At 38.5% G+C, this 576,716-nt stretch overlaps 3 protein-coding genes and 3 pseudogenes across 3 annotated transcripts; 3 read left to right on the top strand and 3 right to left on the bottom strand.

The window, feature by feature from the left end:
* Positions 1–23,256: 23,256 nt before the first annotated feature.
* On the top strand, positions 23,257–57,433 carry ANKS4B (ankyrin repeat and sterile alpha motif domain containing 4B). Its single transcript, XM_054580915.1, has 2 exons — positions 23,257–23,439; positions 55,453–57,433. The coding sequence occupies exons 1-2, from the start codon at positions 23,276–23,278 to the stop codon at positions 56,531–56,533; spliced, it is 1,245 nt and encodes a 414-aa protein (XP_054436890.1). The 5' UTR covers positions 23,257–23,275; the 3' UTR covers positions 56,534–57,433.
* Positions 57,434–60,077: 2,644 nt separating this feature from the next.
* On the bottom strand, positions 60,078–76,253 carry CRYM (crystallin mu). The gene is made up of 8 exons (XM_054580916.1): positions 76,037–76,253; positions 75,403–75,556; positions 73,544–73,606; positions 68,475–68,576; positions 66,460–66,643; positions 63,064–63,185; positions 62,279–62,363; positions 60,078–60,411 (listed from the first exon to the last, which is right to left on the bottom strand). Exons 1-8 carry the CDS (start codon positions 76,204–76,206, stop codon positions 60,347–60,349), a joined length of 945 nt encoding a protein of 314 aa, XP_054436891.1. The 5' UTR covers positions 76,207–76,253; the 3' UTR covers positions 60,078–60,346.
* Positions 76,254–113,036: 36,783 nt separating this feature from the next.
* Positions 113,037–355,175, top strand: LOC129076783 (phospholipid-transporting ATPase ABCA3-like). Its single transcript, XM_054580937.1, has 30 exons — positions 113,037–113,096; positions 113,442–113,703; positions 127,831–127,958; positions 129,615–129,762; positions 148,806–149,065; positions 152,597–152,713; positions 153,012–153,129; positions 178,846–179,019; positions 179,718–179,896; positions 180,686–180,820; positions 200,325–200,454; positions 220,006–220,160; positions 220,395–220,550; positions 220,890–221,100; positions 241,890–242,040; positions 260,934–261,032; positions 261,526–261,694; positions 263,476–263,779; positions 268,159–268,408; positions 268,577–268,785; positions 276,034–276,246; positions 283,356–283,526; positions 290,967–291,145; positions 302,803–302,928; positions 303,137–303,331; positions 338,384–338,571; positions 339,206–339,376; positions 339,756–339,946; positions 354,361–354,434; positions 355,053–355,175. The coding sequence occupies exons 1-30, from the start codon at positions 113,037–113,039 to the stop codon at positions 355,173–355,175; spliced, it is 5,046 nt and encodes a 1,681-aa protein (XP_054436912.1).
* A 63,680-nt stretch (positions 355,176–418,855) lies between these two features.
* LOC129076807 (zinc finger C4H2 domain-containing protein-like) lies at positions 418,856–420,481 on the top strand (annotated as a pseudogene).
* A 23,083-nt stretch (positions 420,482–443,564) lies between these two features.
* Positions 443,565–445,111, bottom strand: LOC129076782 (microtubule-associated protein RP/EB family member 1-like; annotated as a pseudogene).
* A 34,118-nt stretch (positions 445,112–479,229) lies between these two features.
* On the bottom strand, positions 479,230–483,846 carry LOC129076781 (tectonic-like complex member MKS1; annotated as a pseudogene).
* Between the last annotated feature and the right edge of the window lie 92,870 nt (positions 483,847–576,716).

The raw sequence follows: 576,716 nt of genomic DNA, 5'->3' as shown, positions 1-576,716 counted from the left end.
CCTAAATCAAAGTGACTCATGCAAAAATAGATTGAGGAACATTACCTTGTTCTCAAAGTACCCACATATCTGGATATTTCACTCTCTCTGAGCTAAAACAAAAATTTCTTTTGCAGCTAAATAATGTTGCCCTCTAGGCTACTTCTACAGCTTCTCTGGGTAGTCCCATAGAAATCAGAAAAAGGAACGAACATTGACCTATGGGGCTAATTACTATTGTGAGGAAACTGGATGAAAGCTTTGTACTTTCCCAGAGGAGGCAAATAATTTATTTTGGAATAAAGACTTAGACAAAGAGAAATGAGGACTAAACAATTACAGATTTCAAAAATAGAACTTCACCTCAATTCAGTGTACCAGTATCTAAGCATAAAGATTTTTTAACAATATAGCAATAATGTATGGTGGATTAAAAAGAAAAAACTCAATGCAAAATGGTATATATTTGATAATGAAAACTAGGTAAAGCTATACCACAAGAGAATGAACATATATATGAGGTTTGTCCAGAAAAAGTCCAGCCATTGTTAACATAATGAGAACGGTTTGTGTAACATGGATATAACCTGGCAGCCAAGGAGAGCAGGCTGGAATGCTGCATGTGTGAACAATGACAGCTTCACTGTACTAGTCAGTGGGGGCAGTAGACGCTGTTGAATGAGCATGTGTGGCCATCACATTCAAAATGACTGAGCAAGTGGATCAATGAATCTGCATCTAATTTTGCATTAAGCTTGAACATTCCTCCACGGAAAATATTCAGATGATTCAGAAGGATACAGGTATGGGCAATGAGTGATTGGCAGCTTCATCATGACAACATGCCTCCTCATATATCACATCTTGTACAGAGGTTTCTGGTGAAACATCAAATCACTCAGGTAACTCAGCCCTTCTACAGCCCAGATTTGGCACCCTGCAACTTCTGACTTTTCCCAAAACTAAAATCACCTTTGAAAGTGAAGAGATTTCAGGCCATTGAGGAGATTCAGGAGAATAAGATGGGGCAGCTGATGGTGAGTGGGAGAACTGTGAAGCTCCAAGGTGCCTACTTTGAAGGGGACTGAGGCATCCTTGTCCTATGTACGATGTTTCTTGTATCTTGTATCTTCAATAAATGTCTCTTTTTCATATTACATGGCTGGATGCCTTCTGGACAGACATATATATTTATATATATATTTAGTTGATGGCTTCTAATTTTATTGTAGTATCTGTAGAAAACATGGTTTGCATGAAACTTATTAGTTAGTATTTGTTGAGATCTTCACTGGTTTTATTAAGTGGGCAATTTTTTAAGTATTCTGTGAGTGCTTGAAAAGAACATGCATTTTCTACTGAGTGCAGAGTTTTATATTTCACTGTTTGATCAAGCTTATTAATTGTGTTCAAATCTTTTATATATTTTAAATTCTCCCTGAGGATATAGTTATTGATTTTAGAGAGAGAGGAAGGGGGAGAGAGAAAGAGAGAAACATAGATGTGAGAGAAAAATATTGACGAGTTTCCTCCTGTAGTGCCATGACCCGCAACCTAAGTATGTGTCCTGACTGGGGATTGAACCTACAACTTTTTGGTATATGAGATGATGTTCCAACCAGCTGAGCAACCCAGCCAGTGACAAATTTTATATATCTTTACTAATCTTTGGTGTGATTAGCATTTAACATTGATGGGTGTATTAAAATCTCTCACTGTGATTGTGGATTTGTTCTGACTCTTTAAGTTCATTTATTTTATTTTATTTTATTATTTTTATTGTTCAGTTACAGTTGTCCCCATTTCCCCCCATTACTCTCCCCCTCCCTACCCAACACTTGCCTTTACCTTCACTCCTCACCCCCACCCCACTGTCTTTGTCCATGGGTCCTTTTTACATGTTCCTTGACCCTTCCCTCCTTTCTCCCTTTCTCCCCCTTCCCCCTCACCTCTGGTCAAATCAGTTTGTTCTTTATTTCCATGTCTCTGGTCCTATTTTGCTTCCCTGTTTGTTTTGTTGATTATATGTATTTGTCTTTCACCACTTAGCTTATTTCACTTAGCATAATGCTCTACAATTCCATTCATGCTATCAAAGAGTACGAGTTCCTTCTTCCTTTCTGCTTCAGAGTATTCCATTCTATAAATGTACCACAATTTATTGATCCACTCACTTAGTGATGGGTACTTAGATTACTTCCAGGGCTTGGCTATTGTAAATTGTGCTGCTATGAACAGTGGGGTGCATAGGTTCTTTTGAACTGATGTTTCAGGATTCTTAGGGTATGATCCCAGAAGCAGAATTACTGGGTCAATGGGAAGCTCCAATTTTAGTTTTCTGAGGAAATACCATATTGTTTTCCACAGTGGCTGCACCAGTCTGCATTCCCACAAACAGTGTACTAGGGTCTTTTCTACACAGACTCCTGAGCACTTGTTTTTTTGTTGATTTGGTTATTATGGCCATTCTGACTGGTGTGAAGTGGCATCTTATTGTGGATTTAATTTGCATCTCTCTGATGGCTAGTGATACTGAGCGTCCTTTCATATGTCTGTGGACCCTCTATATGTCCTCCTTGAAGAAGTGTCTGTTCAGGTCCCTTGCTCAATTTTTAATTGGATTGTCTTCCTGGTGTGGAGTCTTGTGAGGTCTTTATATATTTCAGAGATCAAACCCTTGTCTGAGGTATCATTGGTAAATATATTTTCCCATATGGTTGGTTCCCTTTTCAGTTTGCTGATGTTTTCTTCAGATGTGCAGAAACTTTTTATTTTGATGTGGTCCCATTTGTTTATTCTTTCCTTTATGTCCCTTGCTCTAGGGGACATATTGGTGAAAATGTTGCTGCATGGGGTATCTGAGAATTTCCTGCCTATGTTCTCCTCTAGGACTTTAATGGTGTCACGACTTATATTTAAATCTTTTATCCATCTAGAGTTTATTTTTGTGTATGGGGTAAGTTGGTGGTCAAGTTTCATTTTTTTCATGTAGCTCTCCAGATCGCCAACACTATTTGTTGAAGAGGATATTTTTACTCCAATTTATACTCCTACCCCTTTGCCGAATATTAATTGACCATAGAGAGACAGGTTTATTTCTGAGCTTTCTATTCTGTTCCGTTGATCTACATGTCTGTTCTCATGCCAGTACCAGACCGTTTTGATTACAGTGGCCTTGTAATATAATTTGATATCAGTATTGTGATCCCTCCTACTTTGTTCTTCTTTCTTAAAATTGCTGAGGTTACTTGGGGTCATTTATGGTTCCATATAAGTTTTTGAAATGTTTGTTCTATATCTATGCAATATGTCTTTGGTATTTTAATAGGGGTTGAGCTGAATCTATAAATTGCCTTGGTTATTATGGATATTTTGATGATGTTAATTCTTCCAATCCATGAACATGGTATATACTTCCATTTTTTTATATCTTCCTTAATTTCTTTCTTCAGTGTTGTGTACTAGTTTTCTGAGTACAGGTCTGTTACCTTCTTGATTAGGTTTATTCCTAGGTACTTTATTTTTCTTGTTGCCATAACAAATGTGATTTTTTTTCTAATTTCTGTTTCTGATATATTGTTGTTGGTTTACAAAAGTGCCTTCAATTTTTGAATATTGACTTTGTATCCCATTGTTTTACCAAATTAACTTATTAGGTGAAGTAGGTTTTTTGGAGGGTTTTCTACGTACACTGTTATGCCATCTACAAAAAATGACAGTTTTACCTCCTTCTTTCCAATTTGGATGCCTTTTATTTCTTTTTCTTGTCTAAGCACTGTGATTAGCACTTCCAGTACTATATTGAATAGAAGTGGTGAAAGAAGACACCCTGTCTTGTTCCTCATCTCAATGGGAAGGCTTTTAGTTTTTGACTGCCGAGTATGATTTTGACTGTAGGTTTCTCATATATGGCCTTTATTATGTTGAGGTATGCTCCTTCTACTCCCACTTTGCTGAGTGTTTTTAATCATAAGTGCATGCTGTACCTCATCCAGTGCTTTTTCCGCATCTATTGATATGATCATGTGTTTTTTGTCTTTCCTTTTGTTTATGTGATGTATTACATTTATTGATTTGTGCACATTGTACCATCCTTGCCTCCCTGGAATGAATCCCTCTTGATCATGGTGGATGATCTTTTTAATGTATTGCTGGATGCTGTTTGCCAGTATTTTGTTGAGAATTTTAGCGTCTATGTTCATCAACCATACTGTCTTGTAGTTTTCTTTGTAGTGTCTTTATCTGGTGTTGTGATTAGGATGATGCTGACCTCATAAAAAGAGTTTGGCAGTCTTCCCTCTTCTTGAACTTTTTGGAATAGTCTGAGAAGGACAGGGGTTAGCTCTTCCTTAAATGTTTTGTAAAATTCTCCTGTGAAACTGTTTGATCAAGGGCTTTTGTGTGCTGGGAGTTTTCTGATTACCGCTTCAATTTCACCAGCTGGTCTGTTCAGGCTTTCTGCTTCTTCTTGATTCAGTTTTGGAAGATTTTATGTTTCTAGAAGTTGGTCCATTTCACCCAGGTTTTCTAATTTCTTGGAATATAATTGTAGTAATTTCTTATAATCTTTTGTATTTCTGTGGTATCAGTTGTAATGTCACCTCTTTCACTTCTGATTTTATTTGCCTCCTCTCTCTTCTTTTCTTGATAAGCCTGGTTAAATACATGTCAATTTTGTTTATCTTTTCAAAGAACCAACCCTGGATTTATTGACCCTTTGAAATGTTCTTTTAGTCTCTGTGCCATTTAATTCTGCTCTGATCTTGGTTATTCCTTCCTTCTGCTCACTCTGGGCTTTGTTTGTTTTTGTTCCTCCCATTCTTGTAGATGTAGGATTAGGTTGTTTATTTGAAATGTTTCTATCATCTTTAGGTAGGCGTGTATTGCTATGAATTTCCCTCTCTGTGGGAACGGTCTTTGCTGTATCCAATATGTTTTGGACTATTGTGTGTTCATTTTCATTTGTGTGTTCATTTTTATTTGTTTTTTATTTCTTCCTTGAGTTCATTATTAACCCATTAATTGTTTAATAGCATGCTATTCAATATCCATGAATCTGAATGTTTTTGAGTTTTTTTCCTTAAGGTTGGTTTCTAGTCCTTGTGGTCCAAGGAAATGCTTGTTATGATTTCAATTTTATTGAATTTGTTCATGCTCATTTGTGTCCTATTATGTGGTCTATCTTTGAAAATGTTCCAAGTGCATTTGACAAGAATGTGTATATTGCTTCTTTGGGATGAAAGGTTCTATATATATGTGTTAAGTCCATTTGATCTAAGGCATTGTTCAATGCCACAATATCATTGCTTATATTTTGTTTGGAAGATCTATACATTATTGACAATAGGGTGTTAAAATCTCCTACTATCAGTGTGTTACTGTCTGTATCTTTCTTGAAGTCCTCCAAGATTTTCCTTATATATTTGGGTGTTCCTATGTTGAGTGCATATAGGTTTATAATGTTGATGTCTTCTTGATGGATTCTTCCTTTGAGTATTAAGAAGTGTCATTCAATTTCTCTTTTCATGGCTTTTGAAGTCTAAATTTGACACAAGTATTGCTACCCTGGCTTTTTTCTTTCTGTCCATTTGCTTGGAATATTTTTTCCAACCCATCACTTTTAGTCTGTGTACATCTTTTGTTCTGAGGTGGGTCTCTTTTAGGTTGGATATGTGTGGGTCATGTTTTCTCATCCATTTAGCTACCCTGTCTTTTGATTGAAGTATTTAATCCATTTACATTTAAGGTTATTATTGATAGGTACTTATTCATTACCATTTTTTCCCCTTTGTATCTGTATTCTCCTCTCCCTTCATTTTCTTTTTCTTTTTTTTTGGTCTTTCTTTCTTTCTTTCTTTCTTTCTTTCTTTCTTTCTTTCTTTCTTTCTTTCTCTCTCTTTCTTTCTTTCTTTCTTTCTTTCTTTCTTTCTTTCTTTCTTTCTTTCTTTCTTTCTTTCTTTCTTTCTTTCTTTTTAAATACATTTGTCTCTGCCTCCCCCCCACCACTTTCCCTTGCCCCCTCTCTCCTTCCCTCCCTCAGCTCTTCCCCTTTGGTTTTGTCCATGAGTCCTTGCTATATGTTCCTTGACTTTCCCCTTCCCTTCCCTTTCCCTGCCCGCCCCTCCCTCCTTCCCTCTTGTCTCTGTTGATTTCTTTTCCTTTCAGTGTTGCTTAAAGCAGTCCCTTCAGCATGTGTTGCAATGCTGGTTTGGTGGAAGTATGTTCTTTTAGATTTTTTTTCACTCAGCTTTTATTTAAAGCAAGTTCATTTAAAGTAGAACATCAACATACATTAATATCTTCTCACATTCTAACAATCTAAGGGAAATATAATACACACACACAGCATTCAATGGGGGATAGCGAACCCAAGTCCCAGAGTCTCAGTCTACAGGTCCAGGAGACAGCATGGCAGGCAAGGGAGTTACCAGCATCTTGCAAGGAAGGATCTCTGGAACCAGGTGGGCAGCAGGGAAGGTAAAGTCCTTAGTCTAGCAGGGCAGAGCCTCCAGCAGCCAATGCCAAGGGAGATCATCATGGCATGGAGCAAGCTCTGGTGTGTGGTGCTCAACTGTCTCAGCAGTGGCCAAGAGCCTGACTCTGTTATACCTTGAGAGTGGTGTACTCCACCATCCTGGGTCTATTTGATAAATGTCTTGACACTCCTGAAGTCAAGTGTAGAATTTTCCCAGGAGCCTATCTATGGTTGGTCCCATTCTGCAGACCTGCACACATGGCTACTCTGACCATGTGTGCAGATATCTTAAGTGTGTCTCCTTGCCAGACATGTCTTCTCTGATCATGTAGGCAGATATGTCTCCTTGCCATATGTGTTTACTCTGACTTACGTAATTTTCCTCATACACACAAAGACACACTTTTACATATATCAGTTATATATAATTGATTATTCTATTGCAGTTTTCCCATTTTTTCCCTCCCCCTTATTCCCTTCCACCCTGCACTGCCCCTACCCCCAGCATTCCCCTCCTTTAGTTCATGTCCAAGTGTCATACATATAAGTTCTTTGGATTCTCTATTTCCAACGCTATTCTTAACCTCCCCCTGCCTATTTTGTACCTACTATTTCTTCTGCTTATTCCCTGTACTTTTCCCCCCATTCTCCCCCTCCCTCTCCCCTCTTATCTCCATTTCTATAATTCTGTTCTTGTTCTAGTTGTTTGCATAGTTTGTTCTCATTTTGTTTTGTTTTGTTTTTTTTTAGGTTCAGTTGTTGATAATTATGAGTTTGTTGTCATTTTACTGTTCATAGTTCTTGTTTTTCTTCCTTTTCTTAGATAAGTCCCTTTAACATTTCACATAATAAGGGCTTGGTGATGATGAACTCCTTTAAATTCACCTTCCATGGGAAGCACTTTATCTGCTTTTCCATTCTAAATGATAGCTTTGCTGGATAGAGTAATCTTGGATGTAGGTCCTTGTCTTTCATGACTTTGAATACTTCTTGCTAATCCCTTCTTGCCTGCAAGGTTTCTTTTGAGAAACAAGCTGATAGTCTTATGGGAATTCCTTTGTAGGTAACTGTCTTCTTTTCTCTTGCTGCTTTGAAGATTCTCTCCTTATCTTTAATCTTTGGTAACTTAATTATGATGTGCCTTGGTGTGTGCTTCCTTACGTCCAACTTCTTTGGGACTCTCTGAGCTTCCTGAATCTCCTGGAAGTCTATTTCCTTGGCCAGATTGGGGAATTTCTCCTTTGTTATTTTTTTCAAATAAGTTTTCAATTTCTTGTTCTTCCTCTTCTCCTTCTGGCACCCATATGATTTGGATGTTGGAACATTTAAAGCTATCACAGAGGTTCCTAATTCTTGTATCTTCATTCTTTTCTGGTTGAATGTTTACCTCTTCCTTCTGCTCCCAATCATTAATTTGAGTTCCAGTTTCCTTCCCTTCACTTTTGAATCCCTGCATATTTTTCTTTATTTCACTTTGCATAGCCTTCACTTTTTCCTCCATTTTGCAACCATACTCAATCAATGCAGTGAGCATCTAGATTACCAGTGTTTTGAACTGTGCATCTGATATGTTGGCTATCTGTTCATGGCTGAGTTCTATTTTTGGAGTTTTGATCTGTTCATTTATTTGGGCCATATGCCTTTGTCTCAGCATACCTGTTACACTAGGAGGGGCAGAGCCTTAAGTATTCACCAGGAAAGGGCAACCCAGGTCACTGTGTCATGACACTGTGTGTGGGGGAAGGGTCTGAGAGGGAACAATGCTGCTTGCTCGGCTCTCTGCCAGCTTTCAGTCACTTCCCCCATTACCAACAAGCCAATTGGGCCCTTCTAGTGCTGATTCCCGGGTGGGTGGATTTGTGTACATTATAGGACCCTGTGGATCTCTCCAATGGACTGTCCTGTGAGGCTGGGAGTTTCTCCTGCCACCACAACCCCCACAGGTTTTTACCTCCAGAGGGTTTGAGGCTTTCTTTTTCTGCACTGGAGCTCTGGATTGCACAATGTCTCTTGCTCCCCAGCTGTTCCTCACAGTTTATCTGCATGCCAATGTGGGACCACCCAGCTTGCCAGCTGCTGCCTCACCCACTTTGTCCTCTAGCTGCCACCTTGTGATGCATACTTTCCACCCTTGCTGCCCATCTCCACCCCTCCTGTTTCTTCTTGACTCCTTGTTGACAGTTGATGACTGTTTCTTCTTTAGCTCCTTGGTTGCCAGAATTCCATACAGTTCAATTTTCTGGAAGTTCTGGTTATTTTTTGTTTTTAAATTGGTTGTTGTCCTGTTTTTGGTTGTGCAAGGAGGCAAAGTGTATCTACCTATGCCTCCGTATTGCCTGGAAGTCCCCTCTTTTAGCTTTCTTTTGTCTGGGAAACTTTTTATTTTACCTTCCATTTTAATTGAGAGCCTTGCTGGGTAGAGTATTCTTGGTGGCAGGCCTTTGTTTATCATTACATGAAATATTTCTTGCCAGTCCCTTTTGGCTTGTAGTGTTTTTGTTGAGAAATCAACTGCTAGCCTTATCAGAACTTCATTGTATTTTACTTCCTGTTTCTCCCTTGTTGAGTTTAAGAATCTCTATTCACTGCTGGGATTATACCCTAAGAGTGCTAAAACACCAGTTCAGAAAACCTATGCACCCAATGTTCATAGCAGCACAATTTACAATAGCCAAGTCCTGGAAGCAAGCTAACGGCCCATCAATAAATGAGTGGTTCAAAAAACTATGATTTATTTACACAATGGAATACTACACAGCAGAAAGGAAGAGACTACCCTTTGTGACAGGATGGGTGGAACTGGAGAACATTATGAGAAGTGAAATAAACCAGGGGGTGAAAAACAAATACCATATGATCCTACCTATAAGTGGAATCTAATCAACAAAACAAACAAGAAAAATATAACCAGCATCATTGAAAGAAAAAATCAAATTGACAGTAATAAGAGGTAAATAGGGAGAGGGGTAATGGGGAAAAGAAAGGGAAAGATCAAAGGACATGTATAAAGGACCCCTGGACAAAGCCAAAGTGGGAAGGATTGAGAGTGGGAGGTGGGGGTGTGTGGGGCAGGGGAATGTGGTGGTGGGAAAATGGAGACGAATGTATTTGAACAATAAAAAAAATTTTTTTAAAGAAAAAAGAGGAATCTCTCTTTGTCTTTAAAATTTGGCATTTTAATTATGATGTGTCTTGGCAGTCCCTTTGTGTTCATCTTGATTGGAACTCTCTGTGCTTCCTGAACTTGCATGACTTTTCCCCTATGAAGGTTAGGGAAGTTTTCAGCTATTATTTTTGCAAACAGGTTTTCTATCCTTTGCTCCTCTTCTCCTTTTGGTATTCCTATGATGTGAATGTTGCATTTCATGTTTTCCTGCAGTACTTTTAAGCTCTTTTTCATATTTTTAAGTCCTTTTTTTGGTGCTGCTCCTGTGCCTGTGTATGCCTTTCTACCTTGTCTTCCAGCTCACTGATTTGGTCCTCTGCTTCAGTCAGCCTGCTGGTAATTCCTTCTAGTGTATTTTTTTTCATACACTGTATTCTTCATTTCTTCCTGGTTCTTGTTTATAGTTTCTATTTCCTTTTTCATGCTGTTGTAGTTCCCACTCAGTTCCTTGTTGTTGTCACCGAGTTCTTTGAGCATCCTTATAACCATTCCTTTGAATTCTATGTCTGATAGTTTGCTTGACTCCATTTTATTTAGCTCTTTCACTGGTAGTTCTTCCATTCCTTTCTATTTCAAATTCTTTCTTTGTATCCCATTTAGATGACTCTTTTTTTGGTTTGTTTCTGTGATTCCGTATTCTCTGTTTTGCCAGCTGTCTTCATAGGATCAACTTCTGTGATAGGGGTTCTGTGGCTCTCAGTGGTGTCATCTCTTTGATTTCCTTTTTTGGATGCTCTAGGGTTGGCCTTTCTTCCATTTGTGTGGGCTCTCTTGTTGTACTTGGTCTTTATCTGTTGGTGGCTCCTTCACTGGTGGGTTCTCCCCTCTAGTGGGTTTACTGGTAGCCACAACTCCCAGCTTGTCTTGTATGCTGTTGTACAGATGTTGGTTAACAAGCAGTATTACCAGACAACCAAACCTACGCCAGCAAAAAGAACCCCCCTAACACATCAGCAATTTCAACTGTAATTGGACTAAGATTAACAAAGATAAAGAGAGATTGTGGGTACTTAAGCTTTGTCAAAGGGAATATGAGAGACTAAAAGAAGGAAAAATATTATTGTGTCATTTGAGGAAGGAGAATTAGTAAGAGTTGGGATAGAATTGAGGCAAAGAAAGGGAAATAACAAAATTTAAAATGTAAGTAAAACATGAAAGGGTGATGGGAACATTGGGATAAGAAGAAGGAAGACTATAGTATGAGGTTTGAAGTAAAATTGAAAAGATACTATACCAACAGGAGCAAAATTGCAGAAAAACACAGTAGGTTAGATAGCAATTATAGTTGAATGAAGTTTAATAAAGGTGGAATGGGAATAAGAATAATGTAGAAAAGTGAAAAGTGAGTATGAGATGTCTACAGTAAAGAAAAATGATTTTGAGAGGATGGGGGAAACAACCTAATAAGAGTAAGGAGTAAAGTCCAGGTTGAGACAGGGGGAAAAAGGAGAGAAAAAATGAGATAAAATCCCTCACTCTATTGATCAGGGGCAGTGTGAAGGCAAAATGAAGGAAGACAGCAGGAGAATATTCTATGGGATTTGAAGCACAACCAAGTAGTGAGCAAATAGGAGTTCTTTTGGGGAAGTACAGCAATAACTATGATATTTTCCCTAACTATCCACTATTTATAAAAGGTGGAAAAGAACTATGACTCTTATTATTGGGGGAAAAGAACGTGAGCTGACTTAAGAAAGAAGAGCACTTATTCAAGGTTAGATGGAGGAGAAATAGTGAGAGTAAGGGATAGAAACTTGGCATCATGTGAGAGAAAATCAAGTTTACAACAACAGTAATAAATTTCTGGAAGGTAGAAAAATGAATTAAGACCAGAGAAGGGTGCTCTGTCAGATTTGGAACAACAATAGTATGATAATAAAGATATAACTTGAATAAAAAGAATAAAAAGTAAAAGACCAGGAGTAGTGAGTTATTTGGAATATGAGTGAAGTGAAAGAACAAAATTAAAACAACATGAAAGGGAGAATTAAAAAAACAAAATGAACAATAAAAACAAGAAAACTAAATAAACAGAAAGAAGACAGAGAAATAAAAAAGAAATTCAAGTTCTGCTGGAGAGCCAAGAGAAATTTGTCTCAGCTGTTGGAGTTTGTCTTCTGACTTCTTTCTGGATTTGTCTCTGGTTTTCTCTCAGCTCTAGGTGTTGCTGTCTTATTCTTGAGGAAAAAGGAGGAAAAGAAAAAGCCTGCCCAGTCAGTTTTGCAGATCTTCCTGGTTCCTGGAGGCAGAAGGGGGCTGGGCTCCATTTTTTCCTTTCCTGTTGTTCCGCAAGGATAGGAACTCAGTCTGGGCTATAATAATCACAGATTCCCAATTTCCAGCCCATGCCCCCAGAGCACTGTGTGGCTGGAACTCTCCGTTCTGTGCATTTGCGCCTGGCCAGAGCCAATAAACCACCTCGTTTAGCACCTATTTGATGAGTCTGTAAGGTGCAGTGAGTGGGAGCAAATTGCACCCCACTGCTCCCTCTTTGTTGGCTGGGCTACTGTGTCCTTGTGAGATCCCTGCACTGAACACCTCAGTTCCCCTTTTGAAAATAATCTCTTTGTGCACTGCTGCTTCTCTGAACCACCACCTAGCTTTCCACACAGTCCAACTTTATGGTAAGTCCAGAGTCTGTCTGGGTCATGGTCAGTTGTGGCCTGCCTCCTCTCCTACCTCCAGGTGTCATCTGAATCCCTCAAATTCTCTGACAATGTCCTGCTGTGTGACTGCTACCCCAGCCTGGGTACTCTGCCAGCTGTGTCACTTGAAACCTTTATTTTTATTTTTTCACCCCAGTGACTTTATGCATCCAGGTCTCTCCTGGAGTGGGTCTGGGACTTTCCTGCCCTTGGAGGAAGGAGGCAGCTAGGATGCTATTACTGATCTGACTCTCCTCCAATGTACCCATGGCAGCTGCAGTCTCTGGCAGCAGGCCTGGGGACCTTCCCATCGACCAATAAAACCTCCTTACCTCCTGTTCTGAAGCGTCCTCTGCACACTTTGGCTTCCAAACTTCATATCAGGTGAGATTCTGTTGGCTATTCACTTTGTTTTTAAAAAGTTCAGCTAAGTGTCACAGTTGGGTACATGAGAAAGTGGGCTCAGCTCCCACCTACATAGCCACCATCTCTACTTAGTCAAATATTAATTGACCATAGAGAGATGGGTTTATTTCTGGGCTCTCTATTCTGTTCCATTGATCTATGTGTCTGTTCTTATGCTAGTACCAGACTGTTTTGATTATAGTAGCCTTGTAATACAGTTTTATATCTGGTATTCTGATCCTTCCTATTTTGTTCTTTTTGAAAATTGCTGAGGCTATTTGGGGTCATTTTTGGTTTCATATAAATTTTTGGAGTATTTGTTCTAGATCAGTGAAACATGCCATTGGTATTTTAATAAAGATTGCATTGAATCTATAGACTGCTTTGGGTGGTATGTACATTTTAGTGATATCAATTCCATGAGCAGTCTGTATTCTTCCATTTATTTATATCTTTCTTAGTTTCTTTCTTTAGTGTTCTGTAGTTTTCCAAGTACAGGTTTTTCACCTCCTTGGTCAAGTTTATTTTTAGATACTTTATTTTTCTTGTTGCTATAGTAAATGGGATTTTTTTTTTGCTAGTTTCTTTCTGATATTTCATTGTTGGTATAAAACTGCCATTATTTTCAGATATTATGATGCTATGTAGAGAGCCTTAAAGACTCCACCAAAAAACTACTATAACAAATAAATGAATTCAATAGAGTAGCAGGATACAAAATTAATATTAAAAAATTGGTTGAATTTTTATATACCAATAATGAACTATCAGAAAGGAAAATTTAGAACACAATCTCATTTTCCATTCCATTAAAAAATACCTAGGAATAAATTTAATAAGGATGTAAAAAACCTGTGCTTGGAAAATTATATATCACTGAAAAACAAAAGCAAAGAAGATACAAATAAGCAGAAGCATATAACATGTTCATAGGTAGGAAGAATTAACATCATTAAAATGTCCATACTATCTGAAGAAATCTATAGAGTCAACACAATTCTTGTCAAAATACTAAGGGTGTATTTTGCAGAACTAGAACAAATAATCCCAAAATTTATATGGAACCCTCCCCCAACAAAACCCTAAATAGCCTCAACAATATTGAGAAAGAAGAACAAAGTTAGAGGTATCATGCTACCTGATATCAATCTATTCTAAAAGGACATAATAATCAAAACAGCATGACATTGGCTTAAAAGACATATAGATCAATGGAACATCACATAGAGCTCAGAAATAAATCCATGCTTATATGGTCAATTAATGTCTGATAAAGGAGGCAAGAACATAGAAAGGGGTAAATGATCTATCCAATAAACCGTGTTGGGGAACTGGACAGATACATGCAAAAAGAAATAAAACTAGATCACCTTTTTACAACATATTCAAGAATAAACTAAAGATTAGACAATACGGTGGAGGAGTGAGTGGAAATCACACTAACCTCCTCCCAGGAACAACCTGGAATTACAACTAAATTGTGGAGAAATCACCTGGAAAACAACAGAATGGTAGTGAGAGAGGAGCCTTGGAGCCTTGAACGGACAGTGGAATTGGCTTTCACACAGCCTAACTGGTGAGAAATGCGGTGAAGGCTCGAGAGGGTAGGCTGGGTGCCCATGGGCACCAGCACCACAGGGATACTGAAACAGCCAGTTGGATCCCCCTAAGAAGAACAGGGTCTGAATCATAAGCAGGGGGTCTAGCCTACAGCACTAGAACCCAGAAAAGCACACAGACAAGCTGCGAAAAGTGTAGTGGTGCTCTCTGCCAGAGACAGGTGGCTAGAGACGCAAAGAGGTGTTTAAAGGGAAAATGCAAAAATGTGCAGTGGCAGCCACCTAACTTGGTCTCTGGGCAGAGGCAAGGGCAGAGTGAGCTGGAGCCTGAGGAGAGATTGGTGAGGAAAGCTTTGGGGAGAGAATAGAGACAGTGGCCAGCGGGGCCCCAGTGATGACTCACCTCCCACTCCGCAGCTTCCATCTTGCTCAGGCATAAAGGACACAATAGCCTCGCCCTCAGGAGGCTATGCCCTGACCAGGAGTTGCACACAGGCCTGGGAGCTGAGTGCAGAGCGGCTGGCACAGAAAGTGGATCCCTGGCTAAAGGGGACACAGGGCTGTCTAGAGATGCTTGAGGAAAGACTGGAGATGGAAGTGCTGGGGAGAGAACTGAGGGAGCAGCCACGGGGATCCTGGTGCTGACTCCTCCCCCATTCTGCAGTCTCCATCTTGCTCAGAGAGGCCACGCCCCAGAGTGGCAACAGCGGGAAAGGAAACAATAGCCCTGCCCTGAGGACTCAGCCCAAGCCAGGAATTGCACGCAGGCCAGGGTGCTGAGTGCAGAGGGGCTGGCACAGAACCTAGATCCCTGGCTAAAGGGGACACAGAACTGTCTAGAGACACTTGAGGAGACACTGGAGACAGAAGTGTTGGGGAGAGAACTGAGGGAGTAGCTGTGGGGATATTGGTACTGACTCATCCCCCACTCCTCAGCTTCAATCTTGCTCGGGCAGACCACTCCCCTGAGTGGCAACAGCCTGTAAGGACATAATAGCTCTGCCCTGAGGAGACACTGCCCTGCCCTGTGGTGCCTAAGCCTGATGGCTGAGGGCAGAGTGACTAGATTAACAATTACAAGAGACAGACAGAGACAGTAGATTCCTGGAAGTCTCAAGCAGACTGCCTAAGGTCAGACAAGGTCAACATCTGGCATCATCAGAGGCAGACCCGAAAGAAGAGAGAAAGAAAAAGACCCTTATACTACCGTAGATGTTCACACCACAAAGTGGGAAAATCAAGACAGATCAATTTAAGAAACAGAAGCAAAAAAGAAGAGTTCAAAGAGAATTATGAAAAGCTACAAGGAAACTATGAGGAACTTACTGCAAACTATATCAACATGAAGAAAGACATAGAAACTATCAATAAGAGACAAGAGGAAATGAAGAATACAATTTCTGAATTGAAGAACACAATAGAAGGAATCAAAATCAGGCTAGATGAAGCAGAAGATTGAATTGGCGAGCTGGAGAACAAGGTAGAAAAAAGCTCCCAGAAAGAACAAGAAATGGAAAAAAGACTCAGAAAGAATGAAGAGGCATTTAGGGAAATGCAGGACAACATGAAACATTATACTATCTGTAAAATAGGGATACCAGAAGGAGAAGAAGAGGAGCAAGGGATAGATAGAGAACCTGTTTCAAAAGATAATGGAAAACTTCCCTAATTGGAGGAGAGAAAAGGTCATAGAAGTCCAGGAGGCACAGATGACCCCATTCAAGAGGAACCTAATGAGACCCATTCCAAGACACATCATCATTAAATTGGAAAATATCAAAGACAAAGACAGAATCCTAAAGGCAGTAAGAGAGAAACGTAGTAAAATACAAAGGAGCCCCAATATGGCTAGCACCTACTTCTCAACGGAAACACTACAAGCCAGAATGGAATGGCAAGAAATATTCCAAGTAATGAAAAGCAAAAGCCTACAACAAAGACTGCTCTACCAAGTAAGGCTCTCAATTTAAATGGAAGGTTTAATAAGGAGTTTCCCAGACAAAAGACGGCTAAAAGAATATACCTCCACCAAACCAGCTCTACAAGGTATGCTAAAGTGAATGCTTTAAAAAGATGAAGTAAAAGAGTGAGAAAGAGAAGAACACATTTACAAAGGGAAAAAAAATCAATAAGTACCTATCAATAATAACTTTAAATGTAAATGGTCTAAATGTTCCAATCAAAAGACATAGGGTAGCTGAATGGAAAAGAAAACATGAACCACACACATGCTGCCTACAAGAGATTCCCCTCAGAACAAAAGACCTACACGGACTGAAAGTATAGGGATAGAAAAAAATATTCCCAGCAAATGGACAGAAAAAAAACCAGGGGTAGCAATACTTATATCAGGCAAAATAGATTCAAAACAAAGGCATAAAAAGAGATACTTTATAATAATCAAAAGAAGAATCCATCAAGAAGACATAAACATTGTAAACCTATATGCACCCAACACAGGAGCACCCAAATATATAAGGGAAATCTTGGAGGACTTCAAGAAAGACATAGACAGCAACACAGTGATAGTAGGGGATTTTAATTTTAACATCCCACTGTCTTACATGGATAGATCTTCTAAAGAAAACATCTACAAAAATATTGTGGGAGTGAATGAAGTATTTGATGAAATGCACTTTACTGACATATACAGTACCTTTCGTCCCAAAGAAGTAAAATACACATTCTTTTCAAATGCATACGGAATATTTTCAAAGATAGAGCACATGATAAAACACAAAACAAGCCTCAACAAATTCAAGAAAATTGAAATCATAACAAGCATTTTCTAGGACCACAAGGGTTTTAAACTGGAAACCAACCTCAAGGAGAAACCTCAATAACTGTCAAACTCATGGAGACTGAGTCACATACTATTAAACAATGAACAGGTCAATAATGAGATAAAAGAAGAAATCAAAACGTTTCTGGAAGCAAATGAAAATGAACACAGAACAGTATAAAACCTATGGGACACAGCAAAGGCAGTCCTGAGAGGGAAGTTCATAGTAACACAGGCCTATCTAAAAAAGATAGAAACATTTCAAATAAATAACCTAATCCTACCACTCAAGAAATGGAGAAAAAACAACAACAAATCCCAGAGCAAGTAGAAGGAAGGACTTAATCGAGATCAAGCAGAATTGAATGACCTGGAGACTAAAAGAACAATTCATAGGATCAACCAATCCAGTACCTGGTTCTTTGAAAAGATAAAACAGATTGACAAGCCTTTAAGCAGATTCATCAAGAACAAAAAGGAGAGGTCCCAAATAAATAATATCAGAAATGAAATAAGAAAAATAACAACTGATACCACAGAAATACAAAAGACTGTAAGAAATTAGTATGAGCAATTACATGCCAATAAATTTGAAAACCTCAATGAAATGGACAAATTTCTAGAAAAGTATGACTTCCCAATACTGAATGAAGAAGAGGCAGAAAGCCTGAGCAGACCAATAATACCTGGTGAACTGGAAGCAGTAATTAAAAATCTCCCAGCACACAAAAGCCCTGGACTGGACAGTTAACACAGGAGATTTTTATAAAATATTTAATGAAGAGCTAACCCCTGTCTTCCTCAGACTATTTCAAATTCCAAGATGAGGGAAGACTCCCAAACTCATTTTATGAGGCCAGCATCATCCTAATCTCAAAACCAGATAAAGACACAGCAAAGAAAGAAAACTACAGGCCAGTATGGTTGATGAACATAGATGCTAAAATCCTCAATAAAATATTGGCAAACCACATCCAGCAGTACAGTCAAAAGATTATCCACCACGATCAAGTGGGATTCATCTCAGGCATGCAGGGATGGTTCAATATACGCAACTCAGTAAACGTGATATATCACATAAATAAAAGACAAAAACCACATGATCATCTCGATAGATGCAGTAAAAGCATTCAATAAAGTACAGCACCCATTTATGATCAAAACGCTCAGCAAAATGGGAATAAATGGGGCATTCCTCAATGTAATAAAGGCCATATATGACAAACCTACAGCCAACATCATACTCAACGGGCAAAAACTGAAAGCTTTCCCACTAAGATCGGGAACACGATGAGGATGTCCGCTTTCACCACTTCTATTCAACATTGTATTTGAAGTCCTAGCCACAGCGGTCAGACAAGAAAAAGAAATAGAAGGCATGCAAATAGGAAAGGAGGAAGTGAAGCTATCATTGTTTGCAGATGACATGATAGTGTACATAGAAAACCCGGTAGACTCCACCAAAAAACTACTCAACCTAATAAGTGAATTTGGCAAAGCAGCAGGATACAAAGTCAATATTCAGAAATCAAAGGCAGTTTTGTACACCAGCAATGCATTAGAAGAAGAAGAAATAAGAAAAAAAATACCATTCGCTATAGCAAGAAGAAAATTAAAGTACCTAGAAATAAATTTAACCAAGGAGGTAAAAGACCTGTATGCAGAAAACTATACAACACTGAAGAAAGAAATTAAGGAAGACACAAATAAATGGAAGCATACACAGTGCTCATGGATTGGAAGAATTAATATCCTCAAAATGTCCATACTACCCAAAGCAATTTATAGATTCAACGCAATCCCTATTAAGATACCAATGATGTATTTCAAAGAAATAGATCAGACATTTCAAAAATTTATATGGAACATAAATGACCCCGAATAGCCACAGCAATACTGAGAAAGAAAAACAAAGTAGGAGGGATCACAATACCGGACATCAAACTATACTACCAAGCCACTATACTCAAAACAATCTGGTACTGGCACAAGAACAGACCCATAGACCAGTGGAACAGAATAGAAAGCCCAGGAATAAGTGCAGGTCTATATGGGCGACTAATATTTGACAAAGGGGACAGAAGCATAAAATGGAGCAATAATAGCCTCTTCAACAAATAGTGTTGGGAGAGCTGGACGGCTACATGCAAAAAATTGAAATTGGATCATCAGCTGACACCATACACAAAAATAAACTCAAGATGGATAAAAGACTTAAATGTAAGTTGCAACACCATAGAAGTCCTAGAGGAGAACATTGGCAGGGAACTCTCAGATATCCCACGCAGCAATTTTTTCACTGATATGTCTCCTAAAGCAAGGGACATAAAGGAAAGAATAAACAAGTGGGAACTTATCAAAATAAGAAGCTTCTGCACGGCTAAATAAAACAACAGCAAAATGAAAAGGGAGCCAACCCTATGGGAAAATATATTCGCTAATGATACATCAGATAGAGGTTTGAGCTCCAAAATATATAAAAAAGTCTCATGACTCCACTCCAAGAAGACAAACGATCCAATCAAAAAATGGGCAAAGGACCTGGGCAGACACTTTTCCAAGGAAGAGATACATAAAGCACAGAGACATTTGAAAGGATGCTCGGCATCACTAGCCATCAGAGAAATGCAGACCACAATATGGTACCGGCTCACACGAGTCAGAATGGTCATCATAAAAAAATCAAGAAACAACAGGGGCTGGTGAGGCTGTGGAGAAAAGGGAACCCTAGTACACTGTTGGTGGGAATGCAGACTGGTGCAGCCATTGTGGAAAGTAGTGTGGAATTTCCTCAAAAAGCTGAAAATGGAACTGCCTTTTGATCCAGTGATTCCTCTGCTGGGATTATACCCTAAGAATTCCAGAACACCAATGCAAAAGGACCTGTGCACCCCAATGTTCATAGCAGCACAATTGACAATAGCTAAGTGTGGGAAGCAACCTAAACGCCCATCAGTTGATGATTGGATCAGAAAACTATGGTACATTTACACAATGGAATACTACGCAGTAGAAAGAGAAAAAGAACTACTAAACTTCGCGACAGCGTGGATAGAACTGGAGAGCATTTTGCTAAGCGAAATAAGCCAGGGGGAAAAAGACAAATACCAAATGATCTCACCTATAAGTGGAACCTAACCAACAATACAAGATGCAAGGAAAATAAGACCAGCAACACTGAAAGGAAAAGAAACCAACAGAGACAAGAGGGAAGGAGGGAGGGGGGGACGGGGGAAAAGGAAGGGAATGGGAGGGTCGGGGAATGTGTGGCAAGGTCTCATGGACAAAACCAAAGAGGAAGGATTGAGGGATGGATGGGGGAGGAGGCAGGGGAAGATGGTGGGGGGAAGGCAGAGACAAATGTATTTGAAAAAATAAAGAAAATAAATTAAATAAAAAAATAAATAAAAAATAAAATAATTTTAAAAAAGATTGAAAAACTAAGTATTTTATTTTTCATCATAGTAATTACCATTGACCCAGCCCTTGAGTGAAAATCCACTTTAATTATTAGCTGGGAGGAATTTGTTACTAAAATAAGCTCTCAGTGTAGGCTCTAATAGCTTTTTTCAGTAGTACTGTATTTGTGAGTGTTGTTCTCTAATTACCTAATGTAATAGCTGTAAATTATCTGGGAAAGGAGTCCAAATGGTTTACATTTTGTGCTTGTTTTTATCCTTCACTGAAATCTGAGAGTACATTATTGGTTGTTGGTACAGTACATGTGTTCGCCATGTATTTGGAAAAAATATATGGATGACTGGAAAAAAATATATGGTTCAAGTTCAGTGCCACAATACTGAAATAAGAATAATTTGGAAAGACAATTTTGTAAAAATCCTCTGAACATATAAAAATTTTTGCCTATGAGAGTAAAAAAGAAAAAAAGAAAAAAAGATAGTAAACTAAAAATGGATTACAGGCTTAAATGTAATACTCAAACCATAAAATTCCTACAAGAATACACAAGCAGTAAAATCTTGAACATTTCCCATAGCAAGTTTTTTTTCTGATATATTTCATTGGGCAAGGGAAACAAATGATAAAAGAAACAAACTAAAAAGTTTTTGCACAACAAAGGAAGCCATCAACAAAACTTACATATAACCTAATAAATAGGAGAGCGTATTCTCCAATAATACATCTGATAAATAGTTAATATCCAAAATTTACAGAGAACTCTTACAACTCAACACCAAAGAACTGCAAATAATACAATTAAAAAATAAGCAAAGGACCTGAACTGACACTTCTCCAAAGAGTATATACAGATGGTCGACAGACACATGAAAAGATGCTCAATGTCACTAATTATCAGAGAAATGCAAATTAAAATTACAGTGAGATTAAAACCAAAAGGCAAATTAAAATCACCTTACACCTGTCAGAATGGCTGTCATTAATAAAACTACAAATGATTAGTGTTGGCAAAGATGTAGAGAAAAGGGAAGTGTTGTGTATTGTTGGTGATACAGACTGGTGGAGCCACTATGCAAAACAGTATGGTGTTTTCTCAAAAATTGAAAATAGATCTGCTATATGCCCTGACCAGTGTGGCTCACTTGGTTGGGCATTGTCCTGCAAACTGAAAGGTTGCTGGTTCAATTCCTGGTCAGGGCACATGTCTGGGTTATGGTTTTGGCCCCTGGTCAGGGTGCATATGATAGGTAATCAATTGATGTTTCTCTCTTACATCGATGTACCTCTCCTTCTCTTTCTCTCTCCTTTCCCCTTTTTCTAAAAATAAATAAATAAATACAATATTTTAAAAAACAGATCTGCTGTATGACACTTCAATTCCACTTCTGGGGGATTTAGCCAAAGAAACCAAAATCACTAATTGGAAAGAATATACATATATTGTCCCTGTGTACCCTATGTTCATTTCAGTGTTTTTCCAATAGCCCAGATATGGAAGCAAACTAAATGACCATCAATAAACAAGTAAATAAATAAGTGTTGATACACACACACACACACACACAACTAGAATATTAACCCAGCCATAAAAACAACAATGAAATCTTACTATTTGTGATAGGATGGATTGACATAGAGGGTATTATGCTCAGTGAAAATAAGTCAGTCAGAGAAAGACAAATGCCATATGATTTCACTTACATGTGGAATCTAAAGAACAAAATAAGTTAAAATTCCAACAGACTCATGGACACAGGATAAACTGCTTGTTGCCAGAAGGGAGGGGTTTTGGGGACTGGGTGAAAAAGTGAAGTGATTAATAAATTTAAATTGGTAGTTATAAAATAGTCATGGAGATGTAAGTAAATCATAGGGAATATAGTCAATAATATGGCAATAACTATATATAGTACTAGTTGGGGTACAGGAAATATTGAGAACACTATATAAAATATATGATTTTTCTAACCATTAAGCTATATACATGAAACCAATACAAAATAAAATTGAAAGAAACAAAGAATGAATGTATTTTAAAAATCTAAAAATATAGTTCAATCCATGTTTTTAAAAAGACTATATATTGTATGATTCCATTTATAGGAAATACCCATGAAAGGCAAGCCTGTAAAGATGAAAAGCAGATTAGTGGTTTCCTGATTTGAGAGTAGGAATATATGGATTAATTACAATGAGCATGAGGTATATTTTGGGGGTGATAGGTGTGTTCTAAAATTGGATTATGGTGATGATCACACAACTCTGTATATTTACTAATAATTGAAATGTGTCCTTAAAATGGGTGAATTTCATAATATGTAAATTGTGCCTCAATAAAAGTTTTTTAAAAAGATTGAGGGAGGGAGAGGTGGGGGACAGGGGAAAGTAGTGGTGGGAAGGCAGAGACAAATGTATTTGAAAAAATAAATTAATAAAAAAAAAAAGAAAAAGGACAGAGAGAAAAAAGAAAAAAAAAGACCTCTCCAGGGAACTAGACTAGTGCTGGATTTTTTTGGAAATTATTTCCAACATTTTGAGCCTAGATAACCAATATTATATTCAAGACTTGTTAATGAAAATAAAAAATTAAATGTGCCCCCAAAATACTCAAGATGAGCATAGCAGTCCTCAATATTCAAAGTAATGGCCATTGTGGAAAGAAAAGGTCCAAGTTCAGTGCCATAAACTTTTCTGGCTGCCTTCCAAGGTGGGAGGCTGAAATGAACTTTGCCCTGGGTGACACTCTTCCTTGTCACTGATTAACCAGCTTTGTAGGAAGGCTGCTCCACAGACATCCTCTGCCTGGAGAGTGATATCTGGCCAAGTATTGGTGAGTAGAAAAAAATGTCCACTCGCTACCACCAAGCTGCTAGTGATAGCTACCTGGAACTTCTGAAAGAGGCTACCAGGAGAGATCTGAACCTTTCTGATGAAGATGGCATGACTCCTACACTCCTGGCAGCCTACCATGGGAACTTGGAAGCCCTAGAAATAATCTGCAGCAGAGGGTAAGTTCAACCTGAGGGTTCTTTTAAATCCTCACCCAAGGAAATGTTTATTGATTTTAGAGAAAGAGGAAGGCAGGGGGAGGGAGGGAGAAATAAACATCGATGTGACAGAAAAACATTAATTGGTTGCCTCTTATACATGCCCTGACTGGGGATTGAACCTTCAACCTAGCTTGTGCCCTGACCAGGGGATCATATCAGCAACCTTTTAGTGTATGGGATGTTGTTCCAGCCAACTCAGACCCCTGGCCAGGGCCAACCTGAAGATTTTGATGGGAAACTGTTTACAGTAGGATTTGGCAGACCAGTGGCAAGAGAAAGAGAATTCAGTGAAAATATGGTACTTTGCCCTTTTTCTAGACTAACTAATTGTATTTTTAGAGAAAGGGAGAAACCGCCTAGAGATACTGTCTTTGCTCACTGAGAACTGGCTCCACTGGGATGGCTCATCCTTGCTGAGCCACATATAGGGGGAAAAGCCCTGAACTCTTAAGGTATGTTAGCTGCCTCATGGAGGAGATATTTTAATTCTGTGCCTTAAAAAATATTATCCATAAATTTAAATGATTGTCCCTTTAAAAGCAGATCACTGTTCTACTTGGTTTTAAGATGTCAACCTTGATTGGAACACATGATGTTATTTTAGTTTTCTATCTATTCTATTAAAATCCCACAACCTTTATTAATACTCAATCCTAGTGCAAGTCCATGAATCTTAGATGAAGTTGCTTACTTTACAAGCTGTATAAGTGTCCTTCAGCCTGTCTTACCTTTGTTACCTTTCTGGCAGTCATATACACATAGGCACACACTCCCCTCACAGCCCCCACCCACAAATTCTAACTCAGGAGTTAGCTAACTCTTTTCTTCTGCTTGTTACCAGAGGGGTTAGGCAGTATTAGCAACTATACCCTAAGAAGGGTAAAGAAAAAAAAGAAAATGTAAACAAAGGGGCCCAGTGAATTTATTTCAATTTAATACATATTTATTTATAGATATTTGCTATGTGTCAGCCATTTGCTAGCTGCCAGGATGCTGCAATCAACAACAGAGGTACAATGACTGTCCTCATAGTAATCAGATTAAGAGAAGAAGACAGAAATTAAGCAAGTTCTGTATGACATGTGTTACAAAAGGGATAATAGAGGGCACTAAACAGATGATGCAGGCATCTCTCCTAATCTAGGGGGTGAGGGAAGGCTTTCTGGAGCATTTACGCTGGGATTTGAAGGATGAGAAAGAGCTGATTAGATGAAGATGATAGGAAGATTGTTTCCAAATGAAAGCACTGTGCATTATTGAAACTGAAGAAGTTGAGTATGACTGAACATGGCTTGAGTGGAAGAGACCAAGTTGTAAGAGACAAGAACAGATCACAGAGCCTTGTAAACTCTGTTAAGGGGCATAGGAAGCCATTGCTATGGGTTTAGGCAAGGCAGCCACCTGGTCAATTTGTGTTTACAAGATTTGCTCAGGCAGCAGTACAGCCATGAGAGAGAGACAGTTTGGGGCCGTTTTAATGGTCAAGATGAGAGATGAACAAGGGTAGAGCAGTGGTAATGGAAAGATGTGGATGGACTCAAATGGTAGTTTGAATGTAAAATTAATTATGATTAACTGGATGTTGGGGTGGGTAAATAAAAGAACAGGAGGATTAAGGCCCCAGGCTCTGGTTTCAACATCTTGTGGATGTTGGCACCATTTATTAAAGTGGGGAGGCACTTTAGGAAAAGTTGGAAAAAACAAAGGTGTTGGACAGAGCTTCTGAGTTGAGAACTGAATGAGGAAGTCAGTGGGGGTGTTTTTCTACTCCTTTTGCCTGATGACTTCCATTTCCCAGACTGCACCCTGTCCCTCACCACCATCAATCAACCTTCTCCAGATTATAACACCATGCCATCTTTCCTTTTTTTTTTTCAAACTTTCTCCAACTATTTAGTGTTCCGCCTGTGCTCCAAATGCAAGATGCCAGTTACTTCACAACCAGTGAAAGCCTTTGCTCTTCTTGAGGTACAATTTAAATGGCAATGCCTAGATGTTCTCTTTCAGTCTCTCTCTTCTCCCCCTCCTTTGCTCCCTCTCTCTCTTCTGTATGCCTAAAACATTACTTTACTCTTATTGTTCTTATATCTATCTCACTATACCTTTCCCAAGTGGTTTATCATTTACTCCAAAAGAATTTGCTACATAGTTCAGCCTATTCCCATTTATTTGACATGGTGGTTTCTCTCAATATAATTTCAAAATCCAGTCCATTAAGTTATATTTATTAAACACTGACTATAGGCACACAAATTCTTCTAACCCTGCTTTTTTTAGGCCTTCCTTCTCAAGTCTTGCCTTCTGATCAATTCTAGTACATCTCAGATTTTGTTTACTTCTCTCCAGAATAATTTAAGACCAATTGTTTTGAGTTGGCTTGGCATAGGCTGAAAAAAAAGATGTTTTCTGGAGGTTTTCACAAGTCATCTCCCATTTTGACCATTGCCAGTCTTCAGGAAACTGTATGGGATAAAATTGTCAGTTAGAGATACAAAGATGGCGGAGGAGTGAAAGGGAGTCACGCTGACCTCCTCCGAAAACCAAACTGGAATTGCAACTAAATAATGGAGTAATCACCTGGAAAGCAGTGGAGCGATAGTGGGAGAGGAGCCTTGGTGCCGCGGACAGTGGATTCTACTCTCACACATCCCAACGGGTGAGAATTGCGGTGGAGGCTCCAGAGGGTGGGCTGGGTGCACACGGGCACTGGCACCAGAGGGACATTGAAACGGCCAGTTAGCTTCCCCCGAGAAGAACGGGGTCTGAATCATAAACAGGAACCCCTAAACTACAGCAGCTAAAGCCAAGAAATGACAGGCAAAACGCAACCCCAAAAAGCTTAGGGGTGCTCTCTGCCAGAGACAGGTGGCTGGGGATGCAAAAAGACATTTAAAGGGCAAACGCAAAAGTTGCAGCGGCAGCCACCCTCCTTGATCGCTGGGTAGAGGTAGCAGCAGGGTGGGCTGGTGCCTGGGAAAAGACTGGTGAGGAAAACTTTGTGAAGAGAACTGACACAGCGGCCAGTGGAGCCCGGGTGATAACACACTTCCCACTCTGCAGCTACCATCTCGCTCAGGCATAAGGGAATCGATTAACCTGCCTTTTGTGCACTCCGCACACAGCTTGTACACGTGTGAGCTGCGGGGCTGAGTGCAGACTGGCTGGGAGAGCCCTGAGGAGAGACTGGAGACAGAGGCGTTGGGGAAAGAACGGGAGGAGGAACCGGGGAGTCCCGACTCCCTCCCCGTTCAGTAGTCTCCATTGTGGGCTGGAAAGGCGTGACCCCAAAGAGGCAGAAGCGGGGCGCGCATGAACCAGACTGCCTGCGATTGAAATGCAGTCCGCACAGGGGTTGGATCCTTGGCCGAAGGGGTCACAGAACTGCCCAGAGGCCCCTGAGGGGAGACTAAAAACGCAGGCATTGGGGAAAGAACGGGAGGAGGAACCGGGGAGTCCCGACTCCTTCTCCTTGCCGAAGTCTCCATTGTGCGGGAAGAGGCCACACCCCCAAGGAGCCAAAAGCCGAAAAGCAAACATAGACACCCCCAAAACACCCAGAGCAGGCGCGCACACTTGCGCCGAGTGACCTGCGTGGGTTGGCGAGCGTGTGTGTGACCTACGCGGGCCGGCGAACGCTTGCACCTGCCGGCAAGGCCTCACACAGACTGGCACCCATACGGCCTGCGAGGGAATGCACAGAGGGGCAAGGGCAGGCGTAAATTGACCTACCTGCCGCGATTGCGGAGTGGCCCACAAAATAAGTAGAGCTGCCCAGAGTCCCTGGAGCAGAGACCAGAAACAGGATTAACCGGAGAGTCCTAGAGCTGATTTCCTCCCATTTCCGTAGTCCCCATTTGGCGAGGGCAAGCAATGCACCCAAAGAGCCAAAAGCGGGGAAAACACACAATAGAAGACCCTAAACTGACCAGTGCCGCGAAGCTCGCGTGCCAGGGAGGCCAGATGAGTACGGGAGGTCGCGAATAAGCCCCCTGGTCTGGGGCAAGCACATGCGAGCCCAGGCAGGAGGGGGACCCTGCCGCGCTGGGAACGCGCTCAAGGAGCCCGCGTGAGAGCGCAGAGAGATCCCAAAAAATAGCCCAGCCCTGACCGAAGGGGTCACAGAGCTGCTCCAAGCAGGCGTCAGACACAGGTATTAGACTCCTGAAAGACTCAAACAAACAACCCAAGGCTGTATAGGGTCAACAACTGACATCATCAGAGGCAGGCCCAGAAAGAAAAGTAAAGGACAAAAATACTTAACAGACTCTCACAAAAATGGGAAGAAAAAGAAGTTCCCCTCAAATGAGTGGAAAAGGGGACTCCCCACAGAGAGAGCTAAATGAAATAGAGGCAAGGGAATTATCAGATATGGAATTCAAAACAATGGTTCTAAGGAAGCTCAATGAGCTCAGCCAGCTCAAAGAGAACTATGAGAAACTGCAGAGAAACTATCAGGATCTCACAGCAAACTATATCAGCCTGGAAAAGGACATAGAAACTATCAAGAAGACACAAGAGGATATGAAGAATACCATTTCTGAATTGAAGAACACAGTAGAAGGAATCCAAAGCAGGCCGGATGAAGCTGAGGATCGAATCAGTGAGATGGAGGACAAAGTAGAAAAAAGCTCCCAGAAAGAGCAAGAAATGGAAAAACAACTCAAAAAGAATGAAGAAGCATTTAGGGAAATGCAGGACAACCTGAAACGCAATAATATCCATATAATAGGGATATCAGAAGGAGAAGAAGAGAAGCAAGGAATAGAGAACCTCCTCGAAAAAGTAATGATGGAAAATTTGCCCAATTTGAGGAGAGTAAAGGTCTCATGAATCCAGGAGGCACAGAGGACCGCACTCAAGAGGGACCTAAGGAGGTCCACTCCAAGACACATCATCATTAAAATGGCAACTATCAAAGACAAAGAAAGAATCCTCAAGACAGCAAGGGAGGAGAAAGTAACATACAAGGGGGCCCCGATATGCCTAGGAGCTGACTTCTCAACAGAAACACTACAAGCCAGAAGGGAATGGCAACAAATATTCCAAGCCATGAAAAGCAAGGGCCACAGCCAAGGCTGCTCTACCCAGCTAGGCTCTCCATTAAAATAGAAGGAGAAATACGGAGTTTCCCAGACAAAAGAAAGCTAAAAGAATACATCTCTACCAAACCAGCACTCCAAGATATGCTAAGGGGACTGGTTTAGGCAGATGAAGGAAAAGAATGAGACAGAGAGGAACACAAGTACAAAGAGAAAAGATGAGTAAGTTTCTATCAGTAATATCTCTCAATGTGAATGGACTAAATGCCCCAATCAAAAGACACAGGGTAGCTGAATGGATAAGAAAACATGACCCACATATATGCTACCTACAAGAGACCCACCTCAGAGCAAAAGACCTACACAGATTGAAAGTAAAGGGATGGAAAATAATATTCCAAGCAAATGGACATGACAAAAAGGCTGGCGTGGCCATACTTGTATCAGACAAAGTAGATTTCAAAGCAAAGGCCATAAAGAGAGACCCAGAGGGGCACTTTATGATACTTAAAGGAAGAATCTATCCAGAAGTCATCAACATTGTAAACTTACATGCTCCCAATAGAGGAGCCCCCAAGTTTATAAGGAAATTGTTGGATGACTTCAAAAAAGATATAGACAGCAACACACTGATAGTAGGGGATTTCAACACCCCACTGTCAAAAATGGACAGACCTTCCAAACAAAACATTAATAAACATATTGCGGCACTGAATGACACACTGAATCAAAGAGATTTAACTGACATATATAGAACCTTACATCCCAAAGAAGAAAAATACACATTCTTTTCAAATGCTCATGGCAGTTTTTCAAAGATAGACCACATGATAGGACACAAAGCAAGCCTCAGCAAATTCAGGAAAATTGAAATAATACCAAACTTTTTCTCAGACCACAAGGGATTGAAACTGGAAATCAACCTCAAAGAGAAACTTCAAAAACTTGCAAACTCATGGAGACTGAACAGTAGACAATTGAACAATGAATGGGTCAATAACGAGATAAGAGAAGAAATCAAAAAATTTCTGGAAAGAAGTGAAAATGAACAGACAACTGTCCAAAACCTATGGGACAGAGCAAAGGCGGTCCTGAGAGGGAAGTTCATAGCAATACAGGCTTACCTTAAAAAGATAGAAACATTTCAAATAAAAGACCTAACACTACAACTTCAAGAACTGGAGAAACAACAACAAATAAATCCCAGAGCAAGTAGAAGGAAGGAAATAGTCAAGATTAGAGCAGAACTGAATGACATAGAGACAAAAAGAACAATTCAGAGGATCAACCAATCCAGAAGCTGATTCTTTGAAAAGATTAATAAAATTGACAAGCCATTAAGCAGACCCATCAAGACAAAAGGGAGAGGACCCAAATTAATAATATCAGAAACGAAAGTGGAGAAATAACAACTGATACCACAGAAATACAAAGGATCATCAGAAACTATTATGAACAATTATATGCCAAGAAATTTGAAAATCTTGATGAAATGGACAAATTTTTAGAAAAGTATAATCTTCCAACACTGAAGGAGGAAGAAACCCAAAGCTTGAACAGACCGATAACAGCTGGGGAAATTGAAGCAGTCATCAAGAAACTCACAGCACACAAAACCCCAGGGCCAGACGGTTTCCCAGGAGAATTTTACAAAATATTTAAGGAAGAGCTAACCCCTGTCCTTCTCAGACTATTCCAAAAAATCCAAGAGGAGGGAAGACTCCCAGACTCCTTCTCTGAGGCCAGCATCACCCTGATCCCAAAACCAGATAAAGACCCTACAAAGAAAGAAAACTACAGGCCAATTTCGCCGATGAACATAGATGCTAAAATCCTGAACAAAATATTGGCAAACTGCATCCAGCAATACATTAAAAAGATTATCCACCACGATCAAGTGGGATTCATCCCAGGGATGCAGGGATGGTTCAACCTAAGCAAATCAGTAAACGTGATACAACACATCAATAAAAGCCAAGACAAAAACCACATGATCATCTCGATAGATGCAGAAAAAGCATTTGACAAGGTACAGCACCCATTTATGATCAAAACACTCAGCAAAATGGGAATAAATGGGGCATTCCTCATCGTCATAAAGGCCATATATGAAAAACCTACAGCCAATATCATACTCAACGGGCAAAAACTGAAAACTTTCCCACTAAGATCGGGAACACGACAAGGATGTCCGCTCTCACCGCTTCTTTTCAACATCGTATTGGAAGTCCTAGCCACAGGGGTCAGGCAAGAGAAAGAGATAAAAGGCATCCAAATAGAAAAGGAGGAAGTAAAACTATCATTGTTTGCAGATGACATGATAGTGTACATAGAGAACCCTGTAGACTCTACCAAAAAACTCCTCAACCTAATAAGTGAATTTGGCAAAACAGCAGGATACAAAGTCAACATTCAAAAATCAAAGGCGTTTTTGTACACCAGGCATGCAATAGAAGAAGAAGAAATCAGAAAAAATATACCATTCGATATAGCACGAAAAAAGATAAAGTACCTAGGGATAAATTTAACCAAAGACACAAAAGACCTGTATGCAGAAAACTATACAACATTGAAAAAAGAAATTAAGCAAGACACAAATAAATGGAAGCATATACCGTGCTCATGGATTGGAAGAATTAATATCCTCAAAATGTCCATACTACCCAAAGCAATTTATAGATTCCACGCAATCCCTATTAAGATACCGATGACGTATTTCACAGAAATAGAACAGACATTTCAAAAATTTATATGGAACCATAAACGACCCCGAATAGCCGCAGCAATTTTGAGAAAGAAACACAAAGTAGGAGGGATCACAATACCGGACATCAAACTCTACTACAAAGCCACCATACTGAAAACAATCTGGTACTGGCACAAGAATGGACCCATAGACCAGTGGAACAGAATAGAAAGCCCAGAAATAAGCCCAGGTGTCTATGGACATCTAATATTCGACAAAGGGGGCAGAAGCATAAAATGGAGCAATAACAGCCTCTTCAACAAATGGTGTTGGGAGAGCTGGATGGATACATGCAAAAAATTGAAATTGGATCATCAGCTGACACCATACACAAAAATAAACTCAAGATGGATAAAAGACTTAAATAGAAGTCGCAACACCATCAAAGTCCTAGAGGAGAACATTGGCAGGAAACTCTCAGATATCCCACGCAGCAATTTTTTCACTGATATGTCTCCTAAAGCAAGGGACATAAAGGAAAGAATAAACAAGTGGGACCTCATCAAAATAAGAAGCTTCTGCACAGCTAAAGAAAACATCAGCAAAATGAAAAGGGAGCCAACCCTATGGGAAAATATATTTGCTAATGATACATCAGATAGAGGTTTGATCTCCAAGATATATAAAGAACTCACTCGACTCTACTCCAAGAAGACGAACGATCCAATCAAAAAATGGGCAAAGGACCTGGGCAGACGCTTTTCTAAGGAGGAGATACAGAGGGCCCAGAGGCATTTGAAAGGATGCTCAGCATCACTAGCCATCAGAGAAATGCAGATCAAAACCACCATGAGGTACCACCTCACACCGGTCAGAATGGCCATCATAAACAGATCCACAAGCAACAGGTGCTGGCGAGGCTGTGGAGAAAAGGGAACCCTAGTACACTGTTGGTGGGAATGCAGACTGGTGCAGCCACCATGGAAAGCAGTGTGGAATTTCCTCAGAAAGCTGAAAATGGAACTGCCTTTTGATCCAGCGATTCCCCTGCTAGGACTATACCCTGGGAACACCAAAACGCCGATACAAAAGAACCTATGCACCCCAATGTTCATAGCAGCACAATTTACAATAGCCAAGTCTTAGAAGCAACATAAATGCCCATTAGTAGATGATTGGATCAAAAAATTATGGTACATATACACAATGGAGTACTACGCAGCAGAAAGAAAAAAAGAAGTACTAAACTTTGCAACAGCATGGATGGAACTGGAGAGCATCATGCTAAGCGAAATAAGCCAGGGGGCGAAAGACAAATACCATATGATCTCACCTATAAGCGGAACCTAACCAACAATGCAAAGATGCAAGGAAAATATGACCAGCAACATTGAAAGGAAAAGAAATCAACAGAGACAAGAGAGAAGGGGGGGGGGGGGCAGGGAAGGGGAAGGGAAGGGGAAAGTCAAGGAACATAAAGAACTCATGGACAAAACCAAAGGGGAATAGCGGAGGGAGGGAAGGTGGGAGGGGGCAAGGTAAAGAGGTCAGGGGGAGGCAGAGACAAATGTATTTAAAAAGTAAATAAAAAAAATTTAAAAAAAATTGTCAGTTAGATTTAAGGGGGCTAAAAAGGGGAAATAATTAAAAATTGCATTTACATGTTAATCAGTCATTAAAATCTATTTCAGTCTGATGATTTCAGTGATTATCTGTCACTGCCTGTTTCAAACCTTGGATCATGTGGTAACCATTAAGATCCAAACTCTGGCTTTGTTAAAGTGTTTTTCTTTCTTTTTTAAATTTAATGATGGAAAGCAATAATCACATGTGTTATCCTACACTGGAAAGATGGCCCCAATTTATACAAAATTTCATTTTCCCTTTAAAATGTTCATGAATTTCTTAGTTTTGTTTCATTTTCTAAAATGAAAATTTTTTTCCTCTCTGATTTTTAGAGGAATATTACTTATTAACATTTCACATCATATTGGAAAGATACATTATTAATATAAAAATTGCATCAATTCTCACAGTCATCAGTATTTGGATGTATATCCTTCCACACTTTTCTCTTTGAGAACATGCACATACATGTATATTTACCCTATTAAAAGGAGAATCATATTATACAAACTCTTCTAAAACTTGCTTCTAATTATTTGGCAATGTATCATTGACCATTTGAACTTAAAAAATAGATATCTGGTCTGTTTTTAATGGCTACATGATATTCTGTTTTATGGTTTCATCATAATTTATTTAATCAGTTGCTTGTTCATGATGTTTAATTAAATCCAGGCTTTGTTATAAATAAGTTGAGACAAACATCCTTGGTTGTTCACCTTTACACAGGGTCTGATATTTCCTTAGTATAAATTCCCAAAGGCAGAATTGTTGATTCAAGAGGATGCCATGTTTGAAAGGCTATTGACACATATTGTGCCAGGAAATTTGAATCCCTTTATGCTTCCTCCAGCATTGTTCATTTCCCTATACTCCTGCCAAAACCTGGTATTACTATTCTTTTTAATCATTGCCTATTTGATAGGCAAATGAATGGTAGGGTATTATTCATTTGCATTTTTTGGTTATTAGTGAGTCTAAATATTCCTTCTTGTATAAAAAACATTTTGAAACAATGATTTTATTTCTGATAAATAAATTCACAAAAATCAAATCAACTTCAAAGGGGGAAACTGAAATGGAACAGATGCTCATAGTAATTTAATACTATGACAATAACAGCAATCCAGCTTTTAAGAAGTACTGCCCCAATATACTGATCTACCAAAAAGCAGAGTCAAAATATTGTTATTTAAAAATCTTTTTGGTGAATTTGTCTTTTGTAAAAGGAGAGGTGATAGAAAAAAATCAACACTAGGCAGAATTTGGCCCCAGGAAACCATGTAACACCAATATTGGACTCAGATCAATGAATTGGCACCAGTTTGTGAATACCTGAACAAGTATATGTAATGGTTCTATCAAGAAATGGAAAAGCCAGCCAGGATTGAAAGAAAAAGATTGAGTTTAGAAAGACCCCATGAAACCTTTCAGTAGAAAATATTTTGATTTAAGTTGTACATCAGTTTGGGAAGTTGTTCATAAATAGAGTTTTTGCAAGTACACATTATATGCACTAGGGACCATGAATCATTTTACTTACAGTAGCATCTATCAATTTGGAATTTCGTATTCAGAATTTTCTTGACAGGAGATCCATCTTTGGGTTTACCTCAAGTTTTCTTCATGTTAATCCTCTTATCTTGAAAGGAGCATTTAAGATCTCTGGAGATGAAAAATTCCACTACTCTATGGTTTGAAGTGTGTAGACAACTTAATATTCTGTAGCGTCCCCACCACAGTTCACTCCTCTCAATAATTTCTTTTTTAACTTACCCAATTCAAAAATAATGTCAGGCAAATTTAATCAGTATGGTTTTGGTTATGTTTGTAGTAATGCTTTGGATGTTTTACAGTCCCTCTTTGTTGTCTTTTGAATACGGTATTTGGTTAGAATAAATGACTCTGTTAAGGTTGAAAGGTTTCCTTTGATCCAAGGCAATTAAATCAGGCTAACTGACCAGAGCTCTCTTAAAAGTTGCTGCTCAACGGAACTGTGTTATTTAATATTTGCTTTCCTTAGATTCCATTTCATTTCCCTTCCTTCCTCTTTATACAACTCCATGCACCCAGTCACACCGAAGTGAAGCCTTGGTTCTCCAATATGCCATGTAGTGTCACCCACACATGCATCTGTTTGTGCTGTTTTCTGCTCTGTAGGAAGCTGCCAACTGCCAGCTTATAGACTGGATCTAGAATGCAAATATATTTTATTTGGACTTTACTGTATTGTCCTTTTAAATTTGAGCCAACTTTTAAAAATCAAAAAGTTTCACATAAAATCCTGACTTTCTCACTTAGTTTGAGAAATGGAAATTCTGGCAATACTGTGTCTGCTGTATTCAAAGTAGCAACCAGCCATAGCTGAGTGATGGCCATTCTTTCTAGAGGGAGATTGCACTAAACTATGACTTTGTTGAAAGAACAAACCTGGTCCTGTTCAGTTTCTTACATTACTTGCTCTGCTTCTGTAGGCTGAGTTTGAGAATTCTGCCAGGAGACAGAGATGATACAAAGGACAAAAAGACAGAGACATATTATTGAATTAAGTAGAGGGGGCATACATATTTGACAAATTAAGTAAGACTACATGTGTTAGAAAGCCACAAGTGCTTCAGGAATTTACTGATGGTATGAGGAAAAACTAAATTTGATATATTAAGGATTATGAGTTTTGAGAGAAAGGAAATGATAATAGGTAATGTTTATTGAATATTTACTATGTACCAAGCACGTTTATAATGATTTATGTATACTAACTTATTCACATTAACAATCCTGTGAACAGATGATAATGTTATCCTCAATTTACACTTGAAGATATTGAGTCCTAGAAAAACTAATCTTGAGACTTCATAACTGGCATCATAAAAAAGTTGAGGTGTGCATTTTGCTGGAGACCATTAGACTTGGAGACAGATCCAGTCCAAAGTGTGCTGTCTGTGTACCAATGAGCAGATCAATTAACCACTCTTAGTCTTATTTTACTCTGATGATTATTCTCGCCTTCCTTCTCTAGGAAGATTGGGTTGGCTGTTGAAGGAGGGCAGTGAATGTGTAAATGCTTTGAAACTGAAAGGGATGAGGAAGCAAGGGGTTCCCATGGGGGAGCTATGAATCTAATTCATCAAATTGTTGGGCACTGGTTAGGCCATATTAACTAGGACAGCTCTTCTCTACCTGCAGCAAGCCTGCAAACTGCTGGAGATCTTGTTAAACTTCAGATTCTCATTCAGGAAGTCTGAGCTGGGGTCCTTTATTACATGTATTATCAGAATTCTCAGGAGTGGCTTGGAGTCAGAGCCATGGTTAATAATAAATTATCTCTTTACTTTTTTGTTTGTCCCTGTTTGTAACTCAAGCCATGTAGGTGCTGGGTTCTGGTGTAGCCTGGGGCAGGATTTCAGTAGGCATTCATTCATTTCACAGATATTTATTGAGCACCTACCATGCTCCTGTTTATGTGCCAAGATTGGGTCTCTGGCCTGAATACCTCCTATTAGTGCTCCCAATTCCACCTTAAACCATTGTAGAACTATTCATATATATGCTGTTATAATTACATGGAAGGAAGCTGAGGAATCAGTGGAGATGTTCTCTGCTTCTAGGAATAATGGTTGCAGCAGACACTGTTTGCTACCTACCCAACATCCACTCATCTCTTCCCCTTGTTGATTGGGACCCAGTTCTGTTCAGGTGTTTACTTTTCTATATGTGACTCTGGGGAATTGAGCCAAATAAGAGCTGGAAGCAGCTTTTAACGGCTCAGGAAAGATGATTACTATATTTTCAGGAAATGTAAGAGCCTTTAATAAATTATATTTTAAAATACTCAAAACTCATCATTTCCTAATTATTTTACTATTATCTGTGCTCTTAAGATTATGCATGTCTATTCTATCTATATGGTGGGAATAATATATAACTGTGTGCTACTGAACATCACTCCAAATTCCAGGTCCAGTAATGTCCCATCAGTAGTTTGAAATTTGCCGTGGTGAGTGTATTTATACCACATAAATCAGCACACATTAAAAATCAGGGCTTTGACTTGTTTTCCTAGGTGAGCCAGCTGTGAAACATTTACTAGCACACCACTGGGTAATCCTATCCCTACCTTCAATGGGATATTCTTTTCTTTTTTTCTGAATGATTAATTTTTTACAAATTTTTAAAAATTATATTTTATTGATTATGCTATTACAGTTGTCCTGATTTTCCACCCTTTGCTTCCCTCCACCCAGCACCCCACACTCCTTCAGGCAATTGCCCCACCATGTTCATGTCCATGGATCATGTGTATAAATTCTTTCCCTACTCCATTTTCTATATAGTATTTTACATCCTCATGGCTATTATGTAACTACCTATTTGTACTTCTTAATCCCCTCACCTTTTACCCATTCCTCATCACCCCCCTCCCATCTGGCAACTATTAAAGTGCTCTTTGTATCCATGGTTCTGTCTCTGTTCTTCTTGTTTGCTTAGTTTGATTTTTAGTTTGTTGATAGATATGTATTTGTTCCCATTTTATTGTTCATATTTTTTTATCTTCTTTTTCTTAAATAAGTCCTTTTAACATTTCATATAATAATAGTTTGGTGATGATGAATTACTTTAGTTTTTCCTTGCCTGGGAAGCTCTTTATCTGCCCTTTGATTCTAAATGATAAGCTTTGTCGGGTAGAGCAATCTTGGATGTAGGTCCCTTTTTCTCATGACTTTGAATATTTCTTGCCAACCCATTCTAGCCTGCAGTTTCTTAGGAGAAACCAACTGACAGTCTTATGGGAATTCTCCTAGTAGGTAACTAACATCTTTTGTCTTGCTGCTTTTAAGATTCTCTAATTTTAACTTTTGGTATTTTAATTATACTGTGTCTTGAGGTGGGCCTCTTTGCATCCATCTTGTTTGAGACTCTGTGCTTCCTGGACTTGCATGTCTATTTCTTTTACCAAATTAGGGAAATTTTCTTTCATTATTTTTTCAGATAGATTTCCAATTTGTTTTTTAAGTATTTTCTATTTTACTTTATTTATTTTTTAAAAGCAATTTCATTTTTTTAAATTTATAAATTATGTTTATTCTATTACAGTTGTTTCAATTTCCCCCTTTACCCACCTCCACCCATCCCACCCCACCCCCCACTTCCACAGTCTATTACCACTCTGTTGTCCATGATCATGGATCATTCATATATGTTCTTTGTCTAGTCCCTTCCCCTTCTTTCCACCATTGTCCTCTTTCCCCATCCCCTCTGGTCACTTTCAGTCTGCTCCATGTTTCCATGACTGTGGTTTATTTTGTTTTTTAGTTTATTTTGTTGAATAGAGTCCACTTATAGGTGAAATCATATGGTATTTGTCTTTCATCAACTGGCTTATTTCACTTAGCTTAATATTCTCCTCTTCCATCCATGTTGTTACAAAAGGTAGGTGTTCCATGTCTCTTTCTTTCTTAAATGCAGATTGATTTTATTTATTTTTTAAATGTCAAAGTTAATTATAAAATACTAAAAAATAAAACTATTATAAAGTCTCAACAATTAAACGAACATGACACCAGCACAGAAATAATCAAGTAAATCAATGAAATATAATGAACATTCTAGAAACAAACATATATATCTGATTAATATATGTATGATTAAGTTGATATTTCAAATCAATGGGTAAAATAAGGCTTATTCAACAGATAAGGTGTATGGACCACTATTACTTGAAATAAAACAAATATAGAACCCTATTTCATACATTATACAAGAAATATTCAGGTGAGTTAAAAATCAATATGTAGAATATAAGGAGTTTTAGAAGAAAATAGAATATTTTTCATGATGCGAAGTAAAACATTCAACACCAGAAGCCATAAAGTAAATATTGACAATATAACTATATTAAACATTTAACTGTATAATAATATACATATTAAAAAAGTTAAAAGACAAGGAATAGAATAGAAAAGTATTTGCAACACATCTAAAACATGGTGAATAGGTTTTTTTCTTTTTTTGTCTTTTAGGGAAAAATGTTCTACAAACCTTTAATCAGCATATGGATAAAGAATACCAAAAAGACACTTAAAGCTTTTTTAAAAAAAAATCATAGAAAGAGGCAAGAAATATACTAAAACAGGTTTAGTTTCAACAAATAGTAAAGGAACAATTAAAATAACATCATTGTCACATCAGAATAATGAGCATTTAAATATTGGTAATATCAAGTATTGGGAACTCTGAAAGGAACTGGGTATTGATAGAAACTTTTTCTTCATCTTAAAGCAGTCCCTTTAGCATATCTTGCAGTGCTTGTTTGGTGGAGGTATATTCTTTTAGCCTTCTTTTGTCTCGGAAACTCCTTATTTCACCTTCTATTTTAATTAAGAGCCTTGCTGGGTAGAGCAGTCTTGGTTGCAGGCCTTTGCTTTTCATGACATGGAATATTTCTTGCCATTCCCTTCTGGCTTGCAGTGTTTCTGTTGAGAAGTCAGCTGCTAGCCATATTGGGGATCCCTTATATGTTATTACCTCTTTCTCCCTTGCTTGCTTTAGGGTTCTCTGTTTGTCTTTGATATTTTCCATTTTAATGATGATGTGTCTTGGAGTGGGCCTCATTGGGTTCCTCTTGAATGGGACCCTCTGTGCTTCCTGGACTTGTGTGACTTTCTTTCTCCTCCAATTAGGGAAGTTTTCCATCATGACTTTTTCAAACAGGTTCTCTATCCCTTGCTGCTTTTCTTCTCCTTCTGGTATGCCTATTTTACAGATAGTAAAACATTTCAGGTTGTCCTGCATTTCCCTCAATGCCTCTTCATTCTTTTTGAGTCTTTTTTCATTTTCTTGCTCTTTCTGGGAGCTTTTTTCCACCTTGTTCTCCAGCTCGCTGACTCGGTCCTCAGCTTCATCTAGCCTGCTTTTGATTCCTTCTACTGTGTTCTTCAATTCAGAAGTATTCTTCATTTCCTCTTGTCTCTTATTGATAGTTTCTATGTCCTTTTTCATGCTGATATAGTGTGCACTAAGTTCCTCATAGTTTCCCTGTAGTTTTTGGTAATTCTCTCTGAGCTCACTGAGCTCATTGAGCTTTTTTAGAACTGTTGTTTGGAACTCAATATCTGATAGTTGACTTGCCTCTATTTCATTTCGTTGTCTTTCTGGGGATTCCTCCTTTCCCTTTAAGTGGGAGGTAGTTCTATGTCTTCCCATTATTTGTGAGACTTCTCTTTTGCTTTTCCCTCTTAAGTTGATCTGTCTTGATTTCCTGACTTTGTGGTGTAGACTTCTATGATAGGAGACCGCTGTTTTTTCTTTCTGGATCTGCCTCTGATGATGTCAGACGTTGACCCTGTCTGACCTTAGGCAGTCTGTTCGAGACTTCCAGTAATCTACTGTTTGTGGTTGTCTCCTTCAGCTGTTAATCTATTCACTCTGCACTCAGCAGGGCACCTTAGACAAGTTAGGGTGGGGAAGAGTCCCTCCTGGGGGTGGGGTTATTAGGTCCTTTCACGCTGCTGCTGTATGGTGGATGAGTCCACACTGGGATCCTGCCAGCTACTGTCTCCATTTTCTCCCCAAAGCCTCCGTCCTCAGTCTCTCCTCAAGTATCGCCAGAGGTCTCTGCACCCCCTTGAGTCAGGGATCTACTGTCTGTGGCCACCACTCTGCAGGCACCTTAGACAGGAGAGGGCAGGGTGGAACCCCACCTGGGGAGTGGGGCTCTTGGGTCCTTTGATGCTGGTGCTGCTCATGGGGAGCGGTCTCTTCCTGAGCAAGATGGCTGCTGCTGCATGGGGGATGGGACAGCACTGAGATCCTGCCAGCTACTCTCTCAGTTCTCTCCCCAAAGCCTTTCTTCCAGTCTCTCTTCAGGCGTCTCTAGCCCACTCTGCCCCCGCCTTTGACGGAGACGAGGGTAAGTGGCTGTAAATAAAAATTTTGCATTGGCCCTTTAGAAGGCTCTCTGTGTCCCCTGCCACCTGTCTCTGGCAGAGAGCACCCATGCCGCTTTTCACAGCTGGCTGTTTTCTATGTACATTTTGGGCTCTGGTGCTGTGGGCTAGAGATCGCCGCTTTTGGTTTCGAACCCGCTCTTCTCAAGGGGATCCAACTGGCCATTTCAATATCCTTCTGGTGATGCTGCCCATGGCACCCTGCATGCCTTCTCAGGTTTGTACTGCACTCCCTACCAGTTAGATTGCACTAAAGTTGATTCTTCTGTCTCCAAGGTTACAAGGCTTCTCTCTCACTATCACTCAGTCGTTTTTCCAGGTGATTTCTCCCCAATTTAGTTGTAATTCGAGGTTGGTCCTGAGAAGAGGTCAGTATGACTTCCACTCACTCGTTCACCACCTTGATTCTCTCAATATTTCCAATTTCTTGCTCTTTCTCTTCTTCTTCTGGCACCCTATGATGCAAATATTGGATTCCTTGATGTTTTCCCAGAGTCTGCTTATACTACTTTCATTGTTTTTTTTTTGTATTCTTTTTTCTTCTTGTTCTGATTGCTTGTTTTGTGCTTCCTTATGTTCCAAATCATTGATCTGATTCTTGGTTTCATCCACTATACTGTTGTTTCCATGTAAATTTGTCTTTATTTCAATTAGTGTATCCTTCATTTATTTTTCTTAACTTTAATTTAATTTACTTTTTCAAATACATTTGTCTCTGCCTACCTCCCACCACTTTCCCTTGCCCCATCCCTCCTTCCCACCCTCAACTCTTACACTTTGGTTTTGTCCAGGAGTCCTTGCTATATGTTCCTTCACTTTCCCCTTCTCTTCCTCTTCCCCGCCCCCCTCCCTCCTTCCCTCTTGTCTCTGTCGATTTCTTTTCCTTTCAGTGTTGTTCGTCTTATTTTCCTTGCATCTTTGTATTGTTGGTTAGGTTCCACTTATAGGTGAGATCATATGGTATTTGTCTTTCACCCCCTGGCTTATTTTGCTTAGCATAACACTCTCCAGTCCTATCCATGCTGTCACGAAGTTTAGTAGTTCTTTTTCTCTTTCTGCTGCATAGTATTCCATTGTGTATATGTACCATCACTTTTTGATCCAATCATCTACTGATGGGCATTTAGGTTGCTTCCAACACTTGGCTATTGTCAATTGTGCTGCTATGAACATTGGGGTGCAAACGTTCTTTTGTACTGGCGTTTTGGTGTTCTTAGGGTATAGTCCCAGCAGGGGAGTCACTGGATCAAAAGGCAGTTCCATTTTCAGCTTTTTGAGGAAATTCCACACTGCTTCCCACAGTGGCTGCACCAGTCTGCATTCCCACCAACAGTGTACTAGGGTTCCCTTTTCTCCACAGCCTCGCCAGCACCTGTTGTGTGTTGATCTGTTCATGATGGCCACTCTGACTGGTGTGAGGTGGTACTTCATGGTGGTTTTGATATGTATTTCTCTGATGGCTAGTGATGCTGAGCATCCTTTCAAATGCCTCTGGGCCCTTTGTATCTCCTCTTTGGAAAAGCGTCTGCCCAGGTCCTTAGCCCATTTATTGATTGGATAATTAGTCTTCTTGGAGTGGAGTTGAGTGAGTTCTTTATATATCTTGGAGATCAAACCTCTATCTGATGTATCATTAGCGAATATATTTTCCCATAGGGTTGGCTCCCTTTTCATTTTGCTGATGTTTTCTTTTGCTGTGCAGAAGCTTCTTATTTTGATGAGGTCCCACTTGTTTATTCTTTCCTTTATGTCCCTTGCTTTAGGAGACATATCAGTGAAAAAATTGCTGCGTGGGATATCTGAGAGTTTCCTGCCAATGTTCTCCTCTAGGACTTTGATGGTGTTGCGACTTCTATTTAAGTCTTTTATCCATCTTGAGTTTATTTTTGTGTATGGTGTCAGCTGATGATCCAATTTCAATTTTTTGCATGTATCCATCCAGCTCTCCCAACACCATTTGTTGAAGAGGCTGTTATTGCTCCATTTTATGCTTCTGCCCCCTTTGTCGAATATTAGATGTCCATAGACACCTGGGCTTATTTCTGGGCTTTCTATTCTGTTCCACTGGTCTATGGGTCCGTTCTTGTGCCAGTGCCAGATTGTTTTGAGTATAGTGACTTTGTAGTAGAGTTTGATGTCCAGGATTGTGATCCTTCCTACTTTGTGTTTCTTTCTCAATATTGCTGAGGCTATTCGGGATCGTTTATGGTTCCATATAAATTTTTGAAATGTCTGTTCTATTTCTGTGAAATACATCATTGGTATCTTATAGGGATTGCGTTGAATCTATAAATTGCTTTGGGTAGTATGGACATTTTGATGATATTAATTCTTCCAATCCATGAGCACGGCATATGCTTTCATTTATTTGTGTCTTCCTTAATTTCTTTTTTCAATTTGTATAGTGTTCTGCATACAGGTCTTTTACGTCTTTGGTTAAATTTATGCCTATGTACTTTATTTTTCTTCTTGCTATATCGAATGGTTTTTTTTTTCTGATTTATATTTCTTCTATTGCATTGCTGGTGTACAAATACGCCTTTGATTTCTGAATGTGGACTTTGTATCCTGCTGTTTTGCCAAATTCACTTATTAGGTTGAGGAGTTTTTTGGTAGAGTCTACAGGGTTCTCTATGTACACTATCATGTCATCTGCAAACAATGATACCTTTACTTCCTCCTTTCCTATTTGGATGCCTTTTATCTCTTTCTCTTGTCTGACCACTGTGGCAAGGACTTCCAGTACGATGTTGAAAAGAAGCGGTGAGAGCGGACATCCTTGTCGTGTTCCCGATCTTAGTGGGAAAGATTTCAGTTTTTGCCCATTGAGTATGACTCTGGCTGTAGGTTTTTCATATATGGCCTTTTTTACATTGAGGAATGCCCCATTTACTCCCATTTTGCTGAGTGTTTTGATCATAAATGGGTGCTGTACCTTATTGAATGCTTTTTCTGCATCTATTTAGATGATCATGTGGTTTTTGTCTTTTATTTATGTGATGTATCACGTTTATTAATTTCCATATATTAAACCATTACTGCATGCCTGGGATGAATCCTGCTTGATTGTGGTGGATGATCTTTTGAATGTATTGCTGGATGCGGTTGGCCAACATTTTGTTGAGGATTTTAGCATCTATGTTCATCAGCAAAATTGGCCTGTAGTTTTCTTTCTTTGTAGGGTCTTTATCTGGTTTTGGGATCAGGGTGATGCTGGCCTCAGAGAAGGAGTCTGGGAGTCTTCCCTCCTCTTGGATTTTTTGGAATAGTCTGAGAAGGACAGGGGTTAGCTCTTCCTGAAACATTTTGTAAAATTCTCCTGTGAAACCTTCCGGCCCTGGGCTTTTGTGTGCCGTGAGTTTCTTGATTACTGCTTCAATTTCCCTAGCTGTTATTGGTTTGTTCAAGCTTTCTGTTTCTTCCTCCTTCAGTGTTGGAAGATTATACTTTTCTAGAAATTTGTCCATTTCATCGAGGTTTTCAAATTTCTTGGCATATAATTGTTCATACTAGTTTCTGATGATCCTTTGTATTTCTGTGGTGTCAGTTGTTATTTTTCCTCTTTCACTTCTGATATTATTACTTTGGGTCCTCTCCCTTTTTTTCTTGATGAGTCTGCATAAAGGCTTGTCAATTTTATTTCTCTTTTCAAAGAACCAGCTTCTGGATTGGTTGATCCTCTGAATTGTTCTTTTTGTCTCTATGTCATTCAGTTATGCTCTACTCTTGACTATTTCCTTCCTTCTACTTTCTCCGGGATTTATTTGTTGTTGTTTCTCCAGTTCTTGAAGTTGTAGTGTTCGGTCTTTTATTTGAAATATTTCTGCCTCTTTTAGGTAAGCCTATATTGCTATGAACTTCCTTCTCAGGACCACCTTTGCTGTGTCCCATAGGTTTTGGACTGTTTTCTGTTCATTTTCATGTGTTTCCAGAAATTTTTTGATTTCTTCTCTTATCTCATTATTGACCCATTCATTGTTTAATAGTCTACTGTTCAGTCTCCATGAGTTTGCAAGTTTTTGAAGTTTCTCTTTGAGGTTGATATCCAGTTTCAATCCCTTGTGGTCCGAGAAAAAGTTTGGTATTATTTCAATTTTCCTGAATTTGCTGAGTTTTGCTTTGTGTCCTATCATGCGGTCTATCTTTGAAAAACTGCCATGAGCATTTGAAAAGAATGTATTTTGCTTCTTTGGGATGTAAGGTTCTATATATGTCAGTTATATCTCTTTGATTCAGTGTGCCATTCAGTGCCGCAATATGTTTATTAATGTTTTGTTTGGAAGATCTGTCCATTTTTGACAGTGGGGTGTTGAAATCCTCTACTATCAGTGTGTTGCTGTCTATATCTTTTTTGAAGTCATCCAACAATTTCCTTATAAACTTGGGGGCTCCTCTATTGGGAGCATGTAAGTTTACAATGTTGATGTCTTCTGGATAGATTCTTCCTTTAAGTATCATAAAGTGCCCCTCTGGGTCTCTCTTTATGGCCTTTGCTTTGAAATCTACTTTGTCTGATACAAGTATGGCCACGCCAGCCTTTTTGTCATGTCCATTTGCTTGGAATATTATTTTCCATCCCTTTACTTTCAATCTGTGTAGGTCTTTTGCTCTGAGGTGGGTCTCTTGTAGGTAGCATATATGTGGGTCATGTTTTCTTATCCATTCAGCTACCCTGTGTCTTTTGATTGGGGCATTTAGTCCATTCACATTGAGAGATATTACTGATAGAAACTTACTCATCTTTTCTCTTTGTACTTGTGTTCCTCTCTGTCTCATTCTTTTCCTTCATCTGCTTAAACCAGTCCCCTTAGCATATCTTGGAGTGCTGGTTTGGTAGAGATGTATTCTTTTAGCTTTCTTTTGTCTGGGAAACTCCGTATTTCTCCTTCTATTTTAATGGAGAGCCTAGCTGGGTAGAGCAGCCTTGGCTGTGGCCCTTGCTTTTCATGGCTTGGAATATTTGTTGCCATTCCCTTCTGGCTTGTAGTGTTTCTGTTGAGAAGTCAGCTCCTAGGCATATCGGGGCCCCCTTGTATGTTACTTTCTCCTCCCTTGCTGTCTTGAGGATTCTTTCTTTGTCTTTGATAGTTGCCATTTTAATGATGATGTGTCTTGGAGTGGACCTCCTTAGGTCCCTCTTGAGTGCGGTCCTCTGTGCCTCCTGGATTCATGAGACCTTTACTCTCCTCAAATTGGGCAAATTTTCCATCATTACTTTTTCGAGGAGGTTCTCTATCCATTGCTTCTCTTCTTCTCCTTCTGATATCCCTGTTATATGGATATTATTGCGTTTCAGGTTGTCCTGCATTTCCCTAAATGCTTCTTCATTCTTTTTGAGTTGTTTTTCCATTTCTTGCTCTTTCTGGGAGCTTTTTTCTACTTTGTCCTCCATCTCACTGATTCGATCCTCAGCTTCATCCGGCCTGCTTTGGATTCCTTCTACTGTGTTCTTCAATTCAGAAATGGTATTCTTCATATCCTCTTGTGTCTTCTTGATAGTTTCTATGTCCTTTTCCAGGCTGATATAGTTTGCTGTGAGATCCTGATAGTTTCTCTGCAGTTTCTCATAGTTCTCTTTGAGCTGGCTGAGCTCATTGAGCTTCTTTAGAACCATTGTTTTGAATTCAATATCTGATAGTTCCCTTGCCTCTATTTCATTGAGCTCTCTCTGTGGGGAGTCCCATTTTCCACTCCTTTGGGGGGAACTTTTTCTTCCCATTTTTGTGAGAGTCTGTTAAGTATTTTTGTCCTTTACTTTTCTTTCTGGGCCTGCCTCTGATGATGTCAGTTGTTGACCCTATAGGACCTTGGGTTGTTTGTTTCAGCCTCCAGGAGTCTACTCTCTGTGTCTGACTCCTGCTTGTGGCAGCTCTGTGACCCCTTCGGTCAGGGCTGGGCTATTTTTTGGGATCGCTCTGCACTCTCACACCGGCTCCTTGAGCGGGCTCCCTGTACAGCAGGATCCCTCGCCTGCCTGGGCTCGCATGTGTTTGCCCTAGACCAGTGGGCTTATTCGCGACCTCGTGTACTCATCTGGCCCCCCTGGCCAGCGAGCTCCCCGGCACTGGTCAGTTTTGGGTCTTCTCTTGTGTGTTTTCCCCTCTTTTGGCTCTTTGGGTGCATTGGTTGCCCTCACCAAATGGGGACTACGGAAATGGGAAGAAGTCAACTCCAAGTCTCTCTGGTCTCTCCTCCAGGGACTCTGGGCATCTCTGTGACCCCTTTGGCCGGGGATCTACTAATTCTGTGGGTCGCTCTGCAATCGCAGGCAGGTTGGTCAATTTACGCCTGCCCTTGCCTCTCTGTGCACTCCCTCGCAGTCCAGATCGGTGCCAATCTGTTGGAGGCCTTGCTGTCCAGTGCAAGCATTTGCCAGCCCACCTGGGTCACACACAGGCTCACCAACCCTTGCCAGTCACTCAGCGCAAGTGTGCGTGCCTGCACTGGGTGTTTTTGGGGTGTCTATGTGTGCTTTTCGGCTTTTGGCTCTTTGGGAGTATGGCCTCTTCTCGCCCAATGGAGACTATGGCAAGGAAAAGGAGTCAGGACTCTCTGGTTTCTCCTCCTGTTCTTTCCCCAACGCCTCCATTTCTAGTCTCTCCTCAGGGGTCTCTGGGCAGTTCTGTGAACCCTTCGGCCAAAGGTCCACCACCTGTGCAGCCTACGTTTCAATCGCAGGCAGTCTGGTTCCTGCGCGCCCCTCTTCTGCCTCTTTGGGGGTGCGCCTTTCCAGCCCACAATGGAGACTACAGAACGTGGAGGGAGTTGGGGCTCCCTGGTTCTTCTTCCCGTTCTTTCCCCAACGCCTCCATCTCCAGTCTCTCCTCAAGGCTCTCCCAGCCAGTCTGCACTCAGTCCCCCAGGTCACATGCACAAGCTGTGTGCGGAGCGCACAAAAGGCAGGTTAATTGATTCCCTTATGCCTGAGCAAGATAGTAGCTGCAGAGTGGGAGGTGCGTTATCACCGGGGCTCCACTGGCCGCGGTGTCAGTTCTCTTCACAAAGTTTTCCTCACCAGTCTTTTCCCAGGCACCAGCCCACCCTGCTGCCGCCTCTACCCAGCGATCAAGGAGGGTGGCTGCCAGTGCAACTTTTGCGTTGGCCCTTTAAATGTCTCTTTGCATCCCCAGCCACCTGTCTGTGGCAGAGAGTGCCCCTAAGCTTTTCGGGGTTGCATTTTGTCTGTATTTTCTTGGTTTTAGCTGCTGTAGTTTAGGGGTCCCTGTTTATGATTCAGACCCCGTTCTTCTTGGGGGAAGCTAACTGGCCGTTTCAATGTCCCTCTGGTGCTAGTGTCCGTGGGCACCCAGTCTACCCTCACTAGCCTCCACCACAGTTCTTACCTGTTGGGATATGTGAGAGTTGAATCCACTGTCCGAGGCTCCAGGGCTCCTCTCCCACTATTGTTCCATTGTTTTCCAGGTGATTACTATTTAGTCGCAATTCCAGTTTGGTCTTGAGAGGTCAGCCTGACTCCTATTCACTCCTCCACCATCTTCTCTCAATCCTGTATCCTTCATTTCTGACTGGATCTCTTTTATGCTGTTAAGGTCCTCACTAATTTCCTTGAGCATCCTTATAACCAGTGTTCTGAACTCCCCATCTAATATATTGCTTATCTCCATTTTGTTTAGCTCTTTCTCTGGATTTTTTTTTTGTTGTTGTTGTTAAATTTATTGAGGTGATATTGGCTAATAAGATCATACAGGTTTCAAGCATGCATTTCTATGATACATGACCTGTATATTGTAAATGTGTCCACCACCCAAAGTCAGATCATCTTCCATTACTATATATTTGGCCCTCTTTATCCTCTACTACTCCCCCATACCCCTTCTCTCTGGTAACCACCATACTGGTGTCTGTGTCTATGAGTTAGGAAAAAAATAAACTCACTTTCCTTCCTTCCATTTATTTCCCACCTGCCATTAAGGAGGCATAAGGAAAGGCATTCCTGTGTTGGGACAAAAATACCCGTTCCCTCCAGCTTTTCTGCTCTCCTAGTTTTGGGTTTGCAGGTGCCCAGTAAGTGTTGGTGCCTGCAAGTGGGTCACATATGTTCAGGCATCTTGAGTGGTCCAAAATAGTGCATAGCTCCATATGTCTATAATAGCAACCTGCTGACATTAGAATACAGTGCTGATATTTTCCATACATGTCCACACTTCCAGAGCACACACACTTTTCTTTAAAATTTACTCTCTTAGGTATCCTTATTGGTCTATCTTTGGAAGACTGGATCATCATGCAAGCTACATGATATTTATAGGAAGTGAATTTCTATTGGTGTTTCTGGATTCTTCTGGGTTCTAGATCAATCTTAATTAAGCAGACACTTTGCGTGTATGGCAGTCAGGAGGGCTTTACTCACTTCCCAGACTGCCATACACACAAAGTTCTTCTTGTCTCATTACTGTTACTTCAGTCACTACCCTGCAAGTGATCCATTATTACCTAATCCCCCATCCATATATTGTCCTACACATAACAAAATTAGACCCAACTCTCCCCATCTTCATAAGCCCTTCTTTTCTGCCCTCTGTATCTCATGGTATATCATTCACAACATTTCAAGTAGCTTCAAATTCTTCTCTCAATATTTTTTAATTTTTGTTTTACAAATGAATACGTCTATGCCTTGAGGAAATCACTTCTCCTCCAGTTATCTTAAGGAAACAATAGTTTTCCTCACATACCCCTGGGAACAGAGGAAGAGGAGGTGGCTAGTTTGCTCCTCATTGTTGCTTCCAAACCTTTACAGCCCCTTTCTCCTTCAGAATCCAGATGTCATTTGCAGTTCATGCTATTACACAGTATCATGTGCTAACCCTCCTTATGTCTTCCTCTTCATTCATTAGACACTTTAACTTCTCAGTTGCTTTCTGCCACCAATTTGGCAACTTCCATATCTATCATCTATGTAGATATTAATCCAATATTTTTGGCTTTTCAAATCTTTCATGCTCTCATCTCCAGTGATATTTTTCTCCCATCACACTTAAGCCATCTTAAACATTCATGCTCTAGACTTTTGACATTCCTCAAATTGAACCAGCTCTTAAATCTTGATCTTAAGACATACATCTTGAGCTACAACTGATTATTCTTCATGCTAAAGTGCTTACATCACATGCACATGCACACACACAAATGCACACACACCTCCAATAGTTCTTCAACTTTGAACTCCAAATTCTTGAACTCCACTACATCTCACAATTAACTACCCTTCTTATTTCTCACCTCCTCATTCCTAACCAATTTATAGTTCATGGTCCATCATTATTGCTCACTTTCATAAACTTTCATTTCCCTGCCTACTTTCCACTATGGCAATTTCTTGGCAGAACTACCACCTTTCTTAAATCTAGCTATCTACCTACTTTGTTCCTGCATGCAAATGATGAATGCTGCTATATAAATTTACAAGACTGAACCCTGGCTGATGTGCATCAGTGGATTGAGTGATGGTCTGGGAATTAAAGAGTCTCTGGTTCCATTCCCAGTCTAGGGCACATGCCTGGGTTGCAGGCCAGGTCCTCAGCAGGGGGCACACAAGAGGCAAGCAACCACACACTGATGTTTCTCTCACTCTCCTTCTCCCTCCCAGCCCCTCTAAAAATAAATAAATAAAACCTTAAAAAAAAAGAAATTTACAAGACTGAGATGCCTGATCTGACATTAAATTTTTTTTGAATCATGTTTATTCTATTACAGTTGTCTCAATTTTCCCCCTTTGCCTTCCTCCACCAATCCCATCCTGACCCCCGCATCCACAGTCAATTCTCACACTGTTGTCCATGTCCACAGGTCATTCATACATGTTCTTTGTCTAGTCCCTTCTCCTTCTTTCCACCATTGTTCTCTTTGCCCACCCCCTCTGGTCAGTTTCAGTCTGCTCCATGTTTCCGTGCCTGTCGTTTATTTTGTTCATTAGCTTATTTTGTTGAATAGATTCCACTTACAGCTGAGATCATATGGTATTTGCCTTTCACCAACTGGCTTATTTCACTTAGCATAATATTCCCCAGTTCCATCCATGCTGTCACAAAAGGTTCCATCTTTCTTTTTTTTTTTTTTAAATACAGACTGATTTTATTTATTTTTTAAATGTCAAAATCCATTATAAAATATTAAAAAATTAAATCCATTATAAAGTCTTAGCAATTAAATCAACATGACACCAGCACAGAAATAATCAAGTAGATCAATGAAATAAAATGAGCATTCTAGAAACAAAATCTGTCTAACAATGTAATATATGATTAAATGGATATTTCACATCAATGGGGAAAATGAGGCTTATTCAACACATTATTCAACACATAAGGTGCATGGACCACTATTACTTGAAATAAAAAAACATAGAGCCCTATTTTACATGTTATACACTAAATATTCAGGTGAGTTAAAAATAAATCTGTAAAACCTAAGGAGTTTTAGGAGAGAATAAAATATAATATTTTTCTTACCCTGAAATAAAGTATTCAAACCCAGAAACTATAAAGTAAAATATTGACAATATGACTACATTAAACATTTAAGACTATATAGTAATATACATATAAAAAAAGTTAAAGGACAGTAATAGAATAGGGTAGTATCTGCAACACATGTAAAAAAGGGTTGATAGTTTTTTTGGGTTTTTTTAGGGAAAAAATTCTACAAACCTTTAATCAAAAAATGGATAAAGAATTCCAAAAAGTCATTTAAAGCTTTTTTTTAAAAAAAATAGAAATAGGCAAGAAATATACAAACACAGGTTTAGTTTCAACAAATAATAAAGGAACAGTTAAAATAACACATCATTGTCACAATCAGATTAATAAGTATTAAATATTGGTTATATCAAGTATTAGTAACTCTGAAAGGAGCTGGCTATTCATAGACTCTTTTTCTTCATCTTCTTAAAGCAGTCCTTTTAGCATATCTTGCAATGCTGTTTGGTAGAGGTGTACACTTTTAGCCTTCTTTTGTCTGGGAAACTCCTTATTTTGCCTTCCATTTTAATTGAGAGCCTTGGTGGGTAGAGCAGTCTTGGTTGCAGGCCTTTGCTTTTCATGACTTCTGGCTAGTAGTGTTTCTGCTGAGGAGTCAGCTGCTAGCCGTACTGGGGCTCCCTTATGTGTTATTATCTGTTTCTCCTTTGCTGCCTTTAGGATTCTCTGTTTGTCTTTGATATTTGCCATTTTAGTAATGGTGTATCTTGGAGTAAGCCTCATTGGGTCCCTCTTGAATGGGACCCTCTTTGCTTCCTGGACTTTTGTGACTTTTTCTTTCCTCAAATTAAGGATGTTTTCCATCATTACTTTTTCAAACAGGTTCTCTATCCCTTGTTCCTCTTCTTCTCCTTCTGGTATCCCTAGAATCCCTTAACGCCTCTTCATTCTTTCCCTCACCACCTCTTCATTCTTTTTGAGTCTTTTTCTTTTTCTTGCTCTTTCTGGGAGCCTTTTTTTCTACCTTATCCTCCAGCTCACTGATTTGTTCCTCTGCTTCATCTAGCCTGCTTTTGATTCCTTCTACTGTGTTCTTCAATTCAGAAATTGTATTCTTCATTTCCTCTTGTCTCTTGATAGTTTCTATGTCCTTTTTCATGCTGATATAGTTTGCACTAAGTTCCTCATAGTTTCCCTGTAGTTTTTGGTAATTCTCTCTGAGTTCACTGAGCTCATTGAGCTTCCTTAGAACCATTGTTTTGAACTCAGTATCTGATAGTTGACTTGCCTCTATTTCATTTTGTTTTCTTTGTGGGGATTCCTCCTTTCCCTTTGACTGGGGTGTGTTTCTTTGTCTTCCTATTATATATGATGCTCTTCTTTTTTGCTTCTGCTTCTTAAGTTGATCTGTCTAGATTTCCTGACTTTGTGGTGTGAACTTCTATGGCAGGAGTCTGCTGGGTTTTTTTTTTCTTTTTGGGTCTGCCTCTGATGATGTCATATGTCATCCCTGTCTGAATTTAGGGAGTCTGTTGGAGACTTCCATGAATGTACTGTCTGTGGCTGTCTCCTTCAGTTGTTAATTTAGTCACTGTGCACTCAGCAGTCAGGCTTAGACACCACAGGGCAGGGCAGAGTCCCTCCTGGGGGTGGGGTTATTGGGTCCTCACGTGTTGCTGCCATTCAAGGGAGTGGTCTGCCTGAACCAGATGGCTGCTGCTGTATGAGGAGGAGTCAGCACCAGGCTCTCGCTGGCCACTCTCTCTGTTTTCTCTTCTAAGCCTTGATCTCCAGTCTCTCCTCAAGTATCTCTAGACCACTCTGTGTCCCCTTTAGCTGGGGATCTACTATCTGTTGCTGCTACTTTGTAGTCAGCAGTCAGGCTTTAGCACTATTGGGCTAGGGCTGAGTCCCTACTGGTGGTGGGGCTACTGTGTCCTCTCAGACTGTTGCCGCTCAGGGGAGTGGTCTGCCTGAGCAGGATGGCTGCAGCCATATGAGGGATTAGTCACCACTGGAATCCCACCAGCTACTCTCTAGGTCCTCTCCCCAAAGCCTCCTTCCCCAGTCTCTCCTCAGGTGTCTGTAGCCCACTCTGCCCCCAATCTTGCCAGTGACCAGGGTAAGTGGCTGCAAATAAAAATTTATGTCTTGGCCCTTTAAACAGCTCTTTGCCTCTCCAGCCGCTTGTCTCTGTCAGAGAGCAACCCTGCCGCTTTTCATAGCTGGCTCTTATATATGTACTTTTTAGGCTCTGGTGCTGTAGGCTGGAGATCTCTGCTTATGGTGTAGACCCCGCTCTTCTCAGGGTGTCCAACTGGCCATTTCAATATCCTTCTGGTGCTGCCATCCATGGGCGCCCTGCCTGCCTTCTCAAATCTCTACTGCACTCCTTACCCGTTAGGTTGTGCTGAAGTTGATTCTTCTGTCTGTCCAAGGTTGTAAGTCTTCTGTCTCACTGTTGTTCAGTTGTTTGTTCCAGGTTGTTTCTCCACAATTTAGTTGTAATTCCAGATTGGTCCTGGGAAGAGGTCCTTGTGACCCACTCCTCCACCATCTTGATTCTCCGTTTTCTGGAATTTTGTTCCATTCTTTCATTTGTGCTGTTTCTTTGTCTCCTCATTTTAGTAGCCTCCCTGTGTTTGTTTCTATGTATTAGGTTGAGCTGTTTTGACTCTGTGTCTTGGTAGCATGGCCTAATGTAATAGGTATCCTATAGGGTCAAGTAGCACAGCTTCCTCTATCAAGGTGCACCCTTTATGTGGGTTGAATATACCCTCCTCTTGATGTTGAGTCATGGTTGCTGTTGGCAGATAAATGGGAGGGATTTACCCAGGGCAGTCAGCTGCAAGGACCAGCTGTGACTAGTAACCACCAACCTCGACCCTTTTTGGAGGATGAGCTGTGCAGGGGAAGAGTGGTAGTGCTCCAATGTGGTCTGTAGCTGTCCACTGTGTGTGCTGGCCATGGGGTTTCCCAGATGGTGCAGGCCAAAGTCAGTACCCCCCACCTGTGTTTTGCCCAGGGCCACCCTGCTTAAGCTATAAAGCAATCTGAGGTGGCTACTAATTGTGCTGGGCTTGGAGATTCCCAGGTGAAACAGCTGTGAATCTAAGCTGGGTGCTGTTAGTGTCATGCCTGGGGCTCATTGAGGCTACATATTGCTTGTTTTTTAGGACTTAGGAAGGTGTAAAATATGAGCCAAGACCAGCTATTCATATGGGAAAGCAGCCTGGGTGGGCCCATAAATTGGGTGGGGCAGAGTCTCTGGGGATCTCAAAGGCAGGTCAAATAGTGTTAGCCAGGCTGATGGAGTCTCATATACAGCACCAGCTTGCCAACTCTGTGGGGGGAGGATTTTAGAAAAGGGATAATGGCTTCTGCTTGACTTGATGCTAGATATTTTAGCTCCTCCCTGTATGCCACTGATGCATTCTAGTTGCTACTTTGGTGCTGGAGCTGAGAGGGAGTGAGTCTGAGAAGGTGAGTTTTGTCCTGTGTGCGGGCCCTTTAAGATGAACTGCTTGGGGTTCCAGAAGTTTCTTTCACTGGCTCAATACCCACTGATGTTTGCATCCATAAGTTATGCAGACTTATCTTCCTGGCACTGGAACCCTGGGTTGGCGGGACCGCTGGTGTGGGGCTGGTACTCCTTGCTCCTGAGATATCCCTCCCAAATTTTTATCCACCACACATGGGTGAGAGATCAGCTTGTTCTGTGTCTGCACCCCTCCTACCGTTTTTGATGAATGTGGTTTCTTTAATTCCATGGTTGTCAAACTTCCATTCAACTTGATTTCTGATGGTTCTGAGTGATGGTTGTTCTATATTTTGGTTGTAATTTTGATGTGGTTGTACAAAGAGGCAAGCCATGTCTTCCTATGCCACCATCTTGACCAGAAGTCCAGAAATTTTAATTAATCTGAGTTAAACATGGTAGCTCTGTTCCCTTCTCATTAGGCATGTGACCCAATTCTGGCCAATGAGACATGAAGTTGTCTTTTGAGGGACTGTTTTAGAAACCTTTTCCTGCTTTAAAAAATAACACCCAGAGTGGAGATGGGCTCTTTCTGCTTTTGATCATGTGATGTTTGGATATGACATATCTGGACTTTCAGAAGTTCTCTTCTAACAACGCAAAGGCAGGATTAATATGCATTTTGTTATTTTTAATTTTGGGGGCCTTCTGTTCAGAAAAAAAAATTGGCATGTATTTTTGATATTTTCTCTTCTAGAGGGGACCCTGACAGATGTGACATCTGGGGAAATACTCCTCTACATTATGCAGCCTCTAATGGTCATGCCCACTGCGTCTCATTCCTAATCAACTTTGGTGCCAACATCTTTGCCTTGGACAATGACTTACAGTCACCACTGGATGCTGCTGCCAGCAGAGAGCAGAATGAATGTGTTTCTCTCTTGGATAATGCAGCTACTGCACAGAACATCATGAACCCCAAGAAGGTCACTAGGCTGAAGGAGCAGGCTCAGAAGAATGCAAGGAGGCAGATCAAAGAGTGTGAAAGGCTTCAGGAGAAGCATGAAAATAAGATGTCCCGCACCTTCAGAAAGGAAGAATCTGGTAATTTTTCTTCTAAGAGCACTTTTTCCAGATCATCCCTTTCAAATGCTTCTGCTTCTAGCACATTTGGGTCACTGTCTAAGGGCATTAAAGGCACCTTCAAAATAAAGTTCAAGAAGAATAAAGATACAGCAGAGCAGGTAGAGGAGTGCAGGAATGAGCAGAGGAATGTGATGGAAGTGTTCAGAGAGGAAGAAGAAGACACATTCTCAGGGGACTTCAGAGAGAAGCTCCAGGTTTCAGCAGAGGGTAGCTATGTGCAGCACGAATCCATTCTCAGCCGTCCAGGTCTAGGAAATATTGTTTTTAGAAGGAACGAAATATCAAGCCCTGAAGACATCTCAGATACCAAGAAGGAGTTAGGGTTTAAAATGTCCAGTGAATTGCTTCAGAGTCGAGGAGAAGCACAGGCTAATGAAGCAGCGGCTGATGAGGAGGGAGAAGAAAACAGCTTGGAAGATGATCTCCCTTGGGATGAGGATGCAATGGAGTGGGAGGAAGATGTGGCTGATGCTACACCCCTGGAAGTATTCTTACAGTCCCACCACCTGGAAAAGTTTCTTTCCTTTTTCATGAGAGAGCAGATTGATCTAGAAGCTCTGTTGCTTTGCTCTGATGAGGACCTTCAGAGCATTCAAATGCAGCTGGGTCCCAGGAAGAAAGTTCTTAATGCCATAAACAGAAGGAAGCAAGTGCTCCAGCAGCCTGGGAAAATGGGTGACACCAGCTTGTGATGGAGTGTTGGCTCAACGGGGTGTGCCTACAGCATGGGGTGATGCTGTGGTCCACTGAAGCACTCCAGGCAATATCTGCTCTCTACTGAATGCCCAACCACTGGGTATGATGTCTGAGGTTTTGGAATTGCCCACCTGAAAAATAGGCCCAAGCTCTACTCTGTGAAATTCTCTATACCTTTACAAATAAACCACCAGTGAGAAACTCAAGGAGACCTGGGAACAAAAATTGGTATTTCTCTTCAATTATATTTTTAATATTTTTAAATATGGAAAGACTTAAATGGGTGAGAAAGAAGAAGAAAAACTCTCTTTACTTTTCCAACTCTGGATGTAAGATTATAATCTCTCATCACACTGCTTTTCATTTACTGATTCTCATGGCCGGGGGATTCCAACTCCAATTCTGTCCTTAGCTCTAGACTTTGTTGGTGAAGATTAAAGTTCCTCCATTGGCCTAAGATGTGATACCCAACCTAACTGTGTCTGAACCTTTAACATATGTCTACAGGTTTACAAGTAATGAAAATGGGCCTACAATACTCCTACCTGAGAACAGACAGAGTATCAGGTAGGGAGACTGAAGAGAGAAATAGAATATAGGGTACCTGCTATGGACTGAATTGTTTCCCCCAAATTCATATACCAAAGCCCTATCCCCAATATGACTGGAATTTGGAGATAAGACCTTTATTAATGAGGTGACTGAAGTTAGATGGGGTCATATGGGTGGGGCCCTAATCCCATATAACTCTTGTCCTTGAAGAGGAAGAGACACCAGGGATGCACATGCACAGAGAAAAGGCCATGTGAGGACACAGCAAGGGGATGGCCACCTTCATGCCCAGGTGAGAGACCTCAGGAGAAACCAGACCTGTCAACACCTTCATCTTGAACTTCCAGCCTTCAGAATTGTAACAAAATAAACATCTATTGTTCAATTCACAGAGTCTGTGGTAGTTTGTTATGGCAGCATGAGCAGACTAATATAGTGTCTAAGCAAGAGGGTAGAGGAGAAGAAAAATACATGGGAAAAAAAAGTCTGGCATATTTGATGATTTTTCTAAGGGTAAGTAACTCCTCAAACTTTAAAAAAAGAAAAAAAAATCTAGATTCTTTGTAGGAAAAATGTGATTATAAAAGTAAATTTTACATTTTCATGCTCATTATGTGCTTATCTTTTATTTATTGTTGTCTATCACCATTGCTATGTCTAAATTCATGTAGATCCTATAATATAAATTTGCAACATTGCTGCTCACATTTTTTGAGTGGCAATGTCAAATTCAAATTGAAACCATACTGAATAGTTAAGTTTCATTGGATTATTACAGCCAGACTTACATCAAGTGAAATATACACAATTTTGTGTATAAAATAGAAACAGTTGTTTCTTCAGGATGCTTCCTAACTCACATCTGCTTGTGTTATTTCAGGAAGCACCACAGAGGACATAAGCCTAGGGAGGATACAAGTGCTGATATCTGATGAGCAATTGGCTCATTCTCCCACAATGCATGGATTCAGAGAGGTTGTCAGTCTTCAAATAAATACGTTGCACTAAGGTTGGTCTGGGATAAACCAAAGTTGTATTTTCTTTGCATAAAGTGCACAAAAGCAGCGGTCACATAGAAGCCCTCAAAAAATTTGTAGCATCTGAGCCTGCCTCTATTAGGACTTTATTACTGTAGGTGCCAGGATCCTCTCTCCAGGTATTCCTCAGGATCTGCCTGATGAGACACTTGTTGCCAAGATATAGGGGAAGCAGAAGCCGCTAGGGAAGTACTCGTGTTAACAAAAAGGGTGCTTTCCAATAGTTTTGTATCACTGTCAGAAGTAAAAGGAATATAGAAAGTCTGGTGATGTATTCTAGCAAACAAGAGACAGTGTGAGGTGGTACAAAGAATTTTGAGATGGAAACCCACATTGCTACTTGAAGGATAAAATATAGTGTAATACAAATGCAGAGGTGCGCTTTGAGAGAACAAAAAAAGGCAGGCCAGTAGAAATGTTACTGGAAGTCAGTCTTGGTAGGATTTAGTTCTAATTGCTTTACGGAGTTGATCATTTCTAGAGGTAATTTTCCATGCTGCTCTACTGGAGGGAGAGGGGTAGCAATTGGCTCAGAAAATATGGGAAGGGGAAGGTATGTTTGCCAGCAGAACTGAAAGTTCTCACCACAACCATCCCCTTTGCCTTTGTGTCCATTCTGTGATGAAATAAAGCGGTATAAATTTGAAGGACATGTAGATTTAAAAACCTCACACAAAAACTCCATCAAATTGCTGGGTTAAAAAGAAGGGAGCAAATACAACCCCTTTATCACAGTGAATAACATAAACCTCTATGAGGCCAGGACAGGTTATAGTAAGGTTAAGTTGTATGTTTTTGAATAGTTGCATTTTATTTTAATTAAGATATTTCAGCTTGTAGACTACATAGGCTTATCTACCATTCCCTCAACAACTCCTTTTGTCCCAATTAACGGGTAGATACTATATCTGTGATTATCACAAAGATTGGTTCAAAATGTATTAACAAAACAGTCAGAATTAGCTTGGGTCTTAGATGTCAGGGAGCAAATGAGGCCAAGTAAAGGGTTCCCGCTCTTGGGAATTCTCTGGTTTCCACTTCACTATCAGAGAAGCAAGTCCTGCCTTATATAAGGTAAGCCACAGTATTCCATCTCTTATCACCACCATGTTAGGCACAGGGTTGGGCATGTGATCCAGGTGGTCCAGTGAGTTTCAGTTCTGGGACTTTTAACTGATAAGGAGAAGAATCCCTATTTCTGCTGGGGTTGCTGGGGATGATAGACTATGATTCAGGAGCTGCTGGCAGCCATCCTGCCCCTACCAGGGGAAAACTTGCTTGATCAGGAAGCCAAAACTGACAAGAATTGAGCTGAGAGTGGAGACAGCAAGACTGAGTCCTGATAACACTTGGAGCCCTTGGATGCTGCTGAAGCTGAAACCATTTGGTGCTTCTTACAGACAAGAATCAATCGTTCTACTCCTCACTCACTGACTCACTCAGCTAAAGATAGGTTGAGCTGTGGTCTCTACCACTTGTGACCAAATGAGCCCTGACCAATATGGAAGCCCAATTATTCCCTGAAACTTTAATTCTAAAGACTGAAAAACAAAAGCCTACATAATGTATACTTGCACTTATATGAGATATCCAGCAGAGGCAAATACATAAAGATAGAAAGTACACTAATAGTTGCCAGGGGCTGAGAAGAAGGAGGAATGAGGGGTGGCCGATAATGGGTATGGAGCTTCTTTTGGGGGTGATGAAAATGTTCTGGAACTAAACAGTGGTGATGGTTGCACAACTCTGTGAATATACTAAAATCCATTGAACCATACACTTTAAACTGGTGTATTTTATGATATATAAATTGTACCTCAATTTAAAAAATAGAAAAAAATTAATTATAGTCATTGGAGCTCCCTCAAGGAGTGAATGGGAACACATGATCCCCTTGCTTTCCTTACTATGAGGGATAGAAGTAATCAAAGCAAGAACTTCAGAAGTGGAAAATTGCTTTATTTCCAGGAATTACAAAAGCTAGTGAAATACCTGGAAAAGGGAGTACTGCTGTAATGTGGCATAGCAGGAGGGATGGCCACCTAATTTCGCTAACTATAAACACAAATGGAGATCTCATTATTTAAGATAAGACATCATGAGCACAAAACTATAGCTCACTGGGCACTGGGTTCCATCATTTGATCTAGAAATTATGAGACAATTGGAGGCAACACCTCTTGAGCTGCAGCATCCACCTCAACAAAACATTGCTTCATTTTATTTACCAGATGACCAGGAATCATACACTAATTTGGCTGCAACCGTGTCTTCCACCGCCATTCCTGGAATGGACAGAAATTTGGTTCACTTTTTGTCAGAACAACTTTTCCTGAAACAGCCCTGGGACTGGGAGTCTAGATGCACTAACCATGGTGCTAACGCCCATCAGGGTAACAAAGACTGATACCTAGGTAAATTAGGGCTTAGAACATCTGCGAAGGGCAGGGCAGGGAATACGATATGAAGCCAGAAATGCTCACCAAACAAATTGTGAGCATCACTGAAAGTTTAGTTTAGGGGTCAGAAAACTTTCAGTGAAGGGCCAGATGGTAAATATTTTAGGTTTTGGGGGCCATATGGTATGTGTTGCAATTACTCAACTCAGCCATTGTAGTTAGTGCAGAAGCAGCATGAACAATACACAAACAAATGAACTGTGTTCCAATCAGACTTCTTTACAGACACCAAAGTTTGAATTTCATATAATGCTCATGTGTCACAAAATCCTGTTCTTCTCCCCACTGCCCCCACCATTTGAAAATGTAAAAACTATTACTAGTTTGCAGGTTGTACAAAAGTAAGTGGTGGGCCAGGTTTGGTCCACAGGCTGTAGCTTGCTGACTCCTGTTCCAGTCCAAATCCTGAACCCTTCAGCAACCCCACTTTGTCTTGTTTTTTTGGGTACATAACCTTAACCTCGAATGGGTATAGGTCCTTCAAGGGCAAGGACTGGTTTTTACTAATTTTTGTAGCCACCACTGCACCCAGTATGGAGCTTGACACATAATATGTGTTAAATATGCATCTGCTAGATGAAAGGATGTACCAATAAATCAATCCCAAAAGTGAGAAAACAAAAATTGCACAAGAGTTTAGAGCAGATTTCTGTAGTATTCTGTTTACTGAATGGGTTTGCTGACCTCTGATCTGCTATGAACTCAAAGACTTTCAGACACAACTGGATCAGTGTGATGTCTTTGAACCAGGATCTGGGTAAAGCTTATACTGCCTTCGCCTGTCTTCCTGTGCATGAGAGGTTTTAAAAATATTTGCCATCTAGCAAGGCACCAGTAATGACCCATTGGCATGAGTGCACATGGCAAGAGCATTCTTCATGTTCCGCTGAGCATTGAGGCTTTGGGGCTTGATCACATGAAATATGGAAGATCTATAGAGAGGGATAGAGGGCATTCTTGAGGGGCAGCCACTTGTTTACAACCAGTTTGGGAATATTTCAATATTTTAGGTATATCTGCTAAATACCATCTCTGTTTCCATGTATGTCCATTTCCTTAAATCTGGTGCAGTGAGAGGCTGGGCTGATGGGAAAACTGGGCCCATCCTCTGTTGGACTTCTGCCTGTACCAGCTTGGGTGGTACTGGGGCTCCCTGGGGAAGCTCTGCTCATACCAGCAAGTGGGAGGATGGTGAAGAAGGGCAAAAAGCAGTCATAGGCTGTACTTCTTATCTCTCTCACGTTAGGTCTCCCTGACAGTTCCCTTAAGCTCTCCATATTTTAACATTTTTGTGCTTCATCACCCACATTTGGAGGGTAGCTTCATTTAGATCTATGTCTAAATGACAGACTGCTGATGCTTGCTGGGTGCAAATCATTTTACACACACATGTCACTTAATAGTCACAAAAATTCAACAGATGGTAAAGAAACAGTGGCTTAGAGATGTTAGGTCACTTGCCCAAGGATGTATGTCCAAGGACTGGCAGAGAAGAGAATCCAGCCCAGGACTACCTGAATCCAGAGTTCATGGGCCTAACCACTACATTAACACATGTAAATAGCTGGCCCAAATTATAGATTTCACATTGAGTCAGCCATGGAAACTGGTGACTCATCCCTCCTCCCACCAATTGACAAAAACCTGCCTTGTGCCCTAGTTAGATTTGTGCCCCAGGACAAATGGCCCTTACCCAAAGACTTGAACACTGTGGTCTTCTCACAGTGGGCTGGCTTCGTTGCCTTTACCACTTCTCCCAGCTCAGCGAAGATCGTGGCCTGTTAAATGAACACATGTGGGCGCAGGACATGGAGCTCATGTCTGCTCCAGCTTATATAGCCAGGACAGGAGGGCATCCTTGAACTGGGTAAGAGATAAATTTGATAAACAGACCATTTGTAAACTGGATGACGTCATGAGGATGCTTCCTCCTAGAATTCATTTTGGGTACCATCTGCCTTTGTGATGCTGTGAATGCAAAGATACAAGTCTGTGGCCAGGGAATGTCCTGCCAGGACTCTGTGTAAGTAGGAAATAGGCATGTTCTTATCTTATCACTCATTGTGGCAGTCCTCTTCTGGCTTACATGCTCTGATTACAAAACAGAAAAAAAGATCAAAAGGTGCCCAACTATAGTGCTATTTTGTTGGCCATGTTGGGAAGGTTTCCTGGCTGCAACAGGCCCCCATCTCCTAATCCTACTGCTTTATAGGATGGCCCAGTCCAATGGGAAAGTCCAGCAAGCCTTTCTCTACAAGAAAAGGGGATTAAAAAAACAAACAAACACACATGTCACCAGCAAAATGGCTACATTATTCTGAAAGGGGATTAGAAATGATTGAGATATTTACACTCTCTCACCCCACAAAGAGTTGGGGGTGACTGAGGTGTGGAGCAGGCCAAGAGAAGGGGAAGTTAATGTAAGCCTGGGACCCCTGCAAGGCCACTTGAGAAGCAGCCATGGTAGAGGAGGCTCACCCCAGACAGGAGGATGTCTCCAGATTCTCTGAGGGCCGCCTCCCGGGAATCCACATACAGCATGGCCTGTTTCATCAGTTGATCATCCAACTCCCTCCAGTCAGGCCTGCTAGCTCCGATGGCTAAGAAAGAGCAAACAGACCCTGAGCCCAGAAACAGTCACAAGGGATATTAAACACACCCAAGAATGGAAGACAGGTGGGGAAATGTGGCGGCAGAGGATGTGTGGGCACCCTCAGATTCAGAATGCCTCATGTCTCCAGGTCAACCCCTCCCAATTAGCAACACTGGATACTCATTAACAAGAATAATACCTGCTACCTTGCCTTTCCATTTCATACCCCATTTTATTCCTAAGAGATTGTGAAGCAACTTAGCTTTCACTTATTGGGTACCTACTCTCTGTGAGATGTGTCACACATTTTACTTATAGTCCCTACAAGTTCACTTGATGTCTGATTCACATTTAACAGATGCACTAACTGGGGCTCAAAGAAATTAAGGTCCTTGTCAAGGTTATGTATTTAATGCATGTATACCTGTGGCACTGAAACAGTGCCATTCCTTTCACGCCACTTCCATTTATGGGGTCAATGACTTCCTTACCCAAGTCCTGAAACAAACATCATGTGCAGCACCTTCTTACCCCACACTCCTCAATCTGTTTGCTTATCTTTCATCATTCCTGTTCTTCACCCCCAACTACTTATCTCTTAAGTGTCACGAGAGAGCCTCGTGTCAGAGCTGTGAGGAAAGTCCAATAAAAAGCAAATTGGCTCTACCTGGGCGCCAATTGTTCATGTCCTCTGCAGAGCCTGAACCATAATGATGAATCCTGGCACCAGTACATGGGATAATGCACAGGCTGCAAACAGATGCCTGCAGGCCCAGGCAGGTAACGACTATGAGCAGATGGGATGCGATTGGAAATGGTGGAGACCCAACTATACAGAAGAAAGAAGACCCTTCTAAAGGGGACAGGCATTGTTCAGCTCCAGCTGCCTGCAGGCATGTGAGAATGCAGGTCCACTGCTAGAGCCTCCAATTTCTTTTAAACAAAAGCAGGAAATCTATTTGCATGTGTTATTTCTTGATTTTTAGAACATTCTATGGTCAAAAAAAAAAAAAAAAAAGAAAATACATCTGCTGGCTAATCCAGCCCAGGACCAGCCATCCTTGGGAAAGTGCTATAAAGCCTTACTCCAATGTAAGGCAGCATTACATGCCGTCCAGTATTCTCTGCTTGTTCTCTCCCCCATTGTTCTCCCTTACTCTAATTTTCTAAGAGAGTGATAGAGAAATGTCTGTCTTGAAGGTTGTTTGTGTGAGGAGTTCTACAGAATAAAAGCACTAATGAAGCTTATAAATAAATCATCACATCATGGGAAAAACCCCAGCCTCTCAGGCCACCTCTTCTCATTGCTCTGTTCCCCAACCCCCTACCCCCATTCTTCTGAGCAGGGGAGTTCTCAGAGGGCTGTGTGAGGCCACTCAGGCAGATGGAGGGGGGCCAGGCAGCAAAGGGGGTCCTGGTTCAGGTTGGGCTCTGGCCTTGCCTCAGGAAGGTAGAATAGGTAAGGGTCACACAATAGCTGGTGGGGCATGAGGAGGATGAGGAAGAAGCAGGGGAGGGCTGGAACTGAGCCTTCCTCTCAGCCAGGCTATAAAATAAGTCATATCTGTTGTGTTGGTATTTCCCTGTCAGCTGCACTTATAATGCACTTTTCTTAAATATATTGGACACCTCTGTGAACACATAAACGAATTTTGTCCTTAAGGCCAGGAAAATATAAGAGACTTCTTGACTCAAAATCAAGTTGGCTTTTCATGGGGGGAGATTCAAAATGTGAGAGGGATATGATGTGAGTGAGGTTCTACCACTATCTGGCTTTGAAGATGGAGTATCTACATGGTATGGAATTTGGAGCTTGCTTCTAGGAGCATAGAGGTGCCCAAGGAAATGGGTACCTTAATCCTACAGCATAAGGAACCTGCCACAACCATGTGAGCCTGGAAGAGGGCTCCACACTCCATAAGAGACTGTAACTTGGACAACACCTTGGTTTCATCCTTGGTGAGCAGAGGACCCAGCTAAGCCATACTCAGACTCCTGAGTCAGAATTATGAGATAATAAACGTGCTGTTTTTAGCTGAAAAAAAAAATCAAGTCAGTCTTGCTGAAGATTCAGCTCTTACCAAGAACTGGGTTTTTTTAATTTCCCAAATCCCTTCAGAAATGATCTTAGTGTCCCTAAAGCCCAACTTGATCCATCTCTTACCTATCAGCTAAGCCACTTCCTCCTTGCCCCTGAACCCCACCATAACTCCAGTCCTGCAGGCTCAGACCTTCAATTTGCTTTGGCCAGTTCCTCAACATGCCATGCTTCGTTTCTCTTCATAGAACTTACATTTAGATGGAACTCTCCATTTCACCTATTTGTTTACTTCTTTGTTGTCTATCTCCCCTCAAGAGGATATAAGCACCAGGAAAGCAGTGACCTTGAGTGCTGGTTTACTGTAATAGCCCCAGTATCTACAGCAGTGCCTGGCACACAGTTGGAATTCAATAAACATTTGTAAATGAATGTATAATCATGACACTGGGGTCTTGCGAGCTCATCTGCCAATGTGTACAGAGATCTTAGGTTTTGAGTTCACACCATGTGCTTGTCATTAAAACATGGGGCCCAGATAGCACACTTAAATCCTCTAGTGTTTGCCTGCTCACTTACCAGAATCCAGTCTTCTCAATGAAAGATAATACAGAATAGTATTTAAGAGCTTGGGATCTGAGGGTAGAGTATCTCTGTTCAAATCCCAGTCTGCCACTAAGGACCACTGGCACTGGGCCAACTGGCAAGTGGCTTAATCTTTTTGTGCCTTAGCTTATCCATCTGTAAAATGAGGGTCATGAAAATAATCTTGAAAGGATTAAATTATATATAATGCACATAAAGAATTTAGAACAGCACCTGCAATAGCTCTTTCTATTACCCAATGGCCACTTGAGGATCTTCAGAGGCCCTAGGAACACTTAGGTTTAGAGTTCTACCTACCCAATCACTTATTTAAAAGCAATCACATTGCACATTAAATGTCTTTTGTGTTGTAATCATTTTTTTTTGCCATGTAAACTTCATTACATTCAAAAACTGAGCTGTGGCTGACCATTTGCCATGATGTTACATTATATAGAAATTGACAGTTTCAGGTTTGCGATTTTTGTTTCCTGTTTTGCAGTGACTATTGTTTTTCAGGGCTCACATATTTCCCAAGCATTTAAGAAGCTCAGGCATTTTGCAGGAGTAACACAGCCCTGCAGATGCAGCTTACTGGTCCAGCCTAGGGACGAATTGGCCACCAACTTCCCATGATTCATGAAGCCACTCTGCTTACCATTGATGTGAGCCCCTGCCTTCACCCATTCACCAAACAAAATGGGCTCTGTTGCCATGGTGGCTGTGATGATCACATCTGCACCTGTCACAGCCTCCTGGACTGATGAATAGACCTGTACCTCTCCTTGCACTGCGTCCGCAAACTTCTCGGCATTTTCTTTGGTGCGGTTCCATATCCTCACCTTCATTGGGGTAACAAGAGGGACATTAGGGCCATGATTGTTTGGCTATTTATGTTTCATCAAGCCTAAGGGTACCAAAGAAAGTTGAGTCACTCTGGGGTCAGGGCCGTGCTTATTTAAATCATCCCCTAGGAAGAACATACATTTCATCAAGGACACACCATGAATCTGAGCAGACACCTGGCCTTATGTTTGAAAATGACCTTTCTCTAGCCCTTCCTTCTTAAAGAAGGGGAGAATTTTCTTAGTTCTAGAGCAGGACATATAGCACATGAATTTAATAGCTACTACATAGCCCAATAATTAGCAAAGCAAGTTCTGGATCCAGATAGGGTTAGAATCAATCCTTGCTCTCTCACTTACTGACCCTGGAGTTACTTAACCTTATCCAGCCTAAGTTTTCATGTCTGTAAAATGTGAATGATAATTGGGCAAAGTCAACACGAAACTCACACTTTAAGTTTTGGACCCTGTGAAGGAGTCATAGCAGGTATGGGCTTATCTATGGTAGTGTTTTGCATGGAATAACTTGATCCCTGAAGGGTATATAGGAAATTAAAGATTAGAAGGGTTTGAGAAGTAAGTGGTGTTGCACATGACAAGGCCAAGAGTAGTAACTACAATTAAAATTCTGGAGGTGGGGACTTGATCGCTAGCTTAGCAGATATCCATGTTTGGGGAGGGGGTTGTCAGCCTTCAACTGAAAATAAGACATAAACAATCTCTCCTAAGGAAACATAATAAATATAAAAATAAACAGTATGTCTAAATAAGTTCACCAACCAAGGTGAAAAACAGTACAATGTGCCCAGTCATAAGAGAATGGTTAACCATACCACCCTTCTTGATTGAAAGTTATGTAAATATTATATAAAAATTAAGGAATCTGTAAAAGTAATGATGTTAGAACATTCAACAAAAAGAGAGGATACATAACTCTGTATATCTAACATGATTAAAACTATGTTATAAAAAGTTGGCAAGAAAACATTGAAAATGTGAACTTGTTATTTTTGAAAATAGATAAAAGGACATTTTTCTTTTGTTTTCTTCCATATAGTCCCCATTTCCCAGAGCAGAAGTACAATTTTTATCCTAAAAAAAAAAATCATAGTTCAATTCTGCTCCAGCCCTCTCACATATATACAAAAAATAAAATAAAAGCAGAATCAAATGTTTCCAGTAGGAAGTGTGAGCCACAACTAGGGAAAGGGGGGCGCATATCTGGGCTGGAAAAGGGGAATGCCATAGCCTCCTGCTCTCTAGGCCTCATTCCCAGTTCCCGGATCCATAACTCTGAATACTTACAGACTCCCAGATTCTCCTAAGAGAAGCAGAGAGAGGGGCCAAAAGGACAAGTGAGTGTACTATATAATAGATATAATAGGATCCTTTAATTGAGTAGGCTGGCTGTATCATCAGGTAAACCCTGTAACTGAGAAACTGAAAAGAGGTGATTCAGGCCTTCCCCCAACTCTTTATCTAGATTGGGACTTCTGGGCAAGTCATTAAAAGAATGGTCTTGCTTCAGCCAGGTGGCTCAGTTGTTGGGAGCGTTGTCCCATAGACCAAAAGATTGCAGGTTCAATCCCTGGTCAGGGAGAGTACAAGAGGCAACTGATCAATGTATGTCTCTCACATCGATGCCTCCCTCTCCCTTCTTCTTTCTCTAAATCAATAAACATATCCTCAGGTGAGGATTTAAATAAAAAGAATGGTCTAGATGGGACTCTCCACCTATTTCAGCATAATCCATGTTGTAGGGACAGAACAGAGAAACAGGTCATGGTGGCTCCCCTGCCTCCTGCTTCCCAGCCCCCACTAAACTTACCTCCTTGAAGGAGAACTGCTCTGTGAAGACCTCATAATGGCTGTAGGCCTGGACCCCAGCCCCAAGGATACACAGCACTTCACAGTTGGGCGGTTTCAAAAACTATTTGAAAGAAATGAGATGGAAAAGATCAAGGGAGACACTAGCAGTCCAGTAAGAACAAATATAGTTTGTGTATTAGGTGACTCCTGCCCTATCTTCAGCTCCCTCAAGAACTCTGGGGCAACATCTGTTCTATCTCCCCACCCCTATCCCTTGGTAACCATCATTTAACTCTGTTTTCATGAGTTAGGCTTTTTTTAGATTAAGCCCTAGAGATTTAATGTACAGTATAGTGAAGATAGACAACATTATATTATAATAAGCAAACTTGCTAAGAAATTAGAACTTAATTATTCTAACCACTAAAAAGAAAGGATAATTATATAAATGATAGAGGTGCTAATAATCATTATAATGGCAACCATGTTACAATCTATAAATATATTAAATTAACATGTATCCCTTAAATTTACAGTTAGATGACAAATATATTTTTAACAATCTCTTGGGAAATCAGGGAGATGTCATTTTGCATTTCCATTCCTCTTGGGAGAGTAGGGAGGGAAGGAAGATGCTTTCATTGAGCACCAAATATATGCCAATGCTTTATGTGCATAATCTCTATTGGACACTCATATGTCTATCTTCCTCTTACCGATGAAGGAACTGAGATCCAAAGAGGTTAAGTAACTTGCTCAGGGCCCTACAACTACCCCACGATGCAGCAGGGCTATAAAACCACAACTTTCATTCTCCAAAGCCCACATTCTTCCTCCTGTCCTGCCCCATGGTAGGGACATGCTAAGACACACACACTTCTCAAAGCCCTGGAATCCAGGTGCCCTTGAGACCCAGGGTTCTCAGCTGTATTTGTGAGACCCTCCTTGTTTATCCTTTATCAGCCTCTATCTTCCTTTAAAGAGGAATGTAGAGCTGGCATTTATGGCACCAACTGAGAGTTTATGTGTGTCTGCATTAGGGAGTGGGGTTCTATCATCAACACATATTGTGCCATATCAGGGAAGTCCTGACCTCCTTAACAGGATTCACCACTTCACAGCACTTATTTGTTTACAGTTTTATTCTCCTATACTGATCTATAGGCCCCATGAGGACAGGAACTGTCTTATTTGCATACATTTGGCACATATATACTATTACCTATGAGAAACAGAGCAGGGTTTCTTGACCTCAGGATTACTGGGCTTGATAACTCTTTGTTGGCAGGAGGTGAGTGGTGGGCTGTCCTGTGCATTACAAGATATTTAGCAGTGTCCCTGGCCTCTCTATCCATTAGATGCTGGTAGCACCTCCTATCCATTCTTCCTCAGTTGTGACAACCAAAAATGTCTCCAGATTGCTAAATGTCCCTGGGACAGGTGCAAACTTGTCCTCAATTGAGAACTACTGGCATAGAGGAAGGACATCAATCGCACTTTTAATCATTGTTTTTAAGTTGCCTGCCTCATTTACTCAGAAATGACAATTGTAATATTCTTTTTTTTATTGTTGTTCAATTACAGTTGCCCCCATTTTTCCCCTAATCTCTCCCCCGGACCATTTTTTAAAGTTAGACCTTGTTCTGCCTTTTCTCTGTTTTATTTAGCAAAATTACAGCTCCTTGGGTCTGCTCTTTCCTACAATGCTAATTATTGAAATTCTGAAGTGTAGTCTTAAAAGTAGAAGTCTTCTTAATCATTAATTATTGGCAAAAAAGAGTCTCAGAAGTATTACCAGGTGTTCATCTCTCTGATAGCTTCAGGAGAAATATCATCCTGTGACATAAACTATAATTCACAGAATCTGCTTTGAAGAGGTTTCAAAATGACAATATCCATAAGACTAGCACTCTCTTATACATCTGTTCAATAAGGAAAACTAGGAGATTTTTCCTTAAACTAATTGTTTCCTGTTCTCAGTTAATATCAGTCTATTCTTGGAAGTATGCACCCCGGCTTTAAAAATTGTTACAGTGTTCTGTAAAAACAACCTTCAACCTCTTAAATGTCTAATTTTTTTTTATTCCTAAAACTTCTTTTTATTTATTTATTTATTTATTTTTATTTTTTATTTTTATTTTTTTAATTAATTTATTTACTTTTTAAATACATTTGTCTCTAATTCTTTTTAATTTTTCAGAGAAACACTTTATTTTATTCCTTAAACTCTATTTTGATTGTAATTAATATAGTTATACCAGCTTTCTTTTGACTGATATTTTCTTGGTGTTTTTTTATTTATTTTTTTTGTTCAAATACAATTTTGATGGGTTGCCTTACTTGATAATTTGGTGCCTTAGTAGTGATATAATATTTGATATCTTTTTTTGTAAACAGTATAATGTTTATAAGATTTATTAAATCATAACAGGATTAGAGGCACTTCATTCTTTTTCTGTAAGCATGCAGAGAGTTAAAAAAAAATATGAATTTGTTAGGTTTCTCACTTAAACAAAGAGTTGGAAAGTCTGTGTTTCATTTGCATTCGCAGTCTGGCCCTCCTATCTCTCCGGCCCCCTCTCATGCCTTGCGCTCCTGTTCTCCAGCCAAAATAGACTCCTTGCAGTTTCCCAAGCACATGTACCTCTGTCAAACACAGGACCTTTGCAGAGACTGTTTCGTCTGCCTGATATACTTTCCCCTCTGCCCCTGAATGACTAATTCCTACTTCTTCCAAATACCAGCTCAGGTATCCCTTACACAGGAAAAGCCTTCTCTAGACCTCTGTTTTACACTCTCATGGCACTTCATTCCTTTTATTCAATGTGTTTGGCAGGGTTGTAGTTTCACAATTGGTGTGATCTTTGGATTAATATTTGTCTCTCTAAATGGACTTGGTGCTCTCTACTGGCAGGCACTGTATCTGGTTTTACTCACCATTCTGTTACCATTCTGTGTCTGAGCACAGAGCCTGGCACCTGGCGGGCACTCAAATATTTGTTGAATAAATGCATGCCAAGGATAAACCCTGATATGTAGTGTCACCTTGAGGAAGCATGTCAGAGTCTCCCACTCAGGTTCTATTTAACCCAAATGCAGAGGAAGTACAGTGTCTGTCAGACCTGAGAACTTCCTTTACTTCTCCCAAAAACCCTAAATAAAAGAGAAGAGGTGAAAAAAGAAAACATTCTAGTCTTACAGAGCAAAAAGTAAAACAGACCCTTTGCTCCTTATAGAATAACCTACCTGAGCCCCTGGAAACAGAGCTGTGGAGTGTCAGCCTACACTCTGAACCATCAATCCAGTGATTCTCAGCTCTTCTAGGAGTGCAGGTTTTTGTCGATTGAACAAAGCACAGTGGAACCAATGGGTGGGTCTAGACTATTTTGGTGCCCATACCTGGTTGATCATTAGAATAGACCAGAGACTATTTTAAAAAAACTAGGGTCTTGGGCTCTACCTCCAGTGACTCTGATTCAGGGTTTTGGGAACCTGAATTTTTCTTTTCTTTTAAACTTCCCAGCTGACACCGCTGTTTACTTGGGTTGGAAGTTACTGACCTGGGACAGAGCTACCTGGCATGTGACTTTAGGAAACCCTAGTCTCCATTTCCTTGTGCATTAAATGAGGTCAATAATACTTGCTCTGCCTTCCTCACTGAAATTCAAAGATAAGTTGAGACAACAGGTTGGACATTATTTTGAAATGGACCAGAGCCATTTACCAGTGTAAGGCAGTGTTGTTAGATTCACTCTGTTTCTAAGTTACCAACGAACATTTCTAAAGGAGCCCATTAATCATTTTAATTTGATTTGTGTCTGGATATAATTTTTAAAAACCAGTTCCTCAAGGTGCATACCTAGTCTACTCCTTCTTATCCAATTACCAGATTAATCCTCACCTTTCCTCCCTATTAACGCACTCACAATCTGAACACCTGGTCTTTGCTGGTCTCACCCTCTGTTAGACTGTATTTCCTTCATATTTACATCTCATAAATCAGTGTTCCCAGAGCTTGTCCTTCTCCATTTAATGCAAAAGATTCCAGATTCCAATATTTCCCACACTCAGTTTTCTAGGTGTCCTCTTCTTAGCTCTAAAACTCTTCTAACCTCTAAAAATACTGTTGTAGGGTGCCCTGATGCTGCTTAGGAGCAGCAGCATCCCATCATTTCCTTCTGCCTGGGGAGCGCCTCCTTTCCTCCCCATTCTACTCACTCACTTCCTTCAGTCTTTACTTAAATGTTACCTTCTCAGGGAAGTTTTTTTTCGGGGGGGGTAATTTAAAATGTCACCTCTTCCCAGTACTCTTGATTTTGCTTTATTTTCATCCTTCTAAAATACTATTTATTTTTGTTGCTGGTGGCAGTGTTTTTTTAATTTTTAAATCAAATCCTGACATATTGTTAAGCTCAAAAGAGGTTCCTTGTTTGTTAATTATCTTTTTAGCAAATTATACTATGTGTTTTATTTTTTGTTTATGGTTTAACCTCCCTGTATGTGCCACTCTCTGTTTTTTTTCACTGTCACATCCCCAGCAGGGCCCGCCACGTGGCAGGGTCTCAGTGAATACCAGCTGAATGACCATAGGAGTCTAGCTTGGATCTGTTTGGCTCTCTATCTGTTCATTGTTCCATACTGGCTCTAGGCTATAGGGCAACCATAGATTTACCACAAACTGTGTGGTACAGGGGCAAATAGCAGTCTTGGGAGTCAAAGGGGCCAACTTTTAAATTCTCGCTCTGCCACTTAGTAGCTGTGTGATGCTAAGCAACTCACATACCCTCTCTGAACCACATTCCCTATTCCTGGCAACTATAGATAATGACGTCTACTTTGCAAGATTAAGGTGAAGATCAGGGATAATGCATGTAAGGTACCTGGAATCTGGCCATGCTCAATAAATGGTAGCTAATAAATTCATGAAATACTGTGTTCACCTGACATCCTACATTTGGCATATGGAGTTCCAGCTCTCCAAAGGAAGGCCAAAATAAGTTTCCTACCTCTCCCTTAGACATTCAAGCTTCAGACACCCAAGCCAACCCACCAGCTCACCTCAACAACACAGCCAAGCATTAATCTTACCTTGGTGGCAATGGCAGATACTGCAGCTGTTCTCTTTGCAGTTATAACATTTCCATCCATGACCTTGGAAAAAAAGACAGTGAGCAAGGAGCACCCTTATCAACTACTTGAGTGAAGAAAAGGTGCTCTAAAAGAGTAGTCCTCGGAAGTATTGTTGTATCTTACAAAGAGCACCAGCTTGGTGTCAGACTTGGATCCAATTTCTCCACTTACAAGAAATGCAACTTTGAACCAATATCTTAATATCTAAGCACTATTTTCCTCATTTGTAAAAACAAAGAAAATGCCAACCATTCAGAGGCTTTTGTAAGGATTAAATGCATTTGCATACATAAAAATACCTAGCCCATGGTGAGCCCTCAAGAATCACCCATTTTCTTTTCTTGCCCTGGGATTCTCAAAACACCAAATTCAGGAGGAACCTGAGGAATAAATCATTTGACATCTGTGCAAGGACCATGAAATTCTACCTCATGGCTCTCAACTCTTCCTGCTGCACATGCTGGGAAATTTATGAAGATACAGATACTTAGATACGACCCTTTGATGAACTGAATCTTACTCTCTGGGAAGGTAGGCAGACATCCTTTTTTTGAGAAGCTCCTCAGGTGATTCTGAATTATGCTTGGCTATTCTCCTCTGTTTATAAGTTATTCATCTTGATCCTCACTGGGTGATAATAGTATTCTTGTTTGGAAGACAGGAAAATGAGTCCCTTACTACTGGGCAGACTCAGGAAAGCTCTAAGGCCTTGTCATTTACCTGGAAAGTCTGAGCTGGTCCCACTTTCCTGGGAAACCACTGATGGATGTCATCTCTATGTGGTGAATATAGGTGGGAAGAGCCAGATACTCTTCCCAGAGGAGTAAGGCACAGTTAGGTTCCTTAGGGAGCAGGAAGAGCTAAGCACCCAGGGGTGGTTCAGGTGAAATTGTGATTGTCCTTGTCACTGATGAATTCTCAGCTGCCTGGTATCAGTCAGCCTGGAGAGCACAGAGCATAGACATTCCTGTGTCTTTCACTAACCAGCTGTGTGACGTCAAACAAAGTAACTGTGGGACTGCAACAGAAATTGGGTAGGGATGGAATAAGAAACTTCCAGGGAGGGATGGTGTCAGAATTTAATGAGATGGATTTCTTCTGCTTGGCACACAGTAAGTACTCTCAGCAGGTGGCAGTTAGAAAGGCAATAAAGCATAGTGTTAAGAGAGTACAAGCTCTGGACTTACACTGAGTTAGGTCTGAAGGCCAGCCAGCCTCTTATTAACTGCCTAAGCTTGGGTAAGTAAATTGGGCATACTGGTTTTATGACTCAGTTTCATGATCTGAAAAATGGGGGCAATAATATTACTTACCTCAGAATGGTTGTAAGTATTAAAGAGTTAATACATGTGAAGTGTTTAGAATGCCTGACACACTCAAAGTGCTCAATAAAAGTGAACTATCACTATTTTCTTATACTTTCAAATGTTAAAACAGGTCACTGCGGCCCCTCAGAAAAGACTCCCAGGGTTACAGATACCACTTTTCCTCCATGTTACGAAGATTCACTAAATATTTCCTTGGCTACTGGCTTTGTTCAAGTTGTATATTTGCAGTAACTGGTATAGGACCAGAGAGAACCAAGATTACCTCTACAATGTCACACACTTGAAGCAGCAGTGGGCTCTGGGTCTGGGTTATGGATCTCCTAACAGATTTCATGGTTACAGGTAACCTTCACTGCCATTGCTACCCAGTCACTTAGAGGGGGGCATGTGTGGTCATAATCAAAACTCCCCTGGGCTCATGGAGAACTAATTCCCAGCCTTGCTCTAGACCAGGGGCCCCACTCCACCCCAGGTCAGGGAATTGCTCACCGCCAGAAGGGAGCCATTGCTTGGCTCAAAGAGTAGCACGGTGGCTTGGTGGGAGGGGATAGTGGAGGTGGTGCTGTGGCCCTCATAGAAGGTGACCAACTTGGTGGTCAAAGCGTCCTCTGCAGCACTGTAGGCAGGCATGACCCCCAGGAAACTACAAGGAATGAGAAAACAGCTTCAACCTCTCCCACCAATGCTGGCCCCACGTACCTTCCCTTCTCTTTCCTTATCACTGCTGTACTAGTCCTCTCCCTCCCCCTTTCCTCTGCCCTTCCCTTTGGCAGTATGCACAGCAAGTTCAAGAGTCCAGATCTGGATGAGAAAAACCATCCCAGTTCTGCCACTTATTAGCTGGACAACCTTGGGTACTTCACTTAACCTCTCTGAGTCTCGGTTTTCCCCCCAGTAAAATGACTGCAATGAATACCTACCTGTAAGGAGAGGGTGTTAAATTAAAACACGGTAACTCCTGTAAAGCGCGCACTTGGCACTTTGGGGAGCACACGTGTTAGGTGGCTGCTGTCATTAGCAGAGATTAGGCAACCCCTCCTTTTCTCCCTCTGCTTCGATTTGTACCTGTACTCTTCCTCCTTACCAGGGTCTGCAGCCCCCAGCCCTGGCCTTCCCTACTCACCCTCTGTGCTTTACCACCGGTACCACGGTGCGCACGGGTTGCATGACCCCTCCTTCCGGTCCGCTGGAGAAGTTGGCCAGAGCGGCCTCCAGAGGCGGGATGAGGAGGCTGGAGCTGCGGAGGTGGCCCTGAACTTCCTCTGCGCTCAAAAACACTGGCGCGGAGCTCATCTTGCAGTCAGCCTTCTAACAAGAGGTGAACCTCTATCCCTGCTCTTCAGGCTGCGCCCAGTAAGAGCTCTCGCGGCCCTGCGGTGCCGCCTAGTGGTCACCGCCCAGTTTCTGGGGCGGAGCTAGGCGAGTTTCACACTCCCCTCCCCGACCAGTAGTGGGCGAGCTGAGTCCCCTCCAGCCACCGGTTCCCCGGCATTGGAATTGAGGTGGTGGACTGGAAGTTAGTATTCTTGGTTCCACTTTCTCAGTTCCTGTAATTAGCTGTAGTTACTGTCCTTGCAAGGAGTTTTGGCATCCCATCTGCTCTCCTCCCCACCAGCTCCGCTATGTGCTGTTTCTGTCGTTCTGCCTGGGAAAGAAGGGGCAGGGAGAATGGAGACAAACGATGGCAGGACTCCCTTCCCCCCCCCCCCCCGCTTAAATTATTGCAATCTGCTGGAAGGCCAAAGATGAAAGAAGATAGTTATTATTTAAAAAACAAAAACAAAAACATTTTTCCTTTAATTCTATACCTGGAATCTTCTCTCCCAACCTGCCTTCTACTTTCTTTCCCACCCCCAGTATACCAGGCTATCCATTGCTTTAAGTGGACAATTTTCTCTTAGGTTAACGAACTCAGCTAACCTTCACCTTTAAATGAAGGGGGTGAGGGTGGTGTTCCAAGGACAAGATGTAAAGGTCTCAGTCATATAAAAAGCCAAAATACATAATACAACTTAAACTTAGGTCTTTTCTTTAAAAATCTTATACTTGAGGGGAGGAAATGAAACAATATATACACAGAAAGGTAACCCAGGATACAGGTCAGTAAATATTAGCTGCCAAATCAATGATAGGAAAAGTAAATTCTTTTGACAATTCAAGGAAAAGAGAGAAATTATTTTGACCAGGAGTGGTTATATAAGATTTTATGAAGGAGGGGGAATAAACCAAAGCTAAAAATGAAATTAATAATGATAACCACCACAATAGCCAGCAAGGACAGGTTATTGATTCTACTACACCAGGTACTGCACCGAGCATTTGCCATTCATCATCTTAGTGGATTATAACCCCATGTGGTAGATAGGTGCTTTTATGAGCGTACTGTCCATTTGAGGCTCCAACGGATGGAGGAGGGCTTTGTCCAAAGTCACTCAGCAAGTGAACAGAGGAGTTAGGATCTGCCCTTGAAACCAGACTTCAGAACTCTACTCCAAACCATTAAGCTATATTTGCAGATAGGGAAGAAGAAAGGCATTTCAGGCCAGGTGGAGCCTAGGAATGGAAGTCATAGTGTCTAGTATTTGGCAACTGTTATCTTGCCAGACAGAGTTGGGCTGGAATTACAAGAGGGTTAGCATACTCCGGTGCCTGCACCCCTGGAAGCTCCCTCCTAACCCTGGACAGACCCTGAGGAGAAGGTAGATACTTGCACTTCTCTAGAATACATTTCCACCAGCCATGAATGAGAGTTCCTTTAGCTCTACATCTCAACACCATTTGGTTTTGTCAGTTTTCTAGATTTTGGCTTTCTAATAGGAAATTTGCCTTTCCTTGATGATATCTGTAGATCACCTTTTCATGTGTTTATTTGCCCCCTTTCTTTGGTGAGATCTATTAAAGTCTTTTCCCAGTTTTTCATTGGGTTGTTTTTTCTTATTGTTAAGTTTTAAGAGTTATTTGTATATTTGGTATAATAGTCCTTTATCAGATGTGTCTTTTACAGTTATTTTCTCCTGGTCTGTGGCTTGTACTTTCAGTCTCTTAACATTGTCTTTGCAGAGCATAAGTTGTTTGGGTTTTTGTTTTGTTTTTCTTTTTTAGATTTTATTTATTTTTAGAGAGAGAGGAAGGGAAGGAGAGAGAAGAGAAACATCAATGTGTGGTTGCCTCTCATGCACCCCCACCAGGTGTACTGGCCCACAACCCAGGCATGTTGCCTGGACTGGGAATCAAACTGGGGACCCTTTGGTTCACAGGCTGGCACTCAGTCCACTGAGTCACACCATCCAGGGCAATAAGTTTTAATTTTAATAAAGTCTAGCTTATTGGTGTTGTATCTAAAAGGTGATTGTCTACAAGTATATCTACATTTTCTATTATGATATCTTCTACGAGTTTTAGGGTTTTACATTCTACATTTAGGTCTGTGATCCACTTTGAGTTAATTTTTGCAAAGGATGTAAGCTTTATGTCTAGGTTCATTTTTTTTGTATGTGGGTGTCCAGTTGTTACAGCACTATTTGTTGAAAAGGCTATCTTTGCTCCATTGTATTGTCTCTGCTTCTTTGTCAAAGATTATATTTATGTGGGTTTATTTCTGGGCTCTCTATTCTGATCCATTTATCTATTTGTCTAATTTTTGCTAATACCATACTGTCTTGATTTACTGTTGCTTTACTTTAAGTCATGAAGTAGGGTACTGATAGTCCAACTTTGTTATTCTCCTTCAACATTGTTTTGACTATTATGGACATTTTGCCTCTCCATATAAACTTTAGAATCAGTTTGATTGAGTTTGCATCGAATCCAAAGATCAAATTAGGAAGAATTGACATATTGACAATATTGAGCCCACATATTCATACCCATGAACATGGGATATTTCTCTTTTTTAATTTATAAATCATGTTTATTCTATTACAGTTGTCTCAATTTTCCCCCCTTTACCCACCTCCACCCATCCCACCTCCACCCCCCATTCCCACAGTCAATTCCCACTCTGTTGTCCATGTCCATGGGTCATTCATACATGTTCTTTGTCTAGTCCCTTTCCCTTCTTTACACCATTGTCCTCTTTCCTCATCCCCTCTGGTCACTTTCAGTGTGCTCCATGTTTCCTTGCCTGTATTGTTTGTTTGTTTTTTTAATTTGGAAAATTCTGTCTGATTGTTTTACATGGTTCTTCTGTTCCTTTCTCTCTTTCTTCTCCTTTTTGTATTCCCATTCCACATGTTATACTTTTTGTTGTTTTGCCATAGTAGTTGGATATTCTGTTTGTTTGTTTTTTCAACCTTTGCTATCTTTGCTTTTCAGTTTTTGAGGATTCTGTTGATATATCCTCAAGCTCAGAGATTCTTTCCTCAGCTGTGTCCAGTCTACCAATAAGCCCATCAAAGACATTCATCATTTCTGTTATAGATTTTTTATTATTTCTAATGTTTTTTAATTTTTTTCATAGGATTTCTATCTCAGTTTACATTGCTCATCTGTTTTTACATGTTGTCTACTTTTCCCATTAGGGCCCTTATTAGTCATATTGTTTTAAATTCCCAGTCTGGCAATTCCAGTATCCCTTCCATGTCTGATATTGATGCTTCCTCTGTCTCTTAAAATTGTGTTTTTCCACTTTGTAATTTTTTTGAGAGCCAGGCATAATGTACCTAGCACTGGTTCACAGCACTTTTTCATTTCTCAAATTTACTGCCATGAGGGAGTTTCCTTCGAAAGTTTGTTTTTAACCATTCATTCACATTGCTGCAACTCCTTAAGGAAGGAATTGATGGCATGCCTTGAAGTAAAACTAGTGCATTAAAACATGCATGTGTTCAACATTAGTAAATAATACCAGCTCTCAAAAGAGGTGATATTAATTTATATCCTCTTTAGGAGATGATGAGAGTGTCAGTTGTTCCACATCTATGGCAATTGTTGATAGTGTCAGTCTTTTAAATTTCAGCAATTTTACTCAATAAGCTAGGAATATAAGGGGACATCCTTACCCTGAGAAAGGTCATCTATGCAGAAACCACAGCTAACATTATTCTTAATGGTGAAAAATTGGATAGATTTCCCCTAAGATCAGGTACAAGACCAGAATGTTTGCTCCCACCTCTGTTAATATTGTACTGGAGTCTCTAGCCAGGGCAATTAGACAAGAAAAAGAAATAAATAGCATACAAATCAGAAAAGAAGAAGTAAAATTATCTCTATTTGCAGATGACATGACATTACATATAGAAACTCCTAAGCAATTCACTAGAGAACTATTAAAACTAATAAACAAGTTCATCAAGGATGGAGGAGGATACAAGAGCAATATACAACAACTAAGTTTATTTTTATACATTTGCTATAAACTATTCAAAAATGAAATTAAGAAGAGCAATTCCATTTACCATAACATCAAAAAATACTTAGGAGTAGAAGACTTCAAGATGGTGGAGTAAGTGGAAGTCACACTGACGTCCTCCCAGGACCGATCTGGAATTACAACTAAATTGTGGAGAAATCACCTGGGACAAACAACTGAACAATAGTGAGAGAGGAGCCTTAAAACCTCAGACAGAGGAATCGACTTTAGCATAACCTAACTGGTTAGGGGGGTGGTAGAGGCTCAAGAAGGTGGACTGGGCACCCACAGGTGGCAGCGCCAGAGGGATATTGAAATGGCCACTTGGATCCCGCTAAGAAGAGTGGGGTATAAACCATAAGCTGGGATCTCTAGCCTACAGCACCAGAGGCCAAAAAGCACACAGACAACAGCCAGCTGTGAGAAGTGGTAGGGTGCTCTCTGCCAAAGGCAGGTAGCTGGATACACAAAGAGCCGTTTAAAGGGCCAACGCAAACATTCCTAGTGCGTAGTGCCCAGGGCAGCCACTTCCCCTGGGCTCCGGCCAGGGTAGGGGCAGAGTGGGCTGGAGCTGCCTGAGGAGAGATTCGGGAGGGAGGCTTTAGGGAGAGAATTAAGAATGTGGACAGTGGGGTCCCAGTGATGACTCACCCCCATTCCACAGCTGCCAGCTTGCCCAGGAAGACCACTCCCCTATCAGTAGCAGTGTGAGGAGATCCCAGTGCAGACTCCTCTCCCATAGGACAGCAGCCATCTGGTGCAGGCAGACCATTCCTCCAAGTGGCAGCAGCATGAAAGACACAATAGCCATGTCACCAGGAGGCTTGTTCCCAGCCAGGTGTTGTGCAGGCCCAGGTGCTGAGTACAGAGCAGCAGTCACAGAGAGTAGGTCCCTGGCTAAAGGGGATGCAGAGTGGTCTAGAGACACCTGAGGAAAGCCTGGCAACAGAGGTGTTGGGGAGAGAACTGAGGGAGTAGCTGGCAGGATCTCGGTGCTGAATCCTCCCCCATACGGCAGCAGCCATCTTGCTCAGGCAGACTATTCCCCTGAGTGAGAGCATCCTGAAAGGTCACAATAGCCCTGCTCACAGGAGGGACTCTGCCTGGCCCTGACTGCTTCAGGTAGAGTGACTAGTTTAACAACTGGAGCAGACAGACACACACAGAAGATTTCTGGAGGTCTCTTAAACACTGCCCAAGGTAAGATGGGGTCAACAGATGATATCATCAGAGGCAGATCCAGAAAGAAAGAAGAAAAAAAAAGATGGTCTCCTAACATAGAAGTAAACACCACAAAGTCAGGAAGTCAAGACAGATCAATTTAAGAAGCAGAAGCAAAAAAAAAAAAAAAAAAAAGAAAGAAAGAAAGAAAGAAAGAAAGAAAGAAAGAAAGAAAGAAAAAAAGCCTCACAAATAATGGGAGGCAAAAACACACCTGCCAATCAAAAGGAAAGGAGGAATCCCCACAAAGAGAATGAAATGAAACAGAAGCAAGTCAACTATCAGATATTGAGTTCAAAACAATTGTTCTAAGGAACCTCATTGAGCTCAGTAAGCTCAAAGAGAATTACAAAAAACTACAGGGAACTACAATAAACTTATTGCAAATTATATCAGCATAAAAAAAGACATAGAAACTATCAATAAGAGGCAGGAGGAAATGAAGAATATAATTTCTGAATTGAAGAACACAGTAGAAGGAATCAAAAGCAAGCTAAGTAAAGCAGAGGATTGAATCAGTGCGTTGGAGGACAAGGTATAAAAACACTTACAGGAAGAGCAATAAAATGAAAAAAAAAGACTCAAAAAGAATGAAGAGGCTTTGAAGGAAACTCAGAACAACCTGAAACATAATAATATCCATATAATAGGGGTACCAGAAGGAGAAGAGGAACAAGAGATGGAGAACCTGTTTGAAAAAGTAATGATGGACAACTTCCCAAATTGGAGGAGAGAAAAAGTCATGCAAGTACAGGAAGCACAGAGGGTTCCATTCAAGAGTAAACCAATGAGGCCCACTCCAAGACACATCATCATCAAAATGACAAGTATCAAAGAGAGAATCCTAAAGGCAGTAAAGGAGAAACAGGTAATTACATACAAGGGAGCCCAGATACAGCCAGCAGCTGTCTTCTCAACAGAATCACTACAGACCAGAAGGGAATGGCAAGATATATTGCAAGTAATGAAAAGCAAGGGCTTGCAGCCAAGAATACTCTAGCCAGCAAGGCTCTAAACTAAAATGGAGGGTGAAATAAGGAGTTTCCCAGACAAAAGAAGGTAAAAAAAATACACCTCCACCAAACCAGCATTACAAGATATGCTAAAGAGACTGCTTTAAGAAGATGAAGAAGAGTGAGAAAGAGAGGATCGCAGGTATAAAGAGAAAAAAAAATCAATAAGTACCTATGAATAATAAGTTTAAATGTAAATGGTCTAAATACCACAATCAAAAGACATAGGAGAGCTGAATGGATAAGAACACATGAGCCATACCTACAGTGCCTACAAGAGACCCACCTCAGAACAAAGGGCCTACACAAACTAAAATAAAGAGATGGGAAAAAAAATATTCCAACCAAATGGACAGGGGTAAAAAGCAGGGGTAGTATTACTTATATCAGACAAAATAGATTTCAAAACAAAGGTCAAAAAAAAGGACTCAATAGGACACTTCATAATATTCAAAAAAGAATCCATAAGTAGACACAAACATTGTAAACATATATGCACCCAACATAGGAGCACCCAAATATATAAGGAAAATCTTGGAGGAATCAAGAAAGACATAGACAGCAACACAATGATAGTAGGGGATTTTAATACCCCACTGTCTAAAATGGATAGATCTTCCAAACAAAACATCAACAAGGATATCATGGAGCTGAATGATGCATTAGTTCAAATGGACTTCACTGACATATATAAAACCTTTCATCCCAAAGAAAGAACACATGATAGGATACAAAACAAGCCTCAACAAATTCAAGAAAACTGAAATCATAAGAAGCATTTTCTTGGGCCACAAGGGCTTGAAACTAGAAACCAACCTCAAGGAAAAATCTCAAAAACATTCAAACTCATTGAGACTGAACAGCATGCTTTTAAACAATGAATGGGTCAATAATGAGATCAAAGAGAAAATAAAAAATTTTCTGGAAACAAGTGAAAATGAACAGAAAACAGTCCAAAACCTATAGGACACAGCAAAGGCAGTCCTGAGAGGGAAGCAACACAGACCTACCTCAAAAAGATAGAAACATTTCAAATAAATGACTTAACCCTCCAGCTTCAAGAACTGGAGAAAGAACAACAAACAAAGCCCAGAGCGAGTAGAAGAAAGGAAATAATCAAGATCAGAGCAGAATTGAGTGACATAGAGACAAAAAGAAGAATTCAAAGGATCAACCAATCCAGGAGCTGGTTCTTTGAAAAGATAATTAAAATTGACAAGCCTTTAAGGAGACTCATCAAGAAAAAAAGAGGACCCAAATAAATAATATCAGAAATGAAAGAGGAGAAATAACAACTGATAACACAGATATACAAAGGATGTAAGAAATTACTATGAACAATTATATGACAAGATTTGAGAACCTCGATAAAATAGACAAATTTCTAGAAAAACATAACCTTCCAACAATGAATAAAGAAGCAGAAAGTCTGAACGGACTAATAACAGCTGTTGAAATTGAAGCAGTAATCTAAAAACTCCCAGCACAGTAGAAGCCCTGGACCAGATGGTTTCACAGGAGAATTACACAAAATATTTAAGGAATAGCTAACCCCTGTCCTTCTCAGACTATTCCAAAAAATTCAAAAGGAGAGATGACTCCCAAACTCTTTTTTATGAGGCTGGTATCATCCTAATCCCAACACCAGATAAAGACATAACCAAGAAAGAAAACCACCAGCCAGTATCACTGATGAACATAGATGCTAAAATCCTCAACAAAATATTGGCCATCTGCATCCAGCAGTACATTAAAAGGATCATCCATCATGATTAAGTGGGATTCATCCCAAGGATGCAAGGATGGTTAAATTATTTGCAAATCAATAAACATAATACATCACATAAAAAAAAGGAAAGACAAAAACCACATGATCATCTCAATAGATGCCGAGAAAGCATTGGATAATGTACAGCACCAATTTATGATAAACACACTCAGCAAAATGGCAAAAAAGGGGCATACCTCAATATAATAAAAGCCATATATGAAAAACCTACAGCCAACATCATACCCAACAGGGAAAAACTAAAAACTTTCCCACTAAGATCGAGAACAAGACAAGGATGTCTGCTTTCACCACTGCTATTCAACATAGTATTGGAAGTCCTAGCCACGGCAGTCAGACAAGAAAGAGAAATAAAAGGCATCCAGATTGGAAAGGAGGAGGTAAAACTATCATTGTTTGCAGATGACATGATAGTGTACATAGAAAACCCTATAGACTCCACCAAAAAACTACTTAACCTACTAAGTGAATTTGGCAAAACAGCCAGATACAAAGTCAATATCCAGAAGTCAAAGGCATTTTTGTACACCAACAATGAAATATCAGAAGCAGAAATTAGGAATGATTCCCATTTGCTATAGCAACAAGAAAAATAAAGTACCTAGGAATAAACTTAATCAAGGGGGTAAAAGACCTGTACGCAGAAAACTATACAACACTGAAGAAAAAAATTAATGAAGACACAAATAAATGGAAGCATATACCATGTTCATGGATTGGAAGAATTAGCATCATCAAATTGTCCATACTACCCAAACAATTTATATAGTCAAGGCAATCCTTATTAAAATACCAATGATGTATTTTACAGATATAGAACAGACATTTCAAAAATTTATATGGAACCATAAATGACCCAGAATAGCTGCAGCAATTTTGAGAAAGAAAAAGAAAGCAGGAGGGATCACAATACCAGACATACAACTATATTTCAAGGCCACTGTAATCAAAACAGACTGGTGCTGGGACAAGAACAGACACATTGATCCGTGGAACAGGATAGAAAGTCCAGATATCAACCCATGTCTCTATGGTCAATTAATATTTGACAAAAGGGTCAGAAGTATAATCTGGAGTAAAAATAGCCTCTTCAGCAAATGGTGTTGGGAGACCTGGACAGCTACATGCAAAAAATTGATATTTGTTCACCAACTGACACCACCCACAAAAACAAACTCAAGATGGATAAAAGACTTAAATCTAAGTTCAGACACCATAAAAGTCCTAGAGAACAACATAGGCGGGAAACTTTCAGATAGCCCATGCAGCAAATTTTCACTGATATGTCCCCCTTACAAGGGACATAAAAGAAAGAATAAACAAGTGAGACCTCATCAAAATAAGAAGCTTCTTCATGGCAAAAGAAAACATCAGTAAAATGAAAAGTGAACCAACCATGTTGGAAAATATATTTGCCAATGATACATCAGGTAGGGGTCTGATGTCCAAAATATATAAAGAACTCACATGTCTCCACTCCAAGAAGACAAAGAATCCAATTAAAAAAAATGAGCGAAGGACTCAGACAGACACTTCTCCAAGGAGGACATATACAGAGTCCAGAGACATATGAAAGGGTGCTCAGCATCACTAGCCATCAGAGATGCAAATTAAAACCACAATGTGATACCACTTCACACTGGTCAAAATGGCAGTCATAAACAGATCAACAAACAATGGGTGCTGGTGAAGCTGTGGAGAAAAGGGAATGCTAGTACACTGTTGGTGGGAATGCAGACTGGTGCAGCCACTATGGAAAACAGTTTTGAATTTCTTCAAAAAGCTAAAAATGGAACTGCTTTTTGACCCAGTGATTCCACTGCTGGGATTATACCCTAAGAATCCCAAAACACCTACTCAAAGGAACCTATGCAACCCCAATATTCATAGCAGCACAATTTACAATAGCCAAGTCCTGGAAGAAAGCTAAGGGCCCATCATTAAATGAGTGGATCAGAAAACCGAGGTACATGTACACAATGGAATACTACACAGCAGAAAGAAAGAAAGAGCTACTATCCTTAGCAACAGCATGGATGGAACTGGAGTGCATTATGCTAAGTGAAATAAGCCAGGGACTGAAAGACAAATACCATGTGATCTCACCTTTAAGTGGAATCTAACCAACAAAACAAACAAGGAAGGAAAATATAACCAGCAACATTGAAAGAAAAAAGAAACCAACAGAATCAAGAGGGAAGGAGTTGGGTAGGTGGGGAAAGGGAAGGGAAGGGTCAAGTCAAAGAACACGTATAAAGGACCCATGGGCAAAGCCAAAGTGGGAAAGGATTGAGGGAGGGAATTATGGGAGGGGGGCACGGGAAAGTGGTGACAGGAATGTAGAGACAAATGTATTTGAACAATTAAAAAAAAAGAAAAAATTCATTATTTTAATCTTTTAATTTTTTTTCATTACTATTTAGCCCCCTTATACCCTCCTTCATCCAGCAATCACCACACTGTTGTCCACATGAGTCCTTTTTTCTTTTTGTTCAATCCCTTCACCCTCTAACCTTGCCCCACCCACTAGCTGTCATTTGTTCTCCATCTATGAGTCACTTGTCTCTGTTTTGCTTGTTAGTTGAATTTGCTGATTAGATTCCACATATGAGTGAAATCATATGGTATTTGTCTTTTTATGACTAGCTTATTTCACTTAGCATAATGTTCTCCAGGTCCATCTATACTGTTTCAAAGGGTAAAAATTTCTTCTCTTTTATGGCCACGTAAAATGTCCCATAGTTGATTTATCCACTCATCAACTGATGGACTCTTGGATGGCTTCCCTACCTTGGTGATTGTAAATAATGCTGCAATGAACATAAGGGAGCTTATGTTCTTTTGAATTAGTGATTTCCTTCTGATATATTCCAAGAAATGTGATTACTGAGTCAAAAGGCAGATCCATTTTTAATTTTTTGAGGTATCTCCATACTGCTTTTCACAGTGGCTGCACCAGTCCGTATTCCACCAACAGTGCAAAAGTTTTCCCCTTTCTTCACATCCTTGCCAGCACTTGTTGTTTGTTGATTTATTGATGTTATCCATTCTGACAGAAGTGAGATGGCATCTCATTGTGGTTTTTATTTGCTTTTCTCTGATGATTGGGGACATTGAGCATCTTTTCATATGTCTATTGGCCATCTGTATGTCCTCTTTGGAGAAGTGTCTATTCAGGTCCTTTGCCCATTTTTTAATTAGGTTGTTTGTTTTTTTGTTGTTGAGTTTTCTAAGTTCTTTATAAATTTTGGACATTAACCCCTTATCTGATGTATCAGTGAATATGTTCTCCCATTCTCTGGGTTGTCTTTTTATTTTGTTGACAATTTCCTTTACTGTGCAAAAACACATGAATTTGATGTAGTCCCATTTATTTTTTTCTTTCATTTCCATTGCCTATGGAGATATATCCAATAAAAAATTTCTACAAGCAATGTCCAAGATTTTGCTGCTATGTTTTCTTCTAGGATGTTTATGATTTTGAGTCTAACATTTAAGTCTTTGATCCATTTTGAATTTTTTCTTGTGTGTGGTGTAAGATGGTGGTCTAATTTCATGTTTCTGCATATATCTGGCCAATATTCCCAACACTATTTATTGAAAAATCTACATTTAGTCCATTGTATGTGCTTGCTTCCTCTGTCTAATATTAATTGATTAAAAAGGTATGGACTTATTTCTGGGCTTTCTATTCTCTTCCATTGATCTATGTGTCTGTTTAGGCCAGTACCATATGCTATTTTAACTACTATGGCCTTAAAGTATAGCTTTATATTAGGTAGCATGATTCCTCCAACTTTGTTCTTCTCAGGATTGTTGTTGCTATGCAGGGCCTTTTGTGGTTCCATTTAAGTTTTTGAAATATATGTTCTACTTCTGTGAAATACATCATTGGAATATTGATAGGAATTGTGTTGAATCTATAAGTTGCTTTGGGAGTATGGGCTTTTTAATGATACTAATTCTTCCTATCTTGGAACATAGTATGTGCTTCCACTTATTTGTATCTTCTTCAATTTTTTTCTTCAGTGTCTTATAATTTTTTGAGTACAGGTCTTCTACATCCTTGGTTAGGTTTATTCCTAGGTATTTTATTCTTTTTGTAGCAATTGTGAATGGGATTGTTTCTTAATTTCCCTTTCTCTTAGTTTGTTATTGGCATATAAAAATGCAACTGATTTCTGAATATTAATTTGGTATCTTGCTACTTTGCTGAATTCATTGATCAGTTCTAGTAGTTTCCTGGTGGAATCTCTAGGGTTCCTTATGTATAATATCATGTCATATGCAAAAACAGACAGTTTTACTTCTTCCTTTCCAATTTAGATGTCTTTTATTTCTTATTCTTCTCAGACTGCTGTGGCTAGGACTTCTTCTACTATGTTGAAAAAGAGAGTTGAAAGCAGACAACGCTTTCTGGTTCCCAATGTTAAGGGGAATGTTCGTAGTTTTTGTCTGTTGACTATGATGCTGGCAGTGAGTTTGTCATATATGGCTTTTATTTTGTTTAGGTATGTTCCTGCTATTCCTACTCTGTTGAGAATTTTTATCATAAATAGGTGCTGGATTTTATCAAAAACTTTTTCTGCATCTGTCAATATAATCATGTGGTTTTTATCCTTCATTTTGTTTATGTGGTAAATCACATTTATTGATTTGTGAATGTTGTACCAACCTTGCATTACCAGAATAAATCTCACTTGATCATGGTTATGATTTTGATGCATTGCTGTATTTGGTTTGCTAATATTTGCTTGAGGATTTTAGCATCTATGTTCATCAGGGATAGTGGCCTATAATTTTCTTTCTTTGTAGTGTCTTTAACTGATTTTGGGATTAGGATGATGCTGGTCTTGTAAAATGAGTTTGGGAGACTTCTTCCTCTTGAATTTTATGAAATAGTTTGAGAAGGGCAGGTGTTAGTTCCTCTTGGAATGTTTGGTAAAATTCATCCATGAAACCATCTGGTCCAGGGCTTTTGTTTGTTGGGAGTTTTTTGATTACTGCTTCAATTTCATTAGGAGACATTCTCTGATTCTTCCAGATTTATTTTTGGAAGACTGTATGTTTCTAGGAATATCCATTTCATATAGGTTGTCCAGTTTGTGGCATATGATTCTCATAATATTTTCTTACGATCCTTTATAGTTCTTTGGTGTCAGTTACTATTTCTCCTCCTTCATTTCTGATTTTATTTATTTGGGTCTTTTCTCTTTTTTTCTTGATGAGTCCAGTTAAAGGTTTGTCAATCTTGTTTATCTTTTCAAAGAACCAATTTTTGTATTCATTGATCTCTTGTGTTGTTTTTTCAGACTCTTTCATTTATTTCTGTTCTGATCTTAATTATTTCCTTCCTTCTACCATCTTGGGCTTGTTAGTTATTCCTTTCCAAGTTTCTATGAGTATGAAGTTAGATTGTTTATTAGCTGTTTCTTGTTGTTGTTGTTTTTCATGTCTGTAATGGTATAAATTTCCCTCTCAGGCTTGCTTTCCCAGTGTCCCACAGACTTTTGGATTGTTTTGTCCTCATTTCCATTTGTTTCAAGGTATCTTTTGGTTTCTTCTTTGATCTCGTTGTTGACCCATTCATTGTTTAGTAACATGGTATTTAGCTTCCATGTCTTTGCGTATTTTTCAGTGTTCTTCTTGTGATTGATTTCTAGTTTTATAGTGTTGTGGTGAGAGAATATGCTTGATATGATTTCAATCTTCTAAATTTATTGAGACTTGTTTTGTGTCCTAGCATGTGGTCTATCCTAGAAAATGTTCCATGCACACTTGAAAAGTATGTATATTCTGTTGATTTGGGGTTGAATGCTCTGAAGATATCAATTAAATACATTTAATCTAGTATGTCATTTAAGGTCACTGTCTTCTTGTTGATATTCTGTCTGGAAGATCTATCCATTGAAGTCAATGGGGTATTAAAATCTCCAACTATGACTTTATTTCTGTTGTTGTCTCCTTTTACGTCCATCAAGATTTGCTTTACATATAAGGTTGTCCTTCCTATTTTGGGTGCATAAATGTTTACTAGGGTTATATCCTCTTGTTCCCTTTATCATTATTTAGTGTCCTTCTTTGTCTCACTATAGGCTTGTTTTTAAAGTCTATTTTGTCAGATATAAGTACTGCTACACCAGCTCTTTTTCTTTTCTATTTGCATGAGATATCTTTTTCCATCCCTTTACTCTTAGTCTGTGTGTATCTTTCAATCTGAGAGGAGTCTCTTGGGGTCAGAATATGTATGGTCTTGTTTTCTTATTCATTCACCTGCCCTCCTTCTTATGGCAGGAGCATTTAAGTCATTTATGTTTAAGGTGATTATTGATAGGTATATATGTAGTGACATTTTATTGTTAGACTATTTTCTCTAATAACTATTTATTAGAGAAAATAAGATCGAAAATTTCAAAAATGTCCATAAAATTATTAACACTGGATTTCACACTATTGATTTAGCTCTATTTTACTTTTGGGGTTATCAAGAGCTTTCTTTGTGCTTATAAAGAATAAAGGTTGAGCCAATGGTAGACTAACCTCTATCTCATTCCACTTCTTCAGGGGAAAATACTCTTGTAAATAGCTGCAGTGCTTTTATTTTTAAATTATTTTCCACTTATTTCCTAGACTGATTATGACCTTATGTAGGGAGAATACTTCATGTTATAAAAATCTATCTTGGGTATATATCTTTAACCACTTATAGTTTTAATACACAATAATAGCCTCCAACCATATGACTCTCTAATCACTGGAGAAGAAATTGTTTGCAAAAACTCTATGGGTTCTAACCTTCCTAGAGCTGTTGGATGGAGAACTTCACATCTTATATCAATATTCACTGCATGCTCACTGAGATAGTTGACTGTATCCATTGTTATTCTCTTATTTTAGGTAAGATAAAAAATTAGCTATTGTCCATTTTGATGTCTTGCTGGATTATGTGACTGCTTGGAAAGTAATGATCATGTATGTTAGGTTGTGGGGGATTCCTGAGACCCAGATTAACTATTATGTGACTAATTCATTGCAATCACTAAATATAGAACCACATACTGACAGTCTTACCCACACTTACAGGTGATATTATACTGGTGCTCTCATTCTAGGTAATGCTGAGGAAGCTACCTGTGTTCCTGCTTTTTGAATGGGTATCCACAGTTTCATCAGATGTCCACTGACAAATGTAGACAATGACTATGAAATAATGATGCACTGTCAATATTTTGATGTCAGCAATAAAGCAGACCTACTCTTTGGAATTTACTTTTTTTTTTTTTTTTTTTTTTTTTTTTTCTTTTTTTTTTTTTTTTTTGTGTTGGTGCTGTTTTCACATGTAAAAGCATTTTTATATTCTTCTGTTTCCCATTGTAACAACAACAACAACAACAACAACAACAAAGCACCTGCAGATTCAGCTGTCTGCTGCAACAAAAGCCAAACTCATGAAGAAAGTGCTGGTGCAAAAGGAAAGAGGCTTTAATCGGGTTCCACATGGCCTGGGAAAATGGTGGACTCCTGTCTCAAACCATCTCTCCTTCCTGTTCAAGACCACAGTTCTTACAGAAATAGAGATGATAGGGCTTTTTCCTATACAATTATCTTGCTAGCTTTTGGCACACTTGGGCCTATCCATTCATCTTTCTCGCTCTTCGTGCACTCAGTGAAAGAACCTCTTCTGGCACCATCTTGGCCAAGACTCCCCAGTGCTGTGTCTACAGTAACAGTTTCCCCCTCACAACTCTGGACCCTTGTAGTCTTACAAGGGTAAATGGATAAAGCCTCATTTTCTGTAGTTTCTTCCTGCTGTTAAAGAGCATAGTCTTACTGATTCCCAGGTCCAGAGGTTCTTATTATCTACTAAAGGAAGAAGGGAGTCAAAAATGGAGGAAAGCTTTTACATGAGGGAGAAGGACTTCCATCTTTGGAAGGTGGCATATGTGCTGTCTGGAGGATAACACCGATGAATAAGTGAAGCTGGTAGACTGCTTCACATTTTAAGAGACAGTGTTGCAGATAGGCTTCCAAAATGAGACATATTGTGCAGACAAACAATCAAGTGTTTAGTGAGGGATATGTCTAGTAATCCATGGGAAATCATAGTGAAATAAGAAACTGGAGAGACTAAAGGATCCCCATGATTTAACCCTGAGTGGGGGTTTGGCTGGCACACTCAACAGCAGGATAAATTTGCCAAGGAAGCCACTGCCTGGCAAATGCAGAATAAAATTAAAGTAACATTGTCATTTAGTTTTGGGAGCCACTATGCATTTCCAAAAGAGAAATTTTAAATTTCCTTCAAGAGAGCAAGTCCAGCTTTCCCTTGCAGCACCAACAGCAGCAGCAAGATTCGAGTTCTCCTCAGGCAGCACCTGTTTTATCTGTGTGTGGTGAATCCAAGGCTTGATTTCCATGAGCTTTAGGGAAGAGTATGTTGTCAGCAGGACATCATAGGGACTGGTCTATTGCTTGGATAACTGTTGTTCAGGACCTTGAGTCTTTCCTGTCTTCACGAAGAATGAGTCTTCTGGCTGGAAATGATGTAAGGGCTTGTCAGATGGGTAGATAGACCTGTAATGAACAAGTTTCTGCAAAGTTGTTAGTGTTTGATTTTTTATTCATGTTCTAAATTTAAAGAGGATCTTCCTAGAACAGAAACTTGGAAGGGTCTCCCATAAACTATTTCAAAAGGATTTGATTTAAGCCCACTTTAGAGGGCTGCCCTAATCCAGGGCAAGGCAATAGGGAATACCTGTTTTAATTTCAAATGTGTTTCCTGGCATATTTTTGTTGTTTCTTTGTTGTGTTTCTTTGTTTCACAACAAAGTGTGAAACACTTTGTTGTTTCACACTTTGAAACAGGGGTTTCAAAGACCCCTGTTTTCTTTGTGTTTCTTTGTTGTGTGGTCGATTTTCTCAGTCTTCCACATAGGCTGTGGTCTCCAAGATGCATGTAGTTTTTATGCAATTCGTAATGCCTGTCATATCTTCTGGGTGATTTCTGAGTGAACAGTGGCTCATTGTTGCTTTGAAGGCTGGGGTTCTGTGAACCCAAACAGCTTGAATGACCTACTTGTAGGTCTCAGGTGGGAAGAATTCACCTCTAGGTCTTTCCTGGCAAGTCAGGGGGAGCTGGAGCTGGAGAACATGTTCCAGCAGGACTTCTAAATGTAATTGCTGCTTCTTGGGAGAAAAAGTTACTTGTACATGCAATTTACAAAGTAATTCTCTGTCCAATAATGGAATCAGGTGGTCTGGTAGGTAGAGAAAACTATGTATAAATTTTTGATTCCCAAGCTGGCATTCTAAAGGTTGGAGGAACACCTATTTTTGTAATTGTCTGGTCACTCCAGTAATTGACACCACAGCAAATTCTTCTTGGTTAGCTTTTATTTAGCACTGAATATGTAGCTCTGTATCTATGAGGAAGTGAACTAGCTTGTTTTCCACTGTCAATTGTACAAGAGACTCCTATGGGAAAATAATAATAAGTTGGGAGGTGTCTAGGGGGCCCCTGGGCCACCATATTTGTCATTATTTTATAACATTTCTCAGCACAGTTTTCTTTCCTTTTTATTTTTCTTCTTGAGTCTGAGCAGTCCTTTCACCAGTGGCATTCCTATTTGCAATAGGTGTATTTTTTTTAAATTTATTTTTTCAAATACATTTGTCTCTGCCTCCCCTCCACCGCTTTCCCTTGCCCTCTCCCTCCTTCCCTCCCTCAGCTCTTCCCCTTTGGTTTTGTCCATGAGTCCTTGCGATATGATCCTTGACTTTCCCCTTCCCTTCCTTTTCTGGTTTTGGGATCAGGGTGATGCTGGCCTCATTAAAAGAGTCTGGGAGTCTTCCCTGCTCTTGGATTTTTTGGAATAGTCTGAGAAGGACAGGGGTTAGCTCTTCCTTAAATGTTTTGTAAAATTCTCCTGTGAAACCGTCCGACCCTGGGCTTTTGTGTGCCAGGAGTTTCTTGATTATTGCTTCAATTGCAATAGGTGTATTAATTGGAACATTTATTGGCACTTGGTGGACGTTTCCCTTTTTCTTTTAGGTTCCTCCTATACTTCAGGTTTCCTCACACTGTTTCTAAAAAATCAAACAAAAACCTGGTGGCTTGCTTTAATTTTCTTGTTTCCCAGGCATGGTGAACTTTAAAGGTTATATCCACGAGCTGGAAGGGATTCATTCCCAGTGCTCCATCTAAACACTGGAGCTTGCTTCACATATCTGAGGCACTTCATTCAATAAAAGTCGTGTTTACCCCTCAGACATTTCCTGGTGCCTGTGGGTAAATGTCAGTGTGCTTTCAATAGGCCTAATAAGTCCTGTCTAGAAATTCAGAGGTGTCTGTGTTTGGTTTCTGTTGAATGGCCTGTATCATATTCAAGATCTTTTATTTAGGCACTCCTTTCATAAACCCTTCCAATATGCAGCTTTTGCAATTTCATAGGAAGGCTAGGTCCCTGCTACCAGGTCCCAGCTGGGCTCTCTCAAGGGAATTGCCCTGGCTAGGTTGGGTGCCCTGTTGAGATTCTCTTAGTGGAGGCAATGAGCTTTTTCATTAGCATTTTTTACAACTAGCCTCCTTTCATCTACCCTTAGCAGGATGTTAAGGAGAGCCTGTACATCTGCCCAGTTTGAATGGTGAGTGGCAGAAATGGAGGTGATAAGATCTGCCATTTCCTGAGGATCCTCCCTCTATAAGGGGCTGGAATTCTTTAGATTTAGAAAATCTGAAATGAAAAATGGATAGGGACCCAGTAGCAGCCAGAAGACTGGCCTTCCTGGTTTATTCCACCTATAGGGTATTGCCTCAAAGGGAATTGTCCTGCTCTGGATAGGGATGCTCCCTGGCCAAACTGAGTGCCGTGCTGCGTTTTCAAGGGGGAGACCATTCCTTCATCATACAGGGATGGGGCTGTTGCCCCTCTGGATCCTATTTCAGGAGTATCTAGCAGTAGAGGTGGTGGTGGGCAAAATCTTCCTGTGCTAATCCTGTGTTCCCTGGGTTCAGGGCATTAAAGAGACTTGTTTCCTCATTTTCCTTTTCTTCCTGTGTCTTACTATAAGAGAGGGGGTTTGAAGCCAATTCTCTTCTCTGCATTATTATGTTATTCTCTTTCTTTGCCAAATTGTCAAATCCTTACTGTGGAAGGACATAAATGCCTAGCTATAAGGAATTTCATCACATTTCCCTGATAATTGGCAAAACAATTCCAAATGTAGGATGCTGTATACTTTAGGGAACCATTTAAAAGCCATTTCCCCATAGTCTAAAGTATACATATGCTCAGCTCTGTTACAATAGAAAACCAATTCCTTCCTAGTCATTGAATCATAACTGTAATGGACTAATCTGCTAAAATTTGGCACAGAAGCTCCCTTCCAGAGTCAAAACAGAACAACCCCTGAGGGTGCACAAGTACAAACCCAAAACCATAACCATAGAAAGACCCCAGACAAAGTGGGAACATATAAACAAAACTTGGATTCCCAATTTCATTAGTCCAGACAAGTGCTCCCAAGCAAATTTTAGCATCTTATGTTCTGCCAACCCATACAGCAAGTGACCCTAACTGGACTCAAATGGCACAAAACCCAAGTGGCACAAAGCCCAAGTGGCAAAGATAGCCTGCCAACCCATACCACAAATGGACCTAACTGCACCCAAGTGACACAAAGCTGAAGTGGTTATCCAGGCAGCATGGATAGAGGACCTGCAATGCGCATACCAATTTGGCTCACCCAGTCTTGGAGTTTGTCTGCTCCCCAGAAACCCATTTTCTTTCATTAGCTAAGCATTTCAGGCAATTGATGCCTTGAGAAAGAGTGCAGGGAAATTCCTTAAGAAAAGTCATTACAGTCCAGCTTCAGGGTTGACCTGTCATAGACAGCTCTGACCTGAACCAGGACGCTCTGGAACTTACCAAGGTCCATGCTGTCCTGGCTGAGTTACTAAAAACTGGCTCCCCATCTCAGTGAAAGTCAAACTCATAAGGCAGGTGCTGGTGAAAAAGGAGAGAGGCTAAATTCAGGTGCTGTGTGACCTGGGAGAATGGTGGACTCCCATCTCAAAGACCACCCCCCCTTTCCTGCTCAAGCTCATAGTTCTTACAGGGGTAGGGAGAGGGAGGCTTTTTTCCTATTCAATTATCATTCTAGCTTAACATGCTCAGGCTCCATCCATTCACCTTTCTAGCTTTTGGTGCCCTCAGGCCCTATTCATTCATCTTAAGAGCTTTTGCCAAGCTCAATGTAACAACCTTTCCCAGGGCCATTTTGACCAATAGGGGAGACTCCCTGCACTCCAGAGCTCTGACTGTTTATGGCAACACTATGACTCAGCATTTTGGAAACAGTCAACTTGTTTCTTATAAATATTGGATATGTATTAAATATGTCATGTATTAAATTACTATGACGTATAGCCATCTCTGCTTCTGCTGTTTCTTTTCTTCCTTGAACATAAGTGGAGGAAAAAAAATGTATACTGAGTACTGCTCTTGACCTAATGTGAAAACTTTGTCATCTTCCTGAATGAGACATCTACTGGCATGCACCCAATAGCTTGTTGCCTACAGTGACACAGACATGTGAAAGTGGCAAAATTATCATCATAACCTCTCACAGATATGGCTCATTAGGAGGCTTGATTATGGTTTGAAAAGAGTTGCAGTGGCTATGAGAGAGTATTATTTGGGCTGGCAATATTGAACAGTAAATTTGCCTGAATATGTGAGTTCCTCCTTAATACTAATAAATGGAGTGGTCAAGAATTCTCATTGAGAGCAAAGGGCAGGAGATTCAGGACCTGCTCCATTTGAGAATTTGGTCTTTGATTCCTTTGCATATCTCCATTTCCCATGATGCTGATGATAGGCAAATGCAACTTCCCATTTCAGAGACTCACAAAATACTGGATATTTGAACTATGGAAAGTTTTCCAATGAAGACCCTTTCAGATTATTATCTTTCTGGCACCTCAATTTTCTAGAATGGACAAATGTGACACCCTCTGTACCATGCTAGCCCTAATGGTAAAGGGAAAGTTCACATGCCCGGGCAGCCTTCAGCTCCTCATAAACAAGTTTGGAAATATTTATATCCTTAAAGCCAAGATTGAAATTGATACTGATAAGAATAAATTACAATATTAAAAAAATTTTTTTAAATTAATTTATTTACTTTTTAAATACATTTGTCTCTGCCTCCCCCCCCCCTCTTTCCCTTGCCCCCTCCCACCTTCCCTCCCTCAGCTCTTCCCCTTTGGTTTTGTCCATGAGTCCTTGCTATATGTTCCTTGACTTTCCCCTTCCCTTCCCTTTCCCTGCCCCCCCCTTCCCTCTTGTCTCTGTTGATTTCTTTTCCTTTCAGTGTTGCTGGTCATATTTTCCTTGCTTCTTTGCATTGTTGGTTAGGTTCCGCTTATAGGTGAGATCATATGGTATTTGTCTTTCGCCCCCTGGCTTATTTCGCTTAGCATGATGCTCTCCAGTTCCATCCATGCTGTTGCGAAGTTTAGTACTTCTTTTTTTCTTTCTGCTGCGTAGTATTCCATTGTGTATAGGGCCCAGAGGCATTTGAAAGGATGCTCTGCATCACTAGCCATCAGAGAAATGCAGATCAAAACCACCATGAGGTACCACCTCACACCGGTCAGAATGGCCATCATAAACAGATCCACAAACAACAGGTGCTGGCGAGGCTGTGGAGAAAAGGGAACTCTAGTCCACTGTTGGTGGGAATGCAGACTGGTGCAGCCACTATGGAAAGCAGTGTGGAATTTCCTCAGAAAGCTGAAAATGGAACTGCCTTTTGATCCAGCGATTCCCCTGCTGGGACTATACCCTGAGAACACCAAAACGCCAATACAAAAGAACCTATGCACCCCAATGTTCATAGCAGCACAATTTACAATAGCCAAGTGTTGGAAGCAACCTAAATGCCCATCAGTAGATGATTGGATCAAAAAATTATGGTACAATATTAAAAAATTTTATTTCAAGTTTTCTCAGGTAAGTTAGGTTGGCTGCGCTAACTTTGTTAGAGAAGTGTTATATCATATTTGATGTATTTACCATCCAATACAGTGTGTCCCCAATAACTATTTCATGTGAGTTATTGATATTTATTGAACTTGCATATTGAGTTCCCTGGAATGATAGTTCTTATAAATTTCTTGTGCCAGTTGTGCTCAAGAAGTACTCACAAATCTCTCATATATTGACTAGTAAGGCAGTTGTAGATGAGGGCTTTTTACATGATATCTCTATAGTTATATGTTTGAGCATAATTCTCAGTTATTTGCACATATCATCTGTATTAGTTTGCTAGGTCTGCTATAATAAAATAACACAGACTGGGCGGCTTAAAAAAACAGAAGTTTATTTTCTCACAGTTCTGAGCCTAGATATCCAAGGTCGAGATCCAGCAGGCTAGGTTCCAAAGCTGTTCAAGATCATTCTTCATGCTCCATGGTTATGTGGGGCCAGAGGTTATACCTACAGTTGGGCAGGACTGTTGGTGTGGCTCTTTGCACAAGGACAACTGCAGGGTAGGCTCCCAGTTGTCCAGATTCACTGTCAGGCTTACTGGTCAGTCAGGTTAGAGGCTATACTAAGCAGTTGGTTGGGGCTTTGAATTTGTTGTGGGGTTTTGTTTGTTTGTTTGTTTTTTAGCTAGCAGGGCTGTAGAATGGTTTACACATGGGGTATGGCTTGTTGGCAGAAGACCTAAAATCAGACAGAAGTGCTCCCTGAGCTCCCAGGTCAGATGTGGCCACCACTTCTGCTCTGCAAATGGGCAGAACCACTGGATAGATCTCTGCTCCAAGGCCAATGCAAGGAAGAATGTAGTCTTTCTGGATCTGGGTGCCAATTGCTTCTCCATCTCTAGATGATCCCCAGTGGTGAAGCCCCACAAATTCCCCAAGTGAATCCTGTGAGGCAACACTGACATGTTAGATGGCTTCAGATTTCATCCATTGGGCAAGTGAGCTGACAATTTTGTGCGTGTGTGCCTGAAAACTTATCTGGTGTTATAATTGCTACAAACACCAGAAAACCAAGCCACTTTGGCAGGAGCAAAGCTGCAGAAAGAATTAACCATGTCGGAGGTAGATGGCGGAGGAGTGAGTGGCAGTCACGCTGACCTCCTCCCAAGACCAAACTGGAATTGCGACTAAATAGTGGAGAAATCGCCTGGAAAACAATGGAACGATAGAGGGAGAGGTGCCTTGGAGCCACGGACAGACAGTGGATTCCACTCTCACACATCCCAACCGGTGAGAAGTGCGGTGAAGGCTCAAGAGGGTGGGCTGGGCGCCCTCAGTCACCAGCACCAGAGGAACATTGAAATGGCCAGTTGGATCCCTCTGAGAAGAACAGGGTCTGAACCATAAACAGGGACCCCGAGACTACAGCAGCTAAAACCAGGAAAACACACAGACAAAATGCAACCCTGAAAAGCTATGGGGCACTCTCTGCCAGAGACAGGTGGCTGGGGATGCAAAGAGACATTTAAGGGGCTAACGCAAAAATTTGCAGTGGCAGCCGCCTTCCTTGATCTCAGGGTAGGGGTGGCAGCAGAGTGGGCAGGTGGCTGGGAAAAAATTGGTGAGGAAAACTTTGTGAAGAGAACTGACACGGCAGCCAGTGGAGCCCTGGTGATAACTCACCTCCCACTCTGCAGATACCACTTCGCCCAGGCATAAGGGAATCAATTAACCTGCCTTTTGTGCGCTGCGCACACAGCTTGTTGCGTGTGTGAGCCGGGGGGCTAAGTGCAGACCAGCTGGAAGAAATAGAGGATCCCTGGCTGAAGGGGTCACACAGCTGCATAAAGAGCCTTGAGGAGAGACTAGAGACGGAGGCTCTGGGGAAAGAACGGGAGGAGGAACCAAGGAGTCCTGACTCCCTCCCCATTTGGTAGTCTCCATTTTGAGCTGGGAGGAAACGCTCCAAAGAGGCAGAAGCAGGGTGCAGACGAGGCAGGTGGCCCGCAATTACACCACGGTGTGCAGAAATAGTGGATCCCTGGCCAAAGGGGTCACAGAACTGCCCAGAGACCCCTGAGGAGAGACTGGAGACAGAGGTGTCAGGGAAAGAATGGGAAGAGGAACTGGGGAGTCCTGACTCCTTTTCCTTTCCGTAGTCTCCATTGTGCAGGAACAGGCCATACCCTCAAAGAGCCAAAAGCTGAAAAGCACACAATAGACAACCCAAAACCACCCAGTGCAGGCACACACATTCACGCCGAGTGGCCGGTGAGGGTTGGCGAGTGTGTGTGTGGAACTGCATGGGCTGGCGAGGGCTCCCACAGGTTGGCGCCCACGGGGCCTGTGAGGGAGTGCACAGATTGGCGAGGACAGGCGTAAACCGCCCCCGTGCAGGTCCCTGAGTGCAAAGCGGTCGCCAGAAATAGTGGAACCCCGGGCGAAGGGGTCACAGAGCTGCTCACAGTCCCTGGAGGAGAGACTGGAGACAGGATAAACTGGAGAGTCCTGAAGCTGACTTCCTTCCATTTCTGTAGTCTCCATTTGGGGAGGGCAGGCGAGGCCACCAAAGAGCCAAAAGCAGGGAAAGAACACAATAGAAGACCCTAAACTGACCAGTCCCGGGGCACCCACCGGGTGTGGATGCCAGATGAGTGCCCAAGGTTGGGCAAATAAGCGCCCAGATGGGCTGGAGATCCTGTCGAGCTGCATAGCCTGTCGGGCCAGGGAGTGCGCTTAAGGAGCCTGCGTGAGAATGTAAAGCGATCCACAGAAATAGTGGATCCCTGACTGAAGGGGTCACAGAGCTGTCCAAAGCAGGAGTTAGACGCAGACAATAGACTCCTGGAAAGCTCAAACAAACGACCCAAGGTCATATAGGGTCAACAACTGACATCATCAGAGGCAGGCCCAGAGAGAAAGAATAAATAAATAAATAAATTAATTAATTAATAAATAGACCTCCCTACTACCATAGAAGTTTAATTCACAAAGTTAGGAAATCTAGACAGCCCTTTGAAGCAGAAGCAAAAATAAATAAATAAATAAATAAATTACTAAATAGACTCTCACAAAAATGGGAAAAAGAAGTTACCCCCAAATGAGTGGAGAAGGGGACTCCCCACAGAGAGAGCTAAATGAAATAGAGGCAAGGGAACTATCAGATATTGAATTCAAAACAATGGTTCTAAGGAAGATCAATGAGCTTAGCCAGCTCAAAGATAACTATGAGAAACTGCAGAGAAACTCAGGATCTTACAGCAAACTATATCAACCTGGAAAAGGACATAGCAAATATCAAGAAGACACAAGAGGATATGAATAATACCATTTCTGAACTGAAGAACACACTAGAAGGAATCAAAAGGAGACTGGATGAAGCCAAGGATCAAATCAGAGAGATGGAGGATAAGGTAGAAAAAAGCTCCCAGAAAGAACAAGAAATGGAAAAAAGACTCAAAAAGAATGAAGGGGCATTTCGGGAAATGCAGGACAACCTGAAACACAATAATATCCATATAATAGGGATACCAGAAGGAGAAGAAGAGAAGCAAGGGATAGAGAACCTCCTCGAAAAAGTAATGATGGAAAATTTGCCCAATTTGAGGAGAGTAAAGGTCTCATGAATCCAGGAGGCACAGAGGACCCCACTCAAGAGGGACTCAAAGAGGTCCACTCCAAGACACATCATCATTAAAATGGCAACTATCAAAGACAAAGAGAGAATCCTCAAGGCAGCAAGGGAGGAGAAAGTAACATACAAGGGGACCCAACATGGCTAGGAGCTGACTTCTCAACAGAAACACTACAAGCCAGAAGGGAATGGCAACAAATATTCCAAGTAATGAAAAGAAAGGGCCTACAACCAAGGCTACTCTACCCAGCAAGGCTCTCAATTAAAATAGAAGGGGAAATAAGAAGTTTCCTAGACAAAATAAGGCTAAAAGAATAGATCTCTACCAAATCAGCACTCCAAGATATGCTAAGGGGACTGCTTGAAGAAGATGAAGGAAAAGATGAGAAAGAGAAAAACATAGGTACAAAGAGAAAAAATGAATACCTTTCTATCAGTAATAACTCTTAATGTAAATAGACTAAATGCCCGAATCAAACGACACAGGATAGCTGAATGGGTAAGAAAACATGACGCACATATATGCTGCCTCCAAGAGACCCACCTCAGAGCAAGAGACCTACACAGATTGAAAGTAAAGGGATGGAAACAAATATTCCAAGCAAATGGGCAAGAAAAAAAGGCTGGGGTTGCCATACTTGTATCAGACAAAGTAGATTTCAAAACAAAGGCCATAAAAAGAGACCCAGAGGGACCCTTTATAATACTTAAAGGAAGTATCTATCATGAAAACAAAACATTGTAAATTTATATGCCCCCAATATTCGAGCACCCAAGCATATAAGGAAAATCTTGGACGACTTTAAAAAAGATATAGACAGCAACACACTGATAGTAGGGGATTTCAACACCCCACTGTCAAAAATGGACAGATCTTCCAAACAAAACATAAATAAGGATATTGTGGAGCTGAATGATGCACTGAATCAAATAGACTTAACTGACACATATAGAACCTTACATCCCTAAAAAGAAAAATACACATTGTTCTCAAAAGCTCATGGAAGTTTTTCAAAGATAGACCACATTATAGGACACAAAGCAAGCCTCAGAAAATTCAGGAAAATTGAAATAATACCAAACATTTTCTTGGACCACAAGGGCTTGAAACTGGAAATCAACCTCAAAGAGAAACTTGAAAAACGTGCAAACTCATCGAGACTGAACAGCAGACTATTAAACAATAAATGGGTCAATAATGAGATAAGAAAAGAAATCAAAAAGTTTCTGGAAACAAATGAAAATGAATATACAACAGTGCAAAAGCTATAGGACACAGCAAAGGCAGTCCTGAGAGGGAAGTTCATAGCAATACAGGCCTACCTCAAAAAGATAGAAACATTTCAAATAAACGACCTAACCCTCCAGCTTCAAGAACTGGAGAAAGAACAACAAACAAAGCCCAGAGTGAGTAGAAGAAAGGAAATAATCAAGATCAGAGCAGAATTGAATGACATAGAGACAAAAAGAACAATTCAAAGGATCAACAAAGCCAGAAGCTGGTTCTTTGAAAATATAAATAAAATTGAGAAGCCTTTAAGCAGACTAATAGCGAGAAAAAGGGAGAAACCAAATAAATAATATCAGAAATGAAAGAAGAGAAATAACAACTGATACCACAGAAATACAAAGGATTGTCAGAAATTACTATGAACAATTGTATGGCAAGAAATATGAAAACCTTGATGAAATGGACAAATTTCTAGAAAAGTATAATCTTCCAACACTGAAGGAGGAAGAAACAGAAAGTTTGAACAGACCGATAACAGCTGGGGAAATTGAAGCAGTCATCAAGAAACTCCTGGCACACAGAAGCACAGGGCTGGAGGGTTTCACAGGATAATTTTACAAAACATTTAAGGAAGAGCTAACCCCTGTCCTTCTCAGACTATTCCAAAAAATCAAAGAGGAGGGAAGACTCCCAGACTCTTTTTTATGAGGCCAGCATCATCCTAATCCCAAAACCAGATAAAGACCCTACAAAGAAAGAAAATGACAGGCCAATTTTGCTGATGAACATAGATGCTAAAATCCTCAACAAAATATTGGCAAACCGCATCCAGCAATACATTCAAAAGATTATCCACCACGATCAAGTGGGATTCATCCCAGGGATGCAGGGATGGTTCAATATACGCAAGTCAATAAACGTGATACATCACATAAATAAAAGAAAAGACAAAGACCACACGATCGTCTCAATAGACGCAGAAAAAGCATTCGGTAAGGTACAGCACCCATTTATGATCAAAACACTCAGCAAAATGGGAATAAATGGGGCACTTCTCAACATAAAAAAGGCCACATATGAAAAACCTACAGCCAATATCATACTCAACGGGCAAAAACTGAAAGCTTTCCCACTAAGATCGGGAACAGGACAAGGGTGTCCCCTTTCACCACTTCTTTTCAGCATTGTACTGGAAGTCCTAGCCATAGTGGTCAGACAAGAAAAAGAAATAAAAGGCATCCAAATAGGAAAGGAGGAAGTAAAGCTATCATTGTTTGCAGATGACAGGATAGTGTACATAGAAAGCCCTGTAGACTCCACCAAAAAACTACTCAACCTAATAAGTGAATTTGGCAACACAGAAGGATACAAAGTCAATATTCAGAAATCAAAGGCATTTTTGTACACCAGCAATGAAAGAGAAGAAGAAGAAATCAGAAACACATACCATTCAATATAGCAACAAGAAAAATAATGTACCTAGGAATAAATTTAACCAAGGAGGTAAAAAACCTGTATGCAGAAAATTACACAACATTGAAGAAAGAAATTAAGGAAGACACAAATAAATGGAAGCATATACCATACTCATGGATTGGAAGAATGAATGTCATCAAAATGTCCATACTACCCAAAGCAATTTATAGATTCAACACAATCCGTATTAAAATACCAATGACGTATTTCAAAGAAATAGATCAGACATTTCAAAAATTTATATGGAACCGTAAATGACCCCCAATAGCCGCAGCAATTTTGAGAAAGAAAAACAAAGGAGGAGGGATCACAATACCAGACATCAAACTATCCTACAAAGCCACTATACTCAAAACAATCTCGTACTGGCACAAGAACAGAACCATAGACCAGGGGAACAGAATAGAAAGCCCAGAAATAAGCCCAGGTCTATATGGGCAACTAATATTTGACAAAGGGGGCAGAAGCATAAAATGGAGCAATAACAGCCTTTTCAACAAATGGTGCTGGGAGAGCTGGACGGCTACATGCAAAAAATTGAAATTGGATCATCATCTCACACCATACACAAAAATAAACTCTAGATGGATAAAAGACTTAAATGTAAGTCGCAACACCATAAAAGTCCTAGAGGAGAACATTGGCAGGAAACTCTCAGATATCCCACGCAGCAATTTTTTCACTGATATGTCTCCTAAAGCAAGGGACATAAAGGAAAGAATAAACAAGTGGGACCTCATCAAAATAAGAAGCTTCTGCATGGCAAAAGAAAACATCAGCAAAATGAAAAGGGAGCCAACCCTATGGGAAAATATATTCGCTAATGATACATCAGATAGAGGTTTGATCTCCAAGATATATCAAGAACTCACTCAACTCCACTCCAAGAAGACAAACGATCCAATCAAAAAATGGGCTAAGGACCTGGGCATATGCTTTTCCAAAGAGGAGATACAAAGGGCCCAGAGGCATTTGAAAGGATGCTCAGCATCACTAGCCATTAGAGAAATACATATCAAAACCACCAGAAGGTACCACCTCACACCGGTCAGAATGGCCATCATAAACAGATCAACACACAACAGGTGCTGGCGAGGCTGTGGAGAAAAGGGAACCCTAGTCCACTGTTGGTGGGAATGCAGACTGGTGCAGCCATTGTGGAAAGCAGTGTGGGATTTCCTCAAAAAAGCTGAAAATGGAACTGCCTTTTGATCCAGGTATTCCCCTGCTGGGACTATACCCTAAGAATACCAAAACGCCAATACAAAAGAACGCATGCACCCCAATGTTCATAGGAGCACAATTTACAATAGCCAAGTGTTGGAAGCAACCTAAATGCCCATCAGTAGACGAGTGGATCAAAAAATAATGGTACATTTACACAATGGAATACTACGCAGCAGAAAGAAAAAAGAGAACTACTTAACTTCGCGACTGCATCGATGGATCTAGAGAGCATTATGCTAAGTGAAATAAGCCAGGCGGTGAAAGACAAATACGAAATGATCTCACCTATAAGCAGAACCTAACCAACAATACAAAGATGCAAGGAAAATAAGACCAGCAACACTGAAGGAAAAAGAAACCAACAGAGACAAGAGGGAAGGAGGGATGGGGTGACGGGGGAAAAGGAAGGGAATGGGAGGGTCAGGGAACGTGTAACAAGGTCCCATGGACAAAACCAAAAGGGAAGGGTTGTTTAGGTGGGGGCAAGGGAAAGTGGGGGGGGGATGCAGAGACAAATGTATTTGAAAAAATTAGTTAAATTATTAAAAAATAAATAGAAACCTTTAATGAGAAAATAGAAAGAAAGAAAGAAAGAAAGAGAAAGAAAGAAAGAAAGAAAGAAAGAAAGAAAGAAAGAAAGAAAGAAAGAAAGAAAGAAAAGAAAAGAAAAAGAATTAAACATGTCATTTATACTAAAGAGCTGGAGTTTCGTGTTCTGTCCCTTATTAATAGCCACATCTGCTTACCTCTCTGATGTATGTAATTAGATTGATGTCATAGTATTTGGCAACTTAATATCTGTGAGATTATTATCCTATTTTTCCTTTCTTAGCTAATGAACTGAAACTTGAGAACCAAGGGATCCTTAGCTACTATATTCTCAGCACAGAAAATAGCTGGGCAAATGTGACTGTGTAAACCTTGCCCTCCTAACATCACGTCTTAGGAAAGCACTACTGATGGGGAGAAATTTTGAGATTTAATTATATGGAATGGGAACCTGGTGTTATGGGAGAAGCATAGATGTGTAGATTACTTTTAATAGTCCCTAGAGTTTAATTGCTTCAAATTTCTACCCCTAAATCCCATTTTTCTTGCATGCTCATCAACAGAATGGGGACAGAGTACTCCCTCTGTCAGTTTCTTGATTATCTATTTTGCCTATTTACTCATCTTCACTTATGGGCCTTTTCCCCTTCAACATTAACTTGGCAGCAATGGAAAGAAGTAGAGGAGAGGCTGGCTTATCTGGGTTAGAGCTGGAGGGAGGACTGCAATGGTGACTGCACTTCTCTTTTGTTGAAAGTGTTTGGTATTTTGGAGAAAACTAAAGAGGAATTCAACTTAGAATATTATTCTGTCAGTCAGATAAATGCTGGAACAAGTCTTCCTGACCTTTGCTAACCCAGAGTAGAAAGGACTTGACAACTACAAAAAGATACCATAAGATTCAGTAACAATCTGTGACCTATGTATTCTTAGGCTACTATCTACTACACCTTTATACATTGAGGGGCATGCCTGTGTGTGTGTTGTGTGTGTGTGTGTGGTGTGTGTGTGTGTGTGTGTGTGTGTGTATCTTGGTGTAAATATATTTATGTAATAAAGAGTCCCCCAAAGGAGACCATATGCCCCTTCTTTGTAGATTTACATGGGTGGCCTGTGTATCCAGCACGTACAAATTTAAAGACATTTGGTAAAATTCGTTTTCTCTCCTAGAAATATAAAAGTATAATGTTTATCAGAGAGGGGAACAAGAAACTTTTCCTGAGAATTCTGAATGTTTGGACAGAAACATCCAGAAATGATGGAGCTGTTAGATGGGACAACTTGAAAAGTATGAGATTTATTTTTAAGTTGAGTTATAGATAATAGGAGCATTAAGCCTGAAACAAATCTCCTTTCTCATAGATACATACACACACACACACACACACCCCAAATTTATACGAAAAATAATCTAATTAAGGTCAATATCAAAGTTCAAGGGGTAATTTGGGTTGCTTCCAAAACTCAAACCAATATTTTACATTTGTAAGACAATCTTTGTACCAAGAACATTGAGAGTCCAAGAATATAAAGTAAAAACGTTCTTTGAATATAAAATGTTATCTTTCCTATTCTTGCTCAGCTCTACTAAGAAAGCAAGGGAAATGAACCCTGGCTGGTGTGGCTCAGTTGGTTAGAGTGTCGTCCCATAGACCAAGGAGACAGCTCTGCTGATTCTTGCTTGGGCAGCTGGTGTCCTCCATGAACAACATAAGTTTAATCACTTCTGCCAATTGCGGGCAGGTGAGCAGACCAGTGGTATGAGCCTTGTTGAATTACAAGGTGAAAGAGTCCATGTAGCTGTTTTGTTTTGGGATGGTTTGCTCAAGGTTTTCATAGTCCTGTTGGGTATTGTGAGCAATAAGATGATGTCCTGAGGCTGTTCTCTGTTTTGTTGTTTTTAGTTGTAATATAACTTCCCATGGTTACACTCTCATACCTGCCATAGATCTTCAACAAGTGATTTCAGTAATTGGAAAATTTGTTGCCAAGGCTGGCCATCTTTCAAAAGGGAGAGGTAAGTTATCTTACTAACCTCTTGCATCTAGTCTCCCAGTTGGCTTCATTTCCTGGATCTGGAAAAACAATCCGTAAAAACTTGATAACCTGGACAGCAGAGTCAGAATTCAGAACTTCTGATTCCAAAGCTTAAGCTGCACCGGAGGTGGCATTAGGGTGGGGCCAGCCCAAACGAGCTTCATCCGATTTGGGGGACTGTTTGCACTTCAGCCAATTGTGTGGCTGGCGGATCCGGGCAGCGCGTGAAATGAGGCAGATGGGGGATTCCATAAGCAAGCGGAGCTGTTACCAGCAGAAGCCGCTGAGGGTGTAGGTGATGGGGAGCATCACACCCAGAAAGACGGGTTGTGTGAGCAGTGCGCGTTTTGACGAATTGACCCCAGGATGGGTTTTACGGGGGCCAGCGAGAGGGGGTTGGTTAGACTCCGCGCCTGCACCCCTGGAAACTGCTAACTCCACAGACCCTAGAGGGAGGCCACCGAATCTCCTTAAACTTCCTGCTCCCTGCGAATGGGCCAGGGATGGGACTGAATGCGCTGCGTGAGGAAGAGGGCAGCCTGAAGAGGTGGGGATGAAGCAGGAGAGAGCCTATGCTCCCTGGGAGTCCAGGCAGCCGACGAACAAAGCGAAAGCAGCGGATGGGGCGGGCGCTGGGTCCTGACTCAGCGAGGGAGCGTTGACTGGAGGGGACGGAGTGGAGGCGGGGCAAGCTGGGAAGGGTGGAGTTAAGGAGCGCGCGTTGGGTGCTGGGGTGGGCGCCTCTCGGCTGTTCTGTTGAGACTGAAGTGGCTTTGCGCTCGGTTCGGTTTGAGAGAGCGTTGGGAAGAGGCCCGCGCCCCTCAACGGTGGAGGCAGTTGTGAGGCCTGAGGGGTGAGTGAGTGTCGGAACCTTTTGCCCTTGGTTCCCATACCCCTAAAACCTCCCTCTCTACCCCCAGTCTCCTCTTTGGGCCACTGTTCTCAACTTCCCGGAGGAGAGAGTGAGCCCCACACAGAAAGCTCGCGCACCACTCTCAAGAGTTGAGAGCTTTCTCTCCATTCTCAGGCACTGGCAGATGTTCGCCAGACACATCGCACAGAAAGATGCTCCTAGGCATCTTACCTTACCTGTGCAAAGTCTTTGAAAGCGGGGACCCTGGTGGCTATAGTTTTGGTTCTAGTGCTGTGTGACTGTCCTAATCTTCTGGGGTTACCAAGCAGAATGTCACAGACTGATTGACTTAGAAACACAAGAAATTTCTTTCTCATAGATCTGGAGGCTGAAAGTTCAGGATAAGGGCTCCATGCAGTTTCCAAGTCTGCTGAGGGCTCACTTCCTGGTTCACAGAGAACTGCTGACTGTACTCACAGGGTAGAAAGGCTGAGGGAGCTCTCTGGGTCTGTTTGAGCAGATCACTAATCCCATTCATGGGAGCTCCCCCCTCATGACTCCCCAAAGACCCCAACCTTCTGATACCATTACATTGTTGTTCAGGATTTTGCATATAAATTTTGGGAGACACAACCATTCCATTCGTATCAATGGCCTAAGACAAATCTCTTGATTTTCAATGAGCCTAAGTGCCCTCATCCTTAAGAAAAAGGATACTACTTGTACCTGTCTCAGAGGGTGACAACAATATTTAAATTTCCAGAACATAGCAAAAATGCTTAAGGGATGTGGGAGTTAAGTAGCTTAAGCTGTCTTAGTTCTCTATCAGAGCAAAAACTGCGCCAAAGTTAACCATGCAAGGGAGACCTCAAGCAAGGCTGTTGGAATAGGGGAGGAAAGCCAGAGCTCAGTCTGAACTCCACTGGGCTGAACAGAGGCTGGGAAGATTTGTCAGGTTTGGATTGAGACTGTGGAAAAGTGCTGGAGGCCCTTGGAAGGAAGTTTTCAATAGAACACATTGAGTTATTCCCTGAGTTTGCAAATGTTTTCTCTGCATTAGGCCATCTGCGCTTGCTGATTGGTGCTAACTGAAGCTGGCTTCTACCCTTTCGCAGAACTGGAAATGGGGGATCTGTTTTCCTTGATGATTCCATTTCAAAGGATGACTCCCAGGTCTTTGTGAAAGACATTTTTGGGTCATAAAGTAGGAAAGAGGGCTTTTTATTTTTAATTTTTAATTTTTTTTATTGTTGTTCAAGTATAGTTGTCTCCATTTCCTTCCCTCCCCACCCACCCCACTTCCCACTCTCAATCCTACCCCCCTTTGGCTTTGTCCTTGGGCCCTTTATACATGTTCCTTGACCATCCTAACCCTTCTCTCCCCATTATCTCCCTCCACCTGCCCCTCTGGTGACTGTCGGTTTGTTTTTTCTTTCAATGTCACTGGTTATATTTTTCATGCCTGCTTGTTTTGTTGATTAGGTTGCACTTACAGGTGAGATCCTATGGTACTTGTCTTATACCCCCTGGCTTATTTCACTTAGCGTAATGCTTTCCAGATCCATGTATGCTGTGGCAAAGAGTAGGAGCTCCTTATTTCTTTCTGCTGTGTAGTATTCCATTGTGTAAATGCAACATAGTTTTTTGATCCACTCATTTACTGATGGCCATTTAGATTGCTTCCAACACTTGGCTATTGTTAATTGTGCTGCTATGAACATTGGGGTGCATAGGTTCTTTTGAATTGGTGTTTTGGGATTCTTAGAGTACAATCCCAGCAGTGGAATTGCTGGGTCAAAAAGCAGCTCCATTTTTAGTTTTCTAAAACTAAACAGTGGCTGCACCAGTCTGAATTCCCACTAATGGTGTACTAGGGTTCCCTCTTCTCCACAACCTCCCCAGCACTTGTTGTTTGTTAATTTGTTTATGATGGTCATTCTGACCAATGTGGTGTCTCATTATGGATTTAATTTGCATTTCTCTGATGGCTAATGATTCTGAGCTTCCTTTTATATGTCTCTGGGCCCTCCATATGTCCTCCTTGGAGAAGTGCCTGTTCAGGTCCTTTGCCCATTTTTTAATTGGGTTGTTTGTCTTCCTGGAGTAAAGTCATGTGGGTTTTTAATATATTTTGGAGATCAAACCCCTGTCTGAGGTATCATTGGCAAATATATTTTCCAATACACTTGATTTCCTTTTCATTTTGCTGATGTTTTCTTTAGCCATGCAGAAGCTTTTTATTTTCATGAAGTCCCATTTGTTTATTCTTCCCTTTATGTCCCTAGTTCTAGGGGACATATTGGTGAAAATATTTGTGTATGGGATATCTGAGATTTTCCTGCCTATGTTCTTCTCTAGGACTTTTATGGTGTCACGACCTATATTTAGTCTTTTACCCATCTTGAGTTTATTTTTGTGTATGGTATATGTTGGTAGTCAAGTTTCATTTTTTTGCATGTAGCTTTCCAGGTCTCCCAACACCATTTGTTGAAGAGGCTATTTTTACTCCATTTCATGCTTCTTCCCCCTTTGTTGAATATTAACTGACCATAGAGACTTGGGTTTATTTCTAGGCTCTCTATTCTCTTCCATATTTCTTGTTTTTAAAGTTTGGGTTGTTATCTTTTTATTATTGGTTTGTAAAAATAGTTTATATATTCTAGATACAAGTCTTTTGTTAGATATATATGTTGGAAATGTTTTCTACCCTTCCATGGCTTTTCTTCTTATTTTTGCAATGGTAGTATTGATGAACAGAAGTTTAGATTCTGATGAAGTCCTTTTTCATGGTTTGTGCTTTTTCTCTCTACTTTAAGAAACCCCTGCCTAGGCCATAAGGATACTCTATCTTTTTCTTAGTAGTTTAGCTTCTTAGTTTAGGTCTAGGAGCACCTCTTCCTCCATCCTTTGAAATCCTAATCTAAAAGATATACCTCCCTTTTTTGCCATGAATTTCAACTCTTCCTGGCAGCCCCAAGAATTTAAGTCAAATATTTATGGTTAGAAAGTTAGTGGTAGAGCTGGAAAGTCAACTTAGATAGTCTATCCTGTGATCCCAGGTTATTAATAATCTACCATGCCATCCGCATACACATACCATGAGGGAATATTTTATTTGTTTTGTTTCCCATTGTGTACCCATACTTAACATGGCACATAACAGATATTCAGAAAATACATTCATTAAACATAAGGATGAATCTGCTCCCACAAGCAATGTTGTTAAGGTAGGTATTTCCAATCTCGCACTTACTGAGTGGCATGTTGGGTTTAGGTGTGATGGGATTTTATTTTTGATTTTGCTTTTTTTGCTGATGGTTATGATTTATATTTTGTATTGTTTCTGAATTAGTATTTTTTAATTAATTAATTATTTTTTTCAAATACATTTGTCTCTGCCTACCCCGCACCACTTTCCCTTGCCCCCTCCCTCCTGAATTAGTATTTTAATAAAAATTGGGAAAGTTACAGGCCAAATTTACCTGGAAACTTAGATTAATAATTCATAAGTCAATGTGCTTGAAGTTTTTTGTACATAGTTGAAGCTTAATAGATGCTGAATAAATTAAAAATACGGGGGTAAACACCTTCCCAAATACTTTAAATGTTTTTTCTTGTCATCCTTTAAGATTGATGAGAAAATTAAGCATTTCAAATGTAAATATTTGTCTAAAATTTACATGTTGTTAGATAATATTAATTTAAAACAAAAAAAAAAAAACAACTTTACTTCTTCCATAGAGTTGAAGAATGGATTTGTTGTGGCCAAACAAATTTATGGTTCTTCTCTGGAAGAATTTTATTTTAAAGGTAAGTTGAGCTATTTATAGGACTTTTGCAGCATATAAGAGATCATAATGGGAAAATTCTGATAGCCCCATCACTGCATTTCAATTCATACTGTTGTATTTTTCTCAGCTCTAGAGCTGGAGTTATCTCCTCCATGTATATGAGTCCTCATAGAGTGAAATGATAGCAGAATGACACAGAAAGGAGGTAAAAGTCCAGGAAACTGCTGCTAGTATATATTGAACTTTTTTTTTTTTTGCCAATTATGTCTTCTTTTATGAAGTGCCTGTTAACATAAAATAATTAGCCATTTGCAAAGTTAATATACTCTTAGGATAATTAACAATCTTTTTTTTCATCTCTTAGAGAAGGCAGTTCATTGCTCTAGTTGTGGAAATCATCCTGATATTACTGTTTGCTGGAGTCCTTTTGTTAACACGCAAGTTTATGGTTGTAAAGAAGACTGGGCCTTTCAACTACTCTGTGCAGCCTGTTGATGAGTTGCCTTCATTCCTCGGAAGGATCTCTTCTTCTGGACAATGGGAATTTGCTTTTGTGCCTTCCAAAAGTGTTGTGGTGAAGGATATCATTGAAACTGTGAAAAGGGATTTACACTACAATTTTAAAGGTTAGAAATTAAGGTTTTCTGGAAAAATTACATTATTAAACTGTTTTAGTGAAGACACACCTACAACTTTCTAATGGCATATTATCTTTCAAGTAAAACATTATAGGATAGTCTCCTTATAACCAGGTAATAATCTTCTAAGTATAATATTATGGACTTTGTTAAATTTGAGAGTTAAATTCACAGAAAAATATTTTCTCCTACATCCCAAAGCAAGTAGCAATATTTTAAAATTAGAAGATCAGTTTATATTATTATAGTCTATTATCCAATTCCGTGATGATAAGTCTTCCTTGTTTTTAGTTTTGTTGTTTAAACCTGGGTAAGTAGAACTGCAGGGGTTCCTGATGGTGTGCCAGAGGTACTCAAAGGCGCCACCTAAGTGTGAGTCTCATTCTGGTTGCACACTCAGTGGTCAGGTATTTCAAATATTATTTATATGAAAATGTTGCTTGAGTCCTATAGGAATGCTGTATAAAATTATTATAAAAGTTCTCCATTCTTCACTTACCCTCACATTCTCAACTCAATTTCTCTCCTCTTCCTCCCAGAGATAAAAATTATCAGAAGTATTTTGGGCATCTCTCCAGTGCTTCTTCTTTACATACATATATTTATTCAGTAGTGTATTTTTTCTTTTACATTTTTTATTACATCTGAAGTCAACTTTATTAATTATTTATTTATTTTTATTGTTGTCCAGTTACAGTTGTCCCCATTTACCCCCTATTATTTTTTCAATAGTTTTTTGTTTCTCAGGGGATTTGAGTCCTTGAGAGAAATGACATCTCAAAACATGTTTTATTAAAAAAAAAAAAAAAAAAAAACACTGAAGCAGAAGAATAAAAAAAATCCCAAGAATTTTTAAAGTATACAGCACAAAAATATTCTAATAAATTTAGTCTCTTACAGGCTACTTTGAGTTACTCAAGATAATTTCTAAATGTCACTCTGATTTCTTCTTTGATGCATGAGAGTTTTAGAAGTATATATTACTTCTAAATATCTAGTAATTTGTTATCTTTCTCTTGTTAATTTCTATTTTAATTCCCTTGAATTAGAGCATATACTCCATAATTTCAGTTGTTTAAAATTTTGAGAATTGTTTATGGCTAGTTTACAGTGTATTTTGATAAATGTTCCCTGTGCATATGTAAAGACTGTATTCTGCGTCATTTGCATGTAATGTTCTATAAGTGTCGCCTAGATCAAGCTGTCAAGTTGGTTAATCATCATGCTTTCTAAATATTCTCTGTTCTTACTACTTTTTATCTGCTTATTCTGTTAGTTGTTAAGGAGGGTATTATATTTCCAACTAAGTGTCATTAATATTAAAAAGTTATACATATTACAACAATATGAAAATTTCCTTTTTGCTTTTATGTTTTGAAATTATTAGTAATATGATCTTTCTGTTCAGTTGTTTTAAAAAATATTTCTCAGTTTTTGGATTTCCCATTTCTGTGTTTCTAAGAGATCCCAGGTCTCTAAAGAAATTTCAGTTTTAAATTTATTAATTATATTAACCATAGTTACTTTAGAGTCCTTATCAAAAAGTTCTGATATTTAGATTACTTGTATATATTTTTTATCTTAAGTTACTGAGTTCTGTTTTATAACATATCATATATTTTAATGACAGGTATTGTGGACGAAAAGTATTAGAGGTTCTTGAGGGTACCTTATCCAGAAAAGATTTTCTTATGGATGGTTGTTAACTCTAAGTAATGGTCAGTTTGATTCCAGTAAAGGTTCATTTTAGGAATCAGTAAGGACTGCTCTATTCAGTTTTCTCTTTGCTCTTGAGGGATACCTCTTGTCCTATGGTGTGGTCATTATTCCTAGGGCACAGCTCTTCTAGGGTGTCAGCTGGAAATCTGGAGTATATTTTAAGGCCCCCAACCTTCATGGGGCTTACACTCCTTTCTCTGTCTTCCAGCATTGCCTAACTGCTGAAAACACTGCTGTGCATTTTATCCTACCCCTTTCTGGTGTCTGGGAGTCTTATCCTAGGTGTTCCCAGTTTAGGAGTTGGTCAGTGACTTTAGGGGAATGTACATGCTGATTTTTCACCTCACTTCTCTGCTGTTCTCTTCTCTTTGGAATTTTGCCTTCTAAGTCCCAGCCATTTGGCAGCCTGAACTCTCAGCTCCTTCTCTTCAACTCAGTAAGTCAACTTTGCAACTTTTTGCAAATGCTTTCAGAAACAGTACAAGGGTAAATATGGCATTCATTTACCTTGCATTTCAAACAGTTTTATAGGTTTTGTCCAACTTTTATGCAGTGGGAGTTTAGTTTTATATACGCTACCCTATCATAGGTAGAACTGGAAGTCCTTACATAAGAATTTTAAAATTTCCTCGTGGTTATTTCCAAGTTTTTTAGACTATAGTTAGACAATAAACTCTTTAAGGTGTTGCTCCTCAGAATTTAGTGATGCTCTTTTGTGTGTCTTAATACATGATTAACTTTTATAAAAATTCCTTATGTACTACACAATGATAGATATTCTGTATGGTAATTGGACTAGACTCCATGCAGATATTTATCAGATTTTCTTGGCCTCACCAGCTCACTGGGCCTTAGCTCATATCCCCTGGAGAGTCTTGCTATCACTGCCTTCACCTGATCCTTTAACAGCTCCAGCTCTCTGAGACCCCTTCATACCAAAGGATTACACCCTTTTTGGTACAAGAGCCATAGCACCTCCACTGGCCAAGTCTGACCTATTGTGACATATTGAGATTTTGATTTCCCCAGTGGTTCCTGGGAGGGGCCAGGGAACAAAATCCAGAATTCAGAGAGTTAATACTTTATTGGGCAAAATTTTCTGTGAAGGAGAGATGAGAAATAGATAGCAGACATATCTCCTGCTCTTCTTCCCCAAAACAGACTGTTATAAGATATGGTAATTCCAAAAAACAGTCTCCGGGAGACTTCATGTTACATTTCTTGTTATGTCAGTCCGAGCTTCATAATGTATTACCTTGTTTTACTTTCCCTTCTTTCATGCCTCACCTTCCCAGTACCAGGATTAGGACTAGGCAACTGGGGTACCTAGGGTCCAAGTTTTACCTTTGCACAACCGTAAGAGTACCTTCTTAAAATTTATGCCTTAGGTGCCTCATTTGCCTCATCCTAATTCTGGCATTACACTGTCCTTTCCCCTCACTCTTGATGCCCTGGGATTCCTTACTACTTAGTAGGGCATCAACATGTAAATTTCCCTCTAGGACAAGTGACATCAGAAGACAGTAGAGTAGGCATTTCCTTGCTTAGCAATAATAATTTGGTGGCTATCCATGGAAAAAAGTACTTTTCTGGGAACTTTGGATCCATACAGGAGCTTGCAAAACCCTAGTGGAGCTCAAGACTGAGAGGACAGGCCCATATGTTGGCAGGCAGCCATACATCAGGAAAGGGTTGCATCCCCATGTAGATTCAGTTATAGCCGTATTTGGCCTTGGCCCTACCATCAGCACCATCAGCCAAGTACCCAGGAGGTGTCACACACATCTGAGCCTTAGGTAATAGGTCACTGACCTTGGTTCTGGCTATGGACTCTAGTACCTGTTTATCTGGCTCTGGCCCCTCTCAGCTGTGGAAGGGCAGTAATCCTGTTTACCCAGGGACCCACTGGGGGACATGTCTGCCTATGCACCTGGACATAGGCTTGCTGACTTTAGTCTGACTTCAGGCCTTAACGTGGCCCTGAAACCTGGCTCTAGCCAACCTCAGCAAGGGATCAAGAGCCTAAGGGACCTATCCAGTGACCCAGTGGGAGCTTTCCCAGGGACTCAGCAGGAGGCACACCTGTCCAGACTTCTGATAGGAAGCACACCATTTAGCATTATGGTGGTTAAGATATCCCTACTTTTTGTCCTCCCTTTCAAACAACTAATTAGGTACCATACCTCAACAAAGTGCCCCTGTGGGAGTTTTGGGATCCAGTAATGTATGCTGAGGGACTTGGTAGGGGTATCTCCCACATGTACATCCAGTAATAGGCCAACAGACCTCATTATGGCTATGGAACCAGCAGAAACAGCAAATCTGCTCCAAATCCTTCTGGCTGTGGCTCGGGAGAAAGTCAGAGTAATGACTTTGGTAAATACCCACAGACAAGAGAAAATATGTAAAAGGAGAAATTCCAACATGTCATTGGAGAAACAAGCAAACTTATAAAAACGACTTTGGGAACAACAGAAAGGGTAAAAGAAACTGTGCCAGTGCTGCCTGTCCCCCAAGGTGACACAGCTTAACTTTAACATAGGAGAAAAGGACAGCAATGAGTGCCTGGCTCCCTCATTGTATGGGATGCTGCTGGAGAAATCAGTTTCTCTCGAGCTTCACCCTGGGTATTGATGTGGGACTGCTAGGACTGGGGAAAGAGAGATCAGGAAGGAGGTAGGTAAAATCAAAGGGCATAAAAAGACGTGGTGCCTGCTGACTACACTCATGAGTTCAGCAGGAATTCTGCCCGTTAGCCTCTGAAAGAACTTTGGCCAAGGATCTCCCCACTCTCTCCAGCAGCGCCTCAACAGTGCCGGTGCTAAATCCACGCCGCATCCCACTTTCTGGTACTCTCAAGTGTGGCAGTGAGAATGAGCCCGGTAAATGGAGTGCTGTTAGAAAAACAAAACTGGAGCTGTTGGCAAGCGAGAAATCACAAACTTGAACTGCTATGTTATTTTCTGGAAAACAAAAAAGAGGTTTCAAGCAGCCATACAATGAGTTGTAAGAACCAGAAAAAACATAAAAGCTGAAGAAGTCTGCCACAGGCAGGAGCAAGAAGTACTGAGCAGGTACATACATACCAAGTCAGACAGAACCCCAGTTATAACAGTATACCTCATCTGAAAGCAATTAGTAAAGATCTGAGGTGTCTGCTACTTCAAATGAGAAAGCAATGCAAAACTATAAGTACAATGAAGAATATAAAAAACATGTCAGCACAATAAGATAACAGTCTTTTAATAACTGAGCACAAAGGCATGGTATCTTATGATAAATAATTCAAAATAGCCGTTTTAAGGAACTAAATGTGCTACAAGAAAACAGACAATTCAACAAAATCAGGAAAAGTATAATACATGAACAATATGAGAAATTTAGCAAACATGTAGAAATCATATAAAAGAACCAAACAAATTCTGGAGCTGAAGAACCCAATTAATGAAATATAAAAATGCCATAGAGAGCATCTGCATTGGGATAGATCAAATGAAAGAACAAACAAGCTGGAGGACAGGAATTTTGAAATAACCCAGTCAGAGATTAGCAGAGGAAAAAATGAAAAAGAATGAAGATATAAGTATTAGAATAATCAGCATTCCAGATGGAGAAAAAAAGGAGTAGGGAGCAGAAGGTTGTTTAAAAGAATGATAGCTAGTGGGGACAGGGAGTATTGAGGGTGGGGAGAAGTGGATAAATGGGGTCAAAAGTACAAACTTGCAGTTTAAAATTAATAAGTCACGGGCATACCATGGTTCTATTGTTAATAATACTATACTGTGTATTTGAAAGTTGCTAAGAGTAGGTCATAAAATTCTCATCACAAGAAAAAGTTTTTTTGTAACTATGTAAGATGACAGGTGTTAACTAGACTTACTGTGGTGTATACAAATATTGAATCATGCACACCTGAAACTAATATCATGTTATATCAATTACATCTCAATTTTAAAAAAGAAATAATAGCTTAGAATTTCTTAACTTGGGGAGCGACTTGGACATCCAAGTTCATGAATCTACTAGATTACCGTATTATCTCAATGCAAAAAGACCTTCTTTACTATACTTTATAATGGAACTAATAATTTAAAAATGTCCAAACTACCTAACATGACCTACATGTTCAGTGCAATCCCTCTCAAAATTCCAATGACATTCTTCTTCTTTTTAGATATTTCCTTTATTTTTTTTTACATTTAATATTTTTGTATTAGTTTCAGGTATACAGCATAGTGGTTAGATAATTATATATTTTCCCCCTGATATTTCCAGTACTGAACTGGCATCACACATAGTTATTACAATATAATTGACTACATTTCCTATGCTGTACTTTATATCCCATGATTATTTTATAACTATCAATTTGTGCTTCTCAGTCCCAATGACATTCTTTATTAAAGCCAAAACACAATTCTAAAATTTTCTCAGAAGCATGAAGACCTTTAATAACCAAACCAATCCAGAGCAAGAAAAACAAAGCTGGAGACATTGTACTTACTTCCTCACTTCAAACTATACTACAAAACTCCAGTGTTGAGAGCAGCATGGTACTGGCATAAAAACAGACACATATATCAATGGAGGAGAAAATAGAGACCAGGGATGAATCTATTTACAATACACACAGTCAACTAATCTTTGACAAGGGTGCAAAGAATATACAATGGGGCAAGGATAGTATATTCAGTAAATGTTTTTGGGAAAAATGGACATCTATATACAAAATAATGAAATTGGACCCTTATATCACAAACAAAAATCAATTTGAAATCAATTAGAGACTTAAGTGTGAAACCATAAAATGTATAGAATAAAGCATAGAAAAAAGCTCCATGGCAATAACTTTTGGATATAGCACCAGAAGTGTCTGGATATGTGATATGGGCAACAAAAGCAAAAATCAGCACATTGGGCTACATTAAACTAAAAGGCCTCTGCACAACAAAGGAAACAATCAACAAAATTAAAGGGCAAACTATGAAATCGTAGAACATAGTATTTACAACCTTATACTTGATAAGTGGTCAGTGTTTAGCATATATAAGGAACTCATACAACTAAATAGCAAAATATAACTAACCTGATTAAAATGGGCAAATAAAGGTGCTCAACATCAAAATTATCAAGGAAATTAAAATCAAAACCATAAAGGGATAATCATCTAATACCTCTAAGAATGTCTATGATCAAACAAATCAAAAAGTAAGAAGTGTTGGCAAGAGTGTGGAGAAAAAAGGACTCTTTTTTTTAAAATTCTTTTTTTAACATTGATTTTTTTATTATAATTTTTTAAATTTATTTTTTCAAATACATTTGTCTCTGCCTACCCCCCACCACTTTCCCTTGCCCCCTCCCTCCTTCCCTCCCTCAGCTCTTCCCCTTCGGTTTTGTCCATGAGTCCTTGCTATATGTTCCTTGACTTTCCCCTTCCCTTCCTTTTCCCCGCCCCCCTCCCTCCTTCCCTCTTGTCTCTGTTGATTTCATTTCAGTGTTGTGGGTCTTATTTTCCTTGCATCTTTGTATTGTTAGTTAGGTTCCACTTATAGAAATCCACTTATGGTATTTGCCTTTTGCCCTATGGCTTATTTTGCTTAGCATAATGCTCTCCAGCTCCATCCATGCTGTTGCGAAGTTTAGTAGTTCTTTTTTTCTTTCTGCTGAGTAGTATTCCATTGTGTATATGTACCATAATGTTTTGATCCAATCATCTACTGATGGGCATTTAGGTTGCTTCAACACTTGGCTATTGTAAATTGTGCTCCTATGAACATTGGGGTGCATAGGTTCTTTTGAGTTGGCGTTTTGGGATTCTTAGGGTATAGACCCAGCAGGGGAATCCCTGGATCAAAAGGCAGTTCCATTTTCAGCTTTTTTGAGGAAATTCCACACTGCTTTCCACAGAGGCTGCACCAGTCTGCATTCCCACCAACAGTGGACTAGGGTTCCCTTTTCTCCACAGCTTCACCAACACCTATTGTTTGTCGATCTGTTTATGATGGCCATTCTGACCGGATGAGGTGGTACCTCATGGTGGTTTTGATCTGCATATCTCTGATGGCTAGTAATGCTGAGCATCCTTTCAAATGCCTCTGGGCCCTCTGTATCTCCTCCTTGGAAAACTGTCTGCCCAGGTCCTTTGCCCATTTTTTGATTGGATCGTTGGTCTTCTTGGAGTGGAGTCGAGTGAGTTCTTGATATATCTTGGAGATCAAACCTCTATCTGATGTATCATTAGCGAATATATTTTCCCATAGGGTTGGCTCCCTTTTCATTTTGCTGATGTTTTCTTTTGCCATGCAGAAGCTTCTTATTTTGATGAGGTCCCACTTGTTTATTCTTTCCTTTATGTCCCTTGCTTTAGGAGACATATCAGTGAAAAAATTGCTGCGTGGGATATCTGAGAGTTTCCTGCCAATGTTCTCCTCTAGGACTTTTATGGTGTTGCGACTTACATTTAAGTCTTTTATCCATCTAGAGTTTATTTTTGTGTATGGTGTGAGATGATGATCCAATTTCAATTTTTTGCATGTAGCCGTCCAGCTCTCCCAGCACCATTTGTTGAAGAGGCTGTTATTGCTCCATTTTATGCTTCTGCCCCCTTTGTCAAATATTAGTTGCCCATATAGACCTGGGCTTATTTCTGGGCTTTCTATTCTGTTCCCCTGGTCTATGGTTCTGTTCTTGTGCCAGTACGAGATTGTTTTGAGTATAGTGGCTTTGTAGGATAGTTTGATGTCTGGTATTGTGATCCCTCCTCCTTTGTTTTTCTTTCTCAAAATTGCTGCAGCTATTCGGGGTCGTTTATGGTTCCATATAAATTTTTGAAATGTCTGTTCTCTTTCTGTGAAATATGTCATCGGTATGTTAATAGGGATTGCATTGAATCTATAAATTGCTTTGGGTAGTATGGACATTTTGATGACATTAATTCTTCCAATCCATGAGCATGGTATATGCTTCCATTTATTTGTGTCTTCCTTAATTTCTTTTTTCAATGTTGTATAGTTTTCTGTATACAGGTCTTTTTCCTCTCTGGTTAAATTTATTCCTAGGTACTTTATTTTTCTTGTTGCTGTATTGAATGGTATGTTTTTCTGACTTCTTCTTCTATTTCATTGCTGGTGTACAAAAATGCCATTGATTTCTGAATATTGACTTTGTATCCTGCTGTTTTGAAATTCACTTATTAGGTTGAGGAGTTTTTTGGTAGAGTCTACAGTGTTCTCTATGTACACTATCCTGTCATCTGCAAACAATGATAGCTTTACTTCTTCCTTTCCTATTTGGATGCCTTTTATCTCTTTCTTTTGTCTGACCACTGTGGCTAGGACTTCCAATACGACGTTGAAAAGAAGCGGTGAGAGCGGTCATCCTTGTTGTGTTCCCGATCCTAGTGGGAAAGCTTTCAGTTATTGCCCGTTGAGTATTATGTTGGCTGTAGGTTTTTCATATGTGGCCTTTTTTTACGTTGAGAAATGCCCCATTTATTCCCATTTTGCTGAGTGTTTTGATCATAAATGGGTGCTGTACCATATCGAATGCTTTTTCTGCATCTATCAAGAGGATCATGTGGTTTTTGTCTTTTCTTTTATTTATGTGATGTATCACGTTTATTGACTTACGTATATTGAACCAACCCTGCATCCCTGGGATGAATCCCACTTGATCGTGGTGGATAATCTTTTGAATGTATTGCTGGATGCGGTTTGCCAATATTTTGTTGAGGATTTTAGCGTCTATGTTCATCAGCAAAATTGGCCTGTAGTTTTCTTTCTTTGTAGGGTCTTTATCTGGTTTTGGGATTAGGGTGATGCTGGCCTCATAGAAAGAGTCTGGGAGTCTTCTCTCCTTTTGGATTTTTTGGAATAGTCTGAGAAGGACAGGGGTTAGCTCTTCCTTAAATGTTTTGTAATATTCACCTGTGAAGCTGTCCGACTCTGGGCTTTTGTGTGCCAGGGGTTTCTTGATGACTGCTTCAGTTTCCCCAGCTGTTATCGGTCTGTTCAAGCTTTCTGTTTCTTCCTCCTTCAGTGTTGGAAGATTATACTTTTCTAAAAATTTGTCCATTTCATCAAGATTTTCAAATTTCTTGGCATATAATTGTTCAAAGTAGTTTCTGAGAATCCTTTTTATTTCTTTGGTATCAGTTGTTATTTCTCCTCTTTCATTTCTGATATTATTAATTTGGATCTTCTCCCTTTTTTTCTTGATGAGTCTGCTTAAAGGCTTGTCAGTTTTATTTGTCTTTTCAAAGAACCAGTTTCTGGATTGGTTGATCCTTTGAATTGTTCTTTTCATCTCTTATGTTATTCAGTTCTGCTCTAATCTTGACTAGTTCCTTCCTTCTACTTGCTCTTGGATTTATTTGTTGTTGTTTCTCCAATTCTTGAAGTTGTAGTGTTAGGTCTTTTATTTGAAATGTTTCTATCTTTTTTAGGTAAGCCTTATTGCGATGAACTTCCCTCTCAGGACTGCCTTTGCTGTGTCCCATAGGTTTTGGACAGTTGTCTGTTCAATTTCATGTGTTTCCAGAAATGTTTTGATTTCTTCTCTTATCTCATTATTGACCCATTCATTGTTTAATTGTCTACTGTTCAGTCTCCATGAGTTTGCAAACTTTTGAGGTTTCTCTTTGAGGTTTATTTCCAGTTTCAAGCCCTTGTGGTCCGAGAAAAAGTTTGGCATTATTTCAATTTACTGAATTTTCTGAGTTTTGCTTTGTGTCCTATAATATGTTCTATCTTTGGAAAACTGCCATGAGCATTTGAAAGGACGTGTATTTTTCTTCTTTGGGATGTAAGGTTCTATATATGCCAGTTAAGTCTCTTTGATTCAGTGTGTCATTCAGCACCACAATATGTTTATTAATGTTTTGTTTGGAAGATCTGTCCATTTTTGACAGTGGGGTGTTGAAATCCCCTACTATCAGTGTGTTGCTGTCTATATATTTTTTGAACTCATCCAACAATTTCCTTATAAACTTGGGGGCTCCTGTATTGGGAGCATATAAGTTTACAATGTTGATGTCTTCTTGATAGATTCTTCCTTTAAGTATTATAAAGTGTCCCCCTGGATCTCTTTTTATGGCCTTTGTTTATTAAATCTACTTTGTCTGATACAAGTATGGCAACCCCGACCTTTTTCTCATGCCCATTTGCTTGGAATATTTTTTTCCATCCCTTTACTTTCAATCTGTGTAGGTCTCTTCCTCTGAGGTGGGTCTCTTGTAGGCAGCATATGTGTGTATCATGTTTTCTTATCCATTCAGCTACCCTGTGTCTTTTGATTGGCGCATTTAGACCATTCATATTGAGAGAGATTACAGATAGAAATTTACTCATCTTTTCTCTTTGTACCTGTGTTCCTCTCTCTGTCATTCTTTTCCGTCATCTTCTTAAACCAGTTCCTTTAGCATATCTTGGAGTGCTGGTTTGGTAGAAATGTCTTCTTTTAGCCATCTCTTGTCTGGGAAACTCCGTATTTCCCCTTCTATTTTAATTGAGAGCTTTGCTGGGTAGAGCAGCCTTGGCTGTAGGCCCTTGCTTTTCATGACTTGGAATATTTGTTGCCATTCTCTTCTGGCTTGTAGTGTTTCTGTTGAGAAGTCAGCTTCTAGGCATATTGGGACCCCCTTGTACGTTACTTTCTCCTTCTTCCTTGCTGCCTTGAGGATTCTCTCTTTGTCTTTGATAGTTGCCATTTTAATGATGATGTGTCTTGGAGTGGACCTCTTTGAGTCCCTCTTGAGTGGGGTCCTCTGTGCCTCCTGGATCCATGAGAGCCTTTCTCTCCTCAAATTAGGGAAATTTTCCATCATTACTTTTTCAAAGAGGTTCTCTATCCCTTGCTCCTCTTCTTCTCCTTCTGGGATCCCTATTATACGGATATTATTGCGTTTCAGGTTGTCCTGCATTTCCCTATATGCCTCTTCATTCTGATAAAGGGACTCTTGTACGCTGTTGATGGAAGTGTAAATTGGTACAGCCATTATAGAATACAGTATCGAAGTTCCTCAGAAAAATTCACAGTACAACTCCCATATGATCAAGCAATCTCACTCTAGGTATGTATTCGAAAAATAAGAAATCAGTACCTTGAAGACATGTTTGCACTCCCATATTCATTGCAGCATTATTCACAATTGGCCTAGATAGGGAAACAATCAAAATATCTTATAAACAGATGAATGCATAATGAAAATGATAATATTTAGCGATAAAAAGAAAATTTTGCTATTTATAACCATATGTCTATGGCTGGAGGACATTATGCTAATTGAAATAAGCCAAACATGGAAAGACTAATACGATCTCATTTGCAGGTGAATCTTAAAATGTTGAAGTCACATAAGCATTGAATAGAATTATAGTTGCTAGGGTCTGGGGAAAATAGGGAGATGTTGGTCAAAGTGTACAAACTTTCAGTTATAAGATGAATAGGTTCTCAGGATTTGATATACAACATAGTGACCATAGTTAATAATACAACATAGTATATGTGAAATTAGGTAAGAGTAAATCTCAGTGTTCTTCACCACAAAAAAGACAATTGTGAGGTGGCAGATATGTTAATTAACTTGATTTTAGATATCACTTTATATTGCATACATATTGAACATCACATTATTTACTTTAAAAATCATGTCATGCCAAATAAAGATACACAGTTTTTGTCAAAACTCATTGGGTTATCCTTGACACCAACCCTAGACCCAGTTGTAGATGCATTAAGATTCTCAGGTTTGTGCTTAAATCTTAAGGACACAATGTGAGTTGTCAATATTAGCAGCAAGCCAGAGAAATCCCTGTCCTAGCTTGCCCTGGGGTTCCTTGAAGCTTATGAGTGACTTATAAGGGAAGAACATTGGCAGCTGAGTATAAGCAGGTCATGTGGAGTCATATTTGAAGCAGGGAGATGTCTGATTCTTGTAATGATGAAAGTTATTCTTGTCAGTGTTGCTTGCATTGACCTTGGGGGATGATTATATTGCTGACTAGAGGTCAGCTTGAGATTTAGGCATAGAAAGCAGTTTGAAATGCTTTATTCTTTCTTCTAGTAGCTATTTCAAGAACACGTCTTGGAGACATTCTTGTAAGGCAAAACATTGACCCAGGAACATGGAAATCAAGAGTCAGTTCTGGAGTCTATGACCTCATTCTTTTCTTCCTGTTCCTTTGTTTATGACAACTATATTTTTATGCAAATAGAAAGCAAGTGTCCAACCACCACATTAACATAAATGCAGATATTTTAGATGATTAAAATCCAGTTATTTTCCCCAAGTTTCCATAACTACAGAAAGGATATGACTAGAATGCAGCTAATTCTTTGGAATTGAGAGTTCGGGGTTTTTTTAAATAGATTTGTTTGCAGAAAATGAATGGGAGGAAGTAGCTGAGGGGACTGACTTTATGATAGTTTTTGTGAGCTTCAGAAACAGTGATACCTGGAACACACATGAAAAATGTGCAAAGAATTGAAGAAGGTATCACTCATGAATGGGAACTTTGGAAGCATGAGATAGTGCCTTTGGTAAAGACAATGATGTTCTCACAAGCTATATCATCAACACTGACAATAATGGGCTCCTCATTGAAGCTTTGAGAACCAGATCTTGGGGATTTGCTAGAAGGAGAATTGTGCAATCAAGCCATTGAAATTAGTAATAAGAATGCATGGAACTTCACATGCGCCTATGGGCTGTTGAAGCCTTTGTTATTCTATTTACATCAAAAACATGTTATAGGCTCCTGTTGACCATATCTGAAACAATTTAAGAAAAAAACATGTTTACCCCTAAGAAAATGTTTAGTGTATACAAACTCACATGTAGATATTTAATGATTAAATATTAATATTTTATCTTAGAACTACAAATGATGCCACATTAAAAATTCTGTTAGGTTAAATTCATTGATGGATCACCTCAAATATTGAAACTTAATTTCCTCAAATATTAAAACTATAAAATGGTTTTATTTCTCAACTTCTGAGTATTTTTAATTTAGATATTAGTTATTCCCATGGTATGTGACTTTGAACAGACTGCATAGATCAATTTTGTTCTTATTTCCCTTCAAGGTGGAAATTTCAAAACACAATGTGAAGCATCTCCATTCCTTAGCCTTTCTCCAATGTACAATTATTATAATGAGTAATTATATTCTAAGCTTGTTGTAAAATTTTTAAAACTCCTAAATATTTTTATGCACTCCAAATATCCATTAGTTTGTAAAGCCAATGTTTCAGCAACAGTGCTTTGAAATGCATAACATTTTGATAGCCTTTCATCCATGTAGAGTGTTATTCTATTTTAAACATAGGAAGTGCTGTCAGACATTTTCCCTTTATGTGGTAAACTCACACATTAGATTTTTCTCTCTCTACAAGTACAAGGCTTTTCTTCAGAAAAAGATTTTGAAGATTACATTAAGCAAGAGAATAACTCTGAAAGAGTGATGGTTGCTTTTGTTTTTGACCATGAATTCAAAAATAGTGATGATCCCCTGCCACTTAAGGTAAGTTTTATGTAGAATCTCTTAGTTGTACTTCTAGTTTCCAGAAACTTAATAAAGTGGAGGTATCGTTATTGTATTTTATAAGTGGGGAGACTGTAACTTACCCAAGATCACACTTCTTATACATAGCAGAGCAAATCTAAATCATTTCAGTGTCTGTTTGCGTATTTACCAGTGCTTTATGCTGATGTGGAAAAAATTGAATTCATACCTATCAGGCCTTCTACTTATACGTGAGAATCATGGGAAACATTTGCTGCTGTATCTGATATGGTTGCCCTCTTCAACTCTGCACATGATGGTGAAATAATGCACATTTCCTAGGTAAAGAGACCTGATGTGATAAAGCAGATGTAGCTTCACTAGCATAGAACACAACCAGAAAACTTTCTTCTCTCTTTTGAATGAATTTTATCATTTCTAAAGATAACTCTAGAAAATAGTGCTATGGCGTAACCAGACTGAATTAGAATTAGGATGCATGTAGACACTAAAGAGAACGCTGAAAACAGCCCCCAAGAAGGAGAGACAAGGATAATGCTTTGAATTTAGCGTTTCTGGTGTTGAGGAAATAACTGAAGTGTGCATAAAACCAAAATCCCACATTTAAGATACAGATGGTTGTCTGTGGAATGAAAAAGTAAAGAAAATCACTGGGTTGTAAGAAGAGTTGTGGGAATCTTTTCATTCTGTCCCATTGCTCCCTCAACTCCTTTCATAGATATCAACTCTTTTCAAGTGACTGAAATGTAGACTGATACTGATGTGGGCTTAACAGGTTACACATAAGAGCCTGGTCAAAATGTTTTGGTGTAGATTCAAACTTTACGTCTTCTACCTATAATCTCCCTTACTCTGCTCTTCTCATTTGGCTTATTACTCTTACTTACCCTTAGGATTGCTGCTGTGACTAACTGTACAGTGCCTCTTCTAACCACACCTACTCTTTTCTAACCACACCCACTCCCCGTCAGTTAGAATTTCTGCTCCTTGTTTATAGTGGTTCTGTCTTAATCTTTCAACATGTAATAAGTGCTTAAAACCTTTGTCTTGGTCATTGAACATATGAATATTTACCTTGACTTATGACATCTGCTTGTTCCTCTTGATTTTACTGACTCCTCTGGCATGGCCCTTCTGACTTTCAGCAACTGCTGGACTATTGTCATTTAGTTATTTAGGGCCATAATGATCTACATTGAAGTCTATGCAGTTCTCTGGAATTACTATTATCTTTTATTTAATAATTAAGTTATCTAACATGCCACATTTACATTTTAATAACATTCCTCTTTGATTCTCAGTTAGGATTCTTATGTTAACAGTTGCTTTTAGGAGAGGAGGATTTTTGTCACAGAACACTTGTCAGACACCATAGGAAGAAAAACTAATAACACTGTTTGGTATTACTTCATTTTAGTGTGCATATCAGCTATCTAGGGAAAAAGATATCCACAAACCATATCCAAAGCCCATAGTAGCTTTATGGCCAGTATGCTTTTACTTCCTGATGTTCAGGATCCACTTTGGTCCTGCTTAACAGACTGCTTTACAATCACATATTTACAAGTGTACATTAACTTTATTTTTGTTTCTCATTCTGATTAATGATCTTTTTGTTTATATATAATGTTTGTTTCTAATTTCTACTTGTAGGTAAAGTATTCTCTGCGTTTTAGTAGTTATCAGAGGAACAAGTATGTGGGGTTTTTCCGACTCAGAAACTGGGAAACAGATTCTCTCTTTCCAACATCTCCTTTGATGGGACCCAGAAATAAATATGACTCAAATGGGGGGAGTCCTGGTAAGCATATCTTTCAGTACACTTACTTTAATAATCTTTGTTTTACAGTAAGAACCATCACATATTTAGATGTGTATTTCTGAAAATATTTTATTTTTAACTTACTATGCTGGTGATTTCTTTTTCATTTAAAATGTCCAAAAGCTCATACGAAAAATCCTATACATTGGAACAACATATTGCATCCTATTCTAATCATTATCATTGTATATCCTTATATTCATATGTAGATTTGTGAAATTTTTACTTTAATGACTTACTATATACATTTCTTTTTTTTTTTTAGTGAGATGCTTATTTTTATTTTTTCTCGTATTTATTTTTATTTTTAAATCATGTTCTATTACAGTTGTCTCAATTTTTCTCCCTTTGCCCTCCTCCACCCATCCCACTCTGCCCCCCTATCCCACAGTCAATTCCCACTCTGCTGTCCATGTTATGTTCTTTGTCTAGTACCTTCTCCTTTTCACCATTGTCCTCCTTGCCCGTCACTTTCAGTCTGCTCCATGTTTCCATGCCTGTGGTTTATTTTGTTAGCTTATTTTGTTGAATAGATTCCGCTTATAGGTGAGATCGTAAGTTATTTATCTTACACCAACTGGTTTATTTCACTTAGCATGATATTCTCCAGTTCCATCCATGTTGTCACAAAGGAAAGGAGTTCCTTCTTTCTTTCTTTCTTTCTTTCTTTCTTTCTTTCTTTCTTTCTTTCTTTCTTTCTTTTTTTTAATGCAGATTTATTTGATTTATTTTTTTAAATGTCAAAATCCATTATAAAATATTAAAAAATTTAAATCCATTATAAAGTCTCAGTGATTAAAACAACATGACCCCAGCACAGAAATAATCAAGTAGATCAATGAAATAAAATGAGCATTCTAGAAACAAATGTATATATCTGTCTAACAATGAAATATATGATTAAATGGATATTTCAAATCAATGGGGAAAATAAGGCTTATTCAACAAATAAGGTGCATGGACCACTATTACTTGAAATAAAACAAATAGCCCTATTTCACACATTATACAAAAAATATTCAGATGAATTAAAAATCAATATGTAAAATCTAAGGAGTATTAGAAGAAAATAAAAAATAATATTTTTCTTACCCTGAAGTAAAATATTCAAACCCAGAAACTATAAAGTAAAATATTGACAATATGACTATATTAAACATTTAAGACTAAACAGTAATATACATATAAAAAAGTTAAAGGACAAGTAATAGAATGGGAAAGCATTTGCAACACATCTAAAAAAGGGTTAATAGTTTTTGGGGTTTTTTAGAGCAAAAATTCTACAAACCCTTAGTCAAAAAATGGACAAAGAATACCAAAAAGTCATTTAAAACTTTTTAAAAATAACAGAAATAGGCAAGAAATCTACAAAAACAGGTTTAGTTTCAACAAATAATAAATTAACAATTAAAATAACATCATTGACACAATCAGACACAATACTTATTAAAATATTAAAAATATTAGTAATATCAAGTATTGGTAACTGTGGAAGGAACTGGGTATTCATAGGCTCTTTTTCTTCATCATCTTGAAACGGTCCCTTTAGCATATCTTGCAATGCTGGTTTGGTGGAAGTGTATTCTTTTAGCCTTCTTTTGTCTGGGAAACTCCTTATTTTGCCTTCCATTTTAATTAAGAGCCTGCTGGGTAGGGCAGTCTTGGTTGCAGGCCTTTGCTTTTCATGACTTGGAATATTTCTTGCCATTCCTTTCAGGCTTATAGCGTTTCTGTTGAGAAGTCAGCTGCTAGCTGTACCAGGGCTCCCTTATGTGTTACTACCTCTTTCTCCCTTGTTGCTTTCAGGATTCCTTGTTTGTCTTTGATATTTGCTATTTTAATTATGATGTGTCTTGGAGAAGGCCTCATTGGGTTCCTCTTGAGTGGGGCCGTCTGTGCTTCCTGGACTTGGAAGACTTTTTCTCTCCTCCAATAAAGGACATTTTTCATCATTACTTTTTCAAACAGGTTCTATATCCCTTCCTCCTCTTCTCCTTCTGGTATCCCTATTGTAGGGATAATATTAAGTTTCAGGTTGTCCAGCATTTCCTGAATGCCTTTTCATTATTTTTGAGCCTTTTTTCATTTTCTTGCTCTTTCTGGGAACTTTTTTCTACCTTATTCTCCAGCTCACCAATTCAATCCTCAGCTTTATCTAGCCTGCTTCTGATTCCTTCTACTGTGTTCTTCAATTCAGAAATTGTATTCTTCATTTCCTCTTGTCTCTTATTGATAGTTTCTATGTCCTTTTTCATGCTGATAGAGTTTGTAGTAAGTTCCTTGTAGTTTACCTGTAGTTTTCCATAATTCTCTTTGAGCTCATTGAGCTTCCTTAGAACTGTTGTTTAGCACTCAATATCTGATAGTTTTCTTGCCTCTATTTCATTTAGTTACCTTTCTGGGGATTCCTCCATTCCCTTTGATTGGGGGCTGTTTCTTTGTCCTCCCATTACTTGTGAGACTCTTCTCTTTTGCTTCTTAAATTGATCTGTCTTGACTTCCTGTCTTTGTGATGTGAATTTCATGGTAGGAGACTGCTGTTTTTTCTTTCTGGATGTGCCTCTGATGATATAAGATGTTAACCCTGTCTGATCTTAAGCAGTGTGTTCGAGACTTCCAGGAATCTACTGTCTGTGGCTGTTTCCTTCAGCTGTTAATCTAGTAACTCTGCACTCAACAGTCAGGCTTAGACACCAGAGGGCGGGGCAGAGTCCCTCCTGTATGCAGGGTTATTGGGTCCTCTGTTGCTGCTGCTCAGGGGCATGGTCTACCTGAGCCAGATGGTTGCTGCCTGTTGGATGAAGAGTCAGCACCAGGCTCTCACTGGCTACTCTCTCAGTTCTCTCCTCAAAGCCTCCATCTCCAGTCTTTCCTGAAATGTCACTAAACCACTCTGCAACCTCTTTAACCAGGGATCTACAATCTGTGGCTGCCACTCTGTACTCAGCTGTCAGGCTTTAACATCACCAGGTCAGGGCAGAGTCCTTCCTGGAGGAGGGTTATTGTATCCTCTCATATGTTGCCACTCAGGGGAGTGGTCTGCCTGAGCAAGATGGCTCTGCCATATAGGGGATGAGTTAACACTGAGATCCCGCTGGCCTGTCTCCCAGCACTCTCCCCAAAGCCTCCTTCCCTAGTCTCTCTCCAGGCATTTCTAGCCCACCGTGCCCCTGCCGGAGACCAGGGTAAATGGCTACAAATAAAAAATTATGTAAATAAAAATTGAAATAACCTGCATCTTAAGTATGTTAAGTGAGTAATAAAAGTTTAAAATATAATTTAACAGATAATTATGCAATCTTTAAAAAACAAACTGTACTTTGTTTTTTTATATTTTGAGATTATAGTCATGTAAACTGCATAGTCATCAGCACAAAACTAGGATAGATATCTAAATAGGAAAAGACTTGGTGTGTTAGGGTGGCAGGATCATGTTGCAGATTATTATTATTTTGTTTAAAAATATTTTGAATATTTTTTCAGTCATAAAATTTAGAGAATAATTTCTTTTGCAGCTTATGTTCTTTTATAATGAGTTTAGCATAAAGTATTACTTTATAAAGGTTAGTTTGGTGAAAAACTTAGAAAGCTTGATAATGATAAAAGTTTCCAGGGATGTGATATGTGGAAACCCAGATGCCCTGACAGAAAGAGGTCAGTTCTCGGGATAAGTCTGGTGGTTGTGGCGGTCTTAGTCTATTTGACTGCTATAACAAAATACAACATCTGGGAAGTTTGTAAATAACAGGAATTTATTCCTCATAGCTCTGGAGGCTATGAAGTCCATGATCAGTCCATGAGCATGGTCATATTGTAGTGAGGCTCCCTTCCTGATTTATAGCCTATGCCTTTTTATTGTGCCTCTGTTGTAAGAGCACTAATTCCATTCATGAGGGCTCCAGTATTATCACTTAAGCATCTCCCAAATGCCCCACCTACTAAAACCATTACCTTTGGGGTTAAGATTTCAACATAAGAATTTTGGATGGATACAAACATTCAGACTAAAGCAATAGCCAAATTAAAAAATATGTTCCTAAGTCTAAACACTAAAAAATTCTTTTAGGCATTCATAAGAATTTTTCTGACAGTGTTGTTTGTGATAGCAAGGAGTATGAGGCAATCACAGCAACTGATTAGAAAGATTGGACTAGATGTATGCATAGCAGCATCTTAAAAACATAGAACTGTAGTCTTGACTGGCTGAATCAGTGATTTGGGCATTGTACCACAAACATAAAGGTCACTGGTTCAATCTCCAGTCAGGGCACATGCCTGGATATGTGGGCAAGGTCCCTTGTAGTGGCCATGCGAGAGGCAACCAATTGATGTTTTTTCTCTCACACATTCATGTTTCTCTCCCTCTCTTGCTCCCTTCCTTCCCCCTCTCTAAAAATAAATAAATAAAATCTTTATAAAAAGATAGAAGTGATGAAATTTATAACTCAATTTCACTTACAGAAGTTAAAATATATTCAAACATAATGCTTATATAAATTTTTTAAGAACACATACAAACAGAAAGATACTCATCAAACACATTAGGAATGTTGCCAATGGAAAGAAGATGGAGGCAAGGGAAAAAAGAATATAAAAGAGTAAGTAAATGAGAGGGTTAAGGGTCATGAACAAATCATTGGGGGATGAACTGAGGAGTATGATTAATTCTACCTTCTGCACTTGAAGCTAAAAATTCTTGTATGTATGCAAACATAAGTAAATATGTGTATGACATAAAATTAGAGCATGTTAATAGAATGATTTTTTAAAACACCTAAGCCCTGTTTCTATTGTTTAGTTATCTACTTGTTTCCATAAAGTCTTATCCTTAATATAACCTTAATTCACACAGCAATACCAAAAAGACAGTTATTATTTACTTTACCAGGTTAGGGAAGTTTTCTGTCATTATTTCTTCAAAGATATTTTTCATCACTTGCTCCCTTTCTTCTCTTTCTGGTATCCCTATGATACAAATACTGTTACATTTCATGTTGCCCCAAAGCCTCCTTAAACTGTCCTCATTCTTTTTAAGTCTTTCTTCATTTTGTTGCTCTGTTTTTTTCCTACCTTATCTTCCAACTCACTGATTCAACCCTCTGCTTTTTCTAGCCTGATTTTCATTCCTTCTAATGTATTCTTCATTTCAGATATTGCATTCTTCATTTCCATCTGATTATTATTCATAGTTTCTATGTCCTTTTGCAAGCTTACATACTTCTCATTAAGTTCATTGAGCAGCTTTATACTTGAAATCTGTGTGTGATAATTTGCTCTCCTCAATTTCATTTAGCTCTTTTTGGGGGGAAATTCCTCTTTTGCTTTCATTTGGAGGTTGTTTCTTTGTCTTTCCATTTTAGCTGTCTCTTTTTGTTTCTATGTTACAAATAGATCTGCTTTGACTCCCTGTCTTCGTGGGGTGAACTTATATGTTAGGAGCCCTGTGGGACCCAGTGGGGCATCCTCCTTGATCTCCTGAACTGGATGCTCTAGGAATGACCTTTGTATGGGTTATGAGGAATCTTCTGTTGTATTTGGATCATGATTGTTGTTGGCCTGTTTGTTGGTGGGATCTCCTCTCTGACTGGCTGTCTGAGAGTCTCAACCCCCACCACGTTTTGTATGCTGTTGTATAGGTGATGACAGAATGAAGCAAAACAACATAAAAAACAAAACAAAAAAAAAAAACCTCCAAAAACAACAGCAAAATCCATTACTAAAGAGCAAAGTAAAATAAAACTGGAAAGAGAAATGAAATAGTAGAGAAAGGAAAAAAGAATAAGACCAAAGGAAAGAAAAGTGATTATGAGAGGAGAAAAGGAAGAGAACTAATATGGATAATGACTAGAAAGAGGAAAACAGGAAAAAGGGACAAAGAAAGAGAAAGAATATCAATAGTAAAACACAGAGGAAGCAAACAATGGCGTAATCAAAGGTAAGTAAAATAAAAGATGTGAAAGAAAAGAGGAACAAACTAAAAGAAAAAAAGCTATGAAAAAGAAAAAGTAATAAAAGAAATAAAAAAGAGCAAAGTGGAATTCATCTCAGCACAGTTTATTGCTTGTCTGCTGGGCTATCCCTTTGGATATGGCTCTGATGTTATCTGAGGCTATTGTAAACTAATGGCGGGTATTGTCCACGTCTAGCCCTTGGCAGCCTGTTTGAAGCTACAAGCAATCCACAGTTTGTAGCTGATTCCTCCAGGCATGGCTGCATTCAGGATGGGCCAAGCTGCTCTGAAAATATGGCTTTTATTAGCACTGGGTCCAGGGGTGCATCAGCAAATGTCCTGAGGTATTACAAGATTCACCTTTGCCTGCTGTTCTGCTTTCAGCCTTAAACTAGTTGCAGGCCAAACTGTTTCTTAGAGTGCTTCTGGCATAATCAGGGGATGGGACTCCTGGATTCTCCATTGGAGATGTCTTTTAGACACCAGGGAAGACAGTGAGTGTGTTCCCCCACCACCAAGAATCTAGTCTTGGTCTATCCAGGATAATTTCCCTGAACTTGGCAAGATGGGACCCCTAGTAGGCTAGTGGTGGGGCCTCCAGAGCCCAAGTTTTGGGTCAGCCAAAAATCCAGAGGGTGTTTCTATAGTTCTCCAAGAGGGGGAAACACCAGTCTGTTTCCCAGGAAAATGTATGCAATGTCTGCACCTTAAAGTCAGTTTCTGGCACCCACCCAGCATCTGCATATGTTGCCTTCTCCTCAGCAGGAGATAACATGTAGGATGGGAGAAAAGAAAAATAGAAGCAAAAAACCTCCAAAACAAAACAAAAAGAAAAAGAGATGCAGGGTGGGGCAAGCAGGATTATAGAGGATGGGGTAAGTAAGATGGCTGCTGTGGTATGAGGGCATATCCCAGCAGGTCCAGGTTTGTTTTTGTTTTTAATAGTCAACACTTCATAGGCCAACACTTCTGTAAACTATACTGAAAATGAATTACTAAAATTTTTTTTGTTTTCTTTTTTTCTAAATTAAATGTATTGGGGTGACATTGTTTAATAAGATTATATAGGTTTCAAGTGTACATTTCTATGATACATGATCTGTATATTGGATTGTATGCCCACCACCCAAAGTCAAATCCTTTTCCATCATCATATATTTGATCCCCTTTACTACCTCCACCCACCTTCCTTGTGGTAACCGCCATACTGTTGTCTGTGTCTATGAGTTTTTGTTTGTTTTTCTTGTTTGTTCATTTGTTGCTTTCAGTTGTATAGCCCACATATAAATGAAATCCTACGGTTCTTAACTTTTTCTGACTTATTTCACTTAACACATTCTAAAGGTCCATCCATGCTGTCACAAATAGCTGAGTAGTAGTCAATTATATACATGTACCACATCTTCTTTATCCAGTTCTCTATTGAAGGACAACTAGGTTGTCTCCATATCTTTGGCAACATGGATAATACTGCAATACTGAGGGATCTAACATTCATGTCACCAGAGTTCAGAAACAAGTTGGATGATCCTTGAGGGAATTATAATAGGTAAACTAAGTCAGACAGAAATATAAGTATTGCACAATATCACTTATATGTAGAATCTATAAAAGCCAAACTCAGAAACAGAATAAAGTGGTGGTTACCAAGGACTGGGTTAAAGGGGAAATGGGGAGATATAGGTCAAACAGTACAAGTTTCCAATATAAGATTAACAAATCCTGGGGATATAATATACAGCATGGTAATTAACACCTAATAATACTGTACTTGAAAGATCATAAGAGAGTAAATCTTCAATGTTCTCACCAGATAAAAAGAATGTCAGTTATGTGACAGATGTAGGTGTTAACTAATGCTATGGAGGTAATCATTTTGCATTACGTGTATCAAACCAATACATGAACCCCTTAAATTTACTTAGTGTATATTATATCTCAGTAAAACTGAAAGACAACTAATAATTATGACCCAAAGAGTAAAATAAATATCAATGATTCCATATTGATTTAATAAAATGACTGAATAAATAAATGAATAAGAATGGACAAATATTTCTTACAGAAGAATTTCAAATAACATGTTTAGATACTCTTTTCAGTAAAAGGTGAAAGATTTATACGATCTGAAGAGAAACCAGAGTATGGATATGTACTTTATTTATTCTCTTCTTGAGTGTAGGAATGGGAAAAGCATAATTAATGATAGAGAAAATGCAAACACCACTTTAACCAAGTGATGAAGTTTAACATCACCAGTGATATCATGTTGATATCAAATATTCCCAGATATAATATGATGAATGTGTGTGGTATGCTTCCTTAAAGCTTATAACTCTAGTCCATTAATGAAAAAACATCAGACAAACCCAAATTGTGGAACATTATCCAAAATATCTGCCAAGTATTCTTCAAAACTCTTAAGATCATGAAAATCACAGAAAGAGTGATAAACTTTTTCAGCTCAGAGAACTATATGGAATTATGAAAACTAAAATCCATATGGTATCCTGGATTGCAAGTAGAAGAGAAAAAAAATTACATTGGGGAAAAACTGATGAAATCTAAATAAGTTTATATAAATTGAAAATTGTACTGTGTCGATATAATTTTCTTAGTTTTGACAATGTACTATGGTAATGTCAGATGTAATGTTAGGGAATCTGGATGCACAGTGTACAGCAGTATTTCTCCCATCCAAGTACTAACCAGGCCTGACCCTGCTTAGCTTCCAAGATCAGATGAGTTCGGGTACATTCCAGGTGGTATGGCAGACTACAGCAGTATTTCTCAATCTTTTTTTTTTCCTTGTCACCCTTCTATATAAACTTTTTAGACATATTCCCTCTAACTGTTCTTCTTATGAAATTTTAATACCCCTGATATACTGTAGCCTACTTGAGGTGATATAACCCCCTATAAAGAATGCATGGTATATACAACTTTCCCTACTACCTTTGCAACTTTGTTATAAGACTATTTTTCACTCCAAGTAAAAAGTATATCTAAAAAACCCTGCAAACCAAAGTAACAATAGAAGTGAATTTTCTCAATCTGATAAAGTACATGTGAGACATTTGTAGCTATTTGGTAAAATACTCTACATCCTCCCCCACCCCCATTAACGGTATAAAGCCAAGGTGTTTGCTCTCATCAATTCTATTCAGCATATTACAAAAAAAATCCTAGCCTGTACCAGGAAAATAAAATTAAAATGTGTATTTTGGAAAAGAAAAGAATGAAACATTTTTCTTTGTACTTTATAGAATCACATTTGCAGATAATTCTAGAGAAATCCACAAAATGTACTACAAATAATGGACTAATTTAATAAGATCCCAAGGTACAAAGGCTGTATATAAAAATAAATTTAAAATCTACACCAAAAGCAACAAAACATTTCTGAAAGAAAATTTAAGACATCTAAACAAGATGAGAGGACTGGAAGATGGCAGAGGAGTGAGTGGAAGTTACACTGACCTCTTCCCAAGACCAAACTGGAATTATGAATAAAATGTGGAGAAATCACCTGGAAAACAATGTAACGATAGAGTGAGAGGAGCCTTGGAGCCTCAGACAGACAGTGGAATTGACTTTCCCACATTCTAACGGGTGAGAAGTACAGTGGAGGCTCAAGAGGGTGGGCTGGGTGCCCACGGGCACCAGCACCAGAGGGACATTGAAAAGGCCAGTTGAATCCCCTTGAGAAGAACAGGGTCTGAATCATAAGCAGGGACCCTTAGACTACAGCATCTGAAACCAGAAAAGCACACAGGCAAAATGCAACCACGAAAAGCTTAGCGGCGCTCTCTTGCCAGAGACAGGTGGCTGGAAACACAGAGATGTTTAAAGGGCCAAAGCAAAAATTTGCAGTGGCAGCTGCCTTCCTTGATCATTGGGTAGAGAGGGGGGCAGAGTGGACTGATCCCAGAGAAAAGATTGGTGAAGAAAGCTTTGTGAAGAAAACAGATGGTGACCAGTGGAGCCCCGGTGATAACTCACCTACCACTTTGCAGCTACCATCTTGCTCAGGCATAAGGGAATCAATAATCCTGCCTCTGTGCACTCCGCCCAGAGCTTACATGCACGTGGTGTGTGCTGGGGTGTTGAGTGCAACATGGTCAGCAGAAATAGAGGATCACTGGCCAAAGTGGACACACAGCTGCCTAGAGACCCTGGAGGAGAGACTGGAGACGGAGGCGTTGGGGAAAGAACTGGAGGAGTATCCAAGGTTGCCCAGAGCCGACTCCTTCCCTATTCCATAGTCTCCATTTTGTGCAGGCAAGCCTCACTCCAGAGAGACAGCAGTGGAAAGGAAATAATAACCCTGCCCTCAGGGCAGTCCAGCCAGGACAGGAGTTGCCTTCTGGCCTTGATGCTGAGTGCAGAGCTGCCTGCAGAGATGGTAGACCCTGGGCTAAGGGGACACAGAGCTGCCTAGAGACTCTTGAGGAGAGACTGGGGGCAGAGGTGCTGGGGAGAGAACTAAGAGAGTAGCTGGTGGGAGGCGGGGGGCGGATCCTGGTGATGACTCCTTCCCCATTCCACAGTCTCCATCCTGCTCATGCAGACCACTCCACTCAGTGACAGCAGACTGTAAGGACATGATAGTCCCGCCCTCAGGAGGCACTGGCCTGCCCAGTGGTGCCTAAGCCTGAGAGCTGAGGGCAGAGTGACTAGATTAACAATTGCTGGAGACAGACGCAGAGAGTAGATCCCTGGAAGGCTCAAACGAACACCCATGATCAGACAGCATCAACAACTGACATCATCAGAGGCAGACACAGAAAGAAAAGAAGAGAAAAAAATGAATGAATGAATGAATAAAAAGACTGGCTTACTACCATAGAAGTGTAATTCACGAAATCAGGAAATCAAGTCTGATCAGTTGAAGGAGAAGCAACAAAAAAAAAAAAAAAAAAAAAAAAGGAGAAGAAGAAGAAGAAAAGAAAAACAAAAAGAAAAAAACTCTCACAAATAATGGGAAAGAAAAGAAATACCCCCAAAATGAGGGGAAAGAAGGAAGCCACAAAAAGAGAGCTAAATAAAATAGAAGCAAGTGAACTATCATATATTGAATTCAAAACAGTGGCTTTAAGGAAGCTCTATGAGCTCAGAGAGCTCAAAGAGAATTATAAGAAACTACAGGGAAACTATCAGGAACTTACTGCAAACTATATCAACCTGGAAAAGGAAATAGAAACTATCAAGAAGACACAAGGAGAAATGAAGAATACCATTTCTGAATTGAAGAACACAGTAGAAAAAATCAGAAGGCTAGATGAAGCCAAGGATCGAATCAGTGAGATGGAGGATAAGGTAGAAAAAAGCTCCCAGAAAGAATAGAAATGGGAAAAAGACTCAAAAAGAATGAACAGGCATTTAGAGAAATGCAGGACAACATGAAACGCAATAATATCCCATAATAGGGATACCAGAAGGAGAAGAGGAGAAAGGGATAGAGAACCTCTTTGAAAAAGTAATGATGGAAGATTTCCCCAATTTGAGGAGAGAAAAGGTCTCATGAATCCAGGAGGCACAGAGGGACCCAAGGAGGTCCACTTCAAGACACATCATCATTAAAATGTCAACTATCAAAGACAAAGAGAGAATCCTCAAGGCAGCAAGGGAGAAGGAGAAAGTAACATACAAGGGGGCCCCAATACGCCTAGGAGCTGACTTCTCAACACAAATACTACAAGCCAGAAGGGAATGGCAACAAATATTCCAAGCAATGAAAAGCAAAGGCCTATAACCAAGACTGCCGTACCCAGCAAGGCTCTGAATTAAAATAGAAGGTGAAATAAGGAGTTTCCCAGACAAAAGAAGTCTAAAAGAATACATCTCCACTAAACCAGCACTACAAGATACACTAAAGGGACTGATTTAAGAGATTGAAGAAAAAGAGTGAGAAAGAGAGGATCACGGTTACAAAGAGAAAAAAATGAATGTTTCTATCAGTAATAACTCTTAATGTAAATGGACTAAATGCCCCAATCAAATGATACAGGATAGCTAAATGGATAAGCAAACAAAACCCACACATATGCTGCCCACAAGAGACCCACATCAAAACAAAGGACTTACACAGATTGAAAGTAAAGGGATATAAACAAATATTCTAAGCAAATGGTGTAAGATAATACACCATTTGTAAGATACACCATTGTAAGATAATAATACTTACATCAGACAAAAATAAATTTCAAAACAAAGGCCATAAAAAGAGACCCGGAGGAACACTTTATAATATGTAAAGGAAGAATCCATCAAGAAGGCAAACATTGTAAACTTATATGCACCCAACATAGCAGCACCCAAATATACAAGGAAAATCTTGGATGACTTAAAAAAAGGAATAGACAGCAAAACATTGATAGTAGGGGATTTTAACACCTCACTGTCTAATGGACAGATCTACCAACAAAACAACAACAAGGATATGTGGAGCTGAATGACGCATTAAATCAAATGAACTTAACTGACATATATAGAACCTTACATTCCAAAGAAGCAAAATACACATTCTTTTCAAATGCACATGGAGCTTTTTCAAAGATAGACCACATGACAGGACACAAAGCAAGACTCAGCAAATTCAGGAAAATTGAAATTATACCAAGCATTTTCTTGGACCACAAGGGCTTGAAACTGGAAATCAACCTCAAGGGGAAACCTCAAAAACTTTCAAACCATGGATACTTAACAGCACACTATTAAACAATGAATGGGTCAATAATGAGATAAAAGAAGAAATCAAAAAATTACTGGAAACAAATGAAAATGAATATACTACAGTCCAAAACCTATTAGACACAGCAAAGGCAGTCCTGAGAGGGAAGTTCATAGCAATACAGGCCTACCTAAAAAAGATGAAACATTTCAAATAAGTGACCTAACACTACAACTTTAAGAACTGGAGAAACAACAACAAATCAATCCCAGAGCAAGTAGAAGGAAGGAAATAATCAAGATCAGAGCAAAATTTAATGACATAGAAACTAAAAGAACAATTCAAAGGATCAACCAATCCAGGACTGCTTCTTTGAAAAGATACATAAAATTGACAGGCCTTTAAGCAGACTCTTTAAGAAAAAAAGGGAAAGGACTCAAGTTAATAATATTAAAAATGAAAGAGGAGAAATAACAACTGATACCACAGAAATACAAAGGATTGTAAGAAACTACTATGAACAATGATATGTCAAGAAATTTGAAAACCTCAATGATATGAATAAATTTCTAGAAAAGTATAATCTACCAACACTGAATGAATAATAAGCAGAAAGTCTGAACAGACCGATAACAGCCTGGGTAATTGAAGCAGTAACGAAGAAACTCCTGGACCAGACAGTTTCACAGGAGAATTTTACAAATCACTTAAGGAAGAGCTAACCCCTGTCCTTCTCAGACTCTTCCAAAAAATCTAAGGTGAGAGAGACTCCCAGACTTTCTTTTATGAGGCCAGTATCATCCAAATCCCAAAACCAGATAAAGACCCTACAAAGAAAGAAAACTACAGGCCAATTTTGCTGATGAACATAGATGCTAAAATCCTCAACAAAATATTGGCAAACTGCATCCAGCAATACATTAAAAAGATCATTTATCATGTTCAAATGCAATCCATCCAAAGGATGCAAGGATGGTTCAATATATGTAAATCAATATATGTAATACATGACATAAACAAAAGGAAAGACAAAAACCACATGATCATCTCAATAGGTGTGGAAAAAGCACTTGATAAGGTACAGTACCCATTTATGATAAACACACTCAGCAAAATGGGAATAAATGGGACATACCTCAATGTAATAATGGCTATATATGAAAAACCTACAGCCAACATCATACTCAACAGGCAAAAACTAAAAGTTTTCCCATTAAGATCGGGAACAAGACAAGGATGTCCGCTTTCACCACTTCTTTTCAACATAGTATTGGAAGTCCTAGCCACAGCGGTCAGACAAGAAAAAGAAATAAAAGGCATCCAAATTGGAAAAGAGGAAGTAAAACGATCATTGTTTGCAGATGACAGGATAGTGTACATAGAAAACCCTGTAGACTCTACCAAAAAAACTATTCAACCTAATAAGTGAATTTGGCAAAACAGCAGGATACAAAGTCAATATTCAGAAATCAAAGGGATTTTTGTACACCAGCAATGAAATAGAAGAAGAAGAAATCAGAAAAAAATACCATTTGGTATAGCAACCAGAAAAATAAAGTACCTAGGATAAATTTAACCAAGGAGGTAAAAGACCTCTATGTAGAAAACTATACAACACTGAAGAAAGAAATTAAGGAAGCCACAAATAAATGGAAGTATATACCGTGTCCATGGACTGGAAGAATTAATATCATCAAAATGTCTATACTACCCAAAGTAATTTATAAATTCAATGCAATACCTATTAAAATACCAATGATGTATTTCAGAGAAATATATCAGATATTTCAAAAATTTATATGGAACCATAAACGACCCCGAATAGCTGCAGCAATTTTGGGAATGAAAAAGTAGGAGGGATCACAATACCGGACATCAAACTATATTACAAAGCCATTATAATCAAAACAATCTGGTATTGACACAAGAACAGACCCATAGGCCAGTGGAACAGAATAGAAAGCCCAGAAATAAGCACATGTCTATATGGTCAATGAATATTTGACAAACGGGGCAGAAGTATAAAGTGGTGTAAAAATAGCCTCTTCAACAAATGGCTTTGGGAGAGCTGGACAGCTACATGCAAAAAATTGAAATTGGATCATCAGCTGACACCATACACAAAAATAAACTCTAGAGGGATAAAAGACTTAAATGTAAGTCGCAACACCATAAAAGTCCTAGAGGAAAACATTGGCAGGAAACTTTCAGATATCCCACACAGCAATATTTTCACCGATTTGTCTCCTAAAGCAAGGGACATAAAGGAAAGAATAAACAAGGTGGACCTCACCAAAATAAGAACCTTTTGCATGGCTAAAGAAAACATCTGCCAAGTGAAAAGGGAGCCAACCGTATGGGAAAATATATTTGCTAATGATATATCAGATAGAGGTTTGATCTCCAAAATGTATAGAGAATTCACGCAACTCCATTCCAAGAAGACAAATGATCCAATTAAAAAATGGGCAAAGGATCTGGGCAGACGCTTTTCCAAGAAAAAGATACAGATGGCCCAGAGACATTTGAAAGGATTCTCATCATGCAAATGCAAATTAAAACCACAATGAGATACCACCTCACAGTGGTCAGATTGGCCATCATAAACAGATCAACAAACAACAGGTGCTGGCGAGACTGTGGAGAAAAGGGAACCCTAGTAGGTGTTGGGAGGAATGCAGACTGGTGTAGCCATTGTGGAAAATAGTGTGGAATTTGCTCAAAAAGCTAAAAATGGAAATGCCTTTTGATCCAGTGATTCCCCTGCTGGGACTATACCCTAAGAACCCCAAAATGCCAATTCAAAAAAACCTGTGCACCCCAATGTTCATAGCAGCACAATTTACAATAGCCAAGTGCTGGAAGCAACTTAAATGCCCATCAGTAGATGATTGGATCAAAACATTATGGTACATATACACAATGGAATACTACACAGCAGAAAGAAAAAAAGAATTACCTCACTTCACGACAGCATGGATGGAACTAGAGAGCATTATGCTAAGCAAAATAAGCCAGGGGTGAAAGAAAAATACCATAGGATCTCACCTATAAGTGGAAATTAAACAACAAAACAAAGATGCAAGGAACATATGACCAGCAACACTGAAAGAAAAAAGAAACCAACAGGGTCAAGAAGGAAGGTGCGAGAGGACAGGGAAAGGGAAGGCAAGGGTCAAGTCAAGGAGCTTATATCAGGGACTGATGGACAAATCCAAAGTGGAGAAGGACTGAGGGAGGGTGTTGGGGTAGGGGGGCAGTGGAAAGTTGTGGTGGGAAGGCGGAGACAAATGTATTTGAACAAAAAATAATAAATAAATTTAAAAAATAAAATAAAATAAATTTTATAATGAAAAAAATAAAAAAAATAGTTTAGAACCATTAAAAAGTAAAAGAAAATAAACAAGATGGGATATTTTAACCTCATTGATTCAGAGTCTCAATAATGTTAGGATGAAAAAATTCTTCCTAAATTAATCTTAGAGTGAGTACACCCAAATTAAAAGTCCCAGCAGTATTTTTTGAAGAAATTGACAAGCTTATTCCATCATTTGTAAGGAAATGCAAAGGATCTGGATGAATTATATCATCTTGAAAAGGAATAACAATGTTAGAGAACATTCAAGACTTACTATAACAACAAAAGAGGAAATAAAAAAAATAAGAAATTGCCATGTAGGTATAAGGGTGACACACAAAGAGACCAATACCAGGAACGAGGAATTTGGAAATAGATTAATACACACAATAACTTGATTTTTTGTGAAGGTGCCAATGTAATTCATTGGGGAAAGAAAATCTTATGAACACCCTGTAATGGAATACCTTGATATCCCTCTGGAAAGAATGAATCTTGATCACTAGCTCATATCTACACAAAGTTAGTTAATTAACTCAAGGTGATTATAAACCTAAATGTAAATATCACAAAATTTATGAGAGTATCTTCGTGACTTTGGTGGTAGGCAGTGGTTTAGAAGGACACAAAAAGTATTTACTATAAAAGAAAAAAATGACAAATTGAGCTTTATTAAAATTAAATACTTACGTTAATATGAAATAAGCTTAAAAATTAAAAGGCAAGATTCAGAGGGGAGAAAATATGACACATGATTCCCTTTCAAAACCTATAAAGGACTTATATAGATTAATGGGAAAACCAATAGTCACCCAAATCTATAGGCATTGGAGGCAAAGTCTGATGACAACTGTGTAGCTTGGCTTCTTTGCTCTGATGGGTAAGTTAAAGTTCAGTCTGAAGATTCCTTGTGAAATTCTAGCAAAGAAAATCTTTTCTATGTAATCAATTACTCTTCTTGTGTTTATGCAAATAATCAGACCAAATTAGATTTAATGCAGTCTCTTTAATAAAAAATAAGGATAATTTGGGGGGATTGTATTCAATAAAATCTGTAACACACAATTATAAATACTAGATTCTAGTTAAAGTTTTGTTTTTCACCTACAAACTGAATTGAATCCTGAATTTTTCTAGTTTTCTTTTAAACTAATGTTTCATTCTTCTTTCATCCTTTGATGTGGAATTATTGAGAACTACTGATGCAGTGTCAACCATACAGAATTTACCTGAGCACCTGATTATATCACCAGAGATATTTAAAGTATGAATAAAAAGGGTCTATCAGATTGTCATTGCTTAATTTCATGCCAGCAAAAGCCTTGGATTTGGAAGTCTTCTCATCTGGCACTCTTGCATTCTCAGAAATTCGTTTCTGATTTGCTGTGTTTATTAACCTTTGTATTCTTTCTGTTTTCATAGAGTGTATACTTTGACCTTATTTAGATGGTTGCTTGTTAACACAATATAGGCCTCACTTTAGAAGCCCATCTACATTGCCACCTCCTAAAATGAGACCTAATGGTTTGGCTGAATGAACTTGTAAGGACTGGGTGGTTGAGTCAGATACAACAATTCCATATCAAGATGATGATGCTTCAGGGATTCTAGCCTGTCCCACTTTGGAAGAATCAGCTAACAGCCTCTCTGTTGCAGTTTCAAATCTCATTCCCATATTTCCCTTAGATCAGGCAGGGAGAGACTTCCAGACTCCTCATAGGCAGGGACTACAGCAATTATCAGCAGGAAACAGTTATTGAAAATTGACCATCCTCCCTCAACAACCCTAAAAGATTTTAGGGATGGAAGTCTCTGAAGGGGAAATGAGACAGGATAGTGAGAAGCTAGGAAAATTTCCAGGCAAGTGGAATGGGGAAACTGAGAGAAGAAAATTAAACAAGACCAAACAGTTTGAGCAATTTACAGCCAACTTCTGAATCACAAGACTTTATCTCCTCTAACAAAGGATGCTTGAGAGTAAATGGTTTATACCCTTCCTCCCTAACCAGAGAACACATAATGTCCATGGCCATAAACCACAGATGTCCAGGGCAGAGAGGAATTCTAATGCAAAAGGAGAGATAACACCAGAACAAAGGGAACCAGCTTGGGATGAAGCTTCAAGACTCCCTTTTCAGCCCCCCTTCCCTTTATTCCCAAGAGAAATAGCATGTCTGCACTCCCAGTAGGAATTCCACCCCCCACCAAGTTCCCACACTTCCCCTATATAACTTGAAAGCTTAAGATCAGGTGGATGTTAGGGTTTTTACCCTCCACCTTCTCAGACTGATGGCCTCTGATACTAATAAAAGCACAATTATAATCCAAAATAAACCAATACCTCATATTTATATATCATGGTAATGCCAAATTCCTATAAAAGTTTTTAAGTGTTTGTTCTTAATTTCTATAGTAAACTCATCTACCAGTAGGAATATTTGTGTATTGTCACAGATCCAAGGCTTGCTGAGCAGCCCTACATTGTTAACATCAGTTCATATAACTCACTAAACCTCAGATTCATTTACTTTTTCAAATGTCAGGGGCTCAGAATAAAAGTTTTTACCTATGGAATAGTTAATTTAGTTCTCATTCAGTTGATTGAAATTGCAGAAAGCAGCTCTATAATTACTTGCAATATTTTACTTCTGGGAAGCTGGGAATTAGGATTTAAAAAAATATTTATTATACATTTGGGAAAACCATGATAGCTACTCTGAAATTGTTTTAAAATTTTTTTATTGTGGTAAAGTATACCTAATAAAATTTACCATTTTAACTATCTTTAAGTATACATATCTGTGGTATCAAGTACATTCATTTTTTTGTTGCAACCATCACCTTCATACATCTCCAAAACTTATTTCATCTTTCCAAACTAAAACTTTCTACCTACTATATAGGGCTCTGTGAAATTTAGACTTGCAAAGGCCTCATTGCAGCATTAACCCTTTTTAACTTTAACACTTTTTGCCTTTTTCTTTGTTCAACACAGCTATTTATGTTTTGTTGTACTTAGCAACCTTTGTTTTCTTATTTAGGGTATATCACGGAAGGGTTCCTGGTTATGCAACATGCCTTGGATAAAGCCATCATGAAATATCACAACCACAGTGCTGCAAAAATGCTCTTCAGAGATGTCCACGTTCTTGTTCAGAGATTTCCATACCCAATATATAATCATGATTACTTCTTTACCTTTTTTGGTATTTTCATCCCTTTAGTAATCTTATTTATCTTTGCTATGAATCATCTTACCCTCATTCAATCTATTGTGTGGGAAAAGGAAAATCGATTGAAGGTAACTCCACTTTTCTTGTGGTACATAAAGCTCTGTGGAAAATGTTGGGTCTTTTGGGCAAAACTTTTTTAAATCTTTATTGAATTTATTGGGGGTAACATTGGTTAATAAAATTATTTCAGTTTCAGGTATACAATTCTATAATACATCATCTGTATAATGTATTGCATATTCAACACCCCAAGACAATTCTCCTTCCAGCACTGTTTATTTACCCTTCACCCTTTTCTACTTGAACCCACCCTCTTCCCCTCAGTAATATCGATGCAGTTGTCTGTGTCTATGAGTTTTTCATGTTTTGCTTAATCCCTTCACTTTTTTCACTCAGCCCTGCAACACCCACCCCTCTGACAATTGTCAGTTCTCTCTATGAGTCTGTTGCTATTTTGTTTATTTTGTTCATTAAATTCCACATATGAGTGAAAATCATATGGTATTTGTCTTGCTCTGACTGGATTATTTCACTTAGCATAATGCTCTCCAAGTCAATCTCTGCTGTCACAAAGGTTAAGATTTCCTCTCTTTTTACAGCTGAGTCGTACTCCAGTGTGTAAATGTAACACAGCTTTTTTTATCCACTCATCTGCTGATGGACACTTAGGCTGCTTCCAAATCTTGACTATTTTAAATAATGCTGCACTGAACATAGCAGTGCTTATTTTTTCAGTTTTCCTTTTGTTACTAGTATCTAGTTTCATTACATTGTCATTAGAAAATATGCTCTTTATAATTACAGTCTTTTTAAATGCAGTAAAACTTGTTTTATGATCTTACACATTGTCTCTCCTGGAGATATTCCATACATACTTGAGAAAAATGTGTATTCTCAGGTTATTGGACAGTGTTTTCTGCATATGTCAGCAGGTTCAATTGATTTATAGTGTTGTTCAGGTCCTCTCTTTTTAATTGATCTTCTGTCTGGGTGTTATTGAAAATGGTGATTTGAAGTTTCCAGCTATTACTGTAGAACTATTTCTCCCTTTAATTCTGTAATATGTTATTCCTGTATTTTGGAGCTGTGATGTTGATACATATATGTTGTAACTTGTATTTTGGAAGCTGTGATGTTGATACATATATGTTGTAACTGTTATACCTCCATGGTAAATTGAATTTCTTTTCAATATACAATGTCTTTGTCTCCTGTAACAGTTTCTTTTTTAAAATCCTCACCTGAGGATATTTTTTATCAATTTTATAGAGAGAGGAAGGGAAAGAGAGAGACACCAATGTAAAAAAGAAACATTGATTGGTTGCCTTCCATATGTGCCCCAACTGGTGAATCAAATTGGCAACTTCGGTACATGCCCTGACCAAGGATCGAACCTGGAACTTTTTGGTGTACAGGACTATGCTCCAACCAACTGAGCCACCTGGTCAGGGCTTCTATAACAGTTTTGATTTAAGTCTGTCTACTAGCATAGCTACCCAAGCTCTCTTTTGGTTACCACTTGAATGGGATATCTCTTTCAAAATTTTCACTTCAACCTATTTGTGTCTTTGAACCTAAAGTGAGTCTCAATAACAGTCTCAACTACCTTAAGTAATATTTGTAAAATACAATACTTGATAATGGCACAATACACATTGTTTGCTAGTACACTGGATAGACTAGATACTTGAAGTAATAGAGTAATGTCCTACCGAAATGGAATTAAGTTATAGATTCAATGTAGTACATCTAGGAAAAAGCAAATATTTGGAGGTAGACCATATATTAAGTCATAAAACAAGTCTCAATAAACTTAAAAGCATTGAAATAATACAGAGTGCATTTTTATAATAGCAGATAGAAAATTAAGATTCAATAATGGTATGATATCTAGGAAAACTGGAGTACTTTTGTAATTAAACAAATTTATAAACAATAGATCAAATAATAAGTTACAAACAAATTAAAAATATTTCAACCTGAATAAGAGTGAAAATACAACTTCTCAAAATTGCTGATATACAACTAAATCTGAGATTTAAGGTAAATTGATAACTTTTAATGACTATTATTAAACATAAAGAAAGGTGATCAATATTCTAAGCATCTTAAGGAGCTATAGAAAGAGCAATTCAAACAAAAAGGAAAAGAAACAAAAGAGGAAAGAGAGAAAAAAGAAATTCAAAATTTATTTTTTTTTACTGAGGCATAACTCACATGCTAGTTTTAGGAGTAGAAAAATGATTCACTATTTGTATACCTTATGAAATGATAACAACCACAAGTCTAGTTAACATTCATCACCATACAAAGTTACAAATGTTTGTTCATGAGATGAGGACTGTTAGGATCCACTGTGTAGCAACTTTCAAGCATCCAATACAGTATTTTTACCTGTAGTCATTTTGCTGTACATTACATTCCCATGACTTAATTTATTTCATAACTGGAAGTTTGTATCTTTTGACCCTCTTCACTTATTTTGCCCACCCTCCTTTCCCTGCTTCTGACAACCACCAAAATGTTCTCTATCTGTGAGCTTGTTTTTATTATTTGGTTAATTTTTTTAGATTCCTTATATACATGAGATAATATGGTATTTATCTTTCTATGTCTGACTTATTTCACTTAGTATAATGTCCTCAAGGTCCATCAAAATCAAAGGATGTTTTGATTTTGATGGACCTTGATGTTTTTGATGGGCCTTTGATGTTTTTGATTTTGATGGACCTTTGATGTTTTTGATGGACCTTGATGTTTTTGATGGACCTTGATGTTTTGATGGACCTTGATGTTTTTGATGGACCTCTTGACATGCTAGGAGATGCGTGGTCCATCAAAATCAAAGGATGTTTTGATTTTGAAGGTCCATCAAAATCAAAGGATGTTTTGATTTTGATGGACCGCACATCTCCTGCCCCCACACATGTGTAGACTCCTGTATTACCAACGTCCCCCATCAGAGTGGTATATATGTTATAACTGATGAACCTACATTGATACATCAAAATGAAGAGACAAGAGGGATGGAGGGAGGGGGGACGGGGGAAAAGGAAGGGAATGGGAGGGATGGGGAATGTGTAGCAAGGTCTCATGGACAAAACCAAAGGGGAAGGATTGAGGGAAGGAGGGGTGAGGGGGCAGGGGAAGGTGGTGGAGGGAAGGCAGAGACAAATGTATTTGAAAAAATAAAGAAAATAAATTAAATGAAAAAAATCATTTCTAGTCTGAAATTTAAATTAGGTTTCACTCTTGGTGTTGTATATTCTTTAATACCTCCTGGAAGGGAAGTAATATATAGGAGATATTAATCTAAGTGGTTTATGGTTTTATTGCAGAATTTTTATGTCTGAACAAAATCTGATTCTGGGGAAATCATGTCAGAGCTTCTAAGCATCACAGCACTGTCACCCATTAGCTGAATAATTATAATCAAGTCACTTGATATTCCAAGCTTTGATTTTCTCCTCCATAAACTGGTCATGAAAATATTGCATAACCCATTTCAGTTGTAGTAGATATTGAATTAGATAATATTGTAAGTGAATTTTGTATAATTACAAGTTTTATGCATTTGGTTTGTGTTAACTCTTCCACAGGAGTACCAGCTAATGATAGGACTCAGTAATTGGATGCTCTGGGCTGCCTATTTCTTCACATTCCTCACTTTGTATTCAGTTGTCATCTTCTTGATGTGCTTAATTTTCTTTGCCAAGGTAAGTGTCTATTTGCTGCAGCTAAACTTCAAGAGGGAAAACAAGAAGTGTGGACCTCTTGTATTCAGGTTGTCAGGGAATGAGTATGTGCCTGCTTAGTACTCTGCAAAGTAACCTTTAAACCTAGATGTGTGGACCTTCTGTAGTTAGGGAATTGTTTACTCTCCATGACCCTGAGCACTGTTACCAGTTTCACTAGGACCATTGAAATGTTTAAAGATGTATCATTTCTCTGCTTTGGTTTTACTGTGATACCACTGAGGTTATGACTAAACTGGCTTCCTGATTGTTTTGCTAGGTGGAACCTGTGCCAATCATCCAGTACAGTGACCCATCCCTTGTTTTTGTCTTTTTGCTGTGTTTTGCCATCTCCACGATATTCTTCAGCTTTATGGTTAGCACATTTTTCAACAAAGGTGAGTCTGAAACTACTCCTGGGAGAGATTCTTAGTGAAGAAATGAGGATCATACTTGGAAACTCCTTCTGAACTTCAGATGCAACCTCATCTGTAGCCTCTGTTTACTGAAAAGACAAATATATGCACTTGAAATAATTTGAAGGGGAATGAAGAGAGCATAGTATCCATGTGAATAAAGGGTAAATACCAAAAGTAAGGTTATATTTGCATGTTCTTTCTAACCGTTAGCTGCTAACTCATTCATGGTATCTGTTCAACCATCTTCCAGGAAAGGTTGAAATTGATAAGACTTCTGTACATACTGTCAGAAGGACTAAACTCTGCCAGTATCTGGTGATAATATTGCAGTATATAAAGAGGAAGAAAACAACAGAATTGCTTCATTGAAAAGAAGGGTCTTTGCACTTAATAGATTCTTATTGTATGCCTGCTGTGTATTTGAAACACAATATCTGTCCCCATGGATCTTATGTTGACCTTGGGGATGTGAATATCAATCACATGCCCAAAAAATGATTTGACAGCTATACAGAAAGCAATGAAAATTAAAGGAGCATACTGTACACATGAAAAAAAGATTAAAATACTCCAACTTCAGATTGAAGTTGAGATAAACCTAAGAACACTTGCTGCAGAAGTTGTTTTTAAACATTATTGAAGAATTGGAAGACTGGAATGGAAATCAAGTCAAATTAGTAAGTATCAATTAATTCCTTCATTCAGATTTTTGTGTCAGCACAGTATCTAATATAAAACAACAAATAAAAATTATTTCCTTGCCTTTTTAAAGACTTAAATGCCAATAGCAGACTTGACCAAATAGCTCTATTTCATTTTCATTTTTCTCAGTACTTTATCATGAGTATTATTGATTGATTGGTTCCCATAAGGTACAGAATTATACATACAACCTACAAGAAGCCAAAACAAAACAAAACAAAACAAAAAAACTCTGCAAGTGGTGTTTTGCATTCAGTCCCACTGAAAGAAAATGAACATTCCTATTGTTCCTTATAGTTGACAACATTCAGTGTTGTTAAACTTTCATTTGTGGTGCACTGGAGAGATTTAAAATTTAAAAACTATTAAAAATTTTTATTTTATTTAAAAAAGCCATTTTATTGGTAGTTTTTAAAATAAACATTTTATTTTTAAGCATATTTTACTGATTATGTTATAATAGTTGTCCCAATTTTTCCTTCTTTGCCTTCCTCTGCCCAGTACCCACCATCCCTCCAGCAATCCCTCCTCAGTTCATGTCCATGAGTCATTCACATAAGTTCTTTGGCTTCTCCATTTCCTATACTATTCTCACATCCCCCTGTCTATTTTGTACCTACCAATTATGCTTTTCAATCCCTGCACCTTTTCTCTGCCTTCCCTCTCCCAGCTGATGACCTTCCAAATGATCTCCAAATCTGATTCTGTTCCCGTTCTGGTTGTTTGCTTAGTTTGTTTCTGTTTTTATTTTTTAGATTCAGTTGTTGATAGTTGTGAATTTGTTGGTTGGCTTTTTAATGTTCATAGTTTTGATTTACATTTTCTTAAGTAAGTCCCTTTAATATTTCATGTAAAAATGGCTTGGTGATGATGAACTCCTTTAGCTTTACCTTGTCTGGTAAACACTTCACCTGCCCTTCCATTCTAAATAATAGCTTTTCTGGATAAAGTAATCTTGGTTGTAGGTCCTTGCTTTTCATGACTTTGAATACTTCTTGCCAGTTCCTTCTAGCCTGCAAAGTTCCTTTTGAGAAATCTGCTGATAGTCTTAGGGGAACTCCCTTGTAGGTAACTCTCTTCTTTTCTCATGCTGCTTTTAAGATTCTCTCTATCTTTAACACTTGGTATTTTAGTTACGATGTGTATTCATGTGTTCCTCTTTGGGTTCATCTTGTTTAGGACTTTCTGTGCTTCCTGGACTTGTATGTCTATTTCCTTCTCCCAATTAGAGAACTTTTTTTTCATTGTTATTTCAAATAAGTTTTCAATTTCTTGCTCTTCCTCTTCTCCTGAAATCCCTATTATTCAGATGTTGGTACATTTGGAGATATTCCAGAATCTTCTTTTACTCTCCTAACTTTTTTGAATTCTTGTTTCTTCTTTCTGTTCTGGTTCAATGTTTATTTCTTCCTTATGTTCCAAATCAGCTTCTGTCCCTTCACTGTTGGTTTCCTATAGATTTTTCTTTATTTCACTTAGTGTAGCCTTCATTTCTTCCTTTATGTTATTGCCATACTCAACGAGTTTTTTGAGCATCCTGATCACCAGTGTTTTGAAGTATGCATCTGATAAGTTGGCTCTCTCTGTTTCATTTAGTACTTTTTTCTGGGGTTTTGTTCTGTTCATTCTCTTGGGCCATATTTCCTTTTCTCCTCAAGTTGGCTACCTCGCTGTGTGTGTTTCTGTGTACCAGGTAGAGCTGCTTTGACTCTCTGTAAAAGGAACCTGTAAATTGTGTGGGGTGGCGCCTTAGGTAATAGCCAGGATGAGGCAATGCACTTCACTCCCTTATGGCTTTGTGTGGGAGGAGTGCTCAGAGTAGGCACTGTGCCACTGACTGGCTTCTAGTGGTTTGCCTGGCAGGCACGCGCCACATTTCCAGTCACTTCACCCACACCCCATATGTGACTGGTGCCCTTCCAGCTGTTGTCCTGGTGTTGAATTCCAGAGTGGGTGGGTTGTGTATGTTTTAGGACCACACAGATTCTTTAAGAAGAGTTTCCTGAAAATCCAGCAGTTTTATTTGCTGCCCTAACCCTTGACTTGTTTTTACAGCAAGAGGATATGGGGACTTATCTTCCCAGCACTGGGACCCTGGCCTTTGCAGTCTGACCTGACGCTGGGAAGCTCACTCCCAAGGTATCCCTCCCAATTGTTATCCACTACACATGAATGTGGGACCACCTGTGTCTGTTCCACCACCACCACTGCCTCTCTGTATCACATTGTGTCTCCTCACCTCTCTGCCCTGTTTCTGCATCTACACCACTCCTAGCCATCTGGGTGAATGTGGCTTCTTTAAATCCTTGGTTGCCTTGCTTCTATACAGTTTGAATTTCTGTCAGTTCTGTGTGCTTTTTGTTTTGAGATTTAGTTGTAATTCTTTTTGTGGTTGTGCATGGAGGCAGAGCATGTCTACCTACACCTCCATCTTGACTGGAAATTGTTGGTAGTTTTTATATTACTGCTTTGATTTTATTGGCTGTTATTGGTAGGTTTAAATTATGTTTCTTCTTGATTTAGTTTTGGAAGCTTGTATGTTCCTAGAAATTTATCCTTTTCATCCAGATTCTCCAATTAGTTGGCATAAAATTTTTTGTAGTATTTTCTCATAGCTCTTTGTATTTCTTGGTGCTAGTTATCACTTCTCTTTTTCATTTCTGATTTTATTTATTTCGGCTCTCTTTTTTTTTCCTTGATGACTCTGGTTAAAAGTTTATCCATCTTAATTTTTTTTTAATAAACCAACTCCTAGTTTTGTCCATCTTTTGTATTTTTTTAGACCCTATTTTATTTATTTCTGCTCTGGTCTTTATATTTCCTTTTTTCTACTGACTCTGGGCTTTGTTCATTACTTTTTACTCGTTCTTTTAGATGTATATCTAATATTTTTTGTTTATTGATGTAGGCCTGTATTGCTATGAATTTCCTTCTGGGGAGTACTTTCATTCTGTTCCATAGATTTTAATTTGTTGTGTTTCATTATCATTTGTGTCAAGGTATCTTTTGATTTCCTTAATACCATTGTTAAGCTATTTATTATTTTGTAGCATGTTATTTATTCTCCATGTGTTTGTGTATATAAAATTTTTGTTCTGGTAGTTTATTTTTGGATGTATCATTGCCATGTGTCTTCTCCCATTTAATAGTGGCTTATCTTTTAATTTTGTTGATGGTTTCCTTTTCTGTGCAAAAATGTTATAATTTGATGCAGTTTCATTTGTTTATTTCTTTTTTTTCCCTTGCCTGAGGAGATATACCAGAGAAAAGTATTACTGCAAGAAATGTCTGAGATATTACTGCCTATTATTAAGACTTTTTGTGTCCTGACATGTGGTCTATCTATGAGAATATTCCATTTGCACTTGAGAAGAATGTATATTTTTTTGCTATAGGATGAAATGTTCTGTAAATATCAATTAAATCCATATGATTCAGTTTGCCATCTAAGGTTGCTGTTCCCTTGTTGACTTTTTGTCTGAAAGATTTATCCACTGATGACAGTAGGGTGCTGAAATTTTCTACTATGACTGTATTTCTCCCTTAATATCCACCACGATTTTATTTATGTATTTAGATGCTCCATGTAGTTAACATATATATTTACAAGGGTTATATCCTCTTGCTGAACTAATCTCTTTAGTATTATATAGCGTTCCTTTTTATGGCCTTTGTTTCAAAGACTATTTTGACGGATATGTGTTGATATACAAGATTTTTTGTTTGTTTGTTTTTTGTTTCCATTTACATGGATTATTTTTTCCATCTCTACTTTCAATCTCTGTGTATCTTCTGTTATGAGGTATGTCTCTCTTCTTTCTTTCTTTCTTTCTTTTTTGTCTTTCTTTTTCCTGTTGATACTATTGCAGATGTTTCCATTTTCCTCCACTTTGCCTTTCTTCTTCCAGCCTCTGCTACCCATCCTCTGACCATCACCACACTGTTCTTTTTCCATGGGTCATACATATATGGGTATTTTTTTTCTCTTCCCTTCACCGTCTTTCATTCTGTTCACTCCTTTCAACTCCCCTCTGACAGCTGTGTGTTCTACATTTTCACATCTCTTTTATTTTATTCAGTTTTTATTTTAATCATTAGATTCCACATATAAGTGAGACAATGTATTATTTGTTTTTCTCTGATTGACTTATTTTACCTAGCATAATTATGTCCAGGTCCATTCATGATGTTGCAAAAGATAATATTTCCTTATTTTTTATGGCTGTGTAGAATTCCATTGTGTAAATGTACCATAGCTTTGTAGATAGCATATATAGGGTCATGGCTTCCTTTTTATTTTTTATTCATTTGTAATTTTTGTTCTGAAATGTAAAGCTCTTCTGAATTAAAGTATAGTTGACATACAATAATATATTAGTTTCAGCATAGTGAGATTTCACATTTATATACCTTACAAAGTGACCACCAAAAAAAGCCTGCTATCCATCTGTCACTGTACAAAATTATGTGATATTAATATTCCCTATGTTTACTTTACATCCCCATGACTTATTTGTAAGTTTGTACCTCTTAATCCCTTTAACATTTTTGCGTATACCCCACCACCCAACCCTCTGGCAATTTTCAGTTTTTATATATCTATGTGTTTGTTTGTTTGTTCACTTCTTTAGTTTTTTAGATTCCTCGCCTAAGTGAAAAGACACAGTATATGTCATTATCCAAATTAATTTCATTTAACATAATACCCTCCAGCTCTACTCATCTTCCTGCAAACAGCAAGATCTCTTTTTTTCGTGGCTGTGTAATATTCCAGTGTGTATGTGCATGTTCACACACACATCCACTTCTTCTTTATCCATTCATCTAGTGATGAACACCTAGGTTGTTTCAATAACTTGGCTATTGTAAATAATGCTGCAGTAAACATAGAAGTACATGTATTTTTTGATTTGTTTCATTTTCTTCAGATAAGTCCCAGGAAGTGGAATTGTTGGGCCCTCCTTTGTCTCCTGTTATACAGCTTTTGTTTTAAGTCATTTTGTCTGAAAAAAGTATTGCTATCCCAGCTTCTCTCTCTTTTATTCATTTCATTTTAGATGAAATATATTTTCTATCCCTTTATTTTCAGTCTCCGTGTGTCTTCTAATCAGGAGTCTCATGTAGGCAGTATATGTAGGGGTCCTGATTTTTTTTTAAAATTCATTGATAATATAGCTGAATGGATAAGAAAACATGAGCCATATATATACTGCCTATAAGGGACGTACCTCAGAACAAAAAACCTACACAGACTGAAAGCAGAGGGATGGAAAAATATATTCCAAGCAAATAGACAGGGAAAGAAAGCAGGGATAGTGATACTTATATCAGAAAAAAAATCAATTTCAAAACGAAGGCCATAAAAAGAGACCCAGAATGACACTTTATAATACTCTAAGGAAGAATCCATCAAGAAGACATGAACATGGTAAACCTGTATGCACCCAACACAGGAGCACCCAAATATATAAGGAAAATCTTGGAGGACTTCAAGAAAGACATATACAGCAACACACTGATAGTAGGGGATTTTAACACCCCACTGTCTAAAATGGATAGATCGTCCAAACAAAACATCATCAAGGATATTGTGGAACTGAACGATGCATTACATCAAATGGACTTAACTGACAGATATAGAACATTTCACCCCAAAGAAGTAAAATACACATTCCTTTTCAAATGCACATGGAACATTTTCAAAGATAGACCGCATGATAAGACACAAAACAAGCCTCAAGAAATTCAGGAAAACAAATATTAAAAAGCATTTTCTTGGACCACAAGGGCTTGAAACTAGAAACCAACCTCAAGGAAAAAACTCAAAAACATTCAAACTCATGGAGACTGAACAGTACACTATTAAACAATGAATGGATCAATAATGAGATCAAAGAAGAAATCGAAAAGTTTCTAGAAACAAAAGAAAATGAACACACAGCAGTCCAAAACCGATGGGACACAGTGAAGGCAGTCCTGAGAGGGAAGTTCATAGCAACACAGACCTACCTCAAAAAGATAGAAACATTTCAATAAATGACCTAACCCTCCAGCTTCAATACTGGAGAAAAAACAAACAAGCAAAGCCCAGAGCGAGTAGAAGAAAGGAAACAATCAAGGTCAGAGCAGAACTGAATGACATAGAGACTAAAAGAACAATTCAAAGGATCAATAAATCCAGGAGCTTGTTCTTTGAAAAGATAAACAAGATCGACAAACCTTTAAGCAGACTCACCAAGAAAAACAGGGAGAGGACCCAAATAAATAATATCAGAAATGGAAGAGGCAAAACAGCAACTGATACCACAGTAATACAAAGGATTGTAAGAAATTACTATGAACAATTATATGCCAAGAAATTTAAAAACCTCGATGAAATGGGCAAATTTCTAGAAAAATTAACCTTCCAACACTGAATGAAGAAGAAGCACAAAGCCTGGACAGACTGATAACAACTGGTGAAACTGAAGCAGCAATGAAAAGACTCCCAGAACACAAAAACCCTGGACCCGATGGTTACACAAGAGAATTTTACAAAACATTTAAGGAAGAGCTAACCACTCTCAGACTATGTCCTTCTCCGACTATTCCAAAAAAGTCCAAGACAAGAGAAGACTTCCAAACTCTTTTTATGAGGCCAGCATCATCCTAATTGCAAAACCAGAAAATGACACCACCAAGAAAGAAAACTACAGGCCAATATCGCTGATGAACGTAGATGCTAAAATCCTCAACAAAATATCGGCAAACTGCAACCAGCAATACATTAAAAAGATTATCCACCATGATCAAGTGGGATTCATCCCAGGGATGCAAGGGTGGTCCAATATTTGCAAATCAATAAACGTAATACATCACATAAACAAGAGGAAAGACAAAAACCTCATGATCCTGTCAATAGATGCAGAAAAAGCATCTATTTATGATCAAAAACACTCAGCAAAGTGGGAATAAAGGGGGCATACCTCAATATAATAAAGGCCACATATGACAAACCTACAGTCAACCTCATACTCAATGGGCAAAAACTAAAAGCTTTCCCACTAAGATGAGGAACCAGACAAGGATGTCTGCTTTCACCACTGCTTTTCAACATAGCATTGGATGTCCTCGCCACAGCGATCAGACAAGAAAGAGAAATAAAAGGCACCCAAATTGGAAAGGGGGAAGTAAAATTATCATTGTTTGCAGATGACATGATAGTGTACATAGAAAACCCCATACTCCACCAAAAAACTACTTGTCAATCTAATGTGTATTTGGCGAAACAGCAGGATACAGAGTCAGTATTAAGAAATCGAAGGCATTTTTGCACACCAAAAATGAAATATTGGAAGCAGATATCAAGAAAAAAATCCCCTTGCTATAGCAATAAAAAGAAAAGTACCTAGCAATAAACTTAACAAAGGAGGTAAAAGACCTGTACACTGAAACTATACAACACTGAAGAAAGAAATTAAGGAAGACACAAATAAATGGAAGTAAATACCGTGTTCAGGGATTCGAAGAATTAACGTAATCAAAATAGCCATACCACTGAAAGCAATTTATAGATTCAATGCAATCCCTGTTAAAATACCAATGACATATTTCAGAGATATAGAAAAAACATTTCAAAAATTTATATGGAATCATAAATGACCCAGAATTGCTGCAGCAATTTTGAGAAAGGAAGACAAAGGAGGAGGGATCACAGTACCTGACATCAAACTATATTACAGGACCACTGTACTCAAAACAGTCTGGTACTGACATAAGAACAGACACATAGATCAATGGAACAGAATGGAGAGCCCAAAAAATAAACCCATGTCCCTATGGTCAATTAATATTTGACAAAGGGTGCAGAAGCATAAATTGGAGTAAAAATAGCCTCTTCAGCAAATGGTGTTGGGAGACCTGGATAGCTACATGCAAAAAAAATTAAATTTGACCACTAACTTACACCATACACCAAAATAAACTCAAGATGGATAAAAGACAACTGTAAGTTATGACACCATAAGAGTCCTAGAGGAGAACATAAGCAGGAAACTCTCAGGTATCCCACACAGGAATATTTTCACCGATATGTCCCCTAGAACAAGGGACATAGAGGAAAGAGTGAGCAAATGAAACTTCATCAAAATAAGAAGCTTCTGCATGACTAAGCAAAATGAAAAGGGAGCCAACCATCTGGGAAAATATATTTGCCAATGATACCTCAGACAGGGGTTTGACCTCAAAATATATAAGGAACTCACACATCTCTATTCCAGGAGGACAAACAATCCAATTAAAAAATGGGCAAAGGACCTGAACTGACACTTCTCCAAGGAGGCCACACACAGGGCCCACAGACATATGAAAGGTTGCTCATCATCACTAGCCATCAGAGAAATGCAAATTAAAATCACGAGGAGATACCACTTCACACTGGTCAGAATGGTCATCATAAAACGGATACTCATCATAAATTAACAAACGACGGGTGCTGGTGAGGTTGTGGAGAAAAGGGATCTCTAGTTCCCTGTTGGTGGGAATGCAGACTGGTGCAGCCACTGTGGAAAACATTTTGGAATTTCCTCAAAAAGCTAAAAATGGAACTGTCTTTTGACTCAGCGATTCCACTGCTGGGATTATACTCTCACGATCCCAAAACAGCAATTCAAAAGAACCAATGCATCCCAATGTTCATAGCAGCACAATTTACAATAGCCAAGTGCCGGAAACAACCTAAGTGCCCATCAGAAAATTAGTGGACCAAAAAACTATGGTACATTTACATAATGGAATGCTATGCAGCAGAAAGAAAGAGCTACTACCCTTCATGACAACATGGATGGAACTGGAGAGCATTATGCTAAGTGAAATAAGCCAGGCGGTGAAAGACAAGTACCATATGATCTCATCCATAAGTGGAATCTAATCAGCAAAGTAAGCAGGCAAGGAAAATATAACCAGCAACATTGAAAGAAAGAAGAAACCAACAGGGTCAGTAGGGAGGGAAAGAGGAGGGTTCAGGGAGGGGAAAGGGAAGCGTCAGATCAAGGAAAAGGTATGAAAAACACATGGATGAAGCCAAGGTGGGGAAGGATTGAAGAGGGGAGGTGGGGGTGGGTCGAGCAGATAATGTTGTGGTGGATTAGTGGAGACAAATGTATTTGAAAATTTTTTAAAAAAGAAATATATTAAAAAGAAACTCTCTTATCTCTTTCATGCTCTGATTGGGTGCTTACTGTTATTTTGTCCTTTTAGTTGCTGATTTGATTCTCTGTCTCATCTAATCTGCTTTGATTCTTTCTAGCATACTCTTTATTTCAAATATTGTATTCTGCATTTCTGACTGTTATTTTTAATGGTTTCTATGGGTTTTTTTTTTTGAGGTTCACTATTTCTTTGTTTAAGAGTTCACTAGGGTCATCCATTCTTTCCTTGAGATCATTGAACATCCTTATAACCATTGTTTTAAACTATGCATCTGGTATTTTGTTTGCTTCTATTTAATTTAATTCTTTTTTTCCTGGGGTTTCTCTTGTTCCATCATTTGGCTCCCCATTTTGTCTACCTTTTTATATTTTTCTCTGTATATTAGGTTGATATGTCATGATTCCCAAGCTTGTTAGGATGGTTTTCTGATGGTTTGTGGGTCTCAGTGGTGCAGTCTTCTAGATCCCCTGAGCGAGGTGCTCCAGAAACGATACCTGTGTGGGTTGTTTCCTTTCCTGTTGTAGTTGAATCTTAAGTGTTGTTGGCTAATTTGTGGGTAGAGGTAACCTTCTGACTGGCTGACTATCCAAATGGACCCCATTCCCCATGTATGAGTTGCTGTTCAGAGCCAGTCCTCCATGGCGGAATTGTTCCTAGCAGGGTCTGGTGTCTTCCCAAGATCCCTCTTCACCTGTGCTGTTTGTGAGTCTAGTTGTGTCAAGCTCTTTCATGGTTTGAAGCCCATGATTTTTTGTGTTGCATTTTTGGCCCCCTTGGCCAGGTTTCTGGTGCTGGTTGATATTAGACTTTCTGTGTATCTGGCCTTGGACCACCCATCTGAAGCTACCATGATATTCACTGCTTGTGGCTGCATATACTGGGCCTCAGTGTATATGGGAGAGGCAGGCTGTGTACCAGGATCAGCTTCCTGGAGCTCTGAGCTGGTGGCAGATCAGTAGAAGACTAAGGCTCCCTGAGGTTGGTGTCTACCAGTTTCTACTCAATCCCATCCCCTGAGGTTGCTCAGTCTTACTCCAGAGTCATACAAAGAAAGGCTTTATCATGGGCCCAAGATGGCCACAGCCCACTGAACCTTCCACAGGACTTAATCACAGTAGGTTGCAATGGCCAGGTCAGGATGATGGGGTTAATAGGTCCCCTACTTGGGGCCAGTGTGGTCAGACACCAGATGGGGAAGATGTGGTCCCTTCTCCAGAGCCATACCATTCAGTCTGTGCTATAGTCTCCAACTCTAGCTTCCCTAGGAGGAGCACACCACAGTTTCAGGCTGGGTACAGCCAGCTGTTCACACTTCAGGAGAAAGCTCAGTAGGAGGAGGGACCACCAAGACATGAACAAACAGATCAAGAAGGTCTTGTATTGTGGCACCAGCTTGGCCATGAGAGGGTGGGAAGCTGCACTTTTCCTCATTGCTCTATAGCCTTGCTTGCTCAAGCTTTGGACTGGAACCTCTGAGGTAGATGTATCCCAAATGTCCTATCTCTAAGTGAGGCTGCCTTTTTCCTGTGGAACGGAGCCTAGCAGGTTGAGGCCAGTGGGACTTACATAAACAGATCAAGGCAGTCTTTTTGGGGGCATGGCATTGGCCCATGTGAGGGAAACAAGCTGCATGCCTACCCCTAGTTCTGCAGCCATGCAGTTAGACCCCTATGCAGTCGCATTCCTAATGTTGTGACTCCAAGCTGTGTTCCCTACTCCCTTCCCTCTCCCATGGAACTGAGCCCAGCAGGATGGGCTTGTGGGATTTAGAAATGCAAGTCAAGGCAGCCCTCCATTGGGGGTGATGCAGGCTACACGTGAGGGGAGCAAGTTATACTGTTCACTTAACTCTGCAGCACTTTACTCAAAGATCCTGATGTAGCCACATTTTGAAGTTCCCAGCCCTGATCTATGTCACCTTCCCTTGGGGAACTGAGCATAGTAGAACAAGGCCAGAAAGATTTAGGAATGGAAATCAGGGCAGACCTCCATTGGGGGTGGTGCAGGTGTGCAGGAAGGGAGCAAGCTATATGTCTTCCCCTAGCTCTGCTACTAGCTACACTATCAGAGACCCTAAGTGAGCCATATTCTAAAGGTTCCAGCTTTGAACTGCTCTTCCTGCTCCCTTCCCTTTGCAGTACTGAGTCCAACAGGATGGTACCAGCAGGACTTGGAGGAGCAGATCAAGGCAGCTATTTGCTAGTGTGGAACCAACTCCCAGGGGAGAGCAAGCTGCTCACCTACCTCTAAGCAACACACTGGGACTCCAGACTCCCTGAAAGGTGACTCCAAGGGAATCAACCTGAAGGTCTCAGCTCTGAGTTGCATCCCCTTCCTTCCACAGAACTGAACTTAGCATGACAGGGCCAGTGGGATTTGGGAATACAAATCAAGTCAGCCTTTCACTGGGGGTGGTACAGCCTGCTGGAGGGGAGCAAGCTACATGTATCCCCTTAGTTCTGCACCTGCAAGCCACCAGAGACCCTGAGAATGTAATCTTCTATTGGGGTGACGCCTGCTAACCTGTGGGAGGGGGGAAAGATTGGCACTGATTCTGAAGCCACCCAGTTCAATGACTGTTTCTCCAGTATTTATAGTTTCTCCAGTAAAAGAGTTCACCCTTGGTCCCTGTTGGGTGCAGCCAACAATCCTTTCTATTGACCTTAGCAGGGTGGTATTGCCTGTATTTGGAGGACAAGGTTAGTGCATTTTCCTTAGCTGGTGCTATTAGAATAGGAGTGCCTGACCTTGGAAAATGGCACCTGAGGGTGGTGTGGGATGTTCCTTCAGGACCAGGACCTCAATAGCTGACCCTCCAGATCTCTCTCCATACCTACTCCACCCAGATCTTCTCTTTATTGTTTCCATGTGCCCTGAGTCACCTTCCCTCTACCAGCGCTGGGGTTAGTACCTAAGAGCGAGCTCCTGTGTTTTGGTCCTTTAATAGAGCAGTTGGGATTCTAGCAGACTCCATCCTCTTCCCAGTGGACAGAGTCCCCACTGACTTTTGCTACCAGATGCTATGCAGGTTTCTCTTCCTGGCCCTGGTGTTCTTATTTGTGGGTCTTTGCATGGGGTTGAGACTTCACATTCCTCATAGAGGTCTTTTTCTGCTGAGATATTCCTCAGACTTTTCAGTCGCCACACCTGGGTGCAGGGAATAGTCCTCTCCATGTCTCTGCCCTTCTTACCAATCTCTGTGTAGCTTCTTCTATAAATCCTTGGATATAATACTTTTATTCAGCTGTCCTTCAGTTGGTATTTAATGTTGATTGCTCTGTAATTTAGCTATAAATCTGGTTTAGTGTCAGGACGAGGTATGTGTATCTTCCACCTTCTCCACAGCCATCTTGGATCTCTCCATGTCCTTCCTTTTAATTTGCGTGTAGCTTTAAGTCTGAATGGGTCTCTTGTTGACTGCCTAAAAATTAGTCTTGTTTTCTTATCCATTCAGCTACCCTATTTTTTTTTATTGGAACATTTAAAACATTTACATTTAAGGTGATTATTGATAGGTATATATTTATTGCTATTTTGTCCTTATAACTATGTTACCCTGTTTTCTTTCTTTTTCTTCTTAAAGAAGACCCTAGTATTTCTTGTAATATTGGTTTGATGGTAATGAATGCCTTTAGCTTTTGCTTTTCTGATATGCTCTTCATATCTACTTCAATTTTTAAGTGATAGCTGTGCTGGGTAAAGTAGTATTGGAAGTAGACCTTCACTTTTCATCACTTTGAATATTTCATACCAATTTCTCTGGCCTGAAATATTTCTGTTGTGAAATTAGCTGCAGGTCTAAAGGGAGCTCCATTGTAGTTAACTAATTGTCTTTTTATTGCAGCTGTTAAGATTCTCTCCTTGTCTTTAACCTTTGACATTTTTATTATGATGTCTTGAAGTGGGCCTGTTTAGGTTCATCTAGTTTGGGACTCCCTGTGCATCCTGGACTTATGCATCTTTTCAATCATTTTTCAATCATTATTTCTTCAACAAATTCTCGATGTCTTGCTTTCTCTCTTCTTCTGGTACCCCTATGGTGTCTATGTTGTTATGCTTCATGTTATTTCTTTCTTTCTTTCTTTTTTTTTTTTTTTTTGCTTCATGTTATTTCAAAAGTTCCTTAGACTATCCTCGTTTTCTTCATTTCTTTTTTCTTTTGTTATTCTCACTGGGTGTTTTCTGTTATCTGGTCATTCAAATCACTGATGCAATTTTCTGCTTCATCCAACTAATTGTTGATTCCTTCCAGTGTACTCTTCATTTCAGATATCCTGTTGTTCATTTCTGACTGGTTATTTCTTATGGTTTAGATCTTTATTCATGCTCTTGAAAATCTCAAGTTCCTTGATGTTCTAAATTCCTTGAGCATCCTTATAACCACTTTTTTGAACTCTATATCTAGTAAAATGCATGTCTCCATTTCATTTCAATTTTTTCTGAATATTTCTCCTATTCTTTTATTTGGGGCATATTTTCTTGTCTCCCAATTTTTTTCTGCCTCTTATGTTTGTTTCTATGTATTAGGTAGAAATGTTATGATCCCCAGTCTTCATGGGGGAGATGTTTTGTGGGACCCAGTAGAACAGTTTCCTTGAACACCTGAGCAGGATACTCAAGGAATGTCTATTGGTTGGGTTATGTGAGCCATCCTCATGTAATTGAGTCTTCAACGCTATTGGCCCATCCATGCATGGGATCAACCTTCAGGCTGGTGACTATTAGGAGCGTATGGGCTGCTGTGCAGGTGCCAATGATGCAAAGTGTAATGTGCCTCAATGGAGTTTGGTGCCTGCTGAGATCTTTTTTGGGATATGCTTCTTGTGAAGCTAATTGGATCCTGTGCTGATGCTGTCTGAAGCAAGCTACTTGGTGTTTCTGCACTGGGGCTTCTTGGTAGGGCTCTGGTGAAGGTCAATGTGGAACCCTCCTGGGAAGCCTGTTTGGAGCTACAAAGTGATCCAGTTTTGCACCTGTCTTTGCTGGGTGTACATGGAGGAACCAAGCTGGACACCAAGGCTTGCTTCCCTCAGCACTGAGTTTGGGAACAGTCATAAAAGGCCCAGTGCCTCCTGAGATCCACCTCTGCCTGTCTTCTCCTGCTGGCTGCCTACTAATCTCAGTCACTGACTGAGCCTCTGGAAGTACTCAAGTTGCATGAGATAGGTTCTCAATTAGTCACCAGGTAAGCAGCGAGTAGTGTTCACTATAGTGATACAGGGTCAAACTTGGTGCCAGTGCTGGGTCTGAGGCTGTTCAGCAAAAGTCCTAGGGTATACCAACTTTAGCTGCCACCCCCTGCATGCCACAGACCTTTGCTGTGGGTCAGGGTCTCAGGAAGTTATCAGGGTGAAACCAACAGAGTTCATCAGACCCAAATAGACCAAGATTTGGCCGTGTGAAGAGAAGGCTCCACTGGTTATGCATGTGAGGGAAAAATAGCTCCTGTGTTAGAACCACACAACTCTATCTGTCCTAGATTCTATAGGAGCTTGAGTTCAGTAGGGCAGGGCTTCTAGGAGGTATTAGGGGGGGATAGTTGACCTCCCATTAGGAGGAGGGACTGGTCAGGCTTCTTAGGGGAAGGCATGGGGAGTGGCCCCTGTCTCAGAGCCACACCAGCTGTCTTGGATTCTTCCCAGACCTACTGGGCAGGCAACACTCAGCAAGGTGAGGCCACCAGAAGTCAGGAACTGGGAGACCCGAGGGTGGGGCTAGCAGATCTCTTGGGAGGAAAAGGCACTGTCCAGGTTCACAGAAAAGTGGGGGGAATGGCCCCCACCTTACAGCCACACAACTTAGCCACTGAGTCTGCCTGGACCTCTGCACTCTGGCTCAGTCAGCTGTCTCCTCAGAAGGATGCAGCTCCACAGTGTGGGTGACAGGGAGTTCAGAGGAGGGTCTATTGCATTTATCCAGGCTAGTCCCACAGGAAAGGAATACTTCACCTAAGGAAGATGGCATCTGCAGTGTGAGAGAGGGTCTTAGCACAGGGATCCTGGTGCCTGTCCCTTCAATCCTCTCCCCAGAGCCACAAAACTTGGTCTCTCCTCACATAACTCTAGTCTGCTTCATTCTCTCTCTTCCAGAGCCCAGGATGAAAGGCTGTGAATGAGATTTTGTGTTTTGACACAATAAGAGGCCACCTGTGTCTCTCCAGTTGTTATGTGAACACTTCTTCCTGGCTCTGGTGCTTTGGGATGGGGAGCCTGGTGTGGAGGAAACCTTTGCAGCTGAGATATTTCTCAGGAACATCAGCCACAACGTGTGGGAGTGGGGCCAACTCTTTTCTTGTCTCTGCCCTTTCTAACAGTCTTGATGTGGCTTTTTCTGTAAATCTTTGGTTATAAGACCTCTTCAGTTAGTCTTTGGTTGGTTATTCAGGCTGGTTGTTTCATCTTTTAGTTTTAATTTCAGTTTGGTCCTGAGAGGAGGTGAGAGTAGCTTCCAGGTACTCCACCACCATTTTGGATTGCTGGGAATCATTTTTTTTTAAAGTGCCTTCTTTTCTTCTCTTCCTCCTCCTCCCCTCTCCTCCGTCTTCTTCTTCTTTTACTTAAGGAAGACTCCTTAGCACATCATGTAATACAGGTTTGGTGGTGATAATCTCCTTTAGCTGTTTCTTGTCTGTAAAGGTGTTTATCTGAACTTTGATTCTAAAGGATAAATTTGCTGGGTAAAATAGTTGAGGGTCCTTGATTTTCATCACTTTGAATATTTTTTTGTCAGTCCCCTCCAGCCTGCAAAGCTTCTGTTGAGAAATTAGCTGACAGTCTTATGAGAGTTCCCTTGTACGTAACTAACTACTTTTCTCTTGCTGCTTTTAAGATTCTCCCTTGTCTTTAACCTTTAAGCAGTAAAAATTGGAGGTTACAAGAATAGTCATGGGGATGTAAAGTATAGCATAGGGAATATAATCAATAATGTTCTAATAACAATGTATGGTGTCAGATGGGTATAAGACTTATCAGGATGATCCCTTAGTAAATTATATAATGTCTAATCATTGGAGTGTACAGCTGAAACTAATATAATAGCATATGTCAACTGTAATTGAAAAATAAAAATAATTTAAAAATTAAAATTAAAATAATTTAATGAACTTTAAAAAAAGAAAAAATGATGTCTTTACTGACACCTTTACTTTTTAACTGGAAAGTTTAATCCACTACATTGAAAGGAATTGGTGATAATGAACAACTTACAAATGTTATTTTGGTATTTGTCTTCTGTATTTTATTCCTTTTATCTTTCATTTTTATTTCCTTCTCATTTCCTTTTCTGTATATTTTCTGGTTTATTCTTAGGAGATAATTTAGACATTACAATTAACATTTTAAAGTTTTTTATTTTACTTAATACCAATTTAGCTTGAATAGTATACAAAACTCTGTTTCTGTCCATAGTCCCTTTTATACTGATATTTTCAAAAATCACATCTTTATATTTGTATAACTATTAACATATATTTATAATCATTTTCATGTGTTTTAAATGAAACACATGAGAATGATTATATTTTAAATCATATAAAGAAAGTAAGGGGTTAAAAACCAATAAATACCATGATACTGGCTTTTATACTTACCTATGCAGTTACCTTCATTGGAGTTCTTTTTTTCTTCATATGACTGAGTTACTATCTAATGTCGTTTAATTCAGTTGGAAGAACTGCTTTGTATGGTACATCTGCTCAACACAGATGAGGGAGCAACAAACTCCCTCAGTTGTTCTGGCACATCTGGTACATCTGACAGCAACAAAGGTATTATTTGTTACATTTTGTCTCATGGTCTGAAAAGCCAAAGTATGGGAGTGCTGGCTAACAGAGGAGCCAACCATATGATTAGAGGGTTGAACTTTCAGTCTCAGTTTCCTGAACTCTAGGGAGACAAGTGGGCTGGATGTTCATTTGTCACCAATGGTTTAATCAATCTTACCTATTTAATGAAGCCTCTATAAAATGTCATAAGGACTGGTTTGGGAAGTTTCTGGGTTGGTGAACATGTGGAGATTTGGGGAGAGTAGTACACTCAGCGAAGGTGTGGAAGCTCCATACCCTTTCCTTGTGTCCCACCGTATGTATCTTTTCTATATGGCTGTGTCTGACTTATATCCTTTTATAATAGACTGGTGATGTAATAAGCAAAATGTTTCTCTGAGTTCTGTAAGCTGCTCTAGCAAATAAATTGGACCTGAGGAGGAGGTCCTTGGAATCTCTAATCTAAAGCCATTCAGCAGAAGCAAAGGAGATAACCTAAGCTTGTGACTGACATCAGAAGTTGGTGATGGAGGGGGCAATCTTTTATGACTGAATCCTTAAACTGTGGAAGCTGATACTATCTTGTGGTAAATCGTGTTAGATCTAGTTGCATAGCAGGACACCCAGCTTGTGTCTCAGAGATTTGCTTCGTGGTGTGGGTAAATACCCCAAACACACCCACTTTGAAGCTGAGGTCCAGAACAACTTTTTAGAGTATGATGTTAGCTAGAAACATTTAAACTAGCTAATTATACCTTTTGTCGGGTGAAAGAGATTCTCTTCATTTTCTGTTTAATAATTTTGTCTTAGATAAAGATGTTGAATTTTATTTAGCAATCTTATTTGCCTTTATTGTGATGGTAAAATCATATTTCTTCTTTAATCAATTAATAAAATGAATTATAAATGCTGATTTTTAATATACCAATCTTGTATTTTTGGAATGAATTTAAATTATCAGAATGTTTTCCTTTATACATATGCCAGATTAAGTTTGATAATATATAAGATTTACTTATATGTTCAAGAGTGAAATTTTCCAATAATTTCATTTTTGTATTGTCATTGATTTTGAGATTAAGTTGTGATAGTTTTATAACATTACCTGGGAAGTATATTCTCTTTTCCTCTGTCACTATCTCTGGAGAATTTGGTGCAGAATTCTAATTATTTCTTCTTTAAATATCTGCTAGAACTTGCTGAAAAAACTGTTGGGAAGGGTTTTAATTACTGTTTCAATTTCTTTGATAGCTATAGGGCAATCAGGTTTTCTAGTTCTTTTAATTTGGTAAGCTGTCTTTCTTTAAATTCATATTTCTTGTTTTCCAATGTAGGTACGACATCATTAATTTAATTCAGTTCTCTTATGTTTTTGTTTGTGATATCTGCATTAATAATGGTTATTTGTGCCTTCTTTCCTTTCTTTGATCATATCTATATTAAACTTATTAGCATTATTAGTCTTTTTGAAGAATCAACCTAGTCTGTGTTGATCCTCATAACTATATGTATGTTTTATACTTCATTGATATCTGCTTTTATATTTATTATACATTTCATAAACTTTGAGTTTATTGCCATTTTTTCTAACTTCTGGAAATGAATGTTGGGCTAATTAATTTTTTTTATTATTCCAATACATTTTTCTCCATTTACCCGCCACCACTCTCCTCTGCCACACCCACTCGCATCTCCCCACCCCTCAATCCTACCCCACCTTGGCTTCGTCCATGTGTCCTTCACACCTATTCCTTGATCTCACCCTTCCCGTTCTCTTCCCCATGAGCCCCCTCCCTCCCTTCTTCTCGACAGTGTCAGTTTCTTCTTTCTTTCAATGTTGCTGGTCATGTTTTCCTTGTCTGCTTGCTTTGCTGATTAGATTCCACTTATAGGTGAGATCATATAGTATTTGTCTTTCACCACCTGGCTTATTTCACTTAGCATAATGCTTTCCAGTTCCATCCATGCTTTCACAAAGGGTAGTAGCTCTTTCTTTCTTTCTGCTGTAGTTTCCATTGGGTAAATGTACCATAATTTTTTGTTCACTCATTTACTGACTCTGTATTCTGCTGTTTCGCCAAATACACTTATTAGATTGACAAGTAGTTTTTTGGTGGAGTATGGGGTTTTCTATGTACACTATCATGTCATCTGCAAACAATGATAATTTTACTTCCCCCTTTCCAATTTGGGTGCCTTTTATTTCTCTTTCTTGTCTGATCGCTGTGGCGAGGACATCCAATGCTATGTTGAAAAGCAGTGGTGAAAGCAGACATCCTTGTCTGGTTCCTCATCTTAGTGGGAAAGCTTTTAGTTTTTGCCCATTGAGTATGAGGTTGACTGTAGGTTTGTCATATGTGGCCTTTATTATATTGAGGTATGCCCCCTTTATTCCCACTTTGCTGAGTGTTTTTGATCATAAATAGATGCTTTTTCTGCATCTATTGACAGGATCATGAGGTTTTTGTCTTTCCTCTTGTTTATGTGATGTATTACGTTTATTGATTTGCAAATATTGGACCACCCTTGCATCCCTGGGATGAATCCCACTTGATCATGGTGGATAATCTTTTTAATGTATTGCTGGTTGCAGTTTGCCGATATTTTGTTGAGGATTTTAGCATCTACGTTCATCAGCGATATTGGCCTGTAGTTTTCTTTCTTGGTGGTGTCATTTTCTGGTTTTGCAATTAGGATGATGCTGGCCTCATAAAAAGAGTTTGGAAGTCTTCTCTTGTCTTGGACTTTTTTGGAATAGTCGGAGAAGGACATAGTCTGAGAGTGGTTAGCTCTTCCTTAAATGTTTTGTAAAATTCTCTTGTGTAACCATCGGGTCCAGGGTTTTTGTGGTCTGGGAGTCTTTTCATTGCTGCTTCAGTTTCACCAGTTGTTATCAGTCTGTCCAGGCTTTGTGCTTCTTCTTCATTCAGTGTTGGAAGGTTAATTTTTCTAGAAATTTGCCCATTTCATCGAGGTTTTTAAATTTCTTGGCATATAATTGTTCATAGTAATTTCTTACAATCCTTTGTATTACTGTGGTATCAGTTGCTGTTTTGCCTCTTCCATTTCTGATATTATTTATTTGGGTCCTCTCCCTGTTTTTCTTGGTGAGTCTGCTTAAAGGTTTGTCGATCTTGTTTATCTTTTCAAAGAACAAGCTCCTGGATTTATTGATCCTTTGAATTGTTCTTTTAGTCTCTATGTCATTCAGTTCTGCTCTGACCTTGATTGTTTCCTTTCTTCTACTCGCTCTGGGCTTTGCTTGTTTGTTTTTTCTCCAGTATTGAAGCTGGAGGGTTAGGTCATTTATTGAAATGTTTCTATCTTTTTGAGGTAGGTCTGTGTTGCTATGAACTTCCCTCTCAGGACTGCCTTCACTGTGTCCCATCGGTTTTGGACTGCTGTGTGTTCATTTTCTTTTGTTTCTAGAAACTTTTCGATTTCTTCTTTGATCTCATTATTGATCCATTCATTGTTTAATAGTGTACTGTTCAGTCTCCATGAGTTTGAATGTTTTTGAGTTTTTTCCTTGAGGTTGGTTTCTAGTTTCAAGCCCTTGTGGTCCAAGAAAATGCTTTTTAATATTTGTTTTCCTGAATTTCTTGAGGCTTGTTTTGTGTCTTATCATGCGGTCTATCTTTGAAAATGTTCCATGTGCATTTGAAAAGGAATGTGTATTTTACTTCTTTGGGGTGAAATGTTCTATATCTGTCAGTTAAGTCCATTTGATGTAATGCATCGTTCAGTTCCACAATATCCTTGATGATGTTTTGTTTGGACGATCTATCCATTTTAGACAGTGGGGTGTTAAAATCCCCTACTATCAGTGTGTTGCTGTATATGTCTTTCTTGAAGTCCTCCAAGATTTTCCTTATATATTTGGGTGCTCCTGTGTTGGGTGCATACAGGTTTACCATGTTCATGTCTTCTTGATGGATTCTTCCTTAGAGTATTATAAAGTGTCATTCTGGGTCTCTTTTTATGGCCTTCGTTTTGAAATTGATTTTTTTCTGATATAAGTATCACTATCCCTGCTTTCTTTCCCTGTCTATTTGCTTGGAATATATTTTTCCATCCCTCTGCTTTCAGTCTGTGTAGGTTTTTTGTTCTGAGGTACGTCCCTTATAGGCAGTATATATATGGCTCATGTTTTCTTATCCATTCAGTTCTCCTATGTCTTTTGATTGTGGCATTTAATCATTTACATTTAAAGTTATTATTGATAAGTACTTATTAATTTTCCCCCCTTGTACTTGCCATCCTCTTTCTCACTCTTTTTCTTCATCTTCTTAAAGCAGTCCCTTTAGCATACCTTGTAGTGCTGGTTTCCTGGCGGTGTATTCCTTTAGCCTTTTGTCTGGGAAACTCTTTACTTCACCTTTCATTTTAATCGAGAGCATTGCTGGGTAGAGTAGTCTTGGCTGCAGGCCCTTCCTTTTCATTACTTGGAATATTTCTTGCCATTCCCTCCTGGCTGCAGTGTTTCTGTTGAGAAGTCAGCTGCTGGTCGTATCGGGGCTCCCTTGTATGTTACTACCTGATTTTGCCTTGCTGCCTTTAGGATTTTCTCTTTGTCTCTGATTATTGACATTTTAATTATGATGTGTCGTAGAGTGGGCCTCATGGGGTTCCTCTTAAATTGGGCCCTCTGTGCTTCCTGGAATTGTGTGACTTTTTCTCTCCTCCAATTCGGGAAGTTTCCATCATTACTTTTTCAAACGGGTTCTCATTCTCTTCCTTGTCTCCCTCTCTTTCTGGTATCCCTGTTATATGGATATTATTATGTTTCAGATCGTCCTGCATTTCCCTGACTACCTCTTCATTCTTTTTAGTCTTTTTTCATTTTCTTGCTCTTTCTGGGAGCTTTTTATATCTTTCCTCCAGCTCACTAATTTGATCCTCTATTTTATTGAGCCTGCTTTTGATTCCTTCTCCTGTGTTCTTCAATTCAGAAATTGTATACTTCATTTTGTCCTGCCTCTTATTGATAGTTTCTTTTTTTTATGCTGATTAGTTTGCAATAATTTCCTCAGTTTCCCTGTAGTTTTTTATAATTCTCTTCAAGCTCACTGAGTTCACTGAACTTCTTTAGAATCATTGTTTTGAACTCAATATCTGATAGTTGACTTACCTCTATTTCATTTAGCTCTCATGTGGGGATTCCTCCTTTCCCTTAATTGGGGGAAGTTTCTTTTTCTTCCCATTATTTATGAGATTCTTCTTTTTCGCTTCTGTTTCTTATATTGATCTGTCTTGACTTCCTGACTTTGTGGTGTGAACTGCTATGTTAGGAGATTGCTTTCTTTTTTCCTTTCTTTCTGGATCTGCCTTTGTTGATGGCAGCTGTTGACCCTGTTTGACCTTAAGCAGTCTTTCAGTGACTTCGAGGAATCTACTCTGTGTGTCTGTCTCCTCCAGTTGTTAATGTAGTCACTCTGCCCTCAGCCATCTGGGTAGTGTATAGACCCTCTTGTGAGCAGAGTTACTGCGTCCTTTCACGGTGCTGCCACTCAGGGGCATAGGCTTCCTGAGCAAGATGTCTGCTATCATATGGGGGAGGAGTCAGCCCCAGGATCCTGGCAGCTACTACCTCAGTTCTCTCCCCAACGCCTCCATCGCCAGACATTCCTCAAGAGTCTCTAGACCACTATGCATCTCCTTTAGCCATGGATATACTATCTGTGGCTGCCACTCTGCACTCAGTACCTGGGTCTGTGCAACACAGGTCCAGGGCAGAGCCTCCTGGGGGCGTGGCCACTGTGTCCTTTCACACTGGTGCTTCTCAGGGGAGTGGTCCACGTAAGAAAGACGGCTGCTGCATTATGGGAACTGTCAGCACCAGGACTTCCCCTGCTACTGCCTCAGTCTCTCCCTAATGCCTCTGTATCCAGACTCTTCAAGTGACTCTAGACCACTCTGCGTCCCCTTTATCCAGGGATCTACTATCTGTGACTTCTGCTCTGTACTCAGAACCCAGGCCTGTGCAACACCGGGCCAGGCCGAGCCTAGGAGGAGCTTGGCTTTCTGTCCTTTCATGCTGCTGCCACTTGGGGGAGTGGTCTCTGCCTGAGCAAGATGGCAGCTGTGGAATGGGGGGTGAGTCAGCACCAGGACCCCGCAGTCTGCTTTCTCTGTTCTTTCCCCAAAGCCTCCTTCCCCAGTCTCTCCTCCAGCGATTCCAGCCCACTCTGTCCCCCAACTTCCGCTGGAGCCTAGGGTAAGTGTTTCCCACTACAAATTTTTGTGTTGGCCCTTTTAATGGCTCTTTGTGTCTTCAGCCGCCTGTCTCCAGCAGAGAACACCCTGCCACTTTTCACATCTGGCTGTTTTCTATGTTCTTTTTGGACTCTCGTGCTGTAGTCTGGAGATCTTCGCTTATGGTTTAGACCCTGCTCTTCTCAGGGGGATCCAATGGGCCCTTTCAATATTCCTCTGGTGCTGACACCCATGAGTGCCTAGCCTGCCTTCTTGAGCGTCTACCACACTCCTTACCAGTTAGGTTGTGCTAAATCTGATTCCTCTGTCTGTCCAAGGTTTTAAGGCTCCTCTCTTGTTTTGTTCAGTTGTTAATTCCAGGTGATTTCTCCACAATTTATTTGTAATTCCAGATTGGTCCTTGGAGGATGTCAGTGTGACTTCTACTCCTTCACCTCCTTGAAGTCTCACATGCACACTTTTTTTATTCCACTAAAACATTTAAGAATTATTTTTATGATTTATTATTTAAGTTCAGAATTGTTCAAAATTGTGTGCCTAAATTTCCCAGAGTACTGGGTTCTTATAGCTATCTTTTGGCTGTTGATTGTCAGCTTATTTAATTTCATTAAAATTTTTTTTTGGAATTCATTTTATAGCCTAGTTAAACTCCAGTTTTTTTAAATGAATAATCCACATCTGTCTGGAAAATGTATGTTATGAGCTTGTTTGGGTAGTTGAGAATGTATTTACATTAGGCTAATTTGTTAATCATATTGTTCACTTCTCCACATCTTTATATTTTATACTTGTTCCACCTTTCCCACTATTATTGTAGATTTCTATATTTATCTTAGAAGTCCTGGTATTTTTTTGCTCTATATATTTTGTTGTTATGTTCTCAGATGCATCTGATATATTGCCCCTGTAATCTTCAATTTGACTCTTCTCATTATCTTTAAAATTCTATTTGTAAAAAATAAGACATTGTTTAGTACATAAAACATCTTGACATTTGTATTAATAGTTAAGTTCTCTTCCAAATAAAACTCCCATAATGCTAGATTGATGTGTGCCCAATTTGAACAAGGGTTGATTGACACCAGTAAAATTTGTTAAAGTGTTCCTCTTGTAAAGAAATACAGTAATCTTAAATTATAAAAAAAACCATAAATTTTCTAATTGGTGAATGAAGTATGTGGAGTGAGGTGTGTGGTAAAGAGGAGAAGCAAGAATCATTCCTAATAGTGGGATAATATGTTTTATTCATAATACCTGATTTTTATTTGAATGTTGCATTTTAACTCTAGATGAGGTTACTTGATTTCTTAACAAGAATTTTGTCTGTAATTTTTTATGAGTCACACTTTTGGAGCACTTCATTCTCTAAAACACATCTGGCTGTTTGACACCAACTTTGTAACTCTCTATGTTCTTTTCCTCCAATATAATGACATAGACTATATATCAGTGTCTGCAAACACAATCTAGGTATTTTTGGTTATGTCAATAATAGTACTTACAATATTTTAAGTAATAACAACTATGTAAATTTCCATTAAAAGATGTAATAGTCATAGTTAGTGCCTATAGAATGATACATTTAAGAGAAAGTAGTTATTTAAATGTTTTTATTTTTACCTTTATTTCATTCAAAAATATTGTTAAGCACTTATAAGTGCCAAGCATTTTGTAATGTACTGAGGAAGCAGTGGTGAACAAAACAGACAAATGTCTATTCTCAGTGTGCTTACCATAGTGCTCTCTTATAATAACACAAAGATATTTGTATTTCAGATTTCTTCTGCTTGCTTAAATTTACCCTATTATTTCCTTCTTATCGGCAGTACATTTTGCTGTATCTGTTGGAGGTTTTATTTATTTCGCCACCTACTTCCCAGCTACCAGAATCTCTTCAAATTACACACAGATGACACTCACCCAGAAGCTGGCTTCCTGTCTTAGCTCAAATATTGTAATGGCACTGGGAACTAAATTCCTAGTCAAGGCAGAAATGGACAGTGAGTATTAACCTTGTGAATTTTGCCATGTCCTCATAGGATATTCACAGTTTTAATGTTACTGATATTGCTAAATTGTCCTTCAAAAAAATCACAGTACTTTATATCATTACCTATAGTACATGAGCTTCCACATTCCCTCTGTAAATTTACTCTATGCTGTTAGGGCCTCCCCCTGCTCCTTTTGGAGTTGTCACCTGATGTTTAGGGGTAGGGGATGAAGTGACATGGGTCTGCTTTTAATAATTTTCTTCTTCCTTTTTCCATCAGTACAGTACCTATGCAAACATTCCCCTAGTCTGTTCTGTAGTAACCATCCATATCTACTTTTCAGTGATTACATTATTCCAAAATTATATATGCCATTGAACATATAGCATGAAGAAGGGGGTAGGGAGAAGAGCTACTGTCTTAACCCATAGGTCTGCTTATTTTTCTTAAAGCTTATTTTCCTGACTTGTTAGTACATTTTATTTTTGTTTCAATTATTACCAATTATTTATTTATCTTTGGCATAGTAAGAGGCATATTACATGATTACTTGCTCAGATCTCCTAAATTCTAATAGTACAAGAAAGGAGCTAAATATAATGGGCATCTCTAGAGAATATTAACACTTTTCACTCTTTAATTATGATCCAAATGAATAACTTTGTCTCAGTGGACACCTGAATTAAATGTCTCCTGTTATCTCTTAGAAATTGGAATTAAATGGAGTAACATCTTCTCACCAATCACAGCAGAGAATTTTGTCTTTGTCTATATACTGGGAATGTTTTTATTTGATGCTGTCTTGTATGGTCTTGTGGCCTGGTATATAGAAGCAGTCTTTCCGGGAGAGTATGGTGTGCCCAAGCCATGGAACTTTTTCTTGCTGGTGAGTTGTGCTGCTTCTGTTAGCAAGAGAGGCCATGGTCCTTATGGATGTTTTGTAACTTATATAAAAGCCATCATTAGTTAGTTGTGCACTGTCTGTAGTTGAAATAATAGGTCATAATAGGTGAAAGAATCATTCTAATTACATTAGGCATATGAATTGAATAACCCTTTTCTAATACACAATAAAGATTCCACTGTATATAAATATAAATAACCCATATATCATGGCCTGGAACCCCAAACTTTACAAATTATGAGTAATCCATCACTTTTGCAGGCAAGTGTTTTATAAGGGATTGAACTCTCCAGCATAAAAAATTTAACATGAGATAGGGTCTTTAGATGCTAACAAGAAGAGGTTTACTTATGTTCCATATTTAGGCACTCGCCGCCTGGTATATTATTTTGGTTAGTCCACATTTCTTAGAGTCAGAACCATAGCACAATGGCCAGCATTTACTTCTCGCCCTCCAATTCTCATTCTTTCCCCTTATTATCATTGGCTTATATATTGCTAGGAAAAGATATGACAGAAAGTAATATAATATACATTCTACTATGACCTTGATTTGGAAAGATTTTCTTTTATTCCTCTTGGACAGTTATGATTTAAATAGAGCAATCTGCATATATGACTTGGTGATTTAAATTATAGCCAATTAGTTGTAAAATTTAATCCCAAGAAATTCTCTGTCTATCTCAGTACAAAGAGTAAGAGGGTAAACTATTTTCTATTGCTTCATTTTTCTGTGTTTTTGCAGTGATTACATTTTTATTACCTTCTTAGCATTCTCATTGGTTTGGGGAAAAACCCAAGAAAAAAAATGAAGCAAGGCAATTTTATGAGAAAATTGAAAGCAAATATTTTGAAGCTGAACCTGATGATTTGGTGGCAGGTATACAGGTCCAACATTTGTGCAAGGTATTGTTTCACACATATCTTTTTCTTGATAAAAGTGATTTAGTTTACAGTTTATTGTATGTCTGTTACTAGAAATATCAAGAAAATGATCATATGCTAGTAAAAGGTTATGGCCATTTTGTTTACTTCTTTTGAGAAAGATATAAATGGAATTTATACAGTATATAATAAATCTTTCTCCTTCCTCTAGAATAGCATCAGGTTTTCTATAAACTATAATCGTGGTCTTCTATGAATACTCTCATTTAAAAAAAGTAGAGTCTAGAACAGCAATTTTCAATTGTTGTGCTGCACAAATTTTTAAAACATGCAATACCTGACTATTTAGTCAGGGGCAATGACCTCTTTTCCTGTAGATTGTCAAATTTAAGAATGACAACAGTTTACACAACAATAGCCACCCACTGTGAATCAAAATTATACCTAATTTTTGCCAGATTCTCAAAAAAATATATTTTTTGGTGTGCTGCAGAAATTTAGTAATTAGTTTTTGTGTGTCATGAGATTAAAAAGGTTGAAAATGACTGGTCCAGAACATTAATTTCTGTTCACAAGTGTTTTTTGCACTTGTCTATTTCTAATCTTCTCTGCCAGGTTGTTCATTAATGGGGACTCTTGAATCTTACAGTCTGTCTAGATCAGTTGCAGGCGTGTAGTATTCAGGAATCTTGTATATTTACTGGCATTACATTGCCTCTCCAAGGTCTATCTAACATTGATTTGGCCTCCTAACCCCACAGCTTCAGGAATCCCAGATCCCTCCATGCAAGTTCATATAGTTTTGAAGGTATTTATACTCCCATATGTGATACATGTAGGTCTCTATTTTGGTATGTCGACCCAAGTAAAAAACTCTTTTTCTTTCCTCTCAGGATTGCTTTGGTTTTGGGGGGTTTTGTATGGTTCCATACAAATCTACTAATTTTTCTATTTCTTTTAAAAATTCCATTGAGATTTTGGTGGAATGCATTAAATCTCTCTATTGTTCTGGGTAATATGGACATTTTAATTGTGTTGATTCTTATAACCATTAACATAGAATCAATCTATTTTTAATAATGTCTTGTAGTTTTCAGTGTATAGATCCTTTACATCCTACATTAAGTTTATTCCTAGGTATTTTATTCTTTTTCCTGCAATTGCAAAAGGAATTATTTTTTTTTCTGAAATTTTATTGTTAATATATAGGAATGCAATGGGTTTTTGCATGTTGATTTTGTATCCTGCAACTTTACTGTATTTGTTTATAGTTACTAATACTCTTTTTTGGTGGATTCTTTAGGGTTTTCTGTGTGAAGAATCATATCATCTGCAAAAAGTGACACTTTCACTTCTTCATTCCAATTTGGATGCCTTTTATTTTTTTTATGTATTCTGATTGCTCTGGCTAGGACTTCCAGAACTATGTTTAAAGGATAGATACCCTTGTCTTGTTCTTGATCTTAGAGGAAAAGCTTTCAGTTTTTCAACATTGAGTTTATTAGCTGAGGGTTTATCATATGTGGCCTTTATTATGTTAAGGTACTGTTCCTCTATACCTATTTTATTGAGTGTTTTATTTTATTATTATTTTTTATAATATTTTATTGTTTATTCTATTATAGTTGTCCCAATTCTTCCCCTTTTGCTTTCCTTCCCCCAACACCATTTCCCACAATCAACCCCTCATCATCATTCATGTCCATGGGTGATGTATATATGTTCTTTTTCTAATACCTTCTTTTCAAAACAGTCACAGTACCCCTACCCCTCTTATGACCATCACTATGTTCCTTGATTCTGTGCCTCTAATTCTATTTCGCTCTTTAATTCATTTTGTTCCTTAGATTCCAGTAATAAGTGAGATCATATGGTATTTGTCTTTCATTGTGTGGCTTATTTCACTTAGCATAATAGTCTCCAATTCCATCCACATTGTCACAATGGTAAGAGTTCCTTCCTTTTGACTGCTGCATAGTATTTCATTGTTTAAGTGTAACACAGCTATTTTATCCACCTATCTACTGATGGGCACATAGGCTATTTCCAAATGTTAGCTATTGTAAATAGCACTGCTTTGAACATAGTGGTCCATAGATTCTTTTGAATTTGTGTTCCAGGATTCTTTGTATATATTCCCAGAAGTAGAATCTCCAAGGCAGAAGGCAGTTCCATTTTTAATTTCTGAGAAAATGCCATACTATTTTCCACAGTAGCTGCACCACTCTATATTCCCAAAAACAGTGCACTAGGGTTTCTTTTCTCCACATCCTCACCACCATTCTTGTTTGTCGATTTATTAATGATAGCCATTTTGGTAGGTGTGAAGTAGTATCTCATTGTAGTTTTAATTTGCATCTCTCTGTTGGCTAGTGATGTCAAACATTTTTTCATATATCTATGGGCCATCTCTATGTCCTCCTTGGAAAAGTGTCTATTGAGGTGCTTTGTACAATTTTTAATAGGATTGTTTTTCTTCCTGGTTGAGACATATCACTTCTCTATGTATTTTGAAGATTAAACCCTTGCCTGATGTATCATTGGCAAATATGTTCTCCCATACAGTGGGTTCTCTTTTTCATTTTGCTGAATGGTGTCTTTAGCTGTACAGAAGCTTTTTAATTTGAGGTATTAGTTTATTTTTCCTTTGTTTCCATTGTTCTAGGAGATATTTAGACAAAAATATTGCTATGGAAAATATGTAAAATTTTACTGCCTATGTTTTCCTTTAGAATTCATATGGTATCGCTACTTATATTTAAGTATTTATCCATTTTGAGTTTATTCTAGTGTATGGTGTAAGTTGGTGGTCTAGATTCATTTTTTTTTGCAAGTACTAGTCCAGTTCTCCCAACACCATTTATTGAAGAGACTGTCTTTACTCCATTGTATTCTCTTACCTCTTTGTCAAATATTAGTTGACCATGAAGTAGTGGGTTTATTTCTGGGCTTCCCATTTTTTTCCATTGATTTATTTGCCTATTCTTATGCCTGTACAAGACAATTTTGATTACAGTGGCCTTACAGTATAGTTGGATATCAGATATTCTGATCATTTCAACTTTATTCTTCTTCCTCAAGATTGCTGAGGTTATTTAGGGTCAGTTTGGACTCCATATAAATGTTTGGAATACTTGTTCTAGAATTGTGAAATATGTCATTGGAATTGTAATAGGAATTGCATTGGATCTGTAGATTGTTTTGGGTAGTATGGACATTTTAATAATGAAATGTTCTGGAAATAGAAATTAAATCCGTTCGATCTAGTGTGTTATTTAAGGCTGCTGTTTCCTTGTTGACTTCTTGTGTGGAAAATTTATCCAATGATGACAGTGGAGTGTTAAAATCCTCTACAATGACTATATCACTATTAATCTCTTCCTTAAAGTACACCAAGATATTCTTTATATATTTAGATGCTCCAATATTGGTCATGTATATGCTTATAAGGATTATTCCTCTTGGATTCACCCCTTAAGTATTATGTAGTGACCTTGTTTGTCTTTTTCATGGACTTTGTCTCGATGTCTATTTTGTCTGATATAAGTATCGCTACTCCTTTTTTGTTGTTGTTGTTTCCATTTGCATGGTATATATTTTTCCATCCCTTTATTTTTAGCCTGTGTAAATCTTTTTTTCTGATGTGGGTTTCTTGTAGGCAGCATTTATATTGATAATGTTTTTGTATCCATTCAGCTACCCTATGTCTTTTGATTTGAACATTTAATCCATTTACATGTAAAGTTATTATTGTAGGTACTTGTTCATTGCTGTTTTATTCCTTATACCTATGTTCTCCCCTCTCTATATTACTTCTTCTAAAAGCAATATTTTAGAAATTATTGCAGTGCTGATTTGGTGTTAATGAACTCCTTTATTTTTAAATTTATTTATTTATTTTTCTTTTAATTTCTCACATACATCTGTCTCCATTTGCCTGCTAAAATTTTCCCCTGCCTCACCCACCACCAACTTCCCCTGTCAATTCTTCCCCAGTTTGTCTTGGTCCCTGTATCCTTCACACCTGTTCCTTGATCTGACCCTTCCCCATCCTATTCGCACTACTTCCTACCTTCCCTCTCTCCATTTCCTGTAGGTATCTTCTTTCTTTCAATGTTGCTGTTCATATTTTCCTTGCCTGCTTGCTTTGATGATTAAGTTCCACTTATAGGTGAGATCATATGGCATTCGTCTTTCACTGCCTGGCTTATTTCACTTAGCATAATGCTCTGCAGTTCCATTCATGCTATAGCGAAGAATAGTAGCTCTTTCTTTCTTTCTGCTGCATAGTATTCCATTGTGTAAATGTACCATAGTTTTTTGACCCTCTCATCTACTGATGGGCACTTAGGTTGCTTCCAACACTTGGCTATTATAAATTGTGCTGCTATGAACATTGAGGTACATAGGTTCTTCTGAATTGGTGTTTTGGAATACTAAGGGTATAATCCCAGCAGTGCAGTGGAATCACTGGGTAAAAGGCCATTTTTAGTTTTTTGAGGAAATTCCAAAATGTTTTCCACAGTGGCTGCATCAGTTTGCATTCCCACCAATAGTGTACTAGGGTTCCCTTTTCTCCAGAACCTCACCGGCACCCATTGTTTGTTGATTTATTTATGATGGCCATTCTGACAGGTGTGAAGTGGTATTTCATTGTGGTTTTAATTTGCATCTCTCTGATGGCTATTGATGATGAGCATCCTTTCATATGTCTCTAGGCCTTGTGAATGTCCTCCTCAGAGAAGTGTCTGTTCAGGTCCTTTGTCAATTTTTTAATTGGATTGTTTATCTTCCTGGAATGGAGTCATGTGAGTTCTTTATTTATTTTGGAGATCAATCCCCTGTCTGAAGTATCATTGGCAACTGTATTTTCCCATTCAGTTGGGTCACTTTTCATTTTGCAGACATTTTCTTTAGCTGTGCAGAAGCTTCTTATTTTGATGAAGTTCCATTTGTTTAACTTTTTTTCTTTATGTCCTTTGCTTTAGGGGACATATTGATGAAAATATTCCTGTGTGGTATACCTGAGAGTTTCCTGCCTATGTTCTCCTCTAGAACTCTTATGGTGTCATAACTTATAGTTAAGTCTTTTAACAATCTTCAATTTATTTTGTGTATGGAGTGAGTTAGCGGTCAAATTTTAATTTTTTGCATGTAGCTGTCCAGCTCTCCCAGCATCATATGTTGAAGAGGCTATTTTTACTTCATTTTATGCTTCTGCACTCTTTGTTGACTATTAATTGACCATAGGGACATGGGTTTATTTCTGGGCTCTCTACTCTGTTCCAATGATCTATGTGTCTTCTTATGCCAGTACCAGACTGTCTTGATTGCAGTGGCCTTGTAATATAGTTTGATGTCAGGTATTGTGATCTCTCCTAGTTTGTTTTTCTTTCTCAAAATTGGTGTTGCTATTCAGAGTAATTTATGGTTCCATATGAATTTTTGAAATGTTTTTTCTGTCTGTGGAATATATCAGTGGTATTTTAATAGAGATTGCATTGAATCTATAAATTGCTTTCGGTGGTATGGATATTTTGATGATGTTAATTCTTCAAATCCCTGAACACGGTATGTACTTCCATTTATTTGTGTCTTCCTTAATTTCTTTCTTCAGTGTTATATAGTTTCAGTGTACATGTATTTTACCTCCTTTGTTAAGTTTATTGCTGGGTACTTTATTTTTCTTGTTGCTATAGCAAAAGGGACTTTTCTTCCTGATTTCTGATTCTGAGATTTCATTGTTGGTATACAAAAACGCCTTTGATTTCCAAATACTGACTCTATATCCTGTTGTTTTGCCAAATACACTTATTAGGTCAAGTCGTTTTTTGGAGGAGTCTTTGGGATTTCCATGTACACTATCATGTCATCAGCAAACATTTATAGTTTTACTTTCTCCTTTCCATTTTGGGTGCCTTTTCTTTCTCTTTCTTGTCTGATCACTGTGTCTCGGAATTCCAATACTATTTTGAATAGCAGTGATGAAAGAGGACATCCTTGTCTTGTTCCTCATCTTAGTGGGAAAGATTTTAGTTTTTGCCTCATTGAATATGAGGTTGCCTGCAGGTTTTTCATATATGGCCTTTATTATGTTGAGGTATGCCTTCTTTATTCCCACTCTGCTGAGTGTTTTGTTTTTTTTTTTCATAAACAGATGTGGTACCTTATCAAATGCTTTTTCTGCATCTATTGATAGGATCATGAGGTTTTTGTCTTTCCTTTTGTTTGTGTGATGTATCACATTTATTGATTTGCAAATATCGAACCATCCTTGCATCCCTTGGATGAATCCCACCCGATCATGGTGGATAATCTTTTTAATGTATTGCTGGATGTGATTTGCTAATATTTTGTTGAGGATTTTAGCATCTATGTTCACCAAACATTTTGGCCTGTAGTATTCTTTCTTTTTTTTTTTTTGGTTTTTTTTTTTTGTTTTCTTTTTGTTTTTCAAATTGCTATTTATTGTACATACATTTTATATCCTCACTTTCCCACTTAATGCTATATTGGGAGCATTTTCTCATTTATCTATTCTTTTTCCCTATGCTTTTATTTATTTTTTCCTCTTTTATTTTTTTTAAATACATTTGTCTCTGCCTATGCCCCACCACTTTCCCTTGCCTCCTTCCTCCTTCCCTCCCTCAGCTCTTCCCCTTTGGTTTTGTCCATGAGTCCTTGCTATATGTTCCTTGACTTTCCTCTTCCCTTCCCTGTCCCTGCCCCCCCTCCCTCCTTCCCTCTTGTGTCTATTGATTTCTTTTCCTTTCAGCGTTGCTGGTCATATTTTCCTTGCATCTTTGTATTGTTGGTTAGGTTCTGCTTATAGGTGAGATCATATGGTATTTGTCTTTTGCCCCCTGGCTTATTTCGCTTAGCATAATGCTCTCCAATTCCATCCATGCTGTCGCGAAGTTTAGTAGTTCTTTTTTTCTTTCTGCTGCATAGTATTCCATTGTGTATATGTACCATAATTTTTTGATCCAATCATCTCAGTTGTGTCTTTACCTGGTTTTGGGATTAGAATGATGATGTCCTCATAAAAATATTGGGAATCTTCGCTTTTCTTCGTTGTTTTGGAATAGTTTGAGAAAGACAGGAGTTAGCTCTTCCTTAAATGTGTTGTAAAATTATCCTGTGTAACTGTCAGTTCCAGGGAGTTTGTGTTCTGGGAGTTTTTTCATTACTGCTTCAATTTCTCTAGCTATTATCAGTCTGTTCAGGCTTTCTGCTTCTTCTTCATTCAATGTTGGAAGGTTAATTTTTCTAGAAATTTGTCCAATTTATTGAGGTTTTTAAATTTCTTCACATGTAATTATTCATAGTTATTTCTTACAGTCCTTTGTATTTGTTGTTATTTCTCCTCTTTCATTTTTTTTTTATGATGAGTTTGCTTAAAGGCTTATTGATTTTGTTTCTTTTTTCAAAGAACCAACTCATGGAATGACCTTTTGAATTATTCTTTTAGTCTCTATGTCATTCAGTTCTGCTCTGATCTTGATAATTTCCTTCCTTCTACTTGCTCTGGGCTTTGTTCCCCACCCCCTCACCCAGTTCCTGAAGCTAGAGGTTTACGTTGCTTATTTGAAATGTTTCTATCTTTTAAGGTAGGCCTGTATTGCTATGAATGTCCCTCTCAGGACTGCCTTCCCTGTTTCCCATTGGTTTTTGACTCCTGCGTGTTCTTTTTCATTTGTTCCTAGAAACTTTTTTATTTCTTTTTTAATTTCATTATTGATTCATTCATTGTTTAATAGTGTACTACTCAGTCTTCATGAGGTGACTGTTTCTGAGTTTTTTTCCTTGAGGTTGGTTTCTAGATTCAAGCCCTTGTGGTCTGAGAAAATGATTGTTATGATTTCAGTTTTCCTGAATTTGTTGAGGCTTGTTTTGTGTCCTATCATGTGGTCTATCTTTGACAATGTTCCACATGCATTTGAGAATATGTATTTTGCTTCTTTGGGATGAAAGGTTCTATAAATGTGAGTTAAGTTCTTTTGATCTAATGTGTCATCAGTTTCACAGTATCCTTGTTGATGTTTGTTTGGAAGATCTATCCATATTAGAGAGTGGAGTGTTAAAATTCCCTACTATTAGTATGTTGCTGTTCATATCTTTCTTGAAGTCCTCCAAGATTTTCCTTTTATATAGGGTGTTCCTATGTTGGGTGCATATATGTTTACAATGTTTATGTCTTCTTGGTGGATTCTTCCTTTGAGTATTATAAAGTGTCATTCTGGGTCTCTTTTTATGACCTTTGTTTTGAAATCTATTTTGTCTCATATAATTATTACTATCCCTTCCTTATATCCTTGTCCATTTGCTTGGAATATTTGTTTTCCATCCCTTTAGTTTCACTGTGTAGGTCCTTTGTTTTGTGGTAGGTCTCTTGTGGTAGCATATATGTGGGTCATGTTTTCTTATCCATTTAGCACTCCTATGTCTTTTGATTGGGGCATTTATTCCATTTACATTTAAAGTTATTATTGATAGGTAACCTATTCATTTTTTCCCCCTGTACCTGTGATCCTCTCTTTCTCACTCTTTTTCTTCATATTCTTAAAGCAGTCCCTTTAGCATACCTTGTAGTGCTGGTTTGGTGGAGGTGTATTCTTTTAGTCTTCTTTTGCCTGAGAAATTCCTTACTTCACCTTCCATTTTAATTGAGAGCCTTGCTGGGAAGAGTAGTCTTGGCTGCAGACCCTTGCTCTTTCATGACTTGGAATATTTCTTGCCATTCCCTTCTGGCTTGCAATATTTCTGTTGAGAAGTTAGCTGTGAGCCATATCAGGGTTCCCTGGTATGTTACTACCTGTTTCTCCCTTGCTGCCTTTAGGATTCTCTGTCTTTTGATTATTGTCATTTCAATTATTATGTGTCTTGGAGTGGGCCTCATTGGGTTCCTGTTGAATGGGGCCCTCTGTACTTCCTGGACTTGTGTGTTGTTTTCTCTCCTCCAAGTAGGGAAGTTTTCCATCATTACCTTTTCAAACAGGTTCTCTGTCTCTTGTTTCTCTTCTCCTTCTGATAGTGCTATTATACAGATATTATTACATTTCAGGTTGTCCTGCATTTCCCTAAATGCCTCTTCCTTTTTTTTTAAAGTCTTTTTTCATTTTCTTGCTCTTTCTTGGAGCTTTTTTCTACATTCTCCTTTTGCTCACTGATTCAATCGTCTGCTTCATCAACCATGCTTTTGATCCCTCTACTGTGTTCTCAATTCAGAAATTGTATTCTTCATTTTGTCTTGCCTCTTATTGATAGTTTGTCTTCCTTTTTTTTTTTTTTGTGCTGATATAGTTTGCAATAAGTTCCTCATAGTTTCCTTGTAGTTTTTGGTCATTCACTTTGAGCTTACTGAGGTCACTGAGCTTCCTTAGAACCATTGTTTTGAACTCAATATCTGATAGTTGACTTGCCTCTATTTCATTTAGTACTCTTTGTGGGGATTCCTCCTTTCCTTTCAATTAGGTGATGTTTATTTTCCTTCCCATTATTTGTGAGACCCTTCTTCTTTGCTTTTGCTTCTTAAATTGATCTGTCTTGACTCCCTGACTTTGTTGTGTGAACTTCTCTTGTAGGAAACAACTTTTTTTTCTTTCTTTCTGTATCTACCTCTGGTGATATCAGCTGTTGACCCCATCTGACCTTAGGCAGTGTTTAACAGATTACCAGGAAATGCTATCTGTGTCTGTCTTCTCCAGTTGTTAATCTAGTCACTCTGCCCTCAGCAGTTAGGGTAGGGCAGAATCCCTCCTTGGGGCATGACTACTGTGTCATTCCTGCTGCTGCAGCTCAGTGGAGTGGTGTGTCTGCGCAAGATGACTACTGCCACGTGCGGGGGTAGTCAGCACCAGGATTCCCCTGGCTATCTATCTGTTCTCTCACCAATGCCTCCGTTGCCACATTCTCCTAAAGTGTCTACTGACCACTCTGTGTCCCTTTTAGCCAGGGATCTACTATCTGTGACTGCTGCTCTGTACTGAGCCATTGGACTTGCCCAACAGCAGGCCGGGCCGAGCCTACTGGGAGCATGGCTTTGTGCCCTTTTGTGTTGCTGCCACTCGGGGGAGTGATCTGCCTGAGCAAGATGGCAGCTGTAGAATGGGGTATGTGTCAGCATCCAGAGCTTGCAGTCCACTTGGGAGTTTTTTCTCCCAAACCTCCTTTTCCAGTCTCTCCTCAGGCAGCTCCAGCTCACTCTGCCCCTGCCTCCATTGGAGACCAAGGAAAGTGGCTTCCACTACAAATTTTTGCATTGACCCTTTAAATGGCTCTTTTTGTCTCCAGCTGCCTGTCTTAGGCAGAGAGCTCGCTGTCGCTTTTCACAGCTGGCTGCTCTCTGTGTGCTTCCTGTGCTTCAGCATCATAGGCCATCCCTGCTTATGGTTTAGACACTGCTCTTCTCAGGGGGATTCAACTGGCCATTCAATGTCCCTCTGGCGCTGCCGCCCATGGATGCCTAGCCTACCTTCTCAAGCTTCTACTGCACTCCTTACCAGTTAGGTTGTTCTGAAGCCAATTTGTCTGTCTGAGAGTTTAAGGCTCCCCTCTCTCTGTTCTTCAGTTGTTTTCCAGGTGATTTCTCCACAATTTAGTTGTAAGTCCAGATTGGTCTTGGAGGAGGTCATGTGACTTCCACTTAGTCCTCCCCCATTTTGAGGTCCTGTTAATGAACTCTTTTAGTGGGTGTTTTTTTTTTCTGGGAAGTTTATTTCACTTTGCAATCTTTTTTTGGGGTTTTTTTTTGTTTGTTTGTTTGTTTTAGTTTTTAGAAAAGGAATGGAGAGAGAAAGAGAGGGAAACATCAATGTGTGGTTGCATCTTGCTTGCTCCCTACTGGGGACCTCATCTGGAACCCAGGCATGTGACTTACACTGGGAATTGAACTGGCTATTCTGTGGTTCACAGGCTGGCACTCAATCCACTGAGCCACACCAGCTAGGGCTCACCTTCATTTTTAAATGATAGCCTTGCTGGATATAGTCTTGGTTGCAGATCTTTGCTTTACATTACTTTAAATACTTCATGCAATCCCTTCTGGGCTGAAGTGTTTCTGTTTGAGAAACCAGCTGGCAGCCTTATTGGAGCTCCCTTGTAGTTATCTGTCTGTTTCTCCCTTGCTTCCTTTAAGGATCTCTCTTTGTCTTTACGTTGTTATTTTAATTTTAATGTGTCTTAGTGTGGGTCTCTTTGGCTTCCTCCTCTTTGGATTCTCTGTGCTTCCTGAGCTTGTGTAAATTTTTACTTCACCAGGCTAAGGAAGTTTTCTGTCATTATTTCTTCAAAAAGTTTTTCTAACCTTTGCTCACTTTCTTCTTCTTCTGGTATCCTTATGATGCATATATTGTTGTTTCATATTGTTCCACAATTCCCTTAAACCATCCACATTCTTTTTTTCTTTTGTAGCTCTGTTTGGATATTTTTTCTACCTTGTCTTCCAAATCACTGGTTCAATCATCTGCTTCATCTAACCTACTGTTTGTTTGTTTGTTTTGTTTTGTTTTTTATTTATTTATTTATTTATTTTTAAAATTTTATTTTAATTTATTTTTTCAAATACATTTGTCTCTGCCTCCCCCGCACCACTTTCCCTTGCCCCCTCCCTCCTGCCCTCCCTCAGCTCTTCCCCTTTGGTTTTGTCCATGAGTCCTTGCTATATGTTCCTTGACTTTCCCCTTCCCTTCCTTTTCCCCGGCCCCCCTCCCTCCTTCCCTCTTGTCTCTGTTGATTTCTTTTCCTTTCAGTGTTGCTGGTCTTATTTTCCTTGCATCTTTGTATTGTTGGTTAGGTTCCGCTTATAGGATCAAAAAATTATGGTACCTTTACACAATGGAATACTACGCAGCAGAAAGAAGAAAAGAACTACTAAACTTCGCGACAGCATGATGGAACTGGAGAGCATTATGCTAAGTGAAATAAGCCAAGGGGCAAAAGACAAATACCATATGGTCTCACCTATAAGCGGAACCTAACCTACTTTTTAATTACTTCTAGTGTATTCTTCATTTCAGATATTTTATTCTTCAGTTCCAACTGGTTCTTTTTTTTAAATTTTATTTTAATTTATTTTTTCAAATACATTTGTCTCTGCCTCCCCCCCACCACTTTCCCTTGCCCCCTCCCTCCTTCCCTCCCTCAGCTCTTCCCCTTTGGTTTTGTCCATGAGTCCTTGCTATATGTTCCTTGACTTTTCAACTGGTTCTTCTTCAAGGTATTTATGTCCTTTTTTTATGTGATATAATTCCCACCAAGTTCCTTATAGCTCCCAAAAACTTCCTTGTAGTTTTCACTAAGTTCCTTGATCATTCTATAACCATTACTTTGAATTCTATGTCTAATAAACTGCTTGCCTCAATTTCAACTAGCTCTTCTTCTGTGGATTCCTCCTTTTTTGTTAAGGGGGGCATTGTTTCTTTGTTTCCCCAGTTTAGCTGACTCTTTTTGTTTCTTTCCACATATAGATAAATCTGGTTTGACTCCCTGTCTTTGTGGGGTAGCCTTCTGTGGTAGGTGTCCCGTGGGACTTAGAGGTGTAGTTGTCTTGATCTCCTGAGCTGGATGCCGTAGAAATGCCCCTTGTGCAATTGATGTGGGCCCTGTTGTGTATTTGGGTCTTGAGTTTGTTGGCCCTTTCATTGGTGTGTTATCCTCTCTGGCTGGCTGACTGAGAGGCTCAACCCCCAACACATCTTGTATGCTGTTGTACTGGTGCTGATAGAACAAAGCAAAATAACACAGAAAACAAAACCCATAGAAGCAAAAAAAAAAAAAAAAAAAAAAAAAAAAAAAGGAAAATCAACAACAACAGAAAAATCAGTGATGAAAGAGCAATTATAAAAGTGAAAAGAGAAATAGAATATGATAAGAAAAACAAGAATAAGTTAAAACCAAAGTAAAGAAAAATAATTATGAGAAGAGGTAGGCAAGGAAAACAGTAAGAGTAAGGGATAGCAACAGGGAATTGCCACAAGACAACAAATAAAGGGAAAAAATAAAATTAAAAAAATAAGAAAAGGAAGAAGGCAAAATGGAGTAAAAAATGGAAGAGTAAAATATGAGATTTGAAAGAAAAAATAGAGAAAAATAAGAAAAAATCAAAGAAAAAGTGATATAAAGCCATGCTTTATAAAAACCAAAGGAGAAAGATTGAGGGAGGGAGAGGGGAGAGGGGGCAAGGGAAAGTGGTGGTGGGGGAGGCAGAAAAAAATGTATTTCAAAAAATAAATTAATTAAAAAATAAAAAATAAATTAAGAAAAAGAAAAAAATAATGAAAAAATATGAAGTGGCATTTGTCTCTGCATAGTTTAGTGCTTACATGCTGGGTTCTCCCTCTGGATACAACTCTGATGTCTGGCGTTAGTGTAAGCCAACATCAGAGGCTGTGCAGTCTAGCTCTAGGCAGCCTGTTCAAAGCTACAAGAGATCCACAGTCTGTGGCTATCTCCTTCCAGCTTGGCAGTATCTGGAATGGGCCTCACTGTCCCGAAAGTCTTGTTTTTTTATCAGCACAGGGCCCAGCACAGGGTGGGCCAACTAATGACCAAAGGAACTGCTAGAACTTGCTTCTCCCTGCTTCTGCCTATGGTCCTGGAATTAATTTTAGTCTAGCCACTGACACATCTTTTTCTGAGAGGGCTTCTGGTGGAATTGGGAGGATGGGGTCCCTGCATCCTCTGTGGGAGCTGCCATTCAGGCTTAAGGGAAAATGGTGTGTGTGTTCCCACATGTCTGCTCCACATGTCAAAGTCTGTCACAGATCATTTCCCTCAACTTGGCAGGGTGAATGCTCTAGTAGGATAGTGGGTAGGGCCTCTAAAGTCCAGAGTCGGGGCCTGCCAAACCAGGGTGGTGTTCCTAGGCTCTCCCTTGAGGTGGATGTGCCAGTCTGGTTTCTGGAAAAATGTAGGGAATAGCCATGTCCTAAAGCCAGTCTGCCTATCTTGCTGTCCCCTCAGCAGAGGATTAGATGTCAGTTGGGGGAAAGTAAGAAAGAAAGAAAAATATTTTTTAATTAAAAATAAAAATATTTTTTATTATTGTTCAGTTACAGTTGTCACCATTTTCCCTGCCTTGCTCTCCCCTGCCCCGCCAAACATAGTCACAAAGACAATCCCCACCCCATGTCCTTGTCCCCTTTTTTATGGATATGTTCCCCTTCTATACCCTGTTATCCCTCCCCCCATCCCTGTCAGTTTGTTATTTGTCTCTGGTTATTTTTTTTTTTTTGCTTATTTGTTTGTTTTGTTTATTAGGTTCCACTTGGTGAGATGATATGGTATTTATCTTTCACTGCCTGACTTATTTCACTTAGCTTAATGTTCTTCAGTTCCATCTATGCTGTTGTGATGGGGAGGAGCTTCTTTCTTTCTGCTGCATACTATTCCATGTGTAAATGTACTAGTTTTTTAAATTAATTTATTTTTCCAAATACATTTGTCTTCACCTTCCCCCTACCACTTTCCTCTCCCCAGCCCTCTCCTTCCCTCAATCCTTCCCCACTTTGGCTTTGTGCATGAGTCTTTGCTGTATGTTTCTTGACTTTCCCCTTCCTTTCCTTTTCCCCTGCCCACCCCTCCCTCCTTCCCTCTTGTCTCTGTTGGTTTCTTTCCCTTTCAGTGTTGCTGGTCTTCTTTTCCTTGCATCTTTGTTTTGTTGGTTAGGTTCTGCTTATAGGTGAGATCATATAGTATTTGTCTTTTGCCCCCTGGCTTATTTCACTTGGCATAATGCTCTCTAGTTCCATCCATGCTGTCACAAAGTGTAGTAGTTCTTTTTTTCTTTCTGCTGAGTAGTATTCCATTGTGTAAATATACCATAATTTTTTGACACCATCATCTACTGATGGGCATTTAGGCTGCTTCCAACACTTGGTTATTGTAAATTGTGCTGCTATGAACATTGGGGTGCGTAAGTTCTTTTGAATTGGCATTTTGGGATTCTTATAGTCCCAGCAGGGGAATCACTGGATTAAAAGGCAGTTCCATAGTTTTTTGATCTGCTCATTTATTGATGGGCATTTAGACTTTTTCCAGCATTTGGCTATTGTAAATAAGGCTGTTATGAACTTAAGGGTTCATAGGTTCTTTTAAATTGGTGATTCAGAATTCTTAGGGTATAATCCCAGTAGTGGAATTGCTGGATCAAAAGGCAGTTCCATTTTTAGTTTCTTCAGGAAATTCCATACTGTTTTCCATAGTGGTTACACCAATCTGCATTCCCACCAAGAGTGTACTAGGGTTCCCTTTTCTCCACAGACTCGCCAGCACTTAATGTTTTTTGATTTGTTTTTGATGGTCATTCTGACTGGTGTAAAGTGGAACCTAACTGTGGTTTTAATTTGCATCTCTCTGATGGCTAGTGTTGTTAGGCATCCTTATATATATCTCAGGGCGCTCTGTATGTCCTTCTTGGAGAAGTGTCTGTTCAGATCCTTTGCCCATTTTTTATTTGGATTGTTTGTTTTCCTAGCATGGAATTTTGTGAGTTCTTTATATATTTTGGAAATCAAAACCTTGTCTGAAGTGTCATTGGCAAATATGCTTTCCCTTATGATCATTTCACTTTTTATTTTGCTGATGAATTCTTTAGCCATGCAGAAGTTTTTTAATTTGATGTAGCCACATTTGTCTATTCTTTCCTTGATATCCCATGCCCTAGTGGAAATATCAGTGAAAGTATTGATATATCAGATATATGAAATTTTCCTGCCTATGTTCTTCTTTAGCAATTTTATGGTGTTACAACTTACATTATATTTTTTATCCCTCTTCAGTTTATTTTAGTACATGATGTAAATTGGTGGTCTAGTTTCATATTTTTTCATGTAGCTGTCCATATCTGCCAAAACCATTTATTGAAGATACTATTTTTACTCCATTTTTTGCTCCTGCCCCCTTTGTCAAATATTAACTGACCATTGAGATTTGGATTTATTTCTGGGCTCTCTATTCTGTGCTATTGATTTATATATCTGTTCTTATGCCAGTACCAGACTGTTTTCATTACCATGGCCTTGTAGTATGATTTGATATCAGATATTGTGATCTCTCCTACTTTGTTCTTCTCTCTCAAAATTGCTGTGGCTATTCAGGGTCATTTATGGTTCTGAATAAATTTTTGAAATATTTTTTCTATATCTGTGAAATATGTCACATATTGGAAATATTACTTCCAATATTATGTTGAATAGAAGTGGTGAAAGCAGACACCCTTATCTTGTGCATGTTCTTAGGGGGCAAACTTTTAGTTTTTCCTGTAGAGTAGTATGTTGGCTGTAAGTTTCTCATATATGGCCTTTATTTTGTTGAGGTATGCCCCTTTTATTCCTATTTTGCTAAGTATTATCATAAATGGGTGCTGCTCTTTTTCAAAGGATTTTTCAACATCTATTGATATGATCATGTGATTTCTGTTTTTCTTTTTGTTTATGTGATATATTACATGTATTGATTTGCAAATTTTGTACCATCCTTATGTCTCTAGAATGAATCCCATGTGATCATGGTGTGTGGTCTTTTTAATGCATTGCTGGATGTGGTTGGCCAAGATTTTGTTAAGGATTTTGGGCTCAATGTTCATCAGTGATATCGGTCTATAGTTTTCTTTCTTTGTTGTGTCTTTATCTGGTTTTGGAACTAGGATGATGTTGTCCTCATAAAGAGAATTTGGGAATCTTTCCTCTTCTTGGATTTTTTGAAATAGTTTGAAATAGATTGGGGTTAGCTCATGCTAAGTGTTTTGTAAAAATATCCTTTGAAACTGTCCAGTCCAGAGCTTTTGTGGGCAAGGAAAGTTTTAATTGCTACTTCAATTTCACCAGCAGTTATGGGTATGTTCAGGCTTTCTGCTTCTTCTTGATTCAGTTTTGGAAGATTAGTAGTTTCTAAAAATTTGTCCATATCACCTACGTTTTCAAATTTCTTGGCATATACTTGTTTGTAGTAATTTCTTATGATGTTTTATTTCTGCAGTATTGGTGTAATAGCTCTTCTTTCTTTCCTGGTTTTATTAATTTGGGTCCTCTCCTTTTTTTCTTCATGAGTATGTTTAAAGGTTTGTCAATTTTCTTTACCTTTTCAAAGAACAAGCTCCTGGATTTATTGATCATTTGAATTCTTCTAGTCTCTATGTCATTTAATTATGCTTTGATCTTGATTATTTCATTCATCTACTCACTCTGGGCTTTGTTTATTGTTGTTTCTCCATTTCCTGTAGATGTAAGGTTATATTGTTTATTTGAAATGTTTCTATCTTTTTGGTAAGCTTGTTTTGCTAAGAACTTCCCTCTCACGACTGTCTTCACTGTGTCCCATAGGTTTGGCACTGTTGTGTGTTCCTTTTCATTAGTTTCCAGAAACTCTTTACTTCTTCCTTGATCTTATTATTAACCCATTCATTGATTAATAGCATGCTATTCAATATCTACAAATTTGAGTGTGTTTGTGTTTTTTCCTTGAGGTTGGTTTCTAGTTTCAAGCCCTTATTGTCTGAGAAAAATTCTTGGTATTATTTCAATTGTCTTGAATTTGTTGAGGCTCATTTTATGTCCCCTCATGTGGTCTATCTTTGAAAATGTTCCATGTGCATTTGGAAAGAATGTATATTTTGCTTCATGGGAAGAAATGTTTATATATATATATATATATTTATTTATTTATTTATTTATTTATTTATTTATTTATATTCAGTTAAGTCCATATAATTTAATGCATCATTCAGTTCTACAATATCCTTATTGATATTTTGTTTGGAAAATCTATCCATTGTTGACAGTGGGGTGTTAAAATCCCCTACTATAATTGTATTGCTCTCTGTATCTTTCTTGAAGTGTTCCAAGATGTTTCTTATATATTAGGGTACTCCTATATTGGGTGCTAATATTTTTACAATGTTTATCTTTTGATGGATTCTTCCTTTGAGTATTATGAAGTATCTTTCTGTGGCCTTTCTTTTTATGGCCTTGTTTTGAAATCTATTTTGTCTGATATAGTATAGCTATCACAGATTTTTTTTTCCTGTCAATTTTCTTGGAATATTTTTTTCCAACCCTTCATTTTCCATCTGTGCAGGTCCTCTGTTCTGAGGTAGGTCTCTTGTAGGCTGCATATGTGTGTGTCATGTTTTTTTATCCATTCAGCTACCGTATGTCTTTTGATGGAGCACTTACTCCATTAACATTTAAGTTTATTATTGATAGGTACTTGTCATTGCCTTTTACTCCCTTTGTATCTGTGTTCATCACTCTCTCACTCTTTTTCTTCATCTTCTTAAAGCAGTCCTTTTAGCCTTTCAGTGCTGTTTTGGTGGAGGTATATTCTCTTTTTGTTGTTGTTCAATTACAGTTGTCCCCATTTTTCCTACATCACTCTCCCCTGCCTTATCCACCCCAACCTCCCACCTTGAATCCCTGCCCCATTGTCTTTGTCTGTGTGCATTATACATGTTCCTTGATGACCCTTCTTCTTTCCCCCATTTTCCTCCTCCCTTCTCCCCTCTCATTATTGTCAATTTGTTCTTTATTTCCACATCACTGGTTCTATTTTGCTTGCTTGGGTTTTTTTGTTGATTAGATTCCCAGCTTCAGGGAATTAAGTGCTGCATTTTAGACACAGGCACTTAAACATTCATCTAAATAGAGATTTTAAATAAGCAGTTTCCCGAGCCTGGTGCTGAGGTCTAGGGAGAAGATAGAATGAGGACACCTAGGAAGGAAAAAACCACTGCCATTTGGGGTAAAAAAGAAAGGGCGTTTTCTTTTTGTTACACAAGATATTTTGTCTTTATGCACCATCAATGGCATATATTGGAAGGAACATACACTTTAACTCTGAATGAGTTGAATGGGGTTGAATACCAACTTTCCCATTTAAATACTGTTTCTTAATATGTTTTTGCTTCATTTTCATTAAAAACTTAACCAAAATTTTCTCAATAGTTTTTATAGTGCCTGTTGCTGCTTCAGCTAAACAAATATTTATATACCACCTCTACTTGAAGGCATCTATGTTTTCTTAAAATTAAACCTAGTTATTTGCCTGGAAAACTTACCACTCTGATGGGTTCAAGAAAAATTATGATTTTGTAGATTACTAGGTACTTGTTTGCGAAAGTGCTAATGATGTGCTTTCCATATTTTTGCATCTCAGCAGAAGCATTGATAGTCTACACATAAGAAATTTGACATGCCTAGGTATGTAGTTTTCAATAGGCAGTTCTTCAAATGAGGGCAAAGGCATTAACTGAAAAAGATTGTGGCATTGTCAACCTCAAGATGGTAATAGAAACAAAACAAGAATGGATGATATTGCTCAGGGGATATTTATAGATTTACTGTGAAATTCTAAAACTTTCTTTATGCCCTCAAATATCTTTTCCTTTCATAGTTTTGTCTTTCTTGCATTTTTTTCCCTCATCAGATTATATGGGATTGTTTCTTCTACAGATAGTTCATATGAATGCTTGTTTTCCTAAGTGATAGGTATAAATAAAATTAGTATCTTGGGTTTTTTTTTCTCACAGGAATTCCAAGTGCAGAATACTACCAAGGTGGCTGTAAAAGACTTGTCCTTGAATTTATATGAGGGTCAGATAACTGTTCTTCTAGGACATAATGGGGCAGGAAAATCCACTATTCTATCTATTCTCTCAGGTATGTATTAAGTTCTGTTCAGAGGGTGTCCTCACATAGGCATTGTAGATTAAGTTTACAAGACTTTTGTGAACCCTCTTGACATTAACAGTTCAGTTATTTCAGTGATATGTAAAGTTATTTAGTAATACTCTATCTTTTAAAGTTGTAAATAATTTCATATGAGAGATACCAAGTGTCAGATTTTGCAAAGACATCAAAGTGGCCATTGTAAACATGTTCAAAGAACTAATGGAAACAATGTTTAAAGAAATAATGAAAAGTATGAAAAAAATCTCATTAAGTATGAAATATTAATAGAAAAATAAAAATGTTTAAAAATCAAGTGGGAATTTTGTAGTTCAGAAGTACAATAAGTACATGGTGAAAAATTGATTAAAGAATCTCAGCAGTAGATTAGGCTTGTCAGAAGGGAGAATTAGTAAAATTTAAGCTAGGTTGACAGAGATTATACAGTCTGAATAGCAGGGAAAAAAGAATTAAGAAAAATTAACAAGATGGCAGTGGAGTAGGTAGAAGTTATACTCACTTCCTCCCTGGACCAAAATGGAATTCCAACTAAATTATAGAACAATCAACTTGAACAACTAGCTGAATATTAGCTGAACAGAAGTCTTACAACCAAGGATTTAGGGAAGAAACCACTTTAAGAATGGGAGGAAGGGCAGAGAGGCAAAGAGGGCTAGCCCCGAACCCATGTGTGGCCATTGGGAATCAGGAGGAATACCTCAGTGGCAAAGGTCCCCCATGAGGAGTATAACTTTGCATTGGGCTTTTCAGAATAGAGAACCAGCGGTGGCAGGAGGATCCCACATAAAACCTGGCTGGGAAAACCAGCAATAATTTTGTCTTTCATGGAGAGAGAGGAGTCTGTTCAAAACACAAGCACCCTCTAAAAGGTCCAATGCACAAAATCTTATTTGCAGCCACTCATCCCAGGCTCTACTGGAGAGAGCACGGTTCAGAGCAGACTAGAGTGATGCAAGGAGAGGCTGTGTTGTGAGGCTTCAGGGAGAGAGCTGGAGGGACAGCCATCAGGGTCCCTGTTCTGAGTCCCTCTCCTACACTGCCCACAGATGCCATCTTTCCTGGGTCAAACATCTCCCTCCATACAGCATCAGCCTGGAGGAATGCAATAGTCTGTCTGCTCCCTGCTGCCCCATTCTGTATATCTGAGGTCCTGTAGTGTAGACTTTTTTTGTAGGGCTTTTGAGGAGATCTGGACATACTCGGGGGGCGGTGTCGGAGACTGCATTGTGTGGCTCTGGGGCAAGGGCCATTCACCCTCCCCCATGTACACATGACCAGCACTGCCCACACACACAAAATCTACTAGCCTTATCCTCCTGATTCCCAGTGGCCCTGCCCTGCTGAGCTTATGCCCTGCAGAGAAGTCAGCTGGCTATCTCCAGCCTTGCCACTGCCAGCATGTCCCCATGATGCAGACTTTCATGGAAGGCTCTCGAGGATATCTGAGCAGAATTGTGGGAGACTCAGTTGTGTGGCTCTAGAACAGAAGCCATTTGTCTGTTGCATGCCCTACCAGCACCACAATTCCTGTTCAGAGCCCTCCCTTTACATGGGCAAATCTTGGTCTGTTTGATCCTGATGAACTCTGCTAGCCTCACCTTGATGACTCCCTGAGACCCTACCTCATGACAAAGGTCCATATGCATTCAGCAGGTAGTGGGTGGCTTCAGTATATCTGGGGCTTTTGCTGAGTGACCTCAGACCTAGTAGTGACTTCAAGTTTAAATATGTATCAGTCTAGTGACCACAACTCACCCCTACCTGGTGACTCACTGAAAATGTGCCTCATGCAACTAATATACTACCAGAAGCCATTTCAGTAACTGATCATAACAGGCAATCAGCAGGCAGAAGTAGATGTTAGGCTGCCTTGGGTCTTTTGCTGACATGCCCCTGGGATTGGTGCTGCTGGACGCCAGTCTTGGTACACAGCTTGGCCTCTCACTTGCACACCCACACACTGCAGAGGCAGCCAAAAACTGTGGGTCACTATAATAGTACCCAAATGATAGCTGTGGGCCAATTACAGGCAGCACCTGACATTGAACTATGTCAGAGTCATAGCCAAGAAGTCCCAGAACCAATACACCTGGTGGCAAGCTTCAGACCACATAGAGCATGACCCAAGTATCTCCACAACAGCACACCCAAAAGATCTCAGCAGGCACCATCCCTGCTATGGCAAATTCTGCTTTGTGCAGTCATTCCTGGTATGGCAGTTCATGCACTATGGTCAGAGATAATCCTCACAGTCTAAACCCAAGGGTCATCCCCACTCTTCAGAAGGACCAAAACAATCAAAACTCAAATACAACAAGGAGGCCTCACAAAACCCACACAAGGGACCATTCCTGGAGCACCTAGCTCAGTTGATCAGTGAGACTGCACCACTGAGCCTCACAAGACACTTGCTACGTAAGGCCACCATACCAAGACTGGAAAACATAGAAGATCTACGTAATATATAGAAACAAATAGAGACAGACAGCCAAAGTAGGAAGGCAAAAAAAAAAAAAAGCTCCAAATGAAAGAGAATAAAAAGTCCCCAGAAAAGAAAGAAAGAAAATAGAGGCAAGAAATCAACCAGATACAAATTTCAAAATAATGAAGGAACATGGTGGAGGAGTGAGTGGAAGTCATACTGACCTCCTCCCAGAATCATACTGGAATTGCAACTAAATTGTTGGGAAATCACCTGGAAAACAGTGGAATGATAGCAAAAGAGGAGGCTTGGAGCCTTGGACAGACAGTGGAATTGGCTTTCATACCACCTAAATGGTGAGAAATGCGGTGGAGGCTCGAGAGGGTGGGCTGGGCACCCACAGGCACCAGCAACAGAGGGATATTAAAATAGCCAGTTGGACCCCCCCTAAGAAGAACAAGGTCTGAATCATAAGTGGGGATCTCTAGCCTACAACATCAGAACCCAAAAAAGCACACAGACAAAAGACAGCTGCAAAAAGCGTAGTGGTGCTCTCTGCCAGAAATAGGCAGCTGGAGATGCAAAGAGACATTTAGGGCCAATGCAAACATTTGTAGTGGCAGCCACTTTCCTTGGTCTCTGGGCAAATGCAAGAGCAGAGTGGGCTGGAGCCTGAGGAAAGATTGATGAGGAAAACTTTGGGGAGAGAACTGAGACAGTGGCCAGTGGGGCCCCAGTGAAGACTCGCCTTCCACTCTGCAGCTTCTATCTTGCTCAGGCATAAAGGAAACAATAGCTCTCCCCTCAGGACACTCTGCTCCATCCAGGAGTTGCACAGAGGCCTGGGTGCTGAGTGCAGAGCTGCTGACAGAGATAGTAGATCCTTGGCTATACAGGACACAGAACTGCCTAGAGACCCATGAGGAGAGACTGGAGATGAAGGCGTTGGGGAGAGAACCAAAGGAGTAGCCGGGGGGTTCCCAGTGTTGACTCCTTCCCCATTCTGCAGTCTCCATCTTGCTCAGGAAGGCCATGCCCCAGAGAGGCAACAGTGGGAAGGAAACAATAACTCTGCTCTCAGGATGCTCCACCCCAGCCAGGAGTTGCACGCAAGCCTGGGTCCTGAGTGCAGAATGGCAGGCAGAGATATTAGATCCCTGGCTAAAGGGGACACAGAGCTGCCTAGAGATGCTTGAGGAGAGACTGGAGTCAGAGGCACTGGGGAGAGAACTGAGGGTGTAGCCGGGGGATTCCTGGTGTTGTCTTCTTCCGCATTCCACAGTCTCCATCTTGCTTAGGCAGACCACTCCCCTGAATGGCAGCAGCCTGTAAGGACACAATAACCCCACAATCAGGGGGTACTGCCCCACCCTGTGGTGCCTAAGCCTGACAGCTGAGGGCAGAGTGACTAGATTCACAATCGCAGGAGACAGACAGAGACAGTATATTCCTGGAAGTCTCAGACAGACTGCCTAAGGTCAGACAGGGTCAACAACTGACATCATCATAAGCAGATCCAGAAATAAAAGAAAAAAAAAGACCCTCCTACTACTGTAGAAGTTCACACCACAAGGTCAGGAAATCGAGACAGATCAATTTAAGAAGCAGAAGCAGAAAAGAAGAGTCTCACAAATAATGGGAAGGAAAAGAAATACCTCCCAAAAGACGGGAAAGGAGGAATAGTGCCGCAATTTTGAGAAAGAAGAATAAAGTAGGATGGATCACAATACCAGACATCAAACTATATTACCAGGCCACTGTAATCAAAACAATCTGGTACTGGCACAAAAACAGACACATAGATGAGTGGAACAGAATAGAAATCCCAGAAATAAACCCATGTCTCTCTGGTCAATTAATATTTGACAAATGGGGCAGAAATCTCAGTAAAAATAGCCTCTTCAACAAGTGCTGTTGGGAGAGCTGGACAGCCACATGCAAAAAATTGAAATTTGATAACCAACTGACACCATACACAAAAATAAACTCAAGATGGATAAAAGACTTAAATATAAGTTGCAACACCATAAAAGTCCTGGAGGAGAACATAGGCAGGAAGCTCTCAGATATCCCATGCAGCAACATTTTCACCGATATGTCCCCTAAAGCAAGGGACATAAAAGAAAGAATAAACAAGCGGGACCTCATCAAAATAAGGAGCTTATGCATGGCTAAAGAAAACATCAGCAAAATGAAAACAGAGCCAACCGTATGGGGAAATATATTTCCCATACATCAGATAGGGGTTTGATCTCCAAAATATATAAAGACTCACAGACCTCCACTCCAAGAAGACAAACAATCCTATTAAAAAATGGGCAAAGGACCTGAACAGACACTTCTCCAAGGAGGATATACACAGGGCCCAGAGACATATGAAAGGATGCTCAGCATCAGTAGCCATTAGAGAAATGCAAATTAAAACCACAATGAGATACCACTTCACATAGGTGAGAATGGCCATCATAAACAGATCAGCAAAACAGAGGTGCTGGCGAAGCTGTGGAGAAAAGGGAACCCTAGCACATTGTTGGTGGGAATGTAGACTAGTGTAGCCACTGTGGAAAGAGTTTGGAATTTCCTCAAAAAGCTAAAAATGGAATTGCCTTTTGGCTTAGTGATTTCACTTCTGGGATTATGCCCTAAGAATATCAAAACACCAATTCAAAAGAACCTAGGCACCCCAATGTGCATAACAGCACAATTTACAATAGCCAAGTGTTGGAAGCAAACTAAGTGCCCATCAGTAAATGAGTGGATCAAAAAACTATGGTACATTTACACAATGGAATACCATGCAGCAGAAAAAAAAAGAGCTACTACCCTTCATGACAACATGGATGGAACTGGAGAGCATTATGCTAAGTGAAATAAGCCAGGGGGCAAAAGACAAAAACCATATAATCTCACCTATAAGTGGAACCTAACCAACAAAACAAACAAGCAATGAAAATATAACCAGCAACACTGAAATAAAAAAGAAACCAACAGAATCATGTGGGAAGGAGGGGTGGTGAAAGAGATGGGAAGGGGAAAGTCAAGGAACATGTATGAAGGACCTATGGACAAAGCCCAAGTGGGAAAGGATTGAGGGTGGGATAGGGGGGCAGGGGAAAGTGGTGACAGAAAGGTAGAGACAAATGTATTTGAACCATAAAAAAATTAAATTAAATTAAATTTTTTTAGAAAAGAATCCTTAAAGAAATCAACAGAGACAAGAGGGAAGGAGGGAGGGGCTGGCAGGGAGAGGGAAGGGAAGGGGAAAGTCAAGGAACATATAGCAAGAACTCAAGGACAAAACCAAAGGGGAAGAGCTGAGGGAGAGAAGGAAGGAGGGGGCAAGGGAAAGTGGTGGGGGGGGAGGCAGAGACAAATGTATTTAAAAATAAAGAAAGAAAGAAAGAAAAAATAAATAAAAAATAAATAAATAAAATAGCCAGGGAAAGGTTAAGAATAGTATAGGAAATGGAGAAGCCAAAGAACTTATTTGCATGATCCATGGACATGAACTAAGTGCGGGAATTCAGGGGGAAGGGGCGGTGCAGGGTGGTGGGGAATAAGGGGGAGGAAAAAAATGGGACAACTGTAATAGTATAATCAATAAAATATATATTCAAAGAAAGAATTAAATTTTGATAAGAAAAAAAATAAAAAACAAAAAAATAAATAAAAAAAAGAATCCTTGAGGAACTTAGTGAGAACTTCACCAAAAACAAAGCAAGCATAAAAAGGACATAGAAGCCATAAAAAAAGTACCAGACATAAAGAATGCAATATCTGAAGTAAAGAATACCCAAGAGGGAATCAACAATCGATTAGATGAAGCAGAGAATAAATTAGTGATTTAGAAAGAAAGGTAGCAGGAAACTCCCAATCAGAGCACCATAAAAGAAAGGAATTTTTGAAAAGGGGGATAGTTTAAGGGACTCTGGTATAACATGAAGCATAACAATATGCACATAATAGGGGCACCAGAAGGAGGAGAAAGCAAGAAATTGAGAACTTCTTTGAAGAAAGTATGACTGAAAGCTTTCCTAACCTGGTAAAGGAAAAAACACATAAGTCAAGGAATCACAGAGTTCCAAATAAGATGAATCCAAAGAGGCCCACACCAAGGTACACTATAATAAAAATGGCAGCAGTTAAAGACAAAGAGAGAGTCTTAAAAGCAGCAAAAGAAAGAGAGTTACCTACACGGGAGCTCACATATAACCATCAGCTGATTTCAAGGCTACGGCTGGTGTGGAGTAATGGCCATATAGGGCTGTTGTCCAGACCCTAGCGGCCTCTCTTGTAATCTTATCCAGAACTGTAGAGCTAGCACCATTTTTCTACTTACCTCCCTTCGGGCTAAGCATACACAGGAGAACTGCCATACCTGGGGTATAAATGGTGAGATAGGTACTTTGGTGGATGTGAAAGAGCTGGGCATCTGGGAGCCATTGGCTGTGAAACTGCAAACACACAAGACAGCAGTGGAGACAGCAGTTCTGTTATTGCAGATTGATGGTATCATCTCAGGCCACAAAAAGAAGGTGATGACCAGGGCTGGCAAGGTGGGGCTCCTGATGCTGGCCAGGAGTAAGTGGTGGGCAATGTGACCTCAACACACAGAGCCACCAGTCTTCCCCTTTGATGAGCCAGACTGCCAGGGACACTGTGAATGTCTTTGTTTGGAAAGGATCAAATTGAGGGGCAGCTCCAGTCCCTTTCTGTCCCAACTCAGTTTGCAAAAGGCACTGGCTGACATGTAACTCTTCTCTATTGTAAGCTTTCCATTTATTTTGCTTCTGATGATTAAATCTAAGTCACTTAAAAAATAAGACCATCAGCTGGTTTCAGAAACATTTCAGTCCAGAAGGGATTAGCATGACATATTCAAAGTGAAGGAAAGCAAGGACTTCAAACCAAGACTAATCTAGAATGCAAAGCTATCATTTGAAATTGACGGAGAACATGCAAAGCTCAGTAAACCAGGTGGTGAAAGACAATTGTTATATGATCTCACCTATAAGTGGAACCTAATCAATAAAACAAATAAGCAAGCAAAATATAACCAAAGACATTGAAATAAAGAACAAACTGACAGTAACCAGAGGGGAGCGGGGAGAAGGATAATGGAGGAAAATAGGGGAAGGGTCATCAAAGAACATGTATAAAGAACATGTGGACAAAGCCAAAGCAGGTAGGATCAAGGGTGGGAGGTCAGGAGGGGCAGAGTGGGTGGGAGTGGTGGGGAGAAATTGGAGACAACTATACTTGAATGACAATTAAAAAAATGTTTCAACAGAAACATAAAATAAAATTGGTGGAGAAATAAAAAACCTCTCAGACAAAATAAAAAACAAAAACAGAAAACTAAAGGAGTTCATTACTACCAAATCATATTGAAAAATCAGTATTGAAAATAAGTATTGAAAAATAGTGTTAAAGAGACTTCTTTAAGAAGAAAAAAGAAAAAAAGGAACATAGTTATAAAGAAAAATATAGCAATAAATATGTTTCTACCAATAATTATTTTAAATGGAACTGGGTTAAATATTCTAATCAATGCATCCAGAAGCTAAATGGATGAGAAAACAAGAACTGAATATACTGAATATACACTATCTACAAGAGACTCACCTCAGAATGAAAGACTCATACTGAAAGTAAATGTATGGAAAAACATTTCATGTAAATGGAAATTTTTAAAAAGCTGGGGTAGCAATACCTATATCAGGCAAAATAGGCTTTAAAACAAAGGATCAACCCCACAAGAGAATATAACATCTTTGTACACATTTGTGCACCCAAAACAGGAGCACTTAAACATTTAAAGCAAATCTTGATGGACATAAGGAAGAGAAAAACAATAATACAGTTGGGGATTTTAACACCCCATTGACATCAGTGGATAGATACTGCAGACAGAAAACCAACAAGGAAACAGTAATCTTAAATGACACGCTAGATAAGATGGATTTAATTGATATCTTCAGAGCATTTCACCCCAAAGCAGGAGAATATACATTCTTTTCAAGTGCACGTGGAAATATCTTCAGGACAGACTACATGTTAGGACAAAAAACAAGTCTCAATAAATTTAAGGATGAAATCATTTTAAGCATTTTTCTCTGACCCAATGATATGAAACCATAAATCAATTAAAAGAAAAAAACTGAAAAACAAACAAACACATGGAGGTTAAATAACATGATACTAAACAATGAATAGGTTAACAGTGAGGTCAAAGGAAAAAAAATGAAGCGATACCTTGAGACAAATGAAAATGAAAACTAAACAAGCCCAAATCTAAGAAAGCAATTTTAAGAAGGCAATTCATAGTATTACAGGCCTACTTTAAGAAACAAGGATAAACAACCTTACCTAACACCTAAAGAAACTAGAGAAAAACAACAAAGCCCAAAGTGAATATAATAAAATAAATAATAAAGATCAGAGTTGAAATAAATGAAATAAAGTCTAAAAATAATAGAAAACATCAGTGAAACCAAGAGATGATTCTTGAACAGATCAATGAGGTTGAAAATCTTTAACCAGACTCACCAAGAAAAAAAAGAGACAACCCCCAAAAAAATAAAATCAGAAATGAAGGAGGAGAAGTAACAACTGACACCACAAAAATACAAAATACTATAAGAAAATAGTAAAAACAGCTATATGCCAACAAATCCAATAATCTGGAAGAAATAGATAAATTCCTGGAAACATATAATCTCCCAAAACTGAATCAAGAAGGAACAGTCTGAATTAAAAAATCTTAACAACCTGATTACAACAAATGAAAATGAAGTGCTAATTTAAAAAAAAAAAACACTTGCAACAAACAAAAGTCCTAAACCAGATGGCCTCACAGGCAAATTTTACCAAACATTTAAAGAACTAACACCTATCCTTCTCCAACTATTTCAAAAAATTCAAGAAAAGGGATGACTCCGAGGCTCATTTTATGAGGCCAGTATTATCCTAATTCCAAAGCCAGATAAATAAGAAAGAAAGGATATTATACATTGTAGAATATTATACTACAAAGAAAGACTATTATAGGCCAATATCCATGATGAACATAGATGCAGAAACTATCAAAATGTTAGCAAACCAAATTCAGCAATACATTGAAAAAAACCATACACCATAATCAAGTGGCATTTATTTATAGGATATGATATTAGGACAACATAAACTTTTAATTAATGTATTATACTATAGAAACAAAATGAAAGATAAAAATCACAGTATCATATCAGCAAATGCAGAAAATGCTGACAAAATTCTGCAACCATTTATGCTATAAACTATGAGCAAAGTGGAACTAGGTGGAATATATCTCAACATAATAAAGCCCAAGTATGAATACCTACAGCTAACATTATACTCAGTGAGGAAAAACAAAAAGTATTTACCTTAAAAAACAGGAACAAGACAAGGATATTTGATTTTGCCACTTTTATTCAACATAGCACTGGATGTTTTAATCACAGTAATCAGATGAGAAGAATAAAAGTCATCTAAGTTGGAAAGGAAGAAATAAACATTATTTGATGACTAGATACTGTATATAGAGAACCCTAAATATTTCACAAGAAAACTATTATAACTGATAAATGAATTCAGTAAAATAGCAGGATACAAAATAAATATTCAGAAATTGTATTTTATACATCAGTAATGAACTATCAAACAGGAAAACAATTGTATCAAAAAATAAAATACCTAAAAAAAATAAATTTAAGTAAGGATGAAAAAGACCTGTACCTGGAATATAATGATGCTGAATAAAGAAATGGAAGAAAATACAAATAACTGAGAGCTTATACAGTGCTTATGGATAGGAAGAAGTAACATCATAATACCCAAATTTGTATATAGATTCAACTCAATGTCTATCAAAATACCAACAGCATATCTCACAGAACTAGTACTAATATTTAAAAAATTTATATGGAACCACAAAAGATCCTGAACAGCCATGGAAATCTTAAGAAAGAAGAACAAAGTTGGAGGAATCATGCTATCTCATATCAAGCTATACTACAAAGATATAGTAATCAAAACAGCATGGTACTGGCATAAAAGCAGACATGTAGCTCAATGGAACAGACTAGAGAGTAAAGAAAATGAACCCATGTCTATATTGCCAATTAATATTTGACAAAGGAGGCAAGAACATACCATGGGGTAAAGACAATCTATTCAATAAATAGTGTTGAGAAAATTGGACAGATACTTGTCAAAAAGTGAAACTAGACCACCAGCTTATACCATATATAAGAAAAAAATCAAAATAGATTAAGGACTTTAATGTAAGACTCATGCCCATAAAATTTCTAGAAGAAAACATTAGTTGTAAAATCTCAGACATTTTTCTTAGTAATTTTTTTTTCTAATGTGTCTCACCAGGCAAGGGAAACAAAAGGAAAAATAAACAAATGGGACTACATGAAAGTAAAAAGTATTTGCACAACAAGGAAAATTATCAACAAAAAAAGGACAACCTACTAAATGGGATGAGGGGTTAGTATTCAAAATTTATAGAGAACTCAAACAACTCAATGCTAAAAATACCCCAAACAATCCAATTAAATAAATCAACAAAAGACATAATAGACACTTACCCAAAGAGGACATAGAGACAACAAATAAACATATGAAAAGGTGCTCAATGTCACTAATTATCAGAGAGATACAAATTAAAACCACAATAAGATATTACTTCATACCTGCCAGAATGGCCACCATCAGTAAATCAACACAGAACAAGTGCTGGTGAAATGTGGAGAAAAGGGAAACCTTATGCACTGTTTGTAATAATGCAGATTGGTATAGCCACTCTGGAGAACAGCATAGAATTACCTCAAAAAATTAAAAATGGAAATGCTTTCTGACCCTGTGATTCCACTTCTGGGAATATGTGTGATTGTAAGAAACACTAAACATGAGTGGATATATGCACCCCTATCTTTGTTATATCATTATTCACAATTTTCAAGCTATGGAAGCAACCTAAATGTCCATCAATAAGTGAATGAATAGAAAAAGTAGTTATACATTTACACAATGAAATACTATTTGGCAGTAAAAAAAAATTAATAAATCTTACCCTTTGTGACTGCAAGGGTGGACCTAAAGGGTATTATGCTAAGTGGAATAAGTCAGTCAGAGAAAGAAAAATAGCATATTTTTCCCCTTACATGTGCAAGCTAAAGAACAGCATCAACAAACAAAACAGAAACAGACTCACAGATATTGATGGTTGCCAGAGGGAATGGAGTTTGGGGAACTGGATCAAAAAGGTCAAGGGTTTGAGATGTCTATATTAGTAATTACAAAAAGGTCATGGGACTGTAAGGTACCACATAGGAAACATAGTCAATAACATTGTATTAATGATATATGGTGCCAGACAGGTACTTGAAATATCAAGGGGAACACTATGCAAAGTATATGATTGTTTAACTATTATGCTGTATTCCTGAAACTAATGCAAAATAATATTGAATGTCAAGTGTAATTGAAAAATACAATTTAAACAAATTTATACATGTAAAAAAATAATTATTAACAGTGTCTCAGAGAAATTTGGGATACCTTTAAATGCACCAACATATATGAATTTATGTTGCATATCCATTTATGTTGTAATAAGAATGACAGAGAGGAGAAAGAGGAGAAAGGAGAAAAGGTACTCTAAGAAATAATGGTTGAAACTTCCCAAATTTGCTGAAAATATTAATCTACATATCCAAACACTAAGCAAGCTCCAAGTAGGATATATGTATAGAGATCCATACCCAGACACTTCATAATAAAAATTCTGACAAAGAGGAAATCTTGGAAGCAGGAGACACAAATGATTTGTCCCATACAATGGTACCCCCAAAAATTAAGAACTAACTCCTCATAATAAACAATGGAAGTCAAGGAACAGTGGATAATACATAAAAAGTGCTGAAAATAAAAAATGCCAATTCAGAGTGTCTCCTCTCTCAGAAATTAGCATGAAATAACACATTTCCAGATAAACAAAACCTGAGTAAATTTATTGCTCATAGACTTGAAACAAGAAGTTCTTTATAATTAAAGCAAATAAGCCCATATGGATATTTGAATACACACACACACAAACCAAAGAGCATCAGTAAAGATAATTATGTAATTATAAGAGACAGCATGAATAAATAGTACTTTTTTTCTTAACTAATTTTAAATACATTTGTATAATATCTAACTGTCATTTTGGTCCTGCAACATCTAGAAAAGTAATGTATTTGAAAATAACAGCACTAAGAAGGTGGAGGAGACTAATCTTGTCATAAAGTAAGGAAATGGACCAACGCATGAATTTTTATTTGCAGCCATTTACCCTGGGTTCTGGCAAAAGTGGAGGCAGAGTGGGCTGGAGATGCCTGAGGAGAGAGACTGGGGACAGAGGCTTTGGGGGAGAGAACTGAATGAGTAGCCAGCAGGATCCTGGTGCTGACTCCTCCCCGACATGGCAGCAGCCATCTTGCTCAGGCAGACCACTCCCCTGAGCATCAGCAGTGAGAGAGTACACAATATCCCTGCCCTAAGGAGGGACTCTACCCTGGCCCTGTGGTGCTTAAGCCTGACTGCTGAGTACAGAGTGGCAGCCACAAATAGTGGATCCCTGGATAAAGGGGATGCAGAGTGGACTAGAGACACTTGAGGAGAGACTGGAGATGGAGGCTTTGTGGAGAGGACTGAGAGAGTAGCTGGCGGGATCCTGGTGCTGAGTCATCCTCCATACAGCAATTTGTCCCAGGCAGACCACTCCCCTGAGTGGCATCAATGTGAGAGGACACAATAGCCCTGTACCCGGGAGGGGTTCTGCCTTGCTCTGCAATGCCTAAGCCTGACTGCTGAGTGCAGAGTGACTAGATTAACAACTCGAGGAGACAGTCACAGAGAGTAGATTCCTGGCAGTCTCAAACAGACTTCCTAAGGTCAGACTGGGTCAACATCTGATATCACCAGAGGCAGATCCAGAAAGAAAAAACAGCAGTAAATACTAAAGGCTACCGAGATGAATGCCACTGTGGTCTTTGTAGGGGACCGCTTTGAGTGGCATTGGGAACTGTAGCCCCATACACGCTGGGGCCTGGAAAAGGACACATAAGTCTTGGCTGGAATGCCAGTAATTCTGGAGGCATGCAAGACCCAATAATGACTCCAAGGGCCCCCAAGGACAATCAGATTAGGCAGTAAATTACACTCCTTGAAGCATGCTTTGTTTCTCATTTGAACTCTGTTAATCATATACCAAATAACCAGCTCAAAGCTGGGAAAGAAATTTAAAAACTCCTGGACCCTGACTCAGAACCCACCTGGTGTCATAATTTTTGCTCAACCCTAACCTGAAGCAATTCGGTGTGTTCCTGCTGTTGTCATCTTTAAACAATATCTATTCTCTGTAAGCTCAAGCTGCAGATGTAAATAAATTACCTATACATTCCTGCTGACTACTCCCCATGTGTAACCTTCTCAATAAAAACCATTGAGCACAAGGACTCAGGGCATTCTCCTCTGGAGAGAATCACCTTCCCCTTTTCTTGACACTTGGTGTCTGTAATGACTCATTATTTCATCCGCAGAGAATCAGGGGACTCTGCAGGAAGCAGAGGTTTATGCCAAGGTTTTATCCATGATTTATGATATTTTCTTTATTACATAGCCTTTTAATGTTCATTTTGGGTCCATCAAATGGGTGCATATTAAGTAATTAGATTTTATACTAATAGTTAATTTCTCTCCTTTCTTAGAATACTTTTAATCTCTTTACAGCCTTATTAACACTGGCCCATTTGCTGTTAATAGTAAGATTGCAGGGGGCAGTTATTTTTGCAGATATGGGTTGTTTCCTGGGTTTTGTGGCTTTCTAATGGTTGCACGTGCACAAAAACACACAAGACATGGTGGGCAGAGTGACCCTCAGTCAAACAGCTGGAGAGAAGGACCTACCAAAGAATTATGAAAAAACACTCAAAGCCCAATTACTTCCAGAGAGCCAAATAAACAGGATAAAAGGCATCCCAAGAGTATCGAGTTCAGGAGATCAAGGAGACTGCACCACTTAATCTTACAGGTCTCCTACCATAGGAATTCACAACACAAAGCCAGGATGCCAAGATATATCAATTTAAGAAGCAGAAGCAAAAAAAAAAAAGTCTCACAAATAATGGGGAGACAAAGAAACACCTTTCAACCAAAAGGAATGGAGGAATCCCCAGAAAAAGAACTAAATGAAATAGAGACAAGGAAACTGTCAGATATTGAGTTCAAAAAATGGTTCTAAGGAAGCTCAGTGAGCTCAGAGAGAATTACAAAAAAACTACAGGGAAACTATGAGGAACTTATCAATAAGAGGAAAGAAGAAATGAAGAATACAACTCCCGAATTGAAGAACACAGTGGAAGGAATCAAAAGCAGGCTAGATGAAGCAGAGGTTTGAATCAGTGGGCTGGAGAACAAAGTAGAAAAAAGCTCCAAGAAAGAGCAAGAATAGGAAAAAAGACTAAAAAAATAAAGAGGCATTCAGGTAAATGCAGGACAGCATGAAAAGTATTATTATCTGTGTAATAGAGATACCAGAAGGAAGAGAAGAGGAAGTGATAGAGAAACTGTTTGAAAAAGCAATGATGGATAACTTCCTTAATTGGAGGAGAGAAAAGTCTCACAAGTCCAGGAAGAACAATTTCCCATTCAAGAGGAACCCAAAGAGGCCCACTCCAAGACACATCATCAGTAAAATGGCAAATATCAAGACAAAGAAAGAATCCTGAGGTCAGCAAGCGGGAAACAAGTAGTAACATATAAGGGAACACCGGTAAAGCTAGCAGCTGACTTCTCAACAAATACACTACAAGCCAGAAGGAAATGGCAAGAAATATTCCAAGTAATAAAAAAGCAAAAGCCTGCAACAAAGATTGCTCTACTCGGCCAGGCTCTCATTAAAATAGAAGGTGAAATAGGAGTTTCCCAGACAAAAGAAGGCTAAAAGAATACACCTCTACCAAACCAGTATTGCAAGATATGCTAAAGGGACTGTCTTAAGAAGATGAAGAGAAAGAGTGAGAAAGAGGAACACAGGTAAAATGGGAAAAAATGAATAAGTACCTATCAATAATAACTTTTAATGTAAATAGATTAAATACTCCATTCAAAAGACATAGGATATCTGAATGGCTGAGAAAACATGATCCACACATATGCTGCCTACAAGAAACCCACCTCAGAACAAAGGACCTACACAGACTGAAAGTAAAGGAATGGAAAAAAATGTTCCAAGCAAATGGACAGGAGAAAAAAGGTGGGGTAACAATACTTATATCAGACAAAATAGATTTCAAAACAAAGGCCATACTAAGAGACCCAGAAGGATACTTTATAATACTCAAAGGAAGAACCCATCAAGAAGACATAAACATAATAAACCTCTATGTGCCCAACAGAGGAGCACCCAAATATACTAGGAAAATCTTGGAGGACTTCAAGAAAGATATAGAGAGCAACACACTGTTAGTAGGGGATTTTAACACCCCACAGTAAAAATGTATAAATCTTCCAAACAAAATATCAACAAGGATATATTGGAACTAAATGATGCATTAGGTCAAATGGACTTAGCAGGTGTATACACAACCTTTCATCCAAAGATGCAAAATACACATTCTTTACAAATCCAGATGGAACATTTTCAAAAATAAACTACATGACAAGACACAAGACAAGCCTTAACAAATTCAAGAAAATTGAAACCATAACCATAACAAGCATTTTCTAGGACCACAAGGGCTTGAAACTGGAAACCATCTCAAGGAAAAAACTAAAAAACATACAAACTCATGGAGGCTGAGTAGAATAATATTAAACAATGATGGGTCAGTACTGAGATCAAAGAAGAAATCAAAAAGTTATTGTAAACAAATGAAAATCAACACACAACAGTCCAAAACCTAACAGAACAATGAAGGCAGTTCTGAGAGGGAAGTTCATAGCAATACAGGACTACCTAAAAAATATAGAAACATTTTGAATAAACAGCCCAACCCTACATCATCAAGAACTGGAGAAACAATAGCAAACAAAGCCCAGAGTAACTAGAAGGAAGGAAATAATCAAGATCACAGCAGAACTGAATGACATAGAGACTAGAACAATTCAAAGGATCAGCCAATCCAGGAGCTGGTTCTTTGAAAAGAAATATAAAATTGACAAGACTTTAAGCAGGCTCATCAAGAAAACAAGGGAGAGGACCCAAGTAAATAATATCAGAAATGGAAGAGGGGAAACAGCAACTGATATCACAGAAATACAAAGGATTGTAAGAAATTACTATGAACAATTATATGCCAAGAAATTTGAAAACCTAGGCAAAATGGACAACTTCCTAGAAAAATATAACCTTCCAGCACTGAATGAAGAAGCAGTAGAAAGCCAGAACAGCCCAATACCAGCTAGTGAAATTGAAGCAGTAATCAAAATACTGCAGGCACACAAAAGCCCTGGATGGGACAGTTTTATAGGAGAATTTTATAAAATATTTAAGGAAAGTGTTAACCCCTATCTTTCTCAGACTATTCCATAAAATCCAAGAAAAAGGACGACTCCCAAACTCTTTTTGTGAGGGCAGCATCATCCCAATCCCAAAATCAAATAAAGATACAACCAAGAAAGAAAACTACAGATCAATATCACTGATGAACATAGACACTAAAATCCTCAACAAAATTTTGGCTAACAACATCAAGCAATACGTTAAAGAGATCATCCACCATGATCAAGTAGGATTCATCCCAGAAATCAAAGCATGGTTCAATATTTGCAAATCAATAAACATAAAACATCACATAAACAAAAGGAAAGACAAAAACACATGATCATCTCAATAGATGTGGAAAAAACATTCTATAAGGTACAGTACCCATTTATAATAAAAACAATCAGCAAAGTGGGAGTAAAGGAGGCATACCTCAACACAATAAAGGCCATATATGAAAAACCTGCGGTCAATATCATACTCAAGTGCAAAAAATTAAAAGCATCCCCACTAAGATTGGGAACAAACAAGGATGTCTGCTCTCACCGCTTCTATTCTACATAGTATTGGAAGTCCTAGCCACAGCGATCAGACAAGAAAAAGAAGAGGTATCCAAGTTTGAAAGGAGGAAGTAAAACTGTCCTTGTTTGCAGAGACATGATAATGTACATGGAAAACCCCATAGACTCCAGCAAAAAAACTACTGAATCTAATATGTAAATTTGGCAAAACAGCAGGATAATTTGCCTTTCTCTGATGGCTACTAATGTTGAGCATCTTTTCATGAGTCTATGGGCCCTGTGTGTGTCCTCCTTGGTGAAGTGTCTGTTCTGGCCCTTTGCCCACTTTTTAATTGGATTGTTTGTCTTTCTGAAGCGGAGTCATGTGTGGTCTTTATATATTTTGGAGATCAAACCCTTGTCCATGTATCGTTTGCAAATATATTTTTCCATATGTGTGCTCCCTTTTCATTTTGCTGATGTTTTGTTTAGCCATGCAGAAGCTTTTTAGTTTGATATAGTCCCATTTGTTTGTTCTTTCCTTTGTATATCTTGCCTGAGGCGATGTATTGGTGAAAATATTGCTGTGTAGGATATCTGAGATTTTTCCTGCCTATGTTCTCCTCTAGAACCTTTATGATATCACAACTTATACTGAAATCTTTAGTCCATCTTGAGTTTATTTTTGTGTATGGTGTAAGTTAGTGGTCTAGTTTCACTTCTTGCATGTATCTTTCCAGCTCTCCCCACACCATTTATTGAAGATACTATTTTTCCTCCATTTTATGTTCCTGCCTTCTTTGTCCAATATTAACTGACTATACTGACATGGGGTATTTCTGGGCTCTTTATTCTGTCATTGCTTTTTTAAAATAATTTATTTGATGATCCCTGGCTGGTGTGGCTCAGTGGATTGAGTGCTGGCCTGCGATCCTAAGGGTTGCTGGTTTGATTCCCAGTTAGGGTTCATATCTGGGTTGTGGGCCAGCTCCCTGGTAGGGGGCATATAAGAGCCAACTGCACATTGATATTTCTCTCCCTCTATCCCTCCCTCACCCTCTTTCTAAAAGTAAATAAATAAAATCTTTAAAAAATTTATTTGAGAGAAATTCATCACCACATGCTATACTTAAAAATTAAGGTAAAATTGACATATAATGTTATACTTGTTTCAGGTATACAACATAATAAGTTGTATTATGCTTTGAAGGTATACATCTGTACCATACAGTGTCATTTTTTTTCCTTGTGATGAGAACTTTTTAGACTTACTCTCTTGGCAGTTTTAAGATATGTAGTACAATATTATTGATGATAGTTGCAATTCTGTACATTACATCTTCATGAATTATTTTATATCTTGAAGCTTGTTCTTCTTGACCATCTTCACCTACTTTGCCCATTCCTCTTTCCCTTGGCAACCCCCAATCTGTTTTCTATCTATTTTGTTTTGTTTGTTCACTTGTGATGTAATTTTAGATTCCACATATAAGTGAAATAATATGGTATTTGTCTTTCTCTTGTTGCACTTAGCATAATGCCTATGGGTTCATTCATGTTGTCACAAATGACAAAGTTTTATTCTTTTTTTATGGTTGAATAATATTCCATTGTATACATATACCACATTTCTTTATCCATTCATGGACAGTTAGGTTGTTTTCTTTTATAAAAATCATTTTTTATTGTTATTGTATTATAGTTGTCCAAATTTTTCTCCCTTTGCCCTTCTCTGCCCATTCCACACACCCCTACTCCTGAAAGTGATCAGAGTGGGGGGGGGAGAGTAGTGGAAAGAAGGGAAGGGACTAGACAAAGAATATGTATGAATGACCCATATACATGGACAACAGTGTGGGCATCTGTTATTTCTTATCTTCTGGATAATAGCCATTTTCATGGGTGTAAGGTGGTGAGATATTTCTAATTCTAATGAACAATCTGTAATTATATTTTGAAGTTGAGGTGCTAATGAACAGTTTTTTTTCATGGTCCCTCAGGAAAACTAAGCATCTGTTACGTGTTCTCCTTTATCCTAGGTCTCTATACTGCTACCAGTGGAAAGGCCTATGTGAATGGATATGACATCTCAAAGCAAATGGTCCAGATTAGGGAAAGCTTGGGCTTGTGCCCACAGCAGGACTTGTTGTTTAATTACTTGACAGTATCAGAACACCTTTATTTCTATTGTGTGGTAAGCCAAAGATATATTCCCCCCACCACTCTATTCATGTACTTAAGAGATTACCTACTATCAATATCCTTATTATTAGAAAGTTCAAACACTTATTTCTGATAATTTCTTCTTTAGAATTAAAGAGAGGCAAAAGAAAGAAGACACTGTGTAGATTATGTAAGAAAAGAGCTGATGCAAACATTTGTAGGATAAAATTGGAAACACCATCTAAAATCTGCCTCCTTTTTCCAGATGAAAGGAATCCCTCCAAAGATTTACCCTATCGAAATTGACCGTATGCTGTCTGCTTTTAACCTGCTAGAAAAGAGAAATGCATTTTCAGAGTCATTGAGTGGAGGAATGAAGCGCAGACTCTCCATCATTATAGCACTTATAGGAGGCTCCAAGGTAAAAGTAAAATAAAAGCTAAAAAAGTATCCCCACTGAAGCTGGTCTAAAAAATCAGCTGACACAAACCTAAGAGCTTATATGTACCTAATACTCTCAAAGGACCCTCCCAAATCCCAAATATATTCACATTATCAACCTTGTGGGTATAAAATGGTCATAGGTTTACAATCAGTCCAGCATTCCTAATTCACTTTTAGTCTAAACTTATTACCTTAGCTCAGTTGGACAAGTGATTGAAATAGCAAAAACAAAGTAAGCCTCATGACTGGTAATATACTAGTGACACTAATACATAATGTTTAACCATGGTCATGGAATTGTTCTTCTGGTCTTTAGGTGGTGATACTTGATGAGCCCACGGCTGGCATGGACCCATCCTCAAGGAGGGCCACCTGGGATGTCCTTCTGCAGTATAAACAGGATCGCACCATCTTACTGACCACCCATTACATGGATGAAGCTGACATCCTGGGTGACCGCATAGCCATCATGGTGAAGGGATCGTTGCGATGCTGTGGCTCTTCACTTTTCCTCAAAAAAATATATGGTATCATTCCCTTTAATTATTCTTTGAAAATTGATGTCTTGAAATTATTCTAACATAATTTTCATGGGTATTGATATCTTAATATATTTAACATAATTTCTGCTTTTTTTTCTATTTACCAAAAACTTCAATGAATCCTTCTGTTCTATGAAATGGCTTAACTATGAGTCCTTTGAAATAACGATCATATTTTAGTTCTTTAAAATTATTGCATTATCACAATTTCATGTTGATTTCTTTCATATGGCATCTACTTAAATTGCAATTTGCCCAACTGCATAGATAGATAAATAGATAGGCAGACAACAGAAGGATGATGATGAATAGATAGATAAGTTCATTGATTCTATGGAAAATGTAGGGAAACAGATATCTATCTCTGTTCTTTCTTGTTTGGCAAAGCAGTATTGAATTTCTCCTGATAAGCAGAATATTTGATTCTAATTTGGAGAACAATTTTTCTAAACATAAAAATACCAAACATATGTATTAATAGCTTCCTTACCACTTGATATCATTATTCAAAATTACATATACACCAGTTTTCTTTGGCCCCCTATAAATATACTTAGCAAAATATAGTATTTATTTATTTACCTTGTTTTTTTTTCATTTTATATTTTTATTGTTCAAATACATTTGTCTCCATTTTCCTACCACGACTTTCCCCTGTCCCCCTCCCCCACCTTCCTCCCTCAATCTTTTCCCATTTTGGCTTTTTCCATGGGTCCTTCGTACATGTTCTTTGACTTGACTCTTCCCTTCCCTTTCCCCACCACCCCTTTCCTCTTCTGTCTGTTGGTTTCTTTTTTCTTTCAAAGTTGCTGGTTATATTTTCTTTGCTTGTTTATTTTGTTGGTTAGTTTCCACTTATAAGTGAGATTATATGCTATTTGTCTTTGACCCCCGGGCTTATTTGGCTTAGCATAAGGCTCTCCAGTTCCATCCATGCTCTCACAAAGGGTAGTAGCTTTCTTTTTTATTGCTGTGTAGTATTCCATTGTGTAAATGTACCATAGTTTTTTGATGCACTCATTTACTGATGGGCATTTAGGTTGCTTCCAACACTTGGTTATGGCAAATTGTGCTGCCATGAACATTGAGGTGCATAGGTTCTTTTGAATTGGTGTTTTGGTATTCTTTGCATACAATCCCAGCAACAGAATTTCTGGGTCAAAAGGAAGTTCCATATTTAGCTTTTTGAGGAAATTCCAAACTGTTTTCCACAGTGGCTACACCATTCTGTATTCCCACCAACAGTGTACTAGGGTTCCCTTTTATACACAGCCTCACCAGCACCTGTTGTTTGTTGACCTGTTTATGATGGCCATTCTGACCTATGTAAAGTGGTATGTCATTGTGGTTTTAACTTGCATTTCTCTGATGGCTAGTGATGCTGAGCATCCTTTCATATGTCTCTGGGCCCTCTGTAACTCTTCCTTGGAGAAGTGGCTGCTCAGGTCCTTTGTCCATTTATTAACTGGATTGTTTATCTTCCTGGAGTGGAGTCATGTGAGTTGTTTATATATTTTGGAGATCAAACCTCTATCGGATGTATCATTGGCAAATATATTTTCTCATACGGTTGGCTCTCTTTTCATTTTGCTGATGTTTTCTTTAGCCATGCAGAAGCTTCTTATTTGGATGAGGTCCCACTTGCTTATTCTTTCCTTTATGTCCCTTGCTCTAGGGGACATACTGGTGAAAATACTGCTGTGTGGAATATTGAGAGTTTCCTGCCTATGTTCTCCTCTAGGACTTTTATGGTGTCATGACACATTTAAGTCTTTTATCCATCTTGAGTTTATATTTGTGTATGGTTTCAATTGGTTATCAAATTTCAATTTTTTGCATGTGGCTGTCCAGTTCTCCCAACAGCATTTGTTGAAGAGGCTATTTTTACTGTGATTTATGCTTCTGCCCCCTTTGTCAAATATTAATTGACCATAGAGACATGAGTTTATTTCTGAGTTTTCTATTCTGCTCCACTGGTCTATGGGTCTGTTCTTCTGCCAGTCCCAGACTGTTTTGATTACAGTGACCTGGTAATATAGTTTGATGTCCGGTATTGTGATCCCTCCTACTTTGTTTTTCTTTCTCAAAATTGCTGTGGCTATTCGGGGTCAATTATTTCTCCACATAAATTCTTGAAATGTCTGTTTTACATCCGTGAAATACATCATTGGTATTTTAATAGAGATTGCATTGAATCTATAAGTTGCTTTGGGTAGTATGGACATTTTGATGATGTTAATTCTTCCAATCCATGAACACGGTATATGATTTTCCATTTATTTGTGTCTTCCTTAATTTCTTTCTTCAGTGTTGTATAGTTTTCTGCATACAGGTCTTCTACTCCCTCGGTGAAATTTATTCCTAGGTATTTTATTTTTCTTGTTGTAATAGCAAATAGGATTTTTTTTCTGATTTCTGCTTCTGCTATTTCATTGTCAGTGTACAAAAATGCCTTTGATTTCTGAATATTGACTTTGTATCCTGCTATTTTGCCAAATTCACTTATTAGATTGAGTAGTTTTTTGGTGGAGTCTACAGTGTTTTCTCTGTACACTATCATGTAATGTGCAAACAATGATAGTTTTACTTCCTCCTTTCCAATGTGGATGCCTTTATTTCTTTTTTCTTGTCTGACCGCTGTGGCTAGGACTTCCAGTACTATGTTGAATGGAAGTGGTGAGTGCAGACATCATTGTCCTGTTCCCAATCTTAGTGAGAAAGCATTTAGTTTGTGTCCATTTAGTATGATGTTGGCTGTAGGTTTTTTATATATGGACCTTATTATGTTGAGGTATGTCCTCTTTATTCCCATTTTGCTGATTGGTTTTATCAAAAATGGGTGCTGTACTTTATCAAGTCCTTTATCCACACCTATTGAGATGATCATGTGGTTTTTGTCTTTTCTTTTGTTTATGTCATGTATTACATTGATTGATTTGCATATGTTGAGCCATCCCTGCATCCCTGGGATGAATCCCACTTGAACATGATAAGTGATCTTTTTAATGTATTGCTGGATGCGGTTTGCCAATATTTTGTTGAGGATTTTAGCGTCTATGTTCATCAGCGATATTGGCCTGTAGTTTTCTTTCTTTGTAGTGTCTTTATCTAGTTTTGGGATTAGGATGATGCTGACCTCATAAAAAGAGTCTGGGACCTACCCTCATTTTGGATTTTTTTGAATAGTCTGAGAAGGACAGAGATTAGCTCTTCTTTAAATGTTTTGTAAAATTCTCCTGTGAAAGGGTCTGGCCCAGGGCTTTTGTGTGCCAGGAGTTTTTTGATCACTGCTTCAATTTCACTAGCTGGTATTGGGCTGTTCTGGCTTTCTACTGCTTCTTCATTCAGTGCTGGAAGGTTATATTTTTCTAGGAAGTTGTCCATTTTGCCTAGGTTTTCAAATTTCTTGGCATATAATTGTTCATAGTAATTTCTTACAATCCTTTGTATTTCTGTGGCATCAGTTGCTATTTCTCGCCTTCCATTTATGATTTTGTTTATTAGGGTCCTCTCCCTTTTTATTATTATTTTTGATGAGTCTGTTTAAAAGCTTGTTGATTTTGTTTTGGTCTTTTCAAAGAACCAGCTCCTAGATCGGTTGATCCTTTGAATTGTTTTTTAGTCTCTATGTCATTCATTTCTGCTCTGATCTTGATTATTTCCTTTCTTCTACTCGCTCTCGGCTTTGTTTGTTGTTCTTTCTCCAGTTCTTGAAGCTGGAGGGTTAAGTCGTTTATTTGAAATGGTTTATCTTTTTTAGGTAGGCCTGTATTGCTATGAATTTTCCTCTCAAGACTTCTGTGTCCCACAGGTTTTGGAATGTTGTGTGTTCATTTTCATTTGTTTCTGAACTTTTTGATTTTTTCTGTGAGCTCATTATTTACCCATTCATTGTTTAATAATGTGCTATTCAGTCTCCATGAGTTTGAAAGTTTTTGAGGTTTTTTCTTGACTTAGGTTTTCAGTTTCAAGGCCCTGTGGTCTGAGAAAATGCTTGTTATGATTTCATATTTCCTGAATTTCTTGAGGCTTGTTTTGTGTCCTATCATGTGGTCTGTCTTTGAAAATATTTGCTGTGTATGAAAAGAATATGTATTTTGCTTCTTTGGGATGAATGGTTCTATATATGTCAGTTAAGTCTATTTAATCTAATGCATCATGCAGTTCCACAATATCCTTGTTGAATTTTTTTTGGAAGATCTATGCATTCTTGACAGGTCATGTTAAAATCCCCTTATATCAGTGTATTGCTTTCTATCAGCATCTATGCCTTTCTTGAAGTCTTCCAAATTTTCCTTATATATTAGAGTGCTCCTATGTTGGGTGCATACAGGTTTAAAATGTTTATGTGTTCTTGATGGATTCTTCCTTTGAGTATTATAAAGTGTCCTTCTGTGTCTCTTTTTATGGCCTTTGTTTTGAAATCTATTTTGTATAATATAACTATTTCTACTCCTGCTTTCTTCCACTGTCCATTTGCTTGGAATGTTTTTTCCATCCTTTACTTTCAGTCTGTGTATGTCCTTTGTTCTGAGGTGTGTCTTCTTTTGGCACTATATACGTAGGTCATGTTTTCTTATCCATTCAGCAATCCTGTGCCTTTTTTTAAAAAAGATTTTATTTATTTACTTTTATTTTTTCTTTTCTTTTCTTTAAAATTTATTTATTTATTTATTTTTTCAAATACATTCGTCTCTGCCTACCCCCCACCACTTTCCTTTGTCCCCTCCCTCCCTCAGCTCTTCCCCTTTGGTTTTGTCCATGAGTCCTTGCTATATGTTCCTTGACTTTCCCCTTCCCTTCCTTTTCCCCACCCCCCTCCCTCCTTCCCTCTTGTCTCTATTGGTTTCTATCCTGTGCCTTTTGATTGGTGCATTTAGTTCATTTACATTTAAAATTATTATTGAGAAGTACTTACTCATTTTTCCCCTTTGTACCTCTGTTCTTCTCTTTCTCACTTTTTCTTCATCTTCTTAAAGCAGTCCCTTTAGCATACCTTTTAGTGCTGGTTTGGTGGTGTATTCTTTTATTCTTCTTTTGTCTGGGAAACTCCTTGCTTCACCTTTCATTTTAATTGAGAATCTTGTTGGGTACAGCAGTCTTGGTTGTAGGCCTTTGCTTTTCATTACTTTGAACATTTCTTGCCATTCCCTTCTGGCTGTAATGTTTCTGTTGAGAAGTCAGTTGCTAGCCATGTTGGGGCTCCCTTGTGTGTTACTACCTATTTCTCCCTTGCTGCCTTTAGGATTCTGTGTTTTTCTTAGATATTTGCCTTTTATTTATGAGTGTTGCCTCCTTTTTCAATTGTTAACTGACTAGGAAGATGTAGGTTTTCTGGGCTTTCTATTCAGTTCCATTGATCTGTGTGTCTGTTCTTATGCCAGCTAGTACCAGACTGTTTTAATTACCGCAGCCTTCTAGTATAGTTTGATATTAGGTATTGTGATCCCTTCAACTTCGTTCTTCTTTCTCAAGGGTCTCATTGAATTTCATAAAAATTTTTGGAATATTTGTTCTAGATCTGTGAAATACATCATTGGTATCTTGATAAGAATTGCTTTGAATCTATAGATTGCTTTGGGTAGTATGGACATTTTGATAACATTAATTCCTCCAATCCATGAACACTGTGTGTGCTTCCACTTATTTGTGTCTTCCTGAATTCTCTCTTCAGTGTTCTAAACATTTCCTAGTACAGGTCTTTTACCTCCTTGCTTTAATTTATTCCTAGGTACTTTATTTTCTTTGTTACAATAGTAAATGGGTTGTTTTCTTAATTTCTGTTTCTGATAGTTTATTACTGGTATATTAAAATGCCATCAATTTCTGCATATTGACTTCGTATCCCACTACTAGGCCAAACTCATTTAATAGGTAAAGTAGTTTTCTTAGTTTCTATTTCTGAGAGTTCATTATCACCGTATAAAAATGCCAATGATATCTGAATATTGACTTTGTATCCTACTACTTTGCTGAATTCATTAATTAGGTCAAGTAGTTTTTTGTTGGAGCCTGTTAGGTTTTCTACATACAATATCATGTTGTCTGTGAATAATGACATTTTTACTTCCTTCTTTCCAATCTGGATGCCTTTATTTATTCTTCTTGTTTGATTATGTGGCTAGGAATTCCAGTATTATATTGAAGAAGTGTGGTGATAGCAGTTACCCCTCTATTGTTCCTGACAGAGAAATGCTTTTAGTTTTTACTCACTGAGTATGGCTCTAGCTTCTAAAAGTTCATGACTTATTTCAAGTAAATTTTTGTGAGTTTTGTTAGAGTATTGAAACTGACTGTTTTTCATCTTAGAATCCAGAACCATTTATGAAAAATGTATTCCTTTGTCTGTTGAATTGGCACTTAGGATGAAAATCAATAGATTATATATAGGTCTACTTTGGGATTTTCTATTGTTCCATTGATCTAGGTCTATCTTTTTACAAATATCACAGTCATGAATACTGTATCTTTATAGTAAATATTGAAAACAGGTGATGCATATCTACTAACTTTTCTTATTTTTCAAAGTAGGTTTATCTGTTTTAGGCATTTCCCTAATGATTAATGATGTTGAGCATCTTTTCACATATTTCTTGATCATTTGTGTGTCTGAATTGAGAAATGTCTTACTCAAATCGGTTTTTTTTTATAATTTTTTTTATCTTTAAATCATGTTTATTCTATTACAGTTGTCTCAATTCTTCCCCTTTGCCCTCCTCCACCCATCCCGCCGCCCCCACTCCCACAGTCAATTCCCACTCTGTTGTCCATATCCATGGATCATTTATATATATGTTCTTTGTTTAGTCTTTTCTCCTTCTTTCCAGCATTTTCCTCCTTCCCCATCCCCTTTGGTCACTTTAAGTCTGCTCCATGTTTTCATGTCTGTCATTTATTTTGTTTGATAGTTTATTTTGTTGAATAGATTTCACATATAGTTGAAATCATATAGCATTTGTTTTTCACCAACTGGCTTATTTCACTTAGCATAATATTCTCCAGTTCCATCCAAATTGTTGCAAAAGGTGTTTCTTTCTTTTATTTAATGCCAATTGATTTTATTTATTTTTTAAATGTCAAAATACATTATAAAATATTAAAAAATTTAAATCTATTATAAAGTCTCAGCAATTAAAACAACATGACACAAGCACAGATATAATCAACTAGATCAATGAAATAAAATAAGCATTCTAGAAACAAATATATATATATATCTGTCTTACAATGTAATTATGATTAAATGGATATTTTAAATCAATAGGAAAAATAAAGCTTATTCAACAAATAAGGTGCATGGATCACTATTACTTGAAATAAAATAAATAGCGCTATTTCACACATTATACAAAAATATTCAGGTCAGTTAAAAATCAATATGTAAAACCTAAGGAGTTTTAGGCAAAAATACAAAATAATATTTTCTTACCATGAAGTAAAGTATTCAAACCCAGAAGCTATAAAGTAAAATATTGACAACTTGACTATATTAAAAATTTAAGACTACATAGTAATATACATATAAAAAATGTTAAAGAACAAGTAAGAGAGTAGAAAAGTATTTGCAACATATCTAAACATTAATCCATGGATTAATGTTTAGATATAATTCCCCCTATGTTTTGAGGGGGAATTCTACAAATCTTTAATAAAAAAATGGAGAAAGAATACCAAAAGGTCATTTGAAGCTTTTTAAAAATAATAGAAATATTTTCTTTGCATCTTTGCATTGTTGGTTAGGTTCCGCTTATAGGTGAGATCATATGGTATTTGTCTTTCGAATATGACCAGCAACACTGAAAGGAAAAGAAATCAACAGAGACAAGGGGGGGCAGGGAAAGGGAAGGGAAACGGAAAGTCAAGGAACATATAGCAAGGACTCATGGACAAAACCAAAGGGGAAGAGCTGAGGGAGGGAAGGAGGGAGGGGGCAAGGGAAAGTGGCGGGGGGGGGAGGCAGACAAATGTATTTAAAAAGTAAATAAATTAAAAAAATAATAATAAAAATAGACAAGAAATATACAAAAACAGGTTTAGTTTCAATAAATAATAAAGGAACAATTAAAATACATCATTGGTACAATCAAATTAATAAATATTAAAATATTGGTAATGTTAAGTTTGGTGAGTATGAAAGGAACTGGGTATTCATAGACTCTTATTCTTCATCTTCTTAAAGCAGTCCCTTTAGCATATCTTGCAATGCTGGTTTGGTGGAGGTGTATTCTTTTAGTCTTCTTTTCTCTGGGAAACTCCTTATTTTGCCTTCCATTTTAATTTAGAGCCTTGCTGGATAAAGCAGTCTTGGTTGCAGGCCTTTGATTTTCATTACTTGGAGTATTTCTTGCCATTCCCTTCTGGCTTGTAGTGTTTCTGTTGAGAAGTCAGCTGCTAGCCATATTGGGGCTCCCTTGTATGTTCCTACCTGTTTATCCCTTGCTGCCTTTAGGATTCTTTCTTTGTCTTTGATATTTGCCATTTTACTGATTATGTGTCTTGGAGTGGGCCTCATTGGGTTCCTCTTGAATGGGACCCTCTGTGCTTCCTGGGCCCATGAGACCTTTTCTCTCCTCAAATTGGGGAAGGTTTCCATCATTACTTTTTCAAAGAGGTTCTCTATCCCTTCCTCCTCTTCTTCTTCTGGTATCCCTATTATATGGATATTATTACATTTCAGGTTGTCCTGCATTTCCCTCAATGCCTCGTCATTCTTTTTGAGTCTTTCTTCATTTTCTTGCTCCTTCTGGGAGCTTTTATCTACCTTGTCCTCCAGCTTACTGATTCAATCCTGTTTCATCTATCCTGCTTTTGATTCATTCTACTGTGTTGTTCAATTCAGAAATTGTATTCTTCATTTCCTCTTGCCTCTGATTGATAGTTTCTATGTCCTTTTTCATGCTGATATAGTTTGCAGTATATTCCTCATAGTTTTCTTGCAGTTTTTGGTAATTCTCTGAGCTCTCTCAGCTCATTGAGTTTCCTTAGAACAATTGATTTGAACTCATATATGATAGTTTACTTGCCACTACTTCATTTAGTTCTCTTTCTCAGGATTCCTCCTCTCACTTTGACTGGGGTCTGTTTCTCGTGTTCCCATTGTTTGTGAGACTCTTCTTTTCTTGTGTCTGCTTTCTTAAATTGATCTGTCTTGATTTCCTGACTTTGTGGTGTGAACTTCTACGGTAGAAGACCACTGTTTTTTCTTTCTTGATCTGCCTCTGATGATGTCAGATGTTGACCTTGTCTGACCTTAGACAGTCTGTTCAAGACTTCCAGGAATCTACTGTCTGTGGCTGTGTCCTTAGTTGTCAATCTAGTCACTCTGCACTCAGCAGGCTGGCTTAGAGACACCACAGGGTGGGGCAGTGTCTCTCCTGGGGGCAGGGGTATTGTGTCCTCTCATGCTGCTGCTGCTCAGGGTAGTAGTCTGCCTGAGAAAGATGGCTGCTGCCGTGTGGGGGATGATTCAGCACCGGGATCTCACCAGCTATTCCTTCAGTTTTCTCCCCAAAGGGCTCCTTTCCCAGTCTTTCCTCTGGTGTCTCCTGTCCACTCTGCCCCGGCCCTTGCCAGAGACCAGAGTAAGTGGCTGCAATTAAAAATTTATGCTTTGGCCCTTTAAATGGCTCTTTGTGTCTCCAGCGCCCATCTCTGGTGGACAGCAACCTTGCCTCTTTTCACAGCTGACTGTTAGCTGTGTATTTGGGGGCTCTGTTGCTATAGACTGGATATCCCCACATGTGGTTTAGATCCTGCTCCTCTCAGAGGGAGAAAACTGGCTATTTCAACATCCTTCTGGTGCTGCCACTAATGGGTGCCCTTCCCGCCTCTGGAGTCTCTACCGCAATCCTTACCATGTGCTAAATGTGCTAAAGCTGATTCTTCTGTCTATCCTAGGTTATAAGGCTCCTCTCTCGCTATTGTTCCATTGTTTGTTCCAGGTGATTTCACAATTTAGTTGTAATTCCAGATTGGTCCTGAGAGGAAATCTGTGTGACTTCCAATTATTTTTCACCCATCTTGATTCCCCCCTCAAATCTTAGTTTTTGCTTGTTTTTTTCTATTGTTCAGTTACAGTTGTCCCCATTTCCTCCACATTACTATCCCCTGCTCTACTCATGCCCAGCTCCCACATTCAATCCCCCTCCTTTGTTGTCTTACTCAAATTTTTAACACACTTTTAAATCAGGTTATTAGGGGATTTTGGGGGGTGTGCTATTGAGTTTACTACTAAGTTGGGCTTCCTTATATATTTTTTAATTATCCCTTCACTTAATATAGTATTTGTGAATACTTTCTCCTGTTCCATAGTCTGCCTTTCCATTTTATTGATTATTTTCTTTGTGGTACAGAATGTTTTTAGGTTGATGTGGCCCCCCGGTTGTCTATTTTTGCTGTTGCCCCCGCTTTTTGTGTCATTTCCCAAACAAAAAGTTATTACCAAGACTAATGTGAAGAAGATTTTACCGAATAGTTACTTATAGGAATTTTAGAGTTTGAAGTCTTATGCTTAAGTCTTTAATGTGCATTGATTTTATTTTTGTGTATCATGCTAAATATGGGTCCACATTCATTTTAGTGGGTGAATATCCAGTTTTCTCATTGCTATTTGTTGAAGAAACTATCCTTTCTTAATTGTGTGTTTTTGGTACCCTTGATGAACAATTAACTATATATGTGTTGGTTTATTTCTGAGTTCTCTATTATGCTACATTGGCCTATTCTTTTCTGATTTTATGCCAGTACCATACTGTTTTAACTACTATTGCTTTATAATATATGTGAAATTAGGAAGTGTTATGCTCCTAGCTTTGTTCTTTCTCTAGATTTTTTTTGTTACCCAGAACCTTTTTTTTTTCCATTTCTGTAATAAATAGCATTGGGATTTTATAGGGATTACATTAGCTCTGTAGATCACCTAAGGTACTATAGACATTTTAACAATACTCATTCTTCCAATTCATGAATACAGGGTGTTTTACCTTTTGTTTTTGTCTTTTTTTATTGTTGTTCAGTTACAACTGTCCTACATTTTACCCTATTGCTCTCCTTGCCCCCCCCCCATTTGTGCCTTTATTAATATCTTTTATCAATGCTTTTTAATTTTCAGTGTACAAATCATACACCTCCTTAGTTAAAGCTTAACCATAAATTTTTATTCTTTCAAGTGCTATTGTTAGTGAAGTTGTTTTCTTAATTTTCTCTTTGGATAGTACATTGTAAATGTGTGGAAATGCAACTTTTATGTGTTCATTTTGTATCCTATCTTTTGCTGAATTTGTTTATTAGTTCTAACAGGCTTTGTGTGTGTGTGTGTGTGTGTGTGTGTGTGTGTGTGTGTGTGATCTTTAGGGTTCCTTACTTATCTCATCATGTCATCTGTAAACAGAGATAATTTTTCCTCTTCCCTTTTGATTTGGATTCCTTTTTTTTCTTGCTTAATTTCTCTGTCAGGACTTCCAAGACTCTGTTTGATAGAAATGTGAGAGTGGTTATCTTTGTCTTATTCCTAATCTTAGAAGAAAAGCTTTTAATGTTTCACCATCGAGCATGGTGTTAGAGGTGTTTGTTTCATATATTTATTATGTTGAGGTATTTACTTCTATACCAGATTTGCTGAGAGATTTGTATATCATGAAAGGGTATTAAACTTTGTCAAGTCCTTTTTCTGCATCTATTGAGATGGTCATGTGATTTTTTCTTTTGTACTATACATGTGTTTCTTTTATTGATTTGTACATGTTGAACCATGTTTGTATACCAAGAAAAAATCCCACTGGATCATGGTATTTTTCTTTTAATGTGTTGTTGAATTAACTTTGATAGTATTTTGCTTTGAATGTTTACATCTATGTCTGTGGACTACTGGCCTGTGATTTTCTTTTCTTGTGCAGTCTTTTTCTGGGTTTGTATCACGGTGTTTGGCCTCATAAAATGAGTATGGGACTATACTATATACTCTACAAATCTTTTTGAATTATGAAAAATTGTCACTAATTCTCTTTTAAAGATTTGGTAAAATTCCTCAGGGAAGTTACCTATTTCTGGGATTTTCTTCTTCTTTTTTTTTTTTCATTTTAATTTTTTTCTTTTTTTAATTTTATTTTAATTTATTTTTTCAAATACATTTGTCTCAGCCTACACCCCACCACTTCCCCTTGCCCCTCCCCTCCTTCCCTCCGTCAGCTCTTGCCCTTTGCTTTTGTCCATGAGTCCTTGTTATATGTTCCTTGACTTGCCCCTTCCCTTCCTTTTCCCCGCCCCCCGCTCCTTCCCTCTTGTCTCTGTTGGTTTCTTTTCCTATCAGTGTTGCTGGTCTTATTTTACTTGCATCTTTGTATTGTTGGTTAGGTTGCACTTATAGGTGAGTTCATATGGTATTTGTCTTTCGTTCCCTGGCTTATTTAACTGAGCATAATGCTCTCCAGTTCCATCCATGCTGTCGCGAAGTTTAGTAGTTCTTTTTTTCTTTCTGCTGCATAGTATTCCGTTGTGTATATCTACCATAACTTTTTGATCCAATCATCTACTGATGGGCATTTAGGTTGCTTCCAATACTTGGCTATTGTAAATTCTGCTGCGATGAGCATTTGAGTTGGCGTTTTGGGACTCTTAGGGTATCGTCCCAGCAGGGGAATCACTGGATCAAAAGGCAGTTCCATTTTCAGCTTTTTGAGGAAATTCCACACTGCTTTCCACAGTGGCTGCACCAGTCTGCATTCCCACCAACAGTGGACTAGGCTTCCCTTTTCTCCACAGCCTCGCCAGCACCTGTTGTTTGTTGATCTGTTTATGATGGCCACTCTGACCGGTGTGAGGTGGTACCTCCTGGTGGTTTTGATCTGCATTTCTCTGATGGCTAGTGATGCTGAGCATCCTTTCAAATGCCTCTGGGCCCTCTGTATCTCCTCCTTGGAAAAGTGTCTGCCCAGGTCCTTTGCCCATTTTTTGATTGGATCATTTGTCTTCTTGGAGTGAAGTCGAGTGACTTCTTTATGTATCTTGGAAATCAAACCTCTATCTGATGTATCATTAGCGAATATATTTTCCCATAGGGTTGGCTTCCTTTTCATTTTGCTGATGTTTTCTTTTGCCATGCAGAAGCTTGTTATTTTGATGAGGTCCCACTTGTTTATTCTTTCCTTTATGTCCCTTGCTTTAGGAGACATATCAGTGAAAAAATTGCTGCGTGGGATATCTGAGAGTTTCCTGCCAATGTTCTCCTCTAGGACCTTTATGGTGTTGCGACTTCTATTTAAGTCTTTTATCTGTCTTGAGTTTATTTTTGTGTATGGTGTCAGCTGATGATCCAATTTCAATTTTTTGCATGTAGCCGTCCAGCTCTCCCAACACCATTTGTCGAAGAGGCTATTATTGCTCCATTTTATGCTTCTGCCCCCTTTGTCAAATATTAGATGCCCATAGAGACCTGGGCTTATTTCTGAGCTTTCTATTCTGTTCCACTGGTCTATGGATCTGTCTTGTGGCAGCACCAGATTGTTTTGAGTATAGTGGCTTTGTAGTAGAGTTTGATGTCCAGTATTGTGATCCCTCCTACTTTGTTTTTCTTTCTCAAAATTGCTGAGGGTATTCGGGGTCGTTTATGGTTCCATATAAATTTTCGAAACGTCTGTTCCATTTCTGTGAAATACGTCATCGGTATCTTAATAGGGATTGCGTTGAATCTATAAATTGCTTTGGGTAGTATGGACACTTTGATGATATTAATTCTTCCAATCCATGAGCACGGTATATGTTTCCATTTATTTGTAGCTTCCTTAATTTCTTTCTTCAGTGTTGTATAGTTTTCTGCGTACAGGTCTTTTACCTCCTTGGTTTAATTTATCCCTAGGTACATTATTTTCCGTATTCTTTGGTGCTATATCAAATGGTATATTTTAATTATGATTTCTGCTTCTGATATTTCATTTTTGAGGTGTACAAAAATGCCTTTGATTCCTGAATATTGACTTTGTATCCTGCTGCTTTGCCAAATTCACTTATTATATTGAGTAGTTTTTTGATGGACTCTAAATGGTTTTCTCTGTACACTATCGTGTCATCTGCAAACAATGATAGTTTAGTTCCTCCTTTCTATTTTGGATCCCTTTTATTTCCTTTTCTTGCCTGACTGCTGTGGCTAACACTTCCAATACTGTGTTGAAAAGACGTGGTGAAAGCGGACATCCTTGTGGTATTCCTGATCTTAGTGGGAAAATTTTAGTTTTTGCCTATTGAGTATGATGTGGGCTGTAGGTTTTTTATATATGGCCTTTATTATGTTGAGGATGCACCATTTATTCCCATTTTGCTGAGTGTTTTGATCATAAATGGGTGCTGTATCTTATCAAATGCTTTTTCTGCATCTATCCAGATGATCATTTGGTTTTGTCTTTCCTTTTGTTTATGTGATGTATTACATTTATTGATTTGCATGTATTGAACCATCCCTATATCCCTGGGATCAATCCCACTTGTTCATGGTGAATAATCTTTTGAATGTATTGCTGGATGCGGTTTGCCAATATTTTGTTGATTTTAGCATCTATGTTCATCAGCGAAATTGGCCTGTAGTTTTCTTTCTTTGTAAGGTCTTTATCTGGTTTTGGGATCAGGGTGATGCTGGCCTCATAAACAGAGTCAAGGAGTCTTCCCTCCTCTTGGATTTTTTGGAATAGTCTGAGAAGGACAGGGTTTAGCTCTTCCTTAAATGTTTTGTAAAATTCTCCTGTGAAACTGTCCGGCCCTGGGTTTTTGTGTGCTGGGAGTTTCTTGATTACTGCTTCAATTTCCCCAGCTGTTATCGGTCTGTTCAAGCTTTCTGCTTCTTCCTCCTTCAGTGTTGGAACATTAAACTTTTCTAGAAATTTGTCCATTTCATCATCGTTTTCACATTTCTTGGAATATAATTGTTCAGAATAATTTCTTACAATCTGTATTTCTATGGTATCAGTTGTTATTTCTCCTCTTCATTTCTGATATTATTTACTTGGGTCCTCTCCCTTTTTTTCTCTATGAGTCTGCTTAAAGGCTTGTCGATTTTATTTATCCTTTCAAAGAACTAGCTTCTGGATTGGTTGATTCTTTGAACTGTTCTTTTCATCTCTATGTTATTCAGTTCTGCTCTGATCTTGATTATTTCTTTCCTTATACTTGCTCAGGGATTTATTTGTTGTTGTTTCTGTAGTTCTTGAATTTATAGTGTTAAGTCTTTTATTTGAAATGTTTCTATGTTTTTAGGTAAGCCTGTATTGCAATGAACTTCCGTCTCAGGACTGCCTTTGCTGTGTTCCATAGGTTTTGGACTGTTGTCTGTTCATTTTCATTTGTTTCCAGAAACTTTTTGATTTCTCCTCTTATCTAATTATTGGCCCATTCATTGTTTAATAGTGTACTGTTCAGTCTCCATGAGTTTGAAAGATTTTGAGGTTTCTCTTTGAGGTTAATTTCCAGTTTCAATCTTGTGGTCCGAGAAAATGCTTGGTATTGTTTCAATTTTTCTGAATTTGCTGAGGCTTGCTTTGTGTCATATCGTGTGTTCTATCTTTGAAAAAGTTCCATGTGCATTTGAAAAGTATGTGTATTTTTCTTCTTTGGGATGTATGGCTCTATATATGTCAGTTAAGTCCATTTGATTCAGTGCATCATTCAGCTGCACAATATCCTTGTTGATGTTTTGTTTGGAAGATCTGTCCATTTTTGACAGTGGGGTGTTAAAATCCCCTACTATCATTGTGCTGCTGTCTATATCTTTCCTTAAATCATCCAAGATTTTCCTTACATATTTGAGTGCTCCTATGTTGGGTGCGTATAAGTTTACAATGTTTATGTCTTCTTGATGGATTCTTCCTTTAAGTATTATAAAATGTCCTTCTGGGTCTCTTTTTATGGCCTGTGTTTTGAAATCTATTTAGTCTTATATAAGTATTGCTACCCTTGCTTTCTTCTCTTGCCCATTTACTTGGAATATTTTGTTCCATTCTTTACTTTCAATCTTTGTAAGTCCTTTGTTCTGATGTGGGTTTTTTGTAGGCAGCATATGTGTGGGTCATGTTTTCTTATCTGTTCAGCTATCCTGTGTCTTTTGTTTGGGACATTTAGTCCATTTACACTGAGAGTTATTATTAATAGAAATTTACTCATTTTTTTTTCTCTTTGTGCCTGTGTTTTTCTCTTTCTCATTCTTTTCCTTCATCTGCTTGAACGAGTCCCTTTAGCATATCTTGTAGTGCTCATTTGGTGGAGATATATTCTTTTAGCCTTATTTTGTTTGGAAACTCCTTTTTTCTCCTTCTATTTTAATTGAGAGCCTTGCTGGATAGAGCAGCCTAGGTTGTAGGCCTTTCCTTTTCATGACTTGGAATATTTCTTGCCATTCTCTTCTGTCTTCTTGTCTTTCTGTTGAGAAGTCAGCTCCTAGCCGTATCGGGGCTGTGTTGTATGTTACTCCCTATTTCTCCCTTGCTGCCTTTAGGATTCTCTCTTTGTATTTGACATTTGCCATTTTAATGATGGCATGTCTTTGAGTGGGCCTCATTGGGTTCCTCTTGAATGGGACCCTCTGTACTTCCTGGATCCATGAGACTTCTCTCCTCAAATTGGGCAAGGTTTTCATCATTACTCTTTCAAACAGGTTCTCTATTCCTTCCTCCTCTTCTTCTCCTTACGGTACCCCTATTATGCAGATATTATTGCGTTTCAGGTTTTCCTGCATTTTCCTAAATGCCTCTTCATTCTTTTTGAGTCTTTTTTCCATTTCTTGCTCCTTCTGGGTGCTTTTTTTCTACCTTATTCTCCATCTCACTGATTAGATCCTCTGCTTTGTCTATCCTGCTTTTGATTCCTTCTACTGTGTTCCTCATTTCAGAAATGGTATTCTTCAATTCCACTTGTGTCTTCTTGATAGTTTCTATGTCCTTTTCCAGGCTGATATAATTTGCAGTAAGTTCCTGATAGTTTCTATGCAGTTTCTCATAGTTATCTTTGCAGTGGCTGAGCTCATTGAGCTTCTTTAGAACCATTGTATTGAATTCAATATCTGATAGTCCACTTGCCTCTATTTCATTTAGTTCTCTCTGTAGGGATTCTTCCTTTCCCCTCATTTGGAAGAAAATTCTTTTTCTTCCCATTTTTGTGAGAGTCTAGTTTGTTTGGTTTTGTTTTGTTCTTTTTGTCTCTCTGTCTCCCTCTCTCTCTCTTTTTTTTTTGCTTCTACTTCAATTGATCTCTCTAGATTTCCTGACTTTGTGGATTAAACTTCTATGATAGTAGGCGGGTGTTTTTATTTATTTATTTTTCTTTACTTTCTGGGTCTGCCTCTGATGATGTCAGGTTTTGACCCTATCTTACCTTGGGCCATTTGTTGAGCCTTCCAGGAATCTACTGTCCGTGTATGTCTCCTGTGATTTTCAATCTGGTCACTCTGTCCTCATCTGTCAGGTTTAGGCACCACAGGGCAGAGCAGTGCCTCCTGATGGCAGGACTTTCATGCCCTTATAGGTTGCTGTCACTCAGGGGAGTAGTCTGCCTGAGCCAGATGGAGATCATGGACTGGGGAAGAGTCAGCACCAGGACTCCCCAATGCCTCTGTCTCCAGTCTCTCTTCAAGGATCTCTGGGCAGCTCTGTGACCCCTTTGGCCAGGGATCCACTATTTCTGCGGACCACTTCGAAATTGTGCACCTTCTGGCTCACTCCTCAGCTTCTGCCTCTTTGGGGGTGTGGCCTGCCTGCACAAAATGGGTATTACAGAATGGGGAAGGAGTCTGCTCTGAGAATCTCAGATAATCCTCCAGTTCTTTCCCCAACCCCTCCATCTCCAGTCTCTCCTCAAGGGTCTCTGTGCAGCTCTGTGACCCCTTTGACCAGGGATCCTCTATTTCTTCCAGCCAGTCTGCACTTAGCCTCCCCCACCCCAGGAACCACTCACATGTGCACAAGCTGTGTGCAGAGCACACAAAAGGCAGGTTAATTGATTCCCTTATGCACGAGCGAGATGGTAGCTGCAGAGCGGGAGGTGAGTTATCACTGGGGCTCCGCTGGCCACCATCTCAGTTCTCTTCACAAAGTTTTCCTCACCAATTTTCCCTCAGGCACCAGCCCACTCTCCTGCCGCCTCTACCCAGAAATCAAGGAAAGCAGCTGCCACTGCAAATTTTTGCATTGGCCCTTTAAATGTCTCTTTGCATCCCTAGCCACCTGTCTATAACAGAGAGTGCCCCTAAGCTTTTCAGGGTTGCATTTCGTCTGTGTGTTTTCCTGGTTTCAGCTGCTGTAGTCTAGGGATCCCTGTTTATGGTTCAGACCCTGTTCTTAGGGGGAACCAACTGGCCATTTTAATGTCCCTCTGGTGCTGGTGCCTGTGGGCACACATTCCACCCTCTCGAGCCTCCACCAAACTTCTCTCCCTTTCGGATGTGTGAAAGTTGATTCCACTATCTCTCCGCAGCTCCAAGGCTCCTCTCCCTCTATCATTCTGTTGTTTTCCAGGTGATTTCTCCACTATTTAGTCACAATTCTTGTTTGGTCTTGGTAGGAGGTCATCATGACTCCCATTCACTCCTCCACCATCTTTTTTCTCTCTCCCTTTTTAAAATTTAAATCACTTTTTATTTTTCGATTACAATGACATAATATTATATTAATTTCAGGTGTTATACCTTGGTGATTATACATTATATAACTTAGAGAATATCCTTGTGTGTAACAACTTGCTTTTCCCTTGCTGCTTTCTTTGATAAATCCTTTCTTTGTCTTTGACTTCTGACTATTGGATTATAATGGACCTCATCATGAATTCCTTTGAATTCATCTTGTAAAAATCTTCTGGACTTCTGAAATCTGAATGTCCATTTCCTTTCCTAGATTGGGAAGTTTTTAGCCATTATTTCTTTGAATAAGCTTTCTGTTTTCTCTCTTTCTTATGGAATTACTACAATGTATATATTGCTCTACTCGATGATATCTAACTGATCTTATAGGCCTCATTTACTCTTATTTATTTTTCTTTCTGCACCTCTGAATGAATAATTTCCAGTGACTTGACTCAGTAGTCACCCATTCATTCATCTGCTTTATCTATTGGTTTTGAACTCCCTTAGTGAATTTTTTTAATCTATATTTGATCACACTGAGGAGGTGCACAAAATATATACTCACTTTCAGGATTACTTGTCACCTACTGTTCTTATTTTCACGTGGGATTTGATAAAGACCCCTCAAGCCATGGAAAGCCTCCCTCCCCTGCCTCAGTAATTTGTTACCAGTGAGATCTTGGCTTGAGCAGCAGTAAATTCCTAGGAGACAGAGGATTTATGGGCACATTTTTACACTTTTCATTACTAGCAGGAAAGAACGAATTTTACTCTCCAAAAGCTGACAATTGTTTCCAGGCTCGATTTTTTTAATTCAGTAAATTATATTATTTAGCTCTATGACTTTTCTTTGGTGCTACAGTTTATTTCTTTGTTGAAATTCTTACTATCGCATTCATTGTTATACTAACTTTGGTGAGCATCTTTACGATGATTATTTTGAATTCTTTTTTAGGTAAGTCATATGCCTCCATTTAATAGAATTAGATTGTGGAGGTATATTGTTTCTTTGTTTTTTAAAAAAATCTCTATTCTGCTTCTATTACTTTTGAAATCCTATTTAAGATTTTTTTTTTATTCTTTGCATGTTTTGTAATTTTTTCACTGACTTTGTAAATAAAATAATAGTAAAGAATAAAGTACTTGATATTTATTCTCAGAAAAGAATATGCTGTGATACATTAGGCTACTATTATTGTAGACAATTAAATCAATATGATCTGTGTTTGAGAAAATATTGGTATGTATTACAGCTTTATTTAAATTCTGTTCATCACTGTGTTCACACATTTTAAGAATGTAATTGCTCTTACTGGTGTGGCTCAGTGGGTTCGATGTCATACCAGAAACTGAAAGGCTGATGGATGCTTCTCTGGCACATTGATGTTCTTTCTCTCTCTCTCCCTCTTTTCCCCTCTCTCTAAAAGTAAATAAATAAAATCTTTAAAAAGAATGGGGTCAAGATTTTGCTTTTAGCAGAGGTTAGGATCTGTGCATGAATGAAATTATAGAGATCTCTTCAAGCTACAGTCTAGTTTCCAAGGTCTTTTTAATCTGACATGCCCTTTGTTGCCCATTCCTGCACTGTTTTCTTCCCTCTCCCAAACTTTTGAAGGGCCATTGCAGGGGAGGACTAATGATGTATCTCAGAGGTATTACTCTCAGCCTTTTTTCTCATGCCCTGAGTTATCGTAATACCATTCATTGTTTTCTACAAAGTCTTGGAGTGCTGTGGAGGGATTTTTTTCACTACACTCTGCACCACCAACTTCTGGAAGGCTAGTGCAATGCACCTAGTGAAGGTACAGAGTACTCTGGAAAGATTTCTCAGGTCTCTGAAGGACAGGATTTTCAGCAGATTTATTTACTGCCTTGCACATAATAGGCACCCAATAAATGTATGTTTAATGAATATAAATCATATTCTCTCAGATTTCTATGTATATGGGACAAGGAAGCCAGATTACAGAGATTTTCCTTTCTATCACTCTTACATTGGTCTCTAAGAAAATTAATGAAATTACAAAAGAAGTATGTATTAGACATTTTAGACTTGTAATCAAATGAACTGTGCCATGTTCTATCTTCTTGCTCACCTAGATCATGAAAAGTCAAGTGGAGTCTCATGAGAATAGGGAAATACAAAATTATTTTGTTTGTTTTTCTACATGGATTTTCTCAGGTGTGGGATACCACATAGTCATGGTGAAGGAGCCTCACTGTAATGTTGAAGAAATCTCCAAATTGATATATGATCATATACCATCAGCAACTTTGGAGAAGAATGTCAGAAATGAATTATCTTTTATTTTACCCAAAGAGTATACACACAGGTATGGATTAAAAGACTACTAAAAGTTGATGTTTAGAAAGCAGGAAATTGTTGCTTTTTCTGGTTTCTTCAAGCTTAACAAAAAGAGTTCATTCGAAAAGCCTAAACTATAGTCTTAGTTGCCACTTGCACTGAAGAGAGGGATGACACATCATGGTTATAACGTCCTGGTTTTAACTGGTGATAACTGGTGGTATGTTGTAGGTAGAATAAACATTGTGTGGTGAGTATAGTTAATGGAAATATTAAAGTAATGAAAGAAAAAAATGTTTAGAGTGGTGGCTCTTGAAGCCAAGGTGAGAAAAATCCTGAGGAAAGAAACAATTTTACCGCATTATAGTTAGCCAAATTTTTCATCAGAGGGAGTCACAAAAATAAAAACTTTACTTTTCAAATGGAAGCTAAGAGTATTCATCAGTGACTTTCAGGGTATGATATTTTTATCTTCTGTTATATACAAGCAAGTACTTGCTTTGTTATTCCCTAGAGTCAAGCCAGTTTTCATAATCAAGAAGAATATGAAGAACTTTAATGTCTCTTTTTCTAATAAAATGAGGAATGTATTAAAAATATGCAAATGAAAAAAGGAGCTGAATTATTTGAACTTTTTATTTGGCAATCTGGAAGTTATTGAAAAGCATCAGCTTGAAACAATATAGTTAGGCAGCAAAACAGAGCCAAGACCCTCACCATGAGCAGGAATGAAGGAATAAATCATTGAGAATTGGGAGTAAAATTCTAGACATGTGTCCTTAAAGAAGCAGAAACCAGGTGGGAGCTTTGGCCCATTGTTATAGCTGAGGTCCATGTGAAGCTGCCAAATCTCTCTGGAGACACAGAAAAAGCACCTGCTTAAACTTTCCACACTATCCTCCTGTCCTTATCTATATGGACACAAATGACATTCTCAAATAGGAAAAGAGGAAGTAAAGCTATCATTGCTTGCAGATGACATGATAGTGTACATAGAGAACCCGTGTAGACTCTACCAAAAAACCCCTCAACGTAATAAGTGAATTTGGCAAAACAGCAGGATGCAAAGTCAATATTCAGGAATCAAAGGCATTTTTGTACACCAGCAATGAAATAGAAGAAGAAGAAATCAGAAAAAAAATACCATTCGATATAGCAAGAAGAAAAATAAAGTAACTGGGAATAAATTTAACCAAAGACGTAAAAGACCTGTACGCAGAAAACTATACAACATTGAAGAAAGAAATTAAGGAAGATACAAATAAATGGAAGCATATACCGTGCTCATGGATTGGAAGAATTAATATCATCAAAGTGTCCATACTACCCAAAGCAATTTATAGATTCAACGCAATCCCTATTAAGATACCGATGACGTATTTCACAGAAATGGAACAGACATTTCGAAAATTTATATGGAACCATAAATGACCCCGAATACCCTCAGGAATTTTGAGAAAGAAAAACAAAGTAGGAGGGATCACAATACTGGACATCAAACTCTACTACAAAGCCACTATACTCAAAACAATCTGGTGCTGGCACAAGACAGATCCATAGACCAGAGGAACAGAATAGAAAGCCCAGAAATAAGCCCAGGTCTCTATGGACATCTAATATTTGACAAAGGGGGCAGAAGCATAAAATGGAGCAATAATAGCCTCTTCGACAAATGGTGTTGGGAGAGCTGGACGGCTACATGCAAAAAATTGAAATTGGATCATCAGCTGACACCATACACAAAAATAAACTCAAGACAGATAAAAGACTTAAATAGAAGTCGCAACACCATAAAGGTCCTAGAGGAGAACATTGGCAGGAAACTCTCAGATATCCCACGCAGCAATTTTTTCACTGATATGTCTCCTAAAGCAAGGGACATAAAGGAAAGAATAAACAAGTGGGACCTCATCAAAATAACAAGCTTCTGCATGGCAAAAGAAAACATCAGCAAAATGAAAAGGAAGCCAACCCTATGGGAAAATATATTCGCTAATGATACATCAGATAGAGGTTTGATTTCCAAGATACATAAAGAAGTCACTCGACTTCACTCCAAGAAGACAAATGATCCAATCAAAAAATGGGCAAAGGACCTGGGCAGACGCTTTTCCAAGGAGGAGATACAGAGGGCCCAGAGGCATTTGAAAGGATGCTCAGCATCACTAGCCATCAGAGAAATGCAGATCAAAACCACCAGGAGGTACCACCTCACACCGGTCAGAGTGGCCATCATAAACAGATCAACAAACAACAGGTGCTGGCGAGGCTGTGGAGAAAAGGGAAGCCTAGTCCACTGTTGGTGGGAATGCAGACTGGTGCAGCCACTGTGGAAAGCAGTGTGGAATTTCCTCAAAAAGCTGAAAATGGAACTGCCTTTTGATCCAGTGATTCCCCTGCTGGGACGATACCCTAAGAGTCCCAAAACGCCAACTCAAAAGAACCTATGCACCCCAATGTTCATAGCAGCCAAGTGTTGGAAGCAACCTAAATGCCCATCAGTAGATGATTGGATCAAAAAGTTATGGTAAATATACACAACGGAATACTATGCAGCAGAAAGGAAAAAAAGAACTACTAAACTTCGCGACAGCATGGATGGAACTGGAGAGCATTATACCAGGGAGCGAAAGACAAATACCGTATGATTCCACCTATAAGTGGAACCTAACCAACAATACAAAGATGAAAGGAAAATAAGACCAGCAACACAGAAAGGAAAAGAAACCAACAGAGACAAGAGGGAAAGGGGGGGGGCGGGGAAAAGGAAGGGAAGGGGAAAGTCAAGGAACATATAGCAAGGACTCATGGACAAAAGCAAAGGGGAAGAGCTGAAGGAGGGAAGGCAGGAGGGGGCAAAGGAAAGTGGTGGGGGGTAGGCAGAGACAAATGTATTTGAAAAAATAAATTTAAAAAAATAAAAAAGTAAAATAAGTAAAAAAGGAAATTCCGAAGCAGATGATGTTTTATAATATACTTTTTATATTTATCATGTCTTCTCCATGTTCCATCATATCTTCACATTTGGGAGATGATGTTAATCATGTCTCCTTACCATTCACTTGGACTTGGAGGACAAAACATAAAAAGGAAGATGATCTTAGAGGTGGACAACTAATTGTAGGTTGCAGGTCCATGAATACAGATTTAGAATGACAGACTCACTAGAAATAAAATTAAACATGAAATTAGGGAAGAATGTCTTTTCTCTAAGGGAAAAGTTTTAAACGAAGAAATATGAAGAGAAAACTTGAAGAAAAGAAACACCTTTGGATTCAGTTATTTCAGACAATAATATGAAAAGAATGAAATAATTGTTAAATTCTTAATGATTTTCATTCCAGCTAAAGCTAAAATTTTGAGAGCTAATGGTAACTGAACTCTTACTTTTTGCCATTGACCTAACATACATTTATTTACCTGAGTAAATAATGAAGAAGAGAAAGAAATAATTTGTAATTGCATATACATGTATTCTAATTCATTGAATGTATCTCACAAGGAAGGTGATCTTGAAATTTTAAAACCATGCTGTAATGTGCTGTAAAACATTGCTGAGACTTATTTAAGTTGGAATGGAACTTAAGTTTAGAATACGACAATGGAATGATAATGCAGGATTCCAAAGGAATAGATATGTAGAGAGGTATCAGAATAGTGCTGCAAATTGAAGAATATTTATTTTTCTTGTTTTTTAAAAATTTAATTTTTAAAAGTCATATTTATTCTATTACAGTTGTCCCCATTTTTCCCCCTTTGCCCTCCTCCACCCATCCCACCCCGCCCCCACAGTCAATTCCCACTCTTTTGTCCATGTCCATGAGTTATTCATACATGTTCTTTGTCTAGTCCCTTTCTCCTTTTCTAGACCATTGTCCTCTTTCCCCATCCCCTCTGGTCTCTTTCAGTCTGCTCCATGTTTCCATGCCTGTGGTATTTTTTGCTCGTTGGCTTATTTTGTTGAATAGATTCCACTTATAGGTGCAATCACAGGGCATTTATCTTTCACCAACTGGCTTATTTCACTTAGCATATCCATGATGTCACAAAAGGTAGGAGCTCTATCTTTCTTTTCTTTTCCTTTTTTTTAATGCAGATTGATTTTATTTATTTCTTTATTTTAAATGTCAAGATCCATTGAAAATATTTAAAAATTTATGTCCATTATAAAGTCTCAGCAATTAGAACAACATGACACCAGCACAGATATCAAGTAGATCAATGAAATAAAATGAGCATTCTAGAAACAAATGCATATATCTGTCTAAAAATGTAATATATTATTAAGTGGACATTTCAAATCAGTGGGGAAAATAAAGCGTATTCAACAAATAAGGTGCATGGATCACTATTACTTGAAATAAAACAAATAGCCCTATTTCACACATTATACAAAAACATTCAGGTCAGTTAAAAATCAATATGTAAAATCTAAAGAGTTTTAAGAGAAAGTACAAAATAATATTTTTCTTACCCTGAAGTAAATTATTCAAACCCAGAAGCTATAAAATAAAATATTGACAATATGACCATATTAAACACTTAAGACTATCTAGTAATATACATATAAAAAGTTAAAGAACAAGTAAGAGAATAAGAAAGTATTTGCAACATATCTAAAGACAGGGTTAATAATTCATTTCTTTTTTGGGGGCAAAAATTTTACAAACCTTTAATCAAAAAATGGATAAATACCAAAAAGTCACTTAAAGCTTTTTAAAAATAGTAGAAATAGGCAAGAAATATACAAAAAAAGGTTTAGTTTCAACAAATAATAAAGTAATAACTAAAATAACACATCATTGTCACAGTCATATTAAAGTATTAAAAATATTGGTAGTATCAAATATTGGTGACTGAGAAAGGAACTGGATATTCATATACTCTTCTTCATCTTCTTGAAGCAGTCCCTTTAGCATATCTTGCAAGGCTGGTTTGGTAAAGGTGTATTCTTTTAGCCTTCTTTTGTCTGGGAAACTCCTTATTTCGCCTTTCATATTATTTTTTTAATTTCTTTTTTCTTAATTTTTAACATAAGGTTGGTCTCCATTAACCCACCACCACTTTCCTCTGCCCCACCCATGCCCACCACTCACTTCTTCCCCACCTTGGCTTTGTCCATGTGTCCTTCACACCTGTTCCTTGATCTGACCATTCCCCTTCCCCACCCTGCTACCCCCCTCTCTCCCATCCCTGTTGGTTTCTTCTTTCTTTCAATGTTGCTGGTCATATTTTTCTTGCCTGCTTGCTTTGCTGATGAGGTTCCACTTATAGGTGAGATCATATGGTATTTGCATTTCACCACCTGGCTTATTTCACTTAGCATAATGCTCTCCAGTTCCATCCATGCTGTAGCAAAGAGTAGTAGCTCTTTCTTTCTTTCTGCTGCATAGTATTCCAATGTGTAAATGTACCATAGTTTTTTGATCCACTTATTTACTTAGCGGCACTTTGGTTGCTTCCAGCAATTAGCTATTGTAAGTTGTGCTGCTATGAACTTTGGGGTGCTAGGTTCTTTTGAATTGGTGTTTTTAGATTTTTAGGGTATAATCCCAGCAGTGGAATCGCTGGGTCAAAAGGCAGTTCCATTTTTAGCTTTTTGAGGAAATTCCACACTGCTTTTCACAGTGGCTGCACCAGTCTGCATTCCCACCAACAGTGTACTAGAGTTCACTTTTCTCCTCAACCTCTCAAGCACATGTAGTTTGTTGATTTACTAATGATGGCAATTCTGACCAGTGTGAAGTGGTACCTCATTGTGGTTTTAAATTGCACTTCTGTGATGGCTAGTGATGATGACCATCTTTTCATATGTCTCTGGACCCTGTGTATGTCCTCCTTGGAGAGTGTCTGTTCAGGTCCTTTGCCCATTTCTTAATTGGATTGTCTGTATTCCTGGTGTGCAGTCATGTGAGTTCTTTATGTATTTTGGAGATCAAACCCTGTCTGAGGTATCCTTGGCAAATATATTTTCCCTTAAGGTTGGTTCCCTTTTCATTTGCCTGATTTTTTTAGCCATATCGAAGTTTCTTATTTTCATGAAGTCCCATTCTTTTATTCTTTCCTTTTTGTCCCTTGCGAGAGTAGAAATATCAGTGAAAATATTGCTGCATGGGATATCTGAGAGTTTCCTTCCTATTTTCTCCTCTAGAACTTTAATGGTGTCACAATTTATAGTTAAGACTTTTATTCATCTTGAGTTTATTTTGCTGTATGGTGAAAGTTGGTGGTCAAATTTCAATTTTTTGCATATAGCTGTCCAGCTATTGCAAAACCATTTGTTGAAGAGACTAATTTTACTCCATTTTATGCATCTGCACCCTTTATTAAATGTTAATTAACCATAGAGACATGCATTTATTTCTGGGCTCTCTATTTTCTTCCATTGATCAATGTGTCTGTTATTGTGCTAGACCGTCTTGATTACAGTGGCCTCATAATATAGTTTGATGTCAGGGATTGTGACCCCTGCTACTGTGTTTTTCTTTCTCAAAATTGCTGCAGTTATTTAGAGTTATTTATGGTTCCATATAAATTTTTGAAATGGTTGCTCTCTGTCTGTGAAATACATCATTGGTATTTTAATAGGGATTGCGTTGAATCTATAAATTACTTTGGGTATTATGGACATTTTGATGATGTTAATTCTTCCAATCCATGAACACGGTATATGCTTCCATTTATTTGTGTCTTCCTTAATTTCTTTCCTCAGTGTTGTATAGTTTCCTGCACACAGTTCTTTTATCTCCTTGGTTAAGTTTATTCCTAAGTACTTTGTTTTTCTTGTTGCTAGCAAAGAGGAATTTTTCCTGATTTCTGTTTCTGATATTTCATTTTTGGTATACAAAATCAAGTTCAATTTCTGAATATTAACTTAGTATCCTGCTGTTTTGCCAAATTCACTTATTAGGTCAAGTAGTTTTTTGGAGGAGTATATGGGGTTTTCCAAGTACATTATTATGCCATCTGCAAACAATGATAATTACACTTCCTCCTTTCCAATTTGGATGCTTTTTATTTCTTCTTCTTGTCTGATCACTGTGGCTAGGACTTCCAACACTATGTTGAATAGAAGTAGTGAAAGTGGACATCCTGGTATTGTTACCAATCTTAGTGGAAAAGCTTTTAGGTTTTGCCCATTGAGTATGAGGTTGGCTGTAGGTTTTTCACATATACCCTTTATTATGTTGAGGTATGCCCCCTTTATTCCCACTTTGCTGAGTGTTTTTAATAATAAATAGGTGCTGTACATTATCCAAAGCTATTTCTGAATATAATGAGATGGTCATGTGGTTTTTGTCTTTCTTTTTGTTTATGCAAAGTATTATGTTTTGATTTGTGAATATTGAACCATCCTTGCATCCTTGGGATGAACCCCACTTGATCATTGTGGATGATCTTTTTAATGTATCGCTGGATGCATTTTGCCAATGTTTTGTTGAAGATTTTAGTGTCTATGTTCTTAAGTGATATTGGCCAGCAGTTTTCTTTCTTAGTTGTGTCTTTATCTAGTTTTGGTTTTTGAATGACGCTGGCCTCATAAAAAGAGTTTGGGAGTCTTCCCTCTTGTATTTTTTGGAATAGTTTGAAGATGACAGGGGTTAACTCTTCCTTAAATGTTTTGTATAATTATCCTGTGAATCTGTCCAGACCAGGGCTTTATTGTGCTAGGAGTTTGTTGATTACTGCTTCAATTTCCCCAGCTATTATTGGTCTGTTCAGGCTTTCTGCTTTTTCTTCATTCAGTGTTAGAAGTTTATGTTTTTCTAGACATTTGTCCATTACATGGAGGTTTTCAAAGTTCTTGGCATATAATTATTCATAGTGATTTCTTACAATCCTTTGTATTTCTGTGGTATCAGTTGTAATTTCTCCTCTTTCATTTCTGATATTATTTATTTGGGTCCTTTCCCTTTTTTTCTTGATGAGTCTGAATAAAGGCTTGTCAATTTTATTTATCTTTTCAAAGAACCAGCTCCTGGATTGGTTGATCCTTTGAATTGTTCTTTTAGTCTCTATGTCACTCAATTCTGCTATGATCTTATTGCCTTCCTTCTACTCTCTCTGGGCTTTGTTTGTTGTTCTTTCTCCAGTTCTTGAAGTTGTAGGGTTAGGTTATTTATTTGAAATGTTTCTATCTGTTTTAGGTAGGCCTGTATTTCTTCCCTCTCAGGACTGCCTTTGCTGTGCCCCATAGATTTTAGACTGTTGTGTGTTCATTTTTATTTGTTTCCAGAAACTTTTTTATTTCTTCTGTGATCTCATTATTGACCAGTTAATTGTTTAATAGCATGCTATTCAATCTCCATCAGTTTGCAAGTCTTGGGGGGTTTTCCTTGAGATTGGTTTCCAGTTTGAAGTCCTTGTGGTCTGAGAAGATGCTTGTTATGATTTCAATTTTCCTGAATTTGTTGAGGCTTTTTTTGTGTGTCCTATCATGTGGCCTATCTTTGAAAATGTTCCAAGTGCATTTGAAAACAACATGTATGTTGCTTCTTTGGGATGAATGGTTCCATATATGTCAGTTAAGTCCATTTGATTTAATGCATCATGTAGTTCCACAATATCCTTGTTGATGTTTTGTTCAGAAGATCTGTCCATTTTTGACAGTGGGGTGTTAAAATCCCCTACTATCAGTGTGTTGCTGTCTATGTCTTCCTTGAAGTCTTCCAAGATTTTTCTCATACATTGGAGTACTCCTGTGTTGGGTGCCTAATGTTTACCATATTTATGTCTTCTTGATGGTTTCTTCCTTTGAGTATTATAAAGTGTCCTTCTGTATCTCTTTTTATGGCTTTTGTTTTGAAATATATTTAGTCTTATATAAGTATTGCTACCCCTCCTTTTTTCCCCTTTTGTCCATTTGTTTGGAATATTTCTTTCCATTCCTTTACTTGCAATCTGTGTATGCCTTTGTTCTGAGGTGGGTTTCTTGTAGGCAGCATATGTGTGGGTCATGTTTTCTTATCTATTCAGCTATCCTATGACTTTTGGTTGGGGCATTTAATCCATTTACATTTAAAGTTACTATTGATAGTTACTTACTCATTACTCCCCTTTAATCTGTGATCCTCTTTTTCTCATTCTTTTTCTTCATCCTCTTAAACCAGTCCCTTTAGCATATCTTGTATTGCTGGTTTGGTGGAGGTGTATTCTTTTAGCTTCCCTTAGTCTGGGAAACTCCTTACTTTGCCTTACTTTTTAATTGAGAGCCTTGCTAAGTAGAGTAATCTTGGTTGTAGACCTTTGGTTTTCACTACTAGGTATACTTCTTGCCATTCCCTTCTGACTTGTAGTGTTTCTGTTGAGAAGTCAGGAGCTAGCCATATCAGGGCTCCCTTGTATGTTACTATCTGTTTCTCCTTTGTTGACTTTAGAATTCTGTCTTTGTCTTTGATATATGCCATTTTAATTATGATGTCTCTTGGTGTAGGTTTTATTGGGTTCCACTTGAATGGGACCTTCTGTGCTTCCTGCATGCATGATTTTTTCTCTCCTCCAATTTGGGAATTTTTCCATCATTACTTTTCAAACAGGTTCTCTATTCCTTGTTCCTCTTCTCCTTCTTGTACCCCTATTATACGGATATTATTATTCAGGTTGTCCTGCATTTCCCTCAATGCCTTTCATTCTTTTTGAGTCTTATTTCATTTTCTTGTTCTTTCTGGGAGCTCTTTTATATTGTGTTATCCAGCTCACTGATTCTATCCTCTGCTTCATTGAGCCCGCTTTTGATTCTTTCTACTGTATTCTTCAGTTCAGAAACTGTATTCTTCATTTCCTCTTACCTCTTATTGATAGTTTCTATGTTTTTTTTCATGCTGAAATGGTTTGCATTAGGTTCCTTATTGTTTCCCTGTAGTTTTTGGTAATTGTGAGCTCACTGAGCTTCCTTAGAACCATTGTTTTGAATTCAATAGCTGATAGTTTACTTGCCTCTATTTTATTTAGTTCTTTTTGTGGGGATTCCTCCTTTCCCTTCAATTGGGAAGTTTTCCTTTTTCTCCCCATTATTTGTGAGACTCTTCTTTTTTTACTTCTGTTTCTTAAATAGACCTATCTTGACTTCCTGACGTTTTTATTTGAACTTCTATGGTAGGTGACCCCCCTTTTTTTTCTCCCTCTCCTTCTGGATCTGCCTCTGATGATGTCAGCTGTTGACCCTGTCTGATGTTAGGCAGTCTTTAAGAGACTTCTAGGAATCTACTATCTATGTCTGTCTCCTCCAGTTGTTAATTTAGTCACTCTGCCCTCACCAGTCAGGGCAGGGCAGAATCCCTCCTGTGGGTGGGCCTACTGTATCCTTTCATGCTGCTGCCACTCAGGGGTGTGGTCTGCCTCAGCAAGATGGCTGCTGCCATTTGGGGGAGGAGTCAGTTCTGGGAACCCCCTGGCTACTCCCTCAGTTCTCTCCCCAACACCTCCATCACTAGACTTCCCTCAAGTGTCTCTAGACCATCCTGCCTCCCCTTTAGCCTGGCACATACTATCTGTGACTGACGCTCTGGACTCAGCCATCCAGTTTGCCCATCACCAGGCTGGGCCTGGCTTCCTGCAGATGGGGCTATTGTGTCCCTTCACACTGCTGTTGCTTGAGAGGAGTGATCTGCCTGAGCAAGATAGGTGCTGCCATTTGGGGGAGGAGTCAGCACCGGGATGCTCCCAGCTACTCCCTCAGTTCTCTCCCCAACACCTCCATCGCCAGACTTTATTCAAGAATCTCTAGACCACTCTGTGTCCCATTTAGCCAAGGATCTACTGTCTGTGACTGCCACTCTGTACTCAGCAGATGGGCCTGTGCAACATTGGGTTAGGGCATAGCCTACAGAGAGTGGGGCTATTGTGTCCTTTTGTGGTGCTGTTGCTCAAAGGAGTCATCTCTGAGCAAGATGGCAGCTGCAGAATGGGGGTGAGTCAGCTCTGTGACCCCACTTTCCGCTTTCTCAGTTCTTTCCCCAAGCAAGCTTCCTTCTTCAGTCTCTCCTTGGGCAGCTCCAGCCCACTCTGCCCCAGCCAGTGCTGCAGCCCAGGGAAAGTTGCTGCCACTACAAATTTTTTCATTGACCCTTTAAATGGCTCTCTGTGTCCCAGCCACCTATCTCAGGTAGAGAGCACACTGCTGCTTTTCACAGCTGGTTGTTATCTGTCTGCTTTTTCAGCTCTAGTGCTAGAGGCTGGAGATCTCTGCTTATGGTTTAGACCCTGCCCTTCTCAGGGGGATGTAAATGGCTGTTTCAATTTCCCTCTGGCACTGCTGCCCGTGGGTGCCTTTCTCTCCTCCAATTTGGGAAGGCCCTTCTCAAGCCTTTGCCACAGTCCTTACCAGTTAGGTTGTGCTAAAGCCGATTCTTCTGTCTGTTCCAGGTTTTAAGGCTCCTCTCTCACTATTGTTCAGCTATTTGTTCCAGGTGATTTCTCCAGAATTTAGTTATAATTCCAAGTTGGTCATGGGAGGAGTTCAGTGTGTGACTTCCATTCACTCCTCCACCATCTTAAATCTCTATTTTGATGAATATTTAAATCCTCAGGTTCATGAGTTAGAGTTTGTAAATATGCAGAAAAACAGTGGATGACAATGGGAAGAAAAATAAACACATTAAAAACATTTTGTGAAACTAGAAGTTAAAAGGAGGAAATGAATTTTATATTTTCAATACAAGGGTTAAGGAAGATGACATAGTAAAGAGAATAGTTCACTTAGACTTGTAACTTGTTTTATTTACCTCAGAGAAGGTCTACATATCCCTGACTTTTCTTCACAACTTTTACACATCCTAAGGTGGAAGAAATAAGAAAGAAATTGCTACTCTAAATCTAATTTTGATAATCAAGAAAGTGTTGGTCTCATGGAGAAAAAAATGTCAGAGAGCTTGGGGAAAATTTGCCTCATCTTGGTGAAGTTCATGCATATAGAAAAAGGAAGGATCGTGGTATATTTAGGCACAGGCTAAAATTGGAAGATATATAGAAAGACAAGACTAGATAGCAAAACCTTTTGAAAGAAAAGGTCATTTAAGATTATTTGGGGCTTCAAAAATGAAATTCTGACCACACAGCCCAAAGATTAAAAAAATAAAGTAATCTCTAATATTTAATAAGCAATAATAAATAAGAGAGGTTAGTGCTGAACATTATCAGGAAGTTTAAAGTGCCTTGTGCATTTTTCTTAGAGTTTGGGGTACCATGAGCAAAGTTGACTTGTGAACAACAAAACTAGAGAACTATATGAGAACTGCAAGATTCTATTTCGTAGATTCTATTTGGTAGAGGAGAGGGAGAGCTAGTATGTAAGATAAGTTTCAGCAAGTTATCCAGGAAGAAATGGAAGGGAAGTTAAATGTGAACATTATAGATTCAAATAAAATCCAGACTAAAGTTCTGCTTTGTCAGGGCCTCTTTTGAAGTGACATAATACCTTCTTCTACTCTAACCTCAACTTACTTAGGGATCTGGCATAAGAAAAAGAAGAGTCTAAAATTTTTCACTAAAAATATGGAAGAAAAGAAGCTTGAGTGTTTGTCATCGAGGAAGAAAAATTCTTCAACTTCTTTGATTCAGTCTTTTTAATCACAATTACCTTTTTTTTTTCCAGTTAACAACATTTAGCACTTTATTACCATTTTACAAATTCACATGAACTTTGCTTGATGTGGAAACATTCAAGGAAAGAATCTTAATCAAAGAATGACTTTTTAAAAAATGTCAATCACCCACTTTATGAGTTGTGTTTGTGGGGGACATAGAATAGGACATTTAGAACAAAAAAACCCCCAAATAACCAGTAAGACTTAAAACAAGATTTCATGGACTTTAATTCCCACATATTTAGCAAGCATTTAATTTAATCAGCATCATAAAAGTCTATGTAAATTTCTTGGACACTGAGAAAGGAAGAGTGAGATTTTATTTAAGGTAGAGAGAATCAATTTAGTTGGATACAGTTTGAGAAAAAACTGGACCTCATTCAAATGAATTTTCCCCAGGCTAAAATAAAAACCTCCTTTCTCTTATGGACTATTATGCCAATTTCTTTGACTTTTATATCTATTGTGAGACTATTTTTGACATAAGTAGATACTAAAACAATATCATTTGAATCTATATAGTGTAACAAAAAAAGCTATAGAAACTTCAGAAGAAAAAACTATTGAGATACAAATTAGTTTGTAAGAAAACATCAAAAGGACACTTCATTCTGTTGAATATTTTATCTTTAAATCTCTGTATAAAAGTTATTAAATTAACTTTATTTTTAAAAGGACTTATAAAAAGCCTATTAACTTTTTATTCCAAAGACATCTATGAATATTTGCCAGTCCACCTTACTAGTAAACCCAAGTTAATTTTGAAACAAGAACCACTTATTAATCTTGTGTATATATTTTGACAGCAAAACATCTCTATAATATTTATAGATAGTAGACTAACAGATTATGATATCTTATATTTACTTTAGGAATAAGTGTTTACTTAGACTTTTCACTGAATAACTAACATTTTTTTTTCTTTACAGGCTTACTTTAGATTGAACTGAAAGTTATAGCTATGTGGGAATTGGAATTAAACATAGAAAATTCAACATAAATAAAATTTTATTTGTAGCATTGGACAGTCACCTTCTTTCCCACAGGATAGAAGATTAGTTTGGAAGACAGGACATACAGTGTGGGACAAAAGTGGGTTTACAGTTGTAATACAAATAAATAATATAATGATTAACAAATAATAATGCAAGAATAAACTCTGGTTTGTGTACTCAAACGGTAAAGCTACTTTTGCTTCACACTGTATATGAGTAACTATTACTCAGATGTTAAAGACTATAGAAACAAATAGACCAGAAGCCTAGAGAACTTTTGAGTAAAGTTTTTCCAACAAAAAAAAACACAGACTTGGATTTCAAAGTCATTGGATTACAATTATTTTTTAATTCAAAAAACAAGAACAAACAAGAACAATGGAGAGATTTTCAGGATGTCTCTCACAGAGATAAATAAGTTCAATTCTGCAAGCTAGGATGACAAGTTTATGAGACTCTCAAATCACTATAAAGTGATTATAGATGAGTAAATGTTAAGTGAAATAACATTGCAACAATAACAGAAGAAAATAAAAGTACTCATTTTACCTTTTTACAAATGATATAATGATGTTTTAATGTTAGATTAAATCAATGGTAGGAAGCAGGCTGTATTCAAATGCAAGCCCATTCATCTCCAAAGTCTGTGTTCTTCCAGCTACATCATGATGTTAGAAAACTGGAGGTGTGCTGACCTAATTTTAATTTTAAACTTCACAAATTGATACCAATGATCTACAGGTTGATTCTTGGGTAAAAATAAAAAAGAAGAAAAGCAGAATGAAAATTTTTTTTCTTTCTTTATTTATTTTTAAATACATTTGTCCCTGCCTCCCCCCCACCACTTTAAAAGAGAAATCACATAATCAGGCAGCATCTCACTTTTCTCTTAGAATTTCCTTTAGAAGTTCTGTATGATTACAAGCTTTGCTGAATAAACATCAATCTCCTTTTGTAAGGGTGAAAGAAAAAATATTGAGCTATATCAAGGATACTGAATTTTGAAATAAAAGACTCACAAGAAATGCCTATTATGAAAATTAATGTATTGCAAGAATAGAAAATTTTAGAGACTCTCTGCTTTTTGGTCTGAATCCAATTAAAGAGGACAATTGTAAATCTGTTGAAGAGGGCTCTGTGAAGGAGAACAACATAAAGTGAAATAAAATTCCCTAAATGGCTAATAAAAATATGACCAATAATTATGGCAGAAAAGAGAACTAATGAAAGGAAAGACTATGTCAAGAATTATTTCTAGAACTCTAAGAAAAATTTCAAAGAAGTAAGAAAAGACCAATACATTACCACTGCACACACATGAGAATGGCTAAAATTGAAAAGGCATATAAACATGACAGTTGGATCTCATTGAGAAAAGAAGTATAAAATGGTAAAAAAAAAATGGCTTTGGAAAATGTTTGACCATTTCTACTAAGCTAAACATGTGCTTATGCTATCACCCGGCAATAGTGTATACCTAAAAGACACATGTCTATCAAAAGACATATAAAATAATGTTTATGTTTGTAAACATTTTATTCATAACAGCTCCAAACCAAAAACAGCTAAAATGTTCATAAGCAGGAAAATGGATGAATATTACTCAGCAGTAGGAAAGAATGAACTAGTGATATATATAACATAAATGAATCTCACAGACATTGTATTGGACAAAACAACACAGACTATAAGATTACATTTGCATGAAGTTCAAGAAAAGATCAAAGTGGTTTTTGATTATGGAATTCTAAATTTAATATATGTAATGGATAGAAGGAATTACATCAAATGTTAACAGGGGAAATCTCTGTGTGGTCACATTTTTTCTTATATTTTCCTGTATTTCCCTTAAAGAATAAGATATTCTTTATATATACACATATATAATCTACATAATATTGATATTTATTAAATATATATCATAATATGTATATTATATATAGTATAGAATAAAATATATAATTAGAAAAACAGCTATACTCATTTATCAAATGTTTTTCTTTTCATATTTTTTGTATTCCTCAAATATAAATATTATACATAATATGTAATAAATATTATACATAATCTATAAATAGATTATGTATATATAAATATATTATGTACATTAATTTACATAAAATTATGTATAATATTTATATTTGTTAAATACTATCTTAATTATGTATTTATATAAAGCTTGTAAAAAATTATGTATAATATTTATATTTGTTAAATACTATCTTAATTATGTATTTATATAAAGCTTGTATAATTAGAAAAACATATATGTTCTTCATAATATAATTGGCTCATATAATAATTTGTTTTTTATTGTTCTTAATTTACCTATTGTAATTATTTTGTTTTATTACTAATTATTTGATCACTAAGCAGCCTAGGGGTTGCCAATCTACATGATTACATAATAACAAGATTAAAAAGCTTATCTATTTCTGGAGCATATGAATTAGCAAAATTCTTCCATAAGCACTCCCTATAGAAATAATCACTGGGAAAATTTGCTGTATGTCTTCCATGATTATGACATGCATCCATTGACATATGTACAATTATAATAATTAGTTTTATAGAGATGACATCTTATAATAATGATCTGAATCTTGTTCATGTACCATCATTTCCAGTCAACTTTCTATGACAGGACTTTTAGGGTTTCTTTATTTGTAAGGTAACTGAAAAAAATCTACATTTTACTTAGATCTTATTCTATCATACATTCATACTATAACTTATTGATTAAGCTGTTGATGGATATTTATCTTCACTTTGTACTTCATTAATCCACTTTAAAGTAGCACACAGTGTAATTCTAATTTTGTCACATGTTGTATAAAACCAAAAGAAACAAAAATAAGTGTTAAAATAGTCATGTATTAACAGTGGTATCCATAGGGGATAATTTTCATTTTTTTGTTACTTTTTTTTAAATTTATTTCTTTATTTTTTCAAATACATTTGTCTCTGCCTTGATTTTCATTTTTTATACACTCATTTTCTGAATTTTGTACAATGCACACACATTAATTTCATAACTAATGTAAAAGCAGCAGAAGAAGATATAAGTAAATCTTAGTTGGAATCTTCCTTGCTGTACACTGGAAAGGAAGAACACAGGAAGAAATGGACTTAAAACATGTGAAGGGCTGTCATGTAGATAGATTATATCTGATTATATAACCTAAAGGGGTAGGGTTAGAACTAATGTGCACAACTAGGTAGAATTAAATGGAAAACAACTTAAGCTTAAATATGGAGGAAATTTTAATAGATCTACAAATAGAGGAAATTTTGAGTTGTCCAACATTGAAAGTGTACAGATAGGCTCAGTTGCTTCTCAGTGGGCCTATAGTAGATGATTATGAGACACGAAGCTTTCTGGAAAAGAAAATTCTTTGAATGTGAAGTACTGTCAAATCTTCCCAATAAAATTGTTCTTTAAAAACACTGATGTCTCCACATTTCATCTGGCTCAATTTCTATAGGTTTCCTTGTTGAATCACATGGTTCTCTCTACATCTTCAATGTCTACTGAACCGGCTCCATTTTCTATTTTTGAGTATTTTTTTTCCTATTAACTCAAATGTAATTTTCTATTTTGATTTACTGAATAATTGACTAAGGAACCATAACATACATGTGTGTGACAAATGAACTCATGTCAATTTGCTAGAGTTATTAGCATATATAGAGTCCTTTGATATTTTATTAGAAGACCACAGTTATGTGTATCCAAGTACTAAGTAGAGCAGGGAGCAATTTGCTATAGTAAATTGCAAGTCTCTTACTTTCTCTCTCTCTTTCTTTCTTTCTTTTTTCTCTTTCTTTCCTTCCTTCCTTCCTTCATTCTTTCTTTCTCCCTTCCTTCCTTCTCTCCTTCCTTCCTTCCTTACTTCCTTTTTCTTTCTTTTTTCTTTCTCTTTCTTTCCCATTTTCCCCACCTTTATTTTTTATTTTTTATTTTTTTAATTTTATTTTAATTTATTTTTTCAAATACATTTGTCTCTGCCTACCCCCCACCACTATCCCTTGCCCCCTCCCTCCTTTCCTCCCTCAGCTCTTTCCCTTTGGTTTTGTCCATGAGTCCTTGCTATATGTTCCTTGACTTTCCTCTTACCTTCCTTTTCCCCGTCCCCCCTCCTTCCTTCCCTCTTGTCTCTGTTGATTTCTTTTCCTTTCAGTGTTGCTGGTCTTATTTTCCTTGCATCTTTGTATTGTTGGTTAGGTTCTGCTTATAGGTTGGATCATATGGTATTTGTCTTTCGCCCCCTGGCTTATTTCGCTTAGCATAATGCTCTCCAGTTCCATCCAGGCTGTTGCGAAGTTTAGTAGTTCTTTTCTTTCTGCTGCGTAGCATTCCATTATGTATATGTACCATGATTTTTTGATCCAATCATCTACTGATGGGCATTTAGGTTGCTTCCAACACTTTGCTATTGTAAATTGTGCTGCTGTGAACATTGGGGTGCATAGGTTCTTTTGTATTGGCATTTTGGGACTCTTAGAGTATAGTCCCAGCAGGGGAATCACTGGATCAAAAGGCAGTTCCATTTTCGGCTTTTTGAGGAAATTCCACACTGCTTTCCACAGTGGATGCACCAGTCTGCATTCCCACCAACAGTGGACTAGGGTTCCCTTTTCTCCACAGCCTCGCCAGCACCTGTTGTTTGTTGATCTGTTTATGATGGCCATTCTGACCGGTGTGAGGTGGTACCTCATGGTGGTTCTGATCTGCATTTCTCTGATGGCTAGTGATGCTGAGCATCCTTTCAAATGTCTCTGGGCCCTCTGTATCTCCTCCTTGGAAAAGCATCTGCCCAGGTCCTTAGCCCATTTTTTGATGGGATCGTTTGTCTTCTTGGAGTAGAGTCAAGTGAGTTCTTTATATATCTTGGAGATCAAACCTCTATCTGATGTACCGTTTTCCCCACCTTTATTATTCACCAGGGGCATGAAATGACAATGAGCATTGAAGTGCAGAGTGACCTACATTTTCCCCACTGCTGAGAATAAATTAGTTTAGAATAAAAATATGTAAATAAGCCCTGGCTGGGTGGCTTGGTTGGTTGGAGTATTGCCTCCTACCCACTGAAAAGTTGTGGGTTGGTCCCTGTGCCCTGGGTTACAGGTTCAATTTGCAGTTGCGGGGGTGCATTTGGGAGGCAACCAATTTATGCTTCTCTCTCACATCAATGTTTCTCTCTCTCTCTCCCTGCCTCTAAAATCAATAAAAACATATGTGAGAATTTTTTAAATGTTAAAAAATATGTAAATAAGAAAATCTGATTTGATGTATTTTCTTTTTCCCCCCTCCCCCTTCCCTATTTCTGTTTTTATTCTAGCTTCAAAGTTCTGTTTGCTGATGTGGAAAAGAGACAGAAAGAGCTGGGCATTGCTAGTTTTGGTGCCTCTATCACAACCATGGAAGAAGTCTTCTTTAGGTGAGAACAATGTATGGGGAAATAAAAACAGTGGGTAAGGAAAGGGCCACATCTGAGCGCACTTTGTAAACTCACCAAACTTTCAGATTGACACATTTAAAGTTAAGAGGTGTAGGGGAAGGGGTCTGAGGTCATTTCTTTCACAATAAGAACATTGAAAAAAATTACCACTAACATTTTATAAAAGAATGGATATTTTAACTTACTCGATGTATGAATTAGATCTTAATCTTCAACTTGAATGATTCAACTTAATGAAACATTATACTGTTCTTCTTTTTCTTGCTTTCTCATGATCTGGCAGCAGTCCTGTGACTGGTGTTCCAGGAACCACTGCTCTAACATAGTTATCATGTTGTTTTTATATAATGCTTCTACCAGTCAGTGGGCAAACCAGGAAGCCTTCTAAACTGGATGTTGTGACTCACGTTTTTACAAACGAGATGTGTTGGGATAAAGTCAAAATGAAATAATTTGTACTTTCTAAATATAGGGTCAGTAATATGGAAGATTCACAAACAGATATCCTGTCTATCCAACCTCAACCTCTCTCTCTGATGAGTGAAGTCTCAGTCAAGAACCAGAATAAGAATATGTCCAGAAATGAGAGAGCAGATTCTTTCACTGCAAATGAAAGCCCTGCTATTATGTTTAATACTGGGGTAAGCATCTTTACTAAGGGGGTAACAGGGAAAAGAGAAGGAGAAAGATCAAATCAAGGAACATATATAAAGGACCTATGGACAAAGCCAAAGTGGGGAAGGATTAAACATGGGAGGTGGGGGTGGGTGGGGTAGGGGAAAGTGGTGTCAGGAAAATGGAGGCAAATGTATTTGAACAATTTTAAAGAAGGATAGCAATAAAAAAAGAAAGAAACAATGTATATTTGGTTTGGGCACAAGAGGTACATTTTAAAATATTTGAATGAAAGGGGTGTGGAATTCTCAGCCATTGCACACCCAACCAGATATGGAGCAGCTCATACCACAACCTAATTAATTTCCTAATGCAGAAGTAATGAGTTCTAGGTAAATATTTCAATTGCTATTCCTCCATTGTTTCTGTTTTCTGTTTTAGAATTCTTTTCAAAGCGATAACTCAGAAATTTCTTAGTTCACTGAAGCTGGAATGAGCTGGAATGAGCAACATTCTTAATAATCAATCATGTACAATATTTTACATTTTTGCAGTGGAAATTGATATATTTTTAACATTATTTGAAATTATTACAGATGTCTCCCTTTCTCCCACCCTTTGCCAACCTCTACCCAGCCCCCACCCCCCTTTCTCCCTACACATCACCACACTTTTGTCTGTGTCCATGGATTATACATATATGATCTTTGGCAAATTCCTTCACCTTCTTTCAAGTCCCCCCTCTCCACTTGCCTCTGACAGCTGTCAGTCTGCTCCATGTATCCATGCCTCGGTTTCTATTTTGTTTGTCAGTTTATTATGGGCATTAGATTCCTCTTATAAGTGAGATCATAGAGCATTTATGATCAATTGGTTTATTTCATTTGGCATAATAGTCTCCCATTCCATCCATGCTGTTGCAAAAAAAAGTAAGAATTCCTTATTTTTTCTGCTGTGTAGTATTCCATTGTGTAAATGTACCACAACTTTTTTATTCACTCATCTACAGGTGGACACTTGGGCTGTTTCCAGATCTTGGCTATTGTAAATAACACTGCAATAAACATAAGGATGCATATACTATTTCCAATTGGTGTTTCGGGATACTTAAGACATATTCCCAAAAGTGGTATTTCTGGGTCAAAAGGTAGTTCCAGTTTTAATTTTCTGAGGAAACTCCATACTGTTTCCACAGTGGCTGCATCAGTCTACATTACCACCAATGGTGCACTAGATGAGGATGTGGAATTTATATTACAGAAGGGATTATTTTCGAATCAGTATGATTCTCAGTGTGGGAAATCTCTTTGAGTTGCCCAGCATTTCTTTTATTCTTCCAATGATTTATTCTACCTATAAAGCATCCTGGTGTTCTTGACTATAAGAAGCCTGAGGAAAATCATCCTGCTGTGATTTTAAGTATATTATATCAAAATCTAGGACTTAAATATTTTATTTGATTCCTCATAGCAAAGGTCAGAAAACTTTATGTAAGGAGATGATAAATAGGCTTTGTGAGCCATATAGTTTCTGTTTCAATCACTTAGCCCTGTCATTCTAGCAAAAAGCAACCATGGGTAATACAGAAATAAATGGGTATGGCTGTGTTGACCCCTGCCTTATACAGACAAAAGTCTGAGCATACTCTTGTACATTATCATACTATGTTTGGAATCTATTCCAAGTATTTAGAAACTTTATGTATCTCTACCGTAAAATTCCAGTGTTCATCCTAATAATTTCAATGTGAATGACCTATTTAGGTCTATGAATATTGTAATGTTATGTTTCTCTCTTCTTTCTTCAGTACTCCCTCTGCCACCAGCAATTCCGTGCCATGTTCATAAAGAGGGCAATATTCAGTTGGCGTAACTGGAAACTTGTTTTGCTGCAGATACTGGCACTTCTAGCTTCACTTACCTTTCTCTTAGAGACTGATAAGTTTTCACATAGTAACAATGATGAAAAGCTCAGACAAATGAATTTGGGTCAATATGGTCAAACCATTGTGCCTTTATCTATTTCTGGGAATTCTAATCTGACTCTGACTTTCTTAAAACATCTTAAGAGTATGCTGGAGTATGACAACCACACACTTAAGGAAGTGCAAGGTAAGGCTCATTAAGAAAAAGATTGTTCTTAAATGATGACCTGGTTGTGTGACTTGTAAAGAAGGATCTTAACTGTATATATGGCTACCTGCTCCATTCTCTTCCAGTTAGTCACCAATTTTATAGAGGCAGCTCAGAATCAAGAAATATCCACTTTAAGTCTACTAACCTCAAAACTTTAATTATTTGTGGAGGCACTTTGGATCCAGGTTGCGTATATGACACTTGTTTTTCCCTTAAGTTAAAAAACAAACAAAAAACAACAACAAAAAAACAACACAGTGCCAAAATACAGTACCTTGAAGTTACACATGAGGTTTCTTGTTTGCTTGGTTGGTTGGCTTTTAAAGATATTGTAGGAATGTAATATATCACATAAATCTATGCCCTAGAGAAATATTGGTCCCAAGCTATTATTTCATCTCCTACATCTTCCCTATCATTCATGTTGCCACTTTTTTATTTTAGCCATTCTGGTAGGTATGTAGTAATATTTCATTGTTGTTTTAATTTGCTTTTCCCTAATGTGCACTTTGACCTCTTTTTCAAGTGTTTATTTGTCATCCATATATCATTTTAGTGAAATGTGTGTTTATGTCTTTTGCTCCTTTTAAAAATTAATGGCATTTTCTTTCACTTATGAGAGATCTTTATATATTTTCTCTCATATGTTGACTGTCTTTTCATCATCTTAATGGGTTTTGCAGAACAAAAGTTTTAATATGATGAAGTAAATCTGTTAAGTTTTTCTTATATGGATTGTGTATTTTTTTCCAAGTCTGAAACTCTGCATAGCCCTAGATAATGAAGATTTTTCTCATGAAAGGTTTATAGTTTTCTGAAAGTTTTATAATTTTACATTTTACATTTAAGTTCATGATCCACTTCACATTAATTTTAGTTTTATGTATAAGATGTGCTTCAAGGTTAAATTTTTTGCCTATGGATGTCCAGTTCAGCAACATTTGTTGAATGACAATATCCATTTAAATATTTTGCACTTTCATAAAAAATGAGTTAGGCATGTGTGAATCTATTTTTGGGTTCTCTACTCCATGAATCTATATATTTTAGTGTATTTAAAATATGGTAGACTGATTCCATCCACTTTACTCTTGTTTTTCAAAATTGTTTAGTTCCTTTGATTTTCCATATAAATTTTAGAATAATTTTATCTATACCTATAAAAATTTGTTGGGATTTTTATAGGAATTGGATTAAATCAGTATATAAATTTGAGGATAATTGGCATCTTTACTAAGTTGGGTTTTCCAATCCATGAACACAATAGTGCCTCCATTTAATTAGAAGTGTTTTGTTATTTTTTTAATTTCTTTTTTTAATTTCTTTTTTTATTTTTTTCTTTAAATTTTATTTTAATTTATTTTTTCAAATACATTTGTCTCTGCCAACCCCCCACCACTTTCCCTTGCCCCCTCCCTCCTTCCCTCCCTCAGTTCTTCCCCTTTGGTTTTGTCCATGAGTCCTTGCTATATGTTCCTTGACTTTCCCCTTCCCTTCCTTTTCCCCACCCCCCTCCCTCCTTCCGTCTTGTCTCTGTTGATTTCTTTTCCTTTCAGTGTTGCTGGTCTTATTTTCCTTACATCTTTGTATTGTTAGAAGTGTTTTTTTAATTTCTTGTATCAGTGTTGCATATTTTTATCATTATGAGTTATGCACATATTTCTTAAATTTACAACTAAATATTTCATTTTTGAACAAAATTAAATAGTATTGTATTTTTAATTTTGGTGTCCATATATTTATTCTAATGTATAGAAAAGTTGGTTTTTGTAAATTTATGTTATATCCTGCAACCTCAGTGAACTCATTTATTAGTGCTAGAAACTTTTTGTTGATTCCTTGAAATTTTTCAATATAGACAGTTATGTCATCTGCAATTAAAAGCGGTATTATTTCATTTATGATTAATATTCAGATTTTTCCTATCCATGCTTTTTATTGCAATGGATTGAACCTTCAGTGCAAAGCTGAATCAATGGTGAGAGTGGACATTTTTTTCCTGTTCTTAGTCTTAGGAAGAAAGTATAGAGCTTTTCACCATTAAGTATAGTGTCAGTTGTAGGGATTTTGTAAATGTTCTGTATAAAGTTGAGGAAGTTTGGCTCTGTTCCCATATATTCAGTTCTTATCATGAATGAGTACTGAGACTTATCAGATGTTTGTTTTTTCCTGGATAGATTGATATGATCCTGTGATATTTCTTCTTCAGCCTATTAATATGGTAGATGACATTGATTTTTAGATACATAACCAGACTTGCATCCCTAAAATAGACCCTACTTGGTAATAATGTATTATTCTTTTTTAAATATTTCTGAATAATATTTGCTAATATTTTTCAAAAAAATTTACACCTAATTCATGAAAAATATTGTTCTGTAATTTTCCTTTTTGGTACTCACTTTGTATGGTGTTGCTATCAGAGTATTACTAGCTGCATAAAATAAATTGAGAAATGCTCCCTTCTCTGTTTTCTAAAACATATTGTGTATAATTAGTGTTGATTTTTCCTGAAATACCTTGTAGAATTCTCCAGTGAAAACATCTGGGCCTGGAGATTTGGCTGGGGGAGAATTTTCAATTTACGAATAAAATTTCCTTGATAGTTATAATTACTCATTTAATCTATATTATATTGGGTGAAATAAGCAATAGTTTATATTTTGAGGAAGTAGTCCATTTCATCTAAATTGTCAAAGTTATGTGTGTGGAAGTGTTCATGGTATTCCTTTATTATCCTTTTGATATCCCAGTATCTGTAGTGATCTCTCATGTCATTGCAAATATTGGTAATGTTTTCTCTCTTGTTTCCCATTCTTTTTTATACTGTGCTGTTGGCTTGTTTTTCTAATTAACCTGTCTTTCAGTTTCCTGTCTACTTTTCATTTGTATCCAACCTGCTATGTTATATATTGGATTCTTTTTTTTTTACATTTTTTTAAATTTATTTTTTCAAATACATTTGTCTCTGCCTTCCCCCCACCACTTTCCCTTGACCACTCCCTCCCTCCCTCTACTCTTCCCCTTTGGTTTTGTCCATGAGTCCTTGCTATATGTTCCTTGACTTTCCCCTTCCCTTCCTTTTCCCCGCCCCGCCTCCCTCCTTCCCTCTTGTCTCTGTTGGTTTCTTTTCCTTTCAGTGTTGCTGGTCTTATACTGGATTCTTAATTGTAATTACTGCATTTTTTTTTCAATTGTAACATCATTTTTTTCTGTGGACTCTAGATATCTGGTAAATCCTCTATTTCTAATGTCTAGTTTACCTGTGGATCTGTTTCTATTATCTGTGCTCTTTCTTGGTTCTGGTTTTGTTTGTTTTTTTTTGTATTTAGAAATTTTCTCTTTTAAAAAGTTTTATTGTTGTTCATTTACAGTTGTCCCCATTTTCCCCCCATTACTCTCTCCTGCCCTACCCACCCCCCAACCTCTCATGTCCCCAATCCCCCCCATTGTCTTTGTCCATGGGTACTTTATACATGTTCCTTGACTTGACCCTTCCCTGTCTTTCCCCTGTTATCCCCCACCCCTCTGATCACTGTCTGTTTTTTATTTCCATGTCTTTGGTTCTATTTTGCTCACTTGTTTGATATATTTAGAAATTTTCTAATTGAATGCCAGATATTATGTGCGAAATTATAAGTATTTTGTATGAGGTTATCTTCTCCTGCAATTTCTGATGGGCAATAAGATTAAAGAAAGATCTAAATCTAATCAGGATCTAATTAGATCTAATCTAATAAGTGATTTGATTCTGGGTTGAAATCTTTATAAGAACTGCTCTATTTCTTAATATTACTACCAGGGTATAGCCTTCCATGAGCCCTGTTGAGAGCTGGAGGATTTACCTAAAGACACCACCACCGTTAATATATCTAAAATGCCTCAAAGAGAAAAAGAGCATAGAATGTTTGTCTTACTTCAGTGCATTTCCATTCTTCCAAGGTCTTGAGCCCCAAATGTTGATTGCTTTTCTACATACATAATACCTTTAAATGGGTGATCTTTAATTTTTTATCCACTTTTTTCATTTTCTCAGAAAGGTTTTGTCTGCTGTAAGATAAGCAATAAAAACTATAAGTGAAAGTATTCATAGATCAATTTAAGACATATAAGTTGGAAGAGTCCATACCATGTTACTTGTGTTTTCTCAGTGAAGTAGGAGTTTAGGTTATAGGCAATGAAGTAAGAGAACTTGGAATTTAAAGATACAATGCTTAAGGAGAATGGCAAATATTTGAAATAACCACTATCAGAATATTCAAAGGGATAATAAATAAAATGTGTTTCTTCTCCAATATATATTGTAGATGATCTGTAATGTAGGTAAACTGAACAATACTGTGTCCTTATCCTAGGTGATCTAGTGAAATATTTGATGGAAAATGAAGATTGTATTCATTTATGCATCGTTGCATTTTCTATTGAGGTGAAGAGAGATAAAATAATATTTACTGGTATGTTCAACAATCAAGCATACCATTCACCATCCCTGACCCTGGCAATGTTAGACAACATCCTTTTCATGTCAATTTCTGGCCCCGATGCTTTCATAACAGTCTCCAATAAACCTCAGCCACATTCTACTGATAAGGAACACAGTGAAACGTATGTTGTTGTTTTTTGTTGTTGTTGTTGTTAGAATAGAATTTTATGCTTTAAATGCTTTTATTCCAATCTGATCATATTTGTGTGATTAAAATTAGCTGTTGATAGAAATCTGTATTTTCTGCTATGTTGATTTTTGTGTATCTACTTTTGTTCCTTCTTCTCCAGGGTGTCAAATGGACATCAGGTGGCCTTAAACATACATTTTGGCATGGCTATTTTGATTAGTGGCTTTTGTCTACTGACCGTGACTGAGAGAGTCTCTAAGGCAAAGCACATCCAATTTGTAAGTGGGGTCTATGTCCTTGCATACTGGATCTCTCCTCTGCTGTGGGATCTCATCATCTTCTTCATAACCTGCTGCTTGCTACTAGTGAGTGTTAAAGTTTTTCTGAAAGCTATTTAACTTCTATACCCCATGTAACATTCCTATTCTCTAGTTATACCATAAACCTAACTTTGTGGATAAACTACCTTTGCTTGTTATTTTATAAAACACACTGCAATACGTGTAAATTTTAACCAAGAGGCATGATAAAGAAAATCTTTAGAATCATTATTCTTTAATAATTTTTGTGAGCTGAATTATGTCCCCCAAAATTCATATGTTTAAGGTCTAACCACTAGTTCCTCAAAATGTAACTACATTTAAAGATAGAACCTTCAAAGAGGTGATTAAGTTGAAATGAAGCAGTTTGGGTGGGTCCTAATTGAATATGACTGGCATGCTTTATAAGAAGAGGAAATTTGAACATACAGAAACACACCAGGGGTGTGCAAGCACTGAGGAAAGACCATGTGAGAACAGAACAAAAATGTGGCCACTTACCAGCCAAGGAAAGAGCCCTACAAAGAACCAACCCTGCTGATGCCTTGATGTTGGACTTTCAGCTTCCAGAACTGTGAGAAAGTAAGTTCTGTTGTTTAAGACACCCAGTAAATGGTGTTTTTTATGGCAGCTGTAACAAACTAATATAATAGTCAAACATTGGGAACTATCTATTAACCATCAAAAGTAAAATAAATAAAGGAATGAAGATACTAAGGAGGGAACTATACGGCAATGATAAAAAATAAAGTAGAACTATATTTGACAACATGGATGAATCTCAAATTCCCATAAAAGAAGTCAGATATAAAAGGATACATATTGTACAATAATGTTAATAAAAAGTTCATACTACAGATAATACTGTACAGTAAGTCCTCACTTAATGTCATCAATAGGTTCTGTGACTTTTAGAAAAATGACATATAATAAAACCAGTTTTATCATAGGCATCTTGTCAATGTTACAATGAAAATGTTGAATGAAATGACACCATTTGAGGACTTGCAATACTATATTTCAACATTTAGGGATGCATGCCTAGGTGATCTGTTAGAAAATATAAAGAAAATAGTTTTATGGTAAAAGTCAGAATGGTGATTACTTTTACAAGAGTTGGAAGAGTTCACAATAGGTTTCTTCAGGTACTGGCATTATGGTAGTTGCCTACAAGGTTATTTTGCTATAATTCATTGTGATAACTCATTTTTGACTTTTTAAAAAATTAATTAATTATTTTTTACAAATATATTTTTGTCTTATGTACTCTTTCAGGTGTGTGTTACACTTCATAATAAAAAGTTTACAATTTTTACTGGAACACTTTGCATGTTCATTTAAGGATTAATTTGGGTAGAATCTACATATTTATAATGCAAAGTCTTCTTGTCCAAGAAAAAAGTATGTTGCTTATTTATCCAACAAGGAATTTGACTTTTCTTTCAAATAGGTTATGATCTGTGACATTGAAAGATTGATTAAAAACCTTCAATCCAAGGACTCCTAGGTCATTCTAACTTTACTTGATTACTTCATTGTATTTATTCCATTTAGGTGTATAGCATGCCTATTCAGAAATAAAACAATCATAGCTATAAGCATTGAATTCAATGATGGCCTGATAATTTTCTCTATTGCTATTGCTACTTACACCATGCACATCAGTCATCAACTGTATAATGACTATTTTTAGCTTAACCTTACTATTTACTTCTTGGTTTTCCTGCTACATAATTGTGCAACTTCCCCAAAACACAACCCTGATAGTTGTAGAGCAACTGCAATACTAATAAGATAAATATTTCCAGAAATTTCTTTCCTCGAAAAACTACAAGTACATCTCCACCACCACCACCACCACTATGCATTAAATTTAGGTTCCTCTAATTTTGTGCTTCATTATCTGGTTTTCTATTTTAGTTAAAAATTTAGAAAGAGATAGTGACATTAGAGGAATGACAGTGTGAGAGATCCCCTTGGCCTTTCCCCTTGAATTTTTAACTATCTGAACAGCTACAACTCAACAATGGATCCATGCTCAATACACAAACATGCATAACAGACACATGTATTAAAACATCTGAAGGTGGGTAAGTGGGAACAAAACTGAGATGACACATGGATGCAGCCCAGAGACCACTGTAGGACTCAGCATGAAGAGGTAAGGAATCAGCTTGCCACTGGCATTCCCTTCAACTAGGAGGAGTAAAGAGATTCATTGAGCATTTCTGCAGGAATAGAAAGTACCAGCTGCAGCTGAGCCCTACAGTGATGAAGGATAGAAGTGCAGCCACAGTTGACTGGCAATTGACATTCCAGATGGAAAAACAAAGCCCCGTACCTTGGCTGCCTTCCCTTAACCTCCCAGAACTTATTTCCCCTCACCCTTCCTTTTAGATAGAAGAGCACATTATCTGCAAACCCGAGAACAGGTATTACAGAACCACTTATTCCCCGAGCAACATGTGCACTCTACAACTAATCCCGAGGTTAGATGGAGGTGCAGGAGAAATGTCATGCAGGTCCACTGGTCAACATTGTTGGGAGAGTAAAATAACAAAAGAGGCAGCCCACTTCCCCCAGCTCATTCCACCCCCATGCACCACAGCTGCACTGCTGATGCCATCAGGCTGTGAAAGAGTAGCACTGGGATTTCACAGATTTGGAACCCAATTTCCCACCACATTCCCCTGCAAGGGTGGTCCACTGGGACCAAGGTGACCACATTACACAGGCCATTTTCCACCACTCCACAGAAATCTGAAAAGCCAGGGAAATGAAAGAGAGCTAAAAACCTTGGGATTCAGCACCACCTCCTGGAAAGCAATAGAAAGGCTTCTTATCAATCCACTAGAGAAGTGCCACTCATGCATAGATGCCTAGACAGAGAAGGAATCCATCAAATACCACAAATAACCATGGTAACAAGCAACTCAGAAAGAAAGTGAAAAATCTCCAGAAATTTTACTTAAAGACATGGAAATATGTTACTTAAATGACAGAGAATTCAAGATTACAGTTCTTTAAAAAAGTCAATGAGTTGCAAGAAAACAGATAGACAGTTTAATGAACTCAGAAACAAAATCAATAAAAAAAGTGAGCACAAAGCCAAAGAGACTGAAACCTTAAAAAAGAGCCCAATATAAATCCTGGAGATGAATAACTCAGTAAAAGAGGCCAAGAATTAACTAGTGAGCATAGGAAATAGGGCTGACTAGATGGAGGAAAGAATTAGTAACATCAAAGATATAAACCTAGGAATGACACAGAGGGAAGAAGAGTGAGACTTCAGCATTAAAAAAAAATAATAATAAAAGAGCTCCACAAAAAAATATGACTCCACCAGAAAAAAAGCAATATAAGAATAATAGGCATACTACAAATAGAAGAGAGGGAGAAAGGAACAAAGAGCCCATTTTAACAAATAGTTGATTAGCATTTCCCAAACCTATGGCAAGAGCTGGATCTTCAAATACAAAAAGCAAACACAACAACTAGTTACCTCAATCCAAAGAGACATTCTCCATAACACACTTTATTAACACTGCCAAAAATTAATGACAAAAAAAAAAAAGAATTCCCAAGGCAGACAAGGAAAAGAAGAAAGTAACCTATAAAGAAAAGTCCCTTAGGTTATCATCAGACTTCTCAGCAGAAACTCTACAAGCTAGAGGAGAGTAGAATCAAACATTCAAACTACAGAAATAAATTACCAGCCAAGAATAATATATGTAGCAAAGGTATCCTTTAGATATAAAGGAGAAATAAAAACTTTTCAAGACATACAGCAGCTGAGAGAATTTACCACCAGAAGGGCTCCATTGCAACAACTACTGAAGGTGGTTATTCTACCTTAAACAAAGAACACAAGATTACAAAACTCTAAAGTCTCCCAAAAATCACAGTGTAGTTAGGGATAGTTTGTGACAACAAAAACATAAAAGGGGAGCAGGAATATGTCTGAATTTGCAAAGGGGGATGGAGATAAGATGCATTAAGAAGAAAAAGAAGTACTCTATATATAAAAACTTCTTTTTCATTAAGCTAATGACAACCACACCCAAAACTGAAACACATAACTTTAAAAAAAAGAGGAAACAGGAAAAAAGTATGGAATACCATCAAACATAAACAACAGACAGACATACAAAAGAAAAAAAACAATAGAAGCACAAAGGTACTAGAAAACAAAAGATAAAAACATGGCTACAGACAACCCTAATGCATTAATAATTACCCTAAATGTAAATGGACTAAATTCACCAATAAAAATGCACAGAATAGCAGATGGATCAAAAAGCAAAATCCAACCATGTGCTGCCTTTAGGAGACACCTAAGCTACAAAGACAAAGATAAACTTAAAGTGAAAGGGTAGGAAATGATTCTCCAAGCAAATGGTATCCATAGAAAAGCCGATGAGGCCTTACTTATACATGACAAAGTATATTTCAAGATAACAAATGTCACAAGAAACAAAGATGGGCATTTTATAATGATAAAGGGGACACTACATCAAGAACACATAGAACTTCTTAATATATATGCACCCACGCAGGGAGCACTGAAACATATAAAGCAATTACTAATAGAACAGAGAGAAACTGACAAAAAACAATCATAGTAGGAGACCTACACACCCCACTATATACTAACAATGAAATTTTAGGGAAAAAAATTCCTTTTCAACTGCTATAAAAAGAATAAAATATATAGGAATAAATTTAACAAACTTTAAAAAAGCTGTATACTGAAAATTACAAAGCATTATTGAGAGATTGAAAAAGATAAAATGAAATGGAAAGATAACCCATGTTCATGGTTTGGAAAAATCAGCACAGTTAAAATGATCGTATTACCCAAAGCTATATACAAATTTAATGCAAACTTTATCAAAACCCCAATAACATTTTTAAAAGAAATAGAATCCAAAAAAATCATCAGATATTTATAGAACCACAAAATACCCCAAATAGTCAAAACAATTCCGAAAATAAAAAGTCAGAAGTATCACACTACCTGGCTTTATATTATACTACAGAGCTATGACAACCAAAACAGCATGGTATTGGCATAAAAACAGACACGTGAACCAATGGAACAGAATTTAGATCCCAGAAATTAAACCACATGTCTATGGGCAAGTAATTTTTGATAAAGGAGCCACATACGCACAATGGAGAAACGATTGCCTCTTCAATAAATGGTGCTGGGAAAATTGGAAAGCCACATGGAAAAGAATATTAAAAAATGAAATTAACTACAGCTTGTCCCCATGAACAAAAATTAATTCAAAACAATAAATTACATAAAGAAAACATAGGTACTAAATTTATGGACCTTGATCTTTGAGAAGATTTTATGAATTTGACCCCAACAGCAAGGGAAGTAAAGGCAAAATAAATGAATGGGACTGTATCAAACTAAAAAGCTTCTGCACAGCAAAGAAACTGCCAACAAAACAAAAAGATAACCAACAAAATGGGAGAAGGCATTTGCAAACAACAGCTCTTACAAGGGGTTAATAATTTTTTAAAAACTCATATAACTCCACGTCAAACAAAAAATCCAATTAAAAAAATGAACAAAGGACCTGAGCATACCCTTCTTCCAAAAAGATATACAAATTGGCAACAGATATATGAAAAGATATTCAACTTCACTAGCTGTTAGATAAATGCAAATCAAAACTACAGTGAGACCACCTCACATTTGTTAGAATGGCTATTATCAACAAGACAATTAATGACACATGTTGGAGATGTTTTGGAGAAAAGGGAACACTCCTTCACTGCTGGTGGAAATGTAAACTGGTACAGCCACTATGGAAAACAATATGGAGGTTCTTCAAAATATTAAGAATAAAGTTACCATATAACCCAGCAACTTCTCTTCTGGGTACACACCCCCAAAATTTGAAAACATTTATTCACAAAAACATGCACCACTATGTTCATTGCAGTATTAGTCATGGTGGCCAAGACATGGAAACAACCAAATTATCCTTATATAGATGACTGGATAAAGAAAATGTGGTACATATATACTGTAGAATACTACTCAGCCATAAGAAAAGATGAAATACCACCCTTTGCAACGACATAAATGAACCTTGATAATATCATGCTAAGCAAAATAAGTCAAATCAGAAAAGTCAAGAACCATGTAAGATCTCTCATATGTGGGATATAAAACTGAAACTCATAAACACAAACAACAGCGTGGTAAGTTACCAGGAAGAAGGGAGTAAAGGGATAGTAAGAGTAAAAGGGGCCAAATATATGGTGATGGACAAAGATTTGACTTTGGGTGGCAGGCACACAATGCAATATACAGATCCTGTATTACAGAAATGTACCCTTAATACACATATGATATTATTAACCAATATCACCACAATAAATTTAATTTAAAAAAATAGATGGATGTGGATACTATGGAAAGCCTTTGTTGCTGCATGTAATTATTTAGTAGAATGGACTATGGAGAAATAGAAGAAAAACAAGTTAAAACACAAAACAGAGTAATAACAAGAATATTTTAAAGAATGGGAATGGTATTTTGGAATGCCAGTATTAATAAATGTGAACAGTATAGACTCTGGAGACAATAACTTTGGCTAATTTTGACTATGCCACTTTCTAGTGGTCTTAGGCAAGCCACTTAACTGATTTGTAAAATGAGAATAAAAATACTACCTTGCTTACCTCACTGGTCTGGTGAAAAAAAACACTATGAAAGGAAAAGTACTTAGAAGAAAAAAAATTAGAAAGATGTTCCAGAGTCGAAAAAGTGGATGCAATGGGAGTGGGAGAATGGAATAGAACTAAAAGACCCAGTGTATAGGTGGACATCAGCGATAGGAAAGGTATGTAATCAAAAGAAAAAATGTATTTGAAAAAATAAAGAAAATAAATTAAATGAAATAAAAGAAAAAAATCTTTGAAGAAATAGTCTCTCTTTAGAGAAATAATCTGCTTTCTCAGACAGTTGATAATTTGGATTATTGAGGGAACATATATTGATTTTATTTATGAGTTAAAAAAATCTCTTCCAAGGAAAATAAATAAATAAAGGGAATTACAGAAGTTCTGCTGCCTGGACTTCCCTCTGGGAAAAAGGAGATGGCTGGGGTTGTTTTGTTTTGTTTTGTTTTGATTAAGAGGGAAAACTATTTAAGTAATGAGTACTTCTGTGCTAAGGAGAGGGCTTGCTATTTCATTCTCCAAATGTTCTGACTTTATTTTTGTATGTAGGTCTCACTTGCCTTTATCTCTGTGTCCTCTGTGTTTCAGGGAGTGTTTAAATTCTGCCAGTTGGATGTGTATCTCACAGATTACCACTTCCTGGACACAATGCTGATCTTCATGCTGTACGGCTGGTCTGCCATTCCCCTCATGTACCTGCTGAGCTTCCTGTTTTCTAAAAGTACTTCTGCCTACATCAAACTTGTGTTGTTCAACTACCTTTCAGGCATTTTCAGTGTCCTCATAGATACCATATTTCAATTTGGTAAGTGTAAGGGCTTCATAAGATGCTTTCTTCCTTATAAGACAGCAGTAAATAAATAACAGAGGACATTAGTAGACAATTAAGTTCCAGGTTGTGGGAAAATCCTGAACTCAATGTAAATCAGTAAAAATTACTTTGAGTGGCTGGGATACTATGCCAGATTTGTTAGAGTCATCTTTGAATTGAAGTGATAGGACTGAACCTGATATATAGGCCCTCTGACTAGATCCCTCCTCTCTATCCTAACATCCTATAGCTCTATCACATAACTTAGGGAATTGGTTTTGCACAAGATTTTGGGAATTTTAGGAGCATTTGTTCATGTGACTAATTTGTCAGAAACAGAGAATAAATGAAAATAAAAGAGCAGATTTCTCCTTAAAAGGTCAGGCCTCAAAAAGTTAGAATAAATTATATCAAAAATACATTGACCCCAGGCACTTACTATCTTTAAAAGTGTTATCCTTTGATACTGTGGCACTTCATAGTGTGGTGATAACAGGGAAGAATGGAGAGGAATCTTGAGTTCTTGGGAGAGGCCTACAGTTTTATTCAGAAAACATTTTATGGGGTGGCCCTTCTTCCTTAAATTAATGAAAAAGCAAAAGACCCTGAGCAGTCAAACAAGATTTTCCAGGAAGAAGAAAAACTCTGTATGCACCTGATATCCTTACAACTAAGCCAGTTTCCCTTCCTTTGTGGCCTGATTTCTGTAGTATTCTCACATTTGCATCTCCTCTCTTTCCTTCTCTGACATGAAGTTGAACTGGCTTCAGCATCTGATCACTTCCTCCCTCCCTGTTGTCAGAGCTTCACAAACACAGGCTTCTTGCCTCATTCCTTTAGTCCTTCACCTGTCATAAAAGAGTGAGTGTTTCACATGAGCAAGACTTAAGCCTCTGGATAGCAGACCAAAAAAAAAGTTTTAAGAGATTTGCATTAGCACTCATTCTCAAGGAATCCCCAAATTATGGAAGGCAAATGTGTATATATATTGCACACCTCTTCAAAAAGAAATGTTGTGTTATGTAGGATGACTTTCCTGAAAGCATTTGATCTGTAACCTAGAATAGGTTAAATCATTTAAGGGGATAAAGAGAAATAACTATATACTTGTATAAATATATAAATACATAGATACAGACAGCACGATGGTGATAGCTAGAGGAAAAGAGGGACAGGGGAAAATGGAGGTACATGGGGGTGGAGAGAGACTTTGCTTGGGCCTATGGGCACATTATGCAGTGTGCAGATGAGATTTTGTTGAGATATACACTTGAAACCTATATGGTTTTGTGAACCAATGTCACCCCAATAAACTCAATTTTTTAAAATTTTTAAAAATTAATTTATTTATTTTTCCAAATACATTTGTCTCTGCCTTCCCCCCACCACTTTCCCCTGCCCCCTTCCCACTTCCCTCCCTCAATCCTTCACCACTTTGGTTTTGTCCATGAGTCCTTGCTCATGGGGCAAGTCAAGGCATAAACTCAATTTTTAAAAAAATAAGAAATTACTGTTTTGGAAAGATTAAAAAAACATTTTTGGGGATAAAAATTTTGCAAAGAGTCATGAATCATGAGAGCAAAAAAAAAAAAAAAAAAGCCAGTAGATTTGGAAATTAGAATGTCAAAGGAGACTTCCAGTGAAAAGCAGCAGAACACTGCAAATGATACTCTGCCAAAATAATGAACTGGAAAAAAGTATGGGATTGGTATAGGCCAACAATAAAGTAGAAGCACATGTCCTTGAAGGTATGCAGGCATTAAAGGTAGATTTGATGTGAGGTTATTGATGGAAACTGGTGACCTTAATTTCACATTTTCATAAGATGTGATGAACACAGAGGTCAGAATAAAAAGCATAAAAGCACATCCAACAAAGTTTTAGTAGCTTCCTATCTAAAACTGGACATTAAAAAGACCATGTCTTCATTATAAGGGTAAACAGAATTTAACTAATGCCAAAAATAGAACACAGAAAGGAAATTTATAAAGTTTGAATTTGGCACTGGAAAAAGGAATAGTAATTCTCTTTGGAATTGTAACCACAGGAAAGTACCCATATAGTTTAGTTCTGAAATTATTGTACCTATGTAAGCCAAAAAACATGACCTGATCATTTATTTCAAATAAGTTCAGTTGATTTTCTCCCCAGTTGAGTGGTAAAAGCATGCATAATTCTGAGACTTTAAAGTATTCCCACAGGTAAATTATCTAGAGAACTTGAGATCAGGTTAAAATAGCAAAAGGAAAAAAAAAGAAGCAAGGCCTTAAGAGCAAATGCTAGCAGAAACCACAAACTGTAAAATCAAAATCAGACCTGCAAAATTTAAGATTTAGGGATTTTTAGAAGAGAATATAAAATATGTATTTTTAAATATTTAAATTGTAATAGTCAAGTATATGAACAAATGACAGAATGTATAATAATAAAACATACAATACATATATGTGTATTATAGATACATATATATGTATGCATTATAAATATATATATGGATATGGAGACAGAGAACAAGCGGATTTGAAAAAGATCCAAAAAGAATCTTGAAAATGAAAAAATATTTTTAAAGATTGTATTTATTCATTTTTAGAGAGACGAAGAGGGAGAGAGAGAGAGGGAGAGAAACATCAGTGTGCAGTTGCATCCCACACACCCCCTACTGGGGGCCTAGCCTGCAACTCAGGCGTGTGTCTTCGACTGGGAATTGAACCAGCAATCCTTTGGTTCACAGGCCAGAGCTCAATTCACTGAGCCACACAAGCCAGAGCAAGAATTAATAATAATTTTAATTTAAAAAAACTCAACAGACAGAAGTATCAGAATATCACACACAGTTGAAACTGTTGAGAGAATTTGTGGTTAAAGATGAATACAAAAGAAATATACTTACTGTATTTCATGAGATGACAAGATGGAAAAATATTAAAGAATTGTGAAAAAGCCATGGAGGATAGAGTGAGAAGTTCCAATATTCTGGTAAAGAAAGAAATAATAGAAGAGGAAGAAATAATATTGGAAAGATAGAGGCTGAAAATATTTCTGGGTGGAATATCTGAGATTTTCCTGCCTACGTTCTCCTCTAGGATTTTTATGGTGTCGCAACTTATATTTAAGTCTTTTATCCATCTTGAGTTCGTTTTGGTGTATGGTGTGAGTTGGTGGTTGAGTTTCATTGTTTTGCATGTAGATGCCCAGATTTCCCAATACCATTTGTTGGAGGCTATTTTTACTCTATTTCATGCTTCTACCCACTTTGTCAAATATTGACTAACCATAGAGAAATGGGTTTATTTCTGAGCTCTGTTTTACAATGAGTGGAGCGAAAACTGTGGTACATTTACACAATGAAATACTACACAGCAGAAAGAAAGAGGAGCTCCTGCCCTTCATGGTGGCATGGATGGAACTAGAAAGCATTATGCTAAGTAAAATAAGGCAGGTGGTGAAAGACAAATACCATATGATCTCACCTATAAGTGGAACCTAATCAACAAAACAAACAAGCAAGCAAAATATAACCAAAAACATTGAAATAAAGAACAAACTGACAGTAGTCAAAGGGGAGTGGGGAGAGGGATAACGAGGAATGAAGGAGAAGGGTCATCAAGGAAGAGGTATAAAGGAGGGTAGGAGTGTGGGAGGTATGGGTGGATGGGATGGGGAGAGTGGTGGGGGGGAGTGGAGGCAATTGTACTTGAACAACAATAATAAAAAAGAAAAAGAAAATAAAACATAAAAAATAAATTAAAAGAAGAAAGAAATGGAGGAAGGAAGGAAGGAAGGAAGCCGACGATTTCCAGAACTGTTGAAACTCTGAAATCTTCAGTTTCAGAAATCCCACTGAATCATTTTTTTTGTCTTCCAACTAGAACCATGTTTATTTTTTAAAATTTATTGTTTATTATTTTTATTCAGTCAAAATACTGAGAGCTACTTAAAATAGTAGGCAAATCATACAACATCATAGAAGGAGGTATTAGCATAACTCTCTTTTAACAAAAGTATTAAGCAGGGAAAGACATTCAATAAATGTTATATATTAAATAATACAGTTAATAAACTTGAATCAATGGGTATATAGAGAACAAAGGATCCCAAATCCATGTTTAAAAACACACATGGATTCCTTACATGTAAATTGACTAGGTGACATATCATGTAGATTAATATATGACACATTCATTGCCATTTTGTAATTAAATCAGTAATCAGTAACAAAAAAAAAACTGGGAAAAGAACATACAATTGGAAGTTTTAAAACATTTTTTGACAATACAAAGAATATTTATTTTTATGCATTCACAAAGAAACATTGGAAGTTGGTTTAGAATACTATTAAATATATAAAATACTTAGAATTAAATTTCTTTTACACTTTAAAATTTTATTTTTATTAATTTTTTATTGTTGTTCAAGCATAATTGTCTCCATTTACCCCCACACTCTCCCCCGCCTCACCCCACCCCCACCCTTAATCCTACACCTCTCTGTTTGTCCATGGGTCCTTTATACATGTTCTTGGTGACCCTTCCCTTTCTTTCCCCCATTATGTCCCTCACCTGACCCCTCTGGTTACTGTCAGTTTGTTTTTTATTTCAATGTCTCCGGCTGTATTTTTGCTTGCTTGTCTGTTTTCTCAGTTAGGTTCCTCTTATAGGTGAAATCCTATGGTATTTGTCTTTCACTGCCTGGCTCATTTCGCTTAGCATAATGCTCTCCAGTTCTACCCACACTATTGCGAAAGGTAGGAGCTCCTTTTTTCTCTCTGCTGCATAATATTCCATTCTGTAAATGTACCATAGTTTTTTGATCCACTCATTTACTAATGAGCACTTAGGTTGCTTTCAGCACTTGGCTATTGCAAATTGCGCTGCTATGAACATTGGGGTGCATAGGTTCTTTTGAATTGGTGTTTCAGGATTCTTAGTGTGTAATCTCAGCAGTGGAATTGCCAGATAGTTGGAAAGACTAATAAAATTGAGATAAATATTAGGTATAAAAAGTATACAGTATATATATTTGTTACATATTAACAAGTAAGATGATATGATAAACAATGTTAAGACACCAAACTAAGAACTTCAAATTGTTACATTTCTAGAAAAAAATGAAATTCCCTAAATCTGATTTACAAAGTAATAGAAAATTTAAATTGTTCTACAAGAATTCAAGTAGTTAATAGTTTAAATTAGTTTAACACAGAAAACACAAGGCCTAGATGAGTCTTCTGGTAAGTTCTATATTGTCTTCCAGCTAATACAGAGAAGAATAAGGTAATACTTTCAACAATTTCTATGAGATTATCAAAAGCCTCATGACATAAACTGACAAGATAATCATGAACTAATTTCATTCATGAATATAGATTCAAAAATTCTAAACAAAATATTAGCAAACTGAATCTAAGAAGGTTGTTTTTATATTAGAAAATATAGAAATAAAGTTCCTATTTAAATGAGTTAATGATAAAAACATAATTACTATCACACTAAATGCGGAAAAATCAACTATACTTGATAAAATTTATCAAGTATATAGGTAAATATATATCAAGGTAAATAAGATTGAGAGAAAAGTGCCTAATTTTATAAATGGCAAAACTCTATAGCAAATATAATATTCAATGACTCATTAAAACCATTTCTTTCAAAAAATGAAGAACTGGATGAGAGTGACTACTATTACCATTTCTATTAAACATTACACAATAGGTCTTAATCAGTCATGCAATGTAGAAGAAAAATAAAATAAATTCAGAATAGAAAGAAAGAAACTACCATTATTCAAAAATGCTACAAATCTGAGAGACTGTTATTTGAGTGTGTAAAACAAATGCCAAGGCCAGTCAAGTGAGCACATGAAACATCTTCACTAGGACTCTCCAAAGAACTGGCATGTCAACATTGTGTATCTAGATGTCATACCAGGTTTAGAGTATTTTACAATTTGGTTGATTTATATTCTGTTCTGAACAGTAAATGCCCATGCTGAACTAGATGATATTTATTTTTAATAACACATTTTAATAACACAATGAATGAACACATTCATTGTTTTATCAAGTAAGATATTGTTTTTCTTCCTCACCAAAGATCTTTCTCCTCTTTGGAGGTTAGAAGATATTCATGGTTGCTACTGGATGAGCCCAAAAGATACAAGTGTATCTGTGCTGAGTAGTATGGTAGCCACTAGCTACATGTGGCTATTTAAATTTATATTTAAATGTATTGAAATTAAATTCCATTTAAAATTCAGTTCCATAGCCACACTAGCCACATTTCAAGTGCTCAATAGCCACAAATGTATGTTAGCACAGCCCTAGAGCTTTTCTATAATCATGAAAAGTTATATTAGATAATACTGATCTATAAAATTAGTGCCATTTTTGGCATCTGTTCAAATGGACAATATCCAAAATTCAATCTGGATCGAGTATTTGTTCCTATATAAAGTTAAAACCTATACAAGACAGAATTACTATGGCTTTGGCACTTAAGGTTTTACTGTTTGGTCATCTCTTTTTTGCTCAAAGTGTCTTATGTGAACTTCCTTTTCAGCCTTTTATCTTCTTTCCCCAAAACTGAATTCATTATCAAAATTCTACAATGCCAATTCATAAATTAAGCATGTTCATATCCCCAGGAACTTAGCCTCTAATTATTATTTACATTAAATACATTCTTTGGAAAGATATTTGTTATCCATTAACTGGTTTCTTTGAAGATTGTTGTACTTTCAAATATATCATAATTTTCCTACTTGTTCCCTACTGTTGAATTTTAGGCTGTATCTCTTACATTTACCTCCCTTACTTGGTCGATTAGGTTTAAAAGTATGAAAAATAGACAGTAATTGATTCCTGTTCATAATGGGTGCCAGGAAGACTTATGTGGACACCCACTTAATCAAGAAGGCTGTTCCAAATTCTTCAATTATCAACATAAACTGTCATGATCTATCAAGTGGAACAAACCTTTTAGAAAGTAATCAGTACTTTTCTAGTACAATCATCTGGTTTTTAATTCTCTGATCTTGGTTTGATAATAAATTGGAGGATTTGTTGTCCTTTCCTATAATGATATCTTATCTTATCATCTTTTTAGAAGTTGAACATAATGTGTCAAATGCCACCAGAACTTTCATGCTTAAGTCATTATTACTCTTTCCCAACTACAATCTGGCGAAGTGCATCACTGACTATTTTACTTTCTACCAGATGAAAAAATTGTGCTCCATAAAAAAACATGCTGCCTACTTAAATTGTGAAAAAGAAAGTAAGTATTTTTGGAGTTTCTAAATTTCTAGGAAGTAAGTCCACGAGACATGAGGGAAATCCACCCTTACTTCAAAGGAGAGAGGCCACATGTTCAGCACATGGAGTCATTTTACAAGACTGGGGGGGAAAAAACCTTTGTAAATACAATAAAATCTCAAAAGCAAAACAAATCCAAGGTAAATTTAAAGTTGTCATCAGATACAGAACTAAGCTGCTAATAACCAATCATGTAGTAACTTTACATACATATTAAATCTTCACAAACTCAAGTTGAAATTTTTTAACTTTATTTTTAGTGTTGACACAATTATAGATGATCTTTGTTCCCCTCCTTTGCCCATTTCTACCGAGCCCCCACCCCTTCCTTTTGGGTACGAGCACACTGATATCTGTGTCTTTGAGTTATGCATATATGATCTTTGGCCAATCCCTTCACCTTTCATCCAGTCCCTCCATTCCTCTTCCCAATGACAGCTCAGCTGTTCCATGTATCCATGCCTTTGTTTCTATTTTGTTCACCAGTTTACTTTATTCATTAGATTCATATATAAGTGAGATAATATAGTATTTGTATTTCTCTGATGGGTTTATTTCACTTAATAAAAAAACCTCCAGGTCTATCCATACTGTAGCAAAAAGGTAAGATTTCCTTCATTTTTACGGCTGCATAGTATTCCATTGTGTAAATATATCACAACATTTTTATACACATACTGATGTGTATATATACATATACTGAGTATATATACATATACTGATGGGCACTTGGGCTGTTTCCAGATTTTAGCTATTATGAATAATGCTACTATGAACATAGGGGTGCATATATTCTTTCAAATTGGTATTTCAGGATTCTTAGGACATATTCCCAGAAGTGAGGTCACTGGGTCACAAGGTATTTCCACTTTTTAAGTTTTGAGATAATGCCATGCTGTTTTCCACAGAGGCTGCACCAGACTGCATTCCCATCAACAGGACACTAGGGTTCCCTTTTCTCCACATCCTTGCCAGTACTTGTTGATTGGTAAGGTATTGATAGTAGCCATTCTGGTGGGTGTGAGGTAATAACCTCACTATAGTTTTAAATTGCATCTTTCTGATGATTAGTGACATTGAACATTCTTTCATATGTCTCTGGGCCCTCTGTATGTCCTCTTTGGAGAAGTGTCTATTCAGGTCCTTTGCCCAATTTTTTTTCTTATTTATTTATTTACTTATTTATTGTTCAAGTACAGTTGTCTCCATTTTCCTGCCACCACTCTCCCCTGCCCCACCAACCCTCACCTCCCACCCTCAGTCCTTGCCTGTTTTGGCTTTCTCCGTGGGTCCTTTATACATGTTCCTTGATGACCCATTCCCTTTTTTTCCCCTTCCCCCTCCCCTCACTTACTGGCAGTTTGTTCTTTATTTCAATGTTGATGGTTATATTTTGCTTGCTCATTTGTTTTGTTGATTAGGTTCCACTTATAAATGAGATCACATGGTATGTCTTTCACAGCCTGTTTTACTTTGCTTAGCACAATGCTCTCCAATTTCATCCACGCTGTCACGAAGGGTAGTAGCTCTTTCTTTCTTTCTGCTGCATAGTATTCCATTGTGTAAATGTACCATAGCTTTTTGATCTACTCATTTACTGTTGGACACTTAGGCTGCTTCCCGCACTTGGCTATTGTAAATTGTGCTGCTATGAACATTGGGGTGCAGAGGTTCTTTTGAATTGGTGTTTCGGGATTCGTAGGGTATAGTCCCAGCAGTGGAATTGCTGGATCAAAAGGCAATTCCATTTTTAGCTTTTTGAGGAAATTCCAAACTGTTTTCCACAGTGGCTGCACCAGTCTGCTTTACCCAATTTTTGATTGGATTGTTTGTCTTCCTGGTTGTGAATTGTATAAGTTCTTTATATATTTTGGAAACTAACCTGTTATAAGACATGTCATTGGCAAATATGTTCTCCCATACAGTGGGTTACCTTTTCATTTTGTTGATGGTTTCTTTTACTTTGCAGAAGCATTTTAGTTTGATGTAGTTCCATTTGTTTATTTTTTTTCCCTTTGTTTGCCTTGACCTAGGAGACATATTAACAAAACATACTGCTATGAAAGATGTTTGAGATTTTCCTGCCTACATTTTCTTCTAAGATTTTTTATGGTTTCATGACTTATACTGAAGTCTTTTATCCATTTTGAGTTTATTCTCATGTATGGTGTAAGTTGGTGGTCTAGTTTTATTTTTATTTTTTTGCATGTACCTGTCTAATTTTCCCAACACCACTTATTTAAGACATTGTTTAATTAATTGTATGCTTTTACTTCCTTTGTCAAGTATTAATTGACCATAAAGACATAGGTTTATTTATGGGCTCTCTGTTCTGTTCCATTAATCTGTATGCCTGTTCTTATGCTACTACCAGACTGTTTTGATTATAGTGGCCTTGTAAAGTTTGATATCAGATATTGTGACACCTCAACTTTGTTCTTCTTTCTCAAGATTGCTGAGGCTATTCAGGGTCTTTTTTGGTTCCGTATAAATTTTTAGAATATTTGTTCTAGATTTGTGAAATATGCCATTGTATTTTAATAGGAATTGCATTGAGTCTATAGATTGCTTTGAATAGCATGGATCTATTAATGATGTTAATACTTTCAATCCATGAACACAGTATATGCTTCCACTTATTTGTATCTTTTTCAATTTCTTCAATGTTCTATATTTTTTTAGTATAGGTCTTTCACCTCCTTGTTTATACTTATTCCTAGGTTCCTTATTTTTGTTGTTGTTGTTGCAATAGTAAATTGGATTGCTTTCTTAGTTTCTTTCTCTGATATATCATTATTGGTGCATAAAACTGCCACTAATTTTTTTTATTTCTGAATATTAATTTTTTATCTTTCTACTTTGCTGAATTCATTTATTAGATCAAGCAGACTTGTTGTGGAGTCTTTTGGATTTTCTATGTACCATGTCATGTCACCTGCAAATGATAACATTTCTACTTACTATTTTTAAAATGTGCATGTCTTTCATTTCTTCTTTCTTGTCTGATTGCTGGCTAAAACTTCCAGTACTATGTTGAATAAGAGTAGTGAAGGCAGTAATCCCTGTCTTGTTCATGATTTTAAGGGAAACACTTTTAGTTTTTGCCCACTGAGTATGATGTTGGCTCTAGGTTTTTCATATATGGCCTTTATTATGTTGAAGTATATTCCTCTATTTCCATTTTGCTGAGAGTTTTTATCATAAAAGGGTGTGGATTTTTTCAAATGCTTTTTCTGCATCTATTAATATGGTTATCTAGTTTTTATCCTTCATTTTGTTTGTGTGTTGTATCACAGTTATTGATTTGCAAATATTGTACCAATCTTGTATCCCTGGACTAAATCTAATTTGATCATGGTGTATGATCTTTTTAATGTTGCTGGATCCAGTTTGATAATATTTTGTTGATGATTTTATCATCTATGTTTATCAGATATTAGTAATTTTCTTTCTTTGTAATGTCTTTATCTGTTTTTTTTGTTTTTTTTTAAATAAGGTTTTGTTTATTTAAAGCAAAGAAATTTGGGGGTCAGATTTGATACGTTCTTACTGAGGACTTACTGCTTTTTTGTAATAAGGTTTTATGTCAGGACAATTTTGAATTACAGAAAAATAAGAGAGTACAGAGAATTCCCATATATCCCACTCTCCGTTTCTTTTTTTATTTATGTCTTACATTAATATGGTACATTTATGCAATTGATGAACCAATATGGATACACTGCTATTAACTAAAGTTCATACATAGCTTATTCAGCTTTTCAACATTTTCACCTGATGTCTTTTTTCTGTTATAGCTTGTTTTTGATGACTTTGACAATTTTGAGAAGTACTGGTTAGGTATTTTGATTTTTAATTTTATTTTATTAAGATTTTATATATATATTTTTTAAATTTTATTTTAATTTATTTTTTCAAATACATTTGTCTCTGCCAACCGCCCACCACTTTCCCTTGCCCCCTTCCTCCTTCCCTCCCTCAGCTCTTCCCCTTTGGTTTTGTCCATGAGTCCTTGCTATATATTCGTTGAATTTCCCCTTCCCTTCCCTTTCCCGGCCCCCCCGCTTCCCTCTTGTCTCTGTTGATTTCTTTTCCTTTCAGTGTTGCTGGTTTTATTTTCCTTGCATCTTTGTATTGTTGGTTAGGTTCCGCTTATAGGTGAGATCATATGGTATTTGTCTTTCGCCCCTTGGCTTATCTCACTTAGCATAATGCTCTCCAGTTCCATCCATGCTGTCGCGAAGTTTAGTAGTTCTTCTTTTCTTTCTGCTGAGTAGTATTCCATTGTGTATATGTACCATAGTTTTTTGATCTAATCATCTACTGATGGGCATTTAGGTTGCTTCCAACACTTGGCTATTGTCAATTGTGCTGCTATGAACATTGGGGTGCATAGGTTCTTTTGTATTGGCGTTTTGGTGTTCTTAGGGTATAGTCCCAGCAGGGGAATCACTGGATTAATATATAAAAAAGGTTTAGTTTCAACAAAGAATAAAGTAATAATCAAAATAACACATCATCACAATGAGATTATTAAGTATTAAAAATCTTGGTAATATCAAATATTGGTAACTGTGAAAGGAACTGGGTATTATATAGACACTTTTTCTTCATCTTCTTAAAGCAGTCCCTTTAGCATATTTTACAGTGCTGGTTTCGTGGAAGAGTATTCTTTTAGTCTTCTTTTGTCTAGAAAGCCCCTTATTTCACCTTCCATTCTAATTTAGAGCCTCGCTGGCTAGAGCACTCTTGGTTGCAGGCCTTTGCTTTTCACGACTTGGAATATTTCTTGCCATTCTCTTCTGGCTTGCAGTGTTTCTGTTGAGAAGTCAGCTGCTAGCCATATGGGGGCTCCCTTATATGTTACTACTTCTTTCTCTCTTGCTGCCTTTAGGATTCTCTGTTTGTCTTTGATATTTGCCCTTTTAATGATGATGTTTCTTGGAGTGGGCCTCATTGGGTTCCTCTTGAATGGGACCCTCTGTGCTTCCTGGACTTGTATGACTTTTTCTCTCCTCCAATAAGGGAAGTTTTCCATCATTACTTTTTCAAACAGGTTCCTTATCCCTTCTTCATCCTCCTCTCCTTCTGGTATCCCTATTATATGGATATTATTACATTTCAGGTTGTCCTGCATTTCCCTCAATGCCTCTTCATTCTTTTTGAGTCTTTCTTCATTTTCTTGCTCTTTCTGGGAGCTTTTTTCTACCTTGTCCTCCAGCTCGCTGATTCGGTCCTCAGCTTCCTCTAGCCTGCTTTTGATTCCATCTACTGTGTTGTTCAATTCAGAAACTGTATTCTTCATTTCCTCTTGTCTCTTATTGATAGTTTCTATGTCCTTTTTCATGCTGATATAGTTTGCAGTAAGTTCCTCATTGTTTCCCTGTAGCTTTTGTAATTCTCTCTGAGTTCACTGAGTTCATTGAGCTTCCTTAGAACCGTTGTTTTGAATTCAATATCTGATAGTTTACTTGCTTCTATTTCATTTAGTTTTCTTTCTGGGGATTCCTCCTTTCCCTTCGAGTGGGCTATATTTCTTTGTCTTCCCATTATTTGATAGAGATTCTTCTCTTTTGCTTCTGTTTCTAAGTTGATCTGTCTTGATTTCCTGACTTTGTGGTATGAACTTCTATGGTTGGAGACCACTGTTTTTACTTTCTGGACCTGCCTCTGATGATGTCAGATGCCATCCCTGTCTGACCTTAGGCAGTATGTTCAACACTCTCAGTAATCTACTATTTGTGGCTGTCTCCTTCAGCTGTTAATCTATTCACTCTGTACTCAGGAGGGTGCCTTAGACAGCTCAGGGTGAGATGGAGTCCCTCCTGGGGATGGGGTTATTGGGTCCTCTCACACTGCTGCCATATGAGGAAGGAGTCCGCACTGGGATCCTGCCGGCTACTCTCTTCATTCTCTCCCCAAAGCCTCTGTCCCGAGTCTCTCCTCAAGTGTCACCAACCCTCTCTACATCCCCGTTAGCCAGGGATCTACTGTCTGTGGCTGCCACTCCTCACTCAGCAGACAGCTTAAACAGGACAGGGTGGGGTGGAATTTCACCTGAGTGTGGGGCTATTGGATTCTTTGACAGTGGTGCTGCTCAAGGGGTGTGGTCTCTGCCTGAGCAAACTGGCTGCTGCAGGGGGGATGAGTCAGCACCGAGATCACACTGGCTACTTTCTCAGTTCTCTCCCCAAAGCCTCCTTCCCCAGTCTCTCCTCAGGCACCTATAGCCCACACTGCCCCCACTTTTGCCGGAGACCAGGGTAAATGGTTGCAAATGAAAATTTATGCGTTGGACCTTTAAACAGTTCTTTGCATCTCCAGCCACCTGCCTGTAGTAGAGAGCAACTCTGCCGCTTTTCGCAGTTGACTGTTTTCGGTGTATTTTTGGAGCTCTCATGTTGTGGGCTAGAGAATCCCGCTTTTGGTTTAAACCCCGCTCTTCTTAGGGGAATACAACTGGCTGTTTCAATATCCTTCTGGTGCTGCCTCCTGTGGGCGCCCCACCCACCTTCTCAGGTCTGTACCACACTCCTTACCAGTTAGATTGCACTAGAGCCGATTCTTCTGTCTCCACTGTTACAAGGTTCCTCTCTTACTCTTGTTCAGTTGTTTGTTCCAGGTGATTTCTCCACAATTTAGTTGTAATTCCAGGTTGGTCCTGGGAGGAGGTCAGTGTGACTTCCACTCACTCCTCTGCCATCTTGATCCATAAAAACTAGAATACCTTAATAAATCAGAGAGTTTAGTTAATACTGATGTATTAGTATTAGTTTGTTAATTTTAACATGTACCACTCCAATTTATGTTATTAATAATAAGCAAAACCAGATGCAACTTATATGGATTTCTCTGTACTCTCTTCACAATTTCTGTTGTAAATTTAAAATCTTTCTAATTTTTTTTTAAAAGAAGGGACATTTATAACAATCTTATAACAGGAATTCTGTGTTTTTTACTCAACTTTCTTCTCAAAAAAGTTCAAAAAGTGTCAGATAATGGTCATTTTTACCATTTTAAAGCATACTGTGTTATCTTTTCCAGTAGTATTTGTACTTTAGTACTTTATTCTAATCATCAATTTAAGATTTTACACTTTTGAAAGGATCAAGGCAAATTTTTTCATGGCATGCAGAAATTATGAAACATCAATATGTTAATAGTAATAGGCTTACTTGATTACTACACATTATACTCATGAAAATCAGCCTCAAAATATTATTATTCTGATGGCATTTGTGTAGCAGAACAATCACTTCTCACAGTGTAAATACTTCTCAACTTAGCCTAACACTTCACTTTATCCTATATTTATTCCTATTTTTTGTTTTCTTAGGCCTTGTTCATTATGTCAATATCCTGGATTAAAATCTCTATTTCTCTTTCCCTTTGCCTTTCTCAGACACTACAAAGTCTATTTATTCTTTGGAAGAGAAAATGATTGGAAAGTATATGATTATGATGAGTACCATAGGCCTTATTTGCCTTCTCTTGGTTTTCCTTTGGGAAACAACTCTGTGGAAACTAAGAACATTTCTCAATAAATACATTTACTTTGGTATCTATAAGACATACAAGAAGGTGAGTAATTAAGCAAGGACCTTAAGAATAACTCTAAGAAAATGGAATATTAGACCTGAAAAGCATGTAGTTACATGTATGACTACTTCAACTGGAGAAAACTCTACATCTCCCAAAATGTGAGGGGGACCCAGAAAATGGGAATTATCTTCTGGAGGACAGGTCCTTTTGTAGTACAAGTTCTCCCCAATAACTAGCTGAGTGTTCTAGGAAACCATCTGTATCAGGTTGATATGGCCATAGACAAAACATCTGTATCATTGTACCAGCTGGTGGTGTTGTGAGAGGCTGAATTCAGCTTCAGTAAATTTTTTTTGAAGATTCTTTTAACACATTTGCTTTCACCATGTGTGATTTATGAGCACACCTGCCAATACCATGCTGAGTGTTCATCAGTTTTTGATCAAAAAGAGCATGATCCCTATCCCCCACCCCACATTCTCACACCAAATGACTTTTTTTTATTTCCCTGGATTAAAAAATAAAAAGTCCTCAAAGGGAAACATTTTGCCAATGTGGAAAAGGTGAAACAAAAAAAATTGGCAGAAGTAGTAAGAGGTATCAAAATTGATGAGTTCAAAAACTGTAGCAGTGGGAAAAATGTCTCCATAGGTGTATTGTATCAAATGGAGAGTACTTTGAAGATGACTAAAGTTTAAACATGTAAGAACAAACAATTTTTTTATAAATAAATTCTGGTTTATTTGGGGTCCTCCTGGTATATTTTCTCAAATTAAATTTATTAATGTATAATTTACCTTCAATAAACTGCATTCATTTTGTTGTTCATTTCAAAGAATGAAATTTTGTTTATTAATTTGCTCTATTTTTGACCATTTTCTGTTTCATTGATTTATTTTTGTTCTTTATAATTTTCAGTTATTTTTTAGAGACAGAGGAGGGAAGGGAGAAAAACATCAATTTGTTGTCTCTCCTACACCCCCAACTGGAGATCTGGCCCTCAACTCAAACACATACCCTGCCCAGCAATCCAACAGGCAACCTTTTGGTTCACAGGCTAGCACTCAATCCACTGAGCCACACCAACCAGTGCTGCTCTAATTTCTTTACATGAAGCCTGAAGGCATAGCTTTTAGATCTTTCTTCTTTTCTTTTTTCCCATATTATTAATATCTTATATTGTTACAGTGCATTTGTTGAAATTAACTACCCAATATGGATACATTATTATTATTAATTTTGACTAATTATTATTAACTAAATCTCATGGTTTACTCAGACTTCTTAGTTTTACCTAATGTCTTGTTTTTGTCCCAGGATCCCATTAAAAGGCCACATGACATTTAGTCATTATATGTCCTTCTGCTCCTTTTGGCTGTGACACTTTCTGAAACACTTCCTTATTTTTGATGACTTTGACAATTTTAATGAGTCCTCCTAGTCAAGTAGTTTCTAAGTTGTTGCACTGTTGGGCTTTGTATGGTTTTTCTTTTTCATAAGTAGACTGAGTTTGTGGGTTTTTGGGAGAGGACCACAGAGCTAGTGTGCATTTTCATCATATCATGTTAAGGCTATTTACATCTACTTGATATATATATTACTGTTAATGTTTATCTTGATCTTCTGGCTGATGTAGTATTTGTCAGGTTTCTCTGTTGTAAATTTACTTTCCCCCTTTCCCATACTGTATTCATTGGAAGTAAGTCTCAGTATGCACAGACCACACTTAAAGAGTTCCTATAACTCCTGAAGTTGGGAATTATGTTTCTTCTCCTTGGGGGTGGAGTATCTATATAAATTATTTGTTAATTCTTTTGCATGGGAGATTTGTCTCTTCTCCCCTATTTGTTTACTTACTCAATCACTTTTTTTATCAGTATGTTCATGGTATTTTACTTTTTATGTTGGTTTATAATCTTATACTACTTTACTTTGGGAGTTAAATTGTTCCCGCTTTGGCCACTGGGAGTTCTTTCAGTCGACTCCTATGTTACTTTGATATGCCACATCATTGCTTTTTGTTTGTTTGTTTGTGTTTGCATTTATTTACTACAAGATGCTACAGGCTCATCTGGGCATAGCTGACAACTTTTTTCTAATTAATTTATTTTGTTGTTCAAGTACAGTTGTCTCTATTTTCCGGCTACCACTTTCCCCCGCCCCACCCACCCTCACCTCCTACCCTCAATTCTACCCCCCTTTGGTTTTGTCCATGGATCCTTTATACATTTTCCTTGATGACCTTCCTCTTCTTTCCCCCATTATCCTCCCCTCCCCTTCCCCCCTCCCTTCTAATTACTGTCAGCTTGTTCTCTATTTCAAAGTTTCTGGTTATATTTTACTTGCTTATTTGTTTTGTTGATTTAGGTTTCACTTATAGGAGAGATCATATGGTATTTGTCTTTCACCACCTGGCTTATTACACTTCGCATAATGCTCTCCAGTTCCATCCACGCTAGTTGCGAAGGGTAGGAACTCCTTTCTTTCTCCTGCATAGTATTCCGTTGTGTAAATGTACCATAATTTTTTGATCCACCCATTTACTGATGAGCACCTAGGTTGCTTCCAGCATTTGGCTATTGTAAATTTTGCTCCTATGAACATTAAGGTGCATGGGTTATTTTGAATTTGTGTTTTGGGATTCTCAGGGTATAATCCCAGCAGTGGAATTGTTGGGTCAAAAGGCAATTCCATTTTTAGCTTTTTGAGGAAATTCTAAACTGTTTTCCACAGTGGCTGCACCATTCTGCATTCCCACCAAGAGTGTATTAGTGTTCCCTTTCCTCCAAAACCTCACCAGCACTTGTTGTTTATTTGGTTATGATGGCCATTCTGACTGGTGTTAAGTGGTATCTCATTGTGGTTTTAAAATGATTAATCTTTAAAAACTCAGGTGTAAGCTTGTCCTGTCCAAGGAGTGAATATTTAATCTCTCAGTTCTTAAAGAAAATTTATTTATTTTTTTCAATGGCTTATCATTTTCTGAGTATAATTTTTTTGACCTCCTTGGTTAAATTTATTCCTAAATATATTATTTTTGATACAATTGTAAATAAAATTGTTTTCTTAGTTTCACATTATGATAGTTCTCTATTGATATACAAAAATACAATTTCTAAATATTTATTTTTTATCCTGATACTTTACTGAATTCATTTATCACTTCCAATAGTTTTTTGCTGGAATCTTTCATGTTCTCTAAATACAATATCATGTCATCCGCAAATAATGGTAGTTTTACTTATTTCTTTCAAATTTGGATATGTTTTGTTCTTCATCTTTCCTAATGGCTGTGGCTAGGACTTTCAGTCCTATGTCAAATGAGTCATAATAGCAAACATCTCTGTCTTGTTCCTGATATTAAGATAAATAATTTTAGTTTTTACCAAGTGAGTATGATGTTAACTGTGGGTTAGTCATATATGGCCTTTATTATGTTGAGATATCTTTCCTTTATTTCCACTTTGCTGAAAAATTTTAACATAAATGGGTACTGGATTTTGTCAAATGCTTTTCTGCATCTATTGATATGATTGTATAATTTTTCCTTCATTTTGTTTATTTAGTGTATTACATTCATTGATTTGCAGATATTGTACCTAACTTACATCTGAGAAATAAAATACCACTTGATCATGGCATATTACCTTTTCAATGTATTGCTAGATTCAGTTTGCTAATATTTTGTTGAAGATTTTTTTTGTCTAAGTTCATTAGAGATATTGGCCTATAATTGTCATTCTCTGTAGTTTCTTTATCTAGTTTTGGAATTAGGAAGTAGCTGGCCTCATAAAATGAGCTTGAAAGTTTTTCATCCTCTTGAAATTTTTGAAATAGTTTGAGAAAATAGCTACTAATTTTGTTTAATGTTTCATAAATTTCATCCCTGGAGCCACCCAGGTGGAAGTTTTTGGTTACTGCTTGATTTAATTAGTTGTAATTGATTTGATCATATTGTCTGTTTCTTCTTGAGTGTTTTGGAACATTGTATGTTTCTAGAAATTATCCATTCCTCATATTGTCCAAATTGTTGGCATATAGGCATTCATAATACCTCTCCTATTTTATTTCTGATTTTATTTATTCATGTCCTCTCTCTGTTTTCTTAATATCTAGCTAAAAGTTTATCAATATTTTATCTTTTCAGAGGACCAGCTTTTGATTTCATTGATCTTTTGTATTGTTTTTTTAGACTCGTTTATTTTTGCTCTTATATTGATTATTTCTTTTTTAATTTTATTTTTTTAAGATTTTTAAATCATGTTTATTGTATCACAGTTGTCTCAATTTTCCCCCTTTACCCCCCTCCACCCATCCCACCCCACCCCCCACTCCCACAGTCAATTCCCACTCTGTTGTCCATGTCCATGGGTCATTCATAAATGTTCTTTGGCTAGTACCTTCCCCTTATTTCCACCACTCTCCTCTTAACCCATCCCCTCTGGTCACTTTCAGTCTGCTCCATGTATCCTTGCCTGTGGTTTATTTTATTCGTTCGTTTATTTTGCTGAACATATTACACTTACAGGTGAGATCATATGGTATTTGTCTTTCATCAACTGGCTTATTTCCCTTACCATAATATTCTTCAGTTCCATCCATGTTGTCACAAAAGGTAGAAGTTGATTCTTTCTTTTTTATCTTTCTTTCTTAGATGCAGATTAATTTTATTTTTTTAAATGTCAGTCAATTATAAAATATTAAAAAATTTAAAACCAATATAAAGTCTCAGCAATTAAAACATGACGCTAGCACAGAAATAATCAAATAGATCAATGAAATATAATGAGCATTCGAGAAACTAACATATATATCTGTCTAACAATGTAATATATGATTAAATTGATACTTCAAATCCATGGGGAAAATGAGGTTTATTCAACAAATAAGGTGCATGGACCACTATTACTTGAAATAAAACAAATATAGAGCCCTATTTCACATGTTATACGAGAAATATTCCTAAAGCAAGGGACATAAAGGAAAGAATAAACAAGTGGGACCTCATCAAAATAAGAAGCTTCTGCACAGCAAAAGAAAACATCAGCAAAATGAAAAGGGAGCCAACCCTATGGGAAAATATATTCGCTAATGATACATCAGATAGAGGTTTGATCTCCAAGATATATCAAGAACTCACTCGACTCCACTCCAAGAAGACCAACGATCCAATCAAAAAATGGGCTAAGGACCTGGGCAGACGCTTTTCTAAGGAGGAGATACAGAGGGCCCAGAGGCATTTGAAAGGATGCTCAGCATCACTAGCCATCAGAGAAATGCAAATCAGAACCACCATGAGGTACCACCTCACACCGGTCAGAATGGCCATCATAAACAGATCCACAAACAACAGGTGCTGGCGAGGCTGTGGAGAAAAGGGAACCCTAGTCCACTGTTGGTGGGAATGCAGACTGGTGCAGCCACTGTGGAAAGCAGTGTGGAATCTCCTCAAAAAGCTGAAAATGGAACTGCCTTTTGATCCAGTGATTCCCCTGCTGGGACTATACCCTAAGAGTCCCAAAATGCCAATACAAAAGAACCTATGCACCCCAATGTTCACAGCAGCACAATTGGCAATAGCAAAGTGTTGGAAGCAACCTAAATGCCCATCAGTAGATGATTGGATCAAAAAGTGATGGTACATATACACAATGGAATACTACGCAGCAGAAAGAAAAAAAGAACTACTAAACTTCGCGACAGCATGGATGGAACTGGAGAGCATTATGCTAAGTGAGATAACCCAAGGGGCGAAAGACAAATACCATATGATCTCACCTATAAGCGGAACCTAACCAACAATACAAAGATGCAAGGAAAATATGACCAGCAATACTGAAAGGAAAAGAAATCAACAGAGACAAGAGGGAAGGAGGGAGGTGGGGCGGGGAAAAGGAAAGGAAGGGGAAAGTCAAGGAACATATAGCAAGGACTCATGGACAAAACCAAAGGGGAAGAGCTGAGGGAGGGAAGGAGGGAGGGAGCAAGGGAAAGTGGTGGGCGGTTGGCAGAGACAAATGTATTTGAAAAAATAAATTAAAATAAAATTTAAAGAAAAAAAAGAAATATTCAGGTGAGTTAAAAATCAGTATGTAGAATCTAAGGAGTTTTAGGCAAAAATACAAACATATTTTTCTTACCCGGAAGTAAAAATATTCAAACCCAAAATCTATAAAGTAAAATATTGACAATATGACTATATTAAATATTTAAGACTATATAGTAATATACATATAAAAAATTAAAAGACGAGTAATAGAATGGAAAAGTATTTGCCACACACCTAGAAAAGGATTAATTGTTTTGTTTTGTTTTTTAGGGAAAAAAAATTCTACAAACCTTTAATCGATAAATGGATAAACAATACTAAAGTCATTTAAAGCTTTTTTAAAAAAATAGAAATAGGCAAGAAATATGCAAAAACAGGTTTAGTTTCAATAAATAAAGGTACAATTGAAATAACACATCATTGTCACAATCAGATGAATGAGTAGTAAAAATATTGGTAATATCAAGTATTGGCAACTGTGAAGGAACTGAATATTCATAGACACTTTTTCTTCAGCTTAAAGCAGTCCTTTAGCATATTTTGCAGTGCTGGTTTGGTGGAGGTATATTCTTTTAGCCTTCTTTTGTCTGGGAAACTCCTTATTTAGCCTTCCATTTTAATTGAGAGCCTTGCTGGGCAGGGCAGTCTTGGTTGCAGACCTTTGCTTTTCAATACTTGGAATATTTCTTGCCACTCCCTTCTGGATTGCAGTGTTTCTGTTGAGAAGTCAGCTGCTAGCCATATCAGGGCTCCCTTATTTGTTACCACCTGTTTCTCCTTTGTTGCCTTTAAACTTCTGTTTGTCTTTGATATTTGCCATTTTAATGATGGTGTGTCTTAGAAAGATAATATCTACACCACATATTATTTACATACCCATGGATGTTTATGTGGTTAATATTTTGGCCCTTGTAAACAATGCTGCAATGAACATGGGGAGAAATATATATATATAAAGAAATTGATGTTGTCATTTTCTTTGGATAAATGTCCAGTAAAGTTACTGGATTATATGGTAGTTATAATTTTAAATATTTAAATTAAATTTATTTGAAAAACATAGGAAATACCCAAAATAAAAAGACAAGCCACAGAATGGAAGAACATATTCACTGATACTTCTGATAAGGGGTTAATACCCAAAATTTATAAAGAACTTACAACACTCAACACCAAAAAAAAGAAAACCAAACAACCCAATTAAAAAATGGGTCTGAGTAGGTATTTCTCTAAAGATGACATACAGATTACCAACAGACATATGAAAAGATGCCCAACGTCACTAATCATCAGAGAAATGCAAATTAAAACCACAATGAGATACCACTTCACACCAGTCAGAATAACTATCACCAATAAATCAACAAACAAGTGCTGGCAAGGATGTGAAGGAAGAACTTTTCTGCACTCTTGGTGCATACGCAGACTGGTTCAGCCACTGTGGAAGCAGTATGGAGATACCTCAAAAATTAAAAATGGATCTACCTTAAAAATTGATGCATTCACCCCACTTCCACTCTGGGAATATATGAGAAGAAACCCAAAATACTAATTCAAAAGAACATAAGCACCCCTATGTTCATTGCAGCATTATTTACAATCGCCAAGATAGGGAAGCAGCCCAAGTGTCCATCAGTAGATGAGTGGATAAAACAACTGTGGAACATTTACACAATGGAATCTCCTCAGCTATTAAAATGAAGAAAATTTTACACTTTGCAACAGTACAGATGGACCTGGAGAATATTATGATAAGTGAAATCAGCTAGTCAGAGGAAGACAATTGCTGTATGACTTCACTCATATGTGGAAGCTAATGAATAAACTGAAATAACAAGCAAAATAGAGACAGACTCATAGATGGAGGACGGGATGAGAACTAAAGGTGAGGGTGGGAGTGTTGGGGATGGAGGGATTGAGCAAAAGGGGAAAAAGGACTCTCGGACAACAATGTGGCAGTTGTGTGGGGAGAGGGTCTAAGGGGACTAAAAGGTAATGGAGAAATACAATTAAAAAGTCACAAAAAATAAAAACATAGGTTAATAACATTATATAATTTTCGGGTATATAAGATTATAATTTCACATCTATGTACTCTACTCTGTATCACTACCACAAGTCTAATTTCCTTCCATTACCATGTATTTAAACCCCTTTACCCACCCATTTTGCTCTCCCTCACCCTCTTTCTGCTCTGGTAACCACCATTCTGTTGTCTGTTATCTTGAGTTTGTTTTTATGTGTTTTGTTTGTTGCATTTTGTTTTATATTCCACATCTGAGTGAAACCATATGGTTTTTGTTCTTTTGTATCTGATTTCACTTAGCATAATACTTTCAAGATTTATTAATGTTGCAGCAAATGGCAATATTTTATCTCTTTATGGCTGAGTAGTACTCCATTGCAAGTGTGTCTATATCTATATCTGTCTATATGTTTATAGATAAAGATCACAGCTTTTTATGCAATTATCCATCAACAAACACATAGATTGTTTCTTGGCTATTGCGAACAATAATACAATTGTTATAGGGGCACATATTTCTTTACTAATAAGTGTTTTCTTATTTGTGCATAAATATCCAGAAGAGGAATTGCTGGATTATATGCGAGTTCTATTCTTAAGTTTTTGAGAAACCTAAATACGGTTTTCCATAGTGGCTGCACTAATTCATATTCCCAACAGTGTGCAAGTGTTCCCTTTTCTCCACATTCTCACCAACACTTATTTCTTGTCTTTTTTATGATGGCCATTCTGTAAAGTATAAGGTGATATTTCATTGTGGTTCTGATTTGCATTTCATTGATGATCAGTGATGTTGAGCATCCTTTCCTGTACCTGTCGGTTATCTGTATGTCTTTGTTGAAAAAAATTTCTATTCAGATCTACCTTTTAAAAAATCAGATTGTTTAGTTTTTTTGCTATTGAGTTTTAGGAGACTCTTTTATACTTTGAATATTAACTGTCTATCATATACAGGGTTACAAATATTTTCTCACATTTTATAGTTTGCCTTTTTAATCTGTTAATGGTTTTATTTCCTATGCAGAAGCTTTTAGTTTGTTGTAGTGCAGTGCTGGGTAGTTAGACAGGCATAAACAGAGTAGGAATGATGGGCCAGGTACAGTAAGTCACCAGGGAAGAGAGCTCCAGGTGCCTAGCAACAGGCAAAACTGGGGAAACAAAAATCTTGTTCCCCAGGGCAACCTTTCGTCCCCTAGCATATTGCTGATCAAGTGGTTTAACCCCCCTGACCTTTAATGTCACTTGTCATGTGGTTCACACCCTCCCCTGGCCTTTCCTCCCCTACAATAGCACTAGTTATGTGGTGTTAGACCCCCTTAGAGGAGGAACAAGGAGCAGGAGAATAGTTTCATAGGACCCCCAAACAAGCCCTTGCATGGGCACTTTTTTAAGCATGAACCCCTACAGATGACATCTAGGCCTCAGCTGTATCTCAGCCCTGGGATCAGAAAAGCAGCAAAACCACATAAGCAATGCCATGGCTGCCTCACAAGCAAGCAAGCAGCTGTGATGATTCTTTACTCCCTGCTTTGATGCTGACCAGTCAGGGTAAACCACAAACCTAAAAGAACACACCTGGAAAGATGATGAATATTCTATTGAGGTCCACCTGAAACTGTCCCTAAAAACCCTTGCCCTTAAAAGCCCATAGGATTGAGGACCCAGTGAGGCTATTTCTCTTGAGTATACCCACACCTTTCCCTACCTTCTTCTCCCAGGTGCATTTTCCTTGCCTCTCTTCCTCCTAAGTTCCAACTGCTCTTTTTCTGCCTCTATAACTTGTTTCCTGAGCCCATTTCTTCTACAACTCACTCCTACTTCTGTGACTTTGTAAATAAACTTTTCCTTTCATTTGAGTCTTGCCTCTGAATTCTTTCTTACACAGTGCAAGTACTGAGGTTGCTGAACTGAGATTCTATTGCCGATAACATTCTGGTGACTTTCACCACCAACAGTCACCTCATCTATTTTTACTTTTGTTGTTTTTGCTATTGGTGTGAAATTTAAAAAATCATTGCAAGACCAATGTCAAAAAGTTGTCCCACTGTGTTTTTTTAGGAGTTTTACATTTTCGAATTTTATGTTTATCTTTAATCCATTTTGAGTTGATTGTTGTGTATGGTTTGAGGTAAGAATCAAATTTCCTAAATCTGCGTATGGTGTGATTCTCTCTTGAGCAGTAGTATCCCTGCTTCAGGAGCACGGTGTTTAGTGGAGGAGAATAATATCTGGCTTTCTTCACTTACTGTTCCAGTGAAGCCTCTGTCCTAGGCATAAGCAAGGTCCAATATACCACATTACACCCTGTGTAGAACCTCCACTCACTGTGTGAAGCCTGAGTGGAGGAAGGAAGCCCCAAACTCTCAATTACACTAACCTAGAACATAACCTCTTCAGTAGGCAGCTAGGGAGTGGGATGAGAAATGCTGATCTTTCTCTCCCAAGAAGATACCTGGGCACTTGAGTAAGGTGAGGGAAGAAGAGAGCTCTGTATTTTTGGCTGCACCTGCCTGGAGTGAAATTCTTTTCTGAGCTGAGGGGAGGGGAAAATGGAATGAATCATAATTCAAATGCCACAGGATTGTAATGTTCCTACGAAGTTTAGTCAATTTTCTTGAATAAATATTTTTTATTTTCTGTATGTCTTTAGCTTCACTTACAAAGGCTTATTATAATGGTTATTATTTAAATAGTTTCTCTCAGTTTCACTAGGGCATAGCTCCATAGATCTCCTTATTTTGCCATTCTGTTAGTCTTAAAGCATTTCTGCTTGAGATCCTAGTGATTTATTTTTCTTTTCCTCATAAAAGAAAGAGTTAATCCTTCTTAGTCTTTTCATATTGAACGTACTGGAATTGTAGTAAATCACACTTGATTAATTTCAGTTGCAGCTTCACTTTTTTCATGTAGTGTTCATTTCTGGACAAAACAACAAACTATGTAATCCTAATTTATTAATTTGTGGAAATAAAGAAAATCAGTATGTTCTGAAGTGATAAAACAATCTTAAAAATTATGCCAAATTTCTGTTCTTACAACTTGAGATCAGTTTCCTAAAGTCACTTGGTCTTGTCAAGATTACTAAGGAATAATATTATCTTGTGATATTTATCTTGAAAAAAATAGAGTATAAGGTCCAGCGAGTTTCTTAGGACAAATCTAGTTGAGTCTTGATCATTGTATTAGCTCCCACTGCAGTTTAATTTTAGCAAAATGTATTTATTACTAAAATTCATGACTGTATATTTTAGAGTTCCTTACCCTCTTGAGATGACTTCCCTTTTAAGAATCCAACTGATTAAAAAAATTAACTAAATATTTTAAATTGCATCTTTTAAAGATTCAAATTACACATATTAGCATATTAATTCACACTTTTCCTAGTGTGAAACAACCTGTCCTCCTGCCCTGGGCCACAACTTTATTCTAGAGATGAACTATTTATTATTTAAAACTTAGTCAAGGTGTGCATGAGATGCTGATTCAATTTTTTTAATTGACTGAGACCTTCTGTTTTGTCATTTTTGAGATTATCCTCCAGTTTTGGTTTCATGAAGCCACTAGTCTAGACAAGATGCCTAAAGAACAACCATTTCTATGATTGTTGTCTTGAAAATACAGGAAAAAATGTCTAAAGAACTATCTGGAGAATGTGAAGATGAAGATGTAGGAAGTGAAAGAAAGAGAATCTTGGCACAGCCTCGGGAGTTGCTGAATTCCATGGTACTTATTAAGGAACTCACAAAGGTAACATTCACTGGCAACATCAGTTGGCATCATTCCTATAAGATCATGTCATTGGTGTCTAGGCTCACTGAAATTCTTTGGATCTATGTGTATTTTCTCAGTAATAGAAGAATTTTTGTGAAACCATCTAAAGGTGGTGGTCCATAGGGGTCTGGAGTATTTATTATACTCAGCCTACAAATATAATTTACTCTATTGATTTTTTTAGATATATTTTAAGTATCCAGTCATTCTGGCTGTGAAAAATATCTCCATTACAATCCAAAAGGGGGAGTGCTTTGGATTGCTTGGATTCAATGGAGCTGGAAAAACTACTACTTTCCACATTTTGACTGGAGAAGAGACTGCTACCTCTGGACATGTGTTCATTGATGGCTTTTGTATCACTGATAATATCCAAAAGGTAAGACATTGTTAATATCTGAGATGTGAGAAGCATGATGATATGGAGTACAGGTAATAGGCAGATGGCAGGAGAGAAGAGATAGGAATTTTGGTAGGCATTGATACTGGTACTGTCGATTAAGTAGATTCTGGAGAGAGAAATACATTTTTAAAGAGAGACAGTGAAGTATCAAGATCTAATACAAGAGTGTCTTTGTGTTCTTTGAAACTGTCATAATGAAAAGTAAGTTCTCTCAAGAGTGCATCTAAGGTGTTATACAGGTGCTGTATAAAAGGAAAGAATGGCCAGAAGGAGAAGGTGACTTGCAATTCAGTTGCAACTGTAGCCTTGATCCCTCTTAGAGCTCTGGAACAGGATGGCCTGTGTGAGCCCTCCCAAATTGAAGCAAGATAGCTAGCCTTTGTATCCCTGCAAAGCCAGCCCATCATTGGCTACACATGCTACCAATGATGAAGGGACGGCATAACCTTGAAAAGAAACTAAGTGGGGAAAACATTCAAGAAGGAGTAAATGGTCAAAGGTTTCAAATTCCAAGAAGTATCAGGCAAGGTAAATTCTTTTATAGCTAGAACTCATTGATGAAGCTCTCAATAACTGTTGCACTAGAGTTAGTTGGGTGGTGGTAATGGGAGCCCGAATGATTCAATTCTTTCCTCTTCAGTTAATTGAAACTGTCATCATAAAATCAGAAGTTGGGTTTGGGGGAGTCTGCATGCTGTAGGATAAATAGTAATCTGGTAACAGAAGTGAAGCTAAGGATTTGGATTATATTTTTAAGACTGTTATCTGTGAAACAAAAGGTAGAATCAGAATTTACTCAGAGTTGTGAGGAAACAGGAATGTTTTATACATTGAACAATTTGATCACTAGACAGGGGAAAGTTTAAGACATAAAGGAAGAAGTGATACATGATGAAAGAAAGTGAGTGAGTTCTGTCAGGTGGTTTTTGGGATGGAAGAGGTAAGTGGTGTCTCCCTAAATATCCTTATTTATATCACGTATCAAATGCCCTTGGGGGGCATAAGGTTGTGTGGAATGACAAAACTAATTAAAGAAAGATTGTGCCGAATAGAAAAAGCTAAATCGGAAACCAAAGACATAGTGCATATAAAAGGTCATATTTTAAAAAGACCTGCATGCAGGCAAATAGGAGCCTTTTGCGATGACTAATTTATAAATCTAAGGTAGTATTTTCAATCTTCAGGTAATTTCTCCAAGTTGGCTGTTCTGAAATATGACAGATGGTGACTTTTTCATTTCCTCAGGCTTCAAAAAGGTTTTTAACATTGTCTATTTTATTGTAGTATTAAATATGCATAAAATTTATCATTTGAAACATTTCTCAGTGTGCAATCCATTGGCATTCAGAACATTCACATTATTTTGCAAATTTCACCACTATCCATCTCCAGAACTACATTATTTCAAAATGAAAATCTGTACTTGTTAAACAGTAACTCTTCATCACCTTCCACACTCTGGTAACCATTATTCTAATTTCTCTTCTATAAATTTGATTATTCTAGCTACCTTGTATCAGTAGAATCATATAATATTTGTTCTTTATGTCTAACCTATTTCACCTAGCAAAATGCCTTTAAGGTTTACATATATATGTATCCAAATTGTATACTATTTTAAGGCTGAATAATATTCCTTTATATGTATATACCACACATCCAATTAAGCCATTGATGGACATTGGGGTTTTCCATTCTTTGGTTATTGTGAATAATGCCTTTCTGAACTTGAGTGTACAAATATCTGTTTGAGTCCCTGCATTCAATAATTTTGGGTATATTTCTAAAAGTAGAATTTTTAAAACCCTAAGATAATTTGTTTAATTTTCTGAAGAAATACCATAATGTAGTTTAAAGTCACTGCACCATTTTTATTTCCACCAGCAATTCATAAGAGTTCCAATTTCTCCACATCACCATGAAACTTGTTATTTTTGATTAATTAAATAATATCCATTCTAATGGGTGTGAAGAGGTATGTCTTGTGTTTTTTTTTAATCTATTGGGGTGACATTTGTTTATAAAATTATATAGATTTCAACTGTACAGGTCTACAATACATCATCTGTATATTATATTGTTACCCATCCCAAATCAAGTCTTCTAGCACCATTTATCCCTCCTTTACTCTCTTCTACATCCCCTTCCACCCCTTCCCTCTGGCAATCACCATACCATTGTCTGTGTCCATGAGGTTTTCTTTCTTTTCTCCTTTGCTTAATCCCTTAACCCTTCTCATCCAGTCTCCAAACTCCTCCGCTCTGACAGCTCTCAGCCTGTTTTCTTTATCCATGAGTCTGTCTCCACTGTATTCATTAGTTTATTTTATTCATTAAATTCTGCATGTAAGTGAGATCATAGTACTTGTCTTTGTCTGACTGGTTTATTTCACTTAGCATAATACTTTTCAGGTCCATCCTGTCACAAACAGGTGAGACTTCCTTCTGATTTACAGCTGAGTATTATTCCATTGTGTAAATGTACCACAATTTGTTTTTTTAATCCACTCATCTACTAGTAGGCATTTCGGCTGTTTCCAGACCTTGATTATTGTAAATAGAGCTGCTTTGACGATATTATGGATGCATATATTCTTTTGAACTGATGTTTTGGATTCTTAGGATATATTCCCAAAAGTGGAATAGCAGGGTCAAAAGGCAGTTCATTTCTAACTTTTTGAGAAAACTCCATACTGTAGTCCACAGTGGCTACACCAGTCTGCATTCCCTCCAACAGTACATGAGGGTTCCCTTTTCTCCACATCCTCACTGACACTTGTTGTTTGTTGATTTATTAATGATCTGTATTTTGGCAGGTATGAGGTGATGACTCATTGTGGTTTTAATTTTCATCTCTCTGATGACTAGTGACATTGAGCACCTCTTCATATGTCTACAGACCATCTGTATGTCCTCTTTGGCTAGTTGTTTGTTTGTGTCCTTTGTCCATTTTTTAATTGGGTTGATTGTCTTCCTGGTTTTGAGTTGTAATAGTTCTTTAAATATTTTGGAAATTAACCCCTTAGCAGATGTATCATTGGCAAATATGTTCTCCCATACAGTGGGTTCCCTTTTCATTTTGTTGATGTTTCTTTTGTTGTATATAAGCCTTTTAATTTGATATAGTCCCAGTTCTTTATATTTTCTTTATGTCCCCTTCCCTAGGAAATATATCATCAAAAATATTCCTATGACAGATGTATGAGATTTTACTCCCTAAGTTTTCTTATAAGATTTTTATGGTTTTGTGACTTACATTTTAGTTTTTTAAATCCATTTTGAATTTATTCTTGTGTACCATGTAAGTTGGTGGTTTAGATTCATATTTTTGTATGTACTTGTCCAATTTTCTAAACAACATTTATTGAAGAGACTGTTTTTACTCCATTGTAAAAACATGATCTTGCCTCCTTTTCCAATTATTAATTAATCATAGCTGTGTGGGTTTATTTCTGAGTTCTCTGTTCTGTTCCTTTGATCTACATACTTCTTCTCATGTGTTTTGATTACAATGGTTTTGTAGTATAGCTCAATAATCTGGTATTGCAACCCCTCCAATTTATTTTTTCTCTCTTTTTTTTTTACCTCTTTTTGTTCTAAAACATTTAACCAGTTATGCCAGCTCAATTAACCTAACTTTCTGTTTTCTCATTGAGGAGAAACAATTGATTGATATATGCAATAATTATAAATTTATTAGTTTTTATATAAATTAAGTTTTCCACTTTTGGGAAGGCAAAAGTTTAATATATCTTTGTAAGCTCTTAGAAACTCATCAAACTCATAGAAACATAAAAAAAGATGATCAAGAAATAGGATAGTGTAATTGATAGGCCTCCCTTTAGAGATATGTATTGAAATATCTCCAATACTAGAGGTACAACATCCTTAGGTGTTCATAGAACATTTACAAAATATAACCATAATTTCAATAAAAATTATATACAAGAAATTAAAAAACAGTAAATAGGTCAAATCATCCTATCTTAATGCAAAAAAGCCACAAAGTTCATTTTTGTATGAAAACAAAACTTAGAGACTTAAAAGTAAGCACAAAGTATTCTCTTTAATAAATCTAACATAGATAAAACCCCAAAGCATCACTTAAAAAATTCTCAGAATATAAAGAAAAGAGTAGAAATTATAAATTGTAGTTAAAGCTATGAACAAAGCTAAATTTATTTTGGGAAATCTTTATAATGGTAAATGATGTAATCTATCAATAATGTTGCAATAGAGTATTAAATGACATGGAATGATTGCCATGCTAATCTCATTTACAAATGGTCCACTTTTTGCAAATAGTCAAAGTGAACAATTTATTTTAGTATATTTTATCATAAAAATAAGTGAATGATGGTTTTTTAAGGAGTGACTTTCATTAGCCAGGATCAGAGTAAGTCTTATTCAAAAATTTGTTGTTTTTAATATACTCTGGTTTCTCTTCAGATCATATAAATCTTTCACCTTTTACAAAAATTTGTTGTTTTTACCATGGAAGTGCTTATCCATTATATTACCCAGAATATAAATATTTTAGATGTATTACACTAAATAATTTTATTTTCCATGGTAGATCTTAATTTTTCTAAAAATGGACTCTTTGAATCGTCTTGAGGTCTTCTTGAATTGTGCATGATACTAGTCATGACATTATGTCCTCTACATGCTATTTTCCTCTCTACCTCTCTCTTGTCCCTCCCCTACTCTGTCCCATGTCTCTGGAGAAGGACACTGGACAACCCAGTAAACTGCCCCTAAAGAAGTTTTTAAACTTCTTTATGATTTTTAAATAAATTTATGAGATATAAACCACACACACATGGCACACATACATCAGTTCAGAATTAATTATTCCACATGTACCTGTATTTATTTTAATTTTTTGAAGTAGTATTTCCGTAAAAGAAATTAATAACAAATTTCTAAGATAAAAGATAGCAACCCCTCCAATTTAGTTTTTTCTCATGATTATTGAGTCTATTAAAGGTTGTTTTTGGTTACATATAAATTTTTGTAGGATTTGTTCTAGATCTGTGAAATTTGCCATTGGCATCTAAATAGGAATTGCATTGAAACTGCAGGTTGCTTTGAATAATATGGACATTTTAATAATATTAATTCTACCACTGCATGAACACAGTGTATGCTTCAACTTATTTGTGCCTTCCTCAATTTTCTTCTTCACTGTCTTATAATTTTTTGACTATAGGGTTTTTACATCATTGGTTAAATTTATTCTTATATATTTTTTGAAGCAGTTGTGACTGGAATTTTTTCTTAGATTCCCTTTCTGTTAGTTTCACTATTATAGTATAAAAATACAACTGATTTCTAGATATTTCCTTTGTATCCACCTCCTTTACTAAATTCATTTACAATTCTAGTAGTTTTTTTGAGGAATATTTAGGGTTATCTATTTAAAGTGTGATGTCATCTGCAAATAATGACAGTTTTACTTCTTTATTTCCAATTTAAATGCCTATTCTTTTTTTGTTTTTGTTGTTCTTGTCTGATTGCTGTGGCTAGGATTTCCAGTACTATGTGGAATAAGAGTGATTAAAGTGAACATCCCTACCTTATTCCTGATCTTAAGAAAAATACTTTTAGTTTTTTCATATTGAGTATATTAGCTGTGGGTTTGTCATACATGACCTATCTTGTGTTCAAGTATGTGGCCTCTATTAACACTTTGCTGAGAGTGTTTATCATAAATGGTACTGGATTTAATCAAATGCTTTTTCTTCATCTATTGATAAGATTATGTGATTTTTATCCTTCATTTTGTTTATGTGGTGTATCACGTTTATTGATTTGCTGATAAGATACAAACCTTGCAACTGTGGAATAAATTTCACTAGATCATGGTGTACAATATTTTGATGTATTTCTGGATGTGGTTTGCTAATGATTTGTTGAGGATTTTAGCATGTCTATTTGAGAGAGATATTGGCCTATCATTTTCTTTCCCTGTAGAATCATTATCTCATTTTAGAACTAAGATAATGCATAGGCAGGATAATCACAGATATTCCATGCAGCAGTATTTTCACTAATGTGTCCCTGGGAGCAAGGGACATAAAGGAAAGAATAAAAAAATGGGACTTCATGAAAATAAAAAGCTTCTACACAGCTAAAGAAAACATCAGCAAAATGAAAAAGGAACCAACTCTATGGGAAAATATATATGTCAATGATCCCTCAGATAAGAGTTTGATCTCCAAAACATTTAAAGAACTCACACAACTCCACTCTGGGAAGACAAACAACCCAATTGAAAAATGGGCAAAGGACCTGAACAGACATTTCTCCAAGGAGGACACACATAGGGCCCAGAGACATATGAAAGGAGCTCAGCATCACTAGCTATCCAAAATATGCAAATTAAGACCACAATGAGATACCTCTTCACACTAGTCTGAATAGCTATCATAAACAAATCACCAAACAATAAGTGTTGGCAAAGTTGTGGAGAAAAGGGAACCCTAATACACGGTTGGTGGGAATGCAGACTTGTGCAGCCGCTGTAGAAAACACTATGGAATTACCTCAGAAAAACTAAAAATGGAACTGCCCTTTCACCCAGCAATTCCACTGCTGAGATTATACCCTAGGAATCCTGTAATACTAATTCAAAAGAACCAATGCATCTCAATGATCATAGAAGCACAATTTACAGTAGCCAAGTGCTGGAAGCAACCTGCCTACTGATGGGAAGTGCCCATCAGTAAATGAGTGGATCAGAAAACTATGGTACATTGAAGAATCAAGATGGCAGAAGAATGAGTGAAAGTCACACTGACCTCCTCCCAGGACCATCCTGGAATTACAACTAAATTGTGGAGAAATCACCTGGAACAAACAACTGAACAATAGTGAGAGAGGACACTTTTAAACTCAGACAGACAGAAGAATCAGCTTTAGCACAACCTAACTGGTAAGGAATGTGTTAGAGACTCGAGAAGGTGGGCGGCAGCACCAGAAGGATATTGAAACAGCCAATTGGATCCCCCTGAGATGAGCGAGGTCTAAACCATAAGCAGGGATCTCCAGCCTACAGAACCAGAGCCCAAAAAGTACACAGATAACAGCCAGCTGTGAAGAGCAGCAAGGTTGCTCTCTGCCAGAGATGGGCAGCTGGAGATGCAAAGAGCTGTTTTAAGGGCCAATGCAGAAATTTTTGTTTCCAGCTACTTACCCTCGTCTCCAGCATAGGTGGGAGCAGAGTGGGCTGGAGATGCCTGAGGGGAGACTGGGGAAGAAGGCTTTGGGGAGAGAACTGAGAGAGTAGCTGTCGGGATCTCAGTGCTGACTCATCCCCCATGTGGCAGCAACCCTCTTGTTCAGGCAGACCACTCCCCTGAGCCACAGCTGTGTAAAAGGACCCAATAGCCCCACCCCAGGAGGTACTCTGACCCACCTTGTGGTGTCTCTAAGCCTGATGCTCAGTGCAGAGTGACTAGATTAACAACTGAAGGAGACAGCCGCAGCCAGTAGATTCCTAAAGGTCTCCAACAGACTGCCTAAGGTGAGGCAGGGGACAACATCTGACATCATCAGAGGCAGATCTAGAAAGAAAAACAAACAGGAGTCTTCTACCATAGAAGTTCATATCACAAAGTCAGAAAATCAAGACAGATCAATTTAAGAAGCAGAAGCAAAAATGAAGACTCTCACAAATAATGGGAAGACAAAGAAACACTCTCAGTCAAAGGAAAAGGAGGAATCCCCACAAAGAGAACTAAAGGAAACAGAGGCAAGTAAACTATGAGAGACTGACTTCAGAACAATGGTTCTAAGGAAGTTCGATGAGCTCAGTGAGCTCAGAGAGAATTACCAAAAACTACAAGGAAACTATGAGGAACATACTGCAAACTATATCAGCATGAAAAAGGACAGAAACTATCAAAGACAAGAAGAAATGAAGAATACAATTTCTTAATTGAAGAACACAGTACAAGAAATCAAAAGCAGGCTAGATGAAGCTGAGGAACAAATCAGTGATCTGTATTTCTGATCAGTGATCAGAAAGAACAAGAAAATGAAAAAAGACTCAAAAAGCATGAAAAGGCATTGAGGGAAATGCAGGACAACCTGAAACATAGTAATATCCATATAATAGGGATACCAGAAGTTGAAGAGAATGAGGAAGGGATAGAGAACCTGTGTAAAAAAGTAATGATGGAAAACTTCCCTAATTGGAGGAGAGAAAAGGTCACACAAGTCCAGGAAGCACAGAGGGCTCCATTCAAGAGGAACCCAATGAGGCCTACTCCAAGAAACATCATCATAGAAATGGCAAATATCAAAGACAAACAGAATCCTAAAGGCAACAAAGGAGAAACATGTTGTAACATATAAGGAAGCCCCAATATGGCTAGCAGCTGACTTCTCAACAGAAACATTGCGAGCCAGAAGGGAGTGGCAAGAAATATTCCAAGTAATGAAAAGCAAAAGTCTGCAACCAAGACTGCCCTACCCAGCAAGGCTCTCAATTAAAATGGAAGGTGAAATAAGGAGTTTCCCAGACAAAAGAAGTCTAAAAGAATACACGTCCACCAAACCAGCATTGCAAAATATGCTAAAAGGACTGCTTTAAGAAGGTGAAGAAAAAGAGTCTATGAATACCCAATTGCTTTCACAGTCACCAATACCTGATATTACAAATACTTGTAATGCTTATTAATCTGATTGTGACAATGATGTGTTATTTTAATTGTTACTTTATTATTTGTTGAAACTAAGCCTGTTTTTGTATAATTCTTGCTTGTTTCTTTTTTTTAAAGCTATAAATGACTTTTTGGTATTCTTTATCCATTTTTTGATTAAATGTTTGTAGAATTTTTCTCCTAAAACAAACAAAAAACCTATTACCCCTTTTATATGTGTGTTGCAACCACTTTCCTATTCTATCACTTGTCCTTTACCTTTTTTATATGTATATTACTGTATAGTCTTAAATGTTTAAGATGTTTAATGTTTAATTGACAATAGTCATATTGTCAAAATTTTACTTTATAGCTTCTGGGTTTGAATATGTTACTTCAGGGTAAGAAAAATATTATTTTGTATTTTCACCTAAAACTCCTTAGATTCTACATCAGTTTTTCACTCATTTGAATATTTGTTGTATTATGTGGGAAATAGGGCTCTATATTTGTTTTATTTCAAGTAATAGTGATCCATGCACCTTATGTGTTTAATAAGCCTTATTTTCCCCATTGATTTGAAATATCCATTTAATCATACATTACATTGTTAGACAGATATATACGTTTGTGTCTAGAATACTCATTTCATTGATCTACTTGATTATTTCTGTGCTGCTGTCATGATTGCTGAGACTTTATAATTGATTTAAATTTTTAAATATTTTCTAATGGATCTTAACATTAAAAAATAAATAAATAAATAAAATCTGCATTAAAAAAAAACAAAGAAAAAAAAAAGAATTCCTATCTTTTGCCACAACATGGATGGAACTGGAGAATATTATGCTGAGTGAAATAAGCCAGTCAGTGAAAGACAAATACCATATGATCTCACCTATAAGTGAAATCTATTCAACAAAATAAACTAATGAACAAAATAAACCACAGGCAAGGAAACATGGAGCAGACTGAAAGTTACCAGAGGGGATGGGGAAGGAGGACAATGGTGGAAAGAAGGAGAAAGAGCTACACAAAGAATATGGATGAACGACCCATAGACATGGACAACAGAGTGGGAAGTGAATATGGGAGGTGGTGAGGGATGGGTGGAGAGGAGTAAAAATTGAGACAACTGTAATAGAATAAACATGATTTAAAAAAGAGATGAGAACAACAAAAAAAAACCTATGGTACATTTACACAATGGAATACTACGTAGCAGAAAGAAAGAAGGGGCTCTTACCCTTTGTGACAGCATGGATGGAACTGGAGAGCATTATGCTAAGTGAAGTAAGCCAGGTGGCAAAAGACAAGTAACTTATGATCTCACCAAAACTGGAACCTAATCAACAAAACAGACAAGCAAGCAAAATATAACCAAAGACATGGAAATAAAGAACAAACTGACAGTAACCAGATGGGAGGTAGGAGAGGGGTAATGGGGGAAAATAATGGAAGGGTCATCAAGGAACATGTATAAAGGACTCATAGACAGAGCCAAAGGAGGGTAGGATGGGAGGGGGGAGGGGAGAGTGGGTGTGGATGGGGGAGGGAGTGGTGGCGGGAAAATGGAGACAACTGTACTTGAACAACAATACAAAAAAAGCAACAACAAAAAAAAGAATTAAGATAATGCTGGGCTAGTAAAATGACCTTGGTCATTTTCTGTCCTCTTGAAATTTTTGTAATAATTTGAGAATAGTTGTTAGTTCTTTGAACATTTGGTAAATTAAACCATGAAGGCATCTAGTCTAGGACTTGTATTTGTTGGCATTTTTTTTATCGCTGCTTCAATTTCACTAGCTATAATCTGTCTATTCAGATTTCCAAATTTTTTATGATTCAGATTTGGAAGATTGTGTGTTTCTAGAAATTTATCCATTTTGCCTATTTTGTACAATTTGTTGGCATATAATTGTTTATAGTATTTTCTTACACTTATTTTTATTTCTGTGGTATCAGCTGGTACTTGTGTTGCAGCCTGTCTAGGCTGGACAGGTCCGCTTGGGGCTCAGGTAGATGGAAGAAGGTACATGAAACCTTGGGGATGCTTGACATGCCTTTATTCAGGAGAGTCACACAGGCATAAGCCCGGTCCAGGGAAATCACACAGGCCACGAGCCCGTGTGGAGGGAGTCCTACAGGCCACAAACCTGCATCTAAGGCGGCACCCTGACTCCCCGCCCCCTCCAAAGTTCCTATCCCTTAAATACTAGCCTCAAACAAAGTAGGCAATCAGGCCAGAAGGTGAAATAACTATCATGAGCTGTGCATGCAATCCTCCTCAAGGCTACAGGGCAGTTTCTCACACCCAGGGCTCAAGACCATGAGACCCAGGTGAAAGCCTGTGGGAATACTGCTTTATTAGACTCCTTCAAGGTTGTGAGGAGCTGCTCCCTCCAGTTACCCACGCATCTACGTGAGGGAGCCAGACCACTTCCATGTACCCTACAGTACTTCTCTGCTTTCATTTTCTTATTTTATTAATTTGGGTCCTCTCCTTTTTTGTCTTGATGAGTTGGCTAAAGATTCATCAATTTTGTTTAACTTTTCAAAGAAACCAGCTCTTGGTTTCACTGACCTTTGGTGGTGTTCTTTTAGTCTCTATGTCATTTATTTCTGCTCTGATCTTTCTTATTTCCTTTCCTCTACTTACTCTGGGCTTTATTTGTTGATTTTCCTAGTTCTTTTAGGTGTAGGATTAGATTGTTTATTTAATATTTTTCTTGCTTCTTGAAGTAGGCATGTATTGCTATAAACTTGATCTCAGGACTGCTTTCACTGTGCCTCACAGATTTTTGTTTTTGTTCTTGTTTTCAGAACTTTAGCTTTTCTCCTTTTTTACTTTATTTCTTAATTTCTTTATTGTTCAAGTAGATGTGTCCATTTTCCCACCATTGTTCAGTTATTTGTTCCAAGGGATTTCTCCACAATATAGTTGTAATTCCAGATTGGTCCCAGGAGGAGGTCAGTGTGCCTTCCATTCACTCCTCTGCCATCTTGCCTCTCTATTTTATGGTTTCTATGTCCTCTGTAATGTTTACCATCTCTTTGTTTAAGTTTTCACTGAAATCACCCATTCTTCCTTAAGCATTCTTATGACCATAACTATTATTTTAAACTCTGCATCTGGCATTTTAATTGTTTCTATTTCATCCATTTTATTTAATTCTTTTTCTGAGAATTTGTTCTTTTTCTTGGGCATTTTCTTTGTCTTCCCATTTTGTCTCTTTGTATTAGGTATATGTGCTATGACTTCCAAAATTTTTATGATGATCTTGTGATGAAAGTGTCTTGTTGACCTCAGTGGCACAGATGAACCCCATTCTCCAGGAATGTTTCTTGTGGGTTATGTGTAACCCCCATTGTAGTTTAGCTTGAAGGCTCTTGGTCCTTTTGTGAGTCCTTTTGGTCTTTGTAAGAAAAAATGTAAGCCTCCATTGCCATGTTTGAGATGGTATCTGGGGGCTGCCCCTTGGGCAGAGTTGTTCCCATCAGTATCTGGTGGCTGCCAGAATCCCCCTCTTAAATGTGCCACTTTTAAGTGGTGACTGGCTAGTTTGGTAGAGCTCTGGTGCTGTCTGAAGCCAACCACTGGTTGTGTTGGTTTTGGATCCACTTGAGGTGGGGTTCAGGTAAAAGTCACTGTCAGATGCTGTGTGTAACTGGCCTTTGGCTACCTGTCTGTAGCTACCCCACTATTCACTGTTTGTGCCTGCATCTATTGGACGTAAGTGTGCATGGGAGAGACTAATCTGTGTAAAAGTGTTGGCTTGTTCTAGCTTGGAACTGGGGGAAGAATAATAAAAGGACGGAAGTTCCCTGAATTCTACTTCCTCTTGTCAGCTACCTCGCTTTCCCTTGATTTTGCCTGGTCTTTCTCCAGAGCCTTTCAAAGAGAGACAGTAGAATGAGCCCGTGGTAACTGAGGTAGGCCTAGTAGCTCCTCTCTTTGGAATCATGTAGTCAGACATTCAATGATGGGAAAGTTGAACCAGCTTCGAAGCTAAATTGCTCAGCCTCTACCAGAGTTTCTAACTCTAGTTCCCCCCTAGGTGGCTTACTGCAGGTTCATGTTTGGTCTAGTCAGCCATCCCCTCTGCAAAAGCCACCTCAGCATCACTGGGCTCAGAGGGATAAATCAAGATTTATGGAAGTAATGCCTGCCTAGCCCACAGGAGGGGCTAAGCACTTAGTCCTGGTTTCAGGCAATAGCTTCCAGGGGTCTCACACTTTGAACATTTTTTCTCTTAGCTATTCTCCCTTCCCCTCATGAAACTCTACCCAGTGGGGGTAGCTGGGGCTTGGCAGAGCTGATCCAAACAGTCTTTTGTTGGGGTGGTACTCACAGGCTTTTAAGAGGGGGCAGGCGCTTCTCTTTCTGATAGCATAGGCTGAATTCTCAGGGGAGCTTTCATTTTCCTCCCCACAATGTAGCCACACATCCCAGGATTTACCCATCTGGCTTCTAGACAGAAGCCTTTCCATGAAACACAATCTGAAAATCCAAGTTCTTCATGTTTCCCTGAATGAAGCAAGACAGGGCCCAAGATCAGACCTGCACGGCACTCTGTTCTCTTTAAGTGGCTAGTCTCAGCAGGGCTAGTCTCTTTAAGTGGCTAGACTGAAAGTCCCAGCCCTTTATAAGCTCCAAACCCAGCAGGACAAGGCCAACAGCCCAGGTTCTGCATGCCTCCTTTGCACTGCCAAACTTAGCAAGACATGGCAGGCCGAGTAGCTCAACAAGTGCAAGGAGGGGTACTGGCTGTGTGCTTGAGATTAAGGACACCAGTCCTCTTTCCCAAGTCACACAGTTTAGTCACTGTCTGGGTCTCTGCCAAAGCATACCAAGAATTAGAGGGCCCCTTAAAGTCACTGGACATCATACTGGACTCGAGTATGATGCTGTGACTTCACCAGCAGTCAGAGCCTACCAGGGGTGTCTAAACTTTTGGCATCTTTGGGCCACACTGAAAGAAGAAGGGTTGTCCTGGCCCACATATTAAATACACAAACACTAAGGGAATCAACCATGTAGGAAGATATATTTGCTAATGTAACAACTTTTGCATTATAAGAATATCAAAAGGAGAAGAAAAGGAGCAAGGGATAGAACATTTGTTTGAAAAAATGACAGAAAACTTCCTTAACTTGGTGAAATAAAAAGTCTCAGCAATCAGACAAAAAAAAAATAAAAAGCATCCAAATTGGAAGGAAGAAGTAAAACTCATCATTCGCAGATGACCAGAGGGTGTACATATAAAACATTACAGGCTACACCAGAAAACTACCCAACCAAATAAGGGAATTCAGCAAATAGCAGGATACAAAGTCAATATTCAAAGATCAATGGCATTTTCGTACACCAACAATGAACTATCAGAAAGAAAAACAGAAAAAATCCATTTACTATAGCAGCAACAACAACCAAAAATAAAGTAGATGGGCCCCTACATCACCTGTCTTGGTCTGTCCCATCTTATTTCCAATAATGTAAGGTTTCTGATGAACTAGCTGTCCATTTCAAGGGAGGGGCCAATCTGTGTAAGAGTGTCAACTCTTTCCTGCTTGGTGTTAACAGCAGCTCTGTGTGTGAGCCGAGGCTGGGAGAGGCCCTGTTTCCCTCTTGCTGCATCAATTTCTGGTCTCCCTGTCTTGCTGGCCTCAGTGGAATAGGACCCTAGGAACCAGTGTATTTTGTCTCCCTGAGAGAGGTCCTTTTGGCATTTCTCTTCCTATCTCTCTCCTGCAGATATGCACCTTTCAGGGGATTCTTGAGCTTGTCCTGCCTGTTTTGCAGAGCTTCCCCATCTGATGCAGTGCTTGCAATCCTTCAGGAGGTGGAGGCTAGGTAGTCCTTCCTTTTCCAGAGGTATGAACTCTGCTTGGGAAGGAAGCTCTGTCTGGCCCCCTCAGGTGGTCAGCTCTTGCACATCCAGTTCCCAGCCCACTGCCCTCACATCAGACATAGTCCCAAACTCACCACTTTGCACAGCCTATGGCCTTCTAGCCATGCCAGACTGGGGTCCAGAAATCCCATTGCTGTGCAACATTCTGATCTCTCTGCTGATCAGTATTCAGTGAGAGCAAATCACGCTTAATTCTGTCCCTTTGCTGGCAGGGCAGCTGCACACAGGGTCCCTGCCCAGCATGCTTCAGCTCCCTTTTCAAAAAGTCTCTCTGGGCATACCCACTGTGGTACTGAGTCACTGTGTGGTTTTCCACACCTCTCCAAAAAGCCAAAAGTCTCTCACCATCACAGTTGGCTGCATCCTGCCTCCATCTGACCCAGGTACAGATAGAGTCCCTCTCTTTCTCTGGCACTCTCCCAGTTGACATTTCACTATGTAGCTATGAACGTGCTGCTCATTGGTATGTGTAGCCTGGATCTCCCCAACTTCATATATCCTCCCAAGTTACTCCTGGACCAGGTCTCAGGGTTCTCTGCACTGGGAGTAAAGGAAGCCACAAAGCTGTGATTTCTGACTAGTCTCTCTGTGGCTGCAGGTGCCACACATAGATTATTTCCCGTTCAACCTATAAAATCTCCTCACCACCCACTGTAAAGCTTCTTCTGTACTCCTTGATTTCAAAACTTCATATGAAGAGTCCATTTATTTTGAGGTTATTATTTTTTTTTTTTGAAGATCAGCCAAGAATCCAAATTGGGAGCAAAGCAAGTGGACTCAGCTTCCACCTGCTTGGCCACCATCTTCTACTCTCTCTTACTGCTTTTAAGAGTCTCTTTTTCTCTTTAACCTTTGCCATTTTAATTATGATGTGTATTGATGTGGAATCTTTGACTTTATCTTATTTGGGACTCTGTGATTTCTTACCTTGTGTGTCTTTTTTCTTCACCAGGTTAGGAAAGTTTTCAGTCATTATTTCTTAATACAGATTCTTGATCATTTACTCTCTCTCTTCTCCTTCTGGAGCCATATGATGTAGATGTTGTTATGCTTAATGTTGTCCATTAAACTATTTTTATTCTTATTAATTCCTTTTTTTGCTGCTTTGATTGTGATGGTTTTCTTTTCCTTTGTATTTCAAATCATAGACTCAATCCTCTGCTCACCTAACATATTTTTCATTTCAGTATACTCTTGATGTCAAACATGATATTCTTCTTTTCTGACTGATTTTATTTCATGTTTTCTAAGTTCCCTGTACATCCTTATAACCTTTACTTTGAACTATCTATCTGATAGATTGCTTGCTTTATTTCTTTTAGCTACTTTTCTGGAGAGTTCTCCTGTTCTTTTGTTTGGGGCCTGTTTCTTTGTTGCTCCATTTTGACTGCCTCTTTGTGTTTGTTTCTATATATTAGATAGATCTGCTGTGACTCCCAGTCTTACCTGGGTGGCCTTATGTAGTTGGAGTTTCAGAGGCTCCAGTGGTACAGTCTCCTTGAACTGGGTGCTCTGGGAATTTCCCTTGTGTGTTTATGTGAGCCTTCCTTTTGAATTGTCTTGATTTTTATTGGGCTGTTTGTATGTATGCTCAACCCTCAGGCTGGCCTCAGCTCAAACTCAACCACAACATTCAAGCTGCTATGCAGGTGCTGACCACATGAAGCTAAATTCACCACACCAAATGTTAGTGCCTGTTTGTGAAGCTTATTGGAACTTTCTCTGATGTTGGAAGCTGGTTACTGGGTTCGTTGATTCTGGAATTCTTGGGGGTACTTTGGTGCAAGCCAATGTCAGATGCTTTCTATGCCCAGAACTCAGCAACTTGTTCAGAGTTATTAGTGATCCACTGTTTCTAGCTGCCTCTGCTGAGCTTGGGTGTGCACGGGAAGGACTAAAGTGCATACCAAGAGCAGCTGTTACCAGCACCAGGAATAGGATCAGGTCAGCGAAAGTCCCAAGACAACCTGATAAGATTTGCCTGCACCTGCCTCCATCTGCCAGCTGCCTGTTAGGCTCAGTCACTGCAATAGCCTCTGGTGGAATTGGGATAATGGGGCTAGTGGATCTCCCATGAGTGGAAGGTACTATTCAGTCTTCAGGGAAGGTGGTGGGTGTGGTCCCCACCTCAGAGGCACAAGATTCAGTTTGTATTGGATTTTGCCCTGACCTCCCTGTTGCAGAGCCACTTAAAAGTCAGGTGGGTGGTGCTCCCAAAGCCCTGAAGTTGAGCCTGCTGGAAGTTGAGATGATGGTTTTATGGATCTCCTGTGAGGTTGGAGCACCAGTCAGATTCACAGGAAAGTGGTAGTAATGGCCCTCACCTCAAGCCAGACAACTCAGTCACTGACATCCCTAGAGTTTGCCTGCAACTCAGTATCCTGGCCAAGACAACTGACTTCTCAGCAGGGCCTAAGCTCCACAGGCTGGGATGAGAGTGACTCTAGGGTATGGGGCAGTTGCCTTCCCTCAGGCTAATGCTGCACAGAGGGCAGTGCTCCACCCAAGAAAGAGGACAACTGCAGTATCCATGAATGACTCAGTACTGGGATCCTGGTGGCTTTCTTTCCAGCTCCCTTCCCAGAGCCAGAAACTCCAAACTCTCCTCAAGTGACTCTAGTCTGCTCCACCCATTCTCCACCAGAGCCCAGGGTAAGTTGCCGTAAACAAAATTTTGTGTGATGGCTCTTTAAGAGGATCCCGTGTCTCCAGTGGACTTTGTCTCTCCCTAGTGGACAGAAACCTCGCTGCTTTTCACAGCTGGATGTTATCTTGGCACCTCTTCCTGGTTCTGGTGCTATATGCTGGGAGCCTTGCTTGGGGCCTTAGGACCCATGTTTCTCAGGTGGACCCCCTCTCACAGCTGAGTTATCCCTCCAGAACCTCAGCTGCTTCCTGTGGGAGCAGGGCCAGAGATTCTTACATCTGCCCTTTCTGTCTTAACGTGGCTTCTTCTGTAAATCTTTGGTTATAAGACTCACCTTTAGCTGGTCTTCCGTTAATTATTCAGGATGATTGTCCTGGGAGGAAATGATTGCAACTTTAACCTACACTGCCACCACCTTAAAATGCTAGATCATAAATTTTTGACAAAATTCCACTTAGACCTCCACAGCTCTTCATTACAAAACAGTGGAAAGTTGTATTCCAGTCCATTTCTGCACATGAAGCTTTGAAGTTCTCCATTCTCAAACATCACCTATCTGCTGTAAATAATTAATGAATTCTGCGCAATAATACTGTAATGTTTTTTCTCCAAAATACTCATCTTTTTTCATACTTATCACCTGCTTGACCCCTGACCTGTTATTGTGGTTTGATTTACATTTCTGTAACAGTTTTGATGTTGAACATCTTTCCATGTGCTTATTGGCCATTTGTATACCTTCTTTGAAGATCTGCCTATTTAATTTCTGGGTACTTTTTTTTTAATTTTTATTTTTTGTTCAAATACATTTGTCTCCACCTTCCAGCCACCACTTTCCCCTGACTCCCTTCTTCGTACATTTTTAAATTGGGTTGTTTCATATTTGTTTTTTATGTAATATGGATAATTATTCCTTATCATATGTATAATTTGCAAATGTTTTCTCTCATTCTGTTGGCTGCCTTTCCAATATCCTTTGATGCACAAAATTTTAAGATTTTAATGAAGTAAAAATTATATATCTTTTCTTTTATTGCCTGTGCTTTTGGTTTTATATCTGCAAAATCATTACCAAACCCAATATTTTAAGCTTCTCCCTGTGATTTCTTCTAAGAGTTCTATAGTTTTAGAATTTTTTTAGGTCTTTGATCCCATATTAGTTCATTATTATATGGTAAAAAGTAAGGGTTAAAAGTCAGTCTTTGTATGTGAACATACACATTGTTGTCCCAACACCATTTGTTGAAAAGACTGTTCTTTACCTCATGTATTTCTTTGGCACCCTTGCTGAAAGTTATTTGGCCATTTTTGCAGGGATTTTTTTCTGTGAGATATCCTGTTCCATTGTTCTATATGTCTGTCTTTATGCCAGCACTACAGACTTTTGATTACTGTAGCTTTTTAGCAAATTTTGAAATCAGGAAGTATGAGTTCTCCAAATTTATTTTGCTTTTATGAGATTTTATTGGCTAATTAGGGACTCTTGAGCTTCCATATGAATTTTAGGAATGGGTTTTTCTATTTCTGCAAAAAAAATCGTTAGGATTTTTATAGAGACTACAGTGAATCTGTAGGTATTTTTTGGTAGTTTTCACATCTTAATACTGAATCTCTTAATCTGGAAACATAAGATGTCTTTCCATTTATTTGTCTTCTTTAAGTTCTTTTTAGTATTCAGTGTACATATATTTTGATTCCTTGGTATCTATTCCTAAGTATTTAATTATTTTGGATGTTATTATAGGTCAAATTTTGGGTTTTTTTATTTCTTCTTTAAATTATTCATTGTTGGTATATAGAAATGTAACTGATTTTTTCATGTCGATTTTGTATTTTACAACTTTGCTAAATTTGTTTATTCTACCTGGTTTTGCATGTCTGCGTGTGTTAACTGTTAGGTTTCCTATGTAGGGGATCATATGATCTATAAACAGTGATAATTTAACTTGCTTCTTTCCAGTTTGAATGTTTTTAATTTATTTTTCTTGCCAAATAACTTTGGATAGAATTGTCAATGCTCTGTTGAATTGAAGTGGTGAAAGCAGACATTCTTGTTTTACTCTTGATTTTTAGAGGATAGCTTTCCGTCTTCCATCATTAAGGGTGATGATAACTATGGATTTTTTAAAAGATTTTATTTATTTATTTTTAGACAAGGGAAGGAAGAGAGGGAAACATCAATGTGTGGTTGCCTCTTTGTGCACCCCCTACTAGGAACCTGGCCCACAACCCAGGCATATGTCCTGACTGGGAATCACACCAGCGACCCTTTGGGTCATAGGCCGGCACTCAGTCCACTGAGCCACACCAGCCAGAGCTGTTAAATGCTTTTTCTTCATTAATTAAGTTGACTATTCATTCTGTTAATATGGTATATTGAATGAATTGATTGATTTTTGTCTGTTAAACCGTCCTCCCATTCCAGAAATAAATCCCATTTAGTCATGGTTTGTAATCCTTTGAATAGGCTACTGAGTTATGTTTTTTAGTGTTATGTCAGGGGATATTGCATCAATATTCACAAAATATGTAGGTCTAATTTTTTTGTCTTTTTATACCTTTGGTACAAGGGCATTGCTGGCAACCAAAAATGAGCCAGGAAGTGTCCTTTCTTTTAAATTTTTGTAAAAGTTTGAGGAGGGTTGGTGTTGGTTCTTTTTGAAGTGTTTGGTAGAACTTAACAGTGAAATCACCTGGCCAGGGCTTTTCTTTGTTGGGAGCTTTGTGATTAGTGACTCAATCCCCTTATTAGCTATCAGTCTATTTATATTTTTCTATTTATGATTTAGTCTCAATATGTTTTGTGTCTCTAGGAATTTTCTATTTCATGTATGTCATCTAATTTGCTGCTATGCAGTTATTTATTGTAGTGTCTTAATAGTCTTTATACAGACTCATAGATACAGAGAACAGACCGAGAGCTATCAAAGGGTAGGGGGTGAGGGGTTTGATAAAAATGGTAAAGGAATTAAGCAAAAAAAAAAAAAAACGCTCATAAACACAGACAGTACTATGGTGATTACCAGAGGGAAAAGAGGGTTGGAGGAGGTAGAAGAGAATAAAAGGGGGATAAATGGTGATGGAAGGAGATTTGACTTTGGGTGGTATACACACAAATGATTTATTATAGAATTGCACACCTGAAACCTACATATTATTAACCAATGTCTACCTCAATAAATTCAATAAGGTTTTTTTTTTATGGCTTTGGGGGGAAAAGAAAATCACCTCTTCTAGTCTTTTCAAGCTGTCTCTGTTCCAAGGCACTTCACTATTTAGCTAAATATGTTCTCAACCTATGGATTAGATCTAGGTGAAAGTTTATGTTGTTTTCATGTCTTTTCTGTGCATGTATCTTACCTGTGCCTGTCTGTGTAGACTTTTATATTCTTCTATATACATGGCTTCTTTTGAATGTATTAATTTATAAAAGAGTGCCACTCCTGCTTGTCCTTAGGGACTTAAATGTTCTACTGTGTTTCTTTCCTGCAAATCTTGGCCCAGGAGTCCTCAGGTCTGTAGACTTCTCCAGCTTTTATGAGAAGTGCCATCTGGTTTTTAGCCTAGGCAAAACAAAAAAACAGTCCTTCATGCACTCTCCAGACAGGTTAAGTCATTGAAAATACCAGCTTTGCTTCTTCTGGTTTGAGAGAGGCCATATAGAAATCGTCCTTTACCTCCTCCAGACCAAGTCCGTTCTGCCACAGAAACAGGGTGGGCAAGGGTGAGTAAACATGCCACAAAATTTCCTACCATTTTAAAGTAGCTCTTTTCTTGACTGAATATTCACTTGGTTGCTGTAAACTTTAACTGTGTTCTAGGGATCTTGTAAAGTTATTTCAGTCACTTTCTGGTTGTTTTTGAGGTTTCCATGAAGAAAAAGGATTTGGAGCTGCCTAGCCTGCCATTTCACTGATATCACTCTCTTTAATATTGTTTTGTAATTCTACCCCTAAAGCCTTTTACAGTTTAGTAGATTTATTTCCTTGTTTGTTATGGATTTTATTCATACTATTAAAGGTGTCTTTTTTAGCATATTATAAGTTGTAGTATTTAGGAATGCTACTGAATTTTGCATGCTGATCTTATTGTCCAGAAACCTATATCAACTAATTCTCTAATTAGGTTTCACAGTTTTTGTATAGATTGTCTTGGCTTTTCTATGTAGATAGGTTTATCATCTAAAGATAATGATAATTTTTCCTTCTCAATTGCCATACCCCATTTCTTGTGCTAGTATAAAGTGTGACCATCAGTACAATGCTGAATACTGGTGTTAATAATGGATATCCTGTTTTTCTGCCTTTGAATGGAATACTTCTACATTTCTACTACTGTATATTATATTCGGTAGCTACCATCTATCAATTTAAGAAAATGTATTTCTATGTTTAGTTTACTACAAGCTTTTAGCATTTTAGTGTTGGTTTTATTGTACATTATTTGAATCACTTGAAAATATTACATAGTTTTCTCTTTTTTAATGTATATATTTAAATATTTATTTTTGAATTAATTCAATTCCAATGTAAACTGTCATGCTGGTATTTTTCATCACACATAAGATTTACTTATTTTTGAATGTTATATTAATATAATTGTACTGTATACTTCTTTCTGGCTTCTTTAATCCAATATTATGTTTAAAAGTTTCATCCACATTGTCATTTATATTGGTAGTTTGTTCATTTGCATTGCTGTGTAATATTCAATTGTATGAACCTAAAATAATACATCTACTGTAACTTTGAGGGGTATTTTTATTGTTTCTGAATTCTAGTTATTATTAATTTGCCATGATGTTTGCTTAACATGTCTTTTAGTTCAAATATATACATAATTTTGCTAGAGATATGTTTTAGTATATAATTACTGTATCTTAAAGTGTGTGACTATTCAACTTTAGCTAATACAACCAAATGCTTTTACACAGTGACTTGTACAAATTTTCTCTCCTACCGGCAATGTATCACAGTTCCCATCATTCTACATCCTTGTCAATATTTGGTGTTGATAGTATTTTAGATTTTTTATTTTGGACATTATGTTAGAATTTAGTAGTTTCCATTTTTTTCCTTGATAATGTATGAAGTTGAATAAATCAAGTATTTATTGAAAACATACATATTTAAAACTTTTGCCCACTTTCTATTGAATGATGTCTTTCAGTAATTACTTGAAGAAATGCTCTGCATATTTTTCTTTTAATGAAAAGATTTTTTTAAAAGTTTAATGTAGTCTTTTTCTTTCTCTGCTTATTGTTTTTTGTCCTGTTTAAGAATTCCTTACCTAACCTACATTTTTTTTTTTTTTTGTTGGGGTCAAAATTATTTTTTAATTAATTAATTTATTTATTTATTTATTTTTTTAAATACATTTGTCTCTGCCTCCCCCCCACCACTTTCCCTTGTCCCCTCCCTCCTTCCCTCCCTCAGCTCTTCCCCTTTGGTTTTGTCCATGAGTCCTTGCTATTTGTTCCTTGACTTTCCCCTTCCCTTCCCTTTCCCTGCCCCACCTTTTCCCTCTTGTCTCTGTTGATTTCTTTTCCTTTCAGTGTTGCTGGTCATATTTTCCTTGCATCTTTGTATTGTTGGTTAGGTTCCGCTTATAGGTGAGATCATATGGTATTTGTCTTTTGCCCCCTGGCTTATTTCGCTTAGCATAATGCTCTCCAGTTCCATCCATGCTGTTGCAAAGTTTAGTAGTTCTTTTTTTCTTTCTGTTGCGTAGTATTCCATTGTGTATATGTACCATCACTTTTTGATCCAATCATCTACTGATGGGCATTTAGGTTGCTTCCAACACTTGGCTATTGTCAATTGTGCTGCTATGAATATTGGGGTGCATAGGTTCTTTTGTATTGGCGTTTTGGTGTTCTTAGGGTATAGTCCCAGCAGGGGAATCACTGGATCAAAAGGCAGTTCCATTTTCAGCTTTTTGAGGAGATTCCACACTGCTTTCCACAGTGGCTGCACCAGTCTGCTTTCCCACAAACCTACATTTAAATTAAATATTAAACATCCTTTGTTCCCATTTACAATGTCATTGAACTACCTTCCACCTTTGCATCTATAATTCATCTGTATAATGTTCAATAATGGTCAAGGCTCATTGTTTTTTAATATATAGCCAGTTGACCCAGTGTATTTGATTGCTCCAATTTAGATACGGGTGAGTTTATAGACTATGTTCTTTTTCATGGGTCTATTTTGTTATCTTTGAGTGAGTACCAGAATTTATTTCATTTATTTATTTCTATTTATTTATTTTCTTATTGTTGACACTGTTACAGATGTCTCCCATTATCCCCCCTTTTGCTGCCCTCCACCTGCACCCGCTCCCCCTTCCCTTTGGCCATCACCAAACTGTTGTCTGTGTCTGTCGGTTGTGCATATATGTTCTTTGGCTAATTCCTTCACATTTTTTCACCTAGTCTCTCCCTCACTGCTCCCCTCCAACAGCTGTCAGTCTGTTCCATATATCAATGCCTCTGTTTCTATTTTATTTGTCAGTTATTTTGTTCAGTGGATTACACATATAAGTGAGATCATATCATATTTGTCTTTCTCTGACTGGCTTATCTTGCTTACCATAATAATCTCAAGGTCCATCCATGCTATTGCAAAAGGTAAGATTTCCTTCTCTTTATGCCTGAGTAGTATTCCATTGTGTAAAGGTATCACAGCTTTTTTATCCACTCATCTACTGATGGACACCTGAGCTATTTCCAGATCTTCGCCATTGTAAATAACACTATTGTGAACAGAGTGGTGCATACATACTTTCTGATTGGTATTTGGGGATTCTTAGGCTATATTCCCAGAAGTGGGATTGCTGGGTTAAAAGGAAGTTCCATTTTTAATTTTTTGAGGAGGCTTCATATTGTTTTCCACAGTGGCTGCACCATTCTGCATTCTCAACAACAGTGCACTAGAGTTCTCTTTTCTTCACATCCTAGTCAGCACATTTTTATTGATCTATTGATAGCAGCCATTCTGGCAGGTGTGAGATACCTCATTGTAGTTATAATTTTCATCTCTCTGATGATCAGTGAAATGGAGAATTTTTTTCAAATGTTTATTGGCCATTTGTATGTCCTCTATGTAGAAGTGTCTATTCAGGGTCTTTGCCCATTTTTTTAATTGAATTAATTGTCTTCCTGGTATTGAGTTGTATGAGTTATTTATATATTTTGGAAATTAACCCCTAGATATAACACTGGCAAATATGTTCTCCCACACAGTGAGTTCCCTTTCATTTTGTTGTTTGTTTCTTTTGCTGTGCAGAAGCTGTTTAGATTGATGTCATCCCATTTGTTTATTTTTTCCTTTGTTTCCTTTGCCCTAGGAGATATATCAGCAAAAATATTGCCACAAGAGATGTCTGAGGTTTTCCTGCCTGTGTTTTCTCCCAGAATTTGTATGGTTTCACAACTTATATTTAAGTCTTTTATCCATTCTGAGTATTTCTTTTAATATGGTGTGAGTTGGTGGTATATTTTCATTGTTTGCATGTACCTGTCCAATTTTTCCAACATCATTTATTGAGGAGACTGATTTTACACCACTGTATACATATACTCTTTCCTCCTTTGTCAAATATTAAGTGACCACAAAGGCATGGGTTTATTTCTTGGCTCTCTGTTCCCTTCCATTGATCTATATGCTTGTTCTTGTGACAGTACCAGGCTCTTTAGATTACAGTGACTTTGTGGTATAGTTTGACATTCAGTACTGTGATACCTCCAAATTTGTTCTTCTTTCTCGAGATCACTAAGGATATTTCAGCGTCTTTTTTTGGTTCCATATAAATTATTTGAATATTTGTTCTAGATCTGTGAAATATGTCATGGGTATTTTAACAGAAATTACATTAAATCTATAGATAGCTTTGGGTAATATAGACATTTTAGTGTTCTTCATTTTTCTAATTCATGAACACAGTATATGCTTCCACTCATTTGTATCTTCCTTGATTTCAACCCTCAATGTTCTATAGTTTTCCAAGTACAGGTCTTTTACCTTTTTCTGTTAAGTTTATACCTAGGTATCTTTTGTTGTTGTTGTTGTTGTTGTTATTTTTGTTGCAATGTTAAATAGAACTGTTTTCTTAGCTGTTGCAGAGAGTGTGGGGCTCCAGGATCTGAGGGCCACTATCCGGGGCCAGCTGTGAGGGAATCGTGGGCTCTGATCCCACAGAGCCTGTCCCGGGGTTGTCACAGATGGGGGGAATAAAATGAGTCATCCCAGATACTTCTCTGTCTTCCAGGAGAGGGGTAGCTCTTCCCTCTAGTGGAGAAACCCCTGAGCCCCCATGTCCAAAAGCTTTTATTGAGAACCATATGTGCAGGGGTATACAACAAAGCTCATCAATCAATGACAAAAGGCTATGTTTACAGAAAACAGAGGTCACACATAACAATTGAAGGAACACAAGAGATTTGCCTCAGGTCAGGGTCTATGAATAATGTAAATTTCCTTCCAAATTTAAGCTGGTTGTCACAGCTTTTGAGGGAAGAACAAAGCATGCTTCAAGGAACTTACTTCTAGGCCTCATTTCCCCCTGGGAGCCACCCAATCCAGCTTATGGCTGTACCTGCCTTTAGTATTGTTTCCAGCCTGAACCAGCAGGCGAGGCAGAGAGACCAAGAGATAGGGATACTTCCTTCAGATAGAATGAGTACTCCGGCCATATCAAAGCCTGGAGTGAGGGTCTTTTGCCCTTTCTCCATGTCCCCCAAGTTCTTCCCTGATGCCCATTCATGACTGTGTCTGGCTTAGGTTGTCCCTTCCATCAAGGGATCTTATCCGTTATTGACTACCAGCAATATCCCAGGGCCAAGCAGGGTGATGTGAGTGAGGCAGTGGCTGTGTCCTTGCCATGGGGACAGGTTTAGTCTCCTCAGTGGACTGTTTTCCCAAGGCCTCCTTGATTATTTCCTGTCTTGGGGCCCTCTTGCCTGTTGGCAGGGCTACAGCCCCTGAAACCAGATGGGGCATTTCCCAATGTTTAGCTTCTCTTTTTAAGAGTCCATTATTGGTGTATAAAACTGCCACCCATTTCTGGATATTAATTTTGTATCCTGCTACTTTGCCAAATTTACTTATTAGATATATGTTTTTGTCGAGGATTTTAATATCTATGTTCATCAGGAATATTGGCCTATAACTTTCTTTCTTTGTAGTGTTTTTATCTGGTTTTGGAATTAAGATAATGCTGGCCTCACCCCTCCCCATGGCATCACCCATAATTTAAAATTTTAATTGTACATTTCCTTTTTCCATGTGTTCTTCCTCTCTTCCACATTTCAACTAAATTTATTGGGGTGACATTGCCAACAAGATCACATAGGTCTCAAGTGTACACCTCTGTGATACATATCCTGCACATTGTATTGTGTGCCCACCACTTCCATCACCATATATTTGGCCCCCTTTAGTCTTTACTACATTCCTGCCCCCCTTGACTCTGGTAACCACCATACTGTTCTTTGCCATTATTGTTTTATATAGGTTCTCTATCCTTTGCTCTCTTTCTTCTCCTTCTGGTACCTCTATGATGCAGATATGGTTATGTTTCATGTTGTTCCAAAGTTCCCTTAAACTATGCTCATGCTTGTTATTTTTTTCCTTTTGCTTTTCTGATATTTTTCTAACTTATCTTCTAGTTCACTGATTCAATCCTCTGCTTCATCTAACTCACTATTTATTCCTTCCAGTGTATTCATTATTTTAGATATGTTATTCTCTGTTTTTGAATGGCTATTTTTTATGGTGTCTATGTTCTTTTCATGGCTGTTGAGCATCTTTATAACCATTACATTAACTCTGTTTCTGATAAATTACTTGTCTCCATTTTATTTAGCCCTTTTTCTGGACATTCTTCTTGTTCTTTTGTTTGGGGCCTGTTTCTTTGTCTGCTCATTTTGGAGGTCTCTTTGTGTTTGTTTCTATGTATTAAATAGAACTACTATGACTCTCAGTCTTGGTGGAGTGGACTTCTATAGTAGGTGTTCTGTGGAACTCACTGGTGCAGTCTTATTCAACTTTTGAGCTCAGTGCTCTAGGAATGAACTTTGTGTGAGTTATGTGTGCCCTCCTGTTGTAATTGGTTTTTGATTGCTGTTGTCCTGTCTATAGGTCTGGACTCTCTGGCTGGTTGCTATGAGGTTCAACCTTGACTACATTGTGCACATTGTTGTACAGGTGCTGACAGAACAAAACAAAACAAAACTGGAAAAACTAAAAAAAAAATAACCAACAACAAAAGCAAAGACAAAAAAAATCAGTAAAAGACAAAAGAATAATAAAAATACACAAGACAAAGAATTAAAGAAGAAAAAATAAAATATATGAAAAGAAGAGAAAAAAATAATTAATTGTAAAATAAAATATAGGAAAACACAAAAAGACTAAGAAAAATGGAGTAAGAAAAGGAGAGAACTAAGAGATATGAAAGAAAAAAAGAGACAAAAAGAAAAAAATTGAAATAGAGAAAAATGAAGAAAAAATTAAAAAAGAAAAAGTGGAGCTCACCTTAGCAGCTTGTGCTTGCAGTGGTCACCCTTTAAAAATGCTGTTTGTGAAGTTTGTTGGATCCTGTTCCAATGTTGTCTGAAGCTGGCCACTTGTGCCAGTCCCAGGTCTCCCTGGAGGTTCCCTGGTACAAGCCAATTTCAGGCACTGTCCCTTCCTACCTTCGAAATCTGTCCCAAGCTCATCAGGGCAGAGGTTCTAGTAGTCCTGCAGGTAGGCCGTCTGAAGCTCAGAGGTTGGGTCTGCCTTGGTCTAGCACTTTGAATGTCCCCACTCTGAGCTGCTCTTCTTTCACCCATAGAACTTTGCTCAGCAGGGGTATCCAATGGCAGGGTTGATTCACACATTCTGGACAGGGGTGCTGGCAACCTGTAGGAGGGTAGGGAGGGCATTTCTCTCCTTTATGAGACTATACAGGCTGAACTCACTGGGGAGCTTGGCACTGCTTCCCTAAAATGCAGCCACAGAGCCCCCAGTACACGCATATCTGACTCCAAGTCTGACAAGCCCAGCTCTACATAGCTCCCTTGCACTCCTGCCTTACCTAACCAAGCAGAGGGGGATCAAAAAAAGAAAAAAAAAAAGAAAGAAAAAAATCAGTCCAGCTTGGCACTCCAATATCTCCAAGTGGGATTAGCCAAGCAGGATGGGGAGAAACTCCCAGCTCTGCCCAGGGTCCAAATGGGCCAAGTGTCCCACTCCCCCATGACATTTAACCAAGCAGGGTGGGACTAAATTTGTGACCCAGTGTTCACCCCTTTTCCTCAAAAGACAGCTAATGTGGCAGAACAAGCAGTTCAGGCACCTATTAGCTCTGAGTGGGCAAGTCTGATCCTCTTTCTCAAGGCACACAGTCTAGACACTGATCGGCTCTCTACCCAAAGTCCTTCCAGAGAATAGAGGGGCTCTCAAAGCCAATGCTGGGTGTACCGAGCAGACCCCTCCTTTGAACTGGAACTATGGCACAGTCCCTTCAGCAGTCACAGACCAGAGCAAACTTCCCAGTCTGGTGGTGAAACCATGAGATCACACCTTCTTTGGGATAGTGTGGTCTGGATCTCCTGGGTGGGCTGAATCCCACTGATTCCTACTGCTGGATATTATATGGCTCCCCTTTTCATTCTGTTCCTCTGGATTGAGAATCCCTGCATAGGGCTGAGACCCCATACTTCCAGGGGTAGGGAATGTTGCAGCTTTTAGTATCCCTCCAACTTCCCAGCTGTGCAATTGCACAAGAGGGTTTACTCTCTTCTTGTCTCCTTCTGTCTTCCTCCATGCTCCTGTTTATTAAATTTCAGGTCAGCTACACTTCAACTGGTTTTTCAAGTACATTGCTCTGTAATTTAGCTGCAAGTCCAGTCTGGGGCTGAGAGCAAGTGGAAAAAGCTTCTAGCTGCTATGCAGCCATCTTGGAATCCCTCTGAATTTCATTCTGTTATTCTTGAACTTTTTAAATTATAGATAAATTGAGAAATTATCTTATCTTTGCATATAAATGCTGAGATTTTGAGTAGGATTCAAGAAGATTGATAGTAAATTGATTGATTGATTGATTTATAGTAAATATATCTCTCCATGTATTTTGTTTCTCAGTGTCTCAGAGTAATAGTTTTTAATAGTTGTGCATTATGTTACATTAATGAGAATTCAGCTTATTATGTATAATTTATTTCAATATATTTTATGTTTTAATATTCACTTAAATTATTTTATTTTTATTACTTATTGATGGTTTATAGAAGTAGAATTTATTTTTTAAATATTGAACCTTTAAACCTGGGGTAACAGGGGCCATACAGGTGATGAAAATGAGGGATGGAGCTACAAGGACAGGAATTTCCTGGTTCTTAGACTTTGGCAAGTAATTCAGTCTTTTAGAGAGCACTGCAGGCCGGCTCCTGCCAAGAAGTCCCAGCTTCAAGTGGAATGTAGGGCCATGTCCAGCACAGCCTACTCAAATGCAATCTTGCATTTCCCTCTCTAGATCAAGGCTGCTATGGAAAGTAACCCCAAAGATGGCACAGGCCTTGTGCACAAGCCTTTTGGGCATATTGTTGTCAGTGAGAAATTGTGTGGGTCACAGCTAGCACAGGACACGAAAGGATGGTGGGCTGCCCTCTCTTTCCTCACATCACTTTTTAAGAAACATCTACCAATTGCTGCCATTACATCCAATGCTCACAGAACTTTCCTTGTCTGCATTTTAAGGGAAAACTAAACTTTTTTTGTTTTGTTTTGTTTTTTACTTCTGTCACTGATATCATCCTTATATAATAATCTCTTTCTACTTCAAGGTTGTAAAAATACCTAAATTTTCTATGTACCTCAAAGTATTCTTTACATAGAAAGGTTTAATTTCTCTAGTAATAAATGTTTAATTTATCTAATAATGAAAAAGTTAAAACATAAAAATAAAATAAAAAGCTTTAACTATGTAGGTTGTTCATAGGCAAAATATGGCCTTAAAGTTCAGTTAAGAAAACAATTGAAAAAGTGATTATAATGATAGTAAATGATATATAATGCTTACACTAATCAGTGCTTACTCTAAGCATTGTTTTTCAATATATTTTATTGATTATGCTATTACAGTTGTCCCACTTTTTTCTCTCTTTTATTCCCTTCTACCATGCACTGCCCCTTCCACCAGGATTCCCTCTCTTAGTTCATGTCAATGGGTTGTACATATAAGTTCTTTGGCTTCTCCATTTCCACATTATTCTTAACATCCCTCTGTCTATTTTGTACCTATTATTTATGCTTCTCATTCCCTGTACTTTTCCCCCCATTTTCTCCCCTTCCCCTCTCCTCTGATCTCCATTTCTGTGATTCTGTTCCTGTTCTAGTTGTTTGCTTAGTTTGTTTGTTTTGGGGGTTTTTTTAGGTTCATTTGTTAATAGTTGTGAGTTTGTTGTCATTTTACTGTTTATAGTTTTAGATATTCTTGCTTTTCTTAGATAAGCCCCTTTAACATTTCCTATAATAACGGCTTGGTAATGATGAACTCCTTTAACTTTTCCTCATCTTGGAAGCACTTTGTCTGCCCTTCCATTTTAAATGATAGTTTTGATGTATAGAGTAATCTTGAATATATAGGTCCTTGCCTTTCATGACTTTGAATAGTTCTTCTGAGTTCCTTCTTGCCTGGAAGGTTTCTTTGGAGAAATCACCTGACAGTCTTATGGGAACTCCTCTGTAGATAACTGTCTCCTGTTCTCTTCCTGCTTTTAAGATTCTCTCCTTATCTTTAATATTGGGTAACTTAATTATGATGTGCCTTGGTGTGTGCTGCCTTGGTGTGTGCTGCCTTGGGTCCACCTTCTTTGGAACTCTCTGAACTTCCTGACTCTCCTGGGTCTTATTTCCTTAGCCAGTTTGGGGAAGTTCTCCATTATTTTTTTTTCAAATAAGTTTTCTTTTTTTATTATTTTAATTTATTTTTTCAAATACATTTGTCTCTGCCTACCCCCCACCACTTTCCCTTGCCCTCTCCCTCCATCCCTCCCTCAGCTCTTCCCCTTTGGTTTTATCCATGAGTCCTTGCTATATGTTCCTTGACTTTCCCCTTCCCTTCCTTTTCCCCACCCACCTCCCTCCTTCCCTCTTGTCTCTGTTGATTTCTTTTCCTTTCAGTGTTGCTGGTCTTATTTTCCTTACATCTTTGTATTGTTAGAAGTTGTTATTGATAGGTACTTATTCATTTTTTTCCCTTTGTACCTGTGTTCCTCTCTTTCTCTTTCTTTTTCTTTCATCTTCTTAAATCAGTCACTTTAGCATATCTTGCAGTGCTGGGTTGGTGGAGGTGGATTTTTTTAGCCTTCTTTTGTCTGGGAAACTCCTTATTTCACCTTCCATTTTAACTGAGAGCCTTGCTGGGTAGAGCAGTCTTGGTTGCAGGCCTTTGCTTTTCATGACTTGGAATATTTCTTGCCAGTTCCTCTGTGTTTCTGTGAGAAATCAACTGCTGGCCGTATCGGGGCTCCCTTGTATGTTACTACCTGTTTCTCCCTTGCTGCCTTTAGGATATTCTGTTTGTCTTTGATATTTGCCATTTTAATTATGATATGTCTTGGAGTGAGTCTCTTTGTGTTCCTTTGGAAATGGACCCTCTGTGCTTCCGAGGCTTGCGTGACTTTTTCTCTCAAATTAGGGAAGTTTTCCATCATTACTTTTTTGAACAGGTTTGTATCCCTTGCTCCTCCTCTTCTCCTTCTGGTATTTCTATTGTACAGATATTATTATTTTTCAGGTTGTCCTGCAGTTCCCTTAATGCCTCTTCATTCTTTTTGAGTCCCTTTTCATTTTCTTGCTCTATCTGGGAGTTTTTTTCTACCTTGTCCTCCAGCTCACTGATTCAATCTTCTGCTTCATCAAGCCTGCTTTTGATTCCTTCTACTGTGTTTTTCAACTAGAAATTGTATTCTATGTTTCTTTTTTCTGGTAATTGATAAGTTCCTATAGTTTCCCTGTAGTTTTTTGTAATTCTCTTTGAGCTCACTGAGTCACTGAGCTTACTTAGAACCATTGTTTTGAACTCAGTATCTGATAGTTTACTTTCCTCTATCCTTTAGTTCTCTTTCTGGGGATTCACCTTTTCTTTCAATTGGCGGTTGTTTCTTTGTCTTCCCATTATTTGTGAGACTCTTCTTTTTTGCTTCTGCTTCTTTATTTATCTGTCTTTACTTCCTGGCTTTGTTGTATGAACTACTATGGTAGGAGACTGCTTTTTTTTTTTCTCCCTGTGTCTGCCTCCTATGATGTCAGCTGTTGACCCCATCTAATGTTAGGTTGTCTTTTCAAGACTTCGAGGAATCTACTCTCTGTGGCTCTCTACTTCAGTTGTTAATCTTGTCTCTCTGCTCTCAGTAGTCAGGCCTATGCACCACAGGGCTGGGAGAGTCCCTCTTGTATGCAGAGTTTTGATGTCCTCTCATGCTGCTGAGGCTCAGGGGAGTGGTCTGCCTGAGCAAGATGTCTGCTGCTGTATCAGGGAGGAGTCAGCACAGGTTCCCGCTGGCTACTCCATCAGTTTTCTCCCCAATGCCCTGATCTCCAGGCTCTCCTCAAGCATCTCTAGACCACTGTGCCCCCTTTAGCCAGGGATCTACTCTCTGTAACTACTCCTCTGAAATCAGCAGTCAGGCTTGCGCACCACCGCCACCAGTGTAGAGCCTCTTGGGGGCGGGGCTCTTATGTCCTCTCAAGCTACTGCCACTCAGGGGAGTGGTTTGCCTGAACAAGATGGCAACTGCAAAATGGGGAAAGAGTCAGCACCAGGACCCCGCTGGCTCTCTCTTAGTTCTCTCCCCAAAGCCTCCTTTCCCTGTCTCTCATCACGGGGCTCCAGCCCACTCTGCCCCTACCTTTGCCAGCGCCCAAGGTAAGTGGCTGCCAAAACAAATTTATACATTTTGGCCCTTTAAACAGCTCTTTGCATCTCCAGCCGCCTGTCTCTAGCAACCCTGCTGTTTTTCACAGCTGGCTATTAACTGAATACTTTATGGGCTCTGGTGCTGTAGGCATGAGATACCCCCTGTTTGTTCAGACCCCACTCTTTTCAAGGGGATCCAATTGTACATTTACATATCCCTCTGGTGCTGCCTCCTGTGGGCTCCCAGCCTGCCTTCTCAAGTCTATACCACACTCCTTACTAGTTAGGTTGTGCTTAAGTTGTTCCCTCTGTCCAAATTTTAAGTCTCCTCTTGCTATTGTTCAGTTGTTTTACAGGTGACTTCTCCACAATTTAGTTGTAACTCCAGATTGGTCCCGGAAGGAGGTTAGTGTGACTTCCACTCACTCCTCCACCATCTTGAAGTCTGCTCAGATTTTCTTTTTCTCTATGTCTGCTTTCTAAGTATCCTTTTTGTTTTATATAAGCTTTAATATGAAATACTTAGATATGGATCTTTATATTTTTATTCTCTTGGCAGCTATTGGCAATCTTGAATTTATCAATTAATATCTTGAATTTGTCCTGGATATTTTCACTTATTAGTTTTTTTTTTAATATTTCTCCTGTTCCCATCTTTCTGTTCATCTGCAATTCTGATTATCCAGATATGATATTTCCAGTTTATCATTCTTATCTTTCAATATTGCCTTTTTATAATTACCCACTTTTTAGTTTTGTGCTGCCTTCCAGGAACTTTCTTATGACCTATGTTCAGCAGGTTAATTTCTTCTATTGTAAACTGCTGTCAAATCCATTCAAAGACTTTGTAATATGACTCATTTTTTAGTTTGCAGATGTTTAGACATATGGTTCATTTCTAAAAGGTCTCCATGACTTTATAATTTCCTAATTCATTAAGAATGTTTTAAGCTTTTAAAATTTATTTAAATATAACAACTACTATCATTTTTATCTGATCTATTAATCCCAATACCTGAAGTTATTGCAAATGTTTCTGGTAAGTATTGTTTCTGCTAATGGCATTCACATTGTTTTTCCCTTGTTCACTTATGTTATCTATGAGTTATCTATGCCTATAGCTCATTTACTTTCAAAAGTTATATGAAAGCGGTGGGGGGGGGGGTAGGCAGAGACAAATGTATTTGAAAAAATAAATTAATTTAAAAAAAAACAAAAGTTATATGAGAGAATAATTTCATGCCCAGAATATAGAAGAGGTTTAGTTCAGTTCTGCCAAGAGGCTACAGGCATTAATAGTATAATGTCACTGTAAATTAATTAATAAAACCCAGAGAAAAGGTATGAATGCCAATTATTTAAAATAATTTTATTTTCAAGTTTTAATTAATTATAGTAAACTAGTATTCATGCCTTTTCTCTGGATATCTAGCCTATGTGCATCTGAAGACAAATCCACAAAAGACTTGGTTAATTGATAAAGCAACATTCATTGATTTCTCCTATTTGTGGGGTTGGGAAAAGGCTTTGCCTCTGGTTCAACCTTACTATGAAACAAGATCTACACATGACTGTGCAACTTCTGCAGGGCAAAAACATCCATGGTGGCCATGTACCTCATAATTCCTCATTAATGAGGGGAGAATGTCATATTCTAATACTCCACCAAATTTAGGGGACTGTGGGACTTTATTGGTAACTTCTTCACCCCCAAGATTATTAAAAGTGAATTTGGAAAGCCATTAGTTCAATATATTACACTAGATCCGCTGGCTATAATTTTATAGTCTTTAGTAACAAAAATTCTTAGTAGGACTCTTAGAGTGACCTGGAGAAATGAAGGCCTTCTGTCTCATTCAAAAATGCTCAGTGGAACAGGTTATTTGGGTCCTTATTAAGGCAATTCTTGTAATCAGGTGAAGTCAAGAGTTGGCTATTGTCCTCAAACTGATGCCTTGCTGGAATACATGACTGGTCGGGAAATAATGACCATGTATGCCAGATTATGGGGAATCTCTGAGCCCCAGATTCAGCTGTATGTGAGCAAATGGTTGAATTCACTGCGCCTGGAGTCCCATGCTGACAGGATAATCAGAACCTACAGGTGAGTCATTATGCTGACCTTTTTGTTGCTGCTAATGTGATGCTTCCCTATGTTTCTGTTGTATGAAGAAAATGCTCACAGCACCACCTAATTCCCTCTGTCATACAAGTACTTAATTGTGAAACTATTTAATGAGTCACTAGGTTAAAATACAGTAATAAGACAGATCAATGTAGTTCTGTATCTTTCCCCAGTAAAGATGAAACCTAAATCCTCGTTATGTTTGAACTGTAGCCTCTGAATAACAAAAGGGAGCATTTTGTTCTTTCTAGTGTCCATATGGTTCTTTGTTTTCCATGAAAAAAGGGATGTAGACCCTATAAATTATAGTGGGATTTATGTACCTGGAAAATCATGACACCCTAAGATCTAGTAAATAAATGTCAACTGATAATGCTGCTGAAATCAGTTACATAAAAGTCACCCTTCTGTATTTCAAATACACACCCCCCCACTCCACCCCTCCATACTTGGAACTGGTACCTTGTTAAAGTCTCACCTAATTGCCATTGCGGATATCCATGTTAAGTGCTTGCTGAGACTCAGCATTTAGGAGGTTTGTGCTATCACTATCCTGTAATTAACTGATTTGTATATCCTCCCCTTTTGCTGCATTCTCTTGGTTTCTACGAAGCGGAGGAAGCAAACGTAGGCTGAGTACTGCTATTGCTTTAATGGGAAAACCTGCAGTCATTTTGCTGGATGAGCCATCAACGGGCATGGACCCAGTGGCCCGACACCTGCTCTGGGACGCTGTGACACAAGCACGTGAAAGTGGCAAAGCCATTATTATAACCTCCCACAGGTGTGACTCATTGGGAGGCTTGGAATAGGGTTGGCAAACATTGTAGTGGTTGTTAGAGAGAATTATTTGGGACTAGAAATTTTTTACAATAAACTTGCTTGAGAATGTAACTTCTTCATTAATCATAATCAGTGGAACAGCCAAGAATATATTAAGTTAAGTAACCAAGAGTGGGAGGAGACAAGGAGTTCAAATGTTTTGTGTGCAGATTTTGTACTCTACTTATCATTTGAAAATTTTTCAGCCCCCAACTGAGAGTCATGATTGGTAAATTCCACCTCCCTTTGAAAATAGAATCACAAAATCTGGAATTATAGAAAGAGATCCTCCAACAGAGAACTTTTCAATTTTCCATTGTTCTGCTATCTTGTTTTGTTAGAATGGAGGAATGTGATGCCTTCTGTACCAGGCTGGCCATCATGGTGAAGGGAAAGTTCGTGTGCCTGGGCAGCCCTCAGCACCTCAAGAACAAGTTTGGCAATATTTACATCCTGAATATTAAGGTCAACACTGATACACACGAGCATAAATTAGATGATTTTAAAAATTTTATCACAATGACATTCCCAGGTAAATTAGATAGGTTAACTTTGTTCAAGATGTATTAAATCATATTTGTCGTTCTCACTATGCATATGTTTTATATTTTCAGTAAGTGTTTCCTATGGATTATTAATATTTTCAACTTCCACACTGAATTCATTTTGGGATCCTTGTTTCTACAACCTTTTGTGCAGGGTTGGGCTGAGAAGTTTTGCACACACACAAAACAATGGTTCACACTGAGCTTTGGTATCACTTTAATAAGACAGATTTTAATTTCTTGTGTTAATGTAAATTATATCTTTAAAGCATAATTATCATCATAATTCTCAATTGTTTTCATATAATATCCATGCAAAGTTTTAAGGCTTTTTTGTTATTGTTCTACAGCTGATCATGTAACTCTGGTCTTTTGGTCTCAGCCAGGACATGGTATTACAATACAAAGAAGAACCTAAATTTTTCTCTCCTTTCAGAAGTAGACCTACTTCTGTACACTAAAATTAGTAAATATTTCTCTGCCTAAATGGTTCAATACCAGAGATGGAAATTATGTCACCACTTTTTCCTAAACATAGCAAGGCTCTTAACAATTTTGGTTTTTCATCTTTGCTTCTACTTTGCTAGGTTGAGCAAAATATCACAGAAGTTCCCATTGTGTGTCAGCCTGAGGAGTTAGAAGTTTATCTCTAGGTGATGGAAAATAACAGGGTCATTTACATAGTAAGAATGGAGTTCAGAAAATAGATAAGAAATTGATGGTAGAGCAGATGTGGAGAACAGATGAATGGGAAAAAAATTCCTCACTGCCGACCATAGGTAACATGAAAATTGAAATGTTCATTAAGTTCATTTACTTATGTATTCATTAAGCAATTTTTTAATTAAATGCATTGGGGTGATATTGATCAGAGTTCTATTTCATGTGGCCTCTAAATTACCACAAAGAGAAGCTGGTACAGGAAACCTCATTTACTGTGAGCTGTTCTAGCAATGTGCTCTTCCTAAAGGAAGAACACCGAACACTGACCTGAGGCCTAGTCTCAATAACATGAATACAAGAACATGTTCTTTAAAGGGCGTGTGGGTTAGAGGCACAGTTTTACCTCTGAAGTGGTTGTTGCCAAGTCCTTCCTCACAATATTCTTTAAAAAATAGCTATTCAAAGATGACAGAATCAAAAAAATATTGATATGAGAGAGAAAAGAGGGAAGGAGGGTGGGGTGGGCAGGGAAACGGAAGGGAAGGGGAAAGTCAAGGAACATATAGCAAGGACTCATGGACAAAACCAAAGGGGAAGAGCTGAAGGAGGGAAGGAGGGAGGGGGCAAGGGAAAGTGGTGGGGGGAGGCAGAAACAAATGTATTTAAAAATAAAGAAAGAAAGAAAATAAATATTGATATGGAACCTATACCTAAATATGATTGTAAAAGAGAATAAATATCACAAGTAAAAGTTATCTAGAATATACTCATATTTTTTTAAAGAATATAAAGTAATGAGAATATTTAGTGCAAATCATTCTACATAATCTCAAGGAAAATTAAGTGACCATGTATTTTTTTTAAATACACAAATAAGTGACTGTTTTTGTCAATGGAAGATTATATACTCTGAAAAGCCCTCTTGGTAAAATAAAACAAGAATTTGGTAGAAATTAAACAAATACAACCTTAATGTGAAAATTGGTTCAGAAAACTCTTTTTAAGAACCAAGAAAAGAAAATAGGAAGAAAAGAAAAAAATAAAGTAAAAGAAACAGTGAGTTGTAAGGAAATGCAAACCCTGGAAGTAAATGCCATTGTCAGCACTACGATCAGTGACAAAGCTCTGGACCTTCCCAGGTTGGAGAGCTCATGCTGAGACTGCCATGTGAAGGGGACCCTCTAAGTGGGTACTGAGTAGCATCCTCTGATTCTAAGCAAGAGCACACAGAGATCTGTGGAGGAAGGAATCCCTAATTTAGGTTTGGAGTAAGGAGAGGAACACAAGAGGCAGACAGAAGAAAGTACCAGAGAAAGGTCTACACTGAGGAGCCATATTATTTAATACATCCCAGAAGTCTCTAAAGAAGGAACCCCACAGTACAGAATCCTAAAGCTAGAAAAATTTTTGGGTGGTCCATGATGAGAGATTCTGACTGGACCAAAAAGTACAGCGACATACGGAACAATTTCTGCTGAAAACTAGCTGAAAAGAGTTTTCCATAACAGGGAATAAAAGGGCCACATCAAGATAGGTAGGAGAGGCAGAGACACAGTCTCACCAAAAACCCCACCTCACTTTCAGTCAAGGTGGAGGCATAGGTAAACACACCTTGTCACCTAGCACAACTACTACACAGATTAAACTAGACTATAAAACAAGTATCGTTCAGGTTTGTTAGAAAATCAAGCTGTGTGGAAGTCCAACAACCAAGGATTTAAAGAAGCCACATTCATCCAGATGGGTAGGAGGGGCAGAAATATGGAGAGGTTTAGAGAGGCATGGAGACACAGAACAAGCAGTTCCACATTCATGTGTAATGGATAAAAATTGGGGAGGATACAGTGGGTGCAAGGGATCTCAGCCCCAGACCAGACCACCCAACCCAGGATTTCAGCACCAGGAAGATAAGTCCCCATAACTTCTGGCTGTAAAATCCAATGAGGGTTGGGGTGGCTGAAGAAACTGCAGGGTTCTCAGGAGACTCCTCTTAAAGGGCTTGCAGTGGTCTCAGGACTTACTCAGACCCACACCCTCTGGGATGCAGCACCAGGATAACAACTGGAAGGGAATCAGTGGCATATGGGAAGAATGTGAAGTGACTGGCAACAGAGCAAGTGCCAGGAGACAGCTTCCTCCCAGGCAAATCTCCAGAGGCTAGGCAGTGATATGGGTTGCTCCATCCTGGTGATTACCTAAGGTTCCACTGCACACAATTTGTAGGGGTGCTTTTCTACAATAGGCCATGCTACTAAGACAAGGAATCAAAGCAACTCTACCTAATACACAGAAACTAACACAGGGAGACTGCCCAATTGAGGAGACAAAGAAATATGAGCCAAATATAAAAAACCAGAACAAAATTCCAGAAAAAGAACTAAACAAAAATGGAGATGAGCAACATTCAGATGTATAGTTCAAAAAATTGGTTATCAGTTTGCTCAAAGAAATCATTGGGTACTGAAAGAGCATAAAAAAAGACCCAGGCAGAAATGAAGGTAAAATTAAGTGAAATAAAGAAAAATCTACAGGGAACCAACAGTGGAGGGGATGAAGGTGTGAATAAATTCACTGATTTGGAACATAAAGAACAAAAAACATTCAATCAGAAGAGCAAGAAGATAAAAGAATTTTTTTAAAAATGAAGATAGACTAAGGAGCCCTTGGGACATCTCCAAACGCACCAACATCCAAATCATAGGGGTGCCAGAAACAAAAGAGGAAGAACAAGAAATTGAAAACTTACTTGAAAAAATAATGGGAACTTGGGAAGATTGCGGAGGAGTGAATGGGAGTCACGCTGACCCCCTCCCAAAACCAAACTGGAATTGCAACTAAATAATGGAGTAATCACCTGGAAAGCAGTGGAGCGATAGTAGGAGAGGAGCCTTGGGGCCGTGGACAGTGGATTCTACTCTGACACATCCCAACGGGTGAGAAGTGCGGTGGAGGCTCAAGAGGGTGGGCTGGGTGCCCACGGGCACTGGCACCAGAGGGACATTGAAATGGCCAGTTAGCGTCCCCCAAGAAGAACGGGGTCTGAATCAAAAACAGGGACCCCTAAACTACAGCAGCTAAAGCCAAGAAAATACAGACAAAATGCAACCCCGAAAAGCTTAGGGGCACTCTCTGCCAGAGACAGGTGGCTGGGGATGCAAAGAGACATTTAAAGGGCCAACGCAAAAGTTGCAGTGGCAGCCACCCTCCTTGATCTCTGGGTAGAGGCGGCAGCAGGGTGGGCTGGTGCCTGGGAAAAGACTGGTGAGGAAAACTTTGTGAAGAGAACTGACACGGCGGCAGGTGGAGCCCCGGTGATGGCGCGCCTCCCACTCTGCAGCTACCATCTCGCTCAGGCAGAAGGGAATCAATTAACCTGCCTTTTGTGCGCTCCGCACACAGCTTGTACGTGTGTGAGCTGCGGGGCTGAGTGCAGACTGGCTGGGAGAGCCTTGAGGAGAGACTAGAGAAGGAGGCATTGGGGAAAGAATGGGAGGAGGAACCGGGGAGTCCCGACTCCCTCCCCGTTCTGTAGTCTCCTTTGTGGGCTGGAAAGGCGTGACCACAAAGAGGCAGAAGTGGGGTGCGCATGAACCAGACTGCCTGTGATTGAAATGCAGTCTGCACAGGGGTGTGGATCCTTGGTGGAAAGGGTCACAGAACTGCCCAAAGACCCCTGAGGAGAGACTAGAAACTGAGGCGTTGGGAAAGAACAAGAGGAGGAACCGGGGAGTCCCGACTCCTTCTCCTTGCCCTAGTCTCCATTGCGCGGGAAGAGGCCACACCCCCAAAGAGCCAAAAGCCGAAAAGCACACATAGACACCCCAAAAACACCCAGTGCAGGCACGCACACTTGTGCCGAGTGACCAGCGAGAGTTGGAGAGCGTGTATGTGACCCGCGCGGGCTGGCGAACACTTGCACCGGCAGGCAAGGCATCCCACAGATATGCACCCATACTGCCTGTGAGGGACTGGCCAGAGCGGCAAGGGCAGGCGTAAATAGATGAGCTGTCCGACCATTGCGGAGCAGCCCACAAGATTAGTAGAACTGCCCAGAGTCCCCGGAGGAGAGACCAGAGACAGGATAAACTGGAGAGTCCTGGAGCTGATTCCTCCCATTTCCGTAATCCCCATTTGGCGAGGGAAAACAACGCACCAAAAGAGCCAAAGCGGGGAAAATACACAATAGCGGACCCTAAACTGACCAGTGCCACAGAGCTCACCGGCCAGGGGGGCCACATGAGTAGGCGAGGTTGCGAATAAGCCCCCTGGTCTGGGGCAAGCACATGTGACCCCAGGCAGATGGGGGATCCGGCCGTGCTGGGAGCACGCTCAAGGAGCCCGCCTGAGAGGGCAGAGAGATCCGAAAAAATAGCCCAGCCCTGACCAAAGGGGTCACAGAGCTGCTCGAAGCAGGAGTCAGGCACAGACATTGGACTCCTGGAAGGCTCAAACAAACAACCCAAGTTCCTATAGGGTCAACAACGGACATCATCAGAGGCAGGCCCAGAAAGAAAAGGACAAAAATATTTAACAGACTCTCACAAAACTGGGAAGATAAAGAAGTTCCCCCCAAATGAGTGGAAAAGGGGACTCTCCACAGAGAGAGCTAAATGAAATAGAGGCAAGGGAACTATAAGATACTGAATTCAAAACAATGGTTCTAAGGAAGCTCACTGAGCTCAGCCAGCTCAAAGAGAACTATGAGAAACTGCAGAGAAACTATCAGGATAGTACGGCAAACTATATCAACCTGGAAAAGGACATAGAAACTATCAGGAAGACACAAGAGGATATGAAGAATACCATTTGTGAATTGAAGAACACAGTAGAAAGAATCCAAAGCAGGCTGGATGAAGCTGAGGATCGAATCAGTGAGATGGAGGACAAGGAGGAAAGAAGTTCCCAGAAAGAGCAAGAAATGGAAAAAAGACTCAAAAAGAATGAAGAGGCATTTAGGGAAATGCAGGACAACCTGAAACACAATAATATCCGTATAATAGGGATACCAGAAGGAGAAGAAGAGGAGCAAGGAATAGAGAACCTCCTCGAAAAAGTAATGATGGAAAATTTCCCTAATTTGAGGAGAGAAAGGCTCTCATGGATCCAGGAGGCACAGAGGACCTCACTCAAGAGGGACTCAAGGAGGTCCACTCCAAGACTCATCATCATTAAAATGGCAACTATCAAAGACAAGGAGAGAATCCTCAAGGCAGCAAGGGAGAAGGAGAAAGTAACATACAAGGGGGCCCCGATACGCCTAGGAGCTGACTTCTCAACAGAAACACTACAAGCCAGAAGGGAATGGCAACAAATATTCTGAGCCATGAAAAGCAAGGGCCTACAGCCAAGGCTGCTCTACCCGGCTAGGCTCTCCATTAAAATAGAAAGGGAAATACGGAGTTTCCCAGACAAGAGAAGACTAAAAGAACACATCTCTACCAAACCGGCACTCCAAGATATGTTAAGGGGACTGGTTTAAGCAGATGAAGGAAAAGAATGAGAGAGAGAGGAACACAGGTACAAAGAGAAGAAATGAGTAAGTTTCTATCAGTAATATCTCTCAATGTGAATGGACTAAATGCCCCAATCAGAAGACACAGGGTAGCTGAATGGATAAGAAAACATGACCCACACATATGCTGCCTACAAGAGACCCACCTCAGACAAAGAGACCTACACAGATTGAAAGTAAAGGGATGGAAAAAAATATTCCAAGCAAATGGGCATGAGAAAAAGGCTCGGGTTGCCATACTTGTATCAGACAAAGTAGATCTCAAAACAAAGGCCATAAAGAGAGACCCAGAGGGGCACTTTATAATACTTAAAGGAAGAATCTATCAAGAAGACATCAAAATTGGAAATTTATATGCTCCCAATAGAGGAGCCCCCAAGTTTATACGGAAATTGTTGGATGACTTCAAAGAAGATATAGACAGCAACACACTGATATAGGGGATTTCAATACCCCACTGTCAGAAATGGACAGATCTTCCAAACACAACATTAATAAACATATCGTGGCGCTGAATGACACACTGAATCAAAGAGACTTAACTGACATATATAGAACCTTACATCCCAAAGAAGCAAAATACACATTCTTTTCAAAAGCTCATGGCAGTTTTTCAAAGATAAACCACATGATAGGACACAAAGCAAGCGTCAGCAAATTCAGGAAAACTGAAATAATACCAAACTTTTTCTCAGACCACAAAGGATTGAAACTGGAAATCATCCTCAAAGAGAAACTTCAAAAACTTGGAAACTCATGGAGACTGAACAGTAGGCTATTAAACAATGAATGGGTCAACAATGAGATAAGAGAAGAAATGAAAATATTTCTGGAAACACATGAATATGAACAGACAACAGTCCAAAACCCTTGGGACACAGCAAAGGCGGTCCTGAGAGGGAAGTTCATAGCAATACAGGCTTACCTAAAAAAGACAGAAACATTTCAAATAAAAGACCTAACACTACAACTTCAAGAACTGGAGAAACAACAACAAATAAATCCCAGAGCAAGGAGAAGGAAGGAAATAGTCAAGATAAGAGCAGAACTGAATGACATAGAGACAGAAAGAACAATTCAGAGGATCAGCCAATCCAGAAGCTGGTTCTTTGAAAAGATTAATAAAATTGACAAGCCTTTAAGCAGACTCATCAAAAATAGAAGGGAGAGGACCCAAATTAATAATATCAGAAATGAAAGAGGAGAAATAACAACTGATACCACAGAAATACAAAGGATCTTCAGAAACTACTATGGACAATTATATGCCAAGAAATTTGAAAATCTTGATGAAATGGACAAAGTTTTAGAAAAATATAATCTTCCAACACTGAAGGAGGAAGAAACAGAAAGCTTGAACAAACCGATAACAGCTGGGGAAATTAAAGCAGACATCAAGAAACTCCCAGCACACAAAAGCCCAGGGCCGGACGGTTTCACAGTAGAATTTTACGAAACGTTTAATGAAGAGCTAACCCCTGTCCTTCTCAGACTATTCCAAAAAATCCAAGAGGAGGGAAGACTCCCAGACTCCTTCTCTGAGGCCAGCATCACCCTGATCCTAAAACCAGATAAAGACCCTACAAAGAAAGAAAACAACAGGCCAATTTTCCTGATGAACATAGATGCTAAAATCTTCAACAAAATATTGGCAAACCGCATCCAGCAATACATTCAAATGATCATCCACCATGATCAAGTGGGATTCATCCCAGGCATGCAGGGATGGTTCAATATACGCAAATCAGTAAACGTGATATACCACATAAATCAAAGAAGACAAAAACCACATGATCACCTCGATAGATGCAAAAAAAGCATTTGACAAGGTACAGCACCCATTTTTGATCAAAACACTCAGCAAAATGGGGATAAATGGGGCATTCCTCAACGTAATAAAGGCCATATATGAAAAACCTACAACCAATATCATACTCAACGGGCAATAACTGAAAGCTTTCCCACTGAGATCGGGAACATGACAAGGATGTCCGCTCTCACCGCTTCTTTTCAACATCGTATTGGAAGTCCTAGCCACAGCGGTCAGACAAGAGAAAGAGATGGAAGGCATCCAAATAGGAAAGGAGGAAGTAAAGCTATCATTGTTTGCAGATGACATGATAGTGTACATAGAGAACCCTGTAGACTCTACCAAAAAACTCTTCAACCTAATAAGTGAATTTGGCAAAACAGCAGCATACAAAGTCAACATTCAGAAATCAAAGGCATTTTTGTATACCAGCAATGCAATAGAAGAAGAAATCAGAAAAAAAAAAAACCCATTCGATATAGCAAGAAGAAAAATAAAGTACCTAGGCACAAATTTAACCAAAGACATAAAAGACGTGTACGCAGAAAACTATACAACATTGAAAAAAGAAATTAAGGAAGACACAAATAAATGGAGGCATATACCGTGCTCATGGATTGGAAGAATTAATATCCTCAAAATGTCCATACTACCAAAAGCAATTTATAGATTCAATGCAATCCCTATTAAGATACTGATGACGTATTTCACAGAAATAGAACAGACATTTCAAAAATTTACATGGAACCATAAACGACCCCAAATAGCCACAGCAATTTTGAGAAAGAAACACAAAGTAGGAGGGATCAAAATTCCGGAAATCAAACTCTACTACAAAGCCACTATACTCAGAACAATCTGGTACTGGCACAAGAACAGACCCATAGACCAGTGGAACAGAATAGAAAGCCCAGAAATAAGCCCAGGTCTCTATGGACATCTAATATTTGACAAAGGGGGCAGAAGCATAAAATGGAGCAATAATAGCCTCTTCAACAAATGGTGTTGGGAGAGCTGGATGGCTACATGCAAAAAATTGAAATTGGATCATCAGCTGACACCATACACAAAAATAAACTCAAGACAGATAAAAGACTTAAATAGAAGTCGCAACACCATCAAAGTCCTGGCGGAGAACATTGGCAGGAAACTCTCAGATATCCCACGCAGCAATTTTTTCACTGATATGTCTCCTAAAGCAAGGGACATAAAGGAAAGAATAAACAAGTGGGACCTCATCAAAATAAGAAGCTTCTGCATGGCAAAAGAAAACATCAGCAAAATGAAAAGGGAGCCAACCGTATGGGAAAATATATTTGCTAATGATACATCAGATAGAGGTTTGATCTCCAAGATATATAAAGAACTCACTCGACTCCACTCCACGAAGACAAACGATCCAATCAAAAAATGGGCAAACTACTTGGGCAGACACTTTTCCAAGGAGGAGATACAGAGGGCCCAGAGGCATTTGAAAGGATGCTCAGCATCACTAGCCATCAGAGAAATGCAGCTCAAAACCACCATGACGTACCACCTCACACCGGTCAGAATGGCCATCATAAACAGATCCACAAACAACAGGTGCTGGTGAGGCTGTGGAGAAAAGGGAAGCCTAGTCCACTGTTGGTGGGAATGCAGACTGGTGCAGCTACTGTGGAAAGCAGTGTGGAATTTCCTCAAAAAGCTGAAAATGGAACTGCCTTTTGATCCAGTGATTCCCCTGCTGGGACTATACCCTAAGAACACCAAAACGGCAATACAAAAGAACCTATGCACCCCAATATTCATAGCAGCACAATTGACAATAGCCAAGTGTTGGAAGCAACCTAAATGCCCATCAGTAGATGACTGGGTCAAAAAATAATGGTACATATACACAACGGAATACTATGCAGCAGAAAGAAAAAATGAACTACTTAACCTCACTACAGCATGGATCAAACTAGAGAGCATTATGCTAAGCCAAATAAGCCAGGGGGCGAAAGACAAATACCATATGATCTCACCTATAAGCGAAACCTAACCAACAATACAAAGATGCAAGGAAAATATGACCAGCAACACTGAAAGGAAAAGAAATCAACAGAGGCAAGAGGGAAGGGGGGGGGGGGGCAGGGAAAGGGAAGGGAAGGGGAAAGTCAAGGAACGTATAGCAAGGACTCATGGACAAAACCAAAGGGGAAGAGCTGAGGGAGGGAAGGAGGAAGGGGGCAAGGGAAAGTGGTGGGAGGAAGGCAGAGACAAATGTATTTAAAAAATAAATAAATAAATACATAAATAAATGCTTGGGGGGAAAAAAAGAAAATATAATGGAAAAAAAATAAGAACTTTCCTAATTTGGTGAAGGAAATAGACACGCAAATCCAGGAAGTCCTGAGAATCCCAAACAAGTTGGACCCAAAGGGGACCATATCTAGACCCATCATAATTAAAATGCCAAAGGTTAAAGAGAGAATTTTAAAAGCAGCAAGAGAAAAGCAGATAGTTACCTAAAAATGAGTTCCCATAAGACTGTCAGCTGATTTCTCAAAAGAAACTTTGCAGACTAGAAGGGTCTGGCAAGAAGTTTTCAAAGTGATGAAAAGCAAGGACCTACAACCTAGATTACTCTATCCAACAAAGCTATCATTTAGACTGGAAGGACAAGGTAAAGCTAAAGGAGTTTATCATCACCAAGCCATTATTATATGTTAAAGGGAATTATATAAGAAAAAGTAGAAGATCAAAACTATTAACATTAAAATGGCAATAAATTCACAACTATCAACAATTGAATCTAAAAAACAAACTAAGCAAATTAGCAAAACAGGAACAGAATCATAGACATGGAGATCATTTGAAGGGTTATCAGTGGGGAGGAGGAAAAGGGAGAATGGGGGAAAGGTGCAGGGATTAAGAAGTATAAATTGGTAGGTACAAAATAGACAGGGGAATATTAAGAATAATATGGAAATGGAGTAGCCAAAGAATTTATATGCATGACCCATGGACATGAACTAAGGTGGGGAGTGTTAGAAGGAATGGGGATACCAAGCAGAGAGGGGCAAAGAGGTAAAAACTGGGACAACTCTAATAGCATAATCAATAAAATATATTTTAAAATAAATAAATAATCCACACCCCTGTTACAGTGATTCCACACAGGGAGGGTTCTCACCATTTCCAAGCTTCTCCCTGAGGAGTGAGATGTTTGAACCCCATGTTGGACACCTCAAACCTTGGGACCTTCACAGAAGAGATGAGGCCCATAAAAACATTTTACTTTGTTGACATGCAAAATAACTCTCAATCCTTGTGCTGCTGCTTTTCCCAGCTCCCAAGTTAGGCTTGTGGGAAGTTGGGGGACTTGATAGCCTACACCCAGTTTTGTACCTCATTCCACACCCATTACAGTTTAAAACATTTACTCTCAAGTGTCCTTGGTTAGGGGACATAAGGATTTACTGGTTGGCTATAAATTGCTCAAACTGTTTAGCCTTTAATTTTCTTGTCTGTTTCTCCATTCCACTTGTCCAAGAATTTTCCTAGCTTCTTATTATCCTGTTTCACCACACCTGGAGTCACTTCCAGATCTCCTGGTCTGGAGGTCAGCAGGCTTTACAATTGTAGTCCCATTGAACTATATATATTTGCATAAAAGCTGCTGCCTTAGGATCTGGGTTCCAATCAGCCTGAAACTAGGTGCTGACTGGGAGTCCCTTTGGAACACTGACAGGAGTTGACATACCCTCAACAACTGGGACCTATTAAGAATAAATCAGGCTACTAAGATAATCACAAAGGTTTAAGAGACAATCAAGAGCTAGGGTAATGCTGAATGATGATATTTATCTCCTATACAAGGCCACTACCTCAGGAATGAACGATTTCCCTGTTTTGCCTAGTTCATAGAAAGAAACACAGAGTCAAGCAAAATGAGGAAACAAATATGTTCCAAACAAAAGCAGACAAGGAAAACTTAGAAAAAGACCTCAGTGAAGTGGATATTAATATTCTTATTTTCTTTGTTTTACTTTTTTAATTTTTTTAATTGTTCAATTACAGTTGTCTACATTTTGCCCCCATCATTCTACTCTGACCTACCAACCCACCACTTCCCACATTCAATCCCCCACCCCGTTGTGTTTCTCCCTGGGTCCTTTAAACATGTTCCATGACTTAACCCTTCCCCTTCTCTCCTTTATCTCACTCTCCTCTCCCCTCTGGTTACTGTCAGTCTGTTTATCTCCATGCCTCTGGTTCTATTTTGCTTCCTTGTTTGTTTTGTTGATTAGGTTCATATCAGCTAAGATTCTGTTGGTTGTTCACTTTGTCCTTCAGAAGATCAGCTGTTGTCCCAGTTGGGTGCATGAGCAAGTGGACTCAGCTGCTACCTACTTTGCCACCATCTTCTCTCTCCTAATATTCTTATAGTTTCAGTAGCTAAATGGAAAATAAATTGTGGATATTTATACTCCAGATTATAGTTTAGAATGGAAAATAAATGAATTATAGCTAGATGCAACCATATGAATGATTCTTACAAAAATTCAGTTAAAGGAGTGATACAGAGAGGTCTGGTCAGATGACTGGAGAGGAGTAGGGAGGGGCTTTAGGAGGAGACTGCTCAAGGCAATGGCCCAGGATGGGATTCACTGAGAGGCTGAATACCTCTGGAGCTCATGGAATTATGGGCCAGAAGATTTAAAATAAAAAGAAGGTAGAGACTGACTCGGGCTTTCTTTCTCAAGGATCCCTGAATGATTATGCTGCAGCTGCCTCCATTTCCAAAAGGATGGTATTTTGGATGGGAGAAGAAACTCTGGGTGCAGCCTAGGATTGGGCTGGCCTGGCAGAGGGTAGAAGGCTTATTCTTCTTTGGGTTTTCTAGAGGGGATGGGCTCTGAGGCAGAAGCCTGACATTCTCCCAAAATTGTGTAGCTTTTGTGTCTTACTCTGCTTTTTAGTTTGTAAACTAACCCTATAGAAATAAAATAATAACTAACAGGGGAAATGATAGGGGAACTCAAGAGTTAAAGATTTTAGCCTGAATTGATAGGCCTAAGTGACTAATGCATGTGGAAAGCTGTTATTTCAAAACTGTGTGGGTTCTGAATAAAGACTCCTTTATAACCAAACTTTCACCTCCAAAATTTTGCCTAGAGCATTGTGGTGGGCAGCAGGACCCCACTTGCTATTCAGTAACAGAAGCAGAAAGAAAAGAATATATACTAGTTTAGTGTTGTCCAACCTGTGGGCCACATGGGGCTCAAGATGGCTATGAATGCAGCCCAACACAAAATCATAAATTTACTTAAAATACTATGAGTTTTTTTTTGTAATTACATGTTGCAATGTATGTAATGTGTGGCCCAAGACAACTGTTATTCTTCCAGTGTGGCCCAAAGACACCAAAAGGTTGGACACCCCTGTCAGATGATTATATTCGCATAAGGTTCAAAAGTAGGAAAACTCTGCCTAAATTTTTAAGGCTACATGCATAGGTGAAAAAACATTTTAAAAAGTCATAATAGCAATAAAGGTATTGATTTTATTTTATAGGGGACACAAGCTGGGAAGTGGCATGTGTGACTGTCTGGGTTGCTATTACTTGACCTAAATGGAGTGGTTATATCACAAACACTGATAAGTGTTTGCTTTGAATAACACATTAAGCTCTGTTTTAAATATTTCACATACAAGAAAAAGGGCTTTATGTGATCACGGAGACAATACATGCTTTAAAATTCGTATTAAGAAAATACACACATCATTATAAACATGTACTTTTTTACTTTAACTCATTTTAATTCCAGTTAATCTAATTTGCAATAATCTGAAAATATGAATTAAGTGTAAACACCTCAGTTCTAAATTAGAAATGGTTTCTTACTCACCAGTAAAAGAAACAATACAGCCTGACTTGGGGAATGTGTATGTATAACTGCCTCTTTCCCATGGCATATAATTACAGTGAGGGGGCCTTGTCTGCTCTCACCCACTACAAGCACACTGATCATAAATACCGCCTCACACAAGCGGACTGAATATCCTCCCAGCTCACATTCTCAGCACCATGTGCAGGAGTGAAGTCTTATAATAACATTACAATTTTTGAAGGTTTGGATTCATTCATGGACAAGTGAACTAACATTTTGTATTTCTGTGTCTGCACACCTGTCCTCAATAATAATTATGAGCTTCACATAATAAAGCTATTTCTTCGGGAATAAATCTGCTGAAAAAAATTAACCATGTCATACAAACCAAAGAGCATAGTTTATTTGATCCTGTCCCTGTCCCTTTTTGTCATAATAGCATTTATTTTTAGTTATATTATATACAATTAAGTAGATGTAGCAATATTTTGGCAATTTTAACTGAAATCTGGAAGATTACTCACCTATCCTATGTGTAATAATTTACTTTTATAGGTAGCATATTAAAGCAGGAGAACCAAGGGAACCTGAACTACTACATTCCCAGCAAGGACAATAGCTGGGCAAAGGTGACTAGAAACTATGCCTTTCTAACATTACCTGTTAAGAGAGCACTAATGAAGGTGGAAATATATACTATTAAGCCATGTGTAATAGGAGCCTGATGTAGGAGCAGAAGACTATGTTACTTTTCAGACAACCTTGACTTTAATTGCTTCAATTTCTTTTTTTTTTTAATTTTTATTTATTTATTTTTAGAGAGGGGAAGGGAGGGAGGGAGGAAGAGAGGAAAAGAGGAACATCAAAGTGTGGTTGCATCTCGCGCACCCCCTGCTGGGGACCTGGCCTGCAACCCAGGCATGTGTCCTACACTGGGAATCAAACCGGCAACCGTTTGATTTGCAGGGGGTTGCTCAATCCACTGAGCCACACCAGTTGGGGCTAATTGCTTCAATTTCTGCTCCCTAAGTCCCATTATTAGTCCATGTCCACCAAGAAGATGAGGAAAGAGAATTCCTCTATCAGTTTCTTGATTATATATCTCGCTTTTTTTCTGCCCTTCTGGGCTTTTTTCCCTCCAACATTAACTAAGCGGCAGTTGGAAGAAGTGGAGAAGAAGGCTAGCTCATCTGGGTTGGGGCTAGAGAGAGGACTGCAATGGTGACTGTACCTTTTTGTTGTTGAAGGTGTTTGGTATTTTGGAGGAAGCCAAAGAGCAATTCAAATTAAAAGATTATTCCATCAGTCAAATAACACTGGAACAAGTCTTCCTGACTCTTGCTAATCTACAGAACACAGAAGATGAGTGAAAATGATTCTAAAGCAAAGGTGATGAGATTCAGTTCCCACCTGTGACCTATGTCCTCTTAGGCTACTCTCTACTACACCTGGATACATATAGGGGCATTCCTGTGTTTGTACATAACTGGGTGCAAATATATTTATGTAATAAAGAGTCCCCCAAAGGAGACCACATGTCCCTTCTTTATAGATTTACATGGGTGGCCTGTGTATCCAGCATGTGCAAACCTAGATATTTGATTAAATTCAAGTTTTCTCTCCTAGAAGTATGAAAGAGCAGCATTTATCAGGGTAGGGGCAAGAAACTTTCCCTGAGTATTTAAAGTGATTAAACAGAAAAATCCAGACATAACGGAGCTGTGAGATGGGATAACTTGAAAAGCATAAGATTTATTTTTAAGTTGAGTTACAGATAAGAGGAGCATTAGGCCTGGAACAAATCATCTTTCCCATGGAAACACACTCACACCAAATTTATACCCAGAATAATCTAATTAAAAGCAATCAAAGTTCAAGGGGTAATTTGGGTTATTTCCAAAACTCAAACCAATATTTTACATTTGTAAGATAATGTTTGCACCAAGGACATTTAGTCCAATAACATAAAGTAAAAACATTCTTTGACAATAACATGTTTTCCTTCCTATACTTACCCAACTCTGACTAAGAAAGAAAGAAAGGAGAAATGAGGTGGAGAGAAAGGGAGACATAGAGGTCTTCCGATACTTGTTTGGGTAGCTGGAGTCCCATGAGCAACAGAAATCAAACTATAACTAGGCAACATGGGGTCAGGCCACTTGTTGCCATGCATACACATAACACAAAGATAAGTGTGAAAGGTAATAGGTTTTTATTAATAGCTGGGAGCCTTCTTGTTCTGATCCCTTCTTTTCTATAAAATACAGAACCTCCCTTGTTCCCCAAAAGATTCTAAACCAAAGCCACACCCAGAACTTCCCCAATATTGCTTATCTGTCCTTTTTGGAGCTTAAGCTAGCCATGCAAAAAGGTCTCCATCCTCTCTGGCAAATGCACTTGTGGGTTTTAGAGTCACCATTGTCTTGCAGCAGCGCACTCTCTCAGGGTCTGGGGTGTGCTTCCAGGTTACTCCAGATGGTCATGCAGGGGAAGCGCCTTTCATGAAAAACTTCCCAGCTCATGCCTCCATGTGGTCTCAGTCTTCATGTGCCACTCTCAGGTGAGAGACAGGAAGCAATCCAGGATCCATGTGCCATGCTGCACTGCATCTAAGCATCCTAAAAGCTAGAGCCCAGTGAGACACACATCCCAACACAGGACCCTGCCTCTAGAGAGCGGGCTTCCAATCATGGAGGGCCTAAGCCCCAGGTGGGCCCAGTATCCGCCAGTCCTAGCAATGCTTTAGTTTATGCAGTGCAAAGCAAGAGCCGGAGCAGCCAAGAGTGCTAGAGATCCTGAGCCAAGAGCAAGTTTCTGCCCACCTCCTGTTTAAAAGTCCTCTCCCAAAAGGGAACACTAGTACACTGTTGATGGGAATGCAGACTGGTGCAGCCACTGTGGAAAGCAGTGTGGAATTTCCTCAAAAAGCTGAACATGGAACTGCCTTTTGATCCAGTGATTCCCCTGCTGGGACTGTACCCTAAGAATCCCAAAACACCAATTCAAAAGAATCTGTGCACCCCAATATTCATAGCAGCACAATTTACAATAGCCAAGTGTTGGAAGCAGCCTAAATGCCCATCAGTAGATGATTGGATCAAAAAATAATGGTACATTTACACAATGGAATACTAAGCAGCAGAAAGAAAAAAAGAACTACTAAACTTCGCGACAGCATGGATGGAACTAGAGAGCATTATGCTAAGTCAAATAAGCCACGGGGTGAAAGACAAATACCATATGATCTCACCTATAAGCAGAACCTAACCAACAATACAAAGATGCAAGGAAAATATGACCAGCAACACTGAAACGAAACGAAACCAACAGAGACAAGAGGGAAGGAGGGAGGGGTGGGCGGGGGGTGGGGGAGAAGAGAGAAGGAAGGGGAAAGTCAAGGAACATATAGCAAGGACTCAGGGACAAAACCAAAGGGGAAGGATTGAGGGAGGGAGAGATGGGAGGGGGCAAGGGAAAGTGGTGGGGGGAAGGCAGAAACAAATGTATTTGAAAAAATAAATAAATTTAAAAAATAAATAAATAAAAGTCCTCTCTCAGAATTCCATGCAGGTGGCATCAGGCTTTTCCCAAGTTGCATCACTATCCACCATTTTTGTCAGCTCTGCAGTGTCTTTGACCCCCTTTTGGCTTCAATTTTCAACAAAGGGGCAGAAGTTTCCCAGACATGCAGCTCCTGTTTGCCCGGGAAAGGGCAGCCTGCCCCCACAGCTCCGGCAGGTGCTCTGAGAGCACGCCCCCCACCCACCCCAGCTGTGTCACCAGCAGCTCAGCTGCCAAGACATTTGCACAACCATAAGGCCTTTGTTTATAGTTTGACTCTAGGGTGTAAGAGGGCTGTCACATGGTTTCAGCTGCAATTTCAATTCAGGAGGCCTCCAGAGGTATCCTGCAACCAGTGCTCTCTGCATCATCCTCTCTGTGGTGCAGGGGCTGGCTCTGTGGATCAAGGTTCTCTCCAGGCTGGGGACTCCTGCCTCCCAGAGATTTCTGGCCAGACCTATTCTGTTACATAATCACTTTTCCAAATTATGGGCAGGTGCGCTGACAAGTGGGATAAGCCTTGTTGCATTGCAAGATGAAAGAGTCCATGTAGCTGCTCTATTTTGGGATGGTTTGCTCAAGATTTTTATAGTCTCAGATACTGCAAGATGATATCCAGAAGCTGTTCTCTATTCTACTGTTTTTAGCTGTACTATAACTTCCTATGAGTTCCATTCCCATACCTGCCAAAGATCTTCAACAAGTGATTTCAGTAATTGGAAAATTTGTTCCCAATGCTGGCCATCTTTTAAGAGAAGAGAGAAGTTGTTTCACTATTTCTTGCATCTAGTCTCTAAGTAAACTGCATCAATGACCTTTTTAATTATTCCCTTACTCTGCTAGTCTCTTTCACTGTCCCTCTCCATCCCCCAACTCACCTCTTCATCTTCCAGCAAGAAGCAAAAATATTATTCATCAGCTCCTCTACTGAGCACTTTAACTACAGCAGGTAAAGGGAACACTAAGGAATACCCTACGGCTGAGGGAAGTCACGGAAGAAGAAACAAATGTGAAGAGGAGGTGTAGTTTTGGCTCATTTGATTGGCCCTAGGCCAATATGTTTGGTGTTTACACCTGCCAGCCTGCAGGAAATACTCTCAGGCTACTGGCTGCCTAACCTGAACCTCAGGGAGGGAGCTATGGTGTAGACTGGCAAGCAGAAAACTTCTCTAGGATGGTTGGCAAGCTGGTGCCAGGCAGGGGCATTTCGGTGAATCACTGGCAAGCCATACTAATGGGGGCAGAAGTGCGGGCCATAAGTGCTGCGAATTGTCCGCCCCCTGGCTGCAGGAATGTAAGAGAAAACACCTTAAGCCGCAATGGAAGCCATTGTCCAGTCATGCCCCTGCATCACCCTCTTCTGACAAAGCCTGACTTGCCTGTCCTAGAGCCCGGTTCCTGGCGCAGACAGGCATTCACTTGATACTCGGACTGCAGGGTCTGAATTCGGCACTTGTGATTCCAACCGTTAGACTGCACCAGAGATGACTGTAGGGTGGGGTCAGCCCAGAGAAGCATCGGCGGATTTAGGGAGCAGGAGGAAGGGTTGCGGATCTGTGAAGCTTGCGGAACAACGTAGGTGGGGGCTTCCGCATGCATGGTGGTCAGGGGCAGAAGCAGCATGGGCGAACTGTGGTGAAGGGAGAGGGCTGGGCGGCGGCGTTCCGGGACTGACTGGTCGCGTGGTCCACGCACGTTAGGCCACCAGGGGTTTGCCGGACAATGGCGTTGCGTCCCTGGAAGTTCTGCTAACCCCATAGACCCCAATCTCCTACCTAAAGGTCCTGCTTCTCGTGCTGGACCTGCGGAGGAAACCACGATGCGTGAGGGCGAGAGGTGCCCCTAGGAGTGGGAATGGGGGGCAGGGCGGGGCGGGGAGGGCGTGTGCCTACGCTCCCAGGAAGTCATGGCTCCAGCTGACCCGGAGACTGAGTCGGGGGCTTGCGGGGAGAGGTCACATACTGGGAGGGGGCGCTTGCTGGGAGGAGCCTTGTGCAGGGACTGGTCTCATACAGGAAGGGCTTGGAGAAGACGGGGCACGTGCTGGGATGGTGCGGAGCCAAGCGGGGGTGCTGGGAGGGGGCACGTGCTGATGAGGGGTGGTGCGTGCTGGGGCTGGCCCGGGAGGGTGGTATCCGGGAGACTGAAGCTGCCCTGCGCGCCGTGAGGTTGTGGAGGACGTTGAGACGAATCGCGCGTGCCTCAGGGACGGAGGCAGTTGCGAGGTCTGAGAGGTGAGTGTGTGGATCTCCCACCCTTGGTTCTTCCCCTAAATTCCCTGCTCCAGCGGCTGCTCATCAGACTTCCCAGAGGCCACCTCTCTGTCTGTCATTAAAGCAAAGACCCCTGCTCCCCCCGCCAAAAACATGCAAGCATGGAAACCTCAACAACCATCTCTCCCCTCCGAAGTAAAACCCGATATACATGTAATATTACTGTATTTATACCACATTGTGTAACGCAATCAGGGCTTCGCACCCCGGTGGCCCCTTCTCCCTGAGGTATAGTGGTTCATTAGAGTTTTACTCTGGAGACCTCCTCCTGAACCCTAAGGCCTCACAGAACTTGCCCAGAGACCGTGAAGTCAGACAACAGCCAATGAAGTTTCATTCTTTCTCACCACGGGTTTTCCCAAATCTGTTGTTTTCCCTGAGAATGGGCAGACTAAGGAAGTGACCCACGTCTTCTTCCTCTTTGTGATATTATCTCTTCTGGACCGCATAAAGATTTAAAGGGGAAAGGGAAACAGGATAAAAGGAAATAGTTTAATTCATTGTTTTTTTTGTTTGTTTTTGTTTTGTTTTTATTTGTCCACCCACCCCCTAAGTCACCAGAAGAGGTATTTGCCATATAGTTGCAGTCTGGAGTTTTGCTTCAGTGGTGTTTGCTGTTTTACACTTTGATATGAGCCTTTGAATGAGGAATAAACCCCTTTATTGTTTATTTTGCAGATATTTACTAAATGCTCAATGCCAACTACAGTGAGGCCAAATTTTGTACAGAATTTAACTTCTATTTTGAAGGAAACCAAATAAAATAATAATGGGTAAATAAAATGTTATAAGCCCTCTACTACCTCCTCCAATTAAATATTTATGGAAAAATCACTTAATTTTAGAGGTCACTAGCAATGGCCTAAACTAGATTTTTGTTTGTTGGTCTGTTTGGTTTGTTTCATTTTACCATTGTCATATGTGCAGAAACACGTGCCATGCCTTCCTTGGTGAAGTTTAGTCTTAAATTAATTTAGATCATTAGAAATGCTTGCCTAAATTTAAAATGTTCTAAACAATATAGTGGAAGCTGTAGACATAAAGCTGAATAAGATGGTATACTAACACAAGAGTAGTTTATGTTGTATGGCAGGGGTCTATTTTCTCCTATAATGTGACCAAGAACCACTAAATTAAGAGAAAATAAGAGCATCCCATAAGCAGAGGAGTCCCATAAGCGTAAGTATTTTTCACTTATAGTGTGCATGTAGCAATACCCTGTAAAAGGAAAAATGCAACCTGGGTGGGGTTTTTTTGTTGTTGTCGTTTTCTTGAGATATTATAGACATATAGCATGTAAGTTTAAGGTATACAATGTGATAATTTGATACACATATTTATTGAAAAATTATTACCACAGTAAGATTAGTTAAATCTCTGACCTGTCACATTAATTACCATTTTTGTGTGTGTATGGTGACAATATTTAAAACCTCTTAATAACTTTCAAGTATTACAATATAATACAATATTGTTCATTACAGATACCATGCTGTACATTAGATCCTCAACTTACTCATCATATAGCTGGAAGTTGATAACCCTTTGATCAACATTTCCTCATTGTTCCCACCTCCCACCCCCTGGCAACCACCATTCCAATCTTTATTACTGTGAGTTCAACTTTGTTACTATTCTGCATATAAGTATTTGTCTTTCTCTGTCTGATTCATTTTACTTAACAGAATGCCTTCAATTCTACTACTATTACTACTACTACTAAGTTGAATAAAAGTAGCAAGAGTGGACATCTCTGTCTTTTTCCTCATCAAGAAAAAGCTTACAGACTTTCACTGCTGAGTATGATGTTAGCTGTGGGTTTGTCATATATGGCCTTTATGGAGATATATTCCTATCATACCCAGTGTATTGAGAGTTTTCATCATGAAACATTATTGAATTTTGTCAAATACCTTTTCTGCATCTATTGAAATGATTTTATGATTTTTGTCTTTCATTCTGTTGATGTGGTGTATAACTTTTATTGGTTTGCATATGTTGAAACATCCTGGCAATCTAAGGATAAATCCCACTTGACTATGATGTGGAGATCCTTTTAATATGCTGTTGAATTCAATTTGCTATTATTTTGCACCTTTTTTAGTCAAGAATGTTGGATTGTATTGATAGTTTTCTTGTAGTGTCCTTATCTGACTTTGGTGTCAGTATAATGCTGTCCTTGTAAAATGAGTTTGGGAATGTTCCCTCCTCAACTGTTTCAAAGAGTTTGAGAAGAATTAGTGTTAAATGTTCTAAAATGCTTAGTAAAGGCACCTGGTACTGGGTTTTTGTTGTTGTTATTGTTGTTCTTAGGCAGTTTTTGATTACTAATCCAGTCTCCTAATTCATTGTTGGTCTGTACAAATGTCTTATTTTTTTATAATTTCATCTTGGTAGGTTCTGTGTTGATAGAAATGTGTCAGTTTTTTCTAGATTATCTAATTTGTAGACCTGTAATTGTTAATAGTAGCCTCTTATGATCCATGTATTACTGTGGTGTTATTTGTCAATTTTAACTTAAAAAAAACTCTGGGGAGGGCGAGACAGAAGAGAAGTGAATGGAAGTCACAATGACATCCTCCCAGGACCAATCTGGAATTACAACTAAATTATGAAGAAATCACCTGGAATAAGCAATAGAACAATAGCAAGAGAAGAGCCTTGTAACCTTGAACAGACAGAGGAATCAGCTTTAGTCCAACCTGACTGGTAAGGAGTGTAGTAGTGATTCCAGACGACGGGCTGGGCGCCAATGGGTGGCAGCGCCAAAGAGATATTTAAATGGCCAGTGGGATCCCCCTGAGAAGAGTGGAGTCTAAACCATGAGTAGGGATCTCCAGCCTACAGCACCAGAGCCTGAAAAGTACACAGAAAACAGCCAACTGCAAAAAACGGCAGAGTTACTCTCTGCAAGAGACAGGCATCTGAAGACACAAAGAACCATTTAAAGGTACAACACATAAATTTTTATTTGCACCAACTTACGCTGGGCTCTGGCAAAGGCAGGAGCAGAGTGGGCTAGAGACACCTGAGGAGACACTGGGAAAGAAAGCTTTGGGGACAGAACTGAGGGAATAGCGGGCATAATCCCAGAGCTTACTCATCTACATTCAGCAGCAGCCATCTTCTCAGGGAGACCACTCCTTTGAGCGGCAGCAGCCTGAGAGGACACAATAGCCCCACCCCCAGGAGGGACTTGGCCATGACCCGGTGGTGCTTAAGCCTGAAGGCTGAGTACAGAGTGGCATCCAAGGTAGTAGGTCCCTGGCTAAAGGGGGGACAGTGGTCTAGGGACACTGGAGGAAAGACTGAACATGCAGACTTTGGGGAGAGAACTGAGAGAGCAGCTGGCGTGATACAAGCACTGATTCTTCCCCCATGTGGCAACAGCCATCTTGTTCAGGCAGACCACTCTCCTGAGCTGCTCAGCTTGAGAGGATACAATAACCCTGCCCCTAGAGGGGCTCTACCTTCCCAAGAGGGACTCCATCCTGCCCTTGGTGCCTAGCCTGACTACTGAATGCAGCAGAATGACTGGATTAACAACTGAAGGAGACAGCCAAAGACAGTAGTATTCAGGAAGTCTCAAACACACTGTATGAGGTCAGAAAGGGTCAACATCTGATATCATCAGAGGCAGATCCAGAAAGAAAAAGCAGCAGTCTACTATCATAAAAGTTCACACTGCAAAATAAGGAAGTCAAGAGAGAGCAATTTAAGAAGCAGAAGCAAAAAAAGAAAAGTCTCACAAATAAGAGGAAGACAAAGAAATACCCCCCCAGTCAAAGGGAAAGGAGGACTAAATGAAATAGAGGGAAGTAAATTATCACATATTGAGTTCAAAACAACAGTTCAAAGGAAGCTCAGTGAGCTCAATGAGCTCAGAGAGAATTACAAAAAAATACAAGGAATCTACGAGGAATTTACTGCAAACTATATCAGCATGAAAAAGGACATAGCAACTATCAATAAGAGGCAACGGGAAATGAGGAATACAATTTCTGAATTGAAGAACAAGGAGAAGGAATAAGAAGCAGGCTAGATGAAGCAGAGGGATCAAATCAGCAAGCTAGAGGACAAGGTAGAAAAGATTTCCCAGAAGCAGCAACAAAATGGAAAAAGACTCAAAAACAATGAAGAGACATTGAGGGAAATGTAGGACAACCTGAAATGTCATAATATCCATATAATGGGGATACCAGAAGGAGGAGAAGAGGGGCAAGGGACAGAGCACCTGACTGAAAAAGTAATGATGGAAAACTTCCCTAATTTGAGGAGAGAAAAACATAAGTCCAGGAAGCACAGAGGGTCCCATTCCAAAGGAGCCCAGTGGAGCCTACTCCAAGTCACATCATAATTGAAATGGCAAATATCAAAGAGAAACAGAGAATTCTAAAGACAGCAAGGGAGAAACAGGCAGTAACATATAAGGGAGCACCGATACAGCTAGCAGTTGACTTCTCAACAGAAACACTACAAGCCAGAAGGGAATGGCCAGATATATTCCAAGTAATGAAAAGGAAAAGCCTGCAACCAAGACCACTCTACCCAGCAAGGCTCTCAATTAAGATGGAAGGCAAAGTAAGGAGTTTCCCAGACAATAGGAAGCTAAAATAATACACTTCCACCAAACCTGAACTACAAGATATGCTAAAGGGACTGCTTTAAGAAGATGAAGAAAAAGACTGAGAAAGAGAGGATCACAGGTACAAAGGGAAAAAATGAATAAGCATCTATCAATACTAACTTTAAATGTAAATGGATTAAATGCTCCAATCAAAAGACATAGGATAGCTGAATGGATATAATCCACACATACGCTGCCTACAAGAGACCCACCTCAGAACAAAGGACCTACACAGTCTGAAAGTAAAGGGATGGAAAACAATATTCCAAAAAAAAAAAAAATGGACAGGGAAAAAAAGACGGGGTAGCAATACTTATATCAGACACAATCAATCTCAAAACAAAAGCCATAAAAAAGAGACCCAGAAGGGCACTTCATAATACTCAAAGGAAGAATCCATCAGGAAGACATAAACATAAACAGGAAGACATATAGGTAAACCTATATGCTTCCAACAGAGGAGCATCCAACTATGTAAGGAAAATTTTGGAGGACTTCAAGAAAGTTATAGACAGCAACACACTGATAGGGGATTTTAACAACACACTGTCAACAATGGATAGATCTTCCCAACAAAATATCAACGAGGATATTGTGGAACTGAACGACGCATTAGATCAAATGGACTTAACTGACATACATAGAACATTTCATCCCAAAGAAGAAAAATACACATTCTTTTCAAATGCACATGGAACATTCTCAAAGATAGACCACATATAAAACACGAAACAAGCCTCAACAAATTCAAGAAGATTGAAATCATAACGAGCATTTTCTTGAACACAAAGAGCTTGAAACTAGAAACCAACCTCCAGGAAAGAACTCAAAAACATTCAAACTCATGGAGACTGAGTAGCATGCTATTAAACAATGAATGGGTCCATAAAGCGATCAGAGAAGAAATCAAAAAGTTCTGGAAACAAATGAAAATGAACACACAACAGTCCAAAACCTATGGGACACAGCAAAGGCAGCCCTGAGAGGGAAGTTCGTGGCACTACAGGCCTACCTCAAAAAAGATAGAAATATTTCAAATAAATAACCTTACCCTACATCTTCAACAACAGGAGAAACAACAACAAACAAAGCCCAGAGTGAGTAGAAGGAAGGCAATAATCAAGATTCAAGCAGAATTGAATGACACGGAGACTAAAGGATCAATGCAAAGGATCAGTAAATCCAGGAGCTGCTTCTCTGAAAGATAAACAAAATCAACAACCCTTTAAGCAGGCTCATCAAGAAAAAAAGGGAGAGGACCCAAATAAATAATATCAGAAATGAAAGAGGAGAAATTACAACTGATACCACAGAAATACAAAGGATTGTAGAAATTACCATGAATAATTATTTTCCAAGAAATTTGAAAACCTGGGAGAAATGGACAAATTTCTAGAAAATATAACCTTCCAACACTGAATGAAGAAGAAGCAGAAAGCCTAAAGAGACCTATAATGGCCAGTGAAATTGAAGCAGTAATCAAGAAACTCCTGGCACACAAAAGCCCCGGGATGGACAGTTTCACAGGAGAACTTTACGCAACATTTAAGAGCTAACCCCTGTTCTTCTCAGACTATTCCAAAAAATCCAAGAAGATGGGATTCCCAGACTCCTTTTATGAGGCCAGCATCATCCTAATCCCAAAACCAGATAAAGACACAACCAAGAAATAAAACTACAGGCCAATATCGCTGATGAACATTGACGCTAAAATCCTCAACAAAATATCAGCAAACCGCAACCAGCAATACATTAAAAAGATCATACACCATGGTCAAATGGGATTTATCCCAGGGATGCAAGGATGATTCAATATTTGCAAATCAGTAAACATAATACATCACATAAACAAAAGGAAAGGCAAAAACCACACGATCATCTCAATAGATGTGGGAAAAGCATTGGATAAGGTACAGCACCCATTTATGATAAAAACACTCAGCAAAGTGGGAATAAAAGGGATATACCTCAACAATATAAAGGCTCTATGTGAAAAACCGTCAGCCAACCTCATACTCAACGAGCAAATACTAAAAACTTTCCCACTAAGATCAGGAACAAGACAAGGTTGTCCGCTTTCACCACTTCTACTCAACATAGCATTGAAAGTCCTAGCCACAGCGATCAGAGAAGAAAAAGAAATAGAAGGCATCCAAATTGAAAAGGAGGACGTAAAACTGTCATTGTTTGCAGATGACATGACAGTGTACATAGAAAACCCCATAGACTCCACCAAAAAACTACTCGACCTAATCAGTGTATAATGGCAAAACAGCAAGATACAAGGTCAATTATCAGAAATTGAAGGCATAAAAAAAAATCCCTATTACACCTGCACCAAAACAATTTTAGAAACATACTTAAGCAAAAAGGTAAAAGATTTATACATTGAAAACTATAAAACTGATGAAAGAAATCAGAGCTGACAGATGTAAGTGGTAAGATGTCCTGTGATCATAGAGACTTAAAATGGTTAACATGTCTATAATACCTAAAGGGATATACAAATTAAATACAAACCCTAACAAAATTCCAAAGACATTTTAAAAATATATTTTATTGCTTATGCTATTACAGTTGTCTCACTTTCTTCCCCTTTGTTCCTCTCCATGCACCCTCCCCCTACTTCCATAGTTAATCCTCACACCTTTGTCCATGTCCATGAGTAGTGCATATGTATTCTTTGACTAATTCCTTCACCTTTTTCAATTATTCCCAACCTCCACCCTCCCATCTTACTGACAGCAGCCTGTTCCATGATTCTATGCCTCTGGTTCTTTTTGGCTCATTAGTTTATTTTGTTCATTGGATTCCTCTTATAAGTGAGATCATATGGTATTTGTCTTTCACCGACTGGCTTATTTCAATTAGCATAATACTCCCCAGTTCTATGCATGCTGTCAGAAAAGGTAGGAATTCCTTGTTTTTTTCTGCTGCATAGTATTTCATAAATGTACCAGAGTTCTTTATCTGCTCATGTACTGATGGGCAACTAGGCTATTTCCACATCTTGGCTATTGTAAATAGTACAGCTATGAAAATGGGGGTGCATAAATTCTTTTGAATTAATATTTCATGATTCTTTGGGGTATTCCTAGCAGTGGAAATGCTGAGTCACAAGGCAGTTCCATATTTAATTTGTTGAGGAAAACATACTGTTTTCCACAGTGGTTACACCAGTCTGTATTTCCACCAACAGTGCAGTAGAATTCCCTTTTATCCACATTTTCACTAGCATTTATTTGCTGATTTATTAATAATAGTCATTCTGGCAGGTGTGAAGTGATATCTCATTGTGGTTTTAATTAGCACTTACTCATACAGATGATATGTACACTGTCATGTCATCTGCAAACAATGACAGTTTTACGTCCTCCTTTTCAATTTGGATGCCTTCTATTTCTTTTTCTTCTCTGATCGCTGTGGCTAGGACTTTCAATGCTATGTTGAGTAGAAGTGGTGAAAGCGGACAACCTTGTCTTGTTCCTGATCTTAGTGGGAAAGTTTTTAGTATTTGCTCGTTGAGTATGAGGTTGGCTGACGGTTTTTCACATAGAGCCTTTATATTGTTGAGGTATATCCCTTTTATTCCCACTTTGCTGAGTGTTTTTATCATAAATGGGTGCTGTACCTTATCCAATGCTTTTCCCACATCTATTGAGATGATCGTGTGGTTTTTGCCTTTCCTTTTGTTTATGTGATGTATTATGTTTACTGATTTGCAAATATTGAATCATCCTTGCATCCCTGGGATAAATCCCATTTGACCATGGTGTATGATCTTTTTAATGTATTGCTGGTTGCGGTTTGCTGATATTTTGTTGAGGATTTTAGCGTCAATGTTCATCAGCGATATTGGCCTGTAGTTTTATTTCTTGGTTGTGTCTTTATCTGGTTTTGGGATTAGGATGATGCTGGCCTCATAAAAGGAGTCTGGGAATCCCATCTTCTTGGATTTTTTGGAATAGTCTGAGAAGAACAGGGGTTAGCTCTTAAATGTTGCGTAAAGTTCTCCTGTGAAACTGTCCATCCCGGGGCTTTTGTGTGCCAGGAGTTTCTTGATTACTGCTTCAATTTCACTGGCCATTATAGGTCTCTTTAGGCTTTCTGCTTCTTCTTCATTCAGTGTTGGAAGGTTATATTTTCTAGAAATTTGTCCATTTCTCCCAGGTTTTCAAATTTCTTGGAAAATAATTATTCATGGTAATTTCTACAATCCTTTGTATTTCTGTGGTATCAGTTGTAATTTCTCCTCTTTCATTTCTGATATTATTTATTTGGGTCCTCTCCCTTTTTTTCTTGATGAGCCTGCTTAAAGGGTTGTTGATTTTGTTTATCTTTCAGAGAAGCAGCTCCTGGATTTACTGATCCTTTGCATTGATCCTTTAGTCTCCGTGTCATTCAATTCTGCTTGAATCTTGATTATTGCCTTCCTTCTACTCACTCTGGGCTTTGTTTGTTGTTGTTTCTCCTGTTGTTGAAGATGTAGGGTAAGGTTATTTATTTGAAATATTTCTATCTTTTTTGAGGTAGGCCTGTAGTGCCACGAACTTCCCTCTCAGGGCTGCCTTTGCTGTGTCCCATAGGTTTTGGACTGTTGTGTGTTCATTTTCATTTGTTTCCAGAACTTTTTGATTTCTTCTCTGATCGCTTTATGGACCCATTCATTGTTTAATAGCATGCTACTCAGTCTCCATGAGTTTGAATGTTTTTGAGTTCTTTCCTGGAGGTTGGTTTCTAGTTTCAAGCTCTTTGTGTTCAAGAAAATGCTCGTTATGATTTCAATCTTCTTGAATTTGTTGAGGCTTGTTTCGTGTTTTATATGTGGTCTATCTTTGAGAATGTTCCATGTGCATTTGAAAAGAATGTGTATTTTTCTTCTTTGGGATGAAATGTTCTATGTATGTCAGTTAAGTCCATTTGATCTAATGCGTCGTTCAGTTCCACAATATCCTCGTTGATATTTTGTTGGGAAGATCTATCCATTGTTGACAGTGTGTTGTTAAAATCCCCTATCAGTGTGTTGCTGTCTATAACTTTCTTGAAGTCCTCCAAAATTTTCCTTACATAGTTGGATGCTCCTCTGTTGGAAGCATATAGGTTTACCTATATGTCTTCCTGTTTATGTTTATGTCTTCCTGATGGATTCTTCCTTTGAGTATTATGAAGTGCCCTTCTGGGTCTCTTTTTATGGCTTTTGTTTTGAGATTGATTGTGTCTGATATAAGTATTGCTACCCCGTCTTTTTTTCCCTGTCCATTTTTTTTTTTTTTGGAATATTGTTTTCCATCCCTTTACTTTCAGACTGTGTAGGTCCTTTGTTCTGAGGTGGGTCTCTTGTAGGCAGCGTATGTGTGGATTATATCCATTCAGCTATCCTATGTCTTTTGATTGGAGCATTTAATCCATTTACATTTAAAGTTAGTATTGATAGATGCTTATTCATTTTTTCCCTTTGTACCTGTGATCCTCTCTTTCTCAGTCTTTTTCTTCATCTTCTTAAAGCAGTCCCTTTAGCATATCTTGTAGTTCAGGTTTGGTGGAAGTGTATTATTTTAGCTTCCTATTGTCTGGGAAACTCCTTACTTTGCCTTCCATCTTAATTGAGAGCCTTGCTGGGTAGAGTGGTCTTGGTTGCAGGCTTTTCCTTTTCATTACTTGGAATATATCTGGCCATTCCCTTCTGGCTTGTAGTGTTTCTGTTGAGAAGTCAACTGCTAGCTGTATCGGTGCTCCCTTATATGTTACTGCCTGTTTCTCCCTTGCTGTCTTTAGAATTCTCTGTTTCTCTTTGATATTTGCCATTTCAATTATGATGTGACTTGGAGTAGGCTCCACTGGGCTCCTTTGGAATGGGACCCTCTGTGCTTCCTGGACTTATGTTTTTCTCTCCTCAAATTAGGGAAGTTTTCCATCATTACTTTTTCAGTCAGGTGCTCTGTCCCTTGCCCCTCTTCTCCTCCTTCTGGTATCCCCATTATATGGATATTATGACATTTCAGGTTGTCCTACATTTCCCTCAATGTCTCTTCATTGTTTTTGAGTCTTTTTCCATTTTGTTGCTGCTTCTGGGAAATCTTTTCTACCTGGTCCTGCAGTTTACTGATTCGACCCTCTGAGCTCATTGATCTTCCCTAGAACCATTGTTTTGAACTTGTTTACTTGCCTCTATTTCATTTTGTTCTCTTTGGGGGATTTCTCCATTCCCTTCAATTGCGGGGGGGGGGGGCATTTCTTTGTCTTCCTCTTATTTGTGAGACTCTTCTTTTTTTCCTTCTGCTTCTTAAATTGATATGTTTTGACTTCCTTACTTTGTGGTGTGAAATTTTATGTTAGGAGACTGCTGTTTTTTATTTCTGGATCTGCCTCTGATGATGTCGGCAGTTGACCCTCTCTGACCTTAAGTGGTCTTTCAAGATTTCCAGGAATCTACTGGGATTATTTTATTAGTTTCCTTTTTACTTATGATATTATTCTGTAGAAACTCAAGTTATTTTTCTGTGTTGATTTCGTGGCCTACAACTTCGCTAAATTCATTTAATTAATTCTATCAGTTTTATTAGTTTTAACAGTTGTGTGTGTATAGTCTCTAGAGTTTTATATATGGAAGATTATGCCACCTGTGAGCGGTGACATTTTTGCTTATTTCTTCCTGATTTGGATGTATTTTATTTCATTATCTTGCATTATTGTTCTCATCAGGGCTTCCAGAACTGTTAAATAAAAATGACATGAATGGGTGTCTTTGCCTTTTTTCCTATCTATGAAGAAAAAGCTTTCAGTTTTTCACTGTTGAATATGATGTCATCTGTGGGCTTCTCATATATGCCTGTTACCATCTGAGGAAGATTCCTTGTATATCGAATTTGTTGAGTGTTTTTATTATGAAAAGGGAATGTTTCTTCTGTATCTTTAGAGATGATCATATGACTTTTATCCTTCCTTCTATTAATGTTATATCACATCTAATGATTTTCATATATTGAATCATCCTTGCATCCCAGAAATAAATTTTACTTGATCATGATGTGTGACTCCTTTAATGTGCTGTTGAAATCAGTCTGAATATTTTGAGGGGTTTTTTTATCTTTGTTTATCAGGGATATTGGCCTGTTATTTATTTTTTGGGTATCAAGGTAATTAATGCTGGCCTCCAAAAATGAGTTTGGAAGTGTTATCTTCTCTACAATTTTGGGGAAAAATTTGAAGAGGATTGTTATTATTTCTTATTTAAGTGTTTGGTACAATTTATCTGTGAAGCGATCTGGTCCTGGAAACTGAAACAGAAAAAGTCAGATCCTAGAGAAATAGAACCACATCTTATTTTATTTCTTTTTTATTTCATTGTGTTTTAAACACATTGGAACTTTATTAGATGTTAAGTAAATTAATAGAAAAATAGAAACAATATAATTTTATTTCAAATACACACTTGTTATCAATCTTTAAGTCTGAATACAGGGAAAATTAGGTGAAAGAAGTAATACTGTTATTTACTTGATCTTCACATTATTAGGTAACATTCTTACAAAACATTTTCTCCATACCTGGAGTTAAATATACACTCCTTGTACAAGAATGGATTTGTTAACATTCAACCAATTTGCAGTGCTTCTCTGGAAAAATTTTACTATAAAGGTAGGTAAAAGCACTCATGAAAAGTAAATGCCCATTTGTTGTAGTTCAGAATGTGTGTGTGTGTGTGTGTGTGTGTGTGTGTGTGTGTGTGTGTGTGTTTGAAAAATCAATTTCATACCTGTAAGTAACTCTTCCAAATCAATAAAACAATTAATTAACAGTATAATCTGACTTATAAGAAGGATGGTAGTGGAGAGGAGTGGGTGGTAAAAGACAGTCCAGGAAACACTGGCTTTTCCAGAGTAAAATTGGCAGAAGCTTAATTTACTAGAATTATCCATTGGTGTTGAATGCGTATTCCTCATTTAATTAACACCATCTTTTTGTTTCTCTTCTAGAGAAGGCAATTCATTAATTTAATATTGGAAGTCTTAACAGCATTGGTGTTTCCAATGTTGCTTTTGCTATTCCGTGCACTTACTAATATAAATGTTATTGGATCTCACAATTTTAATCCTCAACCCATCAGTAGTCTTCCTTCTTTCCTCAAAAATCCAGAAGAGTGGGAATTGATTTACGTGCCTTCTAATATTAATGTGGTAAAAGAGATCACTGAGAATATGAAGAGGAATTTAAACATCAGTATTAAAGGTTAGAAATTAAGGTTTTCTCTAAAACTTATTTTTAAATTGTTTTTGATAGAGCTAAAACATTGTAGAAAAAGAATAAAGTTGGAGGAATTATATTCCTCAATTTTAAGACTTATAATTGTAGTTATAAATGCTGTTGGTGCAAGGATTGACAAATAGATCAAAGAACCCAGAGACAGATCTACACAAATAGATCAACATATTATTATGTAATGGTACAAAAGAATTCAGTGGAAGGATAATCTTTTCAGCAAATATGTTGAACAATTGGATATCAATAGATAAAATAATAAAACCACATATTATGTAAAAATTGTATCAAAATGAATCAGATCTAAAAGAGATAAAACATTTGGAGAAAAAAATCTTTGTAACTGAGAGTTAGTTGAAGAATTCTCAGACATGAAACCAAATGTATCATCCATGAAGAAAAAAATGGATAAACTGAATTTATGATCTATAACTATTATTAGTGGTTGCTCTTGGAGTAAAAGATATGCATACTTAATTTTTACACTCTACTTAGAACTAATATTTTACCAGTGTGTCATTATGTCAAATGATTACAGTATATTGTTCCCTTTATATTTTTCTTTTTATGTTGTAGTTTTCAAATCTACATGACCTCACCAGGAAAAGTTATAATTCACACACATATAATTAAAACTTAAGAAAACTGTTTACCCAGATATTTACCATTATTGTTGCTCCTCCTTCATTCTTGAAGTTCCAAGTTTTCTTCTAATATCATACTCTTTCTTTCTGAAGAACTTCCTTTAATAATCATCTAAGAATGTATTTATTTCAACTTTATGATCTTGAGGTTATTTTCCTTTGGTATAAAGTTCTTTCAATATAAAATGTTGAAAGAAACAATATTTAAAAAATATTTACCACTTTCTTCTCACCTTCTTGGTCTCAGGGGGAAAAAACCTTTAGTCATTTCAATCCTTGCTTTCTTATAGACAATGAGTCATTACTGTCCAGTTGCTTTTAAGATATTTTCTTTCTTGTCAGAACTGATTATGATGTATCCAAGCATGGATTTATTTTGGTTTATTCTAGTATATACATTCACTGAGCCTTTAGAATACATAAGTTTCTTTCACCAAATTTGGAGAATTTTCAACATTTCTAAAAATTGTTTTTCAACATGACCTTCTTTCTCCTCTTCTAGAACTATAATAACATCACTACTAAATACTTTGTATTGTCCCAGTGGTCATTGAAGTGCTCTTCAACTTCTTTCCAATTTTTTTCTCACTTGTTTATAGTAGTAAATTTCTTCTCATCTATCTTCACTGACTCCTTCCTCTGCTACCTCCATACAGCTATCACACCATAAAATTGCTGTTTTTTAAAAACATAGTTTGAAATGATCTCCACCGGTTGACTCATCTTGTTTGTTTTTTTCTTAGAGGGAGGGGAAGAGAGGGAGAAAGAGAAGGAGAGAAACTTTCATTGGTTGCTTCTTGCACACACCCCAACCTGAACCAAACCTACAACCTAGACATACGCCCTGACGAAATTTGATCATCAGCCTTTCACTTTGTGGGACAACACCCAACCAGCTGAGCTACACTGGTGAGGGCTATCTTAAGGTTTTTTAAAAAATCTTTTTTAAAAAGCACATAATACACATACCATACATTCACTCATTCAAAGTGTACAATTTATTGGCTTTTAGCATATCTCCAGAGTTGTGCAACCATGATCACAATCAGTTTTAGAGCATTTTTATCAGTCATGACACCACAGTTTCCTATCCTCACCGGGACTAGGAAAACGCTAACCTATTTTCCGTCCCTATTGACTTGCCTATTATAAACCTTTTATATAAATTGTTTATAGAAAGACCTTTCATATATGTTTTGTATAAATGCAATATGTACTCATTTGTGACTGGCTTCTTTCACTTAGTATAATGTTTTCAAAGTTCATTCATGTTGTGTCTTGTATCATTACTTCATTCCTTTTTGTTGCCAGATAATATCCCATTGCATGGACATACTGCACTCAGTTGGCATATCCTTTATCAAATTGATGGGTTGTTTCTATCTTTGGGCTATTATAAATTATACTTCTGTGAATAGGCATCTATTAGTTTTATGTAGACATATATTTTTATTTCTCTTGAGTGTACACCTAGGAGTAGAATGAATACCTCATATACAATTCTATATTTAACTTTTTGAGAGACTGCCAGACTTATCTAAAGTTGCTGTACCATTTTACATTCTGGTCAGCAGTGTATGAAGGTTGCAAACTTTTGACATCCTTACCAGAACTTGTTATCCTCTGTCTTTTTTATTATAGCCATTTCAATGGATGTAAAGTGATACCTCATTGTGACAAAGATTTGTCTTTTCCTGATGACTAATGACTTACCTTTATATATGTTTTTTTTTCCTTGCTTTCCTGGACTCCATTTTAATGAGAGTTAACTCTCACTCTCTGCTACCAGAATTGATGGGCCAGACGTTTGGATCACCATGGTCTCTGCCCTTTGTTCTGCAATGTCAGGGTATTTTAAAATTAGATTGGGCAGGAGACTTATTCCAGAGTCTACATTCAAACACACTAACCTAGCAGCTGAAGTTAAAATTTTTGTGATTTCCAATTATTTGTATGTTGGCTGTTATATCCTTGAATGTATTTTTTTAATTTTCAGTTTTAGAAATAGTTAAGAAATTATACTTAGGAAGTGAAGGTGTTATCCTTGTCGTACTCTGACAGCTGTGCAGGGAAGGCCCTCAGTTTCTGCATTGGAACCACGAGCCCAGATAAGTCAAAAAACAGTTCCTATGGGATTCTGGGTACCTGCTGGACTGCTCATTACAAATCACATGTAGCGTTCAGCATGGTCCTGGGTGAGCCTGTTGCTGAGAATGACTGTATTGTGGTGGTTAAGAACATGGGTTTTGTTGACAGGCAGACTAAGAACACTGTCACTTAGCAGTACTTCTCCACGTCCTGAACAGAAATGGCACCACCTAACCAGTAAGGTTTCTGTGGGGTTTAAAAGAAATCGTGTATTTAAAGCTGCTAGCCCAGGCATTAGCTTTTAGAAAGCACCTGTTAGAGGGAAGTGAGAACAACTACTTGGGCAGCTGACATGGGCGGAGCACTGTGCAGGCTGGGTGCCACCTAGAGTCAAGGATGACGATCAAGTCAGGGGCTCTGCTGTACCCAAGTCCATACACACACAGAAACAAGCGGAATTCATGGCCCTAGGCTATATTATTATCCTGGTTAATGACCTTAAAATAACATCCACTTTTATTTTTTTTATTTTATTTTAATTTATTTTTTCAAATACATTTGTCTCTGCCAACCACCCACGACTTTCCATTGCCCCCTTCCTACTTCCCTCCCTCAGCTCTTCCCCTTTGGTTTTGTCCATGAGTCCTTGCTATAGGTTCCTTGACTTCCCCGTTCTCTTCCTTGTCCCCGCCCCCACTCCCTCCTTCCCTCTTGTCTCTGTTGATCTTTTCCTTTCAGTGTTGCTGGTCTTATTTTCCTTGCATCTTTGTCTTGTTCGAGAGGTTCCACTTATAGGTGAGATCATATGGTATTTGTCTTTCGCCCCCTGGCTTATTTCGCTTACCATAACGCTTTCCAGTTCCATCCATGCTGTCGCGACGTTTAGTAGTTCTTTTTTTCTTTCTGCTGCGTAGTATTCCATTGTGTATATGTACCATTATTTTTTGATCCAATCATCTACTGATGGGCATTTAGGTTGCTTCCAACACTTGGCTATTGTCCATTGTGCTGCTATGAACATAGGGGTGCATGCGTTCTTTTGTATTGGCGCTTTGGTGTTCTTAGGGTATAGTCCCAGCAGGGGAATCACTGGATCAAAAGGCAGTTCCATTTTCAGCTTTTTGAGGAAATTCCACACTGCTTTCCACAATGGCTGCACCAGTCTGCATTCCCACCAACAGTGTACTATGGTTCCCTTTTCTCCACAGCCTCGCCAGCACCTGTTGTTTGTTGATCTGTATATGATGGCCATTCTGACTGGTGTGAGGTGGTACCTCATGGTGGTTTTGATCTGTATTTCTCTGATGGCTAGTGATGCTGAGCATCCTTTCAAATGCCTCTGGGCCCTCTGTATCTCCTCCTTGGAAAAGTGTCTGCCCAAGTCCTTTCCCCATTTTTGATTGGATCGTTTGTCTTCTTGGAGTGGAGTTGAGTGAGTTCTTTATATATCTTGGAGATCAAACTTCTATCTGATGTATCATTAGCAAATATATTTTCCCATAGGGTTGGCTCCCTTTTCATTTTGCTGATGTTTTCTTTTGCCGTGCAGAAGCTTCTTATTTTGATGAGGTCCCACTTGTTTATTCTTTCCTTTATGTCCCTTGCTTTAGGAGACATATCAGTGAAAAAATTGCTGCGTGGGATATCTGAGAGTTTCCTGCCATGTTCTCCTCGAGGACTTTGATGGTGTTGCGACTTATATTTAAGTCTTTTATCTATCTTGAGTTTATTTTTGTGTATGGTGTCAGCTGATGATCCAATTTCAATTTTTTGCATGTAGCCGTCCAGTTCGCCGAACACCATTTGTTGAAGAGGCTGTTATTGCTCCATTTTATGAGTCTGCCCCCTTTGTCAAATATTAGATGCCCATAGAGACCTGGGCTTATTCCTGGGCTTTCTATTCTGTTCCACTGGTCTATGGGTCTATTCTTGTGCCAGTACCAGATTGTTTTGAGTATAGTGGCTTTGTAGTAGAGCTTGATTTCCGGTATTGTGATCCCTCCTACTTTGTTTTTCTTTCTCAAAATTGCTGTGGCTATTTGGGGTCGTTTATGGTTCCATATAAATTTTTGAAATGTCTGTTCTATTTCTGTGAAATACGTCATCAGTATCTTAATAGGGATTGCATTGAATCTATAAATTGCTTTGGGTAGTATGGACATTTTGATGATATTAATTCTTCCAATCCATGAGCACGGTATATGCCTCCATTTATTTGTGTCTTCCTTAATTTCTTTTTTCAATGTTGTATAGTTTTCTGCGTACAGGTCTTTTACTTCTTTGGTTAAATTTGTGCCTAGGTACTTTATTTTTCTTCTTGCTATATCGAATGGGTTTTTTTTTTCTGATTTCTTCTTCTTCTATTGCATTGCTGGTATACAAAAATGCCTTTGATTTCTGAATGTTGACTTTGTATGCTGCTGTTTTGCCAAATTCACTTATTAGGTTGAAGAGTTTTTTGGTAGAGTCTACAGGGTTCTCTATGTACACTATCATCTCATCTGCAAACTATGATAGCTTTACTTCCTCCTTTCCTATTTGGATGCCTTCCATCTCTTTCTCTTGTCTGACCGCTGTGGCTAGGACTTCCAATACGATGTTGAAAAGAAGCGGTGAGAGCGGACATCCTTGTCATGTTCCGATCTCAGTGGGAAAGCTTTCAGTTATTGCCCGTTGAGTATGATGTTGGTTGTAGGTTTTTCATATATGGCCTTTATTACGTTGAGGAATGCCCCATTTATCCCCATTTTGCTGAGTGTTTTGATCAAATATGGGTGCTATACCTTATCGAATTCTTTTTTTGCATCTATCGAGATGATCATGTGGTTTTTGTCTTTTATTTATGTGATATATCACGTTTACTGATTTGCGTATATTGAACCATCCCTGCATGCCTGAGATGAATCCCACTTGATCATGGTGGATGATCATTTGAATGTATTGCTGGATGCGGTTTGCCAATATTTTGTTGAAGATTTTAGCATCTATGTTCATCAGCGAAATTGGCCTGTAGTTTTCTTTCATTGTAGGGTCTTTATCTGGTTTTGGGATCAGGGTGATGCTGGCCTCAGAGAAGGAGTCTGGGAGTCTTCCCTCCTCTTGGATTTTTTGGAATAGTCTGAGAAGGACAGGGGTTAGCTCTTCCTTAAACGTTTTGTAAAATTCTCCTGTGAAACCGTTCAGCCCTGAGCTTTTGTGTGCCGGGAGTTTCTTGATGACTGCTTCAGTTTCCCCAGCTGTTATCAGTCTGTTCAAGCTTTCTGTTTCTTCCTCCTTCAATGTTGGAAGATTATACTTTTCGAAAAATTTGTCTATTTCCTCAAGATTTTCAAATGTCTTCGCATATAATTGTCCATAGCAGTTTCTGACGATTCTTTGTATTTCTGTGGTATCAGTTGTTATTTCTCCTCTTTCATTTCTGATATTATTAATTTGGGACCTCTCCCTTCTATCTTGATGAGTCTGCTTAAAGTCTTGTCGATTTTATTTATCTTTTCAAAGAACCCGCTTCTGGATTGGTTGATCCTTTGAATTGTCCTTTTTGTCTCTATGTCATTCAGTTCCACTCTAATCTTGACTATTTCCTTCCTTCTACTTGCTCTGGGGGTTTTTTGTTGTTGTTTATCTAGTTCTTGAAGTTGTAGTGTTAGGTCTTTTATTTGAAATGTTTCTCTTTTTTAGGTAAGCCTGTATTGCTATGAACTTCCCTCTCAGGACTGCCTTTGCTGTGTCCCATAGGTTTTGGACAGTTGTCTGTTCATTTTCATTTGTTTCCAGAAACTTTTTGATTTTTCCTCTTATCTCATTATTGACCCATTCATTGTTTAATAGTGTACTGTTCAGTCTCCATGAGTTTGCAAGTTTTTGAGGTTTCTCTTTGAGGTTTATTTCTAGTTTCAATCCCTTATGGTCCGAGAAAAAGTTTGGTATTATTTCAATTTTCCTGAATTTGTTGAGATTGCTTTGTGTCCTATCATGTGGTCTATCTTTGAAAAACCGCCATGAGCATTTGAAAAGAATGTGTATTTTTCTTCTTTGGGATGTAAGGTTCTATATATGTCAGTTAAGTCTCTTTGATTCACTGTGTAATTCAGTGCCACAATATGTTTATTGTTTTGTTTGGAAGATCTGTCCATTTTTGACAGTGGGGTGTTGAAACCCCTACTATCAGTGTGTTGCTGTCTATATCTTCTTTGAAGTCATCCAACAATTTCTTTTTAAGCTTCGGGGCTCCCCTATTGGGAGCATATAAATTTCCAATGTTGATGTCTTCTTGATAGATTCTTCCTTTAAGTATGATAAAGTGCCCCTCTGGGTCTCTGTTTATGGCCGTTGCTTTGAAATCTACTTTGTCTGATACAAGTATGGCAACCCCGGCCTTTTTCTCACGCCCATTTGCTTGGAGTATTTTTTTTCCATCCCTTTACTTTCAATCTGTGTAGGTCTCTTGCTCTGAGGTGGGTCTCTTGTAGGCAGCATATGTGTGGGTCATGTTTTCTTATGCATTCAGCTACCCTTTGTCTTTGATTGGGGCATTTAGTCCATTCACATTGAGGGATATTACTTATAGAAACTTACTCATCTCTTCTCTTTGTACCTGTGTTCCTCTCTCTCTCATTCTTTTCCTTCATCTTCTTAAACCAGTCCCCTTAGCATATCTTGGAGTGCTGGTTTGGTAGACATGTGTTCTTTTAGTCTTCTCTTGTCTGGAAAACTCCGTATTTCCTCTTCTATTTTAATTGAGAGCCTAGCTGGGTAAAGCAGCCTTGGCTGTAGCCCTTGCTTTTCATGGCTTGGAATATTTGTTGCCATTCCCTTCTTGCTTGTAGTGTTTCTTTGAGAAGTCAGCTCCTAGGCGTATCGGGGCGCCCTTGTATGTTACTTTCTCCTTCTCCCTTGCTGCCTTGAGGATTCTCTCTTTGCCTTTGACAGTTGCCATTTTAATGATGATGTGTCTTGGAGTGGACCTCCTTGAGTCCCTCTTGAGTGAGGTCCTCTGTGCCTCCTGGATCCATGAGAGCCTTTCTCTCCTCAAATTAGGGAAATTTTCCATCATTACTTTTTCGAGGAGGTTCTCTATCCCTTGCTCCTCTTCTTCTCCTTCTGGTATCCCTATTATACGGATATTATTGTGTTTCAGGTTGTCCTGCATTTCCCTAAATGCCTCTTCATTCTTTTTGAGTCTTTTTTCCATTTCTTGCTCTTTCTGGGAGCTTCTTTCTGCCTTATCCTCCATCTCACTGATTCGATCCTTGGCTTCATCCAGCCTGCTTTGGATTCCTTCTACTGTGTTCTTCAATTCAGAAATGGTATTCTTCATATCCTCTTGTGTCATCTTGATAGTTTCTATGTCCTTTTCCAGGCTGATATAGTTTGCTGTAAGATCCTGATAGTTTCTCTGCAGTTTCTCATAGTTCTCTTTGAGCTGGCTGAGCTCATTCAGCTTCCTTAGAACCATTGTTTTGAATTCAGTATCTGATAGTTCCGTTGCCCCTATTTCATTTACCTCTCTCTGTGGGGAGTCCCCTTTTCCACTCATTTGGGGGGAACTTCTTTTTCTTCTCATTTTTGTGAGAGTCTGTTAAGTATTTTTGTCCTTTACTTTTCTTTCTGGGCCTGCCTCTGATGATGTCAGTTGTTGACCCTATAGGACCTTGCATTGTTTGATTGAGCCTTCTATGAGTCTACTGTCTGACTCCTGCTTGGGGCAGCTCTGTGATCGCTTCGGTCAGGGCTGGGCTATTTTTTGGTATTTCTCTGCACTTCACGCTGGCTCCTTCACCTTTATATATGTTTTATAATGATTATGTAAAGGTGTAGTTGAAATTTATAAAATACCTAAAATTGTTGTGAACCTCAAATACCCACTTAGTAGTTTTGATCACAAGATTTGAGAATCAGTGTGTTAAAATTTATAGTATTTAGATAGGCTTTTGTTTATGTAATGCAGTGCCTCCCTTCATATGAGGAATTATCAGATCATTTTACTTACATGAATAATTTTTCCTCTCTGCAGTTCAAGGCTTTTCTTCAGAAACTGAGTTTGAGAAGTACATGAAATATGACTATAGATCTCACAAAGTGCTGGCTGCCATTGTTTTTGACAATGACTTCAAAAGCAGCAATGACCCTCTGCCACTTCAGGTGAGAAAGTTTTTTTTTTATTTATTTTTTCAAATACATTTGTCTCTGCTTTCCCCCTACCACTTTCCCTTGCCCCCTCCCCCCTCCCGCTCTCAACCCCTCCCCTTTGGTTTTGTCCATAAGACCTTACTATATGTTCCTTGACTTTCCCCTTCCCTTCCTTTTCTCCTGCCCCCCCTCCCTCCTTCCCTCTTGTCTCTGTTAGTTTCTTTTCCTTTCAGTGTTGCTGGTCTTATGTTCCTTGCATCTTTGTATTGTTGGTTAGGTTCTGCTTATAGGTGATATCATATGGTATTTGTCTTTTGCCCCCTGGCTTATTTCGCTTAGCATAATGCTCTCTGGTTCCATCCATGCTGTCCCAAAGATTAGTAGTTCTTTTTTATTTAAAGTTTTCTAATAATTTCCCTTGCGATTTCTGGGATTTTAATGAATTTTATATAACTAACCCTATTTTATAAATGAAGAAACTAATTTTTTCCAAGATGAAACTACTTATATATAGTAAAGCAAGAATATGAATCCAGATCTGAGTAATTTTAATACCTGTGCTCTTAATTATTGCATGATGCAGATAAGACAAGAACTGCGTCTTCCATGCACAGGTCGTTGAATTCATGACAAGCTTTGACTACTCAAGCAATGCTTCTAGTTCTGCAAAGCATGGTACAATAAATAAGTCTAATACAGATGCATCTTCAGACAGGCAGACATGGAAAAAAATCCTCTTTATTTGAATGAAACATATAATGTAAATTTTTTCATAAGTCTCTAGGGAAAACACTAGGGCTCACTCCCACTTATTCAGAATTAGGATATCTGTAAACATTGAGAATATGATGATAGAATAGCCAACAGGAAGTAGAGAGAATAATACTGCTTTGAACTTGGCATCTCCTTAGAAGATCTTACAAAGATTATATCCTGACTGTGATGGAAATGAATGGTCAATTTACAATATGCAGACATTGAGCCAAATTCTGTGTTTAGAATACAGATGCTTGTCAGTAGAAGGCAAGGTTAATAAAACCAGTAGTAGAATAGTGAATGCTGTTCCTGTGTGTCCCATCCTTTCATGACTCTATTCTTCTGTCAACTTTCTTCCATTTACTGAGGCAAAATTATCCATATGCTGTTATGGATTTAGGCTCAACAGTATACATTGGCTCAAAGTGTCTTCAGTGCCATTTCAAATTTCATTCTTATCACTGATTGACTGTGCTTATGTCCCCAAATATTTGAACTAGACTCCTGAAACCAAAATTCCCCAGATGCTTGGTTTGGTTTTTTCCCCCAGTTTTATTGAGATATAATGGATATAATATTTGTGTAAGTTTAAGATGTACAGTGTGATGATTTGAAACATATATATTGCAAACTGATTACCACAATAAGGTTAGTTAACATATTTGTCGCCTCACAAAATTACCATTTTTGAATGTGGTAAGAATATCAAAAATGAAAAAGTTCTGAGGATCTAATATACAGCATGCTGTTTGTTTTGTTTTGATGGTTTTCTAAACAAAACTTTTGATCTCCTTTGATGATTTAATGTACAGCATAGACTTTCTAATATCTACCAGCTTTTCCCCATTTTAGCTGACTTTCTTGACAAGATCTTCTATTTATATATGAGCTACAATTATCCATCTAAACCTCAAATATGATTATGTCACTGTCCTGATGAAAAGATTTTAGTGATTTCCAAAACATATAAAGAACTTCTACAACTCAACACCAGGAAGACAAACAACCTAATTAAAAAATGGGCAAGGGCTCTTTCCAGCACTTGGCATTGTAAATAATGCTGCTGTGAACATAGGGTTCTTTTGAATTGCTGTTTCAGGATCCTTAGGGTATAATGACAACAGTAGAATTGCTGGGTCAAAAGGCAGTTCCTTTTTTAGCTTTTTGAGGAAATTCCAAACTGTTTTCCACATGGCTGTACCAGTCTGCATTCCTACCAACAGTACACTAGGGTTTTCCCTTTTCTCCACACCCTCACCAGCACTTGTTTGTTGATTTGTCAGTAATGGCCATTCTGATTGGTGTGAAGTAGCAGATCAAAAAACTGCAGTACATTTACGCAACAGAATGCTACACAGCAGAAAGAAGGAATTCCTACTTTTTGTAACAGCATCGATGGAACTGGAGAATATTATGCTAAGTGAAATATGCCAGTCAATGAATAACAAATATCTTATGATCCTCACCTATAAGAGGAACCTAATGAACAAAAACAAATGAGCACAATAGAACTAGAGGCATTGAAACATGGAACAGTCTGACAGTGACCAGAGTGGAGAGGAAGGAGGGTAATGTGGAAAGAAGGGGAAGGAACTAGTCAAATTCAAACATGTATGAATGGCCCATGGACATGGACAACCATGTGGGGACTGACTGTAGATGTGGGGAGTGGGCTGGGTGGAGGAGGGAAAATGAGGAAAAATTGGGACAACTGTAATAGAACAACAATAAAATATTTAAACTTGCAGAAAAAATATAAAATAAATGATCAAAAAAATGGGCAGACTTGAATAGAGACTTTTCCAAAGAGGACATACAGATGGTCAATGGACATATGAAAAAATGCTAAATATCATTAATCATCAGAGAAATGCAAATAAAAACTACAGGCAGATATACGATGAGACCTTATACCTGTCAGAGTGGCTTCCATCAATGAATCGATGAACAAGTACTGGAGAGGATGTAGAGAAAAGGGAATCCTCATGTACTGTTGATGGGAATGTAGATTTGTGCAGCCACTGTGATACACAGTATGTGGTTTCCTTAAAAAACTAACAGAACTGCCTTTTGGCTCAGCAGTCCCACTTCTTGGACTATATCCTAATAATCCCAAAACACTAATCAGAAAGAATATATGCACTCCTATGTTCATTGCAATGTTATTTACAATAGCCAAGACCTGGAAACAGCCCAAGTGCCCATCAGTAGATGAGGAGATAAAAAAAGCTGTGGTACATTTACACAATGGAATACTAGATGGCTATAAAAAAAGAAGGAACTCTTACCCTTTGCAACTGCATGGATAGACCTGGAGCTTATTATGCTAAATGAAATAAACCAACCAGAGAAATACAAATGCCATATGATCTCACTATGTGGAATCTAATGAACAAAATAATCTGACAAACAAAATAAAACATGACATAGATATGTGGAACAGGCTAACACATCTAGGAGGGAAGGGAGGTTGAGGGGAATGGAAGAACTAGCTAAAGAACATATAAGTATATGCATATATGCATGGACCATGGACACAACAATGTGGTGAAGGCCGGGGATGGGACTAGGAGTGGAGGTCAAGAGGAGAAAATGGGGGACACTTGTAATAGCACCAACAATTAAAACAGGAATTCAAAAACGGGAAAGGGACATGAATATACGTTTCTCCAATAGGGTTATATAAATGTTGAATAAGCACATGAAAAAATACTCAGCATCACTAATCATGAGGGAAATACAAATCAAAACTGCAAATGATACTATCTCACATCAATTAGGATAGCTACTATCAAAAAATGGAAAATAACTGTTGGCGAGGATGTGGGGAAATCGGAACCCATGTGCACTGTTAGTGGTAAAATAGTACAGCAGCTGTGGGAATATAATGGAGGTTTTCAAAAAATTAAAAATAGAATTTACAAATGATTCAGCAGTTCCACTTCCAAGAATTGAAAGTAGGTCTCAAACAGATATTTGTACACCAATGTTCATAGCAGTATTATTCATAATAGCTACAATGTGGAAGCAATCCCAGTGTCTACTGATGGAGGAATAGATAAGTAAAATGTGGTCTATACATATGATGGAGTTAAGCCTTAAAAGGAAGGAAATTCTGATACACACATGTATGAACCTTGAGGGCATTATTTTAAATGAAATAAGTCAGTCACAGAAAGACAAATACTGTCTGATTCTATTTATGTGAGCTATTTAGAGTTGTCAAAATCATTGAGACAGGAAATAGAATGGTGGTTTCCAGGAGCTAGGACAAGGGGGAAGAATGGGTAATTATTGTTTAGGGTTTCATTTTTACAAGATGAAAAGGAGTATGGAGATGAATGGTGCTGATGGTTGCACAACAATGCAAATATATTAAAAACCAGTGAACTGTACACTTAAAAATGGTTAAGAAGATAAATTTTATGTTCTGTGTATTTTATCATAAATTAAACATAAATAAATAAACAAACATATACAACTATTTAGCTAAATCTCCAGAGAATTATGCTGACTGGAAAAAAAGACAATCTTAAAGAATTAGTACTGTATGATTCCATTTACATAACATCTTTTAAATTGAAGTTTTAGAAATGGAGAACATTCTGGGTTGTCAGAGAATAGCTATCAGGAAAAAAAAGGGCGATGGAACTATTTGGTGTCTTTACTGTGTTATTGACACTTGAACTTGCACATGTGATATGATAAAGTTGTATAGGCCTTAGTACATATGACATGTGAGTACAAGTAATATTAGGGAACAGAATAAGATTAGTGATTTGTATTAATACCCTGGATATAGTATTATTTTATAGTTTTATATATGAAATGTTATCATTGTGGGAAAGTAAAGATTATTTCTTACCACTGCATGTAAATTTATAATTCTCTAAATAAATATATCTATTACTCAGAAATACTTTAAAATACACTAATAAAATAAATTATTAAGGCATAGTGTTGGAGAATTTAGCTATATATATGTGACAGCGTACTAGTATCCAAGATATTTTTAAAGTCCTGCAACTCAATAATAAAGAGACAAGCAGCTCAGTTGCAAAGATAAACAAAAGATTTAAATAGTTCATTAAAGGAGATATATGAATGGCCAATAAAGCCATGAAACACTGTGTAATATCAGGAAAATGCAGATTTAAGCCACAATGAGATACCTTTACCCCTCACCAGAAAGGTTAAAATTACAGTCTGACAATGCCAAATATTGGTAAGGATGAGAAACCACTGTTGAAGAGACTATAAAATGGTATTATCAGCTTAGAAAAATTTTTGTCTGTCATTTGTTTGTTCAAATAAAACTAAATACAGATCTACCCTATATGATCCAGTAATTGCACTTCTATGAATTTACCCTAAAGAAGGAAAACATATTTTCACAAAAAGAATTTTGCAAGAATATTCATAATATCCTAACATTGGAAACAGTCAGGTATACATCAACCAGAAAATGAATGACCTCTGTCATATTTACACTTTGGAATATTGCTCACTGGCAAAAGAATTAACTACGAAAAAAGCAGTTACATTAATGAATCTCAGAAACATCTTTCTAAATAAAAAGAAGCCTTATGAAAAGGAGTACAATACTTGTGACTTTTCATTTATATGAAATTCTGTAACAGGCAGTATCAATCTATGGTGAAATCAGAAAAATTATATCTCTGAGGGAATGTGGTTGGGATCAACTGGAAAAGATTGTGAGAGAACTTTCTGCGGTGAGGGTATTATTTATCTTGTAAGTGGTTTGAATTACAAAAACTGCATTTGTCAAAATTCATGCACAGTTAAGCAGATGTACGGATAAGATTTATATATTTTATTGTATGTAAATTTTACTTCAAATAAGAACTACGGATTCTAGTAAATGCTGAAGTATTTTGGTGGAAGTGTACTGATGTCTCCAACTTCCTTTGCAGGGCATCCAAAGATTAAGTGTATTGATAATAAAAATTACACAGATACTATATATAAATGTATGGTGATACATACTTTTAAGTTAATATACATTATATAGTATTAATTACATATGTATGTATACCTCTTTTCCTTTTTATGCACAAGGTGGCATACTTGTTAGTAAGTCTCTTTTAGAAGTCTATTCTTTTCCATTCTTTGATGCAGTTGCTACATTTCTGCTCTTTCAACCAGCTCTATATGAGACTCTGGGAGAAGAAATGTGATCTTCCCATTGGCTTTCTGTCTGCCTATAGTACCTTTAAATGACATCCCAGCAACGCTTTTTTTTTTTTTTTTTTTTTTTTTGGCACTAGCATTTTAACCCCATAGCAGCAGCCAAATGAAATTTGCTGATTGTTGAACACTTTTCAAACCAGCCTCATCACACCCTCTCAAAGATAACCGGTACTAGGCAATTGGAGCTCCTTCTCTGAAGCCTAGGTCCCAGTCCCAAAGGATCGTTCCTTCATGCTCTGAAACAGAGCACTAGCTAATTTGTGTACCCTCCTCAGAAGTTTAGTTTTCAGCTCCTCAGGATGTCTTCTCTAAGTTTATGGCTTTAGTAACTCCAAACTCTTGTTTTCATTCCATTAGGCATAAGGCTGGTAGCTGCTTTCTGTTGTTATTACCTGATATATTAGAATTTTCCTACCCTTTCAGTTATCTAGTAAGATTTCTTTTTTACTGACTATACCTTAAACAAATACATAGCTCTCTGTTGTGTAGATGTACCATAGTTTATGCAGTCTCCTATGTATGAGCAATTAATTTCAGTAAGTTTCCACCACAAATAATGTTACAAAAAACTTGTGCAAACATTTTCTTCATATTGTTGGATATAAATACTTCAAGTCTGTTCCTAGAAGTGGGATTGCTGAATGAAATAGTAAATGCATATGTAGTTTTGTTAAACATTGCCAGATTCTCCACTGCATTGTACTATTTTTTATCCCACAAACAGTGAATTAAAGTGCCTGTTTGTTTATAGCCTTGCTAACAGAGTATTGTTAAGCTTTTGATTTTTCCATGTGATAGGTAAGAAAAATATCTCTGTGGTTTTAATTTTCATTATTTCATTGTGTGACATTGAGAAACCTTTCATGTAGTTATGGACCATTTGTGAACTTGTTTTTGTGAACTGTCTGCATTTTGAGAGGACTTCAAGTGTAGGTATGTAGGTATGATTGGAGCATATGTTATACTTGGGGTTACTGTCATTTCATAGCATTCAGTATTATTTTGACATCAGATGAGTATCTTCTTCCAAATCACATGGCTTTCCTTATGTCTTAGCTTTATTTCTAATATTTGCTTTTCAGTTTCTTTGATTTTAAGCATAGTGTGTTTCCTATTGCTACTTCTAGGTAAAATATCACCTGCGTTTTGTTAGGATACAAAGGACTATCTGGTGGCCAGACTTGTCAGGGTGGAAAACAGCTTTGCTCTTTCCTATCTATCCTTCTTCAGGCCCTAGGAACCCAGGTGACCATGATGGAGGAAGTCCTGGTGAGTGGATCCTAACATACTTATTTTTCTACCACAGTTGCATACTAAGATATACATATATATGATTTTATTTGTATGTATACATATACAATTATATGTATGTATAATAAATCTGTTTATTCTTAATTTGTGGTCATTGCCTATTCATATCAATATATATTTTATCAATTTAAAAGTTTTTACATTGTCCAGAGGGGAGGGGGAAGGAGGATAACTGGGGAAAGAGAGGGAAAGGTCAAGTCAAGGAACATGTATAAAGGGCCCATGGACAAAGACAACAGTGGGGATGGGTGTGTCAGCGGAGAGTAATGGGAAAAAATGGGGACAACTGTAATTAAACAATAAAAAATTAATAAAAATGCCAATCAACTGCACAATTAATAATGGTTAAAATGGTAAATTCTGTGCTATGTATGTTTTAGCCACAATTTTTAAAATAATCAATTTATGAAATAAAAGAAAAAGAAAAAGGCCCAGTTGGTCAGGAGGACATAACAATTTGCATCTAATGACAGAGTTTCAAAATACATGAAGCAAAAATTGACAGAATTAAAGGGAGAATTTGGCAATCTCACAATCACAAATGAAGATCTTATTCTCTCAGCAATTGATGGGACATCAAAAAAATTATAAAGACATACAGCTTATGAATAACATTTTCAATTTCCCTGAACTGATTTAAATTTGTAGAACAAATACTTAACAGTGGTTAAATATGTTTTTTAAAGAGGCACATGGTGTTTCTTCACCACAATTGATTTTATGCTGGGTTATAAAAAATATCTCATTGAAATGAAAAAGACTGAAATCAGGGGAGAATCAAGATGGCGGAGGAGTGAGTGGAAGTCACACTGATCTCCCAGGACCAACCTGGAATAACAACTAAATTGTGGAGAAATCATCTGGAAAAAACAACTGAACCATAGCAAGAGAGGGACCTTGTAACTTCGGACACAGAAGAATCAGCTTTAGCTCAATCTAACCAGTAAAGAGTGCGGTAGAGACTCAAGAAGGCAGGCAGGGTATCCACAGGCAGAAGCATGAGAAGGATATTGAAATGGCCATTTGAATCCTCCTGAGAAGAGTGGGGTCTAAACCAAAAGCGGGGATCTCTAGCCCACAGCACCAGAGCGCAAAAAGTACAGAGAAAACAGCCAGCTGCAAAAAGCAGCAGGGTTGCTCTCTGCCAGAGACAGGTGGCTGGAGACACAAAGAACTGTTTTAAAGAGCCAACAGGTAAATTTTTATTTGCAGCCACTTACCCTGGTCTCTGACAAAGGCAGGGGCAGAGTGGGCTAGAGACACCTGAGGAGAGACTGGGGAAGGAAGCTTTGGGGAGAGAACTGATAGAATAGCCAGTGGAATCTCAGTGCTGACTCATCCCCCATGCGGCAGCAGCCATCTTGGTCTGGAAGAGACCATGCCCCTGAGCAGCAACAGCGTCAGAAGACCCAATAGCGCCACCCCCAGGTGGAATTCCACCCCGCCCTGTGCTGTCTAAGCTGTCTGCAGAGAGCAGAGCGGCAGCCACAGATAGTAAGTAGATCCCTGGCTAAAGGGGGCGCAGAGAGGCCTGGAGACACTTGAGGAGGGACTGGGCATGGAGGCGTTGGAGACAGAACAGAGAGAGTAGCTGACAGGATCCCAGGGCTGACTCCTCCCCCATATGGCTGCAGCTAGAGAGGACCCAATAACCCTGCCACCACGAGGGACTCTGCCCCACCCTGAGCTGTCTAAGGCGCCCTGCTGAGTGCAGAGTGAATAGATTAACAGCTGAAGGAGACAGCCACAAACAGTTGATTACTGGAGGTCTCAAACAGACTGCCACAGTTCAGACAGGGACAACATCTGACATCGTCAGAGGCAGATCCAGAGTAAAAACAGTGGTCTCCTACCATAGATGTTCACACTGCAAAGTCAGGAAAGGAAGACTGATCTGCTTAAGAAGCAGAAGCAAAATACAAGCATCTCACAAGAGGGAAGACAAAGAAATATGCCCCACTCGAAGGGAAAGGAGGAATCCCCAGAAGGATAACTAAATGAAATAGAAGCAAGTAAACTATCAGCTATTGAGTTCCAAACAATGGTTCTAAGGAAGCTCAATGAGCTCAGTGAGCTCAGAGAGAATTACAAAAAAACTACAGGGAAACTACAAGGAACTTACTGCAAACTGTATCAGCACGAGGAAGGACATAGAAACTATCAATAAGAGACAAGAGGAAATGAAAAATACAATTTCTGAATTGAAGAACACAGTAGATGGAATCAAAAGCAGGCTAGATGAAGCTGAAGATTGAATCAGCGAGCTGGAGGACAAGGTAGAAAAAAGCTCTGAGAAAGAGCAAGAAAATGAAAAAAGACTCAAAAAGAATGAAGAGGCATTGAGGGAAATGAAGGACAACCCGAAATGTAATAATATCCGGATAATAGGGATACCAGAAGGAAAAGAGCATGAGGAAGGGATATAGAACCTGTTTGAAAAAGTACTGATGGAAAACTTCCCTAATTGGAAGAAAGAAAAAGACACACAAGTCCAGAAAGCACAGAGGGTCCCATTCAAGGGGAACCCAATGAGGCCCACTCCAAGACACATCATCATTCAAATGGCAAATATCAAAGACAAACAGAGAATGCTAAAGGCAGCAAGGGAGAAAGAGGTAGTAACATATAAGGGAGCCCCAATACGACTAGCATCTGACCTATCAACAGAAGCACTGCAAGCCAGAAGGGAGTGGCAGGAAATATTCCAAGTCATGAAAAGCAAAGGCATGCAACCAAGACTGCTCTACCCAGCAAGGCTCTCGGTTAAAGTGGAAGGTGAAATAAGGAGTTTCCCAGACAAAAGAAGGCTGAAAGAATACACCTCCACCAAACAAGCACTGCAAAATATGCTAAAGAGACTGCTTTAAGATGAAGAAAAAGTTTCTATGAATACCCAGTTCCTTTCACAGTTGCCAATACTTGATATTACCAATATTTTTAATTCTCATTAATCTGATTGTGACAATGATGTTATTTTAATTGTTCCTTTACTATTTGTTGAAACTAAACCTGTTTTTGTATATTTCTTGCCAATTTCTATTATTTAAAAAAAAGCTTTTAATGACTTTTTGGTATTCTTTATCCATTTATTGATTAAAGGTTTGTAGAACTATCCTCCCCCCAAAAAAAACAAAAAAGAAAAAAACCTATTAACCATGTTTTAGATGTGTTGCAAGTACTTTTCTATTCTATTCCTTGTCCTTTAACTTTTTTTATATGTATATTACTATATAGTTAAATGTTTAATATAGTCATATTGTCAATATTTAGTTAATAGCTTCTGGGTTTGAATATTTTACCTCAGGTCATGAAAAATATTAGTTCTATTTTCTTCTAAAACTCCTTGATTCTACATACTGGTTTTCAACTCACCTGAATATTTCTTGTGTAATGTGTGAAATAGGGCTCTATATTTGTTTTATTTCAAGTAATAGCGGTCCATGCACCTTATGTGTTGAATAAGCCATATTTTACCCATTGATTTGAAATATCAACTTAATCATATATTACATTGTCAGACAGATATATACATTTGTCTCTAGAATGCTCATTATATTTCATTGATCTACTTGATTATTTCTGTGTAGGAGTCATGTTGGTTTAATTGCTGAGATGTTATAATGGTTTTTAATTTTTTAAATATTTTATAATTAACTTTGACATTTAGAAAAAATAAATAATATCAATCTGCATGAAAGAAAGAAAGAGAGAGCGATGGAACTCCTACCTTTTGCGACAACATGGATGGAACTGGAGAATATTAAGCTAAGTGAAATAAGCCAGTTGATGAAAGAAAAATACCATATGATCTCACCTATAAGTGGACTCTATTCAACAAAATAAACTAACGAACAAAATAAACCACAGGCACGGAGACATGGAGCAAACTGAAAGTGACCAGAGGGGATGGAGAAAGAAGACAATGGTGGAAAAAGGGAGAAGGGACTAGACAAAGAACAATGATTAATGACCCATGGACATGGACAACAGAGTGGGAATTGACTGTGGGAGTGGGGGGTCGGGGTGGGATGGGTGGAGGGGGGTAAAGGGGTAAAAACTGAGACAACTCTAATAGAATAAACATGATTTATAAATTGAAAAAAAAGACTGAAATCATATAGAGTATGTCTTTGATGGAATTAAATCAGAGATCAGTATGATATAGTCAACCCTTGAACATGTGGGTTAGGGGGACTGACCCCACCTCTGCAGTGGAAAATCTGTATATAAATTTTGACTCCACCCAAACTTCATTTTTCCTTGAGAATTATATACCAAAATCCACAAATGCTTAAGTTGCCTATATACAGTTGGCTTTCTGCTTTCACAGATAGAAAACAATTATTTATTGAAGAATAAATCCACTGTAAGTGGACCTAAGAATTTCAAACTATGTTGTTTAAGGTTTAATTGTAATTAGAAAAATTGCAAATATTTGGACGTTAAACAACATATGTCTAAACAATCCATAGGTTGCCCTGACCACTGTGGCTCAATTGGTTGGGTGTAGTGCCATGAAGCAAAAGGTTACCAGTTCAGTTGCTGGTGGGGCACATGCCTGTGTTCTGGGGTTGGTCCCTAGTTAGAGCACATTCAAGAGGCAATTGATTGATGTTTCTCACATCAATGTTTTTCTCCCTCTCTTTTTCCCTTCCCTTCCCCTTTATATTTTATATAAAAATAAATAAAATCTTTTTAAAAAATTAAAAGAATAAAATCAACTTAAATATTAAGCTGCCTTTTAGTTCAATGGCTTAGTTTAAGTGAAACAATTTTCCTTGGGGCCATTCTGCATAACTTACTAGACTATAACTGTCATTTTGGCTTTATTTCTTTTTTTACATTTCCAAGTCTTTATCTCACCAATGCTTAATTAAATCTGCATTCTTTTTATAAAAGTAAATTGCATTTAGCAAACCTACCACTCTCATTAAATACGCTTAATATGGAGAAGATGTAAATCAGATTCATTTGAAGAAGTATCCCTTTGGTTTCAAAACTGTATGTTCTCAGGGTAATTATGTTCAATTGGCTTTGACACAACAGTAAATTTAGGTTCTGTAGGTAACACTTACTTGAATTGCCTTGTTCTTGGTGTGTCTGAGTTATTACTTAGTCTATTTTACTTGACAATGTTTGTGTTCTCATTCAGGGTACATCAGAGAAGGGTTCCTGGCTGTACAGAATGCCTTAGATAAGGCCATCATGCTGCATCATGAGAACAGTGCTAAACAGAAGCTGCTTGATGACATTAGCATTTTTATACAGAGATTTCCATACCCAGCTTATTCTCAGGATGGATTAATTTGGATCATTAGTGGTTTCCTCCCTTTGATGTTCATACTCATGTTCTCTCCAATTGTACTTTCCATCATGAGATCCATTGTGTGGGAAAAGGAAAAAGGATTGAAGGTAATACTAATTATTCTCTGTTAAAGTTTCTGTAAATACTTTTTAGGCCTGTGTAGTACTTTTGTATGGATTTAGATTATTTCTACATAATCATCATTGGTAGGTAGAAATTACACCCAGTAGCAGCAAATATAAAACAGAAAGTGATGCAACTTCCCAATTTTACAAGCTGGCAGAATTTCAGAGACAAACTATTTGTGGGAATCAACAGAAAGGAAAAGTGTGAAGGCAAGGAAGGAGACAGAATGGTCACTAGGGAATCTGTAATCTTTAGTACCTAGAGTAACAGGGAACTTCAAATACACTTCAACTCCTGACTAAATTAAGACAAATCCCTACACTTTAGGCCTATTTACCTTGATATCTACTGCCCTAGATAACATGTCTGGCTTTCAACAAAAAAATTATAAGTACACCAAAAATTAAGAAGCAAACACAGTCCAAAGAGGCAAATCAATCATCAGAGCCAGACTCAGATAAGGGACAGATGAATATCAGACAAGTAAATTAAAATTACCATGATGTGATTTAAAGCTTCTAAATGGAAAGATATTTATTTCCAGGATCCTTAAGACCACTGCCATTTTCTGAAATTCATTAGGACTCATGGGACTCAGCATGTAGTAACACTCACAGCTGGAATTTATTAATATGGTATAGTAAGTATCCATAGCTGGATTATAAAAGGAAATCACACAGGCAAAGCCTGGAGGAATTTACCTGCAGCCTTCCTCAAGTAACCCCACAAGAGGTCACACAGAGCATACTCTTGCACCAGCAATGAAAATCCACCAATTTGTGAAAATCTACCAGTTTGTGATGTTTTTGTCCAAGGAAGACCATTAGACACAGTACCCAAAGTTTTAATTAGAGGCTGGTCATATAGGCACCTTTTGCTGAGCATGTACCAAAATTTCAGACTCCTAATAAGTACGTCTGGATACATTTGTCTGTACAAATGGTATAAGCAGTCATCCACCTAATATTTCAACCAAGGGCCCACCTTGCAAACATGACTTCCTACTAGTCTCAAGCCTTCTTTGTTATCTCTTTTCTGCACTGTAAGATAACATGCAAGATCAGATAGGTAATGCTATCAGAAACAGCAAAACTATAAGAAAGAGCTAAGGGAAATTACTAGATATGAAAAACATGCTAACAAAAATGAAAAATGCTTTTGACAGACTCAACAGCAGACTTGACCATGATGAGGAAAGAATCAGAGAATTGAATACAAGACAGTTGAAATTACACAAATTGAAATGCAAAGGGAAGACAAAATTTAAAAATCCAGAAAAAAAGCATCCAAAAGTTGTAGGATAATATCAGATGGTATAGCATATGCATACTTGGAAAATAGATAAGAGAATAGAGCTAAAGAAATTATGGCAGAGAATTTTTCCAAAATTAATGATAGATATCAAACCACAGATTCAAGAAGTTCAGAAAACACAAAGCAGGATAATATATAATACACAGAGACACACAGCTAGACATATTATATTCAACCTGCTGAAAACCAAAGACAAAGAGAAAATCTTGAAAGCAATGGGGTGAGTGAGGAAGCCACATTACCTATAAGGTACAAGCATAAAAAGTACAGCTGACTTCTAACTTATAATTGGCTTTTTAAAAAACATAGGTACATTTCTCTAATATTCCTGGAAGTAGAGTAAAATATAAAAGAGATCTGAATATTTCAAAGTTTAATTTGAAATGCTTTTCATTTTTGCCCAATACTAGGTATAATATTGAAAAAAGATCTTTGAACTCAGGGGAAATATATTTTGATGGCAATATACTCCTTATTAACTGCATAATTTTGATCAAAACACTTGACTTTCTGAGCATTGATTTTTCTCATTCACAAAATAGAGATGATATTATCTGTTTATATAGGTTTAAATGGGAATGAATTACTAATACATGTAATGTTTGATTTATGTTGACTTTCCTACAGGAGTACCAACTCATAATTGGACTTAGAAACTGGATGATCTGGGCTTCCTATTTCTTCACAGTCTTCTTTTTTTATATCATTATTATCTCTTTGATATGTGTGTTATTCTTTGCTAAGGCAAGTGTCTAATTTTGTGCTTCCCAATAGAAATTTAATGAGTCATATATGTAATTTTAAGTTTTTACTAGCCACTATAAACTTTTAAGACTAAAAAGAACAGGTGAAATTATTTTGACATTTAATTTAATCCAACATATACAAAATATTTCAACATGCAACCAATTTCAAAAATAAGATATTTTACATTCCTTTTTATTTTATTTTTAAGTGAAATAGTGTCTATTTTATATCTTATGATTTTGTGCATCATGAATTTGAGCAGGCTCAGCAGAATGATTCTTTTTTAATATTTTATTTATTTCTTTTTAGAGGGAAAAGGAGGGAGAAAGAGAGGGAGAGAAACATCAATGTGTGGTTGCCTCTCATGTGTTCCCTATAGTACCCAGGGATCTGCACTGACTGGGAATCAAACTGGCAACCCTTTGCTTTGCAGTCCAGCGCTCAATCCATGATTTATTTGTTCTATGTAGTGTTGAGTAGAATCACTTAGCAGAATTCAGTTAGTGGCTCAATTTGCCAGGCAGGTCCAATATGGCTTCACTCAAATGTCTGTGCCTTGACGGGCATGCCTGGAAGGTTAGGCTAAGCTGGGTCTCTCTTTTTCCACTTGGTCTCAGGGCCTCTCCATAGGTTCTTTATAATCAGACCATGTGAAGACATGGTATCTCATCACTTCTGACTACAGCAGTCACAGGGTGCACCCACAGGATGAATAAACAGACTCTACCTCTTAATGGGGTAAGGTGAGTTGAGATATATGGAGACCATGAACTCCGTAAGCCTAGGGACATTGTCTATGTTGCTCAGTGCTGTAACTACATTCTTTTTTGTACTAAGCCTTCAAATGGCCATGTATGTTTTCTGCTTAAAACACATCCCAGTTCATATGCAGTATTTTCATTAGATATACTTAATATGTGTTTGAAACTCTTTTTTTAAGATTTACTTATTTATTTTTAGAGAGAGGGGAAGGGAGGAAGAGAGGGAAACATCAGTGTATGGTTGCCTCTCGAGCACCCCCTACTGGGGCAAATTAAATATTTTCATTTAATTTTTTTAAATTTTTATTTATTTACATTTTTACTTTTACTTTTTAAATTTATAAATCATGTTTATTCTATTACAGTTGTCTCAATTTTTCCCCCTTTACCCCCTTCAACCCATCCACCCCCACACCCCTCTCTCACAGTCAATTCCCACTCTGTTGTCCATGTCCATGGGTTATTCATACATATTCTTTGTCTAGTCCCTTCCCCTTCTTTCCACCTTTGTCCTCTTTCCCTCTCCCCTTTGGTCATTTTCAGTGTGCTTCATGTTTCCATGCCTGTGGTTTATTTTGTTCATTAGTTTATTTTGTTGAATAGAGTCCACTTATGGGTGAGATCATATGGTATTTGTCTTTCATCAACTGGCTTATTCACTTAGCTTAATATTCTCCAGTTCCATCTATGTTGTCGCAAAAGGTAGGAGTTCCATCTCCCTCCCTTGCTTTCTTTTTCTTTCTTTTTTCCTTTCTTTCTTTCTTTCATGCAAATTGATTTTATTTTTTCTAAATGTCAAAGTTAATTATAAAATATTAAAAAACTTAAAACCATTATAAAGTCTCAGCAATTAAACCAACATGACACCGGCACCAAAATAATCAAGTAGAAAAATAAAATATAATGAGCATTCTAGAGACAAACATACATATCTAACAATATATGATTAAGTTGATATTTCAAATCAATGGGTAAAATAAGGTTTATTCAACAAATAAGGTGCATGGACACTATTACTTGAAATAAAACAAATATAGAGCCCTATTTCACACATTATACAAGAAATATTCAGGTGAGTTAAAAATCAATATGTGGAATCTAAGGAGTTTTAGGAGAAAATACAAACTAATATTTTTCTTACACTGATGTAAAATATTCAAACCCAGAAGCTATAAAGTAAAATATTGACAATATGACTATATTAAACATTTAAGACTGTACAGTAATATACATATACAAAAGTTAAAGGACAAGTAATTGAATAGGAAAGTATTTGCAACACATCTGAAAAGGGTTAGTGGTTTGTTTTGGTTTTTTTCAGGGAAAAATTTCTACAAACATTTAATCAAGAAAGTGGGTAAAGAATACCAAAAGGTCATTTAAAACTTTTAAAAAATAATAGAAATAGGCAAGAAATACACAAAAACAGGTTTAGTTTCAACAAATAATAAAGGAATAATTAAAATAACACATCATTGTCACAATCAGATTAATACATATTAAAAAATATTGGTAATATCAAGTAGTGGCAACTGTGAAAGGAACTGGGTATTCACAGACTTTTTCTTCATCTTAAAGCAGTCCCTTTAGTATATTTTGCAGTGCTGGTTTGGTGGAGGTATATTCTTTTAGCCTTCTTTTGTCTGGGAAACTCCTTATTTCACCTTCCATTTTCATTGAGAGCCTTGCTGGGTAGAGCAGTCTTCGTTGCATGCCTTTGCTTTTCATGACTTGGAATATGTCTTGCCACTCTCTTCTGGCTTGCAGTGTTTCTGTTGAGAAGTCAGATGCTAGCAATATTAGGGCTTCCTTGTATGTTACTACCTCTTTCTCCCTCGCTTCCTTTAGGATTCTGTTTGTCTTTATATTTGCCATTTGAATGATGATGTGTCTTGGAGTGGGCCTCATGGAGTTCCTCTTGAATTCCTGGACTTGTGTGCTTTCTGGACTTGTGTGTCTTTTTCTTTCTTCCAATTAGGGAAGTTTTCCATCATTACTTTTTCAAACAGGTTCTATATCCCTTCCTCATGCTCTTTTCCTTCCGGTATCCCTATTATCTGGATATTATTACATTTCAGGTTGTCCTTCATTTCCCTCAATGCCTCTTCATTCTTTTTGAGTCTTTTTTCATTTTCTTGCTCTTTCTCAGAGCTTTTTCTACCTTGTCCTCCAGCTCGCTGATTCGGTCTTCAGTTTCATCTAGCCTGCTTTTGAGTCCATCTACTGTGTTCTTCAATTCAGAAATTGTATTTTTCATTTCCTCTTGTCTCTTATTGATAGTTTCTATGTCCTTCCTCGTGCTGATACAGTTTGCAGTAAGTTCCTTGTAGTTTCCCTGTAGTTTTTTTGTAATTCTCTCTGAGCTCACTGAGCTCATTGAGCTTCCTTAGAACCATTGTTTGGAACTCAATATCTGATAATTGACTTGCCGGTATTTCAATTAGGTCTCTTTCTGGAGATCCCTCCTTTCCCTTCCAGAGGGGCGTGTTTCTTTGTTTCCCATTATTTATGAGACGCTTGTCTTTTGCTTCTGCTTCTTAAGCAGATCAGTCTTCCTTTCCTGACTTTGCAGTGTGAACGTCTATGTTAGGAGACCACTGTTTTTACTTTCTGGATCTGCCTCTGATGATGTCAGATGTCGTCCGTGTCTGACCTTAGGCAGTCTGTCCGAGACTTCAAGGAATCAACTGTTAGTGGCTGTCTCCTTCAGCTGTTAATCTAGTCACTCTACGCTCAGCAGGCCACATTAGACATCTCAGAGCGGGGCATAGTCCCTCCTGTGGGTGGGGTTATTGGGTCCTCTTACTCTGCTGCCCTATGGGGGAGGAGTCAGCACTGGGACTCCTGCTGGCTACTCTCCATTTTCTCCCCTAAGCCTCCATCCCCAGTCTCTCCTCAGGTGTCTCCAGACCTCTCTGTGCCCCCTTTAGCCAGGGATCTACTGTCTATGGTTGCCACTCTACTCAGCAGGTGGCTTAGACTGCACAGGGAGGGGTGGAATCCCCTCTGGGGGTGGGGCTAGTGGGTCCTCTGATGCTGGTGCCACTCAGGGGGTGTGGTCTCTGCCTGAGCAAGATGGCTGCTGTCGTATGGGGGATGAGTCAGCACCATGATCCCGCTGTATACTCTCTCAGTTCTCTCCCCAAAGCCTTCTTCCCAGTCTCTCCTCAGGTGTCTTCTAGACCACTCTGCCCCCACCTTTGCCGGAGACCAGGGTAAATGGCTGCAAATAAAAATTATGCATTCGCCATTTAAACAGCTCTTTGCCTCTCCAGTCGCCTGTCTCTGGCAGAGAGTAACACTGCTGCTTTTTTCCGCTGGCTGTTTTCTGTGTACTTTTTGTGCTCTGGTGCTGTGAGCTAGAGATCCCTGCTTTTGGTTTAGACCCCACTCTTCTCAGGAGGATTCAACTGGCCGTTTCAATATTCTCCTCATGCTTCTGCCCGTGGACACCCCGCCTGCCTTCTTGAGTCTCTACTGTACTCCTTACTGGTTAGATTGAGCTAAAGCTGATTCTTCTGTCTCCGAGGTTACAAGGCTCCTCTCTCGTTATTGTTCAGTTGTTTGTTCCAGGTGATTTCTGCACAATTTAGTTCAATTCCAGGTTGGGCCTGGGAGGAGGTCTGTGTGACTTCCACTCATTCTTCTGCCATCTTGATTCTTCTAAATAATATTTTAAGTTAAATTTTTAAAAAAGAGCCCTATCTCTTTTAAAATAACTAACAATAAATGATAATAGCCCTGACTGGTGTGGCTCAGTGGATTTAGTGCTGCCCTGAGCACCAAAGAGTCACCAGGTCAATTCCCAGTCATGGTACATACCTGGGTTGTGGGCCAGGTCCCCAGTAGGGGCGCTCAAGAGGCAACCACACATTGATGTTTCTCTCTCTCTCCCCCTTCCCTTCTCTAAAAATAAAGAAATAAACTCTTTTAAAAAATAAATGATAACAAATTCAGTTCTTCAGTCACACTACCTACCTTTCAAGTGCTCTATAGCTACATGTGGTTGCCTACTGTATTAGACATCTTAGTTCTCCTTGATTGCAGTCTGCTGAATCCATTCTTTGAGAGCAATAACGTAATCCCTTTCAAGGGCATACTGACTGTTCTCAGGTTGCCAGGTAGATGAAATATGGCTTATACTTTCTCTACTACGGAAACTCATCGCCTGCTGAATATCTGAGGAAAAAAGAGAGAAACCCTTCCATAAGAAATAAGTTATTTAGTTAACTTTTCAACTCAATGAGCTTCAGTCACTGAGCAGAATCATCTATTTCTTTTAGGGCCATCATTTTTCTCTCTTTTCCCTTGTGTTTATGGTGTTCCTTACATTATGTCATGTTTTATTATAGATTTCCAATGAACCAATCTTCCGCTACAGTGACTGTAGTTTCATCTTTGTCTTTCTTATGTGTTATGCCATTGCTTCAATATTCTTTGCCTTTATGGTTAGCACATTCTTCAGTAAAGGTGAGTCTAAGACTTCTCCTGAAGTACAATTTCTGTTTTAATTGACCAAAATAGAGTCATATTTGGGTGCCCCTTTTAGCATCCAAATATAGCCAAATAAAGTCATGGTTTACATTCTAACATAGAAGATGAATTGCACATGAAATTATTGAACAGGACGTAAAGAAAACATTGAAAATTAATATGGCCCAATGTATGTACTAAAAGGATATAAAATAAAATTGTGACCAGTTAGAATAAAAAAGAAAAAGGATGGGAGATATACTTCATGTCTACTGTCTAGTTAGAACTGATGTTCAGTTTGGTTAAATATTATAGTCAGAAAAGACGTAACACTTAGAAATGATTATGTTTTACTCTAATATTTGTGTTTCATTCCACTTTATAGTTAATTTTGTGTTGGAGAGAGTTGAAATTAGTGCTCAGTTTCAAGTAAAAATGGGTTTACAATTAAGTTTCTTAAGTATTCATTGTCAACCAATATAATCTCTTGTTCTTCAGTGTGTGCAAGTGAATAATGAATAATTTGTTGAAGAGCTACTAAGAAACTACCTTTGCTTGAAAAAAATAAAGAAATTAAATAGTGCTTTTTGCAGAAGTTGATTTCAAATCACTCCTTAAAGCAAGTCAAAGGGTCAAAGCATTCATTCATTCATTCATTCATTCATTCAGCATGTCCTTTGTGTATTTAACCATGTGGCAGGACTCTGTACCATATACATAAAAGCAAAGGAAAATGGATTCTCTTTGTGAACTCATATAAGAAAAATATTTGAGACCAAATAACCCTACATTGGTTGATTTTGTAGATAATTCTCTATTAGCAATTTTAAATCACATCCCAAAAGATTAAGGAACATTTTTAGACAAGTATTAACCATTATACTTCCCATATTTTTCTTCTGTAACTGAACCATTAGGATATCACCCCTATTAAACTATTTTAGAGTGTAACTATAGCTTTACAGTTAAGACTTTTAACTGTAAGATAATTTAACTTCTGAAATGTTATCACAAATATCAGTTGATTGGTTTTCACAATTCACAACTGGTATTTATAATTATGCAGAAAAGAATTGTGCTGGCTTGAGACTCTTATCCTTAGAAAGGCCTCTTGAAGATTGGCCTTTGACTGGCATCTGGGAACTTAAATTTTGGTAAGATTCCCATCACTCTCTAATAAGAGTGGCTCACTCTACCTAAATTGTGCAAATGATATGTTTTATACTGAACACATGTTTTTCTTCTGGGAGTCTTGAACCTTGATATATATTACACAGAGAATGCCTGTGTCACCAGCCCCCAATAAAAACTGTGGTCACTTAATCTCTAATGAGCATGTGGTCAACATTTCACACAGGTCACAATTCATTGCTGGAGAAATTAAGCATAACCTGTGTGATTCCACTGAGAGAAAACACTTGGAACCTTATACCTGGTCTCCTCTGGGCTTTTCCCATGTTCCTTTTCCCTTTGCTGATTATGCTTTGCATCCCTCTGTTGTTATTACAACATTGTTTTTTCTTTTATTAATCATAACTGGGAATATGACTGTAGGCTAAATCCTGTGCTAGGCCAAGTTATTGAACTTTGGAGGACCCTCAAGAAAACAATTAGCAAATTAAATTACAGAAAAAGAAAAATAATGTGTTGAGCTAAAACAGAAGGTGATGTGTTTAAAAAAAAAAAGTTATCCTGCCTGATAAACAGAAGACACTGTATTATTTAAAAATGAAAAGAACTTCTATTTCTGGATGTATAATAGACTAAATCATTGGAATTACTCTCCAAACTAAAACAATTAAAATGCTGAATAATATTTTTTAATTTATTTTTAAATATGTGACTTTGAATATTTTTAAAAATATATAGCTCTACAAAGATGGAGTAACCTCATTCCACCCAAGTCCTCCCCCTTACAATTAAATATTCTGAATATAATAATAAGCATAGGAAGTCTCTGAAAAAGTATAAAGAAAAAGAAAGTGAACTGCCTAAAAGCCTTAGAACTTGAGGAGTGACATGACCTTAAGTTCCCTGGATTTTCTCATTACTCCCAATATATCTTTTAAGAAGCACTGCCAAAGCTTCCAGTTTGTAACCAAGAATAGGTACAAAATTCCAAGAAAAACCTTTTTCCCTAACCCAAAAGTCTAGAAATAGGGTGGTGTAACAATAAAAAAGATTTTTGTACAATATTTTCTGGACTCCATCCCTACACTAAGGGAAAAAATCCAATGTACCCCAACCTGTATGACTGAAGCAGATTCAAGAAGGAAGTTAATCCTCCATATCAATCCCCTACTATCTAGAGTCAGGCAATATTTCAATTCCCTTGCTAGGGTACCACCAGCAAGGTCCAGTAATCAGTTGAACTTCTATCCCCATATAGCATCTGTAAGACAGCAAGTATTATAGTACAAGTTTTAGTAAGTACTTTTCATCAGCAAGGCCAGCTGGAGGGCTGAACTTCTACATCTACCTAACAGCAATGAGAATGAACAAGGTGCAGTGAAGAGCAAGTAAGGACTTCTTTCTCACCTCACACCTATAGCATCAATGAGGCACAGTGAGTAGCTGAGCTTCTACTGCAACTCAGAGGAAGTGTGGTGGTATGAGTCAGTGCCCTACTTTCATTAGGAAGATGTCAGCAGAGCCAAGGAGAAATTTACACTTCCACCTCATCTATCTACAATGAGGCTCTATATGTCAGTACTCCACTTTTTCTAAGGAAGAGTCAGCCAAAAAAGGAACATACACACCCACCTACCTTTATATTACACCTCCACGGACTACCTGCTTCAAAAGAAAATTAGAATCCAGAGTCTCATTATACCTCAATGTTCAGGACACAATAGGAAGTCATTCATCATACAAAGAATGAGGAAAATCAGGAGTGAGAAATGGCATGTCAAAAGACACCAACACTGACATGCAGAAGATACTATAATTATCTAACAGGAAATTTAAGCAGCCATCATCAAAATGTTTTATCAAGCAACTATGAATTCTCTTGAAACAAAAAATAAAAACCTCAGAAAAGAAATAGAAGTTATAAAAAAGAACCAAATGGAAATTAGTGTCCTGAAAAATACAATAACAGTAAAATGAAGATAACAGGATGAGTGAAACTGAAAACAGATCAATAGAGTTATGCATTTTGAATAAAGAAAAATACATTGAAAAAGTGTGTAGAATCAAGGATCTATAGGACAATAACAATATATCTAATGTGCATATCAGTGGAGTCTTAGAAGGCAAGTAGAAAAAGATGGGACTGAAAACCATTCAAAGAAACAATGGCTGAAAATTTATTAAGTTGAATAGGAAACAGAAACTGATAATCTTATGAAGCTGAGTAAATTCCACATGGGACAAACTCAAACAATTCATGCCAGCCAACATCAAAATTAAGCTTCTGAAAATTAAACATAATGAAAAAACTACAAAGGAGCCAGAGAGAAACAATACATTACTTGTAGGGGAAGGATAATTTGAATGACGGCAAATTTCTCACCTGAAAGCAGGAGGAAACAGCATGTTATTCCTTTTTTAATTGTTTTTCAACTACAATTGTCCACATTTTCCCCCACCACTCTCACCTACCCCACCCACACCCATTTCCCACACTCAATCCTGTCTCCCCACCCCATTGGCTTCATCCATCGGTACATTATACATGTTCCTTGATGAGCCTTCCCCTTCTTTCTCCCATTATCCTCCTCCCCACTCACCTCTAGTTACCCGCAGTTTGTTATCTATTTCAAGTTAACCGCAACAGCAATAAAATTTAGGAAGATGGCAAAATGGATTAAGACCAGGGAAAGGTGCTGTTTGGGATTTGGAATAACAATAGTATGATAAATATATAATGTGAATAAAAAGAACAAAAAGTAAAAGACAAAGAGTAGTGTGCTATTTGGAATGTGAATGAAGTGAAAGAAGAAAAATTAAAATGCAATATGAAAGAGAATAAAAAACAAGCAATAAAAATAAAACTAATAAGCAGAAAGAAGAGATTTAAAAAATGCACACTGTGAAGGAGAGCAAAGTGAAGGTTGTCTCAGCTGCTTGTGTTCACCTTCTGAATTCTTTCTGGATCCATCTCCAGTTTTCTCACAGCTCCAGGTCTTATTGTCTTACTGTTGGGGAACGGTGAGGAGGGGGAAGCCTCCTGCTGATTTTAAACCTGCTAAGCTGGTTTCGCAGGTCTTCCTGGATCCTACAAACAGAGGGGGCTGGGCTCCATTTTTTTCCTTTCCTGTGGTTCCCCAAGGATAACAGCTCAGTCTGGGCTGTAATATTCACAGGTGTCCAGTTTCCAGTCCACACCCTCAGAGCACTGTGTGGTCCTCACTGTCCATTCTGCGCCTTTGCACAAGGCCAGTACCAATAACCCACCTCCTTTTGCACCCCTTTGGTCAATCCGTGAGGTGCACTGAGTAGGAGCAAATCGCACCCATACTCCTCCATCTTTCTTTGCCTGGCCACTGTGCTTATGTGAGGTGTTTGTGCAGCAGCTTAGCTTCCCTCTTGAAAAAAGACCCCTTGGGTGCTAATGCCACTCCTAACCTGTGTCCAGTTTCCCACACAGTCCAACTCTGACCAGTCCAGAGTCTATCTGGGTCAGGACCAGTCACAGCCCCTCTGTTCGAGCTTCAGATGTCACCCAGCTCCCCAAATTCTCTGGTACTCTCTCAGCTCTCAACTGCTGCCCCAGTCAGGGTATGCCACTGGCTTTGTGTCACTTGCTGCCTTTTTATCCCCCGAGCAACTTTACATGTCCAGATCTCTCCTGGCATGGGTCTGGGACTTCCCTGCTCTGGGAGGAAGAGCTGCTAGGCTGCCATCACTGACCCGGCTCTCCTTCAGTGGTCCCACAGCAGCTGTGGCCTCCAGCAGTAGGCTGGGGGACCCTCCTGTCAGCCTACAAAACCTCCTTACAGCCCATTTTGGAGCATTCTCTGCACACTTTGGCTTCCAAACTTCATATCAGCTGGGATTCTGTTGTCTGTTCATTCTGTTCTTTGGAAGATGGACTAGGTGTCCCAGTTGGGTGCACAAACAAGTGGACTCAGTTCCCAGCTACATCACCACCATCTTTTTTCCCTTGAAACAGCATGTTTTTCAAATGCTGAAGAAAAGAGGTGCCATCAGTGAATTTTATCTTCAGCAAAACTATCCTCTAAGAATGATAGGAAATAAAGACGTTCTAAGAAAAAGGAAAATGAAGAGAATTTGTTACTTGAAAACCTATCTTCAAGAAATCACTAATGGAAGTTTTCTAAGCAGAAAAGAAATTATAACAAAAACCTTAGAACTTTATGAAGGAAATAACAAGAAAATGGGTAAAATTAGATATAAGTATAATAGAATATTCTTCTCATGGGTTTCTTAGGTCAAATCTCATGGATGAAGCAAAATTATAACACTATCCGATGTAGTGCTCAATATAGATAAAGAAAATACTTAAGAAAATAAGTTATAAAGTGAGTAAAGGAAAGTAACCTAAATGGAAATAAGGGTTTATAACTTAAAGTGGTAAAACAGAAAGTGGAATGCCGTGGTCATAGGGCAAAAATGCTGACATCCACCAGGAGCTGGAAGAAGCAAGGAGTGCATTATTCCCTGGAATCAGCTGCAGCCCTGTCAATAACATTCTCTTCTGCATAACTGAATCCCTACCCCAGGTGTTTTTATTAATAGTTTTCCATATTTAGAGCCTTTGGCTGAGTTCTCTTCAGGTGCTTCTGCAGAGACCTCTTTAGTATATGTGGAGTATGTGTGAAATCTTGAAGACACTTGTCTGCACTCCGACTTAGCACTCAGAACCTGGGTAAGAGAATGTAGGAATCTTCCCTAACAAAAAATAAATTCTATTGTAGGTATGTATGTATAGGAAAAAAGTACACAAAGCGTTTATTACAATGCAGTTTCAAGCATCTGCTGGGGTCTTGGAGTATATCCACTGCAGATAAGACTACCATATTATGAACAATTATACACCAACAAATTGGATAATTTAAAGAAATACATGATTTCCTAGAAACATACTACCCACCAAGACTGAATTATGAAGGAAAAGAAAATCTGAAGAAACCAATAACAAATAAGGAGATTGAATCAGAAGTCAAACCCTCACACAAAGAAAATTTCTAGGACCAGATGGCTTCACAGGTGGATTCTATCAAATATTTAAACATTAAGCATCTCAAATTCTTACAGAAAATTGAAGAGAGAACGTTGCCAATCTCATTTAATAGGGCCAGCATCACTCTGATACAAAAGTAAGCCTGAAACAGCACAAGAAAACTGTAGTATAATAACCCTGATGAACAGCAGAATGGTAGCAAATTGAATTCACAGTCGTTTTTAAAAGATCATACACCACAACTAAATGGTATTTATCACTAAGAAATAAAGATGGAAAATACAGGGAAAGATGGCGGAGGAGTGAAAGGGAGTCACGCTGACCTCCTCCCAAAACCAAACTGGAATTGCAACTAAATAATGGAGTAATCACCTGGAAAGCAGTGGAGCGACAGTGGATTCTACTCTCACACATCCCAACGGGTGAGAATTGCGGTGGAGGTTCGAGAGGGTGGGCTGGGTGTGCACGGGCACTGGCACCAGAGGGACATTGAAACGGCCAGTTAGCGTCCCCCCGAGAAGAACGGGGTCTAAATCATAAACAGGAACCCCTAAACTACAGCAGCTAAAGCCGAGAAAATACAGACAAAACACAACCCCAAAAAGCTTAGGGGTGCTCTCTGCCAGAGACAGGTGGCTGGGGATGCAAAAAGACATTTAAAGGGCAAACGCAAAAGTTGCAGCGGCAGCCACCCTCCTTGATCTCTGGGTAGAGGCGGCAGCAGGGTGGGCTAGTGCCTGGGAAAAGACTGGTGAGGAAAACTTTGTGAAGAGAACTGACACGGCGGCCGGTGGAGCCCGGGTGATAACGCACTTCCCACTCTGCAGCTATCATCTCGCTCAGGCATAAGGGAATCAATTAACCTGCCTTTTGTGCGCTCCGCACACAGCTCGTACGCGCGTGAGCTATGGGGCTGAGTGCAGACTGGCTGGGAGAGCCTTGAGGAGAGACTGGAGACAGAGGCGTTGGGGAAAGAACGGGAGGAGGAACCGGGGAGTCCAGACCCCTCCCCGTTCGGTAGTCTCCATTGTGGGCTGGAAAGGCGCAACCCCAAAGAGGCAGAAGCGGGGTGCGCATGAACCAGACTGCCTGCGATTGAAACGCAGTCCGCACAGGGGTTGGATCCTTGGCCGAAGGGGTCACAGAACTGCCCAGAGGCCCCTGAGGGGAGACTAAAAATGGAGGCATTGGGGAAAGAACGGGAGGAGGAACTGGGGAGTCCTGACTCCTTCTCCTTGCCGTAGTCTCCATTGCGCGGGAAGAGGCCACACCCCCAAAGAGCCAAAAGCTGAAAAGCAAACATAGACACCCCCAAAACACCCAGAGCAGGCGCGCACACTTGCGCCGAGTGACCGGCGAGGGTTGGCCAGTGTGTGTGTGACCCAAGCGGGCTGGCGAACGCTTGCATCGGCCGGCAAGGCCTCACACAGACTGGCACCCATACGGCCTGCGAGGGAATGCACAGAGGGGCAAGGGCAGGCGTAAATTGACCTACCCGCCGTGATTGCGGAGCGGCCCACAAAATAACTAGAGTTGCCCAGAGTCCCTGGAGGAGAGACCAGAAACAGGATTAACCGGAGAGTCCTAGAGCTGTTTTCCTCCCATTTCTGTAGTCCCCATTTGGCGAGGGCAAGCAACGCACCCAAAGAGCCAAAAGCGGGGAAAACACACAATAGAAGACCCTAAACTGACCAGTGCCGCGAAGCTCGCCTGCCAGGGAGTCCAGATGAGTACGGGAGGTCGCGAATAAGCCCCCTGGTCTGGGGCAAGCACATGCGAGCCCAGGCAGGTGAGGGACCCTACCGCGCTGGGAACGCGCTCAAGGAGCCCGCTGGAGAGCGCAGAGAGATCGCAAAAAATAGCTCAGCCCTGACCGAAGGGGTCACAGAGCTGCTCGAAGCAGGAGTCAGACACAGGCATTAGACTCCTGAAAGACTCAAACAAACAACCCAAGGCTGTATAGGGTCAACAACTGACATCATCGGAGGCAAGCCCAGAAAGAAAAGTAAAGGACAAAAATACTTAACAGACTCTCACAAAAATGGGAAGAAAAAGAAGTTCCCCTCAAATGAGTGGAAAAGGGGACTCCCCACAGAGAGAGCTAAATGAAATAGAGGCAATGGAATTATCAGATATGGAATTCAAAACAATGGTTCTAAGGAAGCTCAATGAGCTCAACCAGCTCAAAGAGAACTATGAGAAACTGCAGAGAAACTATCAGGATCTTACAGCAAACTATATCAGCCTGAAAAAGGACATAGAAACTATCAAGAAGACACAAGAGGATATGAAGAATACAATTTCTGAATTGAAGAACACAGTAGAAAGTATCCAAAGCAGGCTGGATGAAGCCAAGGACTGAATCAGTGAGGAGGATAAGGTAGAAAAAAGCTCCCAGAAAGAACAAGCAATGGAAAAAAGACTCAAAAAGAATGAAGAGGCGTTGAGGGAAATGCAGGAAAACATGAAATGCAATAATATCTGCATAATAGGGATACCAGAAGGAGAAGAAGAGGAGCAAGGAATAGAGAACCTCCTCGAAAAAGTAATGATGGAAAACTTCCCCAATTTGAGGAGAGAAAAGGTCTCATGGATCCAGGAAGCACAGAGGACCCCACTCAAGAAGGACCCAAGGAGGTCCACTCCAAGACTCATCATCATTAAAATGGCAAATGTCAAAGACAAAGAGAGAATCCTCAAGGCAGCAAGGGAGAAGGAAAAAGTAACATACAAGAGGGCCCCGATACGCCTAGGAGCTGACTTCTCAACAGAAACACTGCAAGCCAGAAGGGAATGGCAACAAATATTCTGAGCCATGAAAAGCAAGGGCCTACAGCCAAGGCTGCTCTACCCAGCTAGGCTCTCCATTAAAATAGAAGGAGAAATACGGAGTTTCCCAGACAAAAGAAAGCTAAAAGAATACATCTCTACCAAACCAGCACTCCAAGATATGCTAAGGGGACTGGTTTAAGCAGATGGAGGAAAAGAATGAGACAGAGAGGAACACAAGTACAAAGAGAAAAGATGAGTAAGTTTCTATCAGTAATATCTCTCAATGTGAATGGACTAAATGCCCCAATCAGAAGACACAGGGTAGCTGAATGGATAAGAAAACATGACCCACACATATGCTGCCTACAAGAGGCCCACCTTAGAGCAAAAGACCTACACAGATTGAAAGTAAAGGGATGGAAAATAATATTCCAAGCAAATGGACATGAGAAAAAGGCTGGCGTGGCCATACTTGTATCAGACAAAGTAGATTTCAAAGCAAAGGCCATAAAGAGAGACCCAGAGAGGCACTTTATCATACTTAAAGGAAGACTCTATCAAAAAGACATCAACATTGTAAACTTATATGCTCCCAATAGAGGAGCCCCCAAGTTTATACGGAAATTGTTGGATGACTTCAAAAAAGATATAGACAGCAACACACTGATAGTAGGGGATTTCAACACCCCACTGTCAAAAATGGACAGATCTTCCAAACAAAACATTAATAAACATATCGTGGCGCTGAATGACACAGTGAATCAAAGAGACTTAACTGACATATATAGAACCTTACATCCCAAAGAAGCAAAATACACATTCTTTTCAAATGCTCATGGCAGTTTTTCAAAGATAGACCACATGATAGGACACAAAGCAAGCCTCAGCAAATTCAGGAAAATTGAAATAATACCAAACTTTTTCTCAGACCACAAGGCCTTGAAACTGGAAATCAACCTCAAAGAGAAACTTCAAAAACTTGCAAACTCATGGAGACTGAACAGTAGACAATTAAACAATGAATGGGTCAATAATGAGATAAGAGAAGAAATAAAAAAATTTCTGGAAACAAACAAAAATGAACAGACAACTGTCCAAAACCTATGGGACACAGCAAAGGCGGTCCTGAGAGGGAAGTTCATAGCAATACAGGCTTACCTAAAAAAGATAGAAACATTTCAAATAAAAGACCTAACACTACAACTTGAAGAACTGGAGAAACAACAACAAATAAATCCCAGAGCAAGGAGAAGGAAGGAAATAGTCAAGATAAGAGCAGAACTGAATGACATAGAGACAAAAAGAACAATTAGGAGTATCAACCAATCCAGAAGCTGGTACTTTGAAAAGATTAATAAAATTGACAAGCCATTAAGCAGACTCATCAAGAAAAAAAGGGAGAGGACCCAAATTAATAATATCAGAAATGAAAGAGGAGAAATAACAACTGATACCACAGAAACATGAAGGATTGTAAGAAACTACTATGAACAATTATATGCCAAGGAATTTGAAAACCTCGAGGAAATGGACAAATTTCTAGAAAAGTATAATCTTCCAACACTGAAGGAGAAAGAAACAGAAAGCTTGAACACACCAATAACAGCTGGGGAAATTGAAGCAGTAATCAAGAAACTCCTGTCACACAAAATCGCTGGGCTGGACGGTTCTCAGAATTTTACATAATATTTAAGGAAGAGCTAACCCCTGTCCTTCTCAGACTCTTCCAAAAAATCCAAGAGGATAGAAGACTCCCAGACTCTTTTTATGAGGCCAACATCACCTTAATCCCAAAGCCAGATAAAGACCCTACAAAGAAAGAAAATGACAGGCCAATTTAGCTGATGAACATAGACGCTAAAATCCTCAACAAAATATTGGCAAAACACATCCAGCAATACATTAAAAAGATTATCCACCATGACCAAGTGTGATTCATCCCAGGGATGCAGGGATGGTTCAATATATGCAAAACAATAAACGTAATACATCACATAAATAAAAGAAAAGACAAAAACCACATGATCATCTCGATAGATGCAGAAACAGCATTCGATAAGGTACAGCACCCATTTATGATCAAGACACTCAGCAAATGAGAATAAATGGGCACTCCTGAATGTAATAAAGGCCATATATGACAACCTACAGCCACATCATACTCAACGGGCAAAAACTAAAAGCTTTCCCACTAAGGTCAGGAACACAACAAGGATGTCCGCCCTCACCGCTTCTTTTCTACATGGTATTGGAAGTCCTAGCCACAGTGGTCAGACAAGAAAAAGAAATAAAAGGCATCCAAATAGGACAGGAGGAAGAAAACTATCATACTTTGCAGATGACATGATAGTGTACATAGAGAACCCTGTAGACTCTACCAAAGAAACTACTCAATCTAATAAGTGAATTTGGCAACGCAGCAGGATACAAAGTCAATATTCAGAAATCAAAGGCATTTTTGTACAATGAAATAGAAGATGAATAAATCAGAAAATAAATACCATTCAATATAGCAAGAAGAAAAATAAAGTACCTAGGAATAAATTTAACCAAGGAGGTAACAGACCGGTACACAGAAAACTATACAACACTGAAGAAACAAATTAAGACACAAATAAATGGAAGCATATACTATGCTCATGGATTTGAAGAATTAATATCATCAAATGTCCATACTACCCAAAGCAATTTATAGATTCAACGCAATCCTTATTAAGATACCAATGACATATTTCACAGAAATAGCACAGACATTTCAAAAATTTATATGGAACCGTAAACAACCCCGAATAGCCACAGCAATTTTGAGGAAGAAAAACAAAGTAGGAGGAATCACAAACAGGACTTCAAACTATATTACAAAGTCACTATACTCAAAACAATCCGGTACTGGCACAAGAACAGACCCGTAGACCAGTGGAGCAGAATAGAAAGCCCAGAAATAAGCCCAGGTCTATATGGGCAACTAATATTTGAGAAAGGGGGAAGAAGTATAAAATGGAGTAATAATAGCCTCTTCAACAAATGGTGTTGGGAGAACTGGACAGCTACATGCAAAAAATTGAAATTGGATCATCAGCTGACACCATACACAAAAATAAACTCAAGATGGATAAAAGACTTAAATATAAGTCGCAACACCATAAAAGTCCTAGAGGAGAACTTTGGCAGGAAACTCTTAGATATCCCACATAGCAATTTTTTCACTGATATGTCTCCTAAAGCAAGGGACACAAAAGAAAGAATAAACAAGTGGGATCTCATCAAAATAAGAAGCTTCTGCATGGCTAAAGAAAACATCAACAAAATGAAAAGGGAGCCAACCATATGGGAAAATATATTTGCTAATGATACATCAGATAGAGGTTTGATCTCCAAAATACATAAAGAACTCACTCGACTCCACTCCAAGAAGACAAATGATCCAATCAAAAAATGGGCAAAGGACCTGGGCAGACGCTTTTCCAAGGAAGACATACAGAGGGCCCAGAGACATTTGAGCGGATGCTCAGCATCACTAGCCATCAGAGAAATACAGATCAAAACCACCATGAGGTACCACCTCACACCGGTCAGAATGGCCATCATAAACAGATCAAAAAACAGTGGGTGCTGGCGAAGCTACAGAGAAAAGGGAACACTAGTCCTCTGTTGGTGGGAATGCAGACTGGTGCAGCCACTGTGGAAAGCAGTGTGGAATTTCCTCAAAAAGCTTAAAATGGAACTGCCTTTTGATCCAGTGTTTCCCGTGCTGGAACTGTACCCTAAGAATCCCAAAACACCAATTCAAAAGAACCTGTGCACCTCAATGTCCATAGCTGCACAATTTACAATAGCCAAGTGTTGGAAGCAACCTAAATGCCCATCAGTAGATGATTGGATCAAAGAACGATGGTACATGTACACAATGGAATACTATGCTGCAAAAAGAAAAAAGAACTAGTAAACTTTGCAGCAGCGTGGTTGGAATTAGAGAGCGTTATGCTAAGCGAAATAAGCCAGGGAGCGAAAGCGGAACCTAACCTACAAAACAAAGATGGAAGAAAATAAGACCAGCAACACTGAAAGGAAAAGAAACCAACATAGACAGGAGGGACGGAGGGAGGGGTGGGCGGTGGAAAAGGAAGGGAAGGGGAAAGTCAAGGAACATATAGCAAGGACTCATGGACAAAACCAAAGTGGGGAAGGATTGAAGGAGGGAGAGGAGGGAGCCTGCAGGGGAAAGTTGGGGAGGAAGGCGGAGACAAATGTATTTTGAAAATTTAATTAATTAATTAAGAAAAAAGTAAAACATTGAAAAAAGTGGTATCTCATTGTGGTTTTAATTTGCATTTCTCTAATAGCTAATGATTCTGCATATGTCTCCGGTTTCTGTGTATGTCTCTCTTGGAGAAGCATCTGTTCAGGTCCTTTGCCCATTTTTTAATTGTATTGTGTGTCTTTCTGGAGTGGAATGATATGAGTTCTTTATATATTTTGGAGATCAAATCCTTTTTTTAAGGTATCATTGGTAAATATATTTTCCCATACAGTTGGTTCCATTTTCATTTTGCTGATATTTTCTTTAGCTGTGCAGAAGCTTTTTATTTTGATGAGGTACCATTTGTTTATTCTTTCCTTTATGTCCCTGCTCTAGGGGACATATTGGTGAAAATATAGCTGCGTGGAATATGTGAGATTTTTCTCCCTAAGTTCTTCTCTAGGACTTTTATGGTGTTGCAACTTATATTTTTCCACTTTGAATACATTTTTGTGTATGGTGTAAGTTGGTGGTCAAACTTCATTTTTTTACATGTAGCTGTCCAGCTCTCCCAACGCCATTTGCTGAAGAGGCTATTTTTACTCCATTTTATGCTTCTACCCCTTTTGTCAAATATTAATTGACCATAGAGACTTGGAGTAATTTCTTGGTTCTCTAGTCTGTTCCACTGATTTATGTGTCTGTTCTTATGGCAGTATCAGTCAGTTTTGATTACAGTGGCCTTGTAATATAGTTTGATGTCAAGTATTGTGACCCCTCCTACTTTGTTCCTCTTTCTCAAAAATTGCTGCAGGTATTCAAAGTCATTTATGGTCCCATATAAATTTTGTAAATGTTTGTTCATTTAAATATGTTATTGATATTTTAATAGGGATAGCATTTAATCCATAAATTGCTCTGGTTAGTATGGACATTTTGACGATGTTAATTCTTCCAATGCATGAGCATGGTATATGCTTCCATTTATTTGTGTCTTCCTTCAGTGTTGTGTAGTTTTCTGCATATAGGTCTTTTACCTCCTTGGTTAGGTTTATTCTTAGGTACTTTTGTTTTATTCTTACTATAGCAAATGGGATTTTTTGCCTGATTTCTGTTTCTGATATTTCATTGTTGATGTACAAAAATGCCATTAATTTCTGACTATTGACTTTGTATCCTGCTGTTTTGCCAAATTCACTTATTAGGTCGAGTAGTTTTTTGATGGAGTCAATAGGGTCTAATTAAGGTAGTTCAGGGACAACAGGAGTCATGAGAAGAGGTTTTCAAAACCTATAAAGAACAAATCTAAGAGCACTAACATGATTGCTTATTGATTTTATTTGGACGATTTAAAGCATTTTGTTAGGGGTGTACCATCTAAGGCAGGCTTATTTGTAAGTGGCATTATTAATGAGATTAATTAAAATTTATAAATGGGAACTATTTTGTTATCAAATGAAAAAGGACTAAGAGACAGTGGATTATCATGTACTTACTGAGTGTGTCAAATGAATCTCCTTGGAGGAGGTACCTGTACCCTTGATATTTGCAGTTAAGATCTTGTCTGCAAAGGTTGTATACAATTGCATAGCTGTTGAGATATAACTATAAATTGATTGGTTATGTTGAGTGTGATTTCATGTGTTTACATACATTTTCTTTAGAGAAATGCTCATTCAAGTTCTTTGCCCAATTAATATTGGGTTTATAGGTTTTTGTGGTTGAGTTTGAGGAATTCCTTGTATATTCTGGTTATTAATCCCTTATGAGATATGTGAGTTGCAAATATTTTCTCCCATTCTGTGGATTGCCTTTTCACTCTGTTGATAGCGTTCTTTTATGCACAAAAGTTTTTAATTTTGTGGAAGTCCAGTTTGTCTATTTTTGCCTTTTTTACTTTTACCATTGGTGTCACACCCAAGAAATCACTGCCAGGACCAATATTATGAAGATTTTATCCTGTTTTCTTATGGGAGTCTTATAGTTTTAGGGCTTATGTTTAGGAATCTAATTCATTTTAGTTAATTTTTGTGTATGGTGTTAGGTGAGAGTCCAAACTCATTCTTTTGCATACAGGTGGCCAGTTTTCCCAGCACTATTTGTTGAAATTAGTGTCTTCCCCCACTTAAGAGCATTGGCACCTTTTTGAAAATTATTTGATCATCTGCATGTAAGATTACTTCTGAGCTCTTTATTCTATTCCATTACTCTATGCCATATTTTTTGGTTGTTATAACTATGTAGTGAATTTTGAAATCTGAAAGTGTGAATCCCCCAGTTTTTTCCATTGTTTTTAAAGATTATTTTGGTTCTTTGGGATTCCTTCAGATTTCATAGAAATTTTAGTATTTTTTTCACTTTTTTTAATTTTTAAAAGCTTTATTGAGATATAATTTATATACCATGAAATCCACTCATTACAAAGGAAAATTAACTTTTCAGTTAATTTTTAGAATTATGCAACCATCACCAAATTTGCCTTAATCTCTGCTCCCACCCCCAGTCCTAGACAGTGGTGCTTTATGTCTCTCTAAATTTGTGTTTGCTGGACATTTCATTTAAATGGAATTATACAATGTGTAGTCTTTCAAGTCTGGCTTCTTTCACTTAGCATAATGTTTTTGAAGTCCATCCATGTTGGGACACCTATGAGTATTTTGTTTCTCTTCATTCCACTGTATGTTGGTAACATATTTTGACTACCTATTCATGGATATTTGGATTGTTTGCAGTTTGGGGCTATTATGAACACTGTTGCTATGTGTATCCGTGTACAAGTCTTTCTGAGGATATATATTTTCATTTCTCTTGGGTAAATTCCTAGGAATGAAGCCGCTGGTAAGTTTACCTTTGAAGTTTTAAAAACTGCCAGTCTGCTTTCCCAAGAGTGTATATCATTTTACATTCCCACCCCAGTGTATAAAGTTCCCACATTTTCCACATGGATTGCCAACAGTAGGTATTAACTATCTTTTTTGTATTATCGTTCAAGCACTGTTGTCTCCACTTTCCCTCCACCACCCTCCCCTACTCCACCCACGCCTACCTTCCACCTTCAATCCTACCCGTCTTTTGCTTTGTCCATAGGTCCTTTATACATGTTCCTTGATGACCCTTCTGCTTCTTTCCCCATTATCCCCCTTCCCCAAAATAAGCCAGGTGATGAAAGGCAAATACCATATGATCTCACCTATTAGTGGAAACTAATCAACAAAACTAACAAGCAAGCAAAATATAGCCAAAGACATTGAAATAAAGAACAAACTGACAATAGGATTGTTTTTTTCATTTTCGCCAAAAAAAAAAGTTATTGTGGGATTAATAAGGATTTCATTGAATCTGTAGATTACTTTGGGTGGCATTGTCATATTAACAGTGTTAAGTCTTCCAGTCTATGAGCATATGATATCTTTCTATTTATTTGTCTTCTTTAGGGTCTTATAGCAATATTTTGCGTTTTTAGTGTATAAACCTTTCACCTGCCTGGTTAGGTTAATTCCTAAGTATTTTATTATTTTGATGCTATTATAAGTGAAATTGTTCTGAATGATGGTTATTCTGTAGTTTAGTTGTAATTTTGATGTGGCTGTGGGAGGATGCAAATATGGCATTTACCTGTGCCACCATCTTGACTGAAAGCTCTAAGTGACTCTAAATATTTATTACGTATAGTAAAACATGTTATATATTAACACACCCTATACACTAATTAATTTATGTGATACATATTTACTGAGTGCATACTATGCACTGATTATACAAAAGTAAAAAAAAAAAATCCCCTTCCTTCGTATAGCTTACATTCTATTCCTTTATTTTAATTCATTATTTTGTATATTGCTTAAAACTGACTTTACAATTTCTTTCTTATTTGCAGCCCATTTGGCTGCTTCTGCTGGGAGCCTTCTATATTTTGCCAGCTTCTTTCCATTTAAATCCATTGCTCAAAACTATGGACAGATAACCCTCACCAACAAGGTGACTGCCTGTCTCAGCTCAAATGTTGCATTGGCACTGGGAATTAATCTTATGCTCAAGTTGGAAGTAAAAGGTAAGTGTGTGCCTTGAAAATTTTGCCTATGCTATTTGATTGCTAGAAAGGTAGAAAAAGGCAGTGTGGGTGAAACAATGGATAAGGAAGTAAAAAATGTAATAAAAATTATTTACCCCCAGATTTTTTTTTATTATAAAGACCCTTATGTGAACTGTAAAAAATCAGAAGTGTGAAAAAATTGTTCTCATCTCTTCACAATAAACCCCCAGTTATACTCTCAAATAAAATAATTTTAGGGATTTGTGTGTTTATACATTTCTCGGGACATGAAATTGAAAGTGAAAAGCATGGCAGATGAGCAAGAAATAATGTGCAAATTGGAAAGCATTAAAGAGATGAAGAATAAGACCCTGCAGATGGAGAAGATCAAGGCCAGTTTGAAGGCTGAGTTTGAGGCCCTTGAATTAGAGGAGAGACACCTGAAGGAATACAAACAGGAGATGGACCTCCTGCTACAAGAGAAGATGGCCCATGTGGAGGAACACCGACTGATCCATGCTGACATCAGTGTGATGGAAAATACCATCAAACAATCTGAGAATGACTTAAACAAGCTGCTAGAGTCTACCCGCCGTCTACATGATGAGTATAAGCCACTGAAGGAACATGTAGATGCCCTGCGCATGACCCTGGGCCTGCAGAGGCTCCCTGACCTATGTGAAGAGGAGGAGAAGCTCTCCTTGAATTATTTTGAGAAGCAGAAAGCAGAGTGGCAGGCTGTTATCTGTGTACTTTTTGGGCTCTGGTGCTGTAGACTGGAGATACCGCTTATGGTTTAGACCCCGCTCTTCTCAGGGGGATCCAGCTGGCCATTTCAATATCCTTCTGGTGCTGCCACCTGTGGGCGCCCCGCCTGCCTTCTCGAGTCTCTACCACACTCCTTGCCACTTAGGTTGTGCTAAAGCTGATTCTTCTGTCTCTCTGAGATAATAACGCTCCTCTCTCACTACTGTTCAGTTGTTTGTTCCAGGTGATTTCTCCACAATGTAGTTGTAATTCCAGGTTGATCCTGGGAGGAGGTCAGTGAGACTTCCATTTACTCCTCCACCATCTTGATTTTTCCATTTACTGCAATTCTTATCACTTAAGCTACTTCTTCAAGGAGGTAGTGCCATATATCTAAATTTTTGTTCATCCGTTTCTCTTTTTTTAATTTTTTAATTTATTGATTTGAGAGAGAGAGAGAGAAACATTGATTGTTGTTCCACTTTTTTATGTACCCATTGGTTTATTCTTGTAAGTGCCATGACCAGAGAACCTACAACATTGGCATATGGAGACAATGCTCCAGCCAACAGTGCTACTGGCCAGGGCTTATACCTCTGTTTCTTGATTTATCTATTTTAATCTCTACCAATTTACTGCACAGCTTAAAAAAATGGAGATTTAGCTCCTTCACTAACCCTTCTCTTCTGTCACCCTCTCCTCTAAATGGAGTTATACCATTATATTTGGATCATGATCAGAATTTACATTATTATGACCATGTCAATGTTATTCACTTCAGAATAAAGAGGTGTACTATTATTAAAAAAAAAAAAAAAAGAAAGAAAAGAAAAGAAAGCAGAGTGGCAGACGGAGCCTCAGGAGCCCCACCATCCCAGAGGCCCTGGCCGCTGCAGCCGTTGCTGCACAACAACTTCAAGTGGCTAGGAAGCAGGACACCCGGCAGACAGCCACCTTCAGGCAGCAGCCCCCACCTATGAAGAAAATGTTTACTGATACCTATCTTAGACCATGCTCCATTATATTGCTAAATGGCCTGCTTGTCATGTCATCAGCAAATTCACTACAATGCACCAATATGCCCTCTATGCAAAGTCAAGAGTTGGTCCCGGAACCCCGAAAAGCCAAAACAGAAGCAGAATGAATGAAGAGAGGGAGAACACAGAGAGCCCTACTGCTCATAACCCCTTCCTTTGGCCAGTGATCAATGTCCTGATGTAAAACAACCCTTCCCCACCTCTACCAAGTCTCCAATTTAATGTGATGGAAGCACAACTCCTCTCTCACTTTGCTCTTATTTCTTTCTGCTCTTGGGGTTTCTGGTTTAGGAAGAGATGTGGTTCAGGTGCTAATGACAGTATGTCTGATAATCCCTTCTCTCTCACCCACATTTCAACCCCTGCTCTTGTTTGGAGCTAAGGATAGGGCAGGAGGCCCAAACATGATTCTCTGTCTCTTGTGTCTGAGGGCTGGGACCTAAGGTCTGAGGGTTGGGAGGCCCATATCTTATTTAGTGTAAAGGCTCCAGTGTGCCCCTCCCTGTACTTTTGCCTTAGGCTTTGAAGGGACAACAATGACTTTCAAGTAGGCCTGGTGCATATATCTTCCCTACCTTTGTCTCATCCTCAAGGCCCGGAGGTAATTTGGACAAGCTCTCCTTTTTGTATTCATTTCGAAGGACTGGGTGTTATTATGGAGTTCACCATCCCACCCTAGCCCCAGTCTCCCAGATATACAGAAGTTCTCAGGTACCAGGCTTTGTGTCTGGGGACCCCACCTCTACCAAGAGATCTGCGGGCCTTTCTCCCCCAGTTCTAGTTTTTGCAGATCAGCAGTAAAAGTTCCCCATAGTGAAATCAGGGAACTGGAGCTATACCCACTTGATTAAGTCCTGCCTAAGTCATTGGGCTAGGGCTCTGCTATAGGGGTTGCCTTAGGCTTAGATGGGCCTGAGGCTGACAGTTGTGTTGCCATTTGTTCAAAATCACAGGGTGGGTTGAGATTAAGTGAGTGGCAATTACTTTACCCATGTAAGTGGGTGGGACTTCTCCATTTATCCCTCCTCTTGGGTCTCCCCTCTTCTATAAGGCAGCCTCTGCTCAGGTCAGCTGCTGGCCACCCCCTTTCCTGTGGATTGGGCAGGTGACCTTCCCTCCCCAAAGACAAGATACCAGGGTCCCCAAGCCCTACAGCTCTCTACTCCACCAAAGCCAGATCTTTAATAAAATCACTCTCAGACTTAAGGGACAGTGATGGATGTTGGCTGACTTAAAAAGTTTTAGCTCCAGGTCTCAGTCCCTAGCTGGGGAAGGAAAGAGATTTTTCCTTCCTTCCTTAACTGCAGTTTTACGTTTCCACAGTGTCTCTGTGTTCAGAATATAAGAGATTCCTCTTCTCTTGGAAAGTAAGAGTGTTATGTCTGTACAAATCCTTTTAAATAAACATTTGTTCATTGGGAAAAAAATAAAATAATTTTAAACCTTCTAATCTACAACTGTCTGTATTTACTTAATGCTATATATTAGACCTCTTCCCACATAGATATGCTCCATTTATTTCAAAGCTGTATAATATTCTATTGTGAAGAGATACTATAATTAGCTAGTTCTCTATCAATGCATATTTAAATGGTTTTCAATTTTTTGCTATTACCCACAATAGTACACAAATATTTACTCATACAATATGCATACTAGTATAAATAAATTTGTAGATATAAAATGCTATCTTATAAAGTATTCATAACTTAATTTTAACTGCTGTAATGATAACCTTCAAAAGGAAGCTTAATTTCCCCAATAGCACATAGGTTTTTCTACATCCTTTCCAATTATACATTACACTATTCTCATTTTTTTAAAAATATAGCCTTTTTATTTCCTATAATTAATATTTAATTTTCCTCCAAACTCTACACTTATTGGCTGAAGAAAATAAATGTAATGTAAGTCTAACTGAGTAGTTTTCTCATGTTCTTCTGAATGAGTCAGTCAGACATCTCTCTTTTCCTTTTATTCTTTAAGATGATTAATTTAAAAATAAAATTGTATATGTGGGGATGGGAATTTATGAATCTCTTATGATGAGTGAAAATGGGAACCTCAGATCTATGTGGTAGCCTCTGGATCTTTTGCCTGGAGTACCGAGCTTGAGCTGAAGAGTGGTTGTTTATGTTGGCTCATGTAACACAATAAACTGGTACCTTATCTCTTAGAAATGTGATTCTGGCCATTTTCCTCATCCAGGCCTCTGCCACTGTCCAGACCTCTCTGAGATTCTTTGGCCTTCACAAACACTTAGAATGTTCTCCAAGTTCTGACTTTTAAGATGTGAGGAACCAGTAGCACCACTTTAGGCCCATTTATCTAACTGCCTATTCTTTCTTTTTTTTTTTTCAGGAATTTGCATTTTTTATTATAATATTTTTTTAATTTATTTTTTCAAATACATTTGTCTCTGCCAACCCCCCACCACTTCCCCTTGCCCCCTCCCTTCTTCCCTCCCTCAGCTCTTCCCCTTTGGTTTTGTCCCTGAGTCCTTGCTATATGTTCCTTGACTTTCCCCTTCCCTTCCTTTTCCCCGCCCACCCTCCCTCCTACCTTCTTGTCTCTGTTGGTTTCTTTTCCTTTCAGTGTTGCGGGTCTATTTTCCTTGCATCTTTGTCTTGTTGGTTAGGTTCCACTTATAGGTGAGAAACATCAATGCCACCATCTTGACATGATCAAGGTTATATCTAGATGATCTTACCCTGGAATGATTTTCCAGGGATTTCCTAAAATAGGAAAACCTAGGGTCCAGGTACCTGTTCTCTGTCCCTTGCATTCTTTTCTTACAGGAGGGAGGGGAGTGTGCCTTATCTCCTTGTCTTTCTTTCTAGAAGAGACTTATTTTCCAAAATAACATTTGAATTGTTAGTGCCCCTAATTTAATGTAATCCAATTTGTCAGTCTTTTTCAAGAAATTCTTTCATATCCAGTGCCATAAAGATGATAATCTTTTTAAAATCATTTTTCATTGTTATTCTATTACAGTTGTCCCAATTTCCACCCCCCCTTGCCCTCCTCCACCCATCACACACCCCACTCCTACAGTCAGTCCCACACTGTTTTCCATGTCCATTGTGTCAATCATACATGTTCTTTGACAAGTCCCTTTGCTTTTTTTCCACCATTATCCCCTCCCCCACTCTGCTCTTGGCGCTTTCAGTCTGATCCATGTTTCCATGCCTGTGATTCTATTTGTTCTTTAGCTTATTGTTCATTAGATTCCTCTCATAGGTAAGATTGTATGGTATTTGTCTTTCACTGACTGCCTTATTTAATTTAGTATAATGTTCTCCTGTTCCATTTATGCTGCCACAAAAGATAGGAGTTCCATCTTTCTCTCTGCTGCATAGTATTCCATTGTGTAAGTGTACTACAGCTTTTTGACCCACTCATCTACTGATGGGCACTTAGGCTGTTTCCAGCACTTGGCTATTGTAAATCGCACCACTGTGAACATAGGGGTGCATAAGTTCCTTTGAATTGGTGATTTGGGTCTTAGGGTATAATCACAGCAGTGGAGTAGCTGGGCCAAAAGGCAGTTCTGTGTTTAGTTTTTTGAATAAATTCGATACTGTTTTCCACAGTGGCTGCACCAGTCTGCATTCCCACCAACAGTGCACCAGGGTTCCCTTTTCTCCACATCCTTGCCAGCACTTGTTGTTGGTTGATTTATTAATGATGGCTATCCTGACAGGTGTGAGGTGACATCTCAATGTGGGTTTTTTAAAAAAGATTTTATTTATTTATTTTTAGACAGAGGGAAAGGGAGGGAGAAGGAGAGGGAAAGAAACATCAATGTGTGGTTGTCTCTCACGTACCCCCCATTGGGGATCTGGCCTGCAACCCAGGCATGTGCCCTGACTGGAAATTGAACTGGCGACCCTTTTGTTCACTGGCTGGCACTCAATCCACTGAGCCAAACCAGCCAGGGCTCAGTGTAGTTTTAATTTGCACCCCTATGATGTCTAGTGATATCGAGCACTTTTTCATGTGCCATGAGCCATCTGTATGTCCTCCTTGGAGAAGTGTCTATTCAGATCCTTAGCCCATTTTTTAATTGGATTGTTTGTGTTTCTGGTGTTGACTTGTATGAGTTTTTCATGTATTTTGGAAGTCAAACCCTTGTCCTTGTATTATTGGCAAATATGTTATCCCATATAGTTGGTTCCCTTTTCATTTTGATGATGGTTTCTTTAGCCATGCAGAAGCAGTTAAGTTTGATATAGTCCCATTTGTTTATTTATTCATTTATATCCCTTGCCCTAGGCAAGGTATTGGCAAAAATATTGCTACATGGGATATCTGAAATTTTCCTGCCTATGTTTTCCTCTACAACTTTTATAGTGTCACAACTTAGATTTGTCTTTTATCCACTTTGAGTTTATTCTGGTGTATGGTGTAAGCTGGCGATCTAGTTTCATTTATTTTATGTGTGCCAGTCCAGTTCTCTCAATATCACTTATTGAAGAGGCCATCTTTACTCTATTGTATGCTCATGCCTCCTTTATCAAATATTAATTGACCATAGAGACTTGGGTTTATTCCTGGGTTCTCTAGTCTGTTCCACTGAACTATGTGTCTGTTCATATGCCAGTATCAGACTGTTTTAGTTACAGTGTAGTATAGTTTGTAGTATAGTTTGATAACAGGTATTGTGATCCTTCTTACTTTTTTCTTCTTTTCTAAGATTGTTGAGAGTATTTGGGGTCATTTTGGTTCCATATAAATTTTTGAAATACTTATTCTAGATTTGTGAAATATGCCATTAGTATTTTCATATAAACTTCAATGGATCTATAGATTGCTTTGGGTAGTATGCACATTTTAATGATAATTCTTCCAATGCATGAACACAGTATATGCTTCAATTTATTTGTATCTTCCTTAATTTCTTCCTTGAGTGTTCTATAGTTTTCTAAATACAGATCTTTTACCTCCTTGGTTAAATTTATTCCTAAGTATTTTACTTTTCTTATTGCTATAGTACATGGGATTTTGCCTCTTTCTGATATTTCATTCTTGACATACAAAAATAGCATTGATTTCTGAATATTGACTTTGTTGCCCTCTATTTTACCAAATTCACTTATTAGGCTAAGTAGTTTTTTGGTGGAGACTACAGAGTTTTCTGTGTACACTATTATGTCATCTGCAAATAATGACAATTTTACTTCCTCCTTTCCAATTTGGATGCCTTTTATTCCTTTTTCTTGTCTGATCATTGTTGCTAGAACTTCCAGCATTATGTTGAATAATAGCGGTGAGAGTGGACACCCTTGTCTTGTTCCTGATCTTAAGAGGAAAGCTTTTAGTTTTTGCCTGGTGAGTATAATGATGGCTGTAGGTTTCTCATATATGGCTTTTATTATGTTGAGATATGCTCCTTCTAATCCCACTTTGCTGTGTGTTTTTATCATAAATCGGTGCTGGATTTCATCAAATGCTTTTTCCACATCTATTGATATGATCATGTGATTTTTGTCCTTCGTTTTATGTCGTGTATGTCGTTTATTGATTTGTGAATATTGTACCATCCTTGCTTACCTGGGATGAATCCCACTTGATCATGGTGGAGGATCTTTTTAATGTATTTCTGAATCCAGATTGCCAGTATTTTGTTGAGGATTTTAGCATCTGTGTTCATTAGAGATATTGGCCTGTAGTTTTCTCTCTTTTGTGTGTCTTTACCTGGTTTTGGGATTAGGATGATGCTGGCTTTGTAAAAAAGTTTAGGAGTCTTCCATCTTCTTGAATTTTTTGGAATAGTTTGAGAAGGATAAGAGTTCTTCCTGAAGTGTTCGGTAAAATTCACTTGTGAAGCCATCTGGTCCACGGCTTTTGTGTGCTGGAACATTTTGATTACTGCTTCAATTTCACTAGTTGTTATCAGTCTACTCAGGCTTTCTGCTTCTTCTTTATCCAGTTTTAGCAAATTGTATGTTTGTAGAAATTTCTCCATTTTTCCTAGGTTGTTTAAATTTTGGACATATAGTTGTTCATTGTAATTTCTTATAATCCTTTGTATTTTTGTGTTACCAGTTGTAACTTGTCCTCTTTCTTTTCTGATTTTATTTGGGTCCTTTCTCTTTTTTTCTTCATGAGTCTGGTTAAAAGCTTGTTGATTTTGTTTATCTTTTTGAAGAACCAGCTCGTGCATTTATTGATCTTCTGAATTGTTATTTTAGTCTCATTCATTTAATTCTGTCCTGATCTTGATTATTTCATTCATTGCTCTCACTGTGAGCATTGTTTGTTGTTGTTCCTCCAGTTCTTTTAGAGGTAGAATTAGGTTGTTTATTTGAGATTTTTCTATATACTTTAGGTATGCCTGTGTTGCTATGGACTTCACTCTCAGTACCACCTTCACTGTGTCCTGTAATTTTTGTGTTACTGTGTGTTCCTTTTCATTTGTTTCTAGATAGTTTTTGATTTCTTCATTGATTTCATTGTTGGCCCATTCATTATAAATAACATGTAATTCAGTCTCCTTATATTTGAATGTTTTTTAGTTTTTTCATTGAGTTTGGTTTCTAGTTTCAAAACATTATGATCTGAGCACATGTTTGATATGATTTCAATTTTCTTGAATTTGTGGAGGTTTGTTTTGTGTCCTATCATGTGGTCTACCTTTGAAAATGCTCACTGTGCATTTGAAAAGAATGCATATTTTGCTTCTTTGGGGTGAAATGTTCTGCACATATCAATTAAGTCTACTTGATATAGAGTGCCATTAAGTGCATAATATCCTTGTTGATTCTTTGTTTGGAAGATCTATCCATTGTTGACAGTGAGGTATTAAAATCCCCTACAATGACTTTGTTGTCAATATGTTTCTTGAAGTCCTCCAAGACTTTCTTTATATATTTAGGTGCTCCTATGTTGGGTGCATAAGGTTTACAGATGTCATATCCTGCTGTGGGATTGTTCCTTTAAGTATTATATAATAACCTTCTTTTTTTCCTTTGTATGGCTTTTGTTTTGAAGTATATTTTGTCTAATATAAGTATTGCTACCCCAGCTTTCTTATTGTGTCTTTTTGCTTAGAATACTTTTTCCATCCCTTTACTTTCAACTTGTGTAGATCTTTTTTCTGAGGTGGGTCCCCGTTAGATAGCATATATGTGGGTCTTCTCCTTTTATAGCAGTCCCTTTAACATCTCTTGTAGTGCTGGCTTGGTGGAGATGTATTCTTTTAGCCTTCTTTTGGCTAGGAAGCTCTTTATTTCACCTTCCATTTTAAATGAGAGTCTTGCTGGCTAGAATAGTCTTGGTTGTATGTCTTTATTTTTCATTACCTGGAATATTTCATGCCAAATCCTTCTAGAGTGTTTCTGTTGATAAGTCTGCTGATAGCTTTATTGGATCTCCCTTGTATGTTACTTGCCGTTTCTCTCTTTCTGCCTTTAAGGTCCTACTTGTCTTTAGATTTTGCCATTTTAATTATGATGTGTCTTGGAGTAGACCTCTTTGGGTTCATCTTTGATTGTGACCTTATCTGCTTCCTGAACTTGTGTGACTTTTTCCCTCAATAAGTTAGGGAAGTTTTCAGTCATTATTTTTTTAAACAGGCTTTCTACCCTTGCTCCATTTCTTCTCGTTCTGATAGTCCTATGATATGAATATTGTTTCATTTCATGTTGTCCTGAAGCTCCATTAAACTATCCTCATTCTTTCATAGTCTTATTTTGTTTTGTTGCTCTACCCAGGTATTTCTTTCTACCTTGTCTTCGAGCTCACTGATTCAGTCCTCTGCTTCATCTAGTCTGCTTGTAATTCCTTCTAGTATATTTTTTATTTCATATATTGTAGTATTTATTTCTTCCTGGCACTTGTTCATAGTTCTTATGTCCTTTTTCATGCTACTATAGTTCCCACTAAGTTCCTTGTAGTTTCCACTGAGTGCCTTGAACAATCTTATATCCATTATTTTGAATTCTATGTCTGATAGACTGCTTGCCTCAATTTCATTTAGCACTTTTTCTGGGGATTCCTCCTTTCCTTTCAATTGTGGGTTCTTTATTTGTCTCCCCATTTTATGTGACTCTTTTTGTTTGTTTCTGCATCTCAAGTTTCTCTGCTTTGCCTTCCTGTCTTTGTGGGGTGGACTTCTGTAGTGGGAGTTCAGTGTGACTCAGTGGTGCAGGCTCTCTGATCTCCTGATCTGTATGCTCTAGAGTTGCCTTTTTTAAAATTTATGTAGATTCTTGTTGCGCTCAGGCTTTGATTATTGGTGGCTCATTTGTGGGTGGGTTCTCCCCTCCAGCTGGCTGACTGGGAGTCACAACTCCGACCACATCTTGTATGCTCTCGTACAGGTACTAGTTAACAAAGCAATATTACCAGAAAACCAAACCCCAGCAGGAAAAATAACCCCCTACCACATCAGCAATATCAACAGCAATTGAGCAAAGATTAATAAAGGTGCATAAAGTTTAAGAATATTATAAGATAGGAAAAAAGGAGTATTAGATGGCTAAAGGAAAGAAAAATGATTTTGAGTGGGAAGACGGGAGGAGAAATAATAAGAGTAGGGAACAGAAACAAAGCAAAGAAAGGGGGAGAATAAAATTTAAAATGCAAGCAAAACAGGGAAGGGTAATTGCTAAGTGGATTAAGAAAAAAGAAGAGGTTTACTATGAGGTTTGAAATAAAATTAAAAATGTAGTGAACCAAAGGGAGAAAAAATGTAGAAAAACCACAGCAGGGTCAATAACAATGGCTGCTAAGAAAAGATTAATAGAGGTGGAAAAGGAGTAAGAATATTATACAAAAGTGAAAAGAGAATATGAGATGTCTACGGTAAAGAAAATGATTTTGAGAGGATAGAGAAAGGAAGAATAATAAGAGCAAGGAATAGAATCCAAGCTAAGAAAGGGGAAAAAATAAAATTCCTAACTCAAATAAGCAAGGGAAGGAGGAAGGCAAAATGGAGTAAGATGGGGGAGAGTAATCTATGAGATCTGAAGTACCAAAAGGTAGTGAACAAGTAGGAATACCACTGAAGAAGAACAGCAATAACCATAATATCCATGCCAAACAAGCCACAATTTATAAAGGTGGAATGGAAATAATTTTAAAAGAGGGGGGATAAAGAATGTAAGCTGAGTAAAGGAAGCAGGAATGCTTTTGAAAGCACTGAAGGAGGAGAAATAGTAAGAGTAAGGAATAGGAACAAGGTATAGCATTGAATAAAATAAAATTTACAATGAATATAAGAAAGAGCAGGAAGAAGGCAAAATGGAGTAAGACAAGGGAGGGGTGCAATGTGAGATTTGAAATAACAGTACAATAAAAAATAATATAAAATCCAAACAAAAAGAAAAAATAAAAGACAAACAGTAATGAATTAGCTGGAATACAATTGAAGAAGATATATTAAAAGGCAATGTGAAAGGAAGAAAAAAATGCAAATTCTGAAGAAGAAGAAGTTGAAATTCTCCTCAGCCATTTGGTGTCTGCCTTCTGACTTCACTTTCTGGATCAGCCTCTAGTTGGTTGGTTGGTTGTTTTTATCAGGTCCAGGGGTGGGTTGTCCAACTTCTGGCAACACTGCTTGTATCACCTCACCTGCCTCTAGAAGGAGCTACTGTTGCAACTGGGAGGATGTGTCCCATAGGTCTGCCCTGGGAGACAGTGTTCAGTCTTCCGGGAAAATTGTGATTATGTTTACCTTGCCCCTGCACCACCGATCTTGGTCTGTCCCAGCTTATTTCCAATAATATATAGTTTCTGATTAATTAGCTGTCTGTTTCATAGGGGAGGGGCAGTATGTGTAAGAGGGTCTTCAGCTTGGTTTTGACAGCAGCTGTATACGTGAGCCAAGGCTGAGCAGGGCCTTGATTCCCCCTTGCTACACTGCTTCCTAATCTCCCTCCTTTGTTGGCCTCAGTGAAAATAAGGCTCTAGGAACCTGCGTATTTTGTCTCCCTGAGAGTTCAATATGGGCCCTTTAGGCATTCCTCTCTTGTTTTTCTCTCACCCTGAACGTGACCTTCCTGTTTTGCAAGACCTTCCCAGCTCCTGCAGGAGGTCGGGGCTGGGTGCAACCTTTCTTTCCCAGAGGTTCATCTCCACCACCAGCAAAGGAGGCTCCAGCTGGCTTTAAATAATCTCAGGTGCACCCGTCCTTTCAGTTCCCAGCACCCTGCCCACACAGCAGACAGAGGCCCATACTCTACTCCACACAGCCTCCACCCCACTGCCAACTGGTCCAGTCTGGGGCTGCGAAATCCCCTTGCTGTGCACCTTTCTGATCAATCTGCCCAGCTGCACTGAGTGGGAGCAAACCATGCCCTCGATCCTTTCCCCTTGCTGGCAGGGTACCTGTGTGGCAGGGTATGTATGCTGTGTGCTTAGCATACCTCAGCTCCCCTTTTAAAAAGTCTCTCGGGGCACTCCCACTGCAGCGCTGAGTCACCGTCTGGCTTTCTGTCCACACCACCTCTTCCAAAAATTCAGGAGTCTCTCAAAGCCATGTCTGGCCATAGCCAGCCTCTATCACCCAAGCCAGGTGCAGATAGTATCCCTCTCTCTTCTCTGGCACTCTCCCAGCTGGTGTTTGCTGCTGCAGCTATGGGTGTGCTGCTCACTGTGTGTGTGGGGGGGGGGGGCTGCTCACTGTGTGTGTGTGTGTGTGTGTGTTGTCTGGATCTCCCCAACTTTGTGTGTCCAGTCACTTCTGGCTTGGGTCTGGGATTCCCTGCCCTGGGAGGGAAGGGAGCCACAAAGCTGTGATCTCTGACCAGGCTCTCAACAGCTGCAGGTTCCAAGCATGAGGTATTTCTCTTTCCACCTATAAAATCTCATTACTACCATTGTGCAGCATATTCTATACTCCTTGACTTCCAAAGTGCATGTCAACTGAGATTCCTTTGAATGTTCAGTTTATTTTTCGGAAGAACAGAGAAGTGTCCGAGCTGGGTGCAAGAGCAAGTGGACTCAGCCTCTAACTATCTGACTACCATCTTCATTTTCTCAGTAATCTTATAACTCCTAAAATTTATATATTTTTATTTTTACATTTACAATAAGCATAGAGTTGATACGTCTGTTATGAGGTAAGAACTTGTTTATTTTCAATATGAAAATTAAGCTATTAGCATCATTTATTAGATAGTTTGTTCTCTACTGGTTTCTAATTGCACTTTTGTTTTACATTACATGCATGGATCTGTTTCTGGTGACCTTTTCTACTTTATTGATCTTTTAAAGTCTTTTTGTGACAATACCATGGTGCTTTATTACTCACTATTGCTTTATAACAATAATGAAGTCTTGTACCTAAACCTTGTTCTTTACTTACTCATGTCACTTTGCTCTCCACTTGAATTTTAGATCACTTTGTCAAATCTTATTAAAAACTTTGTTGGGATTTAATGAGAATTTTTTTGCACTTACTGATGGATGAGAAGAATTGAGGATACTTAATTTTCTCATCTATGAACAAAAATCTACTTTCAATGAGTAGCCAGTTAGAATATACATATGATTTCTTTATGGATAACTGCATGTCTTATTTTATACATGAAACATTAAAAATTCACTAGAATTTATCAGGATATGGGATTTTCATTGGCTTAGTCTGCAACAGGATGTACAGTTTTAGTTTTCTACTTGACTTATTTCTGTCAGGTTATTTTATTATTTAGTTATTGTTTCTTTTCTATATTACTTATTCTCTCCTTCAGGAACTCCTACTGTGTTTGGGTGGAGAATTTCTCAAGTTATGGTAGGCTTTCTGAAATTTATATTCTACCTTTTTTTTTTTTTTTTGGTGGTTGCTAATTTGCTGTTCACTGCCTCAAAATGGCTTTCATTTTGACAATTGTAGCTTTCTCAAGGATATAGTGTTCATGAATATTCTTCTGATGGTTCTGGTTTACAGGAAAGGGAGGCCTCATGTTGAAGGAAGAGTGAATTGCATGGGCCCTTGTTATCTTCATATCTTGCCCCTTTGAATTAGTTTAGTGAAAGCCCTCATGCTTTTTCAGTTGTGCTACACTCTGAGAATAGAAAAATTAAAAGAATAAAGGATTATTTGGTTTCTTGCAGTGACTTTCTTTTTCCCTTTTCATCAATACTATATCTAAGCAAAATTTCTTTTTCTCTTCTGCTTGGTATAGTTAGCATCCATCTCCAGTGTTGTTGAATATTTTTCTAAATTTATATATCCTGATGGTTATTTTGGTGGGAATTTAGCATGAAGGATAAAATGAAAGGATAGGATTTAAAAGATCTGCTTTATTCTTGACATTTTTGTTATTATTTATTTTTTATTTCAGTTGATTTTGTCTCAATAATTTCTATTTATTTTTGTAGATTTTGAAGGGAGCAGAGAAGAAACCAGTGTCATTACATATTCCATTATTTTCTTAGATGGCCTACGTACTAAGGGTATCAACATATAGATAATCCACAAAAATCTAGAGTATTAATTATTTTTTTTGATATTTTATCTGCAGAGCTTATGTATGTAGTAAATATCTTTTTTTATTTCAGAAATTGGTGTTAAGTGGGATAACCTTTGGACACCAGCCAACCTTGAAGATAACCTCATATTTGGCTATATGATGGGAATGCTTTTAGTTGATGCTTTCTTATATGGCCTTGTGACGTGGTATGTAGAAACTGTCTTTCCAGGACAGTATGGCGTATCCCAACCATGGTACTTTTTTCTCATGGTGAGTGTTAATGCTGCTGTTACTACGAAAGGTCATAGTTCTTATTTCATGACATTTAGAATCAAATTATAAGGGCAGGTGCAGGATCATTTTTATATGTATACCAGCCATACCAAAATGTCCATCTCATGATGCACATTAAAGACTTCTGCATATGCAAATGCACATACCTATGGATAATACACTGAAACCCCATGCATTAAAAATTATGAGCACCAAAACCCTTCTTCAGTCAAGTGATAAATAATGGATTTGATTGGAGAATAAAAATACCTAAAAGTCTCTACAAAACTTATTCCCAACTAAATTAATGTGACAGTTTCTTAGATCCTAGTGAGAAGAACATTAAGTATTTCCCATGTCTATATTCTCACTACCTGCTTCTTTTCAATTGCCAAACCAATGTACTTAGAGTAGGAGAACATCTGCATTTTGCCCACCATGCCCCTTGACCATTATTAGATAATGGTACAAAGAAGATGTTTTGAACGTGTGTAATAAAATGCATTTGTTGTGACCTAATTTTTTAGTAATTCCATTATGTTCCTACTTCTTGAACCACTAGCATTTTAAAAGAGTTTTTGCTTCTTAACTCTGGAGATTCAAATCACACACAAATTTGCTGCAAAATAGAACCCTTGAAATCATGCAATAACTTTCTCCATCTCACAAAGTAAACCAAGCCAAAGTGTTTTCAAGTTCTTATAATGACTCATTTTTTTTCACATTTAAATTGTGATTTAGATGAAATTCACATAACTTAAAATTGACCATTTTATTTTTTTTTTAATTTTTGACATGCATTTATATTAAGTAAGAAAAAAAAGCACAAATATCATCATTGGTCTACAACACTCTACGTTCTTAACAATGAATTATGATAGCATTCCTTTAAATAGAACTTTTAAGACTCTGTAATTCCTTTTCTTTTGCCACTTTTTTAAATTTTTTTATTTATTTTATTTTATTTTAATTTATTTTTTCAAATACATTTGTCTCTGCCAACCACCCACCACTTTCCCTTGCCCCCTCCCTTTTTCCCTCCCTCAGCTCTTCCCCTTTGGTTTTGTCCATGAGTCCTTGCTATATGTTCCTTGACTTTCCCCTTCCCTGTCCCCACCCCCACTCCCTCCTTCCTCTTGTCTCTTTTGATTTCTTTTCCTTTCAGTGTTGCTGGTCTTATTTTCCTTGCATCTTTGTATTGTTGGTTAGGTTCCGCTTATAGGTGAGATCATATGGTATTTGTCTTTCGCACCCTGGCTTATTTCGCTTAGCATGATGCTCTCCAGTTCCATCCATGCTGTCGCGAAGTTTAGTAGTTCTTTTTTTCTTTTTGCTGCGTAGTATTCCACTGTGTATATGTACCATCACTTTTTGATCCAATCATCTACTGATGTGCATTTAGGTTGCTTCCAACACTTGACTATTGTAAATTGTGCTGCTATGAACATTGGGGTGCATAGGTTCTTTTGTATTGGCGTTTTGGTGTTCTTAGGATATAGTCCCAGCAGGAGAATCACTGGATCAAAAGGCAGTTCCATAAAATTGACCATTTTAAAGTAAGCAATTTAGCATCGTTTAGTACATTTACAATGTACATGCACATATCTAGTTCCAAAATATTTTCATTACTCAAAAATAAAACCCTGTATCAATTAAGTTACATTTTATTTGTTTCTATCCTAAGCCTTTAGCAGCCACTAATCAATCAGCTTTCTTATATGGATTTACCTGTTCAAAATATTTCATGTAACACAATCACATAATATGTGACCATTTCTGTTTAACTTTTTTCACTCAGCATATTGTTTTTGAAGTTTATCCATGTTATAATATCTATCAGTACTTTATTCCTTTAGATTGCTGAATAATATTCCATCTTATGTATATAAAACATCCTTTATTAATCTGTAGTTGAACATATAGAACATCTTTTGGCTATGTGAATAGTTCTGTTATGAATATTTCTATACAAGTATTTGTCTGAATACCTACTTCAGTTCTTGGGAAATATACCTAGGAGTAGAATCACTAGTTCAAATGGAAATTCTGTGTTTCATATTTCAGGAACCACAAAACTGTTTATTACAGTGGCTGCACCATTTTACATTCCTACAAGAAATATATACCAGTGTTTCAATTTCTACAAGTCCTCACAAACATTTTTTATTCTTTTTTTATTATAGCCATTCTTGTGGGTATAGAGTGGTATCTTGTGGTTTTGATTTGCATTTCTCTAATGACTAATGATGCTGAGATCTTCTCATGTATTTGTTGGCCATGTGTAAATATTCTTTACACAAATATCTATTCAGTCCTGTGCCCATTTTTTAATTGGGTTGTTTGTCTTACACTAGATCCAGGTATATGATCTGTAAATATTTTCTTCCATTCTGTGAGATGTTTTTTCATTCTCTTGATAGTGTTCTTTTATGCACAAATTTTTAAATTTTCATTAAATCTAGCTAATCATTTTTGTTGTTGTTGTTGTTGCTTGTGAACTTGGTATTGTATCTAAAGAGCAACTGTTAAATCCAAGGTCATATAGATTTACTTGTATTTCTTCTTCTAACAGTTTGGTGGTTTTATATCTTACATCTTTGATATAAAACGGTCAGCTTTGAGTTAATTTTTATATAGTATGAGGTAGGGATCCAACTTCATTGTTTGGCATGTGAATATCTGATTGTGCCAATGCTACTGTTTGAAAATACTGTTCTTTCCTCATTGAATGGTTTAAGCACCCTTGATGAAAATCAGTTGACCATAGATGTGTGGATTTATTTCTGACTTTTCATTTTATCCCAGTGGCCTATATGTCTGTCTTTAAGCCAGTACCACATTATTTTGATTACTGTAGTTTTATAATGTTTTGAAATCTGGGAGTGTTAGTCCTCCAGCTTTATTCTTTTTTTTTTTTTAAGATTGTTTTGACTATTAGAGGGCCCTTGAAGTTCCATATAAACTTGAGAACCAGCTTTTTATTTCTGCAAAAATGACCACTGGAATTTTTATAAAAATTACACTGAGTCTGTTGATTACTTAAATATTATTGCCATATGAAGGATAATATCTTTCAGTCTATGAACTTTATATTTCTATGTCTTCTTTAAATTCTTTAAGCAAGGTTTTATAGTTTTTAGTGTATAAGTCTTTTATTTCTTTGGTTAACTTAATTCCCAACTATTTTACTCTTTTGGATGCTATTATAAACAAAATTGTTAATTTTATTTTTGGACTATTCATTTCTGGTGTGTAAAAACACAACTGATTTTTCATATTACTCTTGCACTTTGCATCATTGCTGAATTTGTTTATTAGGTCTGGTAGTATGTGTATGTAGGGGATCCTTTGGGCATATGTCATCTTCAAATATAGTTGCACTTATTCTTTTCCAATTTGGATGCCTTTTACTTATTTTTCTTGCCTTGTTGTTCTGGCTAAAACTCCCAGTGCAGTGGTGAATGTCAGCGATAAAAGCAGGATATTCTCTTAAAGGAAAAGCTTTCAGTCTTTTGCCATTGAATACGATGTTAGTTGTGCATTTTTCATATACGCCCTTTGTCATTTTGAAAAAGTTCTCTTTTATTTCTAGTTTTCTGAGTATTTTTATCCTGAAACATTTTGTCAAAGGTTTATTTGAAATCAATTGAAATGGTTATGTAGCTTATCCCATTTGTTCTATTAATGAGATATATTACATTGATTGGTTTTCATATGTTACACCACCACCGCAGTCCTGGAATTATTCCTACTTGATCATGATGTATAATCCTTTTGATATGCTATTGGATTCAGTTTACTATAATTTGGTTGAATATTTGCCATCTCTATTCATAAGGGATATTGGTCTGTAGTTTCTTTCTTTATGATGTCTTTGTCTGGCTTTGATATCAGAGTAATGCTGAGCTCATAGAATGAGTTAGGAAATGTTTCCTCTTACACTTTTTAGAAGGTTTGGAGAAGAATTCTTGTTGATCCTGTTTAAATGTTTAGTAGAATTTAACAGTGAAGCCATCTGGTCCAGCACTTTTCTTTGTAGGGAGGTTTTGATCCCTGATTCATTTCCTTTACTTGTTATAGTCTGTTCAAATGGAGTGCTTCACTTCTTAATGCTTATTTTGGTAATTACTTTTTGGCTTTTTTATAGCACTCATACTGGTATGGCCAGCCAAGAATTAGAAGGAAAAAAGAAGAAATGAAAGCCTGTAGAAGAACTCAAAACAAATATTATGAGGCTGAATCAACTAGCTTGATGGCAGGTATCCAGATCGAACACTTGCACAAGGTATTATTTCAAAGGGTATTATTTCAAAGGGGTATTATTTCAAAGGGGACAGGTATCAGTACCTGTCCAGGATTTCTGGTTGGTGGGGTCAATGAACAGGACAGATGGCAGCGTCCTTGAATGAGCCAGCTAGTAGGACCCATGTGTGGGTCAGATACTTTCATCTACAGGCAGACAGTCCTGGTGCCAAACTCTGCAGATGTGTGAGCATGGTTCCATGATCCATTGACAGGCCTGGTGCCAGGGTTCACAGGTGAGACTTGTTACTTTACTTCTCTTTTAGTTAATGTTTGCCTGGTATATATTCCCCATTTTTTTACTATTAACCTATTTATGTCTTTATAATTGAAGGGCATTTTTGTATATTATATATACATATAGTTAGTGCATTCCCTCTATTCAGTGTGATAATTGTTGCTTTTTAATTGAGATATTCAGGATGTTTAATTTTTTAAAGTATATTTTATTAATTACACTATTATAGTTGTAACATTTTTTCTCCCCCTTATTCCCCTCTACCCTGCACCTGCCTCCCACCAGCATTGTCCCCCACCTTAGTTCATATCCATTAGTTGTACATATAAGTTCTTTGGCTTCTCCATTTCCTGTATTGTTCTTAACCTCTCCCTGTCTATTTTCTACCTACCACTTATGCTTCTTATTCACTGTACCTTTTCCTTCATTCTCCCCCTTCCCCTCCTCCTCCCTTCTGATAACCCTCCATGAGATCTCCATTTCTGTCATTCTATTCCTGTTCTAGTTGTTTGCTTAGTTTGTCTTTTTTTTTTTTTTTTGTTTTAGGTTCAGTTGCTGATAGTTGTGTTTGTTGTTACTCTACTGTTCACAGTTTTGATCTTCTTTTTCTTAGATAAGTCCCTTTAACATTTCATATAATAAGGGCTTGGTGATGATGAACTCCTTTAACTAGACCTTCACTGGGAAGCACTGTATCTGCCCTTCCATTCTAAATGATAGCTCTGCCAGAGAGAGTAATCTTGGATGTCGGTCCTTGCCTTTCATGACTTTGAATATTTCTTTCCAGTCCCTTCTCGCCTGTAAGGTTGATTTTGAGAAATCAGCTGATAGTCTTATGGGAACTCCTTTGTACCTTACTATCTCCTGTTCTCTTGATGCTTTTAAGATTTGCTCTTTATCTTTAATTTTTGGTAATGTACTTATGATGTGCCTGGGTGTGTGCTTTCTTGGATCCAACTTCTTTGGGACTCTCTGAGCTTCCTGGACTTCTTGGAAGTCTGTTTCCTTGGCCAGAATGGAGAAGTTCTCCTTCATTTTTTTTTTTGAAATAAGTTTTCAGTTTCTTGCTCTTCCTCTTTTACTTCTGGCACCCCAATGATTCAGTTGTTGTAACATTTAAAGTTTTCCCGGAGGTTCCTAAGCCTCTCCACATTTTTTTGAATTCTTGTTTCTTCATTCTGTTCTGGTTGAATGTTTATTTCTTCCTTCTGCTCCAATTTTTTGATCTGAGTCTTGGTTTCCTTCCCTTCACTGTTGGTTCCCTGTATATATATATATATTTTTTATTTTTTCAAATACATTTGTCTCCTGTATATATTTTTTTATTTCACTTTGCATAGCCTTCACTTTTTCCTCTATTTTGTGACCATACTCAACCATATCTGTGAGCATCCAGACTACCAGTGTTTTAAACTGTCCATTTGATAGGTTCGCTATCTCCTCGTTGCTTAGTTCTTTTTCTGGAGTTTTGATCTGTTGTTCTATTTGGGCCATACTTCTTTGTCTCAGCATACCTGTTATGTTGTAAGGGACGGAGCCTTAGGTATTCGCCAGGGTGGGCAACTCACATTGCTTCATCGTGGTGCTGCATGTGGGGGAGGGGTCAAAGAGGGAACGATGCCATTTGCTCAGTTCTTGGTCAGCTTTCAGTCACCTCCCACAAGCAAATGGGGCCCTTCTGGTGCTGATTTCCTGGGTGGATGAGTTTCTATGTTCTATGACCCTGTGGGTCTCTCCAATGAACACTCCTGTGAGGCTGGGAGTTTCTGCCACCAGCACAACCCCTATGGGTTTTTACTGCCAGAGATTTTGAGTCTTTAGTTTCCCATGCTGGAACCCTGGGTTACATACATGGTCTATCTCTCTCCCCAGTTGTTCCTCCTGACCTAGCCACACATGAATTCAGGACCTCCCAGTCTACCATCTTTCCACACATCCTCTCCACCGTGGGTGCCTGTCTCTTCCCCTTCTACCAGTCCAGATTAATGTTTCTCCTTTAACTCCTTGGTTGTTGGACTTCCATACAGTTTGATTTTCTGGCAGTTCTGGTTGTTTTTTGTTTTTAAATTTGTTGTTTTTCTTCTTTTGGTTGTGCAAGGAGGCAAAGTGTATCTACCTATGCCTCCATCTTAGCTGGAAGTTCCCCATTCACTTTTTTTCTTTTTTCTTTTTTTTGGTTGTTTATTTCCCTTTTGTTACTAATTAGTCTCAAAATTAAAATAATTATAAACTACATTTAATTTTACTTTATTTTTACTGTTCACACTATTACAGATGTCCCCATTCCCCCCTTGTGTAGCTCCACCCCACCATCACACCATATTTCCTCTGCCCATCATGACACTGTTGCCTATATATATGGGTAATGTGTATCTGTTCTGTGGCTCATCCCTCCAATTCTCTCATCCATTCCCCTCTCTCCACTCCTCTCTGACAGATGTCAGTCTCTTCTATGTATCCATGCTTCTGTACCTATTTTATTGGTCAGTTTATTTTATTCGTTAGATTCTACAGATAAGTGAGATCATATGGTACTTGTCTTTCTCTGACTGGCCTATTTCACTTAGCATAATAATCTCCCAGTACATACATGCTGTCCCAAAAGGTAAGAGTTATGTCTTTTTGACTGCCATGTAGTATTCCATTCTATAAATGTACCATAGTTTTTTTTATCCACTCACTTACTGATGGGCACTTGGGCTGTTCCCAGATCTTAGCTATTGTAAATAATGCCGCTATGAATATAGGGGGTGCATATATTGTTTTCAAATTAGTGTTCCCAGGAGTGGAATCTCTGGGTCAGTAGGCAATTCTAGTTTTAATTTGTTGAAGAATATCAATTCTGTTTTCCACAATGGCTGCACCAGTCTGCATTCCCACCAACAGTGCATAAGGGATACCTTTTACCCACATCCTTGTCAGCACTTATTGTTGGCTTATTGAGGTTAGCCATAAGGCAGGTATAATGTGATATCTCATTGTGGTTTTAATTTGCATCTCTCTGATGACTAGTGATGTTGAGCGTATTTTGATATATCTATTAATTGTCTGTGTCCTCTTTGGAGAAGTGTCTGTTAAGGTCCTTTGCCCATTTATTAATTGGATTGTTTGTCTTTTGGTGTTGAGTTTTATAAGTTCTTTACATATCTTGACAATTAACCCCTTATCAGATGTATCAATGGTAAAAAATATTCTCCCCTACAGTGAGTTCCCTTTTTATTTAGTTGGTGGTTTGTTCTGCTGTGTGGAAGCTTTTGTTTGATTAGTTTCATTTGTTTATTTTTCCCTTTACTTTTTTTGCCCTAGGAGACATATCAGCAAAAATGTTGCTATGAGAGTTGTCTGAAATTTTACTACCTATGTTTTCTTCTAGGATATTTAATGATTTCTTGACTTACATTTGCCCTTATCCACTTTGAGTTTATTCTTGTGTTTTGTGTAAGCCGGTGGTCTAGTTTCATTTATTTGTATGTGCCTGTCTAATTTTACCAACACCTATTATTGAAGGCTTTGTTTACCCCTTTGTATGTTCTTGCCTTCTTTGTCAAATATTAATTGGCCATATAGGTATTGGTTTATTTCTTGGCTCACTATTTCTGTTCCATTTATCTACATGCCTTCTCTTATGTCAGTATCAGGCTGTTCTGATACAATGGCCTTGTAGTATAGTTTGATATCAGGTACTATGATACCTCCAACTTTGTTTCTTTATCAAGATTTCTGGGGCTATTTGAGGTCTTTTTGGTTTTATATAAATATATTTTTGGAATATTTGTTTTAGTTCTGTGAAATATGCCATTTGTATTTTAATAGAAAATACATTGAATCTAATTGCCTTGGGTAGAATGGACACTTTTTTTCTCTTGAAATACAGAATTTTATTTAGAAACTGTCTAAAGTAGGAAAAAAACCCTGTCAAGAAAGACAAGGTGGAAACAGGTTCCCAGTAAAATGGAATTTTAGGGCCACAAAAGTTAAAAAGGCCATAAAAGAGAAATAGCACCACTATTATTTGAACAATAGCTAGTTACTTGCATTTTTGGCATTGCTAATCTCTGAACCTGGGTTTTCCTCTGAATTTCACACAGAGCATGCACTCGCTATACAACAATGTACCCAAAAAACTGCTTTTTACACACATTTTAGCACAAACTACCACTAGAAATAAATCAATGCAAATACATCAGGGGCAGAACAATCTCAGTAGCAAGTGACACGCATTTTGAAGAATTCTGACAAACAAAAGAAATAAATAGGCTGTGGGCAAACAAATGAGGGAGTGTTAAGGAATGAAATATTTTAAATATTAATTAATTCAGAAATGGTACTATATTTTCTGCAAAAGAAAATTAATATTTAATAACATATTAACTGGGAATATACCTTAAGAATCCCTAATCACCAATTCAAAAGAACTTATGCCACCCCTATGTTCACAGCAGTGCTATTTATAATAGCCAAGTGCTGGAAACAACCTAAGTGCCCATCAGTAAATGAGTGGATCAAAAAACCGTGGAACATTTACACAATGGAATACTACGTAGCAGAAAGAAAGAAGGAACTCCTGTCTTTTGCAACAGCATGGATGGAACTGGAGAATATTATGCTAAGTGAAATATGCCAATCAGTGAAAGACAAACACCATATGATCTCACCTCTAAGAGGAATCTAATGAACCATAAACTAATGAACAAAATAGAACCTCAGGCATAGAAACATGGAACAGACTGACAATGGTCAGATGTGAGGGGGATAATGATGGAAGGAGAAGGGACTAGACAAAGAACATGTATGAATGACCCACAGACATGGACAACAGTGTGGGAATTGACTGTGGGAGAGGAGGATGAGATGGGCAGAGAAGGGCAAAAACTGGTACAACTCTAATAGAATAACAATAAAAAATTATTTTTAAAAAATAACATGCTAATGAATTTTATCTCCAAAGAGGTTAGTGCACTGGCAAAGTATTCTGTTAATGGTGGAGGGCTGTGGACAGTGGGTACCAAAAACACCCAGCCTTGCAAATCCCAATGTAGCAATGGCCTTCACTAATCACTCCTTTTGGTAGAGGTCTAAAAAGGACTTGCAAGCATGATCACCTCCTTGCTGAACTTCCACTCTAAGCAGCAAACTTTAAGATGCTATAAAGGTGTCCCCAGTGGGCAAGGGAAGCAGAAAGGTATGTTAAACATAAACTTAAAAGAAGTAAAATGGGACACAACCCCCATTCAAATCCCAGAGAATATGGGCAAGTCCCCAAAAGTTGTTGTTAGATTTAAAAACTGAACCCACCTCATTTCCCAAAAAACACAATGCATAGAAATTTCAGGAGTAATTGGAAGAATCATTAGAGAAATGTCCAGTGCAAATCCAGCTATTCAACTCTACTATCTCAGGGTTGAAACACACCCTCTATTCACTCAGCAGCAATGCCTCTTGCTTCTTAGCAGAAATGCAATTGGTCAAGGACATCAAAAGGTTTTACAGAGCAACTTTTTAAACTTCCGTTCTGGGCCTAGGTTAGGCCTTGAAGATTCAGGCACCCCTTAAGGCCTGTGAACAGCAGGTTCCAAAGTTCCAAGGTCTGGTCCTCCCTTCCCAGACACAAGGGCAATACACCTCCTGACAAACTCTCCTGTCAGGTTACCTTTCATATTTTGAACTATGGAAGCTATTTTAAATACTCTTAAGCATTTATTTATTAAAATGTTCTCTGCCAAGGTTTCACATTAGCTTAAAATTCAAATCAGTCTTTTTACCTCAGCGTACCACATAAAAACACCTTCTCCAGCAATCAGTGTTACCAGCATCCATATGGTGAGCCCATGATCAAACTCTGTTCTCTAGGTGAACCCACTAGATGTTAATACTGCTCTGTTACAAGGTAAAAGCTCCTAACTCAAACATATTGGAAAAGGAGTGAAACTTCCTCAAAGTGCACTTTAAGAAGAGTTACTTTTTAATTATGAAAAGAAACCAGTGAGTTCTCTAAGAATAATAAAAGGGAGTATTTTACAGGTAAGCACATGATCTGAAGTGAAAAATTCAGATGTCGCTCTGCTGATCCACGCTGTTCATACTCTCCTTGTTCCTCCTGTAGTCCCCCTTCATCAGGTATCGCAAAGCCTTCATCTGTAGCATAGAGAATGTTCACAATTCTCTGCAATACAGGGTTGTTCCACTCCCCCCCCCCATTCTCCTAGCAAATCAATTCAATGTTCCTTAGCTTTCCAAAGTAGAAATCTCTTTCTCCAAGTCTCCAACAGTAAGTTTCAATATGTTGACCTGCTGCATCAGTTCAGCTGCTTCATCATCCCCATTGCCTACACCAGGATTCTTTTGCACCACACCCAGGCCAGTTTTAGGGGTTGCAGTAGTTCTGTGTGTCACAATGGGCCTCTGTGGAGCTGCACTTCTAGCTGAGAGGTTTCTTTGGTTTCTTCAGAGCTGGAGCAACAAGAGAAGGAGCAACCGCAGTTTCTTGACCTTGTCTGGAAGCTACAGGGATACAGTGCATTCCATCATAGTTTGCATCAAAAAACTTCATACCTTTTAACCTGGCAATTCCACTGCTGGGATTATACTGTAAGAATCCTGAAACACCAATTCAAAAGAACCTCTGCACCCCAATGTTCATAGCATCACAATTTACAATAGCCAGATGCTGGAAGAAACCTAAGTGCCCACCAGTAAATGACTGGATCAAAATATTATGGTACATTTACACAATGGAATACTATACAGCAGAAAGAAACAAGGAGCTTCTACTCTTCCTGACAGCATGGATGGAACTGGAGAGCATTATGCCAAGTGAAATAAGCCAGGTGGTGGAAAACAAATATCATATGATTTCACCTATAAGTGGAACCTACTCAACAAAACAAGCAAGCAAAATGGAACCAGAGACATTGAAATAAAGAACAAACTGATAGTAGCCAGAGGGGAGGTGGAAGGGGTACAATGGGGAAAGAAGGGGAACAGTCCTCAGGAAACATGTATAAAGGACACAGGTACAAAGCCAAATGGGGGTAGGATTGAGGATGGGAGGTGGGAGTGTGTGAGGTGGGGGAAGGTGGTGGCAGGAAAATGGAGACAACTGTACTTAAACAACAATAAAAAAAGAAAAAATAACTATAAAAATTTATAATAATTATAAATACAAAAAAAAAACATCTTGAACCACTGAACAAAATCAAAATTGTCTTGAAACTTTCCTTTTACTAATTTGTCAATAAAAAATTATTTTGTCAATACACATTCTCTAAAAACTGGCTTGCAGTATTTTGAAGTTTCGGATGTGTTCATGTTCTAGCTTAGCTTGGAATTTCACTTCAAGGCAATGGAGCCAGGGAACAGTATGTCCATATACTAACAATAGGCAGCCCCTGAGCACAACTGTTCAATCTTTGTCAGATTCAACTGCAGTGACTCACTAATCCAGGCCAACATGCCATGTTGACTAAGGTTATTGCTGGTGATTTATGTTAAATATACATTCACTGCCATCTTCAGCTGTCCATGGAACCCAGTCTACTTCCTGTGCCAGGCTCTTGTTCTGTCTTTATCTAGTTTAAATAGTCTGACCCCCAGTGCGAAATTTTAATGATATTAATTCTTTTAATCCGCAAACACGGTATATGCTTTCACTTACTTGTATCTTCATCAGTTTCTTTCTTCAATGTCTTATAGTTTTCTGAGTAGAGACCTATTACTTACTTGGTTAAATTTATTCCTATTTTTTTGTTGTTTAAATAATGGTAAAGGACCCATAGACAAAGCCAAAAGGGGAAGCGATTAAGGGTGGGACATGGGCATGGGTGGGAGGGGGAAAAATGGTGGTGGGAAAATGGAGAGGACTGTACTTGAACAATTAAAAAAATAGTAAATGGTATTGTTTTCTTCATTTGTCTTTCTGAGAGCTCATTAGTGGTATACAAAAATGCCATCAATTTCTGACTATTAATTTTTAATACTGATACTTTGCCAAATTCATTTTTTAAGTCTAGTAGCTTTTTGGTGGAGTGTTTAGGGTTTTCTATGTACAATATCATGTCATCTGTTAATAATGAGAGTTTTACTGCCTCTTTTCCAATTTGGATGCCTTTTCCTTCTTCTTATCTGATTGCTGTAGCTAGGACTCCAGTTCTATACTGAACTCGACGAAAGTAGACATTCCTGTCTTGCCCATTGAGTATGATGTTGACTGTAGGTTTTTCATATTCATATATGGCCTTTGTTATGTTGAGGTATCATCTTTCTATTCATACGTTGCTAGAGTTTTTATCACAAATGGGTGCTGAATTTTATCAAGTACTTTTTCTATGTCTATTCATCTGATCATGTGGTGTTTATGCTTTATTGTGTGTCTGTGTGTGTGTGTGTGTGTGTGTGTGTGTGTGTGTGTATATAACATTTATCAGTTTGTAGATATGGTACCAACCTTGTATTTCCAGGATAAGTCTCACTTGATCATGGCATATGATCTTTTTGATGCATTGCTGTATTCTGTTTGCTAATATTTTTGTTGAGGATTTTAGCACCCATGTTTACCAGGGATATTGGCCTATAATTACCTTTCTTTGTAGTGTCCTTTTCATTATTTATATTATTACAGTCCTTCCCACTTTTTCTCCCTTTCCCCACCTCCACCAAGCCCCAACCTCTCCCCTCCCTTAGTCAAGTTACATATTGTTCTCCATGATCATGCTTTGTGCATAAATGTTCTTTGGTTACTCCCCCACCATATTTCATCCCATACCCCACACCCACCCCTCCGACACATGTTACACTGTTTCCTATATCTAAGTTTCTGTTACTATTTTGTTCAATTTTTTTAAATTTTCTTTTTCTTTAATTTTGTATTCTTCAAATACACTTGTCTTTATTTTCCTGCCACCACATTCCCCTGTCCCCTTCAAACCACCTCCCACCCTCAATCTTTCCCCACTTTGGCATTGTCCATGGGTCCTTTATACATATTTCTTGATTTGACCATTCCCCTTCTTTTCCCTGATACACCCCTCCTGCCTCCCCTCTGATTGCTGTAAACTTCTTTTTTCATTCAGTGTGTTTATATTTTTCTTCCTTATTTATTTTGTTGATTAGGTTCCACTTATAGGTGAAATCATATGGCATTTGTCTTTCACCCCCTGACTTACTTTGCTTAGAATAATGCTCTCCAGTTCCATCCATGCTGTTGTGAAGGGTATTAGCTCTTTCTTTCTTTCTACTGCATACTATTCCATTCTGTAAATGTATCACAGTTTTTTGATCCACTCATTTACTGATGGACACTTAGGATGCTTCCAGCACTTGGCTATTGTAAATTGTGCTGCTATGAATATTGGGGTGCATATGTTCTTTTGAATTGGTGCTTTGGGATTCTTAGGGTATGATCCCAGCAGTGGAATTGCTGGGTCAAAAAGCAGTTCCATTTTTAGCTTTTTGAGGAAATTCCAAACTGTTTCCCACCAATAGTGTATTAGGGTTCCCTTTTCTCCACAGCTTCACCAGCACTGCTGTTTGTTGATCTGTTTATGATGGCCATTCTGACCGGTGTGAAGTGGTATCTCATTGTGGTTTTAATTTGCATTTCTCTGATGACTAGTGATGGTGAGCATCCTTTCCTATGTCCCTGGGCCCTGTTTATGTCCTCCTTAGAAAAGGGTCTGTTCAGGTCTTTTGCCCATTTTTTATTTTGATTATTTGTCTTCCTGGAGTGGAATCATGTCAGTTATTTTATATTTTGGAAATCAAACCCCTGTCCAAGGTATCATTGGCAAATATATTTTCCCATATGGTTGGCTCCCTTTTCATTTCGCTGCTATTTTCTTTAGCTGTACAGAAGCTTCTTATTTTGATGAAATCCCATTTGTTTATTCTTTCCCTTATGTCCCTTGTTCTAGGGGATATCTCAGTGAGAATATTGCTGTGTGGAATATCTGTGTTTCCTGCCTATGTTCTCCTCCTGGACTTTTATGGTGTTGCAACTCATATTTAAGTCTTTAATCTATCTTCAGTTTATTTTTGTGTGTGGTGTAAGTTGGTGGTCCAATTTCATTTTTTTTTTTTTTTTTTTTGCATGTAGCTGTTCAGACCTCCCAACACCATTAGTTGAAGAGGCTATTTTTACTCCATTTTTATGTTCCTGCCCTTTTGTCAAATATTAATTGACAACAGAGACATGGGTTTGTTTCTGGGCTCTCTATTCTGTTCCATTGATCTTTGTTCTTATGTCAGTACCAGACTGTTTTGAGTACAGTGGCATTGAAATACAGTTTGATGCCATGTATTGTGATCCCTCCTACTTTGTTCCTGCTTCCCAAAACTGCTGCAGGTATTCAGGGTCTTTTGTGGTTCTATATAAATTTTTTAAATGTTTACTCTATTTGTGTGAAATACATCATTGGTATTTTAATAGGGATTGCATTGAGTCTATACATTGCTTTGGGCAGTATGGACATTTTGATGATGTTAATTCTTCCAATCCATGAACACAGTATATGCTTCCATTTATTTGTGTCTTCATTAATTTCTTTCTTCAGTGTTGTGTAGTTTTCTGCATACAGATCTTTTACTTCCTTGGTTGTTTTAACCTAGGTGCTTTATTTCTCTTGTTGCTACAGTAAATGGGATTTTTTTGCTGATGTCTGATTCTGATATTTCATTGCTGGTGTAAAAAAATTCCTTTGATTTCTGAATATTGACTTTGTATCCTACTGTTTTGCCAAATTCACTGATTAGGTCGAGTAGTTTTTTGGTGGAGTCTACAGGGTTTTCTTTGTACATTATCATGTTATCTGCAAACAAAGACAATTTTGCTTCATCCTTTCCAATGTGGATGCCTTTTATTTCTTTTTCTTGTCTGATCACTGTGGCCTGGACATCCAATACTGAATTGAACTGAAGTGGTGAGAGTGGACAACCTTGTCTTGTTCCTCATCTTAGTGGGAAAGCTTTTAGTTTTTGCCCATTGAATATGATATTGGCTGTAGATTTCTTATATATGGCCTTTGTTATGTTGAGGTATGCCTGTTCACTCCCACTTTGCTGAGTGTTTTTCTCATAAATGGGTGCTGTACCTTATCAAATACTATTTCCACATATTGATATGATCATGTGATTTTTGTCTTTCCTTTCCTAGGAAAGTTCATCTTTTCAAAGAACTCACTCCTTGATTCATTGATCCTTTGAATTGTTCCTTTAGTCTCTATGTCATTCATTTCTGCTGTGATCTTGATTATTTCCTTTTTTCTACTCACTCTGGGCTTTGTTTGTTGCTGTTTCTCCAGTTCTTAAAGCTGTTGGGTTAAATGTATATTTGAAATGTTTCTGTCATTTTTAGGTATACCTGTATTGCTATGAAATTCCCTCTCAGGACTGCCTTTGCTGTGTCCCATAGATTTTGGACTGTTGTGGGTTCATTTTCCCTTGTTTTCAGAAACATTTTTATTTCTTGTCTGATCTCATTGTTTTGACCCATTCATTGTTTAACAGCATGCTATTCAGTCTCCATGAGATTGAATGTTTTTGAGTTTTTTCCTTGAGGTTGGTTTCTACTTTCAAGCCCTTGTGGTCTGAGCAAATAAATGTTTCTTATTATTTCAATTTTCTTGAATTTGGAGGTTTGTTTTGTGTTTTATCATGTGGTCTATCTTTGAGATTGTTCTACATGCATTTGAAAAGAATGTGTACTTTTCTTCTTTGGGATGAAAGGTTCTGTATATGTCAGTCAAGTGTATTTGATCTAATGTGTCTTTCATTTCCACAATATCCTTGTTGATATTTTGTTTGGAAAATCTATCCATTGTTGACACTTGGTTGTTAAAATCTCCTACTATCAGTGTGTTATTGTTTTTATCTTTCTGAAGTCCTTCAAGATTTTCCTTATATTTTTGGGTGCTCCTATGATGGGTGCATGTAGGTTTACAATGTTTATGTCTTCTTGATAGATTCTTCCTTTGAGTATTATAAAGTGTCCTTCTGGGTCTCTTTTAATGGTCTTTGTTTTGATAGCTATTTTATCTGATATAAGTATTGTCACCCAGCTTTTTTATTTTTCTGTCCATATGCTTGGAATATTTTCTTCTATCTCTTTACTTTCAATCTGTGTAGGCCCTTTGTTCTGAGGTGGGTCTCTTGAAAGTAACATATGCATGGACCATGTTTTCATATCCATTCAACTACCTTATGTCTTTTGATTGGAGCACTTAATCCATTTACATTTAAGGTTATTAATTATAGGTTCTTATTCATTTTTTCCCTTTGTACCTGTGTTCCTTTCTTTCTCACTCTTTTTCTTCATCATCTTTTTTTTGTTTTGTTTTGTTTTGTTTGTTTTTTTAAATTTTATTTTTCTTCATCATCTTAAAGCAGTCCCTTTAGCATATCTTGCAGCGCTGGTTTGGTGGAGGTGTATTTTTTTAGCCTTCTTTTGTCTGGGAAACTCCTTATTTTGCCTTCCATTTTAATTGAGAGCTTTGTTGGGTAGAGCAGTCTTGGATGCAGGCTTTTGCTTTCCATTACTTGAAATATTTCTTGCCATTCCCTTCTGGCTTGCAGGGTTTCTTTTGAGGAGTCAGCTGCCTGCCATATCAGGGCTCCTTTGTATGTTACTACCTGTTTCTCCCTTGCTTCCTTTAGGACTCTCTCTCTGTCTTTGATATTTGCCATTTTAATTATGGTGTGTCCTTAAGTGAGCCCCATTGAGTTCCTCTTTAATGCAACCCTCTGTGCTTCCTGGACCTGTGTGACTTTTTCTCTCATTCAATTAGGGAAGTTTTCCATCATTACTTTTTCAAACAGGTTCTCTGGCATGTGCTTCTCTTCTTCTCCTTCTGGTATTCCTCTTATATGCATATTATTACATTTCAGGTTGTCCTACATTTCCCTAAAACCTCTTCATTGTTTCTGAGTCTTTTTTCCATTTCTTACTCCTTCTGGGGGCATTTTCTAGTTTGTGCTCCAGCTCGCTGATTCAGTTTTCTGTTTCATCTAGCCTTCTTTTGATTCCTTCTACTGTGTTCTGCAATTCAGAAATTGTATTCTTCATTTCCTCTCATCACTTGTTTATTGATAGTTTCTATGTCCTTTTTCATGCTGATAGAGTTTGCAGTAAGTTCCTCATAGTTTCCCTGTAGTTTTTTGTAATTCTCTCTGAGCTCACTAAGCTCATTGAGCTTCATTAGAACCATTGTTTTGAACACAATACCTGACGGTTTACTTGCCTCTATTTCATTTAGTTGTATTTGTGGGGATTCCATCTTTCCCTTCGATTGGGGTTTGTTTGTTTGTTTGTTTGTTTGTTTGTTTGTTTTGTCTTCCCATTATTTGTGAGACTCTTCTTTTTTGTGTTCGCTTCTTAAATTGATCTGTCTTGACTTCCTAACTTTGTGGTGTGGACTTCTATGGTAGGATACTGCTGTTTTTTCTTTCTGGATCTGCCTCTGATGATGTCAGATGTTCACTTTGTTCACCTTAGGCAGTCCGTTCAAGACTTCCAGTCCCCTGTTCATTTCCTTCAACTGTTAATCTAGTCACTCTGCACTCATCAGTCAGTCTTAGGCACCACAGGGTGAGGCAGAGTCCCTCCTGGGAACAGGGCTATTATGTCCTCTAATACTGCTGTCACTCTGGGGTGTGGTCTGCCTCAGCAAGATGGCTGCAGCCATATGGGGTATAAGTCAACACAGGGATCCTGCTGACTATTCCTTCACTTTTCTCCCTGAGTTTCTCTCCTTCTCTCCTTCCCCAGTTTCTCCTGACATGTCTCTAGCCCACTTTGTACCTCCTTTGCCAGAGCCCATGTTAAGTGCCTGCAAATAAAAATTTATGCACTGGCCCTTTAAATGGCTCTTTGCATCTCCAGCCACCCGTCTATGTCAGAGAGCAACCCTGCTGCCTTTCACAGCTCGCTGTTATCTGTGTACTTTTTGGGTTCTGGTGCTGTATGCTGGAGATCCCCACTATGGCTTACATCCCACTCTTCTCAGAAGGATCCTGCTGGCCGTTTAAATATCCCTCTAGTGTTACTGCCCATGTGCGCCCTGCCCACCTTCTCTAGTCTCTACTGCCCTCCTTACCAGTCAGGTTGTACTAAAGCTAATCCTTCTGTCTGTCCGAGTTTATAAAGCTTCTCTCTCACTATTGTTCAGTTGTGTTTCAGGTGATTCCTCCTCAATTTAGTTGTAATTCCAGATTGGTCCTGGGAGCAGGTCAATGTGACTTCCATTCACTCCTCCACCATCTTGAAGGCCCCTAATGATGTTAATTATTCCAACCCATGAACATAGTATATGCTTCTACTTATCTGTGTCTTCCTCAGTTTTTTTCTTCAGTGGCCTATAGTTTTCAGAGCACAGGTCTTTTACCTCCTTGGCTAAATTTACTCCTAGGTACCTTATCATTTTGTTATTGTTGCAATAGTAAATGGGTTATTTTCCTTGGGTTGTTTTTTTTCTGATAGCCCATTATTGGCATATAAAAATGTCATTGATTTTTGGGTATTGATTTTGTATCCTGCTACTTTGCTTAATCATTTATTAGGTCTAGTATTTTTTGGGGGGAGTCTTTAGAATTTTCTATGTACAATATCATGTTATCTGCCTATAATGACAACTTTACTCCCTCCTTGCCAATTTGGATGCCTTTTATTTTTTCTTCTTGTCTGACTGCTGTGGCTAGGACTTCCAGGTCTATATTGAATAAGTGTAGGAGAAAGCAAACATCTCTGTCTTGTTACTGATCTTACAGAGAATGCTTTTAGTTGTTGCCCTTTGAGAATGATGTTAGTTGTCAGTTTTTTATATATGGCCTTTATTATGTTGTGATATGATCCCTCTATTCCTATTTTGTTGAGAGTTTTTATTGTAAATGGGTGCTGGATTTTATTGTATGCTTTTTTCTGCATCTATTGATATGATTATGTTATTTTTGTCTTCCATTGTGTTTAAGCAATGTATTACACTTACTGATTTGCAAATATTGTACCAACCTTGCATCCTCAGGATAAATCCCACTTTATCATATTATATGATCTTAAAATATATTTCTGGATCTGGTCTGCTAATATTTTGTTGAGGATATTAACATCCATGTTCCTGGGGGATATTAGCCTATGATTTTCTTTCTTTATTGTGTCCTTATTTTAGGATAATACTGGTCTTGTAGAAAGAGCTTGGAACTCATCCCTTCCTTTGAATTTTTCAAATAGTTTGAGAAGGATCTGTTAGTTCTTCAAATGATTGGTAAAATTCTCCTGTGAATCCTTCTAATCCAGGGCTTTTGTGTGCTATGGGTTTTATGATACTGCATCAATATCATTCATTGTTATTGGTCTATTTAGGTTTTCTGTTTCTTCTTGTTTCAGTTTTGGGACATTGCATGTTTCTAGAAATTTATCCATTTCACCAGTTTTGGCTTTTAATTATTCATAATAATTTCTTACAATCCCTTGTAATTTTGTGATACCAGTTGTTAGTTTTGCCTCTTTCATTTCTAATTTTATTTGTTAATATTTGGGTCTTCTCTCTCCTTTTTTCACCATCTGCTTAAAGGTTCATCAATCTTGTTTATCTTTTCAGAGAACCTGAGCCTGGTTTCATTGGTCTTATGTATTGTTTTTTGGGTCTCTATGTCATTGATTTCTGCTCTGATCTTGATTAGTTCCTGCTTTCTAGTTGCTCTGGGCTTTGTTGGTGTTTGTTTTTCTAGTTCTAGTAGGTACAGTGTTACATTGTTTGTTTCATGTTTTTCTTGCTTTTTGAAGTAGGCCTGTAGTGTTATGAACATCCTTGCAGGACTGCTTTCACTGTATCCCATAGGTTTGGGTTTGTTGTGTGTTAATTTTCATTTGTTTCCAAGAATTTTTTTGATCTCCTTGATCTCATTGGTTACCCATTCATTATTTAAGAACATGCTATTTATCTTCCAAGTATTTGAATGTTTTTGAGTCCTTTTACTGAAGTTCATTTCTGTTTCAGGCCATTGTGATCTGAGAAATTGCTTGCTATCACTTCAATTTTCTTGAATTTATTAAGACTTCTTTTGTGACCTAACATGTGGTCTGTCTGTGAGAATGATCTATGTGCACTTGAGATAAATGTACTGTAAATATCAATTAAAACCATTTGATCTAATGTCTTTTAATGTTGCCATATCCTTGTTGATTTTTTGTTTGGAAGATCTGTCCATTGTTGACAACAGGGTGTCAAAATCCCCTATTATGTCAGTGTTTTTGCCAATATCTTCCTCAAAGTGTACCAAGACTTTTTTTTTATATGTTTAGGTTCTCCTGTATTAAGTACATATATGTTTACAAAGGTTATGGCTTCTTCAGTATTTTTGTCTGACCCTCTTTGTCTCTTTTTATGGCCTTTGTTTTGAAATCATGTTTAACAATGTTAGTTCCAAATTATTATTTTGTCAGACATAAGTATTGCTACTCCAGTTTTTTTGTTTACACAGTATATTTTTCTCCATCCCTTTATTCTCATCCTGTGGAAACCTTTTTCTCTAAGGTGGATCTCTTGTAGATAACATATATATGGGTCATGTAGTTATTTGGCTACTCTATGTCTTTTTATTGGAGCATTTAACCCATTTACATTTAAGGTTATTATAGATAGGTACTTATTTATCACCATTTTTTATATAGTACCTATGTTTTCCTCTCTACGTATTTATTCTTAAAGATCACCCTTTAATATTTCTTACAATGCTGGTTTGGAGGTAATGAATTCCTTTACCCTTTCTTTATCTGGGAAGCTCTTTATTTAGCCTTCAATTTTACGTGATGGTCTTGCTGGGTAGGGCACTATTTGCTGCATGTTCTTAGCTTTCATCACTCTAAATATTTCCTGCCAATCTCTTCTGGCCTGTAGTGTTTCTGTTGAGAAATCAGCTGAGATTCCGATGGGGGCTTCCTTGTATGGAACTGACTCTCTCTCTTGCTGCCTTTAAAATTTTCTTTTGGTCTTCAAGCTTTGCCATTTTAATTATGATATGTCTTGGTGTGGATCTCATTGGGTTCCTCTTGATTGAGATTGTCTGTGCCTTCTGAAGTTTTATGCCTTTTCCTTCACCAGGTTAGAGAAGTTTTCTGCCATTATTTCCTCCAAATAGGTTCTGTATCCTTCTCTCACACTCATCGCCTTCTGGCACTCCTATGAAATGGATATTGTTATGCTTGATATTTCCCAATGGTCCCTTAGACTTTTCTCATTTTTTTTAAGTCTCTTTCTTTTTCATTTTTCTTTGGATGGATACTGTCATCTTGTCCTCTAATTCACTGATTAAGTCTTCTGCTTCATCTAACCTGTTGATTCCTTCAAGAGAATTCTTCATTTCAGATTTTGTTATCTTCATTCTGACTGGTTCTTATTTATGGTTTCTATATCCTTTTTAATGTTTACTATCTCTTTATTTTAGTTCTCACTGAGATCACCTATTCTTCCTCTAAGGTCTTTGAGCACCCATATAACCATTATTTTAAATTGTGCATCTGGTATTTGTGTTGCTTCTATTTCATCTATATCTCTTAATTCTTTTTGTGGGGATTTTGTCATTCTTTTGCTTGGAACACTTTTCTTTTTCACCCCAGTTGATCTATGTGTGTGACATAGGTGTTATATGTCTCTCAAAACTGTTTGATTGTTTTATGATAAAGATGTCTTGCATGGGTCAGTTGCACAATTATTTGGAACACCTAAACTCCATGGTCGAGGTGTGTTTCTTGGGGGTTCTATGTCCCCCTTGTTGTAGTTGAGTCTTAAGTGCTGTTGTCTCATTTTTGGATAGAGTTTTCCCTTCAGGCTATGCACTGTAAGTAATATTTGGCCTCTGTGTGTGGAATGCTGTGCAATTGCTCCCCTTGATGTGGCATTGTTCCCAGCAGGGTCTAGAGCCTGCAAGTTTCCCCTCTGCATGTACTGTTTGTGTGACTAGTTGCTTCTAGCTTTGGTGTGGGCTGAAGCCCACCACTGATTTTTCTTGGCTCTGGGTCCAGTTCGCAGATGTCAGATATAGGTCACTGTCAGATGTGTGTTACTAGCCCTAGGCTATCTCTCTGTAGCTACCAAAATCTTTACTGCTTGTGTCTGTGTCCACTGGACCTGCTTGTGCATGTGAGGGTCCAATCTGTGTAAAAGGGTCAGCTGCTTCCTACTTCAGACTAGTGGCAGCTCTGTATAACAGCCAAGGCACCCTGCGATCAGTCTCCCTTTTTTGGCCACTCTGCCCTCATCTGAAGCTACCTCATCTTCCTCCTGAGCCTTTTGATCAGGGACTGTAGGATGAACCAAGGCTTGTTGAGATAGGGCTAGCCACTTTGTTGGTTGTGCAGTCTGTAGGGCACTCAGTGAGGGGAAAGTATGCCTGCTGAAAGCCAACCCTTGCAGTGTCTGCCATAAGCTCCAGCACTTGCTTCCTCATGGGGGCTTACTGCTTGCTCAGGATACGTACATTCTGATTCCCTCTTTGCAGGAGTGAGGTCAGCAGGTCTGGATTTTAGGGAGTAAATCAAAAGACTGGATTTTAGGGGGTAAATCAAAAGATATTAGGGATGGAGTCAGACCAGCCCACAGGTGGGGGCTAAGCTCTGTTTCATTCTAAGATCTCAATACCAGGCTAAGCTCCCTATTCTGTTCCCAGACAATATCCTCCAGGGATCTCACACTTTGAAAGTCCCCATTCTGAGTTTCTTTCTTCCCCCTGCAGAAGGCACCCAATGGGAAAATCTGGGACCTGGCAGTTTCCTCACTGAGGGTGGTACCTGAAGCCCTGTAAGAGTGTGTGGGCACTCCTCTTCCTTCTCAGGGTAGTGTTGGCTGAGACTGGCTTTGCCTCACTGAAAAGTATCCAAGCAGCTCAACTCTCAACATCTAACTCCCATACAACAGCCTTTGAAGGAGGCACAGTCCAGAATGCTCTGCTCCATGTGGCACCCAGTTTGCTTGCGAACTGAGCTAGGCAGGGGCTCAGGAACCCCTCTTTCCACAAATTTCCAGTCTCTCCACCCAGGTGGTCTCAGTGGAAAAGGACCCAAAGACCCGGTGTGGCTTGGCATGACTGTGAAAGTTCAGAACAGGCCAAAAAAAAAAACAAAACAACAGTCCCAGCTTTGCTAGGTTCCTCTCTGCAGCAGTAGCTGCAGCAGCAGCAGCAGCAGCACAAAAGCAGGAACAGCTGGAATGGCTCACATTGGGGAGTGTGTGCTGTCCTTATGCTTGAGAAGGGGAAAACCAGTTTTCTTTCCCAAAACACATACTAAGTTCTCTGGGTCTCCACCCTGCTCCTCCCTAGCAATCAGAGATCCCCTTTATGCCTGCTGCCTGCTGCCCTCAGAGACCCTAACATTAGCAGCTTGGTTCCTCCCATAGTCTGAGCTTATATAGTGGACTCTTCGGTCTGGCACCAAAACCATAGAACATCACACTGTTTTTTATCTCTGACTCTCACAGGTGTGGTAGAACCACACTGCTTCCCACCACCAGAGACTCCACGGCATCCTCTTTTTTATCTCTGTTGCTTTGGGTTGAGGATTGCTGGGTGCAATTATGGCCCCACAATTCTAAGGGTGGGGAGCATTGCTGCCATGATCTCAGTCTGGTCTCTCAGCTGGCAGAACGGCTGTGCATGGGGTTCTTGCCTATTCATGTTTTAGTTCCTCTTATCAGTTTCTATGCAATACTTACACCACACAACTGAGTCACTCTCTGGATCTCTGCATAAAATCTTCCCAAGGAATGAAATGTCTTTCAGAGTAACTGCTGGCTGTAGCCTGTAGGTTCCTCTGAAAGACCTGGGTGCAGCAACCTGGTGTCTTTAGCAGTCTGAGCCCCTATCCTTAGTTCCTGCATGCTGCATGCTGTGAGTGTACAGCCTGGGTCTCACAGGCTTAGTGGATCCCCTCAAACTTCTCCAACAGGCAACACACAGTCTCCTCTTCCCAGCACAGTTGATGTGGGTTGGGGATCCCATTCTGGAACTAAGTCCCCTGGCTCCTAGCAGGGAGGGAGCTATGGAGCTGTGATTTCTGTCTGGCCTCTCAGCTGTGACAAGAGCTACACATGGGGTTGTTCCCCTTCCACTCATAAACCCTTTTTACCAGGCTCTACAAAGTGCTTTCTGTAATCCTTAGTTTTAAGCATTCATATCAGCTAAGATTCAGTTGATTGTTAGAAGTTCAGCTGCAAATTCAGATTGGAAGTGGGAGCAAGTAGACTCAGCTTCCACCTACTAGACTCCATCTTCAGCTCCAAATGAGTTTTTCTCTTGGTAGTGTGTTTCTTGGTTTTGGAATTAGGATAATTTTGGCCTCGTAAAATAAACTTGGAAGTCTTCCCTCCTCTTGAATTTTTTGTAATAGTTTGAGAAGAATAGGTGTTACTTTGCCTTTAAATGTTTGACTAAATTTACCTGTGAAGCAATCCACTCTGGCACTTGTATTTGTTGGGAGTTTTTGATCATTGCTTCAATTTCATTAGTTGTGATTTATCTATTCAGATTCTCTGATTCTCCCTGATTCAGTTTTGGATGATTGTATGTTTTTAGGAATTTATCCATTGCTTTCAAGTTGTCCAATTTGTTGGTTTAGAGCTGTTCCTAATATTTTCTTGCAATCCTTTGTATTTCTTTGGTATCAGTTGTTACTTTTCATTTCTGATTGTGTTTATTTGGGTCATCTCTCTTTTCCTTTTTTTTTTTTTTTTTCCTTGATGTGTCTGGATAAAGGTTTGTCAATTTTGTTTAGCTTTTCAAATAACCAGATTTTGGTTTTATTGATATTTTGTTTTGTTTTTTAGACTCTATTTTGTTCATTTCTACTTTGATCTTTATTGTTTCTTTCTGTCTACTCACTTAAGGGCTTGTTTACTTTGTTTTGCCAGTTCCTTGAAGTGTAAAGTTAGATTATTTGACATTGTCTTGTTTCTTGAAATCAGCATGCAATGCTATGAATTTCCCTCTTAGAACTGCTTTTGCCATGTCCCATAGATTTTGGGTTGTTGTGTTTGCATTTTCATCTGTTTCAATGTATCTTTTGATTTTTTTCCCCTTGACCTCATGGTTAATCCTTCTGTTGTTTAATAACATGTTATTTTGCCTCCATCTGTTTGTGAATTTTTCAGTTTTTTTGTGTTTGACTGATTTGTAGATTGATACCAATATCATCAGATAAGAGACTTGATCGATTTCAATCTTTTTAAATTTATTTAAACTATTTTATGTTCTAATACGTGGTCTATCTGAGAAAATGGTCCATGTGCACATGAAAAGAATGTATATTTTCCTTCTTTGGGATGAAATGCTCTGAAGCTATCAATTAAGTCCATCTGATCTATTGTGTCAGTTAAGGCTGCTGTTTTCTTGTTGCCTTTCTCTCTGGAAGAGCTATCCTTTGATGTCAATTGGGTATTAAAATTTTCTACTTTGACTATATTACTTTTGATCTCTTCCTTTATATCCATTAAGATTTGCTTTATGTAAGGATACAGAGAAGGTGGCCGCGAAGTAGGTAGAAGCTGAGCCCAATTGCTCATGCACCCAACTGGGACACTTAGCTGATCTTCCAAAAAAAATAAAGTGAACAGTCAACAGAATCTTAGCTAATATGAAGTTTAGAAGCCAAAGTGTGCAGAGAATGCTTCAAAATTGGCGGTAAGGAGGTTTTATAGGAGAACAGGGCAAGTCCCGGAGCGTGGCGGAAGAAACCGCGGCGGATATGAGGCCGATGTTGGCGGTTAGCCAGGTCAGTGATAGCAGCCTAATGGCTCCCTCCCCTCCCGGGGCGAGGAAATCACAAACAAGCGCCATGAGTGATTTGAATGTGTAAAGCCACCAGTAAAAGACAGGCAGCACACACGTACACAGCTCATGGCGCACTCAAACTGGGGTGGCGGTCACCGGCCAGAACAGTGCCAGAGAGTGGGGGAGATTCTGACAGCACTTGGAGCTGGGGAAAGAGGAGGTCCATGACTGGCCGTGATCAAGCTAGACTCTGGACTTGCCACAAAGTTGGAGGGTGTGGAAAGCCGGGCAGTGGCTCAGAGGAGCAGCAGCACCCACAGAGGCTTTTTTAAAAAGGGGAACTAAGGGCTTGCTGGGCAGGGTCTGCGCTTGTGCAGCTGCCTGGCCAATAAGGAGGAAGGATTGTGGGTGTGATTTGATCCTACTCAGTGCATGTGGCAGATTGTCCAAAGAGGTGCAAAGCGAGGTGGTTTCTGGCACCAGCTAGGCACAATGGTGCAGAGTGGAGAGTGTGGGCCGCAGTGTGCTCAGAGGGCAGTGAGCTGGAGACTGTATATCTGTGATTACCATAGGACAGACTGAGCCCCCTTCCTCGGTGGAACTACTAGAAAGAGAAAATCGAGCCCAAACTCCCACCACCTGCAGGAACTGGAAAGACCTGCAAAACTAGCTGGGGAAGTTTAACAACCAGCAGGGGGCTTTTTTTTTTTTTTTAAGAGTAAAACAGCAAGGTTGACACCTAGAAGAGCCCATTTTGAACTCCCCACAGGGAGACAAAAATCCACTGGGTTCTAGGGCTCTATTTCACATATGCCATCAAAACAGGAAGTTAAGAAAAGTTACAACAAGGAGGATTCAGGGCACTACACAGACTTGGCTCACACACACAGCTGCAGTTTATACTAAGCAGGAGAGAGCTGACACTCTTACACAGACTGCATCCTGTCCCCTATGAAATAGAAAGCTATTTAAACATAAACTATATCTTATTGGAGATAAACTGAAACAGACTAATACGGGAGGCATAGGAGCAGGGGGAATGCACCTACAATTTTCCCAGAAGACTGAACAGTGCCTCCCAGGTGAGACACAGAGACCTCACACTTTCGATTGCAATAGAAGCACCCTCTATAAGCAGAGGAAGGAGATACAGGCCATGTTGCCAGAAGTTGGATGACCCACCTGGGACCATGAGCTGAGAGAAAACCAGAGATGGGTCCAGAAAGAAGTCAGAAGGTGAACAACAACAGCTGAAACAAAATTCACCTTGATCTTCATCAGAACTTGTGTGATTTCTTTTTCATTTCTATGTCTTCCTTTCTTGTTTGTTTCTATTTTTGTTTTTCTTTGGGTTTTTTTTTTTTTTTGCTTCCTTTCATATAGCATTTTAATTTATCTTCTTTTACTTTACTTGTTCCAGATAGCTCACTACTCTTGGTCTTTCATTTTTTTTTCTTTTTATTCAGATTATATGTTTTGTATATTATTGTTATTCCAAATCCCATACAGCTCCCTTTCCTGGTCTTAATCCATTTTGTCATCTTCCCGAGCTCTAATACTATTGTTACACTTTACTTTCTCTCACACTATGTCATGTTCCTATCCTATACTCTCATTATTTCTTTTCCCTCTAACCTTGCAAAACTGCTCTTCTTTCTTAAGTCAGTTAACATTCTTTTTCCCCTCTGCAAGAGTCTTATTTCTTTTCCACCTTTATAAACAGTGGCTAGTTGGGCAAAATGCGATGGTTAGTGCTGTACTTCTCCAGTGGAACTCCTATTTTGTTCATGTTCATGCATACTTTAAATCCCAGAGGATACTCTCCCCTGTCTTACTCCATTTTGCCTTCACCTTGCCCCTGACCAGTTGTGTAATGAATTTTATTTCATTTCTTTTCTTTCCCCTCTCTCAGCCTGGGCTTTACTCCTTACTCTTATTAGTTTGCTTTCCCCATCCTCTCAAAATCATTTTTCTTTACTGGATACATCTCATATTCACTATTCTCTTTTGTACAATAGTCTTATTCCCATCCCACCTCTATTAAACTTCATTCAGCTATTGCTGCTATTGACCTTTCTGTGATTTTTCTGAAATTTTGTTCCCATTGGGCTAATACCTTTTTAATTTTACTTCAAACCTCATAATATACTCTTTCCCTTTCTTACCCCATTTTCCCCATCGCCCTTCTGTGTTTTACTTACATTTCAAATTTGCTTCTCACCCCTTCTTCACCTTGGTTCTATCCTTACTCTTATCTTTTCTACTCCCTCTTCCCACTCAAAAACATTTTCCCCACTTCTAGTTATCTCATATTCCCTTTGTCCTATCTTATAATAATCATAATTTCTCTTCACCTTCTTTAATCTTTGCACAATTGCAGTTGAGATTGCTGATGTGATGGAGGGTTCTTTTACTGACATAGCACTGTTCGTCTGGTAATACTCTTTGTTAACCAACACCTGTAAACAGCATACAAGATAAGGCAAGAGTTGAGACTACCAGTAATCCTGCAAGAGTGGAGAAGCCACTAACAAAAATACCACCAATGAGTAAAGCACAAATACAACAAGAGAGCCCACACAAACAGAAGAAAGGACAACCCTAGAACTTCCAGACAAAGAGAATAAAGACACTACACCACTGAGTCCTACAGAACTCCTACCGTAGAAGTCCACACCACAAAAACAGGCAAAACAGAGAATCCTGAGACGCAGAAACAAATAAAAATACTTACCTAAAATGGGGAGACAATCACTAATCAAAGGAGTGGAAGAATGCCCAGTAAAAAGCTAAATGAAATTAAAGCAAGCAATCTATCAGACATAGAATTCAAAAAAAAGAAAAGGGTTATAGGGTGCTCAAGGAACTCACTGACAACTGCAAGGACCTGAGTAAGAACTACAACAGAATGAAAAAGGAAATAGAGACTATGAACAAGAACCAGTAAGAAAAGAATACAATATCCGAAATAAAAAAAAAAAAATACACTAGAAGGTATTACAAGCAGGCTGGATAAAGCACAAGACCAAATCAGTGAGCTGGAAGACAAGGTAAAAAGAAAAACCCAGATAGAGCAACATAATGAAAAAACACCCAAAAAGTGTGAGAATATTTTAAAGGAACTTCAGGACAAATTGAAACATAACAACATTCACATCATAGGAATACCAGAAGGAGAAGAAAAGGAGCAAGGGATAGAAAACCTGTTTGAAAAAATAATAACAGAAAACTTCCCTAACTTAGAGAGGGGAAAACCCATGCAAGTTCAGAGAGCAAACAGAGTCCTGATCAAGATGAACCCAGAGGCCTACTCTAAGACACATCATCATTAAAATGCCTTATTTTAATGACAAACTGAGAATCTTAAAGGAAGCAAGGGAGAAACAGATAGTAACATACAGGGAGCTCTGATAAGGCTAGCAGCCGATTTCTCCACAGAAACACTACAAGCCAGAAGGGAATGGCAAGAAATATTCCAAGTAATGAAAAACAAAGGTCTGCAACCAAGACTACTCAGCAAGGCTGTCATTTAAAATGGAAGGCAAAATAAGGAGTTTCCCATACAAAAGAAGTTTAAAAGAATACAACTTCTCCAGATCAGTTTGGAAGACATGCAAAAGGGGCTGCTTTAAGAAGATGATAGAATGGAATGAACACAGGTACAAAGGGGAAAAAAAATGGCAATAAGTACCTATCAATAATAACCTTAATTAACTGAATTAAATGGTTCAATCAAAAGACATAGGGTGGCTGAATGGATAAGAAAACATGATCTGCATGTATGCTGTCTACAAGAGACCCACCTCAGGGCAGGGGTGGGGTAGGGGGGAAAGACCTACACAGACTGAAAATGAATGGTTGGAAAAAATATTCTAAGCAAATGGACAGGAAAAAAAGCTGGGGTAGCAATACTTATATCAGACAAAATGGATTTGAAAACAAAGGCCATAAAAAGACAAAGAAGATCAATTCATAATTCTTAAGGGAAGAATCCATCACGGGGCTATAAACATTGTAAACCTTTATGCACACAGCATAAGAGCACCCAATTATATAAGGAAAAATTGGAGGACTTCAAGAAAAATATACACAGCAAAACAGTTATAGTAGGGGATTTAACACTCCACTGTCGACAATGGACATATCTTCCAAACAATCAATAAGGATGTTGTGGCACTGAACGACATGCTAGATTGAATGAGCTTAACTGATATATACAGGACCTTTCACCCCAAAGAAGCAAAATATACATTCCTTTCAAATGCACATGAAACATTTTCAAAGATAGACCACATAATAGACCACCAAACTAGCCTCAACAAATTCAAGAAAATTAAAATCATATCAAGCATTTTCTCAGAATACAATGGTTTGAAACTAGATATCAACGTCAAGGAAAAACACTCAGAAACAATCAAATCCATGTAGACTGAATAGCATGGTATTAAACAATGAATGGGTCAACAATGAGATCAAAGAAGAAATCAAAGAAGTTCTGGAAAAATGAAAATGAACACAAGAATGCCCACTACCTATGGAACACAGTGAAGGCAGTCCTGAGAGGCAAGTTCATAGCAACACAGGCCACCTTAAATAAATAGAAACATTTCAAATAAACAGCCTAAACCCTACAGCTTCAAGAACTGGAGAAACAACAACAAAGCCCACAGCTAGTAGAAGGAAGGAAATAATAAAGATCACAGCAGACTGAATGGCATAGAGACTAAAAGAAAAATTCAAAAGGTAAACAAATCCAGGAGCTGCTTCTTGGAAAAGATAAACAAAATCGACAAGCTGTCATGCAGACTCATCAAGAAAAAGAGAGAGAGAACCCAAATGAATAATATCAGAAATCAAAGAGGAGAAATAACAACTAATACAACAGAAATACAAAGGATTGTACAAAATTACTATGGACAATTATATCTCAAGATATTTGAAACCCTGGGTGAAATGGACAAACTTCTAAAATATATATAACTTTCCAACACTGAATGAAGAAGAAGCAGAAAGCCTGAACAGACCGATAACAGTTGTTAAAATTGAAACAGTAATCAAAAAACTCCCAACACACAAAAGCCCTGGACCAGACAATTTCACAGGAGAATTTTACAAAACATTTAAGGAAAAGATAACCCCTGTCCTTCTCATACTATTCCAAAAAATCCAAGAAGAGGGAAGACTTCCAAACTTTATATTAGGCTACCATCACCCTAATCCCAAAACCAGAAAAAGACACAACAAAGAAAGAAAACTACAGGCCAATATCGCTGATGAACATAGATGCTAAAATCCTCAACAAAATATTGGCAAACTGCATCCAGCAATACATTAAAAAGAACATCCACCATGATCAAGTGGGATTCATCCCAGGGATGCAGGGATGGTTCAATATTTGCAAATCAAAAAGTGTAATACATCACATAAACAAAAGGAAAGACAAAAACCACATGATCATCTCAATAGATGTGGAAAAAGCACTTGATAAGGTACAGCATCTATTTATGATAAAAACACTCAGCAGAGTTGGAATAAAGGGGGCATACCTCAATATAACAAAGGCCTTATATAAGAAACCTACAGCCAACATCATATTCAATGGACAAAAACTAAAAGCTTTCCCACTAAGATCGGGAACAAGACAAGAATGTCTGCTTTCACCACTTCTATTCAACCTAGTATAGGAAGTTCAGGCCATGACAATCAGACAAGAAAAAGAAATAAAAGGCATCCACATTGGAAAGGATGAAGCAAAACTGTCTTTGTTTGCAGATGACATGATAATGTACAAAGAAAACCCTATAGACTCCTCCAAAAAACTACTTCACCTAATAAATGAATTTAGCAAAATAGCAAGATACAAAGTCAACATTCAGAAATCAAAGGCACTTTTGTACACCAACAATGAAATATCAGAATCAGAAATCAGAAAAAATCCCATGTGCTATAGCAACAAGAAAAATAAATTCATTAGGTTAAAACTTAACCAAAGTGGTAAAAAGACCTTTATGCAATAATCTATACAGCACTGAAGAAAGAAATTAAGGATGACACAAAAAATGGAAGCATATACCATGTTCATGGATTGGAAGAATTAACATCATCAAAATGTATATACTATCCAAAGCGATTTATAGATTCAACGCAATCCCTTTTAAAATAACAGTGATGTATTTCACAGATATAGAACCGACATTTCAAAAATATATATGGAACTATAAATAATCCTGAATAGCCACAGCAATTTTGAGAAAGAAAAACAAAGTAAATCACAATACCTAACATCAAACATTATTACAAGGCCACTGTACTCAAAACAGTCTGGTATTGGCATAAGAACATGGAACAGAATAGAGATCCCAGAAATAAACCCGTATCTCTATGGTCAATTCTATGGACTATTCAACAGAGAGGGCAGAAGCATAAATTCGAGTAAAAATAGCCTCTTAAACAAATGGTGTTGGAGAGCTGGACAGCTACATGCAAAAAAAAATTAAACAACCACCAACTGACACCATACACAAAAATAAACTCAAGATGGATAAAAGTCTTAAATATAAGTCGCAGCACCATAAAAGTTCTAGAGGAGAACATAGACAGGAAACTCTCAGATATCACACGCAGTAATATTTTCACTGATATGTCCCCTAGAGCAAGGGACATAAAGGAAAGAATAAACAAATGAAACTTCATCAAAATAAAGAGCCTCTGCATGGCTAAAGAAAACATCAGCAAAATGAAAAGGGAAGCATATGGGAATATATATTTGTCAATGATACCTTGGACAGGGGTTTGATTTCCAAAATATATAAAGAACTGACACGATTCCACTTCAGGAAGACAAACAATCCAATTAAGAAATGGGCAAAGGACCTAAACAGACACTTCTCCAATGAGAACATACACAGAGCCCAGAGACACATGTAAGGATACTCATCATCACTAGCCATCACAGAAATGCAAATTAAAACCACAATGAGATACCACTTCACACCAGTCAGAAAGGGCATCATAAACAAATTAACAAACAATGGATGCTGATGAGGTTGTGGAGAAAAGGGAAACCTAGTACAGTTTTGGTGGGAATGCAGACTGGTGCAGCCACTGTGGAAAACATTTTGGAATTTCCTCAAAAAGTTAAAAATAGAACTGCCTTTTGATCCAACAAGTCCGCTGCTAGGATCATACCCTAAGAATTTCAAAACACCAGTTCAAAAGAACCTCTGCACCCCCAAAGTTCATAGCAGCACAATTTACAATAGCCAAGTACCGGAAGCAACCTAAGTGCTCATCAGTAAATTAGTGGATCAAAACATGTGGTACGTTTACACAATGGAATATTATACACCAGAAAGAAAGAGAAAGGAAGGCAGGCAGGCAGGCGGGGGGGGAGGGGGAAGAAGGGAGGAGAGAAGGAAAGAAGAAAGAAAGGAAGGAAGGAAGGAAGGAAGGAAGGAAGGAAGGAAGGAAGGAAGGAAGGAAGGAAGGAAGGAAGGGAAAGAAAGAGAGGGAGGGAGGGAGGGAGGAAGAGAAAGAAAGAGAGGGAGGGAGGGAGGAAGAGAAAAGAAAGAAAAGAAAGAGCTACTGCCATTCGTGACAGCATAGATGGAACTGGAGAGCATTATGCTAAGTGAAGTGAGACAGGGGTGAAAGACAAATACCATATGATCTCACCTATAAGTGGAACCTAATCAACAAAACAAACAAGCAAAGAAAATATAACCAGCAATATTGAAAGAAAAAAGAAACCAACAGTAACATGAGGGAAGGATGGAGAAGGGTAATGGAGAAAGGAATGGGAATGGTCAAATCAAGCAATGTGTATAAAGGACCCATGGACAAAGTCAAAGTGGGGAATGAATGAGGGAGGAAGATGGGGCTGGGCGGAGCAGGGGAAAGTGGTGGTGGAAAAATGGAGACAAATATATTTGAACAATACAAGAAAAAAAAATTCCAGAAAAAATTCAACTAAATGACAAAGAGATAGCCAGCCTATCAGATGCACTATTCAAAATGCTATTAATCACAATGCTCACAGAAATGGTTGTGTATAATCATAAAAAAGAGGAAAAAGTGAAGGCTAAGCAAAGTGAAATAAAGAAAAACATACAGGGAACCAACAGTGAAGGGAAGGAAACTGGGGCTCGAATCAACGATTTGGAGCAGAAGAAGACATAAACATTCAACCAGAACAGAATAAAGAAACAAGATTTCAAAAAAAAAAAAATAGTAGAGGCTTAGGAACCTCTGGAACAACTTTAAACATTCCAACATCCAAATCATAGGTGTGCCAGAAGGAGAAGAGGAAGAACAAGAAATCGAAAACTTTTGAAAAAATAATGAAGGAGAACTTCCCCAATCTGGCCAAGGTAATAAGCTTCCAGGAGACTGAGGAAGTTCAGAGAGTCCCAAAGAAGGTGGACCCAAGGAAACACACACTAAAGCACATAATAATTACATTACCAAAAATTAAAGATAGGGAGGTAATCTTAAAAGCAGCAAGAGAACAGGAGATAGTAATGTACAAAAGAGTTCCCATAAGACTATCAGCTGATTTCTCAAAAGAAACCTTGCAGGCAAGAAGGGGCTGGCAAGAAGTATTCGAAGTCACGAAAGGCAAAGACCTGCATCCAAGATTAGCCTGTTCAGAAAAGCTATCATTTAGAATAGAAGGGCAGATACAGTGCTTCCCAGATAAGGTCTAATTAAAGGAGTTCATCACCACCAAGCCCATTTTATATGAAATATTCAAGGGATTTATCTAAGAAAAAGAACACAAAACTATGAGCAGTAAAGTGAAAACAAACTCATGACTATCAACAACTGAACCAAAAAAAAAAAAAATCTAAGCAAACAACTAGAACAGGACCAGAAACACAGAAATGGAGATCACATGGAGGGTTATCAGTGGAGAGGAGGAAAGAGGAGTGGGGGAAAAAGTTAGAGGGAATAAGAAGGATAAATGGTAGGTACAAAATAGATGGGAAGGTTAAGAATAGTATAGGAAATAGAGAAACCAACGAACTTGTATGTATGACCCATGGACATGAAATTAGCAGGGAGAATGCTGGTCGAAGGTAGGTGCAGGGTGGAGGGGAATAAAGGGGAGAAAAGAGTGGGACAACTGTAATAGCATAATCAATACAACATACTTTTTAAAATATTTCAAAAAATAAAATCCACATGATCATATCAATAGACACTGAAAAACATTTGATAAGGTACAGCACCCATTTGCAATAAAAAAAAAAAGACACTCAGCAAAGTGGGAATATAGGTAGCATACCTCAACATAATAAAGGCCATATACAAGAAGTCTACAACCAACATCATACTCAGCAGACAAAAACTAAAAGCTTTCCCTTAATTTAAGCACAATACAAGGATGTCCATTTTCACCACTTCTATCCAACATAGTATTGGAAGTTCTGGCCACAATGATCAGACAAGAAACAGAAGGCATCCAAATTGATAAGGAAGGCATCACTGTTTGCAGATGACATGATAGTCTGCATAGAAAACCCTGTAGACTCCACCAAAAAACTCCTTGACCTAATAAGTGAATTTGGGGAATGGCAGGATAAAAAGTCAACATTCAGAAACTGGAAGCATTTTTGTTCACCAACAATGAAATATCAGAAACAAGAATTAGGAAAAGATCTAATTTCTATAGCAACAAGAAAAATAAAATACTTAAGACTAAACTTAACCAAAGAAATAAAAGACCTATACTCAGAAAACTACACAATACTGAAGAAAAAATTAAGGAAGACACAAGTAAATGGAAGCAAATAAATTGTTCATGGATTGGAAGAAAATGTCCATAGTATCATTAAAATGTCCATACTACCCAAAGCAATCTGTAGATTCAATGCAATCTCTATCAAAATACCAGAGACGTATTTCACAGATATAGAACATGTATTTCAAAAATTTATATGGATCCATAGATGTACCATATTCTCAAGGTCCCTACACAGTACACCTTAGTCCCCCTTTTGAAAAAGGTCTCTTTGGGTACCGCTGCCACTCTGAGCCCCTCCGGCCCCGCTTTGATCAATCCAAGAGGTGCCCTGATTGGGAGCAAATCATGCCCACACTCCTCCCTCTTTATTGGCCTGGTTAGTGTGTGCTCTAGGTCCCTGCAGAGTGCCCCTCAGTTCCACCTTTGAAAAAAGTCTCCTGGGTGCCGCTGCAGCTTTCCACACAGTCCAACCCTCTGGCAAGTCCATAGTCTATCTGGGTCATGGCCAATCATGGCCCACCTCCTCTCCTAGTTCCAGGCATCACCAGGATCCCCCAAATTCTCTGGCAATGTCCCAGCCGCTACCACTGCCCCAGCCTGGGTATGCCACCAGCTGTGTGTTTCTTGCTGCCTCTTTCCCGCCCCCCCCCCCAGGTACTTTATGCATCCAGGTCTCTCCTGGCAAGGTTCTAGGATTTCCCTGCCCTGAGAGGGGAGGGAGCTGCTAGGCTGCTATCACTGATCCGGTTCTCCTCCCATGTACCCATGGCAGCTGAGCTCACCAGGCCTGGGGACCGTCCCATCAGCCTATAAAACCTCCTTACCACCTGTTTTAAAGCATCCTCTGTACACTTTGGCTTCCAAACTTCATATCAGCTGAGATTCTTTTGGCTGTTCACTTTGTTTTTTGGAAAATCAGCTAAGTGTCCTAGTTGGGTGCACGAGCAAGTAGGCTCAGCTCCCACCTACATCGCTGCCATCTTCTCCCCTCCCTCCTAAATTTTCTTTATGAGCTGCCTTGTTACTTCTGTTATTCATGGTATTTGATGGATTCTTTCTCTGTCTAGGCATCTATGTGCCAGTGGCACTTCTCTAGTATATTGAGAAGTCTTTCTATGTTTTTCCAGTAGGTGGCACTGAAGTACAAGTTTTTTTAATTCTCCTGCGCTGCTCACTTTCCTGATCTCTGCAGGGTGGTGGAGTATGTCCTGTGTTCCCTACAAAGGTGGGCATCTCCTCTCTCATCAGGCAGTCTTGTATCCAAGCACAAAACGTGGGGGAATGTGGTGGACAATGGGGTTCCAGATCTCTGAAATCCCAAAACTGCCTTTTGCAGCCAGGTGCTGCTGACAGTGTAGCTGCTTTGGGTGGGGGTGAGGCTGGCTTGTGTCTTTTTGGCTTTTTCCTCCCAGTATTGGTGGCTGGCAGACCTCAGCAGCCTCCCTTCTATATCTCTGCTTGTCCCTGGGATTAGCCACTGAGCATATCTGTCACTCAGGAAGAAAACAGTTTTGTTATTCCAGCTCTCAGATTTGTAGATAGTGTGCTCTCCAATCCCACACTCACTGCTAGTTTCTTCTGGGGCCTGCTCCTAGCTCGGGGAGGGAGGGTGAAGGGAGACAGCCTGGCTCTGTGGCTTCCTTTTTCCACCTAGTGATGGCAATTGCCAGACAACTATGACTATACCTCTGTGCTTTTTTTGCATCCAGATCACTGGGTTCAGCTGACCACTCCCACAGGAATGCTCAGTTTCTCTCTGCTCCTCCCAGTGGAAGGGAGTGTCAGCAACAACCTGATCCCTTCCCTCTCTAGAGACCCACAGTGAGCCCTAGCTGTGTCAGTGGTAGTCTCAGCTCTTCAATTTTTCTTCCTCTGGTTTGCTCCCAAACTGTCCCCTTCAAATGTTTAAATGCACAGGTCTCTTGATGTGTTCATATTGAACAGGGATTCCTTTGTTGAATTGTAGCTGTTTAAATAGTTGTAACTTCATGGGGAGACACCGGGTGACCTTCCATGCTGCCATTTTTCTGACATCCTTCTATTGTTTCTTATATCAACTCTTTCAACAGATGGCATACATTTATAATAGTCAGTTTAATGGGCTTGCTCATTTTAACATGTGTTTTAGTCTAGGTTGATTTCGACTGGTTGATTTTGTTATTATGGGTCATATTTTAAATTTCTTTACATTGTAGGGTCTTGGGTATTTCTGTATTCCATGAAATACTCCTGAAATTTGTTTTTGGAAGAATTGAGTTACTTCAAAATGGTCTGATTATTTCATGCCTTTTTTGCTTAGTCCGCAGTTAATTATTCCCCACAAATGAGGCAATACCTTTGTTTGTAGTCTCCTCACTGCCCTATGAATCTTATATTGTTCTAGTCTGGCTGATAGAAATAGGCAGCCTTCTTGGCTCTAGGTGAGTGCCAAGGACTGTTCTTTCAAATCTTTAAATGGCTCTTTCTCCAGCCTCTGGTAGTTTCCTAACAAGTATATGTGGATCATTTCTTATCTGAATATTCTGGTGGGGATCCACTCTAGACCTCCAAGTTTGTTTCTGCATGCATCTATCTCTCCAGTATTCTCTTTCTGCACCTTACTAGACTCTCAGATTTCTATCTTCAAGTCAGGTAGGCTAACAGAATCTGACTGAGTTACTCAGCTCTGTGTCACAGCTTTAAAACCATTTAGATAAACTGGGGAAATCATGGGGTCTACATTATTCTGAGTTCTCAGAATAATTATCTTTGTTGCCTGATGTCTGTTATAAATAAATATTTGTTTCACATGTAATACCATCACACTTTGCACTTTGCAGGTCTTTTGTTTTATTATCTTCACCATAATTCATAATTATTTTTATGTACCTTTACTTTTTTTTCCCTGTCTCCCTCTACCAAAGCTTCATTAAAGTAGGGACTATGTATCACTTATTTCTAGATGTAACTCTAACACATAGCACAATGCCTGGTACACAGTGGGCATTCAGTAAATAGTTTTTGAGTTAAGAATGATCACTTATGGCCTAAAGTAATTAATTGGAGTTTGTGATTTATTGTATACAGTAGTTAATAGCAGTGAAGTGTAGGATTATATTCAGGTTTCTGGTTTGTACATCTGGGTGAATTTGGGGGCCATTCACTGTCCTAAGGAGTACAGTTTAGTACTATATATTTAGGGCTTGATAATGAGCAGAGTTTTAAACATACTAAATTTGGGATTGTTATAAATATTTAAACTTAAGTTTCTGGTAGGCATTTGGAGATGTAGAGCTACAACTTTGGAGAGAGATTATGATTGAAACAGAATATAGGATTATCAGTATCTGTAAGGTAATTGAATTCAAAGGAGAAAATTAGATTACCCAGGGCAGTTGATTTCAACTGGGGATGACTATATCTGCCCAGAAGGTTGTCATAGCCAGGGGAAAAAGTGCTACTGGCATCTACAAGGAAGCTCCTAAACATCCCACAAATTACAGGATATCCCTCCCAAAACAAATAATACTTTACTCTAACATGTCAACAGTGCTACTATTGGGAAGTCCAGAATTTGTAGACACATTCTCCTGGATGGTCTCTTGTCATTTGGCAACACCAGTACCTTTTTCTAAGGTTTCTCCTACATCACAACAGAGAATCTATACATTGCATTCCCCAAAATTTCCTTCTCCTTTTGCTTTGTAGTTAGGATTTGCCAATGAGAAGCACCTACAGGCAGATTTTAGATTCACCGAGTCAAGTTCTTGGGAACAACAGGATTCCTAATTTCAGCCAAAGTATTAGGAGTTTCCAAGATACACTTTAGTAGGGTTTTCAAACGTTTTTCTATAAAGACTGGATAAATATTTTAAAGTTCATAGAAACATTGTCTGGTGTATATTTTTTTATTAATTTTTACAAGTCTTTAAAAATGTAAAAACCAATCTTAGCTCATTGACTGCACAAAAACAGATGGGCCATATATGAGTTTGCCAACTCCTACTTAGAATCTTAAAAAATTCTGGGCATGCTTTTGTGAATCATCAAATTTCTGGCTGAAATAATGTCATCAACTTTTTTGATTATTGGTGGCAGCTTCTGTGAGCTTCCAGCTCTTGCTTCAATTGAGTAAGCTCAGAAATATATTACAACTCTTCATGTATAGAGTATAGACAGGTCTTCATTTTTATTTTAAAATATAAATAGATAGACAAAGCACTGTGCCGTCACTCTTTATTTTAACTAATATACAAACTCAGTGCACCAGCAAATATTTCTTCTTGTTTAAAACATTTTTTTACGATATGAGTCTGATAATATAACATTGATTCTTCTAATAGAGGATATGATTATTTGCCTTTTGTAGGTAATAATACAGGTGTCATGTTAATTGTTTTATTTTATAGGAATTTGGTGACAACATAGCAGTAAATGACATGTCTTTGAATTTATATAAGGGGCAGATCACTATTCTTCTAGGAGAAAATGGGGCAGGAAAAAGCACAACTTTGTCTATCCTCACAGGTATGTATTCAGCTCTGTTCTGAACAGAAGTCATAGTCCTTCTAAGACTGTAAATCCATCAACAAGTTTTGGTGTTAAATATGTTATTTCAGTGTTCATGTTATTACATTTTCAATTATTTACAACCAAGATACCCAGGTGATATAATAAATTTTTTCATGTATTCAGTGAAATATTTTATATACAAATTCTTTTATAAGAAATTATAATACAGTGGTGATTGCAAGGTTGTTACACTTAATTCTATACTCTGATTGAAATATAGACAAAAACCTGGAAACTTTTACCATAAGTAAGAAGGTAGATATTATATCAATATGCAGGATGTTATTCATTCAATGCAAAGATACCCAATCTGTTTTGGTGATGAGAAGTAGGGAAATGACATCAAATCAGAGGCAAATAGAAGATATAAAGGGCTATGAAAGGAAGGAGAGAAGATTATAAGTATAAGAAAGACCAGAAGGCTTAAAAGCAAAGATTATCTATATAACTAGATCAGATAAGGAATTTAATGGCAAAAGATGAATCTGGATATACAATCAAAAGAGGTTTAAGAGAATCCATGCTATGAAGTTTAGAATCTAAATTTATAAACTTTTAGAATCTAAACTGAGAGCAATGGAAAGCTATGGAAGAATATTTTATGAAGATTTAGACTATAGAAACATTGCATTCACCAGGAAGGAAGAATGGGTAAGGAATACTCAGGACCATTAGGATAGTGAATCCCATATTGTGTGTTAAATTAATATAATTCCAAGAGGTTGGAATAGGGCTGAGCCTAATAGTTGATATAAAAGAGCCTCTTTTTTATTACAAAATTAATGGCTAAGGAGATTTCAAGATGTTTGCAGAGTAGGTGGAAGCTACACCCACCTGTTCGTGGCTACAAACCAGATTTACAGCTAAACTACAGAGCGATCAACCTAAATAAATAACTGAAGACTAGCTGAATTGAAATATAACAAACAAGGATTTACAGAAGAAGCCCCAAAGAGACCAGAAAGAAGGGAAGAGTTGTGGAAAGTGACAGCTCCCACACTCAAGATACAGCAGCAGCTGAGAAGCCAGAGAGATACCACTTCAAAACTCCCTCCCCCTAGGAGCATGGAGTCTAAACGTCATACAGGGATCCCCAACCCAGAGCAACAGAGATGGAACAAAGAGCCCAAGTAACATCTGGCAGTGAAAATCAGTGGGGATTCAGTTCACTTGGGAGACTCAATCCACAATCCCCCAATGACGAGCACTCATATTGTTACAGCACTGTCCTGGGGAGTGCATGGTCTGGACTCTGACTCCTGGCAAGGCCATACTGCCATACTTTTGTCTGCAGAGGGTTCTGCTGGCTACACCCAGCAATGACTTTAAGGGGCCTCCTTTTCCTCTGGGGAGGCTCTTGACAGACACCCAAGTAGTGACAAAACTGTGTGGCTTGGAAAAGAGAACCAGTCTCCCCTACCTCGAGAACACAGCCAGTGCCCCTCCCTCACCTATTGAATCATTTAGCTTACCTTGTATTGCTGAGTTCAGCAGTGCAAGGGAGCAACACAGAGCTAAGCCCCATTCTCCTGAGTTCAGCTGCACAGAGATCATAGTGCTGTGCAGAACTGGGACTTTCAGTCAAATCCTGCTAAGTTCAGTGGTGCACGAAGACCACAAAGATGTGCGGATCTGGGATTTTCAGACTGAATCTCCTGGGGGAAGCTCTGACCAAGAACCATACAGGAGAGAGCTGAGTTGTGTGGCTTCATGGGAGGCAAAGCCAGTTTCCCCTGTGAGTTCAGTCCATGGTAGCCCAAAAGGGGAAGAAGTGCCTGCCTGTCTGGTACAGGCTCATGGGCACCACCCCCAACATCAGACTGTTTCGATCAACCATACCAAGTCCTAAATCACCTGCCCTGCTGAACACTGTTCCATAAGGGGGAAGGGAAAGAAGCTCAGAGTGAGGACACTGAAAATGTGAGACCTTCAGAGTCTATCCTCTGGAACTGAGAAAAAGTGTTTAGCCCCTTCCTTGGAGCTAGGTTGGCATCATCCCCAATTGGAGACAGTTTTGATCTATCCTCCTGAGCCTGGGGCATCTAAGCTTGCTTCTGCAGAGGGGACAGTTAGCTGCACCAAAACTAGACCTACAGTGAGACCCCCAGGGAGAACTAGAGTTGGAGACTCTGGCAGAGACTGAGTGGTATAGCTTTCAAGCAAGGGTTCTATATATGTCATTTAAGTCCATTTGATGTAATGCTTCACTCAGTTGCACTATATCCTTGTTGATGTTCTGTTTGGAAGATCTATCCATTTTTGACAGTGGGGTGTTAAAATTCCCTACTATCAGTGTGTTGCTGCTGTCTATATCTTTCTTGAAGTCCTCTAAGATTCTCCTTATATATTTGGACGCTCCTATGTTGAGTGCATATAAGTTTACAATGTTTATGTCTTGATGGATTCTTCCTTGGAGTATTATAAAGTGCCCTTCTGGGTCTCTTTTTATGGCCTTTCTTTTGAAATCCATTTTGTCTGATATAAGTATTGCTACCCCTGCTTTTTCTCCCAGTCCATTTGCTTGGAATATTTGTTTCCATCCCTTTACTTTCAATCTGTGTAGGTCCTTTGTTCTGAGGTGGGTCTCTTGTGGGAAGCACATGTGTGGGTTATGTTTTCTTATCCTGAATGGATAAGAAAATCCATTTTGGGACATTTAATCCATTTACATTTAAAGTTATTATTAATAGGTACTTATTCATCTTTTTTCCCCTTGTACCCATGATCCTCTCTTTTTCAGTTTCTTTCTTCTTCTTCTTAAAGCAGTCCCTTTAACATATCTTGTAGTGCTGGTTTGGTGAAGGTGTATTCGTTTAGCTTTCTTTTGTCTGGGAAACTTACTTCTCCTTCCATTTTAATTGAGAGCCTTGCTGGGTAGAGTAGTCTTGGCTGCAGGCCTTGCTTTTCATTACTTGGAATATTTCTAGCCATTCCCTTCTGGTTGTAGTGTTTCTGTTAAGAAGTCAGCTGCTAGCTGGGAAGAAAGTCCCAGCTCTGCACAGCACTATGATCTCTACAAGGGGCTCCCTTGTATGTTACTACCTGTTTCTCCCTTGCTTCCTTTAGGATTCTTTCTTTGTCTTTGATATTTGCCCTTTTAATGATGATGTGTCTTACAGGGGGCCTCATTTGGTTCCTCTTGAATGGGGCCCTCTGTGCTTCCTGGACTTGTGAGACTTTTTCTCTCCTCCAATTAGGGAAGTTTTCCATCATTACTTTTTCAAACAGGTTCTCTATCCCTTCCTCCCCTTCTTCTCCTTCTGGTATCCCTATTATATGGATATTATTATGTTTCAGGTTGTCCTGCATTTCCCTAAATGCCTCTTCATTCTTTTTGAGTCTTTTTTCCATTTCTTGCTCTTTCTGGGAGCTTCTTTCTACCTTGTACTCCAGTTCGCTGATTTGATCCTTGGCTTCATCTAGCCTGCTTTTGATTCTTTCTACTGTGTTCTTCAATTCAGAAATTGTGTTATTCTTTCCTCTTGTTTCTTATTGATAGTTTCTATGTCCTTTTTCAGGTTGATATAGTTTGCAGTAAGTTCCTGATAGTTTCTCTGTAGTTTCTCATAGTTCTCTTTGAGCTTGCTGAGCTCATTGAGCTTCCTTAGAACCATTGTTTTGAATTCAATATCTGATAGTTTACTTGCCTCTATTTCATTTAGTTCTCTCTGTGGGGATTCCTCCTTTCTCCTCATTTGGGGGGTGTTTCATTTTCTTCCATTATTTGTGAGACTCTTCTTTTTTGTTTCTGCTTCTTGAATTGATCCGTCTTGACTTCCTGACTTTATGGTGTGAACTTCTATGGTAAGAGACCACTTTTTTTTTTCTTTTTTTCTAGATCTGCCTCTGATGATGTCAGCTGTTGACCCTGTCTGACCTTAGGCAGTCTTTAAGAGACTTCAAGAAATCTACTGCCTGTGTCTATCTTCTCCAGTTGTTAATCTAGTCACTCTACCCTCAGCAGTCAGGGCGGGGCAGAGTCCCTCTTATCAGTGGGGCCATTGTGTCCTTTCACTCTGCTGCCACTCAGGGGTGTAGTCTGCTTGAGCAGTATATGGCTTCTGCCATATTGGGGAGGAGTCAACACTGGGGTCCCCCCAGCTACTCCCTCAGTTCTCTCCCCAATGCCTCCATTGCCAGACTCTCCTCAAGCGTCCCTAGACCACTCTGCATCCCATTTAGCCAGGGATCTACTATTTGTGACTGCTGCTCTGTACACAGCATTCAGGCTTGCCCAAAACCGGGCCGGGCCAAACCTCCTGGGAGTGGGGCTATTGTGTCCCTTCACGTTGCTACTGCTCGGGGGAGTGGTCTGCCTGAGCAAGATGGCAGCTGCAGAATGAGGGGTGAATCAGCACTGGGATCCCGCCCTCCACTTTCTCAGTTCTTTCCCCCAAGCCTCCTTCTCCAGTTTCTCCTGAGGCAGCTCCAGCCCACTCTGCCCCCACTTCTGCTGGAGCCCAGGGAAAGTGGCTGCCACTACAAATTTTTGCACTGGCCTTTCAAATGGCTCTTTGTAACTCCAGCCACCTGTCTCAGACCGAGAGCACACTGCTGCTCTTCACAGCTGGCTGTTATCTATGTGCTTTTTGGGCTCTGGTGTTGTAGGCTAGAGATCTTCACTTATGGTTTAAACCCTACTGTTCTCAGGGGATCCAACTGGCTGTTTTAATATCCCTCCGGCACTGCTGCCCATGGGTGCCTATTCCACCTTCTCAAGCCTCTACCACAGTCCTTAACAGTTATGTTGTGCTAAAGCTGATTCCTCCGTCTGTCTGAGGTTTTAAGACTCCTCTCTCTCTATTGTTCAGTTGTTTTCCAGGTGATTTCTCCACAATTTAGTTGTAATTCCAGATTGGTCATAGGAGGAGGTCAGTGTGACTTCCACTCACTCCTCCACCATTGTGAAGTCTCTATATGATTTCTTTTTTATATATTACCAAATAGTTTTCCCACAAAATCTGGACAGTTTGCTTTTAATATTTAAATTTCTTTTTTCTCAGTATAAAAAGCTTTTATGTATAAAAAACACAATAAAGACACTACCCAGCTAGCATAAAGGACTGGGTACTGCCTGCAGCCTTCATTTGCTCCAGAAATAGTTGTATCTCAAATGCAATGAGCCTCAAGCAGTGGGATAAGGCTCCCCTGGGGGGAAGAGGCTGAGACTCCTGGTTGGGGAATGTGAGGTCTCCCTCACTTTCCTCCTTCCTTGAGACTCCACTTGTAAAGAGGTTGTGGAGAAGCAGGCGCCTGCAGCCCATGACTACTGAGCCTGTGAGACAAGCCAGAAAAGAGGCTGTGTTGAGGACAGACTACCTGTGGGGTTATCACAAACTAGTCTCAAACCAAAAACCTGTCTTGTTGTGATGCCCACTTGCGGTAGCTGAAATATGAATATGGAGGCCACAGGGTCTCTGGCTTTTCTGCCGCGTGGCAGGGAGAAGGCCCTGCAGACTAGGAAGGGGGGCTGGCCTGGGGATTTCCTCAGCTCCTCTGGTTCTCAGCAGGTCTCTAATGAGAAAGATGAGGCGGTAGGAAAGCACTGGTTTTGGCTATCACCTGTCATGTCCTCTTGCACAGGCTAGGAGACCAGGCTTCCCAAGGGGCTCACTAGGTCCTGGGGAAGGCTCTCTTGGGCCTCCTGCTTGTGGCGCCAGGCACAATGGAAGGCCTCCAGCACATTGTGAATGGAACTCTGCTAGCTAAATCCTTCCAGACGGTCCAACACACTCCGCATCCTTTTCCAGAGAGAACTCGACTCCATGAAGACCCTGCTGCAAACAGTACAAGCAGAAGGTGACACTACCTGTGGTCTCTGTATGGAGCCCAAAGCAGCTCAGGCACTCCCCCTTGAAGGTTCTTGGTATCCGCACATAGGAGAGGTCTTCAAGTTCCGGAGAACCACTGATGAAACACTGCCTCAGCTCAGCCACTGTGCCAAGCTTCATGTGTCTCCACATGGAGACCATCAGCATGTGCAAGTCTGGGGTGGCAGGCAGCACCACAGCCCCATAGCCTTCTACACAGTATCTCTGCCAGAAGTTGAGGAAGAGGACCTTGAAGTAGAGCACAGGCCACTCTGGAAGAGCTTCAGCTGATTCATCCTCATGGAGGAAGGAGGCCTCAAATGTGAATGGATAAAAGTAGGCCACCTTGTCCATTCCCAGGGACTTGGTGGCACAGGTCTGTGTTATTCCTGAGAGCTGCTGGAACTCTGGGCTTGACCAGTTAGCAGTTGGTAATTCCACAAAGAAGTGGATGTAGAAGTTGTTATACTTGTAGCTTTGGGCTGAAACCACCTCTCCATTTACAAAGAGCTGGAAGGCACCGGGGTCAGTCATCTCAAAGTCAGTGCCCACGAGGCTGCTGAGATACTCCTAATGCTGGCCATAAAGATCCTTGAACACACGTTGTGTCTGCTCCTCCTCCTTCAGCTGCGCGAGGTGGGACACGTTATCAATGGTATACTTCCACAGCTCCTGCTTCTCCCCCTCGGTCTCAATTCTGTAGGGTCCTTTGGGACCAGTGAAATCAGGTTTCACTGTGATCACACCATTGCTGTCCACCTTCAGAGTACAGAAGACATGTTCATAATTCGTATAGCCAAACTTTCCATAGGGCCCCAGGTTTGCCATAATGTACATTGTCTGGAGAGGAGTGTTCCTGATTAATTCTTCTGAGGGTTCCCAGGTGACAGGTCATGACTTGAGGGTGCTGCCCTCTATCCCTCACCTGTCCTTCCATCGCTGCCTGACATTAGCCATTCGCTTAACCAAGAATGATGGCACCTCCCTGGTTGCGGTGATCATTTTCTGACAGTGCTCCTCCAAGTTGGTGTATCTATCAGAGTCAGTGTAGGTAAAGATTCGTTGGTTCTTCCTTCTACCTGAATCCTCCAGCTTTAGGATCTCTTGACGGTACTGATGACCCAAAGCGCTCTGACAGGTGGCTTCATTTTGGTACAGACCTACTTCAAATTGGCTAAAGAGTTTCTCCTACCATCCAATCAAGACCTCCTCCTCTTCATCTTCATCTGGGCAATGTCCACTGGCAGTTGGGTGAGGGCTAAAAGTGGCCAAATCTATGAGGTCCTTCCCACACTGGGCAGCAGGCTGGTAATGGAGGAAGTTGCTTGATGTGATCCTTTGCAAGTGGACTCTGAGAAAGTAGCCAGCAGGATCTCAGCGCCGACCCATCGCCCCTGAGGCAGCAGCCATCCTGCTCAGGCAGAGACCACCTAATATTTAAATTTCTTAAGGAAAAAAAGATTTATGTTCTAGATCTTTATGTTTTTCATAACATTTACACAGTACCTAATATAGTTCAAAAATATAGTTAACGGGATGATTTCAATGTAAATATATTGGAAGAAAGCAAAATAGTTCAATGTTTTTACTACTAATGTAATCCATATTGATTACAACAAATTACTATATATTAGCAAAAAGAAAATTAAAATATAGCTAATTCTATCACTCAGATGGAACTTGATATTTTATTAAACTTTTCTGAAGGAGATCATACTTATTGTTTTGAGTAATCTACAGGTAAACTGAATTTGAGATGCTAATTTGCAATGTCTTATCATGTTCTGTCACCATAGGTCAGCTTCTGTCATATTTTCTGTTTATTTGTAGGTCGCTACCTTCCAACCAGAGGAGAGGTCTACATTAATGGATATGCCATCTCAAAGAACATAATTGATATTCGAAAAAACTTGGGATTCTGCCCACAGCATGACTTATTGTTTAATGACTTGACACTATCAGAACACCTTTATTTCTACTTTATGGTGAGTTAGAGATTTTTTTTTAATTATACAGTGTATTGCTTTAGGCCTCTGTCTCCTTGTTGATTTTCTGTCTGAAAGATCTATCCATTGAAGTCAACGGGGTGTTAAAATCCCCGACTATGACTGCAGTTCTGTCGATCTCTCCATTTATGTCCATCTAGATTTGCTTTACAAATTTAGGCTCTCCTATGTTGGGTGCATACATGTTTACTAGGGTTATATCCTGTTGTTAGATTGTTCACTTTATCATTATGTAGCGTCCTTCTTTGTCTCTTACTATAGCCTTGGTTTTAAAGTCTATTTTGTCAGATATAAGTATCGCTACTTCAGTTTTTTCTTTCTTTTCATTTTCATGAAATACCTTTTTCCATCCCTTTACTTTTATTCCATGTGCATCTTTCTACCTGAGGTGGCTGTCTTGGAGGTGGCATATATTTGGGTCTTGTTTTCTTATTCATTAGGTTACCCTATGTCTTTTGATTGGAGAATGTAAGCCATCTACATTTAAGGTGATTATTAATATATACATATTTAGTGCCATTTTATTGTTAGACTATTTTCCACTGTTTTTTTTTAATTCTCTTTTTCTTCTTCTTCTTAAAGCAGGCCCTTTAACATTTTGTTGCAGTACTGGTTTGGTGTTAACAAACTCCTTTAGTTCTTTCTTGTCTGAGAAGCTCCTTATTTCTCCTTCAATTTTAAATAATAACCTTGCCAGGTAAAGTGGCCTTGATTGTAGGCCCTTGCTTTTCATTACCTTGAATATTTCATGCCACTCACTTCTGGTCTGAAATGTTTCTGTTGAGAAATCAGATGACAGTCTAATTGATGCTCCATTGTACTACCTGCTTTTCTCTTGCAGCTTTTAGGATTCTCTCCTTGTCTTTAAGCTTTGTCATTTTAACTATGTGTCCCAATGAGGCCTCTTTGGGTCCAACTTGTTTGGGACTCTATGAGCTTTCTGACCTAGTGTGTCTTTTATCCTTCACTAGATTAGGAAAATTTTCAGTCATTATTTATTCAAATAGGTTCTTAGTCCCTTGCTCACTCTCTTCTTCTGGTATTCCCATAATGTGGATGTGGTTTTGCTTCATGTTCTCCAAAATGTTTCTTAAGCTCTCCTCATTTTTTAAAGTTTTTTTCTGCCCTCCTTGGACATTTTAGTCTACATCGTCTTTCAAATCACTGATTTGATCCTCTACTTCATCTAACCTATTGTTCATTCCCTCCAGTGCATTCTTTATTTCAGTATTACTTTATTTCTGATTGGCCCTTTTTTATGGTTTCTATGTCTTTTTTCATGCTGCTGAGTATCTTTGTAATCATTACTCTAAACTCTCTATATGATAAATTGCTTGCCTCCATTTCATCTAGTTCTTCTTCTGGTGAACTATCTTATTCTTTCATTTGGGATCTGCTTCTTCCCATTTTGTCTTCCCATTTTAGTTGCTTCTTCATATTTGTTTCTATGTATTAAATAGATCTGAAAAGACTCTGGTGCAGCCCTTTGTCAGATGCTGTTTGTGAAGTTATCAGAGATCCACAATGTGTAGCTCCCTCTGCTGGGCCTATTTATGTGCAGAAAGAACCAGACTGCACCAAGGCTAGGGTTTTACCCGCACCTGTCCTGGAAGAGTATCAGCTAAAGTCTCCGAGCTCCCAGAAAACTGCCTTAGTTGTTAAACTTAATCAATGATAGATCCGCAAGCTGTACTCAGCAACCTGGCTTAAGTTCCACAGGGTGGGGCAGAGTAATTCCTGCAGATGGGGTTACTGCTTCTTCTCAGGCTTATGTCTCTTGAAGGGGAGTGCTCTGCCTGCGAAAGACTGCATCTGCAGAATGGGCTATGACTCAGCACAGGGATCCTGGCAGCTGACGTTCAGTTCTCCCATCAGAGACACCAGTCCCAGACTCTCCTCACACATCTCTAGTCCGTTCTGCCCTCCCTCTGCTGGGGCCCAGGGTAAGTTGCTACAAATGAAATTTTGTGTGTTGGCCCTTTAAAAGGCTCTCCGAGTCCAGCTGTCTCTCCCTGGCAGACAGAAACCCTGCTGTTTTTCACAGCTGGATGTTATCTGGGTTTCTTTCCTGGCTCTGGTACTGTAGGCTCCGGAACCCAGCTTGGGATTTAGATTCCACACTTTTCAAGAATACCCCTGGGCTGCTGAAATAACCCTCCTGAACTTCTGCTGCTCAAGGGAGACCAGCCAGCCCTCTTGCACCTCCTCCACATTCCCTACCAGTCACATGTGGCAAAGTAGTTTTTTCTGTTTGCACTTGATTATAAGTCTTCCTTCCACCTAGTGTTCAGTTGGTTATTTGGGATGATTTCTCTACAATGTAGTTGTAATTACAGATTGTTTCTGAGGGAAGTTTAGTGTAGCTTCCACTTACTCCTCCACCATCTTGGATCTCTTCTGTTTTCTAACGCAAGCATTTATTGCTATGATTTTTTCAAAGCACTGCTGTAGCTGCACCCCACACATTTTGATATATGTTATATTTTTATTTAGTTCAAAATATTTTCAATATTTGTTGAGACTTCTATGACTCATAGGTTATTTACAAATATTTTTTAATGCCCAAATGATGGAAAGTTGTCCAGTTTTTTTGTTATTTTTAGTTTAATTCAATTTGATCAAAGATCGTACTTGTGTGATTTCAAATGTTTTACATTTGCTTAGGTTTTATGTCTTGGTGACTTGTTCAACGTGTACTTTAGAAAAGTAAGTTCTCTGCTGCTTGGTTGGGCTTTTCTGTAAATATCAATTAGATTCAGTAACTTCATGTTTTTTTCAGCTATTCTGTATATTTGCTGATTTTTGTTCAGTAGTTCTGTTATTGCACAATGAGTATTGAAATAAACTATAGTCATACACTTTTCTATTCTATTTCCAGTTATGGTTTTTGTTATCTGTGTTCTATTATTAGGTATATGCACATTAGGTTTGTTATGTTTTCTCTATAAAATAATTTTTTTCTTTTTATTGAATTTATTGGGGTGACAGTAGTTAACAAAATTGTACAGATTTTGGTGCACAATTCCACAACACATCGTCTGTATGCTGTATTGTGTGTTCACCATCACAAGTCATGTCTCTGTCCAACATTTATCCCTGCCTATACCCTTGTCTTCCTCTCCTCAATACGCCCTCCTGCAATCTCCACACTGTTGTCCACTTCCATGAGTTTTTTCTCTTTTTTTCCCTTGTTCAGTCCCTCAACCCTCATCATCCCAGTTGCCCCTCCAACACCAGTCAGCCTGCTCTCTATGAGTCTGTCTCTATTTTCCTTGTTAATTAATTTTGTTCATTAGGTTCCACATATGAGATAAATCATGTGGTACTCATCTTCTCTGATTATTTCACTTTGTAAAATACTCTCAAGAACCATCCATGCTGTTGTGAAGGGTAAGATTTACTCCTTTTTTCTAGCCAGGTAGTATTCCATTGTATAAATGTACCACAACATTTTTTATTGCTGACACTATTACAGATATCCCCGTTTCACCCTACCTTTAACCCCTTCCACCCATTAACCCCACCTCCACCACGGCCTTAACCACATTGTTGTCTGTGTCCATGGACTATGTATGCATATATCTTCTTTGGCTAATCTTCTATAGTCTCCCCACCCACCTTCACTCTGAGACCTGTCAGTCTGTTCCATGGATCCATGCCTCTGATTTAATTTTGTCAGTTTATTTTGTTCATTAGATTCCACATGTGATGGAATCATGTGGTATTTGTTTTTGGCTGACTAGGTTATTTCTCTAAGCATAATAATTGCCAGATCTACCCAGCCTGTTGAGAAGGGTAAGAGCTCCATCCTTTTTACAGCTGTGTAGTATTCCATTTTGCAAATGTACCACATCTTTTTTTTATAATTTTTATTCTCCCCGAGCTTTATTGAGATATAATCGACAGTTAATATTGTGTCAGTGACCATTTTTCCTTACATTTCTGCCCCAGACTCAAGTTACACAACGCAATTCAGTTCTTTTTTGTTTCTTTTTTGTGTCTTTCATCAACTGGCTTATTTCATTTAGCTGTATATTCTCCAATTCCATCCATGTTATCGCAAAAAATAGGAGTTTCATCTCTCTCTCTCTCTCTCTCTCTCTCTCTCTTTCTTAAATGGATATTGATTTTATTTTTTTAAATGTCAAAGTTAATTATAAAATATTTTAAATTTAAAACCATTATAAAGTCTCAGCAATTAAACCAACATGACACCAGCACAGAAATAATCAAGTAGATCAATGAAATATAATGAGCATTCTAGAGACAAATGTATATATCTGTCTAACAATATAATATATGATTGTTGATATTTCAAATCAATGAGTAAAATAAGGCTTATTCAGCAAATTAGGAGCATGGACCACTATTACTTGAAATAAAACAAATATAGAGCCCTACGTCACACATTATACAAGAAATATTCAGGTGAGTTGAAAATCAATATATGGAATCTAAGGAGTTTTGTAAGAAAATAGAACTAATATTTTTCATGACCTGAGTAAAATATTCAAACCCAGAAGCTATAAAATAAATATTGACAATATGACTATCTTAAACATTTAACTATATAGTAATATACTGATAAAAAAAAAGTTAAAGGACAAAGAATAGAATAGGAAAGTATTTGCAACACAACTAAAACATGGTTAATAAGGTTTCTTTTTGTTTTTTTAGGGAAAAAAGTTCTACAAATCTGAAATCAATAAATGGATAAAGAAAACCAAAAAGTTATTTAAAGCTTTTTTAAAAATAATAGAAATAGACAATATACAAAAACAGGTTTAGTTTCAACAAATAGTAAACGAACAATTAAAATAACATCATTGTCACAATCAGATTAATAGGTATTAAAAAATATTGGCAATATCAAGTATTGGCAACTCTGAAAGGAACTGGATATTCATAGAAACTTTTTCTTCATCTTAAAGCAGTCCCTTTAGCATATTTTGCAGTGCTGGTTTGGTGGAGGTATATTCTTTTAGCTGTCTTTTGTCTGGGAAACCCCTTATTTAGCCTTCTATTTTAATTCAGAGCCTTGCTGGGTAGAACAGTCTTGGCTGCAGGCCTTTGCTTTTCATGACTTGGAATATTTCTTGCCATTCCCTTCTGGCTGGCAGTGTTTCTGTTGAGAAGTCAGCTGCTAGCTGTATTGGGGCTCCCTTCTCTGTTACTATTTCTTTCTCTCTTGCTGCCTTTAGGATTCTCTGTTTGATATTTGCCCTTTTAATGATGATGTGTCTTCAAGTGGGCCTCATGGGTTCCTTCTTGAATGGGACCCTCTGTGCTTCCTGGACTTGTGAGACTTTTTCTCTCCTCCAATTAAGGAAGTTTTCCATTCATTAGTTTTTCAAACAGGTTCTCTATCCCTTTTGTTCCTCTTCTTCTCCTTCTGATATCCCTATTATATGGATATTATTACGTTTCAGGTTGTCCTGCATCTCCCTAAATGCCTATTCATTCTTTTTGAGTCTTTTTTCATCTTCTAGCTCTGTCCAGGAGCTCTTTTCTACCTTGTCCTCCAGCTTGCTGATTCAGTCCTCAGCTTCATCTAGCCTGCTTTTGATTCCTTCTACTGTGTTCTGCAATTCAGAAATTGTATTCTTCATTTCCCCTTGTCTCTTATTGATAGTTTCTATGTCCTTTTTCATGCTGATAGAGTTTGCAGTAAGTTCATCGTAGTTTCATGCAGTTTTTGGTAATTCTCTCTAAACTCACTGAGCTCATTGAGCTCCCTTAGAACTGTTGTTTGAAACTCAATATCAGATAGTTTACTTGCCTCTACTTCATTTAGTTCTCTTTCTGGAGATTACTCCTTTCCCTTCAAGAGGGGGGTGTTTCTTTGTCTTCCCATTATTTGTGAGACTCTTGTCTTTTACTTCTACTTCTTAAGTTGGTCAGTCTTGATTTCCTGACTTTGTGGTACAAACTTCTATGGCTGGAGACCGCTATTTTTTCTTTCTGAATCTGCCTCTGGTGATGTCAGATGCCATTCTTGTCTGACCTTAGGCAGTCTGTGCGAGACTTCCAGGAATCTACTGTCTGTGGCTGTCTCCTTCAGCTGTTAATCTATTCACTCTGCACTCAGCAGGCTGCTTTAGACAGCTCAGGGCGGGGCGGAGTCCCTCCTGGGGGCAGGTTTATTGGGTCCTCTCTTGCTGCTGCCTTATTGGGGAGGAGTCAGCACTGGGATCCGGCCGGCTACTCTCTCTGTTCTCTCCCCAAAGTCTCCATCCCCAGTCTCTCCTCAAGTGTCTCCAGGCCTCTCTGCGCCCCCTTTAGCCAGGGATCTACTATCTGTGGCTGCCACTCTGCTCTCTGCAGGCAGCTTAGACAGCACAGGGCGGGATGGAATCCCACCTGGCGGTGGGGCTATTGGGTCTTCTGACCCTGGTACTCCTCAGGGGGCATGGTCTCTTCCAGACCAAGATGGCTGCTGCCGCATGGGGGAGGAGTCAGCACCGAGATTCCACTGGCTATTCTATCAGTTCTCTCCCCAAAGCTTCCTTCCCCAGTCTCTCCTCAGGTGTCTCTAGCCCACTCTGCCCCTGCCTTTGTCAGAGACCAGGGTAAGTGGCTGCAAATAAAAATTTACCTGTTGGCTCTTTAAACAGTTCTTTGTGTCTCCAGCCACCTGTCTCTGGCAGAGAGCAACCCTGCTGCTTTTTGCAGCGGGCTGTTTTTTTCTCTGTACTTTGGGCTCTGGTACTGTGGGCTAGAGATCCCCACATTTGGTTTAGACCCCGCTCTTCTCAGGAGGATCCAACTGGCTGTTACAATATCCTTCTGGTGCTGCCACCCGTAGGCACCCCACCTGCCTTCTCGAGTCTGTACTGCACTCCTTACCCATTAGATTGTGCTAAAGCCAATTCTTCTGTGTCTGAGGTTACAAGGCTCCTCTCTTGCTATTGTTCAGTTGTTTGTTCCTGGTGATTTGTCTACAATTTAGTTTTAATTCCTGGTTGGTCTTGGGAGGAGGTAAATGTGACTTCTACTTACTTCTCTGCCATCTTGATTCCCTGATATGTTTAGATTTAAAGGAATCATTTTATTATTTTTTCTGTTTTCCTCACTGCATTTTTCTCCTCTTCTTTTCAGGTTACTTAAACAGTTTTTTGTATTCCATTTTAATTTGTTTATTGTGACTTTTGTTATATCTCTTATGTATATTTTTATTGATTGCTTTAGGGGTTACAAAATAACAGACATAATATTTCAGTTATTTAGAACCAATAGTTTTCAACTTTATTTGCAGTCTAGAAACTTTACCACATTGTAGGTTCTCTGTCATTCTCCATTTAGGCTATAGTTGTCATAAATGACACCTACATATACTGAAAACAGCATCAAGAATTTTTTTTTGCTTAATATTTTGTAGCATGTTTAAGGAGCCATAAGAAAGTAATTGTTACTATATCTCCCATTTCTGCGGTATTTTCACTATTCGTGGTGTCGCAAGTGTTGTGTATCTTTTTTTTTTTTTTATTGTTGTTCAGGTACAATTGTCTCCATTTTCCCCCACTGCTCTCCCCTACCCCACCCACCCCCACCTCCCACACTCAGTCCTACCCCCCTTTGGCTTTATCCATGAGTCCTTTATTCCTGTTTCTTGACTTGACCCTTCCCCTTCTTCCCCCTGTTATCCCCCTCCTCCCTCCCCCCTTGTTACTGTCAGTTTATTCTTTATTTTGATGTCTCTAGTTCTGTTTTGCCTGCTTATTTGTTTTGTTGATTAGGTTCCACTTATAGGTCTGTATCATTTATGTTTGAAAAACATTGTATATTACTTCATTTACATCAATACTCTTGGCTACAGAGTCTCTTAGTTTTCCTTCACCTGAGAGTATCTTTAATTCACCATAATATTCACCTCCAGAATATTTTCACTTGACATAGAAATCGGGGTCAATGTTTCTTTTTCTTCAGCACTTAATGTTCTACTGCTTTCTAGATACCATGTTTATTTAAAAAACCGTTATCTGAATTGTTTCTCTATACTTAATCATCATTTTCTCTCTGAGTGCTGTCAAGAGCATTTCTTTCTCTTTACATTTCAGAAATTTGGTTATGATTTGTCTAGTGTGGATTTCTTTTAGTTCATCTGAATCAGGTTCAGTCAGCTTCTTCAATCTGTAGGTTTGTGTCTTTTGCCAAACCTGTGAAGTTTTCAAGCATTATTTCTTCAATTATTATCTCAGCCACATAATCTATCTTCTCTCTTTCTAGAACTTCACTGACATGAATGTTAGACATTTTGTTGTTGTCCCAAAAGTCCCTTGGGCTTGATTTATGTTCTTAATAACTTTTCTTTCTATTGTTCATATTGTATAATTTCTATTTATCTGTGTTCAGATTAACTGACCCTTTTCTCTATTATTATTTCTTTTCTACTGAGTAAGTCAACTGGGCTTTTTATTTTGGTTATTTTTTTTTCATTCTGAAATTTCAGTTAGTTGTTTCTTCATATCTTCTTTATTGTGGTGATACTGTCTATGTTAATTCCAACAACTCTGCCATTTTACTATTGATGTCTATTGATTTTCTCTTCCTTTGAGGTGAGATTTTTGTCACTTTTTTGTCCCAATTGATTTTGTTTTTATCCTGGATGTTTTCCACAATACCTCATGATGCTTGACATCTTGTTTATATCTTATCTGTGGGCTGTGGTTACCATGTCAATTTCAAAGTCTTTGCAGTGCTATTTCAGTCTCTCCCATGCCAGTGTTACCCATTGGTCAGTTTATACCTGGGTAAAGAGTCTACTCATTAGTGTAATTTTTAAAGTTTGGTATTCTAATTAGGGTTATATCCATATATGCAAATGATGAGGTAAACACATGAATTCATGAACAACTTTTTGTGTTGCTTTCTCGCTCTTCTCTCCTGTTACCTCCCCAGTATTCTCTGGTTCCCCAGAATTCCTTTCTTAATCCCCTAGTCAGAAGTCACCCACTTTCATAATTGTGCCACATCCAAGTGGCAGGAAGACAAAAAGAGTGGTAAAAACAACTAGGTTTGGCCCAGTCCTCTTGCAGCCATGGCTCCACTAAACTGAGAAGTTTCACCTCCCTCAGCATTTTGACTCATGGAGGACTCCATTCTCTTCTCCTGTTGTCACCACCCCTCCCACGATACTTCCTGTGGTCTGGGCCACAAAATAACAAGGGGAAAACGGGGTTGTCCCTCCTACACTCTCTCAGAGCCTTAGTAATTTCCCCTTTTCCACTTCTCAAAACAGAGCTAGAGGTTTTCTCTTTAATCTCATTTTATTTGCACAGTAGTGCATTTCCAGGCTTTGGATTGCTTTGAGCTTAGACTAGTAAATACAGAAGGGAAAATGGTAAAATCAACACCAGTTCAGTGGTATTTCAAGTTCTGGCTCTGGTGTTCTTCCTGATCCAACTGCCAATGTTTAATGTTGAGTTCAGTGGAAGAGAAAGGCTTTTACTCTGTCATACCTGGAAGCTAGAGATTTGTTCCTTTTCTGCCTTTGATCATGAGTTTCAGGCATCTTTATAAATTCTGAATATTCATTTTTTAGAACTTTCCTTTAGACATAAAAGGAACAATGGGGAAAAAAGAGACTATGTAGCTAATGTAAAAAAGAGTTGGTGTAAAATGTTTTAAGGAGGTAGGTGCAAAACTTTTTGTATACTGGTATGGGGAATAGGTTTACAGTTGTAACACAAATAAATAATACAATAATAAATAATAATACAAGAATACACTCTGAGTTTCCCATACAACTGTGAACCTACTTTTGCTTGCCCTACAGATATATGCTATGATCTAAAGAACTATCTGAGGATAAAGTTGGGATGCATCATATGAATTCTGGCTTCTCTTCCTAGGTAAAAAGAAAATGTCAAAAGATGTACCCTATTGAAATTGACCATATGCTGTCTACTTTTAACCTGCTAGAAAAGCGCAATACAATTTCAGAGTCACTGACTGCAGGAATGAAGCGCAAACTCTCTGTCATGATAGCACTTATAGGAGACTCGAAGGTATTAGAGAAAAGAGAAACAGAGAACAAGGAGAAGGAGGGGGAAGGGAGGAAGGTGCACAGACATACACTCACACTAAAAATGTGTTTCTGCCAGCTGGTCCAGAAAACTGAACTGACAACAAGTTGAGAGCAGATATGAGTCTTAAGGGAATGTTGCCAGTGATAATCAAAGAGAATTTGCAATATTGGATCAGCTGTTATAATATGGTTTGGGATTATTTTTTATAGTTTTTACTACTGTTGTTAGTTTAAGTTTTGTATGTTAGTTTAAATGTATTCACATCAAATAGTAAATTATCCTACAAGTCATTTGGCATCAATTATCAGTGGTTATTATGGAACTGTTCTTCTGGCCTCTAGGTGGTGATACTTGATGAACCATCATCTGGCATGGACCCTCTCTCAAAAAGAGCCACCTGGGATCTCCTTCAACAATATAAGCACAATCGTACCATCTTATTGACCACCCACTACATGGATGAAGCTGACATCCTGGGTGACCGCATTGCCATCATGGTTAAGGGAACCCTGCAGTGCTGTGGCTCTTCAGTCTTCCTTAAACAAATATATGGTCTATCTTCCTTTGATCATTCTTAGGATATTAATGCCTTAATAATAGTCTTCAAACATGATTTTTATTATATTTTGCCTATTACCCAAAACTTCAATGACTCTTTCTATCTTATTAATTAGGTCTCAACTATTCTAATTGGTTTTTAAGGCCCTTTGCAATCTGGATATTCCATACACAGGGTGGGTCAAAAGTAGATTTACAGTTGTGAGTACACAAAACAGAGAGTTTATTCTTGAATTATTACTTATTAATTATTGTACTATTTTCTATACAAACAACTGGCGATCTACTTTTGACCCACCCAGTATATACTTACCAATTGTTTCTACCACATACCTTCAGATTTAGGAACTACTTTTATTACTCTGCAAAGACTGTGCTTGTTTTTCTCATTTTGAACCTATTGTCAGTTTTCCTTGTGCCTCCAAAGAGATTTATTTTACTGAGTAATTGATTGGTTGATGAGAGGAGGAAGTAGAGAAATCAATGACCTCTGATTCTAGTTTCATGTTTGCCAAATCAGTCAATTGCAAATATAGCAATTGACAGTAAAAATGTAATGCAGCATGAAAACAGTCATCCAAGTGAAATGAAACAACACTTGACTTTGATAAGTATATGGTTTTTGTAGGAGATAAAACTGACCCATCAAGTAGTGAAATATTGAAGACTAAAATTAATAGTAATTGGAATCCATAATTGGAAGGTATAATGTAAATAAAGATAATGGAAAATGAATTACTTCATCATTCATTTACTCAATGTTTGAGTTTATGTAACTCATTATTTCCTCTATAATAGGTATTATAGTATCCATTTCATACATCATATTTAATATTCAAATCAATAGCTCCATTTTGTAGAATGTACTGAGGCCCAGATATATTTTCTTGGTCTTATTTATGCTCTTATTTAGTTCTTCAAATTTATTATTACCTTATGGGTTTGACTTTTTACAGTTAAATTGTAAGAGCTTCTACATCAAAAACTAGATTTATTCCATCTGAATTGGATGCACCTGGGTTGTTGGGGCGACATTGGTTAATAAAATTGTATGGGTATCAAATATACAATTCTATAATACATCACTATTGTATGTTTAACATGCAAATTCAAACCTCTTTTCATCATCATATATTTGATCCCCTAGACCCCCCACCTCCTTTTCCTCTGGTAATGACCATGCTTTTGTTTATATCTATGAGTTGTTTGTTTATCTTGTTTGTTCATTTGTTGCTTTCAGTTTTATATCCCACATGTGAGTAAAATTATCTGGTTCTTAATTTTTCTGTCTTATTTCATTTAACATGATATTCTCAAGATCTACCCAGTTGTTGAAAATGGCAGTATTTCATCTTTTCTTATGGTTGAGTAGTAGTCCATATGTACCACATCTTCTTTACCCAGTTATCTATTGAAGGACACTTTGGTTGTCTCCACATCTTGGACACTGTGAATAATGCTGCAATTAACAATAGGATGCATATCTCTTAGCAAATAAATGTTTTCAAATCTTTCAAGTAGATACCCAGAAGGGCGTAATGCTATTTTTAATATTCTGAGGAATCTCCATACTACCGTATTTTCAATAGTGGCTGAACCAGTATGGAAATTCCCACCAGCAGTGATTAAGGGTTTCTTTTCTCCACAACCTCTCTGACACTTGTTATTATTTGTCTTGTTGATAATAGACATTTTAACAGGTGTGTGTTGGCCCTCAGTGTAGGTTTGATTTGCATTTCTCTAATAGCTAGTGAAGTTGAGCTTTTTTTTTTTCATATATCTGTTGGCTATTTGTATGTCTTTTTTGGGAGAGGTGTCTGTACAAGTCCTCAGCTTGTTTTTTTAAGTCAATTGTTTGGGGGGATTTTGGTGTAGAGTTGTATGAGTTCTTTGTATAATTTGGTTATTAACACCTTGTCAGAGCTGTTGTTTGTAAGTATCTGCTCCCCTTCTGTTGGCTTCCTTTCATTTTATTGGGAATTTTTTAGTTTTATATAATTCCCTTCATTTATTTTTGCCTTTGCTTCCTTCACCTGTGGGGTCAAATTCATAAAATCCTCTTTAAGATGAAGATCCACAAGTTTTGTATCTATGTTTACTTCTATGTAATTTCTTTTTTCAGGTTTTATATTTACTATTTGATCCATTATGAGTTAATATTTGTTTATGGAGGCAGACAGAAGTTTAGTTTTATTCTTTTCATGTGTTGTTTCAATTTTTCCAGCCCCATTTATTGAAGAAACATTCTTTTCTCGATCATTATATTTTTGCTTCTCCATAGAAAATTATTTGTGCATATACTTGTGGATTTATTTCTGGCCTCTCAGCTTTATTCCATTGGTCTATGAATCTGTTTTACTGCCAAATTTTGCTGGTTTTTTATTAATTTTTACTGTATGTTTTTCATTTTCATTTAGGCCCCTTATACCACCCTCCCCCTGCAATCAACACACTTTTTCATGTCCATGAGTCCTTTTACTTTTTGCTCAATCCTTCTACCCACTAAGCTCCCTCACCCTTAACTGTCATCCTGCTGTCCATCTACAAGTCTGTCTCTATTTTGCTTGCTAGTTCAGCATGTTCATTAGATTCTACATATGAGTGAAATCATAAGGTATTTGTCTTTCTCTGACTGCTTATTTCACTTAGTATAATGTTCTCCAGGTCCACTCATACAGTCACAAAGAGTAAAATTATCTTCTTTATTATCTAGTAGTATTCTATTATGCAAATGTGCCTTAGCTGTTTTATCCACTCATCTACTGATGGACACTTGGGCTGCTTCCATATCTTGGTGATTATTAAATAAGGCTGCAATGAACATAGGGGTGCTTATGTTCTTTCAAATTAATATTTTGGGTTCCTTCAGATACATTCAAAGAATCAAGATCTCTGGGTGAAAAGGCACATCCATTTTTAATTTTTTGAGGTATCTCCATACTGCCTTCCACAGTGGCTGCACCAACTCCATCCCCACCAACAGTGCAAAAGAGCTCCCCTCTCCCCACAGCCTCACCAGCACTTGATATTTGTTGACTTATTGATTAAAACCATTCTGACAGGTGTGAGGTAATATTTCATTGTGGTTTTAATTTGCATTTCTCTGATGATTACTGATGTCAAGCATCTTTTCATATGTCTACTGGCCATCTGTATCTCCTCAAAAGTGTCTATTCTGCCCATTTTTTATTGGGTTCTTTGTTTTTCTGGTGTTGATTTTTTAAGTTCTTTATAAATTTTGGATATTAACACCATATCAGATGTCTTGGCAAATATGTTTTACCATTCTGTGGGTTGTCTTTTAATTTTGTTGATGTCTTCCTTTGCTGTGCAAAAACTTTGTAGTTTGATATAGTCCCATTTATACTTTTTAAAGATTCTATTTATTTATTTTTAAAGAGAGGGGAAGGGAATGAGAAACATCTGCCAGTTGCCTCTCACATGTCCACAGCCAGGGACCTAGCCTGCAATGCAGGCATCTGCCCTGACTGGGAATCACACTGGTCACTTTTTGGTTCACAGGACTAGCTGAACCGACTGAACCACACCAGCCAGGGACCACTTGTTTATTTTTTCTTTTCTTTCTCTTTCTGAGGAAGATATATCAGATATAATATTGCTATAAACAATGTCCGAGATTGTGCTGCTTATGTTTCCTTCTACGAATTTTTTTATTCATTAATTTTATTTTTTATTTTTAATTATTATTCTTGTCTTTATTTTTTTATTAAAATGTTCTTTTCTTTTTTAATTGTTCAAATACATTTGTCTCCATTTTCCCACCACCACTTTACCCTGCTCCAGCCACCCCAACCTCCCTCCCTCAATCCTACACCACTTTGGCTTTGTCCACATATCCTTTATGCATGTTCCTTGACTTGACTCTTCCCCTTCTTTTCCCTGTCAATCACTCCCTCTTGTTACTGTTGGTTTCTTTTTCTCTAAATGTTGCTGGTTATATTTTTCTCGCATGTTTGTTTTGTTGATTAGGTTCCACTTATAGGTAAGATCCTATGGTATTTGTCTTTCACCCAGTGGCTTATTTCACTTAGAATAATGCTTTCTAGTTACATTTATGCTGTTGCGAAGGGTAGTAGCTCTTTATTTCTGCTGTGTAGTACTTCATTGTGTAAGTATGCCATAGTTTTTTGATCCAACATTTACTGATGGGCACTTAGGTTGTTTCCAGCACTTAGCTATTGTAAATTGTACTGCTATGAATATTGGGATGCATAGGTTCTTTTAAATTGGTGTTTTGGGATTTTTAGGGAATAATTCCAGCAATGGAATTGATGGGTCAAAAGGCATTTCCACTTTTAGCTTTATGAAGAAATTCTAAACTATTCTTCCACAGGGACTGCACCAGTCTGCATTCCCATCAACAGCATACTAAGTGCCCTTTTCTCCACAACCTCACCAGCACTTGTTGTTTGTTGATTTGTTTATCATGGCCATTCTGACCAGTATGAAGTACTTACTCATTGTGGTTTTAATTTGCATCTCTCAGGTGGCTAGTGATGCTGAGCATCCTTTCATATCTCGGTGCCCTGTTTATGTCCTCCTTGGAGAGGTGTCTGTTCAGGTCTTTTGCCCATTTTTTTTAACATCTAATTCTGTTGTTTAATAGAATATTATAAATGTATTATATGCTCAGAAATGATGCTAGGTTATTGAAAACAATGTCAGTACATCCTTTATCCTTCAAGTGATCTTGTCTTCCATAAAGCAGTCTACAGTTTGTTTTCAACAATCTATTTTCCATTTCATCTAAATTTTTTTTACTTCATCACTTCATTTTATTTTTTTAAATTTATAAATCATGTTTATTCTATTGCAGTTGTCTCAATTTTTCCCCCTTTACCCCCCTCCACCCATCCCACCCCACACACCTCGCTCCCACAGTCAATTCCCACTCTGTTGTCCATGTCCATGGGTCATTCATACATGTTCTTTGCCTAATCCCTTCCCCTTCTTTCCACCATTGTCCTCTTTCCCCTCCCCTCTGGTTACTTTCAGTCTGCTCCATGTTTCTGTGCCTGTGGTTTATTTTGTTCATTAGTTTATTTTGTTGAATACAGTCCACTTATAGGTGAGATCATATGGTAATTTTCCTTCATCAACTGGCTTATTTCACTTAGCTTAGTATTCTCCACTTCCATCCATGTTGTTGCAAAAGCTAAGAGTTCCATCTGTCTTTCTTTCGTTCTTAAATGCAGATTGATTTTAATTTTTTAAATGTCAAAGTTAATTATAAAATACTAAAAAATAAAACTATTATAAAGTCTCAGCAATTAAACCAACATGACACCAGCACAGAAATAATCAAGTAGATCAATGAAATATAATGAACATACTAGAGACAAACGTATATATCTGATTAATATATGTATGATTAAGTTGATATTTCAAATAAATGGGTAAAATAAGACTTATTCAATAAATAAGGTGCATGGACCACTATTACTTGAAATAAAACAAATATAGAGCCCTAATTCACACATTATACAAGAAATATTCAGGTGAGTTAAAAATCAATATGTAGAATCTAAGGAGTTTTAGAAGTAAATAGAACTAACATTTTTCATGACCTGAAGTAAAATATTCAACCCCAGAAGCTATAAATATTGACAAAATAACTATATTAAACATTTAACTATATAGTAATATACATGTAAAAAAAGTTAAAGAACAAGGAATAGAATAGAAAACTATTTGCAACATATCTAAAACATGGTTAATAGGTGGGGGTCTATTTAGGGAAAAAAGTTCTATAAACCTTTAATCAATAAATGGGTAAAGATACCAAAAGGTCATTTAAAGCTTCTTTAAAAAATAATAATAATAGAAATAGGCAAGAAATATACTAAGACATGTTTAGTTTCAACAAATAGCAAAGAAACAATTAAAATAACATCATTGTCACAATCAGATTAATGAGTATTAAAAATATTCGTAACATAAAGTATTGGCAACTCTAAAAGGAACTGGGAATTCATAGACTCTTTTTCTTCCTCTTAAAGCAAACCCTTTAGCATATTTTGCAATGCTGGTTTGGTGGAGGTGTATTCCTTTAGCCGTCTTTTGTCTGGGAAATCCCTTATATTGCCTTCTGTTTTAATTGAGAGCCATGCTTAGTAGAGCAGTCTTGGTTGCAGGCCTTTGCTTTTCATGACTTGGAATATTTCTTGCCATTCCCTCTGGCTTACAGGGTTTCTGTTGAGAAGTCAGATGCTAGCTATATTGGGGCTCCCTAATATGTTATTACCTCTTTCTCTCTTTCTGCCTTTAGGATTCTCTGTTTGTCTTTGATATTGGCGATTTTAAGGATGATGTGTCTTTGAGTGGGCCTCATTGTGTTCCTCTTGAATGGGACCCTCCCTGCTTCCTGGACTTGTGTGACTTTCTCCTCCAGTTAGGGAAGTTTTCCATCATTACTTTTTCAAACAGTTTCTCTATCACTTCCTCATCCTCCTCTCCTTCTGGTATCCCTATTATATGGATATTATTATGTTTCAGGTTATCCTGCATTTCTCTAAATGCCTCTTCATTCTTTTTCAGCCTTTTTTCATTTTCTTGCTCTTTCTGGGAGCTGTTTTCTTCCTTGTCCTCCAGCTCACTGATTCAGATCTGAACTTTGTCTAACCTGCTTTTAATTCCTTCTACTGTGTTCTTCAATTCTGAAATTGTATTCTTTATTTCCCCTTGTCTCATTGATATTTTCTATCTCCTTTTTAATGATGATAGAGTTTGCAGTAAGTTCATCGTAGTTTCATGCAGTTTTTGGTAATTCTCTCTTGGCTCACCAAGCTCATTGAGCTTCCTTAGAACTGTTGTTTGGAACTCAATATCTGATAGTTAACTTGCCTCTCTTTCATTTAGTTTTCTTTCTGGGGATTCCTCCTTTTCCTTCGAGTGGGGCGTATTTCTTTGTCTTCTCATTATTTGATAGAGACTCTTCTCTTTTGCTTCTGTTTCTTACGTTGATCAGTCTTGATTTCCTGACTTGTGGTACGAACTTCTATGGTTGCAGACCGCTGTTTATACTTTCTGGATATGCTTCTGATGATGTCAGATATCGTCCCTGTCTGACCTTAGGCAGTCTATTTGAGACTTCCAGGAATCTACTGTCTGTGGCTGTCTCCTTCAGCTATTAATCTATTCACTCTGCACTCAGCAGGGTGCCTTAGACAGCTCAGGGTGGGGCAGAGTCCCTCTTGGGGGCAGGGTTATTGGGTCCTCTCAAACCTCTGCCCTATGGGAGAGGAGTCCACACTGGGATCCTGCCACCTACTCTCTCTGTTCTCTCCCCAAAGCCTCCATCCCCAGTCTCTCCTCAAGTGTCTCCAGACCTCTCTGCTCCCCTTTTAGCCAGGGACATACTATCTGTGGCAGCCACTCTGCACTCAGCAGGCAGCTTACACAGCACAGGGCGGGATGGAATCCCACCTGGCGGTGGGGCTATTGGGTCTTTTGATGCTGGTGCCAATCAGAGGGTATGGTCTCTGCGTGAGCAAGATGGCTGCTGCCGCATGGGGGATGAGTCAGCACCAAGATCCCACCTGCTACTCTTACAGTTCTCTCCCCAGAGCTTCCTTCCCCAGTCTCTCCTCAGGCGTCTCTAGCCCACTCTGCCCCCGCCTTTGCCGGAGACCACAGTAAGTGGCTGCAAATGAAAATTTATGCATTGTCCCTTTAAACAGTTCTTTGTGTCTCCATCTGCCTGTCTCTGGTAGAAACCGACGCTGCTGCTTTTCGCAGCTGGCTGTTTTCTGTGTACTTTTTCAGCTCTGGTGTTGTGGGCCAGAGATCTTTGCTTTTGGTTTAGACTCTGCTCTTCTCAGGGGAATCCAATTGGCTGTTTCAATATCCTCTGGTGCTGCCGCCTGTGGGCGCCCTGCCCCCACTTCTCAGGTCTGTACTGCACTCCTTACCAGATAGAATGCGCTAAAGCCGATTCTTCTGTCTCCGAGGTTACAAGGCTCCTCTCTCACTCCTGTTTAGTTGTTTGTTCCAGATGATTTCTCCCCAGTTTAGTTGTAATTCCAGGTTGGTCCTGGGAGATCAGTGTGACTTCCACTCACTCCTCCACCATCTTGATCTTTTCCTCATTTTTTTAAATTGGATTTCTTTGTCTTCCTGGAGTGGAGTAATGTAAGTTCTTTATATATTTTGGAGATCAAACCCGTATCTGATGTATCATTGGCAAATAGATTTTCCCATACAGTTGGTTCCCTTTTTATTTTGCTGATGTTTTCTTTAGCCATGCAGAATCTCCTTATTTTGATGAATTCCCATTTGTTTATTCTTTCCTTTATGTCCTTTGATCTAGGGAATATATCAGTGAAAATATTACTGCATTGGATATCTGAGAGTTTCCTGCCTAGGTTTTCCTCTAGGACTTTTATGGTGTTGCGACTTATAAAATGTGTCAGTTGGTGGTCAAGTTTTATTTTGTTTGCATGTAGCTGTCCAGCTCTCCCAACAGCATTTGTTGAAGGGGCTATTATTACTCCACTTTATGCTTCTGCCCCCTTTGTCAAATATTAATTGACCATAGAGACATGGGTTTATTTCTGGATTCTCTACTCTGTTCCATTGATCTATGCATTTGTTCTTATGCCAGTACCAGATGTTTTGAGTACAGTGGCCTTGTAATATAGTTTAATGTCAGGTATTGTGATCCCTCCTACTTTGTTCCTCTTTCTCATAATTGCTGCAGGTATTCAGGGTCGTTTATGGTTCCATATAAATTTTTTAAATGTTTACTCTATATCTGTGGAACACATCATTGGTATTTTAATAAAGATTGCACTGAGTCTATAAGTTGTTTTGGGTAGTATGGACATTTTGATGATGTTAATTCTTCCAACCCATGAACACAGTATATGCTTCCATTTATTTGTGTCTTCCTTAATTTCTTTCTTCAGTGTTGTGTAGTTTTCTGCATACAGGTCTTTTACCTCCTTGGTTAAATTTTAACCTAGGTACTTTATTTTTCTTCTTGCTGTGGCAAATGAGTTGTTTTTTTTTTGTTTTTGTTTTTTTTTTTTGCTGATTTGTGATTCTGATATTCAATTTTTGGTGTACAAAAATGCTTTCAATTTCTGAATATTGACTTTGTATCCTGCTGTTTTGCCAAATTCAATTATTAGGTCACTTAGTTTTTTGGTGGAGTCTATAGGGTTTTCTGTGTACACTATCATGTCATCTGCAAACAATGACAGATTTACTTCCTCCTTTCCAATTTGGATGCCATTTATTTCTTTTTCTACTCTAAGCACTGCGGCCAGGACTTCCAGTACTATGTTGAATAGAAGTGATGAAAGCAAACAACCTTGTCTTGTTACTTATCTTAGTGGGAAGGTTTTAGTATTTGCCTGTTGAGTATGATGTTAGCTATAGGTTTCTCATATACGGCCTTTGTATTGTTGAGGTATGCCCCTTTTATTACCAGTTTGCTGAGTGTTTGTATTATAAATGGATGTTGTACCTTATCAAATGCTTTTTCGACATCTATTGATATGATCATGTGATTTTTGTCTTTCTTTTGTGTGATGTATTATGTTTATTGATTTGCAATTATTGTACCATCCTTGGATCCCTGCAATGAATTCTATTTGATCATGGGATATGATCTTTTTAATGTACTGCTGTGTGTGGTTTGCCCATATTTTTTTTAGTATTTTAGCTTTCTGTGCATCAGCAATACTGGTCCCTGGTTTTCTTTCTTAGTTGTGTCTTTATCTGGTTTTGGAATTAGGATGACGCTGGCCTCATAAAAAGAGTTTGTGAGTGTTCCCTGTTCTTGGATTTTTTAGAATAGTCTGAGAAGGTAGAGGTTAGCTCTTCCTTAAATGTTTTATAGAATTCTCCCATGAAACCGTCCAATCCAGGGGACCTGTGTGTCAGGAATTTTTTTATTACTGCTTCAATTTCACCAGCTCTTACTGGTCTATTCAGACTTCTGCTTCTTGATTCATTTTTGGAAGGTTGTTCTCTTCCTAGAAATTGTTTCAGGCAGGTTTTCAAATTTCTTAGCATATAGTTGTTATTGTAATTTCGTACAATCCTTTGAATTTCTATAGTATCAACTGTAATTTCACCTCTTTCAATTCTGATATTTATTTGGATCCTCTCCCTTTTTTTCTTGATTAGTCTAGTTAAAACCATGATGATTTTGTTTATCTTTTCAAAGAACCAGCTCGTGGATCCTTTGAATTGCTCTTTTATTCTCTATGTCTTTCAGTTCTGCTCTGATCTAGATTATTTCCTTCCTTCTACTCGCTCTGGTGTTTGTTTGTTGTTATTTCTCCAGTTCTTGAAGCTGGAGGGTTAGGTCATTTATTTGAAACGTTTCAATCATTTTTAGGTAGGCCTGTATTGCTATGAACTTCCCTCTCAAGACAGACTTTGCTGTGTCCCATAGGTTTTGGACTGTTGTGTGTTTGTTTTCATTTTTATCCAGAAACTGTTTGATTTCTTCCTTGATATCATTATTAACCCACTTCTTGTTTAATAACATTCTATTCAGTCTCCATGAGTTTGAATGTTTTTGAGTTTTTTCCTTGAGGTTGGTTTATAGTTTTAAGTCCTTGGAGTCTGAGAAAATGCTTGCTGTGATTTCAATTTTCCTGAATTTGTTGAGGCTTGTTTTGTGTCCTATCATGTGGTCTATCTTTGAAAATGTTCCAGGTGCATTTGAAAAGAATGTATAATTTGGTTCTTTGGGATGAAAGGTTCTACATATGTCAGTTAAGTTCATTTGATCTAATGTGCCATTCAGTGCCACAATATCCTTGTTGATGTTTTGTTTGGAAGATCTATCCATTTTTGATAGTGGGATGCTAAAAACCCCTACTATTACTGTGTTGCTGTCTCTATGTTTCTTGTAGTCCTCCAAGATTTTCCTTATATATTTGGGTGCTCTCATATGTTGGGTGCATATAGATTTACAATGTTTATGTCTTCTTGATGTATTTTTACTTTGAGTATTATGGAGTGTCCTTCTGGGTCCCTTTTCATGGCCTTTGTTTTGAAGTCTATTTTGTTCCTCCTTTCCCTTTGACTGGTGGGGGGGTGTTTATTTTTCTTCCCGTTATTTCTGAGACTCTTTTTCTTCACTTCTGCTTCTTAAATTGATCTGTCTTGATTTCCTCACATTGTGGTGTGAACTTCTATGGTAGGAGACCACTGTTTTTTCTTTCTGGATCTGCCTCTGATGATGCCAGCTGTTGACCCTCTCTAACCTTAGGCAGTCTGTTCCAGACTACAAAATCTACTGTCTGTGGCTCTATCCTTCTGCTGTTACTCTAGTCACTCTGCACTAAGGCTTAAGCATCACAGAGCAGGGCAGAGTCCCTCCTAGGAGCAGGGTTATTGGATCTTCTCCCACTGCTGCCCTTCAGGGAAGTGGTCTGCCTGAGCAAGATGGACGCTACCACATGGGGGATGAGTGAGCACTGGGATCTCGCCAGCTATTCCCTTAGTTCTCTCCCCAAAACTTCCTTCCCCAGTCTCTCCTCAGGCATCTCTAGCCCACTCTGCCCCCGCCTTTGCCAGAGAACAGGGTAAGTGGTTGCAGATAAAAATTTATGCGTTGGCCCTTTAAACATCTTTTTGCATCTCCAGTCACCCACCTCTGGCAGAAAGCAACCCTGCTGCTTTTTGCAGCTGGCTGTTATCTGAGTACTTTATGGGATCAGGTGCTGTAGGCTGGAGATCCTCACCTATTTTTCAGAGCCTACTCTTCTCAGTGGGATCCAACTGGCTGTTTAAATATCCCTCTGGCACTGCCACCCATGGCTGTCCAGCCTGCCTTCTCCAGTTTCTACCACACTCCTTACCAGTCATGTTGTGCTAAAGCCCATTTCTCAGTCTGTCCAAGGTTTTAAGGCTGCTCTCTCGCTATCGTTCAGTTGTTTGTTCCAGGTGATTTTGCCACAATTTAGTTGTAATTCCAGATTCGTCCTGGGAGGAAGTGAGTGTGATTTCTACTCACTTCTCTGCCATCTTGATTCTCCTGCTTTTTCATATGTACTTTAAAATATACTTGTAAATCTGAAAAAAAAAAGGATAACTTGTTGGTATTTTTTTTTATTAGGATTGCATGGTAGATAGTGATCAATTTGAGAACTGACTTCTGAGCAATATTGAATTTTTCAATCCACAGACATGGTTTCTCTCTCTATTAATTTAGGTCTTTACTTTGTCTCAGTAATGTTTTCAGTTAACAAGACTTTTATGTACTTTGTTAGATTAATCCCTAAGTGTTTCATGTTTTTTATGTTATTGTAAATGGCATTTTTTTAAAAATTTAATTTTTCCCTGTTGCCACAATGTATTTATTTTTGTATATTGACCTTCCATTTCACTAAGATTAATTAATTCTAGTAGCTTTTCTGTAGGTTCCTTGGGTCTTTTGTAGGAGAGTTACATCATCCAGAAGTAAAAGCAGTTTTGCATCTTCCTTTCCAACATATACACCTTTTATTTGTCTTTCTTGCCTCCTTGTAATGGCTGAGACCTGCAGTATATATTGAATAGAAATGGTGGGAATGGGTAGTCTTGTCCTGTTCCTAATCTAGGGAGAAAACCCTCAGTATTTCATCAGTGTGATCTTAGTGGTAGTGTTTACATAGATTTCTTTTACCAAGTTAAGGAAGTTCCCTGCTTTGCTTAGTTTGTTGAGATCTCTAATCATAAAAGAATATTAGATTTTATCATTTTTTCACATTCTATTGTGATGTCTTTTTCTCTTTTTATGTTAATTAGGTGATTTATATTCATTGATTTATTTTATTTTAATTGTTGTTCAGTTAGAGGTGTCCCATCTTTTTCCCCATTGCTCACCTCTACCTCATCCCCGCTACTTCCACAGTCAATCCCCTTCATTGTCTGTGCCCATGAGTCCTCTATTCATGTTCTTTTTATTGCTCCTTTTTCTTTCCCCTTTATCCCCCTCACCCCTCCCCTCTGGGCACTGTTAGTTTGTTCTTTATTTCCAAATCTCTGGTTCTATTTTGCTCATTTGTTTGTTTTGTAGATTAGGTTCCACTTTTAGATGAGATCATAGGGTATTTGTCTTTCACCACCTGGCTTATTTCACTTAGCATAATGCTCTCCAGTTCCATTCATGCTGTCGCAAAGGGTAGGAGTTCCTTCTTTTTTTCTGCTGTGTAGTATGCCATGTGTAAATGTACCACAGTTTTTTGATCCACTCATTTACTGAAGGACATTTAAAATTTAACAACCTTCCTTCAACATTTCATACCTCCCTTCTTGGCTTTATTTTTCCTAACAATATATATGTTTTAACTTATTCATCTTTATTATTCTGTCCCTTTTGGCTAGAAAGTAGCTCTTATGAGGGCAGAAATTTTTATCTAATTTTTTTTACTGCTGTATTTACAGGGCCTAGTTAATGCCTGATACACAGTGGACAACCAGTGATAGTAAATGAATATTTCTTAAGATTACAGTTATGAATATATCTTAAGATTATAGATTTAAAAATTTCAGCCAGAAAACAGGAGCCTATTTTCATACAATTACTGTATCTGTTTATATACACTGTTATTATTGTTTACTAAAAACACTATTGAAATTATAAAGGAAGTTTCCACATATTCAGTGTCTTGGTTCTTAGAGAAACATTTGACAATTTTAGGTTTGAGCCTCCCTAGAGTCAAATCTAAATCTTTTGTGACATACCACGTCTCCCTCCTTGTGGACCTAGGTAACCTGAACCATAAGGAGCCAAATTTGTTTTTACAGGATGAAAAAATACAAAACTTCTTCATTTGGTCTTCTAAATGATTTTTCTCAGGTGCTACATATCACATAGTCATGGAGCTTGAACCACAGCATGATGTTGAAAGGATTTCTGCAGTGATTCAGTCTCATATTGCAGATGCCACCTTGGAAAATTATACTGGAACTGAATTATCATTTAACCTTCCCAAAAAGTATATACACAGGTATAGATTCAGAGAATTCTAGATGGATGTTTTTAGTGACAAAAAATTATTTTTAATATTCAGGGTTAGCAAGCTTAATGAGTAGTATTTTGCCAACAACCCAGGTCTGCATTTATAGCTATCAGTTGCCAACTAAAGTTAAGAAGTTCACAGATGAAGATTTTTCTCATTGAATAGGAGATTGCTTCATCAATTCAAGTTTATTCAAGGCTTATTTTATGTTTTTCCTTTTGGGTTTCTTCTTTTGGGAGGAGGTTTTCCACCTATTTTCCTGGTGTTAATAAGAGATAACTAATGGTAAGATATCTATAGTAAAAAAAAATTATGTATGGTAAGATGCAGGAAAATTTTAAGAAGAATGTAGCTTAAATTGGAACTTTTACAGCAAGAATGACAAGGACACAGATGAAACAGTGAGTTTGACCTCAGTGGTTAACGAAGTTAATTTTAGAGGGGAGGCACAGCGATGATAATTCCAAGTGGGATTCTTAACCCAGCTAAGAGTACTCCTCATTATTGACCTTCAGGGTAGTTTCCATTTTCACCTTTTTCTCTAAAGTTAATACTATCTAGGTATTTCATAAATGCAATGTGGCTGCCTTACACAAGAAGAGATAAAGGGTGCTTGCTTAGGACCTTGCTCTGCTTGCACCTGACATAGAGTTCATAGGCAGATTGAAGGAAATAACAGTAGGGGCAGTCACCCAAGATTCTAATAAATGAAGAGATAGAAAAGTAAGTATTTGTATCCCAGAAAAGAAGTGAAATACAGAAGTGCTCTGTGGAAGCTATTTAGATTCAGAATATATCTGAGACTTCTTGAGAAGTAGGAGCATGGAATGGTATTGAGACAGCTGAGGGATAATAAGAAAGATGAAAGAAACTAACTGGATGTTCATTATGTGTACATTCATTCAGCAGTTAGAAGACACATGTTTCTTGGATACTTTTAGCACATGGTAATTATAAATCTGAAGGTGCTGAGTATTACCCAAAAATACATGTTAGAGAAACTGCTTAATGTATCACATCTGCCCATTATATGTCATATGTATACAAATGACATTATCAGAATAAACCAAGAATAATGAATATATCATTAATATTAAGTATAAAATATAAAATGTAAGGATTTAGAAACAGGTAACATTTTATCCTGTATTCCCACTAAATATTTTAGACATGTAAGAGAGAAAGAGGAATAATTTCTGGGATATGAATAATTAGTCACACATATTAATATTAACACTTTAGATGTGGATTTCTGGATTAAAAACAGTGGCTCTAACATAGCATAAAATGCAAATCATTAAGTAATGGGGAAATTTATTCTCAGTGAAATTTTAACAAGATAATTTTTAATAAATTTATTGGGGTGACACTGGTTAAAATTATATAGATTTCAGGCACACAACTCTACAACACATCATCTGTACTGTATTATGTATTCACTACCCCAAGTCTTCATCCACCACCATTAATCCCTATATCCTTCTCCTCTTAAACCAACTATTGAAAGAGAAAAAAACAACCAGAATAAAATGACCATAGCCCATTTATTCATAGAGTACTTCACTATAGCAGGAAAAGAATAAAATTACAAAAAGTTCTTGGTTACTTCCAAGAATTTGATAGCTTAATCATTTATTTTGGGCTGAGCACAGTTCTAACTGCTTTACATCTGTGTATTCACATAGAAAAGAGGAAGAGGTATAAAAACAATATTTACAACCTCAATGCCTATATTCTAATCTATAAAGTATGGCAAGCAAAAATGAAATTGAAATTATTTTTAAAAAAATCTGTAAACTTGTTCTTTGAGAAGACCTGTGAATTTAGTAACACTTCAGTCATGCTGACCAGAAAGGAAAAAACAGGCACAAAATACAAAAACTGAATCAGGAAGAAATTAATTTGAAAATCTCAGAATCAAAATGGCAGAGGAGTGAGTGGAAGTCACACTGACCTCCTCCCAGGACCAACCTGGAATTACAACTAAATTGTGGTGAAATCACCTGGAACAAACAACTGAACCATAGCAAGAGAGGAGCCTTGTAACCTCGAAGACAGAAGAATCAGCTTTAGCACAATCTAGCTGGTAAGGACTACAGTACAGACTCCAGAAGGCAGGCAGGAAGAACAAGGGCAGCAGCATTAGAAGGATATTGAAACGGCCAATTGGATCCCCCTGAGAAGAGCAGAGTCTAAACCAAAAGCAGGGATCCCTAACCTATAGCACCAGGGCCCAAAAAGTATACAGAAAACAGCCAGCTGCGAAAAGCAGCAGGGTGGCTCTCTGCCAGAGACTGGCAGCCAGAGACACAAAGAACCATTTAAAGCGCCAAAGCAAAATTTTTATTTGCAGTCACTTATGCTGGTCTCTGGCAAAGGTGGGGGCAGAGTGGGCAAGAGATGCCTGAGGAGAGACTGGGAAGGAGGCTTTGGGGAGAGAGTAGCTGGTGGGATCTCGGTGCTGACACATCCCCCATGCGGCAGCAGCCATGTTGCTCAGGCAGAGACCACTCCCCCTGAGTTTTACCAGAATCAGAGGACCCAATAGCCCCACCCCCAGGTGGGATTCCACCCCACCCTGAGCTGTCTAAGCCACCTGCTGAGGACACAGTGGCAGCCACTGATAGTAGATCCTTGGCTAAAGGGGACACAGAGAGGTCTGGAGACACTTGGGGAAAGACTGGAGACAGAGCCTTTGGGAAGAGAATGAAGAGAGTAGCTGGTGGGACTCCAGTGCAGACTCCTCCTCCATATGGCAGAAGCATAAAAGGACCCAATAACCCCACACCGAGGGACTCCATGCCACCCTGAGCTGTCTAAAGCAGCCTGCTGAGTGAAGAGTGACTAGATTAACAACTAAAGCAGACAGCCACAGACAGTAGATACCTGGAAGTTTCAAACATACTACCTAAAGTCAGACAGGGATGACATCTAACATATTCAGAGGCAGATCCAGAAAGTAAAAATGGTCTCCTACCATAGAAGTTCGCACCACAAAGTCAGGAAATCAAGACAGATCAATTTAAGAAGCAGAAGTAGAAAGTAAGAGTCTCACAAATAATTGGAAGACAAAGAAATACCCACCCCCAGTCAAAGGGAAAGGATGAACCCCCAGAAAGAGAACTAAATGAAATAGAGGCAAGTAAACTATCAGATACAGAGTTCCAAACCACGGTTCAAAGGAAGTTCAATGAGCTCAGTGAGCTCAGAGAGAATTACAAAAAACTGCAGGTAAACTACAAGGAACTTACTGCAAACTCTATCAGCATGAAAAAGGACATAGAAACTATCAATAAGATACCAGAAGAAATGAAGACTACAATTTCTGAATTGAAGAACACAGTAGAAGGAATCAAAAGCAGGCTAGAAGAAGCCAAGGATCAAATCAGCAAGATGAAGGGCAAGGTAGAAAAAAGCTCTGAGAAAGAGCAAGAAAATGAAAAAAGACTCAAAAACAATGAAGAGGCATTTAAGGAAATGCAGAACAACCTGAAATGTAATGATATCCATATAATAGGGATACCAGAAGGAGAAGAGGATGAGGAAGGGATAGAGTACCTGATTGAAAAAGTAATGATGGATAACTTCCCTAATTGGAGAAGAGAGAAAGTCACGCAAGTCCAGGAAGCACAGAGGGTCCCATTCAAGAGGAACACAATGAGGCCCACTCGAAGACACATCATCATTCAAATGGCAAATATCAAAGACAGAGAATCCTAAAGGCAGCAAGAGAGAAAGAAGTAGTAACATATAAGGGAGCCCCAATACAGATAGTAGCTGACTTCCCAACAGAAACACTGCAAGCCACAGGGGAGCGGCGAGAAATATTTCAAGTCATCAAAAGTAAAGGCCTGCAACCAAGACTACTCTGCCCAGCAAGGCTCTCAATTAAAACAGAAGGCAAAATAAGGAGTTTCCCAGACAGAAGATGGCTAAATGAATACACCTCCACCAAACCAGCACTGCAAAATATGCTAAAGGGACTGCTTTAAGATGAAGAAAAAGAGTCTATGAATACCTGCTTCCTTTCAGAGTTGCCAATACTTGATATTACCAATATTTTTTAATACATATTAATCTGATTGTAATGATTGTTACTTTTTGACACATTAAACAGAATAGATTTCATTGATGTTTTTATAGTATTTCACCTCAAAGCACCAAATTATATATTGTTTTCAAGTGTACATCAGACATTTTCCAAGACCATATGTTAAGCCACAAAACAAATATCAATACATTTAAAGAGATTGAATTGTTCCTTTATCATTTGTTGAAACTAAACCTGTTTTTGTATATTCCTTACCTATTTCTATTATTTTTTTAAAGCTTTAAGTGGCTGTTTGGTATTCTTTATCCATTTTTTTAGTTAATATTTGTAATATTTTTCCCTAAAAAAAACCAACATTTCCCTTTTATAGATGTGTTGCAAATACTTTCTTATTCTATTACTTGTCCTTTACCTTTTTTATATGTATATTACTGTACAGTCTTAAATGTTTAATAGTCATATTGTCAATATTGTATAGCTTGTGGGTTTGAATATTTTACTTCAGGGTAAGAAAAATATTAGTTTGTATTTTCTTCTAAAACTCCTTAGATTCTACATATTGATTTTTAACTCACCTGAATATTTCTTGTATAATGTGTGAAATAGGGCTCTATATTTGCTTTATTTCAAGTAATAGTGGTCCATGCACCTTATTTGTTGAATAAGCCTTATTTTCCCCATTGATTTGAAATATCCAGTTAATCATATATTACATTGTTAGACAGATATATACATTTGTTTCTAGAATGTTCATTATATTTCATTGACCTACTGGATTATTTCTGTGCTGGTGTCATAATGCTTTAATTGCTTAGACTTTATAATGGTTTTAAATTTTTTAATATTTTATGATTAAAAAAATAAAATCATTCTGCATTCAAGAGAGAGAGAGAGAAAGAAAAAGAAAGAAAGAGCAAAAGAAAGAAGAAAGAAAAGGCAAGGAAAGAAAGAAGAAAAGAGAGGAAGAAAGAGAGAAAGGAAGGAAGGAATGAATGAAAGAAAGAAAAGGAAGGAAGAAAGGGAAGGAAGGAAGGAAGGAAGGAAGGAAGGAAGGAAGGAAGGAAGGAAGGAAGGAAGGAAGGAAGGAAGGAAGGAAGAAGTGAAACTCCTACCTATTGTGACAACATGGATAGAACTGGAGAATATGTAGCTAAGTAAAATAAGCCAGTTGATGAAAGACAAATACCATATGATCTCACTTGTAAGTGGACTCTATTCAACAAAATAAACTAAAGAACAAAATGAACCACAGGCATGGAAACATGGAGCAGACTGAAAGTGACCAGAGGGGATGGAGAAAGAGGAAAATGGTGGAAAGAAAGAGAAGGGACTAGACAAAGAACATGTATGAATGACCCATGGACATGGACAACAGAGTGGGAATTCACTGTGGGAGAAGGAGGGTGGGGGTGGGATGGGTGGAGGGGGGTAAAGGAGTAAAAGTTGAGACAACTGTAATAGAATAAACATGATTTATAAATTTTAAAAAATAATAAAGATAAGAAATAAAAAAAAATAAGTGCTGCCAGAAATGAAAAAGAAATACACACACACACACACACACACACACACACACACACACAGGAGAAAGGATGTTACAAGAGTTCAATCAAAACTTCTCTGATATGTGTGATTATAGGTAGCTTTTTCTCCCTGAAAACATATAATATAATTTTATTAAAAATCTCTTTATGAAAACATTGAATTTATACTTTAAAACATTCCCACAGAGAGAACTCCAGGACCAGATGACTTCACAGATGCATTCTACCATTTAAACAAGAAAAATAGCAATTCTATACAAACCCTTCTAGAAAATTAGAGAAAAGAGAGCATATCCCAACTTCTTTTATAACTATTACCCTGATACTTAAATTAATCAAAGACATTACAAGCGTATTATCATTGTTTTTGTTGTTATTATACAATAATCCTTAACAGAATATATGGAGTTTTGAATATAGGTGAATAGGGATTCTATTGAGAAGATTCAAAAGGAAGAAGACAGTGACCTTAAAATATGTGAAGAATTGTCATAGGAAAATGGATCAGATTGAACTGAAGGGTAAAAGTAGAACCAATAAAGCTAGGTGAAGTTAGATTTCAGAAGTGAATTTCAGCCTAAAATACAGAGGAAATTTAGAAGATGAAGAATTTTTCTTTTATCCTCACCAGAGGACATGCTTATTGATTTTAAAGAGAGGAGAAGGGAAGGAGAGAGAGGGAGAGGAACATCCACACAAGAGATTATACATCAATAGGTTGCCTCTTGGATGCACCCCAACCAGGGACTAAACCCACAACCTAAGCATGCCTGACCAAGAGTCAAACCCATGACCTTTCAGTTTACCAGACAATGCTCCAAGCAACTGAGCCACACTAGCCAGGGCTAGAAGATAAAGTTTTGCGTGCACCATCTCTGAGGGTAATCACATACAGACTTGATAGTCCCTTACTAGGAACAAGAGATGTGTTTAAGTGGATGTCTTCCTGGAGACATTTTCAACCTAAAACAATATTACTTTTTACTGATAGAGCTATTTTTGGAATCCTTGATATAACTGCACCACACTTAGCAAAGTTTCACACAATTAACCTATTTGATTAAATCTCTTCAGCGCCCAGCTATTGTTTCACTGACTCCATTTTCTGTCATTTAATGATTTATACCTCCTGTATTTTGAGAACTCTTTTCCATTTGCTGTAGGAATCACAAGTGAATAAATTAAATTTTATCAACTAGCTATAGTCCTTTACACTAAGAAAAAATAAATTGATAATTTTCAGAAGAATAAAAGAATTTATATTAAAGATCAAGTTACAGTGGGGGGAAATTGGCTAAGGTAAATGCCTCCTTTCCATTTTTTTTTTACAATAAGTATTCATTTTTCCCACGATTAACCAGAAATTATGGAACAAAACAATATTGAAAACTCATATAAAAAAACATAATTTGAAAATGAGAAAAAGACTTGAATAGACATTTCTACAAAGATGATGTACAGATTGTCAATAAGCACATTAAGAGATGTTCAACATTACTACTCATTAGGAAAAAGCCAATCAAAAATATATCCATATACAATGATTATTATTCATCCTTAGAAAGGAATAAAACTCTGACAAATGCTACAACATAGATGAACCTGGAAAGAGTTATGCTAAGTGAAGTAAGTCAGACACAAAATAACAAATATTGTATGACCCCAATTTATGTGAGGCACATATAATAGGCAAATTCATAGAGACAGAAAGTAAAAGTGAAGTTGAGGGAAGGGAAGAATAAAGAATTATTTAATGGGTATAGAGTTTTAGTTTGGGATCCTAAAAAAGTTCCGGAAGTTTTTGGTGGTGATGGTTGCACAGCCAACCATGCTGCTTGACTTATACACCTAAAATAATTAAATGGTAAATTTAATGTTTCATATATATTGCCACAGTAAAACAATTTTTAAAAACAGAGGGGAGGAGGGAGAGGGATAACAGGAGAGAAAGGGAAGGGGCAAGCAAAGGAACATGAATAGAGGACTCATGGGCACAGACAATGGGGAGGGATTGTCTATGGGAGTGGGGGCGTGGGGGCATCATTTTCAAATTATGTTTTTTATATGAGTTTTCAATATTGTTTTGTTCCATAATTTCTGGTTAATCGTGGGAAAAATGAAAACTTATTGTAAAAAAATGGAAAGGAGGCATTTACCTTAGCCAATTTCCCCCCACTGTAACTTGATCTTTAATATAAATTCTTTTATTCTTCTGAAAACAAGGTAGGGGTGAGCAATGGGGAAAAATGTGGGACAACTATAACTGAACAGTAAATTTTAAAAAATAAAGTGTACAATTGAATAAAAAACAATAGGACAAATACAATTGGAGATACAATTAATATTAAATGCAGAAAACAGAAGTTCTCATATTTTTACAAATGTATTGAAGTGACAGTGTTTAATAAGATTATATAGATTTCACAAGTACAATTTTATATGATACATCATCTGTGTATTACATTGTGTGCCCACTATCCAAAATCAAATCTTCTTTTGTCACCATATATTCAACCCCCCTGATCTTTTACTACACCCCTACTCCTCTTCCCTCTGATAACCACTATACTGTTGTCTGTGTCTATGAGTTTATGATTGTTTATCTTGTTTATTTGTTGCTTTCCATTTTATATTTCACACATGAGTAAAATCATAATGATTCTTAACTTTTTTTGTCTGACTTACTTTGATTAGCATGATATTCTCAAGATCCACCCATGTAGCTCTGGCCAGTGTGGCTTAGTTTTTTGGATCATCGTCCCATAACCAAAGGGTTGCAGGTTTGATTCCTGGTCAGGGCACATGCATGGGTTATGGGTTTCTCCTCAGTCTAGGTGTGTATCTAGGTGTAGTCCAGGCACATAAGATCCCCCATCTAGTCACATACAGGAGGCAAACAATCAATGTTTTTCTCTCACATCTCTCTCTCCCCCTTCCTCTCTCTCTCTAAAAGCAAAGAAAATATGTCCTTAGGTGAAAATTAAGAAAAAAAGATCCATTCATGTTGTTGCAGATGCAGTATTTCATCTTTTCTTATGGCTGATTAGTATTCCACTATATATATATATTTTATTTTTTTTATTTACTAGAAAATAAAATAAACTAAAAAGAGAAAATAAGATGTACCTAAACTAGTGCTAGTACATTCTTCTTTTTCTCCTCTCCTCCAGGTTTGAAACTCTGTTTAAGGATCTGAAAAAGATAAAAAGAGAGTTAGGCATTGCCAATTTTGATGCTTCAATTACTACTATGGAAGATGTCTTCCTTAAGTGAGTAGTAATAACCTTTAAAAAATTGCACCGCTAAACTGCTACATCAGCCTCAGGGAAAACCCCACCCTATTTGCACTGGAAAAAAGTAATTACAGTTGTAGATTTTTAAAATATGTTAGGATTTATGCTACTGTATTTCTGTATATTCAGCTGAGAATGTATAAAGATTTTGAGTTTGGGCCTTGAGATACATGTCTTTTAATGGTAGAGGGTTCAAAAGGTATTCAAGAGGAAAAAATAACATCAGTGCCATCATGGGAAAAGTTATAGTTCTAAATTGGAGTCTACTATAAATGACTTCAAAATTTTGACCTAACCATTTTTCCATAATTTATTTAATGTTTCTCACACTATGAAAAAGTTCAAAAGGACACTGCCTAGGTAATACTTCATGTGTCAAAAGCAAATTCAGATGTTTACCTGTCAAAAGTTTCACAAAACCCCTTTTCCTGCAAATATTATAACAGAGTTATATCTAGATTTTATTCTCTCAGTCTCAGGGATTTAAATAACAATGTCAGTGTCTCAAAGTAGACTCCCAGTGATTTATTCACAGAATTAAGTTCACAGGAGAGTAATGTATATAAATTAAGAGGCCACTTTATTAATTTATGATAAATAAAATGAGAATGGCCTATTGGCTATTCAGTCAAGTGTTCTCTTGTCTATCTCTAGGGAAACTACATAGAGAGCAAAATTATAATAAGAAAGATATCAATACTTTATCACATTAGATCAAACCCCATAATGGGAAGAACCATGCCTGTTTTGCTCACTGACTATACTTGGGTCTCAAACAATGTCTGTCACATAATTTGCTGCTTTGAAGTGAAATACTATAAAAACATCAATGAAATCTATCCTGCTTAATGTGTCAAAAAAATAACAATCATTACAATCGGATTAATATGTATTTAAAAATATTGGTAATATCAAGTATTGGCAACTCTAAAAGGAACTGGGTATTCATAGACTTTTTCTTCATCTTAAAACAGTCCTTTTAGCATGTTTTGCAGTGCTCGTTTGGTGGAGGTATATTCTTTTAGCCTTCTTTTGTCTCGGAAACTCCTTATTTTGCCTTCCATTTTAGTTGAGAGCCTTGCTGGGTAGAACAGTCTTGGCTGCAGGCCTTTGCTTTTCATGACTTGGAATATTTCTTGCCATTTCCTTCTGGCTTGCAGGGTTTCTGTTGAGAAGTCAGCTGCTAGCTGTATTGGGGCTCCCTTATATGTTACTACTTCTCCCTTGCTTGCTTTAGGATTCTCTGTTTGTCTTTGATTTTTGCCATTTGAATGATGATGTGTCTTGGAGTGGGCCTCATTGACTTCCCCTTGAATGGGACCCTCCCTGCTTCCTGGACTTGTGTGACTTTCTCCTCCAATTAGGGAAGTTTTCCATCATTATTTTTTCAAATAGTTTCTCTATCCTTTCCTCATCCTCTTCTCCTTCTGGTATCCCTATTATATGGATATTATTACGTTTCAGGTTGTCCTGCATCTCCCTAAATGCCTCTTCATTCTTTCTGAGTCTTTTTTCATTTTCTTGCTCTTTCCTGAAGCTTTCTTCTACTTTGTCCTCCAACTTGCTGACTCAGTCTTCTGCTTCATCTAGCCTGCTTTTGATTCCTTCCACTGTGTTCTTCAATTCAGAAATTGTATTCTTCATTTCCCCTTGTCTTTTATCGATAGTTCCTATGTCCTTTTTCATGCTGATAGAATTTGCAGTAAGTTCATCATAGTTTCCCTGTAGTTTTTGGTAATTCTCTCTGAGCTCACTGAGTTCATTGAGCTTCCTTAGAACCATTGTTTGGAACTCTATATCTGATAGTTTACTTTTCTCTATTTCATTTAGTTGTCTTTGTGAGGATTCCTCCTTTCCCTTCGAGTGAGGTGTATTTCTTTGTCTTCCCATTATTTGTGAGACTCTTGTCTTTTGCTTCTGCTTCTTAAGTTGATCTGCCTTGATTTCCTGACTTTGTGTGTGAACTTCTATGGTTGGAGACCACTGTTTATACTTTCTGGATCTGCCTCTGATGATGTCAGATGTCATCTCTGTCTGACCTTAGGCAGTCTGTTCGAGACTTCCAGGAATCTACTGTCTGTGGCTGTCTCCTTCAGCTGTTAATCTATTCACTCTGCACTCAGCAGAGTACCTTAGACAGCTCAGGGCAGGATGGAGTCCCTCCTCTGGGCGGGGTTATTGGGTACTCTCACGATGCTGCCATGTGGGGGAGGAGTCCACACTGGGATCTCACTGGCTACTTTCTCCTTTCTCTCCCCAAAGCCTCTGTCCCCAGTCTCTGCTCAAGTGTCTCCAGACCTCTCTGCGCCCCCTTTAGCCAGAGATCCACTGTCTGTACCTGCTACTCTGCACTCTGCAGGCAGCTTAGATAGCACAGGGCAGGGTGGAATCCCCTCTGAGGGTGGGGCTTTTGGGTCTTCTGACTTTAGTGTCGCTCAGGGGAGTGGCCTTTGCCTGAGCAAGATGGCTTCTGCTGCATGGGGGATGAGTCAGCACCGAGACCTCGCCAGCTACTCTCAGTTTGCTCCCTAAAGCCTCCTTCCCCATTCTCTCCTCTGACGTCTCTAGTCCACTCTGCCTCCTCCTTTGCCAGAGACCAGGGTAAGTAGTGGCTGCAAATAAAAATTTTGCATTGGCCCTTTAAACAGTTCTTTATGTCTCCAGTCGCTTATCTCTGGCAGAGAACAACCCTGCCGCTTTTCACAGCTGGCTGTTTTCTGTGTACTTTTTGGGCTCTGGTGCTGTGGGCTAGAGATCCCCACTTTTGGTTTAGACCCCATTCTTCTTAGGGGGATCCAACTGGCTGTTTCAATATCCTTCTGGTGCTGCCACCCATGGGCGCCCTGCCTGCCTTCTGGAATCTATACCGTACTCCTTACCAGTTATATTGTACTAAAGCCAATTCTTCTGTCTCTGAGGTTACAAGGCTCCTCTCTTGCTATTGTTCAGTTGTTTGTTCCAGGTGATTTCTCCCCAATTTAGTTGTAACTCCAGGTTGGTTCTGGGAAGAGGTCAGTGTGACTTCCACTCACTTCTCCGCCATCTTGATTCTTGATCTGAAAATATTCCATGTGCATTTCAAAAGAATGTGTATTTTTCTTCTTTGGGATGAAAGGTTTTATACATGTCAGTTAAGTCCATTTGACCTAATGTGTCATTTAGTTCCGCAATATCCTTGTTGATATTTTGTTTGGAAGATCTATCCATTTTTGACAGTGAGGTGTTAAAATCTCCTAGTATAAGTGTGTTGCTATCTATCTATTTCTTGAAGTCCTCCAAGATTTTCCTTAAATGTTTCTGTGCTCCTTTATTGGGTGCATATATGTTTATATTATTTGTGTCTTGATGGATTCTTCCCTTGAGTATTATGAAGTGTCTTTCTGCATCTCTTTTTATAGCCTGTTTTGAAGTCTATTTTGTCTGATATAAGTATTGCTACACCAGCTTTTTTTTTTCCTGTCTATTTGCTTGGAATTTTTTTTTTATAATCCTCATTTTCAGTCTGTGTAGGTCTTTTTTCTGAGCATGTTTTGCAGTGCTGGTTTGGTGGAAGTATATTCTTTTATGTATATTCTTGTAAACACCATATGTGCAGGTTATGTTTTCTTATCCATTCATCTACCCTATGTCTTTTGATTGGAGCTTTACTCTGTTTACATTTAAAGTTACTGGTGATAACTACTTACTCATTTTCCCCCCTTTGTACCTGTCTTCCTGTTTCTCTCACTCTTTTTTTTTTCTTCCTCCTCTTAAGGCAGTCCCTTTAGCATATCTTGTAGTGCTGGTTTGGTGGAGATGTATTCTTTTAGCCTTCATTTGCCTGGGAAAATCCTTATTTTGCCTTCCATTTTAATTGAGAGCCTTGCTTGGTACCATAGTCTTGTTCACAGGCCTTTGCTTTTCATTACTTGAGATATTTCTTGCCACTCCCTTCTGGCTTGTAGTGTTTCTGTTGAGAAGTCTACTGCTAGCCTTATTAGAGATCCTTTGTATGTTACTTTCTGTTTCTCCCTTGATGCCTTTAAGATTCTCTCTTTGTCTTTACATTTGGCATTTTAATTATGGTATGTCTTGGAGTAGACCTCTTTGGGTTCATTTGATTGGGACCCTCTGTGTTTCCTGAGCTTGTATGGCTTTTCCTCTCTCCTGGTTAGGGAATTTTTCTGTCATTATTTTTTCGAACATGGTTTCTATCTCTTGCTCTTTTTCTTCTTCTTCTGGTATTCCTATGATTCGAGTGTTGTTGCATTTCATGTAATGCTGTAAATCCCTTAAGCTATCTTCATATTTTTGAATTTTTTTTTCATGCAGCTCTCTACCTGCATATTTCTTTCTACCTTGTCTTCCATCTCACTATTTTGGTCCACTTTTTCATCCAGCTTGCTTATAATTATTTCTAGTGTATTTTCCATTTAAGGTATTGTATTCTTGATTTCTTCCTGATTCTTGTTTATAGTTTCTATTTCCTTTTTCATGCTGTTGTAGTTCCCATTCAGTTCTTTGTAGTTGTCACTAAGTTCCTTGAGCATCCTTATAACCATTCTTCTGAATTCTATATCTGATATTGTGCTTGCCTGGATTTCACATAACTCTTTTACTGGTCAATCTTCCATTCTTTTTTATTGTGGATTCTTTCTTTGTGTCCCCATTTTTGGTGACTCTTTGTTTCTTTCTGCGATTCCAGATGCTCTGCTTTGCCAGCTGTCTTTGTAGGGTGAACTTCTGTGGTAGGTGTTTTGTGGAACTCATTATTGTGGTCTCTTAGATCTCCTTGTCTGGATGCTCTAGGGTGGCCCTTTCTACCATTTTCATGGCTCTCTTGTTGTACTTGGGCTTTACCTGCTGGTGGCTCCTTTGTTGGAGGATCCTTCCCTCCAACATTTTTACTAGTAGTCACAACTTCCACCTTGTCTAGTACGTTGTTGTACAGGTGTTGGTTAACAAAGCAGTATTACCAGACAGCCAGACCTACACCAGCAAAAAGAACACCCCTACCATGTCAGCAATCTCAACCTCAATTGAACTTTGATTGATAAAGTTGAAGAGAGATTACAAATATTATAAGATATGACAAAGGGAATATGGAATGACTAAAAGAGGGGAAAATGTTGTTGAGTGGTAAGAAGGGGGAGAATTGATGAAAGCTGGGATAGAACTGAGACAAAGAAAAGGAGAGATCGTAATTAACAATGTAATTAAAACATCAAAGGGCGATGGGAACAATGAGGTAAGAAAAGAGTATACTATGAGGTCTGAAGTAAAATTGAAAAGGTATTGGACCAAAGGGAGAAAAATTGCAGGAAAACCACAGCAGCACTGATAACAACAATAGCTGAATGCAGTTTAATAAAGGTACAATGGGAATAAGAATATTGTAGAAAAGCAAAAACTGAGTATGAGATGTCTCCAGTAAAGAAAAATGATTTTGAGAGGATGGGGGAAGCAAACTAATAAAAGTAAGGAGTAAAGCCCAGGTTAGGGGGGTTGGAATGAAATAAAATTTCTCCCTCAACTGATCAGGGGCAGGGCGAAGGAAAAATGGAGTAGGACATGGGGAGAGTATTCTCTGGGATTTAAAGTACAAACAAGTAGTGAACAAATAGGAGTTCCTTTGGAGAAGTACAGCAATAACTGTGGTATTTTTACCAACTAGCCATTGTTTATAAAAGGTGGAAAAGAAATAAGACTCATAAAAGAGAAAAGAATGTGAGCTGACTTAAGAAAGAGCACTTATGCAAGATTATATGGAGGAGGAATAGTTAGTGATATTCCTAAGGGATAGAAACTTGCCATGGTGTTAGAAAAAATATAGTTAACCACAACAGTAATAGAGCTCAGGAAGACGGTGAAATGGATTAAGTCCAGGAAAGGGTTCTTTTTGGGATTTGGAATAACAATAGTATGATAAGAAATATTTTATCTGAATAAAAAGTAAAAGATTAAGAGTAGTGTATTGTTTGGAATATGAATGAAGTGAAAGAAGGAAATTTTAAATGCAATATGAGAGGGAGGGTGAGGGGAGAGGAGGGCAGATGAAAGAGGTGGGGGTAGGTGGAAACAAATATATTTGAAAAATAAATAAATAAAATTTTTAATGCAATATTAAAGGGAGAATAAAAGAAACAAATCAAATATTAAAAACAGACAAAACAAAAAAACTAAATAAACAGAACGCAAATCTTGCCCACACACCTCCCTCTTTGTTGTCCTGGCCGCTGATGCACCAGGTCCCTGCATTGCGGCTCAGTTCCCCTTTTGAAAAAAAGTCTCTTTGGGTGCCACTGCCTCTCCAAGCCCCTGCTGTCCCCCTTTGATCAATCCATGAGGTCCTCTGAGTGGAAGCAAATCAAGCCCCCAATCCTCCTTTTTCACTCTCTCAAGTGCTGCCTTGTAGGCAAGGTTCCTGCACTGCAGCTCAGTTACCCTTTCGAAAACAGCCCTCTTGAATGCCACAGCCACTCCTAACCAGCATCTGGCTTACCACACAGTCCATTTATCTGACCAGTCTGGAATCTATCTGGATCAAGGCCAGTTATAGACCATCTCTTCTCCCAGCTTCAGGTGTCACCCAGCTCCCCAAATTCCCTGACACTGTCCCAGCCAGAAGTGGTCTTTAAAGGGTACGGAAGTCATTGATCTACTCATTGCTTGTGAATATCATAGTTCAGAATGTATTAATGTTATAGTCATACAAATGCTTATGGGGGAATTTAAATGATATTGATAGTTCTGGGGCTCAGAAAAAATACACATTTCAAATTTGTATTTTCTGCAAAGTGTGTTACCACTTTAGTGTAATTAATCTTTCCTGTCTCTCAGCATACTGTGATATATTTTTTCTATTATTTGTTTAATACTTAGCATTTTTCTCTTCACATTATGATTATTTGTGTATCTGTATATTTTTCTCAAGTATCTATACCAAAAGACCCAGCTTCGGACTTAGGCAGTAGTAGGAAATATAAAGACAAAAAAAAAAACTAGCCAATGTCCCCATTATTTCATAAAGAACATTTTAACCCTCAACTGAGAGTTACTACCTGTGATTAAAAGTAAGTCCTTTAAAGATGCAACAGCTTAATGCAACTAATAATATATTACACATTTTTTTCTCATGATAAAACAGTTCCCCAAAATTGTTGAAACTTTGCCAACAATTGCTATTAGTCCTCTGACTGGTTTATTGGGAGACACTGTTATTGTGCTGCCTAAAAATAATAGACCTAACAATGAGTGAGAAAGATCAAAGAGTCTTCCAAATCTGGAAACCTGTTTGACATTGCCCAAATAAAATAGATTGAGACTATAGTCAAAATAAAATGTTTTGTGTTTTTTCTGTACCTGTTTATACGTAGGGTCAACAAGCTGGCAAATTCCCAAATGGATATTCTGCCTATCCAGTCCCATTCCTTGAAGGGCCAAAAAATAAGACAAGACATGAAGGAGAATATGATTATGCCCAGGAACTGTAAAACACCAGTTTTTTCAAGATTGAATGAAATTGCTACCATTAAATTTAATACTGGGGTGAGCAGTTTTACTAAAAATTTAAACTATGTTTGGCTTGGGTATGAAATGTATACTTTTAGTATCTGAACTTAAAAGATGTTTGGAGTTAATCTGTAGAAGACCCAGCCAGATATAATTTCCCAATGCAGGAGAAATTGGTTCTAGACAAAAAGTACCTATTACTCTCCCCATTGTTATTTTTTAGAATCACTTTGAAAAGTTATGGATTTTCTCATAAATTTTCCCTTTGCTCAACTATAACACAACATCCAAGTTATGACATTTGTTGTGTTTTTTTTTTTTTGCTTCATTGTGAACTTTATTTTTTTCTTTTTTTTAAATTTCTTTATTTTTTCAAATATATTTGTCTCTGCCTCTCCCCCACCACATTCCCTTGCCCCCTCCCCCTCTTCTTCCCTCAACTCTTTCCCTTTGGTTTTGTCCATGAGTCCTTGCTATATGTTTCTTAACTTTCCCCTTCCCTTACTTTTCCCCTGACCCCTGCTTCGCTCTTGTCTCTGTTGGTTTCTTCTCCTTTCACTATTGCTGGTCTTACTTTCCTTGCATCTTTGTATTGTTGGTTAGATTCCGCTTATAAGTGAGATCATATGTTATTTGTATTTTGCCCCCTGGCTTATTTCGCTTAGCATAATGCTCTCCAGTTCCATCCATGCTGTCATGAAGTTTAGTAGTTCTTTTTTTTCTTTCTGCTGCATAGTATTCCATTGTGTAAATGTACCATGATTTTTTAATCCAATCATCTACTGATGGGCATTTAGATTGCTTCCAATACTTGGCTATTGTAAATTGTGCTGCTACGAACATTGGGGTGCAGAGGTTCTTTTGTATTGACGTTTTCGTGTTCTTAGGGTATAGTTCCAGCAGGGGAATCACTGGATCAAAAGGCAGTTCCATTTTCAGCTTTTTGAGGAGATTCCACACTGCTTTCCACAGTGGCTGCACCAGTCTGCATTCCCACCAACAGTGGACTAGGCTTCCCTTTTCTCCACAGCCTCACCAGCACCTGTTGTTTGTGGATCTGTTTATGATGGCCATTCTGACCGGTGTGAGGTGGTACGTCATGGTGGTTTTGAGCTGCATTTCTCTGATGGCTAGTGATGCTGAGCATCCTTTCAAATGCCTCTGGGCCCTCTGTATCTCCTCCTTGAAAAAGCGTCTGCCCAGGTCCTTAGCCCATTTTTTGATTGGATCGTTTGTCTTCTTGGAGTGGAGTTGAGTGAGTTCTTGATATATCTTGAAGATCAAACCTCTATCTGATGTATCATTAGCAAATATATTTTCCCATATGATTGGCTCCCTTTTCATTTTGCTGATGTGTTCTTTAGCCATGCAGAAGCTTCTTATTTTGATGAGGTCCCACTTGTTTATTCTTTCCTTTATGTCCCTTGCTTTAGGAGACATATCAGTGAAAAAATTGCTGCGTGGGATATCTGAGAGTTTCCTGCCAATGTTCTCCTCTAGGACTTTGATGGTGTTGCGACTTATATTTAAGTCTTCTATCCATCTTGAGTTTATTTTTGTGTATGGTGTGAGCTGATGATCCAATTTCAATTATTTGCATGTAGCCGTCAAGCTCTCCCAACACCATTTGTTGAAGAGGCTATTATTGCTCCATTTTATGCTTCTGCCTCCTGTCTCAAATATTAGATGCCCATAGAGACCTGGGCTTATTTCTGGGCTTTCTATTCTGTTCCACTGGTCTATGGGTCTGTTCTTGTGCCAGTACCAGATTGTTTTGAGTACAGCAGCTTTGTAGTACAATTTGATGTCGGTATTGTGATCCCTCCTACTTTGTTTTTCTTTCTCAAAATTGCTGCGGCTATTCAGGGTGAATTATGGTTCCATATAAATTTTTGAAATGTCTGTTCTATTTCTGTGAAATACATCATTGGTATCTTAATAGGGATTGCGTGGAATCTATAAATTGCTTTGGGTAGTATGGACATTTTGATGATATTAATTCTTCCAATCCATGAGCACAGTATATGCTTTCATTTATTTGTGTCTTCCTTAATTTCTTTCTTCAATGTTGTATAGTTTTCTGTGTAGAGGTCTTTTACCTCCTTGGTTAAATTTATTCCTAGGTACTTTATTTTTCTTGTTGCTATATTGAATGGTATTTATTTTGTGACTTATTCATCCTCTATTTCATTGCTGGTGTACACAAATGCCTTTGATTTATGAATGTTGCCTTTGTATCCTGCTGTTTTGCCAAATTCACTTATTAGATTGACGAGTTTTTGGGAGAGTCTGCAGGGTTTTCTATGTACACTATCGTGTCACCTGCAAACAATGATAGTTTTTCTTCCTCCTTTCCTATTTGAGGCCTTTTATTTCTTTTTCTTGTCTGACCACTGTGGCTAGGATTTCCAATACGATGTTGAAAAGTAGCGGTGAAAACGGACATCCTTGTCATGTTCCCGATCTTAGTGGGAAAGCTTTTAGTTTTTGCCCATTGAGTATGATGAGTATGATGTTGGCTGTAGCTTTTTCATATATGGCCTTTTTTACATTGAAGAAAGCCCCATTTATTCCCATTTTGCTGAGTGTTTTGATCATAAATGGGTGCTGTACCTTATCGAATGCTTTTTCTGCATCTATCGAGATGATCATGTGGTTTTTGTCTTTTATTGATATGATGTATTACGTTTATTGACTTGCATATATTGAACCATCCCTGCATCCCTGGGAAGAAACCCACTTGATTATGGTGGATAATCTTTATAATGTATTGCTGCATGCAGTTTGCCAAATTTTGTTGAGGATTTTAGCATCTATCTTCATCAGCGAAACTGACCTGTAGTTTTCTTTCTTTGTAGGGTCTTTATCTGGTTTTGGGATTAAGGTGATGCTGGCCTCATAAAAAGAGTCTGGGAGTCTTCCCTCCTCTTGGATTTTTTGGAATAGTCTGAGAAGGACAGGGGTTAGCTCTTCCTTAAATGTTTTGTAAAATTCTCCAATGAACCATCCGGCCCTGGGCTTTTGTGTGCTGGCAGTTTCTTGATTAAGCTTCAATTTCCCCTGCTGTCATCGGTCTGTTCAAGCTTTCTGTTTCTTCCTCCTTCAGTGTTGGAAGATTATACTTTTCTAGAAATTTGTCCATTTCATCAAGATTTTCAAATTTCTTGGCATATAATTGTTCATAGTAGTTTCTGACAAGTCTTTGTATTTCTGTGGTATCAGTTGTTATTTCTCCTCTTTCATTTCTGATACTATTTATTTGGGTCTTCTCCTTTTTTTTCTTGATGAGTCTGCTTAAAGACTTGTCAATTTTATTTATCTTTTCAAAGAATCAGCTTCTGGCTTGGTTGATCCTTTGAATTGTTCTTTTCATCTCTATGTCATTCTGTTCTGATCTAATCTTGATTATTTCCTTCCTTCTACTTGTTCTGGGGTTTATTTGTTGTTGTTTCTCCAGTTCTTGAAGTTGTAGTGTTAGGTCTTTTATTTGAAATGTTTCTATCTTTTTTAGGTAAGCCTGTATTGCTATGAACTTCCCTCTCAGGACTGCCTTTGCTGTGTCCCAAGGGTTTTAGACTGTTGTATGTTCATTTTCATTTGTTTCCGGAAACTTTTGATATCTTCTTTTATCTCTTTATTGCTCCATTCATTGTTTAATTGTCTGCTGTTTAGTCTCCATGAATTCTCAAGTTTTTGAAGTTTCTCTTTGAGGTTGATTTCCAGTTTCAATCCCTTGTGGTCCGAGAAAAAGCTGGGTATTATTTCAATTTTCCTGAAGTTTCTGAGGCTTCCTTTGTGTCCTATCATGTGGTCTATCTTTGAAAAACTGCCATGAGCATTTGAAAAGAACGTGTATTTTTCTTCTTTGGGATGTAAGGTTCTATATATGTCAGTTAAGTCTTTTTGATTCAGTGTGTCATTCAGCTGCGCAATATGTTTATTAATGTTTTGTTTGGAAGATCTGTCCATTTTTGACAGTGGGGTGTTGAAATCCCCTACTATCAGTGTGTTGTTGTCTGTATCTTTTTTAAAGTCATCCAAGATTTTCATTACATACTTGGGGGCTCCTCTATTGGGAGCATATAAGTTTACAATGTTGATGTCTTCTTGATAGATTCTTCCTTTGAGTATTATAAAGTGTCCCTCTGGGTTTCTTTTTATCGCCTTTGTTTTGAAATCTACTTTGTCTGATATAAATATTGCGACCCGTGCTTTATTCTCTTGCCCATTTGCTTAGAATATTTTTTTCCATCCCTTTACTTTCAATCTGTGTAGGTCTTTTGCTCTGAGGTGGGTTCCCTTGTAGGCAGCATATGCGTGGGTCATGTTTTCTTATCCATTCAGCTACCCTGTGTCTTTGATTGGGGCATTTATTCCATTTACATTGAGAGTTAGTACTGATAGAAACCTATTCATTTTTTCTCTTTGTACCTGTGTTTTTCTCTTTCTCACTCTTTTCCTTCATCTTCTTAAACCAGTCCCTTTAGCATATCTTGGAGTGCTGGTTTGGTAGAGATGTATTCTTTTAGCCTTCTCTTGTCTCGGAAACTCCTTATTTCCCCTTCTATTTTAATTCAGAGTCTTACTGGGTAGAGCAGCCTTGGCTGTAGGCCCTTTCTTTTCATGGCTTGGAATATTTGTTGCCATTCCCTTCTGGCTTGTAGTGTTTCTGTTGAGAAGTCAGCTCCTAGGCGTATCGGGGCCCCCTTGTATGTTACTTTCTCCTTCTCCCTTGCTGCCTTGAGGATTTCTCTTTGTCTTTGACAGTTTCCATTTTAATGATGATGTGTCTTGGAGTGGACCTCCTTGAGTCCCTCTTGAGTGGGGTCCTCTGTGCCTCCTGGATCCATGAGAGCCTTTCTCTCCTCAAAGTAGGGAAATTTTCCATCATTACTTTTTCGAGGAGGATCTCTATCCCTTGCTCCTCTTCTTCTCCTTCTGGTATCCCTATTATATGGATATCATTGCGTTTCAGGTTGTCCTGCATTTCCCTAAATGCCTCTTCATTCTTTTTGAGTCTTTTTTCCATTTCTTGCTCTTTCTGGGAGCTTCTTTCCTCCTTATCCTCCATCTCACTGATTCGATGCTCGTCTTCATCCAGCCTGCTCTGGATTCCTTCTACTGTGTTCTTCAATACAGATATCGTATTCTTCGTATCCTCTTTTGTCTTCTTGATAGTTTCTGTGTCCTTTTCCAGGTTTATATAGTTTGCTGTAAGATGCTGATAGTTTTTCTGCAGTTTCTCATAGTTATTTTTGATCTGGCTTAGCTCATTGTGCTTCTTTAGAGCCATTGTTTTGAATTCAATATCTGATAGTTCCCTTACCTCTATTTCATTTAGCTCTCTGTGAGGAGTCCCCTTTTCCACTCATTTGGGGGCAACTTCTTTTTCTTCCCATTTTTATGAGTCTATTAAGTTATTTTTTTATTTTCTTTTTTTCTTTTTTTTTTTTTTTTTTTTTTTTTTGCTTCTGCTTCAATTGGGCTGTCTAGATTTCCTGACTTTGTGGATTAAACTCTTATGATAGTAGGCAGATCTTTTTATTTATATATTTATTTGTTTGTGTTTGTTTACTTTTCTTTCTGGGCCTGCCTCTGATGATGTCAGTTTTCAACCCTATATGACCTTGGGTCATTTGTTTGAGCTTTCCAGGAGTCTATTGTCTGTGTCTGACTCCTGCCATGGGCAGCTCTGTGACCATTTTCGGCCAGGAATCCACTATTTCTGTGCATTGCTCTGCACTCTCATGCCTGCTCCTTGAGTGCACTCCCCGGCCAGGCAGGATTCCCTGCCTGCTGGGTGCTTTTTCGCCTGACCTCGTGCACTCATCTGGCACCCGCGTCTGGTGGGTGCCCCACAACAGGTCAGTTTAGGGTCTTCTATTGTGTGCTCTTCCTGATTTGGCTCTTTTGGGGTGTAGCCTGCCCACACTAAATGGAGACTGCAGAAATGGGAGGAAGTCAGCTCCAGGACTCTCCAGTTAATCCTGTCTCCAGTCTCTCCTCCAGGGTCTCTGGGCAGCTCTATGATCCTTTGGCCCAGGATCCACTATTTCTGCAGAGTGCTCTGCACTCGCTGGCCTGCACAGCGCTGGTTCATGCCTGCTCTCCCCAATCTGTGCACTCCCTTGCAGGCCCCCTGTGCACCAACCTGCGCAAGCCCTCACCAGCCCACGCGGTTGCAGGTCCACACATGCTGGCCAACCCTCGCCGGCCACTTAGCATGTGTGCACGCCTGTACTGGGTGGTTTTGGGCTGTCTATTGTGTGCTTTTCAGCTTTTGGCTCTTTGCGGGCATGGCCTGCCTGTGCACAATGGAGACTAGGAAAAGGAGAAAGAGTTGGGATTCCCCGGTTCCTCCCCCCGCCCCTGCGTTCTTTCCCCAACGCCTCCGTTTCCAGTCTCTCCTCAGGGGTCTCTGGGCAGTTCTGTGACCCCTTCGGCCAGGGATCCACTATTTCTGTGAACCGCGTTGTATTCGCAGGCCATCTGGCTCCCGCGTGCCCCCTTCTGCCTCTTTGATGGTATGCCCTGCCTGTGCAAAATGGAGACTACCGAATGGGGAGGGAGTCGGGATTCCCCAGTTCCTCCTCCAGTTTTTTCCCCAATGCCTCCGTCTCTTGTCTCTCCTCAAGGCTCTGTATGCAGCTGTGTGACCCCTTTGGCCAGGGATCCTGTATTTCTTCCACCTTATCTGCACCTATCCCCCCAGCTCACATGCGCACAAGCTGTGTGTGGAGCACGCAAAAGGCAGGTTAACTGATTCCCTTATGCTGAGTGAGATGGTAGCTGCAGAGTGGGAAGTGCGTTATCACCAGGGCTCCACCGGCCGCCATCTCAGTTCTCTTCACAAAGTCTTCCTCACCAATCTTTTCCCAGGCACCAGCCCACTCTGCAGCTGCCTCTACCCAGAGATCATGGACGGCGGCTGCCACTGCAAATTTTTGCGTTGGCCCTTTATATGTCTCTTTGCATCCCCAGCCACCTGTCTCTGTCAGAGAGCGCCCCTAAGCTTTTCGGGGTTGCATTTTGTCTGTGTGTTTTCCTGGTTTCAGTTGTTGTAGTCTAGGGGTCTCTGTTTATGATTCAGACCCTGTTCTTCTCAGGGGGAGCTAACAGGCCATTTCAATGTCCCTCTGGTGGTGGTGCCCGTGGGCACCCAGCCCACCCTCTCAAGACTCCACCGCACTTCTCACCCGTTGGGATGTGTGAGAGTCGAATCCACTGTCTGTCCACAGCTCCAAGGCTCCTCTCCCTCTATTGTTCCATTGTTTTCCAGGTGATTTCTCCACTATTTAGTCATAATTCCACTTTGGTCTTGGGAGGAGGTCAGCGTGACTCCCCTTTACTCCTCCGCCATCCCCTGCCCTCCAAAAGTTATGACATTTGTGATCAGATGATACTGGTTGATCAGATTAGGGGCATTTTTTTCACTATGAATCATAGTTTGTGCATTAAAACTGAGCAAAGGATAAGTTTATTGTTTATATGTCCTCTTATTATGGAGAAATAAAAAGATTATGGTAAAAGAAATAAAGATAATTTTGTTTTTCTATTCAGAAGTACTACAAGTATATTAGTGAATAAAAGCATGATAAGATGTTCCATATAGTTAGGTCAGAAATTCTAATTCTTTTGCTTAAAAGCTTACACAAATAAAACTACACAAATAAAACTTGAATACCTTAAAATAACCATCTTGTTCTTTTCTTGAGTCTTATTCAACAACATATTTGAATAATATGTATATATATTTTCTGCTGTAAAAAAAATGAAGCATTTATATTAATGGATTCCAGTATGATCCTACTTGAGTCACCAACAATTGTACTGCTGTGTTTCTCTTCTCTTTCTAGTTTCCACTTTTCTGCCAGCAATTTCATTCCATGTTTATAAAGAGAGCACTATTCAGTTGGCGCAATTGGAAGCTGATGTTGCTCCAGATATCAGTAATTTTGTTTGTCACTACATACCTCTTAACAGCTCAAAACTTATATTCTGAGGAGCCCATCAGAGAAATGGATTTGAGTCAGTATGGTCAAACAATTGTGCCTTACTCAGTTTCAGGGAAATCTGATTTGGCTATGAATCTAATAAGGAACCTTAAGATTTTTCTACAACTTAAGAATCAAGAACTTCGTGAAGTGCAAGGTAAGACCCATAGGAATAGAGATTGCTTCTATAAAACACCTATTTGTATTGCTTGCAAAGAAGGGACTTAACTGTGTTAATTAGCTACCCATTTATTTCTTTTCCTACTAGTTACCAGTATCTTAGAGGCAGCTAAATCAAAGGCAAAAAAATGTATATGTCAAAACAGCTGACCACAAATGTTAATAATTAATGGGGGTGTTTTGGCTGTAGATGGTCTTTCAGCTAATTGTATCAACTTTCAGAGGATAGGTAAAAGAGCCAAAATTCTGTGGTGTGAAATTTAGCATAGAATTTTTTTGTAACAAGAATGCAAATATGTTTCTCTAAGCTCTCATAGGGTTAAATGTTGGTTCCAAAAAGGGAAGGTTGTTTTTAATTTAGTATATTGGCCATTGTAAAAACAAGTGGCTAAAGACTTAATAGATTGATCTCAAACAAATTTTTGAAGGTAGCATAAATAATATACTTCACCTGATCAATCCTTATTTTGGTAAAAACTATATTGAACACTTTTTCTGCATTATCTTTTTTTGGCGCTAAAAACACTCCTTTTGTGTAGCTTATTTGATATCTATTGCTGTGTAACATACTTCCCCAAAACCTAGTGGATGGAGAATTTGAATTTTTGGTTTGGTGAAATGAACCCATTTTCCAACAAAAGCAACAAAAATACTTAAAAAACAACTTTTAAATATCAAACAACTTAGAAAACTAAAATTAATAAAAAGCACAGAAGAAAACTAAAAATTGTCTATAAAAAAACTACTGAACATCTATAAAAATAGGATATCTGTGGCATTTCAACTTAGTACTATTTCTATCACTCCCCCTCCCCATATCAGTGGTATGGTAGCCATGAAAAGTCAGTAGCAACTTAGTTAATATATAGGACTGATCTCTTTAAAGCTCTGTTAAAAGCCTATTCCAAGGGCACTGTTAATAGTCTGACTGAAATAGCAGCACCTTGAAAAATTACATCCTAGAGCATTATTGGTATTGGATTTAAGTCAAGGCTCAGCTTCTTTGAAAAAGCCCCATCTCCAGGGAATTACTAAAGACAATGGCAGTCTGCTGGTAATATCACCACAGTTGGCTAAACCTGTGATGTCAGTTGGGTCAAACAAGAGCCAGTCCAAAAAATAAGTTAAAGAAATACCTGGAGAGTTAAATAACAACAGTGAACTTTGAAATTTTCTGGCATTCCTGGGGATCTAGAAAGTTCATAATGCTAGTGTGAATGGTCAGAAATGACCTAGGAAAAAAGGAAACTCCAGTCCCTCAACTATAGTTGATGTTGAGGCCTGTACAAACAAGAAAAATTTGAGACTGACTTGGAAACTCCTTGAAATTGGAAAATATACCTTTATACATAAATACCCTTGATAATAGGTGGAATATTTATTAGCTCTGGGCACCTAAAGAAATATTTTAGCTGCTTCCTAAATTATACTTACCCAGAGCTGTACCCTAGGATCCAAGCTTAAAAATAAAAATAAGAATTTTTTAAGTCCATCAGAGAAATAACTGGTTGCACACTGAAGAGAATACAAAATCTACATAATTAGTCCACATCTGCCATTAAACAAATGAGCAGCAACAAATAAGAGAAAAGAACAGTAACCAAAAAAGGGGGGGGAGGGTAGGGAAGGGAGTTAAGATACCAGAGTTATTACACTAATCTAAATGACCAGCTTTTTTTTTCCCTTTGAGCATACAATTGAGTAAAAATAGTCTCTTCAATAATGGTGTTGGGAAAAATGGCTGGTATATGCAAAAATATGAAACTAGACCAATAACTTAAACCATATACCAGAATAAACTCAAAATAGATAAAACGTTTAAATATAAGCCATGATAACGTTAAAGTCCTAGCAGAAAACATAGGCAGTAAACTTTCTGATATCCCATAGCAATATTTTTGCCAATATATCTTCTAGGACAAGGGAAATAGAGGAAATGTCCTAGAGGAGAACACAGGCAGAAAAATTTCAGATATTCCACACAGCAATATTTTCACCAACAAGTCCCCTAGAGCAAGGGACATGAAGGAAAGAATAAACAAATGGGACTTCATCAAAATGTAAGCTTCTTCACAGCTAAAGGAAACATCAGCAAAATGAAAAGGGAGCCAACTGTATGGGAAAATATATTTACCGATGTTACCTCAGACAAGGGTTTGATCTCAAAAATATATAAAGAATTCATATAACTCCACACAAGGAAGACAAACAATCCAATTAAAAAATGGGCAAAGGGGGGGAGAAGATGGCGGAGGAGTGAAAGGGAGTCACGCTGACCTCCTCCCAAAACCAAACTGGAATTGCAACTAAATAAGGGAGTAATCACCTGGAAAGCAGTGGAGTGATAGTGGGAAAGGAGCCTTGGTGCCGCAGACAGTGGATTCTACTCTCACACATCCCAACGGGTGAGAAGTGCGGTGGAGGCTCCAGAGGGTGGGCTGGGTGCCCATGGGCACCGGCACCAGAGGGACATTGAAACGGCCAGTTAGCTGCCCCCAAGAAGAATGGGGTCTGAATCATAAACAGGGACCCCTAAACTACAGCAGCTAAAACCAAGAAAATACAGACAAAACACAACCCCGAAAAGCTTAGGGGCACTCTCTGCCAGAGACAGGTGGCTGGGGATGCAAAGAGACATTTAAAGGGCCAACGCACAAACTGCAGTGGCAGCCACCCTCCTTGATCTCTGGGTAGAGGCGGCAGCAGGGTGGGCTGGTGCCTGGGAAAAGACTGGTGAGGAAAACTTTATGAAGAGAACTGACACGGTGGCCGGTGGAGCCCCGGTGATGGCGCACCTCCCACTCTGCAGCTACCATCTCACTCAGCATAAGGGAATCAATTAACCTGCCTTTTGTGCGCTCCGCACACAGCTTGTACACCAGTGAGCTGCAGGGCTGAGTGCAGACTGGCTGGGAGAACCTTGAGGAGAGACTAGAGACGGAGGAATTGGGGAAAGAACGGGAGGAGGAACCGGGGAGTGCTGACTCCCTCCCTGTTCTGTAGTCTCCATTGTGGGCTAGAAAGGCGCAACCCCAAAGAGGCAGAAGCAGGGGCGCAGGAACCAGACTGCCTGGGATTGAAACGCAGTCCACACAGGTGGTGGATCCTTGGCCAAAGGGGTCACAGAACTGCCCAGAGATCCCTGAGGAGAGACTAGAAACTGAGGCATTGGGGAAAGAATGGGAGGAGGAACCGGGGAGTCCTGACTCCTTCTCCTTGCCCTAGTCCCCATTGCGCGGGAAGAGGCCACACCCCCAAAGAGCCAAAAGCCGAAAAGCACACGTAGACACCCCAAAAACACCCAGTGCAGGTGCGCACACTTGCGCCAAATGAACGGCAAGGGTTGGCGAGCATGTGTGTGACCCGCGCGGGTTGGTGAACGCTTGCACCAGCCGGCAAGACCTCCCACAGATTGGCACCAATATGGCCTGTGAGGGAGTGCACAGAGCAGCAATGGGAGGCGTAAATTGAACGCCTGCCCGCTATTGCGGAGCGGCCCACAAAATTAGTAGAGCTGCCCAGAGTCCCTGGAGGAGAGACCAGAGACAGGATTAACCGGAGAGTCCTGGAGCTGACTTCCTCCCATTTCCGGAGTCCCCATTTGGCAAGGGCAAGCAATGCACCCAAAGGGCCAAAAGCAGGGAAAATACACAGTAGAAGACCCTAAACTGACCAGTGCTACGGAGCTTGCCGGCCAGGGGGGCCAGATGAGTACGCAAGGTCGCAAACAAGCCCCCTGGTCTGGGGCAAGCACATGCAAGCCGGGGCAGGCGGGGGATCCTGCCGCGCTGGGAGCGCGCTCAAGGAGCCTGCCTGAGAGTACAGAGAGATCCCAAAAAACAGCCCAGCCCTGACCGAAGGGGTCACAGAGCTGCTCCAAGCAGGAGTCAGACACAGGCATTAGACTCCTGGAAAACTAAAATAAACAACCGAAGGTCCTATAGGGTCAACAACTGACATCATCAGAGGCAGGACCAGAAAGAAAACTAAAGGACAGAAATACTTAACAGACTCTCACAAAACTGGGAAGAAAAAGACGTTCCCCCCCAAATGAGTGGAAAAGGGGACTCCCCACAGAGAGAGCTAAATGAAATAGAGGTAAGGGAACTATCAGATACTCAATTCAAAACAATGGTTCTAAGGAACCTCACTGAGCTCAGCCAGCTCAAAGAGAACTATGAGAAACTGCAGAGAAACTATCAGGATCTTACAGCAAACTATATAAACCTGGAAAAGGACATAGAAACTATCAAGAAGACACAAAAGGATATGAAGAATACGATATCTGAATTGAAGAACACAGTAGAAGGAATCCAGAGCAGGCTGGATGAAGACGAGCATCGAATCAGTGAGATGGAGGAGAAGGTAGAAAGAAGCTCCGAGAAAGAGCAAGAAATGGAAAAAAGACTCAAAAAGAATGAAGAGGCATTTAGGGAAATGCAGGACAACCTGAAACACAATGATATCCATATAATAGGGATACCAGAAGGAGAAGAAGAGGAGCAAGGGATAGAGAACCTCCTCGAAAAAGTAATGATGGAAAATTTCCCTACTTTGAGGAGAGAAAGGCTCTCATGGATCCAGGAGGCACAGAGGACCCCACTCAAGAGGGACTCAAGGAGGTCCACTCCAAGACACATCATCATTAAAATGGCAACTGTCAAAGGCAAAGAGAGAATCCTCAAGGCAGCAAGGGAGAAGGAGAAAGTAACATACAAGGGCGCCCCGATACGCCTAGGAGCTGACTTCTCAACAGAAACACTACAAGCCAGAAGGGAATGGCAACAAATATTCCAAGCCATGAAAAGAAAGGGCCTACAGCCAAGGCTGCTCTACCCAACTAGGCTCTCCATTAAAATAGAAGGGGAAATATGGAGTTTCCCAGGCAAGAGAAGACTAAAAGAATTCAACTCTACCAAACCAACACTCCAAGATATGCTAAGGGGACTGGTTTAAGCAGATGAAGAAAAGGAATGAGAGAGGAACACAGGTACAAAGAGAAAAGATGAGTAGGTTTCTATCAGTACTAACTCTCAATGTGAATGGACTAAATGCCCCAATCAAAAGACACAGGGTAGCTGAATGGATAAGAAAACATGACCCAGACATAAGCTGCCTACAAGAGACCCACCTCAGAGCAAGAGACCTACAGAGATTGAAAGTAAAGGGATGGAAAAAAATATTCCAAGCAAATGGACATGAGAAAAAGGCCAGGGTTGCCATACTTGTATCAGACAAAGTAGATTTCAAAACAAAGGCCATAAAGAGAGACCCAGAGGGGCACTTTATAATACTCAAAGGAAGAATCCATGAAGAAGACATCAACATTGTAAACTTATATGCTCCCAATAGAGGAGCCCCCAAGTATGTAATGAAAATCTTGGATGACTTTAAAAGAGATACAGACAGCAACACACTGATATAGGGGATTTCAATACCCCACTGTCAGAAATGGACAGATCTTCCAAACAAAACATTAATAAACATATCGTGGCGCTGAATGACACACTGAATCAAAAAGACTTAACTGACATATATAGAACCTTACATCCCAAAGAAGAAAAATACACGTTCTTTTCAAATGCTCATGGCAGTTTTTCAAAGATAGACCACATGACAGGACACAAAGGAAACCTCAGAAACTTCAGGAAAATTGAAATAATACCCAGCTTTTTCTTGGACCACAAGGGATTGAAACTGGAAATCAACCTCAAAGAGAAACTTCAAAAACTTGCAAACTCATGGAGACTGAACAGTAGGCTATTAAACAATGAATGGGTCAACAATGAGATAAGAGAAGAAATGAAAAAATTTCTGGAAACACATGAAAATGAACAGACAACAGTCCAAAACCCTTGGGACACAGCAAAGGTGGTCCTGAGAGGGAAGTTCATAGCAATACAGACTTACCTTAAAAAGACAGAAACATTTCAAATAAAAGACCTAACACTACAACTTCAAGAACTGGAGAAACAACAACAAATAAATCCCAGAGCAAGGAGAAGGAAGGAAATAGTCAAGATAAGAGCAGAACTGAATGACATAGAGACAAAAAGAACAATTCCGAGGATCAACCTAGCCAGAAGCTGATTCTTTGAAAAGATAAATAAAATTGACATGCCTTTAAGCAGACTCATCAAGAAAAAAAGAGAAAGGACCCAAATTAATAATATCAGAAATGAAAGAGGAGAAATAACAACTGATACCACAGAAATACAAAGACTTGTCAGAAACTACTATGAACAGTTATGTGCCAAGAAATTTGAAAACCTCGAGGAAATGGACAAATTTCTAGAAAAGTATAATCTTCCAACACTGATGGAGGAAGAAACAGAAAGCTTGAACAGAACGATAACAGCTCAGGAAACTGAAGCAGTAATTAAGAAACTCACAACACACAAAAGTCTGGGGCCAGACGGTTTCACAGGAGAATTTTACAAAACATTTAAGGAAGAGCTAACCCCTGCCCTTCTCAGACTATTCCAAAAAATCCAAGAGGAGGGAAGACTCCCAGACTCTTTCTCTGAGGCCAGCATCACCCTGATCCTTAAACCAGACAAAGACCCTACACAGAAAGAAAACTACAGGCCAATTTTCCTGATGAACATAGATGCTAAAATCCTCAACCAAATATTACCAAACCGCATCCAGCAATACATTCAAAAGATTATCCACCACAATCAAGTGGGATTCATTCCAGGCATGCAGGAATGGTTCAATATACGAAAATCAGTAAAAGTGATACATCACATAAATAAAAGAAAAGACAAAAACCACATGATCATCTCGATAGATGCAGAAAAAGCATTTGATAAGGTACAGCACCCATTTATGATCAAAACACTCAGCAAAATGGGAATAAATGGGGCATTTCTCAACGTAATAAAGGCCATATATGAAAAACCTACAGCCAACATCATACTCAACGGGCAAAAACTGAAAGCTTTCCCACTAAGATCAGGAACACGACAAGGATGTCCGCCCTCACTGCTTCTTTTCCACATCGTATTGGAAGTCCTAGCCACAGCGGTCAGACAAGAGAAAGAGATAAAAGGCATCCAAATAGGAAAGGTGGAAGTAAAGCTATCATTGTTTGCAGATGACATGATAGTGTACATAGAGAACCCTGTAGCTCTACCAAAAAACTCCTCACCCTAAAAAGTGAATTTGGCAAAACAGCAGGATACAAAGTCAACATTCAGGAATCAAAGGCATTTTTGTACACCAGCAATGAAATAGAAGAAGAAGAAATCAGAGAAAAAATACCATTTGATATAGCAACAAGAAAAATAAAGTACCTAGGCATAAATTTAACCAAAGAAGTAAAAGACCTGTACGCAGAAAACTATACCACATTGAAAAAAGAAATTAAGGAAGACACAAATAAATGGAAGCATATACCGTGCTCAATGATTGGAAGAATTAATATCATCAAAATGTCCATACTTCCCAAAGCAATTTATAGATTCCACGCAATCCCTCTTAAGATACCAATGACGTATTTCACAGAAATAGAACAGACATTTCAAAAATTTATGTGGAACCATAAACGACCCCCAATAGCCTCAGCAATTTTGAGAAAGAAAAGCAAAGTAGGAGGGATCACAATACTGGACATCAAACTCTACTACAAAGCCACTATACTCAAAACAATCTGGTACTGGCACAAGAACAGACCCATAGACCAGTGGAACAGAATAGAAAGCCCAGAAATAAGCCCAGGTCTCTATGGGCATCTAATATTAGAGAAAGGGGGCAGAAGCATAAAATGGAGCAATAATAGCCTCTTCAACAAATTATGTTGGGAGAGCTGAACGGCTACATGCAAATAATTGAAATTTGATCATCAGCTCACACCATACACAAAAATAAACTCAAGATGGATAAAAGACTTAAATATAAGTCGCAACATCATCAAAGTCCTGGGGGAGAACATTGGCAGGAAACTCTCAGATATCCCACGCAGCAATTTTTTCACGGATATGTCTCCTAAAGCAAGGGACACAAAGGAAAGAATAAACAAGTGGGACCTCATCAAAATAAGAAGCTTCTGCAAGGCAAAAGAAAACATCAGCAAAATGAAAGGGGAGGCAACCGTATGGGAAAATATATTCGCTAATGATACATCAGATAGAGGTTTGATCTCCAAGATATATAAAGAACTCACTCGACTCCACTCCAAGAAGACAAACGATCCAATCAAAAAATGGGCTAAGGACCTGGGCAGACGCTTTTTCAAGGAGGAGATACAGAGGGCCCAGAGGCATTTGAAAGGATGCTCAGCATCACTAGCCATCAGAGAAATGCAGCTCAAAACCACCATGACGTACCACCTCACACCGGTCAGAATGGCCATCATAAACAGATCAACAAACAACAGGTGCTGGCACGGCTGTGGAGAAAAGGGAAGCCTAGTCCACTGTTGGTGGGAATGCAGACTGGCGCAGCCACTGTGGAAAGCAGTGTGGAATTTCCTCAAAAAGCTGATAATGGAACTGCCTCTTGATCCAGTGATTCCCCTGCTGGGAATATACCCTAAGAACACGAAAACGCCAATACAAAAGAACCTATGCACCCCAATGTTCATAGCAGCACAATTGACAATAGCCAAGTGCTGGAAGCAACCTAAATGCCCATCAGTAGATGATTGGATCAAAAAACCATGGTATATTTACACCATGGAATACTACGCAGCAGAAAGGAAGAAAGAACTACTAAATTTCATGACAGCATGGATGGAACTGGAGAGCATTATGCTAAGCGAAATAAGCCAGAGGGAGAAAGACAAATACCATATGATCTCACCTATAAGCGGAACCTAACCAACAATACAAAGATGGAAGGAAAGTATGACCAGCAACACTGAAAGGAAAAGAAATCAACAGAGACAAGAGGGAAGGGGTGGGGGGGCAGGGAAAGGGAAGGGAAGGGGAAAGTCAAGGAACAAAGAGCAAGGACTCATGGAGAAAACCAAAGGGGAAGAGCTGAGGGAGGGAAGAGGGAGGGGGCAAGGTAAAGTGGTGGGTGGGGAGGCAGAGACAATTATATTTAAATAATTAAATAAATAAATAAATAAATAAATAAAAAATAAATAAATGCTGGAAAAGAAAAAAAATAAAAAAAATAAAAAATAAAAAATAACTATTTTTTTAGATTATAATTTAAAGAAAGACAAGGGGAAGAAAATCTCTTCCGTTTTTGTTACTTTTTTAATTTTTTTAATATATATAGTTTTTCAAACACATTTGTCTCCATTTCCCCACCACCATTTTCCCCTGTCCTACCCACACCCACCTCCCCCCCTTCAATCCTTCCCCACCTTGGCTTCGTCCATGTGTCCTTCACACCTGTTCCTTGATCTGACCTTTCCCTTCCTTTCCCTACTACCCCCTTCCCTCCCTCCCATCCCTGTCAGTTTCTTCTTTCTTTCAATATTGCTGGTCATATTTTCCTTGCCTCCTTGCTTTGCTGATTAAGATCCACTTATAGTTGAGATCATACGGTATTTGTCTTTGACTGCCTGGCTTATTTCACTTAGCATAATGCTCTCCAGTTCCATCCATGCTGTTGAGAAGGGTAGTAGCTCTTTCTGTCTTTCTGCTGCATAGTATTCCATTGTGTAAATGTACCATAGTTTTTTGATACCCTTATTTATTGATGGGCACTTAGGTTTCTTCCAGCACTTGGCTATTGTAAATTGTGCTACTATGAACATTGGGGTACATAGGTTCTTTCAAATTGGAGTTTAGGGATTCTTAGGGCATAATCCCAGCAGCAGAATCGCTGGGTCAAAAGTCACTTTCATTTTTAGCTTTTTGAGGAAATTCCAAACTGTTTTCCACATGGCTGCACCAATCTGCATTCCCACCAACAGTGTCCTAGGGTTCCCTTTACTCCACAACCTCAACAGCACTTGTTGTTTCTTGACTTATTTATGATGGCCATTCTGACCAGTGTGAAGTGGTATCTCATTGTGGTTTTAATTTGCATTTCTCTGATGGCTACTGTAGATGGCTAGCCTCTACCATGCTCCTTACCAGTTAGGTTGTGCCAAAGCCAATTCCTCTGTCTGTCTCAGGTTTTAAGGCTCCTCTATCACTATTATTCAGTTGTTTTCCAGTTGATTTCTCCACAGTTTAGTTGTAATTCCAGATTGGTCCTGGGAGGAGGTCAGTGTGACTTCCACTCACTCTTCCACCATAGTGAAGTCCCTCTCTTCTTTTTTTAAATGTAGTTTATTGCTTATACTATTACAGTTATCCCAATTTTCCCCCTTTTCCCTCCTCTCCTCTGCCCTGCACCTCCCCATCATCATCCCCCCTTAGTTCATGTCCATGGGTCATGCATGTAAGTTCTTTGGCTTCTCCATTCCCTATACTATTCTTGACAACCCCCTGTCTATTTTGTGCCTATCAAATATGCTTCTTAATCCCTGTACCTACCTACATCTCCATCTTGGCCAGAAGACAAAAATAACTTTTAAAAATAGTAAAGCAGTAACAATAACAAAGGAGCTTAACTGGTGCACAATAAAACACATAATTAACACCAAAAGGTGTAGTGAGGAAACAGAAAAACAAAAAGGAGATAAGACATAGAAAACAAGAAACAAAATGGCAAATATAAATCTCAGCATATCAGTAATTACATTAAATGTAAACGGAGTAAACAGTCCACAGGCAGAGGTTTCAGACTAGAATTTTTTTTAAATTCAACTTACATTGACACATTCCCAAATGGGAAAACCCACAAATGGCCAAAACTAGCAAAAGCATCAAAAAGAATAAAATACTTAAACTGAATAAAAGAAGTGTAAGATTTGTACACTGAAAATGATAAAATTTTGCTGAAAAAAATCAAAATTCTAGATACATAGATTTTTCCATGTCACAGATTGAAAAACCATTGTTAGGTTAGCAACTCTCTTCAAATTTACCTATACATTTAATGCAATCCCTATCAAAATTCCACTAGCTTTTTTTCAGAAATGGATAAGCCAATACTAAAATGTACATGGAAATGCAAATTGCATAGAATAAACAAAATAATTTTGTAAAAAAAAAAAAACACTATGGAAAGCAGTGTGGAATTTCCTCAGAAAGCTGAAAATGGAACTGCCTTTTGATCCAGCGATTCCCCTGCTGGGACTATACCCTGAGAACACCAAAACGCCAATACAAAAGAACCTCTGCACCCCAATGTTCATAGCAGCACAATTGACAATAGCCAAGTCTTGGAAGCAACCTAAATGCCCATTAGTAGATGATTGGATCAAAAAATTATGGTACATATACACAATGGAATACTACGCAGCAGAAAGAAAAAAAGAAGTACTAAACTTTGCAACAGCATGCATGGAACTGGAGAGCATCAAGCTAAGCGAAATAAGCCAGGGGGAGAAAGACAAATACCATATGATCTCACCTATAAGCAGAACCTAACCAACAATGCAAAGATGCAAGAAAAATATGACCAGCAACACTGAAAGGAAAAGAAATCAACAGAGACAAGAGGGAAGGGGGGCGCAGGGAAAGGGAAGGGAAGGGGAAAGTCAAGGAACAAAGAGCAAGGACTCATGGACAAAACCAAAGGGGAAGAGCTGAGGGAGGGAAGGTGGGAGGGGGCAAGGGAAAGAGGTGGGGGGGAGGCAGAGACAAATGTATTTAAAAAGTAAATAAATTAAAAAAAAGAAAAATAAATAACAAAAGGGAAGTTCAAAACAAAAAAAAATGCTTGGTTTAGACAAGAATAGAAGAAGAAATTCTTAGTAATTTCCTGGTTTTTATTAAATTTATTGGGGTGAAATTGGTTCACAAAACCATACAGGTTTCAAGTGTACAACTCAATAAGACATTATCTGCACACTGGATCATGCACCCATTGCCAAGAGTAAAGTCTGTTTCCATTCCCCTTTTCCCCCACTGTGCCAACCTCTACCAAAAAGCCAACACCCTTTCTGTCTGATTATCACCACATAATCTATATAGATAGATGATGATAGATATAGATATAGATATATAGATACAGATATAGATGACATAGATATAGATATATAGATATGGATAGATAAAGATAGATATATATAGATACAGGTGATATAGACATAGATAGATATATTTTTCTTAGTCCCTTCACCTTCTTCTTTCCAGTCCCCCAGTGCTTCTCTCCTCTGACACCTGTCAGTCTATTCCATGTAACTATGCCTCTGTTTCTAATCTGTTATGCAGTTTATTTTGTTCATTAGAGTCCACATATAAGTGAGATCATGGGGTATTTGTCTTTCTCTTATTGGTTTATTTCACTTAGCATAGTACTCTCCAGGCCCACCCATGCTGTCATGAAAGGTAAGATTTCCTTTTTTTTTATGGTGGACTAGTATTCCATTTAAAAAATGTACCACAGGTTTTTTTATCCACTCACCTACTGATGGGCACTTGGACTGTTTGTAGATCTTGGCTGTTGTAAATAAAGCCACCGTAAATATAGGGATGCATATGTTCTTTTGAATTAGTGCTTAAGGTTTCATAGGATATATTCTCACAAGTGGGATTGCTAGATTAAAGGCAGATTTTTTCAATTTTTTGAGGAAAATCCACACTCTTTTCCACTGTGGCTGCACCAATCTGCATTCCCATGAACAGTACATGAGAGTTCCTTTTTCTTCACAACCTTGCAAGCACTTGCTGTGTGTGGATGTGTTGTTGATAGTGATTCCGGCAGGTGTGAGGTGATATCTCTTTGTGGTTTTAATTTGCACATCTCTGATTATTAGTGATGAGCATATTTTTATATGCCTATTGGCCATCTGTATGTTCTCTTTGAAGAAGTGTCTGTTCAGGTTCTTTGCCCATTTTCTAACTGGGTTGTTTGTCTTTCTGTTGTTGAATTATATGTTATTTATATATTTTGAAAAATAACCCTTCTTAGGTGTAACATTGAAAAATATCTTCTCCCATATAGTGAGTTTCCTTTATGTTCTGTTGATGGTTTCTTTTGCTCTGCAAAAGCATTTTAGTTTGATGTAGTCCAGTTTGTTGAATTTTTCCTTTTTTCTGTTGCCCAAGAAGATACATCAACAAAAACATTGCTACAAAAGATGTCTGAGATTTTACTGAGATGTTTACTTTTCAAATTTTTATAGTTGTCCAATTTACATTAGAGTCTTTTATTTATTTGAGTTTATTCTTGTGTATGATGTAAGTTAGTTGTCTTGCTTCATTTTTCACATGTACCTGTCCGATTTTCCCAACACTATGTACTGAAGAAACTATCTATACCCATTGTATGCTCTTGCCTCCTTTGTCAAATATTGACCATAAAGCCATGGGATTATTTCTTGGCTTTCTGTTCTATTCCATTTATCTATACGCCTCTTTTATGCCAGTACCAAGTTGTTTTAATTACCAGCTGCCTTTTAGTAAAGTTTGATATCAACTTTTATTGTTTGGAATTTGGAAGTATTATAACACCTCTAACTTTGTTATTCTTTCTCAAGATTGCTGAGGCTACTCAGAGTCTTTAGGAGAAGAGCGTTCCTTACAAATTTTTGGAATATTTATTCTAGATCTGTGAAACATAACCATTAGTATATTAAAAAGAATAGCATTGAATCTATAGATTGCTTGACTGGTATGAATTTTTTTGTCATTTAAAGCTTTTTTAAGAATAACAGAAATAGACAAGCAATATACAAAAACAGGTTTAGTATCAACAAATAGTAGAGGAACAATTAAAATAACATCACTGTCACAATCAGATTAATGAGTATTAAAAATATTGGTAATATCAAGTATTGGCATCTCTGAAAAGAACTGGGTATTCATAGAAACTTTTTCTTCATCTTAAAGCAGTCCTTTTAGCATATTTTGCAGTGCTGGTTTGGTGGAGGTGTATTCTTTTAGCCTTCTTTTGTCTGGGAAACTCCTTATTTTGTCTTCCATTTTAGTTGAGAGCCTTGCTGGGTAGAGCAGTCCTAGCTGCAGGCCCTTGCTTTTCATTACTTGTAATATTTCTTGCCATTTCCTTCTGGCTTGCAGGGTTTCTGTTGAGAACTCAGCTTCTAGCCACATGGGGGCTCCCTTATATGTTACTACCTCTTTCTTCCTTGCTGCCTTTAGGATTCTCTGTTTGTCTTTGATATTTGCCATTTGAATGATGATGTGTCTTGGAGTGGGCCTCATTGGGTTCCACTTGAGTGGGACCCTCTGTGCTTCCTGGACTTGTGTGACTTTTTCTCTCCTCCAATTAGGGAAGTTTTCTGTCATTACTTTTTCAAACAGGTTCTCTATCCTTTCCTCACCCTCTTCGCCTTCTGCTATCCCTATTATATGGATATTATTACATTTCAGATTGTCTTGTATTTCCCTAAATGCCTCTTCATTCTTTCTGAGTCTTTTTTAATTTTCTTGCTCTTTCTGGGAGCTTTTTTCTACCTTGGCCTCCAGCTCACTGATCTGGTCTTCAGCTTCATCTAGCCTGCTTTTGATTCCTTCTACTGTGTCCTTCAATTCAGAAATTGTATTCTTCGTTTCCTCTTGTCTCTTATTGATAGTTTCTATGTTCTTTTTTCATGCTGATAGAGTTTGCAGTAAGTTCATCATAGTTTCCCTGTAGTTTTTTTTGTAATTCTCTCTGAGCTCACTGAGCTCATTGAGCTTCCTTAGAACCATTGTTTGGAATGCAGTATCTGATAGTTTACTTGCCTCTATTTCATTAGTTCTCTATCTGAGGATTACTCCTTTCCCTTTGAGAAGAGCATATTTTTTTTTGTCTTCCCATTATTTGTGAGACTCTTGTCTTTTGCTCCTGCTTCTTAAGTTGATCTGCCTTGATTTCCTGACTTTGTGGTGTGAACTTCTATGGTTGGAGACCACTGTTTATACTTTCTGGATCTGCCTCTGATGATGTCAGATGTCATCTCTGTCTGACCTTAGGCAGTCTGTTCGAGACTTCCAGGAATCTACTGTCTGTGGCTGTCTCCTTCAGCTGTTAATCTATTCACTCTGCACTCAACAGGGTGTCTTAGACAGCTCAGGCTGGGGCAGAGTCCCTCCTGTGGGTGGGGTTATAGGGTCCTCTCATGCTCCTGCAGTATGGGGGAGGAGTCTGCATGGGGATCCCAACAGCTACTCTCTCTGTTCTCTCCCCAAAGCCTCCTTCCCCAGGCTCTCCTCAAGCGTCTCCAGACCTCTCTGCACCCTCTTTAGCCAATGATCTACTGTCTTCAGCTGCCACTCTCTGGATATTTTAATAATGGTAATTCTTCCAATCCATGAACACAATATATGCTTGCAATTATTTGTATCTCCTGAATTTCTTTCTTCAATGCCCTATAGTTTTCTGAGTCTTTTACCTCTTTGCTTAAATTTATTTCTAAGTACCTTATTTTTATTGCAATAGTAAAAGGAATTGTTTTCTTAATTTTTCTTTCTGATAATTCATCATAGATGTATTAAAGTGCCACTTATTTCTGAGTATTAATTTCATATCCTGCTATCTTACCAAATTCATTTATTGGATCTAGTTGATTTTTGGTGGGGGCTTCTGCTTATATCTATGTACAATATCATGTCATCTGTGAATAATCACAGTTTTACTTTCTCCTTTCCAATTTGGATGCCTTTTATTTTTTATTTTTATTTTTTCTGACTGTTCTTGTTAGTTCTTCCAGTACTATGTTGAATAAGAATGGTAAAAGCAGAAATCCATGTCTTCTTCCTAATCTTAAGGAAAATGCTTTAAGTTTTTGAAAATTGAGCATGATGTTGGCTGTGGGTTTCTCATATATGGCCTACCACTTTCCTGGGAGATTCTATCATAAATGAGTGCTGGAGGTTATCAAATGCTTTTTCTGCATCTATCGATATGATCATGTGATGTTTTTAATTTTATGGGATTTTTTTATAGTTCAAATACCTTTGTCTCCATTTACCCACCACCACTTTCCCCTACCCCACCCACCCCCAATCCTTCCCCCCTTTGGCTTTGTCCATGGATCCTTTATACCTATTCCTTGATTTGACCTTTCCCCTTATTTTCCCCATTACCCACTTCCCTCCTTCACTCATTATCATCAGTTTGACTTTCCTTTCAGTATTGCTGGTTATATTTTTTCTTGCTTGCTTAGTTTGTTGATTAGGTTCCACTTATAGGTGAGATCATATCGTATTTGTCTTTCATGTTCTGGCTTATTTTGCTTAGCATAATACTCTCCAGTTCCATCCATACTGTCACGAAGGGCAGTAGCTCCTACTTTCTTTCTTCTGTGTGGTATTCCTTTGTGTAAATATACCATAGTTTCTGATCCACTCATTTATTGATGGGCACTTATGTTGTTCCCAGCACTTGCGTATTGTAAATTGTGCTGCTATGAACATTGGGGTGCATAGGTTCTTTGGATTGGTGTTTTAGGATTCTTAGGGATTAAAATCAGCAGTGGAATCCGTGGGTCAAAAGGTACTTCCATGTTTAGCTTTTTAGGAAATTCCAAACTGTTTCCACAGTGGCTGCACCAATCTGCATTCCCACCAACAGTATATACTAGGGTTCCCTTTTCTCCACAACCTCGCCAGCACCCATTGTTTGTTGATTTGTTTATGACAGCTATTCTGAACAATGTGAGGTGGTATCTGATTGTGGTTTTAATTTTCATTTCTCTAATGGCTATAGATGAAGAGCATCCTTTCATATGTCTCTAGGCCCTCCTGTGCTAGTCCTCCTTGGAGAAGTGTCTTTTCAGGTCTTTTGCCTGACTGTATTGTTTGTCTTCCTGCATTGGAGTTGTGTGAGTTCTTTATATATTTTGGAGATCCAACCCTTGTCTGAGGTATCATTGGCAAATATATTTTCCCATACAGTTTGTTCCATTTTCATTTTCCTGATGTTTTCTTTAGCCATGCAGAAACTTATTTTAATGAGGTACCATTTGTTTATTCTTTCCTTTATGCCCCTGCTCTAGGGGACATATTGGTGAAAATATTGCTGCATGGAATATCTGAGAGTTTCCTGTCGATGTTCTCCTCTAGGACTTTCATGGTGTTGCCACTTATATTTTGATAGGGGTGGGGGTGGTTACTGCATCCCAGGCAGTTCCCCCGGGGGGTTGCCGTGGATGGAGGAAAATAAAATAAGTTGTTACAGACACTTCTCAGTCTGCCAGGGAAAGAACGTGGTGATTCTCTGTAGTGGAGAATGCCCTGAGCCCTTCTCTTGAAGTGGCTTTTATTGAAAATGATATGCACACACATGGGTATACAGCATGCATGCAGAGCTCATCAGTCAATGTCAAAAGGCTATGGTTGAAGGAACACAGAGATTTGCCTCAGGTCAGGGTCTGGTAGACAGGGAGGCACCCATTTGGCCCTGAAACCTGGGAAACTGACCACATTCTGTGCTCAACCCCAAACATCAGTAGTCATTAACTTGAGGGCATTCTTAACAAAGTTTCATAAGATTTAATGCATTTCTTTTCCAGGCCTAATTGTCCCCAGGAACCACCTGATCCAGTTTAGGGCTGTACCTGCTTTTAGTATTGTTTAACTGACCTGGAACAGCCAAGAAATAAGGAGACTTCTTTCACATAAAATGAGGACTCTGGCCATGACAAAGCCAAGGGGTGAGGGTCTTTTGCCCATTCTCCGTGTCCCCCAAGTCCTTCCCTGATGGCCCCCATGCAACTGTGCCTGTATTAGGTTGCCCCTGTCATCGAGGGGTTTTACCGGTCATTGATTAACCAGCCATCATCTGGGGCCAAGCAGGGTGATGTGAAGGAGACAGGCAATGCACCCCTGCAGGGGGACAGGTTTAGTCTCCATAGTGTCCTATTTTCCCAAGACCTCCTTGCTCAACTCCAGCATTGGGGCCTTTTCACCAGATGGCGAGGCTACAGTCCTTGAAACCAGGCAAGATAATTCCCAACAATATTTCAATCTTTTCTCCAAATTCAGTGGTTTTTTTATGTACAGTATAAGTTGGTTGTCATATTTCAATTTTTGCATGTAGCTGTCCAGCTCTCCCAACACCATTTGTTGAAGAAGCTATTTTCAATCCAGTTCCTGCCCACTTTGTGAAATATTAATTGACCATGGAGACATGGATTTATTTCTAGGCTCTCTATTCTGTTCCATTGATCTATGTGTCTGTTCTTATGCTAGTACTGGACTGCTTTGATTGCAATGGTCTTGTAATATAGCTTCATGCCAGGTATTGTGATCCCTCTGACTTTGTTTGTCTCAAAATTGCTGCAGCTATTCAGGGTAGTTTATGGTTCCATATCAATTTTTGAAATGTTTGTTCTATATCTGTGAAATTTGTCATTGGTATTTTTTTTAACAATTAATAAAAGTACCTTATTTCCCTCTTGTATTTGCTTTATACCTTCCTTTACAAAGTTATGAAGTTCACAGGTTTATACCAAAAGGTAAGAAGGCTAAGCTATTTGCTTATAAACAATTTTGCAGTCAAATGTCATCTGATTTCATTCTTCTAATCCATATTCAATATAAAAAATTCAAATACCAGGGGTGTTGGAGCAGCTCTAGGGCATGTATTTCTCTTAAGCAGGAGATCTTCAATGGCCTTTCCTTCATGACTTCCCGCCTCCCCAATCCAATTGGGCTACCACCTTGAATTCATAGCCAATCTGGGAAATTTCAGTAGCTATGTAACCCAGCAGGGCCACATCCTTGAGAGTTGGAGGTAAGGTTAGAGGTCATTGTCTGATAAGTAGTAGGTTTGGTTTACATCTGAACTTCATATACGGATTGCATTGAATGTATAAATTCCTTTGGTTAGTATGGATACTTTGATGATGTTAATTCTTCCAATCCATGGATGCAATATAGCATTTCATTTATTTGTGTCTTCCTTAATTTCTTTCTTCAACGTTGTGTATATTCCTGCATAATAGTCTTTTACCACCTTTGTTAAGTTTATTCCTACGTACTTTAATTTTCTTGTTGCTATATCGAATGCTGTTTTTCTTTTCTGATTTCTTCCACTTCATTGCTGGTGTAAAAAATGCTTTTGATTTCCATTTTTTATTTTATTTTAATTTATTTTTTCAAATACTTTTGTCTCTGCCAAACCCCCACCATTTTCCCTTGCCCCCTCCCTCCATCCGTCCCTCAGCTCTTCTGCTTTGGTTTTGTCCATGAGTCCTTGCTATATGTTCCTTGACTTTACCCTTCCCCTCCTTGTCCCCGCCCCCTCTCCCTCCTTCCCTCTTGTCTCTGCTGATGTCTTTTCTTTTCAGTGTTGCTGGTCATACTTTCCTTGCATGTTTGTATTGTTGGTTAGGTTCCGCTTATAGGTGAGATCATATGGTATTTGTCTTTTGCCCCCTGGCTTATCTCACTTAGCATAATGCTCTCCAGTTCCATCCATGCTGTCGTGAAGTTTAGTAGTTCTTTTTTTCTTTCTGCTGCATAGTATTCCATTGTGTATATGTACCATCACTTTTTGATCCAATCATCTACTGATGGGATTTTAGATTGCTTCGAAAACTTGGCTATTGTCAATTGTGCTGCTGTGAACATTGGGGTGCACAGGTTCTTTTGTAATGGCGTTTTGGTGTTCTTAGGGTATAGTTCCAGCAGGGAAATCCCTGGATCAAAAGGCAGTTCCATTTTCAGCTTTTTGAGGAGATTCCACACTGCTTCCCACAGTGGCTGCACCAGTCTGCATTCCCACCAACAGTGGACTATGGTTCCCTTTTCTCCACAGCCGCGCCAGCACCTGTTGTTTGCTGATCTGTTTATGATGGCCATTCTGACCGGTGTGAGGTGGTACGTCATGGTGGTTTTGATCTGCATTTCTCTGATGGCTAGTGATGCTGAGCATCCTTTCAAATGCCTCTGGGCCCTCTGTATCTCCTCCTTGAAAAAGCGTCTGCCCAGGTCCTTAGCCCATTTTTTGATTGGATCGTTTGTCTTCTTGGAGTGGAGTCGAGTGAGTTCTTTGTATATCTTGGAGATCAAACCTCTATCTGATGTATCATTAGCGAATATATTTTCCCATACGGTTGCCTCCCTTTTCATTTTGCTGATGTTTTCTTTTGCTGTGCAGAAGCTTCTTATTTTGATGAGGTCCCACTTGTTTATTCTTTCCTTTGTGTCCCTTGCTTTAGGAGACATATCCGTGAAAAAATTGCTGCGTGGGATATCTGAGAGTTTCCTGCCAATGTTCTCCTCTAGGACTTTGATGGTGTTGCGACTTATATTTAAGTCTTTTATCCATCTTGAGTTTATTTTTGTGTATGGTGTGAGCTGATAATCCAATTTCAACTTTTGCATGTAGCCATTCAGCTCTCCCAACATCATTTGTTGAAGAGGCTATTATTGCTCCATTTTATGCTTCTGCCCCCTTTCTCTAATATTAGATGCCCATAGATACCTGGGCTTATTTCTGGGCTTTCTATTCTGTTTCACTGGTCTATGGGTCTGTTCTTGTGCCAGTACCAGATTGTTTTGAGTATAGTGGCTTTGTAGTAGAGTTTGATGTCCGGTATTGTGATCCCTCTTACTTTGTTTTTCTTTCTCAAAATTGCTGAGGCTATTGGGGGTCGTTTATGGTTTCACATAAATTTTTGAAATGTCTGTTCTATTTCTGTGAAATACGTCATTGGTTTCTTAATAGGGATTGCATTGAATCTATAAATTGCTTTGGGTAGTATGGACATTTTGATGATATTAATTCTTCCAATGCATGAGCACGGTATATGCTTCCATTTATTTGTGTCTTCCTTAATTTCTTTTTTCAATGTGGTATAGTTTTCTGCGTACAGGTCTTTACCTCTTTGGTTAAATTTATGCCTAGGTACTTTATTTTTCTTGTTGCTATATCGAATGGTATTTTTTCTCTGATTTCTTCTTCTTCTATTTCATTGCTGGTGTACAAAAATGCCTTTGATTCCTGAATGTTGACTTTGTATCCTGCTGTTTTGCCAAATTCACTTTTTAGGGTGAGGAGTTTTTTGGTAGAGCTACAGGGTTCTCTATGTACACTATCATGTCATCTGCAAACAATGATAGCTTTACTTCCACCTTTCCTATTTGGATGCCTTTTATCTCTTTCTCTTGTCTGACCGCTGTGGCTAGGACTTCCAATACGATGTGGAAAAGAAGCAGTGAGGGCGGACATCCTTGTCGTGTTCCTGATCTTAGTGGGAAAGCTTTCAGTTTTTGCCCGTTGAGTATGATGTTGGCTGTAGGTTTTTCATATATGGCCTTTATTACGTTGAGGAATGCCCCATTTATTCCCATTTTGCTGAGTGTTTTGATCATAAATGGGTGCTGTACCTTATCAAATGCTTTTTCTGCATCTATCGAGATGATCATGTGGTTTTTGTCTTTTCTTTTATTTATGTGATTTATCACTTTTACTGATTTGCGTATATTGAACCATTCCTGCATGCCTGGAATGAATCCCACTTGATTGTGGTGGATAATCTTTTGAATGTATTGCTGGATGCGGTTTGGTAATATTTGGTTGAGGATTTTAGCATCTATGTTCATCAGGAAAATTGGCCTGTAGTTTTCTTTCTGTGTAGGGTCTTTGTCTGGTTTTGGGATCAGGGTGACGCTGGCCACAGAGAAAGAGTCTGGGAGTCTTCCCTCCCTTTGTATTTTTTGGAATAGTCTGAGAAGGACAGGGGTTAGCTCTTCCTTAAATGTTTTGTAAAATTCTCCTGTGAAACCGTCTGGCCCCAGACTTTTGTGTGTTGTGGGTTTCTTGATTACTGCTTCAATTTCCCCAGCTGTTATCGGTCTGTTCAAGCTTTCTGTTTCTTCCTCCATCAGTGTTGGAAGATTATACTTTTCTAGAAATTTGTCCATTTCCTCGAGGTTTTCAAATTTCTTGGCATATAACTGTTCATAGTAGTTTCTGACGATCCTTTGTATTTCTGTGGTATCAGTTGTTATTTCTCCTCTTTCATTTCTGATATTATTAATTTGGGTCCTTTCTCTTTTTTTCTTGATGAGTCTGCTTAAAGGCATGTCAATTTTATTTATCTTTTCAAAGAATCAGCTTCTGATTTGGTTGATCCTCGGAATTGTTCTTTTTGTCTCTATGTCATTCAGTTCTGCTCTTATCTTGACTATTTCCTTCCTTCTCCTTGCTCTGGGATTTATTTGTTGTTGTTTCTCCAGTTCTTGAAGTTGTAGTGTTAGGTCTTTTATTTGAAATGTTTCCGTCTTTTTTAGGTAAGCCTGTATTGCTATGAACTTCCCTCTCAGGACCGCCTTTGCTGTGTCCCAAGGGTTTTGGACTGTTGTCTGTTCATTTTCATGTGTTTCCAGAAATTTTTTCATTTCTTCTCTTATCTCATTGTTGACCCATTCATTGTTTAATAGCCTACTGTTCAGTCTCCATGAGTTTGCAAGTTTTTGAAGTTTCTCTTTGAGGTTGATTTCCAGTTTCAAGCCCTTGTGGTCTGAGAAAAAGTTTGGTATTATTTCAATTTTCCTGAATTTGCTGAGGTTTGCTTTGTGTCCTGTCATGTGGTCTATCTTTGAAAAACTGCCATGAGCATTTGAAAAGAACGTTTATTTTTCTTCTTTGGGATGTAAGGTTCTATATATGTCAGTTAAGTCTCTTTGATTCAGTGTGTCATTCAGCGCCACGATATGTTTATTAATGTTTTGTTTGGAAGATCTGTCCATTTTTGACAGTTGGGTGTTGAAATCCCCTACTATCAGTGTGTTGCTGTCTGTATCTCTTTTAAAGTCATCCAAGATTTTCATTACATACTTGGGGGCTCCTCTATTGGGAGCATATAAGTTTACAATGTTGATGTCTTCTTCATGGATTCTTCCTTGGAGTATTATAAAGTGTCCCTCTGGGTTTCTTTTTATCGCCTTTGTTTTGAAATCTATTTTGTCTGATATAAGTATTACAACCCGTGCTTTCTTCTCTTGCCCATTTGCTTAGAATATTTTTTCCATCCCTTTACTTTCAATCTGTGTAGGTCTTTTGCTCTGAGGTGGGTCTCTTGTAAGCAGCTTATGTCTGCGTCATATATTCTTATCCATTCAGCTATCCTGTGTCTTTTGATTTGGGCATTTATTCCATTTACATTGAGAGTTAGTACTGATAGAAACCTATTCATTTTTTCTCTTTGTACCTGTGTTTTTCTCTTTCTCACTCTTTTCCTTCATCTTCTTAAACCAATCCCTTTAGCATATCTTGGAGTGCTGGTTTGGTAGAGATGTATTCTTTTAGCCTTCTCTTGTCTCGGAAACTTCTTATTTCCCCTTCTATTTTAATTCAGAGTCTTACTGGGTAGAGCAGCCTTGGCTGTAGGCCCTTTCTTTTCATGGCTTGGAATATTTGTTGCCATTCCCTTCTGGCTTGTAGTGTTTCTGCTGAGAAGTCAGCTCCTAGGTGTTCGGGGCCTCCTTGTATCTTACTTTCTCCTTCTCCCTTGCTGCTTTGAGGATTCTCTCTTTGTCTGTGATAGTTGCCATTTTAATGATGATGTGTCTTGAAGTGGACCTCCTTGTGTTCCTCTTGAGTGGGGTCACCTGTGCCTCCTGGATCCATGAGACCTTTTCTCTCCTCAAAGTAGGGAAATTTTCCATCATTACTTTTTCGAACAGGATCTCTATCCCTTGCTCCTCTTCTTCTCCTTCTGGTATCCCTATTATGTGGATATTAATGCGTTTCAGGTTGTCCTGCGTTCCCTAAATGCCTCTTCATTCTTTCTGATTCTTTTTTCCATTTCTTGTTCTTTCTGGGAGCTTTTTTCTACCTCATCCTCCATCTCACTGATTCGATGCTCGTCTTCATCCAGCCTGCTTTGGATTCTTTCTACTGTGTTCTTCAATTCAGAAATGGTATTCTTCATATCCTCTTGTGTCTTCTTGATAGTTTCTATGTCCTTTTCCAGGCTGATATAGTTTGCTGCAAGATGCTGATAGTTTCCTGCAGTTTCTCATAGTTATTTTTGATCTGGCTCAGCTCATTGTGCTTCCTTAGAGCCATTGTTTTGAATTCAATATCTGATAGTTCGCTTGCCTCTATTTCATTTAGCTCTCTCTGTGAGGAGTCCCCTTTTCCACTCATTTGGGGGGAATTTCTTTTTCTTTCCACCTTTGTGAGAGTCTGTTAAGTAATTTACTTATTTATTTATTTATTTTTGCTTGTGCTTCAATTGGGCTGTCTAGATTTCCTGACTTTGTGGATTAAACTTCTATGGTAGTATGCGGGTCTTTTTTTATTTTATTTTATTTATTTATTTATTTATTTATTTATTTATTTATTTTCCTTTACTTTTCTTTCTGGGCCTGCCTCTTATGATGTCAGTTGTTGACTCTATTTGGCCTTGGGTCATTTGTTTGAGCCTGCCAGGAGCCTACTGTCTGTGTCTCACTCCTGCCTTGGGCAGCTGTGTGACCCCTCAGCCAGGGATCCACTATTTCTGTGGATCGCTCTGCACTCTCCTGCCGGCTCCCTGATTGCACTCCCCGGCCGGCAGGATCCCCTGCCAGCCTGGGCTTGTGCGTCCTTGCCCCAGCCCAGGGGACTTATTCACGACCTCATGTACTGGTCTGACCCCCTGAGGTCAGTGAGCACCCTGGCACTGGTCTGTTTAGGGTCTTCTATTGTATGCTTTCCCCGCTTTTGGTTCCTTGGATGTGTTGCTTGCCCTTGCTAAATGGAGTCTATGGAAATGGGAGGAAGTCAGCACCGGGACTCTCCAGTTAATCCTGTCTCCAGTCTCTCCTCCAGGTACTCTGGGAAGCTCTGTGACCCCTTCGGCCCAGGATCCACTATTTCTGCGACCTGCTCTGCACTCGCGGCCCATGCGTCGATTTACACTCCCTCGCAGGCCCCACTAGTGCCAACCTATGGGAGGCCTTGCCAGCCCGCGCAGGTCCACAAACACGCTCACCAACCCTCACCGACCACTCAGCGCAAGTGTGCACGCCTGCACTCAGTGGTTTTGGGCTCTCTATTGTGTGCTTTTCAGCTTTTGGCTCTTTGGGGGTGTGGCCTGCCCATGCGCAATGGAGACTAGGGAAAGGAGAAGGAGTAGGGACTCCCCGGTTCCTCCTCCCGTTCTTTCCCCAACGCCTCCATTTCCAGTCTCTCCTCAGGGGTCTCTGAGCAGTTCTTTGACCCCTTCCGCTCAGGATCCACCACCTGTGCGGACTGCGTTTCAATCCCAGGCAGACTGGTTCGGGCACACCCTGCCTCTGCTTCTTTGGGGGCACACTTTGCCTGCCCAGAATGGAGACTACAGAATGGGGAGGGAGTTGGGACTCCCCAGTCCTGCTCCCGTTCTTTCCCCAATGCCTCCGTCTCCAGTCTTTCCTCAGGGCTCTCCCAGCCAGTCTGCACTTAGCCCCCCAGCTCACATGCGCACAAGCTCTGTGTGGAGCGCACAAAAGGTAGGTTAATTGATTCTCTTATGCCTGAGCGAGATGGTAGCTGCAGAGTGGGAGGTGCATTATCACTGGAGCTCCATCAGCCACCGTCTCTGTTCTCTTCATAAAGTTTTCCTCACCAATCTTTTCCCAGGCACCAGCCCACCCTACTGCCGCCTCTACCCAGAGATCAAGGAGGGTGGCTGCCACTGCAATTTGTGCGTTGGCCCTTTAAATGTCTCTTTGCATCCACAGCCACCTGTCTCTGGCAGAGAGTGCCCCTAAGCTTTTCAGGGTTGCGTTTTGTCTGTATCCTGGTTTTACCTGCTGTAGTTTAGAGGTCCCTGTTTATGATTCAGACCCCGTTCTTCTTGGGGGCAGCTAACTGGCTGTTTCAATGTCCCTCTGGTGCTAGTGCCCGTGGGCACCCAGGCTACTCTCTCGAGCCTCCACCACACTTCTCACCTGTTGGGATGTGTGAGAGTTGAATCCACTGTCTGTCCACGGCTCCAAGGCTCCTCTCCCACTATCATTCCATTGTTTTCCAGGTAATTACTCCATTATTTAGTCGCAATTCCAGTTTGGTCTTGGGAGGAGGAGGTCAGCGTGACTCCCATTCACTCCTCCGCCATCTTTCCTCTATCTTGGGTAATGTAGTTATTATGTACCTTGGTATGTGCTTCCTTGGATCCAACTTCTTTGGGAATCTCTGAGCTTCCTGGATCTCCTGGAAGTCTATTTCCTTGGCTATATTGGGGAAGTTCCCCGTTATTTTTTCTAAGTTTTCAACTTCTTGCTCTTCCTCTTCCCCTTCTGGAATCCCTATTACTTGGATGTTGGTAGGTTTAAAGTTGTCCTAGAGGTTCCTAAACCTCTCCTCATTTTTTTGAATTCTGGTTTCTTCATTCTGTTCTGGTCGAATGTTTATCTCTTCCTCCTGCTCCCAATCATTGATTTGAGTCCCAGTTTCCTTCCCTTTACTGTTGGTTCCCTGTATATTTTTCCTTATTTCACTTTGCATAGCCTTCTCCTTTTTCTCTATTTTGTGACCATACTCAACCAATTCAGTGAGCATTCAGATTACCAGTGCATAGAACTGTGCATCTGATAGGTTGGCTATCTGTTCATCACTTACTTCTATTTTTGGAGCTTTGATCTGTTCTTTCATTTGGCCATATTTCTTTGTCTCAGTGCACCCATTATGTTGGGAAGGGCAGAGCCTTAGGTATTCTCTAGGGCAGGGCCACCCAGGTTGCTGCATTGTGACACTGTATGGGTTAGGGGTTGAGAGAGAACAATGCCGCTTGCTCAGCTTTCTACCGGCTTTCAGTCACTTCCCCAGCTACCCGCAAGCATATTGGGCACTTCTAATGCTTATTCCTGGGTAGGTGGTTTTGTGTATGTTCTAGGACCCTGTGGGTCTCTACAATGGATTCTCCTGTGAGGCTGGGAGTTTCTCCTGCTGCTGCAACTCCCACATGCTTTTACCTCCAGAGGTTTTGAGGCTTTCTTTTCCTGCACTGGTAGCCTGGGTTGCACAGCCTGTCTCACTCCCCAGCTGTTCCTCCCAGTTTATCTGCAGGCAAATGTGGAATTTCCCGGTCAGCCAGCTGCTGCATCACCTGCCTGGGCCTCCAGCCATCGCCTTTTCATGTGTCCTCTCTGTCCCAGCTTCCATCTCCACCCCTCCTACCAGTCTGGGTGAGTGTTTCCTCTTTAATTCCCAGATTGTCAGACTTCCATACAGTTTGATTTTCTGGCAGTTCTGGTTATTTTTTGTTTTTAAATTTGTTGTTATCTTTTTTTTGGCTGTGCAAGGAGGCAAAGAGTATCTACCTAAGCCTCCATCTTCCTTTATTTCACTTTGTATAGCCTTCATTTCTTTTTTTAGTGACCATACTCAATCATTTCTGTGAGCATCCTGATTACCAGTGTTTTGAACTCTGCATCTGATAGGTTCTCCATCTCCTTGTCACTTAGTTCTTTTTCTGGAGTTTTGATCTGTGTTCTCATTTGGACCATATTTCTTTGTCTTGGTGCGCCTGTTACATTGTAAGGGGCAGAGCCTTAGGCATTCACCAAGGTGGGACATCCACTTCACTGCATTGTGGTACTGTTTGTGGGTAAAGGGTCAGAGAGGGAACAGTGCCGCTAGCTAGCTTACCTAGCATTTGCCCCATTTTCAGTCACTTTCCCTGCTACCCACAAAGAAATTGGGCCCTTCTGGTGTCTATTCCCAGGTGAATGGACTTGTGTATGTTCTAGGATCACATGGGCCCCACCAGTGGACTCTCCTGTGAGACTGGGAGTTTCCTCTGCTGCCACAACCCCCACAGGCTTTTACGGTCATAGGTTTTGAGGCTTTAGTTTCCCACACTGGAACCCTGCATTGTGCTGTTTGCTCCCAGTTGTTCCTCCCAGCTTATCTCCATGGGAATGTGGGATATCCCAGTGTGCCTGCCACTGCCTCACCTGTCTTGATCCCCCAGTTGCTGCCTTGTTATGTGCCCTCTCTTACTCAGCTTCCCATCTCCACCACTCTTACCAGTCTGTATGAATGTTTCTTCTTTAACTCCCTTGTCAGACTTCCATACAGTTTGATTTTCTGTCCTTTCCAGTTGTTTTCTGTTTTTAAATTGCTTGTTATCCTTCTTTTGGTTGTGCAAGGAAGTGAAGCATATCTACCTACTCCTCCATCTTGGCCAGAACCTCTGGCCTGAAATTTTTCTGAGTAATCATGACAGTCTAATTGGTGCTCCCTTGTAGGTAACTACCTGCTTTTCTCTTGTGGCTTTTAGGATTGTCTCTTGATGTTTAAACCTTGTCATTTTAATTATGATGCACCCTAGTACAACTTGTTTGTGACTCTCTGAGCTTCCTGGACTTGTGCTACTCTTTCCTTCAACAGATTAGGGAAGTTTGGGGTCATTATTTCTTCAAATAGGTTCTCAATGCCTTGCTCACTCTCTTTACTTTCTGGTATTCCCACGATGTGGATGTTGTTACACTTCATGTTGTCCAACATGATTCCTAAACTCTCCTCATTTTTTTAATCCTTTTTTCTTTTTGCTGCTCTGCCTCATCGTATTTTTCTACCTTGTCTTCCAAAATACCGATTCAGTCCTCTGCTTCATCTGACCTACTTTTTATTCCTTCCAGTGTATTATTTACCTCAGATATTGCATTCTTTATTTCTGACTGATCCCTTTTTATTGTTTCTATGTCCTTTTTCATGTTGTTAGGTATCTTTATAATCATTACTCTAAATTCTCTATCTGATAAATTGCTTACCTCTATTTCATCTAGTTCTTCTGGAAAATTCTCTTCTTTTATCTGTGGTCTGTTTCTTTGTCTTCCCATTTTGGATGCTTTGTATTTTCAACCTTAGATGTTAAACTAATCAACCATTACACTGATCAGCTGTTAATCTAATCAACCTGTAATCAGCAGGCAGTCCTAAACAACACGGCAGGGCAGGGCAGAGTAATTCTGAGGAGCTATTGCTTCCCCTCAGGCTGACGCCATTCAGAGAGGAGTGCTCTGCCTGAGAGAGGTGGCTCCTGCAGTATGGGGAGTGACTCAGCACATGGATCCTAGCTTCTGTTCCCTCAGTTGACTCCCCAGAGCCACCAACCTCAGACTCTCCTCAAGTATCTCTAGTCCCTTCTGCCTTCCTTTTGTCAACCCCTTGTGTAAGTGGCTACCAATGAAATTTTGTGCTTTGGCCCTTTAAAAGTCTCTCTACTCCAGTTGTCTCTCCCTGGTGGACAGAATACCTGCTGCTTTTCACAGCTGGATGTTTTCTAGTTTCCTTTCAGGCTCTAGTGCTGTAGGCTGGGGAGGCCAGCCTGGGGTTTAGACCGCACACTCTTAGGGGAACCCCCTGGCTGCTGAAATATCCCTCCAGCTCTTCATCTACCACCCATGGGAACCCAGCCAGCCCTCTTGCATCTTTTTCACACTCTCTACTAGTCATTTTTTGGTGAAGTATTTTTGTCTGTCCATGATTATAAGGCTTCTCTCAAGTTAGTGTTCAGTTGATTATTTAAGATGATTTCTCTACAATTTAGTTGTAATTCCAGATTGGTCCTGGGAGGAGGTTAGTGTAGCTTCCACTTGCTCCCCCACCATCTGGATCTCGATTATGATGGCTTTTTTTTTATAAAAGTGTCTAGTTGGGTTCAGTGGCACAATCTTCCAGATCACCTGAGCTTTGTGCCCCCAGAAAGGTGTCTGTGGGTTATGTGCAGCCTCTTGTGGTTGAGTCTTGAATGCTGTTGGCCATTTTGTGGGTGGTGTTGACCCTTCAGGCTGGCTGATTATAAGGGTAAACCTTGATTGCTGTGTATAAGTTACTGTGCAAGGCCAAGTTGTTCTCAGTAGTGTTTGTTTTGGCCTAAATCCCTCCTTGCATGTACCATTTGTATGGTCAGTTGGTCAGGCGCTGGTGTGGTCTGAATCCCACCATTGGTTGTGTTGTTTCTGGGTCCACTTGGATGAGACTTAGGTACAGGTCAATGTCAGACATTGTGTGTAACCAACCTTGAGCTACCTGTCTGGAGCTTCCATGTTATCATGGTTTTGTGGCTGCATCTACTGGGCCTGGGTGTGCATGGAGGAGTTAATTTCTGTACAAGTGTTTGCCTACTCCAGCTTAGAGGTGGTGGTAGATCAGAGGCTCTCTGAGACCCACTTTCACCTGTCTGCTACCCTGCTTCCACCTGAGGTTGCCTGGTTTTCCTCCAGAGCCTTCCAAAGACTACAGAGTGGGTATATAACACACAGACCCTTCCACAGATGGTGAACTCAGTAGAATGGGACAACAGAGATTGGGAGGATGGGGCTAGTGGGTCCCCTACTTGGGGGCACATGGTCAGACATTCAATAAGGGAAAGTGGCCCCTACTGCAAAGCCAAACCACTCAGTCCTTTCCAGAGTCTCTAAATCTAGCTCACCCAGGAAGGGCTTATTGCAGGTTCAGGTTGGTGCAGCTAGCCATCCACTCTACAGGAACAAGTTCAACCAGGCAGAGCCACTGGGCTCAGGAGGACAGATTAAAAGAGTCTCCCATTGTGGGTAATGCCAAGCACTTTTTCTTGGTCCCAGACAATAGCCTCCAAGTGACTCACATTCTGAATGTCCTAGTTCCCAGCAGTTCTCCCTCCCACTGTAGAACTAAGCTCAGCAGGATGCAGTAATTGGGAGTTGGGAGAGCAGATACACACAGCATCCCATGTGGGTAGTGCCCATAAGCCTGTAGGAAGTACTTTTTTCCATACTCAGGACTGTGAAGACTGAGCTCACAGGGGAGATAGGAGGGATTTAGTCCCACTGTTATTTAGCCACACAACCCAACACACACCCATCTGATTCCCAGGCAAAAGTCCCCCAGGAGACATGCTATGAAAGTCCCAGACCCATGAAGCACTATGATCCTCCTGAATGTCTGAATTCAGCAGGATGAGGCTGCTCAAGTGATTCAATGAGTATGGAAAGCACTGGCTGTGCACTAAAGGTTGAGGAGACTGACCCCCTTTCTGAAGCCACAAAGTTCAGTCCCTTTCTGAGTTTCCACTGAGAACATCCCCATAAAAAGAGCACCCCAAGTTTTACTGCTGGGCTCATCCAAATGTCCCTTCTGCGTGACTTGAGCACAGCAGAGTAACCTCAACAGCAGTTGGAGGACTGGGCAGTGCACTTCCCAGGCTGTTACTATAACAGTAGGAGTGCTTACCCCTAGGAAGGGAACATCTAGGTCTTCAATAGACTCCATTCTCTCCCAGGAGGGCTGAATCCCCACTATTTTCTCTACCAGGTGCCATGCATGCTCCTTTTTCCACTTCTGTTGCTCTGCGTGGGGGATCTCTGCATGGTGTTGCGATCCCATGCTCCAAGGGGAACGGAGTTTTGCAGCCGAGATATTTTTCTGGCTTCTCAGCCTCCACACATAGGTGCAGAGAGCAGCCCTTTCTGCATCTCTGCCCTTCTTACCAGTCTCTATGTGACTACTTCTGTAAATCCTTAGTTATAATATTTTACCTCAGCTAGCCTTCAATTGGCTATTCAGGTTGATTGCTCTATAATTTAGCTGTAAATCTGGTTTGGGGCCAGGACCAGGTGAGCATAGCTTCCTCCTACTCTGCAGCCATCTTGCAATCCTACTGTTTTTTCAAGTTGTAGATGATAATGTGAGATTGTAGAGAGTAATGATGGGGTAAAATTATTGATGAAAAAAAAAATATTTTAAATAGCCATTTTGAGAAGTTGGAAAGGGGAGAGATAACAGAAAACAAACATTTCATCTTTCTTCTCCAATATACATAGTAGGTGATTTATTGTATGTTGACTCACTGACCAATTTTTTTCTGTTTTCTAGGTAATGTAACAAATTACATATTGGAAAATAAAGAGTGCCGCGACTTCTCCATTATTGCACTTTCCATTGAGGTTGAGAAAAATAAAACAGTATTTACTATTTTGTTCAATAATGAGGCATACCATTCAGCTGCAACATCCCTGGCAGTGTTAGACAACATTCTCTTTATGTCACTTTCTGGCCCCAGTGCTTCTATTAAAGTCTCCAACAAGCCTCAGCCTCTCCCTCTTTATGACTCTCATGCAGTGTATGTATGATTTTTCTTTTTACTGGAATTGAGCCTTAACTTATCCCCTTGTATTTTTAGCCATATACTTTAGAAAGTAACCACTGAACTCATTATTTTTTACTTTTCTTTTATTTAATTATTTTTTTTATTTCATCTTTTGTAGGCCTGCAAATGGATTACAGATAGTATTAAGTTTGGCTTTTGGCATGGCTGTTGTGGTTGGTAGCTTTGGCCCCCAGACAGTGACTGAGAGAACCACTAAGGCAAAGCACATCCAGTTTGTGAGTGGAGTTTATGTACTTACTTACTGGCTCTCTGCTTTGCTGTGGGATCTTATCATCTTCTCCATTTCCTGCTGCTTACTACTGGTAAGTGTTAGCCAATGTTACATGAAGACTAATTTTCTTATGTCACCCACCAGAAATTCCTGTTCAACTAATCGTACTCTCAAATAAAACTTGTAAAAAAGTTTGAGGCTACTTTGGCTTATTATGCCAGAGATTATATTGTGAAAACCACTTGTGGAAATGTTCTCGCTCATCTTCTTTCAGTTGGAGAAAATATTTTTCTTTGAAAAGTCTCTCTTGAATTGGCTTCCCATGTAATTCTCAGCATTATGCCCTGGCCCAAAACTCTAAAGGACTATGCACTATTATTTTTCACTTGTCCCTCACTACCTCTATAAATAAGCCACCATACAATAGTTCCCAAAGCTGTGCCCTTAGTTAAAATTGGACTGTAACAAACAGTATAGAATCAAAACCTAAATCAAGCTTCCTGTTGCTACTCACCACCATTCCACACACACACACATACACACACTTTCATACCACAAATCCAAGATGGCTAGGTCTGAAAAGAAAAAAATAGTTTTGATTCAGATACCTGATGTTTAGACATTGAAGTGGCACAAAGAAGAGGGGGAGGAGGAGCTGGACAAAATAAGGTGAAGGAATTAGCCAAAGAACATAAAGTATAACCCATGGACACAGACAACACAGTGGTGACAGCCAGAGGGAAGGACAGGGCTGGTGTTGGGAGGAGGGGGGCAAAGGGGAGAAAATGGGGACATCTGTAATAGTTTCAACAAAAATAAAGAAAAAAAGAGTGAACATGTAAGGACAGTACAGCATCTTTTAATGTAATGACTTTGCTTATTTGTGAACTTTGTATAACTTAGGGTGAGGAAGATTAAAGCAGTGCATTTGCAAGGGGTTAAAAGGGATAAAAGAGGTAAAGTTTCTTTCCTTACAGGAGGTACTGGGGACTTAAATGTGAACAGGATAATATCTCATTCCTCAAATAGTTCACTTGTTAGCAATGAGCACAGAAATGAAATAGATATTATAAAATAGCATGCAAATTGCCACTATAATGGCTGAACTTGCAATTCCCAATACAAACTATATCATGGAATGGTAAGATTAGTTGTTGCAGAAAAAAGGAAAAACTTTGAGTCAGCTTGGCTCCTAAAACCATAAGAAAAGTTGTGATTATTGCACAGGGAGATTAGGATTAGTTCTGAAGGAGAACCAGAATTCTACCAGCTAAAACAGCTTCTCAGCAGGGACCAGAAACTGGTCTGGGTGGGGTAGGAATGGTGGTAGTCGTGTGGTGAGCAAATATGTACACAGAAATCCAGAGTTCAGAAAGCAGCATAGGGCTTCCTTCATACCACAACAGAGAAAGACTGACTGGTTTTCTCCTGCCAATGTCTTCTGCTCACAGCTCACTAACCATCCAGCATAACAAGGGAAAACTACCTTCTTTTGTGAGGTATGCTACTCCCATCCTTCACCTCATGAACTTGGGGAGCTGATCCAGGCATGGATTCTGGCTTTACTATCTCCCTTCTGTGAAGCAGTGTGTATTGGAATCAGTCAGAAAACTCCTGAATCATTTTATCTCTGTGCCAAGAATCCATTCTTTCTCTGGCTCTTGAAACTTGTCTGGCACACCCAGCTATCCTTTCCTGTTTAATAGGTCTATAAATAAGACCCTCCATTATTAATACTTATACCAATATTGCCATTTTTAGCTCATGAGAACAATTACTTGTCATGTGTTTTTATGTGTTATGTCATTCAATAATACAATTACCTGGTGAGTTAATTTACAGGCAAGGAAATCGAGATTAACAGAAATAAGTTTCCTATATAACTTCACTCAGATAGTACAATTTCAGAAGCCTGGTTTGGGTTACTCCAAAGCTTGTTGTCATTTATATGTTCAAAGGCATCCTGGATGATGTATGTTGAATTTCTGCTCTCGTATTAGCAGTTCCCTCTGCCTTAACATCTTAATCTACCCCTGCTACGCTATTTTTTTATTTATAAATCATGTTTATCCTATTACAGTTGTTACAATTTTTCCCCTTTACCCCCCTCCACTCATCCCACCCCACACACCTCACTCCCACAGTCAGTTCCCACTCTGTTGTCCATGTCCATGGGTCATTCATACATGTTCTTTGCCTAATCCCTTCCCCTTCTTTCCACCATTGTCCACCTTTCCCCCTCCCCTCTGGTCACTTTCAGTCTGTTCCATGTTTCCATGCCTGTGGTTTATTTTGTTAATTAGTTTATTTTGTTGAATAGAGTCCACTTATAGGTCAGATCATATGGTAATTGTCTTTCAGCAACTGGCTTATTTCACTTAGCTTAATATTGTCCACTTCCATCCATGTTGTTGCAAAAGCTAGGAGTTCCATCTCTCTCTCTTTCTTTCTTTCTTAAATGCAGATTGATTTAATTTATTTTTTAAATAACAAAGTTAATGGAGGGAGGGGGGACGGGGGAAAAGGAAAGGAAGGAGAGGGTCCGGGACCATGTAGCAAGGTCTCATGGACAAAACCAAAGGGAAAGGGTTGGGGGGAAGGGGGCAGAGGAAAGTGGTGGGGGGAAGGCGGAGACAAATGTATTTGAAAAAAAATATTCACTTCAAAAAAAATAATAATAATTGCATTTTTTAAAAAAAAGACTTTTGAGGTGAGGGCGTTAACTCCAGGGTAAGAAGAATATAGTCAAAGACCACCCCACTGCATGCGAGATGGCCTGAAACCTGCAACTTTTTATTCAGTCATTACTAATAATAAACTAATATTTATTCTTTGGGCAAAAAATAAAAATAAAAATAAAAAATTTAAGAAATAAAAAATTTCAACCATTATGAAGTCTCAGCAATTAAACCAACATGACACCAGCACAGAACTAATCAAGTAGGTCAATGAAATATAATGGACATTCTAGAGACAAATGTATATATCTGATTAATAGATGTATGATTAAGTTGATATTTCAAATAAATTGGTAAAATAAGGCTTATTCAACAAATAAGATGTATGGACAACTATTACTTGAAATAAAACAAATATAGAGCCCTATTGCACACATTACACAAGAAATATTCAGGTGAGTTGAAAACCAATATGTAGAATCTAAGGAGTTTTAGAAGAAAATAGGACTAATATTTTTCATGACCTGAAGTAAAATATTCAAACCCAGAAGCTATTAACTAAATATTGACAATATGACTATATTAAACATTTAACTATATAGTAATATACATATAAAAAAGTTAAAGGACAAGGAATAGAATAGAAAAGTATTTGCAACACATCTAAAACATGGTTAATAGGTTTTTTGTTTCTTGGGGATTTTTTAGGGAAAAAAGTTCTACAAACCTTTCATCAACAAATGGGTAAAGAATACCAAAAAGTCATTTAACACTTTTCTTTTTTAAATTAAGAGTAATAGGCAAGAAATGTACTAAAACAGGTTTAGTTTCAACAAAGAGTAAAGGAACAATTAAAATAATAACATCATTGTCACAACCAGATTAATGAGTATTAAAAATATTGGTAATATCAAGTATTGGCAACTCTGAAAGGAACTGGGTATTCATAGAAACTTTTTCTTCATCTTAAAGCAGACCCTTCAGCATATTTTGCAGTGCTGGTTTGGTGGAGGTGTATTCTTTTAGCCTTCTTTTGTCTGGGAAACTCCTTATTTTGCCTTCCATTTTCATTGAGAGCCTTGCTGGGTAGAACAGTCTTGGCTGCAGGCCTTTGCTATTCATGACTTGGAATATTTCTTGCCACTCCCTTCTGGCTGGCAGTGTTTCTGTTGAGAAGTCAGATGCTAGCTATATCATGGTTCCCTTATATGTTACTACCTCTTTCTCCCTTGCTTGCTTTAGGATTCTCTGTTTGTCTTTGATATTTGCCATTTGAATGATGATGTGTCTTGGAGTGGGCCTCATTGGGTTCCTCTTGAATTCCTGGACTTATGTGCTTCCCGGACTTGTGTGACTTTTTCTCTCCTCCAATTAGGGAAGTCTTCCATCATTACTTTTTCAACAGGTTCTCTATCCCTTCCTCATCCTCTTTGCCTTCTGGTATCCCTATTATCCAAATATTATTACTTTTTAGGTTGTCCTCCATTTCCCTCAAAGCTTCTTCATTCTTTTTGAGTCTTTTTTCATTTTCTTGCTCTTTCTGGGAGCTTTTTTCTACCTTGTCTTCCAGTTCACTGATCCGGTCCTCAGCTTCATCTCGCCTGCTTTGGATTCCTTCCATTGTGTTCTTCAATTAAGAAACTGTATTCTTCATTTCCTCTTGTCTCTTATTGATAGTTTCTAGTCCTTTTTCATGCTGATAGAGTTTGCAGTAAGTTCATCATAGTTTCCCTGTAGTTTTTGGTAACTCTCTCTGAGCTCACTGAGCTCATTGAGCTTCCTTAGAACCATTGTTTGGAACTCAGTATCTAATAGTTTACTCACCTCTATTTCATTTAGTTGTCTTTGTGGGGATTCCTCCTTTCCCTTCGAGTGGGGTGTATTTCTTTGTCTTCCCATTGTTTGTGAAACTCTTCTCTTTTGCTTCTGATTCTTAAGTTGATCTGTCTTGATTTCCTGACTTTGTGGTGTGAACTTCTATGGTTGGAGACCACTGTTTTTACTTTCTTGATCTGCCTCTGATGATGTCAGATGTCATCTCTGTCTGACCTTAGGCAGTCTGTTCGAAACTTCCAGGAATCTATTGTCTGTGGCTGTCTCCTTCAGCTGTTAATCTGTTCACTCTGCACTCCGCAGGGTGTCTTAGACAGCTCAGGGTGGGGCAGAGTCCCTCCTTGGGGCGGGGTTATTGGGTCCTCTCATGCTGCTGCCGTATGGGGGAGGAGTCTGCACTGGGATGCGGCCGGCTACTCTCTCTGTTCTCTCCCCAAAGCCTCCATCCCCAGTCTCTCCTCAACTGTCTCCGGGCCTCTCTGCTCCCCTTTTAGCCAGGGATCTACTGTCTGTGGCTGCCACTCTGCACTCAGCAGGCAGCTTAGACAGCACAGGGTGGGGTGGAATCCCACCTAGGGGTTCCCACCATGGGTCTTTTGACACTGGTGCCACTCAGCAGGACTGGCCTCTTGCGCAAAATGGCTACTGCCGCATGGGAGATGAGTCAGCACCGCGATCCCACCAGCTACTCTCTCATGTCTCTCCCCAAAGCCTCCTTCCCCAGTCTCTCCTCAGGCATCTCTAGCCCACTCTGCCCTGCCTTTTCCAGAGACCAAGGTAAGTGGCTTCAATAAAAAATTTACCTGTTGGCTCTTTAAACAGTTCTGTGCATCTCCAGCCACCTGTCTCTAGAAGAGAGCAATTGTGTCACTTTTTGAAGCTGGCTGTTTTCTGTGTACTTTTTGGGCTCTGGTGCTGTAGGCTAGAGATCCCTGCTTTTGGTTTAGACCTCGCTCTTCTCACGTGGATCCCACTTACCGTTTCAATATCCTTCTGGTGCTGCCTCCTGTGGGCGCCCTGCCCGTCTTCTCAGGTCTGTACCACACTACTTACCAGTTAGATTGCACTAAAGCCAATTCTTCTGTCTCCGAGGTTACAAGGCTCCTTTCTCACTCTTGTTCAGTTGTTCCTTCCAGGTGATTTCTCCCCCCATTTAGTTTTAATTCCAGGTTGATCTTGGGTCGAGGTCAGTGTGACTTCCACTTACTCCTTTACCATCTTGATTCTCTATATTTTTTTTTCACAAAAAGAGAAAAACCTGTTGCTATTTCTATTTAGAGTAACTTGGGAAGAATTTACATATCAGGTCAAGTCATATCCTGTCTAAAAATAGGGTATATGTCTTCATGTATTAAAGGAGAAATTTAAATTTTCTTTGAGACAGATTCTAAGGGATTCTAAGGCATCTCTATGCATTAAAAGTCTTGAAACAAAACTGCTCTTAGGTTACCTGCAAATTTTTTCTGACTGTATTTATTCTTTTTATTTTATCCTCTTAATTGGAATGGGGGAAACAACTATAGTTACAGCTGTTCAGGGTTTTTTTACTTAAGCTGGATGATTCTCTTCATATTATTTCTTTAAACACTATTGCTTAAATATAAACTAGTTCTAAGAGTATCACAGGGTTGTAATAGAGCTAGTCTTATTTTAATCCTTCTTTTCCTGTATTAGTTGCCCTGCTAAATAATTCTGTGATTTTTCAAAAGGGGCAACCTTGCTATCTTTAGAGAAAGTGTAATTACCAACTATTAACATATATACCTCTGGAAAATTCTTTAATAGCTCTGGAGGTTTCCTTTCTCTTAATCTAGTCTACTATAAATTTATGTTTCCTTTCTGATTCTCAAGTGGATAAGAAATAAATGAATAAGGAGGTTCCTGAGTTGCTGAGATAGATATAATAGTATTGGGGGTACAGAGTAGATCCAGGAGGCAGTCTAAATGTGGAGAGTTATGAAGGGAAAGTTATATAATATAACATCAGCCCCAGGGAAAATCTGTAAAGAAATAGTCTATTTCAGATTTGGGCTTAATGCAAACATAATTACTTTTATTTTAATCAAGGGGTTGGAGGTTGGGAATAAAAAGAAAAGAGGAACTGCCTGGGGCTCCAAAAATTCCCCAAATGGAAAAAGAAAACAAAATGGAAGTATAATCCTTCTTTTCATGAAAGTCTTCTATAGAAGAAGAGGTAGTTTAATTCAGGCTCATAAACTAAGGCTTTCTTTAATGGGTAAACTGATATAAGTAATAAGCAGTTCTATATGCTAATGATGGGAGTACTTGCCATTTTCTCAGTGTTCTGGCTTGACTCGTTGCACAGTGTCCTTCACCTTGCCCTTATGTCTGCATCTGTTTCAGGGAGTGTTCAAATACTGCAGACTGGATGCATTTGTGGAAGACTACCATTTTCTGGACACAATGATTATCTTTATGCTATATGGTTGGTCTGTTGTTCCGCTCATGTATCTGGGAAGCTTCCTGTTTTCTAGTAGTACTGCTGCCTACATCAAACTCACCCTCTTTAACTACTTTTCAACTGTTTTCAGCATCATCACCCATGCTCTAATGCAACACTATGGTAAGGACTTCCCACAATTTCCATTTCTCAAGGAAATACATTAAATAAATTAGGATGAAAGAGCTAGAGAATAAAGATATTAATTTTAAGCACTTACTTTCCAGTAATCTGAAAATTATGCATTTTGGAAGTCAGCAAATATTTATTGAGTAGGTATGTGATAGATAAAAGTTGAAGGAGAGAGGGAGAGAGGAAATAGGGAGGAGAAAGGAAGAAAGAGAGGAAAGTGCTAAGCCATTTGAAGGAGCTGGACTTAATATCACTCTAGTTTCATAAAAGAAAAAGAAGAGTAAGAGAGTGCAACCATTAATCTCCTTTGAAATAGTCCACCCCCCGCAGACTTGCTCCTTGAGTTCTAAAATCTTAATAGCACTCACTTCAGAGCAAGGTAGGGAGAGATGGGAGAGTGTTGAGGTCCTGTGGGCCGCCTTCTGCTTAATTCAATGCAGCACATCCTCTTGACTCTCCTAATGAGTTTTTTTTTTTTCCAGAAGGAAACAAGAAAATACGCAACAAATATAGTCAACATTAAATCCTTTTCCCTTATTTGAGATCTGACTTTCACAGAATTCTAGGAGTAGGTTCTCCACATCTTCCTTCTCTGATTATACAACCTGAATAGAGGCTGACTGCTGGTGATTATCACAAATAGGATTTGTTTTCAGAACATTCTTTGAATGAATTTCTGTATAAACATTAACTTAGAACTATGTTAATCAATTCAGCTCTGTCTGAAGTGGCAGAACCCTACCAAAAAAAGTTTTCGGACTCACTCCCCAATTTTAGGTGTTGGCCTCACATAAAAGGTAACAGAGTATGGGCTAAGCATGCTTTTTATTCTTTTGCACTTCTCTCCAAGAAGTGGTATTATGACCTGTGAGGAAGACTTGAGCCCCTGCTTAGGAAGCTAAAAGCCAAGCAAGAGTTATGCATTCATGCTCATTCCCTGAATCAATGGTACCTGTTGTCAATCACTTTTATACTAACTATAGATTCTACTAGTGTTCTGCCACATTACAGTCTTATGCCACATGACGCTTTGGTCAACAAAGACCACATATACAACAGTGGTCCCATAAGATTATAATCAAGCTGAATTTCCTGTAAGAAATGGAAGGATATGTGGTTTAGGAAGAATTTTTTCTCCGATGAAAGCAATATCTATGGGTCTTAGCAATAGATTTCCTCTCAGTCATAGCACCTCAATTTTGAGTGCACAAATGATATTCCAGTCAGCCACTGAACTATTTCAGCACAGAGGAGTCTTTCCCCCAGTACTACATATTTAGAAGGTGCTACAACTCTCCCAGATCTAACATGCTAGTCTTCAGAGTACATTATTATAAATTTTTTGTTGAGGACATAAGATGCTGTACAAGGAGACAGGTCCACAGGAAATATCTCAACAAGTATTAAGTGACACTGCCACTTTAGTAAAAGCTTTCTGTGGTAGTGTGGTGTCGCACTGCGCAGTGGCTATAGGGGACACGCCACCATGGGGGGTGCCACAGAGAGTGCAGAGCTCCCTGAAACCTGAGGGAAACCGGCTGGGGCCACATGAGGTGGGAGCAGGGCTCTGAGACCCACAGAGCCCATCCCGGGGTTGTCATGGATGAGGGAGAATAAACACAAAACATTGCAAACACTTCTCTGTTTGCCAAGAGAGCAGAAGGGGCACTTCCCTCCTACTGGAGAAGGCCGTGGCACATCCGCCTAGTGGGGAAGGCTCCGCTGCTCTTTGTTCCAAGGCTTTTATTGAAAATCTTATGAGTGGGGTATGTAACAGGAATGCATACTTTATCTCATTACATCAGTATGGTAAGTTTCACAGTGAATGTGTGATGCTTTGAACAAGACAAGTGACAGGAGTACACTGATTTACATGGGTCTGAGAAGAGACTAGAATCAACAATAGAGACTATAGATAAGGGGAAAGTAGACTTAAAGATGCCTTAAAGATATAGGGTAAAAAGGGTAAATAAAGTAAATGTCTTAACAATACCAGGTAAGGGGTATAAATAAAGCAAATGTCTTAACAAGGTAAGGGGTGTAAATAAAGGTCCTCTGCAGCATGAGCTGACCAGAGATATGAGGGAGGAACAGAGCACACTCTAAAGAATTTACTTTTAGGCCTGATTACCCCAGGACCCACCAAAGCTGATTTAGGGCTGTTTTTCCTGCACTGTTTCAAGCCTGAACCAGGCAGGGGCAGGGAGCCACCAAGGGTTAAGGAGACTGTTTCTCAGCTGCAATGAGGACTCCAGCTGTGTCCAAGCGAAGCTGAGAGATGTGGGAGCCTTTTTGCACCTTATCCATGTCCCCCAATTTCTGGTCTGCTGCCAAAATCTGCCAATACCTGTCTTAGATTGTATACCTCAGCGCGAGGTAACTTACCTGTCATTGACCATTGACCATCCATGGCAAAGCAGAGAGGCAGGGTCTACGCCCCCTGCCACAGCGGGGGACAGCGGGGGGACAGGCTAAATCTCCTCAGGAGCCTGTTTTCCCAAGACCTCCTGATTATTTCCAGCCTTGGGGCCCTCCATCCTGTCGGCAGAGTTACGGCTCCTGAAACCAGGCCGGGCGTTTCCCAACAGTCTGAGCCAGTCTGTCCCTCTACTTTGAATATACTTTCAGGTTGTAATAATGTAAAGCATAGATAAGCTTTATTTCTATCATTAACTCAGTGCCAGAGAGAGAGCCCTTTATGCCAGATAGGTCAATGGGACGAAAAACAAATTTCTAGTCAAAATATTGAATCCTTAGTTCTATACCCTCTCCATGTTAAATGCCCTCTTTCTTTATGACTACCACAAAGTTCCTTAATCTGATCACTGCTCCAATATGCAAGAGTCAAAGCCACATTGCCATTAAATTCCCCAAAGTTTCTTTCTCTATCCATCTTTATTTCATATCCCTACTGATCTTCGGGCTCCCTTTCACTCCCTCCTATTACTGTTATGATGACCTATGCCTCACCCAGCTAGTTTCTTCTCAATATTTCCAGTCAGTTCAGCCCACACCTTGTTCATAGAGCAGCATTTACAGTTTTGATGTTTTATTTCTGAACATTTTGGAAGGAAGCAGGGAGAGGGCTTGTGGGACAGTGTTTATAAAGCCTACAGCAATGTCCTAGGCCTTCACATTTATTCACCACTCACTCACTGACTCACCTGGAACAACTTCCCGCCCTGCAAGCTTCAACTCTGTAATTGACAAATCTATGCTACAAACTGTCAAGGTAAAGAAGCTTAGTGAATTTAATGAGTGTTTTCTCAAGGATCATCTGCTAGATTGGTAATTCTCTAATGAATGGTTTAATCATTTTGGGGAAGTTTGTTGTTATGGGAGGTTCATTACTTTCTTATAATTGAAGCTAATCATCCTTTATTTTTTAATTTTCAAATTAAATTAATTGGGATAACATTGGTTAATGAGGTTATATAGGTTTCAAGTGTGCCTTTCTATGATACATCATCTGTATATTTTATTGTGTTTTCACCTCCCAAAACTCATAGGTGATGAAATTCCTGACTACACCAAAGCCTTCATAGATAATGTGTTAATGATGCTTCCTAGTTACAACTTTGCAATGAGTATCAGCAAATTATTTGAGGACTATGAAGTTAAAAAACTGTGTTCCCAAGGATTTCAAAATATCTATGCAAACTGCAGTAAAATATGTGAGTATCTGGGGCTCCCCAGGTTCTTAACTAGATGTCCTTATCTAGGTTCTTTGTAGACCTCCACATTTAAGCTCAGATTGTGGAAGATAAGAGAAGCCTGTCATTCCCCCAATGGACATATTTGCTATTTTGAGTGCTTCTCTGTACCAAAGTTATTTTCACAGACTCTTGTGGGGGGTGGGGAATGAAGGCTCAAAATAAAAAACAAGATAAATTTTGTAAAGTCATCACCAGACTTGGAATGAATTAGTACTAGTCATTCACCTACTAGTGGAAAATAGCTTTTCATATGTTATTTTAAATGTTCATAGTTCATAGTACACTTCAAGTTAGCTATTACATTTTCCATATTCCATATTTTAGAGTAATTTCATGTGTCTGACTGATTCTAAAAATGGATAAGCCTATTTAATGTGTGTGTGTGTGTTTGTGTGTGTAATTTGTTGTAGAATCAAATAATTTATATGCACCCACAGAAAGAGAAGTATAAATTTATTTCACTAAATCACTGCAGGATAAAATGAATTATATATTCTTAAAATCATTTTTTTAAATTGTTGTTCAATTACAGATGTCCACATTTTTCCCCATTACTCTCCCCCAACCTACTCACCCCCACCTCCTACATTCAATCCTCTCCCCATCCTTTGGCTTTGTCCATGATCCTTTACACATATTTGTAGACAACCCTTTCCCTTCCTTCCCCTGATATCCCCCTCCCCTCATTACTGTCAGTTTGTTCTTTATTTCCATGTCTTTGGTTATATTTTACTTGCTTGTTTCGTTGATTAGGTTCCTCTTATAGGTGAAATCATAGGGTATTTGTCTTTCACCCCCTGGCTTATTTCACTTAGCATAGTGCTCTCCAGTTCCATCCATGCTATTGTGAGGGTAGGAGCTCCTTCTTTCTTTCTGCTGCATAGTATTCCATTATGTAAATGTACCACAGTTTTTTGATCCACTCCTCTACTGATAGACACTTAGGCTGTTTCCAGCAGTTAGCTATTGTAAATTGTGCTGCTGTGAACATTGGGGTGCATAGGTTAAAATCCCTGAAAAACAAAATTATGTCACATTTTATTTTGCCTCATATTTGAATTGTAAAATTTTCTCTCTGCTTATTGAAAATAGCTCTGCTGAGTTGTTATTGACATACCATAGTCACCAGTTTTATTTTTTGTATCTATTTTATTGTTTTTAGTACATTTATAAAATTGCGTGATTGTTACCACACACCAACATTAAAATATTTCCAGCATCAGAAAAAGATCCCTCATTCCTGTTTACAATTAATCCCTATTACCATGTCCATTCCAGGTATCTGCTTATGCCTACTGCCTCTACAGAGTTATATTTCTGGATTTTTCTATAAATAGAATGATTCTGTATCTGCATTTTTTCATTTACAATAATGTTTTGAGATTAATCCAGGTTATAGAAGATCTCAATATTTAGTTTTTTTTGTTGTTGTTGTTGTTACTGAATAGTATTGCATTGTATGGCTATACCACATTTATTTACCTATTCCTCTGCTGGTGAACATTTGTTTGGACAAAGGTTGTTAAAGGTGTCTTTTGAAACATAAAAGTTTAGAATGTTGAAGGTGTTCAAAATTACAGTAAACTAGGGGAAGTTATACTCACCTTCTCTCAGGACCATGTCAGAATAGTGGTTAAAGTATGAAAAAATCAACCTGGATGACCATCTGAAGACTAGCTGAACAGAAGTCTTATAACTAAGGATTTAAAAGGAATCCTCATCAAAACCAGTAGGAAGGAAGAAAAGGCTGTCCCTACACCCACATGTGGCAGGAGAAAATCCAAAGGAATATCTCAGCTGAGAAAACTCTGCCTAGAGAAGGGAAGGACCTCGGCCCCAATCCAGGCTCAATAGCCAGAGCACTATAGCTGGGAAGTGGAGCCCACACGATAACTGATTGTGAAAATCAGCAGGGATTCAACCCTCCCTGGTGAGAAGGAAATCAGTCACAGCACAGACCCTGGGCTCTAGCAGAGGCACAGAGGCTTTCCATAGACCAGAGTCATAAAGGGAGAAATTGAATGGTGTGGCTGTGGGGAAAGAACTGGAGTGACAGCAGCAAGTGTTCAGTGCTGGGTCCTCTCCTACACTGACCACAGATGCCATGTTACCAAGTGGAACATCACTCTCCACAAAATATCAGTCTAGGGAGTGGCAATACCCCTCTCTGTTGACTCCTGGAGGACCTACCCTTCAGATAAGTCTTGGTGAAGAGGTTTCTGGTGAACTCCAGCCTGGGCCCAAGGGGCAGTGCATATTAATGAGCAGTCTAGGATGTTCAGGCAGTCTCAAACTGTGCCAGAATTACAGGGGAAGAAGCTGAGTGGCAGGGCTGGAGGGGAGGTCCTTTTCACCCCACCAAAAAGGCTCACAAATTCCAGAGGTGGAAGCCAACCTTAATGCATCCTGAGACTTTTAGAGAGCGGCCTCAGACCTAGCACTGGCACCAAGTTTGAAAGTATCAGTCCAGCAAACTCTGCTTGTTCTTACCTGGTGACTTATTGAGAACCAGTCCCAAGTATCTTGCAAACAGCAGAGACTCTCTTCCAGTGAGTCAGACTAACAATCAGCCAGCAGGTGGAAGCAGATCTCAGGGTGATATGAGCCTATTGCTGAACTTCCCCAAGCTTGGAGATGGCAAAAGCTTGCCTTCTTAAACAGCTTGTCCCCTCCAATCCTCACCCAGGCTCAACAGATGCAGCCACAAACTGTCCATTGCTTGGCAGCTTCAGACAGGTAGCTGAGGGATGATTATATGCAATGTCTGACACTGGCCTGCACTGGAGTCCCTCCCAAGAAGGCCCAGAAACAACATACCTAAAGGAAGACTTCAGTCCAAACCAGAGAATGACCGAATTAGCTCCACAAGTGGCTCAGCCAAAGAAAGATCTCTCAAGTAAAGACCCTGCAGAAGCCAACTCCACTTTATGGGGTCAGTCGCCACATAACATGTCATACACTGTGGTCAGGATCAATCCTCAAACTCAGCTAGTCTGAAAATTGACCCCACCCACAGATAGGCCAACATTAATCAAGACACAACAATGAGAGAAAGGCTC

Source organism: Pteronotus mesoamericanus, unplaced genomic scaffold (genome assembly GCF_021234165.1).
Source record: "Pteronotus mesoamericanus isolate MK-2021 breed Mesoamerican mustached bat unplaced genomic scaffold, CSHL_Meso_final contig_64, whole genome shotgun sequence".
Taxonomy (NCBI): domain Eukaryota; kingdom Metazoa; phylum Chordata; class Mammalia; order Chiroptera; family Mormoopidae; genus Pteronotus; species Pteronotus mesoamericanus.
The sequence above is the reverse complement of the archived record's forward strand: the minus strand, read 5'-3'. Positions and strand labels throughout refer to the sequence as shown.

Bases quoted from the DNA above. Each gene is read 5' to 3' on its own strand.
- ANKS4B (XM_054580915.1), top strand. From the start codon at position 23,276: ATGTCCACTCGCTACCACCAAGCTGCTAGTGATAGCTACCTGGAACTT. The intron at 23,440-55,452 runs GTAAGTTCAACC...TTTCTCTTCTAG, and splicing joins GAAATAATCTGCAGCAGAGG to AGGGGACCCTGACAGATGTG.
- CRYM (XM_054580916.1), bottom strand. From the start codon at position 76,206: ATGAGCTCCGCGCCAGTGTTTTTGAGCGCAGAGGAAGTTCAGGGCCAC. The intron at 68,577-73,543 runs GTAAGATTAATG...TCTTTCAAATAG, and splicing joins TATCTGCCATTGCCACCAAG to TTTTTGAAACCGCCCAACTG. The intron at 66,644-68,474 runs GTAAGTTTAGTG...ACCCCAATGAAG, and splicing joins AGCAGTTCTCCTTCAAGGAG to GTGAGGATATGGAACCGCAC.
- LOC129076783 (XM_054580937.1), top strand. From the start codon at position 113,037: ATGGATTTGTTGTGGCCAAACAAATTTATGGTTCTTCTCTGGAAGAAT. The intron at 261,033-261,525 runs GTGAGAACAATG...TTCTAAATATAG, and splicing joins ATGGAAGAAGTCTTCTTTAG to GGTCAGTAATATGGAAGATT. The intron at 291,146-302,802 runs GTGAGTAATTAA...TTGAAAATACAG, and splicing joins TCTATAAGACATACAAGAAG to GAAAAAATGTCTAAAGAACT.